The 516853-nt window shown below is 37.3% G+C and overlaps 1 protein-coding gene across 1 annotated transcript; it reads left to right on the top strand.

Moving 5' to 3' along the window:
- Positions 1-39845: 39845 nt before the first annotated feature.
- Positions 39846-282118, top strand: TMTC2 (transmembrane O-mannosyltransferase targeting cadherins 2). The gene is made up of 12 exons (XM_048301536.1): positions 39846-39984; positions 147555-148125; positions 183713-184541; positions 198804-198918; positions 208359-208444; positions 209294-209478; positions 211104-211182; positions 223858-223979; positions 237607-237688; positions 251365-251479; positions 258408-258471; positions 279215-282118. The coding sequence occupies exons 1-12, from the start codon at positions 39902-39904 to the stop codon at positions 279392-279394; spliced, it is 2511 nt and encodes an 836-aa protein (XP_048157493.1). The 5' UTR covers positions 39846-39901; the 3' UTR covers positions 279395-282118.
- Positions 282119-516853: the final 234735 nt, after the last annotated feature.

Raw genomic sequence — 516853 nt, 5'->3', positions numbered from 1 at the left:
CAGTTATTTATAATTTATTTATAAAATTTATAATTTATTGATGTTCTAAGGTACTTTCTACTACTAAGCCATCTACCAGATAAAGTATTTTCATTTTTAGAAAGTCTACAAAATACTCAACTGAACCTCTGTTCTTCACTGAAGGATCACACAGTGCAAATGAGTTTGGGTGTTTTTTTTCACGGTGCAATGCTGCTTGCAAACCAGGATGCTAAGAAATACTGTACTTATAGTTGTTATGTTACCTATTGATAATGCTACATGTACAAGGAAAGATGTTTGAGAATGCACTACATGAAATGACATTAGGAAAAAGAATTACTTAATTTTAATATCAGCTTCAATTAGAAACAGATTTACACGATTAAGGAGAAAGTCTGGAAGACAATATTTCGACCTGCTGAGTGGTAAATTAAAATCAGCACAATGTAAACATCACCAGGAAATAGCTCATCATATTCAAAACTAGTAACTTTTTATAATAACACTATTGCATATCCACACTTGAATTTTTGTGCCAGCTATTCCCATAGTGCAGCAGCTGCACATCCAGATGAGACATGCCCTAGGATTTGTGTTGGGTAGGAGTAAGGAGTAGATGTGGGCCATCCCTATGAAGTCACTGCTGCTGGTTTCCTCCCTGAGCCTCTCTGAGCCTGCATTGCTGCAAGAGGCTGAGCAAGAAGGGGCTCGTGGTGGTGACAAAGGTCATCAGCCAGCCAGAGGGGGTTCAGAGATTACATGAATCATGACATGTATTTACACCCAGGAACTGGGTGCGCTGACAGTTCAGCATACCCAGCACCTGCTGGTTTTGCAAAATGGATGACTCTTGCACAGCAGACCTTACGTAAACTACTGTGTGCTGTTAAATTGTTGGCTCTCCTTCCATATTGACTGGCTTTAGAGACTAAAGGTTGAATTAAACAAATGTTTTATTCCACTGTGGCTTACACCACTATGATATCTTTACTTCCAGATGTCCGTGTTTTCTAAAGCTTCCTATTTGCCATTAATCTTTCTCTTACAGGCTTTCCAGAAGAGAAGGTTTGAGTCAATCTGAAATGTGGACATAATAGGATAACTGAAGCCATTTGACGGTTCATACCATGTAGTTTTAGCAAAGAATCTGTATTTTGTATGTAGCAACACTTAAGGACCAGGAATAGATATAATATTCCACTCAAGCCTACCTACCTTATCTGTACAGAGGCTGAGATGGACTGTTTTCATGCTGATTGAGAAGTCTGAATGTGATGATTATTCTGATTAAGATTTAGGAATATGACAGATGAAAATTTTAATGGCTTTTTTCAGCACATTGGCAAGAGCTCTCATCCCAGAAGAGAAATGCTTCAGATCCAATTAAAGATTAGTGCTTAATAAAGAATTCTCTTTCCAAAGGAACTGGATAGACTATTGAATTTGCTGACTGCAGAATCACATAGTGGACCACAATAACACACAGCAGTTTGGTTTAAAAATCAAACAAAACAATCACAGGAAGATTGCTTTTCATTTCATGGACATGCATTTGCAGTAAAACTTGAAATCTCTCATGGAAGCCTTTTGGTGCATCACAGACTATATTTTATTCTACACTGTCAAGTGATAAAAATGGTTTCACTATTCTGCAATCCTGTGCCTTCTGTAATCAGTTTTATAACTTTGTTCATTTCAGTTTCCATGAATCCTGAATTTGTGAGTTCTCTCACTTCTGTGTCAGGAAGGACTGCCAGCTGAGTGAGTGACGTGTAATTACCAACTCACTTCACGTTAGTGATTGAACTGCTAAAAGTCAACAGACAAATTAGAGCTTCTTTCAAAGTGCAGGGTGATCTACATGTAAAGAATTCTATACAGGGAGGAACCTGAGACTCAGGAACAGAAAAATTTGGAAGTAGTAAGTTGGAGGAAAATAAATATCAAAATTATTTATGCTCTTACGTGCAAACAGTGCAGAGGAACAAAGTGACCAGAAGGTAAGAAAGTGTATTGAAGCTGTTCTGCTGTTCAGGACAGGTAGTTGTAGATAATTCATCAGCAAATGAGATGTTCCGATATGTGCATGCACACTCAAGTTTGGTAATATTATCTAGCTAAATTATATTATCTATTATTATTTTAAGAGGTTTAGCTGTGACAGGATGCCCAGAAAGATAGTGTTATCAGGTCACAGATGGTTGTTTTCTTACTCTTTATTAGTGTTCATCACTGAGCACACCTCACACCCTGAAGTGTGATACCACGCTTCCTAGCTATTGTTAACTAATTGGTTTAGATTAGATTTCTACCTTGAGGAACTTTCCATTTAGGTAAGTTCTTAATTGAATGAAAATGCCATTAAAACCTGTGGGACTAAGCACAAAAGGGTAGGCATTAATTTAAAATGGTCGTTTATATTCACTATTTTGAGTTAATTTAAAAAGAACAAGCGCACGGAGTGGGAATCTGAAATAACAGACTTCACGTAGTTGCAAGTGATTGTTAAAGGATAGGTGGTTGGGTAAATCAGTGTGACTTTCTCATGTGATAAACCATGTCACCTCATCTAATTTAAGTAGGATAACTGGAATAAAGAAATGCTATGGAGTAGGGGAATTTTAACTCAGAAGACCCATTTTTTATGTACTGACAAGCCCAGATGCAGTCTACTTTTGTTTTGTTTAAGAAGGTAGGCCGTGAAATGGTTTCACAAATTAAACTTAATTTTTGTTTTCTGGCAAGGTAGAAAGGTTTAGCTGTGGGTGAGAAACTCTCTGCTTCCATTTCTGCTCCTGCAGAGTCATATGATAGACATTAGATTATTTTTAAAGCCAGACTTTGGAGTGTGAAATCATCTCTGGAGAAGATCACAAGGGAAACTTTCTCTTTTTGTATAAATGTACATATCCCAAGCAAAGGAGTGTAAATGTCTTGCTAACATTCTACCACTGGTATACAGATGTTACATATCATGTTTATGTTCATGAATATTCATTGCCTAAACAGTAGCAGGCATGAGAAGGTCGGAATGGGAAGCTTAATAGGAACAGCCTTTCTTTTTCTTTTTTTTTTTTTTTTAAGTGATTTCATTTTAAAAGTGACTTAAAATTTTCTTTAATAAAAATCTTTGGTTACTATGAACACCTGTATTATGGGGTATTTTAATATTGGATATTACTGGGATTTTTTCCTGATCTAAGGGCAGACTATTAATCTAAAGTAACTGCAGTATCTTAGAGCAGTGTTTTTGCACTAACTTCTACAATGTTTCATGGAAAGCCCTGAAGGACTTTGACTCATATTCTGAAAGGGAGAGGCAATAACAATCTGTCTTGGTTTAAGACAATTTAAAGAGGTGGACATTTTAAAATGAGTTACCTCCCCTTAGTTCCAGCCAATCCCCTTCTGCCAATAAGGAACAAATACCAGTAGATATAAGTGGAAAAAAAACCCCAGTTTAATAACAATCGAAACTACAGCAGGTAAAAAATGACAGTAAATAATCTCTAGAAACAAAATTGCTAAATCTCAGGAACTCCCCAAGCAGAGAGAGACACCCACATGGTTGGGGTGCTGCCCCTTTCAAGATGGTGGGTTCCGCTGCCGAGGGCATGCAGGGAGTCAAAGGGAAAATGGCGTCTGACCCTACCCACAGAGTGGCGGCCCTCACAGACGGCTGCATGGCTTCAAAGACAAAGGGATAATAGCGCCCAGGATGGCGGCCTTTGCAGGCAATGTACCTTCTTTCCCCTGTACCTCTCACGATGTTGCATGCCCTGTGTGTGCCTAGAAAAGTGTGATGCAAAAACATCCCTTTTTTCACTAAAGCCTCGTTACAGGTTCTTCAAAGGAAATGTTCCTTATCTCTTCCGTGCTGTGATCATTTTCTTTTTTAAGAAAGCAAAACCAAACCCAAACAAGTTTATGGATACACAAGGATACTCTGGGTGCAGTACACACCTTGAAACTTTCTATGCGCTCAGCCCCGGGTGTCTCATTTGTGCCACAGCAGTTTGAGCAGGCAATGCTTAGCACACACAGGGCCAGGACTCCTGGGCCAGCCTTTATCATGGGCTGTGGTGCTGCATGGAATCACCTCTGGGATGCAGTTTTGCCCCAGGTACATTTACTAGCTCTTTAGAGCTGTTGCATATTTGAAATCTCCTTTGGCATCCTACAATAATCTTTGGGTGCCCTTGGTGTAATTTTTGAGGATTATTTTATATTGGACGAAGCAGGGTGGAGTTAAAGCACAGATGAAGGACTAACCTGCAATTAAGTTGTGGAATCATTCATGCACCTTAATCTCTTAACTATGCTGGAGTTTCAGGATTTAGAAACAAACTTGGTTTTTCCCACTTCTTTCCCTGGCTCCCTTGGTTTTTGTTTTTATCACTTAAAAAGGGAATAGGAACAAGTAGAAGAATAAAGCTGGAAAATGGGAATGTAAAGGCAACATCAATTCTTTAAAATATTTTGACCTGAACAGAATTTTATTAAATTTCTTTTATTCCTGGAACTCTACCAACACCAAATGACATTGTTCAGGCCTTGCATGACATAAAATGTGCCTGGAAGAGATGCAACATGTCAGAAGATGTTTTTAATCTTGAATCTACCAAAGGGTCCTAGACAAATATCACAGTCCCAGCTACTGAATCACACTCAGCAATGGGTGCTGCCACACCTTCTGGGAAAGGATATAAATAACCTTACTGACTGGACAAGGAAAAGGAAAGGTAGCCTGGAAAAGTCTTTTGTTCCAGAAAGAGAGTGAAATGGTAGCACTGTTTATATTGACTAAGGTACACCCATCTTTTAAATTATCTGTCATTTCAGATTTTAAAAGGAGTCTGAAAGTTGCAACAAAACATATGCGAGTGCAAGTCATGGATCTTGTATTAGTCCTTGGAGTCATAATTTTGTACTGATAGAGTTTTCTTTCTGCGATGATATTGTGAAGTGAGAGTGAGGGTTGTATGGAGAATCTATGGATTGCTGATAAGCTGGTGATAGAATTTTGCACAGAGTAAATACTTTCTAGCATGCTTCTATACCTTATTGCATGCTAAATCTTGGAATTTATAATTTAGAAGGCAATAATGAGGGTTTTTTTCACAAAAAGAAATTACAGAGAGCATGTTTTAATCAATATGCACAATTTTCATCTGAGTAAACAACAGATGTGGCCAAACACCTGGAGTTACACTGGACAGCATTTCAGCTGAAATGTTCCAACACTATTATAAATCTGTGAAAGAGGCACACCCTCTTTGATATACACTGTTTTTTCTAGACCCAAGTGGTTTATTTTGCAGCTGGTTATCTGAAACTTTCCCAGAGTAGTCCCAGCTAACACTGCAGAAAAAGTACTCTATGTTTTCTCCATGAAATACTTATATTTGTTGCAGTGCTGCTCTTTGTTAAACCTTCTATGACTATAGCAGTGCACAGGAAGCAGAGGTCACCACACATCAAGCTCCACCTGTCTCCAAACTTCAGCTGGGAAGTAGACTGGGCACCAATTCACATAACATTGGCTCGAATTGATCTGAAACTCTGAAAGAGTTGTAGTCAGGAAATGGCCACATATGGTGGGAGGAACATTGTAAATGCTGCAGCATTAATTGACTTCTGGGAAAAGAATACAAACATTAAAGTGTTTGTAATTAATAACCATTTCAATATCCTTGCCATGAATTGGAAACCTTTTTGCAAACTGTCCTGCTTAACTAATCATTGTATACTAGTCCCTGTAATTTGTCCAGTGCCTCTGAGAGTAATTGCAAAATGTCTGATCCGTGCCCTTTAAAACACATCAATAATAAAGTGAAATCCAAATGTGTTCATTTTAGCTCTGAAGTAAAGCTCAAGCTCCATGCTGAGCACAATTACAAATAATGTATGAACTACCATGATGCTAACTACAGATGTCCAGCTGGTGAAAAAGAGGGTAAACTATGTTTGCTAGCACATATGCTCATAAATTTTAAAACATATGACTTCTCTTACTGTATTTTGCCTTCCTAATAATGCACAACTTCTTGCTGATACCACAATGTACTCAGCTGCATTTGGGTATTTTCATGGATAGGCTGTAGAAGGAATGTTCACAGACTAAGGACAACAATATCCATAGGACTTTAATATACCTACAAATTATATGTCAAACTCATTTTGTTTGAAAGGGGGAACTTGATAATTCAAATGCAATAGCCATGAAAATGTTGCTAACACAAAGTTGCCTAAGTGTTAAGTTTTCAGAAAATACTGAAATGAAGGATTTTGTATGTAGGCTCTTTTAATTCTTTTATTGAAGAGGCTTCTCCATTTGTTTTTATACAAGCACGAAATGAAAGAAGAGTTTTAAACCAAAGTCAAGGTGTTGCTTCATCCCATAAAGATGACAAAATTGCAATTACAGCTGAAATTCTGTCCATAGGTTATATTGTGTTCTGAGACTGGTGCAGAAGTACAGCAATCAGGCTGCAGAAGAGGGTGAGACCAAGCATGTGTCAGTGAGGAGACTTGAGGGAGCAGTTGCAGAGACATAGATTAAATTTGGGGTGTGAAGTCACAGCTAATTTATGAAAGTTATTTTTAAAATTGCTTGTGTGTGAAGTGTTTTATCAAAGACAGTGGCTGTTTCATATCTATTTTGTGGCTGAGAACAGAAGGGTGCAAAACCTAATGACTGGTAACAGTTTTGTTCCACCCTCTCTGAACTCCTGTTTTCAGTGGCTTTTTCTTTGGCCATTTCAGTAACCCCAGGTTGCACATCACTGAAACATCCCTTTAAATGAAGGTAAAGCTGGATCAGCACAAAGTCTGTTAACCATCAGTTTAGACTTGTAGAAAGTAGCTGGCGGTATGTCTTCTAAAATAAGAAGGGGAACACATGTGTGTCTGTTTTTCCACTGAAATACCCTGACTGGATACCTACTGTATGCACATGGCATCTCCACACAGAGGTTTTCTTCTTTAAGCAGTAGGTAGTACTACATGCTCATTTGCTGACAGGATGGACAGGAGGAAACGTAATTCCTGGATGGGATTAAAGAAAGACTGGACTGGCTAAAGAAGTGAATGGTATGGGGCTTAGAGAAATGGCAAACATCCATTCTAGCCACAATTGATTTAGGGTCCTGGTATTATTATTATTTCTTCTCTGCCTCTTCGGGGTTTTATTAGGGTCCGGCAGAGCCAGAGGAAATCCCATACAGCGCAGGTACAATACAGCAACATTGCCTATAAGCCAGAAGGCTTGCCTGAGGCCAAAGCAAGCAGGAATAGACATAGTCATCTGCTTAAGAATTTGAAAAAATTAATAGTTCAGTGCCTCTTTTGACTAAAGAAAACTGGGGCTCTCCAGTGAAAGAGCCTGCATCTCTCTCCAAAGAAGTCCTCACCAAGTTGCCTTCTTCTAAAACTCTCTTTTGAGGATTGTAGCACTGAAGGGGATGATGTGGTCCAGCTATTGTAAACAGTAATTCAAAAACATAATGATAATGAATCTAGTAGGAAAAATGCAGTAGAATGCCACAGAAATTAAATTATTTAATACAATAAAATTAGTATTGTAAAATATTATAGAACTCATTTCTAAAAATATCTAAAATCAATCTTAATAACTCAATGGAGAAATATGTTCATTCTGCTAAAAGTGTATACTAGGTCTACACTGACTGTAGCAAGATTTCTCTATAAAGAGAGAAAAAGATTAATTCCCATTTTAAATCATCTTTCATCCTTATGACAGTTCTTGTAACTGCTTAAAATTTCCTGTAGTCTCACCCTTTCTCCCCAAACTAGATAATGTTAATGTATTCTGCATTCATTTACTATACATTCCCTCTGGTCCATATATACATCATAATATTTGCAGGCAGAATGTTCTATTTAACTAGAAATCTAAAGTTTCACAGTTTGCCAAGAAAACTAAAGGGGTTTCAGTAGTGGAGATTAAAAAGAAGAAAAAATTCCAGCACTGTAAATTGTAAAACTTTACACCTTATAGCTGCCAGCTGTAATCCACAAGGAGACAGTGTTCTTAAGCTCCCAGGAACATAGACTGGGCTATTTTTTAGCAAATACTTTCGTTGTTCCTTCAGAAAGGGAAGGGAAGATAGAAGTCCTAAACCCCAGAAGAACCTTACATATAGAGTACATAGCATTCATGAGGAGTTATTTTGTCCTTGAGTGTGGAAGGATTGTGATTTGATAAGATCCATTAAGATTACACTTTGCTTGTTATTACAGTTGAAATATAACAGCTGAAATGTTACACAGGCTAAGTCACACTAAGCCTGAGAGGATTTTCACAATGTAACATTTACGTAAGATAAGGACATGGTGGTTTCTAGTTCTTTTTAACTGAAATACCTTCATCTTACTATTATCACATTATTTCTATCTTAAACCAGCTTTTACTGTAAGATTAAGTATATTTGTTTTAAATCCATAACAAGGCTTATTTTAATAACCCATTTTCTTAATAACTTTAATAAATTAACATCAGACAAAATCCACAATGCAGTTAAGATTCCTGAAGTTACAGCTAACTTGCAGAAGTAAAGCAATGCATTCAGTACTGAGTGGTGCTGGGCACCACATTGCTGTGCTGAGACTTTCAAAAAGGAAAACTACATCTTCTTCTGAGTAAATGAGGCCCAGTAGTTGCCCAGCTCTTTTTTCCTCTAACAAAAGAAGGAGCAATGGAAAACTATTTTGGACAGGTCCAGGAAAACCTGAATTTAAGAAGTGTGGCAAGGCAAGGGAAAGAAGGGAAAGACACAAGGCAACTCTACATATCTGTTTATCGTGTTTTTTCTGCCTGTGTCTTTGTGGTGAGAGAGAGAAAAAGGGAAGAAAGAGGCAGAAGAAATACCAAAGAATATATACCTTGTGTTATGGAAGAACTCCATGAAGTCCTTAGCCTTAGTCTGCTTTAATTCAGATTCACATAGGTAAGTTTAGTGGTAGTCAAGTCTTTGAGTGGAATTAGAAGAGATACTTCCTTAAACCATGCTTAAAAGATTAGCGTGTCTTCCTCCATCATTTTCAGTGCAGCCGTCACTTTATGACTTTTCTTCCAGTTAGAAAAGGGAGGCATGATTCATCTGGAAATCTACTCCTACTCTGTGGTTCTTTCAGTGTGAAGTAAGCCACAGGAAAATGGAAGCAGTAAACACGAGAGAAAATGGTGTCTTATGCTTGTGTTAAGCTACAGTTACTTGGTTTGACCCAGGGATAAGCACATGAAATCTAAGATCCAAATGAAACTTGTCTATATAATTCTGAAGTTTTCTTTTTGGTCCTGAAATCCTATGAATCTAAGTCCCTTCATGGCACTTTGGAGACAGGTCATTAAAAAGAAAAACCCTCTTCACTGGGCATGGAAGCAGCCTTTTCCCTCTTAGCAGTCCATATGGTGTGGCTATAAAAAAGGTGACTCCACCACCAGGAGGCCTGGCTGTCCAAAGAGCCAGCATATAGTAAAAAACGTTTTCCTTGTAGACAGTGAATGAACCTGCTAGAAATGTTCTAATGCCGGAATACAATTCTTCCCAGAAGTCAGATTTTTACACATACTTCCCATCAGTATCACTCTAAGAGAAGGCACACTGCATTTAGTGTGAGCCCTAAAAAGCATGAACCAAAGTATAATTTGACTGCCATGTCAAAACCAGCTACTCAGTGACGAATTATCTCCTGGCAATAGTAAAAAGAAATGTAAGAGAGACCCAGATTTCAAAAGACTTCAGGATAGTTATGCTTTTCACATTTTAATCTTCTCTGACACAACAGAGCCACCTTGCCTGCCATCACATTTCATCATTGAGTTTCTATGTCAGGAAAACTGCATACAGAAGAGCTCTTATCCTCTAGCTGAAATCATGGATAAAGGGGCTTAAGTTGGAATCTCTTAGACTATAAGTATTTTTCTGCTTAAATATTGAGAAAAACTCCAGAGAATGCATCACTTTGAAATAATTTGATAAGGAGCTATAGATGTTTTGTAGAAAGCATTTTTAACATTTTCAACAAATTTCCGAGGGTTTTGGAAAATACACTTTTTCTTAAAGTTTGCCAGGCCTACTAGTTCAGCAAAAGCTGTTGAACGTATAAGCTTTAATAAGTGACCACTTCTACTCAGCTCAGTAAAAAAAAAATTCAGTATTTCTCCATTTATCTTTTCTCTGTCAAATACAAAATCCTATCCAAGTTAAAAAGGTGAATTTATTTATAATTATTATTATTATTACTCTTGCTTGTTGTGGCTATTATTTACACTGGCTACATAGAGAACTTTTACACTATTGAGATGTATAGTGTGCAAAACTTATGTCATTTGAAATACCTGCAGTACTTTGAGTGATGAAGAGCTAGAACAGGTGTCAAGGAAAAGAGACTGATACACTCTGCTTTATTCAGTCGATACAACTTAAGGGATAATTTGCTCATGTAACAGGTTTTGTATATTTTTCAAATACAGCCTTATTCAAAATATTTTCAATTTGTCAGTAACTATACCTCTGTCTCCTTTGTTTGATCCCCACAAATTGATCCATATAGCTGCATTTCAGAAGTGACCCTGTTAATAATTTTTCATCTTTTCATAGAAAGATGTAAAAATTGCTATGTATACATTCCGAAGAAGTTCAGAGTGACATGCCAAAAAGACAGGTGACTGGAAAGAATAGCTTCACAGCTGGCCCACTTTTATTAGCATTTCCAGTATGTATCTCTTATTTTATTCAAGTGGAGCATGTTGTCATGCTAATTTCTTTTAATTTTTATTGCTGATGTTGTTTAATTTTCACTGTTAATGTTTCTTCAATAGGTTTTTAGTGGTCGTGCATTTTCTCTTTTTCTACAACTTGTGTCAGTCACCAGATAAACTTGCAGGTTATCACAATATCCTGAACATGAAAACAGTGCATTAATTTTTTCCAGTGCTGCAAACTTGGCATGGGTAGTTTAAGAGAGTATATCTTTGAAAAAAATTGTTCTTTGACTTCTTTTCCTGTTCTCAACCCCATAGTGATCTGTCAGCTTTATAACCATATTGCACACGGATGCCTCTCCCTCCTTTGTGTTTCATCATGTATCATTTCCAAATGCTCTGGAAGCACTCACTGAAGCTGTACAATATCCCTTTTTTGAAGATTTCTTGCATGCAGGTCCTAAAGATGCATGTATATTGTATGGATGCTTGAGTGCTTTATCACGTCTCCCTCTCTTTTTCCTCTTTCAGTTCACCTGTGGCCCAAGCTATCTTATTCAACACATTTTTGTTGGGGCTCATTACACTGACATTTGTATTTTTATGGAAGTTTTCCTTTGATGTTGACTGTGAGATCAGTAGATTTCCTAATGAAATGTACATCAAAGAGTTTGTTCACTCTTTCATGGATGTTCTTTGGAGAGAAATGAGGGAGAGACATCTTGAAAATTAAATTTAAATTACTCCTGAAAATGCATAAGCTTCAAACTGCTCATCTCAGTAAAATTTCTAGCCAATGGAAAAGGCCAGCTGGAAGAGAGAGCCAGGATCAGCCCATGTGAGTGGGAAGATGGAAGGGGTTAGTCAGGCCCTTCCACAGCCAAGAGCTTTAAGAGATTTTTGCACCCACTGTCATCACTCTTCCTTCTCCTCACTCCCTCCAGCTATCCTTGAGTTTTTTTTCCTTCTTTTCAACCACTGCCACTTTTTTTTCTGGAGCAGCAGAAGCCAGCAAGCCTTAGCCATATTTGCCCCTTCTCGTCATGCTCACTCTGCCTTGGCCCATCACCTCCATGGAGCACTGACCCCTTCACAGCCCACCTGTGCTCCTGGCTGCCTTTCTTTGGTCTCCCCTTCCTCCCATACTATTTGCCCTGCACTGCATTTTCACCCAGCATCTTATTCTCATTGACACAAACTCTTCTTTACATTTCCTCTGGCAAAATAAAGAATTCACTGTGCGAATAAAAATTATATCTGAATGCATGTCCATGAGAGACAGTGAGAGGATAAAAAAAGGAAAGAACAAGGAAAGCTACTACAAGGCCTGATAAAAACAAAGGTACCCACTAAATCCTTTTCTGACTTCACTAAGCTAGTGTGCAAGAAGACAGGAGACATGGAAATAATTCAAACTGGGAAACAATAGAAGAAAAACCTTAATACAAGAGGAAAAATTCAGCATTTCATTGTCACAGACTGGTTTATAATACTACATGGAGGACTGAATCAGGAATATATGTTGAAGGAACATAAATTTAAAGGAATATTATTAAGGGCCTACAAATATGGGAAAAGGGAACATGATAAGATCATTATTCACCTAGAAGTATAATGTCTTTAATATTTTGCTATTAGACTCTGACCTAATATGTAACATATTACAGAAAAAATTATTCGTCGTATAATAATTCTAGATAAGGAGATTCAGTAGCATCTTTTTGCAGGGATGTAAATATTATAGCTGAAATATAACTTTAAAAGGAAAGTGGAGAAATGTGCAGATGATTTCAATCCACTGTTTTTACTTTATAGATAATTGTATTGATTACTCAATTGCAAGTGACATGCCTGATTGGTTTTTTATGTTAAATCCTAAGTGCTTCATAAACCTTGGGAGTGAATCATGGTAATGACACACTGCCAAAATCATAGACTGGGAGACTTGCTAAAAACTTGTAAAAGTTGCTTTTTTGAGTATCTGCGTTGTGTATTAAAAAACAGTTGTATCACACCTTGCAGCAAATAACTTCAGTGAGGAACTAGAAATACCTTTATTTTTACATGTGGAAATTATAGCTCTTCCATTTTAAATTTGCTTAAATTAAAGTGGGCAGCTCACAGTATTGTTCCATATAACAAGCTGGACAGTCTGGCTGTTTGTGGAGAATATCTGTAACAGAGGGATCCAAATCTTATGCCATGTTGATAATTGTGTTCTGTTTCATTTGCAGAAAGTTGCCCTAGTAGTGGTAACTACTCATTTTGGTTATTATGCAGGTGCTCCAGTATGTACAGCTCTTTTGGATCATATCTGAGTGGTTGGCACTTAATCAGTCTCCTGACTTCCCTATGGACCTGGAGAGCCATCAGGAGACAGAGCTGTTGCTGAGGAAGGGGACCAAGCTGACAGAGGCCGAGCTATGGTTTTGAAACAAAGAGGTTTTGTTGCTTCAGGGTACTGACATATGATAAAAGCACTATTTCTAGTGACAGTAGCATCAAAATAAAGAAAGAAATAGTGTATAATGGAAACCTCAGGTCATATGCTCATCTATCCTAACATCTGTAAAGGAATAACCTTCTGTGAAATGCAGGTGGTCCACAAAGAGATGTATATAAAATGCCTAAATCAAAATACAAGCTTCAGATAATGGTTGAAATAGGTCCCCAGAGGATCCCCCTTCCTCGAACCAACTCTGTACATGACAGACTGTAAAAGGGAGGAAAGAAACACAGATAATTTTACGATATTAGCTGTGAGAGCTGAGCGTGGCCAGTGGATGAGAGTGGTCAGATCTACTATTGTTTTAGGAGAATCCAACACTAAACAGTGCAAACAATGGCACAGATGAATCTTATAAAACACATTTAACTAGTAAAGGTCTTGACACAAAGGTGAAGTAATTCCAGCTGTCCTGCTGGACCACATAAAAGTGATATATGATATCTAACTAAGATATTCATACCAGGTGCAAGTGACAGATGCAACCAGCATGATGGCAGATCAAGAGTTCTTGTAAATCTCATCAGGAGAGGCCATTTATTAAGGGCTTCAGCATCCCCAGCTGTTTCACATCAGCAGACCTGCTGAATTTCTCTGTTAACAGACCTTACAAAGTTTCTGTGATTATCCTAGTCCTTATTCTAAATTTTTGTTTGTGGCTGATGAGCTACAGGAAAGATAGTTGAAAAGTTCCTTGACACACAGACCTTATTTCCACCCCCATTTTTGTTTCTATCTGTCTGTATTCAGACATTTCCTGAGGCAAGCCTTTTCCAGCTGAGGAGCAGAACACAGCACAGATACTTTGAACAACAGCAGGAAAGTATTTGTGGAACTGCTTTTCATGTCACTTTTCACATGCCACAGTGATCCTGGAGAGCAAGAAGCTGAACTTAGATAAATTGCATGAGTTGTCCCCTTCTGAACATGTGGAGAGTAGACTGAGGCATTAATTCACATCTTTCCCAGTGAAGTTATAGTACAGTGTGTGAAAGCCATTAGTTGCCCTGTGTGACTCTGCAGTCACTTTCTCATAGTCCCTGGAGAATGGGTTCCCTCTGAACTGGGCCTGACCTAGATATCCACTCCAGTGTCACTGCAGACATCTTAAGACACTACAAATTAATGATAATCCTAGCCAAATTTAGTAAAGCAACTGAGCTAGTATAAATTGCACAGCTGGACTGAAAAATTAGTTTCTCAAATGATATTCATGTTATTGTTATAACCATTATCTGATTATTACAGATGACACTATTTATATATAATGAAACAAATGTGCTTTTTCTCAGTGTTCAAGCTTGTTCTGTGTTTTCAGTTATGGGAGTAACCACGAATTGACAAGGGCTGACCTGGGGGCAACACAGGCTGGGGGATGAACAGATGGAGAGCAGCCTTGCCCAGAAGGGCTTGGGGGTGCTGATGGATGAGAGGCTGGACATGACCCAGCCATGTGCACTCACAGCCTAGAAACCAAACATATCCTAGGCTGCATCCAAAGCAGCGTGGGCAGCAGGGGAGGGAGGGGATTCTGCCCCTCTGCTCTGCTCTGGTGAGACCCCACCTGCAGTGCTGCATCCAGCTCTGGGGCACCCAGCACAGGAAGGACATCGACCTGGTGGAGTGCATCCAGAGGAGGCCACCGAGATGATTAGAGGGATGGAGCACCTCTCCTATGAGGAATTGTCTCCTCTGAGACAACAGGGATTGTTCAGGCAGGAGAAGAGAAAGATTTGGGGTGACCTAATTGCAGCCTCCCAGTACCTGAAGGGAGTCTTCAGGAAATATGGAGAGAGAGTTTTTACATGAGCATGTAGTGACAGGACAAGGGGGGATGGCTTCAAACTGAAAGAGAGTAGGTTTAGATTAGATGTTAGGAAGAAATGCTTGACTGTGAGGGTGGTGAACCACTGGAACAGCTTGCCCCATCCCTGGAAATGTTCAAAGCCATGTGGCATGGGGCCCATGGTTGGAACAAGACGATCCTTAAGATCACTTCCAACACAAGCCATTCTATGATTCTGTGATTCTATGACCCTACTCTGGACAGTGCAGACTGTCTGACATGAGTGGCACAACTTGATACTGCAGTGACTCCGGCACGCCATGTCTGGATTATGTACCAGCTGCAGTACCAGCCACGGCTGGATTATGCCAGCCACAGACCACAAGATTTCCCTAGGCACAGGCCTGACATAGTAACTCTATAGGACTACAGTAAACAATTTTAAGGGTCCAGTGAAAACAGCATGGCAAAGAATCAGGAAATGGGGCTTTGGAGGCAGCAGGGATAGACCCATTGGGCCCACTGAAAATCAGTTCTTTAGCTACACTGAAGTAGCTCTACTGACTGCTGAAAAATAAAGGTTAGAAAACTAGGTTGCATCTCTAAGGAATACAAATTAGTATTCTTATTTATTTGGAGTTTTTGAAGAAGAGTAAAAGTGAGCATGTTGTTTTATATACATAAAGCTGTACCATGAAGAAATAATAAAGAAAACCAACTGAGGTGCAAAACTGGTCCATTACCTAATGTTATTGTAACCTCCTCTGAGACTGGTGGTTCCTGACTAAGGATTTGTTTATAAGCTGGTGATGCTTCACTCTCAATGCTACTTCATGAGCTATTTAAATTAAAGTTAGCTTGCCTATCTCAACATTATATTGCAGTCTCATAAATTATGCCCGTGTAGAAGTATACACCCCAGATCTCCAACATTCAGGTCAGTTATAGTTTGTCAAGAAACTATTAGAAGAGAACTCACACTGAAAGAGCTGTCTTAAAAATTTCTTCTTTACTTTTTGGGTTTTTTTGCACAAAGGGCAGTCTTGTATTTTCAGTCTGCATAGCCTCAGGCAATTCACACAGTATAGAATAATACTATTCTACTGAGAAATGAATTACAGTGAGAGGTATTGGAGAGCTCTGTAACCTCAGAGAGCATCAGAAAATTAGTGTTTCACAGAAGTGTTGCAAAACTCCCCTTTAGTCAGGTATTACAAAGTCACAGTTATACCTCTGTGAGGAAATCTACCTATTACTCACTGAATACCTATCCAGGTTATTCAGGAAGAACACAGGCCCAGAATCATATCTACTGAAACCTTGAGAATGGATTTAAGCACATCAAGATCCATTACCTGCATGTTTTCTAGCCATATTAGTAGCTGTAGTCCTGCTTCTGCTCCAGCTTAAAGTCTCCTTGCTCTTGGGGGACTTTGCTCTCCTTCCTTTTTCAGTGACTTGAGCATCTTTAGCTGGGGTGAAGGAGAGGGCAGGTGTCCCACTGCACTGCTGTTAAGCACTGGTTTTGTGCATCTACTGACTTTGCCCATTAGGAACAGGATCATCAGGAAACCGACTGTGTGCTGAAAGCCTAACAGGAATTTGTAGACCTGTTAAGGAAACTACCCAGTCTGAGCATTCACGAGACTCTCTGGCAGTCTGGGACTGAAGCCCCTTCAAAGCTCCAGTGAGCCCACGGGTGCCCCTCTTGGCTCCCTGCACACCCCACTCACACAGTCAGACCAGGTTTCCTGACTGGTTTAACCCCAGGTTTTCCATAGCAAAGTCTGAGATGTCTCATTCCACAAAGCCATTTATTCACAGTGCAGTAACACAGAAACAGCCCGAGCTGGTGCCTCCGAGGAGAGACCCCCAACAAAGGAACCCTGGGCTTTTACACCCTCACAGTCTACCCAGGCTCAACTCTCACTTTTCCTCCTGAGGCCTCCCTTCTTGCTGTGTCTCCCAGTCTCCACCCACCTGGCTGGCACCACCTACTTTGTGCCATTTGTCAACCAAAGGGTTGGCACTTCATGGCCTCTTGTCTCGGGATCCCACCCAGAGCTTAACCTGCATCTCAGTCTGCAGTTTGCTAATAGAGGCTACCTGCACCAAATGTATTCCTCAACAGACCATGCCTTCAGGCTGACAACTAAGGTACTGCCATCAAAATTGGCTCAAAATCAGCTTGGGCAAAAAATCATTAAGTGACCATCTGTGATTGCTGCAGACCCTGTGCAACTTAGTGGGGAGCTTTTTAGCCAGTTTCATTCTAGGAAGGTAGATAACTTTGTATAGCTCTCTTCTAGATGGCTTGCAGCATTTTGCAGTTTCTGTACCAGGCCAGTATGCCTTAGCCTTGATAGATCTCTCTCTGATGCTTTTTTATTTCTTATAACTAATCTCTAGGGTACACCATAAATTTGTAGATGATTATCCTATCTCTTTTTCATTTGACTTCTCTTCCTTGCTCCCAGTTCCCAAAGCCCCATGATTAGTATTTTGAATGTATTCCTTTATGCACCTTAGTTTGCATGTTACTGGCTTTAGCCTGCCTTTCCTACTTTCAGCCTTCTGAAGTCACACCGATGACAACCAATTCATTATGTAATGAAATATAATAAATGAATAACATTCTTATTTAATTGACAACTGTTTTTGGTTGGCATCATATAAAGACTTCATCTGGCAATAAAATATTTCTGGTTAATTTATTGTCCCTGCCCTGATCCCCACCATCAACTTTACAGGGATTTTTACTATGGGCAAGTGTACAAACTGAGGTGTCTCGCAGTGAAGAGGCCTTATTCTAATTTTTGCTCAGTCACATACTCTCCTCCCCTCTTCTCTGTGGGCACTTGAGGTGGATTCATATTCTGAGCAATCATTTTTAAGTGTTGGATAAGAAATATCTGCCTAGTAATCACTTGCAGATGAACCTGATTATCATCTATCATCACCTACAGCCATTGCCTCTGTCAGGACTGCTAGATTCATTCCCTTTCCCAGCTCTCTGAGAATGCCACTAGAAGAACCAGTGACACTCTTCTCTCAACAGTCAGATTTGTCAGTATAGGAATACTTGGTAAAGTTTTTGTTTTATTGTAATTTTTTTAAAGTATATTTTTAGAACTATCTCTGATGAAATCACCATAGGGCTCTTTGTCTCCAAAGCTCAAGTTTGTCTCTCACTGTCCATGCTAGTACCCAGTCAGAGTGGCTGTAGTGGCAAAGCAGCAGGGATGTGTTGAGACAGCAGCTCACAAACTTTTGGTCTATAATGCAACCCTTAGCAGTCCTGTGCTCTGTCCTCAGCTCTAACACTACTTGGACCTCCAGGTGCCCATCCTCAAGCCCCAGAACAGACACTCATACCTGTCTGCCTGCCTAGTTCCTTCACTTATCCTAACTTATCCTAACTGGCATCTTCTGTGTCTTTCAGTGCACAGGAAGCTATCTCTTGTGGGAGAATGGTGCACAGACTCTAGCACCTCCTGTGAGAAGCTTGCAGCCCAGCTGAGGACAAAGTCCTGACAAGGGGCTGTCTAAAACAGACATGGAGAGCCCTTATTGAATGTACAAATACCCTGAAGTGCCAGTTCACATTGTTGCTCCATGCCAGAGACAGGAGGATTCTTTTTCTCCACCCTCCATTACAGGGCCCAAGAGCCAAATACACTCATTGAACAGACTGTCTCTTGCTCTCCAGATGTTCGCCCACTCCTGGGCAGTGACATAGGAAAATGTTTCATGTAGCAGGAAGTTTAGCGGTTCCTGCACATTCCTGAAAGCTTTTAATGAGGCTGAGGCTCATTAAAACACACCCAACCCTCACACCATGAGAGCTAAAGTAAGGGCATAAAATGCTAGATTAGTGTTACCGCGAGTGAGAGGGTACACCAAGCCTGGCCTGGAAAACCAGGAAAATAATTCTGGCACTACAACATTGAAGAAGTCTTCTGAAGCCCCACTCGGCTGCACAATCTGAAGAGAGAGCAGTATGATGGAGGCCATAAGTAGGCAGTAATATGTCAATGAGATAGCCTGGCTCTCTGTCTCCTTCTTACGTACAAAGCCTGATATTTCTTCTTTCTCCCCCTTCCATCAAACCGCCGCCACCACCTTCAGCAGATGACCACTAAAGTCTGCAAATCATTCGCTGTGATGTGAGTCCATGTCCCTTCTTAGCTGAACTGATCACTCTCCTTTTATTGTCTAGTCAACATGTGCAGAAATCAGCATGGAAATCAAAGGGTTCTTTCAGATGCTGCTTCCTGGATGAATGTGTTCAGAATAGGCATATCAGTTCACAGATCTTGTCCAGAGGATGGATTTCAAGGGAAGTGAATAAGCAGCCTAATTCTATATTGACTAGGAGGTTCAAAGAGTCTACAAATATAGACTTGTGTTATTTATAATCTACTCCACATGGGATTCCCTCTTAGGCCTGCCCTGGACCTATCTCCATGACTCAGACAGAGGACCATGAATACAGAAAATACTGGGTTCTGCAACAAGGGAGAAATCTGAGAACTTTCACAGTGGCATGTGGTCTCTCTTTGTGATGAAAGTGCCAGGTTGGTGAACTGTACATTTCACGGAGAATGATCAGGTGCTCCTGGCACAAGAGGCTAATGATCAACTAAAATTGAAAATATTTGCACTTTAAAACCACATTTTCCTGTCCTTCCTACAGTGCCTGCAATACCTCCTCCGTGTGCTGATGGAGTGCACCTCAGCTGTCTGCTTCCTAGTCCCACCATCCTGCACCTACAGGAGCAGCCAAACATTGCACATTGCTGCAAGCCTGTGCAAACCGGGGGTGGGCACACCATACTGATGGGGTGTGAAAGCATCCATTGCCTGAAAATCTCAAGCTGAAGTCCTAGATTTTGAAGGTTAAATTTTAGAGGGTGTACATCCTTATTCCTAAATATTTTTTCCTGCCCTGGAGGACACAGTGGATGAAAGCCATTTACTAAGTCTTGTTTTCTTTCCAAACAAATCCTAGAGCTTTAAGCACACTTTTTATTTGTCATCTTACTTTAAAGAGTAAGATGGAAGGGGCTGTCTTTATGTTCCCTGTATATCTTTCAGCATTTTGCCTAACCCAAGCAGGAACGGCAGTATTTATATCCTCTATATTTCACAGAGTACTCACTCTGTGACTAGAGGGTCTATGTATTATTGTTATTTTTGGTTCAGCTTTCAGGGCTGGCATATTGCAAACAGCTTCCTTTTTTTTTTTTTTTTTTTTGAAGGGAACAGTAAAAAACTTTGCCTTTGACAATGCCTGTGTCTCTCAACTCAGTGTACTTTAGGAAAGCCATCTCCTCTGGAATTCACACTATATCATTTTCCATCACAAGACAATTTAAAATAAGATATTCCCAGTCCTGCCAGCTTTCTCTAAACAAAGCCTGTGAGTTGAGAATGAGCTCAGTATATGCATGATGTGTACTGGCATAGACACGCCAATGGGAGGGGAGCCGTTAGGGTAGTTTGGGACATCCTAGGAGATTCTGGGGAGAACTGTGGACCTCTCACTGGTCTTCCTTCAGAGACCTTCATTTTCATTCATTTCAATAATGCACTTTCACCATCAGACCATCAGCCTTCACAGACCCCAAATAAAACACTGAAACAGAACGCCTGGGCAGCAGGGTTTCCTATTTCTGCAGCTGCCCCAGAGAAATGGGATGAGGAGGCAAAAGCACAGATTTATTCGCCATGAGGTGGTGTTTTGAGATGCATCTGCCTCTGGAATAGCCAACACAGGTCCTCTAGCAAAGGTACTGTAGGGGTTCTGATGCAGGAGAGCTACCTTTTTTTTAATACCCAAAGCTGGCCCCAAACCTGATAAGGAGAAATGTGGTATTCTTATATCTTTAGCATGGCTAAAATCTCTATTTATTGTTGATATGAGTCAGTTAATGTGACTAAAACGTACATCAGAATACACACCTTGGAAAAAATGACTAATCAGATGCTTTTAAAAAGTGCCTAAATGAATAACAGAGTAACATGAAATTTTTATTTGGAAGTGTCCATATAATATAATGCCATTTAAATATCACCAGTGGTTTGAATCTTGTACAGTGTTTCAGAAGCATTCACATGCCTAATTCCCTTTAACATCAGAGACTATAAGGCATACAAATATCTTTGCAATAATTTTTAAAGGTCTCAAATGCATATTAGCACTGAAAACAGAACTTTGGTTTGTGGTTTTGTTGTTGTGAACTTTAATTTACAGGCTGTCTGTCTTTACCGAAAGTTTGTCCACTGATTGTTGGCTTTTTTTTTAATGTTCAAGCACTTTGAATAGTTTTGTTTGTCCTCAGTGTAACTAATCTCACAGATGGATGATTAGGCTTGCAGAATTTGTTTACATTTATAAATATTTTCTCTCATGGCTGAAACATTTTTGAGGGGAGAAGTTTCTGCTGAAACACTCCCTTTCTTTATAGAAAATGTACTTGTGTTTTGTTTGAAGGAGGCCACGTGCCCTGGCTAGGCTGGCATGAACTGGTGTATGGCTGCACACACAGTACACTATGTACTTTTTTTGGTAATTTTCTTCATCTCTCCCAGTCTCTGCTTCTTTTATTCCCACAAACTGTAATAAACTGAAAGAGAAATCCTGTGAAGGCTGGAACTTTCAAACCAAAAATGCAGTGCTTGAAATGAAATAGTATGATGTCATCCATCCCTAATTTTTAGTGCCTTTTCTATGCCCAATAGACAGCTTTACTTCTATAAAATTTGAGTCCTTGTCAGCCTTGAAAATACTACTTATTGACTTTGTCACTTGTATTTACTTTAAGCTATTGCCTCTTGTATATGTCCATACACAATAAGTTTCCAAACAAAATATTAAGTATTTTTTATGTTGATCCAGATCGAATTACAAAGTCAAACTATTCTCTAATTGTGCACAAGTGAAGGAAAAGTTTTTCAATGTACTGTGGTACAGTTTTGCACTCCTATACATCTGACATTAGAATAATGTGCACTGGGCTTTATTCAACAGAGATAAGGGCTTTTGTGTCTGTTGATCCTGGACATTTCCAGAGCCCCCCAGGATCTCTAGTCAAAAAGCCTATTTTTGATTCCAATGCGAGAAAAGTGCTTCCTTCTATGTCAGCAGACTGCCAAATTATGCATCCCATGCTGGCTTTTCCTGACTGGCACTGCAATAATAGCTATAGTAAAGATTTTAGTCTTTACCTCTAAAGCCAGTTTGGCATGAAAGATTGATAAGCTGATGACTCAAAACCAAATGTAGTATTTCATAAGAGAACATAAGAGGCAGAAAGAGCTGATGATTGTTTTCCCCTTTTGCACAGTAAATGAACTAACTAGCCAAATCCATTGTTAGGTATCTGTTAAAGGGCTTTTGTTTTGCCATAAATAGCCCCTGCAAGTTTTGAAAATGAAATCAGCCATCACAAGCAGGCTTTTGAACATGCCACCAGGGCTGAATGCAGTCAGCATGCTCAAGAAATCATTTGTCATGATTCAATCAATGGGCCAGGGCAAAAATCTAAAGAAAGGCTGAAGTAGAATAAACCAGCATCAGGTTCCATGCATAGTCACTTCAGAAAATGATACTTATAGTAGACATACTTATAGTACCCTCCATATTAAAGAAAAAAAATACTGAAATGGGAAGAATACTATATTTATCAAAATAAGCTGATAATAATACCATAGCTGCAGCCAGAGATGTAGGCAGCAACAGGAAATTGCTGGACTGCTTCTGTTGATACCTTCCAGTACTGTGGATCCGAAGCTGGAATAGATCCCTCATTCACTGAAGTACTTAAGCATGTGTTTCATTCCCAGTGACTTCAAAGAGACTTAATCTTGTCCTTAAAGTAAGCATCTGCTTAAATATTTAAACTGAATGAGGACCTACCTTGATCCTATTTTTATTGGAAACATCCACTGACTTCTGTAACTGCAGAATTAGACTCCTAAATAGGACTTGCAGAACCGTGGATCTGGGCTTATTTTGGTCTAAGCATGTGTCCTGAGTAGAGAATGTACTGTCCATCAGGACTATTTATTTATCCAGACTTGGGATAGCTAACTGATCTCTTCTCTGTAGAAATCATTGACAGGACCCAAGGGAATGGTCTGAAGTTGTGTCGGGGGGCTTTAGGCTAGATATTAGAAAAAGGTTCTTCACTTCTTGGTCACTGGAGCAGACTCCCCAGGGAAGTGGTCAAAGGACCAAGCCTGACAGAGTTCAAGAACTTAGGCACATGGTGTGACTTTTAGGGATGTCCTATGCAGGGCCGGGATTGGACTCGATGATGCTTGTGGGTGTCTTACAACACAGCTTATTCTGTGAGTATCTTTACTAGAAATCTCAGGTGATTAGAATGGTAGAGCCTGACTCAGCAAAAGTGCTGAGCATGACTGCATAAGGTGGATAATAAGATGAAACTGGTTGGTTTTGGTCTAACAATGCTCTGAATAAATACCATAGTTCCCACTTACTCCCAGTCCATTTTCCTGGAGGCCAGATACTCCTATAAGGACACAATTAGGTGGAACAAGGTCATAAGGCTCATGGGGTTGCAGAGCAAAAGGGGCTCTGGTGTTTTGCAAAGATTCAGACCAGAGGCCCTGCTGCAGGGGCGAGCAAGGTGGAGGCAGTGGTGAAAGTGTCACGCACAGCACACAAGGTTTGACGGGTCTTTATGTAGCCCCATTAAAGTCAATGAGAACGAAACACACACTTTGCTCTGCAGAGATGGGATTACTCATGCGCCTAAAATTAAACATGTGGTTAAGTGCTCTGCTGAATCAGGGCCAGAGAGATGGAAAATGAGCACTGCCAGTACTGATTCTCCCCTATCCTCTTTTCCACACAGCTGCCTCTTGACGCCTGCTGACTCTTTCGTAAATATGGACTGTAGCTATAGTACCATATTAATTGCGAAACGAAACTGGGCCATATCCAAAGTCCTGGCCTCACTGAGGCCTTACTTAGACAAAACTTCCATTAACACCAAGTTAAGATTTGACTCCATGATCATAAAAATGGGATTCTGTAGCATAAGAATGGAGTTGTTCCTAATAGAGTGGATGGAGATAAGGTTTCATATGACAAAACCAAGTTGGTGGGAAAGTACAACTAACAGGTAAGTCCAGAGGAAAGGTAAATTTTCTATTGGGAAATATACATCAGAGAGCTTCTTCTGCACTTTTCTTTTGTGTGCGCTTAATCAGTTAACTTGTCAAATATTTTAGCATAAATAACTCTTACAGTACCTGAGAAAATTACATCTGCTTTTGCACAGCAGATTTATTACTAACACATTTGCTGATTTAACAGGTCTGTTAATAATTATTAATTTGATCTAACATACAAAAGGTTTGTGGTCACGTCAAATTGTTTCTTTAGTTTTAAAACTAAAAATACAAGCAGGAGTGTGGAATCTCTGTTTGAATCAGGGAAAATATCATATGTGTGTGTTTGACATAAGTGACTATTCATTTGACAAGTGTCTGGAATTTATGTTACATAAATTTGGTAAGTCACCATATTCGTACATTTCTTCATCACTTTCAGAAGACATCCCAAGAGTTACATTCAACCTTCTTTTAGAATCGGCTATGCTTCCTCTATCCATGTAAGCATCCCATGAGAAAACAATTGAGATAAAGCATATTATACAAGAATATAAGTGATACTACAGATATTATAGTTTAATAAACTGTGTTTTATTTTTGTATAAATTCTAAAGCTATGGATTTTCTGATAAACATTGATGATAAGGCTTTGATGTGCATTTTATTATCTTTGGAAATGTGGGCGTTTCTTATTGAAATAAGCACTGAAAAGTAGACAAGATGTAGAATTTTAGAAAATGTTATCTTCCCCTATCACAGTGAAACAAAGTTTAAAAGATTTTAAAACTGCTTACAATGTGGTTTGTTCTGTTAAATTAAATCAATATCAGAGTTAAGACCCAGGAATTCCAAGAATTTTTGCACAGGTCATTTAACTTATCTGTTTCTCCACTTGTCATTGTGTCATCAGTGTATTTCTGATAACTGCCTTTGAACAAACAAAGTAAAATAGAACTAGAATTATAAAAAGCTTGATGATATTAGATAAAATCTGGTAACGAAGAACAAATTATGATGTCTAAATTTAATATATAGTAGACACTACATAATAATTAATAATAACCAATAATAATAATGCAATGCACAACAAACCTTGAAACACCTGGTGTCTTTCATTACTGCCAGGAGATCTGGGTGTACAAGAGAAGATACTCCAGCTACTTGCTTTTTAATGGAAAAAGTGTGTTGCCAGGCTGGACACTTATCCGTGAAGCTTTGTTAGATAGAGACTAACCCCAGGAAATGCAGAACTGGGCTCATACTTCTGCCATGCTCCAGAGGACCATAAAGCCTCTACAACCATACTTCAATATTTAACTCCTTCTTTCTTGGTTCTTGCCTTGACAATCATCATGGAAAACACAATCCAAAGCAGTTGGTCTGGGTTGCTTTTTGTCAATCCTCACATATTAAATGCATAGATGTTAGGTGTGTGGTGTTTTAGGTGTAGGGGGTATGTGCAAATATCATACAAATCAGAAAATAATTAATGTCCCTTCCCAAAATGAAAAGAACTCAGCCTTCACAATGTCCATATCTCGCAAGGGCCACTTTCCTTTAGTCATTGTGCCATACTTACACCTACTCAGTTGAAATCTGAAGATGGAGAGAAGCAGATCCATGTTAAAGTTCTTGCCCATGACAGACAGCTGAAGAACAGAGTGGCTAAAACTCAAAATGGGTACTGTGTGTCAGACTTCCCTGTTGAACAGTAGACCTGGGAGCTTGTGTTTGCTTTTTTTGGCTGTGAAAAAATCACCTTAAGCTGAACTCAGGTAAAATGCATTTTAAAAAATATACTTTTTTCCCACCATCATTACTGTTTATAAGGGAATGAAGAATGTTTAGGGAATGCAATCCAGCAAAGATGGCAGAGGCTTTTTTGTGGCTGTGGCTAGATTAATATTAGAGTGGCTACAACTCTTACATGACCAGCTTACTTTGAGAGATAGTGATATTTGGAGGAATAAGCTAAAAGGCCTGTAAGGAGATAAAAGAGAACAGCGCTCCACTGTGGTGAGCAGCAACGGATGCCCAGGCATATCCCTGGGAAAGTACTAACCTGTGACAATTTACTCCTGGCAGTGGGGTATGCAATTTTTCTCTGCCTTCATCACCATCCTCTTCTTCCCCACTTCCCCTAAGCATTTTACAGTGTAATGATCTGATCAGTTCTTGCAGTCCTATAAAAGGACATCCCAAACTGGGTAGGATAGGGCCAGTGTGCAGTGGGAAGTGTGGTGTCATAGTATAGAAAATATATGTATTTTCATATATAAATACATATTTTTATTATTTTTTCATGTATTTTTAATATGTGTATTTTTGGTGACATTCTGAGCGTCACAGAAAAATCTACTGTACAGGGCCCAGGATTAAGAAGCCAGCATGATTTACCCACCCCACAAGTAAAGGCTAGAAGCTGGAATACCTCTGTCCATCAGTTTTTAGAATAGTTTCAAGAAGATAAAGAGCCTCTGTATAATGTAGCTGAAGAAGCCATTTAGCCTTCAAGGCAGACAGGACATGTCAATTAAAAATGACCTAGTTTCACTGGACTGGTGGAGAATATGGGTATTCTCTGAACTATGCTGGAAAGCAACCACAAGTCAGATGTCTCTGTTTGGGAAAACTACCCATGAGCACTGGGATTAATTTTGGCCTGACAAATGAAATTTTGTCAACTTGGAGAGCTAGCTCACAGAGACAGTCTGGGCTGTGCCTGTGGTACCCTCAGCCTACCAAGCAGCAGGTGCTGAGCTGAGGGGTCACAAAGCTAGATTCAAGTAATAGAATTAAAGAGTTTTGTGGCTGGTCATTTCATCCTCCTGATAGAGGGAGAGCAATACAAGAGCAGGAAGTATGAGGTAAGAACTACAAACAAAGCCTGGAGGGATGATTTGTTATGGTTTAGGATCATATGAGAAGTCTTTAAAGAGCATCAACAATATCTGGGTGTGGTAAAAGTGTGTCCTAGCAAAAGGTCTTAAAGCAGGCAACAAAACAATAGCAGGAGTTCATGTGGTCTAGACCAATGGCCAAATACAGGAAACCACAAAGTGTGCTTGCTGGCAGAGGAAGATGTGCCTGAGAACAGAAAATCGCTGTGATGGCCAAGCAGTATCCAGGAGGGACCCAGACACTTCCTCACAGAGCACCAGGAATTATGTGGGCGACCCTGGCTCCGTGTTCTCAAGGATGGATCAGGACAGATGCCAGCAGTGAAAGTGGCATCCCTGGGGGAGTGTATATAAGGGGGGAAAAGCAGAGCAGCAGGAGGGAAAGTTGAAGCTAGACAGAAATACCCATTCCACAGTTACCCATCACAGAAAGTGGTCTGTAAGATCAATTGGGGTCTGAAAGCAGTTTGTCCTGCAAATGACCTTATGAAGCAGAGCAGCTGGCTAAGAGCTCTCTGTCAGTTAAGGAAAACAGAAGTCTTTGGGATTATGTCAGAAAGTGATTGGTGTCTGTAGATGCTCACCCCTGGATCACCATCACCCAATGATGAAGAAGAAAATCTAAGGGTCACACTGGCTGTGAGCCACAGTGGTGCAGCTGCACGAGACTGCAGGTGCTCCTGATGACCTAGTGCCTGGGGAAAGAGTAACACTTACTGAGGTGTCAACGGGACTGAACAGAAAGAATCACTAGGTGGACTAGCACAAGATAAACTTGCAGCACATAAGAGTGTCACATGCTTTTTTTGGTAAAAATTAACATACTGCAAAACAGAGTAAAACACTAAACATGTAACCTTGATTTACGAGACTCGGGTAACCCTGCTGTTCTCAGTACACGCAGTTAACCTAATGGTATAACTTCTAGCTGACTTCTCTGATAGGGCTGAGTGGCTGGTAAACTACATTGTGGGATCTGCCAGAACATCCCTACAGAAAAGCATTGCCTTTTTTGATTGCTACTAGCAACTTAGTGCTGTCTGAAGCCATGCACAGCAGAAACATTTGGTATTTTGCCAAAGCAAAAAGTAACGGGTGTTATACCCAAACTGCTTGGAAGGATTCAACTCTCTTTGTGTTTCACGCATACCTCTACAATGTACCCAGAGCACCATGGAGGCGAAGCAAAATCTGTATGTGAGTCAGAGAGGAGACTGACACCGAAAAGTGATGGAAGTTGGCTGGATTTGCCTGAAAAAACACGGTGGAAGCAGGGACTAGTATTCAGTCCTTTGCCACTCAGCAGTGATAAGGAAGGAATGACCACCAAGGGGCAGCATTTTCTTAATTGTTTTGCCATGTTTTTCCTAAGATCTGCCCTACTATCCCTATGACACCATTCGGATATCTGAAACAAACAAACAAATAAATAAATAAAGCAGTGGTTGTGAAAATGGCCTTGAGAGCCTGTAGATGCCAGTCAACAGGAGAGTGCCCAGCACTGGTCTCTTTTTAGAGGTACAGAGTAGAGAGGTCACAGAATATGGAGATTTGTAAAATGCCCTGACTTACACCGAAGGTACCATTGATCGATATTTTACACTTTAATGTCATTCAGTGCAAAAGTGTGATTAATGGAACAATTAAATTCCCTTGCTTCCAGCAGAGACCTGAACCTTAATTTTGTTGGTTTTTGTTCAGTACCATAATGTTTAGCTAGTTTAAAGGTGTTCTTTAATTTAATTTTAAGCTCATGTCCAAATTTTACAGAGGTACAGTGAAAAATTATGTCACATTGTCAGCAAAAACAATTAGATTATGATCCTTTAATCACTCATATTGAGCATGAAGTCCCTGATTCAGCAATGCATTTAACTGTGCTTTGAATTTTAATTATGTGTGACAATCATTGTTATTCAGAAAAGTGTTTAGGCGTATGCTTATATGTTTTGCTGAACTGAAGCTTGAGAGCAATAAGAAGGCATCTGGCACTTACCTAAGAGCAATTGAGGGTGACTCATAGTAGTGAAACTGAAGCTGGGCCACAGAGAGTTATTACATAGAGCAGTCTTCTGACCCTGTACTATAATAATCAAGAAAGAAAAAGATCTGCTTATCCCAGTCTTCAGATTCCTTAAGTGTCTTTTTTGCTGGTTGAAACAGCATTATTTTACCAGGGTCCTTTCATTTCTTGTCAGTCAAGGATGATGAATATGGGAATGTTTGTTTTTTTCACTGCACTTTCCACTGGACAGATAATTCCCAGCACACAGTGGTGGCTGTTGAACAAACTCCTGCTGTAAAACCAGTTGAAAGGCTCCCATTGATTCTGAGGAAAGCTGCTTCAGGCCCTGGGTGAGTCACTGCACGGGCAGCCCTTGTCTCAGCACTTCTTGTGCTGTCTCTGTAATATGGCAGCAGATCAAGGTCTCCCAGCCAGTGACTAACAAATACTTAGAATTGGAGAATCACTTCCCGATTCTAAAGTCTTCTGACAGCAGGCTGCTGCCTCTTTCTAGCTGTTTCTTTCTTTTTAGATGTCTCAGTCATCAGTGTGAGCTACCCTAGGATGGCAGACTGTCTCTAACAGCACCTGGCAAGGCTCTGGGGTAGATTCTGCTCTGGCCAGCACTATACTTGGATGCAAGGCACCACTGCTCCACTTGCCTCAGCCATGATACTAAGGGAAGAATTTAACCCCCTGTCAACTCAGAGTAATAAATGAGAGAACTCCCCAACTGATTATCAGCTCTTTTACCTGCAATGTCCAGGACCATTTAAATCTTACTATGACTGATTAAAAAACATAATGGAAAATTGATTTTTTTCCTGCATTATAGGGGAAAAATCAATGCAGATTAAGAACAAGAGAAACAGTGAAAGGGAAGAAATACAACTGCGGATTCCACTGGACTCAAACCCAAAACCAAGAGTATATATTCTAAACTACAGGAACACAGGCTTTCTAAAGCCTCCTAAGTCTCTGCACTGCTAAAATAATCTCAAACAAACTTGAAAGCAGATTGAGAATGGATGGGGTGTCTCTAAGTGAAAAGAGACAGTTATCCTCTGCACCTGCTAACAAACACAGTTCCTTTTTTTGTTATGAAATGTCTCTAACTTAAAATACTGCCTGAAAGTAAACTCCTTCATCAATTCATGATGAATTCTTCAAAGCCATTTTGGAAGACACTCTAAACCATTGACTTTATTGTAGCTTTATTTAGGATTTGAGGAGAGAGAATACTGCAATCAGAAAGGAAGAAAGACAGACAGAGGAAATTATTACCTTTCAATCCCTGTGATTTAGAAAGAATAACATGCTTCTTTCTTGATCTGTTATATTATATACTTACAGAGTAAAATTTGACAATGTGGCATTGAACTGCAACTGCCTGCTGAAGTGATATCATCCTCTACTGTATACCAGGAACTTCTGGACCTGGGACTTCTGTGCCCTTTCTAGAATGCCATCCTCCCACTGCTTTTGGTTTAATCACTCCCCTCTGCACTTTCCAGCAGAAGTGATTAATGCAAAGGGTGGGCAGCCATGCCCTCCCTGCTGTGTAGTCACTTCTCTTCATTTAGAATAAAGGTCAATTTTGACAGCAATACTATTTTTTTTTAAATTATTGTTTTTCTAAGTTCCTCAAACTCTTTCAACAAACGAAAGTTTCCTCCTTTCTGAAGTTGTGCAGCCACACATATTTATTCCTCATGTAAAGGATAAAAAGGTTGTTGCTGCAGTGCAGTGCACTGGGCATTTAAGACCTGCTAAAAGTACAGCACCAAGTAGGTGCTTTTTCTAGTGGTGATGAGTACATATCTGTCTGAGGATGTAGAGCTGAGCTTGCTGTTCGGTTTTGGAGGCCTTCCCAAACACTTCACCATTTCACTTGATAAGCAAAGCAGGCTGGGGAAAATTCTAGACATTAATTGTGGCAAAGATTGTCTTGTCTCCATTTTGACAACGGGATTAAGAAAACATGATTTCTAATGGCTACACTGAGAATTAGGGATGTTTGACATCTGTTTCTGTAATTCTGAGCTCCCTAAATGCTCTAAAAAGCATTCAAAGGCACCAGATTCTGTGATAGGAACACCAGAAGAAACACCTCGAGGAATATAACTGGGAAACTGGCACAGTATATAATGGGTACTGGCCTCCAGAACTGCCTGCAGCAGGACCCTGAGCTCAGCATCGCAGGAAGACCATTCCAACCCTGTTCTCCCTTTTTTTCCATCACATCCTCTGCTATGTGTTTTTGCTCTGCTGAGTGTTTTTGTCTATCCACTGCCAAACTTTAAACATCAGAAAACTTATAAACTCAAACTAAACCATTTGGCTTTAAAAGCTGCAATAAAAGTGAACATTGGAGAATATGAATCAGATAAATGTGTCCCTGTGACAAGAGCTTGTTTTTTCTGCTGGAAAATAATTTGTTATTCCCTATGTTTTGCCACTGAAGGTTTGCTTTTAGAAAGCACATTATAGAGACTATCAGAAATTTTCTCTGAAGCTGAGTTCAAACATGCGCAAAAATTAGACATTTCTCTTTTTTGGTGTGTGTATAAATAATATTACAGCACTCTCCTCATAGAGTGTATGGCAAAGATGGAGGTACAGATAGCCCAAGTAAGACGGGCAGCCAGCTTTGGTGTCTTTGTACCAAAGCAATGACAATGTAAGTGAGCTAAGGATTTGCTCCTTGTTCTCAAAATCGGCTCATGGCTCAGTTCCTTCTTGCTGGTAAAGCTCTTGGGTTGCCAGCAGCACTTTTGGAGTCTTGTTTGGTAGCCCTTTTGCCCGGCTGGTGTGGCTTGGCAGCCCTGGGGCAATGCTTATCTGGCAGTATTCATGACTAACTTTTGTCAGGATCCTTTCAAAGTTGAATTCTTATTGAAGAAGGGTTGGAATTGCAAATAAAGAACCTTTTTTCTTATCTGATTTCAGCCATGGCCAGGCGAAAACAGTACTTGGTGGGTTGTTTGTGGGTTATTTGTACACACAGAGGATTGTGTCACAGGAACCTTTCAGCCAACTACCATCTGCTGCTGCTAATGGAAACTGTCTAAACCGGCCCAAATTAGGCAAGTCTCTGAGATCGAACCATATGAAGAATGAAGAATTTGCAGCCAGTTAAATTTTCAAAATGGCATTCTAAAATGTGTGGGTTTCTTCCAAGTCCTTTGCTAAAATATGCTGCAATGTACAACAGTGTAGTGCTGAGGGTAAGTCCAGGGAAAGAGGGGTAACTCTGAGGTAATGGACAAGGCAGTTTCCTTAAAACCGTTGGAATATGCCTGGTGATTTGGAGGGGTCTATACATTGTTGGCGCTGGGAATAGGCTGGAGAGCCAGGAATCACCCGTGACTACGTATTTTGGTGATGGGCTTTAATAACACAAGACGACTGAGCAGACCCACCTTGCATGTGCATGTGATTAATAGCTGTGGTGAAGGGTTAGTGAGTAACAGCCTGATGCCAAATGGATATCAATGGGATCAAACCATGCATTTGGCAGATATAGGAAGGAGCATTCATTGTTGTACACAGAATAAAGGAGAGCGCAGCAGCAACTCCCTGAACCCCCGGTAGAGCTCTGGCAAATGAACAAGAATCTGGCTGTAACCCTGTGCAATAAGGACCACGCATGTACACATGTGCACGCAATTACTTGGCATGAATGTAACAAGAGAAAATTGAATATAAAATATTGCAGAAAGCCAATAATTCTGGTTTATATCTTTCTTTGTCCTTGATGCATAAGAGAACCTGGCTATTTTAAAATCTGGGTTCTATTTACATAGCCAAATTTAATGATCTTTCTTGTGCAAAATATGGTAGGAAGGAATTTAAAATGTCAACATTCTCTAGACCTGTTTATCTCTTTTCATGCCTCGATCTGTATTAAGGAATAGACACTAGATGACTGAAATTGTGACAGTTCTGCTGAAGATATGACAAGTTATACCAGCTGCCAACATGATCCAAAATCTCTGACAACATACCTGCCCTACAAAATAAGGATTTAATCACATGGCAGCCAGCATATGGGAAAATCCTTTTGTTGATTGTGCAGGTTGCATCTTTTACTCATTAGCAGATTCAGGAAACGAAATGAAGGCCTTAACACAAGAAGTCAGTATTTTCCATGAGATGTATTTAATAGGACATTGTTGTTTTCCAAAAATTCCTAATGGAAGTAGAAAGGAATAACATTCTTTTACCAACTTTATCTAAAAGTTATGACAAAAACAATCTCATGATGCTAAATTTTCCTCAAGGTCACTAGAGATTGAGCAAAGTCCAAGTTTGCTATTACCAGTGCGGAAAGACCTTGGTATAAATGGGCCAGTTTGGTGATGGTAAATTCTATGGGAGCTAGAGCTAGGTATATTTTCCAAGCTGTACTTTCCCAAGCAAACAAAGTAAGCAAACATTACTAGAATTAAAAAGTAAGAAAAGATGAAATAAATTAGAAAGCTGTACTTTGCAAAACACAGGGAATTCTCTCCTCTCTGCCAATGTACATGGGAGGGAAAAGTGCTGGAATAGAGTCTCCAAGGAATTTTATTTTTGGTGTGCACACTGGAGATTATAACCTTCCCTTCATTGCATCCTATGGCACACATCACTGTAACTGGAATCCAGCATGTATATGTAACAGCCAGTAGCCAAGCAATCGACTCACTGTTCACAGAAAGTATACAATTCTGTATCTATCTGTTCGTGTGACACAGCAGGGGAGAAATCTGGGTCACCTGGATTTCCTGAGTCACTGCAGTCACTTAAAAGCTGTGAATGCTCCACTGAACTGATTAAACTTCTGATACAAATCATGTGTACAAAACCCCCTCACACATTTTCATATTTTGCATTTTACCATATTTGAAAATAAAAGAAGGAATTGCCTTACCTCTAAATCAACATAGCAATGTCCTTAAACCACAAAAAATGCAGTAATGTATTTACTCCATTAAAAATTAAATGTAATGTGTCTTTATTGCTAGCATGTGTTAATTATATTTTGAGGCATGGAGACAGAGGCCATCTGAATTTTTCTTTCAGAATTTTATGTATACAGAGAAGATGTTTCTCAAACTGAGTAAGCAGATGAGAAGAAACATTAATTCCTGCTAATTTAGTTGCTGTTTCTGCTATATTGTTCATTAAGAACCTAAAACTCCTTGAATTATCCTCTCTGGGCTTGTCTATATTGCAGTAAAAAAAGTCATTTAGTTCCAATATTATTATGAAAAATCAAACTGACTCTGTTTAGAGAGGTTCAAAGGTTTACTCCCTATAACAACTTTCCCTAGTTAATTTAACTTTTGAAAATTGTGCTTCTGCTGGTGTTAGATATGTTTTGGTAATGTTGACATATTCCCTCTAAAATAAGAGTAATCGTGGTTTTCCTGGCTTTACTTCAGGCTTGTACAGCAGGAAGCCAGGATTGTACTGAAGTAAAGAAGTAAATTAGGTTATTCCATAGAAAATCTGCAGGGATTGAGGTGGAAATTACACTTGCATCTTTGGCTGCTTTTGCTCTGCTGTGGGATGAAGATCTGATCTTGCTGTCACAGAGATGTATAATTTTTTGTCCAATTTTCACAGCCAATGTCCCAGATTGTGCATTTGGAAGACAAATGAAGCAGATGTAGACAGATCTAGAGTAAAAACTGTCTTTCAACATCTGCATCACAGGGGAAGTGTCAATACCCTGAAAAGTAGAGGACTTATGGACAACGATTCGCTTCTTTCTATGGGAAGGAAGATGACAAGGAACAGATTTTCAGCTGCTGATGAAAACTTTTCCATCTATTGGGCAATACAGCTGCCAAAAAATTATGAGAGGCAGGATATGATATACAACTCATAGTCCCTATCCTCCACCTGCACAAAATCCAGGCTGTGCAGCACAGACCTCTTGGTTATGTTGCAGGCATCCATCTGTCAAGCAGGACTTTTTACAGAATTAGTGTCCTAGGCCAAATTAATCCCTGAGATAATTCCATTGTGTTTTGTCTAAGGAAATATCAATTACTGTGAACGGAAGGATGATCTCATGATGAAAGCAAATGAATGACTTGGAATCATGGCCAGGACCTCAGATAGATTCCTCTTCTGCTGTAAAATTCTCATATGATTTGGATAAACTGAAACAAATGCCAGTTGCCTTGATTTCCACCTATATAGAATTAGGTTAATTCTAATTTACTTCCAGAGCCATCTTTTAAGAATCTGTATTTCTTTGAGCTGTTTTGATAAAAAGAACTACAAAAAAGTCCAACCTAACAAAACCAAACCAAAAAAACTCCAAAAACCAAAAACCCCAAACTGGTATATTGCTATTTTTATAAAGCATGAAAAAAACAGTAAGAGGCTCATGTTCTGGCAGATGACAAATAGACATATCTGCATTTAGTAAGTTTACACTGTCAACTTACTCTGAACAAGAAGGATTAAAAACTCTTTTTGATCTCTCTTTGAGCTATCTCAAAGGACATGGGAGATAAATATGCAGAGCAGATTAGGATTAGTCTAGAATGGAGTAATATTAAGAAAATAATCCTTGAAAATTCAGAAGAGACAAAAAATTACCTTTTCCTCTGTCACTGAGATATGCTCACCTATGAGTCATACAAATGCTCCTGCATGTTTTGTGCATAGAGGAAAGTTCCCTTTAACTATCTTTTTTTCTCTGTAGAGAGAGTCTGCATAATTAGATTAGGTCAAGTTAAAAATGCACCGGTTTTCTCTCTCCCTCTCTCTTCCCCTCTCTCTCTCCAGCTCTGCAGCAATACTCTAGCTCCACTGACTGATCTAAAGTAGGAACTGGTGCCTCCCAGAAATGTACATCCTTAGGAAATGTGTTCAGTTAAAATGTCTTCCAAGTACTGATGGAAGTCCTGAGTGTGCTTGGTTTTCCTGCATCTGTTTATTTTTTATTGTCGTATTTCACATAGATTTTCATTAAATTTTACAGTTTTGGAGTTGCAATTTATTTTTACTTTGGCTGTCATTGCTGATATTATTATCATAACACTAGCAAAGGAAAAAAACAAGCAATTGCCTAGAGAAAGCAGAAATACTGGTGTCTTTGAGGATTAACATGATCTTGTTAGCATGAAAGGAAAACAACAGCTTGGACGCTAGCCCACAGAATCCAACAGCTTTACCTCTATGGATCAGTGAGTAATTGTGAAAGCAGCACTTGGCTAAAGCATTCTCTTCTACTCTACTTTCTCCACTTTTGATCAAGTAAAATGACTTTTTCCTTCCTTAGATAACACCAGTTTATTCTTAACAGCATGGGTGTTTCAAAATGCACCAAAGTTTACATTTCTGAGGTTTGTTAAACTACATCTTTGGGTGTCATTTGGATTGTTCAAAATTAGGCACAGTACGTTATGACATTTCTTTGATGGTATCTGAGCAAAAGAACTGGCAAAAAAATTAAAAATCCCACTTAATTATTCCTATAGTAACATTTAATATCCAGTTACCTCATTCTAATCAAAAAACCTAGCAGCTTTCAAGGGGTTAGCCTTTCTCTTCTCAGATGCTTTAAGGAAGTTGGCACAAATATTTTTTACAGGCTGCAGCAAATGAACCCAGTGTATAGAAATTGAAGTGTCTAATCTAATCTGTTGAGGGATCTGTACCACATGCATTACCCTGACATTTAAGGTCTCATAGTCAGTGACCGCTTAACCAAATCTGTCACTGTGACAGACATGTATTTCTACATGCTGTGCCACAACTTAATCTTTCAGGCACTGTTTAGGTGAAATATCTTGTAGCACAGTGACTCAGACTCCATAATGTCTTTAATGAAGAAATTTTCCAGCTGGTATTAAAACAGATCATTTTGATTGTCATATTTGCAATAAAGCAAAACAAAGTGAATTTGTCTACTGAGCTCTACACTGTAGATCAGCTGTTGGACTATGTAACTCTAGTTATCTTTACAATTACTGTTATTATTATGTGTTACTACAACACTACACCGCTTCCCTTTTCCTCAGTACCACAGCCTTTCTGGAGGTAAAGACTGTTTTTGAAATGTCTGCTTAGTGACAGATCTGAACTTCTAAATTACCTCTTCTGACACCTTCTGCTTCCTGTACATCACACTGTGAATCTGCTATGAGTCAGAATGTTGTCTGATATCTCTCAATGATATAGTAAAATATAATGCTGTTCGTAACTACATGCATTTAATACTTTTAACTAACTGAGGAACAGAAGGAATTCTTTTATCATGATTTGATTTCTACCCTCTTGTTTTCTTTTGTGGTGTTGTTTGTTTAATGGGGTCAATAATTTTTATGTTCAAGTTGCCTCCAGGTTTTTGCACCGGCTCTTTCTGTCTGCTGCCCCCAGCGTGGCCTGGCTTGTGGAGTCCCAGAGCTGACAGGTGGGGTGGTGCATGCACATATTGCCATCTATATCTTTCTACAGAGCGGGTTATCTCCACTGGAGACAGCTCTTGCCACTGGGAGGAAATTTGTCCTTTGTTTATACAGAGAAATGTCTCTGAGAGATCAGACTTTGTGGATTCTCATAGTGTAGCTAAATCTACTTGGACAAGCTGGTGGAGCCCTAATGCGACTTCCTGTCACCCTGGAGCACTTGGGATGTCCTGGGGAACAGGCACTCTCTACACAGTCTGCACACTTCATCCCACCCTTTCTTGACATTTGCTTTTATTAGACAGTGCCTGGCTTTGTTAAGCTTTTTTTCCTGGAGGATCAATTTTGTTTCTAAAGCTTTTCTGCCAGACCTCATCTACCCCAGTCAGTAGTCCGACCCCTTTGAAGAAAAAAATACATATGCTTTTGATGGATACCAAGAGGCTTCTGCCACTATGACTCAGCAGCAATTATACTGCTTTTTATGCAGAGTTTATTAGGATGTTCCAAAGAAGGAGCTGTACAAGCCTAGTGCGTAAATTCAGCAATTCCACTGCAGCAAGAAGGACTAAGTCGTGATGACTGGGATCTTGGCAGTAGGTGCAGAAGCATATTGAAAATTGGTATTTGAAAGGAAGGATCACAGGTCTTCTGACAAAGAGTACCAGCTCTTTAAATTCTAGGTTACTATGTTCAGTGCTTCAGGCTGAAAAGTTTAATGCCAGATCAATGTGATCTGCTAATGGGTTCAATAAGGCCCCTCAAAGCTTTAATATTCTGAAAAAAAATGTACCCTCCCCCAATGTCTGCAATTACTGCCACTGATGGTGATAACACACTCCCTGAATCTAAGTAGAAGCAGCTGAGATGTTTGTGACACTTGGGGCAGACTTCCCAGGAGCACTTTAAGCATTGCATGAATAGAGGTCTTAATGCACTTCATATATTTTGAGGTTGCAAAGAACAGCATTAAATAATCACATAGGGGAGAAAGAAAACTTGTTAAAAGCTCCCCAATTTATTAGACACAGCTTGATGAACAGACTCCCATTCTTCTGGGACAGCATGATGTGCCACTTGATGGAAATCATGAGGAAATAGTTACATAAAAGGGCTGGCTGGCGGTGAAAGGAGGGGAACGTTTTAAAAACTCTCTATAAAAAAGAAATAATCAGCCTGATGTACCCAAATTCTTTCCGTAACTTCATGCCTCTATATCCCATGAATTCTGGAAGATGGTTTCAGTACCTTATTCTCCACAGGTGGCTTTCCTTTCCAGTCTATTTATCTGTCCCACTCAAAGTGTGCATCTCTGGCTATACCCATCCCTCCTCTCATGGGCAGCAGTTGCGGGACTGTACTGCGGGAGCACCAGCTTGCAGCACTCTTTGCCTTGGGGTGTCTTTGTTTCCGACCCCCTCTGCCAAATTTCAGTGATTTTGCTTAACTGTAAGCTTAGCTAGGAGCTCCCCATGGATGTTCACATGATAGAGAAATAACAGGCTGTGGGCAAGTGTGGAGCCCCCTGCTCTGGCATTCCATCCCCAATGGTATGGCCCCTCTCTTTCCTACTAATTTGACCTATTCTGCTGAGTAAAAAAGAAGAAACGGGGGGGGAAAGGGAAACAGAAAAACAAGGAAAATAACGATGGGAAAAGGAAGAAGAGAAAAGGGGAACAGAGAAAAAGGGAAAAGAAAGAAACTAAGAGAAAAGAAAAATGTCAAGAAAGAAATAGCATCTGAAAAGAGCGAAAAACGACAGAAAGAAGACAGAAAGAAGACAGAAAGAAGACAGAAAGAAAGAAGTCGAAGAGAAAACAGAAAGGAGAAGGAAAACGGGGAAAGCAGGAAAGGGGAAGGAAAAGAAGCCCTGATTGTGCCCAGCTGGCAGCGGGACGCGGCCCAGCCCGAGCCGCCGGCGCCGGAGCGGGCGCGGGCGCGGGGCCGGCTCAGCAGCCGGGGCGCGGGGCGGGGCGCGGGGCGGGCGCGGAGGGGCGGTGCGGGGCGGGCCCGCACGCAGGCGCGGTGGGAGCCCGGGGCGCCCCACGCGGGCGCTCCCAGAGCCTCGGCGGCGGCGCCCGGCTCGGCAGCGAGGGGGGCGCGGGCCGGGAGCGGAGCTGCGGCAGCGCCGGGGCGTCGCGGGAGGAAGGCGGGAGCCAGAGCCGCGCCCCGCTCCGGTCTGCTGAGTCCCCCTCCGCTGAGCCCCACTCCGCTGAGCCCAGCTGCGCTCTCGCCGCCGACCGCCCCGCTGCCATGGGGTAGGGGCGGCGGAGCGGGGGGACGCCGTCAGGCTGTGGCCGCTGGCAGAGAGCGGAGCGGCGCCCCGCGGTGCCGGGCGGCGCGAGGGGCAGGCGCGGCGGGGCTGGGGCGGGAGGCCGGGCAGGGCAGGGGGCTGCCCCGGTGCGAGAGCGGCGGCGGCGGCAGGCGGAGAGATGATCGCGGAGTTGTTGAGCAGCGCCCTAGGGCTCGCTCTGTACCTTAACACCCTGAACGCCGACTTCTGCTACGATGACAGGTAGGGCGGGGAGCGGCGGGGCTGGGTGGGCGGGCGGGGGCTGCTCACCTGTTGGGAGCGGAGCTGAGCTTCGGCCGCCCCCCTCGTGGTGCCCGGGGCGGCGCCGGAGGGTCCCGGTGGCTCCTGGGCTCCGGGTGGCCGCGGCGGCACCCTCCGCTCCCGGGGCTTTGACAGCTCGGACTCGGTCCGCTCTAGCCCCGCGCAGCGAGAGGGGACCCGCCGTTCTAAATTGGCATGTTCTGGGTTATCCCTTATGCGCGGTGTCAGCGGGGCGCCGGCCGCCTCCCGTCCCGAGCCCCCGCGGGAAGTTGCTGTCCGCTGCCGGGCTGCGCTGGGCGGCCGCGGGGAGCGGAGCCCCGCCGGCGGGGAGCGACGCTGGGCTGGCTTGGGCTGCCCACCTGCTCCTCTCCTGGCTGTACCTGCCCGCCGGAGCTGCGAAAAGGCGCTGTTCTTAGTCAGGGGAAATTCCGATTTGTGCCTTTTCCGGTGACTTAATCTGATCGCATTTAAAACAGATGCATAATTATAATGTATTATTAGGGAGAACAGCACGCCTGGCTAAACTTATTAACCATCCTGGGGTGATTCATGCTCCATTGGAATTAAACCATCCAAAAAGTGAGCCGGGATTGACTTTGACAGCGTTTCATCAGCCTCTCTCCTCTGTGGCCAGAGCCCGTCTGGCCCGGGGACGGGCGTGCGGGGGGCTCCGGCGGGCCCGGCCCCGACCCGTCCCGGCAGCGTGGCTGGAATCCTGCGGGAGCCGGCAGCTGGCCACGCGTGCGGGGGTGCCTGTGTGGGAGCGAGGGAGGGACGGAGGAATGCCCCTGGCCGGGTGTGTGAGCGGAGGATCTTACGGCGCGGCTCAGGTTCACGGTGCCGGCGAACTCTCTGAGCAGCTGTCAGGCAGGGTTGGTGCCTTGGAGCCTTTGGTGTGACAGGAGGAACGCGAGGAAGCACGGTGAGGCGGGATGAGGGATGTGCCTGATCAGGAAGATGTTTGCTGGATGAGTTGAACTTCCCTGCACGCTGATGGGATGCGAAAGGGTCAAATGTGTCTTTGATTGGGCATTTGCCTTGGGAAATAACCTGCCTGTCCTGGAGTAATTAGTTACTAAACTTGGAATTTTCCTCCCTTAAGCGGTATTACAGTGCACCTGCCGTGTTTAAGATCTGTCACGGCTTCCAGAATACTCCCCCCTGTTTTCAAGGCTTGCTACTATTAAACCTATTATACTGGAGGCAAATGCCAAGTGTTAGTCCTGGTTTAGGTCTCCGGCTGGGAACAGAGTTGGCTACATAATGTGGCAATTCAGGCTTCAACCCTCCAGGTCATTTACATGTACTTGAAGCCTTGTGAGCAATTAAATGGTTTTAGGTTTCTGTGAGTCTTCCAATTTTCTACAGTGATTTTTCTTAAACCTGTTTCAAAGTTTTGAAGCTTCGTTCGTAAACAATAAAGGAGAAAAGTCTGCTGTTGCCCTGAAATGTGAGGTCTGAGTTGGATCAACAGGAAGTAGTGAATATTTTGATACAGTGATGCTATTATAAACCTGCTTATTATAGTTAAGAACTGCAGGAGCTGTGGAATATTTACATAACACTACATAGCATATGTTGCAATGTTTGGGCAAAACTGGGTTGTTTAAGCACAAACTTAAAAGGCTGTCCTGCAGGCCAGTTCAAATGGGCTAGGCATAGAAAGCAGTATGAAGTACTTTCTGGTGCTGTTGATGTCGAGGTCAAGGTTACTCTTGGTCTTGCCTGAGTGTGCTTTAATGCGGTTAGAAAAAAGTGGTATTTGAGTGTCATCTCTGAAAGTGTGGAAAAGATAATCACACACTGATTTTGCCAGTACTAATCCCAGGCTGTTTAAAAGGTGTTCTAAAAGATGGCTTTGTTCATGTGTTTACCTCCTAACTAAATAAAGTACTTCTCATCATTGTAGCTAAGATTTAGGCATTGACTAGAGTGCTCTAAAAAAGCCACTTAATGGCATTTGTGTATGTGGGGGTCATCTAATTAGGGTGTTTTTCAATTGCAGCACTGGAAGGGACAAGGCAGAAAGGGCTGTTTAATGCTAGTAATTGTTGAACTAGAAAGGGTTATCTATTCAGAGAGGCAGGCTCTCAGACCCAAAGTATTCTTTTAACTGTAATCACAGAATCTTGCTGCCCCACAGGGGTCGGCTTAAAATGTAACAGTAGAAAAGGAGGTCGATGCTGGAGCTGCAGGACACAGCCCTCCATGTGGAAGATGGATCATACTACTAACTTTAACTGAACTAAGACTGTGCATTTAAGCTGGGAACCAGCAATGTCTTGTTTTAGGAGGGCAGCATATTGCCATGGCTTTTTTTCTGCTTCCTTTGCCATTATATTGAAATTACATCACTCTTCTCTTTTTAATATAGTGATCAAACTTACTACATAAAGCGTGTCTGTAATTGCTATCTGTATTTTTTTATGTAGGTTGGGCAAGATTAAGTGGCATCATAAAACTTCTTATAGCAAAATCAATTTTCCAGTGGTAAAACTTAATATTTTAGCAGCAGCACAGCACCAAACTCAAGACTGTATGGACAGTGATATAATAGACCTGCTTGTAGTCTGGGTTTTGACTCTGTATCAAAAGATTCAATATTTTGTGTCCCACCCTTTACCCACTTAAACAGTCATGAAACAGCATGAATTTTAAGCCTGAGGAAGTTGAGTGAGCAAGTGTACATGTTCTTACTTTACATCATTAGTCTGCCTAACTTGTTTCTTTCAGGCTAAGCAGATATGTTGCACATAATCAATGCAATCCTGATATTTTTGAGCAGTTGACTTCTTCATTATTTTGAATGAAAGTATCAGGTGTCAGTTTCTAGTCAGTTTCTAGTCAGTTTCTAAAGACAAGAGCCAGTGTTGTTGGAGTTTTTTCTGGTTGTTTTTTTTTTGTTCTGTAGATGTAGACCTAGAAAACACAAGCTTTTGCCACCCTGGTCCCTGCCACAGTAATTCTTACAGACAGCTGTGATATTTCCTAGTTAACGTGTGTAGATTATTACTGAGAGTTTCACCTCCCCGGCTCAAAATCTCTTTGTTCAGCTAGGAGCAAATAGATGTATTTTTTCCCCTCTTTTTACTTATTCATTTGAAGCTGAATGTGGCATGCAGTAACCCAAAACAAGAGATGAATGAGGAAAGAAGGGGGAAAATATTTAATGCCACAGTAGATCACATTTCTTGTTAATAAAGGTTTATTTATTGCTAAGCAAAATCGTCTTGAAACTGGTAACAGGGTAGAGAGAAATGCAATTTCCATTCCTGTAGATGTGTTAAAGATCTTGCTTGTTGCACTGTGTTAAATCCAGTTTCTTGCCAGATTAAGGGCGGCTAATCTTTGCACACACAGTTTGTATTTCATGCTAGTATCTACCAGTATTTCAGGAGGGAAACCCATTGCTGCAATTAGGCTTACACATGACTATTTTTGTCTTGCCATTTAAGCCCCACCAGCCCACCTGGCAATTTGACCTGCAGGTGCCTTACACTGAAGCTGTCGTCCTTCATGTGGCCTGTGCTGACTAAGACAGGTCACTGTCAGTTTATAGCTGGGCTGGGGAAGATTTAGTGCTCTGAGTATCTGAGGTCATGCATTTTTACAGTGAACATGGCAAAAACAACTCATCTGTTGTGCTGGTCCTTTCTTCTAAGTCTCAGAAGAAAGGCATATTTTAGGGAGAGTATGGTAGGAAGCTTTAACCTTGAGTGATGTATTGTCTCAGTGACACATTGACAAAATCGGTATTCTGGAAAATGTGTACAGATTTGTCTGTGTGGGGCTCTTCCATGAAATTTGGTAGCACAGGCTAACTTTCTCTAGCTTGCACTGCATTTTATTTAGCAAGCCTGAATGGGACAGCCTTGCTGATGGTAGAAAATATCCATCAGCCCTGTTTCGAAGCCGCTGGGCAATATTCCAGGCTGCGTTGAAGAAATCCTGTTAAATGTTTTCACCCTGTAGTGTCAGACTTGCATCATTTAAAAACAGGCCGAGCCCATACACATTTGACAGTACCTCTGTTGGGTTTTCCACATGGGATTTAATCTAGCAAGTGACCCAAATACGTGCACTAGAAGAACAAGTGTAAGTACACTGGGGAAAATTACTTGCCATCTGTCTCCTTGATGTGTGTGTATATTTGATTATTAATTTACATCTATGATTTTTATGGCCCCTTTTTGTCGTCTTCTCAAATTTTCAGCTCCAAGTGCACCTCTCCAGTAGCTTTTAGTATCTCCAGTTTACAGGTAGCTGCAATCTCCTGAATTCTAGGAGTGAGTTTGGTGATGGGGAGACAGGGACTTGCGTGCTTTCTCTGTAGTGCTTTCCCTTTGTCCCCTCTGTTCCATCTTCTGCATGCTAATTTCAAAGCACCATAAAGATAATTTGTATATGAAACATATTTCATATACAGATATATAAAGGAGCTTTAACATTTTCATAAAGGAATAAAGGCAACTTGGAGAAGATGCCTGAGTAACTTAGCCTGTGTAATAAAGGTTTATAGTTGAGTTTGTGTTGTATCTGAGTATTAACCGAGTGAACCAGTACCCGATTATCTAATAGGATGAACCCGGCACAATAATATTCTATTAGTACCAGTTCTTTTTTAAATGCTGAACATAACCTAAATATGTATTTGACTTTTCATTTAAAAATGGTTTCTACATAAAAAATTATGTTGAATGAAACACCTTGATCAACATGTGAAATCTTAGTTTCATCAAAATATAGGTGGGCGGTTTGTTTGGGTTTTTTTTTACATTTGAGATGCTGTAGTATAGAAATTTTAGAAAGCAAGAAAGAAATTATGTCCCCACAGGCTTTATTTTAAGTTTCTTGTTGCATATGTAGCACTAGCATAAAGCATGTCATTTCTGGTAGCTGGTTCAGAGAATAAATTCATCCCTGTTAGCAGACGGAGAATCTCCCTGAGTCACTGATGGGATGTGCCTCATCTGCAGGAAGTTCTTCCAGCACACAATGGAGTTACAAATTCAAATGATTGACTTTCTCCAACATCTCCCATATGTATTCCAGCTGCACTTTTGAATCCTTGAAGTTTGCCAGAGTGAAAGTCGCTGAAAAGGCTCAGAAGTATCTCATCTCAATTTGTTAACCATCTGATAGCTGCAAGAGTGATGAATTAGAGTTCCTTTGCTTCCCTCGTCTGGAAGTTTGCCCTTCCCTTGTTGTTTGCTGCTAGTTTTTTTTTTTTTAATTCTTTTTTTCTGTGAAGTTGACTGAATCAGACTTTGCTGTTTGTTTATGGAGTTTCTTTCTTTAGCTGAAATATTTGATGCTGAAACTGATGCAAGACTGCTGGCAACCCGTGGTGAGAGTTGCTCCAAATACACAGTTGGAGAAACAGACTAAATCTGAAGGTGGAGATGCTTAGTGTTATTGTTACTTATGTAAAGGTGAATCTGTTCTTTGGGCCAGTGTTTTATGTTAGATTTTTAAAAAAAATTATTTCTAAATATTTTATAGGCTTTATTCAGATTTTGGGTTAACTGTTTTTTTGTAAAAGAAACCTTTTTAAACTGTCCATTTCCTTCTCTGTTCTTTTAGCTAATTTTTGTCTGAAATGGTTGTTTAAAAGGTGGAAGCATTTTATCTGGAGACCTGAACCTTAAGCTGAAAGTTTTAAAATAAATTTTGGAATTTCTCTTGATTGTGAAAGCCTATTGTTTCTCTTTGGGCTTGACAGCCTTTGACTCCCTCCACTTTTCCACTTGGGGCGACTGATCATATAAACTCTCCTTATTTTCCTTTAGAGTGGGAGATTGTTCTGTGGGCAGGTTATTTAAGTCAGGATGGCAGTAGGATTTCATTTCACATCCACTAGATCAGGTTCTTATCCTGTCTCAGGATAGTCATCCAGACTTAAAATGTGTCATTTTTTGTGTGGGCAGTCCCTCCCTAGTAAGAGGGTGTAAATTTTGCAATTTCTTTCCCAGTTTTACCCTCTGCAGAGCTCCATACTAAACCATTTTTCCCCAAAGGCTAGCCTGTTGGTGAATGAAACTCAAAGAGTCAGAGGAAAGTGGTTTTTGGAATGACATCCTAAATATTACTTAACATGTCAACTCTACTGCTCAGTTTGTTACTTCAGGACAGTTGAAATATTTTGTGGACCTGTGAATGGCTTATGACAGATCTCCAAAGGCAGCAACATGCACTTGGCTCTGTCTTCAGAGGATGCTTCAGGCTAGCACAGGGTTGCTGCTGTTTGTGTATGACAGCTGATTGTGAAACAAAGAAACAAGCTGGGTCACTGTGGCAGCAGCCAAGGATCAAGTAATCTGTCAATCTCTGTTTTACTTCAAGGAAAAAGAAAATTGGTAAATCCAACTGTTTGAAACTGATAAAATTTTGTGGCCCAGCCTCTGTAACTGGGGAAGGTTCATCAATGACGCTTCACTGACCATTCCTGGCCTCATTAAGCTTCGAGAGGGAGAAAAAGTAAAAGTGACTTCCTTGAATACTAATCCTTGTGTTCCCTAGGACACTTTGAATTACTCTGTTAGCCTTCATTGTCCTAGTGGCTTCATGAGAAAATTTTTCAAGAATAGTGGCAGGTTTCAGTTGGAGATAAATAATACTTGTTTACTGTCTTCAAGTCCCTTGTTTCCTTTACCTCTTCATCTTTTTAATTGCTTTTTGTTTTATTGGAAATATTGTGCTTTCAGCATAAGATATTTTGTCTTATATGTCTTGATTATTTTGATTTTTTTTTTTGTCCAGTGGTTTATTTAAGTGACCCATATTAATGCTTCAAAAACTAAGAATCACTGTAATCTGTAAAACACTGTGGGTGTATATACTATCATTATATGCAATAGGAGAATTCTATTGTATACTAAATTTGAGACTATGCCTTTTTTATCATCTTTCTTCCAGCAGAGAGCTGGACAGGCTTGCTATTAGTCTGCCACAAAGGCTCCTTAATGTATTCATGGGGGTCACTGTTGACTGCCTCAGATCATTTCCTTCTCTCCAGGATTTAAGCACATTGGCCTCAGCAGCGTTCCCAGTCCCAGCTGGCCCAGGAAGCCAGAGACTGACAGATAACACGGATTTTCTAGATGATGGTACAAACCATTGTTTCTAGATGACTGGACTGGTCCGTGGAATCCCCTATTACTCACCAACTTGTCAGTAGACCCAGAAAGCCCTGCCCTGACCTCTGACCTGGGCTTCAAGGGAGGACAGGTTTTTCTGAATTTAGCATCCTGTGTCCAGGATGGGTGTTTCTGAACTTAGTGTTACTCTAGGCTATTTTGCTAATGAGAGGCTTGTATGATTTTTAGCTCCTACATGTTTTAGTCAGCTAGTCCAATTCACATTCAGGGGAACAACGCAGTAATTGGTAGCAGAACTCCTGCTGTAAAGTCTCTGCCAGTGCCTGGATGCTATTTTCATGCAGCTTGGTAATTTGCGTACTTAAATCCTAAAAAAGGACTTGAACTCTTGAAGCAGGGTTGCTATTCAGTGACCAGAATTGTAATGGAAACATACCTGCTCAACAGCAGCCTGAGCCCTTCTGCGGTCTCTGTCCAGTCTTCTCACCTCTGTGGCTTTTTACATGCAGCAGTTAATAATTGATGCTGGGCCCAGGAACCAGACTCTAGTGTGCCACTTGCCCATCATTGCTGTAGAAGACCTACACCCAGTGCTTAGGTGGCAAACCAGTCTCTGAACACTCTCAAATACCTAACTAAAAGATACACCACAAATGTTTATCTGCAGCCTCAACTTAGAGACAGCATTTCATTTCAACAGTGTTTCCAATTGCTTGGCTACCTTCTCTAAGTGTTACTTGAGTTAACTGCTTGTCTAAGATTCTTCTCTCCCACTGATAAAAGGGAACGTAGCTCAAAGTTGGATGGCTCTGTGAATCAGGTACTTTTATTTAGGAGGTGGTGCCTGGCTAAGTGCATGGGCTTCCAATGTCATGATGCATCAGGAGTGCCTTTGCAGTATCCAGCCTCCAATTTCTCTGTAGGAATATTTCTCAGTTGATGCTTTTAAAAATAGTTTTTATGTTTTCTCAGCAACTATTGAAGCTGATAATGGTTATTTACTTTGTTATTAAAAAATCCACCATGGAGTTCCAGTATAATGAATAAAGCACTAAGAGATATTCTTCTACTGAAAATAGTCTCCTGAAGCTTATGTTTGGAGCAGTTTTAAGGTGACATAATTACTTAGTGGGGGGAGGAGGAAAAACCCCGGAGTCACTGGATGTTGTCCATTACAAAGATCTTTAAGAATTAAGGAAAATTAAAACCTGTCTGTATGTAGGGGTCAGCCAAGCCCTTTATTGTGGAATATCATGGTTAAAACCAAGCCCTGAAATCCAGCGAACCAGCGTGAAACTGCTTTTGTCAGAATGCCCCTTGATATGTCTTCATCAAGATTCCAACAGGAGATTTAAGACTTCAGGAGGATGCCAGCTTGTGTATAGAAAAGGTTGGTGTGCTGAAGTTGCCTCTACAAGGTAGGCAGAGGAGGTTTGTTCCATTGTCATTTAAATTGTAAATATTCAGTGTGTGGCTGGTGTTGGAACCATGTGTGTTGCAGTAATTCCTGAGCCTGCATTTTTGCCCAGGGTGTTTCCCAGAGGTGTTTTGTGGCATGCTCAGAGTTAAACCTTCTGTAAGTGATGCTGTGAGTTGTCAAATTGAAGTTCTTTACTACATTAATGCCTATAAACGTGACAGGCTTTTAGTAGACACTTTGCATTGAAACATGCAATTCATTGGATTATAAAGTAATAACCAATGTCTTGGAGGCAAATTGGGGAGAACTGGAATTCTTAATCCAGGATAACTTGATTTTTCTTTTTTCACAAATGTCTGATTTGTTTCAGGTCTCTCACATGAAATCATGAAGTGGGAATTAATTTCAAAAGTTTGCCACTTCTGTGACTTTAACTTTGGTTTCTCCAAGTCTTTTGTGTGTGTGTACAGTTTGATATTGTTTTCAGAGTGTGTTTTCAGTGGTGGACCTTTTAAAAGATGTGGGAGGATCTTGCTGCCCAGTGTGCAAAGCAGCACATTAAATAATACACTTAAAAATCTTCCTTTTGAAGCACACAATGCCTGTGCCTTTATAGGCTGTTTAGTAGTTTCTCCTCTGCAGACTGATCTTGTTGTTACTTTTGGTCTTTATGTGATATTGTAGCACTTTGGAAACACTGGAATGTTCTTAGTTTCATTTTATAGCCTGTCAACTTTCCTGGGTCAGAATCAGTTATGTTTGGCTGGCTCTTTTGTTTGAGGGGACTTGTACTGGACTGCATTGAGAAGAGGATTAGGTCCAGTTGGAAATTCAGATGAGATGCCTGCAGTCACTTCCTGGCCATTAGAGTAACTTTCCTAAGTTTCCTATTTCCAAAAAAATTGTGGATTTCTCTTACTGAAGTGGAAGGAACCCATGCTGTGTTGTAGCTGTTGTTCTGTAGGTTATGAACTTTCTGCTATATACTCTTCTTTTCATGCTTCATATGCTTTTTAAAAATACATTTTTTTCTTTTAAAATAAAAATATATTTGAAGGAACACTGTGCCTTGTTTTATCCTCTCATTTCCAACAGTTATGTGAAGGTGCTGTCATGTCTTCTCTTGCATTTGATACTGTATTTATTTGATATTACTACTTAGAGTGGCAACAGTGTTGATTGTTTTAATATAAGATAAAACAAGAAGATGACTAAATTAGACTCACATTTGAGGCAGGATCTTAACAAGCCTTATTTTGTGTGTTGCACATCAGCACTCTAGATGCCACTAAAATGGGAAGAATATTTATGTCCTGGATTAAGCCTCTCTGTATTGGCCCATCTGACCTTGTTGGTGCCAGAATTTAGTTGGTGAACCATCTTGGGCACCTCTCTGAAAGGATTCCTGAAGCTTGGTTTGGAAGTTTGACTTGTGAGTCTCTAGCACAGTTGCTCCCGTTCTGCCATCCTTTCTTTGGCTTTCCAGGCCTCCTTCCAGCACCCATGCCGAAAAGAAACACTGTACAGTTCCTGGGAAGATAATTCTAGGTATGGTATGCATCTATCTATGTATTTCGTTACTGCAAAATCTTGAATTATAGCAAGAATTTCCTTGTAATAAATTCCATGAATTTTCAGTATATGTGTTTCATTTTCTTAAAACAAACAGTTTCAGTTGCACTTGAAGAAACTTTTAAAGGTTGTTTTGTTTGTGGGGGTTGTTTTCTTTTTTTTGAGAAAGGAAAGAGGGTTGCTCTGGGAAAATTAGCATTTTTTGCAGAAGAAAAGTTTCCTTTTCTGACTAATTATTTGTAATTAAACTTCTGCTCTCTTACATTTTTATAATTAAAGGAGAAGAAAACTTAGGCTTTTTAAATCACTTTGATCTGAATTAAGGTTCCAGTGCCAAAAATATAATTTAAATGCTGCATGGTTGTATAAATAAAGCCTGCTGAAAGAAAAAGTTCTAAGAGAATAATGAAAAAGTTGAACCAATTAAAATGGCATTTTTGTGTCTAGCAGCTCTTATTTTGTAGCACAAACAGTTCTTTATAGCTTCTTTGTAACACCAGTGTACTTGAATAAATTTTCTATTTTTGTGAAAAGATGTAGTTATATGTTCTATTCAATTTCACAGTACATTGTTCATCTCTTGCATGTACATCACTTGGCTTGTTAAAAATGTTAGTATTTCTCTTTAATACACATTGTGCTTCTGGAGAGTTTGCAAAATGCACTTTTATCCAGAAGACGAAAGACTTAAGGATGGGGAAAGGCCACAAAGAAAATGGTTCCTCACATTGTTGCACTCATGGTAAAAAAGCCAAGCCCAAGCTGGATCACCTGGAGTTCTGTCTGTGCTGCTGTTTGCTGCCAGGCACATTCCTGCTCTGCCTGACTGTTGAAAGCAGCTCCTGCTATGGAGATGGTTGTGGTGATGTGGCTTATGGATAATGGCTGGCAGGTGAAGCCTGAGATGGGTGCCTGCTCCACCTGAATGAGCCTGGGGCTCTGTGTCAGGATGGGCCCTGAGTGATGGTGCAAGTCACTACATCTCTTACTGCTTTGCTTCTTCCCTCCTTGTTCTTGCTCAGTATGTGATGGCAAACTTGGGGCAGCTGAAGCCGCATCTTTGGTAGGTCTGTTGTGCTGGATGGTTCCGTGTGGCTCAAGCCTTCATAAGGGTGCCTGGCTATTCTGAAATGATGACTGGGGCTTAAAGAAAGGAACTTGTTTTGTGTACTTTCCCCCAGAACTGTGAGCTGTCTAGATGCTGCTTAGGCAGGGGAGTTTTCATTTCTCTGGAGTGTGTTTTGCTGTAGCAGTGTACTTGCTTTAATTAAAAGGCTGGAGAAGCTGTGGAGAGTCTCCTTCTCTGGAGGTAATCAAAACCCACCTGGACACAATCCTGTGCAACCTCCTCCAGGTGAACCTGCTTTATTTAGATGGAGTGGGGTGGGTCTTGCACTAAATATCCTCCAGAGGTCCCTCTCAAAAGTAGTAATTATATGAATGTTTAAATTACTTTTAGATTTTATAAATCTGTTTTGTTTAATGTTGAATGAGTAGATTTGTATGTGTTCCAAGTAGAACCTGGCTTACCCTGATGGAGTTGAGTAACTGGAGTTTCATGCCTGACTGATACAGGTTAAAAGCAAAAGGAAGGATTGAATGTCCGGTGACCAAGGAAGTTAGTTGGTCCTCTGGAATTTAGAGCATGCTTCTAGCATGTGACAAAAGAAAATAGGATATTAATGAAAAAGGTGATGTTTATATGTTAACAAAACTGATCTACTAAAGTACTACAGTAAACCTGTGAGAATTTTCAGGAAACTTTTCTCCTCTAGGGGACAGTCAGCTCTTTCTTCCACTTTTTTCCTAAATGTTCCGTTTTCAATCAATATGAACAATCCTGTCCAAGAACAATTAAAGGCCACCTCATTTAGGGGCTGTGCAAGTGTGTGGTGAGGAAAGGATCCCACAAAGAAGAAAGGCGTTAAGGAATACTGGCTTTCACCAATTTGTGTGCCACATACCTAGTCTGCTAGCTTGCAATACTAATAATTATTACCATTTGGTATTTTACTCTTGAAAAATGATGAAAATACTGACTGATATAGGAATACCTGTAGCGTTTTGTCCATATATCACTAAGATAAGTGTTAACCCTCTTGTAATTCTGAGCTGTTGACTTGATGTGCATGGAAATAAACTAGCTTTTCAGGAAAAAAGGTTTGCTGCTCTTTGCAGCTCTAGATCTTGGGGCTGCTTGATGATAGTCTTGGAGAAGAAGGCTTCTCTAAGCAGTCAGTTTGGGTAGTACAGATGTACAGGTACCATGGTGATGAGTATCATACATGTCTTGAAAGGCTCTGATGCAGTAGCTTGGCACAAAGTACCACCCTGTTAGGCACAGTTTCTAGGAACACATGCTGGGTGTGATATTTCAATCTACCAATTTGGCTCTGTGCTTGGTTTGTTCTGAACACCTTGCAGACTGAAATTTGTACATTTTGTTGAGGTTCTCTGTGTTGTAGCTTATTGTAGGCAGGAAGTTTCAGTTTGTGTTCGCACTATGCTCGCTAATTGTAAATGATGTGAAAGAGCACAGGAGTTTATTTTATAGCAAGAAGATTTAAAACTCAGTTTCTTCCTACTGAATCCTAATGTTAGGGTACTGTTTTCTTAAGTAAAATGACTCTAAAGCATAAAAATAAAGAACTAAGACACAGGTAAATTTAAGTATGGGAAACATTACAGGATTCCAGAATAAAGAGTTATTTTATTACTACCTGTCCCTCAGTCTTTCTGTAAATATTTAAGGAATAATATAAGTGATGTGGGTGAGAATTTTCAGTAATGAGTGTGGTTGAAATAATTTATCATTTTTTTTCCTGCTTGTCTTGTGTAATTGAAAAAATTCTGCTCCAAAATACAAATTGCACTGGATCTTAGTGTGGGCAAGGATATAAGGACATCTGGTCTTTGTGTAGCATGGTGGGAGTGATGGCTGAAGGTTTTTGCTTGAATAAGGGCACTGAGAGCACTTTATTTTGCATACTTCTTTCAAGATAAGAAATCATGGGGAAACATCTGTGTGTAGAGTACGGAAATGTATGATGTTGTACTTTATATGCTGCTGTATGCTGTATTAGTGGAGAGTATTTGTTTTCCATCCTCATTTTTCTTGGATTGGAATCCTATATAGAAGTGCATGAGGTAGTAGAGAATGGTCTTGTTAAGGAATAGCAGATACCGTGATAATTCTAAGCATGAATCTGAAACTGTACCAGTTAGTCCTTTGCCAAGAGTAAGTGAGCACACTTGCAGAGTAAGTGCTCAAGGAAGACTTGCTTGTTATGCTGTATTATGTGTTGTAAAATGCAAAAGAACCCTTTTCGTAACAGGATGGTTGCATTTAATATGCATACTTAATTGCACATATAACTATATATATAGCTATATATATACACACACAAAATAAAAGACACAGTTTTTCATCCCATTTATACTGGCATGCTATCTTATGTCTGTACCAGCAGTACAGGTCATGGATAAAGTGAAGGGCTGGACCCTGCAATCGGTGACTCTTCCAACAGAGTGATTAAATTATTATCCAATTATGCCCTTGGGAGTTTCTGAGCTTATAAATATAGTAAGCAGTATGGTAATCAGAAAAAGCAAAATGTTTTTTTTGTGTTTAGTGAGTTCTTATTTCTTTAGTCATTGTTCTGAATTTCATCAGGAACTGCTAAATTCTTACTTTCTGCAGCAAAGGATCTCTTCTGACTTTGCAGTATTTGGGTTTCCTTTTTTTCTGCTGAAGGTTAGAAGTCAGCTGTTTGGGTCATCTTACTATCCATGTGTTAAAATAAAACTAAATGAGGAAGCAAATGCAGAGATTATATTTCAGGTGTTGCTTCAGGAACTGACTAAACCTTGATTTAATTGAATTCAATTTAGATTGGTTGAATATTGCTGCTGTTCTAATTAAAGGAAGAGAACTGCAGCTTACTAATCTGTTTTTCTTGTACCTGCCTAAAATTTATTCTTTTTTGAAGTACAAATGAACAAGTGAATTCTTCAGCTGAGCAAAGTCAGTGTTTGTGCCTAGACAATTATGCATTAACTATTTCTTGCTTACTGGCATGGAAAAAATGAGCAGATTGGACAGGATGGATATCCTGCTTAGTAATATTCAAAAAGAAGGATAAATATAACCTAATAATCTGCTTTAGTGATGATCTGTTTATTTTGTCCTAACTTAGTTAAAATCAAAAGAAAGGCAAATAATTTTGTAGGTTGGATGTGCTAGTAAGAGATAAAATGGCTGCGGATGCTTTGGCTTTGCAGTTGGGACTTCAGTTTTACAAACACTTGGACATGTGTTCAGCTTTTCAGATGTAAATAGTCCCATTAGATGAAATCTGGGTCTAAATGGAATCGATGGTAAAACCTATGGCAATTTAAATAAGGCTAGAATTTCATGAATGAGTTCAGTGAGACTAGCTGTATACATAAAGCCTAACACATGGCTGAGTGTTTGCAGGATAGAGGGCCTGCAAGGATAAGAGGCTAAGACCCTTGTGACACAGTTCGAAGTCTGACCTGTCTTGCTGCTGAATGATGAAGAGACACAGTGAGGAAGTAGGTGACCAGTTTGTGCATAAACAAATGCAGTATATAAAACATCATAAATAACTACAATTCATAAAATGCTTGGTTGGTCCTAAATAATGAAGCAATGAAAGTGTTTATGGGATGTCCTTGTAATATATTTTTATTTTATATTTTTGGCATAAATACATGAAAGTATCATTATCATGTTTCATTATTCAGAAGAACTTAATAGCAGGACACTTTCTTTTGGAAGAGGGGAGGTAAAATAGAAATTACAGGGCAGCCTCTCCCCCCTCCAACTTGTCCTTTCAGTTGTAGGAGTCATGCAACATTCGATAATTGTGTCAACTCTTTTAATTATCATGTATATTAACTACTTAATTTTACATCACACTTGGTAAAGAAACGCTGTGGGTATTACCATAATTGTGATGGTTCTCACCATCTGAGGCTTCCCCTCCAGATGTTTCACCAGTTTGCAAATTTGATTTGGAGCTGCATGTGCAGCAAAACAACTGTTATATACACTAACAGATCTGTCTCTCTTTGTGCAGAGCATCTTTGCAGAGCCTAGTTTCACGTTTCTTGGTGAGAAATATTATTGAATGACTGCCCTCTTAGAATCCTGTGAGATTTAGATAAGTGCAGTTTTCCGGGTTTTTGAGGGAGTCCTAATTTACATTTCATAACACACACAAAGCAATTAGCATGAAGTCTTAAGGCAGCTTGACAGTCCTTTGTGCCTATGGAAACAGTTACAAAGTAGTGCATGTGCAGATAATGTTATCAGGTGCCCTTTGTGCGTGCTCACTTGTTTTACCTGGGGCATACTAAAAAGCTGCAGTCTAATTCTCATTTAAACTCAACCTGCTCTATTGTATGATGAACTTGCATAAAGAGAGAAATGTTGAGGTCTTACGAAAATAATAGGTACTGTTCATTGTTCTGAGTGACCTCATTTTGTCACACTAAGGCTGTTTTTTCTCTGTGTGCATGGCTTTAAATGCCAGGTGATGGGAGGAACATGACCTCCTAGGTGAGGTGAGATTCAGGCTGCAAAGCTTCTTTCTGTCTTTGCTCTCTCTCTCTCCTCATAGGTGGGTGTAGAACCTTGTCTCTTCTCCAAGTTGGAGACTAATAGTGCCTGTGTGTTTGGAAAATGGAGAAGAAGATCCCAGCTGCATTGTCCTGCTGATTGTGCAATCCAGTCCAGCTGTTGCTGGGGGATAGAGAGGGGAGACTTGGTGTAGTGGGCAAGAAGGCAAAGAAGTAAAGCAGCAAGACGGTAGAAGGTTTGACACTGGTACCAAGCTCTTTGGCTGTTGTGCGCAGATGACTGGGGTAAATACTTCTGTACTTCTTACTCAGTCTTTGTTGATTTTTTTTTTTTTTAAGGTTTAAGGCATTTTTGTTTCAGTCTGATAAGATACTGATGCAATTTCGTTCAATTCAGTTGCTTTATCCAGCTGTGTAGGGAGCAATGCCTTAGGGTGCTTTCATGAACTCTTGAGAAGAGATTTTCTGCCCTGAGGAGTTTTGGACTGAAAGGTAGGAGAAGAGCAGCACATGGAAAAGAGGCAGTGTATGCATAGTGGTCCTGTGTCTTAGAGTGGTGTTTGCAGGTACAAGAGCCATCTAAACATTATGGTGTCAAATAGGGGAGGTCTGAAGAAAGGAAAAGGCAAAGCAGAAGACATAGGAGAAGGGTGAAGTGAGATATAGACCTTGTTGGCACTTAAGTGAGTGAGATGCAAAAGATCCAAACCCAGTACACAAGCTGAAAGAAAAATCTCTCAGAGTATGAATGCTGCTGCTGCCTTTGCTGAGAGACATTGTCCCTGGGCTTTGGCAATCTCAGCTGTTTCTGTTGTAGCAAGCCAGGCTGGCTCAAACTGCTTAAGCCTGTTTGCTTGATGGGAACAAACCTAAGATCGATTACACCATCAGCATGGTCATCAGGTCTGAAGGGATGAGTGTTACTAGAGTAAATGAGGGTAAGCAATCAGTGCAGATAATCTGGTTGGAGGGTACCAGGGAAGCCTGTCCAGAGAGGTCTCTGGGGATTTCACTCCTGCCTTTCATGGGTTTTCAGCTTGCTCTTCTAACCTGTTCTCTCTGTCTCCCTGGGTGGTTTTTCTCCTCTCATGTTTCCTATAATGGAAAGCTGTTAAGTCATATACAGAAAACAGATGCTGGAACCAAAGGAGGAGAAATGAGCAATGACTTACTTAATAGATTTAGTCCCATTCAAGAAGAAAGACACAATATGGCCTAAAAAAGAGAGAAATTGTTTGGAAAAGGAAAATGGATAAAACAGTGTGACTGAAAACAGAGACTTAGGTGATGCTGTGCAAAAACTAGATGGCTGCAGAAGCTACAGTTTTGTGATTGCCTTGTTTGGCTGTTCCTCACACTAATTCCTAGTTTGGGACAGACGGTGATGATGCGGAGCGCTGCTGCTTTAAACTGGCCCTTGCCAAGGCTGCTGTGTGGCTAATGAAGCACGGGGCTTTAACCTCGTCTTGGCAATAGCGGTTTGGATGGAAGTACAAGCTGAACTATCATCAGAGACAAGGCTATTTTTAGGGCTATGTGTATGAAGAAATAGTTGATATAAAGTTACAGAAACTCTTGAAAACTGGCCCTGTGCCTTGTGCTTTGAATATTTTATACTAAAGAAGTTTTCAAATCCTTCTCAACATGAGAACTGACTGTGAGTGTCAATCATAGCACTGCATGTGGTAGTTGTTTATTACCCCACTTTTAGATTAAATGTTACAAATTAAACAAGTATTCTTTTCCATGTTTGCTTAGATTATTGTTATAGAAGACACACATATTTAATTCCAGGTAGATAGGCTTTTCTCTTTCTTTCTGGACTTACTCTTCTTTCCTACCATGTCTTAGCTTCAAGGACAAAGGAAAACTTAATTTTTACATTAAAGAAGAAATTATTTGTAAAGACACATTATACTCCCAGGCTTCCAAGACTTGTGGTCTGAAACTGGAAATGTAGCCACAACTAATGTATTCAGAGACCAGCTCAGTGTGGCGTTTTACTGAAATGTTTGGTGAATGCTCTCAAAAGCAATGAGTGAAGCTTTAAAAGTTTTCTTGTAGTTTCCTATATACTGCCTGACTTTTAATGCTGGCATAATCTAGGTAAAAATGCATTATATAATTAGACCTATCAATTTACCATGAAAAACAGAACAGCGATAGTGTTCCCCATCCTCATTAGCTTGTTCATGTATCTCCCTCTCTCATCCTAAACCAGGAAGAAAACACTGAGATTTTCACATTGTTGCCATTTTGTTTTTTTTAATATACCATTTTCTTAGGTAAGGGGAATGCTTTAGAAGTGCTAGTGGTTATGGCCTGTGTTCATCTTTAGCTGATACAGCATTTCTTATAATGCATCTGTATTCTGTGGGATTGGCTTGGTACCTAGTGGCAGAACTGGTCTGTGTGTGGTGTGGGAGCAGCGTGCTCGCACAGGCGAGCCAGTAGCAACTGCAGAGAAAGTCTTCTTGCACCCTGGAAGTGCTGCTTCCACCCAAGCTGTTGGTCAAGGTAATGCTATGAAAACAATTAAAGTGCTAGGTAGATAATGGCAAAATTCAGAAGGCAATAATAAGACCTATTATATGTAAAAGTAAAAAAAAAAAAAAAAAATTATAGCGAGCATTCAGGAATGCTAGTACTTTGCGTAATGATTTTATCACGTGATTTGGTTAACTATCTTAAGTTTGTGTGGCAATAATATTCTATTTTCAAGGTGATTAAGTTGGAGTTTTGAAGACTCTTTAAATATGAGGAACAACTGCAATCTCTGTCCGACCTAAGAAAGGACTAAAAGCAGGAAATCGTCCAGGGTGACATATGGGCAGTGCATACTCTTGATTTCCTCTGAGATCTAAATATACTCAGAGTCTGAGCTGAAACAGCATCGTTTGTGTGCTTCAGTGTTAATCTGAGTTATATGCTAGAGTTATACCTCTGTCTTCAGGGCAGATGTAGCCAGAAAACTGAGATGGAGACCAGGACCAGACTTAGTCAATAAATGGCTTATCTGCAATATGAGTGGTTCAGAAGAATAAACTATGTAATTTCCAATTTATTATCACAACATGAGTTCTGAAGCAGTCTGATCCTTCTAGAGTTGCGTCCTTGCTATTTGAGAGACTATAGAAATAGAAGCTGTTCTAGCCCTAAAAAGGTTGTTGTTCAGACCCCTACTCTGGAACAAAAGCCCCCACCCAAAACCAACATACTTCCTATCTACCCCTGCCCATTTTTTATTTTACTTAGTAGGATTGCTTTTATAAACCTAAACATTGGTATGGCTGTCTTATTTTTTTAACAACATAAAAATCTCAGAGATTTTGCTCATGTTTTATTTCTGATTACTTCATGCTGTGGTTATTGATGAGATAATAAAAATCTGTATCTGGAGCATTGTTGTGGGGGAAGCAATTTGTGTGCTATGTTTCTCATCAACCATAATTAAAGCATTGACTATTACAATCAAAATTAATTGTGTTTAATAGAGGATTGCTGTACCTTTTTTTCTTTTTGGTTATGTATCCAAATCATACACTCGTAACTTCCCTTTCATGTTTCAGAAAGCTTTTGGAAAAGTCTGTTGTCCTCTTTCAGTGTAACTATCTCTAGGAGAGAAGGGATTCAGTATTTCCTGAAGGTAGTTATATTTCTTAAATCATTGAATCAAAATGCAATGGTTAATGTTAATAAATATTTACTTTGGTTTTAAGCTTGGAATCATCAGCAGTGCCACAAGCTAATCTGTGAATTTGCCTGAGGTGGTGATGTGAGCCTTCAGAGTGTTATATTTGAAGTTGCACTCATCCGTTGATTAACTGAATAAAATTTGCATCTTTAACAAAGACCAGCGTATAGCTTTGTCTAGGTAAATAATTCTATGCATATTTTTCAGTAGTGTTTTACAAATTTTTTTCCCTTTTAATTGTTTTAACATGACTTTCTTCTGTGTGTTGGGTTTGTTTATTTTTTCTCTTTTTTTTAATCTTTAGGGAAGCTCATTTTCAATATCAAGCAAAACCCAAATCCTATCAGAAAAAAAACGTTGGGAATAAAAGCAATTTCATATCATCATAGACCATGAACTGTGAAAGTGATACAAGCTCAACTAATCTTCTCACAAGTCAATATTAAATTTGTTCTGTCTCCTGGTTTTTGTGATGTTGTGTTTGTTTCTTTTTAAATTGTTATTTTTTTATTGTTGTCATTTGCTTTGTCTATGTTCACTTATTCTTTTCTACCTCACTCTTACACTTCCCGTGGGCCAAGGATAAACCTGCTTGGAGGTTGTACATGTCTTGTCTTGCAGGAAAAAAGCATCTTCAGTGATGGGTTGAATTCTTTAAATGTCATTACTCTCTTCTCTAAACCTGATATTTTTGTTGATTCTTATAATTCATGTAACCTGCTGCCTCTCACTTTTGTAAGTATTTGGTCAGGATGAGTGTCAGTGTTGATGTTGGTGAATACAGGTAATGGTGTCTCTTCTATATTACATGAAGTCCTTGAACACTATGAGATCATAAAATAGAAAAATGATAGGAAACCACTGTGCTTATGTAAAATGTGTTCTACTCATCAATTTTGCTCATGAGCTGCAGTACATACTCTGGGACACCTTTGCCAGCAGAGCAGATAGGTGAGAGTCTTCTCCTTGTCAAGGGTCAGGGCCCCCTTTAGATATGGAGCATCGGGAGTCTGGAGGATGTGCTGGTTTCCAAGAGTGTTTGCTGCAGAACTGGTGTGTCAGCCTCACTTAAAGCCTTTGGCTTTTCCTCCCCTGCCTGCTTTGCTCGGATAATCCTGCAGCAGCTGTCGGAGTTTCCCTTTGATTCCTCTGGCTTCAGCAAAGCTGCAGGGACACTAGAAACCTAGCCCTGACCCCTGCTGAGCTGGTGGAGATAAGAGCAACATCATCCTTATTGAACCTGTGTACCATTGCCCTATTTCAGCTCGGAGAATGGTCAAAATAAAATCCCTGATTTGATTTCCAAGGATGAGTGACCGGCAGTCCTCCCCCCATCACTGGTCCCCCAGTGATGCCAGCTGCATGTGCCCTGTCCCCAGTGCCCCTGTGGGTAGGGTGTGGAGTAGTCATGTGGTGTCAGCAGTTCCCTGTGATTGAATCCCTGCTTGTGACATCTAGAGGGAAAAAGTGGGTGTTTGTAGATCAGGTTATACTCAATTTTGATTGAGACCTGCCTGCTGTCTGTTGTTGTGATCCAGTGCAAAAAGTGTTGTCAGTGCATGTCAGGATGGGGGGAGGAGCTGCTTGCTAGGCAGCAAGAGATCAAAAACACAGAGCTGCCAAGTTGGTCCTGTTGTATTTGGTATTTGTGAGGCTCAGTGGAACCACACATCCCTTATTTTAGATGATGTCCCACTGTCCCTGAAAAAATGTCTCTTAAAAGTTTTCCTCTTATGTTGCAGTGGGGATACTGCAACACGCATATATCAAACCAGGAGTCCCGTGGAAAGGAAATATATATGGACAGACAGATTCTTGATAGCTGTTTCAGAGAGATGTTTATTTCTCCAGCCGCATGGCCGGAGCTCTGCCGAGGAACTGTTCCAGTCACGGGACCAAGGGTCCTTCTGCCCGCGCAGGGAACACAAACCAACCAATGGGAACGAGGCTGAGCAGGGACAGGGAAGCCCCGTGTCTGTGCCCTCAGGGCCCCTCTCCCAGGGCTACACGGCAGGGGAGGGACCCCAACACCTCACCCGTTTTATTTTAATAAAAGGAGAATGAAAACAACTGGATAAACATAACAAGAACAGTTTCAAGACAAAACAAGCCACCCTCCTGAGTCTTTAAATGTCCAAACAGATTCTGTGGAACATCTTAGGGCTGACAGAAGGGAGACAGAACTCTGAGCATGCTTTGTGGGGAAACTGAGGCAGGAGAGGGTTTAACTTCTTCCCTCCCCCTTTTCATCCCCCACTCGGCATTGGAAAGGGATTTTTGGGGACACAATTGGCAAAAGCATGGTTTTGTGAGGGAAACCATGGGTGAAAAAACGGATTGGGAATACACTGGGGGTAATAGGACATAGGGTAAAAGGGAAAGGTGGGATTAGGAAAGGGAGACTGTAGGGGGGACTTACAATGGAGATACTGTCTAACATGACTACGATTTTTTGCATATATACTGCCTTTTACAGGAACACCATCAGGCCCAGTGACCTGCGATGCTTGTAACCCTTTTCTCCCTAGTACAATATTAAATTCCACCACCTCTCCATCTCCCAAGCTTGGGATCCATTTTTCAGGGTTATTCTTTTTAATAGCAGTTCTATGCACGAATATGTCTTGCTGGTTGTCACACACCTTGTTATAAAACCATAATTTTGCTTAACATTATACCATTTTACTATCCCTAAGGTCTTAGTTACTATGATCTTTTCGTTTTTCCGAGTGGCTGCTGTTTTCTGTCTCGCTGCGTCTTTGCTCTCTCTTTCGGTCGCTCCCGTGTTGGAATTGTCGGGGCTGCTGGTGCCTGCGCGCTCTTCCCGGGGTCGCGTTCGGGGCTGCGCGGGCCGGGCCGGGCCACGCCGCTCAGTTCTCCGTGCGTCGCCTCCTCTGGTCACAGCTTCGCTGCCGCTGCCGGGCGCTGCACCCACATCTCGGCCGGGCCCCCGAGCGATGACCCCCCCGCGCCCTGCTCCAGCGCGCGTCTCGGCTGGGCGCGGCTCCGTTCCATCGCCACCGCCGCCAGCCGCTGCCCACACGCTGCCCCTCTCGGTCGCGCGTTCCCGGGGCTCGCTCCACCACGCGCTGCACAGGACCGGACGGGCACTGCCGGGTCCCGCCGCGCCTCGCTCCGCCACCGACACTGCGGCTCGCGTGGCTCCGCCCGCGCGCGGGAACTGCCTCGCTGCTGCTCGCAGGGCGCTCGGTGCACGTGGCCTGGGCCGCACGGTCCCTGCGCCAGGCTTCCCTTCGCCAGGACACAGCTGACATTGCTCAACAGTCTCGGTAACTAAATAATATTCACGAAAATATTCTTCCATCGGCATATATTTTGACTCCAGTATTAACTGTGTCCAAACGGTTTTCCAAAAGCCCTTGGTAAGAATTAAATCCCAAGAAACATAGAAAAAGTTCTTAAACAACCATGCCAGGAAGTGTTTCAGTTCTTTTTGAGCTTGAATCAAGCTAAAATTTACAAATCGTTGTTCAAGAATCATTTTAAGTTTAAGATAAATGTCCATATGCGGCTCTGAGAGCCAAGAGTCTTCCCACGGTTCCTCCATAGTTTAGATATGGAATAGCAAAGCAAAACCAAGAAGAGGAATCCAAAGTTTCCAGGGTTTACTCACACAAATCAGTCGCTTAGGGATCGGGGATCGTTCTGCTCTCAATTCTCCACCATTTGTTGCAGTGGGGATCCTGCAACACGCATATATCAAACCAGGAGTCCCGTGGAAAGGAAATATATATGGACAGACAGATTCTTGCTAGATGTTTCAGAGAGATGTTTATTTCTCCAGCCGCATGGCCGGAGCTCTGCCCAGGAACTGTTCCAGTCACGGGACCAAGGGTCCTTCTGCCCGCGCAGGGAACACAAACCAACCAATGGGAACGAGGCTGAGCAGGGGCAGGGAAGCCCCGTGTCTGTGCCCTCAGGGCCCCTCTCCCAGGGCTCCATGGCAGGGGAGGGACCCCAACACTCTTACTATTTATAATGCATGCTTCAGCATGCATTTGTGAACTAACTGTACTCAGGAAGGGTGCTCTGCCGTTGATTCCGTTCTTTTCCTGCAAAGCATCCCCACTGTTTTGGAAATGGCTTAATATATAATCTGCAGTGTGAGGAGGCTGGCAGTGAGAAGGGTAGGTGATTAAATAATTCCGTAAATACTGATAGACAGTTTGAACATATACGGCTCAGATTAACTGCCTCCACTTTATGGACATCATTATCTGTTAAAATAATTTGTTTTCCTATAGGTAAAAATTTAATCTTCTAATTTTAAATTAATCTGGGTTTAATTTGTATTAGTGCAATCTACTTTCTCTTTCTGTTTTGACGTAATGTTCTACTCAGCTAGGCAGATCCAATAGTTTTAGCATTGGAACCTGGTACATGAGACCTTTTAAAGTATGTAGGAATTGCAGATTGCCTTTTCTACAGCTTCCACGTCACTTTGTTTAATAGTAACATTTTCAATGTCTAGAAATGTACAGGGGTGATACAAAGATTATGCCTTATTATTTCAACCTACAAACACTCTTCTTTAAGGAACTGGACTTCGCAATAACCCTCGTACCCTCAGCCCCTCTACACAGTATTAATCCCAGCATAACTGCTGAAGGGTACATGTACAAGATTGAAATGTATTTCTGCAAAGACTTGCAATGTCATGAGATTAAACATGTGTTTTCCTCCCTTTTGTTGTTATCAAAATGTCTAGATTGTGGCTTTGTTACTAGGTGGCCAGTGTAAGCTTGGCTTTGACCCTTCTGTGAGGTATCAGAAACTCCTGTCTGAAGATGTTTTCAGCTCCGAAGTCACCTAGTCTTGAAGCATTTCTCTTTGTCCTGCTGCTGGCAGTACTGATCTGACAAGCTGCAGGTAAAAGCAGCAGCCCGAGGTCCCCACTCACAGTGTGTCTGGGGACCTCAGGGGCCACGCATGCTTCTGGCTGCCTGAGAGCTAAAACCCAGGCAGGAACATGAGAACCTGCTTACGGGTGCCTGAGCTGCTGGTGCATCCGGGTAGAATTAGTACCTAAGTGCTTTTTGCACAAGGTATTATGAATACCATCCTATCACCATTTCAGAACCCAGAGTGAAACAGAGCCCTTTGTGATTGTTTGTTCCTTTGTGTGCTTCATGGCTTCCTAATTAAAAAAAACACCTAATGTGTCTGTTCAGTTCATTCTTTCAAAGCAAGAAATATGCATTTATGTATTGGAAAGGGGAGTCTGTCTTTTATCGCTTTCTTTTTTAATCTGAAAAAGGTGGTAGGAAAGAAAGAAATACAAAATCAGTGTTTGAATTAATTTTCTCCTGATTTTGAAAAGGGCTTTTCTCACATACTGATTGTAGTTTGTGCTTTGAAAATAGTTGTTATGTGTGTAGCTCCTAGTGTGCCACACAGTCACTCTGTGAATGCTGGATGGGGACTGAAGTCAACTTGGCCTTTAGCCATTCTTTGCTGAGCTAGTCAAGCTTTACTCAGCTGTCCAGTGGATCTCTCCAGGTCTTGCAGGTTTACAGACTCTTACCCAGGGCAATTGTCAGGAGTTCCAGTTTGTGGCATTCTTGCCACCAGAACAATTGCCCAAATATTTAAACTTCTAAACTGTTTGAGGAGATAATGTACAATGGGGAAAAAGGTATTTTTAGCCTCTGTAAAATGCAGTTTCTCAGCAGCTTTACTTTCTCTTTCCCATCTGATATTCCACAGATTTTGGTGTTTTGTTTTGTTTGGCTTTGGTCTGTGTTTGTGTTTTGGTGTTTTGTTTTTGTTTTTGTTTTTTTTTTTTTTTTTTGTTCTGATGTGGGTCATTGAGTTTGTCTAGGTTTTTCAGTTGTGTTGCATTTCTACCTTCCTCAGATTTTTCTTCTTTACTGTGGAAAAACTAGCTGTTAATTCCCTGGTTTTTTATGACAGTTTTGAAAATGACCCTGTAACAAATGACACAAAAGTGCTTTTGGTGAGGCAGCTTTACCTGAGTCTTTGTGTTGATGTAGCTGGGCACTGCTAGCTGTAATGCAGGCAGACCTACTGGCAGGTGCTTTAAGGTCCATCTGTATTTTTTTTCCTCTTTTCCAGGTATTTCCTGGTTTTGATATTTACTCAGATAGGGTTTTTCTTTGTAGTGGTTTTAATTTTGGATTGCTGAGCAGTATTACTGATAGTGCTAAGACTGATGAGATCTGCTTAGTTATTGCAGTACGTTTGTTAATAGATGATGATATATTTGCAAGATCAGCCTTTTGCAGAACACCTCTGTTTATTAATTTGTTTGTTTTACCTATCAAGACAACAGGCTAAGCACACTGTCAGCTTTGAACCAGCACCAGTCCAGTGCACAGATGGAGAGCACCTATTTTGTGGCTGTGCTTCAGAGTGGGAGTTTCCCCAGCACAGATCTATGTAAGCAGAAGTCATGGATGCATTTGCTTAGTTCGTGCTTTTCACTGAATTCTGCTTCTGTTTAAGGACTTTCTCTCTAACTCTGTGATGTTGCTTTCCTGAACAGGTACATAGAAGAACCAGGAGGTGAACTACTATTTTCAGAGTAATGTACTTTTAATCAAGTGGTGGTGTAAGCTCTTAAATTGTGTATGACCTGTTTGGCCTTACAAATCCCTTCTAGAAGAGATAGTCAGCAGATGTATTGTAACTAGAGTCTATTGGAAAAGGTTACAGTCTGGAGAGGAATGTGCACACTGTAGTTTAAATCTCTTTCCATTAAAAGTTTCCTTTGTTGCCAAGGAAATAAAGCAATGACCATGTTATGGGTCTGACAGTTTTGCTAATGTTTCATATTTTCAGAACAAGGCTGTTCAATTGTTGAGGATGATGTAAAATTCAAGGACTCTTACTAATGTTTCTGATGGGACTAAAATATATTTTTACACTTCCTCCCTCCCTAAAAAAATCCCCAAACCTCTTTTCTCAAGGTGACAGAGGAATGGACTCCCTATTTAATGAATTTTGGTAATTATAGCAAGTAATTAGGCACTCTCTGTCCCACTGGTGGTCTAAAAAGCTCCACAGGCGTTCTAAGCCAGGCTCCCTTTACCGAGGATTAAGTGTGTTGGAGTTCTCCCTGCTGCATTTCCTGCTGCTGTTTTTTACTACTCCTTGGTGTTGTAGGTCATTGTTGGGAGGAGGAGCTGTTACCCACGTCCCATTCATAACTGCCTTGTTCCTACTTTATCTCTTCGTAGTGAGAAGTGTTATTTTCATCCCTTGCTTTTTTCCTTTGGTACATGTACTTAGGAAATAAGATACAGAAACTGTGGTTGCTCTCTGTTGCAGTTACCTGTGTGTGTTTAAGGGCATTGCACTTAAGAGTTTTACTATATGCACTGGGTATCTGTGCTCATGATAAAGTGATGTTAAGTCAGGTACTGGTCACTTTTCCTTCCTCTTTGAATTCAGAACATCAGTGAAAGACTCAGGAGTGACCAATCTGCAGTGAGACCATGATGCTGCATCCTCACCCTCTTCCTCTAGCTGTTTCCGAGAGAGAGACAGGAAGCCATGTCCTTCCTTACTTTTGATGTTGGCAAACGTGGTGATGCCTTTTTTATTGAATAAAGAGGAAACATAACTGGAGGCAGTTTGAATTCTACTTTTTCCTGCTATGCATGTTCTTGGTGCACGTTTGGGTAGGTGGGGCACAGTGGTATCTGATACTGATAGCTCTTGCTGTGTAACCCATTGCTGATTTAAAAACTTGGGTCTGATGTTATACTAGCTGTATGAGCGAGATTTATTTTGCCTAACTTCATCTTCTTAAAATATTTCGGTCTAGTTGAAAGTTGTCATGGGGATAAGAATATTGCTCAGAGGGAACAAAGATGTGCAGTTCATGTGGGCTCAATGACTTTCATTACCAGAGAGACTTCTCCCCTTCTCTGTGTCCATTCATAATGGTTTAGTATTTCAAGTCAAGTGTCTTAAAATATTTACTCCTCTTACATGCATGATAAGATTGTCTCTTTTAACTTTATTAATAACCTTTAGAAATAATCATCTTGGTTGATAAGGAGTGGATACCAGTTTCTTGCTTTAGATGACAAAGATATTGAAGATGACCAAATAGTGTGGCTAAAATGTGCAGAATATATCATGTTAACCTTTGTTTTAAAAATCTTCCTTTGCCTGTAATACTACATGAGAAAACTATCATATAAAAAGATGATAAGGTAGAGAGACTACCATTGTTGTTGATCTACTGTGCACATGAATACTAGTCTTTTTTAAGCAGGATTACTAGAAAAATACCATTACAAAATCAGTGGCATCAACTTTTATCCTTCTTCCCTTCCCCTGTTCTTCATGTTTGGAAAAAAAAAAACCAACCAAGAAAATACCCTGGTGCTATTATATCTGAGCTAAAGTTTTAGCTGCTGTAAGTTAATACATAGATAGTAAACAGAATTAGACTGACAGCAAAAAAAAGATGTTCCTTATTTCAGCTTTCAGATGCAGGAAGAAGGCAGACTGATTTCTAAAAACAGCTACAGTTACGACAAAGGAAAGAAATCAAAATATTCTGTAGAAAGAAGGAGAGTTCATGGAGTTGTCTTTCCCTAGGCATGCAGGAAGACAGAGACATGATGCAAGTGAAGTGGTTAAATTAGGTTGTGGCATGAGCTTTAGTGGGGATTGCTAGGAAATAATTTGAACAGTGGAGGAGAGCTTCCTTCCTTAATTGTTTCCACCTGGTAGCAGGCTATTGTGCGACCAGGGACCTCTCTGCCCCTTGGAGCAGCACTCTGAACGAGAAATATACAGCGCTCTGCGATTAAGTAGTGTTCGGATAATAGCTAATTCTGCTTGGCTTCATTTTACAAAGCTGTTTGAAAATGTGATGGAACAGCATTCTCCTTTAGGAATACATGCTTTCCCACTGTGGTCTGACTTGGGAGACGGTTTTTCTTTTTTTTTGTGTTGCTGCTTCTGCTACTGCAAGAACCATGGTATGTTTTCAAAGTTCAGTATAAAAATATGAAGTGTTGCATTTCCTGTTAAAGCACTGTAACTTCTTAATTTTGGAAAAATGCACACAGAAGTTGTTTAGGAATGCACTGCCTTGCTAGGAGACAAATGAAGTAGAGAGTCCTTTATTGTGCTCTAGATTTAGCTACTAGGAAAGAGAAAAAGCCTTGCCTAACACTAAAAACAAAGTGAAAGGAGGAGGCATGCATGTGAAGTGATACCACCACCTGATCTTGAGAAAAATCATGACTTCTAATGCAAGCCCTCACTCTTTGGAAATTAACTTCTCACATCTAATGCAGCTCAGAAATTCAGTCCAGTTTTAGTAGCTGAAGGCTAGAATGTGAAAGCCCCTCCTTCTGTAATCTATGCCTCTTTAAAAGTGTCCTTGATTTCTGCCTTCAAAGTCTGGAGGACGTAGAAGTAAAATGGGATAAGCTTTCATCAGGAATCAACTGAAATGTAGTTTTTCAAGGTAAGTGTATAGGATTACTGCAGGCTGCCTGTGTACACCTGTTGTAGTTTCAGTCTCATTTAATTTCTCTCAAATGATGGTCCTGTGTCCTAATTATTAGTTTGCTGTGTTTGTTGATGGACATGGGAATCAAAAATTCAAAATGAAATCACAGTGATTAAAAGCTGACCAGCAATGAGACTTAGGACTCTCTGGGTACATTAGTAAGTGCATTCCCATTGGTTGCTGACAGCCCATTGCTGGTGTTGCACGGGTGGCTTTGTCAGTGATGGAACACACGCATTCCTCACGCGTCTGGCATCCCTGACATGGAGCAGGAGGCAGGCAAATGCCTACCGACTGCTGGGGAAGCTTCATCTGCCAGGGCTACCCTGGATTTCAGGAGCTGCTTGGTACTAGCTGTGGAATATTAAGCAGGGTTGAATCTGCCTCAGTATGTTGGAATGAGATTGCGTATTTCATTAAAGCCTAATTTGTTTTTCATGGGGAAATACCAGAGGCTTCAGCAATTATCATACTTTTAAGATTGGAAGAAAGATGCTTGGATGAAATTTAGCAAACAAGGCTGTCAGTGCTCATTTAGTAGCTCCTTTGTGAATCGTTTTGAACCGAATTTGCATGATTGTAGCAGACCCAGAAAACCTTTTGCTGCAATTATTCAGTGATACCACTATATAATCAGCTGGAGGTAATAGGTATGCTTCTTACAAAGCTTTTTTTCACCATTTCTGGCCTTTCAGTCCCTTTCTCAGCCTCCTTGGGGGCATTCTGAGACAACCTGGCACTGACCCAGAGAAGATAGATACATGAAGGATAGTGGGTTGGATGGAGGAGGGATGTTGGCCTTTTGACAGAAGGATATGATTCTGTTTTTTCAGATTTGACCCTGCATTTCTAGAAATCTGCAAGGTTTAAGGACAAAAATCTTGTGAGTTGCTCAAATCCCTCATACTGGAGCCTGGATTGAAAGTGCTTCATACATCTAGGGTTAATAATCTAATCTAGGAATTGAATTGAGCCCGTGTAACTTGCATGCTAAATTTTGAAATGCTTGCCAGGTGAAAAAAAAGGGGGGTCGGGGGGGGAAATTGGAGAGTAAGTAGTGCCAAGTAAGCTCTAAAGTTGTCTTGCTTTGCTCTTTATTTCAAGTAGTGGAATAGGGACTTGAGTCTTGAGTTATAATGAAAAAGGAATTCGTGCCTCTCAGTATTGTTGTGAAAGTTAAGTATTTGTAAATGACAGAATACAAGACTGACAGGAAAAAAATACATTAAATCTGAAATAGCAGCACAGATATTTTTGGTGGTGATGGGGTAGGGTGGAAAGTGTATTGAAGCTCTGTGGGACAATGTAATTTTTGTTCCCAGCCTATGGAAGTGGTTAGCAGCTGCTTATTGCCCTTAACAGTTTGTTCTTAATTGACAAGGTTCCCATCTTGAGAGTTTTCAGTTGTATGCTTATATCTCCTCAGTCTTGATATTCTCTAAACAGTTTAAGAAGCCTGGCATATCTCTTCCACCACGGGTGGCAGAAATCAGATTGCATCAGAACAAGCGGACATTGTGAAGTGAGTTGTTAGGAAGTCTCTTTGCCTGAGATACAGCTGTTTCTTGAGCATATGCTATCACAACAGCTCCGAGTCTCAGTAATGCTGCATGGGAAAGAAAGAATTATCATTGAATTCCTATTCAAAGAGGAATAAAATCCAAGTGAACACCCATGTTCAGAGGAGATGAAATACAGCGTGGCTTGTGCTTACTGCCTTTTGAGTGAGCTTGGTTTTTATTTATTCCTCAGCATAGATAGATGACCTAAGGAAAAAACCAATTAAAAATGCACAGACCATTTTCAAGGATGATATTACTGAACTGGCTAGTCTGTTCTGTGCAGATGCAGTTCCAGTATGCTGTTGCACATGTTTGTGCATATAGAAAATTGACTTCTGAAGTTCAACACCATTCTTAGTTGACAGTTGCTTTTGTAATTGCTTGGTGTGATACTTGGTATCAAAGCTGGGAGTAGCTTTGTCAGTGTGCTTGCAGTGTTAACTAACACACTCCTAGTGGCATTTTTTTTAACAACTCAGGGATAATTTAATAATTTTTAAAGATATCATCATAAGATGTGTTGGCTAAGCTAAAAGAAAAAGGAAACATAAATGCTTTGAATACATACATCTGAGCACTATCTAAACCGTCTCATTTTAAATGGTGATAACACTTTACCTGCAGTGTATTGGTTTCCTGAATTTCAATAACCTTTGGTGTGATCCCTCCATGAGCAACTGAATCCTGCTGGCAGCACAGGGATCTTCTCAAGTGCATTGCCATGCTGTGTGCATGCATTTCTGCATTGTGAAACTGTTGCCTCCAGTAATGTTTTTAAAACCATGCTTCCATGTCTAATATTCTTGGTTAGTAATTTAACCAATCTCCTCTATAAATGTGATCTTTTTGTTTCCACTTCACTGCTGTGCAATTGCATGGCCTACATAATTTTATGGTTAACGGACAATCTCTCTTCAAAGGATTTGGGAATCCTTCTACCAGTTAGATAACATCTATTTTGCCATTGTGCTTATATAATTGTGTATGATAATGTAAAACTGAGACTCCTAAAGCAATTTGATTATTCGTTCAGATAAGAAGTCTTACCATAAGTCATTGTTAACAGTGAAATGGAAACAGAGTGGTTTTCATGGCTTAGGTGAATATGCAATCGCTCCCGCGTTCTGAGTGTGCTATGAAATGGTTCCATATAAGAGAATTCTTACAGGATACCATATGGCCCTATGTTCTTTGTTCTTTTTTTATGGAAACAGTTTATTGTAAGGATGGTGGCCTTGTATCTCTTCCTGGGCAGAAGCATCATTCTCTCCTGCAGAGCAAAGGTAGAATGAAGGAATGGGTTTTGTGGTGGGGCTTCTGCTTTTTCTCAGTGGGAAGACAGGGTGAGGATATGCAGTGCAGAAGAAATGGAGATGGGCAAAGTCCTTTAAGTGCTTGTGTTCTGTAGTGAAGGAAGCATATAGCATGAAGCGCGCACTTGAACTTAATGGTGCTCATGTTGCTGTAGAGTAAGACAAAAAATGACCTTTTTGATGTAAGCATCTTTCTCTTGAACCTTTAAGTTTCACAGTTGGTGGGAAGGGAAGGAAGCTGCATGTGGCTGCTTCATTATGTAGGAGAGAATGTAATTATGACTTGTATTCTTGATTTATTGTTAAGCACTGATAGTGAGTGACAGCATGAAGAATGCTCTTAGAAATATAGTCTGTCTCAAACTTCACGGCTGGGGTTCAGCTTTCTTTAGCATCTGTGTTACGTGTGTTGGGTGGATGCCCAGGTTGTCAGAAATGTTGGTGACTCTGCTCTCTGCATCTTCATCAGAGCATCAGGAATCTGAACAAGGGATTAGGAGGCCAGCCTGGCTTTTTGGCTTCTACTTCTGCCTTGCCTTTGCTTTTTTTTTTTCTCTGACTGAAGGCATCCTTAATTACAGCTGCACTCTATGCTGTCTGCTGTCAGAAGTGTTCTTGGCTAGCAGGGAAGATATCAGCCCAATTTGTACTTGCTGCCTCCTGGAGGTGAGGTGGGACAGAAGAGAATCGATTAAGAGATGAAAAAGCACATTTTAAAATAAATGGAATAGATAAGACTCCCAAAAGGATGGAATTGTTTGCAGGACATGATGAAGGTTTTGACATGTGCATAATTACATTAACGTTTGTAATCAAATGCATTTCTTGCCTCACAGTGAGAGAGGCTAATTTTAAATATTCTATGAAAGTTTGTTTAGTATTTGGTAGTGAAAGAATTTTTTTAGAGCGTGTAATTGAGTTGGATTAATGGATAAACAAGTTAAAAGTGATTTCCATCTGTGTTTCTTGTTCCACATAAATCCCCAATTTTCTATGTTCTCTTGAGTCCTCTTAGCACTTTAGCAGTAAAACCTTTATTTTACCTGACATTAGAACCAATTTTTCAGAGAAAGCAGTTTCTACTATTAAAGTGTCATTCCTTTGTCAGTAAGGATATTGCTTAATTGAAAATTCTGGCTGTAAATACTAATTCATGCTTCCAGGTGACCTCCAGGTATGCTTCTAATCTTCTTGTCAGTATAGAAGAGTGCTTGAGGACCAAAGACAAAGGGAACATTTTCAGAGGGACTGTGTTCCCGGCTTAGTTACCTGAAGATAATTTCTTCTATATCACTTAGGACTTGGTGTCCTTGATACATGATAGTAGCATTTTCTTCCAATTTTGTTTTGTTTTGCAAGATTGTTAAATGATACATTCATGATTTGTGAAATGTTAGGCATATATCTGTTGCATATTGTTTTTATAGACTTTCGTTATTTTGACAGTATTGTCACCACCAGTAATGGAAGATTGATTTGAAATTATATCTGTACAATGCCAGTGTGTAATGCGTCCAATTTGCTCATGAACTAATCCATTTGTGTTATGAACTCAGGGAAAATACAACCTTTTCCAAAAGAAGGCCTGATATCCTAGAATGTTAATTACCTTTAAAATAGCTTACAGAGCTGTATGAACTCAATAATTATGAGATTTATTTAGAAACAAATGTGTTAACCTCCTTGATACAGGAAGCCTTGCATAGTTCTTGAGCAGAGGTTTATATCACACTTCTTCATCAAGCTAGGCTTCCATGGATTGTTTTGAGCTGCAAGCACAAGAATTCAGCTTTGAAAATGGATGGTTTCACATTTGCTTCAAAGGTAACTTGTAAACGAAGTGGTAAGTTTTAGTTAAGGAAGGTACATAAAAGATTTATGTGCTTAATTGTGAAATTGCTGAACTCTGATGTTTGAGGATAAGTCCTTGCAGCATTTTGCTTTGATAGTCAAGCCAAATCCTTGCCAGTATATCACATTGCCATTGTTCAGTGTGGAAGGATTGGAAAGTGCCTCGCTAGGAATTACTTGGTATGGTGTACTGTCTCAGTCCTCTGCTGGAAATTATGCTTACTAAGTACAATAATGTTCTTGGTGAGGAGAAATAACATGCTATCAGGAAATAGCTAAAGAAAACTGTATAGCATACCATATACTAATTGTAGGGGGAGGCAAATTCTTGGCAAGAAATTTAGGAATGTTTCCTTTTAAGACTGTAAACGTCCAAATATTTATTTTTCTTTTCTTCCAAGAAGTAAAAGAAACCTTGGCTGTTCAAGAATTGTGAAGTGTTTTGTCCCATTTTGTAAAGTAATGGTGTTGCTGTTGATTCTCAACTGGTGACTATAAGATCTCACCTCTCACGGATATATGGTACTTAAGATACCGTGTACTCTACATGTTAGTCATAGTTAGAAGTTCCTATCAAGGAAGCCAGCAAATGAGGAGATAAGGCTGTACTTAAAATGTACAAAAACGATTGTAGACTCATTTATCTGACTGCTCTGGTACACACTGCATTAAAGTACATAATGAATAACTACATCATGGTTCATGTAGGGTTTAACATTCCTAGGTTAGGCTTTTATCAAAGGCATTAAAAGAATGAATAGCTATCCTATGTATAAATGATATGGATAAGCAGAATGTAAAGCAGAGGTGAAGTATGCTGCACTCCTTGGCGGCGAATCTGCAAAGGATTACAGCATACTTTCCCTGGATGGTTACAACTACCCCTTCAGTTTGCATAGGTCCCATCATGAATCTTCAAGCTTCAAATCATATTTGTTTATTTATAACATTTTATTTTTTGTCTGAATTTGAAGTTATTATATGAGAATAATGTGAAGTTTTCTCTGTTAATGATGAGTGCATACAAGTAGTTAGGAAGAGTGTAGTACAGTGCTGTGTCTTTTGTTTTCTCTTCTTTCCTGCTCTCCCTCCCTTTTAAAAAGTTTTTTTGCCTTCTGATTTTGTATTGTGTAAGAAAGGATCTTACCAACTTGTTTGGTGTATGCTTGGAACAAAGGTCACTTCTCTGGTAGAGTTTGGGAACCAAACAAAGCACATTCAGTGTTGATGGATGGTTAACTGGTTTTCCACGACACACTGAGAACAGTGGAGAGAAATAGCTATGTATTAGTCACGTATTTTCATCTCCGTTGCTTCACACTAGGGAGATATGATCTTTAGTTTTGACTGGTGACCTTTCACCTGCGCATTGTGTTTTGGTCATCAAGTTTAATGCAGATGTAGATCATGGTCTTGATTTCTGTGTTACTGTACTACTGTTCTAAACCACTCCTTAAATCTCTTGAAAGAATGAAGTCGCTGCAAGAAGAGAGCGTGCTGTTTGTTAATGGTATTCCTTACCATTGCTAGATGGCCTCTACCACTATGTATGAGTGCAAAAATGTAGCTTGGATTTGTCTGCAGAGTCTGCAAGAGAATCTGCTCATAGGCTCTGAGAAGCAGGTATCTTCCACTGCCTGTTGCAATGAATGTGTCTTTAGGAGAGGCACCCAAAACTCAGGCTGCTTGGAAAGGGACTGGGCTGTTTGGGTCTGGGGTTTTCTTCACTTGGAATTTACTTAGTTTCTTTTTCCCTCTGACTGGTGTGAAATAGTCCAAACTAGGATTATCTCTGAAGCAGGCTGTGAAGTCATTCTGTTTTCCCAGACTTTAGGAAGAGAAGGTTATGTTGACTTTACTCTCCTTAAACACTGTTCTCATCCATAGTCAGTGTATTCTCTGGGTTTTTGGCAAGGAGTGCACCTTATGGAAGAGAATTTATTTAGCTGGTAACCTTTTTCATGAAACCCTGAGCCTCTGGCTGTGTATAAATAGATATCCCTGTACTCTATGCTACCTGGAGCAATGTCTGAAAATTACTAGGGGGGATTTTCTTTTTTTCTACTTGCTGAATGTGGTTTTGATGACAATAGAAAGAGAATTACGTTGGAGCAAAAAGAATGTAGACTTTTAAACTTTCAAATGATATTAAAAATTAATCAAGAGGAGTGGTATTCTTACTGTGTTCTCCTTCTGTCTCAGATTTTAAGATCTAAGCATTAGAGGCTGTGGGCTGTGTAAAGACACAACTGTTTCCTTTTGTACTATCATTTTATTCTATTTCAGTTAAACAAACAAAATGAGAACTGATCAAGTCTCTAATACTCCCCCTGAATTATTGCAAACTTAGTTAAGAGATGTCTCTGACTGCGCTGATATTTTGATAATATGGAGGTGCTTACAATCTGATTAACACATGCTGCATTTTTCTTCTCTCCTGCTGGGAATAAAAGTCTGTGGCTAATAAAATGTTTCCTAACCTTGAATGGGAGGGTATAGTATTTTCTTTCTTGATAAACATATAACTATGAGTGCTGATATTTGCTGATTTTGAGAGGTACAGTAAACAATACAACTTATGAGAAAATATGCATAGTAAATTTTCCTCATCTCCTCTCTTTTTTTCATGAGAATGTCTTACTCCATGAAGGAGTAAGTTAAAAAAAGTAGCTATGTATGTAGCTACCATGTAGCTAATAAAATGAAATTCTTGTTCTGCTTTAAAGAGCCTTCCATTCAAAATCTATACCTAAAACATTGAATTAAAAATAGGATAATTGTAATTGTTTTTAGTGTATACAACATCTGGGAATTCTACTTTGCATCTTCTTAACACAGTAAATAAAAAAGAGGAGGAACTAGGACATGTCTGGCTTTAAAAGTTAAAAATGTATCTAAAAATTTATGAAGACTTTATCTTTTCCCCACTTTATGGTTTCCCAAATACTTTTTAATTCAGTGGTTCTTCCAGTTTTTTTGTGCTGTTTGGAGTTAAAGTGATTTCCTTTGGAGCTTGCAATGACGCATTGTAAGGGTCTGCCTACAACTAAGTTGAATTAGGAAGTGTTGAGAGTCAGGAGAAATGCCCAGCTGAAAGCATTTGCGTTAGTAGATTTTTAGCGTTTCATAACAATCAAACAGGAAAAAAAAAGTCATGACGTGTTCTTCCCTCCTGGTTATGCAGCTCAGATTCCTTAGCAGCAAAGGTTATCCTAGTGTAGCCAAGGTCTGCTCCTAAAGCAGCAGCTTTCTCAGCTGCAGGTGGTAACAGATGGAGATGGATGGATGGAGATGCAGGTGCAACTCAAGCTGGGGAGATATTTGCCAGTCACTCTGTTACCTCCCCCTCACTGGTATCCACCTCTTTGAAGTGCTGGCTCCAGATTGTGTCAGGAGTCCCATTTGGCTTCCTTTCAAATCTGATCAAATAAAGATGAGAGAGAAGTTTACATCTTTGCTATACTAGACATTCTCTTGTGGGTATTTGTTTTTAGTGGCTGGCACACCGTATTTGTCAGGAAACTGTCTTTAAAATGGTATTTGCACTCAGCTCCTGACGTCTTTAGTACAGTATAACCTAAGACTTCTCAAGTAGCCCTCAAACTTCTTCAGGGAAGGTGGGAGCATCTTCCATATATTGAGATTCAGGAAGTCCTTCTCAGCCCTAAAAAAGGAATTAGTGTCATAGTCACTATTTAAAACCAACAATAGCTATAAACCAAATAATAGCTAGCACAGTCCTAGAAGTGGGAGGTTGGTAATCACTGAAAGGTGAGTCTGAAACGTCAGTCTGGTTTTGTTCTGATGTGTAGGAGATGGCCGCTTGTGGTGATGTTGACTTTCTGTGGGTTAAGGAAGGCAGGATGAGAGGAAGAGCTCTAGAAGAGGAGCCCTTTGTTCCCAGAGTCTTCTGGCGTTTGAGGTTGTGGAGAGCACATCTACACCGGAGATGATAGCTGAGCAGGAACTGTGACGTTTTTGTTGCTATATTGTTTTTATAGTTGGAGGAGGAAGAGAGGAGGGATGCTTGTAAAAGGTGCTTTCCTCCTAGGGAGTATGTTTTTCCTCTTTGAACCTGTGACTACAGCAGGAAGGAAATAGAGGCCGTAGACCTTGCAGGAGACACATTTGTCTAGTAGAAAGTTGCTAATATGCAACTGTCAGCTGGGCAATCTCCTAAAATGCTGTGCTTCCACCCTGATTGCTCCTTGTTCCCAGTGGTCAGTGGTTGGGCTGTCAGCTTCTGTTTATAAGTCATGGTAACTAGCTTGGTTCCTTCTTCTGAGGTCAGTGCAAGATGCAGACATGGCTACAGCAGTGTCCTGTGGTATTTATTTGAACAGTTGAGTTTTTGACAAGGGAGGGCAACATTTATCAAGAAGTTCAGAAGGATTTTGCGAAATGTCATCTGCAGCCTGTGCCTGGAAGGTGGAGGGAGGGATTATAGGATTTGCTATGGGTGATGTTAACCTGCACACCTGCCTGGCTTTTCTATGGTGAGGATCAAAGGCTATTTCTGGATACATTTTGGTGGCTTTGAAGTGGTGGCCTTGCTTGAATCAGTAAGCATTGCTGATGTAAAGGTTATAAAGTTCAATCAGGTGACACAAGACTACGTAAATGAAATACACATTTTTTTCTACAATCACATTGTGCCTGGTCCACTGGTGCTCTACTCATCTAGAAGCCTTTGGTAGTGGCCTGGCAGCCTATTCAGACAAGAAAAACAAACCTTTCTCTGCTGTTTTGTGATCTGACACAGTTCACTATTTTCAGCTTGCTATTATCATAACAAAAAAAAAAAAGTTAATTCATGTACTTAATGATGTGTCTTTGAAAACGAATTTTTAATCACTGTTCAGTCATCATTTATGGCTCTGAACTTCTAATGTGGTGTTTATTAGAAAATATTTTAATAGTCTTCCAATTTTTCAAAACAGACATGTTTGGTTTTTCCTTTCTGAAGGCAGATTTTAGCAGATCAGTGGTTTTTGGAAATCATCCCCCTGATTTCGTGACTGAAATTACTTCATGTCTGCCTATCACCTTTCTGCTGTGTGTGAAATCAGTGGCGTTGGGATGGAAGTCACTCTCTGTAAATGTACTGTTTCTTGTAAAGTCCTCTGAAGTGATAAAGTGGTCTAAAACATTTTGTTGAGAAGAGGATTGTTTTCCTCATAAATACAGGAAGTAGAAGCAGCATGCTTTTTTCTTTTCAGTGTTCATAGAACAGTATCAAAGAATTTGATGTGTGCTTAAAAAGCAAACATGCAGAAGAACCAAAAATATGAAACAAGGCTTTGATTTCCCGCCCCCCCCCCCCCCCCCCCCCCGGATTCTAATACTAACAGGCAGGAATAGGGCTCTGAGCATTATCTTGTAGGGATTTACACCTGATAGGAAACCGGAGTGCGTTTTTAAGGACAGAATTATTTTGTTGTCTTTGGAATAGTTACTAAGCTGGGTAACAGCATGGCTGTTCACAGGGAATTCCTCCAGGCTTTAGGCAAAGGAGTGTGAAGGATTTGAGAATAACTGGCCCTGGGAGACACCAGAGAAAGCTGGAGCCTTTCAGATAGGCTTCAGCATCCCCAGACATCTGATCCACTGTGAAATTGAGCAAAAATAATGGTACTTTGTAACTCAGGTAACAAGAATTTAGGATCCAGTGTTGCTGCTTATTTCTTTCCCGAAGTGGTCTGTTGACATTTATGTTGTTTCTTTTGTGTGCAGATGTGACTCTCTGGGTCTGTGGGGAGGGCTGGCAGTGAGATATGTATGTGTGCTTTTTATTGTGTCTTTGGCTCTGACACCTTTGAACTTTTTAAGTGGAAATTTTTACTGTGAAAGATGTATTCAGTTTCAGAAATCTAGCTATGTGATTGCATTAGCCTTATTAATGTTTGTGCAGTTGTAATGTACTGTGATTTTAATAATGGGATATGTAGCTCTGGGCTGAAGATTTTAGTCCTGCAGTACTACTTGGAAATAAAACTGCCTAAAATGCTTAGTGAGCATATAAATAATTTTGCTAAGCATCAGGCTGGAGTCAAGATTGCCATCCTGTAAGTGAGCATCCTACTTCTCCCAGTCTGGCCTTCCAGTTGTCTTCCTGCCCTTTTTCTCTCTCCTCTGACTGCATGTTTAGTATGTTTTGGCAATAGTTCCAAAAGGAGTCTGTCCTCTGCTGACCCCTGGGAAGCCTTCGAAGCTGGAAGTTACAGCATTTTTGCTGAAAGGTAAGAGATCATATTTTGAAATTAAAAAAAAAAAAAAAAAAAAAAAAAAAGGGAGGGGGCTGGGTTTGAGTCCAAGTCTGGCTGGGATCTGGGAAGGGAGTGCTGGCAGTTGTGCAGTGTCCTTCCTGATGTTTCTCAGCCTCTTCATGGTAGGCAGCCACTGGAAGGGTGCTGGCTCTCTGAAGGGGTTACTTCTTGCAAGAGCCAAGGGAGTGAGACACAGTATTTTATTTATCCCCCAATTTACATATATTAAAAGTGTGGTGGAGGAATAGAGTTTATACTGACCTAGGGGAAATAATCTATTGTTCATTTTCAATATGGCTCTCCCATTGAAGTTGATGTAGGATAGGGCCTCTGTCCCCATCCTTATAGCAGACTTGAGCTCCATTGAAGTCCCTTACACAGAATGAGAACATGAATGATCTCAGGTAAATATTTTGTAATAAAATTACTGTCAAAGACCTTTTATTGAGAAAGCATTCTTCTCTGTTTAGGGGTGTGCATGAGGTGATTCCACTACCACCCTGTATTTCATGTAATCTTGTGTGTTTGCATGTGTGGGCTCTCCTGTTTGTTCCGTGCCAGTTCTCAATAAATGACATCTCATTGATTTATGTGTGTGCGGAATCCTGTGCAGGTAACAAAATAGTTCCAGTAGGCATGACACTTAAAATACATTCTTTCAGACAAGTGACACTTGTATGAGAATAATATTAATAATTGAAGTCTTTCTTGAAACACTGATTTGAATTTGGTTTGAACCCACACTCAATTTAGACTACTATGCTGAGAAACTATGTTTAGTTGTATGACTTTGAGCTAGCAGCTATACACACTCTACAAAAATAACTATGCTATTATTTCCTTAAAAGTAAGCCAAAAATCTCCTACTAACCTACATAGAGAGTAAGAGGCAGATGCTTCTGTAACAGTGTAAGTCAAGTAAAGCAGAGTGTAAGGCTGGTTATGCTTACACCATGTTGTCAGTTCAGAGCCACATGAAAATGTGTGTTGGAGTGGCCACAAATTTGTATTTTTGAGATGGAAAAGGTCACATTTCTGCTTTGTGTGTGTAGGGATGCTGAATACATTTAAACAATGGGTTGCTAGTTAGCTGGTAATAGAGGGTTTGATTGTGACCTTGAACTCTATTGCTGTAAATTAAGTTTGTTTTGAGGTGTGGCAGGGTTGAATTAGCACTTGTGTTAGTGAGGGAAACTTCTGGCTCAGCATTTGCTTTTTAATGCCAAAATATAGCCCAGAGGGGGAAAAGCTTTTGTTCTCTAAATCCCCAGATGCTATTTTCTGGAAGTAGGTAATATACAGATGCAAGAAAGTTGTTCTTGGAGTATCTGCTGCAAAAGGTTGTATGTCAAAAAAATATTATGGATACCTAGTGTAAAAAAAAAGAGGAGACAAGTATGCTGTTGCCTGCATGATCTGCTAGAAAATATTAAACTGAAGCACAGTCAAAGCCCAAAAGGACTTCGAGTAAAATGATAATAAAAGTATATTTTCACATCAATTCACAATGTAAGGCATGCAGGAATGTTAGGACACCCTGTGATCTGAATTATACTAGATACTTCTATCTTTCACTCAATTATCCCTTTTGTAAAAGTGTTAAATTACTGGACAAAAATACAATCTAGAGTACTTCGCTATTTTTTCAGTTTTTGTTTTTAATCAAGACCTGCAGCCTGTACATCTGTGGCTCCTAGAAAGCTGAAGACAAATATATTTGCTTCCTCGCCTAATGCATAATTTCTGCAGTTGTGGTCATTCCCACTCACTTCTCTTTTCATCTTTCTTTGTATAGTGTGAAAAAGAGGTGAGTTGGTTTCTTGGACATTTTTCTGTTAAAATCTGTAGTCTCTGGGTTTTGGATGAGTCCTGCATCCCCACTAAAGGACAGTGGTGTTTGGGGGAAGTGTCTTAAAAGAGCTTGAAGCGAGTCTAGGAGGTGGGTTTTGGTTATAAGGACTCTTTCTGCCATTCTCTTGTCTAGAGGAAGGTAAAATTCTGGAGGGAAAAGGACCATCTTGTACTATCGGAAAAGTTGAAAACCCAAATTCTTTCCTCCACTTCTCTTGAAGTGCTCCTCAGTGTTTACTTCATCAGCTTTCTGAGGGGAGAGGGAGCAGGGGAGTCAGACTACCTTATGAGTACAGCAACATTCTGTTTAGTTGACATTTGAGTTGCAGTGTCTATAGCACAAGTAATTAAATGACTATAATAATTGAAGCCAAACAATGCAATTAGAAGGCAAGATTTCATAATTTGACTCTCTACAGGAGAATTAGTACGTCAGATAACAAACCAATCACACACAAGCATCAGATTATTAAAAAGCCTGATGATATTTGCAGTTTGTTTATGGCCAAAACATAAATCCATAAAATCTGGTTTCCATAGAAAAGTGTCAGACTGTCAAAGCAACACTTCTGTGTAATGTGTGTAGTGTTGTTGCTTCTGCACCTTTTGATATTATTTTCATTTCAATCCCTTTCTAGATTTCTGTGATGATGCACAATGCAATAATCCTATTGAATTCTGAGAAGGAAAAATGTAGTATTTTATTCACTTTCTACTTTTTTTTTCTTTTGTTCATGTACAGCCGTATAGTGGGAAGTTTAGTGACCAGTGTCAGTGCTGCTCTGAGGGCTGCTTCCAGGTGGTCTCCAAAGAGTCACATACGTGATATCCCGCCTGGGCCCCAGTCAGCTTTTGCTGCTGGAGGCAGAGCGGTGACTGTGTGCCTGGGGGCATCCACTCCTGCTCTGGACACTCTGGTTGCACTCTATGAAGCTTCAGGATGTGCCCTGGCTGTGTCAGGGCATGTGGGTGTGGCTGGTCCAGAGAGCTCTGGTCAGTATCTCCACTAGGGTGATTCCTGGGAACAAGAGGAGACTTTGGAGATCTGGGAAAGTGGATGAGTGTCGAACTACACCAGTTATTGGAGCAAATCAAAGACTGGTGTTATCAGTTGAACTGTTTTCTACCTCATTTTCATGGTTTTCTTTTTGGACTGTTTTTTAAGATCTGTATGCCTTTCTTTAGAAAATAAAGGGAATCTCTTAGTTACGAGATTCAATGTAAGTGGGCACTGCAGCACCCTCACTGCACTGAGGGGTTTTTTTGCTTGATTTTGAGTAAACTACATTTCTCTGGTTGCTGACTAGCCTTCACTTTTAATTGTACAGGAATAAGGGCACATCAAAAACTAGAAAACTAAAAAAAAAACCTAGAAAAGGGAAAACAAAAGAACTACTGTTGAAGACATGATATGTATGAAGGAGTGAGCTTCCTATACTGTTTTACTATTTAATAAAATATGTAAAGGTTTTTATTACAATATCTGTTTTTAGTTCCTGACAACACAGGTTGTCAAAGATGCTCAGCTGATACTGCCTCTCATCTCTATTCTGAGACAAGTCTATTAAAATCACTTACAATATTAGGCGAGAACCAGAGTATCTGTTTTAGTAGAGCTTTCAGCCAGAAGCAGCCTCAGAGCAGAATCAGTGCTTGATACTTCATGTTTCATGAAAAAAATGTTGAATGAGAGAATACAGATCTTTCAAAATGTGGAAATAGCATTTATGACTGTCGTGTAATCCAGCGTCTTATCCTCCCAAATGTCCAAAATAATTTACGTCTAAGGGATACAAATACTGTATCTTTGTACAGTGAACAGTACCAAAAAATGGCTAGGAACATTTGTTGTCCTTTTTGTCTGATTTACTGAATAAATTTTGCTGCGGCACAACACTTCGGTATTTCAAAGATAATATTCTAAGCACTATGAGCAAAATCTGACTTCTCATATGAGTAACCATGTTTGTTGTGATGTGCTGAGATTTCAGAAAATCACTGATGCAGCACACAGTCTCTATCAAATCCCAGGTTAGTCCACTGGTACATACTCATGTGATTTCCAGATAAGTAAACAGACTGCTTTATTATCTTGCCAGATACTCATTTTCTGTAAAGCTGGCAGAAATACTGACACTTGCTAAAAAGCATCTTTAATGCATTTTTTCAGTTCTCCTTTTTATCTTACTTTTCTCCTGGGCCAATACTCTAAATGATGATTTTAGATCCTCATTGATGGTGATAAATTCATAATTTTCATACTGAATCCCATCATCCTGAGCTCAACCATTTGCAAAACACTGCTCTGCAACACCTAAGTGCTGTTCTTGTGATCTCATGCAATACTATACTGTTTCACTTAATTTCATCAAGATTGATTTTTGAGTAAGCAGATGGCTTAGTCTTCTCCAGGAGTCTATAAGGAAATGCCTTGCCAGAAATACTTTGTGTTTCATGACATTTAAGTTTGCTGTGATTTATGGGTTTATAAGGGTGTATTCAGCTTTTTTTGTGCTGTTCATCAGTAGGGTTTCATTGCTGATCCTCAGACTCATAAATGGAGACCACAGTTGTGTTGCCAAATGCCTTTCAGAGCAAAGCCTGTTTGGCCGACAGGACGCTGGTTCCCTGCGTGCCGTTGCTTAGGCTGCTCAGGCAGTCTCTTCAGAAGCTTAATCCTCTGTCTCTTCTGAGGATCTGGATGTATCTAGTGCAACTAATATGAACTGAAGAAAAACAGCACAAAAAAGACAACATTTTCTTTTTTTTTTTCCCCCACACAATGGATTAATCTAAATAGAATGATTCTAAAATGCTATTTTAATTGCCCTAATAATTATTTTTTCAAAAAATCAGGAAATATTAAGTTTAAAGAGTATTTCATTCTTTTTGACCTCTAACTATCATGACATATTGGATAGTGATTAAGTATATAATTATTTAGTATGAAAATAAACATATTTATTACTTAATTTTTGTTCTTTTTCCAATGTATATGTTCAGTATTAATTTTTCTTTTGTTATAAAACAGTGAATGACATTTTGAATTGCATTTTTTTCCCTAGGGTTTTGGTGTTTTTTTTTTTTTTTTTTTTTAATTAGCTTTTATCAGGCTACTTTCTGTTAAATATTGTTGCAGTATCTTGGATATTACTGTATTGTGTTCTTGAGACAGTTAAAGTCAACCAGATAGTGTTCCATTTTAGGAGTACAGCCAGAAGGTAAAGGGAAGCAGTGGCTCCCCTCTAGCCAGTGCCTGGGAGCTTGCATCTGGGGAATTGTGTCCAGTGTGGGGATTCCCAGTGCAAGGGAAGATTATGAAGAAGAGTGAGTCCAGCAGAGGAATGTTGAGGTGGTTTGGGGGTAAAGGTGTAAGTGCAGGGGGAAAGGTGAGGAAATTGGATTGGCTGAAGTTGAAGATGAAAGGACTAAGGGGGATCTGACTGCTGACTTCAGCTCTCTATAGAAGGGCATTTAGAAGAGATAGATCTTCTTGGGCACGTTTACTGGAAATAGCAGACAACAGTCACATGTTGTTGCAGGAAAATTCTGATTAGGTCAAAGGAAAAAAACATCCATGGTGTATGGAGCTAAGCAGTAGAAAAGATTTCTCAGGTTTCTGTGCTCTTAGAGCCCTTAAGCATCCTAGACTGATCAAGGTAACGGAGCAAACTGATCTTTCTTCTTAATTAGCCGTGTCTGGTGCAAGGGCTTGGACAAGATGGCCTCCAAAAGTCTCTCCCAACCCAGAGTATGTGCTGATTCATTGAGTATCCCTATGAATGATGGATTAATTTTTTTAAAGTTCTTGTTGCCTTACATACACTGATTAAATAAGAGAAATTATGACAGCCTTCTCTCTAATGTCTACTTACCAAGGGAGGTATTTGTAGTTAAGGGACTAGACCTAATTAATTTTGCTTACCATTGTCCCTCCAGATTTGTTTGTGAAACTAAGAGAGATCCCACTTCAGTTTTACTGATGGACTGGAAAATAAGCTCTCCTGTTTTTGCAACTCCTCAGGGGTCCATCAGTTTTGAATAAATTGGTAACTGAATCGAGCTATTGGCATGAACCAAGATAAAAAGAAAAAATACAGAGCCTTGCTGTATGCATAAAACATGCTACAGTGGTCAAAGCTGGTTTCTATCTTTAAGGAACTACATGTGCTTAGACAGATAAATGTATTGTGTGGGGTTTTTTTATTAAAAGCTCACTAAAAAGTTTTCACTCTTGTATTGTCATGCAGTCATTATTCTTTTTGAGCATGTTGGTACATTTTTGCATGCATTAAAATTCACCTGTCTTGGTCACCTCTCTTTGCCAAGGAGAGCAGGTGCATTATGTATGTGGAATAGAAGTGTAAAGAATGTGTGCATGAAAAGGACCTTTTAGGGGGAAAGGAGATTAAAAAGACAGGAATTTTGTTTTGAAAATTTCTAGCAGATAGTACAGTGTAGCCTGTAAACTTGGGCTGTTTGACTGGATTTTATTGTTACATTTTCCCTCTATGTAGCTCCTTGCTTTTGAATTGAATATTTGCTGAGATGGAGGGAAAGTTTTAAATTGGTGCCATGAGCAAAGTTGCCTCAGCAAAGTTTTGCCTCAGCAGCACAGTAATTTTGTTTTTTGGTTGACTGTGAACTAAATGTAGGGAAAGAAACTGGGAAATGTCATTGAACAGCACTGTTCATCAGTACATCCCCTTCAAAAAACTGAAAGGGCTGATCATCAGCTCAAATTACCTGTCTGTGATTGTGATTGTTTTCATGTGTCCCAGATCTTAATCTTTTCCAAGCAACTCCCTGGCAGGGCTATAGAATGTTAAGGACTTTCTTGAGTGTGTGTGGAGTGGAGCAAGGGATAGGATTGGAGGAAAAAAAAATGCTCATTAATTATTTTAGTATCTTCTCCATTCCCCATTTTTTTTCTATTTTGTCTCTTAACTGGCAATCCTTTTGGTCTCCCTGACTGACCTAAACCAGAGGTTATGTTCTTTCATTTCCATCTTCCACATTCTTCCTACTTCTCCAGCACCTGAATCACTGTCTTTCTTTGACTATACATGTAGCTCAAACTATACACTATGGCTCAAACATCCTTTCCCCATTAGCATGCAGTTTTTGTGGGTGGTGAAATTAGGAGGCATGTGCAGTGGAGAAATAGCTCCTTAGAAATGAGTATTCATTGGTTTCTGTTCCTTCTTTTCTCAGTTTGCACCATGTGTGTTTCAGGGACAGTCTGGGGTGTGGAGGTGCTGGTGAAAACAGCACTGATCCCTGTGCTCATGGACTATGAGATCTCTTTAAAAGCACTGGTGTGTACCTAGAAATGTAATAATGATAGAATCACTGCTTTCTATCTTAAGATGGATTGAGAACACTGGGAAATAGCATAAAACTTCATCTCATTTTTTTATAGACAGGTTATTGCCATATATACACTCTTCATATACCCTGCTTGATTCAGAGGGAAAAAAACGCAAACAAAAATCCCAGCGAAACAAAACCTCAAGGAAACAAACAAAGCAATCCCACCAAAACCTCTAGAAACTGCAGACAAAAAGTTTGACACAAAACTTCTGCATGGTGATGTCGTGAGTGTCCTGAGGGTTCACAGTCTGGTGAGAAGAGTGTATAGCAAGAAGGGTTTGGCTGTATATTGAGGTGTGGTCAAACGCCTGCCAGCCATGCGTGTATATTGCGCACTGTTTCTGTAGTGGGTTTTGCTCTCTGGTCATGTTCAATGGCTCTTTCAATGCTCTTGGTTGTAAATGCTCTTTACTATCAAAAGGTAATGCTTAACTGTGGAGGAAATATGTAAAGGAGAAAACAGACCAGTGGGCTCACCCAGCACTGCTTTAGCAAAATGATACACAGTGTTCTTTTGTCTCAGACAAACTATCCTTTCTGTTTCCTCTTAATATAATTAGGAATGGAGTTCTGGTTTTTTTTATCTGCTTTTGAAATATATTCATGGTTGTTTTTTTTTTTTTTTGTGCAGAAAACAAACTGCATTTCCAGGCACAGATCAGACCACAAACTTAGAAACAATGCAATTAGGTTATAAAGCATATAACTGATGTAATGTGTTAGTAATAGTATTTTTCTATTAGATAGCTTCACAGCAAAATGGGAATGATCACAACCACAATTACATATTTCAGATGCTCCAATTTATGTCTTTTACAAGTGAAATCAAGCAGATGCTATCCTGTAGGAAGAAAGGCATTACACTGGAAGAAGGTGTGTGTTATTGGCCTTTGCAGGTATCTCTAGGTTATGAATAATGTTAGATTAATTGATCTTCCTCCTGGCTTTAGGGGTCAGCAGTGGTGGCAGGCACAGCTTTGGTGCTGTGAGATTTCTCTGGCTCTACTGTCAGCTCTTCCCGCAGTGGTGAGGGGGGTGGGGATGATGCTGTAGCTGAAGGTCAACTGAGAAAGATGCAATCTGCTGGAAATGTTAGCTTATTTGAAAAGCATTTTTATCCCATAATGACTAAAATGATGGCACCAGATGCAGAGTAGTGGTTTTGAGATGATTTGTATTGATCATCTTTGCTGGTGTCCCATTTTACTACCTAATAAGTAATGCTGAGCTTTTTTGTCCTAAGCTGATGATAAGACACAAGGATTGTCAATACCTTTCATTATCATTATTTTGAATTTGCATAGTCATAATTACCCTCTTCTTTATGGCTGTTTGCTGTATGTACAAGGGGAGAGGAAATAAAAAAAAGTGTATTTTTCATTGTGGTGTTTAAGTCTGGACAATAGGATGGATGCAGTAACATATAATCATTAGGAAGGGCTATAGATAGCAGTCTTAGAAATGCAGAATATTTTTCCTTTGTTTTAACATGTGACCTTTTCATCTCTTTGATCCCTTAAGCTGTGTACTGCATAACCTTGGATTAGTAGAAACAAGAAATGCTGTGCATCATCTAATGACATATTTCTTCTGGCTACATCAAAGAAGGTTAGATAAGATCTGTTGTAGGAAATCCACGTAGTCCACAGGAGTGAAGGTTTGTAGCCAAGGACATGTGACTTCCTTTTGCAAAGAAGGATAAAACTGAAACAGTCTGCCATGCTGGTTTATCTTATAATGCTTAGGGAAGCCTTAAACATACCTGAAATAATGTAAGTTGTTTAAGAGCAGATCTCATGTGGTCTCCTTTCCTACATGTTGACACTGGAAATACTAGTAAGAAGTTGAGTGTTGATATGATTTGTACCCAATTCTAGATGATTGAGAAGCTGCTTTTAATTCACTTTTGGTAGTGTGGTGTTCAAAGTTCTTCTTGGGTGAAGGTGGTGAGCAGTATTTTTTTCATCTGATACTGAAATAGTAGTAATATTACTTTTCGATGTGCGTTGCTATTGTGTAGCCCTGAAGGCAAATAGGTTTCATTGTATCTTGTAATAGGAATGGATGGCAAATCTGGCTTCACTCCAGTACCATCTGTAAAATGGGAGAAATGTTTTTATGGTTTGGAGATGGTGCAAAACTGAGAAAATAAGGTCAAAGATGACAGCAGTTTTTAACCATACATAGTGCTCCTCTCCTCATCTTGAATTAAGTTGATAGTAGCTTCTATCAAGGAGAAAAATAACCAGCATGAGAAGGAATATTTAAATAAAATTACTTCTCTCTTGAAAGTTTAAAAACAATGCTGTAGTCTTGCAGAACAGAAATATGTAGGTATTGTGCAGAAACATTTGGGATGCAATGAGTTATTTAAAATGCTATGTACAGGGGGAGACAAGCTAGTCTCATTTTATGTAGAAATTCCAAGGTGCTTGTAGTTGGTTGGAGTTACTGTATGTAGATAAAGCAAAAGCAGGAGCTGGCTTTGATGCCACGCTGCATCTTCTGTCCTCTATTTGCAGCTTTTCCCTCCTACTCCTGGCACGGGGAGAAGTGACACCTGCATTGAGTGAATATTGCAAGAATTGGTGCAGTGTGCTGAAGTGCCCTGCAGTGAAATGCTTCTCCTTTGGCAGTTTGCATCAGTCACACGATGGCCAATATTATTGACTGCAACAAATCTATAGTGATCTTCATGTTTAATTGATGGCTTTTAAGAAATCTGTGTAAAAGCATGTCTAGACCATGTTGTGAGTGATAGTCACAGAGAAGCTCAGTTGCCTCATTCACAAGGTGGGCTCGATGAAGTACAGAGGAAATACCAATGTAATAAAATACTTATTATTGGCCAACAGAATTAAGGATTTGTGAGTATTTCCCATTATTATAACTGAAAGTAACAGATATTTTCTTTCTCATGTAAGAGAATGTGTAGTGAGTAGCAATGAGATGATGTTATGAATGTTAAACTTCCTGTGCATGAAGTTATTTGACGGCTGATCTGGCCTGAATCAGTGTTTTCCTTTAATCTCAGCCAAAGGAATTCTGCTCCCCTCTGCCTACCTCCCATTACTAAGTGTCTTATCAGAGATCAGTCTTTGCACCTATTAGGAAGAAAAAAATCAGTGTGAGAAGGAAGTTAGTTTCCTATAACTGGACCCTTAGACTAGGAAGAGACCAGAATAGCTTTTATATGAGAGAAGTATCCTTCAGGATGTAGAGGAGGGGAAGAAATGACACAGAAAAATTCAATCAAGCCTAGAATTTTTGTAACGAATTTTTTCAGGGGTAATGTAGACAGGATAACAGTTCAGGAATTCAGTTTTAAAGTGTTTTTGCAAAACTTCTCGTGGGAGAAGTGAGGACGGACTGCTATTTTTGCTCTGGCATTTTAGCAAGTACAAATCTTTAGCTTTGGCATTTCTTACCTTGAAAATCTATTCTTAGTTTAAACTTAAATAGCAGAACTCACATACATTTGCTGAAGTATTGGCTGTATCTGACATTGAATAAAAGCACCTACAGTAACAATGGATTTTAAATAAATAAAACATTTAGGATTTTTTTTACTTGGCATCAGAACTTCAGTTACCTCAGAGCAATACCTTTTCATCACTATTCATTGTGGATGAAAGTGTGTCCGATTCATTGCTGAAGTGGAAGCTCTCAGTAGCCAAACTGCAATCCAGATATCTGGGGTGTGAGATCAGAATTTTTAATGAAGTTTTTTGTTTGCTTCAAGCAACTGAATTGTAAAGATGTGATAATTGTTTAAAATTTGGCCTTTCGTAGAACTAATGTCAAACCATGTTATGAAGTTCCTTTAGAGTCCAGTGTACGCTATTTAGTAAGTTGAGGGAGAAGCTAATCACATTGGTTGTAAATATAAATGGTGTTCTTGATTTCCAAGCTTGATTACTGGGAAGAACACATGAAAATACAGTTAAGGCTGTCTACATTTAAAGTGAATTTCCACTGATACTAACTGAAATGGTGCAAATGGTTGCAGTGGTTGCAAGTCACTGCTAGTTGTTTAGAGCTAGTTCTTCATCTCTTTTGGCTGGTCAAGGAACCTACAGCTGCTCAATGTATCTCACTTTAATATTTCAGTTTAGTACAGAATGGAATGAAAAATATTTCATTAAAATGCATATAGCAAGAAAGGAATTCAAGACAGCTGATAGTAATTGATATCTGAAAAGGTTTCTGTAAACAGAAAAGAAAAAGCACAGACTTAAAAATGGGTTGCTTGGGTGCTTATGAGATCACTTAGACAAGTTTTGTCTAATGTAATGAAAAATGTCTTTGGTGCCTTCTAGTTCATCAAGTTTGTACCTCTGCAACATTTCACATGGTACAACCAGAACAAAACTTCTGCTATGTAGTCATTTTACAGAAGAAAAAAAAAAAAAAATTAGAGTGAATAAGCTTCTTAGTGTACTTCCTGTTTTCAGTCTATTCTTCAGTTCATTCTCTAGTACTGAAAGCCTTTCCTCTCTCAAATGAGCATGGAATCACAATTTGATCATATCCTTTTCAAGCTTCTACTGTTTAAACAGATGGGGAAAAAAAAGAAACAGCAAATACAGCTCTTTGCAGCAGATGACTCCAGCCGTTATGTTTAGACAAAGTTTAGCTGCTGGAGAGCTTTTCTGTTCCTTGGTGATTCACTGTAGAACAACTGCCTGAAGCAGTCATGGTGCTTGCTGGGTTTCATTTATGGGACTTACTGGTTTTAAGTTTCTTTTCTGTGTACCCTTGTAACCCTGACATGGATTCTGTGACTGCAGGGACCATAAAAAATCGGTATTGTCCTGCTAATCAGGAGGGTATGGAGATGTTTGGTGTGGTTGAGACTGAATCAATTAAGCAGTTTTAGAGAGTGGTCAGGGTATTTCAGGTTGCAAATATCTACCCTCGTAAAACTGAAGAAGTGAGATGTAGGCTGTAGATATTTGTAGTACTCTGAGATTATATTTAAGTATGTGGTTACTGCAATGCTAGGCAGAAATTCCTGGTTACCTTCATGTGTGATGTTTTATCTTATGAGAGCTGACCCTTCACTGATCTTTGGCTGGTGTGGTTGATGTTTGTCATTGTGGACAATGACTGCTCAGGGCTAGTTCAGGAGCTTTGCTTTAAAGTGTGGTGTAGGAGTTTTTGCCTTTGGGACTGTGGCCCTCTGGAAGGTAGCCCTTAGAGGATGACAGGATAAAGCTCGGGGGACATGATACATTGCTCTTAAACATGATACCATTGTCAGGGTACAGAAATGTTCTTCAGTGACTGAGTTGAAAACAAACATAGGAAACATTTCATGCTCCTAACAAACTGCATCTTAGTAAAACTTGTACTTCTCTGTAATTTACTCCATTTGGGAGATTTGCAGAGTGATAACAAATACAATCAAAAGACCGTTGTGAGCCATAGTGGTGGAATAGGTTGTTAACTCTTGCTGTGCAGTTTGCTGACAGAGCTGGGTAAGATGCCATTCAAATGTTACACGTAATTTTCAATATCAGCAGCATTAGTGAAGGCTTTTTGAGCAATTTGCTGTTCTAAGCAGCCTAGCACATCATTTATATCTCAGTCTTTGGACACCAGGAGGAGAGGAAGACTATAATGAAAATAGTGTGGGGTTTCTGAGTAGCACTCTAAAAAATGAAGCTCTAAAATAACTTCTCATTTAAAATTCTTAATTAAGAAAATGTGCTTAAATTCATCCTGTTATTAAATTTTTTTCTCCCATGGCAATAAGTAAATGCTGCTGTCAGATTTTCTTTTCGCTGTGTACCTTGGTTAGATGGATCAACATGCGTCTCCTGGCTACAGCAACTTCCGAGTGCTTAAGTTATGAATTTTACTTTTTTTGGTTGACAGTGACTTTTGTCCCACAGCTGGTTTATGCCATGAGGCTCTAATATGGCATGAAAACACTCTGATTCAATACAAACTGGACAACGAGTTCTCCAAAAAATGAAGAAGCAGAGCTGAGTGAAGCCTGCAGTCCAGAGCCAGCTGAGTCTTAAAAGCTGAGCTGTTCACTTAGCAGTTCAACTGAAATGACCTCCACAATTTGTGGCTGGGTTTTTTTGCTGGAAAAGTTGGGCTAGAATCATGTCTACTATGAAAGTGTGTGGTACATGGCTGGTCTAGAGGGATTCATCTGCTTTGCGTGCCAGTATGAAACCACAACCCATATGCTGTTAGCTATTGAGTACATCCCTTATGGGTTTTAGGAGTTGGGAAGCAACCATTAGCCTCAAAAAAAATGAGACTGAGGTGGGGAAAATATCTCTGTGGTGGTCTGTTTCATCAGGGGGTTTTGTTTAGTAAGCATATATACCATGTTAAATAAGGATGTGGAGAAGTACGTACCTATAAATCTCGGTGGCACTCTGCCAATCTGACTTGGAGAAGAGTTTTGTCATGACTCAGCTGTGGAGATTTGATAAGATACTAAGTGCTTGAGCAGGGAACATCAGTTTAATGTAAGTAGAAACATTAAAGCATCCTCTCTATAGTTGTGATAGATTGGTCATGCTTTGGAAGAAGGTGAAATCTCCCCCCTCCTCATTAATCTAAATTAATTAATCATCCTGGCTTGTTAATAAGGGAAATAGTAAAACACTGAGTGTTGTCACCTTTCTTTAATGTCTTGGGTAGAAATTCTGGTTTGCCCGTCATATTGCAGTGCATACCTGAAAATCCTCCTCTGTTCCCATTACTAAACCCAGTAATAGGTTCAAGACAGATGAGCTGAACTTTTTTTCCCTGTACAACTTAGGAGAGACATAAAGGACTCTGTATAGAAGAGATACTTTTTAGAGGAAATGCTCTGAATTTCTCCTAGTGTGTTCCTGGTGATCAGTGGAGTAGCTGTGTGGAAGAAGTAAAAATAAATGCAACTTTACCCATTTAAATATTTTTGAATGTGATCTCTAGCTCATAGGTGTGGTAAGGTCTGGATATACAATATGGTTCTGCTCTTAAATTGGTACAAATTTCTTTATTATGTTAATTTACTTCTCTACATGATACATGCTCCATTGTGCACAAGAATCTGAAAAAAGGTGCTTGGATAAGTGACAGAGTATCTACATATTTTGAGATTAAAAAAAAAAAAGGAATTTACAGACAGAATTGTACCTCGAGGTCAGCTGTCAGACAAAGAAAATGGTAAAATTGAAGCATTGATGGGTGACAAGAGAAGTGAAAAGTTTGTCTTCATAACACCAGGTTATTGTCTGCCTTATAGTAGATGAAGTTGCAATTCCTGAATTATACGAGTGTTGCACCTTACTGTTCCTGGCCCAGACTTTTCCTGGCATATTATAATCTTGCAGATCTCAGCATGGACAGAAGGAAGAGTGATTAGAGGCCTTTTTTTGTTGTTGTTTAACATTAGAATGGGGAGGCTTACTGGCATACATAATTTGATAAAATGAAATGGACAAAACCAGTTGAAATAGTTAGAATTCTTGTAGACCATTAGGCTTTTCCTGTTACTGTATAAACCAAGAATATTTACCTTATTTTTTTTCTTTTATCAAATGCTCACAGCATACACTACTAGTTATCCAGATCCAAGACTTTGTGCTTGTGTGTGAATATGTATTCTTGCTTTCTGACTTCCAACTTCTGTATAAAATGTAATGCTGTTGTGATTATCAGGCTGTGTCAGTGTGGTCAAGGTCTTGTTACATCAAGATTTGTAAATGACTCTGAGTAGAATGGCTGCAGAAAGCAAATATTAGAGGTATTTAATGCTGCTATGTGATATTTGAAGCAAGCTAATGCTACTGGTTCATGGTATTCTGTAGATGAGCAGTAAAATAAGCATTTGACCAAAATCTGACAATGGAAAGCAGCAGCCTGTGTGAATGCCAGGCAGTACTACTCCCTTGGGCTAGAGGTTTTAAAAACAAACTAACATGTGAAAATAATTCTTAAAAGGAGAAGGAAAGGTTGAGAGAGTAACTTAAAGTTCATTAAAACAGTACAATACTTGGACTTCTCAAATTACATGTAATGGATGCTAAAATCATGGCTTAATTTTAAAATTTCAAGAACCGAAAGCACACGTGAGGATATTGTAGCTAGTATGTGTAACCAGGTGCCAATAGCTGTGGTCTCACAAGTACTAAATTTGTAGCTGTTCTGGAAGCAGTCACTGTTTTTGAATTTGATTTCTAGAATTTGACAAGGAATGAATGCAGTTTGTCACTAATCAGCTGCATTTGTTGGTAAAATATCATTTGCTATTTAGTTAGGTAAGCAATGTTTTATTTAGACATTTTCCAGTTAAAACCTCTTGTAGTTTATAATAGGATAAGTACACAAAGCATCACTCTGTCAAAGCAACAAGGCTGTCATTGCTACCCTGACAATCAGTTCCTGTTTTACGGATGCTGTCCTCTATTTGACTTGTTCTCTTAGTTTAAGATTTTTTTTAAATGCAGGCACAGACACAGAATTTGGCTAGTACATGCTTTGTTTTCTGAAATTTGGGAATATACCCTTTTTTATGTATCTCAGAATGCTAAAGGATATTTTTATATGGCCCCAGAGGGGACACACAGTATTTAAAAGGATTGCCATTCTCATTCCCATGAAATGACAGTTTTGTTTTCAGTAAGGTGATTGGTGATTTGGTTACAATATCGAGGTAATTTACTAACTGAATAACTAACTTATTTAGTAAAAAACACACAAGAATTGCTTCCTAGTTCAGTTGCTTTTCATTTTTATATACTCAAGTAAGCAGATTAATAGCTAATCTCAGTTTAAAAAATGAAATGCCTGATCTCTGGTTTATAGAGGTCACAGAATTTGTTTAATCATCTTCTAAAATGTTGGTAATGATGATACGCCTCCTGATGGACTGAAGACTGCTTTTCTTCCAGATGGAGGTAGTAGGCTTAGCTGTGACTTCTTAAAACAAGTTCCTGCAGTGATATAGGTGCACTATTTTTGGTTTTTTAATGCAAAAAATAGAAGCAAGTAATTGATTATTACAGTATTTAATGCTTTAAAAGTCTCTGGTTTGCTATCGTGCAATATATTCTAACATGTACAAGTAAGCAGATGTCTGAGCTTGCTACAGTTCCTCTCCATTTTGAATGATTTGCGCAAACATCTTTGCTAAGTAATTACTTGAAAAATCTGTGTGTACTAATTCTTCCTGAAAATATTGAATTGAATATTGGATTGTTTCACTTTGACACAAGAGTTGAATTAAATGTGTTGAGCTTTTTTGAGCATAAGCAAGTTTCCTTTGTCTACAACATCTTGCTAACAGTTTGTATGATTTGATGTAGCTTTTGGAGACTGCAAGAGCATGTGCCTGTAGGGTTTCAAATGAAATGAGTTTTTTACAGGTGTTGTCTTCCTAATGCCAAGAGTCGACAGATTAAACTGTTCCTTATTGTTTTAAAGAAAGATCTTCAAGCATGCTTGTAACCCCCTACAAAACCCCTCTCCCTTGATATTAGCCATATCTGAGAATGAAAGCAAAATATGTCAAGTCAAAACTATGAAAATATGATCTTCTATATATATTTCAAAATGTATTTAAACTTGAAAGTTGATGTTGAATGTACAAGTCTTGTTCCCATCAGCTTTGTACATTAAATCATGTAGCAGCTTTAGCTTTATATTTAGGATGTGGAAAAAATAGTTCTGTCAAAACAATATGAACATTTATTATGCAAATATCCAAGAAGCGTATTCTGAACTTTTGAGCCTTAAACTTGTCAGCTTCTGGTGTGCATTGTGTAAACAGGCTCTCAATAGGATGGTAGGATCCTGGAGTAAGAGGCTAGGAAATAATTCATTCTTCCCACAGACACCACTGAAGCAGGCTTTTTCAGAGGTCTTACGTGTGTGGTTCAAGTAGTCTTTCCAAACCTTAAAAGCTTTTATGCTCTTTTCCCTCCTCCCCTCCAGCTGTGTGTGTGTAGATTAGGGCAGAATCATTAAAATGCATGTACACATGCATTGGGTGCAGATACATTCACTGTCCCCACAAGTGCTTTTGTGAAAGACTGTTGACAATTAAAACCTATGTTGTATTTGGATTAATCTTAATTTTATTGCTATGTCCAGATATACATACCTGCCTTATCTCCTCAATTATTAATGCTAAATGTATGTATTTCAAAAGGAGACTTAAGTTGTCTAGTTTCCAATTCCTGGGGGTTATTTCAATACTCTTAATTTGGCAAATGAGGAAAGCAGCATTATTTAATACAGCTCACCCACATTAATGAAGTTGGCAACTAAAGAATTTACATGTTATGATGATGTGCTTGTGTACAGTAGGTTTTAAAAGAATATAAAATGAATTGTAATGGAAAAAAGGTATGATGGGAACAGATAGTATATGTAGTGAGTGTGCAGTCTGTTAAGATTGCGGAAGGTTTGCCCTCTGAGAATGATACAGTTTCTTCAAATATTTTAACTTTTCTGTTTTGTGACTCAGAGAAAACAATTCTCATTTCTTTGCTGTTTGTTGTTCTGAAATACTAATCAGTATTGTTTTATACTTTATTACAACAGAAAGTCTCATGTAAGTCCAAGAAACAGGTTAAATACCTATTCACTTAATGAGTAAGATGAAATATCTGATAAAATGGATTAAACTTTGAACTCGCTTCAGGGAAAACAATCTTGCTGGTTCAGAGATGATGTTAAAGTATTGTAAACTGTTGGAGCAAGTGAATTCCAGGCAAAGACTGCATCAGCAGAGGTAGCTTATTCCAGGTTTAAGCTTGTTGTAGTAATGACCTGGAATGCTTCTCAACTGCTATTCATTATAAATGTGAACAATTATGTTGTTATAATAGGATGCAATGAAGAGCAGTATCATATTGTTTGGGAGGATTTCATCAGAGCTTGGGTTCAAGTCCCAAAGATTTAAGTCTTCATCATGTGCACTTTGCAGAGAGGGGTGGGTGCTGAACCTCTTTGTGAGAGGTGGGTGTTCTTCAGGCCAGGTTGAGCCTTGTTGCCTGTAAGACTTTCATATACTCATGTTGTTACCTCCTCATGGCTTAAGCTTGGGTAAAGCAGAGAGAGAGAGAGAGTCAGTGTCTTGTCAGTATTTCTAGGCTGAGAGGTATCCTTTTTTCTTTGTTTTGTTAATTAAAAAAATGGAAAACAAAAAGAAAGGTGCCATTGGGAATTGTGACCTGGACATATTCACCAGGTTACTTCACTGATCTGTAAATTCCTTGAATCAACCTCGTTAAAGATCACAATGTTAAAAGAAATGTCAGGACTTGAAAATGAGATAAGGGTTAGAGTTATGGCAATGATTTTGATAGTAGAGGAAATTGAAATTTTGAAGGCTCATGTTGACAATGTAAAATTCCCTACAAGTTGTCACAGCCTCTCTCATTTAGAGAAATAAATCCAATTTATGCTGATATTTAAATTTCAAAGCATATTGCATGTTACAGTGATGTCTTTTGATACAGAGTATCTGAAACTTTGAATGCAAGTGACACTCCTTGCTGTTACTAAATTAATAAGAAAGAATCAACATGAAAGTAATTAGCATCTTCATGTCCTCAGTCTAAATTCAGAGGAACTGGCTTACAGAAACAATATGAATCAAAACTTCTTCCTGTGTGCTGAAGAGCTGCAAATCAAAAGACGTAATGCTGAACATACTTTTATAGAGGTTTTTTTCCCTTTTGAGGATCATGTAATGAAATATAAGCAGCTGCAAATACATTAATGACTTTAGTGAAATAGAATAAAATTTTTACTTGCCTACTTGCAAAAAAGGGGAAAAAAATCCTTCCCGCCTCCCCCCGCAAAAAGAAAAAAAACCTGAACAGACCCAAACCTCATTATACCTTACCTTACCTTCATGCAATCTGTTTTTCATGGTATTTTGGAAATTCTGGATATGATCTGTAATCTGGCCATGCAAACATTTCTCATCTTACAGCTTTGTTATTGGCCTAGTCTACCTGCATGCATAAGAAACTTGCCAATTAATTTTTCTTCTTAGGGTTGCAGTCTGTCTTTCAGACTTCCTTGTGATCACATTCACCTAGTCTGACTTGAATTTAGGAGACAAAGAATTGGAACTATTTACTTCCTCCCTAGAGACCTCTCATACAGTGAGGTTGATTTTGCTTAATCAAAATCAGGCCTCACAAATTTAAGGAAGTGCTGTGATTTCAAAACTGGATTCTATGTTGTCCAGAAGAAAAACATGAATGAAAACCTGGACTCTGTTCAGTCTGTCTCTGGGCCATAATATGCAAAATACAAGTTCAAGGAAAGGGGGGCGGGGTGTGAGCAGCCACAAGATCAAATTTGTTAAATAAGTTAATTAAGTTCTGTTTATGGATGTTCTTTGGTAAACTGCTTTACACTTTAACAAAGGAATGTGTTGAGAAAGCTATACCAACCACAAGAAAATCAGTTGTCATTTAAAGAAGCTGAGGGGAGGATTTCCTTGCAGGTAAGGTGGAGGTAGAGCAGAGTCCCGTTGTCTCTCTGAGGAAAATCCCTCACCATTCAATGAGTTCTTCATCACAACTCTTAGTCGTGGAACTCTGGAAAAAATGAATTGTGTATCTTCTCCTATTAAGTGGCTGAGTGGAACTAATAAAGTATTTGTTCTGTGGAAAGGAAAGACATCACTGAACTTCTGGAAATACCTCCTGCAGTAAGAGGATCTGTGGTCCCAGGCAGTAATCTTGTCAGATTGGTGTGAATGTATAATCATGCATAATGAAGCAAGACAATTTAGGGCTGAGATAGACAGAATAGCTTAGTAGTTGCTTTCTGTAGCTATCAATATATAATTTGTTTTGTTATTATATACAAAATACTTCAAACATAGAAAGGAATTTTACAGTATCATGTTAACTGATGAGTTAATAAAATTCCCCACTAAAAGTGTAGCTGTAGCTTAACTTGAGTTCTAGGGAGCAGTGAAATGTTTAAACTTCTCAAACCATGTAAAATGGTATTTCCAATAAAATATGCAAAAATCCTCTTTTTTCATTTTGAAGTGGGTTTGCTGGTTTTTTCCCCCACTTATGATGAATCTGCTGTGAATATTTATTGTATGAACATCTATAGAAACACATAGTGAATACCTTGTTCCTTTTAGCTGTAGATGAACTGTTTAATATTTAAGAAATTATTGGAGGGGCTTTAATGTGTTGCAAGACATGTTTGCAGTGTGTTGTGCTGTGAAGTCTTGCATGAGAGGATTGTGTGCATGTGCCAGCAGCAGAGCTGTCTGATTTACTAGGGGTACTTGAAGAGTAAGGATAATTCATAATAAAAAATAGAAAGCATCCAAGGTAATGTTATACATCATGATCATCCATGTCCCACATTTCTTGCATTATTGATATACTTTTTCTGTACCTTCTCTTTCCAAAATAGCAGATAACCTTGACGTCCAACGGAGTGCCAGTGGCTTAACATTTGTTGTCCGGGTGATTCGTACTGGTGGGTCTGTTAGGCTGCTGGCTTTTGCAGAAATGTTTGGTGGTTTTGTGCAGTGAAAGGTGTTGTTTTATAGTCTGAGCAGTGGGCAACAGATTTGCTTCCACTTTAATCAGAGCCCGATTCCAACCAATTACCCCAGAGAATGAATCCTGGCACCTTGTGTCAGTGCTGTTACTGTGATAGACATCAAGAACAGATCCAGGCAGCTCTGCAGCCTCAAAGTTAATATTGTTGCTTTCTTGTTCCGCACTGCTGTTGCTGTAGACACGTTGTTCCTTGTGCTTCCTGAAGGGAAGAAAGGTGAGAACTAGCTACTTACTTAAAATTAGAGGAAACATTTTCAAGAAAAGCACTCAAAATGTAATTCACCTCCAGCTTGTTTGTCTCTCATAAATTTGAGTGCTCTTCATTGACTGAATGTTGTGTGCTATTTTTCCTGTGTAGACCTCTAGGGAAAATTTAGGTTAACTAAGAGAAAAATGTTAACACAAATTAAATACTTTTTTTACTTTCCTTGGTTGACACGCTGTCCTATCTGCCAATTGCACAGGGGTATTGAGTGTTTCCAGAGTCTAATTGTTATTTCTTGTAGCATAGGAGTGCTTCTCAAGCTGTTCTCAAGAGCTGAGCCTGTGTGTTTTCTCCAGAGTAGCTTATACAGTGATGACTTTAACTTTTAATCAACTGATAGCTTGTTGTTCCTCTTTCTTCCAGCTCTGGCACTTCAGCACTTGCAATTTTGACAAGTGTTTTGGCTGGACTTCATGTGCGCATTAGTTCTGTGCGGCCAATGTCTCTTAGCTGTGTTAAGTTACCTACAATATCGCTAGCTTTCACAGTATCATTGGACATATTCCTTGCTGTCTTTTGCCTGCTTGCTTACTCTCCTTAGCTCAGGTGATGTACAGTGTAATAATTTGCCTGGAAAGTATGAATCCAAACTCCAAAGTTTATCAAGAAATCCATATTCTAGGAATAAAGCAGCTGTACTCTTACTATGTGTCTGCCCTGTGATGTACTCCTGAAGACATTTATCATTCTGTTTTAATAGTTACTACATTGTAGTTGCTCGGTGATGTCACGAGCAACTAATGTTCTAATCTTTTTTCCATCAGAAAAGGCATTTTTGGGAATGTGAGCTAAGGATATGTGATGCTAACATGCTACAAAACTTTGTTGGGACTATTTTAATGTTGGAATGCTTACTGCTTTTTCTACTTCATTGGATCCAGAGAAATAATGGTTCTAAGCAAAAAAAGCAGCATATAGCTATATAATGCACTGCCATTGGTATTGTGTGCCTCTTGCTTATGAGAACAAGGAGGAGAATAATGTTTGCTCAAGTTCACTGAAGCTGTGCTTTCATGTAGAGAAGGAAAAGCTGGAAATGACCAGTTCTGTCTCTGCACCAAGACAGAGTTTGAGTAAAATAGGAGGGTGTTCCTCCTGGAACTACCTACGTAACGGAACTTCAAGTAATGGTTGTGCAAGTGAGCCTCCTAAGAGAGGCTGGAAAGAGCTTGTCAGGTATAGGAGAAGAGCCTATCAGAATGTCCCTGCAGTCTTCAGTATTTCAGTTCTGGATCCCTATTTCCAGTTTTGAGGCATGGATCTCCCAGAAAGCTGAAGAACTCTATTCTCTTTGTAATATACTCACTAAAATGTCCACTGCTAGTGTCAGCATGTCCCACTGATCTGCTGTTGCAATAGCCAGCACCAACCCTATCCTACTTGTTTGAGGAAACATTGGAGTTTGAGCATGGATGAATTGTCATTCACAGTGTCTTTTACTTTTGGAAGCTGTTCTTAACCCAGGCCAGAGCAGATGGCGTTAGGATAACAACCTTGAAGATTCATGATGGTGAAGAAGGACGTCATTGTTTCTGTTTATTTTGTCAAACTGACATACCTGGGGAGACACAAGAAGTGGAGCAGGAAGGAAGTGAAATCTTTTATCTGGTCATGAGGATGATGAGCAACAGTCTCCCTGTTATACCTTGGCACCTGAGATTTAAAGTAAAATTCTTGTATTTTTGATGATTCCTCCTCAGAATGAAACAAAATTTCTTGTTTTCTAGAGTCTCAACAAGAGTTTTACCTTATGTATTTATTTTCTCTTTCAACCCAACTGATGTTGTTGAGCAACTGAAGCGCTTAAAGACAGTGCTTATGTTGGTACTGTTCAGTAGCTTAAAGTAGAAAGCCCTATGGGGTCAGGAATGAAAAGGAAGGGAGTAATGTATATTACCCCCAGCTTTCAGTGAAAAAGGTGAGATGCAGAATTTTCTGTGGAACACCAATCTCTTATTGGGGAATAAATATGAAATTTTGACATGTGATGGAGTGCCTGCTTGTTCCCCTAATGATTCTCTGAGAAACAATTTTTTAATATCCATAATCATATGTGACTCTGAGACTGGATTCTAATATTGTCTCTGAAGTACAGGGGCTTTATTATTATTGTTTTATATTAATGGCTTGCATTGTCTTTGAAATGTAAATTTTTTTTTTTTTTTTTACTTTTGATTATGTGTGGTTTACATTCTTGTAGGTTTACCAGCTAGAGCTGTTTGTGTGGTTTTAAAAGTGTGAGAAAGGGGAATTCCTTTCTGCTCTCTCCATTTTGACTTCTCTCTGGTTCCTGGAGTGGCGCAGAGGAGAAATATTCTTGTTATTATAGTTTTTAACATTGAACAGCTGCTTTTTAAATTATTATTATTTATTTATTCTTACATGTGCATTCTGGCATGACGCAGGAGTGAGATAGAGTTCATGGGATTCATCCTCTTCCCTCTGGGGACATTTGTCTGCATCAGAGAAATATCACACATTGTGACAGCATTGGCAACCTGTCTTCCGCAGAGGCTCAGCACTGGAACGGATGGGTAGTTGTAGATAGGGAGGGAGCCACGTTGGCAAAGCTTTATTATGCTTGCACAGCACCTGCCTTTACTGGGTCTTGGTCTGTCCCAGGCCCTTAGTCACAACATTAGTACAGGAACCAAATTAACACTCTGCTTCACATGAGGGAGGAAAGAATTGAGCCATTTTTGCTTGATGCTGCAAAACTCCACTAGTGGATTCTGGAGTTAAATCTGTAAGCAGCCCAACATGCAGTTTGAGTGCCCTAATGAAGACACTGTAAGGAGACCTTAAAAAGCACAGTCCAACAAATATTCTCATTAAGTTTCTGAATGGCATCTATTTCCCCCTTACCTTAGCAAGCAAGCATGCTAATAAAATGGTGTTGTAGAGGACAGTGTAGATACTTATTACAGTATGTGCCTTCTTCTCTGAAAGACAGAATACCCTTGCAGTCATTTGAATTGTATTTTGCAAGCAGAGCTATGTTTCAGAAGAACTTACACTGACAGTCAGCAAACTGGCAGGTGAGGGGTGAAGAAGTGCTGCAATCAGTATTCTGGTATTCAGCTTGCTTGTACAAAGCAGGCTTCTATCCAGATTCATGAAGTCTTTTGGAAGAAAGTCTCAAAGTTGTGGAAGGTTTTTTTATGTAATTGCAAAATACTAAGCCTGTTTTTCCTTTTTAGAGAATCTTGCTAAAGGCTGTCTTCACTCTGGTTTGCAGCTTCATTCAATCCCATTCTGTTTTTTCTCTTTTAAAGGTTTGGTTTCTCTGCAATATAACTTTCAGCATCTGTAAGAACTCTCTATGGATTGCTGAACAATAGGGGGGGAGCAAAACCATTGCCAGCTCCATATGAACTGAAGCTTACACTCTAAAATGTTCTGGGCCTTAATGCATCCATCTAATGTCAAGGTCCTGATTGATTGGTACTGGGAATAGCATCAAATTCCAGCTGGTTGTGATGTGCCAGGTCATGATTAAACTGTCTCATTTGGAAAAGGGGAAGGAAAAGGAGATGAATAAACCCATATTCCTCAATTCCTTAAGTCAGGATTCCTGTAGCTCTACAGGTGTGGAATAATTTTGGCCACTTACTCCTTAGTACCTTAGAGCTTTTCTATACTGAAGTCAGTGAGGAATGGCCTTAAGGGATCAAGTTGTTGTTAGAGAAGTTGGGGTATGGTTCTACCTGTGATTTTTGTGTATGAAACCCAAAGCATTCAAGTCTGGCTTAACAAAATTGTGAATTCTTGTCCAAGCTATGCTTTTGCCAGCTGTGGAATAATATTGCAAATAAGTTTTTATAGGTAACTTAAAAAGCAGAAAGATTACGTTTTGTTTTGTGTGATTAGATGAGGAATCCTTTGGTTAAGGGCCTGTCCTAAATGAATCCCTCTCAAATAAATGAATTACATTAAGGTCTTGACCATGTTATCTCAAAAGTTTTTCTTCAGTAAATTCTTTTTAAGAAAAAGAATACTGAATTTTGGGGTTATTAGATGTGTTAAGTGCAGGTCCTGTGTAATAAAACTTCAGATCAGCATAAAATAATGCATTTGTTTTAATTGCTCCAAAAGCATAAAACTAAAACATATGGAGCTGCAGGTCAGAATGTGAAGGTACTGTAATGTTTTTTAAAGGAAGTGTGTTGTAAGTGACTGAATTCACCAACAAAATTAGAACAAATTTTGTTTCCAAATTACACTTAACTGTAAAAATGGTCACTTCTTGTGTCAAGTAGTAGAAAATAGGAAAAGCAATTATAAAGAAAATGAAGAAGAATTTGTTTTCATTTTTATTGATGGGCTTATTTCACAGAATCACAGAATAGATAGGGTTGGAAGGAACCACTGGAGATCATCTAGTCTAACCCCCCTGCCAAGGCAGGGGTCACCTAGAGCAGGTTAAACAGAAACTCATCCAGGTGGGTTGATTTGTCTCCAAAGAGGGAGACTCCAAAACCTGGGCAGTCTGTTCAGTGTTCTGCCACCCTCGGTGTAAAGAAGATCTTCCTCAGGTTGAGGTGGCATTTCCTGTGTTTTAGTTTACGGCCACTGCTCCTCATGCTGTTGCTTCACACCACTGAAACGAGTCTGGCACCACCCTCTTGGCAGTACCCTTTGATATATTTAAATACATTGATGAGATCCCTTCTCAGTCTTCTCCAGACTAAACAGGCCCAGCTCCCTCAGTCTCTCCTCATAGGAGAGATGCTCCAGACCCCTCATCTTTTTTTTGGCCTCTGCTGGACCCTTTCTAGCAGCTCCTTTAACTGTGGAGACCAGAGTTGGCAGTATTCCAGATTAGGCCCGAGCAGAGGGGGGAGATCACCTCCCTTGACCTGCTGGCCACACTCTTCTGATGCACCCCAGGGGACCACTGGGCTTCCTGGTCACAAGGGCACTGCGGGTGCATGGTCACCAGGACTCCCAGGTCCTTTCTTACAGAGCTGTTCTCTAGTAGGTCAGCCCCCAACCCCTGAGTCCTTCAGTTTAAAGCCCCTCTTGCCACCCTGGCCAGCTGGCTGCCAAAGAGTCTCTTGCCCTTTTTGGGCAGGTGGATCCCATCCGTCCTTACCAGGCTACAATCATTAAAGTACAATTTCTGAAGTTAATTTTAAAATCCATGGTCCTCCTTTTCAGTCATAACCCAAACTGGTATTTTGAAAGGTGCTGATGAATTGCTTAAACCAGAGTGGTTATTCTGCTGTTACAACATTTGTTCTTCAATTTCTTTGATTGAAATATTTAACACAACTTGCTACTTGCTTATCTTGGATAATGCTATAGTTAATTGCCACCTCCATTCTCTGTCTTTTCTCCCACCTTAACTTTGCTTAACTCATTGGTTTAAAGATTCATGAAAATAAGTCTCCTGAAGCTTCAAAATAATTAGTCTTTTCACTTTAATGATAGACCTTGAAAAGGGAAGTTAGATGGGCTTTCCCTGAAGTTTAAATTCTCTTCCATTCTTTAAAGCAGCATAGTACAATACTGCGCATAAGCAAGGAGAAAAAAAAAAAAAATTGCCCCATTATGTTCAAAACAGCTCCTTAAAGGAAAACTATTAAAAACAAATTGTATTTAAAAAAACAACTGTTTTTCAAGACAAAAATGTACTCCAAAATTGGAACTGTCTGTGACCTTTTTTTTTTCCTTAATTCCTATCTGTGACTGAAGTGAGAACTGAATGCATGTTTAACACATTATACCTATGGCATGTGTAGGCATATATAGTACTATGAGCATAAGTTGGGTTTTTTCTCCCTCCTTGGAAGAAAATTTCCTGCAAGTCAGGCACCGTGATAGTTATCACTCCTAAGACATAGCATGAGGCATTTCTTAAATTCTCAACTTGAAACAATAGGAATATAGATCTGCATTTAAATGTTACAATTTCTAGAGCATTCACTGTAATTAAAATAAGTAATATAGAAAACATGCCAGTTAACAAACAGTTAATATACAGGTGTTATTTTTGAAGTGGCCGATGGCATTATTCTGTTTAGGAAGGTTATTCTTTTCTAATTAATCTATCTGTAAACAACACTCAAATGTGAAAGCACTGATTTTTTTTTTTTTTTTTAACATGCTGAACTGCTTTTCCTGACCTATATTATTCTGGAACATCTGTTGCCCTAAATTTTTAGGTTTTGAAGTAGTCTAAGGCCTATAGTATTTAGTCAGGTTGTGTATTGGCTTTCCCTGAATTTCTTCTTCGATGTTCATTTTATTCGAATGATGACTTCAGATTTGACTCCTAAAAACAAACCTTTCTTTCATCTTCCCAAGGCTTAATTTCCCACCTCCCTTCATGAATTCAGAGTTTTAGAATTATCTTAGTGTTTTTGTCTTAGTAATGTTTAGTGTATTCCTCTTGGTCATTGAGCTCTGGCTCTGTTCATGTGTATCCTTCTACTGTCTTTGGAGTGGTGACCACCTGTTTATTCTTACTCTCATATTTTTAGTGGTCTCCTCATTTAGTCACTTAATTATTTTGGAAAATATACTGAGTGATAATTCCTGAAGCGTCCCAAAATGTGGAAGTATTTTTAAAAACACATTCTTTTATTTCATTTTAACCTAAAATGTTTTCCCATTTGTTTATAAGTACATGGCTTACAGGATTAGCAATGCAGTGTATACCTCCTTAAATAAAATAATTACATGATGTCTTACTATTTATTCATCCCATTTCACCAAAGTTCCTTAACTAATTAGGAGAAGATTGGAGTCCCGGGAAGTGCTTTGTTGGTTTCTTTTGGTTTGTTTTTTTTTTGACCCCCTCCAGGTAACACGTGGATGGTAATTTTTATTCTACATTTTATAATAATCACTACAAAACACCAAATACAACAGGACTCATAGTATCTTTGGTATGTAATTTCATTTCCCATTCAGGTTTTTTTTGATGCCCTGCATTCCTCTCCCCTTCATTGGTCTGGCTCTCCCCTTGCTCTTCTAATGCCTTAGCTCCGTTCTCCTCCCATGTGTAAACCTGGTTTTTGCCCTCCACATCTCTCCATCATACACTCATTTCCCATTGCCATTTCCTGCCTTTGCTATGCATTATATTGAGGTTTGGCCCTTTGGGCTTAGACAAGTTTGACTTGATGCCAGGGAAGCAATGAGAAGTGATGGTCTTGCTGGCTGATGACAGCTTGTTCCTGAGCAAAGCAGCTGCAGGTAAATTTAGTCCTCTGATGAGAGCAACACTTTCCTGCTTCCCTCCCCCCCCTTTTTTTTTTTTTAATATTTTTCCACAGGGAATTTTTGAAAAAGGACAAGCAATTCATCAAAGTTTAAGGAAAATGTGAAGTTTATTAAATGTCCTAATTGTAACAGTTTAGCAAAAGCGTACAGTGTTGTGTTTACCTCAATCTTACATGAAATTTGGAAAAGAAAAGGAAATCTACCAGCAACAGAGCTTCAATATATATGTTAGCATCTAAGCTAGGATTCTGGACTAGCCAGCAGAGAAAATAGACAGACAATCTGGGCATGACTCGTTTAAAGCAGGTGTCGAAAATGGTCAGATGTCTACCTTTGAGAAACAAGCACTCACCTAAAGTTTGGAGTGTGTTATCTCACAGGAGAATCTCTTCAGGGATGAGGAGCATTTACTTGGGAGCAACAATCAGTAGTAATTTTGCTTTTGAGAAACAAACCTTCTGAACTTAAATTACTATCTTTTTGAAAAATTTTTTTTTATTAAAGCCTCAGTCCTTGTAAGTAAATAAAACAGTGGTTGAATAGGTACAATTGATTCCTTACAGAAGTGTTTCTGTGTATTCTCTATCCTCCGTATAATGGGAAGTGTGAAATTTTTTGAGGGAATATTTGTACTTTCTTAATGCTCAGCTAATTGGGCCCTTATATATAATAGAAACATTTTGGGCTGGAAGTGGTGTGGATTTGGCCTCTGCTTATTTGTTTTTTTTTTCAGGAAATTGTAACTGCAAATTAGTGACTGTGTAACAGTAACAACAGAGCCATTTAATGTTATTTTCCCCTTTAGGAAGGGGAAGGCAGTTGAGAGGGAGGAGGAGGGTTTAGAGATTTTAGCATAGCTTATTGTCTACACAGTCGAGAAGCTTTGCTGCCCTGTAGCTTTTGTATTGTCCCGTAGAGTTTTGGTGGCTTGACCTGCTCTTCAGTCTGTTGACCCTTGTCTTTCTGCTCAAGCTTGTGCCTGTCTGATGCTAATTAGAGAGCTGTTTTCAGCTGTGTTCTCCTGAAAGCAGAATGTTGTCTAAAGACCACATTGGTGGTCCCAAACAGAGTGATGCAACACATTTTCCCAGTTGCCCTGACTGCCTGCACTGTGAGCAGTTACCATGCGAGGTGCATTATGTAGTTATTAAGCAATGAGGTTAAGGTATCAAGTGCTCAAACACTGTAGCATTGGCCTGCTCTCTGACTAGCTAGGTAACTCATTCAGAAAGGAGCATGCTGGTGTCCTGCCTGTCTGTGCTGACATTCTGGTTTAATTTTATTAAATGTAGCTGTTGATTCAAAACACGGAGAGTGCTATATAAAAGACTATTATGTGGGAAATTCAAATAGTGCAAGACTTTTTGTGTGCTGGGCTGCCTTTGTATTTCTTCTAAAAGTAGCACAGAACTAATAGGCATTGGGTGTCAGGGTTTCACAAAATAATGTGAATATTTTGCAGCAGCTGCCTAAATAGAACCAAAACCAATGTATAAATTACCCTCAAATGACCTGTTTCTGTTCTTTCTTTGTTGTGCAGGACTTTGTTAAAACTATGAATTTTGCCTATAGAATTTTTGGTTTTTGAATAATTAGTGTAACATTGTTATATTGCACCAATCTACTAGAATATCCTGTAATTATATTGTAAAATACTTTGATAGAAAACAGAGTTGCCTAAATCCATCTCAGTAAGGTTAGTATCAGCTTCACAGGTAGGTCCTTGGATAGCTAGGATGGCTTAGAAATAATATGAACTAAAACTTCTGCTTATAATTTTCTGTCGTTTTCTTTGTATCACGATTACATAATTTGAGAAAGGTTGATGATGGTGGTGTTCAGAAGCTGCAGATGCTTTTGATTATTTTTTTCCCTTTTTTGTTTAGAGTAGTAAGTGTTAGGAATGATGAGATAAGTTTGCTTGTGAGTCCATTATAAATTGAGGACCATTTTTAAAATCCAAGCTATTTTGAGTTAACAAAGGCACAAAAACTAATTTCTGTTAGATTTCTTTTTGTATTTATCAAATGAATAATAATAAATCCGTACTCAAAAACAGCTGAAACAGTTTTATATGCATATTTGCAGGTGTATAAAGTTTGTCTAGTCAAGGAAATAGTCTGTAAAACTTCAAAAATGTGACAAGTTTTAATTCCAGCAATTTTGTTAGTGAGACCTAAGTGCTCTATTGAGTGAAATTTGTGAGCAAAAAGGACTGTGCACAGTCACTTTTTAATTGGGAGCTGTGGGCCTTATTATTTGGAAGTGATTAGACAGTGCTAAAAGACTCAGCTAAGATGGAAAACTTACTTTCTGCTGACTATTTTTAAAAATTGCAAATACAAACATACAATGCAGTACACTAAGGGTGATTGTTATTCATAGAATCATAGAATATCCTGAATTGGAAGAGACCCACAAGGATCATTGCAGTCAAACCTCTGGCCCTGCAGGAAAATCCCGGGAATCAGACTGTGTTCCAAACAGCATTGTCCAGATGCTTGAACTCTTGTCAGACTGGGTGCTGTGACCACTTCCCTGGGGAGCCCCTTCCAGTACATGACCACGTTCTAGTTGAAAAACCTTTTCCTAATATCTAGCCTAAGTATCTCCTGACACAACTTCAGGCCATTCCCTCAGGTCCTGTCACTGGTCACCAGTGAGAAGAGATCAGTGCCTGCCCCTGTGCTTCCCCTTGTGAGGAAGCTATAGACCATGATGAGGTCTCCCCTCAGCTTCCTCTTCTTCAGGCTGAACAGCCCAGGTGACCTCAGCCACTCCTCATACGGCTTCCTCTCCAGACCCATCCCCATCTTGATAGCCCTTCTCTGGATGCTCTCGAATACCTTTATACCCTTTTTTTGTTGTGGCACCCAAAACTGCCCCCAGCACTTGAGGTGATGCTGCCCCAGTGCAGAGCAGAGCGGGACAATCCCCTCCCTTGCCCGGCTGGCTATGTTGTGCCTGATGCACCCAGGACAGGGTTGGCCCTCCTGGCTGCCAGGGCACCACTGGCTCATGTTCAACTTGCCATCGACCAGGTCCCCCAGGTCCCTTTCCATGGCACTGCTTTCAGCGTCTCATTTCCCAGTCTGTCCGTACATCCAGGGTTGCCCCATCCCAGGTGCAGAATCTGGCACTTCCCCTTGTTCAACTTCGTATGGTTGGTGATTGCCCAGACCTCTAATTTGTCAAGGTCTTTCTTCAGGGCCTCCCTGCCTTTGTGGGACTAAACAGCTCTTCCCAATTTAGTTAGTGTCTTCTGCAAACCTAGTATTCCTTCCAGTCCTGTGTCCAAGTCATTTATGAAAATGTTGAAGAGCACAGGGCCAAGGATGGAGTCCTGTGGAGCCCCACTGGTGACAGGTTACCAGTCTGATGTCACCCCATTCACTATAACTCTCTGTGCCTGACCTGTTATCCAGTTGTTCATGCATCACATGATGTGTTTATCCAGCTGTGGGCTGGGCACTTTGTCCAGAAGTGAGAGATGGAATCGAAAGCTTTACTGAAATCCAAAAAGATTACATCAGCTGGCTTTCCTTGATCAACTGGATGGGTCACCTTGTCATACGAGGAAATAATTTTGACAAGAAGGACTTTGCCCTCATGAAGCCATGCTGGCTGTGACACATGACTGTGTAGTCCTTCAGATGTTTGTCAGTACCTTCCAGGATAATCTTCTCCATAATTTTACCTGAACTGTTACGCTGTTTTACGTGTGAACAGAGCTATTGTGTTAAATGTTTGTTGGTATGCTTGAATATTTCGAGAAGTGCCATAATGAGTGGATTGCGTTGAGTCATCTTGGTTGGTCATCAGACTGAAAAATTACCCATAGAAGAAAAATTACAGGAGTAAAAGCTTTTTAGCGCATGTATCTGTGGTTTGTAATGTAGGAACGTGGATTTCATGTGTGCATGCATTTTATTTCCAGTGTCTTTGCTGTGAGTGATTACTGCTGAGATTTCTGTGATCCTATCACAGCCCCAAATTGCTCTTAAACAGGAAACCTTGTCCAGTCATTTTTAAAAAAGAGTGCTTTGGCTGATGTATTTGGCATGCACCTTGTCTGTGACTATAGTTATAAGATACCTTATTATTAAGTGAACAAGAGGAAGACCTGTAATATAGAAAAATGTCATGACACATAAGATCTCTTCAGGTGTTTTTAATCACAGCACTGCTTTTCTCTTACTAAAGCAGCATCAAGGTTTTCACCCCTTCATCACTCTCTGGTTTACAGATACCTTCCTGAATGTTACTTTACTTCCAAACAAGTTCGTTTTTACTTTATTAAAGAAAAAGGCAGTTAGAGTCTTCTCTGCTTAGAATCTGTGACTCTTTGAACTATTACCTGAACATTTTGTTAAAACATAAAATACCTCTTAATGTTGATTTCAAAACTGATATGCTGATGCCATTTGATGTAAGGGGTACCTTAAAAGTTTGTTTAAAACTTTGTGATCTTATGTGAGAAATGTACTGGAATATTTTTCCTCTAAAAGTGAGTAAAGTTATATAAAAACAAGTGTGAAAACACCTGATTTTATAATATATAAATATTAAAATTAGACTATATAAATATAAATATATAAATATAAAATTAGACTGCCTAGGGGTTTAAAAAAATCCTAGAACTTAAGTGTCGATACCCTTTGTAATTCTATTTTATTTTGCTATAACTATGGATGGTGCTCTCTCTGCTGCTACTCTTACCAGACTGCTGGAGTCAATATCCTTCAAGAGTTAATTCCACATACCTCACTCTCTTGCTTCTACAGAGAAATCTGTTCTTTTTAATGTTCGTCTAAATTAGAGAGCTCTCTTCTCCGACTAGTTTTGTTTAAGAGCATTGTTTTGTTATTTGTGTTGCATCCTGAATGTTTTATTTATTTATGTATTTCTCCGGTGGAGTGGGGTTAGAAAAGGTCATTAAATAATTGGGCATTTTCTATCCCCTTTTTCTCACAGTAAATCAGGTCTTAATGCTCAATTACTCTGCAGCTATTCAGACTATTGCAGGGCAGGTATAAGTCACTGTGCTCTAATTTGGCAGTGTTTTAGACTTTCTGTTGGCTCTTCTACCAACACTTCTGCTATTGGTAAAAGTGACTATACGATGCAAGGCAAAGAAGAGTCAAATTTGAGGTGTAACAGAACCTTTTCTTTCATACCAAATTTCTAAATCTGAATGTTTTGCTGAACTGCTGGTGCCTTCAAGTTGTCATTTACGATTCCTTTTGTATGACTATGTTTAAAATTATTAATAAGCTTTTTAAGTTAAGGAGAGTAAGTTCTGTGATGCTAATTATCAGCAGCATTTGACTTTTATAGCACTTAAAACCCAGAAAGGATGTTGTATGAAACAGTTTATTGTTTTTTAATGCTAGCTCGTACAAATTTTAACCTCCAAGTTGTCATTTCTTTAGTAATTTTCCCAGTGTTCTTCAATCATAAGCTTTTTTTCTCGCTAATAGGAATGTATGAATGGTCATTCTAGATCAAATTGCTTATCCATCTTACTATTTTGTTCACAGGAGTGAACAGCAAGTGAGTAAAGGTGTGAATGAGAGCAGAGGAAAACACAGTGAGACTTTCTTGAAACCTTAATACCAAGAATCTGCATTTTGGATCTGCACTGAATACCTGTATTATTAGTGTGTGTTAGAATAAAGCAAAAACCTCACTTTGTATTTCACTTCCTACATACCACCAGATGTTTACATATAGCTGTTCCGTGACTTTTTTGTGGTATTTTTTTCCAATTTGAAAGTTCTCAGTCTGTTGAGCTGCTCCTTATATGAAATAAGTTTATCTTTTTTCTCTCTGTATGATTTCTAGTTTCCTTTTTAAGAAGAGAAAAACAAAGAGAGCATGGGCTCTCTAAATAAATAAATAATTGGGGGCGTGCACAAGTATATAGCATGAGATTTTATTTTTTTAAAAATATCTTTATATTCCACTTGAAATTCGTAATAAATCAGCATTAAAACACAAGCTTATGAATATTTAATAACTTCTGAGGGTTTTTTTTTTTTTTTTTTCCTTTTTTTTTTTTTTTCTTTTTTATGGGCAATAGCTAGGTCCAAGTTCATTACTTTCTAAATAGGTACACTCAGGATATGTTCTGCTTGAATAAATGTACATCTATAGAATATGTTAGGGTTTACTAATTAAATAATTTTCATGTAATGAATTGCCTGCAAAATATTTTGAGGGCTTTCTCAGAGTTGGCAATAATTCGTACTATTGGATTTAACCCAGCAAACTTTGTTATTTTCACTGTTACTTCTCTTGTTACTTGCTCCTACACCTGTTTTTCAATAGTTTAATAAAATGAGAACAGCAGAGGTGCTTTTTTGGATCTTTCTAAAGACATTCCAATGGGTGTTAAAAATATATTTTGAGCCTGTCATGAGGTTTATGCCTTTGTTCTAGCTGTCTTGTTTTAAATGTAGCATTTTCTTTTAATTATATCCTTACATGGCAGCATTGAATCTCCTGAGCTTTTTATCAAAACCAGTGTGCGGTTCTGGAGATTCACTGACTTTTTGGAAGAAAACACCGAAGTTGAATTCATTAGGATGAAAGCAAACCTTTTGTTTACTTATTAGTATTATAATACATGCATTTTTCTATTTTAATCTTCTATTGTATTTAGCTTTGTTTGAAAGTATTAGAAGATCTGGTTCTTCTTTCATTGAATTCTTGTATCAGAATTTTGATCAACATAAATGGTCACTATCACTTTATGCAAATTAAAATAAGATTGACTATCTTACTTTCACTAGCCGTGGTAGTGAACAGATTTTTGAGAGATAAACTGTAAACCTAGAAGTGTATATGCAGTTTGTCTTTCATGAAGGTACACAGGCTTTATTTAAATATGCAGGAAGATTTACCTCCAGCTTAGTTTTGCTAGGCTGCTTGGGAACTTCGCACAGTGCTGTTTCATCTTGACTAACCTAAATAATTTCCTGCCATCAGCATTTTTTCCATCTCCTCTAGGTCATTAATAAGTACATGGAACAGTGTAAGTACAGCTCCCCAGGGCACACCGCTGTTAACTTCTTTCTGTGCTTGGAGTCTGCCGTTTATTAATACTGCTTTGCTTCCTACCTGTTGGCTGGCTTTCAGGCTGTGACAGGACTTTACTACTCACTCTGCGGTTACCAGGGCTGTGTTTTGTTTTGTTTGTTTTTTAAACCGCCTCTGATGTAGGACATGTAACCTACATTCAGGGCTGCTTCCTTGCCCACTGTTTTCTTAAATCTCCTAAAGAATTCTGGCTGCAGAGGGAGGCAATATTTCATTTGTAAGGGCTGTACTTCTTTTCATCCCTGTAATGCTCATCAAAATGCTTTATATCTCCATGTAGAATCAATCTCATGGTCCTCAACATCCAGATATTTTTCACTTTTAAGTATGCTACAGCTTACCCTTCAATAAAAGAGGGTTTTAGCAGAAAACCATAATTTGGGTTGATGGTGTGTGGTAATGAAGGATGCAGCTAGATATTTTCCAGTGAAATTGTAGCACTGGTGTGCTCTTGTTCTGATGCCCACTAGCAAAGAAAGTGAAATCATATCTACATAGGTTTAGGGTTTTTTTTCAGTTACTTCTTTTTGTAAAGCATATACATTTTGTTACTGAAAATTGCGCCCTGAAAGTAATTTACAGGATTTTAAACTTTCTGAATAAAGAAGCCCCTTTCTTCCTATACACCATAATTAATTTAGCATATTATAAACTCTAAAATAGTATATTTTATTATTTTGGTGTTATTACAGTGTTTCTTTCATGTAGTATTTCTCTTCTGTGGTATCATCCATTTGGCTTTGAATTTATTTTCTCAGTTTTTCACTCCTTTCAACAGTTAACATAGTTGCTGTTTTTTATTTTGAGCTCATTGCCCCATTTCACACTTCCTCCTGATTCTCTCAAATGTGAGAGCTAAGTAAGCTGTTTGCTTGTTTTAGCTGAGTTGCAATTTTTAGGAAGAAAAACTTTTCTGTTTAGCAGCAAGCATAGATGTAGTAAGTTTTATGGCTGGTGTGTAGGAAAGCAAAGCTGGGTTTATTTTACCTTTGTCTAAAACATTTTGGGGCATTTCCACTGTCAGTGGAAATTGAAAACCATCATTATTCTGTCTTCAGTCTGTTCTAATGTAATGTAAACTTCCACATTGGTGGGACCATGAACAAGAGCTTTGCTATCAAAGGATTTGTATGCATGCATAGACTAAATGTTGCCATATGCAAACCCCTTACTGGTTTAATATTTAGAAATTTTGATTGTTTTGGGGTAGACCATTGGTATTTTAAAGCATGATGCATGTGTTGCATACTTGAATTTCTCATCTTATGTTATTTAGATTATTGTAGTGGGTTGAACTTTTCTAATTAGGAAAAAAGGTCATGTGGATGAATGGAGGATGGATCTGTAACAAGATCATGTGCTGGTGTACTTGGGTGTATCCTTGTGTTTCGTTATTTAAATGCATTGTGGCACTAATTACATGTGTATGTATGGGGATACAAGTGTGTGGATCACTTAAAGCTTGGGGTTTTTTCTTACAGAAGTACTTTAAAAGCAGAAGAATAATGATTTTGTACTAAATATTATGATGGATTCCTCCCTGAAGAGTATGGGGAAAAATAGCTTTGGGGGTGGTGGTGGTGGGGTTAGTTCTATTTATAACCTGGTAGTAAATTTCAGTGTTGGAAGGCTGCTGGGAAGCTGGAGACCTTGTCCTTTGGCTTCATTTGCTTCATTCTTTGTAGAGTCTGTTCCTTTGGGAAATACTTAGCTAATACCATTTATTTAGAGTGTTTGAGGTAACAAAGTAATTCATAGCAGATTGTGTTGATTAATAATGAGTGCTGCTGCTTTTTGTCTTGATATGCTATTTGCAGTGAGATAGTCAGAGATACATAGCTGTTCTTCTACACAAGAATTAATGCCTTAAATGTCTTAAAGCTTGAAGTTGTTCCTTGTCACCCTCCCTTGCCTCCTCCCAGCTGAGTTACGACATTCCAGCTGAAAACACCCAACCTTGTTCTCAATAACTGTGAGGGAAATAGAGAGGTCTGTTGTCACTTGTACTTGCTCTGGAGTTGTGAGGGGTTACAGTTAAGAACAGACTTTGTTGTCTAGCATCTGATGTGACCACACCCAAGAGAAAGACCTTGTACTGAAGAGATTAATTCAAATCGACAAAGAGATTAGTGCAAACCCAAGTCCTTACTATTTTTCCTGGAATGCTGCTCTTCTGCACTCAGAGGTGACAGACGGACATCTTTGTCCTGTGAGTGCAGTCAAGAAGGGGGCTTGCCTCAGGGGCTCGCTGATGCTTAAGGGGTGGTTGTTCAGGTAGGTGCATGTGCATGGAAGATGCAGATGTTAAGTGTTGATGCTTTCAAATGCTCCTTCAGAAGACCCAAGAGGTAAAGCTAGAGAAGGGTTGTGTAAATTGTTTCTTCTGCATTGTGGTGGGAGCTTAGCAGCAGGTTTGGGAAACCCTGGCGGCATGCAGATGCTGAGTATGAGAATGCTGTCTGGGCTACCAGGTCATTCTGGACAGGCACATCCTCACTGCTTAACATGTGGAAGTGATTTTAATTCTTGTTTTTCATTCAGCACAACTACAAACAAATGAATTTCTCTCACCTTCTTCCTTTATTTAAGACTTAATTCGTGGTTCCTGTTTTTTTTCCTCCCTCACCTTTTATAGTTTGGTGCTAGCAGGGAAAGTGGCCGTGCAGGTCTTTATGATTGTCTGGACAGTCCTTGTCGAAGGAAGATAATTGGGTATATGTGGCTCCAAGCAGGTGCTGACATATCTTGAACTGGAGAGGTGTGTGCTGGGGGGTGGCACAGCACTTCTTTCATTTGTTCGGCTGTTAAAAGCTTCCAGGATGGACATGCTTTCTGTATAGTCCTTGTCTCCTGTTGTTCACTGGCTGTTGCTGTAAAATTTGCTTTGTACTTTTGTTTCTGCTGGAAGTTCTCAATAGGATATGCTCATTCACACCTAAATCATCCTGTCTTTTTGGCCAAAAAGTAATTCTGTATTCTCATAATAATAAAAAAAAAGGCAGCATAATAGTCATCTGGGTCATTTGTTAGAGGATGACATCTTAGAGGTCAGGGTAGGCAAAGAGCTGGCTGCTATATTGATTTGGAATGCCACAGAGTATTTCTTGAAGGCTGGAAGTCATTACTTTTACAGACCTGTTATGTCTTATGTGCTCAGCATAAGCTTACTCTTTTGGCCCTTGCTGCATGATCTCCTGCTGTGGTCCAAATGTTTCAGACACTGGATGCGCAGCCTTGCTTCCACCTCATATCAAACACAGCTGATTCACAGATCTGTGACCTTTCACTGATCTATTGGTGTATTGTCCAGAAATGTGGGAGGGACAGAGGGGTTCTGTTACTCTTTGGAAAATGTGTTAAAAGAAACAGACTTTCAGTATGAGCTTCATAAAGTAGGCATTCCCTTTCAAAGGGTCTAATTTGCCTTTGGCAGAACAGCCTCACAATTCTGCATGGGTTGTGTTGTGAACCCATGCATAAGTGTGTGTTTGTTGTGTGAATAGATGCCTTTTTCCCTGGATGCAGCTTCCATGGAATGATGTGTTAGACTTTTACATGAGACTTCTAAGAAGTGTGGACATCTGCTTTTGTATAAAATCACTTGAGTAAAAGTCCTTTTCAGCTAACCGAGGAAGGAATTGAACAGACATGTCTTTGCTGCTTATTCAGAAGGTACTGAGCTGCCACTTCTTCCACAGTCTGAATAGAGAAGTAGGGAATAAACTTCAGCAAAAGTTTAAGAAAACAAAGCAGGAATTTTCAGAAGTGTAACAGGCATAATTCAAGCTAATTATTTAAAAAATTTATGAGAAATTAAGGGTGCTAGTACTGATAGTTTCTGCTTACAAATGTAGATTGTTAAATTATGCTGTTATCTGCATGCACTCTGTATTGCTTTCTGTACTTCTAACTTTCTTAACTGGATAGCCTTTGCCTTCCTCCTCCTGCTTTTTCCATACAGTCTTTGAATATCATGAAAAATGCACGCATCTTGTTTTCGTGCTTGAAAAGATTTTCATTTGCCATCTCACTTGGGGGGCCATAAAAATGCTGGTTTGGTAATTGCAGACTTCAAGTTATTTCTAGTATGTGGTGAAACATGAGCATTTCAGATAATTGTCTATGGAAAGGGACAAGCAAGATTTGTTTTTCTAAAAATAAAAGTCATGTTTTGGTATTATGAGTACTGTGCAATCCAATATTTACAAATAAAGTATATATGTGTAAATAAAGAATTCTGTACATACAGGGCAGACACTGGGTATATATGCTCAGTAGCAACCACTTCCAAACTTCTATCGAGTGTACCAGATTTTAAAGAAATTCATGGCGAACCTACTGAATGATATTTTGTTATTGTATTGGTCATATTCATAGGCACAGAGCAGCAAATCCTGCACTCTATATGGTATTCTTAAAGCCTATAAATTACTTTATGTGCTACAAGGACAGAAGAAGTCTTTGAAGGGAGAATCTGGCATGAAATGTGATTGTTTGCAAAGCCAACTGATTCATTGCTGGACTTCCATTTTTCATATTGCTAGGCTATTCAGAAAAATCCAGATCTTTCTGAAGCTAATTCATTGTCAAAATCCCATTTTCATCAGTGAAGCAAGATCCAGATATGGACTTCCATGTAATCTTAATAACTCTTTTTTTACATGTCTTTTCAATTTGTCTGCCCTGAAACGTTGTTGAATGGAAATACTAGCATTTAATATTTTTCTTCCAGGACTATTCTCTTTGCTTACATAATGATTTTATTCCTCTCTCTCCACAACAGAATAAAGAAAATTCCCAAATGGAATCCTCTACAGGGATGAGTGCCTTCAGTGCAGAGCTTGAGTGGAGGCCCAGACACTGAGCTGTTATTTTTCTTTTCAACAGGAGAAAAACGTGTAATGTCTTAGCAGTATTGCTCATACTCTTGCCATTATTCATGTAATCCCTCTGCATTTCATCAAACTAATGTCTTCCAATGAAAATACGTGAGGGAAAAAGGAAGGGCTATTTGTAATTATTTCCATTTGTTAAGCAAGTTAGTGCTTGTTCTGTCTTCACTTCTTGCATTTGAAATGGAATTCTCCTTTCTACATCATCATAGCATTTGAGCTCCTCACAGTCTTTGTAGTACTCATTATTGCAGCACAGTAAATATTTTTTTAAAGTGTTTTTCTACAGAGAAGTAATTATGGGTCAAGAAGTTTTTTGAAGTTACATCTTAGAGAATTTCTCTGTGTATTTCAATGATTTTAATGGGCATTAAAATTCTGGTAATCTGAGTAGTGTTCCCGCCAAGCCTGGAGCTGTATTGCCTTTGCTTGATGTGAGCATGGCAAATAGTAATGATGGGTGCCCGGCCTCTAAGCAGTGTTTCCTTATATCGCAGAGGTAATGTCTTCGACAAAGCCAGCTATGAAAGCTCCTGCCACTTGAGAGGTTTCTGTTGCTCTCTGGGACATGGAGACATAATTTCCTCCTCTTCAGATGGTTCAGTGTGACCTGAAACTGCAGCAATCAGCTGGTGTCAAGGGACAGCCGTATTACACATCTCCCTAACAAAATGTACCGCACATATCATTTAAGCAGTGAACCGGCAACAAATTAAATAGTTTTACTGTTTGTGACAGAACCTTAATTAATAAAATCTGATACCAAGTGGGCAGTTCTGCCCCTAGGCACATCATTGTGATTAGATATTTTAAAGAATCGTGATAATTTTTTTCATGTGTTGTTATTGTAATTATTATATTCTTGGTCTTGGGTTTTCATTCTTGCATTCAAGAATCCTGAAGATCTGAAAACTTAGAGAAAGGAAGGATTGCTGTACTGTTGTGTGATAAAGTGTTGCTTACATCGTTCTTTCCGTTTGTAACTCATAGGGGTTTTATTTATCTCCTCTGGTTACTTGCTGCTTTATTCCATGCCTGTTGTTGGTATTTTTACAAGGAAACTGAGTGAAGTAAAAATTGACTGAGGATAGATAAACTGCTTCAATAAAGGAGTCTGAAGATTTTTTGACTTGTCTCTTTGGGGCAGGTCTTGCAAAAAGCCTGGGGCAAGGGCACTAAACCATTGCTACTAGAAGGATAGTAGCATTACTCAATCAACTTTAATTAAAATAAAATACTTGCATGAAAAGGCAAGGTCTCCTTGGAGATTTTAAAATACTTTTTTTTTTTTTAAAAACAATAATTGTAAAGTGGATTTATTTTTAGCTTAATAACAGAAAAACTTTATCACAGAACAACTAGCTTTTGGGGTTCTAATATATTCAGTTTTTCAAGTATTTTATTTTCTTGTGGAATGACAGTGGAAAGTAGTGTAATGTAGTGTTGGGGGGAGTATTCTAGCTATAGTGTTCTAGGAGTGGTCTAATTGCCATTAAACTGTGATAATCACTCTTTATTCTCAAATTGCTTAAATTAGCTATCTGTCTTTTTCTAAAGGGAAATCTTACTCTGAAATGAAATGGACTATATTCAGTGTTGATATTTGCCAGTTTTGGCCCTCTGTCTTTGCTATAGTTAATAGTGTTCTTTCCGACAGACGATGATTTGTACGTAAATGTGAGAAGACCCTGGAGATTTGGAGGTGCCAATAAAATGGATCCTACAGATGTGGTGGACAGATTTAGGCTGTAGAAATCAGGTGCATAAATAGCATTTCTGTTGGGAACAGGTAGTGTTGTGCATGGCTTGTCTGAGTGGTGATGGCAGGACCCAGCATGTGTTCAGGTGTCTTTTCAGGTATGGGCCCGCAAACCAACATCTGACTGACTGCTGTTGCCTTCTATGAATATAAAACTCACTGGTGGTTAAAGTTGCTACTAAAGTCTTAAGAACAGAAATGATGTTCTGAAATGAAGCCTTTCAAGTCAATGAAGACGCTTTCAATGTTAGTGTTGAAGCCAAGCATCTGGAACTGGAGATTTAAGTGAAATGTGAATGCCAGGAACCCTTTTCTTGTTCATTTTGCATCAAGCTTTGACACTGCTGTAGTAGTACCAGCCATTTGAACTCTGAAATGTATCAACTTCTGCAGAATATAGAAGGTCCTATTTTTGTTATCTGGAAGTGGTAGCAAAGAGAATTGAGCTGATTTCCTACTGATTTTGTGTGTGCATATTCAAAGTATGTTATTTTTATTTCTGATGTTGATTTGAATATGTGAACTGTTTAGTGTAGCTTCAGATCATCTTGTTAAATGAAGCTCCTTATTACACAGCTGTGAGAAGTTTAAATTTAGGTATGTTTCTGCACAGACTTCCAGTACATTTACTGATCTCCCTGCTGGAGGCATGATGGAAAAGAGCAGTAATACCTCTATATACCCACACAGAACAATTGAAATATTTTCAGTCCTTTCTGGTTTCACAAGTATTAATAGAAATCTTCTGTTTGTTGTTCCAGCCGCAGGTGCTCGCCTCGAGTCCTGTGTGCAGTTTTGTGCACCACAACATAAGGATATAAAGTTACTAGAGAGCGTCCAAAGGCGGGTCACAGGAATCCTGGCCTGGAGGGAAAGTTGCATGAGTAGCAGCTGAGGTCGCTTGGTTTATTCAGCCTGGAGAAGAGGAGACTGAGGGGGAGACCTCAGTGTGGTCTACAGATTCCTCATGAGGGGCAGCACAGGGGCCGACACTGATCTCTTCTCTGTGGTGACTAGTAACAGGAGCCGAGGGAATGACATGAAGCTGTGTCAAGGGAGCTTTAGTTTGGTTGTTGGGAAAAGTTTCTTTCCCCAGTGGTTTGGTCAAGAACCGAAAGGCACTCTCCATGGGGGTGGTCACAGCACCAAGCCTGATAGACTTCAAGAAACATTTGGACAATGCTCTCAGGAATGTGGTGTAATTTTTGGGGGTTGTGTTGTGCAGGGCCAGGAGTTGGACTCAGTGATCCTTGTGAGTCTCTTCCAACTCAGAATATTCTATGATTCAAAGTAGTTACATTTATATATCTATCATTATGTAAGTTCACCTGGTTTTAGTAGCCCATGTAAATTTTAAGTGAGTTGCCAGTTATGGTTAAACTATGACGATGGGAGACTATTTAATATTGGCATTGAGTAAATTATCTTGTTAGAGGGTTAAAAATTTTATTTGTAAATAAGGCATAATGGAGTGTTTAACCTCTCTGTTGGGAAGCATAGCCAGGTGGAGTATGACTGACAAGAAGATGGGACATGGTGTATAAAAATGTTTGTCCTTTCATCCAGACCCATTTCTTCTGTCAAAAAATTGGCAGTGCTGTCCAAAAGTGATGTTTTTCTCCACTTTCTGTACTGTTTACTGCAAGGTTGATAAATATTCTTCTTTATTTGATTCCTTGAATAGATAAAATATTTCTCATGTTGGTAATGGTTATGTAGGTTGTAGATAGCAGTTAGATGCTGTAGCATGTGTATTTATTTAAGCTGGCCTTTCACGCTTTAAAACCCAGGAATTTTTCCAGCACAGGTGAAAACCAATCAGCATCATATTGTTGTCAGAAACTGGTGGTGGGGAGGAAGGAGAAGATACCAGGGATCTGTTATGGGAACTTCTTTTTCTACTGCAATGAATTTTTCAGGTAACGAAGATGCTAGCTTCTTTTTGTTACTCAGCTAGTAGATGTTGACCTCTACAACATTCAAAGTTCACAGTAGTTAAAGCAATCTCATTGTCCTCTATGACTTTTTGGGTCACAGCAGCCAAAAAGGCACTCACTCCTTGCCCTTTCATTTGGGAACTGTGATTTCATGGGGGCTTCCTGTTTCTGTGAGGTGACTGCTCTGAGTTGACTTCATTTAGAATTGATTATAGAAACAAGTTGAGGCTGTCCATGCTTTTAGTGTTCTTTTCAGTGCCTATTAAATGTTTGTCAGGCTTTTTATAGACAGTCTGTGAACTTCAAAAATATAAAATGTTTACATTCAGTATGATGAATGAGGATTTAACCAAACTACTCTTATTGACTGCATGCACTTAGTATTTATGTAGTATTTTACACTTTTGAAGTGCTGTACTAACATTAATTTTCAAAACACCCCTGTACTGTAGGTGAGAAACTTTGTGTCTAAATACCCATCAGCAGTACTGAAAATGTCCCCACAAGGCTATAAAAATGACTGAACAAAGATGTTATAAATTAAAAACCTGTTTAATTTAGTTTGACATAATTTGCTAACCCTAACTTTTGTTCATGAAGAACAGTAGATGGCTGTGCTTGCCCTTAGGACTCTTGGCTCTCCTGGGCAGAATGGGACAGTAGCATGCAAGAAACAATTCCACGTTTCTTTGCTTTCTCCCCCCTAAATTATGCTGACTGGTTTCTGCCTAAATATATTTAATGTGTTTGTGGTGCCTAGAGAGGGACATTGTAAGGTGTGAAGTTTATATGTGCATTAAAAAACCATAAAACAACAATGTGCTTGATGATAAATCTGTTGATGTAATTGGGGAAAAATAGAGGGTGTGTATTCGCAACAGCTCACTGTCAGATGTAAAAGTTTTCTGACCTGCTTTTAGGAGCAAGATTTTAGAACTTGCTATGAAGAAGTTCTTAGCCAGACTATTAAGAAGTGGCATAATCCAAAAAGGCAGATTGTTTGAAATTTTGATCACTTGCTTAATAGAGTGTTTAAGTTCCTAAGACTGAATGCTACATTTTAAATTAACACTTGGTCAGAGAGTGAAGAACCCCTAGCATTTAGTCCAGCTATCAGCAAGGAAAAAAGTAATTATTGTAAATTGATTAATTTCTATATTATTGTGCCATTTAAAAGTAAGTGATTTGAAAAAAAAAGTCCCAAACATTTATTGGATGGAATTGTTGTTTCTGACAAGGATCATCATATATTTGGACAATTTAATGGCTTTGTATTGAAATTTCATTTCTTCAGCATGGGGAAAATAATTGTATTATATATTGTGTGACAGTTTTTTTCCCCCAGTGTGGTTTAGTAATCCTACATTCTTAAATGGAAATGAGAGAAGACAAAAAAAAAAAAAACCCAAAAAACCAAAAAACCCAGAAAAGCTGGAGGAGAGGGAAATGTCTTCTAATCTGATGTAGAACTGAAGAAATGTTAAAAGGTTTGACCAGAGCAGAATAAGTCTGAAGTCTTATGGCAGAAAAATATTTGAGACTCAGAATCTGTAGTTCTTGAAATTGCAGTGTGTAAAGCCAGTTTGCCATTATAGTATTGAATGTTTGTGTGTGTGGAAGTATACTTACAAGAAGAAAATCTACTGAATGTTAGATTCCTGCTGCTGTTGTAATTTTCTTCCTCTAGATTGTCTTTGTTTGGCTAGATGAGTCTTAAAAAAGGAAAATTAGCCAATAATGCATCAGTCATGTAGAAATAATTCTCTACAGGAATATTTGTCTTGGAATGCCTGAGTTTTTATTTATACTAACCACTTTACCCCAGGAGTGAAAGAGCTTCCAGATACCTAATAGTTTGGACTTGTCTCCTGAACACTGTTTTCTAGTGGCTGTTATGTTATTGTACCTCTTCCTGGAGGTCATGGAATTACAGAATCCTTTAGGTTGAAAAAGATCTCTAAGATCACAGAGTCCAAGACCACCACTAAATCATATCCGTAAGTGCCACATCTACATGGAAATTGGATCTAGGAAATTGGTGAATATTTTAGTTGTTTGGATTAATAAAGAAATAATCCTCAGCAAGTTATTTTTCTGTAAAACAAGATCTGATTTACTCTTAAGAAAGAAGTTGGCAGCTTAGACAGTGTTAATGGCAAAACAAGGAGATGTGAGTTTGCATCATAATATCCCCTTGGCAGTAAATTTCGAAGTTCAAAAGATGAGTTCTGTCATCTGACCATAACCACGCTTCCAAAAGGGCTAAGTGGCTGCTTAAAAATAAACCACATCATTTTACTGGGGTGTTGAAAAGTGGTGTTCTCTGTCTTTATGATTCCACCTATTATGTCAGTTTTACTACTACTGGCCTTGCAGAACAGGTACAGGCGTGGGAGGCTGAGCTGGTTCATACATCACCTAGAGAACTGCTAATGAAGTTTCAGCTGCCAAATTCTGCCTGCAAATTAGAAGCATAGAACAGTTTCACCTTGTTTACGTGGCTATTTAATATTCTGCTTTGCCTTTTAATTTCTAATGAATCTGCTTGCTGCTCCAAAGTCTTTCTCTTGTTTTTATGTTCAATTCAAACTGATTGTCCTTGTACATTAATTTTCAGTGTTACTGTTTTGGGCACAGTAGCTGTACTCCTATGCATGTCTTGTTGTGGTCTGTAATCTTTAACACTGCATTACATAAATGTCACTGCAGTTGTAATTAGTCCACCAAAGTTTTAGTCCTAAATCAATGGCCGTATAAGCTTCAAAGGGGAGCAGTTTGCAGAACCCTGGTTGATTTTGTAGAGGCAACAGTTGGAGATAGGTGACTTCTTTTTGTGAGCACATTTGATCTGGATTAGAAGGCTTTAAACCTAGAACCAGTCAGTCATTTTCACGGTTGCTTTTCTGAGAGGAAGTGCTCTTTTATTTCTGGTTAAATGACACAGCATTAAAGAGTTGTGACAGATGAGGGAAACATCTATGTCCAATTATTAATTCCTCTGTTTCATGAATGGGAGCTATGATTGCAGCCATAAGCATGGATTAGAACTTCCATTTTGTAGCAGAAAACATGCCATGCCTGAAGACTTGAAAAAGGGACATAAAGGGAGGTGTCATCGATGAGTAGCTTTGTTTGTAGAACTTGGATTGCTCAAGGCAGTCATTCATTTTTTGCCTAATTTCTGTCCCTACTGTTCTCCAGTATGGGAAAACCTAAAGAATGGCTAGAAGAGAGCAAGGTAGGTTAGACTGCTTTTAACACTGGCATTCTAGGACTGGAATCCAGTGACTTCAAGGGAGAAATAGGAGCAGACAGAAACTGGCTTCCCTGAATTCTAGTTCTAGCTAAGAGCCTTGCAGTTGCTTCCCATATTGTCTTTCCTTCTCTCAAATTAATAAGGAATTTGATGAAGAGAGTGGATGAAGTTTGAGTTGTCATTTCTGTGGTCAGGGATGGTATTTCACTGCTCAAGAAAGGGGGTGGAACGAAACAGTGGCTGGATTTTGCCCTGCTCCAGCATGATGGGAACATTCAAGACTCATTGCATGTGTGCTGTTTGGTAAAAATAAGATGCTCCATTGGAAAGACTGTAGCAGAAATCTCCCACTTTCCCTCCCTTGCCTCAACTAATAAAATGAGAACAAAAGTGGTGCTTGGTAGCTCTCAGTTCAGAAGAGCTAAAAGCACTTGGGCTTAGGAAATCAGTTGCAAAGCAATAAGGATTTCACTTTTGTATGAGGAGCTTCTTAATTAATCATAATAAACTCTACGATATGAAGCTTTGCACCCTCTTCCTCACTGTAAATCCATACCTGTAAAAAAGGTTCAAGTGTTATTACTGGTAAGTGCATTGTTCTGAGTTGTTGCAGCTTTTCTACTGGAATATTTCTGGCTATATTCAGAGAATAGTTATTCACTTAAGAAAGGTGGTTTTTTTTCCATTAATGCTAAGTAGACAAGACACTGAAATGGCCATGAAATATGTACCAAAAAAACCTTTTACAATATTATATTTAGAGAGAGATCTTTGTGTATTTGTGAGAGTTTCAGAAGTGATGGGAAGATATGCCTATATTTGAATACTTTATTTATTTGAATTATTTTCTTTTTCCTATAAAATCTCTCTCCTAAAGCCAAAGAGTAATCTCTGTATATCAACACCAGAGATGAAATTGCTTTGTCTTCTTTCCGGACACAGATATCTGGGGGTATGTATTTAGACCTGATCTGAATGGCAGAGATGAAAAGGGCTCTGCACTTACAAGTTCATTTGTATAGGAGTTTTTGCATCACAACAATTAAGTTTTATTTCCCACAATTGAAAAAAACCTCCAACAAACCATGCTTATAATTTTCTAGTAACAAAATGCCCAGAAACCTAGAACTAAAAAGCCTAACTATAATTAATTGAAAAGCTTTTCTGTAAAAGCTAGTGGCAGTGATTTGCATAAATTCTTATTAAGGTGAATAATATATTTTCTTCAAGATCCATTAAACAAGCTTTAATCAGTTGAACCTGAAAAACATCACCATGAAACTTCAGTTTAAAAGTAATTACACAGCATCTATTTACATTCTGAAAAAATTACAAAAACATATCTAAGAGACATCAGTGTCCTTCAGAGGGTAAGAAGCCGTGTAATAAATATGGAGAGGAAGGGTGGATTGTTGTTCCTGGCTTTAAATTAATTCCACAAAGGCAAAAGATGCCTGGTGGGAAGGAAGCCCAGTGGGGTGTCATATCAGAGTGAGGTATCTGCTAACTAGTTTTTGTGCTATTTTGATGGAGAGAACATAATAAACTGCAAGTATGCTGCAAGAATCAGTACTTACCACCTCTACCTTATGTGGTGAATACCCTACTGCAGGTTTGGCTTTTTTTTTCTTCCTTTTTGAACACTTAAGCTGAGCTGGCCATTAAAACATTTACTTACATATACAACCTAGACATTTGTGTATATTTCTGTCCTGTTTTAGTTTTCAGGATTAATTCAGATGCAGTCTTTCAGATCACAGATGCTAACTGGTTAGAGGCGTTGTCTTTAGCCTGTGCTTAATTAACAACTTTCCTTTCTGAGTTAATCCATTTGAAGTTAAGAGCTCTGTGGAATTCAGTTTGGAGCAACCATTATCTTTTTTTAGCAATCTTTTGGATACTCGGAAAGGTGGAGTTTGAGGAACTCAGAATGTGTGCTGTTCTTGGCAATACTTTCCTCTCTTTATTTAAGGCCATAAAGAAAAGAGCACTTAAAAAATATGTTGTTCTAATAATAATAATAATAATAATAATAATAATTCAATTTTATTAGCAGGTGTTTATTATTACTGAAAGGTGCACTGAATCCCTTCCTTAGCATTTAGTAAGAAGTCATACAAAAGCCAAATTGAAAACTTTAGATGCTAGCATTGAACTCTCTAAAACAGCAGTTCCTCAATTGCAGTGTATGTATATATACGCTTGTATAATTTATTGCACACTGTTCAAAGTGGTAATTGATCTGGCTGGAACTGGTACTGCTGGAATTGGTACCTGCCAAGTTTTATTATAGTACCTGTTCAAAGATAAAAACCATCACAGTTTTGTCCTATTCTAGTACATTTTGCTTGCTGCTTTCTTTTGTTTGATGACTTTTCTTTACAGTCTGAAATATAGACATGGGCCATGTATTTTAGAATGGATGAGAATGGCTGCTATTAGGAAGTTCTAAAAACTTCATTCTCATTATTTGGGTCAATTTGACACTTGTCTTTGAGAAATACCTTTTATGGTAGATAGCAGTATCACCAGCAAGAAAATAGAACAGTAAGTTTAACTTTTGTTGTGTGTGAGGTCAACAGTTAGACACATCTTTCTTGCTGCTCATCATTTCACATAGCTTTTTTTCCTTGTGAATTTCTCTTATTTGAGAGACCTCAGCTGTAAAGGTTGAAATGGGATATTCTGATGTTTTCTTGTACTGTGAAAACTCCCTTAATTAAAAAATACCAAGAAGTTTGAAGCTTCTGAATGAAAATGTAATTCATTATTACTTTTGGGGTTCTGTAGCCCAGAATGAGAAAATGATTGCATGTTTCTTTAGTAGCATCGTGCCCTTAAGGCTACTGTTATTTTTGAATGTTCAAATATTAATTTGTTTTTGATTTCCCCACATCATTGTGATGTTCCTGATAATATGAGTTAGCTGTTGCAGCTTCTTTTTGTGACCCTGGAGAAGAAAAGGAAAAAAGTTTTATTTATTAAAAAACCCCAAAACCCAAACAGCCAAAAAACAAACCCAAAAGACCCAAAAAGCCCAGTATGGTGGCCTGAATTACTTTCTTTGTTTTGTGATAATTATCACCATTATTTCTTGTTTTATTATACTGGACAGTTTGTATATTTCTTTTGGCTGTGTAAGGGCATTTAGGTTCTTTATTCTACTGTTGTAATTAAACCAGACCCAAAATGTTGCCTGACTCAACTGTAGAGGAATATACACATTAAAATATCTCCAGATAAACACACTGTTGTGATGTTTTTCCCTGTTGCTTCAATTTTTGGTGTTTCTACATCATGTTTAAAGAGCTAGTGTCCCAAGGATAACTGGTGTATGCTAAGATTCAGTTGAACAGTTCCTTTAAATATTATGGGAGGTCTATAAGTGATGGGTGGCCCAAAACCCAAAGTCACCACTCTATTCAAATAAACACACAAAGAAAGTATGTGCAAGACCTCTAACTCTTACAGGAGCTTGGCTGTGTGCCATGCTTTTGACTTAATGGAATGAGTGATTTCAGGGTTGCCTGGGGCCATAACCACAAATAAGCATGTGTATCACTGAGGTCATTGAAACCAATTTTATTATTTTCATACTTACTAGAAATAAGTCACCTGGCTTGATTTATACATAAAATTGCAGAATATCAGCCTACAGAAGGGCTGTTTAATTAGAAACGTTCACCTTGTTGGCCTGTAATATAAAATCAACAACCACTTGTGTCTCTAGAAATACCGTTTTATCTTTCTTAGAAGTTGATGTTAAGCATTTGCTGTAAGGTTGGGATTTTAGTTGAATGTCTTCATTGAAATAAGTGAAATAAGCCTTATATTCAGCACTGCTGCAGTTCCCAGTTAGACTGCTGCAGGGGTGGGACTTCATCTCCCAGAGAGTTTGAAAACTTTTGGGTTTCCTGTGGACTCTCAGTGCCTCTGTTCCACCACAATTTCTACATGCTTTTGTCCTAAAAGCCTTGGATGGAGAAGGAACTTTAGGGGGCAATGAAGTTGATTTGAATGAGGTGTTTATGGCTGATTATGTGCATCATCCAGGTGATTTTTCGAAAAATAGTTGGATAGCAATATCTTACTGTCCCACTATTTTTTCAGATTTCTTTAAAAGAACATGGCAGCCTACACTGAAATCTTCAGTGTTGCTGCCACTCTGTCTTTCTGGATGGAACATATGGGTTGCAGAGCTGTAATTATTTATTGTCTATGTCGTAATTAATTTCTCAGTGTCTTTCTGTGTACCACAGCATGTGAGGAACCTGGGAAATTTATGATGCATACACAGCACTGTATTATTCCAAACAACTGATTTCCTGTGGTAAGAAATAAATCTTGAATTCTTGATTATTTTGCAGCAAGATCAATGTAGAGCCCCAGAAAGAGAAGCAAGTCTGGTATCTCAGAAATTACTTATTCCTTTTGCTATTCTAGTTTGATTTTATTATGCCGAAATAAATACATCCTGGTGTTTTATATGGCCAGCAAACTATAATTTTCTTCATTAAACTTTCAGTGGCTTACAGTGCCGGGGAGACAGTAAATAGGGCCCCTGAACTCTGAAGAGGTAACCTTCTCCTAGCTTTGTAGGCAATATGAATTTGTTTAGTTTATGTAAAGATTCAAATGGACTGTTGCTCTTTGGATAAAAAAAGGCATCACATTGCTCTTTCTTAAATGATACATAAAACCTGTGTTTTATATATTATCATGTATCTTATCGTACATCATCATATATCATATCATATGTCTTCATGCCCTAGCAGAAAAGAATCTCAGTTCAAGCTGAGCCATGTGAAATTGAAGCTACTTCTCTGCAAGGTGAAATTCCGTATTGCTCATCTTTTCACTTATGGATAGAAGATACTTGAAGAGAATACGTTTGCCTTGTGAACAAATGCAGCAACACAGTACCCACTTTTTTTTTTTTTTTTTTTTTTTTTCCTTTTTGAAGTCTGTAAGTGCCAGCTGACCTCTCCAAGGCAGCCAGTTCTCTGATTCATTTGGGTCAGCTTCATTGCACTGAGTTGCATGTTTTTCTCTTAATCTACCAGTGTTTTTTTCCCCATATTTGAAGTTTCTTCTTATTGTGATCTCAAGCAGTCCTTCTTTGGCAAGAGGAGAAAATGTATTGCTGTTCTTTAGCAGTGCTGGAATTTTAAAAGCTAACGTACAATTTCTGTTGTGATAAAATGCTACATGAATTCTGCTCTCATAGACCATTTCTTTTTGATGAAGACTACCGAAAGAAGCAAACCTACTTACTGTTTTAAAGCTTTCATAAACCTTTGTGTGTGATCAGCTTTCCTCTATGGGTCTCTCTAGGCAGAACTTACAGCTGTTGTTGTCTAAAGGCCAGTGTTATGAAATACCATAACCTTTTGTGGCACTTGGGTTTCTCATCTGCCAGGAAAAATTGCAGTTCTCTGTTGTGCTGCTTTCAAGGGTGGTTGTACTTTAATGCTACAGTAGGGAAGTTAAGCCTAGCAGTTAAATATTGGTTTGATCTTCCAGATCTTCAGACCTTCATTTATAGAAGGATACTACTTTGGAAAGTTGAAGCTACTTGAGAGAAAAAAACCCCAAAAGCACAGAAATCACTAGTGGAGAAGAGTGCAAGCACTTGTCTAGCATAGAGCTGGAGAGACTTGAAAATCTGGCATGTTTCAGTTCAAAGTTCCCTGCTTTTGTAGTTCAGCTTGACTTAGCTCTAGTTTTATTGTCAAGAAAGGTTGATCAGTTATGTGATTCAGGTAATAGCTTCAGTTTACCTGAATTGCTGTCTGAGATCCTTTTTGCTAAGTGCCTGCCTCCTGATAGCTGTTCTAAAACACAGAATGGAATGGGGTTTTGCTGTTTTGTTTTTATGTTTAGAATTCTAAAAAGTGTACTGAAAGGCTCTAAAAGCTTAGGCCAATTGCAGTTGATTGTAAAACCTACTGGTTTCAGTGACATAAAGTGCAGGTTATTCCAATACCAATGTGAATTAAAGCTACTGTAGCAGAAATCAGGTTTTGATCCTGTGTGTTCTGATAACATAATTCAACTAATTTGTGATTTCCTGCCTTTTTACCTGTATCTTTGACTGCATCCAGTAAAATCCTCCAGAGTATACTTGATACAAACTTGCATATAATGGTAACTGTAAAGCACATTTTTATTCCAAAATAACTGTGATTAGTCATCTTGATGTCACCCCCAAACTGTTTCCCGCTAACTGGGTGCTCTAACCAAGCAATTAAGAGAAAATAAAATTTATTTTAAACACTGCTATGGTTTCAATTTCTAGTGTTTCACAGTTGCTATGGCATGCCACAAAATTTGGTTTACTCTTTTGAATCCCTGCATCTCTATAAACTATTGAGGCACAAAGGTGAAACAAAGCAGTAAAAGTAATTTCAGCCTTTTTCAGTAGGATTCACGCTTTCCGAACGAGTGGGTGCCATCTGCTCTGTTGAAGTACATTTTTGAAGGGCATCCCACAGTGCCCTCTGTGAAGATGTTGAAGAGTAGAAAAAGCATAGTTCATTCATAGAATCATAGAATCATTGAGGTTGAAAAAGATCTCCAAGATCATCACGTCCAACCTTTGATGAAATACCACCATACCCACTAAACCTTACCACAGAGTGCCACATCTACTTATTTTTTTAATACTTCCAAGGATGGTGACTTCACCACTTTCCTGGGGAGCCTGTTTCAGGACTATGCTGAACAGTCTCTCTATTCACTAGAAGTCGTTACACATCTTTGCATGAACAAATATTGCCTTTAATTATCTGGTTGTTTTACTTTTTGGGAGAATTTAGTTTTCGTAAAAATTGGTTTTGACATAAGTCTGTAGCAAGTTCCATGTTTTCCCTGCTAAAAATATAAAATTATAAAAATGCTTACAGGAATTTGTCTGACGTGTCTATGGCAAAGACTGAAGATAAAGTCTTACTCCATCACAAATGCTTTCTAGTCAGATTTTAGGACCTCTATATATTATGTAGGAATTTTGATTAATAGGCATCTGAGAAGGAACAGTGCTGCACTATCTTTTAATTTGGAATTGTCTGAGAAGGCACTTAAAATATTTTGGTTGATTCACTGGTGAGTAAACTTTCATCACAGAGAAATGTAAGCCTCAACTGTATGTTAACATTTCTTGCTGCTTTTTTCATCAAATTAAGCTTACTTTGCTTTTTCTGTTTCCTCAAGACTATTTTCTATACTGAAATGACTTTGTAGCTGATGCAGAATAAATTTTTGTAATCCTCAGGGAGGATTCCCTTGCCCTCATTATTATTTAATATCTGCCTTTAAGCGGGACTATGACTACAATCACCATTGACTGCATATCAGGCAAGTTGGTAAATCAGACTAGGAAGATAGTAGTGACTTGAAGGTCAAGTAGTATCTGTTTGGTTTCTTAGACCAGACTGATTTCAGGAAAGAAAAATTTTAAGCAGAAGTTGCTGTCTAAAAATGATACCTTTTGTAGTGTGTTAATGTACTTGTGGGCAATCTTTCATGTACATAATTCGGCAACTTGTGAGGGCAGGTATGTTAAAAAAGGACAATACTGCAAGAAAAAATATGCAAGAGTTCTAGTTTCTTGCCATACAAAGTAGTCTTTTAAAGCCTCAGCATCAACATTTGTAAGATACCAAAACAGGCTTTGTTGAAATGGAAAATGCTTATTCTGTACAGTATTATTAAAAAAAACCCAAACAACCCAACCCACAAATCTGCTAACATGATATCCTTTGGGTAGGAAAAGTGATACAGGGTGTACAATTGATGTGTGTCAGAACATCAGTTTTATGCATTTGTGTATCTCATAGTGGGGCTGGAGGGAGGGAAGAGGAGATTTCTTGGAGACAGGAGAATTTTGGGTGAGCACATGTCTGATAGTTTGTAGTGTGGCACAGTCTGTACTTCCAAATCCGTGGATAATGAAAGCCAGGGTGGGTCTGACTGTTCTCTGAATCACTTGATTCTTACAGTGAATAACATGAACATGACAAGTAAGTGATAGCTGTTTTTTCTGTGATTGGGTATTTTTCCCCTCTATGCCAATATGGATATTTCTTCAGCATGAGTTCTAAAGACAGTGTGAAGGTTAAATTGACCTCTGTGGATATGCATGCACAAAATTATTTTCACTGATTAGATTTCAAATAATACTTTTCAGTTAAATCAGTAAAACTAAGTTTAGACCAGCCCTTGTTAATGAAGGGTTGTTTTGCTGCTAAAATAAAAGACTTGAAGAAAGAAGCTTATGCACTAAAACCCTGTTGCATTTCTTTATCCTTCGTCCCCTCCAAAAAATAAAAAAGGGCAGTATTTGAATGTGATGTTGTGGTTCAGTGGTTTTTCCTCTAGTCATTATTTCTATATTGGTATGTGTACGTGTCCCTGGTTATTCTCTTCAGTGTTTCTGTAAAAATCAAAATCAGAGTGTTACCTAAAAATTCTTCCAGGCTTTAAATTTAGAGTGCACAAGAGTCATGGGCTTAGGCATAATTCTGTACAATCTCCTCAAACTTTCTGAAAATGCACTATCAAAAAAAAATGTGGGAAAAAAACCCCTAATTTTTCCAAAAACTAAATTGCTGAAATTTTTTTCCTCCATAGTCTGTCAAATACTGAAAAAAACCAGAGAAGTGAATAGTCTGATGTATGACTGATAAACTGATGTATGACTGATAAACTCTGTTGTGTGTTGCTACAGTATGTGTGCCTCTATTTTCAGATAATGGCTTAAAATGTGTGTGTTGGAAAGGCTTGGTGTATATTCAGAAGGAGACCTGTCAAAAAAGGTAATTTATTTTCCATAGTATTAATTTAGGTAAGAAAACAAACTTTTCTGCTCTGATCACTATATTCTCAAGCCTTTAAATATCTGTCCTTGTACTGTTATGAGTTGCTGTACAATGAAGTGGCAAAAATTATTTATGTTTAATTTTTTCAGCGGGAAGTGGGGAAGAGGAATAATTGTAGGGACTCTGGTGGGTTCGGTCGGGAGATCTCTATAAGCAGATCTTGGGACATGAGGTTTATTGCAAAGGGCGTGGGTATAGGGGCACTGCTCAGAGCTGCCAGACTCAGCTCGGAGCAGGCCCAAGAGAGCAAGAGAGTAAGCAGGTAAGAGAAAGAGAGAGCGAGAGCAAAGAGAGTGAAGAAGAAGTGATGAGAATAGAATGGAATGGAATAGAATGGACTGGTGAAGTCCTGGTTACAATACAATAAATCATCTTCTGTACTGAATAGTCTAATTGTCACTAACCAATCTAATACAAGATACAAATCCTATAGCATTTACATACAGCCTATAAGAGTTCTTATATTATCATAGAGTGTTACATCTTAACTTCTAAAAACTACTCTTTGGACCCCTTCTGCTGAGCTAGTAGGGTCTGCTCTGACCCTTGGACCTGCTTGCAAGCAGAGGGTATTGTTCAATCAAGAGGGGATTACCTTCAGTCGGCCATACCATTGTTTTCCAGTTGTTCAGTAACTAAGACTTGGTATTTCAAAAGTGGCCTTCATTTCGATGTTGCCTGTAGTTTTCATATTCCCAAAATCTTTTGTCAGGCAATCATATTTATAAGGCTTTCCTGTTTCATCTTCCCCAACATCTCCCCCTTTCCGATGGACAATTAAGATATTAGACATAGTCCTACTCGTTATTTTTTGCACACACTGAAGTATACAAGGTACTGCTACTAAAACTATAATTATTATTACTAGAATAATCAAGCCTGTTTTACAGAGTTCCCTTAGCCAGGGTGCAAAGCTCCAACCATCAAACAAACTGTCTAGCCAAGACGGGTCATCTGTTGTAATTTGGTTAGCTAGGTCCCTTAGGTTTTGTAATTGTTTGTGAATGGAAACAGAATGATCGGATAAGTTCATACAGCATAATCCTTCAAAATCTTCACAGCCATGCCCATGTGCTAATAAAAGATAATCAATGTAAGTTTGGTGTCTATGGCTGGGAGTTGGAGAAATGTGATGATTATCATATGGCCAATATTTATCAAAAGTAACATTACCAAAACCTTCTGGAAAAGGCATTCCAACTAAACAGGTTGAAAAAGGTTTGTCAGGGCTTGTGTCAGATAGACAGATGGTATCGGAGCCTGCAGATTTGGCTAAAGCAACCCAAACATTTGTCTTTGGTTGATTTACAGGTAAAGCTTCACTACAAAAACAAAAACAAAAGGTTAAAAGCAACATGCATCTACACAAATAATGCTAAAACTCCATTCTTTTCTTGAGCTGTTTCTGGCAGACAATCTTCTCTCAGTGGTTCTGCCTAGTTCACATTTCAGTGCTGGCTTCTCGGCTTCCACTTGCAGGGTCACTGGCTGGTGTGGAGGCGTCGGCAGGCTTTGATGTGTGGTACAGCTTCACGTTCTTTGCTGGAATCCACTTGGTTCCTTCACCTGTGGAGAGACATGCAAATCCCTTTCCCCACATTATAAGATCATATGGTCTTTCTATTTTTCCTGATTCTAGATTCTTAATTAAAACTAGGGGGTGCTCCTTCAGTTTTGCTTTTTTGTTGTTTAAGAAATGTCTGAAAATGAGGGGGTCAGGCTCTTCTGCAGAGCTGTTCAAGAAATTATAAACATACAAGGCTTTATTCAACCTTCTTTGAGGTGTAGCCTGGGCTTTTCCCCCTTTCTGTTGATTTAAAATGCGTTTTAAAGTTTGATGTGTTCCTTTTAGGGTACTTTTTAGCAGTTGCTTAAGATACGGTGAGCAAATGCCACTGTATCTTACAGCACTTTTTAGTTCTTTAATTTCGAGAGTGGGGATGGGAGCCCACGTTTTAGGACTGTCAGGCTGTTGGCTAGCTATCACAGGCTTAGTTAATAGACTAAGACTTTCATCTTTATAGATTTGGGGTCTTATTTCATGGCAATCTGTTAATTGAGAATAATCTGAGCACTTTGGAGGATTTTTTGATTCAGAAGGTAGCGCTGACAAACTCTTAGAACTCGTTTTCTCTTTCTGGGTCGCAAGATCCCCGTCGCTCGCTGGCGGGACTCTGGGGCTCATTGCAAACAAATCTGGCTGCTTTTCAGAGTTTACTTGTGTTAGATTTAAAGCATCAGCTCCGGCAGAGGGGCTCTCCGTCTCCCCTGCCACTGGAGCTGCATCGTTGCCCTCCGTTCCCCCCCTGCTCGCGGCTTCTGAGGCGAGGCTGCGCTGCGCAGAGGGATACGGCTGGGCGGCGGAGGGATACGGCTGTACGGTGTCGGGGGACCCCGGCGGGGGCGGCTGCGGCGCGGGGGTGGGACCCGGCGGGGGTGATGATGACATGGCAGAGCTCGGGAGTGGCACGGCAGAGCTCGGGAGTGGCGCAGCCGATCTCGGTGGCAGCGGGCGAGGAGGCGGCGGGGCTGCGGGGGACTGGCTCAGTGACTCCGGCACGGCCGATTGAGGCGGCGGCGGGCGAGGGGGCGGGGCGGAGCTGCGCGGCGGTGGGGGGGGCACGGTGAATAGTTCCATTAACGCTGCACAAGCCGGGATGAGTTCTGCGGTACTCTTGTCCCACCGTGATATGGCATTAAATAATTTGATTCCCACTGAGTCCCAAAAGTCTCTGGTGTAGACTGCTGAACGGTCAGCATTTGGGAAATTAATCAGAGTCCATTCTAAGAGGTTTTTTAGCTCCTGTTTAGGTAATTGTCTTGAACCAGAGCTTATAAGTAAATGCTTAAGTTGCTTATAGAGATCTCTGTCATGGGCAGAGTGGGTTTGTCCCATTTTTAGACCAGTATGATACTCACTTAGATGATGTCGCAGGAGCAGCGTCCTTAGTCAAAGGTACGTCGTGGGGGGCTGGCAGGCACTCCACTCAGCAGTCAGGACGCAGCTTTTGGGTCCTTTCCCAGAGCTCCGGTTTTAGGCGTCGCGTGGCAATGGCTTTCCGTGCTCAGGACCTCATGGGTGGGTCCGCACTGAGCTCCAGCGCGGGTGGTGCTGAGCACTACTCGCCTGTGCTCGGGGCGCGCGGCAGGGTCCCTCCGCAGAGCTCCGGTCGGCACTGCTTAGCAGCGTGTCTGTGCTCGAGGGGTGATACGGCAGACCTCCTCAAAGAGCTCCAGGGGGCCGCTGCACAGCAGTGGCCGCCTGTGCTCGAGGACTGCCAGGCAATTCCCTCCAAGAGCTCCAGGTAATCCCCGTGCTCGAAGGCTGCCTCAGCAGAATTATAGAGCTCCAGCTTTTACGATGCGCAGCAACGGTATGCCGTGCTCACGACAAGTTCTAGGTGGCTATAACTGGTCTTTTAGTTACCGTCCATGGAGAAGTCTCCCACAGATGGAGAAAGCTGAACCGGGCGTTCAATCACGTTGTGCGCCAGACTGCAGGTGCTGGGTGTGGGTTCTGCAATCACGATGGGCGCCAGACTGGAGGGAGCTCAGTGGGTTCGGTCGGGACGGATGGAGACGAGATCTCTATAGTCTGATCTTGGGACATGAGGTTTATTGCAAAGGGCGTGGGTATAGGGGCACTGCTCAGAGCTGCCAGACTCAGCTCGGAGCAGGCCCAAGAGAGCAAGAGAGTAAGCAGGTAAGAGAAAGAGAGAGCGAGAGCAAAGAGAGTGAAGAAGAAGTGATGAGAATAGAATGGAATGGAATAGAATGGACTGGTGAAGTCCTGGTTACAATACAATAAATCATCTTCTGTACTGAATAGTCTAATTGTCACTAACCAATCTAATACAAGATACAAATCCTATAGCATTTACATACAGCCTATAAGAGTTCTTATATTATCATAGAGTGTTACATCTTAACTTCTAAAAACTACTCTTTGGACCCCTTCTGCTGAGCTAGTAGGGTCTGCTCTGACCCTTGGACCTGTTTGCAAGCAGAGGGTATTGTTCAATCAAGAGGGGATTACCTTCAGTCGGCCATACCATTGTTTTCCAGTTGTTCAGTAACTAAGACTTGGTATTTCAAAAGTGGCTTTCATTTCGATGTTGCCTGTAGTTTTCATATTCCCAAAATCTTTTGTCAGGCAATCATATTTATAAGGCTTTCCTGTTTCATCTTCCCCAGCAAATAATGTAGTGCCATGTTCGCTGCAGAACAGTAAATCTAATGAGGCCTGCTGGGCCCACTTTTATAATCTAAAATAGATTTGAAAAGGGCAGCAGAGGTTCTAACTATGAATTCTAACTATGCTTCAGAAGCTGGTATTACATACATATATGAAATAAACAAATTGTGAGTTATTGCCAGGCAGTTGTTTGGCACGGAAGAATGTTTTAAAGAACAACTTCAACTGTGTGTTTGAAAGAATATTTACCAGGTAAAAGCAAACTATCTTGAAGTTTCAGAATAACAGAATTAGAAGATGCAATTTTGTGTTGTATGGTGTAGTGGGGAGTGAAGCTAATTTATAAACTAGCTGTGAGAATAACAGAAAGCATTTCCGATTTAGGAATGAAAGTATCTTTTCAGAGACCTATGGTATGTGCCATGATGAAGAAACTCAGGAAGCAGAGACAAAGATAGGAGCTGTTCTTCTCCTTGCATTTTTATCAGCTGCTTCTTAAGAGGACACTGATGGCATCCCATTGTTCAGCACATGAAAATATTAATTACTTCTTTCATTTCCCTCCAGTGTTTTTTTTTTTTAATCTGTGAGTGAATAATCAAATAATACTATGCCAGGCAGTTGGAATTAATTAGGGTTTCAAATTTCACATAGTCCATCTTTTAGTGTTTGTTATGTCAGGCTAAATCTTAAACTGAGGGGAGTGAGGTGCATTTAGGGTTACTGTTAAGGCCATATTCTTTCCCCATCTGAGGACATAACTAGAAATGGAAAGGCTTATACAATGGAGAAAGAGTTCAAAACCTTTATAGTTAGCTTTTGAAATATTTATGTTCTGGATGGAAAAAAATGTTTAAGGCCATCTTGACCTTCTTGTAACAAAAATGTTTTGAATGTTTGTTAGTTACTTAAAGTTTTCAAAAGTCTCTTAGTCAATAAGAAAATCAATAGATGTAGCATACTTCCGTGTAGTTAAAGCAATTCCTAGTAACATTCAGTGTTATATGTAAGCATTGCCACCACTTCCTTCTTTTGACTAACATCCTGCATCTTTAGTTGCACAATTACGAAGTCCAGAAGCATGCAGCTGATGGGCTGCTGGATCATAGCCAGTTGCTGGCAGACAAAGTCAAACCACAGCTGATAAAGTCGTTGATGGAAATAAACAAGGAACAGGTTATTGCTTATTTTAAAAGATCAATTTCTTTAAAAGACATTGTGCAGTATAGAAAAATCTTAGAAACTTTGCGTCTTTATACTGTGGTATAAGACCATAACCTTTCTCTGTGATTTTACTGTTTTGTTTTCTTCAGTATTTTTGTTTCATTGTCTTTATTTTTGGCAGTGGTTGCAATCATCTAAGGGTATAGTTACAGTTGTCTCATCCATCTTTCCTCTCTGTTTCATCTAATTCAGGAAAGGCTCGTCCAAGAAAGTTTTACGAGTAAAACACTGTTTACAGACCTGTTACTTGTAGCTCCTGTTTGTTCTGGTACTAAACTGAAGTTGGCTATAGAAATGCTGTCATAGTCCAAAATACAGAATTAATATTATCATTTGTTAACATACTTTCCAGAGGTCCTGTACTAACTCTGTATAGAGTTAATAGCTTTCACTAGTAATTCCGTAAGATAGGAAAATTATATTAAAACTGTGTGTTGTCTTCAGTGTTTGAGTTCTGAGTTCAGATATTTCTGTACAGCTAGAAAAGGACCATATTAGTGGCAGAAATTAACTAGATACAAAATTCTAGTAAGCTGATTTCCCTTTCGTGATGTTATGTTTTCCATTAATTAGTTTAAAATATGACTTGAACCTAGGTGTTTCCATCAGTCTGTTTGGTATGTATAAACCCATTCTCAGAGCCAGCTAGCAATTCAGGATCCTATATGTCACTGAGCTAGTTGTTGCCAAGTATTTCCTTTCTGAAAACAGCTGTAGTATTAGATTTTCCTTAGGGATTCACCTAAGAACTAATTTTCTTAAGAGAAACCAAAAGCTTCAACTTGAAACTCAGAGGATGCACAGATTCTGGTCTCCTGCAGGTGTCCCTACTTGATATACAATATGTTTGTGTTTGGGCTTTTTTTTTTTGGGGTGGTGTTTTGCGGGGGGAGGGGGTGGTGTTTTTTTGTTGTTTGTGGTGGTTTTTCGTTGTTTTTTTGTTTGTTTTTTTTTTTTTTTTGTGAAGAGGCATGGTTAAAACTTTACTACCTGCTGGGTTTGGAGGTGAATTCCACTTTCACAACTGTTGAGAAAGAGGAACTTTAATACACAGGATATCAGACATAATTGTCACCAGAATTCTACCAGAATGGTAAATAGTTCCCTTGAGTCATTAGACATTTAGATGAATGTGTTTTCATGTACTTATGCTTATTACTTTAAGACATCTCTGCATACGAAATAGTATTTTCTGACTTCTACTTTATCCTGTCAATACAGACAATGTATATGTGTGTGTATATATATATATATATTGTAGTCTGCAGGCAAATACAAGAACTTTCTAAGGTATGACAGCTCTATTTCCCTGCTTTCTGACCACCACCTGCCTAACAGATAGCCTGTAAGTAGTTTGGAGGATTTACTTAGCTGCTGTTACGTTGTGGGGATGTGAAGCTGTTTGTACTCAAAAAAGTAGGCTCTTGGCTGTGTTTTCAGTCTTGTTGTCTCTATAAGTAACATAAGTCTTGAAAGCATCCTTAGGGTGTCTCATTAAGATCCACTGTAAAAATACTCTAGGGTGTTTTCCCATTGCTGTTCAAGAAAAAAGCACCAAATTAATACTGTTTAAAAATGACTTTGAGGAAAAACAACAATGAACCTCCATACTCAACCTTGCCAGTCCATCACTGACTATCTATTTTATGTGAGAGATGTCTGGTCAATGGCTTCCTGCATGCACAGTTGGGAATTCTCCTTTTCCTCTAAAATATGTTGTCTACTTCAAATGCTGATGTTAATTTTCAGCATATGGGGACCATTAGCAATACTGAACCTGGATATAAGGCTTAACTCGTTAAATCACTTTAGAATGTCGCATCTGTTTTTTTACCCTAGTATTAACACCTGGATCAGTTTAGCACCACCACAGAAGTTTAGGACATATGTAGCTGTTAATTTTGAAAACATCTGGAAATTTTTTTGTGTGTGTATGCATGTATATGTGCATGTGTGAATGGCTGGATCTCTGGCATTTTTAAATTTGATGTATAAAAGCTTGGTGAGTCATGCTCAAGGTGTATACTGACCTGTGGCAAATAAGTGATTTATGGTAGGAGGCAGAAGCATTGTTTCAAGTGGATTAGAAATGATGATTTTGCCTTTACAATTTTTTTTGTCTTTCTTCAGCTTTCCATTTCTGAAGGACTGATAGCTGAATCTAATTACTTTCCTTCCCCCCACCCCCCAGCATGTCCATTTGTTGTATACTGAATAAGATATCCCATTCTCCTGGGATGTGTGAAATAGGCATTGCAAATTGGAGAAAGCAAGGTCCCTGCCTGAGTGTGCAACCCTATTCAGAGGCTGCTTGGAAGTAAAATGCCAATTGTGTTGGAATTTTGAGAAATGACTTTCTCAGGAGACCTGCTGCCTTTTAGTGAGAGCAGAGTTTGAAGCTCTGGTGAAGAATGATGAGTGCAGTTGGAAAGCTCCTCTTATGCCCATTAGCAAAATTGGACTAATTTGCAGGACATAACCTCAAGGTAAACTGTGAGTGAAGCAGGAGGCAAGGCTAATAAGGCATTTTGTCATTTCCTTTATCCTAGAGTCTTTTCCAGAGCCAACAATTAATATTATTTTCTACCTGTGGAGGGTGAGGGTAGCTGCTAGCACAGGAGGCTTTGCTGGAGACAAGCTGGCACTGCTACCAGGCTGTGAGGAGGTGTTGCTTTCAGAATTGCTGCTGGAACTAGAGACTAAGCAGGGTTAACAGCTTGGTGATTTAGTAACTAGAGAAAAAACAGAGCCTTGCCACAGCCAGGAGCCAGGGCAGCCCAAGCTCTGGGCGTTGAGCACTTCCCTCGGGACAAGGACAGGCTGGGATATGGGTGCAGCTCAGCAAGACCCTTGTCAGAGTAGGGCCTGGGGAGCTGAACAATGACCCTCCCAAGGTGTCCCTGGGGCAGGGGCTGATGGCCTTGGGAGACTCACATGGGGTGCTGGGCCCTGGGCAGCCTCCAGGGAGCTTTGGAGCTGGCATGAGGTCCTGGGACTGTGGGCAGGTTGTGGGAACCTCCGGAGGAGGGTCAGGCTATCAAGGCTCATTAATGCCCTAACATGAGCAATTTAGTGCTATTTATTTTTATTATTTTATTTTATTAGATATGGAGCTTGTATTTCTTACCTCTTCATAGAGATAAACATTTCTCTTCATGTTTTCCTTGCCAGTGCTGTTGGACAGCCAGGTGAGGGATGGAGGTGGGCACAGCTTGGCCAGTTGTGCATGGGCTGGACTCAGCCCACAGACTATTTCTGTCTGACCCCAGTCCTCAGGTTACTGAGACATTGTTCACTTTTATTCAGACCAAAATGACACGGAGTTGCCTGGCTGAGGTATCTCAGGTGCTCGTATTCCTGCATCCTCCTGCACAGTCAAGTCTAATGATGTCCAAGTATATTTTTTCTTACATTTATAATGTAAGAGTAGTTGAACTTAATCAAACTGTGTGAGACTTGCTTCTTTGCTATAGGACCTCTAGCTTTGCTCTTGTATTAGACTTTGTTATAATCTCAAAGCATTAGCTAGACTTTTTTTTCTTATAAACATTTAATAAAAATAATCATATGGAAAGAAATTTTAACTTTATTTAAAATTTTGATTTATGGAAAATACAGCATTTGACCTGACTAAACACTGAGTAAGCTGGAACTGTCAGCTTCTGTATTCTTCATGCTGATGGGCAGGTAGTAGAATTCGTTGCATTTACATGCACAAGAAATTAGGAGTATTTTGTAACAGCCTGCTGACATCTGTACCCAAATACAGTTTGATCAATACTGTACCTTCAGGGCTTCCTTTTGTTTTTTTGTTGTGTGTGTGGGTTTTTTTGTTGTCTGTTTCTTTGTTTTAATTTTTAATATGGGCAGGTCTAAACAGAAAAGGATCAAGGAGGCATAAAATTTGTTGCTAAAGCTGTGAATAAGATTTGACTGAATTAATGCCTTTGGATTGTACACTAGGTTTCTTTATGATACAAACAATTTACTTTTGGTGGGGAAGAGTTCAATATGAATATCTGCTGCATGAAAACTATCAGCTTAGAGGGCAAAAAAATACTAAAAGCTGGGAACAATTTGTGAACTGTCTGGGCTATTTGTAGCAGAATGCTCTGTCTCGGGGGAGGGTGGTTGTGCGGCAATGTTGTTGCCACTTACTTTCTTATTATTTCCCCAAGAAAAAACACTTTTGCAGTTCAAGGTTTCAACTCTGAATCCTGACATCTGATAGCCATTCTTAGCCTTTGGGAGCCTGTAGTCTAATATATTATGTTTTTCTCAGAGAAAGGACTCTTTCTTGCCTGACACCTGCTTTATTTTTGCCAAATTCCTAAGTTTCTGATAGTGGTTCTGAGAGTTATGCTACAAAAGGAAATCTCAAACAGAGGAATTAGGTTTCAAGAAAGGACTGCATGGAAGGACAAGATAAATAATGTGAAAACAAAGATCTTGTTTTCCTCCAGTGTTCTTTTGCGACTTGCCTAAAATGAGAAAAATGTGTGTGGGGTTGGGAAAACAAATACTGGCAACCTGATCCACTGCATAAGCAGAAGTCAAAATGAAAATTTTCAAATATTCTAAAAAGCATCATCAGATCTTTAAAGGATTTAAGGTGCCCTCTCTATAACCTCTGTGTGCTCACAGACAAAAGGACATGCTGAGAGGAAGCATGTCTGAAAGCATTACAGCAGGATGCTCTGGACAATGGAAATGCTGAACTGTGTGGAATTTGGAGTATTTGCATGGAGATTCTGTGGTGCGGTATATCAGTTTTGAGCATTTTTCTTTGTAGAACAAGACAACATTCCTGAAACTAATACCAAAAAAAAGAAAAAAAAAAAAGCAATTTGCATACAGGTTCTAGGGAAATGGAGAATGTGAGGGGAGTCTTGGAGTATGAATTAGTCATGCATTTTAAATGTGGGCTTGAGTTTCACACCTTTTTTTCCCCTTCCTCATCTGAATTGAAAAATTGTTAATTATAGGAGGATGTTTATTGGTAAGGCAGATAGAGGTTTTGAATAGAGAATGAGATATAAATCATCTCTCTTGTTTAGTATTTTGAGTAGAAGAGTCTTTAGCTGGCTGGATTCTTAATTACCCTAATAAAATAAATGCTAAATGAGTTAAGATCAGTAATAACAACAATGCATCTTTAAATAATTGCTTAAATACAAGTAACTAATTAAATTCTAGTCATCTTTTTGCACTAAGCAGGTCTCACACCTTCTCCCACTGCATAAATTTTAAATGCAAATCTTTGGATTTGTACAAACACTACAAGAGCCAGATTTTTACAGTAACAAATTAGACTTAGAGACTGCTAATGGCTGGCATGAGCCCTTGCCAGGGTGGTTGAAAGCATAAAATGCTGAAAGCTGCAGCATTTTTTTTTTTCTAATCAAGCTGATAGACTTGAATTCATAAGCTAATACAATATGGTTTTTTCCCTCAACTGGAAATACAAGGAATTTAAAGAGAAAGTGTATTTTCGTCTGTAAAATAATCTGTTGTCTGTCTTCAGCAAGGTGTTAGCAGAAAATGTGGTCAGTCTAAATATGTAGAAGACAATTGTGAGAATGCTCTGTCCAGAAGCAGAAAATTGCACACTCCTACCTACTTCTGTATTTACTGTTTATCCATGTTAGCAAAATCCATTCCAACATCTGAATTAAAATTTCAGTATAAAAGGCCAGTTGGGGTTTTAGTTCTGAGTTACTGGAGGATCCATTGTTTCAACAGTAATGTTTGCAAGATTTTCATATTTCTATTACATTTTAATTATAACTCATCAAATCTTAACTGATTACTCCTGGGTTAGACTCAGAAGAATGTCACTGAAGGGTGTTTTAATTTAACAGAAACAGCATAACGTCTGTTTCTAATGTTTTAAAAGCCAATTTATATGGAAATTTTGCTCTAGAAGGAAGTCAATAGATATGTAGTTTTTTAACACCTCCTGTTAAAATTCAAAACTTGAATAGAAGCAGCACCAAAGCAATGCCATTTTTTCTTGTAGCAGTGTGATTGCATTTTCACAGCCTTTCATTTGTAGCCATTTTCTTCTGTTAAAATGAAGTTTTTGTTTGTCTTTTGTAGTCGAGCTATCAAGACAAACCAGGACCTTTTGCCTGAGACACCGTGGATCCATATCTTCTACAATGACTTTTGGGGGACTCTGCTTACTCACAGTGGGAGCCACAAGTCCTACAGACCTCTCTGCACACTTTCCTTCCGCATTAACCATGCTCTTGGGGGAATGGACCCATGGGGCTACCACCTTGTCAACGTCCTCTTACATGCTGCAGTCACAGGCCTTTTCACAAACTTCTCCAGGATTCTGTTTGGCGATGGGTACTGGACCTTGATAGCGGGCCTGCTGTTTGCATCTCATCCCGTCCACACGGAAGCTGTAGCGGGGATCGTAGGGAGGGCAGATATTGGAGCCTGCCTCTTCTTTCTGCTTTCCCTCATGTGTTACGTGAAGCACTGCTCTACCAGAGGTTCCTCATCAAGTACTTGGGGCTGGATCTTGGGAGCAGGGCTGTGTGCAGGATGCAGCATGCTGTGGAAGGAGCAAGGAGTGACTGTTCTGGCCATTTCAGCCGTGTACGATATCTTTGTATTTCATCGACTGAAAATGCATCAGCTCATTTCTGCTTTATACAAGGTGAGTCTTCTTTGCTGTAAGCTATTTGTGAGGCACCATTCACTGTTAAACAGGTGCTAAATGAGTTTTTGAGTACACAATAATTCTTAGTAGTTTAGCCAACTCCCAGAAATAAGCACAGATGTTTAATGCTTAAAAGAACACTTCAAGAGCTTTAGTGTGGTCTTTTTACATTTTGTTTAAGCAGTGTACTATTAATGCTATTACTTGATGTTGGGGGTGGGTTTTTTCAATTACTTCCCTTACTTCTAGCATCTCCCTCATTCTGTTTACCACCAAGCACTGGATATCTGACTGCCTTTTGCAAAGAATTCATTCATGCTCTTATCCTCTTGTATCTTGCAAACTCAGCTTAGTTTGGTCAGGCATGCAAGTGTGGCAGCTGATATCATCAGCTTTGCTCCCTGAGGCAAAGATAAACCTCTTATTGTTCTAGTTTAACGGAGATGCATAGGACTTGGGTGCATGCCTTGGGCATGTATTTTTTTCTTCTCTTAGTAGGAGCTATGACTTGAATGTATTATTGCCTTAATAAAATAAGTATTTCCTATTTTTAACTTCTTCCCCAAGAACAAACAAGTAAAATAAGCAAACAAATGAGCGCACCAAATCCCCTAGCTTCCCACTCACAAAACTGTGTGTATTTTAGTGGTACTCAGAAACCACAGTCAGAATCAAGAATCCTTTACAGCAGTTGGTGTACAAATGAGTAAGCTGAGTATATGTAATTTTCTTTTCAGTGAAATGGCTATCTTTCAGAAGAATACTGTCTTAACAAAAGGACAGTGTTTTCACATTTTTCAGTGAGACGTAGATTGCAAAAATGTATTTTGTTTCATTGCTTTTCTTATTTATCTCTAACATCTTGATGTGAAAATTCTGATTTCTCTTCCAAATGGATTGAAAAGAAATTGTAGTTTTTTGATAAAGCTGTGATGATTTCTGTTTGTACAGACTATAAAGCTGTAATATAAAAGGAGTAAAGTGGAGTAAATATAAAGTGGAGTAAAAAAGAAACAAAACACCAGTCACTGGTAGTTTCCTCTTAAACTGCTCTGAGGTGTTGACTTAGTTATTATGCTCTTTTCTGACAAAATGGAAAAGGAAAGAATAATTTCATATATATATACACACATACTCGGGTTTTTTTACTCATGTATAATGGAGTATGTAAGACCTCTGAATGTCAATAGCCATATACTGTATGGTACATTGTGCACCTAATGCGGAGCAGAAACAAACAGTAAACAGATTAAGTCGTTCTTTTGGTTTTTTTTTCCTTTAAAGTACATCTGTAACAGCAGGCTTTATACTGAAAGGTACAAAAATGAGATTTTTTCAAGTGCTTTGAGAAGTTTAGTTAATAACTCAAATGTTAGCCTATCCTATGGAATTAAACAGTAGTAAAAACATTCATATGACAGAAAATTCTGAACATCCAGAAAGTTTTTATTATTCAACACTCATTGCTTAAACCCAAAATCTTTGCAGATGTTTCTGATGGACTTTTATTTGGGAAAAGTTCTCACCTTTTTCCTTCTTTTCCATGCCAGGCCCAGAGTAAAATTGGTCCAGAAGAGACCTAAGTGACACAGGTGAAATCCAAGCTTCCACATCCCAACTTTTTGAACACGAGATTTCTCTTCCTAGGTGTGGAGCTCAAAATTTGGATGCCTAGCTTGTGAGGTCTTTTTGCACGCAGCATCAGAGTTGTCTTGGACAGAAAGCCAGTGTCTTCGAAATTTATTTTTTCATCTGTAATGATAGAAGATTCTGTGTTTTGTCGATTGCAGACCTTTGTGGAGATTTGATTTTTGCTGGAGACAGTTTTACGGGGAGAGTCTACATTGAATGAAAACATGAATATTTTGATTAATTGGGCAGAAATGCATTTTTTTATTCACTAAATTACTGGGCTGCATGTTTCTTGCACATATGTTCAGGCTGAGTGCTGCTGGCAATTAGAAAGAATTGTGTCCATGTACCTGTTCTGGAATTTGTTCTTTGTGTTTTCCTAGTGTAATATTGGGAGAGGGCAACTTCAGGAGACAGGGGAAAGAAAGCACATCAAGAAAGTTGAGCAAAAAGTTATGGTCTTTTGTAGTGCGTTGGAGGGCAAAAGTGTAGAATGGAGCCAAAGAAGAAAGGAAAACAATTTAAAAGTTGGTTAGCTCAAGTCTGTACTATCTAAGTAAGTAGTAACTGAATGCATTGTAATGGTACAATAGAAAGGTGCTACTCCTTTAAACCCTTTAGGTTCTACCTAACCTTTAGCTCAGCCCTGTCCAGCTGAGCTGATATAGCTGTTTCCTAGGCTGTGCTGCAAACTGAAGTGAGAGGAAATGCAGGTAAAAACATAACCTTTAAACACCATACCCCTCACCCCAAATATCCCAGATACATCTTTTAGGAATTATTTTAAATCTGAATCGGTTCAGTTATATTCAGTCCTTGTGATTGCACTACAAATAGCCATACCGACAAACAGTGAGAAGAAAGGTGAAGTGTGGGCACAGAAACAAGGAATGGATAGAGATGGATTTGGGGGAGTGGCTGGTTAAGGACCTGGCCTGGTATGCTGCCAGACTATGGCTTTCAACTTCTATGACATTTTTCAGAATATACCACTGGGGAAACTGAGACATGATTATTTATGTTTCAAGAATAGTAAAACTACTGATTATCTTCAGGTTGGTCAGTAAAGTATGAGCTGGCACAAACGACTAATGCTCCAGCTGATGGGCGGATATGGTACTGAGGGGCACAAGCCTATTTTTTTCCATTGTGTTCTTATCTTTGGGCCAAGTATCCAGTGATATAAATGATGGCTACTATACAAGACCAGTTATCATGTGCATCCTGATTTGTCATATTGAGCACATGAAAACATCCCAGGGCAATTCGAGTAGACTGGCTGGACTTCTAAACAAGGTAGTTGCAAAACTGGACCACCAGCAGAGCAGATGAATGCTACCCCTTATTTAGAAGCTATTCTTGAGACATCTTAAAAATTTATATTGTAGCCACTTACTAAACTACCCAGCTCTTTTCTGTCATCTGTGTATTGGTTATTCAGTAGAACTTGGCTGCTGATTTTTTTTCTTTTGCCAAGTCTTGTATTCCCGTCTGCCTGTGATGCTCTCACTCTGGCTGGAAAAGTTGTCGTCTGGTCTGCATTTCATTTGGTTAGCTCTGTTTTATTCTGAGTGGCTGACAAGAATGTATTCACTGTCTTTAAATTAGAAGACTTTGATGGAATTATATTTATTGCAGTCATAAATGAGTTGCCTGAAATGAGAGTAATTCAAAAAGTGGTGTTCTACTGGGGCAAAGCATTCCTTATGGAAGTAAGTTACACTTCTGTTTTATTTTTCAGCATTCTAGACCTTGAGTCATTTCCAGTGCAAGTTGCATAGCAGGTATGCAGATTGAGTTGTCAGGTGTGATAGGGATCAGATGATTGTACCTGTCAGCAGCTGCACTTGTGCAAGTTAAACCACCAGAGGTATAGGACTGGGAGGGGGGAACTTGATTACAGGAGAGAGCTGTAATCAAGTTTGTTATTGTAGAAAATATGCAAATACAGAGGCTTAATTGTTTTGTACTTGCAATATTCAACTTGAGTGCAGAAGCATTAATCATCAGTCTTCTGTCAATTAATAGTGCAAAGCTAATACAGACCCTACTGTGCTGCTCTTTTTTCATCTTGTGAGTTTTTTAGGTTTTCTTTTGTTTGCTTGGTTGTTTTGGTGTTTTGTTGTTTTTTTTTTTTAAAGTGTGAATGTATCTGAATAACATTAGCAGTTAAAAAGATGGGGCAAATGCATTTAAATCTCATTTTTAATATAATGGTAATGATAAAGTATTGCTCTGTGTCTTATGTATACAAACTGCCTTACAGAAATAACTAAACCAGATGTATGTTCTGCTAATGTTGCACTGCTACAATAGAGTAACATTTTACCAGATCAACATATTGTTAGTACAGGGGGGTTGTTATGCTAAATTAAGGAAATGTATCTTTTCCTATCACTTATTTGATTAACATCTCCCTCTGGGAAGTCTGTCTCACATGTGGAATTAGTTGTTGGTGTCTATAGCTTAACATGAACCATGAACTGGATTGCAGGATGCATTATCTAGCCTCCTGTGCTATTATCACAGTATTCGTTTTGTAAAAGGCAATTTTATTGGAGGCCTATATTTTATTTAAGGTAATGATGAAAACCTGGGGCATCCATGGATGACATGGTCAACCACCAAACCAAGTTTTATAAACTCTACTTTCTTTTATGGTCTTGGAACAGTCTTAGTTGTTGGTGATATGCTGCTGGTATTAGATAAAGCTGCTGATTTTTGAGAATACTCTAAACTTCAAGTAGGCCACTTTCTGCTTTCTTTAGTCTTTGAAGTTGCTACTTTTAGAACTATTGTGCTTTGAAAAGCAATGTCAAAATAAAATGCTGCTCTTGATTTAAATTCACAGTTTTATCCTTCTCTTCTGAGTAACTTGAAAGCCTTAGTAATGTAGTAGTCAGTGTTGCTTATTGTTCGTCTCTTCTCCGTTTGCAAGTTATGCTGTTTTGCAGTGGTGTTCCATCATTATTTAAAATCTAACTCAACGGTTTATTTTCTGCTCATTTCCCACCATCTAAGCAATTTTATTATGCTGAACTTACCCAGAGGTCTTGATATTTTGGCACAACTGATCAGAAACCTGTTATTTTGTAAGTTATTTCCCTTTTGGATGGGCATGGTCTGGTCTTGTCTCCATGTCTTTGAAGTATAGCATTTACAGTGTTTAGACTGTTAGGGCAGCAGCTACTCCCTTGCAGGACAGACTTCATCCTTGGAGTCAGATATTTAGTAAATATGCTTTTCATAGAGACTGCTTTTATTCCAGTTAAAAATAATAAATAACTTACAGCTTCAAAACATGACTTGACCTCTCATGGGTTCATTTTGTCTAACAAGAGCCACATATTCAAGTGCACTGAGCTGTTAAATATTGCATTTGTGGACTGGGTAACCTTTAGCATTTCAAGAACTATGGAAGAGATTGGGGGCTCCAGTGCCAGCTGGGGCCCCATTTATCCCTAGCATCTCTGATTCTGGAGTAGTCAGCTGGGGGTTAATTTTCCTGTCAGCTTTAAGGCTGTACAAAATGCTGAAAACGGTGAGACGAATGTGCCTGCACATACATTGCTCATATTTGCAGATGAGCCAGCCTGATGCTTTTCTCTTCACTCTGCTGGATGGCAACAGCATGAGGCCTGTGTGGTCTTGGCCATCGCTCCCCCTCCCCCCAGCAGATATTTCCTAGACAAAAGAAGCTTTTTCCAATTTACTTCTCCCTTGACAATTTCAAGTAGCTAATACTGCTGTTTCCTGTAGTTCCCGTAGCTCCTTGCTGCTTTTCTGTTTGATCCTGAAATAAGAAAAGCAAGATTGGCCTCCGCTATCTTCTCAGAGATATTAATCTCCTGCAGGTCCCTGTGATGTCGGTGGAGCAGTACTGAATTGGACATCAATATGTATAAATAGCTGTTGTTTCCTGAAAATATTTTCATGGGGTGATTTAAACCACTGGCACAGATCACATATGACAGAAATACAGCATCCTAAGGCAAATTTATCAATGTTGTATTTTTTTTTAAAATGAGGAATCATAACCTGTCTTGCTGAAGTCACTGACACTGACATAATATAGATTATATTTTAATTTTATATCTGTAATGTCTTTATTAGAATTGCCACTAAAATCCCCATTACTTTTATCTATTGACTTGAAGTCTACAGTAATATTTAGGACCCTATATTTGAGAATGTCTCTGTAGAAGGATGAAAAAGGCAAAGTCTTCTTCTGTAAATGAGTAAGTAAATAAAAAAAAGAGAGAAGGCTTTTCATATTTACAGGAATTATGGAGAACCTTCAATCTAACAGAGAGGTTAGTTTGCCAGAGAAGGGTTGTTACTGTCTTCGGTCTTGCATAAGATTTATACTGCATGGTAGCATACACAGTATACTGTGTTGTTCCATTCTTCCCTGTTGTGGTTTAACCTCATCTGGTACCTCAGCCCCGCACAGCCACTTGCTCACTCCCTCCCAGTGGGATGGGGAAGGGGAAAACTCAGACACTGAGGTAAAGGTAGTTTGATAGGTAAAGCAAAAGCTGTGTATGCAAACGAAGCAAAGAATTCATTCACTGGCTCCCATGGGCAGGCAGGTGTTCAGCCACATCCAGGAGAGCAGGGCTCTATCATGCACTGCAGTTACTTGAGAAGACAAACACCATCACTCTGGATATCTGCCCATCTGCTTCTTCCCTCAGCTTTATATGCTGAGCATGAGGCCATATGTCTGAAATATCCCTATGGTCAGCTGTCCTGGCTGTGTCCCCTCCCAGCTCTTTGTGCAGCCCCAGCCCCCTTGCTGGTGGGGCAGTGTGAGGGGCAGAAAAGGCCATGACTCTGTGTGAGCACTGCTCAGTGATAGCTAAAACATCCCTGGGACATCAACAGTTTCCAGCACAAATCCAAAACTCAGCCCCATTCTAACTACTATGAAGAAAATTAACTCTATCCTAGACAAAACCAGCACATTGTCCCTGGCTTAAAAAGGATATCTTTAAGGGGCACAAAGTAAGAAAGTTCTAAAAGGCTTTGCATAGTTTTTGCTAGAACTTATTTTTCATTCTGAGGAACATGCCAATTACTGACATCAAGAACAGCATGACTTTTTCACTGTGGTTTTTAATTACAGGGTATTGGGGGCCTTGCTACTTTCCACTCTACAAAACCTTTGCAAATAATATCAATCAGAAAATGTTAGTCTCCTAATTTTTAATGTTTTTAAAATATTTAAGGAATCAATTGAAAGCACCAAGCTTATCGTAGTGACTAGCAACTGTTCAGAGTATTAGGCATATTTACAGATGTAGGTTTTTTTTCATCGTAGTGATTAGTTAGCTTCCTAATTAAAGGGATTCTGTAAAACTGTTTTTCCAGAAGCTGACCATTTTCCTGTTTAAAATATAAGTATTAAAGAACAGTTAAATTTCATGGTTTTTGGTAGGGTTAGTCAATGTTTAATACTTAAATGTATTTTATGCTGAGATAAGGGGACTTGGGTACCTGCAAACTCTGCAGGATAAGAAATATATGCAGCTTTGGCCAATCTTCAGTTTTCCGTTTCTCCACTAGCTAGAAAGCCATGTTCCTTTCCCCTCTGGCTCTGCTTCTCCCATGGGTGGGTACTGGCCACAAAATGGGAAAAACAGTGCTAAAGCTCAGTGGTATATTAATGAGTTAAACGTTTCCTGGTGTAATTCCTTTTGTGCAGATTTGCCTCGGAAATTATGCCTATCTGCCTAAACCTGGTTTAGTGCCATGGCTAAAATGCATGCATTCATGGTTTTACTCATCAAGTATGGATTGTGTTTGTTAAATGCCACACAGAAAGTTTATACCTGTGCCTCTGTGTTCAATCATAAGTACTTTACATTAGCCTCCTAATGTCATGTTTAGACACCTAAATGTCCTGGTTTGATGAAGTGCTGAATGCTTGTAGCTCCTGGTGAGCTTTACCTAATGAACCCATTGTACTTGGTCAATCACAGCTAAATAGCAAGCTAAACCTCTTGCTCCCAGAAGTCAGGGCATACCATAATAGTGTCAGAAGAGGGAAAACCTGGAAGTATGTCCTCAGTCAGAATCAAATAGATTAGGGAGCAGGTGCAGCTTCTGGATGCTCCGAGTTCTGGCTCCCAGCAGTTTGTTACAGCACCTTTGGGAAAGATAAGGCTACCGAGTGTGAAGGTCAGGCTCCTGATCTTTTGAGCATCTTAACTGTGGTCATCTAAGCTTCAGCACTGTAGTCCTCCGACAGCATTGCCTGAGTCTAGTTGATAGAGCTGCATTCTCAGTTGTGTTCCTAGAGTCCTACCTAACAGAGAGCAGTTCCTGGTACATGAGCATGAGCTCTGATTCCAGACCTGGGAGAACTTGTTTTGAAGGAGTGGAAACATACACAAACCGTGAGCCACAAGGGAGACTTTTTTTTTTATATTTGGTTTAATTTTGAATTTTCTGGCTTATGCTCAGTTTTATTTAAATCGTAATGATTTAATGATTACGTACACAATTTTCCTAAGTGAGTGGTTCTAAACATTAACCTATGTAGACAGTTACAATATTAAAAAGGGGGTAAGTACAAGTGTATGAGATTTACAGTGGAAACAGCAGCCAGTTTGATAGAAGACAGCAAACACTTCTGGCATATTTACTGTAGGAATTGAACAATATTTTGTACCTATTGCATGTATTTCTTTTTCCAGCTGCAATATAGATTAGGTATGGGGAGGGAAGGAACCCATGCTTACAATTTTGTAGCTGTCTTTATGGGTCAGTTATTACGAGGTGAATTTCTAGCCTCACTAACCTTGAATGTCACTTAGAAAAGAAAAGAATCTCTTGATGCTGTGGATGGTCCTCACTGGGAGAAAAAGAAAAGAAAATATGTTTTATTCCAGAGTTTCTAGGAAACTAATTGAAAATGTGCATGCAGAAATTATGTTAAAATTATCCAGAAGCTTTTGGGGGAAGGGAGAGTGAATTTTTGTACTTGGCTTTTAAATGCCAGGTAGAACATATGTACTTTTTTATGATCAGAATGGTAAGACTTACATACACAGATTGTTTTTAAGGCTGTAGATTTGATTAGGTTGTGCAAAAGTCAGAGCTTCTGTGACATTTAATCACCAAAATCTTGTTTTTCTCCTTGACAATAAAATATGGAAATAAATTCCCATAGCAACAAAGTCTTAAAGTGAGTGTAGGGACATATTGAGTTAATAAAGGCAATGAGGGAGCAAGGGAAAAGAGAGGGTAGAATAGTATTGAGTCTCCTTAATTTCTTCCTCTCCCAGAAAACAGGACTGTGGGGGTTATGGATAAATTTTTTGCATGTTTTAGTCTGCATGTTTTAAAAGTATCCTGGGCAGCTTGTACAGCTGTAGAGTACAATGAAGGTTGCATCAACAGCCGTGTTCATTTAGTAGGGATTGTGAGATTATGGTTTATTCTTAAAATATGTGTTTATTATATTTCTATCTCTATACTTGGAAACTTTTCTCCTTAAAGCATTATTAGAAGTAGCAAAACATCACCACAAAATAGCTCTCACAAGTTTTAAAACAGAAGAAATGCCAATTTCTTTAACTTTAACTCTTGCTTCTTTGGACCGCTTCATGTATAGCGTTCTTGGCTGTTTGTAGTTTGAAATCTGTGGAAAGTCAATATTAGCAATCTCGTAGAGTGATTTTTCTTTGTTTGTTTGTTTAAACAATTACATTTTTTGGGGGAAAAAGCACAATTAAGATATGTTTATATTTTAATTATTGTTTTGATAGCTGTGTGTTGATATATTTTGAAGATGTGGTTTCTAAATACATCTTTGATAGATTTAAAAACAGTGCTTTTTTAAATTTTTGGACTAGAAAATTGTTTGCACTCTGACATGAGCACTATATCTACGGTACTATATTAACTCTGGATCCTGTCAAATAACCATTTCTGCCTTGGCACTGCCCTGCTCATGGTATGGCGTGTTGTCAGCAATCTGTGATTGCACAGTGGCGAAAAAGGTCGATGTGTCCTGGTGCTCTCAGGTTGGTCTCCAAGGCTCTGAAATACCCAGATGGTGCCTCTGTGCTCTGCTAATCACCCCAGGCATCATCAGGTGAAATACTGAAGATACAGGTGTCAGTGTAGCTTCTTCACCATTATCTGCCTTACTCATGTTTGTGGCTGCAAATCTACATCCGGTAAGGAGGGGATATGTCTGTGTAACAGCTACATGGCATAGATATCTCCTTCAGTTATAGCCTGGTTTTCTACTGGAAATGAATTCAGTCTGAGACCTAAACCTTACTCTGAAACAGCAGAGATTTATTAGTAGGTTTATTAATGAAGACAGTGCTCTTTGACTTAGTCCGTATTGCTCGGTGTTTTTAGATTCAGGTATATACCAATCCTAATTAAAATGTTTGGTTTTCTCCCTGTGATATTTAGAATGAAAGAATTTCATTGCCTGCTTAAGTCCAACTCTTTGGACTATCTGCTGAAATTATAAGGAAAAAAGGGAGAAATTAGTAAAGGTGGAAAAAAAAAGGCATTGATTTGAAAGTCAAGCATATGAAAATTTGGGAACCTATACAGGTCAAATATCTCTATTAATCAGCAGAATTGTTCTTATCAGCCAGATGATGTAGCTCCTTTCCTCTGTTCTTATTGTATGCAGTGTTTGTACTTTTTCTTGTAAGTTTTGGCAAAGTAATGAGAAGTGAAATTTTATAAAATCTTACTTGATATGTGACCTTCCATTCCAGGGCACTGGTGGTTAGCAACCAATGTACTGCCTCAGTGGGGTAATAAATTCATGTTTTAATACAGTTATTTGTTTTGCTTGTAGTGTAGCAGACAGCTTCAAACCCTCAGGGGGAGCTTATAAGTCCGTCTGTCAGATGCTCTGCTTTGCTATTTTATCCTCTGGGCATGGTTACAGTATTTTGATTAAATATTATATTACTGTGATACACAAATAATTTAAAATGCTAATATTTTTTATAAAAAAAGGTATTTAAAAGAACCCCAAATGTACTTGTCTGAAAATGCAGGCTTAACCTTTTCGTGAGTCCCAAAGCTGTGCTGCTTCACATCAACAGACTACTTCTAAGCCTGTCAACATGAAGAGGTGCAGCAAAATGGCTCCAAAATTTTCTAACTACTAGAAGTCTTTTTTAAGGAAGCTAAATTTTCTGTGCATTAAAGGAAATAAGTAATTTTTTGCCCATTTTTTCCCCCATTGATACTGTCAGTAGCTCTGGAAATTTAAGTTTATCATGTTTCCTATATATAGTTTTTTTGGTAAGGTGATATATTCCATCATTAGCTGTCTGATACAGCCAATTGTGAATTGCAGAAATACAAACTCCTCTTGAAAGCCTACTTAGGTGTAAGTGCCCTGACAGCGGGGGGGCCACCTGTGTCCTGGGGGGCATCAGGCACAGCATTGCCAGCCAGGCAAGGGAGGGGATTGTCCCGCTCTGCTCTGCACTGGGACAGCCTCACCTTGGGTGCTGGGGGCAGGTTTGGGTCCCACAATGTAAGAAAGATCTTAAACTGTTAGAGAGAGCATCCAAAGGATGGCAACAAAGATGATGAAGAGCCTTGGATGAAGCTGTATGAGGAGTGGCTGAGGTCACTTGGTCTGTTCAGCCTGGAGGAGACTGAGGGGACACCTCACTGCAGTCCAGAACTTCCTCATGAGGGGAAAAGGAGGGGCAGGCACTGATCTCTTCTGTGTTGCCCAGTGACAGGACCTGAGGGAATGGCCTGAAGTTGTGTTGTGGAGATTTATGTTGGGTATTGGGAAAATGTTCTTCACCCAGAGGGTGGTTGGGCACTGGAACAGGCTCCCCCGGGAAGTGGTCATAGCACTAAGCCTGACAGAGTTCAAGAAGCATTTGGACAATAGGCATATGGTGTGACTCTTGAGGATGATTCTGTGCAGGGCTAAGAGGTGATCTTGATGCTTGTGAGTCCCTTCCAACCCAGTACATTCTGTGGTTCTGTATATTGTTCTTTTACTAGAACACAGGATCTGAAAAGGGTGCTTTTTGGGGGGGGTTTGACATACTACATTCAACCCCTGTGCCTCTTGGCACCTTGCACATCTGCTGCAATTTTTATGCTGCCAAATGTTTCTTTAATAGGTGCACTGTAGTGCTCAAATACACATTTGGAACTGGAAGGGGGGACCTAATTTTAATGATGTGCAATTTCAAAGTGGCTTTAAGAAATCAGAGTGATTTGCTTCTGAGAAATTGTAATCTAAAACTAATGATCACAGATGTTCACTCAGGTATAAGAAATAATTACCATACCTAAAGTCAGGATACAGCTTTGCCCTTCCTATCTTCCACTTAATGTTTCAAAGTATTGCTAAGTTATGCTATTAGCTGTTACTTCAGAAGACCGCCCTTGGGATTGCATTAAAGAGGGTTTTATATGCAACCATTTAGGAGCTACTACCAAAAGTTGATCAGAAATATGGATATGAGAATTTGTTTGAAGAAAGTGCTAGTTAATGCAGGGGATTTGTTTGAAAAAAGGACAATTGTGTAAAGAAATTTTGGGTGGTGGTGTTGCAAAATACAAACCAGATGTTAGAAGAGGAATAATTTGAAGTTGCCAATTATGAAAGTATGTCCTGCCATATCTTCCTAAAAATAAGGATCAGTGAATTCAACCTGAATGTCTGTTTGCTGTCGTAGGAGAGAAACTGTCATTGAAATAGATTCTGTGTGCTGTGTCATTCTGCAATAATGCAAGAATGAAGTTATTTCTTGGTATATAACATTTTAATATTTTAAAGCCAAAACTTGTTTCCAGAATTTTCTCCACATGAGATAATTATGGGTAAAAAAAAATTAGAAACCAGACAAAAGCAGCATAAAATTGTGGGCTAGATGGTTTTATGGTCAGAAAAAAAAATATGCAAGTTTAGTGTGATGATGACAGAGTTGGCTGTTAATTTATAAATAATTAAATAATATAAATATAATGCTTGAAAGGAGTTTTTTTTCATGTTCTCTGTCAAGGAATGAACCTTTTTTACCAGGCTGTGGGAATTTTCCTTCAAGTTAAGAGGGAAGTCTTTTATATAGTGTGAACAAAGCCAGATTGGAAAGGCTTTGTTATCGGGAGGAAAAAAAATAGATAAATTGTGGAAGTGGAATGTGTTCCTAATTCACAGTCTGATATCTTAAGATTTTGTCTTTACCTTCATGCTTTGTCAGAAGAAACATGTCCTATAAAAATGTAAATATTAAGGAAAGAGAGGTGAAAATACAAGTTAGCTGTAGAAGCTTATTGGCAAGACATGTCAGTCAGGACTGTGCCATAAACATACAACAGATCAGGCCAAGACATGAACTAGACTTTTATTTAATTAGTTTCTGCAAAATAGCCCTTTGCTTTAGAAGAACAATGTAATACAGACCAAACCTAAACATAATTAATTTATACGTGCCAAGACTGTAAATTTGCCGTAGAAGGCTTTCTTTCAGGAAAGACAAAACCCAGTTGCTCTCATGTTAGCTCTGTATTGTCCCATGGACCCATTTCTTTATTCTTGTTTTAGTGTGGTCAATGATAACCTAAAGGCAAAATGTTTAAAGTCTTATCTAAAGATATAATCTTTAAAATCCCAGCAAGGAAATGAAGTAGGAAAAAATTGCTGAACCTGAAAGACCTGGTAATTGCCCACATCTCTCTATCAACTGTGTGAAAAGTTACTTTGTCAGTGAGATTGAATGGTGTGTATGTTGCTCTCTAGGTCTAGCAGAGTTTCTTACTAGAAAGAAGGATTTAAAAATGTGTATTTGACCAATCTTACTTTATACTGTCAACTGTTATTTAGGGAAATGTTAACAACTGATTAGAATGCCTAGACAAATGAGTGACAGCAGATTTTTTTGAGTTCGTGGGATAAACTGAAGAGCTTACAGCATATTTTAATGTTTTATTGTGTATCTCTGGGTATTACTAACCTCTTAGAAAGTTATGCTGTCATGTCTCTCTCCTGTCAAGTAAATCATAAAAATATGTGTGGAGCACCAGGAGGTCCTCCAGCCATCAATCCTAAAAGGGAAAATACCGTCCCTCAAAATCAGTGAATGTTATGATACATTTTTACAGAAAGCTGAAGTCCCCTGCCTTCTGTTTTATGAACTACGTTTAGTTTGATACCACTTAAAACTAAACTTGCCAGTCTGAAGGTAGCATCATTAATGAAAGTTGATCAGTCACTATATTTATAATGCAGTCTTCAGACCCCAGGGTGCTTCTCAGTTAGTAAGCAAGAGTAAAGCTTGTTGAGATCTGCATCACTGAGGTAGCTTAAGAAAAACTCAGTGGGAAAAAATAAGCTGACAGTTCTAGTACCTAATCCTAAGTGCACACGACTGCTGGTAGCACATTTCAGGCATGAACCAGAAAAGTACCATCCTGGCAGCTCAGCACTGTAAGGAGTACCAGGATGTCTGTCACAATCACTGGGGGCTCCAGAAGTCAAGGGAATGGACTGGTTCAGCAGTGTAATTCCTTGTGTGGAGGGGGCAAGGGACAACACATTTTGGAACTTGCTTCTAAGAACCAAAGACCTAATGCCAAATACTGGAAGCAGATAATTTGTTATGAATCAGAGAAATAGAAATATATTAAACCCCATGTCTGGCAAATACAGGTGATTAGTGTAACTGTGTTTTCTTCTGAGTGTCTTCCTTTTCTAATTCTTCCAAGTTCTATTTTGTACTCTAGAAGGAATTTAATGTCAAAACTCTTCCTGATAAAACTTGGCATTTTTAGGCATCTCAGTGTTAACATTTCCCTACCTATTCAACAAAATAACATTTTTATTACTTTCCTTCCAGTGTCCTCTTAAAGTGGCCTCGACAAACAGATGTTAGTTCTAAACCTCTAGAATTTATAGCCTAGCTATAAATGATGTTTAGGTCAAAATTTAGTACAGAGCATAAAGTGACCGGTATTCCTGAACTATAGATAAAACTTGCTAATTTTCTATCTCACAGAAGATCTTTAGCAAGTTAGCAATCTCTGGATGGTGTTGTCTCAGAAACTAGTTTTAGTATAAGCTTACTCTAAAAGACACAGATGGCATTAATATGCTTGGAATTTCTGTCCACCTTTCTACTTATTTACTTTAGTATCCATCAGTCAAGGAGAATCCAATTTGACGGAGGAGCAATGTTCTCAAAGGTGAAGAAGCATTTAAAAGCTTTGTTAAAATTGTAATAGAGAAGAGACAAGTTTCCCTGCTTAAAAATGTTACCAAGATGATAATTAGCAATTGTTTTTCCCCTCTTTTGTCCTTTCTTTGGAATGTTTAAGACAGAATATTCTCTGTGGTTACTTGATCAAAGTTCTCAATTCCTTACAGATTTTCTAAAGCTACTTCAGAGCTTTCACAGAAAGAAAATTTGTTTCTTTTTGCTTTAAAAATAAAACAATTGGCTGTAGTTGGAGGAAATGTTTCTTGAAAACGGTTAATGACAGTTTTTTAAATGCTTTAATATTTTAAAAAATATAGATTTCATTTTGCTTTGTTTTCTTAATAGTTATAGATGCTTTTGTCAATTCTAGAAAATGTGACGAGGAAAGGGCAAAATAATGTGACTACTATCCTTGCAGCTGGTTATCAAAGAAATTTACCCAAAAAAGGAATGCTTATCGTAACGGGCAGTGCTTCAAACTGTAGATTTTCCCCTGAGGAATCTGACAATATTTGCGTTCTCCCCTCTCTGCTTTAGTATCTCTGTTAAAATACTTTCCATGTGCTGTGTTTACCAACATGTATTAAACTGCTGTGGCAAGGTGAGAAGGATTTTTAAGAATGTCAGGTTCTGTCAGCTTCTACCATTGACCCATTATTACCCTAGACAACTCCATTATTCTGTCTAGATTCTTTTTCTGTGGATTAGGAATAATAGTAGTAGACTGTTTCCATGATTTCTACAAGTAGTTATCTTCTAAAAAGCTCAATTTCTATAGGCTGGTTTGCTATAAGTTTATTGATACATTTTTGGAAGTAGTGCAGTTAAACAGCTCACGAGAATTCAGGGTGAGAAATAGAAAGGAATGGGATTGTCTGTAAATGGCATTGGTGGTGTAAATTCCTCTTCCTTGAAGGATGTACTCTATTTGGTTTCAGGTTTCAAGTATGAATGGAGTCCTTTTATAAAGTTTGTAAGAGACCAGCAATTTTAGAAGACATCTCTTCTGTCTGTGAGATTCCTTTACTGAGAAGATTTCCAAACAGGACTTAGAAAAAAAATATATGGAATATTTGGTCTTAAAATTTTGAAGATTAATTTGTGTGAAGAAAAGGCCTGGTGTTAGAAGAATTTCAGAAGATGATAGTTTTATCTAGTGGTAAAATTTTCAAATTTGAATTTTACACTCTAAATTTAACTCCATTATAAGAGTTGTTTAGTAACTTTTCTCATCTACCTCTCTTTCAGACTGCATTAAGCCTTCATTCCTTCAAGTGGTAGATCTTCCCCTTCTTTTATGTAGGTTAATTTTATCAGACTCCAATCAGTTTTGTCAAATTGTATAATTTACAATAATCATGGAGAAAGCAGTTTAAAGACTGGAAATACCTTAGTCTTTAGAGAAATGTGATTTGCATATATATCTCATAGTTTTTGGAGGAAATACCTGTGCTGTTCAGTGGTAAGTTTCTACATTCATGCTTTATCTGCTGCACTGGCCACCATAGCGTTATGAAAACCTATTCTATCTCCATACTTCTGTCAACAGGTCTTGCAGTTACTCCTCAACAGTTCACTCTTTGCTGCAGCTAAGTTAGTTTGGCACAACAGAGGTTTTCTCTTAAAGAGGTGGTTGTTTCCCACCTGTACAGGCTTCCTTGCTGGTCTGCAAGTCTGGGGCCTCATGAGGGCCATGTTTGCCTACTATGCCAGATGTGCAATCCATTAGGAACTTTCACTGCAACACTTCACACATACTTAACAAAAGATTTCTGTAAAATAGCATGACTGTTGGCCACCTGGGACAAGGCAAAAATCCAAGGAGGTGCCCAAAGCAAAAGGTCAGATTCCACAAATTTGCCCAGTGCCTCCCCTGCTGCTTCCCTCCTCCTGCTCTCTGTATGAGTGCTGCTCCTGATAAAGTACCACCCAGCATTTCCCAGCAGGCTCATGAATCCTGAAAACCTATCAGGATACGACTGACAACTTGATGGAAGTGCCTCAGCTCAGCCATGATGGCCAAACCAGGCAGAATTCCCATTAGACATATTTATCTAGGAATTAATACAATTACTTTAATCCTCTGGACAAGTTGTCTAATCTCATAGGTCAACAGAGAAGAAGGTTCTTTGAGAATGTCGGTTTTGGCAATGGAGTTAACACATACTGATGGTTTTCAATCATTGTGGACAAATGGTGTGGGGTCAGATGATCACTTTCTAAATAATTTCTGAAATTTGTTAGTCTTCAGGTTTTCACACAAGGCTGTGTTTAACGTGTACAAAGTGCTTGTTATATGATGTAGAAAAAAACGTCTACCACTGCTTTAAGTTACTCATGAAAGTATTTCCTTGATAGTAGGGTCTTATGATAAATTTTTGGAAGACAGCAACATTTTGTACAAGCTCTTTTTAGTTGCCCAGTAGCTGTACAAAGTAGGATCCAAGATGGAAACTTTTCACTTCAGATAACATAAAGACGATTAGCCAACCAAAAATATCTCGAAGCAGCTTCCTTCATTGTTCATTTGTTTATCCACCCCAAAAGCTAAGCTTGGATTTCTCAAAGTTGTTTTAACCCGCTTTAGACTCTGCTGGAAACTTTCAGGTTTATCGCTAAGCAGTTAATGTTAATGAAACAATGAAGGTTGTTAATTCACAGAAGGAGATCAGTTTGTGTAAGCTGATGGTTGTTACCAGTTGGAAACTGTCATGGTCAGCTAAAGAACAGTTGTTTTATTCAGCCAAATAAAGTTACAATTGCAGTGTTAAAAACACCAAACCCACCAAAAAACCCCAAATCAAGGAAACAAATTGTAGTCTCCTTAGGTGTTGTGGAGCTTGTCTGTATGCCTAGCAGAATGGGAGAGCTCTTAAGTAGTTATTCTAGCAGCTCAACCAGCCAAGTCCCTACCAATTCATTGTATGTGTGCTCTCTCTGCCTTCAGTATCTGAAATTGTTCTTCAGTCTAAAATAGTACAGTCTATCAAAAATGTCACTGTGCCAAACACCTCATCTTTAGTCCACTTACCAGCTCCTTGTTTTTTCAGGGAGAATTGTTTCATTGTTACACAGATGCCCTTCAAAGCACCTTCTGCCTTGTCATGCTTTCTGCTGCCGCGTCCTGCTCTTCCCTTACTCCTTACCAATCTGCAGACACAAGAGCTGTCCCAGCTGGGTGCAAAAGAGGGAGTTTCAGTTGGGACAGCTGGTGGGAAGGATGAGGAGAGAAGAGGGGTGTGTATTGCACTGAGAATCAAGGTGGGCAGGGGAGGAAGAGCTGGGGCTGACATGTGAGGGTGGGGGGAAAAGAGCAATTTGCTGGAGCAATCTTTTAGATGCTGCTTTTGCTCAACTGGAGGAAACACAACGGGTCTCAGGAGCAAATTCCTGTACTTTGCCTTAATCCCATTCACATTTTGTTCAGTGACATTTCTTATTTTTCAGGATATCCTTCCTGAAAAATTTTGCAGTGCTCTTTGAGAAACCTGTTAAACTACTGGTAAAAAGTTTTGCTAGGTATGTGAAGGGAAATTAATTAAAATACTACCAAAAAAAAGAACATAGGATTAAGTCTTACTTTATTGAAGAATTGTCTAGTAATTACATTTGATCTTGGTACAATGATCCCCAACCTTGTACTTGGTGCTTTTGCAACTTGCAACTTCTTGGTGGGTTTTTTTGTTAGTTTGTTTTTCACTTCACTAACAGAATTTGGAACTGCTGCTGTTTTTTTTTTCCTGAGCATATTCATTTTGCATCCTTTCACAGTCTGAAATCCAAAATGCAGTTACTGTGCAGAGGAAACCAAGCATATTTTGGTTATAGATTTTATTCTTTTCTGAGGTTTTCAGTGGCATAATTTACCAGATATATCCTGGCTAGTCTGGTAGTTCTAAAGAGGTTTGGAAGGTACACTTTTAAGGCAGAAGGATTTAAAACTGGGCCATTATGATTTAATTATGATTTTTAGAGGATATAAAATCACATTGCTGAGTCAAAGGAAACTCCCATCTGTTTTGGGATGGAGGGAGATTTGTCAGCCTATCAGATTATTTTAATCTGAAGAATTTTGATTAAAATTTGGAAACAGCTTGCACAGTGTTACATGGTCACAGTGACATGTTCAGGACTGCAAATGTCTTTTCTTGTATGGAAACGTATACTGTGGCAGAGGCAAAATGAACTTTCAGAGGATTTAAAGCATACCACTCTTCAAAATACATTCTTCACTTACTTTTACAAATTTCTTTTCTGTAGAAATCAATACTCTTTGCATTTTCTAAAACAAGTGGAAATGGGCTTCCTTTATTGCACTTTCTTTTTTTTTTCCTTTGTCTCAACTCTTCCATTAATGTCTGGCACAAAATAGTTGAACAGAGGGGTTGCATAATGACACCTAATATGTTTATACTTGAAAGAGCAGTATTTAAAGTACTCAGTCATGTGGATCCATCCAGATCAGGAACTCAGTCATAGCGTAAAGGGTTTTAGGGGTTACATTTTTAACATTCCTCACATAAATGCATCAAAGCTCAAGTATTTCAAGAACAACCCAAATTCTTTATGCTTCAACACACTGATGGATCTGAAGACAAACCAATATGCCACTTCTCCATTTTTTTTCTTTTTTTTATTGAAGAAGGAATATTTGCAGGAAAACAAAGATCCTTGTGCAGTGATGCAAGTTAACTTGAGCATTAGCTAGATGGCACTGAAACATGCTTGTGATGAGGTGTCAGAGTGACTTCTCTGGAGCACAGTCTTTGTTAAATGAAATTGCAATAAAAAAGTGTCTCTTAGCTGCTTCTTTTCCTTTTCTAACCATACTTACATATCCATAAGTCTTCATCTGAACGTATCTTTCTTTAAAGCATGCTCTCAATTTCACAAGCCTTTTTCTATTCACTATGTATGTTGTCACAGAAAGACAATGTGGCATAAACAATGCTGAAATTTTTGCAAGCTATATTATGTTTTTTGATTTTTATTTCTTTTCAAAATTTGGAAGTCCATATTTTAACATACAAAAGAAAACCTTTTCTTTCCCACTGGTTTGTAAAATAACCTTTTCCAGGCTGTAGCTATAGGAGGACAGCATGCTTAGCATTAATAACATTTTAAAGTATAAATTCTTCATGGATTGCAGTTGTGGGATGAAAGAAAATTTACCTTCTAAGAAGTTAGCAAGTGTTCTAGCAATAGGGCATCATCAGAAAAGGTTAGATATTTCCCTGCTTTGAGTCCAGTACTGTCTGGCTTTGTAAATAATTAGGAAATGTTCAAAAGACAGGTAGATTAGCCTAAAATACAGCTTTCAGGTAGCTTCAGGGTAAATGTGAACAAATTAGGGCATACAAAAAACAAAGTTCAAGCGCCTTCTACTCATCTGTGTTCCTTTCCAGAAAAGAACTTTATTCCTGCATAATCCTTAGACATCCTGCAGTATTCTGTACTCATCCACAGTAACTTAAAGAATCTTAATGCACATTTCTACTGTCTCACCACCTTCTCCCTCATGAAGCTGCAACTGTTGTCACTCTTGTGTTTTTAGAACTAATCCACTGATACGCTGAATCACTGATATGCTGAACAAACAGGCATTTGATGAAAGATTTTTCTGGTTACTTTTTGGTTTTTTTTGGTGAAGTTGGATTCTTAAATAGTCAAAATTGTATCAAGTTCCTATCCTTTAAGAAGCTCATTAAAAAGCAATAATTGAAGCTGATGGGGAAGTCAGGTCATGAACAAGCGTACTCAACATCCTACACGCTGATGTTGCAGTCCTGGGCTGGGGGAAACCCTTCCAGGACTGTATCCTATCTTAGATCCCAGGCAAAGACAGTCCAGCTTTCTGGGCATGCTTTTTAATCTCTACTCTCTGTGGTGCTAAAATTCCTCCTACGTTGGTTTTGCTTGTGACCGTGTAGAAATGGAAGGTTTTTGCTGTTAGTTTCAAAATGCTTTATGTTGGTTGATCTTTTCCATTTGAAAAATCAAATCTCTTGTAAAGACAAGTTGGCCTTTTATTCAATGAGGTTTTTTTCTGTCAGAGTCAGTGACATTTTTAGAACAAAGGGGAACCTTCATGTAGAAATAATAGTTTATTGACAGCAGTAAAGAAAGCACCTCTTTGCATCTTGAGGAAGAAGGCACATCATGCAGTTCCAAATGGTGTGTCAGTTTTCTCAGCATTTTCTACTTTAGATCTTAGGCCAGTAATGCCATGTCAGAGCTCTGAGAAATGTCCTGTCTGGATATTTTCATTAAAGAGAATGCACCAAGAATCTTTAAAACTTTTTTAGGTTTTTTTGGAATACAAATAGTAAAATAAAGGGGGATCTCATGAAAGAGATTTGCAGATTTGCTGGGGGGTGTATATTCAAATAATTGTGTTTGAAAGCATGTTTCATCCTTGTCTACTATCATCCTTGCAAGGGTAAAGCCTCTTATTTTTCTCATGTTGGATCTTTGTGGTCTCCTGTAGGCCTCTAGAAAAGTCTTCAGTTGTCTCTGAGATGTAGTTCCCTCCTTTTCTCAAGCCGCCTATTTCCAGCCTCGTGGCTCATTGCTTCCCACAGCTTTCCCTGTTGACCCCTGCACTGCAGCAGCATTTCCTAGTTTGTTGCTCTCTGAGAGCGAGCTCCCTCCTCCTTCCCAACATCCAGCTGAACCAGTGCAAAATTGCCTGGTAAGACAAGCAGCCAGCCCAGTGCTCTTTTGACAAGCCACAGCCCTTTAACAAAACATCCACGTACGGTAGAGCAGCGAATTATACACTTGTAACATCTGTCCCAGTGAGAATCTCAGCTTTCACGGGAAAAACCCCAAACCAGACCAGTATATGTAGTCATCATGGTTTTGGCCAGTGTTTAAGAATGTAAACCTCTTTAATCTGGGATTTCAGAAAGCAAATAACAAAAATTAAAATGAAGTGGGTTTTCTAGCCTTCCAGTTATTTCTGTGATAAGATTCAAAGGCTGACTGTGGGTTTGACAGAAGTGAGGTCAGCCCCAGCTGTTAATGCTCTGGTCCAAGGGAGGCCTGTTGCAGGCAGTAGGAGGTGTTCTTCATAATTTAACTTTTGGATTAAACTCCTCTTTGTTTATACTTGCAGTATGTGGAAAGTATGTAAACCTTGGCCAAGATACAAAGGAGGAGGTAGGGACGCAGTTGATTCTATACTGTTGCATTACCCAAGTCCAAAAGTTGTGTCTTAAGGTCCTGTTCATCTGTTGCCTGCAGCTGAACTGGGTCCCTGCATACCATCCTTAGCTTCTTTTAGGCATGCACTAACTGGTTTATGTGCAGAGTGTTTGTAAAGCCTGTCCAACCATGAATCTTTACTTCTGTGTTGTCAGGATGTTTTATCCCCCTTGTGCTCTAGCGTAACAGGGCTGCAGTATGCACATTCAGCTCTGAGTGATGAGAATGTGCTCAGATAGGTACTTAAATACTTATTCAGTGAGATGGCATAGCTCAGGTCTCCTCCAAAACAAAGGACTCAAATCATGTGTACTCATGGCAGTCTTTGGAAGAGAACGTCTGTATAGTCTGGAGTCTTATCACAGATAATGAGTAGGGACTGAAATGTGGGTATTCTGGTTTTCTCCTTAGAAAGGAGTGTTTTCCATGATTCTGGAAAGTTACTGAGCAAAAGGAAGGAAAATATATTGTCTTCTAAAAAAGAAGTCCAACTGCCTAATTATTCTGTTTGTGAAATTAAGACAAGTATGGTTTCTAAGAAACTTGGAGACTAGCCTTGACAAAGTGATGGTTTCTGTGGAGCCTCTGCTTTAAGGCATTTCACTTTCAAACATTTGAGATGTTGATGCTTTTAAATTGGTAGGTGATTAAAAATGGATTTTTGTCATCATGATGTTTTTATCATTTTCATAGTTTTCATAATTGTAGTATTAAAAACATTAATCTCAGAAGTCACCGCAGACAACCCTACAATACTGAGAGAGTTTGTTTCAAAGAACTACAAATACTGCTACAGGGTAGTCTTTACAGTTTAGTTTCTATTTAGATATGTGAATTGTGGAAGATGTAGTTTTTAATAAGTGGAAGAACTTCAGTGTCCTTTCATAGAGTCTCTTGAAAAATTTAGCAGCTGTCATTTCTGTCCCTGAATGTATTTTGGTTAATGATTTTTATGTACTTGTGCAGATAAGAAGGAATTTTAAGGAAAATTGTAGGTACAGAATTTAAAATCTTAGTCTTTTCTGTCAAATTTTTCACCACTAAAATGAATATTGCTAGCCAGGTAAATCCATAATGTGTGGTTATTCCTAGTCTTTGAAGGTTATTCTCATTTTTTTCTCTAAGCAATGTAAAGAAATCTATTTTGTTCATTGATTAGCAAAGTTGAGAAGTACATGAATGATTAACAATTTCTGAGGTTTTTGGTGCTCTGAGCAACCTGATCTAGCTGAAGATGCCCCTGCTCATTGCAGGGGTGTTGAATTAGATTGCCTTTAAAAGTTCCTTCCAATCCAAACTATTCTGTGACTGAATATTTATATGGGCTTCCTAGGATGCAGTGTTCAATCATGGCAGATTTTACAACACACTGTGTGTAAAATGGTGGACAGCACCACTTTGAAAAACACCGTTGCATTTCTGGGTAATATTTGGCAGAAACAAACAGAGAAAGGAGCTAGGGGCAGAGAAAGATGAAAATAAAATTGTTGAAAGCTGCTATTTAGGCTGGATAAATATGCAACGGAAGCATGTTGGATGACAATTTGCAGATCACACAGTAAAAGAGTCCACTGCTGTCTGTGGTGCTTAATTATTTGTGTAATTGATACTTATGTAGGGCTAGAACCTTCTTAAACTCCATAGAAAGCAAAAGTGCAAATTCCTACTACTGTTAGAAATATGGTGTCTGAATTTAGAGGGTGTATGGAAAGATTAGAGCAAAAGAAGACAGAAGGTGGTTAAGCCATCTGGTTAATATCATTCAGCGTATCTGTGTCAAGAGCTGGTGACAGAAGCATCATCTTGATCTGTTATCAGCTGCATTTTGTCATGGTACTTACAGCAAAACTTTGAAGAATCTTAACTTTTTGGAGTGGTTTGAGGGTAACTACTGTCTATGAGGTATAGATGAAGGTTTCATAGGAAGACTTAGGGTGCTTTTGACAGAAGAATGATGAGCTGATGAAGGATCTGTAGGCTGGGCAGATGGTTTGAAGCGCAGACAAACACTAGCAATGAAGTTCATCCTATCATCATCCTATCATCATGAAGGTGAAGATGTGCATTCTTCCAAGGGACAAGGAAATACGTCACACGGCTTTCTGAAAGATTCAGAAATTTGGGCCTTTACTATCATGACATCTAGGTAACCTGTGTAGTGACCCTGAAAACATGCTCCTGGTGTAGAATGAGTATTTTTAAGACTGTCAGGTGGGAGGGAATTTTGTGGCCATGTAATGCTTCTTTGTGCATGATAACTCAAGGACTTCTCGTTTTAATGTCGTGTATATCTTCTGTTTAGTGGAGCTTGTTTATTTTTCAAGACTTAGGAAAATGAAATGTTACTTCTTGAGGTATAATGGTTATAACTGTTCTCAGATAAGTATTTCTATTACAAGTCTCAGTTTGCTGTGTTTTTTTTACCATGCATGGCAAGATTGCAGCTGCCCTAGTGATATTCTTGGAAGTCACATTTTGATAGGCATGTTTGGTAGCAGTCATGGCTTAACAAAGTTAACCCCTTTCTTCAGCTTTCCACTTCCATACACTGTTCCCTCCACTGTGCTGACACAAGATCACTCTGCACAAAGAACTGCTCACTCTGGAAACAATGGGAAAAAATAAACACAAAAGTTCCCAAAGCATCATTACTGTTTAAATTCTCCTATTGTCAAGAAGCCACAGTCTAAATTTACTGGTTAGAAAATAAATGCAACCTGAATCAGTTATGCCTACATTTTGATTTTAGAAATTCTGGTATACTGTGCTCCACTGTCTTCCTTTCTCGCTGGCATCCTTCCTTAGCAAACTCAATAACTTAATCTGAAAGTCAAGGTGGATAATTTTCTAGCATGCAAAGCCCCTGTGTCCCCATCACATGCGTGAAGATTATGGCATATGGTTTACTGAAAAAGTATTTATTTTTAAATGATTATTGGCAGCTGGATGTGGCTTTGATCTGGAGGTGGATTAAGGGGAGGGTTCAGGTTTGTGTGTAAGTGAATTTGAGTCATCAGCACCCGTAGTGCTCCCCTGCGGGGGAGAGTGCTGTAAGGAGTGGGTAACTGCAGGTAACTCAGGCCTCTCCTGGGCTTGCTGAGGAATGGTACCTCTCTGCTCTTTTATTGTGTCTTTGCCAAACACTGTCTTGCTTCAGGGCACATTTTTTTCTTGTTTGCACTGTGGAGTGCCTGACCTTAGGCAACCTAGTTTAGTTCATTAAACTTCCCTAACTTTTTTTGTACTGAATTGTGTCTATCTGCTAATCTCTACAAATCCACGTTTTACATTTGAAAGAACTTACTAAAAAAATGAGCCAAAAACTCAAGATAGGAACAACTTCGAGGATTTTTCTTTTGGTGGTTTTACTGTAGCAGAAATGTTCAGTGATGTGGGTGTCTGCATAATGTAACACATCCTATTCCAAATCTCGACTTTTCTGAATTCTTGAAGAAACCCACACTCATTAAATAGCTTTCTGTTATGATAACTTGCAGAGAGAACTGCTGTACTTCAGCCTCCCTGCTGAGTGACTTCTCATTATAAATCATCTCTTTGTGGCTCAAATATGCTGTGCTTCCAAACTCCACTCATTAGTGAGACTGGAATGAATTTAGTAATAGCTGGCTGTTTGCACCAGAGCTGTGCTAAGGAAAGATTGTTGCATTTATGTTCTTGATGCCTAAAACACATTTGCCATGCATTGGACCTGGACAAACCAGGAATTACCAAGGCTAGCTCTGTGTGTTTGTGTGTGTAAATGTGCATGAATACATGCAGGCAATGTGATGTCTATTTGCACTTCTTCTTTTTCTTGTTATTTTTCCATTTTGTCTATAAAAAATGAGAAATTTATTTAAAACAAAAGCTTTGATAATGGTACTGAATGTATTTAAGACAAAATAAATTTCTTCCTTTCTTCTAAAAGAGCATGTAATTTTTCATTTCCTTCAGAGAAACTGGGTTGTTTTACAGGTAGACTAATTTGACCACAGATCATTGCCTCACAGGAAATATGAAAGATCTTTTTTTGGGCCAAACAAGATAACTGTGCAGGCTTTCAATAAGTTTAATGTAATTGGTTAAGGGGTTTCAGCGCACCTCTTACAGTACCAGTAACTGACCTCTTTTAAGTACTTCACCCCCTAATAGTTGAGAAGTATCTTGGTATTGGTTCACGGGACATTGCTACTAACTGCCTCATTTCTTCACATTAGCTTAATGGAGAGTAATGACATTTCATGTCATGAAATAAGTTTCGTTATCCATATTCTGCTTCACTGTTTTTAATCTCTCTTTATTTGAATTATTAAGGATTTGGTTTTGCAATATGGAGGTCAGTAATTGCTTTACCTTGAACTCTACCTCTGATTCAGACTCTAGTAATGCAGTTTGTATTTTTAAAAAGCTATGCTTAAATATCCTTTTAAATACACCTTAGAAGGATCCCTAGAATAAGGGGAGAAAAAAATTAGCACCAATGTTTTTTATATTGTTTTCTTCATATTTCATGTATAAGGAAACAAAGTAGAGGACATCCCATTCAAGGTATTCTGTTATTTTTATCAAACATACTTTGGAGGAAATTTTCTGTTGAAGTGTTTACAGTTTTAATTATTGGCTAAATATGCTTATATTTGTGCATTTTTACTCCTGTGGTATCTTTGCAACACTCTTCACTATCATTGAGCAGGAATTACTTATGTAGTTAGCTGGGACTGTTTGCTGCAAAAAGTTTAATTTGCTTTCTCTATTCATTTTCTAATAGGTATTCATTCCAATTTCTGTTTAGTGTATTCCATAGGGAATGAATACGAAAAGCTTCCCCAGTAATTAACACAGAAAAACACCAAGCGCTCTTTTCTTTAATTAATCTTTGACCATAACCAATTCTATTAAAAAGCTAGCAATCTAATGAAAAAGAGGAATAAATGAAGTTGTTACTAAAACGGTAGTTTTCCCAGTCTTGCTTCTCAAGATTACAGTACTTGCTGGTAAGGCCTTAAAAAGGTTGTTAATTTAATTTCTTTTATGAGGTGGTGTTTGTTTGCTTGTTTGTGGTGGGTTTTTTTTGGTTGCTGGGTTTTTTTTTTTGTTTGTTTGGTTTTGTTTTTGTTCAGTGTATTATTCTTCAAACTTTCAAGCACATATATCCAGAATTTTATTGCTAGTGCTTCATAGCTACTTGGTTGGCTACATGGGAGGCACGACTAGGTTAGGTGAGAAAGGAGGCATGTAGATGTGCGTCAGACTGCTTGTTTTGACTAGGAGTTTGAGTGGAGTTCCTGTCAGTACACCTGGGAACAAAGCTTTTCATCAGTGGTGGGTGAACTACTATTTGTCAGCATTCTTTGTGAATTACCTTTCATCTTCTGTTGGTGGGAGTTGAATCTTGAAGGTGTGTAGTTCTTGCTTTTAAGTCACTTTTGTTAAGGCTTTCTGAGACTGTTAGTCGTTGCTGTGTTGCCTTTAGCTTCTCCAGTTCTTTGTGCTTCCCATTTTTTGAACTGTGATCCTAGTGGATCATAAAAAAAGGAGTAATTAAACAGAGATTTCATCCAGACTGCAGGAGATGTCCTTCAGGCTGCTATTTATAATAAGCACTGCATCTGAAATAAATGCCCAGTAAGTGGCTGATAACTGTGAAATTTATTCCTGCTCCTAAAGGGTACTGACTTCAAACATAATACTTATCTACTTGGGAGTGTCTTTTGGTGATCCTACTGTGCCTTCTCATAAATAAATATATTTTGTGGGTGTAGAAGGAAGGTGAGTTTTTTTAAAAATAATGTTGTATTTAAAACATAGCCTGTATTAAGTTTGTCACACAGATAGGTTTTGAGTCACTTAATAATTTTTTCCTTATCTTGCTAAACTGCTAGATCTGAAAATAAAATAACTGCACAAAAATCAGGTTTAAATGTTTTTTTAAAGGAAATAAGTGTCTACTTGTATGATCTTAAATGAATTTTCCTTGATGGTATAAAATGCCTTCTGAGTTGATAAGCAGGTTCTGTGTTTTGCATGGACTTCCAATGCTATTTGTGTTTCTCTTTGAAATGTTTTAGGGTTTTAAGCTTTACTAGAAAAATTGCAATTAAACGTTCAAGACTGTAATGTATTTTCTTTGTTATGAGTATAGTTTTAAGACTGCTTTGCTGTTTGTTCTCTTGATGTATTTTAAAAGTACAATTAAAACAAATTAAACACCTTGATTTTTTTCAGTAGGCAGAGAAAAACAAAATTACCTGCACATAAGATGCTGCTTGTTATCCATGATCCACTCTAGAATCCTGTTATCCACTGTAGCAAATAACTGCTGTAGCTTGATGGGCTTCCTACTGATAGACTTCTGTTACACCTAGAGAGGTTGTTCTGTCAGACCTAGAGCCAAATTGCTATTTATCCCATGTGCAGAAATTGGTTATTGATGACTTTCTTCTACTGGGTTGGTAAAGTTGCTTAGTCATTGCCAGAGGCTTAATCTGGGATTTAATGACATTTTTGCTCATAAAATCCGTTGGTCAGTATGTGTCTATTTACATTTTAACAGTGTGTGTTTTTCTCCCACTGCATATTAAACCAGCCCATAGGCTTTAATTTTCCTTTATTGCCCTTTTATTAGTGTAGGGAACATAGAATGTGCCATTACAGTTTTTGGTGGTAGGTAGGATTGCAGTCTGTGCTGCCATTTTGTACTTTGTTTCTTTTTTTCTTAAGCATGGCTGTACATTGTATAGAAGAGGAGAAGAAACTTTGTGAAGAAAAAGCAGCATATCTATCCATTCAAACAAGCAGGGCTTTAGTAAATTGCATTGTCGGGTCAGATTTACTTAATGTGATGTAGGAGATATAAATGTTATCATGAGCCTTAGCTGTAGAAACTCATTTTCATGTGTTTGTTACTCAAGAGGATGGGCCAGCTATACAGCAGTTGCAGCCTTTGCATTCCCAGTGAGACTGGGGCAAGGCTTCCTTTGTCGTTGGGGCTCTGCAGGCCTACTGATCAATTTGCTCAGGTGTAGTGCTGAACTGTGCTGCCCATCTCAGCTGTGCCACTCCTCTATGAGACTGTCCTGCTCCCTTATAGTCCATGTCGCAGTGGCAGAAGCAAACTGGTTCCATTTTACACAGCCAGAATCTTCCTCTGGTTCCCTTTGAATTAAACAAATTACTCTGTTGCGTTGCTCTATCCAGTTCCATCTTTTATTTCTGAAAGATCTGTGTTGGAACCAGACCTTTTAGGATTTATTAGTATTGAGGAGAGTGGAAGGATTGCTTCACATATCTTGGAGGGTGTGCTTTAATTTGTAGTCTCAATAAGTGTTTACCTTTCTAGCAGTGGGTCAAAAGAGTTGCTTGTGATACGTGATAATCCCTCATGCTTCTCTGAAGATGGGCCAACCACGTGTTCCACTTCTTGTACTTGTGTAGCTTTAAGCAATCAGTGTTGTCCCTGCCTTTCATACAGGTATAATTTTCTGAACATTTCTCTGTTATTTCAAAATCATTTTGAATTCCAGTTCTGCCTCACAACATACTTGCATGATCAGTGAGCTCTCAGTGTTTTGTCTAGCGTGGAAAGTGCAGCACCCTTCCTTCACTGCAAAAGCTCTGGTTAAGACAATATTTGTTAAATGAAATGCAGGTAGTGACGACCACCTCTCTTACTGGGCAGTGGTAACAGTAGTACTGGACAGCATCCCAGAGCAGTCTGGCAGTCCAGAAATGTCTTTTGGTCCCAATGGGTTTCTAATCTCCTGTGTAAAGTTCTTTCTGCTGCAGATAGATGAACTCTGGATAGATATCCATAGCATCACCATTATCACACAGCTTTTAGCTGTGTGGACTTCGAGAAAGCCTTGCCTTGCACTGATCATGCAAACAGATTTATCAAGCTACTGTATTCTCATACTGAAATCAGCCAGATAGACACTTTCTAACACATTCCTGAGTATTGCAAAGCAGGCACTGTTTATTGCAGCGCTGAGCAGTTTGAGGATCCTTTCACTGATTGAGTGCCCCAAGTGTTGGGTAAACAGAATTCTTATCATACACACTGATTACATATTCATTAACTATCCCCACTTACTTGATATATATGTATTGCTTTATTTTACATAGTCACAGCCCTTATCAGAAGTCCTTTTATGGTTCTTTGGGGTCTTCCTTGGTGGTCTTCAGTGTCCAGTGTCCTTTTCAGGTGGCTGTTTTTCTACCCCCACTTTTGAGTAAGTGTGGTATCATTGTTTTACATAACTTTTGCTTTGTCAGCCTTACAGAGCTGAGTTGACATCCTGCTTGTGTTTTTCTTGACTTCTGTTTGCCCAATTTATATCTTTTGTCTACTTCTCCAAGGCTGTGTTGTTCTGTTCTCCTGTCCTTATCAAGTCCTTCTGCTCTTATACTATCTCCAGTCATTCACACAGTTTCTGATCTTAATGCAGTCTGTCTTTTCCTCTGTAGTCCTTATAACTGTTTTTCAGTGGAGAGGTTAGAGTCTTTGTGGTTTTGGATTTTTTTTGTTTTGGTAATTAAAGATTCATATCAAAGAATGAAGAATTTTAGAGTAAGACTTTGGCATTTTTAAATGCCAGTATTTATAACTCAAATGAATGTAAGGCAAGTCATAGCGATAAGGACTGTTTAGCTTGTGCTACAGCCTAATTACAATAAAAGTATGTGCAGATAATCTTCAACTGTTTTGTGAATGCAATCGCTTCCTTGTTGGAGAAGAGTTGTGTGGGGTCATAACACTAGAAGTAAATGTCATTAAATATGCACAGTTGGTCCCAATATTGGACAAGCTGTAGCCAGAGTTCCAACTCTGAGTAAAAACAGACCTTCAGGCCAGTTGTTGCATCACCAGTGAAAATGAACATTTAGTGGGTCATGTGAGCAGGAACAAACTGGGCAGGTGATCAAGCAGCGTTAAAGGCCACTTACATCTCAGTACTGTGACCCAGCAGGGGTTGTAGTAAATAGCTTCATTCCTGGTGGGGATATGTTTTGAATTCTAGTTTGGCTCCAGCTTGCCTGAGCTATTATCCAGGAACCTCTATCTAATGTGGGAAGAAGATACTGTCAGTCTAGTGATCTGGCAGCATTTTACTACTTTTGGAAGTCCCAGTTTTGAAGCCAACATATTTTTAAGGGCTCTAATTTGGAAAAGAAACTCCTGTGAGTAATGCCTGATGACACATCTTCTTTCATCTCTGCATTTCCTGGGTTCTAAAAATAACATTTTGTGTGTGATGATTTTGATATTGACTGTCTTGATCATGTGCCATATTTAACGGTGCTTTGTGAAATGGACAAGGTGACGTTAAAAGAACAGTGTCTTTCGAAAATGCTTTGGATACCACTTAGGTGATGACTGAGCTTTGGCAGTGGCTGCCCAATTAAGAAATCTGCTTAACTGCCTTATTTAAGGGTAATATAATGAAGTGAGGGATTAGGATTTAATGCAAGATAAATGTTCAGAGTGGGTGGGTCATGCAGATGGATTTTGATAGGGCGATGAAAAAGGTTTCCATAGTCACAGACACTAAAATTGCAGTGGTGGTACTTGGCTGTTAGCAGGCAGTAGAGATGTTAAATCTCATCTCAATCAGTACTCATTTTTTTCCTCAGATGGAAATGACTACTTACGAAAGGTTGGAGGATTTATGGGGGTGTCAAAACATATGGCAGATGGGATGGATTTGGATTTATGAGTATAGTAATCCAAATCCTTTCTGCCAGGCATTACAGAGGATCTCTTCTGCTGCTGGACTGCACTGAATGTACACAATCAGATCAGAGGAGCATAGGTTGTCAGGAGGCTCAGAGAAGAGTTACTAGTGAAAGTGCTTGTCTGAGCAGAGTACATTTTAAAAGCACTTCCTTTGCAGGCAGACGTCTACTGGGGAACTGGCTATATTATTTAATTTTAATAAATTGCTGGAATGATTTTCTTCCAAAGCCTGAAAGAAAGCAAAGCCAAAATGTGTGCTAAACCTTTCTCATTATCTGTGACTATATTAGCACAGAGGGATAAAAGCTATGCAAAAGTCGTGAATGTTGAGACAGGAAAAAAAGGGAATGACTTTGTCTTTCCCTTCTAGGCCAATGCTATCTGTGAGATTTGAAAATTGAAAATTAAAAAAACAAGAAAGGAAAAAGGCATCCTACTTTAAATTATTGTATCAGACGTTTAAATGTTAGGGACGGATTTTCTTGGCTCTAGCCTGAGCCTCCGCTGAAATCTGAAAATTCACAATGGCATGTCAGTGTTACACAGGTTATTGCTAACTGTAGTTAACATGTAGTTAATTTTAAAAAGTTGTAAAGCTACTGGCTATTGAAAAGATCCATGTCAGAAATCTGGGGAAGAATGCAAACCATTTGTGTCTGAGGCAGCAACAGGAAATTTGCGCTTCACTCCTGTGGTCAGTTAACTGAGTTTAAGAATCTACCAGAGCTCTGTCTGCAGTTGACTAGTGCCTTAGAGCATGATATATTGATACGCTGGGGTGGTAAACCTACTCAGATATCTCTGAGCTCCATGAGTGAATGCTTACATATTTCATTTGAAAGTTCTGTAAAATGCTTAAAAAATAGTAAAAAAAGTTTTGTTACAGCATGAAACACAAAACTGTATGTGGATAATCTGTGTTCTTTTTAGAACCAACCAGTGTGAGGATCCAGATATTACAGACCTTAAGTGTAAAGCTTAAAAGAGAGGCTGCTCATAGTTACTCGAGCAGTGAAGATTGATTAACTCTGAGCTACATATTGTTAACATTTCTGGGGGGAGGAGCAAGAGGCAAACTTCTAATTGTTAGTAGTTGTTTAACATATGAGGAAGATCTGAAAATTTTTAGATGGTTTCACTGTTACCCATGAGGAGTAGCATATCCGCTCTTGCATGGTTTTGTCAGAGAACTTTGTAATGTGAGCTCTCTTGGCATTTAATTGAAAAGTGTGGTAGTTAGGACTTCAGAAAAGTGAGATTTTCTTTCAGTTGTTATGTAAATATTAACAAAACAACAAAGCAGTCTAATCAGTCCATGAAAGCTCACTTTTCATCAATCAAGTTTCACTTCCTTAGTATTTGGGATATCTTAATCTTTCAAGTGGTGTATAGCCTTCCAGAAAAGACTATTTGTAAGTCAAACAAACAAAAAAGACCATCTTTCATTTCCCAGCTTCTTTCTGTCTAAGCAGCCTCCTCATAAGAGATTCATAAGAAGGATGTATAAAAGAGCACCTAGTCACATTTAACATTTGAGGGTTGTTTATACGTGTGTTTGAAGGAATGAGTTTAAAAATAATTGAGTCAGAAGGGTGGGCAGAAGAAATTTCATGTCGAAAAATATGACAAGAATTAAAGGATAGTTGAACCAGGGACATGAGGTTTTACTATGAGGGCATACATGCAAATCCATGAAATCTGAATAATCTTTTTATTCCAAATATAAACTTAGTTGGGAGTTTCAGTGATAACCAGTTTACACAGTTTTATAACATTAAAAGCATTTAAATAGTTTTGGCAGGCATGGATGAAACCATATGTGAAGTGAGTTGTGAAGTATTATCCAGCTTACAAATAAAAGTAAGTTGTTCTAATAGGCTTTCCAGGGAATGTAGTTAGCATGAAGTGTAGATGAGGCTTTTGATTTATATGTTACCAAAAAACTGTGGAATATTCAAGATCTAAAAAAGCTAGTAAATCAAACTGGTGTTAATATGGCAAATTAAATCTGGACCCAGGCTTTACTTTATGTATAAAAAGTGCCAGTGTTTTTTAGATGTTTGTGATCCAAGTGCATAAATGTTCTCTTTATAAATTTGTTTGTTCCCTACTAATGCCTCCATTAAATTCCATATTGTATCAAAACTGAATGAATGAATCTAACTGACGTTTAGTATTTTAAACTTCACAAGGAGGAACTCTATAGAAATGTGAAAAGGAATAAATCTCTTCATGCTAAATTATAAGATAAACTATAAATTATCATTACTAGACTGTCTTCTTAGTAGAACATCAGTAAACTGGTGGTAGAAAACTATTAATAATTGACCTAAAATGGTCAACACTATCATCTGTAATTCATGATATCAAGGGTTGATCCTGCCCAAAGAGGAGAAAAATGAGCTGTTTTGTAGAAATAAGATAAAACATTCTACTGTGAGGTTCTGCTTCTGAATAACTAAGTAAACATTGAATAATCATCCAGGAATGTGTAGTGTGAGATGGAAAAAACATACCTAATAAAATGAAAAATGATTTACAATTCTTTCTAATAATGAGGAAAAGGTTATTAAAGCACTTATACTGTATCTGGAACTATTTGGCAAATAGGTATTTTTTTTCCTTACAAAAGGCATCTGAGAAATTGAAATATAAAAATGCATGTATTTTAGCTTCTTCATAGAGAAAGAGTAATGTAAACCAGCTTTCATTTAGGGTGCCCATGTAATTGAGAGAAGAACTTACCCAAGAAGCAGCTCCTGCTGGAAAATGTTCAGTTATTCCATAAATAAGTGGAGATTCTTCAAGTTGCTAGCATGATGATATTGGTAGGTGGAGTCAGCTGCCTGCTTCATATAATGTTATGTAGATGCATATGAAAATGTGAAAGGTTTTGGAGCGCTTATTATGGTGTGCTTGAAGCAAACTCCCCAATGTATTGTTTGGCTCCGAGATCACAGAATCACTGATTGTTAGGGTTGGAAGGGACATCTGGAGATCATCCAGTTCAAATCCCCCTGCCAAGGCAGGGTCACCTAGAGCAGGTTGTACAGCAACAAATTCTGGTGGGTTGTGAATGTCTCCAGAGAACGAGAATCCACAATGTCCCTGGGCAGCCTGTTCCAGTGCTCTGCCACTCGCCATGTAAAGAAGCCCTTCCTCATATTGAGGTGAAACTTTTTGTGTTTTATGCAAAATGAAGTGAGACTTCCAATAGTAGGTAGCCTCTGAAGGCTCCAAGTGATCACTATAGTTAATAGGTAGGAGCTAGGAGACCTAAGTATGGAATCTGTGTCTGTTTTCCTCTCTTGCTTTCTTGGAAGTTTTAATCAGTTCTCTGGTGAAATGCCTCAGGAGAGACTTTGATTAAGGAATATGGAGCTTTAAATCCAGCTAAGGCAGACTGGTGTTTTGGTCACAGCCAGAAACAGTGAAAGGATTTGGGCGGTTATGTAGGAACTAATGTAAGATTCCATAAATTCCTCTAAAATAAGAGTTTCCAAAGCATTATGCAAACTAAATCTTAAGTGAGGACTGACAGCCCTAAAATGTCTGAAGGATTGACTCTGATACATTCTTGATACAGCTTAAATGAAAGAGCCAGTTCCTTTAGTCTGTAGTCAACCATGTACCCCAATGTGGCGTGATCCAAATGTCAGGGACCAAGATCTACTGTGTTTGTTTCCATTACTGAAAAAAGTTCTATCAGATATTTTCTTCGTTCTTTTTTGTGTATAATTTACACAGCTAAATACATAGTGTTGATTCAATGCTTTTTTTTTCTTTTCAGAGAAAGAATTTGACCCTGTTCTTCAGCATTGGTTTATTGAGCTCCTGGGGAACTGCACTGCTGGGTGTTCGCCTATACTGGATGGGCAACAAGCCCCCAAGTTTTTCTAATTCTGACAATCCAGCAGCTGACTCAGACAGTTTTCTCACACGTACCCTGACCTTCTTTTACTTGCCAACCAAGAACCTCTGGCTGTTGCTGTGCCCAGATACCCTCAGCTTTGACTGGTCTATGGATGCTGTGCCTCTTCTAAAAGCAGTCAGTGACTGGAGGAATCTACACACTGTGGCCTTCTATGCAGGACTCCTCCTCCTTGCCTACTTCAGCTTGAAGGGCTCCAGCAATGAGAGAGAATGCAATGGGAAAACTGTAATGAATGGCAAGCAAAATGCTAATGGGCATAGCTGCCACCCAGAGATGGAGTACAAGACACTGGAGGTGAAGTCAAGCTTTGCATCAAAAGAAGAGAATGGCCTAAAAAAGCATGAAATTCAGAAACTGCAGCTTCCTTCAACTGAGAACATTGTCATTCTGTCTCTCTCTTTGTTAATAGTGCCCTTCGTTCCTGCCACAAACCTATTTTTCTATGTTGGCTTTGTAATAGCAGAGCGTGTGCTGTATGTTCCTAGTATGGGCTTCTGCCTGCTGGTTACAGTAGGTGTCAGGGCCCTTTATGTCAAAGCCCAAAAGCGCTTTCTAAAGAACTTGGTTTTTTGTTCCACTGCTGCATTAATTATTTTCTATGGACTCAAGACTGTTGTCAGGAATGGGGACTGGCAGAATGAGGAGATGCTGTACAGGTCAGGGATAAAAGTAAACCCTGCTAAAGGTAATTTTTGCTCTTTATCATGACTGCTTTACTTATACAGTCTGCCTTTGAATTGTCTGATTTTATCAGCTACGTCTAAAGAGGATACTTTAAGAAATGTCATCTCAGGTTGCAGTGGTATGTGCATTAGTAAAAATTGGGGAGAAGCAGGAATATGTTTTGATTAGGTGTTACAGGTTTGGCATTAACACAGAGAAAAGGAGAGCCTAAGGTAAGGGCATACTTTCTTTTTCAGTCGTATTAGTTCTGTATTTTGAAATTAAAGATGTATTATTAATATTATAGAGCATGCCCTGGTGTTTTTCCATTTGGAATCTGGTATCTAGCATGCTAATGAAGATTTTTCGTATGTTTACCAAATGTTCTGTTTTCTATGACTAGAAAATATGGGAAATAGTAAAGGACATCATCAGGGAGGTGCTGTTCCTTTATTTCATCTGATGCAAATAACGTCAATACTATGTAATAAAAAATGAGGAAATGAGGTCATATAATTCAGCCTAGGAAATTACTGTAGTTCCCCCTGCATATGAGTACTGTAAAGAGTTATTGTCAAATACTTACGCCTTCCTGTTCATGTGTAAATATCAGCTATTTGTAACGTTACCCAGCCACGTCTCAAAGGTTATATCTATGCTGTAATGAGATGTGACCACAGCTAGTGTAAACACATCCACACAGGCAGTAGACCTGCTAATTCAGGTATCAGTAACAATGTTTATCTGTGGCTCTGTGGTTTCACGCATACATGGCAGATCCAGCTGGGATCCTGAACTCCATGTTGCCTGGCTGTACTGCTCTTGGCACACATGCAAGTTTATATGAGAATGGTCAAAATATCACCTGTGAGTGAGTCAATGTAGACATTGACTAAGCCTTCCTTATTCACAGTTCATCAGAAGTGAGAAGGGATCAGTTGATTGCTTTGCCTGTGAAAGAAAAATTTGACAGCACTTGAATACTCAAGGTTTTTCAGTCCTCTGCAGAGAAACCCATTATATGATTCAAAGTCATCTGCTGATAGAGATGTGCTTTTTGGTTAGACAGTTATATCATGCCATAATCTAAAAGCTTGTTAGTAAGAGGCAGATGCAGGTGGTTACTGTGAACTGATAGGGAGTGAAAAAGTAGATTTGGCAGACAAAATACCTTGCAAAGCAGCATTTTAGTGGTCAGTCTGATTTTGTAACTCTTCTTCGTATGCTTTCTCATCCTAGGAAAATTATTAAGCTTGTTGCTGCAGTAAGTGACTTTTGTTAATTGTGAGCAAGCACGTACCATGTTTTACTTTTTTTTTTCAAAACTAGCACAGGAGAGCAAGAAATGTAGTAACTGAACAGCGAGCCAGCACACCAGAGTGATTATATGAAGCTCTGAGACTTACAAATTTAGTGACAATATAAAACTTGTACTAAAACACTGTAATTCCTTGAAAAGAAAAGTGTGTATGCATTCGATTAGTTAATACATGTTCTATTTTTGTCCTTGGTGGAGATCCCCAGACATTACTTGTCTGCTTGCAATGAGCCAAATTTTGTGATCAAAAAAAACTATACTACTTTTTGCCCAATAGTAGGATAGGCTGCAGCATTGTCTGGAAATTAGACTACTGGGTATTACACTCCCAGGAGACAAGATGAGCTGTTTTCATCATACACATCTCAGTATGCACAGACTCGTGTGTATATGATTGTCTGGTTTCTTGCTGTATAAGCTGACATTAAGTGTCTTGTGAGATGTGTAAAAGCAAAGACAGTATGTCAATGCGATGATACAGACATGACTGAGCTGACTTTAAATCTCCTTAAAATATCCTGTTAAACTTCTGCTGAATATTTGCTAGCGCACACACATTGTAACAAGGCTGGGTACAGGAAACCCCTAGCTAATGCGACCTGTCACCCAACTCTATTCATTATTGTGAATATTTCTAAGATTATTCCTGGCTTTGACTATGGTAATTTTATTTTCTATTTCTCATACAATCAGGCAAGCCTGACTGGACTAGACTGGCTGCCAATCCTGCTAAGGCATTAGGAGATCAACAATTCAAACTACTCTTCAGTAATTAAATGAGGTTGACGTAGGAAAAACAATTTATTTTTGTTTGCCTCTTTTTTTTTTAGTTTCATGAATGGTGGTGATAAATAGGCTATTCAGGAGTGAGACAATGGGCTGCTCAGTCAATCGGTAGAGTGGAGAAGTGTTTTCCTTATTTTTAGGCTACTCAGAAGAGGCTGTCACTCCTCATTTCTCTGCTTTCCTCAACTCACAGCAAGTTTCTCCTCAATAGTATTTTCTTACTTCTGAAAATTCTGGAGTAGCAGGATCATTTTCCCTGATAGTTCTGCTTTTTCTCTTAGCTCCTGCAAAGAGCTTCCTCTGAACAAGAGCTGCTTCTGTACTAATCTAAAAAGCAGTGAGGTATCCCTTGAAAAACTCTCAGTGTGAGAACCGATCAAGAAATAGAAATCTCTGAAGACCAGCTTTGCTAAAGCAAAAAGATGAGTGTTTTGTTCCAGGTCCATCTGTATTCTGGACTAGCAGGATGAAAGGCGCTGATGGCTGAATGCTGTGCAGCATTGAGCTGATGTGCTGTACTCATAAGGGTGTTAGCGAGGCAAGCTTTTAACATGGGTACATTTGAGTACTAATGTGGCTGAACTGCTTTGGAAATGGAGTTGTCTCACATGGTGATGGTTTATAATCAAGTCCTCTGTGTTGTAATATGTGTAAGATTATAATCTCATCTGCTGCTGTGTGACTTCCAGGCAAACATATTCAGCAGCTTCTCCATCTTCAATCCTCAGTGAAGAAATAGGTGATAATCACCTCACCAGTACTTTCTTCTGGTCCCTTCAGGGGCACCTTGCAGGCAGTGCAGACAGAGTAATGTTCTGCCTCAGGTGAGAAAGCCTCTACCCCTGCAGGCAGCCACAGCCTTTCTGCAATTTATATTTCTCCAGGCTGTTTTTGTCAATCACTGACAATGTGGAAAAAATACTCAAAAGCATGGTGCATGGGTTATCTCTTAAAAACCCACCAAAATGCATCGTGGGAGAGTCAAGTGAGAAGAGAGTGGTGAAGCTGCCTCCAAACTACCGTGTGCGTGCTGGATTTCCTGGCTGCCTCACTGTGTGGCAGGCAGCTGCCATCCCTTGGGTGAGGGAGTCCTTGTGAGGACTTGGGATGCCTTAGCTGCATCTTTACCGGTCTTGTTCTGCTGTTTGGGTGATGACTAGTATTTCAAATAACTTTGAAGTGATCCAAGCAATACCTTGTTACAGTTTGTCAGCACCTGAGGGAGAAATACGCAAGACTGACTAATTCAGTTTATGAATTCTGAAGTGGGCGTATGCATATTTTGACCGCAGGGAGGGAAAGACACAAGTGTTTCTCTGTTCTGCCTTCAACTTAATGAGCAGTCCTACTGATAAAAAAACCATACTCATTATCTGAACATTTTCGTATAGCGAAGGAAGCCTCCCAAAATGTAAAAACAAACAAAAAAGTTAAAAGTGGGTGGTAGCTGTCATGTCTTTTTCAGTTAGACTAAGGGTCATTCTGTGGTGATGATTACCTTATGTTTAATATAAAATTGTAATGACACACAAAATAATTGTGCTTATTATGCCTCATTAACTCTAGTTTTCCCTGTAGTACCAAAAATAAGCTTCAAAAAGTGTATTCTTTTTCCTCTGGGCCATTTCATACTTTGCAATCCACATCTGAACATCAAAGATCATTATGATATATTTGCTGTACCTGGTACAGACATTGACTAAAGAAGTAGCAAATAGAGAGGCTTAAACTGCTAGACTGCCACAGAAGTATTAGTTGCTTGGTCATATGTACTGATGAAATTTTAGTCTCCTGGTGCCATGACATTTGTAAGCAAGCTTTGAGGATCCTTCCAGGAAATAGTTGACCTGCTACACAAAGTGGGTGCTTAACCAAAAATTCAACTAACAGTTCAGTGAGGAAAACCAGTTACTATTATTTGGACTAAGCTAGGTAGAAAAACCGTATTTCCCTCAAACAAAAAAAAATGCAATAAAACATCATTTTCCATTATTTTTTTTTTTGTATCACTACTGATGACTGGAGACCAAAGGAGATTAAGTATTTTAAGGTTCAGCATTCCTCAAATATGCTTATTATTAAGAGCTTACATTATGCTGACAAGATCTCCTCTAATACCTTTAGAACTTTGAATAGCTATTGCTCTGAAACACGGCTTGTTGTTCACTACACATTTTTCTTACCTCCTAAATAGAGCAGTGTGTGTCCTAGTAAGTACCACCTTGTGTGTTTTAAAATAGTTTGAGCATTTGGGATTTCATTTAAGTATTTTTTTGTGTATATTCAGGTTTTTTTATACGTAGCTTGTCAGTAGAACTCCAACTCATCTTTGGCCCAACAGCCCAAAATACTACTCTGCACAGTAGTTATTTCTTTTTCCTTTGGTTCATTTAATTTCAATAATAATAAAATGGTAACAGTGTGATTAATATAACACTGCACTGAATAGAAAATGTGGGTTTGGGGAAAAAAAAGGTTTAAGAGAGAAAGTGATTTCAGTGCACAGATTGCCATATAAAACATCGGATTTTAAACATATAAAACCCACTAATAAGTGCACTTAAAAGTTTTGCATATTATCACTGTTAAGAAATGAGTGATATGAGTGGTATGAGCATACCATCTGGAGGTAGGTATTCATGAGTTAATTTTGCTAATGAACTCTTCTTTAGTCTTTGAACAAACCACTTTAATCTCAATTTTTCCCTCTGGAATGGAACTCATACTACCTACTATCATAAGATATTACTGATTTTTTTTTTATTTTGATGATTCATGGTTGTTTTAAAACCTCTCTGTATTTATGGCAGTATAATATCCCTCCTAAGCCAGTTGATAAATACATATCAGAATATATAGTCATTATGGTGATTCTTGGCATTCTTTTTAGTTAATGTTTTTAGAAATTGTCAGAGAAACATAATAACAAGTCATTATCAGTTTTTCTCAATACCTTTGCCAGAACTTTCTGGTACTTAGTCTTTTTTGATTAAATGTTGCATGGATATTTTCCTTGACTTCTGTAATTTTCAGCTTTTTCTAAGAAGAAATTACTTTAAGGTGTATCTTCTGTCAATGGTGTAAAATGTTTCCAACCACCAGTAAGAACCTTTGTAACAGCTACTGTATGGCAGATGCAATGATCTTTTTTAGGAAAAGAAATTGTAGGTTGGAATTACACTTAAAAGGATAATTTATAATATATAATTTTATATGGCTATATAAGTCTGTTATATATGAGTTATGCAGGATATACCATGATAGATTTGGTGTCTCTGTTCATAACAAAAATGCGAGAATTTGAAGGATAAATGTTCTACAGGATTCTTCAAAGTTCTTAAAATAAGTTGGAAATACTTTTTGTATCTGCCACTGTTAACAGCTTGTCCTGTTTTAGGAATACTGCTCCCCAAATTACTGTCCCCATCCAGACTCTCCCAAATGCTCTCTCCCCTGACTGGAGTGAGAGAGATCTTTCCTTACTCCTGCCCCTGGTAAGTGATGGGAGATGGTATCAAATAACTTTAGGGTCTGGCCATGCCTGGTGGGGTAGCTGGGACTACAGGCACCACCTTGCCAGGCTACTGTAAAAAAATTAACTCTGTCCTGGCTGGAACAAGGACATAGCTCAAATGAACCACATAGAATTGCTTGAAAGTTAAATAAAAAGCCTACTCCCTGAAAACAGTGTGGGGCTCTCTAAATGCATGGTAATGCTGGTCTGGATGATTAAACAGTGTAGAAGAAATGGTCATTAGTAAGTTTTTTGGGAAACAGTCATAGTTATTTAAAGCATTTGAACATGCCACAGGCAGCCCAGCCTCAGCAAAACAGTCTGGTTATGCCAAATATGTTGGAGAGCTGAAGGAAAGTGGTTTACAGTTTGGTTCAAACTCTGAATTTGTTCTGCAGTGACAGTGTTCTCTCTCAGTTCTTTAGTAGTGCTGTAATTTCCTCTGAAACCCAAGTCAGTGTGGGATGTGCTTCTTCAGCAGGATATGAGAAAGCCTGATATTCTTCCTTTATATATGTATATATGTGTAGAGGTCTGGAAAGAAGGATTATTTTTTTTTTTCCTCTTGGGAGTGTAGTACAACAGCAACTCTAATCTGTGACTCTTAAGTTGCAGGGGGATAGGAAGAAGAACTATCATTAGCTAATAGTTAGGCTTTTTTAAAGAAACAAATATAAGACATTGAGACATGGATCCATCAGACTGTTCCTTCTTCTCCTGCCTTCCCTGAGGTGCTCTGCAAAATCATTCAACAAGCTCATCTGGGCTAAAAACTACAGTGTAGAAAAAAAAACCAAACAAGCATCCCTGGTCAAGGAGGAATCAGCTTTGGCAAGATGAATTTTTGTAGCATATCAAGCAAAATGGCATAAATTTCTTTTTTTTTTTTTCCAGAAAATTATATATTTTATTTTCCAGTTTGATTAAAAGACAAAACTTTGGTCCATATTTGAGTGTTCTGTGGAATTAGCCTGAGGTTTTTTTTTCAGAGGGAGTTACTTTTAATTAGAGGAAGATGAGATTATCTGAGTTGGTTCTCAAGCCAGGCATGTTTGTCTAAGTGCATTAGATAGTCATCCAATTGTTTCATTATTTTGCCTTTTTTTCAAAATATGATGACTTGGAAAAAATTCTCTTTATGTAAAATTTTTGCCTTGAATTACATGTCTTCATTTTCCTATCTGTAATGGATTTTGTGTTGGTACATATTCAGGTCCCCTTACATAAATGTGGTAGAGAAACTAACCTTTAATGTGGGCAGGGCAGTAATCTGCATCTATGCATTTTTATGCCGCTTGTGTTAGGGTAAAATCCCAATGTATATAGATAAACACAAGTATTCTAAACTTTCGAGTACCCCTCCTTTGTAACAGGGGGTTTTATTACTTAAACCTGAACTGTCGTCATTGCCAATCTTCATGCATCCAAAAAGTAAATGGTAGCTGATGCAATTACAGTATGCACAAGAGGCTTGCACATAGTTTTGTTTTAAATTGCTGAAAAGATCACGAAATAGAATGACTGAATTCTCAATGCCGTTTCTTTCTCTTTCCTTGAATGCTCTAGCACACTGAACTTTTCTTTGAGGTCTTAAAATACAGAAGGTATTTTGAATATGGACTATTAAAGATGCTAGTTAATAGTTGTAGTGTCTTTAATTAGTTTCACTACTGGTAAATGAAGGAGGTAATTTTATGACCTACCTTCCTTCCTGCCACCTATATTTCCATACCAATGTGGATATGTATTGGCTGGCAAAGCTTCACAGGCTCTTGTCTTGCTTTTCTAAATGATTTAAAGCAAAACAAACAAAACCAGACAACTTGAAGTGTTTTGAAAAGCCTGCTACCTGGGTATGAACTAATTTGCCTTTTCCAAGTCTGACATATGTTGTTTGAGCACATCTGAAGATTCTCTTGGTTTGACAAACCCAAATGCTGATTTTCTTCTCCCTGTGGCTCCTCTGGGATGTTTCCAGGACACTGTTCTCACTGTTCCCCTTTTCTGGGAAGAAGCCAACAATAATCCGTCTACTCTTAGCTTTGAGGACCAGAGCTGACATTTCAGTGCACCCTGCCATTGCTGGAGGAGGCTGGCTTGCAGTTCATCACTTGGGACCTAAGTGATAATTTTGAACGTAGCATAGATAATTTTTTAGAAGCCTGCTGTTAAGAAGGTTACATAATTTGACAAATTTAGTACATGGTCACCACCTTGCCTGAGTCAGTATGAGGCTCTGAAGATCTGTGTTCATCCTGAGACGACAGGGGTGCTCAGAAATGTCCTCTTGTTCCACTTGCATTTTTCTGCTCCTTTGTCCTCATTTCGTTTTCTTGCATTGTTTATATCCATTGCCTCTACAAAGTACAGTTCCTCATATCATGAGAGTTTCAGATCAGCACTGTTCACAGCTCTGTTCCTGACCATTGTGAAGTTTCATGGAATGGGAACTTCGTGGCAGTAATGTCTTACTGTGTTCACACACTTGCGACACATAGCTAACAAAGCTCTGCAAAGGTGTGATTGGGCTCTGCTGTGAACAGAACAGTGAGTAGATTAGATGTTAGAGGTACTTTGGTCATCCTTTTCTCTTTTTTTTTTTCCTAACTTGGTTGTCTGATCGATACCATACTCTTCACAAAAATCATTTTAGCATGAGGGAGGGTATGGCAGAATTTAATTGGCTGTGGAGGGTAGGTAATGGTGAAGCCGAAGAACACTACCAGCTGCTCAGTCTCATCTCTCATGTTCACTGAGCTGCCAAGGTCACTCTGCTATCCTTTGAGGAGGACACAAAGGATTTTGTAACACAGGGGATGAAGGGGCTGTATCAGCAGTAGAACATGCATTCGCACCCCTTTGCATCAGGGTTGCAGAACTGAGAAGCAAAACCGAAGCACTGCCTGCCAAAAGTGAATTGGTTAGTACCCATGCTGACATGTTGTTGGATAGCTTTCAAAGCACTGCATAGTTTTCAATTCTGTTTTTCTTTCACCTGCTGTCATTACAAAAGCTCTGCAATTGATCAACAAATGAACTGTTGAAAAAATGATATAAATAACAACCTTAATAAAAGAAGAATATGTAAAAGAGGTGATAGATCTCTAACACAGTCTGTCTCAACGTTACCACATACCCACTGATATTTAAAAAAAATCGATGTTCAAGGTAGATTAAATTAATAAATTATGATTATGTAGAAACCATTTATCCCTTTAGGAAACAAGAAATAGGGCAGTTCTGTGGTTGAGTTAGCAAAAGGAGGTAGCTTGATCAAAATGTTCTATTAACAAGTGAAGTTTCTAGAGGAAAATTATTGCAAATTATATGCATGAATTTATTACATATTTTGAAAAAAATCGTTATTTCTTTGAAATAACACGAAAAATATAAATACCTTATACAAACCATAGTACAGAAATTATGCAAAACCTGTCCCACTTTGAAAGCAGCAATTTAGTTGAATTTTTCCATTCTCAAACCATTCAACAAACATGATCTAGTTAATCTTCTGAATGTCTTTGTGAGTGGCTCTGTATTGTAGAAAAACTGTTTTAGCTGTTGAACTCTATTCATTATGTTTTTATGAATGTGCAACTGAGCTTTCAGAGTTTTTCTTGGGGAAGCCTGTCATTCCTCTGTTTGTGAAACTGTTTCACCCTTGAAGAAAAAGGTGATTGTCTGATGAAATGTGAATGCTAAAGACTGGAACACCACTCTGCTTTATCAAGTAGGAAAGGAAAAGCCATAAGCTGCTGCTGAATCTAACCTTTTGACCAAAAGGGAAAGGTGGTGTTCTTTATAGCTATGGTTATGACCTTTCGAATGTGAATTTTATAACTGGTGCTGTGCTAGTATTTCTTCACAGTTTACCAAACAAAGGTGGTGTGGAATAATTGGATATTGGAAACTCTGCTGCAAGTATCAGCCTTTTTTTTTTTTTCTCTCCACTAGGATCAACTTTCCATTTAATACCATTTCCATTGGTATTAATGTTTCAGTTTGCCTCATGATAGATCATGTTCAGAAGTCCTCAAAAGAGTCAGGGGAATGACAAACTTTACAGCTATTTTTTTTCATAATTTTTTTTAACCAAACAAATGCTTTGTCTGCTTCCAGACGTGTTAAGAAGGTTGACCCTTTAACAGAAGTTAAGAATATAGATAAAATATGAAAATCTTAGTCAAGTATCAATGTTCCCATGATGTTTAGACTGTGAATAACATAGTTTAAATGGCCCTCATTTTGAGAGGATACTAATTATGTGGGGAAATGTTCCTTACATTTCTCTTCTGTATTGCAAGAACACTTCCTCTTCCTCCTTTACTTCATTCCTCCAGAGGTTATAAAATATTCATTATCTGTTAGTACCTGCCTGCATTGTTAGAGTAGTCCCTGTGCAAACCCATAGCAAGATAGAATCCTTGGCAGAAAAAACTTGAAATCAATAGATGAGTAGTAAGTGTTCAAGAATACAAAGGCATCAGGAGGCAAAGCCTCCTGAATAACAGACCAGCAGCAGAACAGCAAACAGAATATACCTCTTTTAATTTGCAGTTTAGCACCTGTAATTTCAGCAGGAGACAGCTGAGTCTGGTGACAGGAATGTATCTGTTATAAAGGTATGAACATAATCCTGTTTTTTTTTTTTAATGAAGCCACATTCTACATTGTGATGTATGCTGAGGCATCCTTTGCTATCACCATTGTTTCGCAAAGTTCTCTAATCTTTGAATAGTTTGTAACTTTAGCAGTGGTCCAGTGCCCTTTGTAGGACAATATGTGGCTTTCAGCTGTTAGTGTGGAGATTCAGATAGGTGGTAAAATGAAAAATTTGCTTCATAAAATGTATTCCCTGTAGGTGCTAAGAATGAACAGAAAAAACATAGTCAAAGTTCCATGAATATTGAATATTCTGTTTGCTCCCCTTTACCACAGAGCTGAGAGATTCACAATGCATTACTCCACTTGTGTCTGCCTAGATCACGGTGATCTTGCCACGGGTGAGGTGGAAAGGTGAATGCTTGTAATTCTTGACTTTCAGATTGATAACTGTAAAGCATTCACTTATAGTGCAAAATAAAAAAGTGTTAAGAACAGAAGGTAAAAAGAAAAAGAAAAAAAAAAAGCAGCTTAAACTGGAAACCTGTATTGTCATGCTCAAGGAATGAGCATTAAGTGCATGTAAAAGTTAGTAGCAAAAGAGAAGAGGTTATTTCATTTTAGGGCTGGTTTCATTTTATGCTCCAAACTTTTAGAAGTTAATTTAGCGTTTGCCAAACCTTTTAACACACATGGTGTGGTCAAGGTCAAAAACATCTTCTCTGTGCTCTTTTAGTCACTTTATGAGAATCATCACCTAGAAAATAGTAAAACCTCCTAGTTTTCCATAGTTACTTTATTTCCATTGCACTGGTAAAAACGCAAGTAACTAATTTCTTGAAAGAAAAAAAGCCCAAACCCTGAAAAGCATACTCTGATGTAATTACTGGCAAACATCACAGGATTTAGAAGTGGCAAGTGAAATTTCCTCCTAGTAATGTTTTAAATTTTGTCATATTATTCTAAACTATTTCGCTCTGATATTCTTACTCAACAAGTTTGTAATAAAAGAAGACAAAACTTTGCATCAACTGTAATGCAGATTTCAAATATTGATGCTGTGACCAACAGGAGATTATTAGTGAATTGATGTGCATATCTTACTTTTAATTGAATTGTAAGCCTTGGGAGGGAGGATAAGCAAATAGAAAATCCTTTTGGACAGCATTGGAAACAGAAAAAAGTTCTTAAGAAAAGTAGGATTAGAATTCTGACCCCTCATTTATCATCCAAATAAATGATTTACCAAAGCAATGGGTAGGAATTTCAAACTGTTTTGAGAAAGATGTTTCTTTGTACCCTTACAGAATCTCTCAGGCCCACATGCTTTAGTCATCTTTGAGTCTTGAAATCTAATGTCTGCAAAATAAACAGGTGAACAGTAAAAAAAAGAGGACCGTTTTTCCTGGACGAGCATTGCTTCATCCTTAAACACTATTGAAGAAAAAAATAGATGTTCTAATTGTCATGCATTTGCTTCTTTTCCATAGACAAGTCAGATGAAATGCAGAAGGATTTTAAAGAGAGGGAATGCAAACTGGAACTGCTGTTTCTAATTTCATAAGCTAAAAAATAATAAATAATACACAAATATCTGGAAAGCTCCATAGAGATTTTCTTGGCTTCATGTGCATTTTTCTGTAAATTAAAGGTTTTAGTTTAGAACTGCTGACAAGTTGATTGCAAATTACTTGGCTGTTCCCTAAATACTTCAGTCTTTGTTCAAGTAGTTTGTTTTACTCAAATAATAATCTACTTCACACTCCTTAATGCATTCATCGATTTGTGGATTAATTTATGCAAGTCTGATAGGATAAGGTGAGAATAGTATTACCAAACTTCAGTGATTTGTTCATGTGAATATCGTGTATCAATTTTTTTTAAGTTCTGTGTTTTGTGTCATTAGTTTTCATAACATACTAGGAAAGGCAGCATTTTCTTTTTCTTTGCTATGTTATTTTTAAATGTTTGCCAGGATTGATATTAAAAACCTGACACAGATTATTTTGCAAAATGTAAATTAAAGTATGGCCTTAAAAATTGTTAGCTCAGATAAATATTAGAGCCTATGGCATGAAATGAAATGTAGAGGAGAAACTATTACATTGAACAGGGTTAACAGTGTCTTTCCAGTCTAACAGATGAAAAGATGAACTGAATCATCCTTTTATGCATCCTTTCATTAATTGAGCTTCAGAATGGTTGGGAATAAATAACTATGTGTCAGGAAATTGTTACCAGTAGTTCAAACAGTCGTTTGATGTAATGCTCTGTTACGGGAGATTAGAGTGAAAACAAAAGTCCCTACAGATTATACAGAACATACAGTTATGGGAAACTGGATGTTCGTTTATTGCAGAAGCAAGATCAGATTGTGTTTTCACATTAATTTAAAAAATCATATATAAGTCTGTTTTTTTCTTACAAGGGTTAATGCCTACAGACTGGCTAGTCATCTTCATTGGTACTTCTAAAGTGTTTTCTGTGTGTAAAAAGGGAAGAGTAGCAGTAATGGGAAAATTCTGCACCTATGCTAGCCGAGTATAAAAGTTGAGTGAATCTGAGAATAGTTTTAGCAGCTGTATTTCAAAGTGATGGAACATTTTATGACTTTGTTGATTTATTGATAACTAATATATGAATTATTTCTCATTAAATAGTAGGCTAAAATCAATTGACTCACAGAAGTGATAGTTTCCTTTCCTGTGGAAATATTACATATACTTTCTTTGGTGTACAGAAAACGATGTGCTCAGTTGAATGACATGATTTTTATGAATTCTAAAGGGATTTGATACTTTTTTCCCAGCAATGACTAGTTCATTCTGCTCAGAGGAAATTCTGTATTTGCTGCTGTTTCCATTCCTGTGCTAGGATGATTCTGCAACAAGCCACAGCAGCTTGAAAGCTATGCATTTTCTGTGGAAAAAAATGCCTATCTCAATTATCAGCCTCTTTAGCAGTGTTATATTAAAACTACCTTGAAATTTTGCATTAGTCAGAACTGATGCAAATTTTTGTAAAAAAAAATGGTCTCGACTGAAGTATCAGAGTTACTTGCTACTTGAGCTAATGTTTGTGGTTAGTGCATCTGGAGGGAAGAATATTCTGACATACATTGTGTGTGTGGTGGAAAGGACATGCATCATCTTTCCATTGGTTTTTTCATTTAAAAAAAAGTGTGAAAGTAGAACTTTTTTATGAAACAACTTTGCATTTATAAGCATAATGTGGGGTTTTTTTTCATGTTCACACACACTGTAATGATAATTCCAGTTAAATTACCTTCCTAAGTTCTGAGTAGCATAGGTTGTGTTTTCAATATAATGTTAGTTACAATTCCTTTTTTAAGTAGTTTTTGTGCTGCTCAACAAAACACCAAAGGGAGCACATGTGGACCTTTAAATATTTTTTTACCTAAAGTCCTTTATAGATAGGCTATAAAAGCATATTGTGTAACACAAGTTGTATGGAATGGGACCTCATGTTTTTCTAGTAGAAAAAAAAAAGCATTTTAGTGATCTGTGCAGTATGTTTATGTCCATATGGCATATTTTTAATCCTAGTTACTTACCTAACTGCTCTTTCAATTCCTGTGTCATATGTCAAATTTTAATACTTCAGTGAGGACTACATCTACTCTGGAAAAATTTCTTGCTGTTTAGAGTCAAGAGGCTCAAAAAAAGCCTTAAAACTAGGAAGTTGCCTCAGTTCCACATTTCACTCAGGAGATACTTATTTATAGGTGGTATGAAATAAAATGGTCCTTTCCCTTTGCTTAGTAATTTCTAGAGACATATTTTTGTAAAAAATTTCCTTTTCCCACCCGAAAGCTATAAGCATGCAGAACGCATGTAAATCACCTCTGTGAAATATGAGTCTCACAGTAAGATGCAGAGAACTAGAGGACTGGGGGGGGGAAAATAACCAACCTCCTCTCCTGTTAAATAAAAATAGTTTCTTTGTGGGGTTTGTCTCCCTGAGAAACTTCCTGATACTTGGATACTCTGTCATGTGTAATTGGATTGTAGCTCTTTCTGAATACTGTTTTCTCCTCTCGACAGCATGGGGTAACCTTGGAAATGTTCTCAAGAGCCAGAGCAAGATTTCTGAAGCTGAAAGCGCCTATAGAAATGCCTTGTACTACCGCAGCAACATGGCTGATATGCTTTATAATTTGTAAGTATGTGTGGCTTTCCTGGGGTTGAATTGTCCTTGAAACCTGTTGTGAATGGAGCTATTGATTTACTTGCTGGAAATGGAGACAATGTTATTTGTTGCTTTGTAATAGTCATTTCATTAATTGTGCTCCTTAAGCTATGGGGTGGACAGGATTTTTTTCTTGGTCAACATTATCGTATATTAATGTAATGGGTATGGAGAAGGTAAACTTACAAATCTGTGTGCTTTAAAAGGAGAAAAAAAACCCCCACACTAAACAAAGTACCAATAGATGAGTTGTCAGCTGCAGGCCTCCATCTGTTTGTGATTCAATTAAATTGTGAGGTGTTATTTAGACTTCTTTTTTAAGTCTATATAACACTTGGTGGGCAGAGTGGTGTAAGCGCTTCCAAGCATAGACCAGTACCCTTCTGTTAGCTGCAGAGGTCTGAAATGTTAAAACAGCAAATTACTTTTCTCCTGTGACTGACTTCAGAGCAGCATAGGTTAAATAAAGTTTAATTACTTGAACCCTGTTGTCAGTGTGTAAAAGGATAAATAACATCAGCATCAAGATAATTATTCAGCAGGAAAAAAGATATCCCAACTCATTAATGTACCAAATCATGAACAGGAAGCGAACATCGTGCCAAGCTTTGCACTGAGGTGGGATGGTGCTGCGTGTCCCAGCAGGGAGGGGACTGATTCCCTGGCTGTCCCAGCTGGGTGTCACGCCTGTGCCCTGCTCAGCACTGCTTGTCCTGCTGGCCCTTGCCCTTCCTCCCCCTCCTGCCATGACCCAGCCAGCACAAGCCATCGGAGTGGGGCTCTGCTGCAAGACAGGCTGGTCACCTCCACCATGTATGCTCTTGTTTTGTGATGTGTGTGGAGGACAGAATCCAGGTGACTGCTGTTCCATAGGGAGCCATTTGAGAATAATGTCTGATGTGCAGCAGAAAAGTGTGACTGTTACATAAAGTGTGCAAAACCTGCATTCAAATAATAAGCCTCTTCAAATCAATCAATCAAAAAGTCCAGTTTAAAATGGCTGCATATAATATGTGAAAATGAAGTTTACCATAACACTAACTTTTTACTAATTTTTTCCTTGTTTAACAAGGAATGAGTTGTCCATTTCATTAACTTGCCTTTCAGTTAAGCACAATGAAACTCAAAATAATTTTGTTATAGAATTTCTGCTCCAAAATGAAATTCGTATTTCAAAATATGTGTATTTTTAAAAATCATTTAGTTACATAAATGTATGTATGCACATAATTTCCTTCTCTGTTAGGTAGTGAGGAGCATGAAAAACATATTTTTAAGAGGAAATTTCTGCTCACATTTAAAAAATAACTTCTTAACCCAGCAGAAGATTGTAGCAAATAAAGTGACAAGATTGATACATGTATATTTCCCATATGCTATTCGTTTTGAAGGTGAAAATTGTAACTATTAAGTTTTTTGTATGCCTTAGGGTACTTTTGTCTCTTGCTGTGTCGTAGAGGGAAGCTGAGTTAATAGCAGGGTAAGAAGAGGAAAGGGGGTTGGACAATAAAGACAGGGACATAAAAGAAATCAGCTTTCAGTCTTTTCACTGTTCTCAGAACAAGCTACTAGTCTTCCAGTTTTCCATTGATACACAAAATATATGTCTGTAAACCTTCATCTTTGTTGAACAGAAAATTTTTTGAAATTCTACTTAATTTGTGTGGAAGGATTTTAACTAAAAGGATGGTTGGTGTATATTGAGCTTAAGAAATAAAGTTTAATTCTTAGCCTTTCTACTGCTATATTGAATACCATAGAATAGTATGTTTATTTTTAAAACAAGCTTTACAAAACCTTTAGTTATTCAACAGTAGTTGAATAGCTAGTTGAAAGAAAAATCCTGCATCACTTTTTTCTTTTTGTAGACTTTCTTAGTGTCAGATACTTCAATATCCAGCATGAAAAATAGGTGGTAAATGGAGTGTCCTTTGATACTGCACAGATGAATCAATTCTTTTAAGCACAAGTCCTCGAGAGCTCCTTTGCAAGTTAAGCCCATCCTTGGCATGTAGGTCTATGGGAGCCTTTTACAAAAATCCTCTGATGGAAAAATGTGTCTTATATGTCAGTTTTGCTGTTTCTAGTTTTGAGTATGTGCCTTTGAAACTAAAACAGTCACTCAATAGAACTCCTGGAAAAAAAGTATCTTTACAGTTATTTAGAAGCACTGTATGTGTTTCACATGTTCGCTATTGCTTCTAAGCACCTATGCCTCAGTATTTGATGCAAATTAATTGGCATGTGCAGCTCAGTGTTCACTCATAGCAATAACAAATCCAAGTGCTCTCTGATTAAGAACAAGTTATTAAGGTTTAACTTCACGATTTTAATGGATAACAATCAAAGAGAGAACCTACATAAACAGAAGCATCTGTTTTCTTTCCTTCTTTTCCAATAATTTGAAATGTTGGCTTAGAAGTTGACTACTAATACCTTAAAATCTAAAGAATTTAACAGACTAGACGAATAGTTGAGTTCAGTGCTATGATTTTGTTTTCTGGCTTATACCTTATGGCTCTGAGTTACAGCTGTTTTTGCCATTTAGAAGAACTTAAAATGCATTAATACATAACTATATAATCTTCATTTGAAGGTTTGCCTGATTATGAGCATGTTATATTTGTATTCTCAAAGCTCTGTTCTCAGTAAGCTCTGCTGATTTCAACTAGATTTCATAGGGTAGTAAATCACCATAAAATGACCTGTCTTTCTATGCTTTTTTTTTAACTGAGAAAACTGTCTATTTTAATACTGGGAAGTACCAAGGACAGAGCTGTAGAGAAATGATAATTTATTCTTTCAAGCAAGGCAACGTTCAGTAGATTAAAACAAAACTATTTTACTTTGTTTTGGCTTTTCAATCATTGTTACCTTACAACTGTTACTTAAAGCTTGTGGGTTTTTTGTATTGTTTCAAATTGCTTATAATTCGTGTCTAAAGTAAAATCGTTTAACAGTTAAAAGACAGTTTTGCATATATTATTTCACTTGTATTTAGGCCTGGCTATGCTTAGAATATTCTTTTGTCATCCATATTAGAAACCTATGTTACCTTGAGTTTCTCATTGGATTAATAAGGATGTTCTCAATCTCACAAAGATATTGAATATTCCTTTAAAATTATACTAATTGCTTGAAATGTTGTAATTTTGGAGTATACAATGCCCTATAAGGATTAATTTCTAGCAACTGGCCATCCCCTTGCTTCTCTCCTGAGCTATCTCATTTTGCCTTTAGTGATACAGGACTGCGCGTACAAGTTCGTTATTCATATAATTTAATTTCTTTGAATAAGGTTGGATTATGAATTTCCATAAACTTACGTTGGAAAACTTAGGGCATTTTATCAATAAGTGTGGATTTTTTTTAGGTTTCTGTTAGAAATTTCAGCCACTATTGAAGACTTTACCTAACCTAGGGAGTCTAGGATTGCAGTGTTTTACAAGCAAAGTTCTACTCTGCATCCTTGGGTAAAAATCAGTGTGAGCAAAATTCTTCCTTGTCTATTGTTGTCAGCCTTTAGACATTGGAAAATATGTTCCCTGCCTTTTAAGGGTGCTGGCATAGAAGTCTCCTTATCAGAGACAAAGAACTCTAAAAGCAGTCTGACCTACAAACCTGTGTTGAACTGTGGTTGAACCTTCCCCAAAGTTCCTGCAGCAACCACCTAGTAGGAAACAGCTCAAGGTTATGGTTCCTCTTCCTTGATAGCCCAGAAGTTTTTATCATTCAGGATGTTGAGTTTAAAAGCAAAGAGGATGTGTCATCTGGTGTCTCAGTACTTGATCATTGTTTTTCTCAGCTATGAATGTGAACTTGTTGCAAACTTGTTTGGAATTACTCTCTGCTTGGCCAGCTAGTTCTTCCTCTGTCAAAGACAGCAGCTAAAATTTGTGTCTTGCTATAACCAAAGCTGTCCTGATAAAATCTTGCTGTGTAGTCAGACTGGCTCTTGAGGTAGCACCCAAAGGTCACTTGGGTGACTGGTGGTTTCCTGCGGTGCAAACTCTGCTCTGGGACACTTTGTAGGGCCTATATGAAGTACAGATTTCAAAGTCATATTGAGAGATGAAAGGCATTCAGTGACCTAGCTATTCAATTAAATGCCTCAATATTTGGAATTGTGGTCATAGTCCTTACATAAACTTTCACCATTTTATAAAATGAGGAAAATAATAGTTTGAGTCTGCCATTCAGTTTCAAAAGAGACCCCATTCAGTTTCAAAAGAGACCCCTCTTGTAGGAAGCTCTGTCCAGCTCTCTATCTGTGTTGACTACTGGGGCACATGTGAGGGAAGAGGCACCTGGTTTGAGGACTGCAGATATAGCACAGCACTGCCCATTGTCCAGAGGAATGAGAAAGACAGGAGCAGTGCTATTCCTCATCCTCACAGCAGCCCTCCCTCTGTCAAGGAAGTAGGAGTTGTGATAGTTGATGTGGTCCTGAAAGGGTAGTATTCCCAATCAAACTACACCAGTAACAGAAAAAAAAAAAAAGAGGCTATATTTGCTGACCAATTTGCTTGCATTTCGGAAGCTCTTCCCTAGATTTGAGAGAACATAACAAGAGTTTTACTGCGCTGTCTGAAAGACTAGAGGTTGTGTTGGGGTTGATTGTTTAGTTTTGTTTTTTGGGGTTTTTTTTATTACTGGGGCAATAGATTACCTAGTGAGTTCTGCAAAGAGAATGGTTATTCTCTGTATGTTTGGGTTCTTATTGATTAAAAAAGTAAGATTTATGGTAGCATCCATACGTAACTTTCTACCCACTAGTTTTGCAAATGACAGTGAAAGAGTTGCCTTAGGCAAAGCACATTCTCTCTTGCTGTGTGACTGGAGACACATCTCTGTGGGGAATAAAAGAGGATTTTCTTCCATTTCTTTCTTTGTTTACCAGTGCAGCATTTAGGTAAATAGAGTCCTTTGTAGATAATTCCCCCCTGAAATCAATGGGATGAATGTAGCTTGAGGCACAGAAGAATTGCAGTCATGGCAAAATAATAGCTAACAGGCCCTGTATTAGTTGTTATAAACCAGTAAACGAAATTGATTAAACTATTTCAATATTGTACCTTTGGATACATGTTATAAATATCTCACCAACATACATGTTTACTTTGACAGTTGTATTTCCTGTGTATTGTACTTGGTCATTTTATGCTAGCTTTAGTCACTGAGCAGTTTGCTTTGTAAGTAGACCAGCTGGCTTTAATAGGACTACCGACAGGAAGAAATTAATATGAAACTTGAGAAAGACCATAGACCATCTACTGCTTGTTTGTGTTCTGTGACTGCCTTCTGGTCCCTGAAAACATTTTTGTGCCATGAGTATTTCGTGACTTTCGGTCAAAACCAAAGCAGAGGAGGAAGACAGGAAGATTTTTCATTCTTGGTCAATCAATGTTGGGGTCTCCTCCCCCTGCCATGTAGCCCTGGGAGAGGGGCCCTGAGGGGAGGCACAGGGTTTCCCTGCCCCTGGTCAGCCTCATTCCCCACTGGTTGGTTTGTGCTTCTCTGCGTGGGCTCGGAGTCCAGACTGTGAGGGTTCCTCGGGAGAGCCCCGGCCATGCCTCTGGAGAAATAAACATCTACCAAGAATCTGTACATATATATTTCCTTTCCACGGGACTCCTAGTTTGATATATGCGTGTTACAGTAATCCCCGCTGTAGCAAATCAAAATAGGTAAAAGTTGGCAGCTTAAAGAATTCAGGAAGGTTGCAAACAACTCATTTGGGGGAAGTGTGTTCCTGCATGAGTTCAATGAGCAATTCTATCTACAGAAGTGATGTGCATCATTTCCAGATAGGCAGAATTTGCTTATCTTTTTAAAATTTTTTTTATTTTTCTTCCTCTTAAAAAAACCCTAGGATTCTGAGCTACTTCCTAAGTCACTAGGAGAAGTCTGCTACTCCTGCAAGCAGTCAGCACATATCCTTCGTTTTGGAAATCATTAATACTCCATGTAAAAGTAGCTCCATATAGAAGTAATGCAGGCAAAAAAAAATCCTGTTGTAAGGTTCCAGAATCTTGCTACTTATGACAGTTAGAACTTGTCTCCTAATTAATCCTAAATTAATTCATGGACAGTTTATAACTGTCTACTATGTGTCCAATGTTGTAAGTAGCTTTCTCTTTTTCAAATACTTTTATCCTCATGTATTTCAGAGAATGAAAGAATGTGTAATGTTTGAAGGGACCACAGTGGGTCATCTGGCCCAACCTCCCTGCTCAAGCAGGATCATCTCAGAGCACACGGCACAGGACTGTGTCCAGACGGTTCTTGAATACCTCCAGTGAGGGAGACTCCACAACTTCTCGGGGCAATCTGTTCCAGTGTGTGGTCACCCACACAGTGAAGAACTTCCTCATATTCTTTTATTCTTTCACATTACTCATCTTATTAAACTTTAGAAGCCACATTTTTTCAGTTATGTCAGTAAACTGTCTTTGCACAGAAGTTGCATGTTGCATTTAACATTTTCATTTGTCTGCCTTACAACTGGGAAGGCAAGCTGGAGAGAATAAAAAGTATTGGAAGTATCAACTTGAAGCAACTGTTCCTGTGTTTTGGTTTTTTGTGGGGGCATTTTGGGGTTAGGCTTTTTTATTTAGTTATTTTGGCATTTTTAATAACTGTAGAAAGTTTGTTTAAAAGTTGCAGAAGACCTTAAGGTCTTCATCCAAGTTGATCACTTGAACTTACTCTTTTGTATCAAGCATCCTTACTTCAAGGATGTGCTTTCCTTTGTTTATCCTTGAGTAAGGAAAAAGGAAGGCTTTATATCTTTGTAACCACAAAAGTTAGGTACATACTCAGCATGTGTCAGTGGCTCTGCTTCACCTCTGGCTTATGTCCAATGCTTCTCACTGTATTGATGCTTTTGTGGTCTTTCTCTCTGATCCTTCTTCCCTTTGCCAAAAATCTCCAAAGAGCAGTTATCATTTTGCAGTGTAAGCAAAGAAGTGAAAGGCATGTCAAGAGCAGATCTGCTCCTGGCCATAGTAGAAACTTCCTTATACAACCAAGTGCCCTGGCCACTGGGAGGAGTGAGACACTGGAATCTGCAGTGCCTGCAAGGTGTGAACTGCAGTTGGTGGATGTTCTTTCACTGAATCTAGAAAAATCAGTTTTTTCCTGACTTTATTTAATCTGAAACTAGAACTGGAGACTCATAAATCTAGTAATTTTTGTACTGCCAGAAGCTACAGTGAAAACTAGTGATCAATCAGGACCAATTTCACAAGGAGAAGAAGCAATTTCATGCCTTAGTAAGATTATATCCTTCTTCTCCTGTTTCTTCTACCAAACCTCAAAACAAATACAAATAAAACACTGGTGAAATTCAGCGCTCAGTTCTTCATCTGAGCTGCTTGGGTTATATATGTGGGAAAAAAAGAGAGAGAGAGACACACACACTGACAGACTGACAGTTAACAGAACAGCTTTTGAAAGAAAAAAGTCTTTTGAAAGAGAAGTAAAAAAAAAATGCACCTCTAAGTATCAAGTAATTAATCAAAAGAGTCAGTATTAGAGCATGTAGTGAATGCAGAAGATTAATTTGTAATAATTGCAAATAAAAGTTCTTTTAATCACAAAACCACAAATGTACACTTACGAGAGTAATTTGTATTGCTGAAGTTGACCAATTACTGTATTACTTCTCTCAATATGTTGCGTTACTTATTCCAGAACTAAAATAAGAATGGAATTTCTTAGATAAATTGTTTCAAGATTGTGTGTGAGAATGATTTTACTTCTTAAAAAAATTAAGAAGCAGCTTAACTGTCAGACCATGCACATTATTTTTTTCTGTTGATTCTCCCGCTATCAATAGCAAACAGGATCAAATTACCATAAGTAACCTTCCTTGAAGTAAGGACAGTGTATAAAAAATATTGGAGTAATCAAAATTCAGCTTCTCAATAATTTAGAAGACGTTATTTCTATCCTGATGATCATACCTCTTGCCATTTGCACGGTACTTGACAATAGTTACAAACCTTGGTGCCATGGCAAAAAGTATCCTGAACGTATTCCCTCATTGATCACTTTACTGCAAGTACCTACTAAATGTAAGTTCTGTTAATATTAAAAGTGATTTACTGTCTAATCTGAAGTTAATTGAGAGACAGTTTCAAAGTGAGGTCATGTGATGCTGATAGGATAGTATAGAAGAAAAAGAGGATGTATTCCTCAATTCTGTTAAATCCTAACCCAGTGACAAGAAGCAAACAACATAGATGGTGTCTACTTCTTTAGCTAACTGCCCTTCTCTTGTCATCCCTTGAACTTTACTGGTTTAATTCAAAAAGTTTTCCTGAGATGTTGGAGGGAAATCAAATCTTCTCTGATTTGAGACTGGAGATGGAAGAAGTCCAAGCTCTTTGCAGTTTGAAAAGCTATCAGCAGATAAAGCACAGAGGAAGAAAAGAAAATTGCTGTAGGTTAGGAAAACTACAAATAAATAGGATACCACTTCCACCTAAGAGGAAAAGCTGTGTTTTCCTGGCTATTTTGAGTTATATGACAAGGGACGTTTACCCTGGGTACTGAGGTCTGAGTCTCCACTCTGAAATGACTGGTTTTTAAGGATTTTTAAATCATTTTGGTTTTAATATATTTGTATATGCTTTTTTTCAGTCTTCTAAAACTTCAGAAACTGCAATGCTTTGGGCCTTCATTTAAGCATCAATGTACATTCATGTCAGTGATGTTCAGACCACTTTTCAGAAATTTGTGGGTGGCTGGTGTAAATCATAATTCACAATGATGTTTGTCTAAAAAGCTAAATTAAAGCCCATATAGTATGAAGCTGGAAATATTCAGTATAAGTTTTAATACCTCTTCTTCAGTTAGTAAATTTGCTCAGAGCATAAAGAATACAGGAAAAACGAGAACTGTTACAGATGCTTAGCTGTACAGTGAATAATCTAGTGAAATTGCTCAACAAGGGGAGTCCTTAACACGTGAAGGGCTGGGTGCTTAACTTTATCATGCATTTGAAAAAGACCTGCTTATTTCAGGTCAAGAAAAGATGCTAATCATTAATGACTTACAAATACCTCCATCATACTCTATCCACTTTAAAAAGTCTCACAGGCTAACATTTTCTCAACTGAGTAAATTAATTTCCTGGTTTCCAAAAAAGCCCAAACTATTCTGTTTAACATCTGCTTTGTTAAAGCCATATGGATGCACCTGATGTCTATGAATTTGTCTTTAAACACGAAATAATTTTCACACTGAACTGTTAGTAAGTGCTTATATCTCTGAAATACCAGTCAGCATATTTTTCTTTGTTACCCAAGTTTTGTTTTCAATATTTATTTTCAAGTTACTCTTTGTAGTAATCTCACACCTTACTCTCTTTTCTTTTTCCTTTTTTTTTTTTTCCCCTTATGCAGAGGATTACTACTTCAGGAAAACAGCAGGTTTTCAGAGGCATTGCATTACTATAAACTTGCAATTGGTAGCAGACCCACACTAGCTTGTAAGTATTTTAACTATACAAGCTTGTATAATATGGACTATAGTTTTCATAGAAAATTTTCCTACTCTTTAATAACACTTTCTTTTCTTTCAGAAGCTTTTAAGTCAGAAAGCAAAAGGTGAAATTGTGCCCTTGGAAGCAAGTGTTTATTAGTAAACAACTACATTTACTGTGGTACAAGTAAGAAGCAGATAACGAATCAATACTCAGCAGCACTACAAGAACTTAAAATGCTTCTGATCTGAGGTGTTGAGCCGCAGATAATACTGCCCAAATTTTCAGGCTCCTGTTTTCTGTTTCTTACAGCTAAACCCTGATATTTATTGTATGTGTGAGTGAATAATACAAATATTTTTTAAATTCTTTCGTTTTTTCTTTCTTGCCTGGGGAAAATGGAGAATAATCATTGGGATGTTGCCAGTAATAGATTCCAAAATCAAGTGGTGCTTTTTAAGATTGCTGAGACTTTTGTACCTTCAATATTAAATCTTCTCTATATGTTTATATTTTATGTATATGTATATTTTTTGTAACACTTCAAACAGTGGTGCTATATGCTTTATACAGCCCCAAAGGGAGGAATGAAATGGAAACACCCTGCCTAACCAGTGATTCCTTCTCTCCTTACTCAGTCTTTGTACCACTTTCTTCTTTCCTTGACTCTGAACTTCTACCTTTTACATGTTCACATATGTTACATGTTCACACTCACACCAGTGAGTGATCTATGTTATTCAAAAACCAAATTAGATAACCATGGGATCTCCATCAGGTACTACTTAGAATTAAAACAGTAGATAGAGCGTGAGAGAACTCCATTAAAAGATAACATTTTTTCCCTCTTCACAGCTGCCTATTTAAATACTGGTATCATTCTGATGAATCAGGGGAAGACAGAGGAAGCCAGGAGGACTTTTGTGAAGTGTTCAGAGATCCCTGATGAAAATCTGAAAGATCCTCATGCTCATAAAAGCTCTGTTACCAGCTGTCTTTATAACTTAGGAAAACTTTTTCATGAACAAGGACACTATGAGGTAAGACTCCAGATTTGTATATAATGTATTTATAAAACCTTCATATACAAATAATAGCTATTGCTTCCACCCAGACTTTCAAAATACATCACAGGCATAAACTGGTTGAATTTCACCAGATCAGGATTAGCATTCTGTACAGAGAATATTTGTTCTCTACAGCCACTGGTGTAATGATATTAATTAGCGGTGTGATGTTCTCATGTCAAAGTCAACATTAGCAGTGGTCACATCTGATATGTGTTAGTTCATTGGTTTTGGCTTTGTACCCGTAGCTGGTATGCAAAGATAAAACCTGATTAAAGGCCAGTCAACCTAAAGTGTAGTGGCTTTATAATTCAAAACAGAGTAAGTCCATCTTTAGTTGGAAATGTGCCATTACGCTTGCATTTAAGTCTCCAAAAATAAGACCCAGTTGAAATAATTTAAAACTTCGGTGATTGAAAACATCCCACTGTGTGTTATTTTCAGATAACTTGAACTAAGTGCTAAAGTGGGTTAGATATTTTTAATGTAACAATATACTGCACCCCAGCCATCCCATCTCATTTACATGTGCAACTGTGACTGTTGTGATTCCTCTTCATTTTCCCTGATGAGCTTAACTGAAACTGGACATTCACTTGAGGTTTGACCTTTAGCAGTATTTGGAAGAAATTCGTTCTCTCTTTGCATTGTCAGGCATACTTCAGAACGGGAGTTGTGAGTGGCTTTGATCCGTAGAAGTGTTCTTGACCGTGACAGTTATGTCAGCTGTTTAAGATCAGGCATGTGCAAGCTGGGCAGATTCCCTGTCATCTGTCTGCTGCATCCAGTTCTGTCACATGGAGTTACTAATTGGTTAAAACATGGACAGCTAATTCATATGTACAGAGAAGAGAAGAGCAGCATTTTGTCTGCACAGCTGATAGAGTGTAGAGTTGGAGTTCAATGCCTGTCAGATACAAGTGCTTTTAAGAATATAAAATTTCAGATTTCTTCCTGGTGGTCATTGCAGCCTTCATAAACTGTGACTTTGATGCAGAGCTAACAGACTGACCTGTAAGCATCCAAAGTGGTGAATGAATAAATGTGTGATCAGGTAATTTAAGGCACAGCATATTTGCAAAGGGATTCGAGTTTTGGCATTCTTGACTTTATAGTGCATCTCATTCTTTCTGTGGAGCAGACTTCAGTTGTGAGGATTATGCTTTGTTATTATTTGGCAGTGAACAATGATTTCTTTATTTTTAGGTCGCTTAGTGTAGTTAATAATCAGAAAGTGCTTTGTCTGCAGTTCAATAATACTCCATTTTCTTTGACAGCCTATAGAATTTTATTTTTATAAACTCATCGGTCATTAAGAGGTATAAAAAAATGTTCTTGTTACTTTTGCCTGGAAAAGAAGTTGCAGTATTGGAACTAACTTGATCTCTTGTCTGTAAGCCTCACTGAATTTGTTAAAATCCAGGTTAAAAAAAACTTTTTAAAAGGAGAAACTTTGTACTTTCTGTGGCATTTTTGATGCTGATACGTTTTCTTTATCCCTGCACCTTTCATTTGGGGAAGGAAGATAGTTGGTTTTACTTTACATCTGAAAGGATGCTTTTAAGTCTATGTTTTCCCACCTGTGTGTCTCTTTTCAGGAGGCCCTTACAGTGTACAAAGAAGCAATACAGAAAATGCCAAGGCAGTTTGCGCCACAGAGCTTATATAACATGATGGGTAAGTGCATTGTTAGTGCTTCAGAATGATATTTGAGGAGAGAGGGTGAAACAAAAGACCTTATCCAGGCAACTGGTGCTCAAATTAATGAGCTAATAAAACCCAAAAATAATTACCTTCAGTAGATAAAAGCCAAGCTAGGTTCAGAGCTTAAATACCAGCAACTGCAATGCTGGATAAGGCACAATAAATGATGAGACTATTAGATAGTGGATATCTTTAAGAGTGTCAATGCAGCAGTTTTACATTTAGAATGCATGGATTAGTGTTTTTCTTTGTCTCCAGAATCTCTCATCCACTACTGTGGAGGTCCCATGTGCCCACGTGTGTGTGGGTGTTAGATGTTGAATTGCCTTGTAAACCAACAAGGTATCCAAACAGACCCACAGAGATAGCTGTACTTTTTTATTTTAGGATGTGCCAAAAAACTTATTTCCAGCTGATATTCTTTAGTTTAGACATCTGCAATGAGAGAATGCTTCTTATTCTTCTCCCAGGACCAGCTATCTCTCCTTCAAAATTTTAAGAGTCCCTTGAGTGCTGCAAAAAAAAAAAAAAAAAATCAATTTATCTGTGAGGTGTTTTTTTGTTTAACTTCATTTCCTTATATTCTTCATTGCATTTTTATAAAGGATACATTAAACAGATAAAAGAAAGAAGATAATATGAGGTATTACTTATAGTACTCAGCTCCAAAAACAAGAGGGCTGGTTCTTATTGTTTTAGAGATGCTTGTAAGTGGAATTCTCTCTCAAAGCACATGTGTTTCTGCTATGCAACCTCAGTGTTTGGCCCACTACTCTCCTGTTTGGGATAGAAAAGGATGTAAGAACCTTTACTTTAAAGTAGTTCAAAGTGGAGCAATTAAAATATATATGTGGAAACAATTAGGATCAACAGGAAGCATGTGGGGTTTTGTGTGGTTCCCCCCTGCCAATGCCAAGCATACAAGGGAATATTTTGGTTGATACCAATTGGTTTGACACAGTTATTGACTACTTACTCAGGAAAGGCATCTTTTATTAGCACCTTACAAGTACTAGGGCGCAGGAAAAAGTAAAATTATAGTTGTAACTAATGCTATATGTTTGAAAAATGTAAATGTAAATGCTAAATTAAATACTTCTCTTGCCACAGTGACAGAGTATCTAATGTCAGTCTAAACATTTTCTTAGCAGTTCATGCAGTTCAATGGAGAGTTACTTCTCCCTGGATGCTAAGCTTTACCAGATTGATGCAAACGGCTAAAATCCGTAAATTGCACTAATTGATTATTACATACACTTTTGTTCATTGTCAGTCTTAGTGAAATTATTGTTTTATCAGTTTTATTTATCAACATTTGCTGATCAATTTGGTTATGGTATCAACAGTCACCACTGTGTGAATTAAACCTCTGCTTACTATGGGTGTCCTGTAGTGACTGCTGAAATACTACAGTGCTCCAGCAAATCCTCTGAAGTTCGACTGCCCTCTTTAGTGTAGATACATTTTTCATAATTCTTTTCCTCAGAATACAAAATTGGGAAACATAAACCAGTGCTGTTTCTAGCATGTAATGCTTGTTCCATTGCAAAGCAGGCTTGTGCTACCCTTTTTCTTTTCCAATGAATAGATGCTTCCTCTACAACCACTATGACCTATAAGTTTCTTCAGATTTTTAATTATTTTTGGTTGCTTTTTTAGGTTTGGGAGGCCTTTCTCAATTTCCTTTGTAAGCACAGTCTGTCATGTCCAAGTTCTCTCTGTTCCTGGGGTTTGCATTTTTTTAACTCACAAAAGCACAAAGCCTAGCTCAGTCCTTTGCCCAGGGTTGCCTCCTGCTATACTTCCTTCCTTCACTCCATAGTCTGGACTCTGGTTTCTGCTTCCTTTAAGCTGCTGCCAGCACTTCATGGCTGTCCTGGTGGCAAAACAAGTTATGGTCAACTGAGTGTACCTTAGCTCCTTGTGGAGCTCTGAGAATTTCAGCTTACCGTTACCATAGCATATATTTGTATTTTGGTTGCTGTTGTGATGGCAGCTTTTGCAGGGAAGACAGAACTTGATTCATACTGATTGCTGAAGTGTTGCTTGTAGGTTATGCTGTGAAGGCAAACCAAGAGGCCACGTAAAGTTGGGTAGTGACTTGAATAGAATACAGTGCAGCTATATTAACAGGACTCAGACTGATTTGTTCAAAGCTGTTCTGGATTTGTCTACATAAGCCTACGTGACTGCATTTAGTCTCTCCTACCTGAGATGGCAAGACAGAGCTAGGTAGCTATGCTTCTTTATAGTGTGGAAAGAAAACCATACCTCTGGGGAGTAATGAAGCCCATCTGATGTAGACATCTATTTAAGATTATACACATAATCCCTGCAAGCATACTTCTTCTCTAAAAGGAGCTGAGATGACTAACTTAGACTTAGTAGCTCAACTTGGGTGAGATAAATCCTAAATGCCTATTCAGTCATCTCTTTGCTTTGTGTGTGACAGGAGAACAAGGCAACTGCATCCATTATCAGGAGTGCATCCACTTTGCATCCCATACTGTGTCACTGAGTATCAGAAGGCCGACTGGAGTGTTTATTTCTGTTTTGATGTTCAAGACAGAATTATAAACACGTTCACTAAAACACTTTCTTTGATAAACAGCATTGCATAAACTTGTCTGCCTACTTCTTGCCTTTAAAAGGGAGACTAGAGGAACTGAAATAGGCCAGTCCTGTCTCGTGTGCTTGCAACTGCATAAACCGGAACTGAGATGTGCCCGCTTGTTGTAAGCTCATTGCTGGGGAGGAAGGGGGAGAAACTGGGGAGTGCTCCCCATCTGCTTGGGAAGTAGCAGAAGGCAGTAGTCTTCCCCATCTCTTACATGTGGAAATAGTCTTCACAGCTTATTGTGAAATCCAAGAGTAGTCACAGTTTGACGATTATCTGCTGTGGTTGTTATTTGTGATGAATGTATTCCCAGTCTCTGGCAATCTCTTTGCTTGGTTGAGTGGTGCACATATTGCCACATATTGGCATGTGATATAAGGAAATAGTGCTTCCTCTAATTTTTAATAATTACTCATTCATGTAATTGAAGATATTTTGGAAGGTTTTTTTTCTCCTGTATGATATACATGACCTACTTGAAAGAGAATAAACAGGAGATGAACTGTTTAAACTGAATCAGGTTTGAACTCCAGCACTCTGAGTGCAGTAGCATTAACACTCCAGCAGTGCTAAGCCTTTGCACTACCTGCTTTCCCTGTTTGTGTTACATTTCTTTTCCTGTGCTTGCTTCTATTGGCCTTTTGCTCTGACAGGCCCAGTGACTCATTCCTCTGGTGTGTCAGTCTGCCTGACACTCTCATCCTTTAAAACACTCTGTAACTTGCCTCTTAATGGGTAAAAGAATGGCTCAAGAAGCAGGCATCCATTTGACTTTGCATTTTTTTCATGGTACAAAAGACAGGGCTGTAATACCGGCATCAGATGTTCTAAGTTTGTGCATATGAAAAAGTTGCAGGGAAGATTTTGGTCTCCTGTTGCTGTGATTTATTTTGCCAGGTGTGCAACAACTCAGCTAAGGAAACCATATGTTTCTCTGGCTTTGTACCAAGAAATAAAACCTTTTCATTTTTTTTTCCTTAGGAGAACCCAAAACAGCTAAAAATTAAAACTCTAAAACTAGAATCAAAATAATTATTTAACGAGCTGTATAAGGTTGGCTTGGTATTTATTTTCTGTATACCATATTGCTTTGATGTAAATTAAAAAGTACATGGTAAGGTTACACAGATTAATTTGCTTGGCATGGCAACATGCACTACAAAGGCCAGAGTCCAGCTCAGCTGTATTAAATAGGTAATACGTTTTGTTTAAAGTTTCAATTAAAGCCTGAGGTCAAAAGATAAAATGGTCTCTATGGGATCTTGAACACTTTAATGCCAATATTAGGATTGCTTAAGGATCAGCCTCTGCTCTAGATGTCTTTTTGCGTTCCTTGAAATCTGATATTGTACAGTTGATTGTATTACATTGCTTTTAAAACCACACTAGCCCACCTGCTACAGTAATTCATACTCCTGACAGTTAAGTGGTGTGAAGTGGACCATGGAGGCTTTATTTTAATACCAAACAGTAACAAGAAAGATGTTGGGGTGGCATTGTTCAGGTTTAGATACTGTCATAAAGACAAATGTCTTGATTGCACTTCATCTGCCCTTGCTAACTAACATCTGAATGTCTATTTTCAAATGTGCTTCAGGCGAAGCCTTACAAACATTTTTAATGAGAAATGCAAGTCACAAAAAAGCTAACGTTGCAGGAGTGAATACAGTTCATGATGCACAAATAAAGTTTAAATTTCTCCTTGTGAATCTGCTGGATTGCACAGGGACAGAAAACAAATCATATGCAAGTATACAGACCAGAAAAGGAGAGCCAGATTTTACATCTGGTGCAGAGGTTTGTATCATAAGTACAAAGGCTTAGCATGCAGAGAGACTTTCTGTGTTGATGATTATAACATAACTATCACTTTACTTGATTATGCTTTTGGGTGGATGTGGCTGTTTCTACAAACCTGTTAATATTGTTAAGGCTCCTATCCCATTTACCCCTTGCTCCCATTAGATGCTTTCTTACTGAATTAATTTGAAATATTGTTTAGAACTCCAGGAAACCCTTTGGTATAGTTTTACTGTGCATGCTTAGCAACACTTAATTTATAAGATCCAAAGATGATTAAGCTGTGAAATATGTACCCCACATCATAACTTAGGCAGAGTATGGTACCTGCACTTATCTAAGCTTTAGTCATCAGTGTGCTTCCTATGCATCTCATGAAGTTTTGCTGGTAATTTCTTACTAAGTGTACATTGCAAGTCTTTTTTTTTCTTTTAAAACTAGCTTGAATGGAAAAAGGGTATTTTTTTTTCTTTCATATGTACATTTTATTACATATTCCACGGAAATAAGAATGGAGTCCTCTCCAATGGTGATGGGAATAAAATGCTGGGCTTCCTTTGCTCCCCCTTCCCACCCTCATCCTGATACTTTAACCCTTCCACTCTGAGACTTTGCAGACTGTGGTAGTTTATATCTGGTGTCCAAAGCTAAGTAGCTAAGTGCTTCATCCAGCTGGCAGCCAGTTCCTGGTGATGTTCTGCAGGGCTCAGTATTAGGGCCAATCCAGTTTAATATCTTTACAGATGATCTGGATGAGGGGACTGAGTGCACCCTCAGTAAGTTCACAGATGACACTAATTTGGGTTGGGAGTGTTTATCTGCTGGAGAGCAGTAAGGCTCTGCAGAGGGACCTGGACAGGCTGGATTGATGATGGGTCAAGGCCAATTGTATGAGGTTCATTGCTGGGTCGTGCACTTGGGTCACAACAACTACAGGCGGGGAGGAAGAGTGTCTGGAAAGCAGCCCAGAGAAAAAGGACCTGGGGGTGTTGGTCGCCAACAGCTGAACATGAGCCAGTGTGTGTCCAGGCATACTGGCTTGTATCAGAAATAGTGTGGCCATCAGGACCAGGGAAGTTATTGTCTCTCTGTTCTCTGCACTGATGAGGTCACACCTCAAGTTCTGTGTCCAGTTCTGGGCCCTTCACTACAAGGAAGACACTGAGGTGCTGGAGCATGTCCAGAGAAGGGCAGTGGAGCTGATGAAGGGCCTGGAGCACAAGTCCTACAAGGGGCAGCTGAAGGAGCTGGGCATATTTAGCCTGGGGTTGAGTCAGGAGAGACCTTATCACTCTGTTCAATTATCTGAAAGTAGGTTGTAGCCAGGTGGGGGTTGGTCTCTTCTGCCAGGCAACCAGCAATACGAAAAGAGGAGAAAGCCTCAAGCTGTGCCAGGGGAGGCTGGACATCAGGAAGAATTTTCAACCTGAAAAGGTTGTCAAGAATTGAAATGGGCTACTGAGGGGAGTGGTGGAGTCACCATCCTTGGAAGTGTTCAAGAAGTGCCTGGATGTGACACTTGATGCTCTGATCTAGCTGACATGATGTTCAGTCAAAGGTTGGACTTAGATGATCTGTGCTGTCTTCTCAACCTAAATGATTCTGTGATTCTAAGTATGAATCTTCAATCTGATTGCAGTGTCTCCTGTTTTTTCACTTTTCTTTGAGGGATTCAAGCTGGGTATGAAGGTTACAGCAGTGGATTGCTGGAGATGGTAATTGATTCAGTGTTTGAGACCATGTTTGGGGTTTTTTTCCCCCAGGTTCCCAGATTTTCTTACTTTTGTCTCTTTGATCTGTATTTTAATGTGAAATGCTTGAGTTTTGTTAGTTAATAGTCTGAAAAAGCTGGTTCTAAATATGAAATGCATTTTTATTTTAAACATGCAGGGTTTTATATGGAAATAAGTATAATCAGAACATTTGCAGACCAAAAATTTGGTCCAATACTGAAGTTGGACTACAGGGATCCCAGTTAGGTATGGTTCTAATGGAAAGTGCTTCTCTTAATAGTGTTTTAAAGAAACCTATACTGTCATGAAAATGAAATTACCTATCTTGTGTGGGCTCAATCAATGCCTCTATTTTTGTCAGTATACTTCTTTTACTGGAAGCCTTTGTACAGCAGGAAGCAGCTCTGCAATATCCATGCTGTTCCATGCTGCAACTGATGTTATTTTGCCCTTCCTTTATATCTGTTTTCTACTTTAGGTGTTTCCTTCAAAAGTAGCTTAGTGGTCTAATTAAATCAGATAATACCAGCTTTGGCTAATTGAGGCCTATAAGAATTTGCTCGGCCAAAGTAAATGTGGATTGACTCCTATCTATCAAAAACCCTGATAAAATACAATATGTTCCTTGAAATCTTCAAGGAGCTTAGTCTGTAAAAGGAAAAATATCTACGCAGAACGTACTTGGTCTGTGCAGAACTTGATGCTCATTATGTTCACATGCTTCAGCTGTTTCGGGGAAGATGTGCATGCACTGCATATTTATAACCAAAACTGTTAATCTGTTGCAGTATGTCTTAGACATCAGTATAGTATAACATCAAACTGTGCTTCCAGATTTATTATGTTATTTTATGCACTGGTACCGAAGGGAAAAAAGAGGGAAGTCGTATATCTGGAGAGGTCCATTTATGGTAAGGCACATCTGCAGTCCTGATTTGCACAAGAAAGCTGCATGGTTGCATTGTCAAAGACACAAACTCCTTGTGGTATTGTGTCACACAGGGATGCAAAGCTCTCCATCATTTTCTAAGGCATCTTGTTTTTACTCCCGATTCAAAGAAATGATGAAAAAATTAAATTTAAATCCTGATGGAGTGTATATATTAAAGATTTTTCTTTTCAAAGGGCATCTCCATCTTCCTTTGTGTTTTGACATCTGGTGTCTTGTCCATGTCAAATTTTATATTTTCTATATTACAATTTTACCACCCAGAGATTTGAGGGGCAGATAATTAACAAATACAAGGATGATGCAAGGCAGATTTACCTTACATTGTCCCCTTTATGGAGATAATTTTTCAGTTGTCTTTTCAGCAATATCTTTGGGGGCCCTAAAAGGAGGATCACTGGAGGGACATAGCTTCTTAATCTGAAAGTATGGGTACCTTCACCTGTGGAGATACAGTGCTTTTACATCCATAGTTCTATTGTACTTTCTGATCAGAAAGTCTGGCATGCTCCCTACCAGGATATCGCCTTTGCTTGGTATGACTACATGCATCTGAAACAGAACAAACATGAAATCAACGTGAGAGGTTAGTCTAGAACCATGTAACATATATTCATGTAAATGCTATCTAGTTTGGCTTTTTAACAATGTGTGGTATGTATTGGAAAGTCTTGTGTCCTTTTTTAAAATTTATTTTTCTTACAAACACATTCCACTTAATTATCAAGTAATTATCAAGTAAAATATTAACCTTTAGGGGAAATGGCTGCTAGCAAGCTAATCTTTTATTAGAATTGTTATTTAATATAAATATTTAATATTTATTGTGATTGTTATTGGGTTTTAATTATTGTTAATTATATGTTAATTATTGTTAATGCTATGTTAATCAAATATTTCATTATAATTAATATCCTGGCATGATTTTAGTGGGGAGGTTTTGGCTAGTTTATTATTTTTGTGGGGTTTTGTTAAATTTTGTTTATTTTGAAGAATTATTTTTAAATTCCAGGGAGTCTGAGGAAATATGGGAAAACACTGTTGGTGAACGGTTTTTCAAGTAGTCTATCTCTGTGGCAAATAAAGTCCACTTGAGTACAGGAATTTTAATTATGGTGGGGTAAATCTACCTGAAAGGTATCCTGTTTCTCATTTCTTTGAAGGTATTAATAGAAATGTTAATGAACTTCGTAGGCACTTCTTTAAATGGTTGCATATCAGTGTTTTTCTTGCACTACATTAGTAAATGAGAATTACAGTTTAATAATATATGCTCTTTCTAGTAGAATAAGCCAAGAAATAGGTTCATAAAACTCAGACGATATTAACTGAACTAACCCCTGTAAAACTGGAAACAGTTTTGAATTACTGATTTTTCCCATTTTACTCCAGTTGTCTATTGAATTTATTACCACCACTCATTGTGCAGGCAGTGCTGCACGTCTGTGTGTTGATACAGATTAGGGACTGGAAAAAACTGCCCATTTATGTCTTAATGTTTTCACTGCCATGAATTTCTTTCCCTGTCATTGTTACCTTGGTTGAGCTTTACAGATCTGACAAGTTTTATTAATAAAGTGTCCATGTGTGATCTTTCAGATTTTTAGCATGAGAGCTGAAAGATTTTGCAAAACAAGTAATTGTTAAAGTAATAAAGAAATCTGCTTACATGTTGGTTTGCATATTTTCTGCCAATGGACACTCCTGTTATCTTTCTAATGACTAAATCATTTGTGTTGCAAGTTTATATGAATGCATGATTGTAAATGACAAATATTATTTTTCTTATTTTTATCTCAGACACACAAATGCATCCTGCATTACAGAAATCAATCCATACATGTTTTCTCTGACATTTTGTTGGAAAATCATCTCGAGCTGGCATAGCTATTATTAAATTGGATCAGTCTAATGCATAAATTCACTTGATTGAATTAATGGTTCAGTTACCAATTGCTTGATTTTATTCTGGTTTTTGAGTATGGCAGTGATAGGAGCTGTTGTCAATTTTCAACCTTTTCTTTTTCTCATTTAGAAGATGGAATTAATAACAGACCCCCTAACAGTGCTTCCTTCTGTAGTAATCTATGTTCTAATTACTCAAAATATAGGAATTCTTGATACAGGTTCCTCAGAAAAAAAATGTTCATTTATAGAGAATTACCTGCAAAGAGTCACAGAATCACAGAATCTGCTGAGTTGGAAGGCACCCACAAGGATCAAGTCCAACTCCTGGCTCTGCACGGCACTATCCCCAAAAGTCACACCATGTGCCTGAGAGTATTGTCCAAACTCTTCTTGAACTCTGTCAGGCTGGTGCTGTGACCACTTCCCTGGGGAGCCTGTTCAGTGCCCAACCACTCTCTGGGGGAAGAGCATTTTCCCCATATCCAACCTAAACCTCCCCTGATACAACTTCAGGCCATTCCCTCAGGTCCTGTCACTGAGCAATGAAGGCAAGACATCAGTGCCTGCCCGTCCTTTTCCCCTGACAATGAAGTTCTGGACTGCAGTGAGGTGTCCCCTCAGTCTCCTCCAGGCTGAACAGACCAAGTGACCTCAGCTGCTCCTCATATGGCTTCCCCTCAAGGCCTTCCACCATCCTCATTGTCCTGCTTTAGGCACTCTCTAATAATTTAACATCTTTCTTTGTTGTGGTGACCAAAAGTTCACACAATATTCAAGGTGAGGCCGCCCCAGTGCAGAGCAGAGCAGGACAGTCCCCTCCCTTGCCCGGCTGGCGATGCTGTGCCTGATGCCCCCCAGGACAGGATTGGCCCTCCTGGCTGCCAGGGCACTGCTGATTCATGTTCAACTTGCCATCGACCAGGACCCTTTACCAGGCACTGCTTTCCAGCCTCTCATTCCCCGGTCTGTCTGTACATCCAGGGTTGCCCCAGCCCAGGTGCAGAATCCGGCACTTTGCCTTGTTGAACTTCATATGGTTGGTGATTGCCCATCTCTCGAATTTGTTGAGGTCTCTCTGAAGGGCCTTTCTCCTTCAGGGAAGTCAATAGCTCCTCCCAGTTTTCATCTGTGAACTTCTGAAAGTTTCTTTCTTTACAGTTTGATATTTAGATTCACATATTGTAGCTTCGTTTCTAGGTGCCCCACTCAGAAATATCCTCAAAGTTTTAGGTGTTTAGTTTGTGAAGTAGTTGAGCTCTTAAAACCAGTTAAAAATTGAATTTGCAAGTACTCCAAAGTTTTTAATCTCTTCTTATATCAGAATACATAATGAAAAATAGATGAGAACCTTGGATCTATTTGAAATTTGGCAGTGCATTCAGCCTTTACTACCCGCAGATAATAGCTCCATCTCTTATGGCTGCTTACATTACTTCTTAAAGCTTCTTGTTGTTAATTGCTTGAAACTTTGCCAAGCTGTAACAGGTTGGGGTGGAATTTTTCACTTGAAGACAAGAGAAGGATAATATGGATCCCTCATTTCCTGTACACTAATGAAGCAGGAGCCTGTGGGAAAAATAGTATGCAATCAAATAATTAAACATTCTGCCATAAAGCATGCAGCAAGGGGGAGGAGTTGAGGGGAGCATATAGCTTGACTTCTGGCTTCTTCCATCCTTTCAACATTTCATGAGTGCTTTGTGCAGATAAGGTGTAATGTTATGTCACTGATTTGTGAGTGCTGACATAGTGAAAAAATCGCATGCAGTGTTGTGGTTACTGAATTTCATGTTCATGCTCTTTTGGGGTTTCTTACCTGTTTGGATTTGGTTTTTAATTTAGCCTAGGCTTTTTTGAGGGAACTGTTCTTTTAGTTTGGGCTTAAACAGTAGCAGTTACTTGAGTGCTTCAATGTATGTAATTGGATATCCAAGATCAGTGCATGAGTACAGAATGCTATGTAGATCTTTGATTTAAAACAAATAGACTGTTTTCCAAACAGGGGTGCAAGCCTCTAAGTACAGCAGACCTGTTTGGAAAAAAGTCTGTTGATAACAATCGTGTTGGCTTCCCTTAGCCTTGACTCAGCATGACTTCTGACTCCACGTCATGCTCATTTTATCTGTGGGCTGAAGTTTGGTCATTTTGCATGCACCATACCCTAACGCCCAAAAATCAAAACTTATGTGCCATATTTTGCCTGGAATCCTTCTCCTCTGGTGACAAAGACAGAAAAAGAAAAATCTGACCTGGCCTTGTCCAATTTTCTTTCATAAAGAAAATCTTCCTTAGCCTCTGTAAATATTCAAGATAAAGAGATAAAGTAGCTCCCATGGTATGAGTTCCTTATTTTTCCTCTTTTAGAAACTTTCTCTTCAGGTTTTAGGGGTGTGGTAGTTGGCTTCAATCTTGAATAAAGAACTTTGGTCCCTCTGTGTCCCTGATGCCTTCACAGTTATTAATTTCCATGTAATGCAGAACTGGAGGCTGTGACTCACCTGGAGACAGCTTTAGCTGATCTTTACTTGGGTCAGCTGTAGTCTCTTGATCCTCCAGTAGTAGCATTTGATAAACTGTGACTTAATAATTTTTGGAAGATACTTAGTCATTTATTAGAAACGGATCAGCTGCAGCGATGATGAAATCTTGAATCTTCAATAGGAATTTTCAGACCATCATTGACTTAGGCGAGGGCACGTTTATATCCAGAGCCCTTGTGAAAGAGCTGTGTAAGTGCAGAGTATTCATCTGAAAGCTGTTATTCTTCAACATTACATACTTGTTTCATATTGTTTGTTTCCAACCTTTGAGAAATGTGTTTGCTTCTTGAAGAAAGAGACTCTTGCTGTGTATGCTAAACTCTTTCTCAGAAACTTCATGACAACAATTATCTGTATAACACTAATATATAATATACATAAAAACATAATATAGCAGGCTTTCTGACATCCCGTTCATCATCTATTGTTCTTCAACACTGCCTGCCTTAGCCTCTCATAATAAAGTATTTCACTTTGAAAAATGTCCAGTTTTGGTCATTTTGTACGTGACTTCTTAAGACTAGCAATTTTAAAATAATGGATGCTATGTTATAATTTGAACAAATTGTGGCAGATGACCTAATATAACTACATTCAGAGATTAGTTTTTTTATTGTCTTGTCCCTCCCTCTAATATACTTTCAGGACTTTTTTCTTAAACTTCCCTAATTTTTAGAACAAAATTTAGGTTCTTGAGTTATTACTATTAAATGCAAAATTTCCATGTTCTTGCTGCTATTCCATGCTTTGCAATGTAGAGTAATGGAAAAGAAGTAGCTTTTCTAAAGTAGGTGAGGTAAAATTTCTGTTACTTGGAGACTTTTGACTAAAACCTAGCAACTGGAGCTCTCTCTGGCAATTCTGTTCCAAAGATAGTTTTCATCTCAACTACGCTATTTCAGCCCTAATAAGGCCTTAACTTAATCTCCTCACTCAGATGTCTCCAAGAATTTTTTGTGTGCGTATGATTGCAAGTGTTCAAATAACTTCACCTATTTCAAGATCTGTGCACATTTAAAACATAGAAAATGATGAGATAATAAATTATGAAAGCCTTGAGGAATTTTGGGCATTCTCACTAGCGTTTGTTTGACCCTGCAGGAGAAGCCTATATGAGAATGAGCCGGCTGCCTGAAGCAGAGCACTGGTATGTGGAGTCACTGCGATCCAAGAGCGACCACATCCCAGCCCATCTCACCTACGGAAAACTGCTGGCTCTGACGGTGAGTTTATCAGCACCTCCTGGGAAGTGGTCCCAGGCCCTTTGAGTAGGTTAGGTAAATGGATGGGAAGGCTTTGGCCTGAAAATTGCTTACTGCCTTATTTGTCACATTATTTCAGTCATTCAGTTTAATTAAGGACTTTGACAGCATTGGGGTTTCTTTTTGTGAGACATTGCATCTATTCTTGAAGTAGTGCCAACTCTGTGCTGGAAGAAAACAGTTATAATGGTACATGAACTTTGTAATGCACAGTAAGGAGTTCTCTGGTTAATAAAGCCTTTATTATAAGTACTTTGGATGACAAGTAATGGAATTAATTCAGTAAGATATTCAGTGTTTGACTCAGGGCTGTTGAAGCAGCCTATGGCTGGGTGTCACCTGTACTTTGTGAAAAAAATCTCATGCATTAAATTTGCACTTCTTTAGGAGTATCTCTTTAAGCATGTGAAAGGAACTACTCAATTACTAAGAGCTAGTTCTAAAAAATCAGAAGAGTTGGGCTTCTTTATTTCTGTAAAATTTACTTAACTTTTGACTGTAGATGTGCTTGCAGCTCCAGCTAAACTAGCCTCATGATAGTTTTAGTAAAGTGCCAGTCCCTCCTTGATTTTAACACATTTTGAAGATGAAAATGGATTTATATTTTATTAAAATAATTCTGTTTTAAAACAGCCTTTCATTTGTTTTCTGTTTCTCGTTCACATTTTTCTGACTAATATCCTCTTTCATTTTCATCCATTCTACATTTGCTTTCATTGTTCGTTGTAGTGGGTTCATAACTGCTTTCTGTGCTCTACTGATATGCCTCTGTATGGCTCTTCAGTCCTTATGCCTCAGTCTAAATATTCCTCAACTTAAAGTTCTTCAGCTTTTTACCTAGTGATAAGCTTTTTCTATGGCCTTGATTTTGCTGTCCAGTCTTCAAGCAAAAAATGTCTTTTTACACAGGGGAGATATCCAGTGGAAAACAACAGCTCATAATAAATTTCAGATCTATTATTGCTAAAAGTATCTGAATTTGGAAAAGGGGAAGGAATTACAACAAAAGTTTTCTGTGTGAGTAACAGGTGACAACATAGTTTGAAATACTTAAAAATTGGTGAGTGTTACTGTGTAATGTTAAATGCAACGTTTGATTAAAAGCTACCTGGAAGGGAAGGCTTTAGCTTGTGATGGAAGTCAGGATGGTAGTGTTATATCCCCACTGCCTGTCAGTTCCACATCCTGGAAAGGCTTTTTTTTTTTGAACAGTTTCCAGTTACTGTTAAAATTGCTAGGATATTGGCAAATATATGCGCCTACTGGTTACCTTCTTCTGGAATAGAACTGCAAGTAGGTTGTACAGGAGAATTTCCTTATTTGCCTTGCTTTTCTAGCAGATATCTTTATATCTTGCACCTAAGAATAATAGGAGCAAGTCAGTGTTACTGGTTTCTTCTTAGCAGATCTTTGACACAAAAGTGCTAATTTATTGGAATTGCTGTGGAAAGTGTTGTGGTTTAGGAATGGTGTTTCCCAATTTAGTGTTCCCACTGTAACACTCCAAACCACATGCTGCTCTCTCACTACTCCCTCTCCCTCCTGCTGCAGCAGGCTGGAGAGAATTGGGGGCACAAAAGGTAAAGATCATGGGCTGAAATAAGAACAATTACCTGCAAACAGTAATAAAATAAGAAAACAAATAGTAAGAGCAACAATATTAATAATGAAGTGTACGAGAGTGACGAACAGTTCACATGGGAATGCTCACAACACAGAAACCCCCAGCAATACCTGACTGTACCACCACGCTCCACAAGTGACCCCCCTTCCCCCTTTCCTGGATGGGGAGGTGGTATGGAATAACCTCTGGGTCCTGGCCATGCCCCCTTTTGGCCACTGCAGAAGTTAACCCTGTCCAGAGCCAGGACAGGAAGTAAAGAGTTTTCTTAATAAAATCCAAAATTTTTTTTTTTTTTTAATTTATTTTTTTATTATGCACACACCCCCCCTACCCCAGTACTCCTCTGTACTCTTCTGGTTAATTTTTTCAACTGCTGAGTGTGTGACATATGAGGTCTGCTAGGGGAAGTCTTACAGTGGTTCTGAGAAACAAGGTCTCACAGTTTTCTTCAAAACAGCAAAATCCCCAAGTCCCAGAAGTGTACAACATTGTGAGCCACTAATTTTTTTTTTTTTTTAATTTTTCCCTTCATTATGAAAGGGCAGGTATAGCGTTAAACTTTAGTGTTACTATCCCAACTTTTAGAAGGAAGCAATGAAAAATGTTCATGAGCCCTTATGGTAGAATTGAACTGTTTACTTTTCTCTGGGGATATAAATGGAAGATATGTGTGGGGTGGATTCCACCTTGAGCATCTGAGCTGTGTTTGTGGAAGAATGTGTCTCATGCAAGAAGAGCTGTATACAGCTTTGAACACTGAATACTGCACTGTGATAGGCAATAAATCCTTATTTCCTTTCTCAACACACACTTACGTTCCTATACTTGGTCTGTGCCATAATTGTAGTCTATTCTCATCACATTTGTTTTTTATTATCTCTTGACGCTTTTCTCTTTATTACTGTTGCTTCTCAAATTCATGGCAATATGTGCAGATAGGGTTGATGTCCGTTATACTGACAGCAGTATAAGCTGAAAGGATGGTGCTGATGTCCTGTTGACTTGTAGGATTTCATAAACATACAGCAAGAACGTTATGATGACAAAGTATTTAGAGATGGCACAATATTTTTCTGATGGTTACTCCATTAATGAAAAATAAAGTTCCTTTATCTTTGATCTATTGAAAATTGGCATTTATTCCAATTAGTTCTTTGAGCTGCAGGTCTGAAAAAATATTCAACAGGAAAATGGATGAAGAGATTTGGCAGTAAAATACGGGGGTTTTGTCTCCATGTTGGTCACTTAATCTGTTTTGCAGGCTACTGTCTGCTCAGTGATTCACAAAATTAATTTTGTCTAGTTTCTGGCATACTGAACTGTCCTGGTATTAGTTCCTGTCACAAAGATATGATTGCTGTAACTGACATGCTTCCTGGAAGTCTTCATAAACTTCCTTGGGATTTGAATTAGAGGTGCTCCCTTTGGCTTAGTTACTTCAGCCCAATTCCAACTTGAGTTACCACTGTGATTTATTATTCTGTTACACTTTGCTACCTGGGTTAATGATAATTTTCTCACAACCTGTAAATTTAGGAGAGAGAAAAGCCTACTTCAGTTAGTTTTTGGATGTTAGAGAAGAGGTGTGTTAGAAGGCTTCTTTACCCTTTTCTGTTGGAACCAAACCTTTGAACTTTTTACAAACCTGTTTCTGATTATAGATACGGGGACAAAACTGTTGATAACACTTCTCTATGTCTCTTTTCTAGGAGAGAAATGTGAGATGGCTGATGAAATGAAGGGTGCTAATATAGATAGGAAATTTTTCTGTCAGTGAAATTGGGGGTGTAAGGGAGGAGAGGAGGTAATTTCCTGACAAGTTCCTAAATTCCAGCCAAAAGCAATTCTAGTATGAAACCCCCTAGCAGTAAAGTTAGACCTGTAAAGTTCACAAATTCAGCTATGTTTTACTTCCTTACTTTAATTCCAATGAAGTGGCTTAATTTTAATCCCAGTTTTTCTGCCTTCTCAAGTCTGTTGCCAGTATTAATGCTTACTGAATGCAGCATCACATAGAATCAGAGAATCATTTATGTTGGAAAAGATACAAGTGATGCCAGATGGACTTGGGCATGCTGCTCTATATGCAGGAAAAACCAGACCAGCTTAAGAGCTCCAGAAGAATAGCTAATGAATTTACAGTCTTGTTACCTAATATTGTAAGTCACAAGAATTTCCTAACTCCTATATTAGTTCATGTTATATGTTTATATCTAAGAATTACAGCTCACTAAGCTACAATTTTCTTGAAAATGTGTTAAGACAGCATAATATAGTGGTTGAAAATCATGATTAGTAGTTCAGTTAGTAGAATAATTGGAAAATAGCCAGTTGTCTGGGGCTTAGGTTTGTGCTTTTTTTATTTTTTTGAAAGGACATGTAGCTGTTTAGAACTGTAGTGCTTTAGCATTATGTGCTTTTCATACCTTTAACTTGTTAAGCTGCTTAAATTACTTGAGGAATTTATTTGTCAATGTGACATGTTAGTTGACACAGCCAATCTTCTGGTAGCTTCATACTGCAGCATATGAGCCTCATCCTTGCTTACCTAATTTATTTCTATATCACAAAGAAAAGCATAATTTTTTAAAAGGCTTTAAAATTGCAAGGCTCCCAGCTTTAGGATAAAAATGAGTCTGTCAAAAATGATAGTGCCAGGTGATGCCTTGAGCATGTACTCTAATTCATTTTCCATTATATGAGCAGACCTTCTAGAAGAGAAGGCATTGGCTGTCATGCTAAAAAAATAATTTACAAGTAAGGCTTTTAATTTTTTTTTCCTCCTCTCACTTTAGTAGTCCTAAAGAGAAGACTAAGAAACCCTCCTTCCTGATGGCTGGTCTCTCTGCCATCACTCAGTGGTTGGTTCTTACAGTAGCATGCTAGTCTGAGAAGCTTTATTTCAATTATCAATAAATGTTTTGAAGTTTTGTTTTATCTGTTTTGAGTGAACTTGAGCCCATAAGCCACCCTGCATAGTTTGCAGTAGTGGCTGTAATTGCTAATGTACTTAGGGACAGCCTCATATTGTAACATTTAGTGTGTTGCATCTGGGAATTACAGGCTTTGCTATATTTCTCTGGAAAAAATTGCACAGTGTTTTCTTGCATTTTACATGGCACCATGCAGTGCTGTTAATCTCCTATTTTTTACTGGCTTGGAAAATCACCCAAAGTGCTGTAAGAAAAATTTACTTTGCCTTGTAAAATTTCTGTGCTGGAGCTCCAAACTCTTAAATTCAGCAATAATCATCCCAAAAGATTCCCTATTATATAAAGTATTTTATTTTAGAATGTTGTCTTCAAAAGGGGACTGGGAAAAAGCAGTCATAGACATGATAGAAACAGGCAGTGTTTTGGATTAATGTAAAGTTACAGGATTGTGACATTCAAGTATCAATATTGAAGTTTAATACTTTCCTTAAGTTTTGAAATAATTGCTCCTCAGTGAGTGACCATATTTTTGCCTGCAGTTGTTTGTTGCTTATGTTTCTGACAAACAGAGGGCCAGAGAGGTATCCTGCCATTTTTGGTTAGTTCTGAAATTACTCATAGTGCTGCTATCAAATACCCTACTATATTCAGTAACTGGTGTAGTCCTTGACTGTCATCTCAAAATAAATAGAAATAAATGACAACATAGAAATAGATGGAAGATCGGAAGAACAGAAGAGAATGGGACAGCAGGGGAAGAGGAGAATGGTGTACAATGAATAGACTAACTCAATATTTACTATTTCTGTAATTACTTGCTGCTGGTGTTTCAGCACAGAAAGGAAATTTGCATTTCTGTTGGAAAAATCTGTCATATTGTCATCTTTCATGTCACTGGTTGATTGCTACTTTTTTCTTCTGTCTCTCTAGATTTACACAAATTGGAAGGAAGCAGGAATGAGGGAGAACAGTCATGATGTCAAAAGAATCGTGATTATGTTTAAGACACAGCAATTGAAATTCTCTATGTTAAATCTAGGCATGATTTTCTAGAGCAGTTTCTTCTTTTACTAATACACTCCTTTAAAGCAAACAAAAATATTTTTAGTTATACTTAGGGGAATGATAAATGCCTACACATAGAGGAATCTTTAATTAGTGAAAAGGCATTTTCTGAACAGGTCAATTTAATTAGATCAGCAAAGCTGTTAGGTACTTTGTTTTGGGAAACTATATCCTTTGGCTGTTAGTACTGCTTCTAGGAAGATTTCTTTTTTTTTTTAATGAAAATAGTATATTTCAGTTAAAGTCACATCATGACAATATAAAAATGACATTGAATCCATGAGAATGCCCTGAGAAATCAAGTTAAGCCAAGCAATAGCCACTGCTGCTTTTCTGTCTTGTATTCAGTTTGTCTTTGGAGCCTGGTGCAGACACTATGAGCTTTCTTGCCACTTGAAATATCTTGAGGGTTAAAACTGATCCAAGCATAAAGTTTGTATTTAGTTCTGAGTTTGCAAAATGTGAGTTGTTTCCATTTTTGTTTCCAGCTTACAAGCAATTCACTTGTAGGGGTTGGAAGGACGGGGTTTCCCTCTTCAATGTGGAAAATCAGGTTTATTGACTTCAGAAGTGTGAGCCCTATTTTTTTAAGGTGTGGTTACCTCGTGTATCTGCAGCTTTAGCACCTCCAATCTGAATGACAGGATTTCCGAACTACAGAAATTTCAATAGCTGACATCTATTGAGCTTGTATTTCTTCAGAGGCTGGCTGTGTGCCAGAAGTATTGCATCCATAGATATACTTTCAGTCCCCTTAGGACATGTGCTTGGCTGCATGCCAGTTGTAATAGAATTAATTGTAAAACAGAGTTTTTTCATTTAAATATGACAAATCTGTCTAGTTCATAAATGACTCTGGAACAGGTATTTAGGCACATAACCCCTCACTAACCTCCTTTAGGGATCTCATCTTCGGTATTGTGTTTCTAACTTCCTGTAGACAGGAAAGGGGGAGCCCTAAACTTCTCACTTTACTCAACATAAATTTAAAGCTTGTTATAGAGAACATCACTGACACAGGATGAATTGCTTTCATGAAAGAATCACAGACTGCTTTGGGTTTGGAAGTGACCTTAAAGATCATCTAGTTCTAAGCCACCAAAAGAGACATCTTTTTTGTTTTATTACATGGCTGAATATAGCTGCCATAATTACTCTATGTGTAGTAATTTTGTCAGTAATTGTGGAAAAATAGGCCAAATTTAGCTTAGAAGAAATTCATAGGATTCAGTGAAAACAGCATGTGAAAATACTGAATTTATATTCTACTGACTGACAAGTGAAATATGAGTAGATACTAATACACTTCTGTATCAGAAAATATAAAATGCGGTTTAAGACTGAACAGAAAAGAAAGGGACTTACCTGGAAATTTACTTCACATTTCACTGCATACTTTTGATACAAAATGGTCAAAGCTTAATGACCAAAGTGAACATTTCAATAGGGATCTAGACAGTAAATAAATCACAAGGTATAGAATGTAATCTGTTCTTTAAAAGTTTACTTAAGACTTAACATAATATTTCTTGGTTCCAACAGTGACGTAATGAGGTAAATTCCTTCTAGACTTTAAGTTACCCCAAAAGAAAGACTAAAAAATAGATACCTCATAAAAAAAACCCCACCAAACAAAAAACCCCCATCACAATAGAAAAACCAAAAAAAAAACCTCCAAGAGGAAAAAAACCCTATGCCTAAATTTTTTTTCTATATTGTTTTGAATGCTTCAGTAGAACAAGAATGGTTTTGGTGATAGGAGACACATAAACCAAGAAAATGGATGTCAAGTAGCTTTAACATATTATTGATTAATTTGATATATAATACTTGAAGACAATACCATGTTAATAGTCTTTCAATCATGTCCCAAGCCAGTAAAGTTGTGAGCTGTGCTTTAAATTTCCAAGTCTGTGTGCCAGTTTATATGCAGTGGTGTCACATTCAAAAATGCTTAATCTCCAGTAGATTCCCACCAAAGTCAACGGACACTGCTCCAGTCTCAGCTCTGTGGTTATCATGCCTGTAATTATCACTGTAGATGTAGACTCAAGAACACAGTTTATGTTACTGCTCTCCCAATTAACCTTGGCTCATAGTAGAATCACATTTCAGTAGAATCTCAGTGAAGCTAGTAGATGGATAGATGGATTTTTACTCAACAAAAATCTTCATGTGTTTGAAGGAGGACTAATGTGATACATTAAGATGGAAGTTAATCACTTAAGATGCAAATAGAGGATTAAACTAAAACAAGAGCTTGTGTTTTATTGCTTCTAACAAGGCTTTTTTTCAAAAAGCAACTGGGTTATGTACTGGGTTATGCAAGTAGTATGCAATGTACTGGACTGTGCATGTGAGGACCCTGGTCCAGTGAAGTGACTGGGAAGGAGAATGTCAGTCATGACCTCAGTGACAAAGTTATGTGGATGTGTCGCACTGGACAATAATGAGAAAGTTGCCTCACATTTATTATGAAGTAAAGTTTAGTATATGGTGAATTATTGCAAATTGGTAGATAAAGATTTGTAGTGTAATTTCCTCCAGAGTAATCCAGTTCATGCTTCCATTTGCTGAGATGGCTTCTCTGCCATGTTCGGTTGTTTTTATTTTATTTTAATAAAGATGAGATGAGACGGCAGGATTTATCTCCTTAAGCACAGGAAGCATAGAAACTGAGATAAATTTCAGGCCTTTGATGTTAATAATCCAAGTCCTGTATATTTCATTTGGGCTAGCATTTCACATACAAATTATGGTACAAGATAATTCTATTGTGATTCATAGTGAAGAGGGAAGAGTGGTAGAAATAACAGCAAAATGAAGGAAAAAGAAGACTCCCTTTAGCTAGTAAGTACTAGATATTAAAGTTGGTTTTGAACTACTAATATTTATCGCAGGGGTGGGGAGCTTGCCCGTGTCAATGACATCATTGTAAGATACAACTCTATAGTTCCTGTTTCCTTAGTCCAGCTAAGTAAAAGCTTGTGAAGAATTTATTACTCATTTACTCAGTATCACACCATTTAAGTTGTGTTTGGCCTCACAACTTTTGTAAGGGAAAAGGAACTGGTTGTGAAACAGATATGCAGGTCTGTAATAACTTGAAGAAACATGGAAACTGAACATGAAGCACAGCTTCAGTTCAAACATTTTTACTATCAATGAATAGTCTGTGACTTTAAAATATTCTAGAGAGGAAGAAGAAAACATGTAACATAATGCTTGTTTTTCTATATTCAGTGTGCACATTTTAATCAAACTTCCATTAATAAATCTTTTCATAATTCAATTTGTTTTATTAAAAATGTGAATGTTTGCCAAAAAAAAAATAACAGATGTGGAGAGTGACAGTCAACTGCATTTGTGGCATAAATTAAGTTCTTTATGCAATCACATTATTACCAGTTAAAGTTGGTAAAACTGTATTGAAGAATGAAGTCTGTGTCCTACTGGTGAAACCCTCATAAGTTTTGAAGAATGATGAATATTTATGTCATATAAAGTGGCTTCAAATTGCAGAGACCACCTAATTTGTTGAACCACCTTACTGGTTGCCACTGTGTCATCATAGTTTCCACAGGAGGGTTATTCAGAGCTGCTCAGCTGTATTAGTCTTTTCCAGTTTTACTACCATTGCAGGGTCCCTGGGCTTCCAGCAGCCTGAAGTACAACAGCTGCCTCAACATGAATTTGGCACAGTTTACCAGAAAAGCGAGGAAAAAAAATAGGGGTGGATATCGAAATGCTGGTTTTGTCCTCAGCTTTTTAATATTTTAAGGATAAATACAGTCTCCTGCTAATGTATCAACTGCCCTTAGCTGGCTCTCTTTCGTTTGTTCTGGTGATCATAACAGTCATTTGTAGGAAAGCCCAAGAAGCTGTATGTCTGACCGTATTATCAAGCACAGATACATTGTTCCGGTCTCTAGGGAAGAAGCAACCAACAAAACAAAAAACCTCTTGCAGTCAACTGCAAAGAACAGGTCTTAAAAATCAAGCTCCTGAAATAATATTTAAACAACTGTTTGTCTTCCAAAACTGCAAGCACACAGCCATTCTGATTTGAAGTCTGCATGATTTGTGGTGAGTGAGGTATTTCTGAAAGCCAGGACAACTTGTGTGTTAGGATATAAGAGCCCTGTGTTACTTACCTGCACTTTTTAAACTTTTTTTTCCCCTTTTAAATTCGTTGGTTTTGCTGGAAGATCGTAATGAGGAGCAATTCATCTTTATTTGGGCATCAGACAGGGGAGAGAAGGATTGATGTTTTCTTTATTAGTGGAAAACTCCAGAAAGTTTGTCCTCATTATATTCTTTAGGTCCTGATCCAGTAAGGCAAATATCACCCAGACTTCCAGATCAATTATTGAAGTGTCTTCATCATGTTCTTTTCCTCAGCAAGGAGATTGACATTGATTGTTTTGTGATTCTGTCTCATTAGTCTCTGCACTGAGAAGCCATAAATATGCCAGTGTGTCTGTGCAGAGGATCTCCATTAGGGCTTGGGCTGAGACCACCCACTCATTTGTCCTGAGCAGACCGGTAGCTGTCATATAGCACCTTTTCATTAGCTACTGACCTGGACTGAATGTAAACTGGTGACCAACAGGGGAAAGGTATTTTGTATCCCATTATTAATCCTCAGAGCTGTCAAGTATTTTCATTAAAATTTGTCAATAACTTCTTTATCCTTCAAGTAAGTCTGCTATCATGCAGTTGTAAACTTAGAGTTTTTTGCTTTGTAAAAGTGCCAGAGCATGTCGTTGTGCATATATGACTGCAAACCCTGCTGCTAGAAATTGGGAGGTTTCCAGTGGCTCTCAATGCCTGCATTTCTATGGGTCAATACACATAACAGTGAGCATGCACACCAAATGCCTTCCTGCCCCAAATCAGTGTTTTTCAGCTGTTTAAACAATTATTTGGATTTTCTTTAAAAGTTGTAATTTTATTCCCATACACCATCATTATTTAACACAGAACGTACAGTGGGAAAGGGACAATGACAAGATTACTGTCAAGTTAACTACACAGCATGTGCATTTTGTTGGGTAGTTAAGGTGTATATTGGATAGTTGAAAAAACAGTTGATAAATACTAAGTTTTAATTGTGAAATAGTCTGATTCTGTCAAGTGGTAGGATTTTACATAATCTGACACAAAAAATAACGTGTATTAAATCTGTGCTGAGATATTGACATTTTAGCAGTAGACTGCATTAAAGAGGACGTTTTAGCTGGTGTGATGCAAGGTTCCTCACAATGCCAGTCTGCAAGGAAACACTTTTATTCTTTGTTTTTTAATAATTTTTGACAAACATGGATAAATGAAAATGATGGGCAACATGAGCAAATAGAGCTTTGTTAATAATTTTTGATCAGATAACTTTATGTCTTGGTTGATATAATTAAAGATTTTTCTCCCCTTTTTCTGTGAAATGACCACTTGAGCCTGTAAATAGCACTGTTCCTTTGATGTTATTTATGCTGGCACCTGTCATCACTGTGTATTGTAGGTCTCCTGACTAGCCTGAACTTGAGTGCACTATGCCATTTGGAAAGTGCCAAAAAGAGTAGAGCAGTCATATATTTTTGGTGATTCCAGTAAATAAAAATTAATCATGTTTGACAAATGTCTGTGGCCTTATAGTTCTGTAGGTAGAAGCTACAATTTTGTGACTGTATGCAATGAGCTGTCCTTTTATGTTCTAGAAACAGACACAGAGTGCAAGCTAAAACTAATTATGTTAGTCTGTTAAAAAAGGCAATTACGCAAAATCTGTATATGTTCATTCTGCCAGTATTAATGGTACATATGCTTAGTGCCTCTCATTTTGAAGAGATACTGAATATAGATAAGCCACTGTAACTTTTGCCAGACCAAAATTGCCAGCCTTGGACTTAAATGTGCAAAACTGAGTGTTTGATTATCACCTTCCCCTGCCAATTGTTTTAATTTATGATGATTTTCTTCATCACTTTTTGTTCTTAACTATAGTTATATGCTATTAAAAAAAAAATTGTGTTTAATATATATATATGTGTGTGTGTGTGTTTTTACTGCACTAGTAGAAGAGGAAAAATCGGTCTGGGCTATGTGTTATATGGTTATTTGTTTGGGGCTTTTTGTTTGTGGGTTTGTTGTTTTGTTGTTTGGGTTTTTTTATAAAGCAGGGATGAGCCACTGCAGTATAAGGTAGTGTACTCTATCATGTAGTTGCACCATTGGGTTGAGGGGAACCTTGTGCCATGTGGATTTGACTTTAAGGAATATGGGTTTACCAAAGGAAGCTTACTAAATAATAAGGCTAAATTCTTACCTGCAATGAACATTCATTTTGTGAAACTGGAATATTGTAAATGTTAAGCCTGCTTGTATCTCTGCCAGGATGATCTCTTGAAATATGGCCTCTGTATTGGTTTTGGTGGAACCTGGTCTTCATATAGTTCTTGGTGTGCTGCACAACTTCCTTCACTCTATTTTATTGTCTCTAAGACCCCTGAGGGAAATACTGAGAATCTAAAGCAGCTGTAATCATGAACAGACCTCGTTGTTATTCCAATGTTAACTTGTGGGATAGTGCAGGATGTCTGCCATTTCTGTTTCCAGACCACAAAACTTGAGAAAGCCTATGTGGCTGTATCTGTGAAATAACACTCAAGGCAACTTGAGAGGTGCAGACCACAATGCCTTTCTTCCACAGGGGTTAAGCTTTACTGTTCTTTATCCTGCAGGCTGCCTATTTTATAGCACAAACCACAGCAGCTAATTCATGGGGTAGGGATAAACAAGTCGCAGGTGTCTTACTGAATATGCGATGTTGATTTGTGTTTGAGTGTCAGACAAGGCTGATCCAATATCACAGTTTTCTTAAGAATAATCACCACTAATGGATCTGCTCTGGCACTTCTAGACCATAATGCAACTATAGTGGTTGGTGATTCCAGTGATAAGGAAATTTCTGTCTTAGAAAATGTCTATTCTTTTTACCATAATTTCTGTTATGCTTTGGTTTTGTTGGTTTTGGGTGTTTTTGTCCCATGACCATTTTGTCATTCCATTGACCATTGTCTTTAAAAATTTCCATTTCTATTACAGTTGTTTTATGGTTGTCAGAATTGATTTCTGATAAAATCTTACTTCTCACATTAAAATCAGAAATACATATTTTTTTTTACTTTCCACATTAAACCCTAAAATATTTTGTATTTATGTACTTTCATTTGTGGTAACTTTACCTTTGCCTGTGTATATAGTGTTATTTAGGATACGAGGAAAAGAAACGGATCTGCATGAGGGGAAGTTCAGAATGGATATTAGGAAAAGGTTTTTCACTGTGGAGGTGACTGGTCACTGGACCACACTCTGCAGGGAAATGGTTACAGTACCCAGCCTATCAGAGCTCAAGAAGTATCTGGGAAACGCTTAGTCACATGGTTTTAGGTAGTCCTGTGAGGAGCAGGGAGTGTGGGAGTGAATGATCTTTATGGGTCCCTTCCAACATGAGAACTTCTAGGATTCTGTGATTTCATAAAACCACAGCATGCTTTAGTTTCCCCATCCCCCCCACCCACTTTTTTTTTAAGAGCATCACTAAAGCTCTGTCCTAGTTTCCTTTCTGATTTTAGCTTGGGTAAGTGTAATGCTTGTCCAGAAGAGTAGCATGGAGCTAATGTTCACCCAAAAGCCCTGTATAATACTTTTTGCAATGTTTCTACCCCTTCCTTACTTCTTGGATATTGATGATGTTGGATACATTTCTTCCTCAGTCTGGAGATCTGCTCCATAAAGTAGCTGACCACAAAACTTACTATAGCACTTAAACATTCGTATTTATTTAGGTTAAAGTCTAGTGATAATAGTAGTTGTTTTTCTCCAGTGCCTGGAATTTGGAGATTTTAGCTATACATGATTGCTCCAGGGTGACACACTGTTAAAATAATTTCCCCCCTTTTTTTTTTAGGGACGCAAGAGTGAGGCAGAGAAGTACTTCATGAAGGCTATTCAGCTGGATCCTACCAAAGGAAACTGCTACATGCATTATGGTACGTTTCAGATAGATAGGATTTCCACACATATTCCAGGTTTGCTGTTAATCTCTCCAAGTGATTAAAGGTTTGAAAAGTTCTACTGGCAAAATATCTTCTTTAAAAGGAAAGAAACTAATCTACCATATATTACTTCATTTCAATTTTTCAATCATTTTAGAGGGAGAAGGATTTCATATTTTGCATAGCTTTCCTCCTATGAGAGGAATTTCAGTATTGCTGTCTCTCTGGGAAAGAACAAAGGTGACTATTGCCGTATGTCAAAGTTTCATGGCCTGGAATATTAATGTTAACAGTTTTGGCCTGACTTCACTGATTGCTGGTGGGTGGGCAACCAGAAGTTTCACTTTAGTGTGCGTGGGTTCTATATACTGAAGTGTCTTACAGGCCTTACATCTTCCTCCTTCCCAGCACCTTCTTGGCTTGAAACAGCTAAGTATTACAAAAGGTTTTGACAAGTTGGCTGTATCTTTCCTTCTAAGCCATGTACGTGCATAAAGCACACAGTTAATTTGAAGGTATCTTTGTAACTTTGGATTGTTTTTGCTAGATGTGCAAAAAATATTTCCAGATGTGTTTAATCTCAAGGAACCAAAATGATTTATCTTTATGGACTAATTCTTACTGTAATTTAAAGCTGATAATGGACAAATCTTAAAATACAAGCTGTGTTGTGCCAGTTGGAACATATAGAAAGTAATAAGTTTAATCTTAGTTTAGGAAGAAGATAGAGAACCACAAACCACAATATATATATCTTTGGGTATTATTTTAATTTTCTCCTCTGATTCTAACTGATAAAATAAATAAAAATGAGTAGGCAAAAGGGAAAATTAATCTCACATAATAACAATGGTTTTACTCTGTGATATCTTTGTCTGAATTTCTCACATGTTGTATTTCTGTTTGGTCATATGGAGTATGAAATTCTGTATGTTAGATTCCCAGAATCAATCTTTGGACTTAGAACATGTCACTGCATTTAAATTAATGTAGCCCAGTGTTGCATTATTTTACATTATGAAACATTGCAGTTCATGGCCTTGTCTTCTAGTTATGCCTGTACAGGTAAAGATGATAGGGATATTTGTGCATATAAGCCCCATTATTTCAATTGGATGTAAGTATTGTGTATATCTCAAGACAGTGAGGAAAAGTTAGAGCTGATTGTTTCTTGAAATCCTACTCAAGCCCCTTTCAGCCTTTGCTATTAAAAAATCTGTCCTTAGTTATTTGGAAATCTTTGCATATAGATTCAATGGTTGGTCTCGACAGTCCATCTCAGCAAATGATGTTAATATAGTGTATTTTATTACAGGTCTAGAATTGTCTTCTTTTTCTCTCATTATTCATCAGCTTGCTTGTCCTTTCCTGCAATATCCCCTCTGTCTCATTTTCAAGTACCCTATAAACAAAATGCATGGTTAGTCAAATCATCATTCATGTCTGATATATTGACTTCTTCATTACCAGATTACAATATTAAAGTGGTGTGTTATTTCCTCATTAAGGTTTTCCTTAAAAACATTGGTGAACTTTTCCTTTTTTGTGTCCCAGGTTCAAAAAGTGGTTTCTGTCATTGTGCAGAGGTCATAATTGCAACATAAGTGAGGTTCTACTCAGCAGGTTAGGAGTGAAGGGCAAAATTTAGTCAGTGTTTGGAATAACAGCATAGAAAGAAGGGATACTGAAGGGCAATAGACACAAGAAGGTTCTCTTTAACAGTCACTCGGTCTCTTTCTTGGAGCATTATACCCAGAGAGCTCTTCTGAATGTATGTGAAACCTTTTATTTGTTTAACTCTGATCATCTCACCGATTCAGTGATGTTATTCTATGTTTATATCAAAGTAGCTATGAGAAAGATATGGTCTACTTCTGCTTGGCTCTTGTGTCTGTGTAGTACAGCTGATCTCAAATCCTTCTTGCTTTGGGCACAGGACTTTATAAAATTTGAAATAAATTACCCTTGCTTTTTCTTTATTTCTCTTTTTCCTTTATTTTCTTCCTATCTTTATTTCTCTTCTCCTTTCCACCTATTTCTTGAATTAATGAGGACTGTGTACTGTGTGTTACCAGGGGCATTACAAATAATCCATTGGAATCTCTAGTGAACACTTTAAGCTTTGCCTCTCCATCTCATTAATTTGTTCCAGCACCTTGTCACAGGTACATTCTACATCCTATATGCCAAGAGTTTAATTATAGGGAACTACATCCGTATTTTTCATGTAAATCTTAGAGATTACTTTTTTTCTCAGCATGAAGATGTTGGAAGAGAGAATAAAGTAGTTGGCATCAGTCCTAAAAAAAATACCTCACAAAACAGCCAAATGAAAAGAGTGGTCAGTTGGGACATGACAGGGTGTTGATGGAGTAGCAGGAATAAATGGACTGAAGATTTTCTTCCAAGTGCACATGGATTGCATACACTTAAAATTTTGTTTCCAGGTTGTGCAGATGTTCTTTTTGACTTCTAACCTTCTGGACTTTTTTTGAAGCTATGAGAAAAAATGTCAATATACTGTATCTTTTAAGAGGCTTGTGTTTGTATTATAATGTGCTTTAATTCAAGCCATAAGCCAAAGATGTTTTTAGGTATAACTTAGTGCAGGAGGCAGCTTATTTAATCACATGAAAATTTGGAGGAAGGGGAACAGTTTCACAGTTGCTCCTTGAAAAGTACCACCACAACATGTTTCTCTGCTCAAGCTGGCATTATAATTAGTTTTCTATAGGTACTTGGCTGCCTTTGGATTTAAGGGGATTTAAGTTTGAAGCAGTGTTTCCCAGACTCATTATGCCTGAAGATGTCTGAAGGGAGAAATAGTGGAAAAGCTGAAGAGATACAAATCCCTGTAGACTGCTGACATGATGCCACTTCATTGGACATAAGGGGAAGTGGCTTTTACTCTAGTGACCAAAGAGGATGGCAGTTCCCTCTCAGAGGGAAATTCAGGCAGCTGCTCACCTGACCATGTTTCTTTTGCCCTTCTTTCCTTTCTACCTCTCACATGCCAGTTTTCTGAACATCTGAACTTGGTGCAAAACCATTGTCTTACAAATACATGAGTGTTGATGAGTGATCTGGTGCAAACTGCTCAAGTATACAGTACACTACCAAAAACACCTCACAGATGAAAGAAAATTCTGGTGAATCAGGAAGAAGAGAAAGCAAGAGAGGAAAGAGGGCAGAAGCACCTTTTTTTTTTTTTTTGCACTATATATATGTTTTTGAACTAAAACACTGGAGGAAATTATTTTGGATACTGAGTTTGAATGCTTCTGCAAAGTTTGATGCTTTTAACTGGATATTTTTAATACACATTTTTTAAAGACTGCCTAAAATGAACACTTTTGACTAAAAGAGGTCAAACTTAACATTTATTTATTTTTGAATTTCCATTTTGTTTCTCTGGGAAAGTTTTCTTCAAACTGACTTTCCCACTACTCAATATATCTACTCAAGATATTGGCAGTCAATGCGTCCCACTCTACTTAGATCATTTAACTCAAGTAGGCCATTTTGAATCCTGCAAGATCTTGGTAATGTCTGTCATCAACAGATTGATGACATAATTACATAATTGAAGTGGTCTCCGTTGACCATTGATTCTTTCTGAGCTGCTTGCCTCAATGAAATGAATGGGATGAATCTAAGTGTCAGTCTTAGAAACCACAAAGAGGTATCTATGAACTAAACAAGTTAAAAGGAACTGTCTTCTAAATATTTTAAGAATGTAGTGACATCTAAAGAGTCAGTACATCAAATTTGTTACCAAACGTGCCCAACATAGGAACATTCAGTCAGGTCAGACAAGTGCCCTTATGGCTCAGGAACTATGTAGGTTTGGATATAGTATTGACCATTCACAAAAGATGTAAAGCTCTCTATTTCTGTCTGCACTGAGCCTGTCTCAGGAGAAGTTGAAGAAAGATTATGAATAAAATTTGTCAGTGCACAGAGATGAGGTGAATTTCAAACAGTGGCATACTCGTGTACTCATCTTTTTGGGAAAAAAAAATTATTCTGTAAGTAGCATGCAGTGTAATTGAGGAGTTAGAAACTGTTGAAAGCTTTCTGTACTAGCTTTCCTTAAAAAAAACCCCACCATAAATCTATAGTGATATTTGTTGTGTAAAGATTTTACCTCCAGAAATGTCTTATTTTATTTATAATCTGCTGTTTAAAAAAAAAAAAAAAAAAAAATAAAAACCAACCAAGCAAACAGCAACAACAAAAAAAACCCCAACACAACAAAAACTGTAAAAACCACACACAAAAAAACCCAAACAAACCTCCAAAAAACCACTAAAGCAGACTTCATTTTACTTGTTTGCTAAAAATAGGTTTTGCCACTATGCCTCTTAAAGTGCATGCAGTGGCCTCTCTCCAACATGATGAAAATGGAGTGGGGAATAAAAGAGAGGGGAAAAAGGAGTGAGGTTTCCAGTGTAGAGGTCCCTTCTCCCTTATATTTGTAATGGCTTAATTGGAATATAAAAGTCTAGAATACAACAGGATGTTCAAATTAACTCTGTTTTATTAATAGATGTTGAGACCTCCTTTTAAAATAGTTTCCTTTGAATAATGTATGTTTTCTAATAACTCTAAATTGTTTAAAGATTCCTTTTTCATTATAAAAATGGATTATTCTCATTATATTAATTATGCATTCACTTAATTTGGCAGTTCACATTGATCATCTGCCTTTTTAAGTGCATTCCCAGTTAGAGATGTAAAACAAAAAGAAACCTTCAGATTACATAAAACTGAAATGTATTAGCTATATCTTCATTGAACAAAGAACAGATTAACATGTTCCCAAACATACTTTTGTTTTTACATTGTCTTTCACTTTTGAATTTGTGGTAATTTAGGAGTTATTTTTACAGATTTTCTTACATTATCTGTTTCTTTTTAAGCAAATTTAATTTCTTTACTGCTGTTTTTATTGTTTTTCAATTTCATCCTAGTCTATCTAATCACTGTTTCTGCAAATGGCTCTTAGCCCTTTTCGATGCCTAAATTTTTACCTAAGTTTATGAGCACTTTTTTTGTGTCTTACTTCCAAAGATGACTCATATGTCACAGCCTGAAAATGGGTTGGAATTGCTACGGTTTAAGGATCAAAGTATATTTCATTGAAATATGATAGCAGTGAATTTTCTAGCACCATTTTTTTTGGTCTTCAAGTCTTAGGCTTACATGTGTTAGTGAGTGTGAGAATTTTTATCTATTTACAGGTGTGAATTCATTTTTTTCTTAGATGTTTCTGCTTAGACTGAGGTTCAGTATGGTGAAGTGCCACATCCTGAACTTCAGTCACAACAACCTCATGAAATGCTACAGGCTGGGGGCAGAGTGGCTGGAAAGCTGCGCAGAGGAAAAGCACCTGGGGGTGCTGGTTGTCAGCAGCTGAACATGAGCCAGCGTGTGCCCGGGTGACCAAGAAGGCCAGTGGCATCCTGGCCTGTATCAGCAATAGTGTGGCCAGCAGGACCAGGGCAGTGACTTTCCCCCTATGCTGGGCACTGGTGAAGCTGCACCTCAAATCCTGTGTCTGGTTCTGGGCCCTTCACTACAAGAAAGATGCTGAGGTGCTGGAGAATGCCCAGAGAAAGGCAGTGGAGCTGGGGAAGGGTCTGGAACACAAGTCCTACGAGGAGTGGCTGAGGGAGCTGGGGTTGTTCAGCCTGGAGAAAAGGAGGTTTGGGAGAGACCTCTCTCCAACTACCTGAAAAGAGGCTGTAGCCAGCTGGGGGTCAGCCTCTTCTCCCAGGCAACCAGCGACAGGACAAAAGGAAGTGGCCTCAAGCTGAGCCTGGGAGGTTCAGGTTGGACATCAGGAAGAATTTCCTCACTGAAAGGGGTGGTTAAGCATTGGAACAGGCTGCTCAGAGAGGCTGTGGAGTCACCATCCCTGGAGATGTTCAAGAACAGAGTAATCATGGCACTCAGTACTATGGTTTAATGAGTATGGTGGTGGTCAGTCAAAGATTGGACTTAATGATCATGAAGGTCTTTTCCAATCTAAATTATTCTGTGTGCTATATTTATAATACTTTCATGTAGTCTCATTGTTCTCAGTGCTAGAGCTTTGTGGTTTTTCTCTTCATTGACTGAAGAACAGCCTAGGAAAGATGTATTTTTTTCCCCACATATTTAAGGAAAAGCTCCTATGAAGAAAACAGTGCACTAATGAAAAACAGAGTATCGATGTTGTATTTATAAGAGAAACATCAACCATGACCTGCTCATGAAATCTTATTAATTTCTGTAGCAGAGTTTTATGTTGATGGTAGAAAAGTCACCCTAGTTCATAGGTAGGTCAGTGTTCACTTTTGTCAATGAAATGAATAAAACTTCACAAGCCATAATTCCAGTGAATGAATTATCCCATTTCTGGCTGATAGGCTAGCTAAATGCAGTATATACCAAATGATAAATAAAAGTGCATGGATCTGCTACATTGGGAAGCCCAGATACTCCATGGTGATTTTGCATTGAGAAATTAAATCCCTTGATGAGGTGAGGTCAAAGTGAACCAGATATAGTATGTCCATCACTAAGTCCAGTATGTACTCATGAACCTTTCTGCCAATGAAACAAGTTTATGATACTCAAATAATACATGTTCACAGAACATATGTGCTCTTTGAAGAAAGGTTCTCTCTGTCTTGAACATACAGTGCCATTAAATCAGGGTCCTGACTTTGGTCTATGGCTTATACCTGCTCCTACAATATCAATGAACATAATTCCAAGAAGCCAGGATTTCTAGACTTGAAACAGGAAGATGTAACTGCCTTGCAGAAAGACTTCATTAAGCTTCTGACCTTTCTGCTCCCCAAACTCTCTCTAATAACTTTAAGAAAATCTTCAGCTACTACTAACCAACAGTATATCTTACTTCCAAACATGAAGACAAAAATTGTACCAGATGCTGAGCTATTCAGAACAATCTACCAATTTTAAGTCCTTTTTGTGACTCTCTAGGTTACTTTTATCACACAACATTAAAAGAAGATTATTACAGACCACTATAATAACTATTTTTTCCAAACTCCCTTTAGAACCAATCACTAAAGTGGAATGCAGTGGAGTATTTCCAAACAAGCTAGGTCACTGACCTGAAATGCTGTGGAGTTTCCATGCTTCTGGCTCTTCCCTTGGGTTTAGCCTTAAATCTAATCATTCTGACATCTCAAATACGTAGTGGACCCTGCTTCCTCAGCACAATATACTGGACTGCTCAAGAGATGTGATATACATATTGCTGATCAGAGACAGGGTTAGAAATGTGCCTTTGTGCTTCTTCCATATTGTCAAAATGTAGTGTTTCTAGGGACTGAAAAATGTACATGAACAATGCTGGAGGCTTTGTGGCACGAACAATGCTGGAGGCTTCTTTGCTAATGGTCATATGTTTTGACCTATGAGTACTATCTCATGAGGATTTTTGTAGAGATAGCATGAAGCTGCTACAAAAGTGCAACTGGATAGTTCTTTTTCATCCAAATTTCACGTTTCCAAACCTTATACATCACCAGGTGTCTGGGAGATGATATAGAGTCCAGAATCTTCCTCAATATTTGTAAATCATGAGGTCCTCTGTAGTATATATTTTCATCATTAATCTTTTGGTTTGGTGAGAGCTTTCAGTGATCCAGATGTAGTCACAAGTTTAGTCATCAAGTCCCAAAGGTTTGCTAGTTAATTTTTTCTCTCTTATCTGTGATCATGCTCTGGATGACATCCAGTGGTATATTTAGCACAACTGCAACAGGTAAGTGTTTCAGACAAAGAAAAAAGCTAATAAAAAAAAAGTCTTTTTCAAGCCAGCCCATATATTGACCATTCAGCACCCACTGGCTTACTTAGTATTTCTGTGTATGTCATTTGCATGGAATAATTGCCTTTGTTTCTCCTATCAAATCCTCCACATTCAGCAAAAAATTGGCTACACAGGCCTGGAAAAGCAGGATATTTAAGCAAACATTCCCTTGCTCTGGGAACTGCTCCTTCACAGCCAGGGAATCTGTTTTGAAACTCCTAAAGGAAACAGTTACATTAGGTCATGTCTGTTGACTTTGCATCTTGCAACATTGATTCATCACCTGAAATACTTTGGAAATCAACTTGCAGACAAGGTCTCTCCTCATTTCTTCCACCGAATGCAGTTTAAATTTTCCATTTAGCAATCTCTGGTTGCATCAGTTCTTGAGCTCTGCATTGCCACAGCAGAGCTGAAGGTGATAGTAACTTCAGTGATGGCTCTGCTCATGCCACTGACAATGTAATTTTGCTCTCAAGACATCATCTGCATCAAAGACAAGATACAATGCATTGAGTCAGCCAGAATCTGCTCCCTCTTCTGATTTCTGTTGAAGCTTGAAATGCTTTGAAAGCACCAGCATGTATTCAGCTTCAAATCCTCAATGTTGAATGAGCTGAAAGAACTTCTAGTGAAGTTTATTACAAACAGACTTTACAGTTGAGTCTTGATAGAGCCACTTTTGGTGTTGTGGAAGTAAAAAACTCTTTTGAAGAAGATAAGAAGCAGAAGACTTGGTGAGAAATGTATATTAAACGAATCAAATTCCTGCTAGGATGGCACTGGAAGTTTTTTTCATTATTATTCAGAAGGTAGTTTACTCAGTTTTGCTTGGATTTCTAAAGATATCACCATACAAGTCTGTCATTGCAACCTGAGTAAATGCAGAACCAGCAGTATTCTGAGAACATTTAAGATGGTTCTTTTCAAAAGCAACACCAGCAAGATGAGCTATTTCAGAAATCTACTCTGTTCTGGGACAAAGTACCTTTGTATGGTTGCCAGTGAGTAAAAGAGGGAACATTTCAACTGAAAGATTGGTGCAAATTGCACTTTTATCTAGTAAATTAAGCAAATTGCAGTTTTATCTAGTAAAATAAAAGCTCACAGTGCCTGCAAGGAATAGTTAAGCCCATTCTAGAGGAACACACTAATGCCTTTGTGCTCTGAACATAAAAGATTTTTACACACAGACATATCCCAACCAATTAATACCTTTCTTGTTACAAGAAAGCAGCAGAACTACCAGTTCAGATGTATAGCTTTTAAATTGCTGGTGGTGCATGTCTTAACAAATGCTTTGCAAATGTTCATGATCATTTTAGAGAGACAATTATACAGGATAGAGGGCTGTATGCTTTCATTTCTGTGGATAAATATTTTTTTTAAATTGAAAAAAGATTAAAATAAACTGTTCTTTTCAATTGCTAGGAACTGGAATTTTTTTGTTATTGCTTAAATTACATACATGCTTATATCTTATTTTTCAGTAGATTGCATATATTGCCCCAAAACTTTTTGGTCGAATATAGACTCAGAACCACTGTTGATGGTTTGATATGAAAATAAGTTTGAACAAGGCTGCAGGTACAGAATTCAGCAGCTTTAATTCTATTTATGATTCTTAGATCGTTTAGGGAAAAGTGGCTAAGAAGATTGTGAAGTATTGAATCAGTTTTCTGCTATCAAAAGCCTTTAAAAACTCTTTACTACACATTTACACTCACCCCTGTGCTGTCTATCAAGAAAGCTGGAAAATTATATTAAAAAAAGTACATTCCAGGCAAAGAACAGTATTTTTGAAAGTCACATCTGAACCTGGACTATGGATTTCCCACTTCCAGTTCAGAAGAAGAGTAATGAAAAATATGCTTTCCTTTAGGTAGGAAAATGTGGAATTTGGAGCTTCAGGAAGGCTGCTTTCTCAAAAGCTATTGTGATTCCAAAAAACAGTCAGGCTACCATAATTTATATTGTTGGCAAGAGTTGGAATCGTGACACCTGCAATAAGTAAGCTCTCTGTGATGTTGGGCAGTATCTCATAAATCATGAGGTTTGCCAGCTGCTTGTCAGAGAAGAAAATCCTACATATAAATTTAGACCCACACAAGTGGTTCCTGGATCCAGGGGCTTGTGGATCATACCTTCTGATCCACCTTCAACACCTTGCCAATATTACACCCTGCTTGTGCTCTTCTCTTGGGAAAACCTCTTTATGGCTTTGACAGGAAAGGTTCAGAAGTCTGTTTTTTAATGAAGAAAGTGCAGCAGTAAACTGCTAATCTAGTTCATTCTTGTATGAATTTGGTATATCAGATTAAAAGGAATGGCAGCTAATGTTTTTCAAAATGGTATTTTTCTACTTAGGTGCTTTAAATTAAATAGAGATGTGTGAATAAAACTAGTCTGCCTTTCAGGAGAACTTGGCAAATCAATTTTCAACTGAAAGTTTCCACCTTGTACTGGGTCTGGCTGGGATAGTGTTAACTTTATAGCAGCCTGGATGATGCCTTGTTTTGAGTTTGTGACTAAACCAGCCTTGATAACACAGCAATGTTTTGGCTGTTGCTGAATAGTGTTTGAGCAGTGTCAAGGCTTTGTCTTTTTGAGAGGGGACACAGCTTGGACAGCTGACCTGAGCTGGCCAAAGGGATAGATATAACAGTCCATATAACATCATGTTCAGCAATAAAATCTGGGGTAGAGAAAGACGAAGGTTTTTGGCTTCTGAGGTGGCTCTTTGTTTGGAGACTGGCTGGGCATCCGTCTACCTGTGAGAAGTGATGAGAAATTTCCTTCACTTTGCTGTTTGCTCTTTTAGTGGGGGGAGGGGGGGGGGGGGGGGAGGGCTTCTTCCCCATATTAAACTGTCTTTATCTTGATGCAGAGATTTTCTTGGTTTTGCTCTTCTGTTTTCTCCCCTCACCCTCTGTGAGTGCTTGGATACTGGCACATGACTTGGATACCCACCACACACCTGTACACTCCGATATTGACTTTTTCACTAGATTGAGAAAGTTGCAGTGAATTTTATTTGTAGCCCAAGCAATTAAGGAAATCTTTGATCAGCAGCCCTCCTCTGGATGCTCTCTAATAGCTTTATAAATTTCTTATGTTGTGGTGCCCAGAACTGCACACAATAGTCAAGGCAAGACCAAACCACTGCAGAGTGGGAAAATCACCTCCCTCAACTGGCTCTCAGTGCCAGGGCAGTGCTGGCTCATGTTCAACTTGCCATCTACCAGGACCCCCAGGTCCCTTTCCATGGTGCTGTTTACCAGCATCTCATTCCCCAGTCTCTCCATACATCCAGGCTTGCCCCATCGCAGGTGCATAATCCAGCACTTGCCCTCAGGGGAGTCCACAACTTCTCCCAGTTTAGTATCACTGCAAACTTACTTAGTATGCCTTTAAGTCCTGCATCCAAGTCATTTATGAAGAGAACTGGCCCTGAAATGGAGCTCTATAAGGGCTGTATAGAGGTATATAGAGGATAATACAGTTGGTTTCATATATATATCATCTGCTACTTACCCACTCAGCATGAGTTATTGCGACTGTTAATACCACCTCCAGTAGGGGAGAGACTTGTGTATGGTAATGCACAGTCCTAGAATTTGCTTTTCTGAAGAACTGAAACTTTTACTTATATGTTCCTTCTTCCCCCTGGCTGAATGTATTAATAGCACATCTACTTACTAGTGTTTCACTCTGCTAATCCAGGACTTTCATTAGCAAAAGTACCTTAATGTTAACAATTTATGGCTGGTTTGTTTTAACATGAACCTAAAGATTAGGGATACTGTTTCGCTTCATTCATTGGAAGAGAATTGGAATACTAGTTGGTCAAGCTTATTTCAAAGATTGGTCTTTAAAGAAAATAGGAATTCAGCCCAAATCAACAGATATGAACTATTTTATTTGGATTTCCTTGGAGAATTTTCAGATTCAAATCTGAGTTTGTCCTGCTGCATATAAGGCATACCCTGATATTGTATCCAAAAGAAAAAAAAAGAGATTTAAAAAAAAAAATAAAGGTAAACTTTTAGGTTTTGTCAGATTTTTTTCCCTTTAGAAGAAACTTCCATTAAGAGACTTGCATTAACAGTTCAACCACTGATTTATAATTCTGAAGACAAATTAATTTCTTGTGGTCCAAACTGTTCTCAAACCATATTCTCTTCCTATGTTTTTTCTCTCTTTTTATTTATTTCTTTACTTATTTTCCTGTGTGGGAAGGTTTTTTTTATAAATCATCTGCTTCTGGGTGCAATAAGCACAAAGCATTGTACTGCGTCAAAGTGCGGCTCATATTAGAGTGTGGATGTAACTGAAGCAAGCAAACCTTATGCTGTGAATGCAGGAAGGCACCAGAATGTTTTTACAAGTTTTGCAGATCTCAATAATTAAGATATTGGAGACTGAGTAAATAATCTGCCAACTCTCCCAAGCCGAAATGTATCTACAGAGAAAACAAAAAGCTAAGAAAGCTGCCTTTCATCACTTTTTGTATTGAAATTATTCCTTCTGCAAATGTCTTTGTTGTACCAAAGCATCACTGGGTTCACAATGCTTGTACAGACCTTACTAGCTCTCGTTAAGGGGATTTTTTGCATAAGCACATAGCAAGTATGTGAGCAATGGGAATGCATGAGGAAAGGAGGAAAGAAAAAAGAGAAAATCCCTCACCATGAGAGGAAGTCATTTGCTCATGGTATATTGTTCCTCATGAGGCTTGTGGTTAGGGGCGGCATGACGGAGTTTTGGTTCAGAGATCCTATTTTGCAAGGTAAGATAAAAAGGGAGGGATGGGATTCTGGAATGTATAATCACTATGCTTTAGGATAGCTTTTCCAAATGTAAAGTTATGTAGGCAAAGAGACTATGATGTAGTTCATAAAAGATGAATTCCTTTAAAAAGTCGTTGCAAAAAATGACACATTTTACAAATTAGGTGTGAAAAGCATTGAAAGAAGCAAAAATAAGCTTGTTTGAGTATCTTCCAAATTCTTTTTTTCACCTTCTTCAAAGGAAAACTCATTTTGATGGAGTTGTACTGTATGTTACATCTTTTGTTTTGGAACTACTGTACTTCAGTTAAAGCTTGGTTAATGCTAAATTATTGATTGTTTTCAGTTTATATTTGGTTTAATGATTATTATAATTTCATTTGTGAAAACTGAGTCACTTGATTTTAGCCATCTTATATTTTTGTTTAACGTGAGAGGTAAGTATCATATAGGAAACTTGTAAAAAGCTACCTGTTGTGATTCTTTTAGTGTTACTGAAATACATGATAAAATACCAGCCCACTAATGTATACATATATGTATAATGGTTTTAAAGCAAATACAGCTTAGAATTCTGAGGCTGAAAAAATATGTTATCATGTATGTATACAAAAACTTAGCATTTAATATTATTTTGGGATACACTTTTAAAACGGGAATGTGTTTAATTTGTAGATACTATTTTATTTCAATTTGTTTTGAGGAGGTAAATATCATTGTATAGGCAGAAAGGCAAATTCTCAAATGGCAGGCTTCTTGGGGTTTGGGAGTATTGTTTCTTGATGGCTGAGTTTTTCTCATTTTTCTGAAATATATTCCACAAATATTGTTATTACTTGTCATATTTATTGCAGTTTTTCTGCATTGACTATGTTTTAAAGATATTGAAATACAGAGCAGATCAACAAATAGCTAAACATTGAACCTGAGATGTTGGTTTGTTGCTTTTTTTTTTTTTTTTTGGTAATTCCTTTTCCTGACTACACTGTCCGAAATACATTGCATCAGTATTTTCTGTGGGCTCATGTTCATGCACTCTGTTGCAGGTCAGTTCCTCCTAGAAGAATCCCGCCTGATAGAAGCAGCTGAAATGGCAAAGAAAGCAGCTGAACTTGATAATACGGAATTCGATGTTGTTTTCAATGCAGCCCATATGCTCAGGTTAGTGCTTTTACATATGCCTCACTTGGTTTTCCTCTTTTTTTGGAGGAAAAAAGTCTTTATAGCCTTTGCTTATGCAGGATTCTTTTTAAAGCCCAGCACCTCTTTTGAATAATTCAATATTATTGCTAATAAGATACAAAGAAGTGGAATGAAATTGCTGCAGCATTTAGCACTTTGCATTTCTTAAATTCTATTTATTATATCATAATTTCCTACCTTCAAAACTTCTATTGTTCACAAGCAGGTAATTATTTTGCTTGCACATGAGAACAAGTCTTTCTTTTGGGAAGAACCTTCTGCAGGATTTCCTTTCACCTGATTTTTAAAATTTTAGTGTGCATAGCAACTGAAAAGAGGAGACCATATTTCTCATCTGGATGTAAATATAGAATATTGAAGATTTCTGGTAGTATCAGTAGGGAACACTATGATAATTAGAAATCTAAATATTCCCGGGCTGATAATGACTTTGAGACTCATAGGACCAATTAGTGATATTCTCAGAATCTGTGATCTAAAATGTAGTCTTACATTTAATTCTTTCTATCTGAATACAATAAAACTTTCAACTTCCATTTTAGCTTTTAAAGCTGTCAGACCTGGTTATTCAGTAACATTAAGCTTCTGTCTGTGAGTTTAGCATTATCATTAAACTCACATTACTGTAATAGGTATCCTCCATGCTTATTTCTAGGATAACTATCTAATCATTGTCTATTGTCTGCTTAACAGCTCTAAGGATACTTGATTTCATTTAGATGGTATCTAAGAATAGAAAAGGCATGAAAAAGGAAATAAAAAAAATAAACTTCATTAGCACAAAACAGTTCTTGAGATAATTTCTCTGATGAAGATATCTTACTAGGCTGCTTTATACTTCTAGCATATTAAATAAGAAATGAAAGAAAAAGAAAATAGTATAAAAGAGAAGGTAGAATGAGCTTCAGGCAAGTGACCTGTGTTTCAGAATTATCGTTTCTGTGCCATGATTTTGAAATAAGCCCCAAAACACCTTTTTAAAAATAACGGTTACTGATTGTAGATTAGAAAGGAAACCAAGACAAATGGCTCGTTGGTAAGCAATAGTTCAACTTGACAGAGGCATATAGGCTATTTTAAAGATCCTTCCCTTCCTCATGATTATTTTGTGAATGATATCTCTCAAGATAGAATTCAGTAATTTGAAACATTTAGATTAATGTTACAAATTCACAGACAAGCATAGCAAGTTAGGCATGACAGCTGAATTTAGAAAGGTACAGAGGGGTCAGATTCCTGATTTTAGTGAATGTGTTGTAGAAGGTAGTTTAGTGGTAGGATTGTGTGTATTTTAAAATGTGGTGGTGTAGATCAACAGTATTTTGAAAATAGGTTTAATAAATCTCCTGCTTTCTCTGTGAGCACTGAGTGTAGCGTTCTAGGTCTTTGAGGCACATGTATTTACATCTGGATATGAGTATTTTTTCACTTTTAAAGTAACAGCTATGCTGCTGTGCTCTACATCAGCCTTGGTTACCCTACTTGATCTGGTTGGGAGTGTACTGTTTTTGGGAGGCTTTGACAAGCAATGAGCTCAGTGATTCTAAGCTGCATTCTCGATTTCTACTGTAAGTGAAAAGCCAAAACCTTCAAAAACAAAGAAAATGCACCAAACTGAAACACTTAAAAAAAAAAAATAGGGGCCTGCTTTAGTTTAGCTAGAATCCCTTGTGCTCTTTTGGGATACCCAGTTGATCTAATTTTTTTACCTAATACTTGTCTCTCTTTGTGGAAGATCATAATGTCTTCCTAATATTTTCTGAGGGTCTAAAATGATCTGAAGGATTTAGCAAGAGTCAGGGTGGCAAAGCTGAATTCAGTGCTGACAAGTATTTGCTTAAAACCCCATGTGTTAGCATCTGAATGATTTTTGCTAAAAGGTTATGATTTTGTTGTCTGTCCTTGTTCATTTCTTTACTTAGCAATTGATTCAAATATATTGCTTCCATAATACTTGTTGGACAAGGGCAATGCATATTCATTCATTGTAACAGAGCAGCTACAAATCCAGCATGAGTCTGGCTCTTCAGAAGCAGATGATTTTTAGGATCTTTAGAACAATGGAGAGCTGAGGCGATTCCAAGAGGAAAACAGTTACCAAGACACAAAGGAGGATGGAAAGAAGGGAGTACTCCAACTGGCACAGAGTGACACAGCTAGAAACTGAATGCTAAAGGCAGTCATAAATGAAAGGCTGACATAGTTTCAAGTAGGTGACCAACTGCTCTTTAGGTACCCTAGAGAGCTGTAAAAACTGACTGGTAAGTGAGAAAGAATTTTGAATGAACTGCACAGCTGTGAGATAGAAAATGCATTATAGAAGTTCACAGAGCATGAAAATGAAATTGCTCTTGTGAGGGACACAGGATACATTTTAAAGATGTGTTGTGGAATAAGAGACAGAAATTGATATTAATGTGGATGATGCAAGATTTCCAAAATGGCTGCAAGATAATAACAGCAGCTTAGATTTTTGTATAGATTCTGATGTTTTCTTTTTCAGACTAAGTATTTTACGCAGTGATGTGTTTTTGAATTAGGAAAAATTCATCTTTCTCTCCTCTCTTACTACTGTTTCCACCATTAGCCTAAGGAGTGTCACAAGACTCAGAAATATGAAGACATTTCTTGGTTTACAGCTGTTTTGGATAGAAAATAAACACACCATTCTCTTGAAATGCAATTTATTTTTCTAGCCTAGTGCTAAAATATTTCCTTTTTTTTTAATCCCCTTACTTGCTGAGAAAAAAATTAAAATGCAACCTAAATAAAAATTAACAACTTCTGAAAATTTTGAACTGGAGTGCTGCAAGTTAATTTTCTTTTCCTTAAACTTGAAACAGAATTGTCAACTGGGTCCAAATGCAGTAGCTGTATTTGTAGATAGCCTGTTCTCAGTTTGGCAGTCACAAGAACTTCTGCTCCTCCATTCAGATATTCCCACATTGCTTATTTCCTCTCTCTGACTGAATCTGAAGTCAAAAAATTAATGACTTAGTTCTGTTTGCATTACTGAGAGACCTCCCCTTTCCTAATTAAATTACAGTTATTAATTTTTTTTCCTAAATGACTTCTGTAGCATCCTGTTAGTGCAATGCAAGATGATTCAAGTCATCTGTAAGAGGGGTGGGACGTGGGATGAATGCAATTAATTTATTTGCACCAGTCTGGTAACTTTTAACTTGCATAGTACTTGCCTGTAAAATTCATTTTCTCAACAAATTTGTTTTCCAGACAGCTTTCTTCAAGGGTCATGCAGCTGTTTGGGTGGTTCTTAAAATGGTATCTGGTCATGTGTTTTACGTTTGTAGTATTTGCAGTGCTCTTGCTTATAGGAGTTTGAAGTCTCTCAGCAAAGCAGTGACGCGTGTGTGCAATGTGGCACAGTGGCTGTAGTGACTGAACCATGTGTTAACAAGGGCTAAGGTTCACTTTGCCCTTGTAGACCAGGTGAGCTGCCATGAGCAAGGTTTCCCGTGGGCTAGGGAATGATTATTTTTAGAATGAGGGATGGCACTGTGGTGGCATCGCCATAATAATTTGAAACAGGAAAAGAACTTCACCTTGTCTCCACATGAAAATAAATTTGGGAAAAAGATTTATTTGCTTGAAAGCACATTTTGTAGGAATAATTAATTTTTCCTTGCTTTTGTAAGAGGGTTGTTCTGGGAAAATCTCATATGACATGAAATTACAGCATATTTATTGGCTGTTTGAAAACGGAAGTCTAAATTAGAGCAGTACTACATGACATGGTCTTCATTTTTCAGTGATTTTCTGTAAGAGTATTTTGGCTTTCCAGAATACACTGACCAAACATGGAGTGTAATTGCTGATACAGTATCATAGGCACCACTTAACCCTGTGTTATTGTCTGAACAGATTATATTCATTCTTTAATTATTATCTATGTGCTTAAATATATATGTATGTATGGCAAAGCATATAGTCTATATAATTTTTTAAAACAGAAAAATGTAGATGAAGGGTTCATTGCAACAGAGCAGCTAATTATAAAACCTGATTATAATTCTGTTGTTACACAAAAAGGTCCATTAATAATGCCAAGTATCAACATTCAGCATTTTAACACAGGAATCACTGAAGAAAACTTTTTTGTAGGTGTGCTGACATCCATGATTTTACTGTAAAAATCAACAGTCTGAAGCCTTGTACCAAGCAGCAGGCAGATGCTGCTTTCCCACTCACATGTATCTAAACCAGTCAGCATTGGTGATGTTTTTCTCTTAAAACAGTATTTTTTCCAGTAGCAATGTAAAAATTCAAAATGAATGTAAACTGATTATAGCTGGGTGTCAGGAGAATCTAAGAGTGATGTGTTGTCAAGCACATTTATTAGGTGTCACAGTCAGCTGGAACTAAATATGGGGAATTGGTTGGTCTGGAAGCTCAGGTTAAGAGATATGAGAGAATAAAAAGTGGAAACATTTTTTCCCTTAAAATGAGATTGGGTGCTAGTTTTTAGTGGGGAAAATCAGATGGGTTTTCAAGGTCAGTCCTCACGAAAAGATTTAGGATAGAGGTTAAAATATAGCTCATAACTATGAAAAAGACTCTCTTCTGAACCTCTCTTTGCTCCCTTTCCTTCCTCTCTGTTTTATTATCAACATTTTTTCTAATATTTTACTCTAATGTGATTTATGTTACTTTTAATAGTGTCATTCCATTATTTGACGTTGATCCAGAGCTCTTTACTGCTCAGTGGCATAGGGTTACTGCAATTTCCTACCTCTGTGCCTTTAATTTTTCTCAAGGGAAAGCTGTTTCAGGGCTTAACATAATTAATTTCTAGCTTAGATTTGCAGTGAAAATGGGAACCAGAATTCTGCAGCATCTTAACTAAAGGAACTGTTGGTGAATGCCTCAAAAATTGAAGTGGCATTTTCCTGATCAGGTTACTGTGTTGTGCATTCATTTCTATAAACTGTTTTTAATGGAGAACTATATATTCAAACTGATTTCAACTTAGCAATAAATGATCCATGTTTCAAGATGTACACGTGGCAGGAAAGAGATCCATGTATTTCCACTGGCCTAAAAGGAAGACAGGATTTTAATGTGTTCCACACTCACATGCCAGCAACTCTTCTTGGAGGTGAAGTGTACCATTTGTATTTGCCTCCTGGGTGAGGCACCTTGTTTATTGTATGCTATTTCACCACTTTCAGAAGTGAGTTGTGTCCTGACAGTTTTGTGCAAACAGGAAAAAAAAACCAACTCTGTAACATGTTTCATTTTATAGTACCTTGCTGTAAATACTGAAATTCCTAAGTATGAGATTACTTTTTTTTGCAATCATTTCAAGTGCTGCTGATGCCCAGCAGGAGTGATTCAGAAGCAGGTTGAATGAATATTTTTAGACATTCAATCATTTCTAACCACTGCAACCACTGAGTCAATGATACATGTGCAAAGTAATTTAAAACAGTTAACAGGTATAAACCAGGTTCTATTTAGCAAATTGTTAGTCATGAAGTGGTTTCAGCTTGCACAGGAATTATGTGAGAAACTTCAAAGGGATTATCTTTTCTCCCTTTCTCCCCCCAAGACCAATAGCTGTCAAAATGTGGTGATTGGGATTAATTGCCTATCGTGTATTATGTGGCTAATGTTTAAAATCTGGGTGGATAGAAACAAAATTAGAACACAATTTGATAACAGAGCATGTAAAGGCTCATGTAATGAACAAGGTAAAATCTCCAGATACAAGGGCTCAGTTGATTGATACTTTTTGAACTAGTAACTGTTCACAAAAGCAGAAAAAAAAGGAAAAAAGAAATCAAACAGCCAACCCTACACAGTCTTATCCTTGTTTTCTAATGTTTCCATTTTGTGTCACAGGAATGCATCTGTAATCACATAACAAACACAAATATGCTGAAGATCTCTTGTCCTAACTGTCCTATGAAAGGATTTAACTCTTCATAGGAAAATAGCAAATAACTTTAGCAGAAGATAGGTAGCCCAGCTGAGAGTCCTACTTGGCTATTCTTACAGATTTACCACCTTTCTCTTGACATGTATGTGATCAACTGATATTCACTGGACCAGTAGCCAAAATGAACAGTTAGGGGAAATTAAGAAGGTGGACACAAAAGGAGAAGAGAGGAATTTGAGAGAAGAGATAAAAAGGGCCTGTTGAGACAAAAACATGTTTTGATTTCTTTGGCAACATACTGTATTTTTGTTTGAAGACATTAAACTAGAAACTCAGGAGAAGAAATAAAAACTCAACTACTAGGACCATGTAGATGCTGACAATAGTAGTAAGGAGAAGAAAAAGTGTTAAGATGATGTTGCTTCAGGTACCCAGAAACTCATCTTACTCTCTTGGGATATGAGATCTACATTTAAATCCCTTCTCAGAATGATGTGAGTGAATGTTGAAATCAGAACTCCTTTCTGAATGAATTCCCTCAATCACAGAAACCTAGTTTTCAGAAATCTTTATGTTCCCTACTTTTTTTCCTTTTTTTTTTTTACTGGAATTATAGTGGTTTTAGGAAGGCACAGAGTGAGAAACTACATTATTGTATTGTACATATTGTACAGTTTCAGAATTTAAAGTATGTCTGATTACAAAAAATGAGCCATGTTTTCTTCTGTGTTCAGCCTTCGGTGTTTCTTTCCATTATGTACTAATATCATTTCAGAACTAAAAAGAAAATGGAGTTGTATTAATGGACATTCTGAACTATAAGAAAACTTCTAGGTTTACATATTTTGTGCATTTGTTAGGGTAATATCTTTAAACAGCAGGGAGTAGTTGCAGTGTTTAGTTTTTAGCTATGCTTCTGTAGGTATGGTTTCATTTTAACCTGAGGAAAATGAGGTGTAACCGTGTTGTTCTTTTCCATCCTGATAGACAAGCCAGTCTTAATGAAGAGGCTGAGAAGTATTATAAAATGGCAGCAGGATTAAGACCTAATGTAAGTACCTTCTTAATGATATCTGTTACTTAAGTTGATGAACGTGCTACGTACTGAACCCTTTGTGTCTTGCTGGAGCATTTGATCTCTCAGCCTGTGTTATATATGTTCTTTTAATGGTTAATTATTGGGTAGTCAGATGAAGCTGTTCGTTTGTCAAACCAACCACTGCACTTTCAAATTGCCTCAGTGAAGTGATCTAGCCATAAGTCTTACTTTGGTAACATACTTGGAAAAGACTTCTAGATTTAGATTTATTTATCTATGTTTAAATGTGTTAAGTTTGGAAAGCTTTTCCAATTCCATCTCTTTTCACTAGTAAAAGAGAATGAAAGGCTATCCTGTGAGCTATTGTTAAAGGCATTTTTAATAATACATTTATGCATTTTCATCTGTCATGAACTTCTGGCAGACGTTGTTCAGCAAACTTAAAGATACTTATCTCTGATGTAGTTGTATATTGGCAAAGAAATACTTACTCATTGAGCAGATATATGTAGGAGTAAGTGACAGATGCTTTTTAAAAAGGGAAGCTTATGTTCAGTTTTCATTGCATCAGGAATTAAAGAAATAAAATATTTTTTACTTCCCATTTTTTCCTTAATATTATATTTCTTTTCAATTACTGTCACATTTTGGGGGAAAATCATGAATATAAATGGGGCAGAATTTATTTTAAATACATAACATTTTGTCTATGCAATAAATCAAATCTAGGAAAATTTCTGTCACAGAATTCTGTAGTGCCAAATTTGAGGATACAAGTCAGCAAATGCCGTAAACAAAAAGGAAAAATCCAAATTAAAAAAAAAAAAGGCTTAAAAGAGTTTTCAGAGCTAAGAATCAAAAGCAGCACCAGCTAAGACTCAAAACAAGCTAACAAAATATAATCAAAAAAAACCATAATGACGTATTCATATGAAATTACAGACTTTCACACTGTCTCTTAAAAACTCTCAAAAAACTACTTATTTCATTGCTTCATAGTTTGTGAAATAACAATAAAGACTTTGTGATTCACAATGCTTTTAGATGCAAGACTTTTTTGCCTCATTTTTTTTTCTGAGAGGATGCCTTAATGTTGAAAGGATTCTCTCAGCTGTCTGCAAATTGGTACAATTCTTCTTTTCTGTGGTTCATTGTATGCTCAAAATGCTTCTCAGAAACTCAGAAATAAGTTTATTGTGTATAACCCTATAAAAATATCGTTATATGTGTGAGATTTCTCAGAGAGCTTTGGAGTGACTGACAGCAAGCTCATAGCAATGGATAATTCTCATTATTGATGACAAGCTTTACATATTATGACCAAAGTATCCTTTTTGAAGGATAAGATTATCAAAATAACTTGTTGTAGAAATTTTCTTCTAACTTTGATTTTTGTAAGTAAAAATCCAATAGGTACTGGTGTTCAGCTTTCTTCAAAAGATAATTTCACTTTTATATTCAAGATGATAGTTTAATTTTGTAGCTCAGCATGGTGTGCCTATGGTTTTTAAGACTATTTTATTAGTTAAGAGTGGGAAACTTCTATCCATTTTCACAGCCATTATCAACTGTCTGATGACTTTATAGGGGTATTTCTCGAAAACGTAAACAAAACCAGAAGTAGTCAAACATATCTTTCTTATTGTTATTAACTCTCAAATTTACCGTAATAGTTTCAGATTGGGAGGAAAAGAACTCACTTGAGGGTGGCTTACTTGGTAGTAAGCAGTTTAATGCATGCATGGTAAGACAGAAGCTCCCAATCTTTCCAAAGGAGCATGGAATGCGAATTAGTGAAGAACTGTGTACTTCATGGCTCCATCTGTACCAATAAATTAAATGTGCCCAGAACTATTCTCTAGTGCTGACTGAACCAGCTGCTTAGAGTGTGTCCAGGTATTGTCCTAGAGACTGCAGTGATCCAGTCCAGAGTTGTGTAGGAACCATCCTCACAGCCTGAAAATGCCCACAGTTGATGTTGTTGTTTTGTATATGCCCTATGTATCCTCTCATTGTCTTACGAGTATGAAGGATCAGCAAAATTATGTGAGTCTAACTGATATCCTTAGGCAGAATAAGTGCTTGAAGGATTTTTGTTTTGTTTTTTGTATCCATCTTTAATGGTCTAGAAACATTTCTTGACAGAAAATTCAAAATACTAGATGTATTCATGTGATGTAATATACAGATTCCTACCATTCCATGTATGTATACACATATCTATATGTATATTTGCGTGCACCTGTTTAGCTGCTAAGAGGTCTGTCCCCAGATTGCCTCTCAGTGAGAATACTGTGACAGCATTGAAGTCTCATTCTGTGCAGTGGATCAGCCTTGTTACTAGCATAATTGGGTGCTGAAAGTTTCTGTTTAACAAGAATCTTCCTTCTTCTGGTGCTTTAAACAGTACTGTTCGACATGAGTGAATTAGGGAGCAGCATCCCAAGTAAACTGGCTCTCTGCTTTTTTTCAGTATGCCTTTTTACCTTTGGTTCCCCAGTCACTTGGCCAGATCCCAAGTTGAAGATCCATTTCATTGTTATCAAGTTCCTTCTTTCACTGTTCCAAGACAATTAAATTATCAGTTATTCTTTAGAATTAGACCAATGCCTAGCTCCTGAAAGATTTTCAGCTAGCACAGCCTGAAACAAAACTCGGATTTCCACTCTCTTGCATCCATGTCTTTACTGATATAACATATTGTATATCTCTAATATTGCTACTATAAGATACAGTCCTTAAGAGCAATAAGATATTTTAGTAATACTGTAAACTCAATCTTTTACTGATTGTTAGTGAATTTTTTATGCTCATTTAGCTATCATGACACAGTTTTGTTCTCAGCATTCTCTGTTTTCCTTTTGCATCCCTTTCTTTGGTTTCTCAACCATTCCTGTTGCTTTTGTATTGAAGCAGTACTGTATGCACAGTTCCTCATCTGCTGCCTAATGTATAAGCCCTTTGGATCCAGAAACTGCTCTGCTGAGCTTTTCTACATCCATGTCCAGTTTAAATGGCCATCTGAGTTACTACTTTCAGAGATACTTAATTGGCTATTTTAGTGCTTTTTCCAGACAGCAGTCTCCACTCTTGCATTTGTCTCCTAGACAAGCCCTTTTATTTCAGTGTCTCAGAATGGGAGAACAAGAGAGAGCAACCAATACGCCTGCATGTCTGAGTCACATTCTCATTCAACTAATCCATTTTTACAAAGGTTGTGACTAAGACAGCTAAAAACATTGCCAGAAACACAGTACTTGGTTACAGAAAATGTAACTTCTCTGAAACTTGCAGCCTATTGTTTTTAAGAAAGCAAACATTAAAAGATTTTATTTTTGCAATATTGGGGGTGATTCATTCATCACTGAACTAATTCTGAGAGGTCTGAGAATACAATTTACTTTTTTGTGACAAGCCTTATTACAATGAATAAAGTATTTCCAAGAAAACTATACTCAGTAAAGGAACGACTGAATCCAGCAAAGGTGCGTTAAAATGTATATCCACATCTGGAATGCCATCTTTGCTTTTGGATACACATTCTGTCTGCAGATGGTAAAAGAATTAAGAAACTTTGGTACAATAGCTGCACCAGCTGAAAAGGAGCTTGGGTGCAAATTAAAAACAACTCTGGCTGTATTATTGTTGGAGATACAGACCTAGGTGTTCTCTTAATAATGTTGACAATTGGCCTTATTTGCAGTAGGTTGGTTTTATCCTCCATGAAAGTAATTTCCAGACAAATTTCAGAATAGCAGTATTTTCTGTAGAACATACTGCTGCTTTTAAGATGGGAACAATTTGTCTTTACTGAAGAAGCAAGCATTCTCAAGGTTATGTCTATTTTAGGTTTCGGAGAGTCAACTTCCCCTGGACAGCCAAGGGGTAGAGAGGAATCCAGGAAGCAGTTCAGAAAACAAGCCTACTTTTATTTGCAATTAATTATTTCTTACAGGACTGTCTTTTCTTCCTTCAACTCTTTAGGTAACTTACAGAGATTAGCCTCCCTAGCCCCTTCATCTTTATGAATGCTTTGCAGAAAATACGTTACTGCATTGTGTGTTGTACCATGATCAAATCAAAACAAAATCATTGTAGAGCCTTCTCAGTGAGAAACACATATGTGTTTGCTTTAGCAATGTTGGCTTGAGTGTACATTAATCACATTAGTCTAATTTTAACAAATTCAGTTGCATGAAGAAATGAAATGTAAGTTTCATTTATACAGTAATTATTCTGAGTGTGAGTATTGCTGAAGAAAAGCTGTATTCAGAGATGATTTCTGGGTGCCCTACATATTGTAATCCTCACAAACCAGGAAATTGTTTTAACAAATCGTTAGGCACTCTAAAATGTGAGCTTTAGGCTTGCTTTGTTGTGGAAAAATCAGTCATCCGGGAACTCTCTTTAAATTGTCATTCTTTACAAGAATGTGAGATACCGACTTAAGCTTCGGCCTTTGTTCAGCTTTTAAGATATCATTTGTGAAATAGAGCTGCGTTTCTAATTTTTTAAGTTTGAGCCTGAAGCAGCCAGTCTTTAAAAAGCCGCTCTAGAACCCCCACATATGGCCAATGGCTTTTGAGAAGAAAGGGCACTTTGAAGTGTGACCTCAAGAGTATTAAATGAAAGCGAGCTCACCAGAGCCTTAAGACTTTGAGCCACCACCTTGAGCTGATTGGCTTAGGAGCATTCCTCAAGGAGGTGCCGTGACCTGCAAGTCACTACCATCCCAACCACATATTAGTGCTGCTTGCAATCTGGAGCTCATGACAGCTTTAAGCCCCATGTCATCAGCACATTGTCAGATACAGCTGTTTCCACTCTACCACTTCAAAAGGGCTTGATTAAATGTCTTACTGTAACAACATACATAAAGACACACACACAGAGTGAGGGGGAAAGGAGAAATGTACCTATAAGCAAAATAAATACAATTTCCACTAGATGGTTTAATCATGATGTGGGGGACTAAACCATTTTTTGAATTGAAGGGCTTATGTAATCAGTTAACACAATATCATATTAAAAAGCAGTTTCTACAAGTGCTTCTTTTATTTTTTTTTTCCCAATTCTGGAGTGCAGATTTCATGCCAAGGGCTCCAGGCTTGCAATAAGCTCTACCTCAGGCTGTCTAACTGGTGAAAGAAGAATGCTGGTGATTTCTACATAATTGACTGTAATTTCATAGGCACCTTAGAGATAACAGGCTTTCACTGCCTTCTTAGGGAAAGTGTTCATAATGCATGGGGTTTATTCATGGCAGGACTTCTAAAAAGAAATACTTCCAATAGTACATACATCTTCAAAAAAATGAATGTAACATTTTTGTCTTGAAACATCTGTAATCAAGATTTATTATATATTTTTTCCTTCAATGTTTCTGTGTCAAATTTTCCTATTTGGTTTTCTCATGAAAATTCAGTAATTGCCTCTTGTAGCTTTACCAGGTTTGGAGTTAATTGTGAGGAAAAAAAACTTTAATGCATTTTGCCAGCTTTGTTAAGGACATGTCCTTTTACTGCCAGGGAGAATTTCTGTACTTCTGCTATGTTAAATCTGCTGCTGATGGGAGTAATGAATGGGTTAACAGCAATTCTTGCATTGTCTGCAGCTGATCCCCAGCTGACCAAAGAACTGGCTACCTTGGATCCAATGTCATTGTCACCCTGCTCCAGAGATATAGCAGATTCCTCACCAGTAGTGTATCTGTTGCTCCTGCAGCTCTTTTGAGCAGGTCTACCTAGTGCCTGTTACCCAAGTGCAATTGAAGTGCCTTGCCATCCATACTCCTGATTTCTGGAGCATAGTACAGATAAAGCTGACATTATTTCCTTAGAGAAACAGTATATATATTGTTTTAACACTATGTATTATTGCCAGTAAAGCATCACAATTTCCAGCTGCAAATCCTTGTTTTAAAGTGTTGTTTTGCCTGTTTACTTCTTTATTCAAAATAATGAACACATGGTAGTATTTTATCTTTATCTACTGGTGCTGTGGCATGACCACAAAGCTGTATTTTTAAGTAGTTAGCATCCAGCAGATTGATCTGTTCAGTTGTTTGCCTATACTGAAAGTTGAAAAGTGGGCCTTGTGGAACAGAAGGAGCTTCTGTTGACTGCCCGTGTGCTCTCCGAGACGCTCCCAGCTTCTTCTGCCCTGTGTCAGGGCTGCACATCTTCCTACTACTAGCACCAGCTGCTGCTAAGCCTTGCATTGGTTAAGGCTTCCTCAGTGTGTGCCAAACTTTTTTGCCTCAATAAGATGAATAGCTGTGGATTCCTTCCAGCCCAGCAATGCTCTTGGCCTCCTGAAAATGCCTCCTTTCTTTGCTTCTGTTGAAGGTGTGAGGAAAAAGAAAACTTCCCAGGATCCAGTTCTTCCTCTCTTCCTGCTGAAGACTGAACCAATCGTTATAGGGAATGCAGGACTTTTAGGGACTAAAACAAGTACTGTGGCATCCTAATAAAAAGAATAGGCATGACTGATGCGAACTATATTTCCAGATGACATGTTTTTGATAGTTTGACTTCAGAGAGATACAGGGGTGGGATGCTTAGGCATGGATCAGCTCCACTGGGAGAGGACATAGTGGAACACCCTTATCGAAAAGAGGGCATCACTCTCTGATCTTAAAAGGTTAAGAGAGCCCTTTCTTGGTTACTGTAAATTGGTTAGATTGTCCCTGTTGAAACACAAAAAAATGACTCTGAGATTTGATATCAGAATAGCTGTGACATTTTTCAGTCTGCATAGCGCAAGGGTGACCTAGCCTAAAGGTTGTGCAGAATGGAAAAATTCAAGAAAATTAATATTAAATGAAGGCAAGCTTCCTTTCATTTTAGGTAGAGAGACTTCTACCATCAGTGTTTGCACAGAAATAGCAATACTTCCCCATGTAAGGAGTTATCCATGCACAAAGTCTCTCTGCTCCTCCTGAGCTTTTTAAAATATAATTAGTCCCTAACTCAATTTTCTTTTGTTGTTGTTTTGCTTCACCCCTTTCAGGTCCTTCTTGTCTGAAGCTTAGTCCAAGGCAGATCTATTATTTACATCCCACTATTTGGGGAAAACAGCATTTATTCTTTTGAACAAAACAATTTCTTTCTATATTTGCAATTATATTTGTTCACGGCCCTTTGAAATATTTTTAAGACACATTTGGGGTTTTTTTGGTGCACAATTGTCAGCTTCAAGACAGGCTTCTGTACAGGCTGTTGCTCTGAATCCTAAAGTATTCCTACTTCAGCAGATATTGGTGTCTCCCACCTTAAAAAAAATACAGCAGAAAAACCAAAAAACCTCATTTTCATCCCTGTGATCTCCATCAGGGGCCAAAGAAAGAATACAGGCTATTGGAATGGGGATATTTACCTGTAATATTGAAGTACAATATCAGGATGAGTTATATAATTTGAAAACCGATTTACTCAGCTGTGGAAAACACTAAATTTCCTTTGGGAAATACATGAAAATATTTATTGCCTTACTCCAGAAAATCCTACATGTGTTTTCTCCTGCATTGTAGCAGCTCTGTAAAAGCAAGCATCTAATGTGCTTTTGGGCAATTATGGAATACTTAAATCTAGTTCTCAATATTGTGATCCATCTTTGTATAAGATGCGGAGGAGCAAGCTGGAAATCATGTCATTACAGTTCTCATCTTTAACTTCATGAGAGATAGGTTATGGGGAGTTGATTTGTACTCTCCTGATTACACAAGCAGTTAAACATGCAAATTTCTGGGATCAATTGGCTTGCTCAGTGTAATTTGTGAGCTTTGAAATTGAATTAAAATGCCTTTAAGTTGCTGTTTATTTCCCATCTAGAATAATTTGTTGTACATTGATATTCTAATCAATACGGAACTATTTTGTCTGTGCAAGTTCTAAATGACTGAAATGAAAATACATTTGAAATTCTTCTGCTTATACAGATACTGCATTGCAGTAGCACCATTGACTTGTTTAGAGTTGCTTCTGTTTCTCCTGCATATGAGAGATAAATTGGACTCTGTAGATTCTGATTTCAAGTGAAATTATGCAAGCATCTTATGAGCTCTCCTTAGCTTATAGTTTTCCAAGCAGTACACTGCATAAAAACACTTGGTAAAAGTAAGCCAGAAACTCATTGTCATGGTAATTCAGAGTGTTTTTCATTTCGTTTTTAGCTATGAAAATGTTTACAAATTTCCCATAAATATTAGTCCTTCTACAGCTAATTATTGACATAATGGTTTTTCCAAGCCATTCATGAACAGTGAAATGTATAGACATGCTTTTACTTAAGGGGAAAACAAATGGTGGAAATAGGCACCTATAGACTAACTCCTCTTTTCTAATTTATTTAACCCTTAGAACTTCATTAAATAATCAATTACTCTTACCAAGAGCTGCTGAAACAGTAATTTTGTGCTAAACGTGTAATTTGGGAGAAAGAAACTCTCTGATAATTCATGCTATTCACTTAGCACATAGGTCATACCAGGTTTTCAGTATGTCTGATGGCAATCCCTTGTGCTGCTTGGAGATGCTAATAAAGTCTTTTCTTGACAAAAGAAACAAAAGTACCCCAGGGTATTTTGGTTTATGCACCCATTTTCCATTGTTGGCTCTGTTGCCCACAGGGTCCAAATGTTATGTGACTAAATCTCTAAAAAGAAGAAGACAATGTTTTCACAAAAATCATACATATTATTATTGGTTTAGTATGTTTCTCAAGAAGTTAATCAGGGAAGCATTAATTTATAGATTCTGTTTTCTCTCCAGCCACCTACCCTTGTTCTTCCAATACCATTGGTTGATGTAATTCTCCATGGAAAGCTCATAAGTTCTCCAAAGTGAAGGCATTCTCATAGCAAATAATACTTGAGCTATTTAATTGTCAAGATCTTGATACAGAAATTTTGTAGGACTGCATCTCAGTTAACTTGAATGAAATCTCACTTTTTTATATATATATTTTTTCATTATGTGAATCTGAAGTCTTTATCTCATGTATAGATATGTTCAGTCCAGCATCAAAATTGCTTGAGGAAAAAAAAGCTGTGAAGTCAGCTGGGCCTGTCTCTTGGAGTGCAGATTTGTTTAATCTAGCGTTTTAGTGTTTTTCATCCACATCTTAGTAGACAGAGATTTTTTTTTTCCTGTGCTTACTCTTCAAGAATGAAAAAAAACCTGCAAAATGATTGTGTTTGTACTCAACTGTGATGTTCATTTATTGAATAATTCAAAAAGGTTTTTGGAACTAATTAATAAGAAACTGAATAGTCTAGATTTGTACTACTGAATTAAATAAAATGAATCATTATGCTTTGAGATGATGAGAGGTAGTAGTTTGTAAAGATGCAGTCTCTCTGCTGATATTGTGGAATCAAAGATGACGCATCATGGATAGATTTATGCACTAGATTGTGATTTACAGTAAGTCTGATTGTAATATGGCAGGGATACTGTGCTGCCTGCATCACTTCCTGGAGAGAGCAAGATTGCCTTTGCCTGGTAAATGTAGCCCTTGGTGTCAATCAGAAATAAAGTGCCATGAAATAGAGAACTCACACCAGTAGATTAGCATTTCGAAGATTAAACCATCTGTTTGAACTCAATTAAAAAAGAATCCAGCAAGATTATTCCTAATAGAGTGTTCTAGTGCTGATTCTAGAAACAATACAATGCATTTATCGTACAATTAGAACTCATAAGAAAGTGGGTTTAATGCCCATTAAATAAACCCAGCAACTGTACATTCTCATTAGGATGTTTTGCAATAAATAGCTTCCTAATTTTCTTGCTGATCTGTAGTTCTGATGTATTTCTCATTCTAGGGATGATTTTTAGTTGTGTATTGACATATCCTATTAGATTTTTTTTTGCTGCAACTGGTGTTCTCCCCTACCCTCCCACACCTTTGGGTTTAATGTAATTTTGTGTATAGAGGAGAAATGCCCTGTAGTGAGGCTGGCTTTGGTGTGAGATCTGCCTGAGAAGAACTGTACGTTTGCAGACTGCTAGGAAGGGAATGGGTGGCAGGTGTCTGTATGAAGTAATTTGCTTGAAATTTATTTTTAAGAGTAACTTCAGTATGAGTTTGAATGTGTTTGTGCCTCGTAAAGTTAGTCTAGAGATCAGATGCCTGCAAATAAGAGATGCAGTGGGGGGGGGATGGATGGCTGCTTGTTTCCCCCAAAGAACAGTCCCTTTTTGAGACTGTCTGAACCCCACTGTTTATTGGTTGTGATTGATGCTTCATTTTGCATTCACATAATTCTGTTTACCACGGTTAGTTTTACTGGAGAGCAAATGTGCATTCCAGTGTACCTACCCTATTGAAATGTAATGCGTACAATGAACAGCTTTATTACTAAGATGAGGGAGTTTTACTAATTCTTCAGGTGTTCCAGTAGGGATTGTCTTCCTTAACAATAAATAACTTTAATCTGACATTAGGGTTTGTAACAGTGCCAGTTGCCTCAACATCTGGTTGCCTCAAGCTCATTGCAAACAATTACAGCATGAAAGAAAGTATAAACTTTTTGCAATAAAACAGCAACAGTAAATAAAATCCACAATAAAACCTCTAGATTGAATTCCTTAGGAAGATTTGCTGTATGTCTCTTAGATTCTGTGAGGGTGAAAGATTAATATCTTTATGGTGGAGTTACTTGGTGGAGTTTTATTGCAACGCAGTAGTTCTACTTCATTTTTTCACTCTGACTGCATTTGAATACGTAAAATTATCAGACATATTTTCTGTAATTTTTGAAAGATCAATACATGATCCTTTATTAATTCTTTTTGGAAAATTCTGTTCAGGTAGCTGCATTGATAAGAGTTTTTTGCTGATTAGTTCGCAAGTTTAATGTTTTACCCATAATAGAGGAAGAAAATTCTCTCTGAACAGAGATCATGGAAATTGCACAGGAAGCAAACTTCTTGGTTTGGGTGGAAAAATGGTCTTGAACAGAGAGTTCACTGGTAGAACTCAAAGTTAAGTTTCTGTGGGATCCTGTGATGTTCATATAGAATGAGTAATATGTGTAGTGAAAATTGAGGCAAAATAACCTGAGCCATCAACTACAGAATTACACAGCAGTTCTACTGGCTCTGGATTATACTTTGCTCCAGCCATAGAGGGCTTTTTCTGATCCAGTTTGGAGCAAGCATCTGTTTTCACTGAATAATTTCTAACACTGAAGTCCAGAGGCAGGAACTGAACTTTGATTTCTTGGTGCTAGTCCTAAAAATATTAATTGTCCTCTTGTGCCTTCAGAAATAATTAATTAAACTCTTTTAAAAAAGGAAAATATTATTCAAATTGTTGCTTCATGTGTCCATTTCTTAAAACCTTATTTGACAAATACAGAAAACTTGTTTGATAAACAGCATTTGTCAGCATATGCTGCATCAAGTGCAGTCTTTCAGAGTAGAATGTGTAGATCTACCACTGAACATATCTTGCTATTATTGATATTAATTACTGTAAACACATGTCACTGTTCAGGTGTGGTAAATAAGGCTACCCTAGCTGCAAGTAATTTCATTTTTTCAGAACTCACAACCTTGTAAAAGCCTAGTGAGCAATTAGTGCCCAGTCATCTTACTATTAGCGATCAAAGGACTAAAACTGCAGCCCTGAAATCTTTAAGCTATAAGAATAAAAATGAAATCCATGCACTTACTGTGGAAGTTAATAATTTTAATATGTACTGTGCATTTAATTGCTAAATACGGTATAGGGAACACCTGCAAGTTACTGGCTGCCAAAAAGTAAGGCATGATTTTTTATGAATTACACAGAAGACTGTAATTCAGCATTTTGCAAAGGACCTCTAGTATTTGCCTCTCTTCTCAGCTGCCCTTATAATTCTGTGGGTAAAATTCAAATTCAAGACAAGTGTGGGCATAACATTATTGCATTAGGTAAGAAGCATGGTGGTGATAGGAGCCAGATGAAAAGGACAAAAGGGAAGAAAAAAAGATTGACGTGCAAATACTATAGGGCTTCCATGTTGGAATTTGAGAAAAGAAAATATTTATGAGCAAGACTTCTTCAAGTGTTTTCAGTTGTACCTACTCTGTAATAAAATTGTAGTTCTTTAATTAATATGTCATCTCAAGTTTTTTTAATTTATTTACAAAGTTATGTAGTTATTTTTTATTTTCAAAATTGCCTTGATAACATTTCCATGCGCTACTGTTACGTTTTCAACCAATCTGAAAATACCTTCAGATACTATTCATAAACCATGTTAATATGGAAATTGTATCACTTCATGTGATAGACATCCATTGTCCTTCCCTGCCAGGGAGATTACTATTAATAGAGGAATAATGATTGGTTCTGTTGTCTAGGGAAAGTTAGCCAACAGAAAGCATTTCAATGGAGGAGTGGGATAATGGCTGAAATTCAACCCAAAACAACATGTGATGCCTCAAAATCTTCTAGGTTTTTCTTTTTGTAATGCTCTAAGAGCACACTTTGTCTGTGGGCTGTCTTAGTAATAACTGTGCATGATGGAAGCCTTAAAAAATTAACAAAATTATCATTCTTTGTGCTCAGAGCAAGTGTGTCAAGTTGTGTAATGGTTTACACAATGTGCCTGAAAGCAATGCCTTGTAACTACAAATACCTGAATAGTTTGGGAAAACATACAGTCATACCAATATTAATCTAGTTCTCAAGCATTTAATTCGGCTGACTACTGTTGTGAGACAAAGGTGCAAAGGCTTGTTGGAAATTTAATGTTTGACTGAACATTTGAGTTGAAATACTGGAAATCTCATGATATTGAGATTCCCCTAACTAGAACATAGTGAAATTTTCAAGACTAGAAATCAACACTACTTCTTTCTGAAACTGCAGTTGTTTTCTGTTCTACTCAAAAATAGAAACTCTAATGCAATATGCCTGTTACCAGCATCTTGGAAGAGCTATACAACCTTCTCTGTGTACTGATGTATTTGATAAGTATCTGGGCAAAAATAAGTGGATGATGCATTCATTCTCAGCAGATACTTTTATTTTCTAATGACATTTTATTTATTTGAGAAAAATGAACATGTTTTAATGGTAGTATTGTGAGTATAATTGTGATTAAAAACTCCGATGATCTGTACATTAGTTTTCTCTGAAGATTAGCCAGTTTTGATTGTGTTAATGTGGACAGCTATTCTAATCAGCCCTGCATGTGAGCTTCTGGGTGAAGTAGTTCGGGGTTTTTTTAACATTTTACACTTCTTTTAAGTTAAAAGTGTGCTTTATCTTTAGGCAGCAACACGAAGCCATTTGCTTTTCTGATTTCCAAGGTTTAGAAAGAAAATGCATGCAAAAATACATTTACTCACATTTATTTTCATTTTAATAAATTTACTTTGTCTTAATAGGACAAAATTCTGTTACTGAAAAATTTTGAGCAATTTTTATTTGTCATTATCATAGTACAGATGACATTTCTGTTCACCAAGTTTCTCATTTGCTTGAAACTTAGTTAGTATGCAGCATATTTGTGTTGGATAAGGTAAATAAGTTCTTAAATGTTTTATAACATAATCATAGCTATATATTAAAATCATCACATTGCAGACATTAGAGCACAGTTGGATTTCTATAAACAAAAATTAAATAATTTGATGTTTTTTTTGTTTTAAATGGAATCCTAAAGTGTGAGGAAAAATGAATAAGATTATCCTATTCTATACTGATGACAACATTTGAGCTGGGAAGCAAAGAAGCTTAATTAGAAACACTTTGAGGTCTGGAAAGTGTTGCTTTTTTTTTTTTAATACAACCATAATATGAAATGCTCATAACGTATGTTCCTCTTTAGCTTTTATTATGGTAATACAAGTATGTTATCTAAAAATGTCCATCACAGTTTCCATATAAACTGAGTGATTACTGGGAGACTTTTCAACCATAAACCAAAGCAATTGTTGCATGACCATTTGGAAAAAATGTCTAGATACACAGAAATTATGAGTACATTAAGTACATATGAGAAATTAGGTACATTTTTGTAGGATGTTTTCAGCTGTTGTTATCATCCTCTCTGTTGTTATCAGCCTTCAACATGCTTTTGTTAACTCGCTGATACATAAACTGGCATACCCTGAACTTGCATAAAGGCCAGTGGTAGATAGTTTTCCAGCATCAAGATGTAACTTATATCCATATATGCTTGTTTAGTTTTGGATAATTATGTTTATAGTATGCTGAGCAGTCTCTGAGGGTTGAGATGAACAAGATGTTAAGGAAAAAGTCCCCACTGGCTGGAGAACATTGGTAGTAAAATGTCCCCTATTGATGTGATAATTTGAGAAACAAAGTAGACTGCTTGCTGCTTCCTTCCTATGCTAAGTCTAGAACTTTTCCCTGAGTCACAGCTGTGGGTGTCCTTAATGGTGCTGATGTCTCAATCTACAAGCAAACTGAATAATTTCATGGTATACTTGTGGATGAAGACTCCCACATCTGTCATCCATAAATAGGAAAAAAATGGTGAGAAACCCTTCCTTCTGGCTTTAAATGCACATATCATGTAGTTTGCAGTTTGAGATGGGAGAGTCTCCAGTGTTTCAAAATACACAAGGTTAGATGCTTACAATTTTATCCTCCTTCCACCAGGCAGGTTAAAGTGGCACCTGCTTTAGGTGTCTAGATGAGAGTATTAAAATATAAAAGAATAAAGAAAATTTTAAAAGGTACGCATAAACTAACGTTTTTGTAGTATCATCAGGTGTTAAGGTGGATAGGTATTAATTCATTCTGTTCTTCTGCTTTACTAGCTTGCTATATTATCCTAACCTGAGACTATATATAAATAGTATTCAACAGAAACTATTTTATTCCTATTTACTTTTTAAAATCTTTTTATTTTTTCATTCATTTATTTATTTATTATTTCTTTGGAGGCCCGGTTTTTTTGCAGGATGTTCACCTTCCCTGGAAGTCAATAATTTGTTAGTTTGGTGAACAGTAAATGAGGTCTCTTCCTGTTTAATGACATATTAGTAAATAATAGGTAAGGTTATTCTCTATTCGGTGTTAACAACATAGTACTCTTAAAGATGATGACTGAATCCAAGGATCCACTCCCCTCTACAGCCTTGGCTTATTGTTATTTAGCTTTATAAAGCTATTTATGTTAGTCATTCTTAAGGTAATTAGAGAGGGACACAGGTTCCCTTTGCAGCAGAGATGTTTAGGTCCTTTTCTGACTAATACAACAGTGGAAACTGTGCTCTGTGTTCAAATTAGTACTGGCAGGGCAGATGTTTTCCTGTCCATTTCCCCTCTTAACTGTTTAAACTGAAAACTGTTTTTGACACAAAAGCATACTTACTAAAATTGTTCGTAAGCAGATTTGCAATTTAAGTGATGTACTTAGCTACTTAGCTATTGTAGAGGAACAGTTGCAGAGCATTTTTCCATTTCAAGAGCTTGCAAAGATGCTGATTTTTTTGTTTATTTTTTTCCAGCAGAACTGAATGTTTTGCTGTCTGGGATGATGACACAGGAAATCCCTTTCAACTTTGAATTTTAGCTTTTTTATTCTGTCTGATCTATAGTACTTTGACATACATCCTGTCATCTTGATCCAGAATGTTTTTTGCACCAAATTATCAGTACCTAGACAACTGATTTTTGTTGTCTTAGCCAGCTTACTGGAGATCAGTGTCTTAGTTGTGGTTCATGTGCTGTTTGGGACAAAATACCAGACACAGCATATGCAAACTGCAGTTCTTTAGAAGCCTTATAGTGTAGAGAACCAGGCAGAAACATGAGTCTCTCTCCATAACTGCCACTTGGTTTATCTGGGAACACCAGATCACTCCTATAGAAAGGTCTGCTTCCATGTGCCACTGATGAATTTACAGTGTTGTCAATGTATTACATTGGAGAGTAAGATCCAGTTGGCAGCAATCATCTTGCTGCATGTCCCTCCCCTGCTTCTCCTTCTACCTGCTCTGCCCACACCATGCCTTAAAGTAGCATGTTTCCACCTTGAGTAACTCCAAGGTCGTGGTTTTTCTCCAAAGTTGTGGTATCTGTCAAAAGCAAGTGCCACACCTGAAATGATTCTGTTGTCTACAGTTATTTTTAGTGATAAAAAAAAAGAGCTATAGACATTTTGATTGTTTTGGAAAATACTGTGCTGTAGCAATAATATCTGTAATAACAGTTCAAGAGAAAATTCTTGCAATCACTGTAGGAGGATAAAAAAGGGCATGACAGCATATTACCCAGTGGCCACTGATCAGATGCAGCAGTCCCCTGTGCTTTTCTCTCATGCCTAGTGTGCCATTCTGCAACTAATACGCTGTTTGACTACTCAGTCAATGTACCACCTAAGTGTCTTTGGTTATCAAAGAGAAGTATCTGAATTCTTCACCCCTTTTGAACTAGAAGTACTGGCATGAAATATTCATTTGTGATTGATATTTTGTGTCCTTCTGGAAGTATGGACTTAATTCAAAAGGAACCCGTGAAAGAATAAGTGTCCTTAATTGGACTTTATTAAAACAATACACAGCCTCTGTGTTTCTGGTAGGTTGGCCATGCTTATAACAGTATTCATTCTACAGTCCTGCGGTTGTTTTGAAACATCTACAATATCACACACAGCAGTAATTCCTTAAGAGCAAGATGGATTTTGGCAACATCTTTTCAGTGTCTTTTTAAAATGGGTAATTGAGAAGTATCTTGCACTTGTGATTCTACTGGAGTAAAAATTTCCTTACAAGTTCCCCAGCATCAACAAAATGCACTGTCATCTCAGAATCTACTGCTCTGACCTCTGTGGTGTTGAGCAGAGAAGGTCATCTGTAAGCAGAGCTTTGAGGAAAACAATTTCAGATTTCCTTGCTTGTGTTTGGACTGTTGTTTGTTCATACTTGTCTGCCATGGTATATTTGTGCCTAGGCTAAGTGTTTTTGTATTTGTTTGTCTCTCCATAACTTCTGAGGCCATGCAGGAGTAAAATTGTCTTATGTTTGGGGCTGTACTTCTGCTATGGCACTTTCTCTGTGTGGAGCCAGAGATGACAAACAAGGAAGCAGTTCATCGTCCATGTCATTAAGATTGATTATGTTTATGGGTCCAATACTGCATGTGGTTACATTAGTGTAATCCTGAAATACTACTCAGAATGATTTTGAATTATTTGAAGATTCTATAGTTCTCTAATTTTAGAGAGAACTGTATGATAATATTTTTGCATGGCCCAGTGCTCTCCTTTTTTTGGTACTCTAGGGAAAATTTGGAAAAACTGTCATCAATGTAAACCAAAAACACCTCAGGCAACTAAATGCTTGCCTTGTGTTATTTCATTATTCATTAACTACTCTGTTATTCTTCTCCCCTCCTCCCCATGAGCACCTTCCCCCACCACCCCCAAAAAACCACTAAGGAAACAAGCACACCACGATAAAATGCTAATAAAGGGAGTAATTCCAAATAGACCATAAAAGACAGCATTTATAACCTCAATAGAAGTGCCAGTCAGCTATTTTTGATGTAAAGCATCTGTCTCCAGAAGGAAATGAAGGCAGGCCTGTTTCTCCTTTCAAGTCTCTGAAGTAGTAGGTGGTGTCATTTGTTATACAGTGCTACAAGTCCCATGTTATTGTAGTGGTAGCTGCTGACTGCCTTTGTTAACGTACTGAAAAGTTTTATCAGCTGTCTTTAATAAAAGACAACCAATGAAGAAAAACTATAGCAAATGTCTCTTGCTCTCTTATCCTCTGACCATCCTTTATTGGTGTCAGAGAGCAATGGCACCGATGTAGAATCTTGTGGACACACAAAATTCTTGTGACTGTTACAATAAACCATACCTATTGGGGTGACGGATACCCTAGAAAGTTAGGGAGCAGTCTTTCCAAAATCCTGTGCACTTCTTTATTTAAAATGTAAAGGAGTTGGAATGAACTTTCAGTACTACCTGAAATGATTTATCAGTTCACATTTTCCATGGATACATTTGTGTAGAGCATTAATAGAATTTGTTAGGCCTCCAGGAAATCAGGAATGATGTGTAGAAGTTGGAAAATTTCAGTTAAAAAGCATGCAATTTGTTCTTTTTATTTGTTTTTGTTGCTTGCTCTTGTGAAGTGATATATCAAATTGAAGACATGATGGTAGAAGAATTTCTTAGCTAGGCATATAGTCTTACATATATGAAGTTCTTGATTAGTCCCATACATGCACCATATTTTCAGGAAGGCATGGAGGAAATGGAGAGGAATTCTGGAAGCCATATGATACAACTGAGTTATTTCCTGCACAGTAGGTTTTGTGAATGCTGTAGAATTAGCTTGGAGCACATTTAAACATGTGTCTTATTTATATGAGTTTTTCCAGGTTTAAGATTTTTTTAGTCCTTATCCATTGTAAACTTTGTCTTTGTGCAAACATGTGCACATAGTTATAATTCAAGTGAGAAGACAGCTGTGTGTCAATGACTTGAAGAAAGCTCTTTCATTCATGAACTCTCATTAAACAAAGAAATAGCATGAGTAGAGGAAATGGACATTCCTACTCATGATTTGAGAAAATTCTATCAAACAATCTGAAGTCTAAAAATAAATTAGATATGGGGATATTTAGACAGTCATCCATATACATGGGAGCTGATTTCCAAGCATTCTTCATTTTAATAGCATCAATTAGCACCCAGAACATCTGTAAGTAAGGAGTATATTATTTCATTATAAAATAGCATGCAAGACTGGCACTTCAAAGGTGGAGCTATGAAAATATGGCTACCAATATGATTTACCTGTAGCATAGATTACATTTTAGGGGCCTAATTTCCCTTCTTTTGGAGAGTATTTAACTGATAAAACTATATAAAACCCAGCTGGGGTTTTTTGTTTGTTTGATTCTCAGTAGAATGAAGTAACTGACTTACAGAAGGTGGAAAAAATCTGTCAGGGTAAAGCAAGAAAAAAATAAAACTAAAAATTACATCTTCAGATTGCCCTGCATTAGCGTTGTGATGTTTACAATAAGGAGAGCTGAACTAATTTTGTTTTGCTTAATTTTGAAACTCTGGAAACCGTTTGCTCTGAAAATTTGATGCATTGCAGTTTTTTATGAGTTTTTGTGATGCATATATTCGTAGGTTAAAAGAAGCAAGAAGAAAGTTGAAAAAGCATGAAATATTTGTAAGATATAAAACATTAGAATTATCTGAACAACATTTTCACCACAAAATTTAGGTGTTGGACGTAGGAATTATGGCAATTTTGTTGAAGCTTGATTAAAAAGGGTAAGAATAATGAGTTTAACTTTGTAGTGGAGAGGTTTGGAACAAAGGTAAGTCTTCCTCATCATAATGATTTCCTCTTGCCACAACAGTCTGGGAGACCAACTGTAGAGCATATTTTATTGCCTTCTACCTCACATATTTTCATAGAATCATTGAATGGTTTGGGTTGGAAGGAACCTTGAAGATCATCCAATCCCAACCTTCCTGCCATGAGCAGGGACACCTAGACCAGATTGCTCAGAGCCCCCTTCAACCTGGACTTGAACACTTCCAAGGATGGGATATCCACAGCTTCACTGGCAACCTGTTCCAGTGTCTAACCATTTTCCTGAAGTTATTGTCACTAAAGGGCTTCTAAAGCGTACCAGCACCCTGTCACAGTACTCTGAAGCTGATATGCCATGTGGCTTCACATTTTGAATATGGTGTTTTGAGCAGAACACTGATGAGTGGTGACTTGAAACATTTATCCTCTGAGGCAAAACTATTTGATGTCAAAAGTGAATTTTCCTGAAGCTCATTGAAACTTCGACTGACCTGAGGGGGAGAACCATAGTGAACTTTGTGTGGTATATTTTTTCCCCTTTTTCTTTAAAATGCAAGGTACTAGTTTGATAAATGCCTTTACTGTGCTCTCACTAGGATGTGAATACCTTTGGTACTTGCCAAAAGGTAGGTTAGACTGTTCTCTTCATCTTCATAAATGTGCTTTTCTGCACATTTGTTAGCTCCAGTGACCAGGCATGTTATTATCATGAAGAACCTATTATTTCATAATGGAATAACCTAGAGATAAAAAAAATAAAAACAAGCTAAGCATTTTGTCTTAGCTAAACACAAAAAAATTGTTAGTAACATAAGCCTTTAAATTGATTTGTTATGAAATTTTAACATCTTTGTTATTAAATAGCATGTGTTTCCACCATAATTAATTTTATTCAATCATTCATTAAGAAATAATTGCCACAGCCTGAATCTATATGGATATCCTAGAACCCCTGAACATTCTTATATTCTGAGAAAAAATTATATTTTTTACCAGTCACAATTAAAGAGAAGAAAGGGATAAGTTCCAATGTGTTAACTATTCCCAGTGATTATAAACTCTTTATTGGCAATGAGTTTGATTAAAATTAAATTCCTGTTGCTAATTCACTCTTGGATTACTTTAATTTTCTCTTGGAACCTGTGTTATGCCAACATTACCACATTTAAAGCTTACTGAGTTCTGTGTTTTCTCATTAAAGAGAGAAGTCATATGTCTGTAGACACAAGAACTTGACCTGTTTAAAGCACAAAGTACACAGCAGCTGTTCAGAAACTTTTTCTTGTTATCTGTATTTGCTTAAATTACTAAATTGCTTCCATGAAAAGTCAGCAAACATAAGGGAATAACTTAGGTGGAAGAAGATTGTCTGAAAAGAAAAATTGAAAATATTTGTAATATTCCTCCTTACTTTTATTTTTTTTTATTTGTACCAGTATCCTGCTGCCCTAATGAATCTGGGAGCCATTCTCCATCTGAATGGTAAACTGAAAGAGGCTGAAGAAAACTACCTCCTTGCTCTTCAACTTAAACCTGATGATGTCATCACCCAGTCCAATCTTCGCAAATTGTGGAATATCATGGAGAAACAAGGTTTGAAAACATCCAAAACATGATGATGAAAACTCTGAACTTCTTTTCCTTAAAGTGATTAAACCCACAAACTAGAACTTCCACACAGTTGTCAGGTCAGAGAACTTGTTGGACTTGACTGCAAGGATCAGAGGTCCTAACTGCTGCTAGGAGAAGCTGTTCTGCTAGATAAATAGAAAAAGGGAGACTTTGAGGTATTCATGAAGAACTTGTTACGCAACAAAAATATTTGGAACAGTGGCACATGAGAGAAGTTGTTTTGGTGTATTTGATAAATAATTACAAATCCCATATTGCTTACTTTTGGGTGGGTACTTGAAATGTATACTGTCACAGAAATACAAAGGGAAAATTGCACAGTATATACTAAGCCATATGGGAGTTAAAATGGTAATAGTAGGTTAAAGTATTTTGCTGATACTGTAACTCATTAAAATGTGTACTAAATCCAATGTGTTTGCAGTTTGTCTTAATGCTGCTGTATCTCACTCTTGAACCACTTGCTAATCAATTTCACAGCTTATATGGCCAATCTTTTTTCAAACCTGTCACATGATTAGATGACAGCATTCAAAATTGTTTACTGAGAATATGCCTGTTACTTCAGCTTGTTAACTTACAGTGCAGTTTTCTTGAGATGTACAGTCAAATTTCTGTGAGGTAGACAGAATGACCAAGGAACTGTCTGTATTCTACATCAGAAGTAGTATGTAGCCTGGTAAAAAAAAGACCAGAGGTGTGATTTAGTAATACAAGCAAGAGTGATGTTTGCCCAGATACTAAATCAGTGTGATCAGACTGTCATCTTAGAAAAAAATAATTGGTATTATAAAATAACGTGTTTGACTCTCTTTACTTTGCTGTCAGATAAGTCTAACTTTAAATTGGACTCTGCATATGATATTTTTGCAACAACTAATTAAAATGAGATTTGAAGATATTAGTGCTTGGATATGCTAAAATGAGACTTCATGAGCAACTCAGAGAAAAGGGAATGTTATACATTGATGAGGCTAGCAAATAACTGAAGGGACTCGATTCAATCATGCTTAAAATAGTGTAGATTAAGAGGAATCCATAATGGTGGTTGCCAGTTACTTTTCACATTGTTGGTGTTTTAAACAAATCTATTCAGATTCTAACCAAATGTTAGCATTATGTTTGTATTCTGACACATGCTAGCCGCAGAGCTGTCAAATATCTAAATACGCCTTTGGTGAGGTTCAATTTATTTCTGTTTCAGAATGATTTAGCCTCATTACTGTTTTGGTCTTCAGATTTTAAATGTAAAAATAATTTATTTTGAATTGAAGTGTATGAAGCTTTAGTAATTTTTTTTCCAGGACATTTGTTAACTGCTTTCTTTCTTTGGAATAAGTAATATTGCTTGTAAGACAATTTGCTATTTCGTTTAATGGCCCTTTGGTATCTGCTTCAGTATTCCTTTCATAATGATAGATAAAATGTTAAAGTGGTAGAGCACCTTGAACTGAAGCTTCTTCAGGATCTTCTCTTAAAAACTCTTTATTACTGAGAAAGGGTTTGGGGTTTTTAGTTTATGTATTCCTTTTTAACTGTTGAGCACCATTCCAACAAAAATGTAGAGAAGAACACTTTGCTGTATTTATTTATTTATTACTTGACTGCAGCAATGTTACCTGCCATCAACACAACAGTCTCTAAGGGTTGCTAATTCTTATTTGGTTTTACTTGCATTTGTTTTGTGGTTGGTGTACGTACCGAATGGGAAAGAGAACACTTGAGTTATACTCTACCTTCTTGGTCATTCTCCCCTTACACTTGGATTTTACATCTGTATTGAAATAGATTGGGGAATAGCTGTTTCAAAGTCAGTATAGTAGAAAAACTGTAGTAATGTGTGTTTTCTTTTCTTTCCTCTTGCTCACTAAAATACCGTAAGTTGCTAAGTTTACAACTGGCCCACCAGAAGGGCCAGAGGGGCAAGATTGTCTGGTTTTGTGGAGTGTGTCAAGTCTTTCTCAAATAATGTTCTTGCTGGAAAAGCAAAATTGAAGGATCAAAAGTTGAATTTCTACTTTATCGTTGAAAGCAATGTTAGAATACAATGGTAGCTTGAACTTATTCTCCTGCTTTACTGACTTTCTGGGAAAAGATATAGAAATAGATAGTAACTGTAACTGAGCTTGGTATAGAATTGTGGTATCCTGCAGCTTTATTTGCTCAACAGCCATCAAACTTCGATGGCTTCTTGGTCTTAACCATTCACCAGTTTATTTGTCTCCTTCAACTTGTACTTATTCTTGTTTGGTAATTTTTATTCATTGCACAAAAGGGGGAAGAGGGGAGCACTCCTGTGATACGGTGTCATGCTTGCATTGATTACTGGTTTTGTTTATTTCTTAAAAAAAAAAAAAACAACGAAAGAAAAAGAAAAAAGGACTACCATAAATTTACCAAGAATGTCCCTGAATACATTTTTTTAATATAGGTCTGAGCTTGATAACTTTCTTCTTTTGGGATAAATTTAAAACATGTTTAAAATATGTCTCTCTGCTCAGGGATTTATGGTGGATTACTGCAGACAGTGCTAAAAACAAATAAAAGAGCACAAGACAAGTTTACTAAATTAAAATTTTATTTTTTGAAAAACTGTTATTTGTATAAATTATCAGATTTGTAGGCTTTCCTTTTTGTAGAAATAATTGTTTATGTGCCAGATAAAAGAATTTCAATTTTGTTTTCAATAATAAAGCATTGATAACTAATTCACTGTGTATTCCTTTGTATTACTGTAACAACACTTGGGTTTTTTTAATTGTTCTAATGTAATGAGTATTCTTCATTATTTTTTGCATTGGAGAAATGTATAGCGTAAGTAAAACACAACCTGTCACATTTGGCTTTTTTCTATACCCTATTGCAGTTAGACTTCAGTGGATATTTTCAAAAAGGTTCCCTGCAAGCCTTTTTTAATATTTATACTCACAAAATCAGGCCAAAGGGATGATAATGATCGTATTTGATTATTGTATCTAAACTTTATAGGAATAAAAGCTGATGAATATATTTATAAAATACTTTCATATTTACGTACAAACACGGTGTCAGTAAAAATGTTGCTAAAATGTAATTGGGTGCAAAAGCTGGAGAGCAGATTTTGCTTACATACAAAGTCTTTTTCATGTATGAGGTCACCTTTTCCTCGTGCTGCTGTGTCATGTGATGAGTTTCAAATCTTCTGGCTTCCTGCACAGAGATATTATGAAACGACATGGTTCTTTGGCCTTTTGGCTTCCTCTTAATCTTCTATGGACAGAGCATTCTTAGCTCAGTGCTGTATTAATATTCTTATACCTTCCTAGTTCTGTTCATTCAGGTCCCATGCATTGATAGGTTTGCTCTACAGTTGAAAAACATGCATGGGCATGAGCAGAGCTGTAGAGAGGCTTTGGGTCACTGAATTGCAAATTCACCTGTCATGCCTTATTTTTATTGAAGGTCACGCCTCACCTTCAGACATTCCTTGCCTGAGTAGGTGTTGATAAATGGCAGATGATGAATGCAGAGTATGCAAAGAGTCATCTGAACTGTGTCACTCGTTTCTTGTGGAAATAGATTCTAAGCATGGGCTTGAGCTCCTGCTCTGGCACCTTAGCTCTGAAGCCTTTTTTGTAGATCCTGTTCTGTCTGCCTTATGCTATGTTTCCAATGTTTCTGCCTTCCAAGAATCAGGCAGCAGATTCTTGCTACATCTCCATTTCTGATGGAGGCACATGACAGCTCTCTGGTGATTTTTTTTAGTCCTGCTTTCACAGACCCATCTGAACTTGCTCTTGGTAGCTGGTATGGATGGCTGTATCACTTCTGGGATTTCAACTAGTAGAAAGGTAAGGCACTAAATTATTCTGTGTAAGTATACCAGCTCATTTGGATCTGGCTTGGGCCTCTGTTGTAGGCATTCCCATAGCTTTGCCTGACAGAGGTGGCTGCAGGTAGCATGGGAGAGACACTGCTTCCAGTTCACATCTGATAACAGTCACCAGCAGCTGAGTTAGGAGCAGATGTTATATAAGCTCCCTTAGTTAGACTGACCCTGCAATTTGAAAAGTCCCTGCCTTGTTTCACACAGATACTGACATTTAATCTGCCTGAGATTCAGTAGTGTGACATTGGAAGAGTGTGGTTAGTGGAATAGACTACGTCTGATGTTGTGAGGGGATAGTATGAGGGAGGTTGGGAGCAGAGGCAGACATTTTGGGGGACATTAATAAACCTTTAGAGGGACAGACTTTATTCCAAGAACAAAGAAGAAGCCCTGAGATCAAGTTATTCTAGGATAAACTATGGAAAAGCATATGCATGAGTAAATTTAAAAAAAAAAAAGCCACAAAAAAAACCCCCAAAGCTATACAGTCTTGTAAAAGTTGTGAGTTCTTCTGTTATAATAATAAATCAAAACCAAACATTGCCAACAGGAAAAGCTGGCCTTGGAATATAGTATTTTAAAGTTCAGGACATAAAAATATATTCCCCATTGTGCAGGTTTTGGCTGGGATAGAGTTAATTTTCTTCACAGTAGTTAGAATGGTGCTGTGTTTCAGATTTGAGCTAGAAACAGTGTTGATGTCCCAGGGATGTTTTAGCTATCACTGAGCAGTGCTCACACAGAGTCAGGGCTTTTTCTGCCTCTCACACTGCCCCACCAGCGAAGGGGCTGGGGCTGCACAAGGAGCTGGGAGGGGACACAGCCAGGACAGCTGACCATAGGGATATTTCAGACATATGGCCTCATGCTCAGTGATAAAACTGGGGTGGAGTTTGGCAGGGGGCAGCTGTTGCTTGGGAACCATCTGGGCGTTGGTTGGTTGGTGGTGAGCAATTGTTTTTCACTTGTTTCATCTGTGTTTCTTGGGCTTTTTCTCACGTTTTTGTAATTTTCCATTATTATTATTACTATTTTCTTTAATGTATTAAATTTATTTAAATTTCAATTATTCAATTTTTCCTAAATCAACCTATGATTTTTCATACTTTTACCTTTCCAATTCTGTCCTCCATCCCGCCGCAAAAGTGAGTGAGCAGCTCTGAGGTGCTTAGTAGCCGGCAGGGGTTAAACCATGACACCCACGAGAGACTGAATGCGTGACTCAAGTTATGCCACTTGATTGGAAGGCCTTTAAAGTTGCAAGTCAATGTTTCTCCCTTGTCTTAAAGATAAATTCTTGATCTTATTTACCCTGTTGTTGTGCGCTGGCTCTTTAGTGGTACCACAGTTCTAGAGCTGGACAGCTTTAAAGGTTACATATAAGGAAGCATTTCAGAAGGGCAGAAACATCACCTTCCAGTGTACCTTGTAGAATGGTTTAAGATGAAATAGATTGAATCATTCTCTCTTGCTGTACACTCAAATTATTTTGAATAGAGTTTCAGTAACAAAGTGTAATTTTACTTACTAAAATTATTGCGCTTACAAATATTTGTGTGTAAAGCTGGAGATTAAATTGTTGTTTCTATCAGTTTGTGTGCATTTAAGCGCAGATTTATGTTTTAAAAAAATTTGAGATTTCCTTTTGAAGAAATGGGTGTGGAAGCCATGTTGTGAGAACAGCTGTGGGTTTTTTTTCATTTGCTAGAACTGTGTGTGAGCCTGTCTTTCCTTGTATCACTGGTCCATTAGCTGATGACATTCTATTTCTACATGGGTATTTTTGGTTTTTCTCTCTTGCAGAATTTCAGTAGTTTAAGTTACAAGTTCTGTTTAGAGCTAAGGAGAAATGGAGCTTTGATGGCTAAACTTGAGCTTAGTTTTGATTTCCAGAATTATTTAACCCAGGTGAACAGATTTTTCAACTCAATAATGCAGTGGTTTGTTGCTACAAGTAATCCTGGAAAGCAGAGATAATTTGAGAGTCTTTGTTGATTCTTCTCTAGGTTTTTTTTTTTCCTCCTGCCAGCAAAGCATTTTGTATCCTTTTCTGGAGAAATATTTTATTTTGTCTCTAATTTTCTTGAAAACAGATGTTTCTGCAGGCCCAGTATTTTCCTTTATTACAATGAGAAATTAGTTTTCCATACAATTGATTTCTTTATTATTTTGTCATGATTGTTGCAACCACAACCATAAGTATCTCTACAGTACATGAGTGTGGTTTATACCCAATGTGCAAAGCAAATCATTGCCAAGGTGACTCATTTCTGCACACTCACAGTTTCTGGAATACAGCATTGCTTTTCCTGTCATGACAGAGAATGTTTTTATATAACAACATGATGATGTAAGATGGTAGAATAGGATATTTTTTTTTTCAACTACCATCATTTCATAGCCTTTTTTGTCCTTCTTGTTAGTGAAAGAAAGACTTTAACAACTGGTTTTTTTAAAAAACAAACATACTATTAATAGCAATAGAGTTCTATGAATGGCACTTTGCCTTAAAATTCATGGATAAAGCATAGTGGCTCTGTCTGATGCACGCACCTGGGCCCAGGTAACTCCAAGTGAAGATAAGGAAACATATCTCTCCTTGAAGAGACACAAAATTATGAAGTGGGATCTTCACTCTACAATTATGCCAGTGTAGTGGTTTGGTCCAAAATACTCATTACTATTTACCTTCTGTGAGATAAGAACTAGGAGAAAAGCAAAACAGGCACCAAACTTGAAAGAATATAAAGAAGTTTATTAACAGGCTTAAAAGAGGGAAAAAGAAAAAATAAAATCATACCACACCTTCAGAACTCTTCTCCTCCCCTCACCTTTCTCCCTTCTCCCACTGACAATGTAAAAAGACAACCCTTGAGATGTTCAGTCTGTTTACTACTTCCATAATAACCTTGTTCAGTCCATTTAGGAAGAGGAGTCTCTCTTGCGCATGCTATGAACACATTATCACAACAAGACAGCCACCCGGGTTGGTTCTCTGCTCGCATGTGAGTCCCTTCCCACGACTTGCAGCTTTTCCCACAACTGCTTTTGAGGGTCCAATCTTGAGTTACTGGGGTACAATTTTAAGGTTGAGCCGTTCAGAAACAAAAGTTCTCTTCACCCATCTCTGGGAGCATTTCAACTCTAAGAACAGAGGCCCTTCTCCTTCCCTGGGAGCAAAGGGTCCTCCTCATCTTCATCTCTAGGACTATCTCTGGGAGCATCTCTAGGAACTGAGGTCTTCTTTCCATTTGGAGCAAAAGTCCTCATCGCCTCCATCTCTCCCTGTCCAAACTTCTCATGAAATTACAGCTGCGTCAGCATCTGCCTATCTCAGCGCAGGTGCTTTTGCTTACGAGTTGAACACTCCACCCCCCATATCTTCATGAAATTACAACGGGATACTCTGATATATCATAGCTTCACAACAGATTTTCAGCTTTAAGCATCTCCTCTTTCTCCTCCCTCATGTTTTCAGCTCTTCACAGCAATAAAAAGTATTAATCTCACCTCGGCCTTGCAGCTGGAATTTTGCTTATCGCTGTCGGTCACATGATCTTTGCCGGACAGCAGGGCAGCTTCAGCTGAATCTTGGCCGCACTGGAGAGGGGGAGCCGGGCTGCTCCGGCTGCCCACAGCAGGACTGTGGGGGGGTTCTGCGGGTGGAACAGGGCCCATCGGCTCCAGGATGGCCCTGGCCCAGCCCAGCCTGGCCCAAGCAGGGCCTGGGCTGGGCCCGCTGGGCCCCCGCACGGGGCCCGCAGCCACCTGTCCCAGTGCCGGAAACGAGAGAGAGCTCTGCCGGGGTTTGTCTATTCTTAAGTGTGGATCACAGAGGCGGTCACAATTTTAAGTGGCTCAGAGAATTGTCCATATTCAAACTGGCCAGCTGATAGGTTCTGTCAGGTCACAGAGGAAGCTGTAAGCACCCCTTTGCAGAACATCACTTCCGGGACTATGCTTTGCTAACCCATGACAGCCAGCTACAGCTTGTCAGGACATTTACCATAATTTTGCTAATCCTGAAATCAGGTGAGCCCATCTGAGTCTCAAGACTAAGTCTGTTTCTGAAAGGAACACATGAACTAAATGATGGTCATCCCTGGATCACCTAGAATATAATACACTAAGTCTCAAAAATGTCTACTGGCAGGAATTACATCAGAATTTTTTCTTTTTTCTACATCTTTTGAACAGCCTTCTGGCATACAAAGCAGGAAGATAACCTTCTAATGGGTGTTTGGGTTCTCTGATGGCCTTGGCTGATAGCTTTTTCCATGTTTGTGAAGAGCTGATCTTTCATATGCAGGGTGTATGCTTGGAAAAATTACACAGGGACTGCAAAAGCATTGTTTCTACTGAAAATACCTTTAGAAAGCTGGCAAGTGTTCGTTGACCATGGGGAGAGACTGAGCTGGGAGAAGCAGGCTGGACCTTGATAGTTCCCCAATGAATGGCCATTGAGGCAGGAGAGGGAAGCTGGAAATCATGCATGGATTTCATTCACCTTATTAAAAAGTACAATATGAAAAAGACCACCTATACTGATTATGTGAAAATTTTTTCTTTGTATGGGTGGAATCCCAGTGACCTCATTAGGCCTAAGGGACACAAAATACAAAATTATGGTAATACTGGAACAAAGCATCCTGAAAGCCTTTATAATCAAAGTGTACAAATTTAAAAGGATTCTTTTTTTAAAAATCGACTATTATTACCTTGCAAAGCTATGCAGTAGATCAGACACCACACTGAACCAACTGTCCACATTTGCTAGAGGGTTCAAAAACATATTTTCTGTTGGTTTGGGTTTTTTTCTACCTTCAGAATTATAAAGTAGCCATAACAATTCACTAACATCTAAAGGAAAAGCACAGAGGAAATCTCCATTTTAGTCCAAGCCCTAAGGGCAAAACCAAATATGTCTTTCTAAAAGCAACTCTATGAAGATTGGTGTGAGAGCAGAAGCCATTTTAATTGAAGTTCTGATGAGAAATTCTCTAACGAGCAAAACTGTCATGATGGAGACGTGTAATACTAAAACTGAATTAAATAGAAACTTAGAAAGGAAGGCATTCAGTGGCAAAACAAGGGGAAAAGCAGCCTTTTAATAAAGTATACAGGGTTTTTTCTTTTCTTTCTTTTTCTTTCAGCGTGATTCCTGGGGACAACTCTTACTACTTCAGGGAGGAAAAAAGGCAGACAAGCAATGTGGGAAGATGCACTTGCAGCTGATGGCTTTGACGATTTTTATTTCTTACTGTAAAAATACCAACTGATATTTGGGCTCCTAGAAATTTGGGTTGAATGGGACTACATGAATACATTTTTCGGCAAATCCCAAATTGTCATGCTTACCTTGACTGTTCCCTGCTTAGAATCTCAGGAGGTGGCAAGACAAAGAGATCATCTCTCAAACTTCCCTAACCTTAGTCTTCCCATAACCCCATTCCTACTGTTGGCTCTTGTCCCTACTTGCCCTGCTGTATTCATTGCAGACAGTACTGTCTTGAGGGCAGTGATTTGTTCCTTCCAGTTGGCTGTAAAGTGCTCTAATGGGACTGTATAAATAAAAGTAATTAGTTTTTCTGCTTCATTCAAGGGACTTTAAGTAAGAATGACAGGGTACACAGATCTAACTTTCATATAAATTACTCCATTGCAGTTAATAGTTTAATATTAGGTTAATAGTTATTAGGTTAATAGTTTTTTAATATGCACCTCTGGTTTTGCCTCTTAAATGACAAGAAAAGACAGTAATACCTAAAACATAAAATTACCTCAAACATTTCAGATCAGAAGGACTCAGAAAGCTGTAGAAATGATAGATTAACTTCTGAATAAGCAGCATCACTTGGTGTTGGATTTCTACTTTTAATTCAACATTGGGAATGATATAACCATACTCTCTACCTCGTAAGAGGAATTGTACAGCTTCCAACCATCTGTTAAATTAAACATTGATGATTACCATGGACATGTGGAGCAGACCAGGTGCAAGGGGGATGATAGCTCTGTGCATATACCTAAGCCCTTGGAGCCTACTTGATTCAGAAGGTTGGATACCCAAATAGAAGAACTGAAGGGTGGTTTTTTTAGTGTAGTGTCACTCACTGCAAAGTTCAATGGCAACGATTTGCTCCTATCCTTCTATAATAGATACAGTATATCCTGTGTCTGAAATACTGAAATGCTGGGAAAGGTCCAGGTAGTTATATCTTTTAAATAAATGCTTTAATATGTTGGCACTTTTCTGGCAGTAATTTCCCCTGCCAGACATTTCTGTCTTGGTGGTACTTTGAAAACTGGGAGAGGGCAATAAATCTCTTGAAGAGAGAAGTTTTGATTACTAACAAAATCCTAAGAGAACAAGACATAGCAGTATATGTGACAAACCTGGAAAATGTAAATAAACATACTATTTCAAACAGGAAACTTATCAAGGGTCCTTCTGCTTGAGGGCCTGCTCCCAAATAACATAAATTGTCACTGTACAGTTTCTGCTGCTTTTCAGACAACGTGCTGCTGTTTTTCACTTACTTGGCTTGTAAGGAAAATATTCTGTCCCAGTTGAAGATGATAATGGTTTTGTCACTGACTTAAGTGGCTAAAATTTCACTGTAGAAAACTGTTTGCGATAAGGACTTACTAACATTTATATGCTGCTTCTGCTGATTGTTTTTCTGATCTCCTAGCACAGTAAAAAGTACACATACTTTGTTCAGAAACATAGACATGGATGAGTCTTTACACAAGAAACCACTCAGGTACGCTGTTTTTCTGCTAGAGCTTGCTACCTTGCTCAGGCAATGTGAAGCTGTGTTATTTAAGAGCATCAAGACAGAAGCTGCTTTAAAGCATCAGTGCTGGAGCAGAGAAAGGCTGGATACAATCACTGAGTTGTTGTTTTACTGTGCAAGGTCACATTACAAAATTATAACAAGGATGCTTTGCAAAAGTAATTTTTTTCTTGTATGTTTGGGAAAATACAATTTATTGAAAGATACATTCCCTCCAAATGCTGGGAGAGCTTCTGTTGTTAAGGCAACTGGAGTAATCAACTAATTTATGTTTCAGTTTGTCAAGTGCACATTGGTAATTATTTCAGTGCTGTACTGAATTAATGGTAAAGCCTGATAAGAAGATGATCTGTCATTGCTGTGTATAACCCCTTCTCCCCTCATTCTGCAAAAACCATTATTATTTAGTTGCTTTCAGTATGACTTCTCTTATGATGGACTTCAAATGCACTTCACAGTTCACTGAGCAATGTTTGAAAATTGATTAAAAACTGTAATTATTGTACCAGGAACATAATCATGATTGATAGGATGAACCCAAGTAATCAAGGGGAAGAGGAGAATTCTCAGACTGAAACTTACTTCTGCACTAGCAAAATGTAATTGAAACAAAAAGCTGTTATTTTCTGAAAGTTAGATGAGTTCTTTTACTTTTTAACACACAAAAAGAGAGAAATCACAAATACAACCAGCACCCATAATAAATCCCAAGCCTCTTTAAATTATGTGGGTTTCTGTAACCTCAACTTAGTGTAAAAAAGATCAGGTTTTAGTTGGTGTCAGCCAAAGAATCTAGTTCTAAATATTCTCTCTCATGAGGATGAGGGTAAAATGTATCATTAATCCCTGTTACACATTTCTTTTGTAAAGTCCAGTTATAATAATTCTTTTATGTTAATAATTAGTTTTCTTTTATCACAGACCTGATGAACAACTTTTTCCTCTGAAATGCTAATGCTTTTATGTCTTTCATATTGTTAACTTTTAATGAAAAATGTGTACCTCGCTTTATTTATCAAAGAATATCCAAAAATAACTTCAGTAATGGATGTCTTTTTTCTGTCGTAATTTCATTTTTTTTTCAGTGATTGGGTTCTCATGTTTAGTTCAGCTCTACCTTCAGTGTCACAGCTGTGACTTACTGCATGCTCACTTGATTTTTCTAAAAGCATCATCTCCCTCCCTGAATTTTCTAATAGCCTCACATCCCACCTCTTGAATAAGTTCAGGTTTGTTTGCTTTCTGCCACAGTGCTGGTCATTCAGCTGGCAGATTCCAGTTTTACAGGGTAAAGCAAAACAATTTTTCAGCTCAAGTGAAAGAATCAGCTGAAGAATTACTGAAGCAGTAAACTTGCCTTTTGAAAATTCATGAATTCATAAAAATGCAATATTTTAATCTTACCTAATCACCACTTTTAATATTGATTATGCTGTGATGAACTCTACCTTTTCAAAGAACCGTTGGAAGGGTTAATTGTTGTTTTGCATGTAGATTACCTCTCAGCTTCTCAGAGGCTTGCTCAGCTTCACCCTGACTCTCACTGTGCTGCTGCTTTTCCTCCCTTCAGTGCAGGTCTGTGCAATGGCAGGAGTGGGCTTTTGGGGAGCTTAGAGCATCAGGGCTTAACGTTCTTGTGGAAGTATAGATTAAACATACATACCTGAAATGTGAAAGCTTCCCACTCCAAATCTCAAACCCATTAGTGATGACAGCACTTTTGATTATAAACTTTCTTGTTGGATTTAGAAAGGGTATTTTGGTGCTTGAAGCTTGTAGAAGGTCTCATCATTCAGGACCACCTTACAGAGAAATCAATGACTGTATTTATTTTTTTGTTAAGCTTTTCCTTTAAAAAAAGTACCAAACAAACACAAAACCAACAAACCCACACAAAACTTGCAGTTAATTGCAGGGTCCAAGTTTGCCTTTAAACTGTTGTGGCTTTTACAGGATGTTTTCCAGCTGGGGTTCAGTCACTATCCACAGTCACTGCAAGCATGGGCTAATTAAATTTAATTAAGCAACAATGCAAGAAGCTTAATTTAAGGCTAGTCACCTCACATTTGATGTGTCTAAACATTTTTTTTCATGGATGTTTACTGTTTGTCAGCTGACCTACGGTAACTTGTGTATTATCCATGCTGAAAGCAAAAATCTACTTTTTGCTGAAGTACAAGTTAACATGAGTGGAAGTGATGCAGCTGCATCCTAGGCTGTCCTAGAATTATATTTGAGAGTGTTAACAAAGCAAATTGACAAGTTCATTTTGTTGAAGCTGCTTCTATAGTTGTACCAGTTGATGTCTTTCACGCCTACAGCACATGAATGAGGACAATTATTCCATCTGAGAAGCCAGAATGATTGGATCTATTGACAGGCCTTTCCTTAATGTAATTGATCACAGTACTCACTCCAGAATAGGTGACCTCTAATCCTTTAAAAACCATAATGCTTAGGAGGAAAGAAATAAAAGTATTTTCTGCATAAAGAATAGGACTACAAAAACCAAACTGTAATATGATCACCCCCATTTTAGGTGAACTTAATGAAATCCATTGAGATCAAGTAGGACAAGCAGTAGCCTGGCTGGGAAAGCCACAAGCATAGCAGAACACTGACTGAAATACACAGATCACTTGAAACTGGTCAAAGAAAAGCTAGTGGGTCCTAATGCAATCCATCATTAGTAGGAGGAATAGGATACATCAAGGACAGAGAATGCCACATGAGAATGTATTACAAAAACACAACAAAAATGACCTTTATATGGTATCTGTTTTTCAGTCCAGTGCTGTAATAAGGATTAGACGTGTAAGCTTTTTGAAAGCTATCACACGATGAATTAATCCCACACTCGTTGCATTCTATAGCAATGCCCACACATTACACTTTTGTATCTAGAAAAATCATAGGGTCCACTACAGGCTAAGGCACAGAATTGAACCCAAAGACTCCAGGCTTTTCTTATTATTTGTCATGTCACTTATTCCTCTTAGCAGGTAATAATTATGAAGAGCAGTAATTAATTTTTTGTTACTGCAAGCTTAAAAAGGAAAGCATGCTAAAGAATGAGTATTATTAAATAAGACATAGATTTATTTCCAAGTAAGCCCTTAAAAAAAACCCCATACAAAGTTAACAGCACCTTTTATTCACTGCAGATTATTACTGTCCCTGCCTGGCTCTGTGGGGCATACACGTGCACCCACAGATGCACAGGTGGGTTCAGTAATATTAAGCCGATGGCAAGGAGTTGAGAAGGGTCCTTGCTTAGAGTTCCAGAGAAAGCAGTTTATTGCTACAGCTCGTGAAGGGTTCTAGAGGCAAATGACCCCAAACACATGGCAGCTCAAGCTTAAGTACAGGGGTGTGGCTAACACCAGGAGCCAGCTGGGGTAGCAGAGCTGGGGTACATTTCCATAACCAAACAAGGCATCCTGGAAGAGGCTCCTTTCCCTCACCATAGCCGGTAAGTCTTTGGCACCAGAGACTTTCTTACCAAGAGCCCTCTCTGTCAATCGGCCACCACAGCAGATGAATCAGTGATAACAACCACATGCCAAACTATTTGAATAGCTACCAGCTCTGTGTTTGATTCTGTACTTGCTAATCCTTGCTTCATAATGCCTGCAAAGAGATGAAAAAGGAAATTACTAGTTTCAATTACCTTTATACAGTGGGTTAGAGACACTAATATCACTAGTCACTGCATCTTGCAGCACTCTTAGGTTTCAAAAGAGGATTTCTGATTTTCTTACGTTTGGACTCAAGATAGTTCTGACTGAAGCTGGCCATTCAAAGAGCTGGAGTGCTCACTAATTATCTTTGGTACTAGCTAAATGCATTCTGGAGCTGGAGGTTTACAACAAAGGCGAGTCTGACAAAATTAACCTTGAGGGAAGGTGCTTGTTTCATGGTGACAGCAAGTCTGATTTCACCCACAGATCTACTCCTCTTGTGCGATTCAAGGGTACCTGATTTCACACAACTACATGTAAATTAGAAGAGTAATATTTGATTTAATTATATTTTAAACTTTTTTGTGCTTTGGACTTTCCAAATAATTCAGTATAAGAGTAATTTATGAATATTAATTCTGAACTGAGAATGTATTTTTTCATACGTGGTTGTAGCTCAGTGATAACTCTAGCACTGATGTTTAACAGACTCACTTCTGTCTCCAGTTTGGACAACACGTAGCAGTTAATTTTCAATATCAATGAAGCACTGCTATCCCCATAACAAAGTGTGCAACATCTCAGTGTTTTTGAATATGGATAGGACTTGCTTTCAAAAGAGTTAAATATTCTATGTTTTTCCTAATTCCAGTTGTCCAATACTGTGTAATTGGGTTTTGGCACATATGAGATACTGATGCTTTATTTTTTAATGTTTAATTTAGCCTTTAACATTACTGAGAAATTTTGTTATGCTTTCTGTTTAGTGTATTTTTAAACTGTTCTTGCTCACTTGATAGATTTTTTTTCCAAGTGCTCTTGACTTTGACAGAATTATTCAGTTGGTTGAGAGGCAATCCATTTCTAAGATGTTATGTTTTGAAAATGTTCTCAATGTAAAATTGCTCAATGAATATGTTTCTTTAAGAAGTTTATGTTCTATTACTTTAAAAATACCGAGATTATTGATCATTATGCTGTTCCATTTCATTGTAGTTAATTGATTTCAAACATTTAAGAAAATTATTTACTTGTACTGCTACTTCAGAAGCCTCTAACAGAAGAGTCTAAACCATTGACAGAAGAGATTTTATTCTTCTTTGTGATTATTCTGTCTTTGAGCTTCTGCATTTAAAAGTTTGATGACATCTTTCATTGTTGCTGCCTTGTTTTTAAAGTGATGAAGGAATTGCATTTCCCCAGAACAAGTGAACTTACCTAAACAAAGACTATCAAATGCTGACAGGAGTATAAAGCAAGGGAAAGAGAGAGGAGGGAAAAATACCTGATGCACAAGAAAGAAACCAGAAAAACCCTCCACAAATTGAAGGAAACAAAATGTTTTACCCAAAGTCAGGTAGAAGAACACCTTTCTCAACTGGCATGTTCATAAAGCCATTTAGCTTTCTTGTCTCATCAGTAGTTTTGCATAAGCAAACAGGTTTACCTATTGAAGTGGCTGCTTCCTTGCATACTCTTGGATCATGTACTACTGTGATCAGTATGATGAAGACTAGGTTTCTAAACAGAAACGGTGGTTAAGGAAGACCAGCATCAAGTAGATGACTTTGGAAAGAATTGGCTGGAAATACAAGAATATGGACAAAGTTTGACTTCTCTTTCAGTGAGATAAGGCTTACATGATGTTTGTCTATCCCACTGTTACCAGCTTGTGATCTTTCTTGGCCAAATTCCACCAAGAGTGACATACATGTAGTTGTACTGTTAGTAGCTGGAAAATAGGCAGCTGGATATGGGAAAAAAGTTTCTGTTATTGTGCTTTCCCCTATCCTCCCCCTCCTTCAGTCCTTTTGGGAGAGAAATGTTAAAAGCAAATCCACATTGGAGGGTGAGAACCTCAGTGTTGGAAAACAAGAGGTTGCATCTTTTTGGACATTAGGGGATCTGTCCTTTAGGCACAACCCAAAGGAAGCCAGGCCTCATTAGTTCTGCACTTCATAGGCCTGTTTTTCTAATGTACAGAGGTTCAGTTGTGCTAGCAGGTTTTTTTTTTTTCTGAAACTTGAAATCTGGATGCATAGTTTTGGGGTATATACCATAAGATATTTTGGACCTGTTTTCCAGCAGTGAAGGAAAATTTCACTTATTTTAATTGTTGTGTATTTGATGTTTTTAAAACTTCCATTCCTTGTATGATAAGCTGAGCAATACCGGCAGTCTGCTCATGCACTTTGTGTTCTATAGATTTCAATGTCACATTAGGAGCTTTGAAATAAGGAAAGATTTAAAACACCACTCACTATTTTATTAATACTGGTGTATTCCTTAATACCTTTTCCTGAGGCTATCAGAATATTTTAATGTCCCATCACTCCTGCAACATACAGAAGGGTCATAAAGTGATAGTTTTCCCATGGCAGAAATGCCTTTGAAGCAAAACAAAGCAATATTTAACACTTCAGAGCAACTGAAGCTCAAAGGCGTTTGCAGGAGTCAATGAGAAACAGTACTAAACTCAATTGCATCTGCCAGAGGAATGTAGGCCAGCAAGATGCAATTATGTGTCTAGAAATTTTGAAAGATAATGAGGTTAGCTCCTTTCTTGTACCAAAGATCCACAAAGTTTTTAGAAACCACAGCTGAGAAGACACTCTGTCTTAATTCTTCGTGGAAAGAGAGAATCCCTCTGAAGTTTACTGCTTTACAGTGTTATATTCAAGGTTCTGTGCAGTAGTTGCTTGCTCAGTTACCCACTTCCTGCTGCAATATGGGATTCCTGGAGATCAAGGGAGGTCATGAGATCAGTGTAAAATACTACAACAAAAACCTTCCAATAAACGAAAACATATTTTGAAACTGACATCAAGGAACAAACCATCAAAAGCAGTGAACTAGAAACTGGCCACCCAGAAATAGAGTATCTTGATGTTGTATCTTTCATCTAAATGTATCCAAAATTATTTAGAATCATAACAAATGGGGATATCCTTATTTTATGCGGCTGCTTGGGAGGTGCAAAATTATAGACTCGATGGGAGCATGGACCATTGGAATTTAATATTATGTTTATTACATACAGTTTTAAGCATTGCCAATTCTACTGTGTTATCTGTGCCTTTTTTTTTTTTTTAATTGCTTTGTTTACAATAGTATCTGAATATGTTCTGGAAGTTCATAAAGTGACCTGAAAAACTGACCTGTAGCTCATTTTTATTTTCTTCCCAGGGGACAAGACAATGTATGTGAATGACTTAAATTTATAATTAGAATCTGCTTTGTAGTTATTGTTCTAATAGTGTTTTTTTTTAATGTCATTGATGTAGATGTCCTACTTTGAGCTTATGCTGGACATATTTGGCCAAAAAGATGTGAAATAGCATCTTAGAGTGGAAGCCAGTGAGGGCTTTGGACCTTAGCTCATATGGAAATCTATAAAAGAATTCCAGACCAGGCTGTGTAAAAATGTTCTCTAATGGTTGGGCAAGATTTATCCTTGCTTTGAAGTCTCTGTTGTGCCAGACAAGAAAACTGTATACCATAATTTTTGTCAAGGGGTGTATGTAAACATTTTACATGCTAGATATAGAAATCTGAAAACTTATGAATATTGGCTAATCTGACCTGAAACTTGACTCTTTCTGCTGAAGAAAGCCAAGGATAACTCTTTTCTAATTTTTTTTCTATGGTTCTTAGATGAAGAGGCATGTCTAGCATTAGTAAACCTTTCTGTGAGGGATGGTGATTCCACAACAGGACGAAGGAGTGTTTTGTTTCTGTTCAGACATGGTGTGATAGCAGCATGTGGTGATGAGTCTTCTTGATAAAATAAAGATAATTGAATTTTTCCGCAATTTGGGAACTGGGAAAAATGCACTGCTTTTATTAGGAAGCATGTCTCATCCTGGGGCTGATTTATGACACACTCAGTTCTGACTACTGCTTCCAGATCAAACCTGAGCTGTGATGGTCTGTCCATGCAGTGAGTTAAAAAGCATCGTTAATTCCATTTGTAGGTGAAATTCAGTAAGATGGCACATTCTTTCGTAAAGCTAATATTGAGCCTATATCAGTCACTGGTAGTTTCTTTCTTGTGTGTGCTATGTAATCAAATGAGCATTCAGCTTATGGTCTGATTACTTAGCAGAGTCTTTTCCACAAGAAAAGAGATGGCAGCCCTGCTGACCACCAGCACTTAGCTTTTGGGGCCTTAGGAGAGCATACATAAATACTTTTAATGGCTTTAGTGTGTTTTCTTTGCGGAGCATCAAAACCAGCCTAAGCAGGATGAGCCAGAGAAAGCAGCCAAGGCTTTGTCTGCACAGACGGGTGCAGACAGTCACGCGTTTGATCTGCTTGCACACTGAGCTGTCTGAATGGAAGCCAGCTCTGGCCTGGAAACCATAAAGACATGTTAATGCATTGCCATGCTGGAGCTCATAAGCCTTACCAGTGCTAGGGCTACTTTTGTTTCAATAACCTCTCTATAACTGTTTTTTTAATGAAGTTGCTCCCATGGTTTGTTCCAACTACTATATAAAATACTCTATTTTAACAGGACCGCAAATCACATTTGCAAAGAAGGCATGAAATGTTTTAAATGCTGCTGGACCTGCAAACTGATCAGTAGTTACTATTTGAAAATTTTCATTTGTTTCTAACTCTACTTGTGAAAAAACCCATAAAATTTATCAGACCCAGGTCTGATAGGAGCGTACAAAAGTGAGATAAACCTAGCAACCGTGACAGTTGTTCTAGTAAACAGCTAGTGATCATAGATAGTTTTCTGTTTGAAGTATCTGGGGCATTGTAGCATTGTATGACATTGCTTCTGCCTCTAATTTTGTGCTCTGGATTAATAGCAGGCATAACTTGGAGCAGCCACCCGTTGTCCAAAAATTCTGTACACTGCCACAGTGATTCTGATTCCTCAGTGTGCCCATGCATCAAAAGTAGGGATGGCAGAGAAGGAAGACATTGAGCATAGACTCTTGAGGTTTCTTTATAAGGAGGCAATGTTAAGTTAAAAAAAAAAATCACATAAAAAGGCAGAGAGGTTGACAGAGTGAGTGTGATAAAAAACAGCAAGGAAAAAAGATGTGAACTAAAAGAATAAAATGATATTGTCATAATACCCACAGGCTTCCCTTCTGGAAAGGACAGGGAATAATTGTCAGACGCTAAACTCAGTGTGCTGCAAATTCAGTCTCAAACTATCATTAATAATCTTGAGAAATGAGTCTGGAGGATAGAACTGAAACTGGCGGTATTTCAGAAGCAGAGTCGGCGTCAGCTGTCATCCCATTGAGAGACATACCCTGTTAGGGCCTGTTAATGTTGCACTCCTGTCAGAGTGACATATAACATTACAAGTTAAACAAGTGGCAGACAAGACAGTGTGGAGGCAAATTGTTCAGCAGATGGCACAGACTACTTTACTTACCATCTGAAGTCAGAAAATAGCGCAAGTGCCATTTTTTGCATTCACTCTTTCATTCTTTTAAGATTCTTTTCAAATGGTAGTCTGGGTACTGCTCAGCAACTTCCTTTGTTGTGGCTGTTGAGACAAGAGGAACTTCACAGTATGATTATAATATGAGATATGTCAAGTAGAGCACTAATGATGTGCATATACACGTACGTACACTTTGAGCTGAAATTGCAGTAGAGTTTCTGAGCCTCACTGAGTGAATGCTTTGAGTGTATTACATCTCCAGATATCTGCTTTGAGTTGTGAACCTCCTGTGGCTTATTGTATTTCCTTTTTTTTCAAAGCCTCACAATTTGTAGGCACACTAGACTTGCACTCTCCTCCCATGTTCTTAATCCTTGAAGGAGAAACATTTTCTTTGGGAGTAGGAAAAATAACAGTTAAGCAGCACAATAACTCATTTCTCTCTTTGAGTTCAATTTCCATCCTTTTGGAGTAAATTATAGTGTTCTCATTGGCTTTGGTAGTATTGGACTGTGCTCTTACAAACCAATCAACTGGCCTCTTAGGAAAAAAGGGAGTCATCATCATCAGTTTGGGACAATCTGAACTGAGAAACAACTTCAGTCTAAACAGGTCTTCATATTGACTACCTTCTAGATACTCCTGGTTCAGTTTCCTGATTAGTTTGGCTTTCTTCCTCTAGCCCAAGGAAGGGGCAGCGAAAGACGGGATATTACAATGCAAAGGGGCAGAGGGGGAAATGCCGTCACTTGTTACATAACAAGGGTAGTACCTTTGTTGCTCTTCATACGCACACAAGATACAACCTCTTCTCTCAGGAGTTTGCAGACTAATTAGAAGAGACAGAAGTGTTCACGTGCCTCTTCATCATTCAGAAGAAATCCCAGTCTGTTGTTTGAGAAGACTTTGAAAGGAACAGTGGAACCAGTAGGAAATTCTACTCCTGTAAAGTAGGAGAAACAGGAAAACCTCACTTTCACAGGTAGAGTTGATTTTTTTTTTACTTATATACATACCAAAATCCCTATTAAACAAACATGGCCAGTGTTTGCAGTTCTGTAATAAGCCTCAGTTAAGTGTTTCCTTGAAAGGAGTGTGTAATTCTGACTTTTAAATTTAAACTTTATATACTTGACCACCAAAAAAAAAAAAAAAAATTCTTTCCACACATAAAAATGTAACTGTTGAGAGATAAGCATAATGTCTTCTCTTCTTTTATGTCCAAGATACAGGAGTTCCCTTTTCCTGGAATTGCTTATGATTTAGCTTGTATTTTTAGCTTACTACCAGCAGTGTCTCTTGAAAAAAAAAAAAAAAAAAAGAAGAGAAACCATTGAGAATTGCTACTTGAATTTACTGTAATTTTTACAATTTTGCCTATGGATTTGGCAGATGGATTCTCTCGGACAGTCTGATCTGCTGCATACTCCAACTGGGAGGTTCAGGTGTAAGTTTGTGCTTGTTACCTAAAATATGTACTTAGTTTGTTTATAAACTCTGAGACTATTTTCTTATCATCAGCAGGCACTTTATGAAGTCAAAAATTTCTCATCCTTTTGATATTTTACTGTGCTTATATGAGTGTGTGTATGTGTGTGAGAAGAGGATACACTTGTGAAAATCCTTTTATGGTAGAAATGGGCTTGGGTTTAGAAACACCTTTCAAAAATTTTTTTCTTCAAACTTAGGAACCTTCTTCAGTGTCATTTGTGGCTCGTAAAGCATAGGTGTGAAATAATGCTTTTAATGTTTTCAGGAATGTGGTAAGTATACCATTAAAATCATGGGTTGATTTTCAGTGGTGACATAACACTCCTACTGCAGAAAAATCTACAACACTGTCGTGTGTTTCAGTTATTTTCAGCAGTCCACAGACTCTTCAGGTATTTCATGTGCAGAAATTCGATATGAAACATGATACTTCTCCATTTTATTCCCTGGTCATAATCATCAGAAATGTACCTGAATGCTGGCTTATTTAACAGATTTTTACTGGGTCACATATTGCTCTCATCTTAACAAATTATTTAATAAAGACATTTATGTTAAAGTCATGGAATCCCTTAAAGATGAGAGCTTTCAAGGTGTAAGTATTATAAATTTTTTATCAATGTGAACAAAATTTCCATTTCCTTCTACCAGCAAGAAAATTAATGCACCATTTTGACAAGTCTGTTTTAATGAAATTTTGTAATACAAATGCTTTCCACCTATGACTGCTGATAGACCAGTAATTTCTATCTATCCTCTTTACTAGTCTTGACCTTGGTTTGTTATAACTCAATACATTCCTGCTCATTATGAAATTTTATTTGTCCCTGCAACATATCTGTTAATAATCAACTGCTGTTTCAGTGTTAATATGTTTCTGGATAACATGAAATGAAAAGAAAGACAAATGGCAGTTGTAATTATTTTATAGCTTACAGGAAACAGCCTGAAATTGTTATAGCTATTTTTACATGGGAAAATTTTGGAGAACGATATTCACAGAGGGTGATATAAAACTCCCTACACTCTTGCTACAATTTAATTGGGAAAGATAGACCTGACGTAGCTCTTCTAAAGGGCCCTCCACCTTTTTGAATTGAATATACAGGGAGAGATTAGCCTTGTTAGAATAATGTTGGCCCTTATGAACAACTCTCATAGAGATTAATGGGGATGAAAGAGAAACAAAGCACTAATACATGTGTAAGCCTCTTCAGAAAAGATTTTAAATAAATCCTATGTTCTAAATTATTACAAAACCTTTACATCCAGTAAGGCAAATTCAATGGCAGACTTTCAGTTTCCCAAAATGAGGTAATACAGAATGTAAAAGGGATGATATTGATCTCCTGGGATTTTAAGTCATTCTGTGTGGTTTTCCATTAATTAAGTAGGTCAATTAAAATAATCATGTGAAGTAAAATTTCACTTCAGCTCCAATTTCCTTAACATGTTCTATCCTTTCCAAAGTCTACCACTACTTTTCGACTGATTGACAGTAGCTATTCAGATATTATGATGCTGAATACAGAGACTAACGAGCCTGTATAGCAGACCTTTGAAATGGAGAGATCAAAATATGACTGTTCTCAGGAACCGACCAAAGAGTTTAACACAAGAAAAGCCCCGCGTGGCTAGTGTGGAGCTACTGCTTGTGTGAAAACCCTTGATGAATGACAGAAACAGCTTGAAAAGGTGCCCAATCCGTTGGAAATATGATAATACACACATAAATAAAACTAAATTCAAATGCTCAGACAGATGATGATGAAGGCAAATAATGTTAATACCTGCTTTCAGAAAACAGATCAAGGAAAGCAATCAAAAGGAAAGATTAATTGTTTTATCCCCAGATTATCTGGAATCAGTTGTTGAAAGAATCACAAAGGGTGTTTCAAAACTCTGATTTAATTAAGAGATAATCCAGAATTATCACATTTAATTATTTTGTAAAGGTCATTATGGCTTCTGGTTTTTTTCAGAAATTTAAACACAGTGAAGTGGTCTGTTAGAATAGAAGAGAAAGAACATACTACTTCAGTAACAACACTGAGAAATGAATACTGATGTATGTGAGCAGCTGATGCTCTTCATTAGAGCATTTACAAAGGAAGTTGGCACATTCTTGAAGAGACAAAAGTACAAGAAATTAAACTGAATGATTCTGGATTATTTTATGTAATCCAGTGTTTAAGAATGGTCATTATTGCAGAATCAGTCTGATCTTCAATAATCTCTAGACTAGGTAATTAGTCATTTTATCTCGCATGTGTGATTAATGGCTACTTTTATGCAGGGCTCATTTTCAATACTACTTCTTTGCCTTCTCCCCCTCTTCTTTGGCAGTTAATTTAAAGATCTTGAAATAAAGTAGCCAGAGTATCTTGTAAACCAATTATGATGAGATTTCTGCTTTTATTTTTCTACACAAGTGTTGGCTTTCAACATCTTTTAGAAAGTCCCAATGCAGTTTTAATGTTTATTTGCCTGTGCTTTTCTTTATGTCTCTCAATACCAGAACATATTTTTCTACTGAATATTAGAAGGCAATATTAATTATCCAAAAGCAAGGAGAAGAGATTTAGCTGGTAAAAGCAGGCTCCACTGACTTCAATAGAGCTGTGATAATTTATAAGACGATCATGCAGTAAATAGCCTATAAAAACTAAATTAAATGTACTGTTAATTGCACATGGCATTTCATTTATAACACCGATTGGTCTAGGCATTTCTTTACATGATATCATTACTATCTGGCAAAATATCTGAAATCTGCTGTTAGAAATTTGGCTTCAAGTTAACCATAGCCAGTGGATGTCTAAATAGAGTAAATGGTAGCAGCAAATCTGTTACTTCGTTACCTAATCTGTCTTAAATATAAAAGATTTGTTGAATTATTTTTATTTTAATGCTAGATAATAATGAAGTACAATTTATGAAAATTGCTTTTAAATTTCCCCTTGATTTAAATTTGGTTGAATGAACTTCACCTTGAGGAACCCATTCATAATTGGAAGCCTGATTCCTCAGAAAGCCAAGGTCAGTAATAAATATAAACAGCAATTGTTTTCAGTCTAGTTTGCTGAAGTAGTACTGTGACATATTCTGATTATTTGCATAGTTTGTTATTTTAACTGGATGACAATTTTGATTTTTCATCAGAATTGTAACCTTAAATAGACACATAAAATTGGGACAGAAACATTTAGCTTTCTAAAAGCAGGCATCTGGTACTAGGATCTAAAATACAGTCATGGGAAGAAAATTGCTATTTGCAAAGCAAGAAACAACAGCCAGATTGTTTCTTGTTCGCTTACTGTGCACAGTGTGTGTTGGCACCACAACGCAGTAGCTCAGAAATTTCAAACTGTCAGGAAAAACAAACCATGCCCCACAGACAGAATAGAAGGTTGAAGAAAAGGCACAAAAAGGAACCCAGGAATTCATCTCCATTTATCAACAGAGTGCTGTATTTGACAACATTGTGGTGGAATCTACTTCTCATTCATGAGTCATGCATTCCCAGTTACTCCTTTTTAGGCTGCTCTTCTCTCTTCCATCAACTTACACTACTAAGCTTGATTTAATGGGCAGTGAAACAAAACAGGAGGCACATCATTCACATTGATACTTCTTAATTGCATTCTAGTCTGTTTGTTTTAAAGATTCTCTTTCATATTAGGAACTGAGAAGATATTCTAATTATTGAACAATCCAGAATTGTTTCTTATTTGCATATCTTTTCTGCATATTATAGAACAGTTTAGTTTTACAGAATTTTGGTTTTGCACGAATGAGTTACCATTTCTTCATTAGATTACTTTTTTCTTTTTATTAAATTTCCAGTAAAATTAATTAATATTATCCTGAATATTACCAGTTTGGAGGTCTGAATCATGTAATGCAGTAACTGACATGTTTGTACCTCAGTATTATTTGATCACATTATAAAGCCAGGACAATTTTTCACTGATGTGGCTTTTTCCTTGTGAATTTTTTGCTCTGGACAAACTTGCCTTTTTTTTTTTTTCTTCTTTGCTCTTTATATCTATGTATGATTTTGCGTATTTGCAGCTATGCATAGGTCTAGCACAGGCCAAACAAACTGTCTAGAAGGAAAAGAGGACTGATCAATGCAATAGAGTCAAGTTCTTCAACATGTCATCCAAAGCACTCACCATGTCCACTGAAAGGCTGCCACAGACTGAATTTCGGTCTTGGGCCCTTTCTTTCAAGGAACTGGGTGGTCCTCCTGCTTTTTGGGTAAAAGAAGATGAGAACACAGTGCTGGTGCCAAGCCCTTAAAACTGATTCCTTTCCTGGAAGACAGCTATGTGAGCAGCGGCAGTACTGGACACTGCTCAACTACAGGCTCGTAAGATGGAGCATGTATTGCATCTGTAGGAGCAAGTCCAGAGGAGGGCCATGAAGATGGCCAGAGGGCCGAAGCACCTCTGCTTTGAAGACAGACTGAGAACTGTGGTTGTTCAGTCTGGAGAAGGGAAGGCTCTGGGGACACTTAAATCAGCTTCCTGTATCTAAAGGGGGCCTACAAGGGAGCTGGAGAGGGACTATTTACAAGAGCATGTAGAGACAGAACAAAGAGGAATGGCTTTAAACTGAAAGAGAGTAGGTTTAGATTAGATATTAGGAAGAAATTCATTACTGTGAGGGTGGTGAGGCACTGAAAAAGGTTGCCTACAGAAGCTCTGGATGCCTCATCCCTGAATGTGTTTAAGGCCAGGTTGGATGGGGCTTTGAGCAATCTGGTCTAGTGGAAGGTGTCCCTGCCTATGACAAGCGAGTGGAACGAGAGGATCTTTAATGTCCCTTCAAACCCAAGAAATTCTATGATTGTGTGATTCTATGAACATCAGATCCAAAATGAAGTTGCCGAAGAAGATTTGTTTTGGATGGTTTGTTTTTGGGTTGTTTTTTTTTTTCCTTTTTGAGCAGGAGCCTGGACCCTCACATAAATTTCTTCTGTTTTTTTCTTCATGGTAATTTGAATGTTTTAAGTCAGCAGCATGGATGATAGATAGTAACTTTTCCTGTTGTTTATCCAAGACATACAGCTCATCAACAGCTCTAATCCTTTTTTTTTGCCCAGTGGGTCTTCCTCAACACAGCCAGCACAGGTTGTTGTAACATCCAGGCTGCCCTTCTGCACCTCTGCAGTGGTGCCAGCAGTTAGCCACCATGCTCATCGCAACAGGGAATTGATCCTTAGAGATTCAGAGGGCTTAAAGTTCAGGTGAGGATGGATATCATCATCTTCTACCACTGCTGAGAATTATCCCTAAAACTTATTTAAGGACAAGTACAAATTTCTTTCAAAAGAGTGCTGTAGGCCCAGGCTGGTGTAATGTTTTCTGGAGAAGTACAGACAGAGGTTTTAAATAAGTAAACAACAGAAACACGTATATAGGTTGAAAATTTAAACAACAGTGATTGGATTTTTGCTTACTTAACCATTTCTTTGGTCTGCTCTTCTGGCCAGGCACCACAATCCCATGAATAATTAGTAAATCTGTGTCATATATGCAGTTTCTGCATACAACCTATTTTGTAAGTATAACCAACTCCATATGAAGCCACTGGCTGTTGACTGCAAAATCTGAGGGAAAAAACAGAGAAAAGCAAATATTACCATATAATTTAAATTTTTAGCCCAGCTTATTCTTGTAAATGTTGTATTTTCCATCCACCCTATGATCCCTTAGCACTTAATTAATTTTTTTTCCCCCATGGGATGAAATCAATTTTTTTCCCCATCACCTCCAGCTATCTCCTTTTTTATTTTTTTCTCTCCCCCCAAGACAACCACCTACTTAAACACTTGTTTCTTTAATTTATTTATTTATTTACTTCAGAGGAAATAAATATTGAGAGTTACTATGTACACAGGAACCCCATCTAGATCCCTATATCCCTGACTTGAAAATTATTGGAATTTGTGAGTGTTATGGGTGTATTGTCTTATAATCATCTCTAGATAATAATATATGGCTACTGCAGAGAGCAGGATGCCGGCCTAGATGGGACTTAACCTGGTACTCCCTGCCTTCCTTCCTGCCTGCCTTCCTTCCTGCCTGCCTTCCTGCCTTCCTTCCATACACAGTTTTGGAACACAGAAAACCTGAACAAAATTTCACCATAAATTAGTTTAAAAAACAAAGTTTCCCCTTAATAACTCCTGAATATCGATATGTTTTTGAGAATTTAAAGTTTGGAATGATGAAAACAGCCCATCAAAGAAAATATAACTCTATAAATTCCCACATTCAGAAGGCCACTCTGACTGGAGCATAGAATTTCAGATGTCTTACACATTTTGCAGTTCAGAGTAATGAGATTAAATGAGAAATAACTTTAGAGTAAGAGAGGTTTCATGGTTGGTTTTTTTTTATGTAACAGTTTATCCTTTCCTCTTTTATTGCTGAAATATATCTGAATTTCCTCCTGTTGTTCATTGTCATCTCTCTGCAGGACTGTGATGAAAGCCACAACAGTTTCCCTCCTGTTTTCCCCATGAACTAGATAAACAATTTACATAGAAAATATAATGGTTTTTCTTCAGTATGTGATTCCAGTGTACAGCTTTTTAATGTGTAGCAAACAATACTGCATGGATGGTGTCCATCCTGCTCTCTTCCCACCCCATATAACTATATGGTTATAATTTTTTTCCTTTAAGTTGTTTCTTCGTATATCTCACAATAATTTTTAATTTTATAGCATAACTACCAAGTACTTAAAAAATATGCAACTGTCTGTCATAAATTCAACTGAACCACAAGTGAATAAAAGCACAGGTAAGAGTCAAATGTATTTTTAGTATTGTACTCTGATTTCTTAGATAATGAATGTGCATTTTAATGGACTTAAAATAAGTGAAACAGCTAATCTAATTATTGAATGAGACAACCCTTTGCAGAGAATCTTTGGCCTAAAACTTTAAAATAATTAAATTAAATCACATTAAATTCAATTCTACTGGGTGCCTAATATAATTATTGTTCACATTTAGGAATTAATACACTTTGTATCGGGTGTTGGTAAAGACTCTCTCTCTGTATATATAGGTATAAACTTGTTGTTTCAGCTCTGCTTTCACCAGAAATTTTACCTATTACTGATTACTGAATGTTGAAAATGGCACTGTCAGATTGGATGACTGAGGTGTTCACAGTATGGAGGTACACAGAACTGGAGTTACAGCTTCTGAAGGGATGTTCCCTTAACATATAATCATTCCATGAACAAGCATTTTAAGGAGCAAAGCCAGTTGAGATTAATCCCAAATGGACCTTTATACTTAGTTCCACATCTGTAACTCAAATGCGGGCCAAAAAAAGCGTTGCATAAGTTCAGTTATTGTTTGAGGTGTACAATGTGGTGAAACAACTCAGACAATTAGGAAGTATTCATTCTTGCAGTATAAAAGGAGGGTCAATTGCCTCCCTGTGCTTGATAGAAGGCTGTGAGGAATGAGAGGTTCTAGCTGGGAATAAGGCATTTTAAAGCTGCTGTGGTGTCAATTGCTAAAGTGAGTGTGAGCCGGTGTGTTGCTCTGTGATTATGGTTTTGCCTCCACAACCTAATTGTAAAGTCAAATGTCAGCATTTGTATGTGTAACTGAGCATGGAAAATGTGTAAATTTAATTGGTACTTACAATGATCGCAGGTGCAGGATTGTGCCCATGAAACTAGAGTTCTTAAAAAAACACCTAGTTCAGCAAAAAATAGCTTACATGAAGTGAAATAAAATAAAAACCTCCTAGCCCATCTCAGAGGTTATCACAGAAGACACTTCAGGGTTCCCAGGAGATGGTTTAGTGGAATAATGCTAGACTGTCAATGTCAGGTCCAACACAGAACAGTGGAAGATGGGCTAAGTTTAAGGAAATTTTAAAGCTACAGCCTTGTCACATTTGGGATGTGTTTCTTTCAACAGGAAAAAGAAATAGCCACATGTTTTCTTTCAAATAGCTGGACTCTTTTCATATCAAAAGCTGTCTTGAATAATACTTTTTGACAATAAAATCCAACAGCTATTGTATTTACCCATATGCAGGTACTCTGCTAGATTTGTGATGGACTAAGTAGATAGCAGTCAAAGGAAAAAACCTTGAGAATTTATTCTTAATCTGATGAACAATATTCATAAAAAACAAGGAAAAAACCTGAAAAAAATCATAAAGAACTATGCTTCATTTTGTCAGTGTACAAATTGTTTTGGTGTTTGCTTCAGAGTCAATTGCTGCTTCAAAATCGTATGTCAAGAGTAGATGACCCTATATTCGTTTAAAAACTAATAGCGAAAAGGAAAAGCAAGCAAACTTTCAGACCCAAATGAGTTGCTTCTCGGGTGAAATAAAGAATCTTGCTAAATCCAGACCAATATGTTGCTTGTTTGCATCCCTGAGGCTTCCCCACTGGGCAGATGTTCTCAGACTGGGGCTGGTACCAGTGTAGGGTTCTAACCCGAAAAGTGACCACTGGTCCCACAGTACAGCTTGAGACAGCTCCTAGGACTGAGGAACAGGTGGATGTTGAATGATGTTACCTTTCTGAGAAAAACTGGGCAGGAATCTTTGAGCAGCTGCTTTCTCTCAAAAAATTGATAAGTTGTCAAAATTAATATTTTTACTGGATTTGTATGTTTGAAGAAAAAAAGAAAATCTGTCTGTAGTTTCTTTTCAAGGAAAATTCCTGAAAAGCCCAGTGGTTAGGCAGGATGTGGGAGACCTAGATTAAAATCTTCCTTTAGTCTTATTCTTTGCAGTCCAAAGAAGATTTAATTATTTATGGAAAGTGGGACAGTTCAACAAATTAATTTGGATGACTGAATTAAGACCAATCGCCAGAGCCTGGATTTCATACAAGGCAGTCTGCTATTTACAGGTGGGGAAAAATAGGGATTTAGTGCAGATCAGGAATTTCTGAATCTTTCCTTGGTCTTATAAGAAGCAAATCCGATTCTGGTTTTTATCTGTCCAAAGTCCAGGTCTAAGTGGAAGTCTGCTGGACGAAACTTCTAAATCGGAGCTTTCAGTGTATTACTAGAATGAAACATTTTAAAAGTGTCCAAAAAACTGGTTATAGTAGGGCAGAAAGGAGAACATTTTCAGGAAAGAGAGAATCATTAGTAGTTTATTTCAAAATTGCTTTGCTTCACAAGTCACAAAACTTTGTGGATGACAAAGAATTAAATATACTTTAGTAAGTTTTCAGCTGTGCAAGGTACATCTATTAGTGCAGCCAGATTGTACTTCTTTTTTTTTTTCCAGTACTTTTGTAACTTACTTCAGCTTAAATCAATACTTCTCTGGGAAAAGAAATTATCTATTTCTACTATTAAAAGTTTATTTGAGCAGAGTGGAAAACAATATTTGTTTATACTTTGAATGCCCATGTGGGGATTCTAAAGATATAATTTATATATTGCATTAATTATAATTTCATCTACCTGAAGAAATACTAAGCGGGGGTGGTAGTGGTGGTGAAAAGAGAGAGGCAGGGAGATGGAAGGAGAGAGGAAAAATAAGAGCTTAGTGTCTTGAAATATGTGGAAAGATACTAAAAAGCACATGAAAAATATCAGCAATCACCACAATTTCAGGTTGGTCTCAGAAGACATAAAAATACAAGAAGGAGAGAAGCTAAGTGACCCAGGAATATCATTAGAGATTTGGAAAACTTTGGATACAGCAGCTGCTGCTATGTAAGTCCTGTAAGTAAGACCTTCTTTTACAGCCCTAGGGTTGTAGTGGTGAAGTTTACAATAATAATAATAGGAAAATAATTTTTGGTTTGTTTTTGTAAGAAATAACTTGCAAAATAAGAATTAAATGAGAATTAAATGTATGTAGAAACGGTGGCACTATGAATCCTGTTAGGCAAGCCTAAGGAGACCAGGAGCAGTCAAAACAACCCACGTGTGCATATTACAGTCCAGGAGAAGCAAAGGAAATATATTCTTCCATGCCACTGAGCTGACAGTGGACATGTTCAGCTGCACACTGATCATCTTTCCTGGCTGATCTTACAAGCTTGCCACAAAAATGCTGGGTAAATAACTGCAACTTTAGATTTTCGCTCATCATAGAAAGCAGGCAGGCGTTTGATTGGAATTCTTCAGTCAGTTTTCTCTGCTGTGATAAATGTGCTATGAGTAGAGTCAAAGCACTGAAACACAGCATTGTTTGTCAGAATTTACCAGTTGAGGAGAAAATTTTGATTCAATGGAAAGCAACCTAGCATGAAACAACCTGTGTAGGCAACACAGCCATAAACCGTACTGCTTTGACTTGGTAGTCTTGGCCAAGGGGAAAATTTGAGACACTTTGAGGCTTTGTCTTTACTTATATAGGCTCTTTTTACACTGGGCCTACAAAGTACACTGTGTGTTGATAATTTCTTATTGGCTGGTTATTTTATCACCTTGCATTGTCCTGATGAATGCTGTTCAGAACCCCAATTTCTTTAATTTGTATTAGATGCCCTGCTGTATTTGTATTGCAAGAACTAGTGTTAACATAACCAACATTATGACACCAGAAGAGACATCAGTACTCTTCAATTTCATTTAATGTAAGGCTTCTACATCAGATCACATCGCATCCATATACTTTTAACTTATTCACAGTAATTGTATTGCTTCTATCATGCAAACCAGAAACTATTATTCCGTGCAAACTCTTGAAAAAACATGGAGACCAATATACTCTGGTCACTCATACCTTGTCTCCCTCTGTTTTTCTGTTAACATTTTTCTTGCCCCTTAACTGAATTGAACTAATATGCTCTAGATAATAATTTATCAATTTTAGTTGCAGGGAGGAGATGTTAATTCTGTTCACATTCAGAGTCCACATTACAGAAAGAGTCCGAGTGATCAAAACTTATATGTGTGTTTGTGTGCCAAAAAAAGTATTTGAAGCTTGATAGTAAGTGTGAATATTTCTATAAAATCTCATGAGAAGTCAAATTCTGCTACATGTTCATCAGTTATTTCCTATGGTTTTGAAATGAAACCAAGTGCAGGAGGTGCACTATATGCTCATCTGCACAAAGATCTAAATTTCTGTCAATCAAAGCAATGATGTGATAAACAACTAGTGTCAGTTTGGTCTACCAAACCTGACAATTAGAAAGTTCTTACATCAGCATCCAGATTTTTATTTTTACTCATGTGAAATGTAGCAGATTATATTGGTCTGCCACAATTTGTCATATAGAAACTGCTTTCTCTAAGTGCCTTTAGATGTTAAAGGCACTTTAACACTTTTTTGAAGGTAAGCAATAAGAGGAGCTTTAGGGCTTTTTTCTCATCAGGAAGGAAAATTGTACTGAAGACATCGGCATCTAAGCACTCTTCCTATCAATAAAATGGGGAATTTTTGTGCTATTTAATGTTGGTGGTAAGACAAAGAAGTCATTCTCCACAGGCTTTTTGGAAGAGTAAAAGCCTGCTATAGGTTTCTCTGTTACTCAAAGTAGTGGGACTATTACCTTCTATTTACCATATAGGGATCTCAGTTTACTCTCTTTGGTATATGATATGTGCTTCAAGTGAGATAAGTTTATTTTGGAGAACAGACAAGTGAAGGAAATTCCTTTGTGAGCAAATCCAAGACCACTGAGAAACTAGTCTGCAGTTCCAGTGAAGTACTCTGCTTTTCAGTTCTTATATCAGTTATCAGAATTTCACTGTTGTGGCCCTTGTACAGAGTAAAAGATAATGTTCATTCTTTAGCAGTCCTTTGCTTCTGTTTCCATGCTGACTGTAGGTACTGGGTTACTGAGCCTTGTGCTGGAGATTTATTTTGTGTTGCTAAACATTGCAAAGGAGATTGATGGGGGCACATCTAAAATTCCTTAAGTATTCCACAGGAAAAATCCCCACAAATATCCACAATGATTTTAAATCTCAATTTTTTTTTTTTAAGTCTGTTTCTATGTTTTGAGATTAATAAATATGGATTCACAAAAAAGATAGATGCATGCAACATATTCAGCTCCAAGCAATGTATTACCTATTTCCCCAAAATAGCACCCACAGGAAGGATAAAAGCTGAATATTTGCTCTTTATTTAATTTCTAACAATTTAAGTTAGGCAGCTTCCAAACAGTGTTTAGTGTATTGCTAAAGAGATAGTAACTCTGTAGAACTATGCAGTTGGTGCAGAGCACGGAGATGCAAGTGATTTGGTGCTGATGCTGCTGTTTACCAAAAGAAGACTGCAGTTCCCTGAATTATACTAACTGCAACTAAAATAGTTAAGAACTTTGATGCATTAAAGACCAGTTTTACAAGTGGTTAAATGTTAAATAATGACTGGTTAATATATATTTTATTCTCTATATTAGTCATAACTTTTTTGTTGTTGTCTCTTTTTCTGAAATGCAAAAAATGGACTCTGTAACAGCCTATGCTTTGATGTCTTTTTGTGCTGGTTTTGGCTGGAGTAATCTGCTTCCCAGTAGTTAGAATGGTGCTGTGTTTTGGGTTTGTGCTGGAAACAGTGTTGATGTCCCAGGGATGTTTTAGCTATCACTGACCAGTGCTCACACAGAGTCAGGGCCTTTTCTGCCCCTCACACTGCCCCACCAGCAAGGGAGTCCTGAATTCCTGGAGATGGCTGAACAGCTACCTGCCCATGGGAAGTTGTAAGTGAATTCCTTGCTTACCTTTGCTTGCACACACAGCTTTTGCTTTATCTATTAGATTGTCTTTACCTCAACCCATGTGTTTTCTCTCCCTCGCCCTTCTGATTGTCTCCCCCATCCCACCGGGGTGGACTGGGAGTGAATGGCTGTGTGGGGCTGAGTTGCTGCCTCTGGATAAACTATGACATGTTCATTATGAAATCCTCATTTTGGATCTTCTTCTTATGCATTTTTTTGCCTTGTCCACTATCTTCTCTTCCTTATTCTACTCATGTCCCCATGGAAATAAATTTTGGAAGCAGCATCTACAGTAACAGGATCCTACTTTTATTTATCTCTCCTCCAGTCACTTTTACAGTTTGTAGACTCCTTCACCTAAGAATTTGGCTTTTTTTTTTGAGGGGTTTAGAGACGGTGAAAGACCTACTGTATAAGTTTTTTTAGAGTTAATATTTCATCTGTTTTCATTACTTTAAGTAATCAAAAAAGAAGTATCAACTCATATTCTTAAAATATGCTAAAACATCTGCCAAGTGAAAATGATATATTTTTTTGCAGTTTCTTTTATTTATCTTTTCCTATTAACAGGCAGTAAAACTGACAGACTGAATTTTAGCTGCAAAGCAATAAATGTATATGAATATAGATCCAATTTTCCAAGAATTTAGTACTCATGAATGACTGCTTGCAGTTGTCTTTAATATGACAGCACAGAAATCTTTATTCTGTTTACCCTACATATCTCATCATGGAAATAAAAAGAAAAATGAGACAAGAAAAAAAGTAGAAATAAGAAGAATATAGCTTTGGAGTAACTATGGAATTCCCATTATTGGGGTAAATATCAGCCTTATTTATTTTGACTTGAAAGAGTAGTAGTTTTAAATGTAGCTAAAACCACGGATTAGTAACGAAGACAGTTAAAAAGACATGTAGTGTAGGCTCTAGACAAGCATAAAGAGACAGCCAGTGCAAATGGATATAACAGAAGATGTTTTTTTAAAACAGTGGCATTTACTGTTTTGGTTTGGGATTTTTCTCAGCAGAGGGATCTTTTCCATCATTCTATCTTCTCTTTAGCTGGTTTTGAGACAGAAGGATTTAAAAGAGTATAAAAATATTGTAAAGCTGTAAAAGGAAGAAATACATTTGGGATAGAGGGAAGCTGCACACATTATTAGCTTTCAGATGCAAGAGCCAGTGTGGTCAAGGAATGTTTACCATTCTATAAAAGATGATGACTTCCACCAGTGTCAACAGTCTATACCCACTCTACCATTAAGAAGAGCTGCTCCTTGTAAGGTTTCTCTGGAATGTCACATATAAGGGACACTTCTATTTTTGATGACTTAATTTGCCAGCTGGAAAATAATTTTAATAGTTTCTAGGGTCCAAAAAATATTTCCCTGATCAGGGACAGTGGAATTTGTATAATAAGTAGCACAACAACTTGGATAGAGACGGTATCCAAACCTATGAAACTGCTCAAAGTGGTAAAGATTATGTCTTCCCATGTAATATGTTGTTCTGTTCTGCTACAGCTATCCATATTTTCCATAGACCATTGTGGAGAAGCTATTTTTTAACTGAGTGCTTCGTCACTAGCTAGTGTTCATGATTCCTCAAGTCAGTGTCAGTGGTGCCACCCATCTCACAGTGCCAAGTGTCAAACATATATAAAGATGCAAATTATTTGTGTTTTCTGAATCAAAAAAATCAGATTCTTTAGGGGAAAAGCAAAGCAAAACAAAACCACAAACCCAAACAATTTTTAGGTGAATTTTAAGTGGCCAGAACTATTGTCTTTTTTTCAAAAAAGAAAGCAATCAGGGCCACGATTTTTGTGATTTTTCACAAATTTTGATCCTTGCTAAGTTGTCTTCAGAAGTATTCAGGAGTAAGATTTTCAAGGGCTTCTTATTTACAGAATTGCATAATCATCTGTGGGTCTTATCAATGAAGATGTCTCTTCTAAAAGTTGCTATAAAATGTTAAGATTCCGAGTAAAATCTGTGTCTACTGAGGATATAAAATATTTCTACATTTCATTCTTGATGCTAAATGCAAGTATATGAAGACACTTGGATTTCCTGTGAGAAATAGAATGAATTAGATCCAAGAAAAGTCTTTCTCAGCACTCTCATATGTCTGAATGACAAAAACATTTCTTCCAGAGTCTTAAAAGGGAGCAGTTTTCAAGTGGAAGTAATATTGCATAAAGCTGGAATTTTTCTATTTTTTTGGTCCATACAGGCCATGTTCAGTATAGGTAGGACCAATATTCAGAAGAAAAATCTTTTCCAAAGAAAATCATCTGGGTATGGAAAGGGTTGGTATTGAAAGGATGTCTTGGTGGGACGTTATGAGTTTTCCTAACTGGCATTAAAACCCCACAAACAAACCAGAATGGATGAGATGATGAGCAATGCAGCTGATCGAGCCTCTTCTGCTGAATTTGGCTGAAAATTACCCGGCATTTTTCACCTGAGGATAAAAAGCTGAGTAGAGAGTTTGTTTTTAGAACTCTTGCTTTGAATGGAACTAATCTTAAAAACACCCCCAAAACTATTTTGCATAACAAAAGAAAGAGGCTGAGACTTTCATTGGCATCTGCAATTTTCAGGATTACTTAGCATTTTTCAAATGATGCAGAACTTTGAACTTCCAGATGTGTGTAGTTTATTTTCATTGCACCTCTAGTATCCAATGGCTTTGCTGTGGGGTTGTTTTTTTCATGTCATGGCTTTCCTTACTTCATCAGATGCATGTGAGTGTGCACAATCTGCAGTGCCTGTGAGCAGGCAGGAATAACCTCTCGAGGGGAAGTGAACTCTTGTAAATTGCCGTGACCTGTCTGCTCAAAGGAGTGGATTTGGCAGAGAGCGGAGGGATGTTTTGAAGTACGCATGCAAAATGGTTCAGTATAACTGCACAGGCACTTCAAAAGTGCTCTTTAAAAAAGGCTGCTGTTTTATTCGTTTATGAGAAAAGTGAACATTTATAACTGAAGGTTTAAGGCGGAGTTGGTTTTCTACTTCTTGTAATTACCATTTGAATACAGAAGTGCTATTAGTTTCTCCGAGCTGTGCCATGTAAGCGCAGGCTGTGGTCTGACAAATATAGCCTCTTAATGGTTTGATATTGAAATCAGGGGATTTAGTCTCTGAAATTAGCAATTTATATTCCGTGTGGTTGCTAAAGTAGTTGCTGCATTTAAATTATTTATGCAAAGAGTTCTGTTCTTGTCTTTATTACAAATCACACTGACTGCATGCTCTGCAAGGGTGGACTTTTCCCTCTGAAATTCTGCGCTGTTTCAGGAGTGTATTGTCACTGGCTGCGTACTGTGACGAAGACGAATTGAGATCACACAGCACTGCGCCTTTCGCTGACTCTGGAAGCAGAATCAGCTTTGTGTGGAGATAGGAGAATCTACTGGCAGCAAGGAATTCCCCTTCAGTCATTAGTACTTCTTGTAGACCATAGAACAAAATCCTTCAGGGAATGAAACCAAGTTCAGAGCGTGATGTGTGCCTGTCAATGCAAACCTGCTTTTAAGAGGAAGAGAAGAGGAATCCTTGTAGTTTCCCATGAAAAAAAGAAGAAAACAACAACACTGGCACTATTTAAGAACAAATTGAATAGAATTAATGCTGGTGGAAGTAAGCAAATAACAAGCAGACTCTCCATTTTCCAGAATGGTTACTGGGTTTGGAATGTTAAATTCTTCAAGAAGAGAAAATTCACTGCCTTCCGTAGATCAGTCATTCCAGCAGTCTCATACATATCCACTTACAATTCTGTTTATTTCAAAAAGCCTTAAATGAAATTCTTCCTTGTTAAATGACACCAACTATATATAAATAAGAATTTCTCCCACAAGAATACATCTTCTTTATATATTTTTTCACACCCTGTGTGCTAGGCTCTTCAGTTGGCAATGATTTGCATTTTTTTTAGCTTAATGTTTTTTTAGATCTAATCTAAGCATAATATTGACATGCATGATTGGTCTGATTTTTCATGCATGATTTGACATAAAATTAGCTTTTATACCTCACTAATTTGAAATTAGCCCTTAAATTTGCATAGGTTGATGGCTGGCTGTCACCTCTTTTGTCCTGTCTCTGTGAAAATGTTTTCTGCCTCTTTACTTAGAAAAATGTACCATCTTCTTTAAAAAATTACATAAGTTCTTTCTTTCTTTCTCTGAGACCTATTCTAGGATACAAGCATCATAAGAATAAGACTAAGAATAAGAATAAATTTTTCTGGCCAAGCTTATGTTGTTAAATCTCTGCTCTAGTCTCCTTCTCTCCAGCTGTGTCCCGCTCCAAAGAGCATGTCAGCCCTGGGTGAGCACAACTGAATGTCTGCTCAGCTGTAACTGCTCCCTGTTTGGTACCTGATGCTCTGCTACTGTTGCTGATAGTACAGATCTAGTTACATTGCTAAATTTACCGGAGTCATGGGAATCTCTTCCCTCAATGATTTTTTTCCCTTCCATTTCATTTCCCTTATCTAATAAAAGTGTAATCTATCTGACTAGAATATCAAGATGTAATAGTCTTTGCTGGTGAGACATTACTAGCAGCCTCTGGACGAAAAAAAAAAAGGGTCTGGGAGAAGAATTCTGGCGCTTAGCAGTAAGTGTGATCAGTGAGGCTACAAAAATCTAACGACTGATAAAAGGGGACTTCTGCTACCCACTTGTAGCACATACAAAGGTATAGTGCTTGTGAAAACTATTTCTTGACACTTTAAGTGGTTGCTTCTTAAAATGCATGATTGCAGAGAATAACACCAGAGGCTATCCTTGCTTAGTCTGAAGTAATTCACCAGAAAGCTCATTCAAATCACAGCTGTAGCTAAACGCCATAATAAAGTTCAACACATCTAAAGGACAGCAAGTGACACAAGCAGAAAGCATGCTATAAAAGGAGATTTCAGTTAAAAGAGGGGTTTAATAAAAAACAAAGCCCATTTGTATAAGTAAATCAAATAAAGTCTTCAGAAGTTTGAGAAAATTTTGTAGAAGAAAATAACAACTGTTTATGGAAACAAATAACTATTGTATTACTGGATGTAAGCCACTTACTGCTGGCCCTTTGGTATAGAGGATTTGCCAGAGCAGAAAGGAAAGGAGTCCAAAATTTTCTGAGCTCTTGAGTCAGGAGAATGTCCCAGAGGGACTGTTCTGGCTGGTGCAAGAAAGAATAGATCAAATTAGATGCAACTTAAAGGAAAAACATGATCTTGAAATAGACAAGAGGCAAGAAAAAATTTTGGTTTTTTGCTTTGTTTTTTTTGTCTTCTTTTTGCCAGAATTCTGGAAAGCTGGCCAAGAAAAATTGAAGTGTTGCCAAGAAGTGAAAGAGCCAAAGAGGAAGCTAAAGTTTAGGCAGATCTCTTGTGACACTTTTATATTCTCGGCCTTAGGGGAAAGCCTGGCTGGTGGAAGCCAAAAGGAGAGCTGTCATGGATTTCCTGAGAGCAAGGCTTGCCTACCTTGTCCAGCTCTAAGCAAGTTTTATAAATATGCATGCCAAACTGTGTCCTTGGGCACAGGGACAAAACCTACTCTTAACATGACTTGAATTCATGTCTTTAGAGTGGAAAGGTTAGACCACTAATAGCTGGTGTCAAAGAGTACCTTCAACCCTTCAGTTGCCAAAGGAAACAAGAGATAATTATATAATCAGGAACTCTATTCACATTTTAAGTAATATTTACTATTTGTGTAATAATACAATTTCAAGACAAGAACGAGCATCACTTCCATCTTCTCTGTGGAATGAACTGCAAAGAATTCCTTCTCAAGTATGTGCAAGCATCTTGCAGTTTGTACAGATAGGGAAGTTACTCTTTGTTCGTGCTGCTGCTCCACAATTTATGGATATACTGCATTATACTTTCACATCCATTTTCTTTTCAGAAAAGAGAAATAAGCCTTAATGAGGCTTCTTTTCTCACGGCCATATTTTTGACTCCTTATTCACTCATCAAATTCCATAATGATATGAGCAATCACAATAAACACAAAAGAATTTATTATGCAAATTGAGTTTCTTATTCACTGCTTTAAAGAATTTAAGGTTTAGCAGCTGGAGTTCTGCATGGTGCCAATCAAACTGCTGGAGCATCCACTACAAGGGAGTTGTTGATCTTGCTCAAGTACACTGAATAATTGTCAGAATAATTGAAGAAAGAGGACACACAGGGCTACATTTAATGGTACCTAAAAGCAGAAGAATAATTTTAATGCCAGTGGGGTTTAAGAAACTTGTGATAATTTACTGAATTTGATTAAGGATTTGTTCACTTATGAGAAGAAAATGGATATTAAATTGTCAATCCTAGTGAGAAATTATTATGTAATAATGTTTTATTCTAATAATATTATTTGTTTAAAGTAAATAGTTTATTCTAAAATTCATTGACTTAAGTTAAACTCTAATATGTAAGTGTGGGTTTTTTTATTTAAATACTGCTGCAGCCTTCTATGTGAAAAGTATTAGCAAAATGGTTTTTAATAATTTATGAATACCCAGTGTATGTCAATAGGTTATCCAAAAGGAGACATGAAGTATTGTTTCAAGGGAACAAGCACATGTGAGAAGTTATTCAAACCCTGCAATGTGATTATAACATCATTTCTTTTTCAAGCGATAAGAATATGTAACTGCATATGCTAGCAGGCATTATTGGTTTGTTGTCTCAGAAATGTATATGTCTGGGATTGCCTATCCAGATCAGAATCTTTATGCTTTGTCAAATTTTCTTCTTAAAAGAAACAACTATTTAAGATAGAAAACCCTTTTTAGTTATGAATCACCAATAAATAAATGTGGTAGGATTTATTTTGAGTTAGCCATATGAAAATTTTCTACAGATAGCAAACATTTTCATTTTAATCACGAGATTGTGTTACTTGTTTCAATACCTGTGGTAGGTTATAAAGTATAAGGGAGAGAAGTGGATTAGTTAATGCTAAGTGTGTGTATGCAAGAGTGTCTGGTGGTCTTAATTCAAGTCATGTCAATAACTTTATTTTTCCTTGATATTTTTCTTCAAATTTGTTGTCTGTACAAAGGTGATACTACTTTGTGCATAGTATAGGAGATGTGAAGCTTCATTAGCACTTGATAACACAAGAAATTAGTTATTCCTGAGTAATTTCACATGATAATCCATTTGAAAAGTTAATTATGTTGAAAAGGAATTGCATTTCAAAGTGTAATAACTATTGTATTTAGAAAATATTCTTCCTTAATACAATTGCTTTTTTAGCTGGGCTGACATGGTCATTCATTAAGGTTATTCTAAGTGTGGAAAATCAAATTCAGGAGATTACAGTAACATGTGTGTAACAGTTCTTGTGTGCTCAAAATACCACATATGAACTAATTTATGAATACCCAACTGATGCTTACAGGATCTTCTGAAAGTGTCTACATGTGTATTGTTTTATGTAGTGGTGTTCTGTTGAAGCAAGACATGTATTTGGCAGGTATTATTATTCAATTTTTAAGAAAGAGGCTTTATGGCAACTTTAAAAGAAATTTTGTCATATTAATGAATATTCCTGTGACATTATCTTTGCCATTTAAAATTCTCTAGTAGCATTATGATGTGGAAAAATCACTTCTTGTCAATTCTGTGGCGATAAACTTGAGGAAAATGCAAATGTTGCCAGCTGTTATACTACAATGAAGTCAATGACATTATAAGGGTTTATTTGCATCACAATTCTGATAGAACTTAAAAAAACCAAAGCTCTTTCCAAAGAGGCTGTTGAAATACCTGTTAATCCAAGGTGTTACCACCTTGGCACATGTATTGACATGCATAGGCCTGCATGAAGAGGTTGCGTAATCCCGGGCCAATAACACATCGCAGAAAACTATTTATCAAATCAATGGGAGCTTAGTTTGTAGATGAATAAAAATATTTTCAATAACATCTACTTTCCATTTAAAAATAAGTCTGACCCAATGATATTGAGTAGCAAATCACCACATGAGCAACATATCTGGACCCTTCAACAGACTTTTTTTTTCTGGATTTCTATTGTTGCTGCAAGACAACAAAGACTTAAAAGGTCCTGAGTGGGGTGTGGGGGGCTTCTCCATGTGGAAGTTATTGCGGAATTGTCTGGCGTGGATTTAAAGCACAATGGCTATTCTTTAGAAGTTATTCATAAAGACTTGAAATTAAAACTTTTGTCCAGTTAATCTTACTGAGATGTGTATGAAAATGGGTTTTTAATCCATAATAATTGTATGCAGGAACCTGAGGGAGAAGTGTTAGGTGAAAGACCAACAATCTTCTGATAGTGGTGGCTTTCCTGCAAGGCAATCACGACCAGTTCGACTCCTGAATTCCCTATATCTCCTCGCTGGCACAAAACATTGTTCCACACAGTTCCACAGAAAATACCTATCCAGTGCTACTTGGCAGACAGGGAGAAATCGATCTAGAAATGGTCCAGGTACCTTCTGGCTTTGAGGCAGTGCTCTGTGCCATGCACCTGGGATTGCAGTCCCTGGGCTGGGCTGCTGGAACACATGGCTGGAGTGGTCTGTGTCAGACTTCCAGTCCCATGGTGAGGTCTCCTGCCATGGCAATTAAAGAATGTATGGAAAAATGGTGGGTACTTATGTTTTTCCCTGAGGCAAACAGCTGGAAAATGTTCTTGGATCTTGTAAATGTTCAGGGCTATTTGAGTCGATATTATTTTGGGTGTGAAATCTCTCAGGTTTTGAGAACACCTACCAGCTTCCCTCTGTTCTAGCACATGAGACAGTCTACCCTGAGTCAGAGCTCTCCATGGTCACAGGTCACAGGTAGGAAGGCTGCAGGTGCCTGTGTTGGATTGCATGCTGAGTGTGCCTGGCATATCCAGGAGCACAGCTTCTCATGGTTGGCAGTGCCCTGGCCTCTCTCCCTGCTGGAGTCCACAGGTTGTGTGCAAGTAATTGGCGAGAGAAAAAGCTGCCCAGTTGGTGAGCGGTGGGGAGTATAGCAGACAACCTGAGATGGAGACCAAATTAAAAGGTGAGACACAAAGGGAATGACTTCTCACAGCTGCTATTGCCTGGAGCCTGTTTCTTATGTTACTGAAAGAGAAGGGAAACCCAGAAAAGGAAAACCCCTACATCTTGAGCATATACACCTTGCACCCTAGTATGCAATTTCTTCCTTAGAGACTAAGCAAACAGAATAGGACCATGGGTCTGGAGGTTTTTTGGGGATTTTTTCCCCCTGAGGCATGTTCCTTACGGTCCCTTCCCTTTCATAGGGTCCTACCCTATAGGATTTTTATATCTGGATTTTTTAATTTCTTGGAAGAAATAAGGTTGGCAAAGTTAATCCTAAGTGAATGGCTGGGTGAGAATAGGGATTTAGTGAACAGTTACCTCTCTAAGGATGGTTCAGGAGGCTTTAGAAGATTTTGAACCGGTTGGGAGATTCAGTGGGTCACAGATGAGTTTGCATTTACAGCAGCTATAAGTAAGGGATTCAGTGGTGTGATAGACAAAATTTGAAGGAAACAGGTAAGAAATAACATCTGGCTTCTTGAGCACATTTTTGAAGCAGAAGGCTCAAGATAGCACTTATTTTTAGATGACTTAATTAAGAAACTTCAAGAAGAAATGGGAAAGGAGACAAGGATTATTTGGTGAACTTCTTATAGAGAAAATTGGGATGTTGTGACAACAAGGTGAGGCATTTTCAACTCAGAAATTAGTGGTAGGGTGGGTGTTTGGAGGGATGAGGCTGTGATGATCTTTGCTAAGGCAGCAATCCAGTGTTGTAGTGCTTTGAAGATATGGTAATGTCAGAGGAGATTTTCTAAAGTCATTCCAAACCACTCAGTGGGTAAGGAGTCATCCACAGGGAGAAAAGAGACAGGGCCTTGGATCATTTATGATAATTGGGAGGGGGCTCATAGGAAAAGGATTTGGTACAGAAGATAAAGGATAATCCCCATGTTTTTACAGTAGCTTGTCTCAAAGACTGTCCAGTACTCTCGCCTTCCCTACTAGTCTTCTCTTTAGACTACTGCTAGAAAGAGTTAGCAAGAAGATCGAAACCTGGAATTAAATTTTAAGTTTAGGGAGATAGAGAAAGTTCAGGTTTAAGAACTCTTGCAGGAGGGTTCTGGGATTTGAAGGTCTTCTGGTTTATCCTTCCCTGACCAGGAATCCATACAGCATTTAGTTTGTGTAGACAGAAACTTTGGGACTGTTTGCCCTTTCACATTCCTCTTTCTGCTTTCTGAAACAAAACATCCTCACACTGTTCTGCAGAAAACTTTTTCCCCTTGAAGACTGTAATTTATAGCTTAAAAAGTAATCAGATGAAATACAAACTAAACACCCTTTAACATCCGTCTGTTTCTCTAGGTCAATATTTAAACAAGAAACCTTGAAATTTCACAGTTCTACTTTGACCTGTAATTTGTATGCCTTAGGCTGCATGTCTCTTGGACTTTGAGAGCTCAGAATTTAGACTGGACACACTGGACCTCCTGCTGCTGAATCTGTGCACTGAAGTGCTGCCTCAGAGGAATTTACTGCATTTGCGGCTGCTGGTTTGATATTAGGTATTCAACAATTCAGTGAGTGAGCTGTGCTGTAAATGTGTTCAGCATCCTTTGTTTTATGCTTTAAAGGAATGAGATGAGCAAGAGGATAGTGTGCAGCCCTTGCTTCTAATATTTTTATTGGAATCTACCTTAACATTTTAAATCCCAACACATAAACCACAGAAGAGATTCTCCTTCCCCACAACCACCCACTTACCTCCCCTACTAAAATATTAGAAGGGCAGAATCTCAGATGCCCTGAATGTGAAGTTGCACAAATTGAGCAATTGCTTGATAGCAGCATCAGTGTTTGTACTTGCAAAAACACATAATGAAAGTTAACTTGCAAGCTTATCTTTTACCCCAGGCACTTTGATAGTCATTGGTGTTGTGCAAAAGCACTTTTAAAAAGGCAGTTATTGTTTTAGTGAAATGTTTGGACAATAAGCTTCCAGAAACGGAAGCGTAGGATGCACTTTGTTTATACAGAAACCTGATTAGTATTCTTTACACACCACCTATCCACTGGATCTTGTTGCAGAGCTGTTGACAGGATGTGTTCCTGTGATCAGGCAAGTCTAAAGTGACTTTTTTTCCTTTGAAAGGTATAAGTTGTTTTGGAAACTATTCTGCTTTGAATTATGGGAATCAACAGTAGATGAAAAAGGTAGTTTATTGCTTAAGGAAGTAACAGGATAGTGTTCCTACTCAGAATTGAGGCCTGTATATCAGATATTTTTATTTTATGTGGACTTGTAAAATGTTTTTTCCCCCCTTTAAATATGAGTGTTAGGACATAAACCATAAATTATCCTTCAACAAAAGGCTTCTATTATCTGTAGGCATATAAAAAAAAGGGCATTTCAGAATCTACTCTCTGAGCATCAGTTGTACAAAATACACCTGGATAAAATAGGATATTTTCAGATTCTAAAACAAGCAATGGTGGCATTTTAATAGATGATATTCTTCCCTGTTTTTCAATATTAATTAAATTAATGTTCCTGCATAATTGTCCATGATATTGGAGTTGAATTTTTTCACGGAAGAGTGTAATCAAGATATTAATTGCTTGTCATTAAAAATAGTCTCTTGATGACATTTTCAAGAGGAAGAGGGATAACTCCATTGTTCTATCTAAATTCCAGCTCACTAATTACACTATGCTTATCTAAATTACACCAGCTGTAGATTCGCATGAATGTGTAGCTTGGCTGTTAGTGACTGATGTGTTCCATCTTCCATATTTTCAGATCTTGCCAAATTCATGTCTAAATGCTGAAGTATGTTTTTGGGCCCAGTCCACCTCATTCTGTTGTTCAGGAAATGGCACCCGGCTTCACCCCTGTGAGAGCATTTCTACAGTTAACAAGAGAGTGAATAAGATAAGAGTTACTCCTGTGCTGCACAAATTAAATCCAAGAAGTCATGCAAGGTAATGTGCAACAGCAAAAGAAAAGAAAAGAAAACTCCCTCTCAACCTAGAAAATTAGTCTAAGGAAAAATGTTGACAACCAGTTCTGAAAACTGTAAAATATAAAGGTTAGTAAGTAAAAGTATACCTGTAAACTTAATTCCTTCCTTAAGCGACTGCTTTTAGTTCTTTTATACATTTGGTGTGAAGAGTGAGAAGTAAAGCATCAAAAGTCAGGAAGGTAAGAAGGTTTCCATCAAGTTTAAGGCTTTTGGATACTGGGGAAGGTTGCTTGCATTTTCCAGTGCTCAGAAATGCACACACGCCAATAGAAGTGGTGCACATTTTCTCATCACATGACCTGTTTTCATCCAAGTGGTCACTTCTTTCTAGCTAGGTGTGTTGGACAAGATTTTCTAGTAATTTCCTTTTTTTTATTTGTAGGTTGAGACCCTTAACTGTCACATCCTTAATTTTTAAAGGAAATTTTTCCTACTTCAATATGCAATTTTAATATTACTTTAATGTAACCATTAATATTACATATCTATAATTGTAGTAAAAAAATACCCCAACAATTTTCCAAGGTAAGTAAAAAAGTGACCATGCTGACTAAAACTATTATATCAGCAGGAGAGAAATATTAGATGGATGGATACAGTGACCTTGATATCCCCCTCTGTAACTCTGTTGCATAATGAGGAACTTTGAACAGATAGCCTATACTAGCTGGACTGCCTCTATGTAATTGTCTCCAAAAATAATAGCAAAATGGTTTAAAGCTACTGCCAGGACATCTTTGCAAAAATATTCAGGATATTCAGCACAGACCCTTCCACATTTCTCTGTGGATCCTAGAGAAAATACCGAAGTAAAACTGCAGAAGCTTCAAATTCGAAGTATCACCCAGGAGAAATATCTAGCTCTGTGCACATTTGAAAAAAAAAATCCCATTTTCTCCTGTTTATTCTCAGTGCATGAAGGTGATTTTCCAAAAACTGAGCATAAACCAAAACCAAGAATTATACTGGTATTGAGAAAATGTGAATAGACTCTCTTAACTCCCTAAAGATCTCTAGAACATTTTTAGGCCCTAAATACTTATAAGCAGAAATGAGGCTGCAGTGGCTCCCAGAGATTTTTTTCTGTAACAATTAATTAAAAAAGAAAAAAAAATCTTTATTTCCTGGAAAACACGTCCTTGTTTTTACTAAGCATAAAATTAACATTACGCGGTCATCAGGATAAAAATGAAAATAGAACAGGTGTAACACCCTGCAATATAATTTTTTTCAACCAGTGAAATAACTTGGTTTTTAAAGAAAAATCTACTGTGTTGTTGCCAAATAGTTTCATCAGTTTTTGTGTTCTGTTGAACCAAATCTTGTATTAACTTTGGGTGCCTTTTTCAAATCACTAAGCGTGCCAAACAATTTATGAAAACCCATACACGCACACACGTACGTGCACTGTCAACACTGTAATTGCCTAAGTCAAATTCAATTTCATTGAATTATTTTAGCACCTGCCTATCAACTGTTTCCTTGTGAAAGCCCTGACATTTCCTCTGTTCCATGAGGAAAAAACAAAGCTATAAAGCAGCTTCATTCCATGCATCTCACTGCCTTATTTTTTGTGAAGCTCTGGCAAACAAAAGAAATTCCACTTCAAGTTTTCTAACATTCCTTCAGAGTCATATCCAAAACAAAAGCCCTTTTATGAGTGATGATGTTGCAAAAATATTAGTAAGAGATTTGTACTTGTCTAAAAGAAAAAAATTTCTCCCAGCCTGAGAGATTCCAACATCCATGTTTTTGCCCTTCTCTGAATCTTCACATACATTAATACTTCAAAATCTTATCAGAATTTTAAGTGATTTGATTACCCTATCTCTTTTTCAGAAGCTTGATGTTTTTAAGCAACTAAAACTGAAACTTGGGGTCAGTGTCTTCTGGGCTTTTTGACCAAAAAAGTGGAAGGCCTGAATAAACAAATTGAAAAAAGGACCAAAAAAATCACAGGATAAGGCCATTTTCACAGCAGTTCAGTCTTCTGCTGCTTCTGGACTGCAAATTAATTTATTTCTTATAACTGGTGAGCTACTGTTTGACAATAGTTCCTCCCTAGATCATTGGTTTAACACAGGGGACGAAATTAAAGTTTGTATAAATAATAATCGTCTCTGGCCCCTTGATCCAGTGCTGGCCCATGAAGTTGGTCAAAACACTTATAAATTCTGGTTCCTACCTTCCCAAAGTCCATTTTGTCCAGGTAGTAAGTTACAGTACTTGGAAATGACACAGTTTTACTCTACTGGATTCCAAGCAGAAACAACTATGTTGCAAATTGCTTGCTTTTTAATGATTTATTCTTTTAAATTTTTATATGTATTATGTGGTCTGTATTTAAGAAAAACATGCCATTAGTTTGCAATGGGGAAAGAAACATAAAAGGAAATAAGGACTTAACATTAGGATCTGGACAGTGATAAATGGGCTGTTTGTTACCTGATCCCACATGAAGGAAAAATTTGAACTCATTTGGTTAAAGACATGTCTGTATAGACATGATTACCACTTCTGGCAGAGTTTTTAAATCTCTGTTTTCTTAGCTAAAACATCAGTAGATCAGGTTCTAAGACTTTTGTCCTAATGAACCAAAACTGAAAAACAACCCAGGGCTTCCTGTTAAATCTAAGTAATGAAATTCGCATTTCATCTATATTTCCATTTCAGTGAAACAACCTACTGTTTCTATAGAATTGTTCCTTTTCATAAACAATCACACCTACTTAGCTTTTTCTTCATGAACTTAGCACTGCCAAACCCACACCTCTATGTTTGGTAGTCTGCAGCAGAGACATATTTTAAAGGCAGGGACATACAGCTAAATGGAACTGAATTAGAGCTACTGAACAAGTGGAAGGTCTTCCTGACCACTGCCACGCTTTTAGCACACTCCTCATCACTGAGCTAATGCATTTTATCTCCCAGCCAGGGCAGGTCAGCTGTGTCAGCTCAGCTGTTAGTGTGCAAATTGTTGATCAGGGTAAGACGATGACATTTAGTCATGAGTCCAGAAACTTAATATGAAAATCTGAAAGAAAAACTGCTTTTACAAGAAGGAAACAAACACAGACTAATAACTTAAAAATCTTAAATCCAAACCAGATTTTCCTGACGTAAAGGTTGGTGAATGTCAGAGTGACAACCAGATACGTGCGGGCTTTTTTGTATGCTGTACCCCATCCACATTTACACCTTCTTTTTTAAATCTAAGTGGAGAAGGGAAGGAATGTGTACTTTTCAGCAGTACTGCTTATTTTATGTCTACCTTCCACAAGTAGCCGTATTTACTAAATAGTTTGAGAATAATAATAACCTTTGCCACAATATTTGAAGTTTTGTTGTGAAGATTGAGTTCTAGAAAATGAAACTTAGCAGTAAAACCACTTTCTGATATCTCCTCTGAGTCTGAACTTGTTATTCAGCAGGTTTATTTTTCTGCCAGTGATTTAAAGCCAGGTGCTACAGCATATTAGAATATAGACCTTTTGATGGAATAAATGCAAATCAAACATGAAAGCGTAGCTGGCGCCTCTGAGTATAAAACATTATATTGCTGTTAAACTGGCTATAGATACTAGAACAAAACATGTGTGACAGTGAAAAAGGTCCTTAGGCAATGGAGATGGCATCATGTCAAAGGGAGAATAAAACCATCCTTCTGTTCCACATGGTTATTGATCACTGAGGGAAATTTTCTGTAAATAAAATGCATTGACTTTGTCAGCCTCTCCTGCCCTATCTTTTCCAAGCAGGCCACTGACATCTTTCAAAAGCATGTGGTTTGTCACTTGAAAACTATGTAAGGCTTCAAAGGAAAAGTCTTGGGAAGCAGTATTAGAAAACACCTGAACTGCCACTCCCACCACCCCCCCCCCCCGAAGTGTCCATTTTCAAGAGCAGTAAGATATATACTGCATAGCTTTTCAATTAAGTTTTGATGATTGAGCTGTTTTGTTACATTTTTAATTTAGATAAGATTATGTGTGGGGTACCTTTGAACAAAGACGTAACTTTTGACTTTAAATCTGGCTTAATGGTATGAGTTCGCTGTCTCAAGAAGGTAGTGATTATCTTATTGCCTACTTGGTGCCTTGCTATAAAATACCACTCTTTTAAAAACCCATTTAATTATCATTTTATTATATTTCTTGTTTTTGTAGGGTGTTAGAGTCAGGACTAGTCATTAATATGTATCCAGTTTGCACGTGAATATGGTGCACGAAGAGTGAATTAATATATATTAAGAGAGGGAATAGCTAGAGAAGGAGAAAGGCAGGGAGGGGGGTGGGTGAGGCTGAGTGAGACAGAGACAGAAATCACTTTCAGAGACCAGAACCAGCAGGGTTCCTGGTCCACAGAACTTACGGGGACCAGGGATGGGCCTTCTCTCCTGAAATGTATAAAATAGAAGGAAACAAAGTCGCTGGAAGGCAAATTCAATCCCCTAAACTGAGGATGTGGCTTTAAGATGTTTATTTTAAAATGTTCAAATTTTAACAGGCCTGTGAAAGTCACACGGATTTAAACTGTGTTTCATCATCAGACATACCACTGAAATTTTTGTGGTCAATTAACAGGTGATATTACCAGAGGGGAAGTTTTAGAGGTACTTTTTTTACCCTAAGCAAAACAGAAATGTTGACATAAGGTATCTTTTATATTCTTTTTTACCAGATAATTTAAAAAAATGTTGTTGGTATATATTATTAAAAAATAATTCAAAGTATATTCACATTTTATTTTCTTTAAACAAATAAAAATTATAAAATAATTCTAAAGATTAATGATGAAGTGGAAATTAAAGGCTATTTCCTAGTTTTAATGTATTTACATTTACTGAAAAAAATTTCAATTTCCTATAGCTCACTAGCTACTGTTTCATCCATACTTTTCAAACTATAAACTAATCTATTTTCCACATCGTTCATGAACACCATTGTAAAAAACCTTTTGGGTTAAATTAATCATTAAGGAAAGAAGGAAGTTTAAATAAGCTGTTAAATAACAGTTGCCAAATATATTTTCAACAATTTAAATTATTAGCCATTTGGTCATATTCACAGATTCATGGTCAACAATAATGTTATGAGTTCTCTAATGAGATTACAGCTACTGTGGACCTCATCAAATCATATAATTACCATTCCAGGATTGAGGGTCTTCAAAATCCATTTGTTACAAACGTTGTGATGTCATAAGCATACTTATTTGGTTTTATTGTATTTATGCTAGGTTGTGTACAAGGGTGTAACGGATATTTATTGTCTTTGAAGAGTGTGATTAGAGGGGCAGTATGTGAAAACCAGATGCATTTCTCTGTTTGTGCTAAAACTAGAAGCAGATTGAATTCACTAAATTTCAGTAGATGACATATAAATCAGAATTTTCTGACAAAACAATATAGGGTGAGTCTTCTAATAGCAATGACTTTATGGTCTCAATGAGTCATAAAACTCCCTCTGCAAAAGTGTGGTATTAATTAGACACCCAGAAATAATTCATTTTTGTATTGTCAGAAGGCTGCAAACAGGGCAAAAGGCAAAGTCAGGTCCAATGTCACCTAACAGCATAATACATTAGCAAGAATGAAAAAAATAAATCTCCAGTGTATACTAAGTTACAAGCAGTATGCACCTCTATATGCTGACGTTTTTACTGATGAAAGATCAGAGAAACAACTAGAAAGTTATTATGTTTTTAGTGCTTGAATTCCCCTAAGATATCTAGCATTACAGAGCAAGGTTTGAACAAGGATGCCACCTGATCACACGAAATAGCTCATCTTCTCTGAATGAAAATGTATACTGAAGGTGTAGTCAGGGAATGTACTGTACCATCAGGGAAAGCCTCCCCAGAAAATTTTGGCAAACAATTTGGTTTTAATTTATTATGAACAATCAGAGCTCACTGGCTCTTTGAATTTCTTAGTCTTAACTATGCTGAAATGATCTGTTGCATGCAGAGGATTACTGGAACACAAATAATTTGGAGAGTTGCCTCAGAATTGTTTGGCAACTTTCTTTTTGGTCTTCAGATGTGCTGTTTTATTTTCATTTTAAGTTTTTTGTTCTCCAACTTAGCCACTTTCTTAAAAAAGGAGAGTCTATGTGTGCCTAATGCCGGTTGAATTATTTAAGCAAGCAAGTCTGAGCCCAGACATGAAAACTTAGGGAAAGAAATTGATAGTCCCCAACAGAAAATAGGAATTATAGCTGTTTTCTTTTCTATGACACACTTTCTCTTAGGTCCCAGTTTGGCAGAATATTGGGACCTAATTGAAGGCATTATTTCAATGAAAAAACAGTTCTAGTTTACTTCAGTGGGACTACTTCTGTACTAAGGAATCACATGGGTTTAAATATCTTACTGGATCAGCCTTTTAGGTTTTGGAATTTTCACTGGCTGGATGTGGACTTGCTATTGGGTCATTGTTTTTACTACCATGGCAATAAAATTTGAAACCTCTCTGAATAGACTGAGATGGGGAGTTCCAGACTAAAAATGGAAATGTGTGAGATTCAGTTATTGTTCATGTATTTTCCTCGCACTCAAAGCTTAAATCTAACAAGTAGTTATGCAGGCATTTTCCCTAGGCACACTTTTAACAGTGTATAGGAATTTGTATGGATGGTCCCAAGTCATCATGATTTTAGTGATGACTTAGTTCTATAAACTAAGAATGAACACGTTCTACTGAAAGAAAAAAGCATCTGGAAACTCTGGACTCATTTTGGTGATGTGGAATACTTTGCATAGGGTAGTAACTTTCTTAGCACAGATTCACATTAGGCACTCCTTCCAATGGCAGTGGGTGCTGGATTTCCTTTGTCTCTCTGTTATGGCTCAGACATAAACCAAAGCTACATATGAGCACACTATTGATCAGCCGAGTGTTTGTTGCTAGCTGTGCACGTACTCCAGCTTGAACTATAATGTGCTGGCTGAAACCTCTTTCCCTGAGCCAGTCGTGTTCAGCTGAGGCAGAGTAAATCTCAAAGCTGTAATAACATAATCATATGCAAGAGCCCTTTAAAATAGAAATTTGGTACTCTTCTTGAAGAAGTTTTTGGGTTTTGTAGTTCAAGAAGGAAGGACAGCAGTTCCTTGTTTTTTATCAGAGTGTAATAGATTGGGTCGGGCAGAAAACATCTGCTTATCTGAAAAGCATCTTTTCAATGGTCTCTTTTGGCGAGATGTTTTAATGGCAGGGTATCCTTTTGGTTTTCAGTTGTCTCATTCAAAGAAGCAGCCCTGCATGTCAAAGTTCCTTAATGTAGCTGGTATTAAAAGACATTATATGCTGGCTGTGCTTTGAGCAGAGTGGTTGGACAGAACAATCTCCAGAGGTGCCTTCCAACCTTAAGAGTTCTCTGAATCTGTGAGTCAAAACTTAAATTTCAGTCACCTTGAAGGTGGGGCTATCAGTCATGTTCAGGCATTGATTTCTTTATTACAAAAGACTGAAGGCTGCCCTTGCTGTATGATGAGGACTTACAGGACTGTTGTGCACTGTGTATTTCTCTTATTGGTGTTTAGTGCAGTGTGAGTTCACTGATGCACAGCCAGGAAGACACTCACCATCCAACTCTGCCAGTAGCAAAACACAGCCATATGCTAACAATCTCAGCATACAGGCAACAGACAGCAGTCACAAATAGTAACTGAATAATACATAATCCATCACTTCCAGGCTAAAGAACCAGATTTAATAGCGTAGTTGGATTTTATAAGCACTTGAAATAGCACTTGGTTAGTAAAACCCAGTAAAACAGAGCTTTCACAGTAATACAATATATATGTATATATTACACAGCTAATCATGTCTGAATTTGTTTTGAACAATCAGTTAGTATTTACTGATTGTAGTGTCCAATAGCTGTCTGGTTAAATTCATAACTGGAAAACTTAATTTGAGCTGTCATTTTAAGTTTCTCATTCAAAGTGCCTCTCACTCAACAGCCTAGCAAAACCAAAAAAAAAGAAATAAAAAGTCCAATATATACAAGAGGTATATTGTAAAAATATCAAAGTTGCTGAAACATATATATTGAATGAGATTGTTTGGTTTCATTCTAGTGATTATTCTCAGTGAAAAAAGCACATAATATTTCTTGCCATTTAAGCAGGAGCCACAATTAAGAGCCTGACAGTTCATTGAATTTGTTTCTGTATCTATGGAAAAGAGAGAAATGGCACTGCAGAGAAAGACTGGGTAATGTACTCAAAACATCAGGAGTACAGTATCCCTTCCTACCAGTTTACTTTGCCAAAAACTTTATGATATTTGAATAGTGTACAGTGTGGGGAGGGAAAGGAGACATAAAATTTCCACATAAAGCTTTCTCTAATGGGCTGTCAGTGACATGAAACTCAAATGTACGTGTGTGCAATTGTTGCAAGAGTACAGAGAGTGTTGTCTTGCAGTACTTGCAGCTTTGTTTTCAGTTTCCAGTGGGAAAAATTACTAGTTAGTTATTGCTAGTAAAACTGGTTTGCTGTGTGATGTCTGAAATCAGGATCCTTCTGAATCCTGTGCAAAGTGAGGAGCAGAAGGCTCCTGCAGTCTCCTGAATGAAATTGAATCCTTCACATCATTTAGGTGGTGAACACAGGTTATAATATAGCCCAATTGCCTTAAGTGGCTAACATTAATAATGTTTGGCTTTGTTATGGACATAGAATCCAAAAATTTAATGAAGTACTTAAAATATGGCAGGTCTGGACTCTAATTTAGGTTGTACTTTTGGCTGCAAGGTAAATGTAGCAGTTTAGATACCATTCAGGAATGTTTCAGTTGCAGAAAGTTTGGTGAGCTGAGACAGAAATGATCTTGACTGGCTATTTATCTTGGTTCTTTCACAGAGTATGATGTTTCCAGTATATAAATATCTTTTCACTGTGAGACTACTGCTCAATTATTAGAGCTGTAGTGGAGGGAAACAGTCACTTTGTGAATGAAAAGAAACACACAGCCAGACTGCCCAAATACATGTCCAAATGTATACCCAGTCATCCAAATACTGAGCTTCTATATACTTATGTATATATAGCAAATGTGTTTTATGTCATGTTGTATTGAATCCAATTGTTCCATTAAAAACTTTGAACATAATATACTTGTTAAAATAAGCTCTTTTCAATGTTTTAGTGCATCATTTTAAATGGAATAGCCAATAGAATTTTCTCATTGCAAGGGACATGATTAATGCCCTGCAAGATTAGAAGAACCTGCCTGGTGAGCTGACTTTCTGTTTGATTTTTTACATCTCTCTCCAGGAGCCTTTTACGAGTTCAATTAAACATCTTTGCTTTCAATGTGAAATACATTTTCTTATACATTAATGCTCCATCTGGAAGCCCTGTGTTTCTGGAAGAACTGGTTTTGGACATTCAAATATTCAAGAAGAAATAAGATGTCAGACAACCTATGAAGTTAAACTGTATTTTGAAAACAAAATTAAGTTCCATAATCAGATTTGTCACTACAATGCACCTCCATCTGAATTAGCATTGCTCCAGAGGTCTATTCTGCACAACAAACTGTAGCAGTTTGTATGTTCATCAGACATTGAGTGGCATAAATCCTTTTTCAAGTATTTCAAATCTTTTCTTTATAGTAAGATGTTCTAACATGTCATGTGTGAAGATAAGGTAAGGCCAAAAACCCACTTCAGTGCTTAACAACAGCCTTAGGTAGAGCAATCCAGGATATGCTGTGATGGCTGCCTGTTCCTAAAAGCACCTGTAATAAGATGCTGAGTCCTATCTGTGGGCTTATCTGCTAGTATATATATATATGAGATATATACTGAAGAATTCAGACCACAGGACATTCCTTTTAGGCTTACAGTTGACACCACTAAAACCTTGATATGTAGGAGAAACGCTGCAATTTCTTATTTAAAAGGCTATCTATATCTATCCTTAAGTGGCTAATAAAGCAGTGTGAAACTTGTCTCCCACTTGTTCTTTCAGAGAAACTATGCATTTTTGTTGTCAAAACAAGATGTTCCTGGCCATTTCTCTGCTCTAGACTGGAAGTTAATTCTCCTGGAGCTATTGCTAACCAAATAAGTATAAAAAATACTATAGCTATGAGATGTAATGGATGACTGACTGCCAGTCTTAATACTCTGTTACTAAATGAAGTATGTAATTTATATTGTATTCTACTTTTTGCAGAAATTGCACTCAGGTAGTTCTCAAAAGATGTTTCCCCATCAAGAAATAATTTTCTGAATATTAATAATGTAAAAAACCCTGCAGAACACTAGACAAGTTATATGGAAGGTTTAATAACCACTTTAAACTATAATCTTTAGTTAATTGTTGTAAGTATAGGCCTACTAATCAAGACGCAAAAATGTGCATAGCTGCTAGCAAAGCCACTGTAAGAATATTAACTTGATGTTTGCACAATTTGAAATGAAATTTGAGTTGATTCTGTGAAAGGTGGAGATAATCACAGACAAATAATTTAAATGTCCCTATTTGAAATATGATTTTAAAGTCAATATCTACTTTCATGACCTCAGAGCAATGAGGAAAGGAAATGTAGGGAAAATGTAAGATGTTTTATTTAGTAGATACTCCACCTGCCATGCATCCTTTTGTGGCTGTCAGTGTGGGTGAGTTGTTGGCCTAGGACTGCATAGTTCTACCAAGGATGGTTGAGTTCTTCTCAGGAGTTGGACTTTGATGATTCTTACGGGTCCCTTCCATCTCAGGATATTCTATGATTCCGTGATTCTATTATTTATTGTAAGGCTTTTATTAAGTGGATCTTATAATGTATCTATAATTGATTCATCCTTGACTGCATTTGTTTTCTTAGAGGAGGCTTTTGAATGTCAGCAACATTTGCCTGAAATCTGGAACGCTTGGTTTTCAGACAGCCAGGGAAAGTGAGTGGCAGAAGCCGTCTCTGTGGACAGGTCTTAAAAGCACCATATTCTTCTAGGAGTTAAAGAAAGTTTTCCAGAGGAAAACCAAGATTCTTGTAATGTGGAAATATCATCTTCTTTCTCTATTCTTCTTGTAATATGTTACTGTATTTTTACATTTCCTTAAAATGTTCCAGAATTCTAGGGATGAGGTAGACCAAAAGTTCTTCCCATTCTTTACCAGCACCCACGCATGTTTGAACTACATTTCAGTTTAAGTTTGAAGGGAAAGTATTGAAGGATATAAGAATGAGATCTTTTGAGAAACTGTATAGAAGTCTCTATTTTGGAACTACATCATATCCAAAACCCTAGAAAAAAAATGCTTTCAAAATTAGTAATTGAAGATACTGAAAGCTGAAGATGAATTGTATTATGAAGAGGAGATGGCTTCACATTTATTGCTGTACGGCATACTAAGAAATGCCTCATAGAAGCTCCTAGTACTCTATTTATAGAGCTTATATACACGTATTTTCAGAGTTGTTCCTGTATCTCTCTACCTTTTGGGGCAGGCATATATTTTGACATTTTTTATTTGTCTGAGATAAGATTTAAGATTTACAGTCTGGACAGGACTCTGAACCATCCTTGTTTTAATTCTAAAGAAGAGTAGGACTAAAAACTCTTAACTAATACCATCACAGTTACAGAAAAAGGTGATGTAGTAATAGATCTGCTCTGAACATAAGTGTTCCCAGAGTGAGCTACTTTGCTACTTTGATCACTGATTCTCTTTAGGCAGGAGCCTGCATTTGATTATAGTAACTGATACATTGATTGTGGCATCATTCGCTGGTGTAACTGAGCTAGGAATAAAAAGTCCTCTGAATTTTAAAAGTTACCATTTAGACATTATTGTAGCATAAAAATAGTGATGTATTTGAAGCAAGTAACTATTCTTGTTCATTTTAAGATCTCTTTTTGACTAAAAACAAGATTAAGAAAATCTTGAAATAGCCCAAACCAGTTTTGTAAGAGAATATTTACCTGATATACATACCAAGACTATACTAATATGAATTGTTAACAACTCAAATTTTGCGCCATTAAAACATATAAAGAAAAAACCCCAAACATTTGTATATAAATACAACACACTTTTTATATGAATAACTCAAAAGTATAGTTTGAGTGATTTAATAAATGAGATTATTTTATCACTTTCCCAAAAAATGAGCATATAAAGCAATCATTTGCTATTTATAAGCAATGCATTATTGAATACAATGGCATCTTAAACTTTAAGAAGTGCTTTTTTTAAACATTGAGAAGTGCTAAATAATTCGGCCAGGCAGTTGTATTTTGTCATTAGGGAATTAGATGACATAAAAATCCTTACTGGATTAAGATGACTCTGTCCGTAGGGTCACTATATTTTGATGTTAATTTCATTTCTATGGTAGATCAGGCCTTGAAATTACATAATTCCAGATTTCAGAATGACTACTGCTGTGTGACAATTCACCCAATTCCTTCATTCTTACATGAAAATGAGCTTTAAATAAGCCCAAAATTACAATTTTTATATAATTGACATAATCTCAATAAAGAGTTCAAGAAAAGGGACCAGATTTAGACACAAACCAAAAGATACTAATTGTCCTTTATTAATCAAGAAATAAGTACTTCTAACTTGAAAATACTGATGTCCCTGCTTTTTTTAATACAATGATAGCACATATGGGATTTTGAAAAATTATTTTCTTAAAGATAAGCAAAATTGTCAATTAAGGGATATTTAAACAATTTCTGGCATCTAATTTTAATTGTTTAATACAGACTTATTTTTAGTCTAAAGAAATCCTCAGTCATCTTGGTAGACCAAGCGATTTGTAAGAAATACAAATGATGTACATTATTCAGCAAAACAGGTTTAATGTGTTGAACTTTCGCAGGCCACAAGCATATGGAGTTTAGTATAGAGCTGAGTTTGTGGCATATTTGCTACTATCATGAATGAATTGTAGTCAGCTCATAAATGATCTGCAATAGTTCTTTTCGTTCTCCATTATCTTTCAGTGCTCCTGATACCACTTCCAATGATAAGCTTCAACAAGCTCCTCATTAGATCTCTTTATAAAATGTGATAATTTTCTTCTAGAATTTCACCTTGAAAGAGCCTTTTAGCTTGATTCAGGAAAGTGTTTCTTCAGCTGCCTAAGAGAAAATAGTTGCACTGGCTGTTCTCTTTCTTCACCTGAACACTTTAGATGTTAATGTTTTGGTTTTTTTTTTTGTTTATAACCATTTGGAACAATTACGAGTCTATCCCAAAGTTAAACAATTTGATGGTATTTATATCAGATATTCTTCATAAATCATTATGTGCCTAAGATAAGCACATTAACAAAAATAAAGGTATTTTAGAGTACTCAGACTGATACATTTATCGAAATTATGTCAGACCATGCTGTTTAATTTAAATTATGCATAGGTTTTTCTCTCCACTGTTCAGCTCCCTGTAGTTTATCAGATTTTTTTTTTCCAGCTCATTTTCTACTGTCCATCTTTAACATAATCCTTTCATTTTCAGCTGTGCTATTTAACAGCATGTTAATAACATGCTTACATATGCTAACATATTTAACAGCATGTTAATAGTATTTTTATGTCAGAAAATACACAATTGACTTAATACATAATTGACTTAATGCACAAATAAATAATAATAAATACATAAATAATAAATACATAAATAATACATAAATAATAAATACTTAATACATAATTGACTTAATGCACATACACATATTTCCTTAAAATTAAATAATTTTTTCTCTTGTTGTTAGTTATATTATCCCAAACAGTTTTTGAGGATATTGATTTTTACGCCAGCATTCTCTCAGAAGTTAGCTGATTTTAGTATTTGAACACTATTTATTTTTCTCTTGTAAAAAATACCTAATTACCACTTTTCCAAGAAAATAAGACTTTTAAAATTATTCTTGAAAATGCCACGTAATTATTACCTTATATTTCTCTAACCAAGAATATACTACAGAGGATTTTGATGTGCCTGTTTCATCACCATATTTATCACAATAACTTGAGTATTAGAACAATAAAATAATAACACTTTTGATACTCCTTTGAAGTTTCAAATTGTTAGTGCTGTAGAAACAATGCTGTGAGCTGATGCCAACATATGTTTTCTGGAAACATTTATAGTAATAATACAGCTTCAGCAGAGATGGTAATGATATAAGCAGGGCAAAGGAAATACCAGAAATGCAGCAGATGCAATTGATTATTTGCCTTGGAGAATATCCCAATTATATATTTTAGGTCCTGTCAATGTAAATCAAAAGGAGGTGATATTGTCAGTAAGATGTATCACTGTCAAAATAATATGCAGTGACAGCAGTCTCCCCATGCTGATGGAACAGATCATGATTTTTGAAATGAAGAAAACATCCGTAGCACAGCCGAGGTATTATAAACCAGAGGAAAATAATCTGATTTAAACATCTGAATCATTGTGAGCTGTGATCAAATTTATGCTGAAAGTTCATATGACTGATAGGGCCATATCAACTTTATTTGAAGCTGATAGGGCTGCTTTACGTTGAGCTGACTAGTGTGTTTGAACTTGATCTATGTTTTATTCCTGCCCTAAATGTTTGCAGCTTTCATTATTTCTCAGGCTTGTAAATCTGGAAGCTGAGCATGGTTTTTGAGGAATGAATAGCCAGCAAAGGCAAGCATACAAGTCTTGATTTAGAAGACAGTTCTCAAAGTTCCTGTGATGGTTAAGTATGGCATAGGCCTGAAGAAAAGCTTTTCTTGTATTGTATTAATTCAGATCTGCAAAGAGTTATTTTACCAATTTTGGAATGAATATTTTAAGCACGCAAGTAAAATATTACTTGCTTTAAAAAGCTTTCTCACTCTTCATTAGGAATAAATGTTAATATTGTATTCTAAAGAATTCTGTGCTAAGAACTGGAGCTAAGTTTGCCTTTTGTAATATGGAAATTCTCACAGTGGCTCCTGAAATTCCCTTAAGAATAGAATTAGCCTTACAAGTTTGTATAAAGATAAGAGTAACAGAAAATTGTTAAGCTATTCTATAACTAAAACATATTAATGTTTTGTATTTTGTATCATCATTTATTGGAAATTACATATTATATGGACATCTATATCAAAAGATATTTTCTTTGAATAAACAGCAAAAATAAAAATTGTAATCTGTCTAATAATGCTGACATATAATGTGCTGGAAAATAGATTTTTTTTTTAACTTAATTAGTTAAAAATAGATCATTAGATAATGAAAAGTCTGGGTTCCAATTTATTACTTTTATTTTTTTTTGTTAACAAACTGTGTCTTACAAGCAGTAGCAAGGGACAGACCACATTCTGACACTGCGTAGTTAAATGGAAGCTTTTCTGCTTGTTACCTAACTGAAAACTTGGAGATCAGTGAGGAAATCCACTTGTGGCCAGATATCAGTAGAGATGGATGTGCAATTTTCTTTGCCACCTGGTGAAAGACATCACAGCTTCCTAGGTTTCAAGTGGGCTATGCAGTTTTGAGTAGCTGACATGACACTAATGTATGGATCAGTAATCAACAGACAGTTTTTATAACTCATCTACAGTGATTGAGTGACTTTCCTTCAGGTAATCTCAGTGCTTTCAAAAGACTGTGCTGGATGGATTGTAAAAACACCCAGAAAATGCCACTTTTAAAAGTTGTTGAGGGAATGTGCACTTTCTGATTCAGAAGGAAATCTTTCATGGAAAAAGAGGCAAAAACATGTGTTAGGTTGTGGGTAGCTTTCCCATCTGAGTTTGCATATTTTGTGAATTTGGCCAAATTCTGATGTCAGTTATGCCACAATAATCTCCTGTCTATCAAGCATTTTTACACACCCTGCCACTTCATTTCATTTCACCTTAACAGAGTCTAGAATACTTGCAGCACTTATTGCATCATACACTAAACTTTGATTTATACAGATTTTTCAGGATTTCATCTCTTCTTTTCCCCTAAAATTGCTTATACCGTGTGCAGAGTGCTGAAGGAGTATCCCCATTAAAAAAAATAACCTTGATTTTATTATTGAATCATGAGATTGAGCTCCAAAGATTTACAAGCCTCTCAGCTAACTCATGACCAAATGATCCTTCATACCTTTATTTTATTCCCCCTGCACACCTTGGAATGCAATTGCCAGGTATATTCTCATAATGGAATAATTCATCAGGTTTCACAGTGAAGTCATAAGAGCAGGTGTCAATTTACAAGGAGTCTCTTCAGGTTCCTTCAGCATTTCCAAAATAACCAAATGCAGCAATTTCATACTGTGTAATGAATTCAGCACAGTGGTGCTTTTTCGTATCAGTGCTAGATGTGGCCCCAGTTAGGTAGCAAGCAGAATTCCCTCTGATACTGCATGTTTTTCATTAAAGGACAGCTGACACATATTAATTTCTTGCTTAACTGTGACACTGACCACAAAAGGCTGCAGCAATCAATTTATCCATTCTGCTGAACTCAGATAATAAGATACTCAGGTCGTCCTGCTGCTGCCAGTCATTTCTGTATGGTAACTTTCTGGACACATTGCTCTCTCCACAAAGATGTCTTTGTTGCTCAAGTTTTAAGATTTAAATCTAATTTTTTTATGAATTCCCCAAAATTCCAGGTCATGAAAGCAGTGTTTTACAATAAAGGACTTTTTATTTCATATGGATCAGGCTATTAGCCTTTAGTGATAACAAAACTCAAACCAAAAGTAGTCATGCTCTTCCTAAATATTAGAACTATGCTTTTTTTTCAAGGGTAGAAACTCTCATAGTTATCACTGACTTACCATGGACTCATTTTTTTCTACTCTATCATTGTTAAACCCAATCATGCTACCTTAAGATATATCTAATTTTATGATATACAGTAGATTAGTGTTTTAGGTGTAAAATCCGTCTATTGTTCTCCAACATCTTCCAAGGAAACCAGAGGATATGAATGGGGTTTCCTTTTGATGATGTCACACTGGAAGATGTGTTCCAGGTGTGCACTGTTTCAGAAGCTAATTTTCTTCAGTTATAGGACCAGCCTCAATCCCACAAAGTAAAATCCCTGAATATTTACAAACCTTATTATTGAATATTCAATATACAGGTCCCTTCTTAGAGAGCTGTTTCTTTTTAATTTTCTTGTGATATAATTTCCTGATCCTTCAGGGGATGATAGGATCGATGGACAGATGGAACTCTGCTTTTAAAAGTAAAATCTCTGTTCGAGTCTTGAAGAAAAAGATTCACTAGTCCTACACTATTATCTCTTAATAATTAACATAAGTTTGGGAACCAATACTCCTATCGAATCAATGGGAATTCATTTTCCTTACACAAGAAAAAAATTTGCCTTTTTTTCCATCTCTAAATTGGGGATCATCTTTTTCTGTCTCATAAATATCATAATCTGGGAATTAATCACAAGATTTTAATGTGTCTTCGTATAGACTTGGTAAAGTCTCTGTTTTTTGAAGTATCTGGCGCTGCAGCTTATTAATTCCATTTGAATTCATAACATTCAAAGACAGCTGTGAGCCTTTGGGACAGTTTTTGATCCTGGAATCACTCTTTAGTGATTCAATTTCTTTGCAGAAGTTATGGCCAGCCTGCTCCCAGAGTTGGTGGGATATACATCACTTCTCCATGACATTGAGCAACAAGGTGTGAGCTGGTATCATGTGCAGTGATGCTGTATTGGATGTTTGTACAAGTCGACTTGAGGGATGTGTGTTGATGCAGCAGCGAAATATTGCCTACTGAAAAACTTAAGTATCCTTGTCTTTCTTAAAAGCAAAGATCTTTGATAAGAGATAAGATTAAAATATATTAATTTAATAGCTCTTATGTTATTACTGTTTGCAAATAAGGACATATAATTGCACAAGATGTATTTCAGATTCTTATACATAATTGATCTAACTACATGGACATCTTTTTGAATTATGATATGAAATTAAAACTATGTGTAATCCTACTAATATATCAGAATTACAGCATAAAAAAAAAGTACGTTCATCAGATAAGAAAACCATCCATGTAAGCTGGCAAAAATGGCTTCATTATGAATCATGATGAATCATATAATTAATTATGAAGAGTATACAATACTACTTGTAATAATTCATTATGAATAGTACTGGAACTATTTTTCGTTATTTAAACAATGTGCAGAAAAAGAACTGTATATTGCATTTGAATCTTGATAAACTGAAAAATCTGGAAGAGAAGTTAAAAACCTGTACATGTCTATGTAGATCAATGAATGCATCAAGGTCTGCATAATATCTGCTGGTGGTAACACCTCCCTCTTTTTGGCTCTGTGTTTTCCAATGTGTCATATGTCCAAATCAAGGATGAATTTTATCATCTGTCTTACAGTAAATTTTATTATTTTCTTCTTAGAAGCCAAACAAAATTTTATGGCAAAGGTATTTAACATAGATTTTTAAATACCTTCATAAGAATGTTCTTTGAAGACCTTTTAAAATTGGTAGCGTATTTCTTCCTTATATTACAAATAAAACATTCTTTGCTAACTTAAGTTTAAATTATACAAATGACAAAAGATTACAGACATGAAAGAAATACCCAAATGCTATAAGATTATTTAAACTGCAAAAATGAATATAAAAGAGTTATTATTGTTATTAAATTTTCCTAAATATTGGTAAAAGCATGAAGTAAATTCTCAGTGTTGAGAGACAAAAATTACCATGGTTTCTTGAATTACTATGGTACCATCATCTATCCGCCCAAATACTTCTAAAAGATTCAAGACTGACAGAAACTAAGTGTCTTCTATACACAAAGCAAAGTGCTGCTAATGTGTCCCACATGGAAAACATTTAATCTTTTTCTGACATGAAAAGATCACGTACAGGATTTTGAAAGATTGCTATTTACTTTAGTTCTCCTTCATGAGAGTTCTTTGAGCAGTTGGAGTTGCAAGACATGCTGTACACCAGGCTACTGAAAACCAATTCAGAGAACAGTGTTCGAGTTGGATATTCCAAGAAAAGCAATACATACTCACAGATTCTTGCTCCTGTGAATTTGTTCTCATTCAAATGCTAGACCTAGTAGAGCTGAAGGTTTATTGTGTTATCAGTTTTCCAAGACAAGCAAATTATGATGTTTTTCAACAGTTGAACCTACCAGCTTCAAATTATACAATGAAGACTCATTCCATAAAAAATATATGAGCTGCTGGCTCTGATAAGACTCAACAAATAATAGCTCTGCAAGGCTGAACTCTTTAAATTATAAGTGCTTCTGGAAAGGATAATTCCTGGCATCTTGTGAGTCACTAAGAGGATTCAAGATCCATATAAGAGCCTTGTGAAGGAAATTAAAATATTTTATTAAGTGCTGAAATTTTGAATTGCATATTGTGAGGAACTATCTTTTGCTGGAAAGTTAAAGAGCAGTTTGGTAATCTCTCAGAACAAATCGTCACTCATATCATCACTGTTTATAATGTTTGTAAGAGACCTGGGTTAAGAATTTCTGGTCCACTATTAAAGGGCCAAGGAAAAGCTTTGTTGTAAAACATTGTAAGCAGAGATCTAAATCTATGGCATCATGAAATGCAACTTTGAGTGCCTTAAAACATTCAGTTGTGTTATTTATTTTTTCATCTTTTCATAGTCGTTAACAGAAGTAATGACATCAGAGTTAGGCATGTCCTGGAATGTATGGCAGAATGAGAAACTCATGTCTTCTACATGGCTGCTAACTGCTGGAAATGCCTTATGTCTCTGCCATTACTGTTTCATGTCCAAGTTAATAAGGGACCATAAGTTAATATGAAATTGGGTTTCCTACTCTTAACTTGTGAAGATATAGAACTGCAATTACCAGAAATTTTGAGAAAATCCAAGGAAGTATGATAATAGCTATGAACTGCAGGCAGCTAAAGGAAGTGCTGAAGTTTGTTACAGTTCTGATGCCTATTCTGAAGGTCTGGTAGGATTTACCATTCACCAAGAAGAAAAAAATTAATTGAATAATGATTGATAGGAAAAGCATTCCAGTCTTGGGAAGAAACAAAGCAGACAAGCTGACTATACTACACATTCATGAGTACTGTCTGATGTAAAAGAATAAGGAATCTATTTGTCAAGAGAAATACAAGAGGAAAATGTGAGATCTGTGGGACTGCATTTAAGAATTTCTTAAGAATAAGTTTTACTGATTTGATGAAGCTTTATCTTACATTTTTGACTAAGGGAGAGTTTATAATATGAAAAATAAAATAAGCTGTTAGTCATTCCTATGTTCTTTTCCAGGCATTATTTTAGAACAAATTCTTGGAGAAATTGTGAGTAGCTGCATGATTGCTTGGAAAAGTAAAAGTTAGAATAGGTAAGGATTGGATTTGATTTCTGAAGTGTTGCCTGTAACATGTAAAGGTAAATACATTATGGACATGCTATCTGCAATAGAAGTATTTATGAAACAGACTAAATAAGAAGGGAGTTCCATAAAATGTGTGGATTTACCCTTGGCTTATATTTTATTACACTCCTTATGGGAATGTGAATGGAATTCCAGATGCACCTTTATTCCATTTCTTTAATACAACTGCTACTTGAATTTCTCATCCTTATAATCAGAAAGCATGTACCTATAGAAAATAACAGCAGCAAAATAGGTTATTCAATTTACTTGTTCACTGATGCATTCTAGCTGAGTTGCTCTAGAACCAAATTGCTGCCTGCTGTTTTGTATTTTGTGTAAAGCTTATAGAAAGCTTTTAAGTGAGTTGTTCAAAACTTTCTTTTCTTAGATCTGATTCTGAGTTTCCTTTTACTTTGCCCTACTTCAACTAGTCATAAAGAAATTTCTTATTCTATTTGTCTGCTAAGGTTGAATTTCTGAAGAAAATAGAGAGTGTGATCTAGTATTTTACAGCTTTTTAGTTCAGGATAAGCGGAAAGAAAAAAAAAGAATAAAACTCAGCATCAGGATCATAAGAGACTGGGACTGATATAGTGTCATTGCAATGAACATTCAACTATCAAGCTGTTTTCTTAGACCATGAAGCCTAGGCAAAACTACAATTCAGTGCATTCCCAGGAGTCCTATCACCAGATACCAGAGAAGAGACCAGTACCTTGTTCTCCACTTCCCCTCCTTGGGAAGCTGGAGAGAGCCATGAGGTCATCCCTCCTGTTCTCCAAACCTGACAAGCCCAAAATTCCCAGCTCCTCCTCACAGGACATTCATTTCAGTCCTTTCATCAGCTGCTCTTCATGCCTTTTTCTGGATTCGGTGAAGGACCTTCACATCCTCAAGCTGTGGGTCCCAGAACTGCACACAGTGCTCAAGGAGAGACTGCACCATCATTAAGTACAGAAGGATAACCACCTCTTTTGTCCAGCTGGTCATGCCATATTCCATGCACTGCAGGATATAATTTGATGCCTGGACTGCCAGGGCTCACTGCTGAATATCTCCAAGAATTAAATTAGTATTTTCTTCATCCTCTGAACATTGTAACAAGCTTCCTCAGCTTTAAGACGTCATGGAGATAATAACTTTAAAGATACTTTTTCTGAAAGTGTTTAATAACCAGGACATTTTTGACAAATGACAGAAAAAAAAAAGGAGTAAGATTAATATAATAAATGTATGAATATTTTCATAATTGGAAAATTATGAATAAATGACATGATTTTGATGCCAAAATCGGTCAGATAAAAACTTTTTAACATAGTTTTGAGTATTAGAAAGCAGGCATTCTTTTTTTGCAGCACACTGGGCACTCAAAGGATCTTTCCTCTAATCAAGTGCCCTGAGTGTCGGGTAAACAGAGTTTTTATCATACACACCGATTACATATTCATTAGCTCTCCCTGCTCACTTATGTGTATGGATTACTTTATTTTACCTAATCACACCCCTTATCAGAAGTCCTTATTTGGTCTTTTGGGGTCTTCTTCAGTAGTCTTCAATATCTGGTGTCCCAGTATTTCAGGTGGCTGTTCCTTCACCCCTACTTTTGAGTCACCTCAACATCATTGTTTTGCATGACTCCTGCTTTGTCTGCCATATCTAAGTCCACAAAGTTGAGATGGCATCCTGCTTGCATTTTGCATTACTTTTGTTTTGTCAGCCTTACCTACATCTTCAAGGCTATATTCGTTTCGTTTATTTGGTAAGAGTGAAGTGTTCTGTTCTACTGTCCTTATCAGTTTTATAACTAATCTTATTTTAAAGTTGTATGATGTGACAGAAATCTCAAATACTAGGTTTCAGTCTCCTAAGGAAAGCTTGGTGTTAGGAATTGAAACCAAAACCATTTGTAGTTCTCAACTAAAGTAGGCATTTAGAATATCTTAAATAAGAATAATTTATAATATTACTGTTAGTTTTTACTTCCTGAAGTGCAATCTTTATGAATAACTGGTAATTAAAATCTCATAAAGCTTCAGGCTGTAATTCAGTCTGAAACATTAGCTGAAACAGTTCTGAGTCATTATCAGCCTGATTGAAGATAAACATAACCACCTCTTTTTTTTTTTTTTTTTTTTTTTTTTTTTTTTTTTTTTTTTAAATAATGCTTGTGGCTAGGCTAAGGTGAAGAAAGAAAAAGATGCAGCTGGAGTAGGACTGGAAGGTAAAAGAAAATGTGGGATTCAGGGAAACTTTGTTTTGAGAAGTTCTAAACTAAGGGAGGATAGAGGTCCTTGTGTAAGGCTCGGGCTTTATTTAAGGCTAGAGTTAGGTTGAGGGAAAAAGAAAGGCCAGAACTGTGGATGGAGTGGGGCTGCAAAGGCTCTGTCAAAGGAAAGAAAGGATGGGGAGAATTTTGCTGTCAGCAAAAGGCTGTGAGGCCTTTCATAAGGCTTGTTCTCAAATAATGTTTTCAATTATATTCATAATTTCTTATACATATCCTATAATTTCCATCTAAGGAAGAATCATTTAAATTGTCCTGCAAATGCCTGAAGTTACTGCAGCTTCAATTAGGTCAGTGACTAACATTCAAATGAAAATATGCCAGTCTTTCTTTTCAAAAATTAACAGAGGCACATCCTAATTTCCCATGTTTCAAAAAAAGGTCCAAAACATAATTCTTTACCTAATATGGGTTTTTCATGCAAGTTTGTACTGTTTCCTGGAAGGTTATATGTCTTTTAGTGAAGTAAAAGTCCCATGACTTGCTTACTTGGTAAGGAGTTCTGAAGAGCCAGGTGGAGTACACCAGACTTATAGTCAAACTTTCATTAGCTGTTTTTGTACTATTGTATCATCTCAATAATGTTAGCTTGAAACAGTTAATGAAAATAAATGCTAATAAATGCTAGTTTTGTAAACTAAATGCAGATATTGTAATGTTATCTGAATAAAGGCTAAGCAAATTGCACAAAGATATGACAGGGATCAGAGGCACAATGAAAACCAGGAGATTACTATGGGATATTTAGGTGACAGGTTGAAGGCAGAGAAAATAATGACTCAAGCAAGACTTGGGTGGAACAACTTTTTGAAATTAGAAGGAAATAGAATTCTGTGGCCACGTATAAGCAGCTGCTGGTTGTTAATAGCTGTTTCTGTCTGAGTCTGTGGCTTCATCATCATAATATGTTCTATACACTTACTAAATACTATTTTTGACTATCGTGTGTGTGAGCTCAGCCTCTCTGGTAACTGGTCCTGGGGACAAGGAAAAGCAAGAGCTTCACATCCACAGGGCTGGGACAGAAGAAATCCTACAGGTTCTGTAGTCAACCAAATTTAGTTGCCTTAGGTAAGTTAAATTATATGGTGTTCTTCATATACTATGTTGTAAGTAAATAACACAGCATGCTCATTCTTTTTTCAGTGTTGATCATCATTTATGTGATGCTGCAAATTTTCATCTTAGTATTTTCACTTCAGTCTCTGAACTACAGGGAAAAAGCACTGAAGGTATGCATATTCATTTTCATGATACTTCTCAGGTTAATTCTAGCATGTGTGTGGCAAATATTTCACTCTCTTGTGTTTTGATTTGTCTCTTAAAGGATGTGCCATTCAGGGATATTCCGTGCCTTATGGTGACAATATGCATATCTCGCTTAAAGCAGATATTGGAGTATGACAGACTTGAGACAGAAACAGCTTGTGACTCAGTTTCTGCTCTAGAAGATTACTGCTAAATAAATGTTGAGACTAAAAAAATAAAAATAAAATCCCAGACAGGAGTTAGTTTATATTTTAATGAAATTTGATATTGCTGCTTTCTTAACTATTATTATGTAAAAGAAACAATAATTAGGGTAGGAGTCTTTGCAGTTATATTTCTAAAACTAAGAAAAATATACAAAATAAATGAGGTTAATTTTATATTTTCTGAATTCTCTCTTTCATTATAATTCCTGACTTCTTCACCTACCCCCAGATGGAATTCCATACGTATCTATATAGGAGCACTGGGACTGTAGAACAGTGTAAATCAATGGCTGATATTTGTGAGAGTCATCTGGAATTAGTTACACAGACCTCTCTCCTTTCATAACTCTGATACACAGCTATTTGTATAAACCCTCTCTTAAAAGTAATTTCTGTGCAGAAGTAGGGGCTATATTTTCAGATGAAGGAGTTTTGAATGAGTGCACTGAGCATTGGCCTCAAAATCCAGAATTTCATGTCCAGTGTCTTTGCTCGCTTGAATCTGGACATGCCTTGGCCATTTCATCCAGGCAAATTTGATATTGTCTGGTGAAGTATGTAAACATCTTGCCAGCTGTTTTTCATTTGTTTCTTTGCCTTAATTATCCCTCATTAGAATAACATGGTCATCATTTGGCAGGATTTCTTAACATCTCCTTTTTGCAGATGAGTATTTATATTAAGCCATCTTTCCCTCCCTCCTGCTTTATTTCTTTCTCATCCATTGCAGAATTTAATGCCATTAAGTCAAAGCACTACAACTATCCAGACTATATCTCTGCAAAGACATGGTAAGATGTTAGGAATTAATCCCAAGTATATCACAAACCTATATGAGAGCATAGGCATCTGTCATCTTGACTTTGTGTGCATAAGTCTCTTGAATTCCATGAAACCAAGCTTATTTATACCTGCTGCAGATTTGCCTTAAATAGTCAAGATGTAATCAAGTTTATTCTTATGGATATTAATTGCTAACTGTGTTAGTTTCTTTCTTTGAGTTTTCCTAAACGTAATGCAAGTAAGAATTACAGTTTGATGACATAAAAAAGCAAGTTCAAAGTTCCTGGCCACAGACTTTTTCCAGTAGATGAATTAGCCTAGATCTGCACCAAAGCAGTCTGTCAGCATCCTTGCTGTGCTCTGTCAATACTCTGTGCTCATTGGAAGGATGCTTGCCAAAGTAGTCAAATATTGATCAGGAACATGTTAAATAGAAAGAAAGAAAAAATTGGAACTCACTTTGTGGCACTGTATTTATGTATTTATATGTACATGTTTTTCCATATTTTAATATATATCCCATTTCAAATTAAATCTGACAACAGAATCTTATCAAGAATCTTCAAAGTCTAAAATCAGGCTCAGAATAAGTGAGTCTTCTAAGAAGTGTCACTACATGAACAAGTTAGTTAGACTGGTAATATATAATAGGTGTCTACTTTAATATTGATATCATAGAATCATAGAACTTTTGGTTTGAAATACCCTCTAGGATCATCCAGTCTGACCATTAATCTAACACTGCCAGGTCCACCACTAAACCATGTCCCCAAGTGCCACATCTATACATTTTTTTGAGTACTTTCAGGGATGGTGATTCTACCACATCCCTGGACAGTCAGTTCCCATGCTCAGACAATCATTTTGATTAAGAATTTTTCCTTAATATCCAATATAAACTTCCCATGGAACAATTGGAGGCTGTTTCCTCTTATTCTATCTCTTGTTACCTGGGAGAAGAGGCTTCCCCTCACCTTGCTACAACCTTCTTTCTTATCACAGAGTGATAAGGTCTCCCTTTAACTTCTTTTCTCCAGGCTAAACACCCCCAGATCCCTCAGCTGCTCCTCATCAGACTTGTGCTCCAGAGCCTTCACCAGCTCCGTTGGCCTTCTCTGGAAGGAACCTCACTGTCTTTCTTGAAGTGAGAGGTCCAAAACTGAACACAGGACTCAAGGTGGAGCCTCACCAGGGCCAAGTAAAGCGGGCCAATCACGTCCTTAGTACTGGACACTGTAGTGTCCTAGACACTATTTTTGATGTCACCCAGGAGGCTGTTGGCCCTCTTGGCCACCTGGGCACACTGTTGGCACACCCAGGTCCTTTTGCCCAGTGCAGCTTTCTAGCCCCTCTTCCCCAGTACTGTAGTGCTGCATTGGGGTCATTGTGATCCAGTTGTAGGACCTGAGACTTAAGTGTAGCTGCAGCCTCTTCCCAAATTCTTCCCAAGAAAGACTTCCAGAGAAGTTCTTCCTCATCAGAGTATCTACTCTATGCAGTAACATGTATGTTTTCATAACTGAATTTTCTCTGATCTATGCAAATACTTCTGGGCTGGATCACTGGCTCTGAAAGAAGTCTCTATTATCTGCTACCTATTATATATGTGTTATAGTGACATTACACTTTATACCAGACTCTGGTATAAATCTATACTAATTTTCTGTTTCATCTCACTTTCCCTGGACCTATAAGTTAAAACCAGCTAATAACTTTCTTTTTAATGAGAGTTTAGTGGCAAGAAAGAGCTGTTTTACAACTGGATTTAGTGTTGTCATGGTTACACAGTTGGCAGATGTTATCTTTTTAAATTTTTTTAGGGTTTTTTTCTCTAATAAATTATAAAAATTAAAAATCATTAATTTAAATGATTTGTTAAACAGAGTTTAGGGAAAAAAGAGAAAACTTTTTCAAATCCTAAATATCACTTGAAGCTTGTTTTGCATCTTCTGTAACTGCCATTTAATATTATGTGTAATTAGGGTACCATTCAGTAAAATCACATTATTTAAATTGATTTTCTTCAGTGCTGAAAGATTTTATTCTCACAGTGGGCTGAAGGACTTAGGGAACACTTGGCAGCAACTGCTCCTAGTGGAACTTGCAGGATGAATGTAGTGAATGCAGATGTCACGTACTCTTCGAGGGGTAACATTAAAATCACATTTGCTTTCCAGGGCATCTTAATCTTGTAGAAGCAAGGCAGTTGCTATAAACTGATGTAAGAAATATTCACAGGGGAGGCATTTCTGGAAGAACAACTACACAAGCTTAAACTAGTAGTTTTTACAAATGTAAAACTGAAATTGAATAATGATCATGTTACCAGCCTTCTAACTTATTACATTGCTCAGAGAAAACACTGATTATATCTTTATGTCTTATTTATTTGTTTTCTGAGCTGCACAGTTATGCACTCCATTGAACGTAATTGCAAGCCTTCTTTTAAGAGCGAAGAACCTGCGATGATATCCAGCCATATCAAGTTCAACAAGGGCAAGTGTTGGATTCTTCACCTGGGATGGGGTAACTCTGGATGTATGGAAAGATCTGGGAATGAGATGCTGGAAAGCAGAACTGCAGAAAGGGCCTTGGGGGATCCTGGTCAATGGTGAGGTGAACATGAGCCAGCAGTGCCCTGGCAGCCAGGAGGGCCAACCGTGTCCTGGGGCGCATCAGGCACAGCATCGCCAGCTGGGCAAGGGAGGGGATTGTCCTGCTCTGCTCTGCACTGGGGCGGCCTCACCTCAAGTTCTGGGGGCAGTTTTGGGAGCCAAAATATAAAACAGACATTAAGCTCTTAGAGGGCATCCAAAGGAGTGCCATGAAGGTGGTGAAGGCTTTGAGGGGAAGCCACGTGAGGAGGAGATGAGGTCACTTGGGCTATTCAGCCTGGAGGAGAGGAGACTGAAGGGAGACCTCACTGCAGTTTTGACTTGGTCTTGAGGGAAGAGGAGGCACTGATCTCTTCTCTGTAGTGCCCAGTGACAGGACCTGAGGGAATGGCCTGAAGTTGTGTCAGGGGAGGTTTAGGTTGGATATCAGGAAATGGTTTTTCACCCAGAGGGTGGTTGGGCACTGGAACAGGCTCTCCAGGGAAGTGGTCACAGCACCAGCCTGACAGAGTTCAAGAAGCACTTGGCAATGCTCTCTGGCACATGGTGTGACTTTTGAGGATTGTGCTGTGCAGGGCCAGGAGTTGGACTCGATGATCCTTGAGGGTCCCTTCCAACTCAGCACATTCTGTGACTCTGTGTGAGTGTGCCATAAAACTTGAATGAATCAGTGATTCTTATGAATCCTGACTTCTTGGTTCAGATGACTTTGATGATTGCCAAGTATTCTTGCTATTACCCAGGAAAAAAGCATGATATTACAAATTCAGCTACCATTAACCTCTACTGTTATGGCTGAGATACATACTTCAAGTGAAAAAAATGGAAGACAGCTTTTTTGTTCTTTCTGAAGTCTTCATGATAATTGTGAATGGGTTTCCAAGCTGAGGGTATAGTTCTGCTTTCTTCTTGCTGATATTGTTTTTATTTTCAGATCTTTTAATCTGGGGAGTTGAGATTTGATGCAAAGTGAGGAATCTCCATTAATTTGGACTACATATCTTTGCAAAATAGTGCAGGACCAGACTGACATGGCCAGAGTTAAAAAATGTCTCCATATAATGTTCTAATGTGAATCATTTAGACTCTTAAAGATCAGATCTAGTTATTCGTACCCTTCAGGCTTTTTCACAAGCAAGCATTATCTCCTACTAACTGTTTGTAGAAAAGGCACAGTCTTAATCATAGTCTACATGTGTAAACATATTTGGTTGGGTGAGAGTGCTGATCTAATTTTTTAGGGAGAAGCCACAATTCATTCCTATGATAAAGTAGCATGCACTGCCTTAGCATGTTATGACAAGGGTGGTGAAAGCCCTGTTAACTTCCTTTAAAAACCCACGCTTAGTTATCACCATAATTATAATATTGGATTTCTTATTGAGTTTTAACAGAAGACATACTTCTGAGAGCTCCCACAGCTAAATTGTATGTGCTCCCAACCTTTCCTTGTATGTAACCATGAAAATTTATGTATATTTTTGGAATCATTTGTTGCTCTTTCCTGTCTATTTCTACTCAGAAACTTTGGAAATTTTTGACCTCAGAATCTGTGGCATAATTGTAAAAAGAATTGTCCAAATCCCTCATCTAACAAGGGAAGAAGTTCTAAAGAGAAAGAAAACATACTTGAATTATAAGAAAAATAAATTCACAATCAATGTTTTTGCCACATTTACTTACAAAATTCCTTAAAGGTTCATTGCCATGGTACAATACAGGAAAAATATCCCATGGAGATAAGTGAATGCCTTGACATGAGCCTTTTGTATTGTAACTAGAATATTTTTATTGTTAAATAATTAAAAATGTATATAATCTATTTTTAATGGACACATCAACCTTTTGTATGTGTATGTATTTATCAATCAAGGCCAAATGCTTGGAAAATTAGACACATGCATACATTTTGCAGATATTTATGTTAGTTGTAAGTCAAGACTGAAATAACTTCTCCTCCTTCAATTGTCATGTGGTGTGTTTAGAATGTAAATTAAAACCAGCCAATTGTGTCTTTCCCTTAAGTTCACCCGAAGGTTAGAAATGAAACTGTCTCTAAACAGACATGGAGTATGGCTATTAAACCAGATGGCTCTGTTAGCGACCATGGAAAAAATCTATTACTGGCAAGACATTAATGTGCACACATTTGCAGTGCCTCAACAAAATTTTTCATTCTATTATTCCAGAGCTGATCTTTTCTGAATTAAATTTTACATGTATTTTTAGTTGGAAAATCATAAAGGATTGCCTGCATTTATTTGGAGACAGGAACCTTGCTTTATTCCTAGTTTTGTCCAGAAAGCAAACTGCACCCTGGGCAGCATCAAAAGATGAGTGACTAGCAGGTCAAGCGAGATGATTCCTCCCCTCTACTCTGGTCTCATGAGATCTCACCTGGAGTGCTGTGTCCAGGTTGGGCATCCCACCAAAAGAAAGACATGCTCCTGTTGGAAAGAGTGCAGAAGAGAGCTGCTAAATTGATTACAGAGCTGGAACACCTCTCCTATGAAGACAGGCTGAGAATTGATGCTCAGTCTGGGGAAGAGGAGGCTCTGAGAAGACCTTAGTGCACCTTCCAGTACCTAAAGGAGGCCTAACAGAGACCTGGAGAGGGACTTGTTGCAAAGGCATGTAGTGACAGGACAAGGAGGAATGGACTTAAGTTGAAGGATGGTAGGTTTAGATTAGATATTAGTAAGAAATTCTTTATTGTGAGGGTAGTGAGGCACTGATACAGGCTGACCAGAGAGGCTGTGGACTACCCATCCTGGGATATGTTCAAGACCAGGCTGGATGGGGCTCTAAGCAACTAGGTCTAGTGGAAGGTTTCCTGCCAGGAACAGGGGATTGGAGCTGGATCATAAGATGATCATAAGATCCTTTCCAACCCCAACCATTCTATAATTCTATGAATCTATGAACATCCAGATGCTCTCTCCATGTACCTGAAGGAAGAAAACCACTCTGATTCCATTAGGTTTGCCTGGTGGAAAGCTTGGTCTGCAACCTCCAACAGCAGAGGACTGATACTCTTCCATGCTTGTCCCTGATATTGCAGTTGTGACTGTGTCCAGGACTGCCTCAGCTTTTGCCTCTTAGACTCAAGCAAATACTGGTCCCTTCTTGGCTGTTGGTTAGTGCTCAGATCAACAGGGGTTTGAAATGGCAAAGACCAATATTGGTCTTGACACAACAGAGGAAGGAGTCACAGGGAGAGCCTTGTATTACCTCAACTGTTCTATGGGAAAGTGGAAAGAGTGAAAATCTAAAAAATACCAATCTCTTTCCAGTACTTGTCCTGCTATTCTAAGGGTTTCTTTATTCTGTTCTGTTAACTTAATTTTTCTTTGCAAGTTTACATCTCAAGTGTGTAGAGACTTATGTACCCATAGTTTCTATGTATGGTCAGTCTGTGCACACAGGATATATACATATACGTATACATATACATATACATATACATATACATATACATGCAATTATATAGATCATTTGCTGTATCCAATGTCTTAAATTTGCAAATGCTTTTAATAATTTAATTACAATTTTTATTTAAAATCCTTTAAAAAATATACATAGATGATGGATCAACACTAAAAAACCTGAAATTTAACTATATGTGACTAAAGTATCATCTAGCAGTTTCAGAGAAATGACGTCAAAAACTTGCTACTAAAGCAAATAATACATCATTTCAGATATCTGTTTGACCAGAGAACTAAGCCTAGATTATCAGGTTGTTTAAGTATCTATTTCTTACTTATGAGAATATGAGATCTATGCAGATTTCCTAAAATAGAGACCGAGATAAATGCTCTAAACTATATGCACAAATGTCAGAGAAAGTGCAAGTTAATGGCAGCATTAAAACTGGGTTAGAAATGTTAATTACCTCACTATAACACAGTTTCAAGTTCAAAATAGTGCTATTCTGGAAATCTCCATGGAAGTTTTTACTTAAGTCATCAGATGTAGCAAAAAAAATTTTCTGCATTATTTTCTCCTTTTTCTTTCCATCCTCCTTCACACATGCAAGGTCTAAGCATCCTGCATCTCCTACTGCATTTGTCTGAACTTCTTACCCAACCAGAGAGAAAGGCTAGAGAAAGCTCTCTGTAAGTACCATAGACCTATAAAGATAGGTAAAAGGAAAGGATAGGGACTCTTTAATGTTACATTTTAAGGTTATCGTATCTCCATTAACAATTTATCTTGCAAAATTCAAAGAAAAAACTAAGTATCTCACAACTTATCTTGAGATGCCACAACATGTAAATTTTCTGGTTTCTGGCCAGCAAGTAAGGGTTGAACAAATAAATTTCTTACCCTCCAGTCAGGTCCACAAGAATAAACTCCTGCACTTACGCTTTAACACTGGTGGGACATTGTATGGGCAAAATTTGTTTCATGACCACTGCCATGTAATCCATATTTAAGTCTTTATTTATGAATATTTTTTTCCTACTTGGTAAGTGAGCATATTCTAGACAGTGCAATGAGTTTATAGTTCTTAAAGGTCCGTCCTTCACCTTAAGATGATAGGAACACAAATGCAACTGAATTTAAAACATAGAATTGTCCTTATTCTTTCTCAAAATCACTGCTTAATTTGAAATTCCATTTGGAACAATTTTTTTTTCTATGGGACATGCTATGTGGTTCTAAAATGCTGAGGAAAAATTGCTTCTCTTCTAATTTCAGTACAGGCCTCGCCATCCTCAGAAAAGTTATTAGTGACTATTTTTGCATCAAAACTACTGCATAAAAAGCTTAGAATGTGCAGTGGTTGGTGAAAACATGTATCATATTTTAAAACTCATCTGTAAAATATTCATCTAAATAAAGTATTTTCTCAAATCCCAGAGCATTTTAAAAAATTCTATTTTCCCAATTTATGAAAAAAAAAAGATCTTGTATCATCCAAAAATGCTGTTTAGTATTTACCTGACAAAACTGAGACTCAAAATAGGAGGAAAGAACAGCTGCTGGCCGGAAATGTTAGCTGACCTGATCTTATAAATCACAAAATAAATAAAATATGTACTTTAATGTTCTTGAAGAATTCAGCCATCATCATAAAAAAATTGTATAAATTTTGAACTTTGGAGTCTTTATTGGTCCTGCATTAAAAAAGAAAATTGAGCAAACTTGTCTCCAGAGTTAAGAGAGCTCCCTATTAGCAGATGTTTTTTCTTCTTAAATTAAATGCTTTCAGCTTTATTGCTTTTGATCACTGCCACTGAGGGCTGTTACACAGGGGACAGAGGTTGCAAATATAAGGCAAGTCCCGGGGTATCAAATTCTGCTTTCTCTCCCTCTGCTCTTTTGAGGGTTTACCATTTAGAAATATGAGATATTCATAAGCAACTCTAGCAACCCAAGTTATGGACAGTTCCTTTTCTCACTAAAAAATTCCTCTCAAGAATACATACGAAATTCATTAACTAAAAAAACCCTGTTCATTTCATTTAGTTTGAAACTTCGGAGAGGTTCCTATGTAAGGAATTTGGTCCATCTTTATTATCAATGGTAAGTGCAATGTTCTTCCAGAAGGCAATTGTTAGCTCCAAATTAAAGTGGATTTTGAAGAAACTTTTATTAAAGTAGACTCTAATGGAAAGTTTCTAGTATTTTCATCCTAAGAAATTCCATTTTACTGGTTTTCTTATCTGTGTTGGTTATCCTTCTTATATCCAAATTCAATCATATTAAACCTGACATATTTCTTCAATTTTGGCCTGGGTATAACAGTGTGATTAGGTCTGTAACATCCACAGCAAGAAAGTATGACCATAATGTTCTTCAGGGCGCTGCTGCATCAGTCCTACTGCGGATAATGATCCATTCAATATATGATGCCGGTGTACTGAGAGTGATGAAATTCCATTAACCAATATGTGTGGAGTGGGGAGGGCTGTGTTCTTCTACATCTGGTGCATATTACATTAGATACTCTGTGTTTGGGGAATTTTATCTGAGCCAGGTTTAAGAATGGGTCAATGTACTGTTAACATATACATCTCTCTGACATTTAAACAGTTCCATAATCTTTTAGGGAATTTTTCCTTGATCTTTTTAATCTTTTTTTTTTTCTTATTTCCCTATCTGAGATTGTTTCATCCATGTGATTAGATGACATTTGTTATCAAATGCAGGTGATGCATGAGCTGAGGAGAGATACAAGTCAGGCACTACATAGGGCAGACATGGTTTTATAAGGTAAAAAAAAATTATTCCCCAATAGTGGCGCAACAGAATCAGTTTTGCAATTACTGCAATCACAGATAACTTTAATGAGCTCAGATCATCTTAAGAAGTTGAAAGACATCCTAAACTAAAGAGATTATGTTTTGCGGGATTTCAGAGAATTTTTATGGTCTTAGTTTGTGTCCTTGATGAGGGAATAAGTCAAATCAGTGATGGCTGGGGAGAGCAGCAAAAGACACAACATTTTTACACTCACTTAGCCCACAAAGATGCAAAGGGAGGAAAGTTACTCCAAACCTAGAATGGTATCACAGAAATTAAAAGGAAAAATTTGAGGCTGCCAAAGTGGGAAAGGGGAGGACTTCCTTCTGGTTTGTGGGAACACTGGACTGGAGAGGGTTCTCAGCACAGCCCCAACCAATAACTCTATTGGGCAATCCCATTCGCACGTTTTACAAGCTCTGCCTTTAGACTACTGAGCTTTGCTGCACCTAGCCTTCTCCTAGTGGAAAACTTTTCCATGTATCTGAAGTGATCCTATACTCTTAAGACAGAATAAAGCCATGGTACCCCTTTCCAGTCTGTTTCCAGCTCCTAAGATAGATGTAAAGATCACAAGGCACAATCTGCTTCCTGGTTATGAGAGGCTGAGCTTATTTAAAAGAGTAATGGGCAAGAAAGTGAAATATTTGAGTATATTCTTGACACAAGAATTGCTTACATCTTGTAACTGAAATATGAATGTTAGATATGTATGGTCAATTTAGGAAATCAATCCACTCTAGCTGATTAGGACAGCCTCTCTGTGCAGATGACAAAGCCCAATACTAATACACTAAGAAAAAGAAAGCAATCCAGCTTTATTGTTTTAATTTAATTTTTTTTTAAAATTACATTATAATTCTGTAAATAAAAATTCTTGCCTCCTTTCCTCTCAGTAAATGAAAACAAAACTGCACATTACAAAATAAAAGACCTAGGGATTAAATGGAAACTGAGGTAACTGTTTAAGAAAAAGTTTACAGTTCATCAAATATTAGAGCCTCTTAACGTATCTTAGCAAAAGATTCCCAATTATTTCTGAAAAGTGAGTGCTAGATAGTGTTAAAGAGCATCCTGCAATAGAGCTTCATTTCTAAAATGAGCGTTCTCTTTTCTGTGTTAGAATAGAAAAGAATCACTTGTGCAAAATAAAAATGAATACAGTTATTAAAAAAAGTTTATATATTCTTCACTTCATGAGAAAGGAGGACCAAACATACAGCTTCATAAATACGAATAATTTTAGTACATTAATTTTTACATAAGTAATTGTAGTTGTTTGAAAAATAGAGTACACTATTGAAGAAAATGGTTGTAACAGGGTTGAAATAGTGATAATTTCACAACATAGTGCCTGTTAAGAACAAGCTATTTCAATACTCTGTTGCAAACTCCTGTGTTAAGAAGACTGTGTGAATTGGAACAAGTAGGTTGCCAGGACAACCACAAAGCCATGGCTGAAATGCAAAGAGTAAATTTATTTCATTACCTGGCTACCTGGAGGATCCTAAAGCAAAACCCAGGCAGAGATACAGGAACAGCAGGCACTATTAGGCTTAGTTGATCCTAGCCCATGGAAGGCCTCTTTTTCCCACCAATTTATCAAAAGACTCGTGCATGCATAGTTTACCAATATGCTGTGTGCTTTTTATGATCTCTGAGCTTTTGATCTCTCTCTCTCCCAGCAGGAGGCTCAAGCATGTCTGTGAGAGTGTGTTATCTCTGCACAGGGATTCTACTTCTCAAGACTGGCAGAGGATAAAACAGGAGTAGGTGTAATAAATGGAGTTTTCCCACCCTGGTATTTCCAGCTACAAGGTCATTTAATCAAAACCACTCCCTCTTTGCCAAATCTTCTGCTTTGAACCTTTTCCTCTAATTAATAATGTTTTTTACCAGCCTAACTTCTATCATAGTGAACAAGCTGTGATCATAATCTGAAAGGGGATTCTGATGTCTAAACTGATTGCAAAAGAATCACACAGATACAAATTCTGAAAGTTATATGGATGTTGTTTGCATCCCACAAAGTGTAAAATAGAAATACTAAAAAATTATATATTTTTTAAGATTCAGTCAAAAAAGTCAGATTTATGAATGATAAGTTAATTGTAAAGTATGCCCCTTGCTAAACTCAGAGGACAGCAGAGATGTCTCTAAAAGGAAAATAAATAATTAAAACTTGGATTCAGATTCACTTAAGTTCTTCACAGAGGAACTTCTTTATCCCAGTGGACACAGCAACACAAGGGAATGTTCACTAAAGATGATAGTTCATTTAATTTACTAGGACTTTCTAGTGTCCAGTTTACAAATTTTGTTAAATAAATTCTCTTCATAAATATTACCATACCATGACAAATTATTTCATGGTGGTCTTTTCCAATCAGAGGAAGTCTGGCCTTGACTTCCAACATGTACACAGGTGGGTGAAGGGATGACATGATGCACTCATCCAAGATTTTATTTTTCATCTCTTCTTCTGTATTTAGTGCTTATATTTGGGTTTCTGAACTAGAGCTAATAATACCATTTTCTCTTTCCATGTCAGCATGGGTATTTTTCAGTTCTGAATGTTTAAAATGGTGGCAGGTGGCTAAACTATAGGTTTGAGTACCTAAATATTAATCCCTTCCGTGATTTTTTTCTCTCTCTTTCCTCTCTTAACAACAAAAATCACATTTAAAGTGGTTCTAATTTGAAAATATAAATCACTAGGTATAAGAGTGAAAAAAAGAAACCAACAGAAAACTCCCAAACTCCAGACTGTGTTTTCTTCTCCCCAGTCATTCTCTGGAGATTTTCAGTACTCTATTTCATATTATCATGTCATGTCTTTATGCAACACTCACCAAATACTTACTTACTTAGTTATACATAGCACAGCTTAGTTACAGATGAAATTGCTTCCAGTACAGTTCCTATCATATGGAACAGTCTATCTGTGCTTATGTTCTTTAATTTTTTTAGCTCATCTGTCTCTTAGAAAGAATAAAGTCCATTTGACGATGCTGTTTAATATCTCTCTTCCTCAATTCCTGTATTATTTATTATTCAGATCTGTTACTGTATTATTTAACAGTATGAAGTGTCTTTAAATACAACTTTTCTGAAAGGTGCACTACCAAATTTCTATTGTTAATGCCTCCTACTTTTATTAACAATAGCTCTGAATGACAATTTTCTATATTAAAATATTGAAATCATTAAAGCCACTTCATTTAATCTATGAAAATATTTTGCTTAATGCTTTCCAGTTCCTCATAAATTTTCTGTGTCAATGACTTGAGGTCAAGGAAAATACAAATCTTTCCTCACTCACAGGATATCTCTTCCTGATTCCATGCTGCCAGTGAAATTTGCTCTTGGTCTCTCATTTTTTAGTAGATACTACAATGTTTGTCTTTGAATGATTTTTTTATCTCTTTTTCTTTCTTATTATTTTCTTCTTTTTTTTTTTTTTTTGGTTTGGTTGTTTTTTTTTTGCTTTGGTTTTGGTTTTTTTGTTTTGTTGTGTTTTTTTTTTTTTTTTTGCTTACTGAACAGCTGGTTTTTTCTATAAACATTTCTGTTTATATTTCCACTTATATTAAAAAGTAGTTTGGGCAGTAAGTATATAATATATGACAGAAAAATGGGCCATATTAGAAAGAATAATAATGAAATATTTGTATTATTGGGTACCAAAAGACCTGAGTTCTGAACAACAGAGGTTAAAAACCAGTTTAATTTAAAAAAGGCAATATATCCCAGCAGATCTAAGCAGTTGAGTAATAAATATGAAAGCACAATAAGCAAACACAGAAAGCCTCATACACAGAACAGTCTGCTAGTCACCAAGAGGTACAACAGTGAGAACACTTCTTCACATTTGGACTGGAAAGTTTCCATAAAGAACATTATTCTTGCACCTCTGAAGACATCGTTTCAGCTCTATGGCTTCAGTTGGACTTGCTCTTGTGGGTCTTAGAATAGACCAAAGGAAATCACACATGAAATTTTAAGTTACAACAATATTTGAAACTTCCTTTAAGGCCTGAACCTTATTTTTTCCTGTGATGGTGTTTTGTGAGTGATCCCTGTCCTTATCTCAACTAATGAACCTTTTGTTGTATTTTCTCTTCCCTGTCTGCTTGTGGAGGGAAGTGATAGAGTGGCTCTGGTGGGTGCCTGGCATTTATCCAGGGTCAACCCACTACAAGTGGCTATTAAAATAGTTTAGTAGATAAACCACTAGTTCAGGAAGCCTCTAAAGTATGAGTGAAAACTGGGAAGGTGTCCTGAAAAAATACGTAAAGAGTACAATTGTTATCTATACATCTTGATCTAAATGTCTTCCCACAGATCCTTTAATGTTACTCCAAAAGGACAGACATGGAACTATATGGACTGTGGTCTCATCCAGTACACTTTTGCTTCAACAGTGTAATATTTCCGTACCTTATCCTTCCCTAATTGTTTCTGTAATTTAGAAATAATCAAACTTTTATCTTTTTCATTAGGATGGCTGGTTTGTAATATTCTTGAATCTCTACCTGGTGTGCTTGATAATTAGATCCTGAATGAATTCATCAGTAGGTTATTAAATCAAGCTGCTTGAAATTTATGTGCTCTTTTCCTCTGCCTGCACTTCTCCATCTACAATTTCCACGCCTAGCTACACTGTATTTTAGCTCAAACAAAAAACCTGGGAAGAGTATTATGCTCTACCCAGCCTTGTGTGTAGTCTGTTGGTTTAGATAATTTCTTCAAAGACTGATGCAATAGGTTAAAAAACTAAAAAACCACAAAAAATCTCATGAAGAATGTCAATAGACATTTAGGATGCCAAGAACTTCTGAAACAAAAAAGTATGGCTTCCAAAATGTCAAGTTTTCCATGGTATTATTAATCTGTTTTAAGTGATGAGAAGGAAGTGAGCTTCTATGATGAATTTTATGGGGTAAGTGTGGTAGAGATGCAGTTTCATGGTCTTCTCTGGCACGTAACATATTATACAGAGCAGGATATAGATAAATTGTGAGTCATTACAACCTGAGGCAGTATAAATAGAAAAGCTGTGCTTTCAATGGAATAACTTTTCAAAAGGTGTATGAAGGAAAGACAGGAGGATTGTATTTGAGCAAAACAAAGATATCTTTAAGTATAATTGCATCTTAAAGTGAACTTTGGTGATTACAAGGGCGTAATAGATTTTTTTCCTTGGGTATAAAAAATTCGGTAATGTAAGAAAGCCTGCCTTCTGATGCCGGTAACTTGGAATGTTTTGGCCTATAAAAAAGTTATTCTGAAGGGAGGTGTTGTCATATTGCTAGTATGTGGTACTAAGAAGTAAAGTCTTCAGTGAGGTAGCACCCCCAGAGGAAGGAATAAGCCCTGGGGGGACAACTCATAACGTCATGACCTATTTTCACAGACATCAGCATGTATTTGAATAAATGATTTTCTACTCGGTACTGTGCATCTTTTTTAGAGATATGCAAAATACATCAATGGATTTAATATCTTAAAGGCACTTAGATTCAAGAACACCTAATTGTTGAATTTCCAACAGATCTGGTTATTAAACAGATACAGAGTTGCTCTGCTCTGTCAAGGCAGAAGGGGGTTGATAAACCCAGCCACAAAATTTCAGTTTCTTAAATATGTTTAATTTTCAAAATTTAAATTCCATGGTATTGTGAAATGTCTCTCTAAACTTTTGTTGTTAAATTAATCGTAAAACATTTTATGTTTGCTTAAGTTTGCTATCCACAGCTTGTTCACTTGGTCTGTGGCACCCTAGAAGTGAGCATGACACTTTTTGGATGTGTTTTCTGGCACAATGCTAAAGGTTGTCTCTGCTTGGACCTCACCTTTGAACACTATGAACAGTTCTGTGTAGGGTATTTGTAGACCCAAAGGTATCATTTTGACCTCTTTACAGGCAAGCAAAGATAAGCGAGTTTTTTGCTGGAAATCAGTCTGAAAAGTATTAGTAGAACCAAGGATTTAACTGGTGAATATTTCCTGGGTGTTAACCTGTATCACGTTGACATTTTTAAATATGAAACAAGTGTGATGACATATCAAAACCATTTCACATCAGCTGCTGAAATCTTTGAGTCAGCTGTATATATTTTAAAGCAGAAAATGACAGAGAACTTTATTAAAATTTAGATGGATGTGATAGATAAGGATTGTTTGGCCCTTTCATTATGTTCCTCAAAGTTCTCTTTGAAGAAACTGTTTCCTTCCTATCTGCCAGACATACCTCGTGCACTGAAAATAAGTATGACAAGTGAGAACCTTCTTGCAGTTCTCCCATAAGTCTTGGAGACTGTATCCTGAAGTTTATTGTAGTTCTTTCTTTTAACTCTCAAAGGTTGATATAGCAGTCCTAAACATGTTAGACAGAACTACTGTGGCTACCATTTAATGTTTTCCATTTCTTCTGCATCACCTCAGAGTTACCTGAGTCTTCTGCCATCTCAAGTCATAAAATACAGCTTTCTCTTCTTTTATGCATGGATCACAAATGTGACCTAGAAAAACAGATATAATACCTGTTAAAATTTTTCTGTCTTTTACCCAAGGGTCCATTACACCCTTAAGTAACCTGGCAATGGCATATTTGGATCACTGATCTACCATTTTTCCGTGTTGAAGAAAGCTTATCTATTTTCTATTCATTCATATATTTGTAAGTTATATAGTTGATTAGTTGAATGTTTCTAAGTCTCCCAGTTAATTCTTGTAAAACAACTCCTCTATTAGCATGATGAATGAAATTTTGCACAATTTTTCTTCATGTAGTTGAATCATTTGCTTGTCAGCTGTCATATGCAGGTGGCATGTGCAGGGAAACATCTTTCTTATCATGACAAGTTAGGTGGCCTGTGCAATGCCAGACGTGTAAAACAGATAATACGCTTCCAGGTTAGTGATGATTCAGTATGGAAATGCTGGCTTGCTGTAAATATTTATTAATAACACAAGTAAATGTTTTTAAAATATCCTAATTATTAGATTTTAAAAAGTGGTTGTACATTAAAATCACTCTTTTTTCAAATCTTTAAAAGGAAAATAGAATTTTCTAAGTGTCTTGCAGGTCAAATGTGCTGTACAATTTTAGTAGGAGCAGGAATTAATTGAATTGAGTCTGAGTTCACTAATGAAAGATTATGAACTTTGTTATTTCTAAGTGCAACCACATGTTTGAAATGGGTGCTTGGAGTGTTATAAACATGAAGATACCCTTTAGTTTTTCAATATCTCAAATGTAAAAACATCTATAAACATTATTTGAAAGGGCATTTGAAAATTTCTGGTGCCAGAGCAAGGATACAACAGTAACTATTCTCATTTTGAAAAAAACCCTCTGATTTAAAAATCTTTGCCTTTCCTGTTCATGGGGAAAATATCAGTGGCATAGACAAATACATCAGGATTTTTTCATCTCATGTTCATTTTTGTGATGTACATACCCACCACTCCCACCACTGTTAAAGGTGGCTCATATGCATGAAAATTAGGTAGACTTGAAGAGAGTACAATGCAAATATCTGAAAGAAAATATTTTCAAATTTTGGACTGATCCTCAAAGTGACTTGACAGTCTATGAAATTAATAACACAGATATTACTATTAAAGTAGGCCCAGAACTATACTGGCTTTTCATTTTTCTGGACTTCCTGCTTATGGAATTAAAAGGATGGCCAGCAGAAAAGTTCTGTCTGAGTGCAGTAAATGCCTGTGTAAAAAAAGATACAAAATTAATTATTTAAACTTCCATTTTAATATCCACACTTAAAAAAAATCAAAAGTATTTCAATATGTAGTTGGGCACTGATGTTACCTTCACAGAAATATTAAAATGATTTGTAAAGGAGGCCTTCTGAATCCTAGTGAACATAAGGCAAAGCACTGGGAAAATGTGAGAAAATGCTACTGAATCTCATGCTGCCAGTAAAAAGTTTTCTTTAAAATATAATTTTGTTATGAACATTCTACTATGTTTCCACAGTACTGAATATCCTATTTAACTTGATTCACATCTGGTTGCAAGAATACACAGTTACTTTCTGACAAAAATTGATTAAGACTTGTTCTAACCACTCATCCAAGAGGAACAGGCCTAAAATAAGGCTAAGCGTACATGGATACCTGCATTCTCACTTGAATTCTCTGAAATCCCTTAATTTGACTTTCATCCATGTGCAAAAATTGAAATCCATAGCTGAAAATCTGTAACAAGTAGCTATGACCCTGGTCAAGAGCCAAGGTGCTGCCTTTTCATACCATGTGCATGTGAAAGTTGGTGTTGGAATCCAAACTTTTGGACAAAACTACATGTTCTCTCAACTCTTTTTTTTTTTCACCACCTTTGTAGAGCATCCAAGGAAAAGGCTGCATAATGCAGAGTGCAGTCACTCAGCCTTTAGGCTGAGGAAGGTTTCTGGTATTGTGCTGCTCAGACCACAGTTTCCTACCTGCCACTATCCCCTCCCTTCTGTTGGTATAAGAAGTATTTATAAAGACACAAAACTGAACAGATTTGGGGAAATAATCTGAATTCAAACATGATGAGCAAAAAATAATAGTTTAAAAAGCATTCAGAAAAGATGCTTGCACTAGTACATGGAGGGCAGGATTGAGCATTATATGGCCATTTTGTCTTAATGCTGATTTATGCCAATTTAAAGAGATGGGAAAGCCATATTTTAGATGTAGTTTCATCAAATAGTAGGAAAAAACAAAAGTGCCATTCAGCCAGGTATTCATTTCCTGTTTCATAGATGAGACAACACTCTTGACTCAAGACCATTATGCATAATGACAAGGTCAAAATTTAGTGTAAGTACCACAAACCCACATGCCTGTGAACAGGCCTAACATAAGAAAAGAAAGAGGGCCACAAACCCCGACACATTACTTTTAGCCCTAATTGATTGAAGCTGTAGCTCTGCATCATGAAGAAGCACAAATGAGCTGATGAACTATGGCAAGGATAATGACCCCTTATAGTGAATCTGCTGCCCAGAGAGACAATGGGTGAAGCAGTCAAAGCCTTTGGGCTCAAAAAAGGAAATATTTGTAAAAAATATTAAAGATTTCTTCAGATCAGACTTTTCAGTTTCAAGCAAAGACTTGATCTAAAATAGTACTTACTATTCATCTACTTTGGCAGCTATATATTTCTGTGAGTAGGAGTTCTAATCCCAAGCTCCAGTGCCTTTAGACTTTCTCCTCAGGTACTGCATTGCCTTTTTCTTATTTACTGATAAATACAAATATCAGAAACAATAGCTCTGTTGTCACATGAAAATAGGAATGACAGACCTTTTGAAATAGATTGGGTCAGGATCTCTGTGGCAGGTACACTGTGCTAATCTTTTTGTTCTCTGGCCAACCTTCTAGCTGGATCTGTAGCTATCTTAATGAATCTGAAAGAAGGTGCATATGGACTTTGCTTGTCTAAGGAAAGCAGCTGTAATGTCACCAATATTTCCAAAAGCGATACTTATGGGTCACTTCACTGAAGACCAATTATAACATTTAAGATGCCCCTAGCAGCACTTCACAGCTGTGCTATTATCAAAGCTGTAGGGCTTGAATTAAGTTGTCATCACTGCTGCTTCTTCTGAGAGCTGGCTTGGCCAAGTACAGCATCCATGCTGTTATACCCTCGGGAATATTTTACCACAGCCTAATGAAACACATCATTGCTCTAAGAATATATAATCTTTCTGGGTTGGAAGCTTGGTACAGAAGAGCCTGGCCACATTATTACCAACATATGTATGTCAGTGTAACAGTTTATTTGGATCCACCTTGAAAACATTATGCTGCATAAGAAAGTGTACAGATGCTGGGAAAACAGTAGTGCTGGCTTTACCTGGACATATTTGGTGCATCATATATTTTTGTATGACTTTAACAGCTTCATTCTGTTCCTTGGACCCTGCTCTCTTTTTTGAGAGCTTAATCCAAAGCCCACTGAAGCCTCTAGAAATAGGTGCCATTAATCAAAAGCATATTGTGGATCATATCCTTACTTGAAATTTGTGCAAGATTCAGGATTTTACTCATATGAAACACATAGTTGATTAGCATGCTTTTGTGTCTTACTTTTCATATAAGTGGCACAGCAGTAAGTAAAGCAAAGTGCAGTAAAAAGTCTACTGCATTTCAGTTTTCAGATGTTCATGATGCTGTGGGTAAACATCACCCAGATAAATGACTGCTAAATTCTTCCTTTGCAGCTCAAAAAAATTATGTCACTGGCAGAAGATAACAGCAGTTGTCAGTTATTTTTCTTGATTAATTTTGATAGCATGTGTTACACTGTACTCTTTATCTATTACTTACATTCCATATATAGTCTAACTCATATTTAACTATACAGCTACAACTCACGACACGTTTATATAAATAAGAAAGTATGAAAATGTAAAAAAACTATAAGTAAAAAACCTGGAATCAGCACATGAAGGCTGCACAAGTTATCTCTGAAACATAAGAGTATAATATGTTGTAATAAAATACTTTTTCCACAAAAAAAGCAAATAATAATAAGCAAAACAATCTCTGTTGCTTGCAAGAAAAGAAAAGAAAAAAGAAAAAAAAAAGAGATAAAAAAATTACATATTATTCTACTCCCTTTAATCTCAAAATAAGTCTCCTGGAGGTTCACAGAGGAGAAAAATGCTTCATAGGAGCAGACTGAGTAAATTGGCAGAACTTTGAAACATCATAAGGCATATCTTCGTGAATGAATGAGAAACTTCCTGTTGAACTGTATGACATATGGACAGTATAGTTGCCTTCTGGATAGTCCAAGAGGCAAATTTCAAGTATGCCATATGGGCTTTACTTCTTAGAAGTTCTTGATAGAGAAGGATGAAATACTTATAGTTCTCCTGCAAAAATTACATGCTCAGGCCAACTTCTTACCATACTTTCTTATTTGTTTCAGAAACAACAAAAACTTTGGAAGAAAATTTCAAAATAATTAATACTATTTTTTTTAATATGTCTTCAATTTAAAGTAACCTTATACTTTATATTTACATCAGCTTTGTATCTTAAAAAAGCAGTTGCTTTTTCAGGCTCATGCTTTCCCACTTGTTCTTCAATGAGAATGAGATACCAGTTATGGTTACAGATGTAAGCATCTGCAGGAGATCTATAATCAGTAAAAACTCAGTTGAAACTTAGGTTTTAGGAGTGTGGACAAGTATGTGCTCCATTTTGCTTCTTTCAGATATAAGGGGGAAGTGATTTGAAAGAAGTGTGATTGTTCTCTGTTTATCCATTTCCATATATAAATGAAATCCAAAGCCTGAAAATATGAAATAAGGAAAAACAAATACATGGGTCCTCAGAAACCTTTTATTGTTATTAGGAAAGGTGGTCTAGGCACTTGTTTATAATCAAACTTCAGATGTGGACTGTGAGTGGCAGTACAGGCCATTGTTAACTTTCTTGACATTTGAAAGGTACAGCATTTGGTCTGTCCTCCTCTTTCCCTCCTTTCTAAATTAACATGCTCTCATAAATTCCTCTAAGACTGAAACATAATCCAAACATGGCTTCAGAACACCTCTCTTTTTACGTAGAAATCAAGTACTCAAGATGATGGAATTTTTCCATTTTCTTGAAAGAAAGTGAAACATTTTATGAAAGAATAGTTCAACCATGACAAGGCTTAATAAACTTAACAAAATTTTAATCACCTGTTGTTTCACTTGCTTCCATTCAATAAATATTGAGACCTGTCGAATGTCTAACAGCTTCAGAGCTTGGCTGGTATGAGATATCTTCTGTCATGTTTGAAAACAAGGCTTTCTAATTCTTTCTTCTTTTATTAACCAGTTGACTTAAAGTATGGATAAAACATGGTTTCTTTCTGTAACCCTTTACTAGTTTGCAATATTATTCATGCTTTTTACAGGAAAGGTGGTAGGAAAACTTGTAAGGTAAGTAGCTGGGAAGTGTTCATTGTATTGCAATTTTTTTTGTTTATTTTTTTACTACAAATAACAAGATAGAGATAATTTACTTGTTTGAAAGGGAAAGTGTGTAGGAGGGATAATTCCCACACAGTCCCTTGCTTTTGCATTTTAAAATTTTAATATTACTGTAACAAATTAAGCTGAGTATATTGATATGTAAAAAAAAAAAAAAAAAAATGTTCTCCAGAGTTTCAGGTTTGTTTCATGCATATATTTCCTGGAGGCTTTTCTTGATCTCAGAGGGCTTTAGTGAATCAGAATGAATACAACAGGATCAAAGAAGGAATGTGTTTAATGAACTGCATCACAAAAAGCAAAACAGAAGATAAAATGCTATAATGTAATGTCCACAAAACCACTGGCATAAAATTAATGATAGAGATTACCCCTACAGGATATTTTATTGGAACATTTCCCACATTAATTGAAGAAATATTTGTGGAGCTAGTTATGGATCTCTGTTAATCTGGAGAGAAACCCCAAACATAAAGCAATTGGAGGCATGTTAAAGTAGAGGTGGTATCTCTTGTATCCTACAAATTTAATTTTGTGAATACAGCTGAGTGTTTTGCATGATTATGTACTATATGCTTAATAAATGCAGTGCTATGGAGGTGTGCCTGCATCACAGGTGGGCCCATATCTGTAGCAATGCATGAGTTTCTCCAGAACATCTTCAGGAATAACATAGTTCCTCAACTGTAATTTGAGATTGCACAATCCTCTGTGCTGAGAGAGACTTCAGAGTTACAGATTTCCAAATTCATATGCTAGGATGTTCATAGCTTGTGAACTTGAATGATGTTATTTTTGTTAGGTATGTAGAGATGTGGTTGGAATATTTTGCTCTTCCTTTCACAGAATTCCAGAAAACCTGAAGTTGGAAAGGAACTCTGGATGTAATCCGGTCCAAACTCTTGCTTAACCAGTCACCTAGAGCCTATTGCCAAGGACCATGGCCAGACAGATTTTGAATATCTCCAACCAGGGAGACTGCACAGCTGCTGTGGGAAACCCATGCCAGTGCTCAGTAAAAGAAGAGCTTCCTGATGTTTTGTGTTGCACCCACTGTCTCTGGTCCTGTCACTGAGCACCACAGAAAACAGCCTGGCCCTGTGTTCTTTACATCCTCCTTCAAGATAATTGTTCACATTAAAGAGATTCCCCACTAAGTCTTCTCTTGTCCACAGTCTGAACAGTCCCAGCTCTCTCAGCCTTTCCTTGTAAGACAGATGCTCCTGCCCCTTAATCATCTCTGGGCCCCTTTGTTTGGCTCCCTTCAATGCCTGTCTTGCACTGAGAAATGCAGAGCTGGACACAGTATACTCCAGGTGCAGTCTCACCAGTGCTGAGTAGAAGGGAAAGATATCCTCCCATGACCTACTGGTAACACTCCTAGTGCAGCTGAGGACAGCACTAGCTGTCTTTGCCACAAGAACACATTCCTGACTCCTGCTCAACTTGGGAGCCACCACAACCCTCAGTCTTTTTAGGCAAACCTGATTTCCAGCTGGGTGGCACCCGGCATATATTTGTGCATGGGGTTGTTCCTCCCCAGGTGCAGGACTTTGCAGTTCCTCTTATTGAACTTCACGAGGTTCCTCTCAGCCCATTTCTCCAGCCTGTGGAGGAGATCTCTCTGGATGCAGCACAACTCTCTGGTGTATCAGTCATTTCTTCCAGTTTTCTGTTATCAGCAAACTTTTTGAGGGTACACGCTCTCCCATTATCCAGATCGATAGCAATATTATGCAGGATTGGACCCAGTATTGACTCTTTAAGAACAAGTTCCTAGAAGAGAGAAGAGAGAATGGAGGGCTATGAGTAAAACAATATCAGTTGCTCAAGCAAGACAGCTAAGCAGAGGTGAACACAGTAAACTTAGTCACCTAGGCTCAATAGTTGGGATCTCAAGCCGGATATACAATAGCATCTTCAAAGGGCCTGTGTCTCTTGTGAGTCATATGTCACATAAACTAGTCCCATGTAATTATTCTAGGGTAAAAAATGGCCTGAATTTTCTATTGTTTAGGCATATGAAACACTGTCTGTGTGTCTACGAAGCTGTAATTGTTCTGAGCTTCCTGGAAAATGTGAATCTTCTCCACCATACAGACTGGACTATATGCACACCTCATAAAAATAAACATATAATATGTCATCTTCTATTGTTTTTCTTCTATGAAACTGTTTTCTAGGTAAGTCACATAGGAGCTTTCTCTCTGAATGAAATGTTTATGTTATTATCAGAAGATATAAAATCTCTACAATTTCTCAGAATTACTGTGTGTCAAATATTCTACCTTCAAGGTATATTTTCACTTTTCCAATATTGTGCTATGATACAAAATTTATACATTAATTCCAACATTATTTAATTTGTAGTTTCCCATCTGTTTTCCATCTTATGTATGCCCATTACGTTATTTGAATTTCTCCAGCAATTTTGTACTGACAATTTTGCTGACTAATAAATATGTTAATTTGCCATGAGTTATCATGCTCTTCCTATTATAGATAGCACATTGCATGATGTTATTAAAATCTTCACATGTATAGCTCTTCACTGATGTTCGCTACAAGTTAGGCTTAAAATTTTAATGTGCTGCCACCCTAGGCTTAAAATTTTTAAATTACCTTACTGATTGTATTGAAGGCTGAATTTATAGCAATTCATTTCAATTTAGAAAATTGCTGAGTCAAAAAAATGAAAACAATCATGCATAAAAGAGGAAATATACCATCATAATTCAAGTTGCTATTCTTCAACTATGCACCTTAAGTTTCTTTATGTGATTGTGATTTCTCAGCTGTTACTTTGTACTTCTCTTGTGTTTGCATGAATATTGTAGTGGAGAGACAGTATCAAGAATGTTAAATGAAGAAAATCAGTAATGCCAAAAATGACCATCAATTTATAATTAGCAAATTAGAGCTCTGCACGTAGTGTAAGTGACAGAGGGAAGCAGGCAGTGCTGCAATGTACACACCAAGGTTATGCTCTGACAAGTGGCACCAGCCAGGACTCCCATCAATCAGGTATTCTCAGGAGAAGATGCAAAACTAAATTCATTTTGTGTAGTGATTACTATTCACTAGCCAGCAGAATAGAATTGTGTCATTTGTTTTCAGACATCAACTCACCTGATCTTTGAACCTAAAACTGCTGTTGTTAATAACATTTGCTATTGTACTCTGCTAATGCCCAATTGTAGCAGATCCGTTTGAAGTAAAGGCTCTGTAAATACTCTGCTGGAAGCAACCTTTGCCCAAAATACTCTGCAGCCTAATTTGAAATTAATTCAATCAGATAATATGATAAATGAGATCAGAAGAGATATCTTCAATATTACTGTTAAGTAACACATTATTCAAAGCAGTTGAAAGGTAAAACAGAAGTCACTTTAATCTATAAAATTGTTGTGAATAATAGTTATTGAAAGAAAATGTGCAATGGGGTCAGAAAAGCTATGCAAGTCAAACTCATAATAAACTGAAAAAAAAGCTTTTGATTGGAAACTTTCAGTGAGCTTGGGAAGTTGCAGAAATCACCATAAGCTTAATGTAAATGTTTTTAAGATGCGAAAAAATATGTCTTTATAATGAACCCATGACTGATTTGGTACCTCTATGGACATTGCTTCTCTGGAGAGCATTTCATTCAGTCTTTGCTTTCACACTTCTTCCTGAAATGGTTCTACGCAGCCCTTTAAATTGTCTTGAAATCTGAGGAGTTGTAGATCAACATTTGAATCTGTGTAAGAGTTGCAATGCTCCGACACTCTGGGAATTTTTGAAGTTAAGTAGTAAGTTTTTCATGTCTACCTTTTTTTTTTTTTTTGGTTGGTTGGGGCGTTTGTTTGTTTTGGTTTTTTGTTTTTTTTTTGGGGGGTGGGGTTGGTGGTTTTTTTTCTGCCAAAGACACTTAGATACCTCAAGTTTGGTTTTTGACACCAGATGTGAGGTAAAAACATAACTTGAATATCTATGTATGCATGCATATAAAACTGTGTGTTTATATATATATATGAAGAATAATAGCAGTTTTAAAGACATTTTTATAGATCCTGCATTTCCTGTTAACATGAAATGAAAGAGCAAGATAGAATTTCTTCTTGCAGATTTCTCCAAACTATTTTTTCTTCCTGCTCTCTGTCTTTAAATTTTCTGTGAAATTTAGTTCAAATTAGAGCATCTCCATTCTCCTTAGGCTAATTGTCTTCCTAGCTCTTCAGTAAATAAAATATTAGGAGTGGATAGCAGCTGGGAGAGTGGTTAGGAGTTGTCTTAATCACCAGACAAAAATCCATCTCTTCCAGCTTTGATGCCTGTGGGTAACAGGGAGCTATTTTATTTACATTAAATTTGCATGACTTCCTACTGCCTTTTGCAAGCCCTTTCTTCTTGCAGCCTTTGCTTCTGCTTTCCTCCCAAATTTCATGTAGGTTACCAAGATAGAACCATAAGATTTTGACTGTATCAATTGTATTCTTGTTACTTATGAGTAAAGCCATATCTGGATAGTGCAGAGAAACTTAAAGTATCAGAATATTATTAATGACAGAGAAAAGATTTTTTGTAAGCTAAGTTAATGGCAAAACGAAAACTAACAGCTTAGTTGAAGAAAATGAGTGAATTTTCCTAAGGAAAGATCTGAGACCTTTTTCCTTCATCTCCACAGTCTTTCCTTCTCACTGCTTGTAGAAAGGCTGAGGGACGGTACAGAGAACACTGTTCAAACTGGTAGTACACACAGGAAGCAATAGAATTACTAATAACCCATTATTTTACCACGAGTTGAAAAAATCAGTCTGGTATTTGGTGCAATAATTCATTTTACAAACACTGAGACAGACAGACACAGAGAGGTAAACCACTCCAAAGTCAGAGCTTGGCAGGGCATAATGACACAGGAATTGGCACTCTGAGTATTTGGTTTGGCTAAGTCCTGCATCCATAGATGAAAGGGGAGGGATTTCTGCTCTAATCCCACCTCAGGATGTCTTACATGCTATTGTTTCTTTCAAGACTCACATGTACTAGAGACATGCTCATTGTAAGTTTTCAAGTACCCTGTTGGTAAATGACCTTTGCAGTATGGCTAAAACCCACTTTTCTGATGCCTATTTCCTAAACTAAATTGTTTTGTTCTGCACAGCCTATTGTTTCCTTCTTTTCATTTATCTTCAAACCAAATAATAATGCACTTAGAAGAGTGGTATTTTTGAACTGAAAAACAATTAACCTCATATGGGCTTTAGTGCTTACAGGATAGCAGACATCCTGCTGTATGTCTACAGATGTCTCTCATTTGGATTCACACACAGCACGCTGGATTTGGACATCCTGCACCCTATGTTACTGGCTCAGTAAAATTAAAAGGTCTGTCTTTTGTGCTGGCACTGGTTACAGCTGTTATGATGGTCAGTGATTAATGGATTAATAAGAAAAGATGGTCAGTAATTAACGGATTAATGAGAAAAGAGCAGAATAACTATACATTAAAAAAGAAAACCTGCATGGTCAAAGTTGATAGCTAGATTGTCCTGGACTCCCTCTTCAGGGCACAAGAAGGGGCTTAGACATCTTCTTGCATAGGTGATGTGATCTGTACACACAGCCACAGTGAATTCAGGAGGATTGCTCAGAATTAATGCTACTCCTATATAAAACAAACACTGTGAAGATGTTAAAAAGCTATCACTACCTCACTACCATGCAGGAAAAGACTGTACAATGCATCTCTTCAGAGGGTGGCAAACCTGCCATTCTGATTTACATTTCTGCCCTTTTCTGATTCTTGCTGTAGTGTAGTCCGCTCCTCATTACACAGCACAAGCCAAGGATAGAAGTGACAACCGTGAACATTGGCAGGCCTCAGAGAGGGGGAGTGAAGCGTGAAAGACAATCAAAATAACTCTTGCATTTAGAGTGGAACAATTTTTATATGGCACTGAGGGAAAATTCTGTAACTGGAGACTGAAATTAGGCACAGATTCAGTATCTGTTTGTACGTTTGTTTTAAATCAGCAAAAACAGTAAACCAGCCGTTTTTCTAAGAAAAAAACATTTAATTTAATTTCTTTTTACATTAAAATATTTAATTTTTGAGGCATAGAAGCATTTCTGAAGCATTCAAAGATTGAGATACTTAGTATTTTAATTTTGATTAAACACTTACATATTTCAGATACATATGTGTAAGTTAGAAAATAAGAAGACAAGATGTCTAAACATCCCTGAAATAATCCAAAGATGCCCTAAAATTTCCAGTGGGTTTTTTTGCATTTGTTTGATCAACACCTTGAAAATGTCCATTTCAGTCTTCCTCCCATCTTCCCCCTTTCTGCAAATTTCCTGGTTTTGGTAAAAAACCCAAACAGTCCATTTTCACTAGTATTAGCTTTGGTGAATTGATAACAGGACTGAAATATCATCAACATTAGAAAGAACGAGATTAGTCTATTAATATTGTAAAATCTATTTCATCATCAAACTGCCAAACAATTCATTTTTATAGAACAATATTCAGGGCAGAAGTTAATCTTCACCCTCTTTGAGTCAAGTACAGTGGAAATTTATTACTGCCTGGTCCATCTAAACCGACCACCTAAAGACATCAGTCTCTAGTTCACAGCAAGGGCAGCAACAGGATGTTCCTCAGCAGTCCTGTGCTGACATCTGACTCGGCTTCTCCTTCATGCTGATTTCTTCCTAAGCCTGTCAGAATTTTATTTTTTGCAGTTGTGCAAATGCAGCTGCTTTTTCAAAAGGTCATAGCAAATAATATCTGCTTACTGGTGTTACCAACCATTTAGGAGTATGCAATTAGTTATAATTCACATCAAAACCAAAATAAGCTCAGCTGTTTCCAGTACAAGATAAACTAACTGCTCCATGTGTTCAAGAGTCGTAGACATTCACAAAAATCATATCATACGTATTTTAAATTTGTCAAAGTTACACCATGATAGGTAATTTTTTTAAAATGGAAGAAATAGTCCTCTAATAGATGCCTCTTTTGAAAAATACTCTACACAGCAAAATATGTCTTGGAACAATTCCCTAGAGAAATATTTGTGTTTACCTGAGAGCCCAGTGAAACCTCAATAATTGCAGAATGTGATTCCCCACCTCCATTTTGTTGTAGATCTTCTTCCCAGTGACAGACTGTTGCTTGCCGTGATCCAAATGAAAAGTCTACTGGATGGTTCCACAAAGATCACAAAATTCCAAAATCTACCATCCTGTTAGAGGTTTGGGAGAGGTTTTTATTCCCATTTTCCACAGCCCCAGCTTGCTACTGGTCAAATATACGCCCTTCAGATACATCCATCTATCAGAAAAATCTCTTTTAAATTTTTAGACCAGACACTAAAATGATACTCCCTACCTCTACCCGCCATATCAATATTAAGGCAAAACAGCACTTAAGGCTTGTCAGGTCCTACCTTCAAGCATCTGTTATTAAGCTGGGAACAAACAGGCCTATTTTCTATTCACCTAGCAATTCAGCCAGCATTCAGGGTTCATACTATTAGATCAATTGCCTGCAGCTTGTCACCTGCTCAGAGTTTAAATGAGCACAGCTGTCTGTCTCAAAAGGATCTTGAGGAAATTTTGCTTGCCTCTTTTTCTGATAAGCCACTATTCTTCTTCCATTTTTTTCTCATGGCGGAGCACTTGACTGATGCATTTTCTCCTATCTTTTCTCCGGCCTTGGCAGTCTTTCTAGAAACATGTAGGTCAGAACACTGGGGAACAAGAATTCAATATTTATTCAGCTATCAGGTTCCTACTTGCCCTTCCTATCATGTTTTTTCATACAGTGCAGCTTATGCACGGAGACAAAATATTATATAGGGGATAAATTGAGGCATGTACATAGCACCCTGCATAAGATAATGCTGTGTCTTCTACTCAACATATCATCTTCATTTTGTCCCTGTGCACATTCCCAACACAGGCCCCCCACAAAACAAAGCCTTCTCAGTTAGGTTCAGCAAGACCTCTGTAAAACTGTATCAGCCTTCTCTTGAACTTTGAAGGTTGTTCTGGTGTTATTAAAAGGGGAATTTGAAAAAAGCTGTGAGCTTTTATCGAAATATTTGCCAAATTATGCCTTATTTCAGTTCTTTGAAAAACCCTTTGCTTATCCACAGACTCCTACTCCTGGATATTTCTCAGCTTTTTTTGGTGTGTTTTATTGTAAAATTAATGGTAACATTTTTTTGCAAAATACATATTAATGCTGATTATTGAACTTACTATCAAAAGACAAGTATTTCTTTTATTTTTTAAAAACTTATTTTCATTTTTTATTTCTATACAATATTCTACCCTATACAATTATTTCCTTTTTATTCCTTTCAGTATTCTCATATTCCAAATGGGTTATAGTATAATAGCTTTTTCCATATTCCTCCTTGCAAAATGAAATATATTAAATTATTTCCACTTTAAGTTAAATCACAGCTCAGCAGATTTTCAATCTCCTGGTTTTTAGTTTTTGCTGTCATTTGTTGATTGATAAAGAGCATGTCTCAGTTTATGTGATGTCTTCAATTCGCATCCTTTGAGTCAGACCAAGACATAAGTGGAAGTGCTCCAGTTAATATCAATATACTCTCCTTATGAGGTAGATGCAAACACAAAGACATCTTTGAGGACAGAAGTAAGAAAACCCTTGAGACATTTGTCTCTTTTTGAGCATCTAATACAAAAAATACATGTAGCGGATGTAAAGGCCTTCAGAGTTCTGATCCAAGCGCTGATATGTTGAGCTCTTTCATATGTTCAGGCTCTTAGCTGAACTAACTGCAGCTTAGTCTAGAGGTGAATAGAAATTGCCCTTCTGTACAGCTCTCGAGCCTTTGGCTAAAATGGCACCTTTATTTTTACTTTTCCAATAATTCTTTTTTCATTTTGTTGTACATAACTCTGTCCAATACTACATGGAAGATGTAATGCCCTCCAATCTTATGTAATGATGGTGTTTTTCCTCAAAAGTAAATTGATTTCCATCTTTGCAAAATTGACTCATTTTAAAGTGTCTCAGTTCCAAAGGGAACATGATTGTGCATTGTGAAACAAGTCCTTTTGGGTTTTTTGCTCTTACTGGTACTGTTTTATTTCTTTCTTTGCACTCAGTGGACTAATGGAACTCACCTGTATTGTATTTTGTTCCAAAATCTTGTTTTCATTTGATAAAACTGGGTTTCTAGCATTTCCCTTTGTAACACCTACCTTAAAAACACCAACTACTTTGAAGAAATTATATTTTCTCAGAATCTGCAACAATCCAAACCAGTATTCTTGATAAGTGTGAACAACCTTCATGGGAATTACTAAGCTTATAATTGTTTATAATTATTAATTATAATGTTTGCTGTAAGAACAAGCATCTAAGTATGCTTACTTCCTGATGTTTTTTGTGTAACAAGTCTATGATATAATATGGTTTTGTGACTACAAAAATATATAACTTGGTGGAGGCCATACTCTTATTGCTGCAATGTATTTTATTAGAAAAAATGTATTAGAGGAACTAGTTTTTAGTCATTGCTAGTCTTTAACTAGATTAAAAAAACTGTACAATATTTTGATGGTATCACTAATATTAAAAAAAGGCATTGACACTGACACTTCCCACGTGTGTTTGACTTCTTCCTACTGCAGTCTATGGAATTTCTGAAGGTAGTGTAACAGCAGAATAACTCATAGTCAAGTTTGCACCTTGATTCATTTTTTATTTAAAGCAAAGAACCTAACACTACAAAAATCTGTCTAAGGGAAAGAAAGAGATTTGATAATTTCTTTCCTTATACCATGGTGTTCATAGGGTATTTGCTTGCACTGTAGTTTCCTTTTACATTGTCAAAGATTAAATGATATTTAAATGTGCATCAGACCCAGAGATCCTGATTCAATTTCAGACATAAACCTACATTTCATGGTATCTTTTTCTTTCTTAGAATAAAAGTAACATCACACCAAGATATCTTTGCTTGTGGGAGACTTGGAATCTCTGTCTCACAAAGGATATGGGAATGCTGACTACATCATGGTTTTTCTTTGTCAAATGATAAAAATGCTGATGTTGGCATCACTCCTTCTGGGATCTTTGCAGGTTTGATTCTTGTAATTTTCGAGTGGATATGCTGGAAAAGACCCTGCCTGTATCCATATTCCCAGCCAGGCAAAAGGAATGCACTTTTCCTTAGAGGACTAACTCAGGTATTTTGAACAAATTTGAAGTGTAGATTTTGCCTACATTATGTAAAGTCCGAATTCAATGCAACTTTCATTGATGTTAGTCATCCCTTCAACTGAAGTCCTCTTAGATGTTGTGGTTTTTGCAATGGCTGTGTTTTTATGTAAAGAATACCATGAATCCTACAATTTCTTTCAGTAAGGTGTCTACATGTAAATAGAACATTTTAAAGAAAAGTAAACTGTAGATTTATGGTGCTTATTATCTGGGAAACTTCTCTGTTTTTTACACTTTATTGGTATTGTTGATATGAAAGAAAATAGTTTTTAATTTTTGCATATTTAAAAAAACAAACACAGGCCATAAGTGTGGTTATTATAATTTCTGTTAAAAATTTCTTTCTTTTTCATGTTTTTATCTTCAAGGCTACAAAATGTAATCATAACAAGTTTCTGGCACAATTTCATCTTTGTCACAATTTCATCAAAAGCATATTTTCATACAAACAGCAGATTCCTGGGATACACTTTCATTTTGGTGTTTCTAGCTAAGCAGACTTTTTTTTTTGTGGTTGGATGCAGCTTTCCAAAGTAAAGAAATCATAAAAATGGTAACTAGTACCTTGAGTTTCCTTTTTTTGAATTCTGTCAATTGTTAAGTCCATGTCTCAGATGGAAAGACAGACAGACTCAGGGGTTTGCATTTTTTTCATAACTGAAAAGAAATACTCTGTCTTGCTTTAAATTGTGGGGACGTGAAGGTCTACAAAGATTCATAACATGTCAATATCTCTTTCACGCACCTACTATAAGCTTTTAGTTCTGTTACTGTTTCCTAATCTACCCAAGTTAAAACCAATTTTATACCTTTTGCTTTGGTTTATATCAGGGACACACTGGGTCATTTCTACTTAAAAAGATAGGAGTTCTTTGGTAAATGCTCTAAGCTCAGAGCCAGTGATTTTCAATCTCCTCTATTCATAGGACACAAAATCCAAAACTCTCCCTTCCTGAACTTGAATTCTCATCATGTTTTGGAAATGTGTCTCCTCTTTGCTGAAATATCACTTGACACAGAAGTGAATCTGTAGGTGAAAAATAAAATCATATTAACAAACAGAGAAACCTTATACAACTGCCTGAACAAAGGAAGGAGTGTGATGAGGAGAAGGATGTTTAGAAATATATCTGTACAAACATCATGACCAAATGTCATGGAAAGGCTGAGGACGTTATCTACCTAGATGTCAGTAAACTGTTTGACACCATCTCCCACAGCATTCTCCTGGAGGAACTGGACGTTTATGGTATGGATGGATATACTCTTCACCAGATAAAAACTGGCTGGATGGCAGGGCGCAGAGAGTGCTAGTGAACAGAACTGCATCCCCTTGGTGTCCAGTCACTAGTGGTGCTCCCCAAGGCTCAGTTTTGGGGCTGTACTATTTAACATCTTTACCAATGCTTTGGATGCAGGGATTGAGGGCATCCTCAGCAAGTTCACAAATGACACCAAGTGGGGTTGCTGGAGGGTGGGAAGGCTTTGCAGAGGGATCTGGACAGGCTGGATCAATGGGCCAAGGCCAAACTGTAGGAAGTTCAACAAGGCCAAGTGTTGGTTCCTGCACTTGAGTCAGAAGAGCACCAGGCAGTGGAACATGAGCCAGCGTGTGCCCAGGTGGTCAAGAAGGCCAATGGCATCCTGGCCTGTATCAGGAATAGTGAGGCCAGCAGGACTAAGGTAGGGATTGTCCGCTTGTACTCGACACAGGTAAGGCCACACCTCAAGTGCTGTGTCCAGTTTTGGACCCCTCATTTCAGAACAGATGTTGAGGTACTGGAGCATGTCCAGAGAAGGGCAACAGAGCTAGTGAAGGGTCTGGAGCACAAATCCTATGAGTATCGAGCTGAAGGAGCTGGAGTTATTAATCTGGAGAAAAGGAGGCTCAGAGGCCACCTTATCACTCTTTAAAAAGATGTGAAAGGAGATTATCACCAGGTGGGAACCTGTCTCTTCTGCCATGTCTCACGTGAAAGGATGAGACGAGATGGAGTTGGATGAGCCAGGGCATGTTCAGATTAGATATTAGAAAAATATTTTTCACTAAAAGAGTGGTTAGGTGTAGCAATGGGAAACAAAGCCAACAGACCCCCTTGTATGTCCAAAGACGATTGGTTCATTGTCAGAAATCATCCCATTTTTATACCCTTCATTTCCACCAGGCACAACCGAAACCAAGCCGAAGCCTGACAGACCTCAACAGCAGAAGGGCGCCCATTGGCTGGCTCCGCTGCGGTGCTGCTGTCCGCGCGTCCTATCACCCAATCAGCTTCCCGCTCATACCATGTCCACGTGTCCCTCCAGCCAATCACAGTCTCACTTCCAGCTGTCACTGGAGCGACTCTCTCCTCTCTCCCAACCGCCTCCCACCCCTCCCTCAGCCATCTCCCACCCGTCCCACCCGCAGCTGGGCCTTTCCCACAGGGTTTCTGGTGAGCATAAAATGTAACCAACCATTTTAACAAAGATAACCCCATGTCCTACAGTTAGGCACTGGAATAAGCTGCCCAGAGAGGTGGTAGAGTCACCATCTCTGGAAGTGTTCAAGAGGCCTCTGGATGTGGCACTTGGGTATATGGTTTAAGAGTGATTTTGGTGGTTCTAGGTTGAAATTGGAATATATTGGTGATCTTTTCCAGCTTGATGATTCTGTGATTTTGTTAAACCTGCAGAGATCGTTCAGAGAAAAAAAAAAGGCAGAAGTTGTTTTACAAGCAGTCTGGTAACCTGCTTGACAGATTATCTACTTTTATATGAGTAAAAAGTAAACTGGATGTGAAATGTAAAGACAGGACTTTGGAAACACAGTTCATGTCTTTAAATAATGGTGCAGTGAACTGCCAGATTGCTCGGGACTGGCTCAAGTACAATCCTCAATTTTGAATATATTAAGTAATCAGTCACAAGGACCTGTGTGACTAATATTTTCTCCTATAAAATTTAGGAACACAAACCTGACTTGTAATGAAATGTGATGAAGTGGGACTTTCTTGGAACTTCATTTTGCCCCTGGATAGATCAGCAGTAGACAGGAAATTAGATGTTTCTGATTAAAGGGAAAATCAATTTGATGACCATAACCACAAAAATCCCTGTCATATCTATTCTGTGCATATTAAAGGAACTTTGGACAAAAAAAAAAAGGTATTTGCTAATTAGTTTTCTAAATATTAACTTGCAGAACAGAGATAGAGGAAACAATGACTAGAAAAGACCAGACCAAATGATTACCAAAAGTATCTTGGGGCCTTTGTCCATGACTATGACAGATTTCCTCAGATTGCTGTTAAACCTAACAGACTATTTTTCTTTGTTTGAATAAATTACCTCTTGAGCCGGCAAGTGTGTTTCTAATAAGGTCCTTAAATTTAGTTTCTGCTAGATATGCAAATATACTCATACTTTCAAAAGAGCTGAAACTTATGTCTCAACATGGTGATTCTGACCTTCGATTTGTTAGCAATATTAAAAGTACATTATTAATTAAACTTTTTGATTTTGAAACTCAGTAATCTAATGGGTATCTAAGCTACTAATTCTTGCCTTTCAAAAGCAGGCTTTGTTTCTACTTCTGGAAACTGAGTTTGTTTCCAGGCAAGGACACCTTTTTCTAATACTTGAAAGACAAAATAAGCTGTACTGAAGTTTTAGGGAAGAGCTTTCATAAGGAAGGAAGGGAAATAGGCTGGAAAAATTAGGTCATGGTAGTAGTGGGAGCTTCTGGTATGTTGTAGTTACCAGAAGGGTTGTTGCACTTCAACTCACCTAAGTTCAGATGAATAGTACTTATAGTGTTTTAGGATTCCAAAAGTAAAAGTAATATAGAATTACTTTTCATTCACTTCAATCTTCAGAAAAATAAAGACCAGAGTAAATATCAGATAAGAATCTTCCCTCTCCCCAATTCCTCTTTTATTTGAATAAATGTTAGTTTAATGAATTTATTTTGATCATTACTCACTTCTACGTAAAGATACTCTTTCCAGCAGTTTTCAGTAGGTGTCCTGTCTGACATTTCTGTATAGTGTCTCCCAGGAATAATAAAATCTCTTCCATGCCTGTAGGCTCCATTATCTACCTTACTTTTCCCCTCACTTAGAATAACCACCTTGAGTGACTCATGAGGGCTTAATAACACTGAAAGTTAAGAGAGCCTGTATTAAAATGTGGTGACCCTCAACTTCTCTGCTTGGCCAAATGACAGGAATAATAGTCAGTTACATGGAAAGAATTATTACTGATTTTCATCTCCTGCTTGCTCAGATTTGATTTCAGAAAGGCTGAAAAATTAGGGCCAAATCCAAACCTTGGCTCATATCCTCTCCTGACATGATGCTTCGCTTGAGGATAAAGAGTAGTCCTATTCAAATCAGAGCCAAATTCAGCTGGACATTACAGCAAATCCTGAGCAGATTCCTAGGTCACTGGTAGGGAAAGACACCTGACTGCTGGAGGACTGTAGCAGAGCATGTTCTGGGTGCCCACACACCCACTGGCCAGGAGGCAAATATCGCACTGACGTGGTAGCTGCCTCCAGCAGACAGCAGCAGTGAGAGATAGCCACAGCTTACTGATGTGCAGTGCGTTGGCATGGATGCACCTTATTGGTAACCGCTAACACAGATCCCTGCATCCCCAAGTTTGGGAATGTATTTATGCCAGATTTCCTTGAAATAGGGGTGAGAATCAATTTCCTGTCTCCTTAACATGTCTCGTGCATCAGAGAGAACAGAAGTGTCAGATGGTGTCCTGGTTTTGGCTGGGATAAAGTTCATTTTCTTCCTAGTACCCAATACCTTTCTTCCTACTTCCTTGTACCTGGTACAGTGCTGTGTTTTGAAATTAGTTGAGAATAATGCTGATAACTCAGTGATGCTTTGGCCATTGCTAAGTAGTGCTTTACTCTAAGTCAAGGACTTTTCAGTTTCTCATGTTTTGCTAGTGAGCAGGTGCACAAGAAGCTGCGAGGGAGCATAGCCAGGACAGCTGCCCTCAACTGAACAAAGGGATATTCCAGACCAAAAATCACCATGCTTTGTATATAAATTGAGAAAGCTGTTTGGTGCTGCTTGGGACTGGCTGAGACCGTGGGTGGTGAGCAGTTGTATTGTGCATCACCTCTCTCTCTCTCCTCCCCCCCCAGTTATTAAAATATTTTGGAGTTTTTAATTATTAAACTCATCTTACTACAAATGTTGCTTGGTTGTCAGCTGGGGTTAAACAACAACAGTTGGATGCAGATACAGTGAAGTTATCGCTGCCAACAGATTAATAATTCCCCTGATAGCATTTAAAAAATGCAATCCAATATGCATATATTGTATTGCTTTTAATTTGTAATTAAAACAATGTCATTTTGATTGCCACTTTTCTCTGAGATAAACATTTTATTCCAATTCATTGCAGGTTTACACTGTGGAGACTCCTTAAATGAGAAGCATTTGCTTTGTTTTTGGTGAAAATTAACTGCATTCTAAAATACCTTGATATTGTGGAAGTTAGGTTTCTAAGACCAGAAAAGAAGAGTGTATGCAAAGGAGATTTTTCTCAGGCAGATCATTAGTACAGAGTTGTTCTGCAAGATACAATATATGGTATAACCAGTCTCCAGAGCTTTACCTTATTTAAATTGGTCACCTACTAAAGGGCCTGGGCTGGATTTGTGGAGCATATTAGGTGAATAACACAGTATTGCTTTATGGCAAATGCATTTTTTAGCTGCTATAGGGTATATTACATATATTTCTTTGGTGCTGACTTATGGGCTTGACAACACACATCAGGCTGTTTAAATCATTAGAGTGTTATTTTTCTTCCCCAGAGGAATCATAATGGGAAGCCCTGCTAACCTGTCAGCTCTACTTTGCCCTCCTTTCCCCCTTTGTTGTATGAAACCTTAAATATGTAGGTGGGATTCCTGGAGTTTGGCTGGTTTCAGAGCAGCCTGGGGACTGATTTGGTTGAGCTGCCCAAAGCCCATAAATTCTGGACAATTGGATGGAAACAGGAGACTGAGTTCAAGGGTAGAAAGCTGGGTGAAATACTCAGATGATTTGCGTATCTAAGGCTTTCAGGTGGAATGTTTTCCCCCTCAGTCATAAAAAGTAAGGGGAGGTGTGATGTCTCAATCTTACATCTGTTAAAAAAAGGGAGAAAAGGGTAACTCCAGTTTGGGAGGAGAATTTAGACTGAATTGTGTATTGTTGCAGTGGAGGCTGAGTTATGGGATCCTGCCAGGGGAGGGGGAAATTTTTTACATTACCATAATGCTATTCATAACTGTAAGGATAAGCCTTATCCTTATGTTAAGACTGGGAAGGCTGAAGAAAACTGTGGAGAGTATTGATGTCAGAAGGCAATGAGATAAAAAAGGAAAATCCAGAATCACATAAAATGAAGTAAGATTCAGGGCTTTTCTGGAAAACAGAAATACCACAAACATACACATTCAGAAGTATTGGAGCAAGAAACCCTTGAGACTATAAACATGTTTCAAAATCTGCCAACCTATTACTTGTACTATAAAAACAGCATAAAAATACTGGATATTGCTGTTTATATAAATTATGAATTTGAGTCTGTTGTCAAATTTTATCTGAGGAGATGACACTGGACACTTTTATTTTATCTGCATTTTCAGTCTATTATTCATGTTAAAACATAAAACAACTTCAATCAAAGGGTCAAGAGATGAACAAGGTACAGAAAAGAAAACTGTTCTCCAGTGACATCTCTTTAATCTCATTCACTACAGACTATTTTTCATTTTGTCTGGAATAGGTTAAAATAGAAAAAAACTCTAAACCCTTTAAAATTATTTTTTTTAAGTTTATCTTGTTCCTCAGGGTTTAAATTAGAGAGTTATGATTTTTTTCTTGCCATCATTAAAACAAATAATATGGAAATGGATATTTTCTGCTTGTTTCTTTGATTTTCCTTTAGGCTACTGAGAACAGTATTCTAAATGCTTTCTAAATTGCTTTTCCTTTTTGTGCTTTCTTTTTACTTTTTCCCTTGCTTTTTTTATGTGTGCTGCACTGTAACTTTTGCTAAATATTACTAGATTCCAAGGGATTCCTGAGAGACAGAATTAAATGTAATTTTTTTCCCAAGTTCTTCTAAGGAGGAGCAAAATAATAAAATTCAGTGACTCCAGATGTCTGTCATTTTTCAGAGGTAAGAAATCCTCATTTCCTCATGCAACAGACTTGGACTACCATTCTGCAAAGGGCAACGTCCTGTTCGGAGAGACTTTCTTCTTTTGTTTGAAAGGCCTGATTTGACTGGTGAATGAAACTGTGAACTGCATTTTTTGTCTAGGCTTACACATCTGATGGGTACCTCAGTCATCTTTAAATGCTGAAGATAAAACGGATGTTGAACTTCTCTCAACACTGTGAGAAGTGTCAATTTTGAGTTTCACAAACACCATTCATAATTTTAAGTTTCTGAAGAGTCATGAAATTTTGTGACTTTGTGTGGATGATTTTAAAGTACATTATCAAGTACATTATTAAATGAATTTAAAATGAGCATAGATCTCAGGGAAAGTTAAATCAACTGTTTTGCAATGCTACTTGAGGACTTTAAATGCAATCCTGATTTCAAATGAGCTAAATAGATGTTTTCAAAATTCCCTGTCTTTCTTGAGCATGGAAGCCTTTAAAATATTTAGTAAGCAATGCAATTTTCAAACCCCTTGAAATTAGCACAAGAATGGATGTTAAAGACTATTTCATTGCGTATTTTTTTTTATTTAATCAATAATATATACACAACTGAAATTACTCGTCCCATGGTTTCCCACAGTTTTTGTGTTCAGACGCTGATTCTTATTGTCTACTTTCATACATGCAAATGCATACTCAAACAGGTGAAATCTGACAAAATGGGTTTAAATTAAATCACTCTCTTACATATTTATTTCTATCAATATTAAAGCTAAATATTTTCATGTTCTGAAACATAGAATTTCTCATTTATTACCTAGCATGTTTGTGCATATTTCTGCAATTCTGGGAACCAGCCAGAATTTGAAATATACTGTACATTTTTCTGCCGAATTTTGCTGACTCTGGAACTTTGTATGAACTTGGGATAAAAATTCATATTTAGGGATTTAATCAAGCTAGGCCCTACGTTGCAGCTTTTTGATAAATACTTCATAGTTATTAGTTATTCTGCTGTAGAGTAAGAAAAATTACTTCTTAAAAGTACGATGCAAACAGATTACTACTTTAGTCTCTGTGACAATATATGCTGGTCAGTATATAGTACTGCAGTATCACAAAAGTTTCCAGGGTGTTTTACTTAGCTTTTGCTGTCAAAGGTGTTCATTGAAATCAATGCTTCCAGATCCGTTTGTATAGGCAGGTAAATTGTGCTAATTAATGACACTTTTTTTGTAGTGATTTTTTTATAACTACATAGATGGAGAGTCTCAGTAATGAAAGAAGTGAGAAATGCATGAGAAAACAAAGAAAGTCATGTTTGCCATCATCACAGACCTTGAAGGATGATCTTTGTGGGGTTCCCACAAGTCACCAAGTGTGATCCCCTTCTAAGGGCTTGGCTGCTGATGCTCAAGACCAGGTTTGCTCTCATGTAACTTTGGATCTGACCACAAGAAAACCTCAGAGGTAGTGAAAAGAAGTGAGGGCAGAAGGATGATTTACATTCTTGATTCTTGCCTGAGCTACATTGCAGTTCTGCCTGTGCCGGTGTCTGTGCCTTTAATCTCTCTGGTCTGACACAACTATCCTTCCAGGACCGACTCCCTGACTTCACCTGGGACCTCCATCATTGCTTTGGACCTATCTGTCTGTCTAGGCTGTGGCCAGCTCGGGTCATCATCACCAGATCTACTCTGCCCTCTTCATCTTAAAAGCTACCAGGTCTTCCTATAGAAATTTTATAATTATTAGAGAAATTTTATAATTATTATGCATTCTGAGGGTGTGTCAGGACTCTGGTTTGGATCTGGATTTATGTGAATATGGTAGTACACAGAAGATATTAGAGAGTTTTAGAATAAGGTAATGAAACTGGCCCTTGGTCTTCTTCAGGTTATTATACCCAAACCAGAGTCCATATTGCCTACATTCTCCACTGATTCCTTACATTAAATTTTGACATCCTAGGTTTCTCAGAGGTGAGATACTTTAAATACTATTCTTGATAATACAGTAAGAACATCTTCTGTCCGTCTGCAATGGCTACAGCCTGGTACCTCCAAAAGCTTTCCTAGGAGGGCCTCACACACAATTGCCATGTAAAATTGAGGCAGGTTGACTTAATTATCCACCAATTTGTTGCATGTAAATTGCAAAGTTAAGACAAGCCCTAGCCCTGAGGCCTTGTATAACCCTTACAGAGCCTGTGGCCTGTTCTCAGCAATGACAATAATGTATTTACTGGGTTACAGGACTGTATAGCCTAAAATCTAAGCAAAAAAATTGCATTAAAATCCAAGTATCTAAGGATGTATCTACAGGGAAAACTCTTTTATTCAGGTTTACTCATGTCATGCTTTGCTTCTCAAGAGGAAATGTGCTGTTAATACTAGAGAGATAGATAATTTCTTTCTGACCACTTAGATTCTTCTGGAAGGTTGTGGAGATTCAGGCTATGTGCTACCCATCTGTGCAAGGTTGAGGGAAGACGGACAAATGATTTATGTACTGGTTTTTCAGATCAGCTGATTCCTCTGTCAGCCAGCATGAATGATGATGACTGTCTCCATGAGAAGGTAGGACTCTAGTGCCTGAGAAGGAGCCATGGCAAAGGCAGTTTTTTCTTCCATTTTCTTCAGAGGAGCAGACAGTGATAGGATGTGATAAAAGTTTATGCTATATGAAAGGCAGAAAAGAAAGCCTTTTGCTTATCCACTTCTGACTGTCATTCTTGTATTCTTCTTAGTTTCCCTTTTCAGAGCACAACTGGCTTGGGCTAGAAAGGAGGAGAAAAGGATAGAAAACCACTTCAGGAGGAATCCTTGCAAGATGGTCCTTTTCACTATTACACTTACTTTCTGTGAAATACCACTTGATTTTGTTTTGAAAAATGAATGTTAAAGGCCAGAAGCTCAATTCATAAATCTCATAAACATTTCAGCAAATGCATCCAAGTTGGCAATACTGGAATATTTCTGAGACATTCTATAAGTCAAAAGACAAAAAAAAAAGTAAACTACCAACAAAACCTCCCAGTGGTCTGATATTTTTACTGTCTACACTTGCCAATAACCTCTGTCTTTTCTCCTGTTTCATTTCAATCCAAACTCACAAGAAAACAAGCTGTGGTCATTGCTTGGATGATGGGGCTGTGGAGATAGGAATATTCCTAAAATTCACAGTCTATCAGTGGGCAGTTCTGAAGCTGTTACTGTATCATTATTCCCCATATGTTGATATGTCTGGAATTTGGACCATTAATCATTGGAATTGCTGATAACATTTCACCTTTAAACTATTCTCACATGTATGCCTTTTGCAATGAAACAACCCTTTGAATTAGCTTCTTGAACTGTACTGCCACCTTTCCAGAGTAAGCAGTCAATTTTTCTAGCAATTTTACCCTCAAGGTCATAAAACCAGAGGAGAAGAGGTGCCGTCGTTTCAGCTAACACATAATAATACACAACTGCAAAAACTTAGTTTCCTTTCTGACTATGCCAGTGTTGATCAGTTGTGGTGGAATAACCCTTTGTGGCACCAGAATCCTCATAAATGGTAATCAGATGTTTAAAGAGACTGAGTGAAAAAGTATATCTTGGAAGAGGGAAGAATGGAGAAAGTGAAGAAGTCTAGCAGCTGTGATTAAAGTAAAATCTTGACTTCTTGCAGGTAAGATATGTACAGCATTCAGATTTTCAAGCCTGTCTGGCAGAATTGATGGTGGAACTGTCGCGGGAGCCGCAGAATGGTGAGGTGCTACATGAAAATCCTGGCATCAGCGGGAAAAACTTCATGCTCTTACTGTTTAAGGAATCTCACAGATGAAAGCTAAGAGTAAATTAAGCTCAAGATGTGAAAACCTAATTCATGATGTTTCCATGTGAAGCAGTGATTTTTTCTTTAAAAGCCATGTTGAATGTGGTACAGTTATTCAGTTTTGCAGATGATTGTTTTAGTAGAGCTAATGTGCAAGAGAGGGGATGGGAATGATCTTGTTAGCCAAAGAAGATCAGTCAGGGGTGTCAGGAATATATAAACTAAAGCAGAATGAAAGAAGAACAAGGAAGAGTAAAGAAGGGAGAGAAATTAATAAGAAATTATATTTCTATTTTTACTGGTTGCTGTTTTGTATCCTTCCTTTGTTAACTTTTTAAAATTTTCTTAGGTCTTTTCTCTCTGTTTCTGTGGCTTTGCATTTTTCATTATATGCTCATAGAATGGATGTTGGATAGAATAACTGAAGCAAAGTAAGTGAAAACCAAATGTCACTTCTCCTGGAACTATTAAAGACTTCCTTTAGATTCCAAGTTAATTCCTCATTTTGTTCACTAAATCTGGACAGAAGAGAAATAATCTTGAGGCAAATGAGACACTTCAACAAGCAAATATATAAGAACCATTGAAAATTCCAAAATATACATTGCTTAGTTTTCAGTGAATAGTGCTGAACCAAAGCTCTTCAAATTAATATCCTTCATAGCAAACAAAGTAGAATCCGAGTTTAGTGACATCTGAAAAATTGCCCACCACTCTGTCCCATCAGAAATAGTTTCTGGAGATACCAAGCTGGGAAACATAGAGAGAAGTAGAAGGAATGATTACACCAAAACATTTCCCCACTGCATGCTATCTCTTTCTTCTTTTTTCCCTTCTCTCCTTCATTCATTTCTTCTCAGTGAAACAGCTGTTGATGTTACCCATATCAGATCAGAAAAAACTAAAACTGTGTTCTTTATTTAAATCATAGTTCTAGTTTGTAGTAAAATTTCAGCTGTTAGATGTTTGAACCCTGAGATCTGAGAATTTCAGACTTTCAGTGATGAAAGGAAGCCTTGGGAAAGGCTTCAGGTCAAATACGATGTGCTTCTGAGGATCACTGTCAGCACTGAAAGGCTGAAATTCTCAGAACTCAGGGTTCCAACAGTTAGGTTTTCAGACAAAGAGACATTAAAACATTTGGTCTTTTCCTGATTTGAGACAAATTTGGAGGAACATCCAAATTTGAATGTCCTCTGATAGAAGGCAGATTACAGCCATCCTCCCCCACCACGTTCAGAAAAAAAAATTTTTCCTCAGAGGAAAGTGAAAGGGAAAAAAACTATTTATTTAACAAACACACAGGAAAAGAATAACAATGCTAAATAATAAAACTTCTCACTGTGGAGCGAAACCTGGAAAGATTTTAGAGTCCTTTCTGTGGTCTCTGTCTCCCTCTCCTCCTTGGAGCTGGAGTTCGGCGTGGGCGCCCCCACCCTCCTGGCCGGTGCAAGGTCTCCCGGTGTGTTCTCGTATTGTCGAACAGTCCAGAAGAGAAGAAGAAACCGAAGTCCCAGGAAAACAAAGGAGTTTAACTCTCCATCTCTCTCTTCCGAGAAAAGGAGCCAAGAGCTGGGAAAAGCAGGAAGGTGCTTGCCTCCACTCTTGCTGCTGCAGAAGCATGCAGAGAAGATAGAGTGACCTTGGAGCACAAACTGCTTTGAAAAGTTCATCTGGCTTTTTTTTTTCTTTCTCTTGCACCCGGTTTTAAAGACACAGAAAAGCACAGGACTCATGTCTGAGCATAGAGCAGCGATAGGGGATACACATCATAAAGTCACCCCAAGACAGATCTCTTTGCAATTAGATGCAAAGTCTTCCTGTGGAAGTTTATGATTTCTAAAAGTGCTTAGACCTAAAACACACTGGGTCAAATTCAATATGTATTAGATTTAATACACGTGAAGCCTGGCATCCCAAAACCAAGCAGAGGAGAATATATTCAGGTCTGTCATGTGCTGAAACCTCCGTTACCAGGGTTAAAGATTTCAACTGCTAAACCGAAAATGATCATCCATCTCGAAAACTCCCATGGTGATCTGGGTATGAGGGGATTTATTGCTGTTGCAAGGGGCCTTTCCAAATCCATTCCTCTAAAAAAAACAATCCCCCTCCACTCTCCATCTTCAGAACAATTTTTTGTATTTATTTAGGGTTAGGGTTAGGATTTGGGTAAGGTTAGTATTAGGGTTAGTTTAGGGTTAGGGTTTGGATTAGGGTACAGACGGATTAGAATTAGGATTAGGATTATGGTTAGGGTTAGGTTAGGGTTAGGGTTAGGATTAGGATTAGTGTAAGGGTTAGGATTTCAGGTAGTTTTGTGGTTGGGTTTGGGTAAGGGTTAGAGTACAGGGTTAGGGTACAGGATTAGGGGTAGTGTTTTTTAGGGTTAGGGTTAGTATTTTTGGGTTTGGGTAAGTGTTATGGTTAGTTTTATCACACAGTTTAGGGATTAGTTTTAGGTTTAGGTTTTGTGTTTTTGTTAGGTTTAAGTTTATGTTAGGGTTTTAGGGATCGGGTTAGGGTTATGGTTAGTGTGTTAGGGTTAGGGTTAATGTTAGCGTTAGTGTTAGGTCTAGGGTTTATGTTAATATTAGAGTAGAGAAGGTGTAGCATTAGGGTTAGTTTTAGAATTAGGTTGAGGGTTCTGGTTAGGGTTAAGTTCGTCTTAGGGTTAGGTTTAGATTAGGCTTCTTCGGCTTAGGGTTAGGTTACATGGTTCGTGTACATGGGCATGATTTTTTAGGGTTAAGGTTAGGGTTAGGGTTACGGTTTGGATTACGTTTAGGGTTAGGTTTAGAGTTAGTGGTTAGGTTTAGTGTTCGGATTTGGTTTGGTGTTTGGATTAGACTTAGGTTTCAGATTTGGGTTAGTGTTAGGCTAGAGAAGGGTGAATTGCATCGTTCTGATCACCCTGTTTTATACACGTATTTCAAACTACATAACTTTAAGAATAACATCTGAGTATTCCAAAAAGTGGTATGCAAAATGTACAAGAATATGTAAAGATAGTGTACTTGTCATGAGATTTTGCTGAAATACTTTACCTGAAAATTGCTTAGTAGCAGACGTACTATTCATTTTTCTTTGGCCATAAGGGAAGGTACTGGTTATGCTTGTGGTTTTGCTTTGTGGTGTGTGCTAGGAAATCCATGATTTCAATCTGCCAGTTGCATAGGGATGTGGAATGTTTTAAGTAAGACAAATAAAATGAAACTATTTCATTCCATTCTGTATACCACTTTAAAGAACGGTAGCTTCAAATAATGGGTTCATAAAAAACATTGGTCCTCTCTCATGCGGTTCAAACATATCATTACTATGGAGTTATAAATCTGCAGACAGTAGAGGTTCCCTTTATGAAACAGTCTTTCAGCTGAAATGGTTATGAACAGATCAATACCCTTATTATGAATAATCTCTTTTAGATCAAATGTGTCTTAGCAGTTTCGACAGAAATGGAGCCAAGTGGTGCTTTATAGATTTGAACAATCTTGTAGCTGGTTCAATGAGGTGAGGTCTGAATTGACCTGTTGAGTAGTGAGAGGAATAAGAGAAAGAAATAACTAAAAAAGGAATGGAATAGTGTAGGTTGGACTTTTAGCTGATTTCTGTATTGGATGTATTTCTAATATAAAAACATATGGTGGTAGCTTTTCTTATAAAAAAGGTACAATGAAGTTACAATAAACTCCTTTTCATCCATTATTGTGCAAAAACTACTCTGTACTAGTGGTTAGATTTGTTCCATCTTTGACCTTTGAAATGCATGTTGCTTCCCAAATGTCTTAAAGATGACTGAAGAAATTGAGTTCAGTTTCTGAAAAAGATAGGAATTCTGTGCCTCATCTGGCACAGCGTTGAATGCCTGCATCCCTCACTGAAGTCAGAAGGAACCAAAGATGCAAATATTTTATGGCAATAATGACTTATGCACCATTGTCAGAGAGATGCTTGAATGTAGAGAGCTTGAATGTTCTACTATTATTATTTCAAGTTTCTTTGTTTAGTAGGAGCCGCTGTCTTAACTGAGGTCCTCTCCATCGCCACACTGTGTGGAGTGGGTATTAACTACTCAAGACAGGAATTCAAAAGAGCAAGATATTCAATGAAGGAAATGAACTAGATAGAACAAGATACAAGGAGAAGAAGCATGCAACTTAGGTGTTTTGGCAAAGATGAGAGAGAGAAACAGTATCTAAAAACCCCACATCATAATAGTCAATAAAATAGATCCCTTGTTTTGCCTGTTCTGGTTTGAAACCATGTTTTCCCCTATCTGCTGCTTTTTCTACCGCCTTCATTGATAAATCACTGGTTTCACATATTTTTGTGAAAGTCTCTTGACTTTTTCTATTGGCACTTTTTTTAGAGCTGCACAAGTAATTAAACAGTGTTTGGAGGAAAAGGAGTGAATCTATACCTCAGAGCTTTAAACACAGGATGTTGGAATCTGAGACTCAAATCCTTCTTGCAATAATCCTGAAATTATTTCTGCAGGTTGGGACAGTTGTAGTAAAGAAATCCACCTGAAAACAATGTCCTGGGGTGACTGTATGATACTGTATTCCCTATCATCTGCTCTACGCGCAGACATGAATCCTGTGCCTTTCTGCACCTTTAAGGGAGAGGCAAGGAGAGGTGATGGAATTCCTTTGGCGCTGTATTCAAAACACAGATAAGCTCGCTGGCTTCTCCTGCCCGGCTGGTCTGTTTCTGCCGCAGGGTAGAGAGTTACATTCCTTTTGCTTTTTAGATAGTTTCTTGTTCATTAGCTAAAGTACGGAGCCCTGGGTTCTTCTCTTCTTGAACTGTTCAGAACACCAGAACATCAGAACTTCACTGAGAGGCCTTTCCACTGAGGCCCGGAGGGGCCCACGCTGAACCCCAGCTCCAGAGAGGAGAAAGCCATACCCACAAAGGACTCTGAAGTCTACCCAGGTTCTCTCCACAGTGAGAGGTTTTATTATTTAGCATTATTCTTTTTTTTTCCCATGCCTGCATGCACTTTACTTGTTAAACAAATAGGTTTTTTTCACTTTCCTCCAAGGAAAATTCTTTCCAAACCTGGTAGGGGAGGGATGGCTGTAACCTGCCTTCTATCAGAGGATGTTCATTTCAGACGTTCCTCTGAATTTGTCTCAAATCAGGACAAACTGCCAACAATATGAGCTGAAGAAGATGTGCATTTAGGTATTGTTGGGGTTCCTCCCCCCTGCCATGTGGTCCTGGGAGAGGGGCCCTGGGCGGGAGGCATGGGATCTCCCTAGCCCCTGGTCAACCTCATTCCCCATTGGTTGTTTTGTGTTCCCCTGCGTGGGCAAGGACCCTCGGGTCCCATGACTGCCACACTTCCTCAGCAGATCCTCAGCCATGCGGCTGGAAAAATAAACATCTCTGAAAATATCTACCAAAAATCGGTCCATATACATTTCTTTTCCACGGGCCTCCTTGTCTGATACATCGTGTTGCAGTATCCCCACTGTAACAAATGGTGCATAATGCAAGCAGAGCGATCCCCAATCCCTAAGGACAGCAACTGATTTGTGAGTAAACTCTGGATTTCTCTCCTTGTTTTCATTTTGCTGTTCCATCTCTAAACTATGGAGGAACCGTGGAAAGACTCTCGACTCTCCAAGCCGCATATGGACATTTATCTTAAACTTGAAAAGATTCTTGAACAACGATTTGTAAATTTTAGCTTAATTCAAGCTCAAAAGGAACTGAAACATTTCCTTTCATGGTTGTTTTTTTTCTACGTTTCTTGGGATTTGATTCTTACCAAAGACTTTTGGAAGACCATTTGGACACAGTTAATTTCTGAGTCAAAATATATGCCGATGGAAGAATATTTTCGTGAATATTATTTAATTACCGAGACTGTTGAACAGTATCAGCTGTGTCCTGGCGAAGGGAAGCCTGCCTCAGGGACCGTGCAACCACAGCCACATGGACCAAGAGCTCTGCGAGCAGCAGCGAGGGAGTTCCTGCATGCGGGCGGAGCAACGTGAGCTGCAGTGTCAGCAGTGGAGCGAGGCGCGGCGGGAGCGGCGTGACCCGGTGGTGCCCACCCGGCCCCGCGCAGCGCATGGTGCAGCGAGCCCTGTGAGAGGAGCAGCGTGTGGGCGGCGATGGCAGTGGAGCGGAGCCACGCCCAGCCGAAACACGCACTGGAGCAGGGCATGGGGAGGTCGTCGCTCAGAGGCCCGGCCGAGACATGGGAGTGGCACCAGGCAGCGGCAGCAAAGCTGCGACCAGAGGAGGCGACGCGCGGGGAGCTGAGCGGTGCGGCCCGGCCCAGCCCGTGTGGCCCCGAATGCAACCCCGGGAAGAGCACGCAGGCACGAGCAGCCCCGACAGCCCCAGCAGCCCTGGCAGTTCCAACACGGGAGTGAGTGAAAGCAAAAGAGAAAACAAAAACGCAGCGAGACAGAAAACAGCAGCAACTCAGAAAAAGGAAAAAATCACCATAGCCAAGGTTTTAGGAATAGTAAAATGGTATAATGTTAAACAAAATTATGGATTTATAACAAGGTGTGACAACCAGGAAGACATATTCGTTCATAAAACTGCTATTAAAAAGAATAACCCCAAAAAATACATCCCAAGATTAGGAAATGGAGAAATAGTAGAGTTTAAAATAATCCAAGGAAGGAAAGGTTTACAGGCAGCAGAGGTCACTGGGCCTGATGGTGTTTCTGTAAAAGGCAGTATATATGCTAAAAATTGTAGTCATGTTAGAGAATATCTCCATTATAAGCCCCCCCTACAGTCTCCCTTTCCTAATCCTACCTTTCCCTTTTATCCTATATCCTATTACCCCAGTGTATTCCCAATCCATTTTTTCACCCATGGTTTCCCTCACAAAACCATGCCTTTGCCAATTGTTTACCCAAAAATCCCTTTCCAATGTCGAGTGGGGGATGAAGAGGGGGAGGGAAGAAATTAACTATTGTTGTTTAGCGTTCCAACAGGTAACAAATAGAAGAAACCCTCTCTGGCCTCAGTTTCCCCACAAAGCATGTCCAGAGAGTCCTGTCTCCCTCCTGTCAGCCTTAAGATGTTCCAGAGAATCTGTTTGGACATTTAAAGACTCAGGAGAGTGGCTTGTTTTGTTTTGAAATGGTCCTTGTTATCTCATGCTTATCCAGTTGTTTCAATGTTAAGTTTTAAATCTCTTTTTGTTAAAAATAAATGGGTGAAATGTTGGGGTCCCTTCCCCCTGTCATGTAGCCCTGGGAGAGGGGCCCTGAGGGGGAGACATGGGGTTTCCCTGCCCCTGGTCAGCCTCGTTCCCCATTGGTTGTTTTGTGTTCCACTGCACGAGCAAGGACCCTCGGGTCCCGAGACTGGGGCAGTTCCTCGGCAGATCCCAGACATGCGGCTGAAGAAATAAACATCTCTGAAACATCTATCAGTAATCGGTCCTTATATTTCTTTTCCACGAGCCTCATTGATGGATACGCGTGTTGCAGTATCCCCAGTGTAGCAAGGTATCACCTCCATGTCAGGGATATTTGCAGCCATCAGTCTGCAGTCAGCAGCCAGCAGTCAGCAGATATTTCCATATAAATATCTTGCATTTCACTTGGATGGATTAACTAGAGTATCTTGAAGGTATATACCCATCTCTGCTGATTTGGAAAAGGATTCACCATTTCTTTCAATAGTTGCTGCCTGTATCATTTGGGTGTGCTTTTTCCAAAAATCTGTCCCATTGATGACTTGAATCTCCATATTAACAGACACTGTGCATGCCAGGAATGATCCTATGTCACATCCTTGGTGAGTGAAACATCCTATAAGCTCTTGGATCTGCTGTTATTAGCAGATATCTTTTGTGGTTCTGGCAGCATACCTACAGGAGCAAACCTGGTCATATAAGCAGTGGGAATTACTGCACCTGACCCTTCTGTTTCACAGAATTGAGGCTGGAATGAAGCTGCAGGTGAATTATGGACCTTCGTAGTTTCCAACATAAATGATGGGAAAAATGCGTCTGAAAATGTGATGGGTCTCATACTAAATGTGTAACATTTTTGAGGAAGTACTTTATTTAATATGGAAAATCTGAACAAAAAAGGTAGGACTGTGGAAAGGTGATTGGGAGTAAGATTAGAAAACTTGGAAGTTACATTCACATTCCAATAGAGGTTATAAAAGCCTGGAAATTATAGGGTTAAATGCAATTGCTACTTCCAGGTTGGAATGCAATTGACATGCAGGAAATGTATTCCATGATAATTTACTATACACAGAGCCTGCAACCTTAAGCACATGGAGGTGGAGCAAAGTGGAGACACCTTGGCCAGCCTCTGTTGAAAATCCTTGCAGGGATGGGAACCCAATGGTGCCAGGCAGCCAATAAACTGCACAGTAGCTGTCACCCAAGGGAGAGAGGAGAAGACGTCTTGCTGCTGAACCAGCATCTGGGGTGAAATCACTCTCCTTGGATGAACTTGGTGTATTATAATCTAATTGTAATACTAACACACACCTCCATGCCAAAATTACCCACCTCCGAGGTATGACTTCTCACTGGGCATGCACCCCATATTTATTGACTATAACTTTCAGAGCAAAGCGAGAGGATTTTATACCAATCAGTAATAAATGTATGTGTGACCAGAGTCACTCAAGCTCCTCCTAAATGTAAGGACATAGTATAAAAATGAGGTAGGGAAGACACCCTTGTGACTTCGAGTTGATTGGTTGAAATTGTCTTCTTCCCTGTAGGGACACCTATTAGGTAAGAACCATATTCTGTGAGTGCTAAATGATTATCTTGAACTAGATTTCATTAATGATTTGAGTTTGTATGTTGCTTTAAATTTGTCTTTGCAGTCTGTCACTATTACTGTTGATCTTCAAAACTTAACCTGTCACAATTTTCAGTATTTATTAATAAAGTATGTAATTTTGTGAAGTGTTTAGTGTGAGTCCTTCAAGGGCACCAGCTGTTGCTGGCAGCGGAGAACATCCCTGACTGAGACTGGGGAGATGCAGGAGGGGGTCTCTCTTTCTAAATGGCAATAAAGGTTTCACTCTGATGCACTGTTTGTTTGTGTCCTTGAACAAGTCAGTCAAACTGCTCTCGGGTACAGCGGGCTGCTCACTGGGGTCCCTACAAGGGGGCACTGACAGACAGGTTGGGTGCAAGGTTTTCAGCCTTCCTGGGGCATTGACAAACCAACCAAAACCAAAGTGTTTGAGGAAACCTTCCTTTCATGTGAACAGGACACATAATCTTGCAAATCCTACCCTTGCAAGTCCTACCAACCATCCTCCAATGTGACAAAGGATTTGGAGTCATGTGAAGCAATGGGAGTCTTACTGTCCTGCAGACACCAGAGGCTAAACCAAACACTGAGCTGTAGGTAATGATTCATTTCTAAATTCCTGTCTTCAAAAGAGCTCTGCCTAGATGAAGGCTCAGTGAAAACTGAGGAAGAAGCTCAGAGCTTGGCTTGTGGTGATGTTTATTCATAATTTATTCCAGTATTCTTTATGCTCTTATTTCCAGTGGTTGATGACTGTTTGTAGATAATTGTGTATCAAAAGTGTCCTTCTAAGCTGAAGGCTTTATTGCCAAGCCTTGAAGCTATGTAAAGACATAGAAGCAATTTATTTATATAAAACCAAAGTAAAAGTCAGTGGTTCACTGTGTTTATAATGAGTTATCAATATAGCTTGTGTTCTGCTGTGCTGTGAGAAAAAATTGAATTCTGACCAAATGTTATATAATAAAGAAAGGTATGCTTATTTAGTCTTGAATTCTATTGATTTTGGGTGCGTGTTTTGTGATACAAATTTCCTTTAGGCTGTACTAACAAAGGCTACTAATGAAGGGATATGATCCCTTATGATCCACATGGAACAGAATGTTCTCTGATTTCTTACCATGAATACAGAGTTTCACTTGAATTTTTTTGTTTTGGAATTGGTAAAAAATATTTTCCATGAAAATTTTGTAAATGACATCCTTCAGTTAAATAGGTTTAAAGATCTGTGCTATGGCATTTACTGAACGTTGTGAATGATGTGAATATGATACTGCTATAGAAACAAAAAATCCTCTTGCCAAAACTGCTAAGCACCTAAAATTTCAGTGTAAAAAAATTATTTCTCTTCCTTTCTGCACAGTAATAATGTCTTTGTCATTGATCATTATTTGATTGGCAATGTAATACAAGTGTTGTTTGCTACATAACAGAAAAAACTTTTGTCAGAAAATCAGCCCTAATGCTGCAAGATGATTTACAAAGGCATGAACTTAAAGATAGACCTTTAAATGTCTCTGGCTCCCCTACCAGAGTCAGAGAAAAGGAAAAATTATGCAAGGACAAAACTAATGGAGTTATTTTGTTATTTTGGACTTAAATTTGTACTTAAATTTCCATGGTGGCTTTTATTACATGAACAGATAAATACACATGCCAAAAACTCTAAAGTATCTGTTCATTTTCTTCTCAGGAGTTTCAGTTCAGGTGGTTTTTTAGTTTTTATTTTATGGACAGATCCAGATGGAATTTTGCTGGAATAATTCTTCAACATTCCCATTGCAGACATACCATTTCAGTTTTCTATGGTATCTTTCAGAAGAAAAATAGGAGGAAATGGTAGTTGTAATAAAAATTACCAACTTTATAATAAAATCTTGAAATACAGGAAAATACTGCATTTTGCTACACAGTTTATGTATGTATACAAGCATACTTATTATTAAAAAAATTAATTTTGCTCTTTAAATGAGTCAGAGGAACATCATGGTTTTTTAGGTCAAATATTGTATTTGCTGTCTAACTGCTTAAAATTTCCATTAAAGGGTCAAGAAGACTTACAAAATTCAAGATGAGGGAGTCTAAGCATTTTCCTATACCTATTTAAATATACAGATAGCTTTAAAATAAATAATTAAATTTTAACTGCTAGAAATATACTTGCTGTTATGTATACTGTTTAAATGAGTAAAGAAAAGAATAATATTTTCTTGTTTATGAGTATGCATATAGTACTTTATAGCCATGAATAAGGACTGAATTTTGAATTGTTCCACATACGACATGAAAGCAAAAGAAAAGGGAAAGTGGAAGAAAAATCCTTGCTCTTTCTGAACAAACATTGCCCTGATATGTGATCCAGCCATATGGAATAAGGAACATTTTTTATCTTCTTCTTCCTTTCAGAACAGATGTTAGGGACTGTGCTAACTGTTTCTGTACAGCTGATCCAGTGTCCCAATGAACTGAGGTAGCACATTAGAAAAGTAATTCACCCATGGTGTTGCAACGGAGTTTCATATACTTTAGTAGAAATTAGCTCATATAAAAAGAGACTACCTTTCTTTCAATGAAAGTCCTTGGTTCTTTCTTATGACTTCTTATGTCCTTCTGAGGAAAAGAACTGTGTGCATTAATGACCACTTATTTTCTGAGGCTGTTTTATAAGGTTGTCAGCCTAAGGTAGGAAACTGTGAATTATCATTATCAAAGGGAACTCAGAAAGAAAATAACATGTTTAAAAACAACTAACACAATTACAAAGCAGCACAGAAAATCTGTTAGTTTTAAGATTCATAGGGCAGGAGACCTCTTCTAACACAAAAGTTGTTGGCATCAAATGTTAATGTTGTTGCCTTCATAATGCATATCACCTATAGTGTAAAATTTTTCTCACATCATTGCTGTGCATCCAGCAATACACAAAGATTGTATATTGTGTCCCATAAAATACTGACTCATGTTTAATCCCTTTCTTTCAATGCAGTTTTCTCTTTCCTAACCCAAAAAGTAGAGTCTTTAAAAGATAGCCTTCTCAATCTGGAGAAACAAAATAAACACCACTTGGCCCCTTCCCTATGGCCCTTGATGAACCAAAAGTAGGAAACCTATGTGATATATGTGACTCAGAAACTTTGAACAGGCTGAAATTCTACCTGCTCCAAGGAAAAGAAATTTATCTCTTGAAATGTGTCAGTGCAACATCAAGTGACTGGAGCAAATATGATTGTCTCTTATAAACTAGTGACTGCCTTATTAACTCTGGGTTTAAAAGTGCACATGCACAGGGAAACTCATTACTACCAAGAGATGTATGGAGCAAGCAAAGGAAGCATTATTATCCCAGGGGTCACTGAGAATAGCAGCAAATCAGATTATTGCTCAGAGCAGAGTGAACAGGAGGCTAGATAAATGTAATTTCAATGAGAATTGATTTGTGTAGAATTGATTTAATGACATTTAAAAGGGCATCCTCTGTGTTAGTCACTGTGGCTATCCTGTGTTCTTACTATGATATCAGTCTTTTGTTTCCTTCCCTGAGTACAATGAGTTAAGGCATCCAGGGATATTGGGACCCTGAGAGAACCATAGCCAAGTCCTCCCTCTCTGGGTACTTCAGAGACTGCTGTGATTGCTCTCAAACTGTTTCTCTGCATCCCTGCACCCCTATTGTCAGGGACAGAAGGTGTATCCTTGCTTGGAAGCTGGCAACCCATGACCCTGGTACTGACACTTTTGACTCTAAATACCCCCTGAAGTCTATGAACTCCTTGATTCTAAATTTTAGATTGTAGGGGTTAACTTCTCAGAAGGAAATATTAAACACAAAGCATATGCTGATGATTCCAGTTATTATTTATTAGTATAATACATAGCAAAACACATCCAGATACTATCTGGCAAAATAGGCAAAATACTTATTTTTCTCACTACAATGCAGTTCAGTTAGTGGCCTTTGAATTCAGAGAGTCTTTCAGTTCATGTCTTGCTCCTGCATGCTGCGGAGTCCTGTTTCCGTGTTTGCCCTAAGTGTTCACCCTTAACGGGGTGGCTAATTCTCTTGGCTGACCCCGTTCCCTTGGGGAGCAAGCTGTTTGTGGTCTGCCTCTATGGCTCTAGGATTAATTTATTCATCAAAGATAGAAATACTATGTTCTGTATCTACAGTTATGTGTTTTCCACTGCATATTCCTTATTCTTTAAAGGAATCATGGTCCAAGGTGTTTTTGTCAAATAAGTTGCTATTGATATACCTTTTTGCTGGCATGGAAAGAGCGTGATGTTTTATTTCAGCATATGCTGTAAATGGAACCTCCCTCTTGGCTAAAATCTGACTTGTACTGTGTGTTTGACCAAGAAAGGATGATTGGAAGCCTGGGAAATGTAACAGTGCTCTGCAGGTAAGTAACATAATTTTCTTAAAGATAATTTTTAACAAGATTGCTAGTAGACTTTGTTATATATGCTACTGAAATGTCTGATTTCCTTCAGAATGTGGGCATGGTCTGCATGAAAGAAGAGATATTCCATCTTATTTCCTTCTCTGGACTGGGCCCATAGAATGAGCAATCTTGGAAGTGCTCCATGATTAACTAGGCTATGTACTGAAGTTAATGGATTTTATGATCATGAAAATTTCATATTTATTTGAGTACATTCAATGAACAAGTTAATTCTTAACTCATTTGTCTGCTATCTAATTTCTGGCAGTCTCTTGGGCAAGATACTTTAGTGGATTTAATACATTTGTAGAATGGATCAATCATAGATGGGGCATAGAAATTTGAATGCATTTGTAATGACATGGTCATTAAAGATGGTCTGTGACAAATTCTGTGGTACTGCCTGCTAAATCGATAGAGCTTGCTAATTTTTGACATGTTACTTTATGTTCTGACGGGTTTGTGTGTGATGATGATTAATCCCATAGCAAAAGAATAGTCTCAGCTTTTGACAGTTACTGAAGAACATATGGAAAATAAAATGTGTTAATTAAGTAAAATGCTCACATCCTTAAACATACTCTATTTCACCCATAAGAAAAGGTATTAAAATTATACTATAGCCAGAGGAAGAGGATTTGCAGCACCTTTACTTTTATTTTGGACTAGTATTAGTTGTCCCAGTTTTGTCTGGGACCAATGTGCATTTTGTTTCTAGTAGGTGGTACAGTGTTTTGCTGTCTGGATTTAGTGTGAGAGTAATGTTGATAACACACTGCCCTAGTTGTGGCTAAGCAGTGCTTACTCCAAGTCAAGGACTTTTCAGTGTCTCATGCACTGCATAAAAGGCTCTCCCGGAGCATGGCCAAGACAGCTGACCCAAGTTGCCCAAAGGAGTATTCCATAGCATAGAGTGTCATGCCCAGTATATAAACTGGGAAAGTTACACGTCAGGGGAGCTGATTGTGGGATGGTCTGGATCTCTGTTAGCAGGTGGTGAGCAATTCTATTGTGCATCCCTTGTGTTCTGTTACTCTCTCCCTCTCCTTATCATTACTATTATTATTACTATTATTATATTTTGTTTCGATTATTAAAGTGTTCTTATGTCAGCTCATGAGGTTTACCTTTCCCTTCCTATACTCTTCCCTGCTGTGGGGGCAGGAGGCAAAGGAAGTGAGCAAGCAGCTGCATGGTATTTAGTTGCTGTCTGGGGTTAAACCATAATAGTCTACAGCAATTTGAAATATCCTAAAAATTAAAAGCCAATTCCTTTAAGAAGATGATTTTCATGATAGCTTATAGAGTGTTTGCTTTGGGCAGTAACATTAGATAAGGCAAAGCAGTTTATATTTTCTTAGATTAGGCTCAGATCAGCCTGAGGGACCACCCCTGAGTAATGTTACAGACAGGGGACACCTGAGCCTGGGAAAGTTCGCTTAGGAACAGGCATGAACTAGAATTTAGAAAGTTAGGATGGGAGTTGGTATTACAGGGTATCATATTCTACATATTGATCTAACATCGCTCTGCAGACTTTGTGACACTAAGTCAGAAATAAAAATTAAAGGTTCAGATCTTTTTCTTTATGCGTGTGGCAAAACCCCCTTCTCTATGCTTTGATAAAGACAGTAGAACTCCCCTCTGTGTAAATAGAACTCTCAGCTAAAGTAGACTGTGATTATTTGTTTATGTCTGAGATTTGATTGCAACTGTGGATCCTGAAAATAGACAGAAACAAGTGATGTGAACAAATGCAGTCTGGAGGATCATCTAATCAAGGAACAATCAGTCACTGACTACAGGGTATTTCTTTGTGATTCTAACCATTGAAGCTTGTTGTAAATGCTACCTCTGTTCAGTAAAAAAATAAAAATGAAGATAAAAATAAAGAATTCTAAATTGAAAACTGGAGTACCTCTGGGTAGACAATGTGGCCTGGATTCTGCATTTTTTTTTTGCCAGTTTAAATGAAATATGATTTACATCTGTAAAAACAGAAGAGGAATCAAACATTTCCAGTGTGCATTTTGAAGCATCCCCTTTAGCCATAGTTTATTTTTGAAGATTTGAAGAAATTTTCTGACTCAAACATTTGTCCTTAATAGGAGTTTCTCACAGGGTGAGCTAAAATGCTCTATTTATTTTAACGAGTCTTTTCCCATAATTGAATGAATCCTTCACAATATGGAAGTTTTTAACTGTTCAATATGGTAAGTATTAAAGACACATTGTCATTTTCCATTGTTTTATTTTTATGCAAGAAAAATGACCCAGTACATGGATGGATCTGTTAATCACTTACCTCCTTGGGTGCTAACTGAATGCCCTGTTGTAATGATACTGTAGCTCTTTCGTAATTTAATTAAGTTTATCTGAGTTGATTTTATTTTAGGGTTTTTTTCACTTTTGGTTGTACATCACCTTACAACCAAGGACCAGATTCTAACCTTGCTCATTGCCCTTTTTCACTGCAATAGTTGTGTGAAGAGGCTGCAAAGAAACAACTAAAAAGCAAGTGGTGATTCTTTTGTCACAAGGAAATATTGTGTTGCTCTGAGACCATGTGGATGAATCAGCGTTAGCTTGTTCAGTTGACTTCAGTCTGTGTGGGTTAGAAATGGAGGCCCTGTGAATGGAACATGGAACATTAGATGCTGGCTTTCCCTCATACCATTTATTAATGGTAACATCTTTTCTCCATTTGGATATATTCAGAATGAAATTTACAACCAGAAAAGGAAATGACACAATATTATTAAAAAATTGTTTCCTGTATTTCTCAGTTTAGAAATGTAAAATGACTTGTAATTTGCAAAGAAGTCAGTCCTCCTGAGATGAAAAACTGGTAGGGATCTACCAATCAAGGTTTTGAGTCAGTCGTTGCCTACATTGATTAACCCATTGTAATGGTAAATGTTCTGACATTTGTAATTGCTGAAATAGCACATAGGTCATTCTGACATCAGTGTTAATGATAAGTTAGCAAAACATTGTCATCTATCATCTTCATGCCATGGGATGGCCTGACTTCATATATTATCAGCTGGAGCAATGACTGAATATAAGAAGTCAGGTAAAGCAGTCCCTGGCTTTAAGCATGTGCACCATACTCTAAAACAAATAGCAGGTGTTTCACTGAGATTATAGGGAAGAGAAATCTTTGTGTGCCTTATGGCTGATATCTTCATTTCTGCTCCCAGAGGATGTATAAGTACAGCATCTTATCTGACATAAATTCAATTATGGGTAGGTCTGCCACAGAAGAATAACTCCTGAGTGTATACTAATTGACTGAATAGGAACCAGAGCATATAATGGGGCTTTTCAACTGCCAAATGTGGCACACACTAAGGGAATGCCACATAGGAGAAAGGGAACTTTTACAATTACAGAGCTCAAATACCTACAGATATGTAATAAAATATTAGACGGCTTTAGGATTTTTTTTGTTGTGGAATAACTATAAGGATTATATACATGCAAGGAGAAAGTGATATTGACAGGACTATTAGAAATAGGCATGTTCTTATGTGGCTTGCAGATATTTTCCATCAACATGATCAATTCAGTGAAGGAGATTGAATTCCTTGGCTTCTGGACTTTGCAAAATTCTAGATCTGCTGTATAAATAACATGTCTGTTCTCATTAGTCTGATGCTGCTTCCAGATAAGTACTTTGTGTCTTGTCAAAGACAAGAGACTGTCTATAAATTATTAGAGTTAGGAAACAATGTAGACTTTTAATAAAGAACAACAACCCGAAGTAATTGCAAAATCCCTTTTTTCCTCTTGAAAACAATAAAAATTACTTCCATATTTCTATATCTATATATTTTCTATAATGCAGACAAAACTGGAGCTTCACTAAAATTGTTTTTAATTTTGATGCTTGCATTGAAATTGAGCAAGATGCAAGTGTTCATCCTTTTAATATTTGATTCAAGTTTCAAATATTAAAATTGTCATGTTTTCTAGCAGTGAAACTGTATGTTAAATTAATGTATTAATACTTCTCCAGAAATATTTCCAAGTTAGGCAAAGCCTAAAGCATGCTTGTTCAAGGCAATTATTGCAGGAGATCTCTGTTATCAGGGAGTGAAAATTGACTAGCACAGAAGATGGAGATTAATTTAGACACAAAGAAATTTTTGCATTCAAGTATTTTTATGTTCAACAGAAATGAAAAGGCATGACTTATTAATTTCTATGGCTATATATACTTGATAAAAAGTTCTCAGATATAGAGAATTTGCATGGATCTAGAGTGCCATTTCTTTCTTTGTTATCCATTATTTAATTATATAGTCATATTGGCAACACTGAAATTTTTGTTGCTGAAAATTCCACAACAGGGTTAGAATTTATCAAGACATGTTGCAAACTTCTTGTGACAAAGAGGATTGAGCACAAAGATTTTATTGCAAACACATCCACTTTCTGGAAAAATGAATATGGAAAGCCTATTAATGTATACTTCAGTTCCCATAAGCTACTCTGCTCTATAATGTGAGTTGTCAGAATAAAGCATCATGAGAGGCAATGAATACCTGGGGGAAATATTCAGACAGGATTGAGGCACTAGTCTAGTGGGAGCTTGCAGAAACTTACCCTTGCAGACCTGTTTTTCTTTTTAAAAATTAGATTCCTTTTTCCTGCCACTCCCTCCAGTAACTTTTGAAGTAAGAGTACCTAACTGCTTTCTCTGAGCTTGAACTTTTTTCTCAGCACTAGAAATACCAATATATTTCAGAGGAACTATCTACTTCATTTTTCTTCGTCAACCTTCATGCTCACAGTCTGTTTCTACTACTACTCCCAAATATATTTACTTTTATTTCTTTCTATATTTTATCCAGAGCTTCTGGACACCCTGATTCACATTTTGTTCTCTCTGTCACCAGCCACTATATGCTACAATGTCTTCTGTGTCCTAAGAATTTGGACTGGTTCACTTAGACCACCGCAGAAAATAAATCTCTTTCTCTCTTTCAGGAAAAAAAAACCCAAAACCAAAAAAACAACAAACAAACAAAAAAAACAAACCCAAAAAACCTCAAAACAATGAAATAAACAAACTATAACTTTTTTTTAAAATACAAAATTGGCTTTAAAAAGAGGATGTTTTATTTTTCCTAATAAGGTAAGACTGCCATCAAAACACTTATGTTTCTCCAAACATATGTATGTAGTTCGATTGAAGGGTAGCTGGAATTCAGAAGTGATGCACCAGGTCAAAGTGAGGAGTAATGCAGACAGAGTGTCTCATAGTCAACCCCATTTTATTTACTCAGACGATGAGAAAGAAAAAATAATGGAAAAATTCCAGAGAGCTCTGTAGGTTTTGATATACTCTTCCTTCTTTGCGTCAGCATGAGTGTCTCATTTGTATTTCCCACAAAAAATGTTTTTTTGGATGGCTTGATTCTGCTGATTTGGGAGTATAATGTCTTCATAAATGCATGGATCCAGGCAGACCTGCAATTAACACAGTTAAATTGTCTTTGAGCTGAACTAGCCCACACAGAGCCTATACTTTTACGTGGTTTATCTATGAACTTGCCAGCGCAACCACAACTAACAGAATTACCTCAGATCTGTGTCTACCACCTTACTCTCTCCCTCAGACCTCCTGTACTTAAATCAGAGTTAGCTCACATAATAAACAGCTAGGAGAAAGCATAATTCATTGAAAGAGATGCTTTAGCTTACCCAAGTCCTTTCAGCTACTTTGTATGAGAGTTATACTGGGTTACATTGCCTTTCACATTATGAAGAGCAGAGTATGAAACACTGAGGGAATTCAAGTGAATATTATGTGATCTATCTTACAGCACCTTACATATCACTTCTGAATCTGGCTCACAGGTCCACTGCCTGAGAAAAAACAAGACATCCACAGCAGCCAGCAAGTGAAACAATAGCTTAACATCAGGGAAAAGTATTATGGCAGACAGTGTTGTAACGTGAATAATTATAGAACAGTAACTTGATAGGGAACAGAAAAAACAGCTTCAGACTTAAGTGAGATAGCAGATATGTAAGTATGACATACAGTTAAGGTTGGTCTTTAATCCCTAACTTTAAGGTAAGGGCACATTAAATTATCACTGCTAGGAATGACTTATTTGGAGAAAGTTTATTTACAGCTCTCAGTTCTCTTTCTCCAAAAGCAGAGCACATGGAAGTGAACCTCCCTCAAAGCCTGAAAGCTGAAGCTCTGAGGTTTTGCACTAGGCCAGCTTGGAGAGCCACAGGCATGATACTCACCGATGGGTGCCAGGACTAGCTTTAGAGGGTGCACACCCTTCAGATGACTGTCAGCCTCTTTGGTTTGAATGATTATTTTAATACTCAAAAACCAACCTGACATGAAGGTCTAGAATCACTTCCATTCTTCATTGCAGCATATAGAAGTGTGTATGAACAAAAATATGTATACTGGAAAAATACACCATATCACTTAATAACATTCAGTGATCTTCAGAGAGTCATGTGAATACAAAGAAATAGACATCCCCCTAAATAATTCAGCTATGTACATCAGTAAACAGAAATGTAGTTTATAATGGTAAAATGTTTAATTAATATAATATTTTTTAAACAAAAGTAATTTTATTCTATGGAAATCTCATACAAATTTCTGCCTAAAGGTTTTTTTTTTAATTACAATACCTTAAAAAATAATTTATCAGTTGATGTGATTGAAAAAGTAATTTTCTGAAAATCTAATTCACCATTCAACTCAACATTTTTATATAAACAGTGACAAAATAGAGTTGGAAAACATGCATCCTACATAATAATTTATGTCAGGGTTTCCATACTTACCTGGAGTGTTCAAATCTAAAGTTTAAGGAAAAATGTTAATTACCAGGAAGTTTAATAAGTGTACTACAAATATTCATTCTTGGTTAATGGTACTAGGCTTGACTTTTAGCAAAGCCAAAGAAATAAACTCTCAGGAAACATGTTACTTGACATTTCTGGCTAAATTTATCAAACTAATGAATGCAGGTTTCTAAGAAATATATACCAGAGTAATAAAATAAAGCAACTCGTTGCCAAAAGTTTCTTTAAAGTTACTGCTGGAATCCATAACTGTAAGAACTGTGGGAACTCTTATCTACTAAAGCTTTCAAAAATCTGACAGTTACACTGCAAATACTTGCCAGCTCAAATTGTCATTGTAAACTAGAGATGGAATCCAAGTAGCAGCTGGACAGCAGTTGACTAAGAGGGTTCACACCTACTGAATTTGCATTATTTTATTGTTGGGGTTTGTTTCATATAATCAGTCAATCAGATTGTGTTGCCTTGATTTACCTATAAATGTAAGCAATGTGGGGTTTTTTGTATTTTTCCTTTTGTACTTCTGCTTTTAATACTCTTTATTGTTTCTGGTTGCGTTTTTTTCTCCTGCTCATACTTGCCAGAATTATTTGCTACATTTTCCCGTAATCCCTGAAGTTTGGAAGTAAAATGTCTATAAAAGAAGCTTCACAAGTACTTCTAACAACTCAATAATGTAGAGAGTTATAAATGTTATTTAACTCTTGATGAAAGCATTGTGTATGTCAGTTCAGGATTAATGAGGGAGATTATATTTAGATTGATTTTATTATTGTGTCTCTTTCTTTTCAAATATTTTAATTTTTTCCCAATTATTTCTACTCCAACTTTTTTGTTCTTTACTGGTTTGATTCTTTGATATCTATTCACAATCCCAACACTCATCCTCAAAACCCATAATATGCATGGAAATTACTAAAACTGAGAGGATGAATTTTAAAGAAAAGAATATATCTCTACCAAAATTTAAGGTAGAGAAATTTGAATGAGTAATCAAACAAACTAAGATATATATTTTGACATTCTAAGTACTTTATTCCACCTGGAGGCAAGTTATAATTTAGATGAGCTAGAAAACTCATGAGAGGAAGAGATAAAGGAGACACAGATGCCAGAAGTTTAGAGAACTTAGTTCTCTAGGATGTTTTATGGTCATATCTTTGTACAGATATATCATTAAGAACTAATTTGTTCATAATCACCTCATACAAGCAGTCTGTATTGGGTCTGCTTGTGTCACCTGACACAAGCTCTCTAAGCTCAGACCTTAAACTAAGGTAACCAGCGTAGGCAGAGATAAGGTTTAACATCAAACGGAGTATCTCCACCCACTGATTATCTCTTCATGGGCTGTTTTGAAGCTGTTCAATGGATCAGTTTTTGGCTGGAATGCTTGTGTACCCGTCAGAGGTTTGAGCACAATTGGTGTGTATCTGTGTGGGAGTTTCTGATTTATTTTTCCCAGGTAGGAATCTAGCTTGTGTAACAAAAGTACTCTGTAACCTGGAGCAACCTGTAGTAATAGTGAATGATTTGCCTCAAAACCCCATTACTGCACCTAGTCAAAATGCTGAAGTATATGCAGTTGGTGTGGAATATGTGACAACTACAGATTGTCAGAGGATTGTACTTTGCCCAGGCTGTAGTGGAAGGATTATCATGACAATGGCAGAAGAATATCCCTCAGCTTGTTTTAATACACTTGCTAAAATTTGAATCCATACTCTTGATCTGCAGCATGGGTTTGTAAAACTTTTTAAGACATATTGCACAACAGAAAGCAGGTCAGCCTGAACGATTAATACCTGAAATAGTTTAAAGTCGGCTAGATATTAACATTAGCATCAACTCTACATAGAGAGTGATAGCAATCTGATTAGAGTTTCCAAAAACTAAAAGACAGGGAAACTGGACTAGCTTTAGGTGTCATTTATTCAGTTTTTAGGCAATCTAAGAATTGTTCCCAGCCTGCATGGTGCTTATTCTGAGCCAAATACCTTTTGCCTATTCATGTACCTGGGTTGTCACTATACAGTAGGACTTGTCCCTTTGAAGATAGGGTGTGAAAGAAATAAAAAAACCTTCTGAGTATTGTTTTGGTGCACAGCAGCAGGTGAGCTGGGAGATAAAATATAACTACTGTGCTCTTGAGCAGTTATAATAAAAAGACTGTGTTATGTGAGTGTGCTGATCTGAGCACATCAATTTCTCTTGCAAATGCATCATAAGTGAAAGGTCAGGACATGCATTTTGAAATGTGTTAGAATATCATTAAAAATGCAAAAATTTCTTCGTAATGGGGAAGATGTAATAATAATAAAACAATAATAAAATAAAAACTATAATAATAATAAAAATATTATTTATAAATTGACCCTTAAATGAAATGCTTTTATTTATTTTAGACATCCCATGGTAGAGAACCTGATGTTCGTGTTGATCTGTGACTTGCAGTGTCTTTGTAGCTGAGCAATGCTCCCAAGAGATCAGTGGTGAAACCTTCATTGGTTTCAAAGAAGAAGATCAAGACTGACTAAACACTTTTTAGTATTCACTCAGACTTTCTTTGAAATGAGTTCTCAGATTCAAAATTGTAGGTGTATTGCTTTAATATTTAGTATATAAATCACTTTGGGATGTTATACATAGTAATGAAAAATAACAGAAAAGTCAATCACTTGCACGCATTTACTTCCATCCACAGTAAAAACATAGGAAGGTTTTCAACGTTAAAGGAGTTAATTTTAAAATGTAGAGGAAAGCAAAGTTTTATGTGGGGATTTACTATGTGGAGCTCATTAACACAAGATAGGCATACAGCCTAGTAATTTAAAAAGCATATTTCAACATCACAAAAATGAGAAGAACATTCTCCTAGTAGTTCTAGTATAAAACTTTAAGGGCTAACAATCAAGTTTCAGAACACAACTTATTCAATAATTAGGGTCAGGAGGAAATGTTTCCTTTACTTTCCTCTGGAAGTGTAACATTTCTGATGAGGACCATACTGAATGATTCAAAGGCAATTTTAAAACTTTACAGTCAGGCCACTTTTTGCAACATCTAGGAAAAGATAAGTTGAAAAACTTAAAATAGTAGTTTGCAATAGTTCCTGGTAGTTTGTTTTCTTTTGTTAAAAGCATGATAGACAGATGCTAGAATATTCTATGAACTGATAAAACAACAGTAATCAGAAAACTAATCTGGACCAGGCAAGTGTAGACTTTCATTCTTTTGTTTAACAGCTTGGAGAAACTTAGTTTTCTCTATTTGTCACTGGCTATTTATTCACTGTGTATCATGTCCAAACATGTGAGAGAAAGCTTAAGTATTGATCTTGCTTGAATTTGAAATACATGGTTGTGATATATGAGTGTGAATTTGCATTTGAACACGTCTTTGCAGCTGTAGAGGCATCCTACTGACTGAACTACATTTGGTAGCTTTCCAGAAATCAATGAATAAAATTTCAAGACTCAGTCTCATTTTTCCTCTTGGGTCAGGATGGGTTGCCATATTTCATTTGTTTTCATTTTTCATTTGTTGTTGTGTATGGGACTTCTACAGCCATTTTCAATTCCTATTTTTTCGTCTAAAAATCTCTATCAGAGTTTTTCTTTCTCTGATGCACTTATTTTCCTTCACAACTTGCTGGTGCTGCCTTATTTGTATAATGTTGAGAATCACTGATTTATTCTGGGTTTCAAGTACAGCAGCAAGGTAATTGAGTTTTATTTCCTTCTCAGAAGCTGCAGATGGTTTTGTGAATTATTTTTTTCAAGCCATATAACATTTTAGCACCTTGCAATACTTAGGGGCAGAAGAGAGGAAGAAAGAGGAAGACAATTAATTTCTTCATGTATCTTCAAATACAATTTTTGGGGGTTTTTTGTGATGACTGATTGTATTTTGGGACACTTTATTTTAATGCAGTTTAGGTAAAATCTTCTAATCACGAGTTAAGAACTAGGTCCCCTATTACTTTTCTCAGATCAGCTTTGTTCCTGTCCATGGTGAAGAGGGAGAGGGAGCTAGATGAACTTTAAGGTCCTTTTCAAACCAAACCATTCTGATTGTAAGTGTAGATATAATAGTTTTATACAGTAAGGCAACATATATAAAAGTTCAACCCTTGGCAAATGTCTTATTAAAATAAATTTCACCCAGAATTTATATTTTCAATATTTGTGTAGAATAGATTATTTGAAAGGGAAATATTGATCGGATGCTCAGATCAGAGGCAGTTCCAATACTACTGAGGTTGTTTGTATGCAATAATTCATCCATTAAAGGTGTAAAATACTTTATGTTAATATCATCCCGATTTATATTTGTTTTGTTTGTGTAAAACCAAGTTTGATAAAATGGTTTTCTAAATAAAGTTTCTTCATTCTGGTTTGACTGAATTGCATTTATAGCTGCTCTTAGATAGACTTCAGGCTTCATTTTATGAGATATCTATGATTTTATGGCATGAGGCAAAACAAATTCAAGGATAGAAAATTAGGCTTTCAGAGAGTTTTAGAGCTTATAGGGTATTTAAAGTGATGAGTTCAAGACCTACCAAAGCAGAAACATAGCAGTTTTGTTGGAGTAGCTGTCAAATGGAATGACACATGATGATAATGGAAGCATCTAAAAGAAATCTGAACAATAGATTAGATTGTTTGAGACTGTAAACTCCAACTTAATATTATAGGTATTATTATTGAAGGTTTCTGGCAAACCCCAAAACAGTGTTTTGAAATTTATTTTCCACATGCTTTATACTTTCACTTATCTGTGATTTTGTGATCTTTGATTTATCTATATGAAACCATTTAGACTCCAATTTAAAGCTGATTAGCCTTTAATTAATGCATAAATATACACGTTTGTTATAAAACCCTGTATTTGCACTAGATGTTTCCTTCTACAAATGTGGTTTTCTGGTTTTAACTTTCCTTAGCCTTTCAGGACAGCTATAAGGATTTTTTAATTGATTCAATCCTCCTTCTGAGGAACAGCAGAAGTCAGATTGTCTTACCATTGGAGAAAAATTTTATATCTATATTATGAGTAAATTTAGTTTATATTATTCTGGTTCCACACATTCACAAGTGCTGGAACAGATGCCATCACAAATAGTCCATATATAAATAAAAATCCCTTGTCTGTTGAAATCAAGAATTACTCCAATTCTATTGTCAAAAAAAAAGTATTATCTTTAAAAAGCCAACCCCAAATGTCTTTCCTCTGTTTTCTCAAAAGAGAAAAAGTTTATAATAAGATTTGATGAGAAACAGTAAAAAAATACATGCTATCTGAAACAATATTTTTGAAAATAAATGTTTGTCCTCAACATTTATTCATTTTATATGGTGATTCTTTTTAAAGAGCTGCTATATTTATTCCTCATTTCATTCATGCTGGTAGGACTATATAATGAAGTTTTAGGTTACTGATCTGAAAGAAACAGAGACTTCCTCTGTATGAAAGCATTCAAGTAGGATTATAGATGTTATTGCCTAGAAAATTAAATCTATGTCCTTTTACAGTCTATTCATTATTTTGTTACTTTTAGAGTACTCCAAATCCCATTAAAATGCAGCTGTTATGAATTAATTTATAGATTTTGCATTTATATTTTGGATTTAAAAGAAACATAAAAGCACAAGCAGATGTATATGAACAAAACAATATATGAGGATACTGATGCACTAATCTAGCTAAATGAATTAATCCAATTTCATCCAATAAATGAAATGTTGCTGTTACGTTGAACGGTTCATGGGCAAAACTATGTCCCTTAGGGCAGCTCTCTAGCACTGTTCTGGGAAAGGTGTTTTCATTGCTGTGGCACTTAAATGTTCTGATTATGGACTCCAAAGATGTCTCCTCTTCCAAAGGGCTTTAATACAAAACTTCCCTCAGGCATGCATGACTTTTCCGTAGATTATTTTATTAAAATTAGATTATTGAGCAAAATATCACTTAAAAAGGAATGAAGTGAATAAACTGAAGATTAGAAGTGATCAAACTGAAATTTAAAGCTATTGCCTTCTAGAAGGCATTTAAGAACTTAATGACTTATTCCAACCGTAATTTGGAACTGAAACTCTAAAAAACCCTACTTAGTAGACCCCTGTCTTTATGTACCAAAATGTTCTTTAAAATCCATCACTTAGCTGCATCCATCACATGGCTTTCTAATAGCTTCTTCTCTAGAAAAGAAATAGCACTGAAAAATAAAAACTAAAGCACGGCCACAGGATAAAAACCATTGTTGAAGGACATTTTACTATCTTAGACTTCACACTGTAACTCTGTATTTACAGTGTATGGACAGCTCAAGTCTTTTCTTGTCCATGAAGCTGCTCCTCCTTCTTGTGAGTGTACAATACTCCGTGAATTCAATTTTGAAGATCTGCAGTAGGATTTTTTCAGCAATGCAGATATATCTGATGACTGTCAGGGTATACTGAAATTAAGTATAAGATTTCTATTATTCTTCTGAACAAACAGCTTCTTAAGAGGGTATTCTCTACTAAGAATTGTATTGTGATTTAACCCCAGCCAGCAACTCAGCCCTACACAGTTGTTTGCTCCCTCACCCTGGTGGGATGGGGGAGAGAATCAGAAGTGTGAAGCACAAAACCCATGAGTTGAGATAAAGCAACAGCTGTGTACGCTATCAGAGCAAAGCAATGAATTAATTCACCTCTTCCCATGGGCAGGCAGGTGTTCAGCCACCTCCAGAAACAGGGGTGCATTATGCATTATGGTGACTTGGGAAGACAAATGCTATCCCTCAGAGTGTCTCCTTCTTCCTTTTTCCACCAGCTTTATGTGCTGAGCATGAAGCCATATGGTCTGGACCATTGGTCAGTTGGGGTGAGTTGTCCTGGCCGTGTCACCTCCCAGCTCCCTGTGTATCTCTCTTGTGGGGTGGGGTGAGGGGCAGAAAAGACCTTGACTCTGAGTGACCATTGGTCAGTAATTAGTCAATAATGAAAACATCTCAGAATTATCAACACTGTTTCCATCACAAATCCCAAAGATAGCCCCATATATAAACTACTGCATAAAAAATTTAGTCTACTGCCAAAACCAGCATAATAATCACAAAAAAAGGTAGGAGTTCTAAAATTATTTTTCTCTATGTTAATTTTTGTGAAATATTAAAAAAGAGGAGCATGATGCAATCTCTTTTAGAGCACTAGCTAGGACAAGGTTGAGCAGATTCCTGTTAGTTACCTAAAATTATACATGCATAAAATCATTGATGGTAATAGAGTGCCACAGGTGTCATTGAAAATATAATCAGAAGACAATGAAGCTACACATTTGTAATTGAGGTGTAATTTGATGTGCAAAGTCTTTATTAGTCTATTAAAGGAAGGAAACAGGTTGACTTTGAGTTTGTGTGGCTGGCAGAGGGGTTTTTATAATTTTCACTGCTAGCAGTTTTAATACTGGAATCATTGGATCATAATGAACAGAGAATTAAATAATCACTTTCAAGGTAGGACTGAATTTAAAAAAATCCTATTCTATTGCTGAGGGAAATCACAGTAAATTTTGTCCTACAAAACCACAGTTTGAATAAGGCAGTTGTGTGTTTCAAAGAGGAAGGGAAATCTTGTGTGTTATAAGAAAAACTGTTTTCTTAGAAATCAGTCATACGTGGAGGAAATGCTATCAGTGCCTCAGCTTTGAATTCACCTTATTGATGTCTCTGCCTCTTTGTGCTCCTTTCATTGTACTACTAAGCATTTTCCCCAGTCCTTCATGTCTCCTGCTGCAAGAGAGTTTTCAAATGTCTGGTGTGGGATAAGGGAAAATAGTTGGCTTTCTTACAGATACTTTGCTTACACCTTTTAAAGGAAACACATCTGTGAATTAAATATTTATGAAGTGTTATTCTGAATTAGATCCTGGGCTCTTCTAAACCTGTATCTGTTTTCTGACTGTGTAGAGTACTGGAGACAGTGACTAAATATCTGAAAGGGAAGGATGGTACAATCTGGTTTGTGAAAGATTCAGAATGAATTCCAATGCTTAGAGTTTAATGTTAGTGGATGAAACTTGATCTTTTTTTAGTCTCATTTTTCATAACTGTGACTGTTGTGTCCTTTCTGGCTAACAGAAAATTTAATTAAGTGACTAGAATATGAACATGAACAGAAATATTTGTTTCGAAAATGCTTCTATTAATCCAGAAGAATGAAAGCCTCAGTCTAATCATTTTTTTTTCCTGGTGCAAATTGAAATTTCAGTGACAATTTTCTGAGGGTTATATTTATTAAATAATGGATTACGACTACTGATAAAATTGTACTTACAATTCTTGTACTAATAACTTTTTTCTCTGTGTGTTACTTTATGTAATGACTGTTTTTTATTCTTGCATGTATCATAAAGGCCTCAACTTACAAATGCTGAATGCCAGGTTGGTATTTAATAAAATAGATTTAATTCTCTGCTATACTGTGTACAGCTGCTACTGAAATGGAGATTCATCTTTTGTTGGTAGGGTAAAGAAAGCTGTTATAAAGACAGAGAAAATTGCAGAAGATGTTTGCTTTTGTGTTGCATTTGAACATTTTTCCTTTAAGGAGAAGTACATTGATTGATTTAGAAGTTATCAGTTAATATAAAATACGCCCTTTTTTCTTTTTTTTCTCTTTTTTCCTTTTTCTCTTCCTCTTCCTCTCCCCTTTCCGTTTCATTTTCCTTTTTTCAACTTTATTTTCTATTTTCTATTTTCTATTTTCTATTTTCTATTCTCTATTCTCTATTTTCTAATTTATTTCCCCTTTTGGTTCTCACTTTTTGCTTTAGATTTTTCTCCCCCAGAATAAGACTATCACCTTATGTTGTAGAATTCTAGTTGATGACTGGAAAGTTCCTAGGTATTACCATATTAAAAATAAGAACATCAATATTCATGGCATCAGGTGCAGATTATTTCTGATTAATGCTGTCATGAATGAGTGTTTCAAGGTCTCTTAAAGAATCCCCATCAAAGGTATTGGCAAAAGAAATTGGGAAAAGCTTGTTTAATATACAAGCAAAAGCATGACAAAGTTCACTATCAAGGTTCACTCTACTGCTTACTAAATGGTTAAAGCGCACAGAGAAAAAAACCCCTAAAATCTAAAATCAATCAGTCTAAATCCAAAATCAATTCAAGAATTATCTATGTGGAAGCTGGAGGTGCAGGGAGGAGAAAAGGGCAAGGGTAGAAAAGGATAAGGATAAAAAGGAACAAGGAAGACCCTCCCATTTAATCAAGAGATTTAGACTAGACCTCTTTAGGGTAGACCTCGTTGTTAAACTGAGCCTCAAACTTTACAAACAGATAAGGTTTAAAGGTTTAACAGCACTTAATTGATAGCTTAAGTTAAGAAGTTATAGCTCAACATTAACTCACTGTAAGGCCTAACTTACAAATCTAAAATGCTGAAGAACCTAGCAGAGCAACATTCATAGTACATTTGCTATAGCATAGTCACACTCACACACACACAGATTTAAATGAGCATGCTCAGATCCAAACAGGATGTGTAGCAGAGTGCATGCACTTTAGCAGGTTTAAAAGGTGGGGAAAATACTAAACCTGTGAAGGGTTGTTGCAGCTTTGGGAGTTTCATCTGACTCATCAGGACAACAAATTGTACCCAATGCAAACTGCAATGTAAATACTAAAAAATCACTGAAGAGAAAGCAGTGGATATTGTTTACTGTGACTGCAGTAATGCCTTTGACGCTGTTTTCCACAAACGCCTCAGAGAGAAGCTGTTGATGTATGGGCCAGATGTACAGACTAGCTGGACTGAAAACTGGCCAAATGGCTGGGCCCAGAGGGTGGTGATCAGTGGCACAAGGTCTAACTGGAGGCTAATAATGTCATGTAACTAAGGGGGCAATACTGGGTCCAGTCCTGTTCAGTATCTTTAATGATCTGGATGAGTGGACACAGTGTACACCTCAGCAGGTTTGCTGATGGCACAAAACTGGCGGGAGTGGTTGATACACCAGAGGGTCACGCTACCATCCAGAGGGACCTCAAGAGAATGGACAGATGTGCTGGCAGGAACTTCATGGAAATTCAAAAAGTGTGGCGTGTTAGTTACTATTGAGGCGGACAAAGAATGCCACAACAGCGAGTTTTCGTCATCTTCTTCTGGCTTTATTATAACATCAGCTACATTTATACTGGTTCAGTATATATAGTGTCCTAAAAATAGCATAGCATTATTTCCAAAAATGGCATAGCAATAACTCATTAATTAGTTTCAGCATCTTGCACTGCTGTTGGTTCTAACATCCTATCTTATCATTCGCATCCTGTCCACAGCAATAATGCAACAGTCGACCTCCCTGCTTCTCTTGGCTTGCTTCTGCTTCCTAGTTCCTCCTCTCGTCTCAGAGGTATACGATGATTGGTTCACGGTCAGAGGACAATTCTGCGAGGTAATCATTGGGCCAGCCGACAGCTTTCACAGGTAAGTCCAGCTCTGGGGGAGGAACAACCCCATGCACCAACATGTTCTGGGAGCAGATTTTCTGGAAAACACCTTGATGTATAGGACCTGGAGGTTGTGGTGGACACCAGGCTGAACATGAGTCAACACTGTGCCCTTGTGTCAAAGGTGGCTAATGGCATCCTGGCTTGCATTAGGCAAAATATTGCCAGTAGGTGCCAACCTACTGTTGAGGCTGTACCAGGAGTACTCTGTCCAGCTTTGGGCTTCTTTGTTCCAGAGACCCTGGCATACTGGAGAGAGACCAATGAAGGGGCACAAAGATGAATAAGGGACTGGAGCATCTCTTCTATGAGAAAAGGCTGAGACAGCTGGGATTCTTTAGCCCAGTTCAGGGGAAATTTTCTCAGAGTAGACCTCGTATAAATACCTGAAGGAAGGGTGCAAAGAAGATCGAGCCAGACTATTTACAGCAGTGCCCAGCAACAGGACCAAGAGGCATTCGAACTTACAACAAACTCAGTGTCTAATAATGATGTAACTCAGCAAGGGATGGTTTTCTCAGGTTCATTGTGCTTGCCATTGTACACCTTAGCAGTATCTCTTCCTAGAATTATGCGTGTGCCTTCTTCGGATATGTGGCTTATTTATGTTTTACCCTTCCTATGCATTTCTCCCTTATAGCTTACGAAGGCCAGAGTGTATGAGAACCTCTCTCAAAATCTGTTGTCTGTACTTACGTCTGTAGGAATTGGGGGAAAAATTTCCCTCCAGTTCAATCAATCAAACTTGCTTTTAAGAGTAAATGGCTAAATAAGAACAGTAATAATAGAAAGATGGAAAAATTCTTGGAAGGATCACTGCAAGGTCACCTCAACCTCTTTTGATACAACACAGGATTCTTTATGTTTATATGATTTTGAGTGCATATTTACCTAATTCCTTTTTAAAACCCTCAGTGATATATACTTTAGAGACATTCAGCCAACTATTCTCATACTTTACTTTTCTTACTTTTAGGTTTTTAGAAAACCTTTTTTGAAGTTCAATCTCCCTTTTTTTTTTTTAATTTTGCAGTTAAACCTATTTTTTTTTTGGTACACAATAAACACAGAAAACACTCTTTCAAGACATTTTCTAACTGTAAATGTCTGGGTTTTAGGATAAATATTTCTTTTTATTTATTTCATTGGACAACATTTGATCTTTTTTATTGTGGCTGTTGTTTTGTTGGTTGTTTTTTTCCCTCTGGACTGCATTTCAGCATACAACATCTTAAAGTTCACTGTACAAAAATGGATGAAATACTCTAGTTGAGGACCTACACAGGGGAATGGGGCAAAACTTCATGACTTTTCCAGGGAAAGTTCCTTTTTCTGTCAATGAGAAGGCATAGTGGCATTGAAGTCATTAACATTATTTTGATTTACCTCACTTAAGGTCTGGTAATTAATCAATACAAATGATTTAAAACATCTCCTAAGATAGCTTAACGATTTAGCCACAAGTTTTGACCACGTGTTTTTTTTAGTTGAGTCATTTATGAATCTGAATTTGCACACTAACATGTTGAAATGTAATGACAGGACAATTTCCCAATTGCCATTGCATGCAACAAGCAGAAACATTATTTATGAACAACCTGTAATCTCTAAGCAATATACTGACAATTTAAATCATTAACTAAAAGTAGATTGGAAACCTTTAGAACTGTTCTGAAGTATGATGGTCTTTAATTGGGTAGGGGGAAAAGAAAGGGGGAAATCCTGTATGTATGTTTAATTTGTGTAAATAATTCATTAAAATACTTTATTCACAGGTAAGGTTAACATTCAAATGGAATTACTGTCCATTTTTTGCTGCCATATTAAACTGAAAAGAAAAAAACTCATGCACCTATTAACTTCTTTAAAGAAAATTTGACCAAATATCATAAAGAGCTACCTGTGTTTGGCTGGACTATGGGACATCTTGTCTAATCTGTTTCTTCCATGTCTGGTTTTTGATAAAACTATTCTCACATTCAATCTTTCCACTTACTCTCAATATTCCTAATCACCAAATAGACCCATACACACTTCAAGCCAATTATCCAATAGCTAGTGATAGAAGGGTATAACTGTGCTCTCCCAAGAGTTTGAATAACATCATTAATTACACAGATAGTTTTTTGGTGCTTTTTAACTTTTAGAAATTTAAACATGGATTTTCTGAGAAAAACATGCAGATTTCTATTGGCTAATCTGGTGAAATGAAGTTAAGAAAAAGCTAGCATGGCAGCCAGCTGGATGAATTTATAACACAAGGATAGGTGTCTCTTACATATAATTCCTTTTGTCTTCTATAGAAGATGACATATTCAAATTGAATTTGAATTGAATTTGAAGTAAGATTTAACTCTTTTACATAGATGGGATAAAAGGTTTCCTTTTTGTTTTTCAAATCTCTTCTTTCACTTAACATCTATTTCTATGTGTAGATATCCAGCATTCTGAGTTAGGAATGCATGGCAAAAGCATGTAAGACATAGAAAAGGACTAAATGCTTCATAAAGTAATTTGGAAATCTCGGTTCCAACTTTCTCATGGTGTACAACTTGCCAGACTGCTGCAGATCAGAAATAGCTTGTGCTTCTAAAATCAATATTGCATTGGGTAAAATACATGCTGAAGCATGATTGTGAATTGATTTGCTGGATATTTTTGTCTTTCCTTACCAGGACAGCAGACCCTACTTATTATATTAGCTAGGTGAATGAAGTAATATGCAAGCTTGTGACAGGATTTCAGATAATCAGAGACTAATTGGAAGTAAAAAGATAATTCTGGTCACAGCATTGAGTGTATTAAAGCATTCTGGAAAACATGGTTGCTGTTTTTGTAACATTCATTACTATTTTTGCCATCACTTTTGTGGAGACTCTGTTAAATTAGTTTTCAAATGAGTTTCGGACTGTACTTGCACTGAGTCTAAAACCCAGGCCTCAGTAAGTGGCTTTTATATTGCAAGGCTTTAACCTCAGTGCTAACCCCATAGCATGTGTTATGTTGCAGCCAAGCTAATACACCCAACAGGGCCTTTGTTGGGCTGATTCTAACGGCAACAGAGGAAAAGAAGAGAGCCTGGGAGCTGGCTGGAATTCTCTCCTTTCTACTTCTCCTGATAACATCACTTTTTGCATGACTGCTGTCACTTCAGTATCTCATAAGCCTAAAGAGTTATCATCTTCCATTCCAAGAAAAGGAATAATTAATTATGTGATTATTTACTGCCAAAAATTCATTCTTGTGAATGCTCTTTATTTGTATAATTTTTATTCCCTATTTCCAGCTGTGATCTTTTGGTCATCTTCTGGCTCACTGATTTTGGAATTAGCTTTTTTTTTTTTCAGTCTTCATTACCATTTTCTTAATCTTAAGCAGCTCATGTCTGTAACACTAATACTTAATCTCTTAAAAAATCTACAATATCATTTTTTTAACAGTCACATTATTTTCCTGAGGACCTTAACCTGCATAAAATCTTGTGCAGTGGAAACATCTGGTATCAAATCAAAGCATTCTTACTGTTTTTGAAGGAATGACACTAAATTTATTTATCTTGTTTCCTCCATAATTTATCTATTTCTTGTTTCTTGTGTGTTGGAAGATCTTATGTAGGATACATACTTCTGCATATAGAAATCCCTTTTTTTTGGATGAAGGTTTCAAGCAGTGAACCCACTCTGTAAGTATTGTCATAGGTTAGCAAGCATAGTCCCGGAAGGGACGTCCTTGCTAAGGGGTGCTTACAGTTTCCTCTGGGAACTGATAGAACCTATCAGCTGGCCTGTTTGAATATGGACAATTCCCTAAGCCACTTAAAGTTGTGATCACCTCTGTTATCCACATTTAAGCATAGGCAAACTCCCCCTCCAAGCTCTCTCTCGTTTCCGGCGCTGGCACAGGTGGCTGCAGGGCCCGAGCAGGGTCCAGTGGGCCTGGCCAGGCCCTGCTTGGGCCAGGCCGGGCCGGGCCACGGCCATCCTGAAGCCATGGACCTGTTCCAGCCGTGGAACCCCCCCCACTGCCTTGCCGTGGGCAGCCGGAGCGGCTCGGCTCTCCCCCCTCTCCACTGCGATAAGAAACATTCAACATTCCAGCTGCAAAGCTGCAAGGCCGAGGTGAGATTAATCCTTTTTATTGCTGTGAAGAGCTGAAAACCTGAGGGAAGAGAGAGAGGAGATGCTTAAAGCTGAAATTCTGTTGTGAAGCTATGATATATCAGAGTATTCTGTTGTAATTCCATGAAGATATGGGGGGTGGAGTGTTCAACTCGTGAGCAAAAGCACCTGCGCTGAGATAGGCAGATGCTGACGCAGCTGTAATTTCATGAGACGTTTGGACAGGGAGAGATGAACCAGATGAGGACTTTTGCTCCAAATGGGAAAGGAGAAAACCTCAGTCCTTAGAGATGAACCAGATGAGGACTTTTTGCTCCAAACGGGAAAGGAGAAAACCTCAGTTCCTAGAGATGCTCCCAGAGATAGTCCTAAAGATGAAGATGAGGAAGACCCTTTGCTCCCAGGGAAGGAGAAGGGCCTCTGTTTTTGTTTCTGAACGGCTCAACCTTAAAACTGTACCCCAAAAAACTTCAAGAGTGGACCCTCGAAAGCAGTTGCGGGAAAAGCTGCAAGTCTGGGGAAAGGACTCACACGCAGGCAGAGAGACTCCTCTTCCTAAATGGACTGAACAATATTTGGAAGTGGGCGGCTGTCTCGTTGTGATAATGTTTTCATAGCATGAGCAAGAAGAGACTTCTCTTTCTAAATGGACTGAACAAGGTTATTATGGAAGTGGTGAACAGACTGAACATCTCAAGGGTTGTCTTTTTACATTGTCAGTGGGAGAAGGGAGGAAGGTGGGGGGAGGAGGAGAGTTCTGAAGGTGGTATAATTTTTTTTTCCCTCTTTTAGGTCTGTTAATAAACTTCTTTATATTCTTTCAAGTTTGGTGCCTGCTTTGCATTTCTCCTAATTCTTATCTCACAGCAGATAAACAGTAATGAGTATTTTGGACCAAACCACTACAGTATTTTTGATGCAAAGTGAAGTGCAAAGCCTTCAGTTGGAAGAATAATGTGAAAATTTTCACACAGCGTTCTTTGTCTTTTGGTCCTTTAGTGTGCACTAAATGATTTGCAAACATTGTGTCTTGCAATGGCAAACATATACATTCAAAAAAGGTGCAAAATAATAATCTTTAGACCTATATCTTTCCTTAAATAAAAAATAAAAGGTACAGTAAATGGAAAGTTGCTATTTCAAACAATGAAGGTCACATAGGTATTTTTTTCAGGACACAGCTGGACTGATACACAGAAGGCTGCTTTAATTATAAAGAAGCAGACTCTTCCCATTAAATGGTGTATGACCAAACAAGCTGCCTTCTTTTGACTTTCCAGACAGCTGGAGTTGAATTCAGAGACAGCTAATTGCCATGGGGACCTTTCTTTGGCAAGTAGCCCATTGGTACTCTTGAGAGGTGGAGAGGCTTCACTCAGAAAGCTTAAAAGCATCTGGGCTGCTGTTGTGCAGAATGCAACTGCTGACAGATTTACCATCTGTCTTTGAGAAAGACAACAGCTTGGGAAGCCCAGATACCACTATTCTTCAGTAGAAAGCCCTTTGTCAATCAAATCCTCCTCATTAGAGCAGAGTGAAGTTGAATTACAGCTAAGTGAAAAAGAAATATCAAGATATTAGTTTACTTTTATTTGTGTATGGACAGGTGAAAAATCCTGGAACATTAGGAAACAGCAAAATGTAAACACATTTGTATTATCCATCACATAAAATTTCTTCATGAGAATATTTTTTCAGACGTACCAACAGTAACCATGTTCATATCCCCACAAAAGAGTCATGTTGTAATAGCACAGAATAATGAATTGATGATATATACTATGCTATAATAAATACTTCAGATTTTTTTTTTTTGTAAGTTGTCATTGGCTGTAAAAGGTAATTACTTTCATTCCTATATTTGTAGGCAATAGAACGGATTGTATCTATCTTATAAAGGAACTTCAAAGCTCTAACCATTGGTATAAGAAAAAGATGTGCAGTCATCCCTGAATATTGTGTATTTGCTTATACACAAAATTATGTCTATGGCCTAGTGTAATTTGTAAAGAATCAGTCAAAATTAGGAACCAAACACAGATGTTTTCTAAAAAGCTGCAGTATGAATATTTCCAGCACACAAATGCACGTATATAAACATGTATCAATGCATAATGCCTGCAGGTCTGAAAGACCTTCATTCAACCCAACAGTTCATAAAACTGCTAGGAATTATGAAAAATAGAATTATGGATTCTATAAATAGTAATCTTTCTTAAGCCTTCAAGTGAGTATATACATTTCCATAGGACTTAAGTGCCTTCCTGAAAGATGTAAAAAATTTGCCCAGTTGCTCTCCCTGTACTTTTGTGGTTGACCAGTGTGTACTGCATGTTTAAAAAGAGCAAATACTTTATGGCTCATGTTCTTAAAAACCAAGCTTCTGTTTAATGTGAACATAGAAGAATGCTGCGCATGTCATATAGTTGTAATGTAAAAGTTGAAAACACATGTATTTACATAGATGTATATATATATATATTGTTTATCACAAATGTATAGATAGATGGGTACAGGTAGCTGCTATAAAACAATTTTTTCGCATGTGAGCAATTTTCATGGTTCTTTTTACTCCAAGTACTTTACCACAAATCTAGAGGGTGAGAGAAGGAATGTATTCTAGGATTTTCCTTCAAGATCCATGACTGCAAAATTCTAAAATCCAACTTCTCCCTCTATGCAGAAACAGTACAGAAAAATGCATTGCCAGATGTAGGAAAGGATGCAGTTTAGTAATGAAGCCTGAACGCTCTAGCCAGCATATTGATATGGTGCCTCCATGAAACAAGAATTACACATTATTACACTAGTGACTACAGCTCTCCAGTGAAAATCTGACTCCTGGTTTCCAATCGCCTTTCTTAGGGTCCTAATGCAGAATGTATTTTAATGAAGAATGCTTGCCCTCTAAGCTTAGGGTTAGGGCACTCCTCTATAATATTAGAAAATTCAGATTCAATGTTCCACTGCTGAACGAAGGCCCCTGGGTTCAAACACTCTAATGAAATACAGCTTTACCACTGGCCATGTTTTATAAGAAAAGGGAAGTTGGCTACTCTTCTCCCAGGAAAACAGCTAAGTTTTTTACTTAAAGGAAAAAGTTCAGGACTTCAGACTACAACCTAAAGTATATACTCTAATGTAAAGTTAATAAAAACCTAAATTATTCAGATTAAGCAGTATATCATCATCAAATGGAGCAAAATGTTGGCTTATTTTTCATGCTGAGATACTCTCAGTACAGAGTTAGATTACGTACTTCTATACTCTGTTGGAGTATACAGAGCTGATATATCAATGTCAAAAAGAGGTGTGGGAGTCAAATGATGTTCTCTCTTCACCATTTCCTGTTCTCCAGTTTAAGCATATCCCTGGTTCATCATGCTGACTGCTATGAATCTTCTTCTTGAAGGGATAATTTCCTCCAGGCATGGCATAGAAAGTTTAGTTGGAGCTTTGACTTCCACTTTGGTGGCAGTATTCCAAAATCCCTTTAAGGAACTAGCTCTAAATGTATCTTTCCATTTCTGAAATGGCCATCACAGTATTTCCCCACTTCAGATGGCGTAAATGCGTTTCCACAGTTGTGGAGATCAAATAAGTTGATTGATAAAAGTTCTCTTTCATAACACATGAAAATGGGAGTGTATTACTATTGTGGAAGAGATCTTAGCCACAGTATTTCAGTCACGTAGGGACTAGTTGTTCCATTTCAATCAAGTGTGTTGGTCTAGTTAAACCACCGTAAGTCTCTGTGACTATATGGAAATTAGTTGCCTGCTGATGTATGACAAGTGTGTTCATGAAAATGCTTTATTTAGCTTTCCTTTTTTGGTTAAGTAGCACAGAGCAATTGAATCACTACCATGTCTGTGCACAGGTGAGGTATAACTTGGGAGTATGCAGGCAGGACTTCTTGTAAACTGGAAATGCTGACATTTATACCAGGGATACAGGACTCCAATTCTGACCTTTACCTATGTAAACCTGACGGCATAAAGTGAAGAAGAGAAGACTGAACAGGTAAAACTGAAAGCATCATTTAGCTTCCAGATGGTAAGAAGGATATTTCCAGGTATTCACAGGCTAGTGATTAGGACTGGCAATCAGAAAAAATGTCTCTTGTAAACTAAGCTCATTAAAAGACTCAATCAGTGTAAACTAATAAAAGTAGAACTCCTCAGTTTGCCATTTTGGAATGTAAAGTAGAATCACATTTAAAGTATTCTAGCAACTCATTGTGATACGATCTTTCGATAAACCACAGCTGTTAAATATTTCCTCTGGGAACATCTTACAGAAAACCGTGTGAATCAGAGCAACATCATGTTTTCTGCATATTTTACAGACTGTAAGAATTCTATGCAGATTTTGTATGAAGGTTGTTAATATATAATAGAAAAGAGTCTTTCTACATATCACTAACATCCTTAATAGAGATCTCTGATTCAGTGCACATCTGGCGTTCCTTTTGCAAACCTTAAGAAATGTATTATTTTTTTCACTATTTTTATATATAATACAGGTGTGGGTTTTTTTGTTTTTCCCTGAAGATAATAACCCAGATCCTGAAGGTGCCTGGTACAAACAAAGTATATTTCAGGGAATGGAAGAGACATGGGGATTTGCAAAGATCCATTTTTATCCTTTGATGTGCTGTTAATGCTATTGCCAATGGCACAAAGGCATGATTCCAGAATTCAAACATCGTGGAACATAACCAGGCCATAAATCTCATTGTCCAGGTACAGCTTTATGATTAGATTCAAGAAGAGACAGTAAAACAGCTATTAAATTATCCATCATCTAAAGTTTCCTCAAGGTAGGCAAAATAATCTCTGTTGCTTCTTTGTGATTCTGTTGGTTTGTTTACAGTAATGAGGCTGAGTGATGTAAATGCACTTAATTTCCGTTAGCACTAATAAGAAATCAGTGAGCACATCAAGAAGGGAATACATGTATTTGTAAAGAAGTAATAACAATGTCTCTATTTTAAGCAACACATTAAATCAATGGCCTTATGTGAAGCCTTAATGTTAACAGTCAGGGTTTGAAATCCTGCTCTTCTACATATTTTGTAAAAATTTTAGTCTACTTCTAAGGCCTGTGATTTGATGCTTCATGTAGCATGAGACATAACCTCTTACTCTGAAATAAGGTTATTTGGGACATGGTAGGTGTTGAACCACAGAAGGATTTCTACTGAAGGTTGTCATCTGCAGTCATAGGCTCAGGAAGTGAATAATTGTGACATGGATAATGCAGACATCTTCAGTAATGGTGTAAAGGAGAATCCAAGGAAATGCAGGCCAGACAATCTCACCCTAGATGTGAGTCTCTATCATGGAGAACTCCTCAATGTATCACTCAAAGAGTCACCAAGGTAATCAGGCAGATGGAGGTACGTGCAGGGAGACAGGGCAGAAAAATCTTTCTCTGTGAAGGAAGTAAAGCACTGCAACATATTGGAAGAGAGGTTGTGGAGACATCCAAAGCTTTCTTGGACGTGGCCCTGAGTAACTGGCTATTACTGACCTGTTTTAAGCATATTGCACTAGTTGCCCATGGGAGTCAGTTCCAACCAACACGATTCTATGATTCAAAGTCCAGCTCACAGTGGATGTGGACCAATGGGAAAAATGTGATGAAATTTCTGAACCCAGTATCTTCAATATGCTGCTTATCCTCCTATACTCTTCCATGTTCTTATTATGGTTTGCAAACAGCCAAGATTTACTCCTGAAAGCTCTAATACTGCAAAGATTGAAAAAGGCCGGCCCAATTTCAGATGCAGACCATAAAAAAAAAAAGTTTCATATGTAGACAATAAATAAAACAATAGTACATTCATAGCAGCAACAGCTCCTCAGGAAGGTAAAACTGTTACAATAATTTCCTTAGATTATTAAGAGGGAACATAACTTCAGAGGAAGAAAAACAAGACTATTAAAAAAAAAAAAGAAGAAAAGAAACAACATGTAGATCCTGCCTTTTCTAGACTATGAAAAGATTTTCATGAGTTATTTCATGTCTTTTTGAAAGACCATGACATAGCGCCACGGTCAATCTTTTTAATTTTTCACCATTTTTATGTACAGGAAAACAAATTTACTGTAGAGGCTTTTACTATCAGAAGAAAATGCTGGAAGCTGCAGGTTCTGCTTACTTGAATTACTTTTATCAATACATTATGGGAAATTGAAGCAGAACAAGCATGCATAACTTGTTAGTTGCAAGTACTTCTGTTTTGGAGAAACCATGTGAAATGGTGCAGCAGCTGTGTTATTGCCACCTAAATTCAGAAGAAGTTCAGAATTGCAGAACATAATTTGAAACCACCACATGTGAACACACTTGCTGCAACCTTCCTTAAAAACATACCTGAAATCTCTGATACAGATGTGACTTACATTTGAAAGAGACTCCATTTGTAATACAGCAGATTTGTGAGTGATCTCTATATAATGTATATAAACCCAGGAAATTATTTTTTAGGTTTTTATGTCAAATACTTCCTAATGTGAAGTCATGCTTTTAGCGGTTTATATAAATAATGCTGTGTGATGAGTTATTGGCTGTATCTTTCACACATTCTTTGCAAAATCTGCTTGGATGCAGGCCAGCTGTTGGTAATTGGATCTTGCATGTTATTATACTTGCATCTTTGGTATCACTCAGCCTTTTTGCATTCCATTGCTGAATTTCCTTCCTTTGTGCTGTGGCTTTTTCACTGCATGTCATTTGTGTTTTTAAAATGAACCATGCAAAGAAATATTTCCATAACCATGGTGACACTGTAACACACTTACAGAGTACAAAGATACTAAGGTAAATCTACCAGACTGGTATTTTCTGTGACCAACTGTTGGAAAGGTAGTACATCTTTTTTTGTTTTTTTTTTTCTTTATGATAGAGAGAATGGAATATCCTGAGTATTTCCAGATCTGCTTACACTAGAGTAACTACTATAAATTAATACAATACTTTTTCAACAGAAGTGATGAGCTGTGTGTTGCTGTGACTGTTTTACCTACTAGTTTTTCATGAATCCTGGCATATGATGGAGGTTTTGCTTTTTGTTGCTTTTTGTGGGTTTTTGTTTTGTTTTTGTGTGGGGTTGTTTTTGTTTTGTTTTGTTTTGTGTTTTTTTGTTTTGTTTTGTTTTGGTTTTTTATATATCCATGCTTCTGGACCCATGTGAATACATAAATTTTTCAGTGATTAATTTTTATCATCCATAGTTCTGTTATCTTAGGTATCTATATAGCTTTTTTTCCTGGTAGTATATGAAGGCTTAATATATTTATTTTTATTTCTTACAATACTGGAAAATCTGCACTTTCAGCAGGGAAGTCAGGGTACATAGAAAGGGGGCCCAAATACAAAAAGGCATTTATATACCTTATGCCCACTGTCATTGATAGCTCTTAATTGTTTGCATTTCTGATCAAATTGAGTCTATAAGACCTAAGGTTTAAAAAGAAGCCTTCCATATGGAAAGAAACCCTTTAGTTTTATCTTCAAGATCCTACACTACCGTCCCCAGTAAAAAGAAAATAAAATGTTCCTAGAGACTGACAGAATGGAAACCAAAAGAAATACAAAATGTACATGTTATCTGAAAAAAAATTCAAGTCAGTCTTGTTGTTCTGAGAGTCTGACTGATTTCAGATTATGAAAAGGACAGTAGCTGTGGGCAAGGATTTGAGCATTGGCTTCTTCTGCTAATTGTAGGTCCAGATGCATAAAGGCAGAAAGTTACAGACTGTAAGCCTACAGCAGTTCACAGTTGCATGTTTGCTAAGAAGCCTTGTCTGTTCTCCCTAACCTTTTATTCTCTGCATGGCTCCAGAGAAATCTGAAAACTGTTAAAAGGTTGTCTTAATAAGCAGAATTCTTACCTGCAATAGGTGAAGCATATTAGTTACCACAATAAAACAGATGTGATAAAAAATTCATTCAAATGTTCTGTTAAAACCTCTTTAAAACGCCTCCTGCTATGTCATTGCCAAAAATTTACTGCTAAGGTACTACACTAGATAATTATTTCAAGCCTTTTAGGTTTCTTTCTTCTCTATCTTGACTAAACAGAACTTAGAATTAAACCCCTGGAGCACAGGGTTCCTATTCTATCTCTGAAGTTCACCAGAAACTCTCTAAATAGCCAACATTTTAGTGTTTCAGTATGGACCATATTGTCATTAAATCTCAATAATTTCCTGGTGTCTTGTTGTTACACAAACTATTTTACAGTACTCATGTTCTATCCATAGCTTCAAGGAACACAACATACATGTAATTTTTAAAGATCCTTGAAGAATTTTTGGTATGCCATTTTACAGCTGATTTGTGTACAGATTTGTGCAACAGAAGAATTGTGGAACAGAACGATCTCTGCAACAGAACAGCTGATACATAATTTTGATAATATTAACACAGCTTTATCAGGTCATGCCACTCTGCTGGAGTGAAAACCATAGCACTAGTTCTAGCTAATTGTGAATGCAGTCATTTTCAGAGCAGAAAAAATATTATGTGTTTTGAAAAGGGTGATGATGATTGTCTGACTACCCTCACTCCCATGCCTATCTGAAAAAGAAAGTTTAACAACTCCACATCTCTGGGAAAGGATTTATGAATCTGAATAAATTGCTAGCCAGTAAACCCACTCTATAATCAAGAGAACAATACTGTTTTAAGGAAATGGGTAATAATAAGAGAAGTTAGCAGCTGGGCTTATGTTTCATCCAAATCAAAGTGGACAATCATTGATTAAATATCACATAAAGATACATGCATTCTGTCTTTCAGAGCACTTGACTATTTCCTCAATTGGAAGGTTATTATGCAAATTAAATGCAAACAGAAAGGAAGCGTATCTGAAATCAGCTTTACTAATATCTTGCATTCTGTAATTGATTTGATCAACATCAGACTTCTTGTAAAATGAAACCAGAGGCAATTTTACTAAGAGAAGTGTTGCGCTCTGACTGATACAGAAAATATTCAGTGACCTCCTCATAAAAAAATATAGTTTTGAAAGGTTTTGATTTACTATTTTCTTAAAAATTTCTTATTACTTTACCTAAAACTTTCTTATCACATGGTAATATTGATGAGAACTGCATACTGAAGTAAGGAGGACCTCCAGTCAAAATTGTCCTTGCTTGAACACTTGTTTTCTTACTAGAAATATTTATTAATCTCTTTACACAAATATTTTCCATAAGGTAGGTTTTGAAAACTAGACGTTTTGCTGCTTTCAGATTAATTCATCTCTCCACACTCTCTTAAAATAAATTATTTCCTTTTCTCTTAGCAACAATATACATAACCTTATTTTGTTCTGGTGCTTATTGAGTCAAATTTACACAAGCATAAGCGAGGCTTGGAATGCACTAACTTTTCTATGTTCAAATAAGGTGTGTTCAGACTTACAGTTCAAGTAGCTCTTTAACTGATGCACTTCCTAGTAACTGAAATCTCATTCATAAAAAGTTCAGTGTTTATCTCTGTTAATAATTTTCCAAGATATCTGAATTAGATCACTAGTATTATCCCTATTTTATATCAGGGAAAATTGTGGTAAATATTATGGACTGATCATGACGTGTACATCTAGATTTCAAGAGCAGAATATCTTTGACCCCTGACTATCAGAGGTGTTATTCAGAGTTGAAGTAGAACATAGCCAAAAGGATCCCTGTTCATGGATGTAACAGTTTTTTGCCTGCCTCTTAAACAGACTGACTGACACAGTCATGCACTGAACTACAGTTCTATTTTTCTCCATCTTGCATTTCTGTCTTTGAGGTGCCATGCTCCATATCCCTTGTCATAATCCTCAGCACACTGAAAATCATACTGAATTAAGGATGGTTTGAAAGCTACTTTTTTGCTTTTTTGACCCAGACACGTACTGCCCATGAGTGTAATGAACACATAGATGTCTCAGATCTCCTGTTACTCCAACTCACATGTACCTATTAATTCATCTCCATTTCACAGGTTTTAAGATATTGCTACCACCTTGTCAGTATCTTTAAAACTCCCACTTCAAAATTTAAAATGTTAGCAGATGCTCAAAGGAAGTGTATGAAGTCTATGTAAAGGATACAGAATGGCTTTCATACCCACTAGAATCACATGTCCTGCTCATGTGGTGAACATATGTAGTTTGTTGCCTCTGGATTTAAACTTAGGCTTGCCTTGTTTTTTTCTTCTCAGGAACATTCTGAGTTTGCCCTTCATTTTCACACCACAGATTTCTTTCCATGCTGATTTGGTACATAGTACTTTGAAAAGAAAAGACCAAAACCCCATTATTAGCCACTTCTTAACTGTGGTAAATATATTGAAAAATGTAGCAGTGGAAAGTCTCCGTCTGTTTAACCCTCAATATGCTCACAGATTGGGTAGCTGAAAAATCTCTGACATTATTTACTAAGTAAGTAGTTCATAGTTTGATACAGTTTCTTTAAGGAATTAATGTCTCACCCTGGAAAAAAAATATGGTAACAACAAACAACTAAATAAAAAATTAACTTCACAAAAAAGAAGCATATTCAAAAGCTGAATTTCTGCACCCTGAATGCTTTTTTGGTTTTATGGCTTCAGTAGCTCCCCTGGCTCTAAGCTTAACAATGCCATTTAATCAAAATAGATAGCTTTAGATGTATATTTAAAGGAGAGTGTTCTGCAGCAAAATGGTGAGCAGGTTCAGCTGATTAGGCCTCACATTTAACACCCCATGGAGATGAATGGAATCATTCCACAATAATCTTCAAGCTAGTGTTTGTCTATACTTGTCATCAATGTGCATCATTCTGCATTTTCAGGGTTATCTAACTACACAGAAAAACTGTTTCAGGAGAAAGACTTTATGGTGGGGTTCTCTTCAGAGACACACGCAGGAAGAAACTAATTCCTTGGAATTAATGAATTTTTCACACTAACAAATTTCTTGTGGTTTTGCACATGGGTATTTCATTTTTTACCTGTGTCTAATTAACAGATGTTGTGAGTTCCTTTCTTTCTGTTTTCCTATTATAGGAAAGTGATTATTTCAACTTTCTTTCCTTTCATATTAATAGTTGTCAGTGTCTTGACAGGCTCCATAGAATTTACACAAGGGTTAGCAATCTGATGTTCTTACTGCATTTGATGGTTCATTAATATGTGAATATTTGTGAATGATAAACAATTTTAAATGTTATTACTGTTTATAGGACAAGTAAAAAAGGAAATACTTCAGTGAGAGAGACAGCTAAACAACTGATCATAAAATCATTAAATTACACATTATAATAATGAATTCTTATGCAGATATAGAAAATGGCCTGATTCTTTCAAGATAGCAGAGTTCTTGCATGTAGTTAACTCTTTCCTAGTTTTAGATTTAAGCCAAATATAGAGGGTTGAATACATGACTGAGCATCATGGGAAAATTATATCTTGCTTAACTGAACTTTCTAAAGCCTAAGTAGCTACTTTTAAGATAGTGAGGTTTGTGCTTTTAGGGGCTGATTAATCTCATCCATCTGCCCTAAAATAGATCATATGCATCAAACTATACAGAAATTGCTTCTGTTTATTTACTAAATTACTAGGTCAGATTCAGACTACTGGGTGAGAATGCACTATCACTAATGTAAATGAGAATGTCCAAGTTAGTTTTGAAATAAAACACCTGTACTTAATGAATGATAAACTGGGATAAATGACATGGCACATACGATATGCCATGCCATGAGACTGCAAAAGGATCTGAAGAACAGGATCCTTGAAAAAAATTGTTTTTCTGAAATGAGTGCATTTTGTAACAAACATGCACATACTTGCTATACTTGATCAAAAAGGCAAACTGGAACTCCATGTAAAAAGGGAAATCTTTTTCAGTGGGCTGTATCAAGAGATCAAATCAGATTCTTTTCTAGAAAAACAAAATTAAATGAGGCTCCTATTGCATGCATCTCAGAGACACAAGGCAAATAAACACTTTTCTTAACTGAAACATCCAAGTCTAAAATTTCACAAGATTAAAATTTCTTCAATTCCATTCAATTTTTATTTCAAAGCATAAATGGGAATTATGTGAAGTCATTGTCTCTAATGAGCATGGTATATCAGCAGTTGATTCTGCTTTCATTAGTGAGAACAGACAGTACTGCATTTTCCAAAGGTCTAAGGAAAAATCAAGCTTTTATTATGTGCAAGATCAATACAGTTGCTTTTCTTTTTCTAGGCAGACTGTATTATTTGGCTAATCTCTGGCATATGTTTCTACTCATTCGTCTTCTGGACACTGAACCTGTAAAGCCATATGCAATGCTCTACTTGATATATTGAACACTTTCCAGTGCCTTTTTTTTTTCTTTTTCTTTCCCTTTTGTTTTTGGTAAGTTCTTGAATTCTCTTCTTACTGTGCAGACAGTCTCTAGGTCTGTTTTCAAAAAAATATTGTTCTCACCTGTCCTTAAAATTTCAGAACATTCTTCAGGGGGTTTACAATATCCTTATTTACCATTGGCTCTCAATCCCAATGGATAACGAGTCTGGTAAGACCAAAGTGATGTTAATCAATCTGTTCCTAGAAAACAGTTACATAGGTGTGCCAATGAGACAAATAGTCAGGTGGCCAAGAGAAGAATGTTGAAGTTAGTGCACTTTTCTAAGAAAATGTCTTTCCTCGAGATATATGCCTTAACAGTGAAAGTCAGCAAGCTCCATTTGTAACCTATTAAGTTAATACACAGGAAAACATTAAACCATAAATAAGTTACTGACAAAAATCCCCTTTGATTATATCGATTACAATTAATTTGGCAGAAACTGGGTAATAATTATGATTGTCTGGGTTCAATCTCCTGTTACACTTGTGCCAATCCATGGGAGTCCTTTTTAATAAATACAATAATCCATGGAAAAAATTCTGTCAATTGTTCTTTCTGATGTCATTTCCTAAAAGGCATAATTGTTCAGATTTTAATACAGCATTACCATGTCACAGATCATTGATCACAGAGATTTGCCTGAAATAACAATGAACCAAAGGTACCTGAAAACACTGAATCATGGTGCAAAGATTATTGTCATTAACTCTTGTATCTGTAGCTAGTAAGACTAGGTAGAAGTTCAGTTTTTTGGTTCTCATTAAATGGTATGCTCAGTTTGCTGTAAAATTCTTCTTTCTCCTAGAAAGCAGGGAAAGAGGAATGATGACTGTTTTATGAACTTACATGTGGTTGTACCTAATCATACTTAGCATATGTGCCTCTTCAGTTAGTCAGCATGGTAAAAGAAGATGAATTTTGATCCGTTCATGAGTTAAAAATAAAACACAATTAAATGGGTGCATAAGCCAAACTCTTTTGTGAATGTAAAACTTTTATTAAGTTGAATTTGGTTAGAAAGGTACTCTTAATGTCTTAGGTAATTATATTTCAATACTTCATATGTATATGTAGACGTAATAAAGAGGCATGTTGGGACTGGAATACAGGGTCCATAATTTGAGCAGCAGAACTGTCCTGGGACTGTCCTGCTAACTTCAGTGGAATTTCACAGAGAAGAAAACACCCTTATGTTTGTGAACTGATGTCTTAGATTTCCCCTTAAAGGCAACATGTGGTGAGTATCAAAACACCATTTCCTCCTAATTTTCAGCTTGAACACGGGAGATGTTAAATGATATAATACAGAAATGTGCAATACAAATGTATTGGCTTGCATTGCTGTGCAGATATCAGGTCAATGAATGTTGAAGCACATCTCCAGAGAATAAGTTATTTTCTCCCAAAAAAATTTTTTTGAGGCAAGAAATAGTAAATAATATCTGTAACTTTCTAAGAAACTAAAAATTATTGTTAAAAAATGGTACATGAATATACAGTAGATCTGAAATTTGCTGGAATTGCAGATGATTTTTGTTTGATTTTCTCTGTGATCTCGCTAGATCACATTTCAAAAAGAAATTTTATTTTCAGTCCTAGAGTACAATGATAATTTTATTGACATTAATGACACTGTTATCCTAGACAAAAAATTATTCAGGTGATATACTGCTAGACCACACTCTTTGCAGTGGCTACAGATAACAGCTAAACTGTGACTTTGTAGGAATACTTTGCCAATGGCAGATAGAAAGAGCAAAGAGAGAATGATTTTTTTGGAGTGCCCCAGACACAGATTGTAACTTGGCCACAATCTACCTTCTGCCATCACCTCTGGGTAGAATAGAGGAATACAACAGCTCTATACTTCATGCAATTATATGGCCAGGTGCCACTGTGTTAGTGCAGTTACATTATTGGGGAAAGAAATAATATCAAGGCTCAGCCTACTCTCTTCACACCCTTATGGAAGGGGGAAGTAATGGCTCTGCAGAGGTTGCTTTCCCACCTCATAAATGAGGATGGTTTCCCACTGGTAATGTAGACAAACTTGTCTAACAGGCAAAAAGGAAGGTTACTGAGGTAATGTTAAGTAGAGCTGAGCAAAAATTAAAATTACTGTTCCTTGGGGAAATTCAGCTATTTCAACACTTGGTTTTTGTACCTAATTGAGTTGAAAAATTGGACCTTGTCAAAGACCAGTACACTGTAAAAGCTGCTTTGGTTGTGAGGTGGTGACATTTCATTTTGAGTTCACACAACATTAAAATGCAGTTTTCTATTGCTCTATACTTCTGTATACATCTTACAATATATCTGAAGGTATATGTTAATTTTAGTGCACCGTATGCTTCCATCCAGTATATGCTTCCACTGGATTATAAATTTCGGAGGGCACTTGACCATTATACAAACAGTCAAATTTTGATGATAATAGTTGTATGACAGTATCAGTAACAGGCAGTCTATTAAGGAATAAACATAATTCATACAAACTGTTTACAAAAAGTTATTATTAGTGTGCATTTGAACACAACATTATTAAAACTGTAAGGTAGAAGACCTTCATATAAGAACTCTAAGAAGACTCAATAAGTGATCCAATGAAAATCCTTAACTACTGCCAATTCCTTCCTCTACTCAGACTTAATAATTGCTATTAAATATATTAATATAAATATCTGGATTGTGCTTGAAGGCCTTGTTTCTTTGCAAGGAGGTGGAAAGAAACTACAACCTCATCCTAACACATAGCGGTAAAATGAGTAATAGTACCATTAAAATCCATCACCATGCTTACAATAACTGTAACTGTACTGTAAAGAACTCCAAAGTGCTGTGCAGTAATAGCATATCTTGGCTATCTGTGAATAAGATATCCAGTCAATTTTTTAGCCTTCTAAAAATATTCCTAGAAAAAAACCCCATCTGGTTCAGCAAAACCACAAGGGAAATAATACTTTTTTTATAAGTTATTCCTGCTAGAAAAATAGCAAGGCCTTCTGTTTATCATTATACTTATGAGGTAACTGCAATGAAATAATAAAAGAATTATCTTATGAACTGAAGAAGCTTTCATTTATATTTTCAAATCACTAAATGGCCCACTCTTTCAGGTGTATTGCAAAAATGGAGTTGATTTCCTTCAATGAAATTGGGTTAAAAGGAATGAGATGTTTAGGTGACACACGGGAAAAAAAAAAGATTTTTGTATTGATTACTGCCAGCAGTTTCTCTGAAACTTTTATGAGGGACATGTTATTCATTTAATGAGCTCAAATCAAATTTCCCTTGTTATATGGTACATAATGATGAAGTATATGCACAAATTTTAGATTTATTTTAATGTCCCTATATATATGAAAACATACATAGGGACATTGCAGATGACATAATCCATACAAATATCAGTAGCAATTTTACTGCCTTTCTTCTCTCTCTCTGTCTCCTGCCAAAAAAAGCACCTAATTTCAGAATGCCTTCCTGGGAACTATTTCTTTATTAAAAGTGAATGAAAAAAAAAAAAAAGGTGACAACTAAAAAGCAGTATGCCCTCTTGGAAAGTTAAATGAAAACATTAGGGTACCAATTTAAAATCATCTGAATAATTTAAGAATGAAAAACACCCTCACACACTTAGCTTTTATATTTGTGACTCAATTTTATTTAAAATAGTAGATGAGTTACTGGAATTAAGTGGCTGTGTTTTTCAGATGAGAGGGTTCTGCTCTGAAGATTGTCAGTGAGGATTCCAGATTAATTAACTATCTTCTGGTAAAATTTCCTACTCAGAATTACTTTCCAACAGAAATAGTCAGTCTTCTAAGTACGTTCACTAAATAGAGCTAAAGACTGGTTATAATATCTTACCTGACAGCTGACAAAGGAAGGTGACTTATTTACTTTCAAGACAAATGAATTTTCCCTAAAATGGTTTTGCAAAATGTTTTCTGCACTTAGAACTGAACACAGTTATGAAAAACATGGGTTTTGTGAGATAGTTTTGTGCTATTATGTCACTTTGCAGTGACATGCTGTAAATTACAAAATATAAAATTCCTAAAGAAGAGAAGAGATTTGGAAAAGCAAAATTCTAAATGTTTAAAGCAGACCTCACCAGATTATTCACCTCTAAAATGCCTACTGCCTCTCATGAAAGGCTGTCCATTCAATACACAGAGTGAGGTACTCAGCTTCAGTTCATTACATTTATGCTTCTGGGGAAACGTGCATGATGAACCGCACATTAATGACTGAATGAATCTAAAGAAAAATGGAATCTTAGGATAGAACTCATCCTTTCATACTCTTCACTTTCTTCTATAGCCCTTGGAAACTTTATGTATATACTAAGATAAAAACAATTAATAAGTTTAATTTTCCTTCAAGTTTTGCATGGACAGCAGGGGTTGTCCAGAATGACTGCACCTCTAAACCCTTCTGAGGGTGTCTGCCCAGAAAGAGTTTGAGAATTCAAATGTTACTGCACATTTACAAGTATTTTCTGGTAAAACTTAAAATCAGATAAAAGTATATCTTTATATTTCTTCATTGTGCCTTTGGTTAAAAAGAATGTAGTACAGATTTTAGTGAAGTATTTTATTAATTAATCAAAATTTTATTAGAAATATCAAAAAGAGATTTGCCACTGTATTTCTCTATTATTTCTTTGGAAGTCTGAATGAGTAACTATGTGGCAAACTTTTTGATGACTAAGCTTAGGCTAGAAAAATCTGAAACTGAATTGATTTGATGCATATTTGAAATAATTATTTATCTATCTATCTATCTATCTATCCAATCTATATCTTTAGCAGCAACATTCAAAAAGCCCTCAGAACTAGGTGCACTTATTAAGAGGCTACAAAGACATAAATGGACAGCATGCAAACAAATCCTGAGAAAGGGTTTCCGTTAATTATTGCCTTGTGTCTATAATAACATTGCTTCTTGTTTAATTGCTGCTTCATTGATATTTCTCTTGGTTTTTCCATGTAGAAAGAATTGACAGAATTTATTTGTTAGACCATATCTGGAATGGTTAAGTCATCTCCTAAGATAAAATCCTTGGTAATATTTCTCATTATAGAAACTTTAAAGTGATCTCTGTCCATATCCAAATCCAGAGTAAATTATACAGTATTTTCTTTAAGACTTAAGGATCTTAAGACTTTTCATTTGCCTTCTGAGAATCAGAAAAATTCTGACTGCAAATGTATATAATGTTCCATGGTTATGCAGGCAATAATAGCAAAATCATTTTGAAAATTATAGCAGCAGTAATCCTTTAGTATTTTCTTGCAGTCAGAATCAAATTTCAAAGTAGTGGATATTTTTCCCATCATCAAGATGGAAAATAAAATATCTATTCAGTGCCCCAAAATGTATTATAAATAAATATCAAATTAGACGAATAATTAACAATGAAAAAATAAAACAGCTTTCTGTTCCCCCCCATATTGCGAGACTAAAATAGCTTTGTGAGACAGGTTTCAGGATTAAGTGTCAAATGAATGGAGCCAGATGTAACAAACAGAGGAGCTGTTTTATAGTTACTCCTGCATTTTGTAATGCAAACATGGAAATAATCCCCACAGCTATTGAATTCTGGATGAAAGTCAAGAATATTAAAGTGATTTGAAAAGAGAAAATAAAAGTTACAGTCAGACAGAGTATATTTAGAAGTTTTGCTGCAAAAGAGAACTGCCAAAGAACATCTCATCTGTCTTGTGATGCAACATGTAACAATGAGCAATATTTGTGAGGTAAATTGCTTTGTTACAAGAAGGAAATACTGGTATCTCTCTGCTAAGTCTGTCTGTAAGGCTAGGTTAGTGTGTGAGTAAAAATGACTTACAGATGATGGTACAGAAAGCCTTGAGTAGCAGTTTAGCTGCCATCCAAAGGCATAATAGTATTTGAAGTACTTCGGGTTCACATATGCTATACACTCTCCTTTTAACTCGCCCATCTGTTGCCTCCAAATAGGTAGTCATTTATTGCTTTATTATACAATGAATAAATGAGCATCACTCCATCTCCTTCCTATTGGCTCTGCAACTGTAAGCTGAGTCCAAGATTCATATTATCCATTCTTTTATGCCCAGTTGATTTTGAGGTAAGTGAATGGGTTATTTCTTTCATTCCAATGTGTGTGGACTCAAAGTCTGCTTAGAAGAAACGTAAGAAGAATATTTTTGTCTGGTATACTACTATGGGAAAGAAGCCCTTATTTGTAGTTAGGCAGGTTCCTTTAAAACACCAGTTTTACTGTACTGATATTGCTCAGACATTGTGCAGCAATGGATTTTGGGGTGGCACAGATTCTGCAGAAGCAAAACAAGCTTACAGAAACTCTTTCCACATGTAATACAGTGCACGTCTTTGCTCCTTATAAATGATAAGAAACAGATGGTGTTTCATGTTTTTAATTAATAATTCTGAAGTTCTGGGTTCCACCTTTAATTTTTACACAGACAAACCCCAAGTATCTCAGTTTTGTCCTATTTTATTAAATACATAATGCGGTCATATATTTGTGTTTTGTGTGGGGTTTGGGGTTTTTTTTTGGTGTGTTTTGGGTTTTTTAAACTTAATGAAAACATAGAGGTGGTTTTCCTTATTTTGTACTTCTGTAGCAAACTCAGTGGGTCCTGTAGGAATACTATCACTTAATTATGGCTAATTATATAATGGCTGATAATGTGTAAGTTGTGCAACTTTGTATTCCATTGTAATTCACATCTGTTTATCAAACACTTCAGCAAGGGTCTGTAAATAGATTTGAATAAATTTCCAGTGGAAACTGCTATCAGTTGATATTAGTGATGCGTAGTAGATCACTAATAAAAATGGATTTTATTAGTGATAAAGCTTTTAAAATATGAAAAAACCACACCCTATTTTTAAATTATAAATAGTTTCAATTATTCTTGGCAGCAAGTGTTCAGTGTTTAAGGGGAATTGCTATGGAATAATTTGTACTGAGAATTTTAAAAGGATAGTAATCATGAAAAAAGTCAAGTTCGCTGAGCAGCTGAAGTATCCAAATTATTTTTAAACACCATTAAATATAAAAGTCAGTTTTGTGTTGCATCTAATGCTTCTCTGCAATGAAAGAAAGAGATGAATTCTTTTGTGTATACACCACTACTGAAAATACAGGGTTACTAAGCTGAAATGATAGAAGTCTAAAAGAGTCCAGCATATCTACTTCTCTGTCTTTGGTACCCACTAAATTTATATACTGTGTTGATAACAATGTATGCACACAAACCTTCATTTTCCCTTAAGTGTAGTCATGCTATCTGTAATAAAGAAAAATGAGGGAAATATACCATATATAGACAAAAATGAAGCCTCCATTTAAAGATTAGAAGAAAAAGCTGATTCCAATGGGCCTTAAAACAGAATTGCTTTCAAAGCCACAAAATAACATTAAATGAGGAAATAAAATAGCTTTTTTTTTGCAAAGAAAGATATTTTCTAATACAAGGAGAGAGCTCATTTGAAGACATAAAGAGTCTTTATGCACTCTTTGGTCTTGAGGAATTTACTACAGATTTTTCTCTCTTCTTCTTTATGCCTTTTCTGTTGTAAATAGATGTAACATTTTTGTTTACGCAAGAATCTGTTTTCAAATTTGTGTATTTTTTTCCCTCCCACCTCTTCTTTAGATATTTCTGCTTTTGCTTTCTGAAGAGTCTGATGTTTCTGCTTTCCTTGCATGCTCTGTTTCAAAACAGAAACATCCACTCCATCACTTTTATTACAGCTCACATATTTATTTTTCCTTTTTTTTTTTTTTGGTATTCTTTTCCTCATCTTTGTTTTGGGGCTGTGTTTTGGGTTTTGTTTTGTTTAGGTTCAGATGGATGACGTATTGTACTAGCCATTATTCCAGATCCCTTTACCAGCATATCCATAACACTGTCTGTCCAAAGATGAGTATCAAATAAGTTTAAAACCTCAGCTCCTCCACACAGCATTTTACTACTATTTCCCTCATTTTTTACATGTCTCTCAGCCATTGTCCTTGGAGGAATCTTGATGTATAGACCCTTGCCTTGCCTTGCCTTGCTTTTCCTGCTGTTTTCTTTCTCTGAAGAAAAGCAGTATTCTGGACAATCCCAATGTATGTGGAAATTACTATGGAATTACGTTATTTCACATTCCCACTAAAACCAGAGGAGTTCATCATGATTCCTGTAAGTATACTGCTTTAATAGTTTATAAACTTTTGTATCTACTGGCAATACTTTTTAAAGTAGTAAACAGTTGTTACTTCCTTTATTATTCACTGAGAAGGATCATGTTGAATGGAAGTTATAAGGGACACAGGTAGAAAGTAATTCCATGTTAATGTATTTGTAAAGTGGTTAGAATATGTTACTGTTCATGCCAACTTCCTTTTCCTTTCTCTTGATTAAAATAAATTTAGCTGATGGTAAGTCTGGAGAAACCAGACTGTGTGGTGCTATGTGTGGGTGTGAGAATATGAAAAAATTTGAAAAATAAATGGGTTCAGGATGGAGTTTGCTTGTGCTTGTCTATGCCTGTATGTGTGGTCTGGAGAAAGTGGGGATGTGTGAGGATGTGAATAAAGGAAGAGAATATAAGTAAAGTATAGACGTGTGCAGGAGGTAAAAAAGGATGGAATATAGGGTTAAAAATAAGGGATTACAGAATCAAGTATGAAGAAGACACATCATTACCTGATGTATTCTTCTTAAATGTCAATAGCATGATGATCAGAAAGCAATAATGCATGTTAGTTTTGATTTATGTCTTTGGTATTACTTTTATGAAATGGGTATTTGCTTTAATAAACCTACAAGGAAGCAATAGAGGCAAACTTTGGTCTTAAATTTTGGAAGATATTATTTTTTTAACCTCAGAAATATATACCTTGCTTGAAAAATTAAAATATTCTTTTAGTAGAAAATATATTCTAAAAATAGAGATGTTCCGAAAAATGTAATTTATTTTTCACCAGAGTAATGATAAACATAAAAAGGATAACGACTTTGAGGTTATAGCCACTCTTTTAAAAGTTGCATAGATCATTGCTTTTTATTTCACCTACATGTTAAAAGGTTTTTTGTTTTTTTTCTGAAAAAGTTTATATACCCAGTCACTGGTTTCTTTGAAGGACAGGTGAATTTAAACTCAAATAGAATAACAGGATCAAAATGCAAGAGAGGAAAAGTCTTCAGTTAGTTTTAGAATGTAAAGCAACCCTGTGTAAAGTTCCAAAAATTTATTTATTTTTACCATTTGACTTATTTATGGGTGTCTCTACAAAGATTATTAAAATAGTATGAGTAGAATATAGTATGCCCAAAGCACATAATTATACTTTCAGACATTCCTGTTGGAGAAAATATGAGGATTAATTAGGCAGCTCTTGTGACTCCATGACATATACTTTTTGAAAACTGGAAACAGGTTCATAAATATTAGAGAGGAAAGGAAGTATTGATGTCTGAAGTCTTGATTGATGCACATGGAGAGGCCATTGCAGAGAATCCTGGACTACTGCTGTCTTTGTACAGCACTGGATTCTGTATTTACTGAAAAAGGTCTCTTAAGAAAAAACATCCAAAATAAAATGAGAAAAGGGTTGCTACTTAACATTTCAGTTGTTTTCTTATAAATTTCTCTCTCTTTTCTTCCCTTTGTTGTTACTAACAGGCTTTGAGTTACCAATATGTTATCTATTTATCAGTTGCACTGGCACCTAGTTTGCTGAATAGAATACTGAAAAGCATTTCTAGTGCCTATTTGACATTTTCTGTGTGAAACAAACATTGTGCTAAAGGCTGTTTTAAAATCACTTCACCTTCAGAAACCATTGAGTTTTGAAAGACTCTCAGTCAAAAGGAAAAATTTGTTATCCTGGCAAATTTTGAAGATTTTTGGTGCATAACAAATGTATTATTCTATTTTCCTTGCAACTGTGCAGCATCAATATTATCCTGCCAAAAGTTCATGCACCTGTGAAATCACTGAAACGAGGTACATCACAGAATCTCAGAACAGCAGTGGGTGGAAGGAATAACTGGAGATTATTTAGTCCACTGCACTGCACAGAACAGGTGCACCGAGAGCCAGTTGCTCAGGGCTGTGTCTAACATGTTTTTAAATATGTTTAAGTATGGAGACTCCATAATTTCTCTGGTCAATATACTGGAATTGCTGTTGGCATTCAGATTAGAGGATAGTTTTTACCATGTGGCAATAGCTCTTAGAACTGGTGAATCTGCAAGTGTCAGTTTGCTCTTCCATGTTTGTGCTTCCATGTAAAGGAACTGTGACTTGGTAAAGATTAAAGTTAAGTAGAAGTGGTTTTAAAGTTTTTTGACAGGGAGATTTGCCTTGACTTCACACTGGCAGAATAAGCTCTGCCTCCACCTAGAGCTTACTGTCCACTGAGTTTGCACTGTCAAGAGAAAAAGAGTTCTTCAGTAGAACAAGAAGAAGAAACTTTTGATCTGTTCATCCCGCAGCCTGAACTGATACTGGGAGTTGTCCCAACCCAGATGCAGCACCTTGCACTTGGCCTTGTTAAACCTCATGAGATTCTCATAGGCTCACTTCTTGGCTTGTCTGGGTCCCTCTGGATGGCATTCTAAACTTCAGGCATGTCAATCACACCACTCAGCTTGGTATCATCTCCAAATTTGCTACGAGTGCACTCAGTCCCTCTATGTCGTTAATTAAAATATTAAATAAAACTCGTTCCAGTATGGACCCCTGAGTGACACCACTTGTCACTGGTGTCCATTTGGACTCTGAGTGATTGACCATTACCCTCTGTATGTGACCAGAGGGTCACATGCACTGAACAGTTCACCTGCTGAATCCATCTCTCTCCAACTAAGAGAGAAGAATATTGTAGGGGACCATGTTAAAGGCCTGTAACGTCCCCTAATAGCACTCCAGTCCCAGAACTCTTCCATCAGGCCTCACTTATGCCAATGATGCCATAGCCAAAGCTTTTACTTCCTCTTATTTTTTCCTCATATTGTGTGAACTATTGTCCAAATAGGTCTAATGCGCTCCAGTGTACTCAGCATACTGTGGGACACAGTGAAAAACCTCAGTAGAACATTGTCCCTCAAACGCTGTCATACTGTCTCAAAAGTTATCACTAGTATGCCTAATTTTATCCCTTTCTTCCTTTTTTAGCCCTTTAACTCTGTACTTTTACATTACTTCTCCAGTTGTTTGTTGATGGGGACAAAATGCAAAGTATTAGTCACTGTTATTTTGATTTTTTTTTCTGGCCTCTGAGGTCTTGAAAGGATTCAGCAGAATTGTTCCCTTTTAACAGCATGTATTAAAAACATTTAATACCATATTGACAAATATCATGTCTAAATATAAGCCATTAAAAATTATAGACTTTTCTAAGCAAAGAAAGAAACTTACTAAAAGCTAAAAATGAAGATAATTACTTTGTTTACAATCTGAAAGTTGAAATTCTCCTTTTTCTACCATCAAAAATCTAACTTCATTGATATTGACAGGGTTTTACACAAATTGCAAATTTCTCTTTTACCTTCATATGTTAAAATGAAGTCAAGAAACTAATTTGCTTTTGTTGGAAAAGAGCCAGTTAGAGTGTTTACAAGGCTAGAAGGCGAAGGGTCTCTGTGTAAAAGGAAGGGATGACATTTCTGTCTCATGGATACAATGATTTAATTCTTTGACCTGCTGTTGGCAAGAGCTGGTGTATGGTGAACGCTTTCAGGTCTGACACATTCATTAAAACAAAACAACCTCCAGACCCTTCTCTTGGCAAAAGACAAAGTTGAATGTTTAACTTGCGTGAGAATCCCCTCCCCTCAGACAATCTATAATGTGACTTTGAAGGCTGGCTTAACAAAAAAAAGGTAAGAAAAGGAGAATTTCTTTGCTTACCTTCTGTCTCACAGAGGCCATGCAAAAAAAAAAAAGGAAAATGTTTTGAAAGGCTTATAATGTAAACACAAGCAGCTGGTTTAGACAATGCCACATGTGCACAAAGACACATCAGAAAATCCATGCTGAAATTCATTTCTGTGGCCTGGTAAGAAAGGTCAGTAGGTTTAGATGTTAAAAGTAAGTTTAACATCTAAACTTACTTTTCTTATTTGACCATTAAACTGTCAGCATGAAACTATGTTTTAAACTTATGATGGTCTGAAATCTTAGTGGTAAATGAAGTCTGAAGGCCTATTAACCTGCCCAAGAAGTGAACCAGAGGCTGGTTCAGCTTCACTGCTAACTGCACTAGGGCAGAGGAATGGATGGTAAGAGGTGGAAAAAACATCTGACTCTTATCTTTGCTTGGCAAAGTTAAACTGCATAAATAATTGTCCGTGCCAAACTTGGATTAATAATATATCTTTATGTATCTTTGCATTACTGTGAGACTAAGTTGATTTCACACATTCACCTATAAAATGCTTGCAATTTTCTTTCTATGCATTCATATTTAATGTATGTTATGAAAGGGCATTTGAGTAGCTAACTCAGTTCAACCTATTTGCTTTTGAAAATTGTTTAGAATTTTCACTGTCAGTTCATATCATGATAAATTTAATTGCATCTATTAATTGATAAAATTAGAAGTCTGTTAATTAAAAACACTGCTGAAGTCTTCGGGTTTGTTTTTGTTCCCCCAAGTTCTCATGTAGCACTGAACCATATTGTTTAGGTAAAATGAAGGCCACAAAGAAGCAAAGAAAATGGCTGTCTTACATAGTGTTGTATATGACTTTCTCTGTGGTACATCTTAAGTTCCAGAATGTAATTTGTTCGGTTTGCTACTTAAAAAATTATATAAACCATAGCTATTAAAAATGATGCACAAGTGCATGTATTTTCTTGCAATTACTTAGGTTATTAATCAGAAAGCCTAAGCAAAATATAAACACCAAAATACAATAAACATCAAACCACAGTCAAATAAAAGGCAAGCACAATGATCTAGAATCATTCTCTGTGTGTAAAAGTGATGGAAACAGATTATTTATGGTTTTAATGCATAAGATACAATTATAATAAATAAACCAAACTCATAATAAGAAAATCTGCAACACCTTTTTTGTGTACTGAAGCTTCTAAAATACCCTTTAAGAAACACAATTGCTATATATAGTTCCTTTTGTCATTTTCTTAAGTGCCTTTGGTCAAGCTGTCATCTAGCCCTGAGGGATAGCCTTTACTGTGTGTGAAATCTTTACTCTCACTGGCAGGACAAAGACTCAAATGCCCCAACTTGGGTCTTGTACGGTGACATTTGCACAGCATTGGACTGCCAGCCGATTGAACTCCTGGTTTGAACTGCATCATTTCAAATGGCTTCATTGTCTTCAGGAAGTCAGTGTGGATGTGTATCAGGGTGACAGGGAAAGGAATTTTATTCTTCATAGTTATCCTAATCCTACTTTAATATATCACTGTCTAATAATTTCTGTGTTTGGGTTATTTCTTCGTATTCTTTCCTAAATGCTCTAAAGGACTCTAAACTGATTTAAACTGTCAGAATTCACTAATTGCCATGAAGACAAACAAATTGTTTTCTTTAGGAAACACAAGGAACGAAAGGAATGAGAGGCTTTATAAACAGTGTAGCTTATTTTTTAGTTAACTATTCATTCTCCTGGCTTGACAAAACCTGAGGGGCTTATGGGGTTTGTGGGATGTGTATGAAAAAATACCATTCATTGCAGTCATGGTGATCTAGGATATTTTCATTTGACATACACCACTTCCCAATACTGAATGTAATTAAACCTGGATTGAAGAAGCACAAAAACTTTCATCTGTCTCAAAATACCTTTTTTTTTTTGTTTTTTTAATACTGCTGATTTCCTGTTAAAAGGTTCTGTCTTTCAAACTCACAAGTAAAACTGTGCTATAAAGCAATTATACAAATTTCACCACCCTCAGAAAATTCCTACCTAGAGGGACAAGTTTGCTCAATCAGCAAATTACATGTGTCAGAGACTGTAAATTGGCACTGAAGTCAGTCATAGACAGGCAAACCTCCATGCCATCATGAAGCTTCTTGCTGGGAATAGTTAGTCCATGACCCATACTAACCCTTGAGCTGTGCCTGAGAACTGTTTATGTCAAAACCTGGTACGGGCTAAAACTGTTTTAGGAGCTGTTTTAGCAATTTAATAGTGAAGACAATCAAGTTTCAGAGGTTGGAACATTTTCTGACACTGCTTAAATGATTAATTATGGCATTATCTTCAGGAGTGATGTCTATAGAACTTTGTTTTGCTGTAGACACTGGCTATATGCATGCAAATTAAAATGATGATGATGATGATGATGATAATACTATTTTGGGCTGTTGGACTTCCCTCTGTGAGAAGTTAAGTACAAATAAAACCTCTGACTTCCTAAGCCTGTGTGACTGTAACCAAGATGCTCTTTGAGGTTCACCACTCGCACATACTATCCTCCCAAATGTGGACAGACACAATATAATAAAAGTAAACTCTTTTTCTCATATGAAGAAAGATTTTCTTCTTTTCAAGATAGGCATTTTTGGTTTTCAGATCCCAGAGTGTTCAGAATTTCTTGAAATTTGTTGCCTCATTCAGGTCAAAATCTTTAGAAAACTTTAAAACTTAGATCCTCTAAGATCCCAGTTCAGAGGAAGCCAAAACTGGTGCCACTTATGAAAGGAAGATATCTTGATGCCAAAAATGTACTGATAATTTAATCCATCCTTCCTCATCAGTAAAATCAAGAAAATGAATTAATTTTGCTTTGGAGTAGTAATCATTATGCCGTACAATGTATTTTCACTCTGGTTCACTCTCTGTTAGCTTCCACTCTGGAAACTCAGGTAGGTAAAAAGTAAACTATTTTCCATATTGAAACTAGGCCTATTGAGAGTACTTCTGCTGTCTGCATGGACATACCTAATACAGTCAGGAACTTCTGTAGATGTATTAGCCTTTGTGGTTTTGGTGATGACACTAATAACACATCCTCTTCAAAATCTAAAAATGTGGCTTTCACTGATTTTTTTTAACCACCTGCATCAATGTAACATTAATTGAATAACAAATGATCCATGTCTTTATTTCTCTGCTGACAGTTTTTCCCCCTCTTTGCCCAGAGTGCTTTCTCACATGAAAAAACATACACCACAAACATCTTTTTTCTGGATAGTGTTTGACAGTAAGTGCAAACACAGCAGTGGAATGCCAGTGAGCCCTTTCTAAGTATTGGAAATGCAGCCTTACTTCTTCAGGTGACAGTAAGTAGATACAGAAAAGCTGTGAAATAAATACCTTAAACAACCTAAATCTGTGCAAATGTTCTTCAGCTTTCAACAGTGTTTATCTTGCTTTACACTACTAGAATATCCAATAAATAAATACAAATTGCCATCACTAAAAAGCATATAATTTTAGAATATGACATAAATAAATATATAAATACCTACCATCTGAATTTTCTACTCTGAATATAGAATTTGGCAATTTTTATTCAGAATATTTCAGTATTGTTCATTATTGCTGTTATGGATTAATGTTGTTACTGTATTAAAACAACTTAAACTGTCACCAGATATTCTCTATTGACCTCTACTTTACTTGAACCTAAAATTCAGTGATTTGATTTGAGTTTCTTTGGATATTTGACTATGCTAAAGTAAATTAAACATTTGATTTGAAAAATAAACTCTTTTGAAACTTTTTATATCTTTAAATAAACACATAAAATGCATTAAAAGCTTTTAGAACATTCAGTCTTTCTGAAAATGTGACCCCAAAACTAACATAATAGTTCTTTAGAAGACTGTTCTGCTTTCTGTACTGTTGATACAATACCTCAAGGTCCTGTTTGCACACTATTCTGTATTTTCACTTAATCCAGACCTGTTTTACTTCAGAGTGCAATCCTACAAAAAGGTAGCTCATAGCAGCAAGGCTGTCACTGAGTCCTAAATTAACTGCCACACAGCAAAAGGGGTGTTTACACACTACACAGGGAGATTTTTTACAGGAAAGAGATAAAGATGAAACCTATTTACAAAAGAGATAGAAAACATTCTTTTTTTGGTGACCAGTTCAGAAAATGAGTGAAGTTTATAGTCAGGACAAAAATATGTTCATACTAGAACTTATGATTTATCATAAAGCAGGAAATACATGTGAGTAACATTAGCATGAAATTATTTACTTACATTTCCTCATATTATCTTTTTCAGGAATACATCTTTCCTTAGTATAAGAACTTGGTAAAGGTCATAGAAATAGTGACTTTTCTCATCCTTTAGGGGTGAAACAGAGAGTTTTGTGCGATGGCAAAGTCTTTACTTCCTACCCTATGTATAGCACACTATTTTTTCTTATTATCGTTCTTCTTTAAATACTTAAATTTTTTGGTGTTTAGATGGAAGAAACATCCATAACTTAATTTTTTCTTTCTTGTTTCCTATTATGTACAAATACAGCTGACATCTGGACATAAACAAATTTTCTCAATGTAATTTAGCAGAGTTCCTGGAAAATGTTTAAATAATGGAAATAACCTTCAGTTATATGGAAAACATTGAAATATCCTTCAGTTCTGAAGAAAGGGAATTGTTTAATGGACATGTATTGACTTCATATTTGTACTCTGTGAAGCTGCAAGTTTTTCTTCCTGTCTTTTACTTTTAAATGAGTCATGTTGTGGTAGATTGTGCAATAGAAGCATAGAAGTCGTAAAATTTGATTCACAAGTTTTCTTTTAACTGAAAGACTTTTAACCTACCATGTGTGGTATTGGGAAAAACATTTGCAACAAAAAAAGCTATTCTATGAATATTCTGGGTTTGGTTATATGCTTGAATACTAGCAAGTTATGAAAAGTTGAATTTGTAAGCAATTAATTTACTGCTTACTAAACTGAATATTTTCATAAGGGTGTTCACATTCTGTCTCTTATACCTCTCTCTTCATATGCTTTTTGATTCCACTTTGAAAAACATTTAAATTAATGTGGCAGTATTGTTAATATAGTTGGGAAATGTAATGAGATTAAATAAATAAAAAAGTGGAAAAAAAGAGATTTATTTTAGGCATAGATATTCATACTTAGACTGATAGAAGATGCTGAAAATGTTGCAAAAGAACTCTTTGTAATCTGCTACCTATCAGTATAAGAATTGTAAAAAAAATACATAAATATCTTAGAAAAATTTTAGGTGAAATAAAATCTTATCCAAGGTGTGCAGAAACATTCAAAACAGGTTGAAATTATCAGAATTACTGGATTAGTGGAATTTAGGAGCCTAATGCCTATTTTCTTTCCGTCAGTTTAAATACTTTGAAAATACTAGCGATAAACACCATTGCATCCTTTATAACTGCACTATGTATTTCTGTTTTTCCTAGCAGGATTTTGATAGACTTAGAGGTTTGGGTTTACAAAGCCTGGCTTTTGTATTTATTTTAATCAACTTTTTGTTCTATGCATTTTGCAAATTAAATGTCTAGGGTTTGGGTTTTATTCCCCCTAAAAGTAAGAATACCCTATCTTTTGGTTTTGTTCTATACTTCATAATACTCATATTCACCTCAGTTAAGCTATTTTTTAATTCTTCCTTTCAAGAAAATTCTTACCTTTACAGACAAAATTCTAATCTTTAGCATTATTTTCCTTTACTATGCCTTTCTTTGTCATAACATATACTCTGACTGTTTTATCATTCTTCAGTGATTTTTACTTCTGGCACTGCAGCAAGAGAAGGAGGTTAGTCCGTGAATCCATCAGCTAGGCAGAACTACCAGTCCGGATTCCCATGTAGACCCTGAATGGTCATTCATGCTATTGTAGCTTCTACAAAAAAACTCTGTAGGACAAAATTCTCTTATCTGATGATTGCATATGTGTTCCGCTGACTTTTATGGGAGGTTTGAGAAAAATGAGAGAGTGAATTTGGCTCATTCAACACAATATTTAGAACACTTCTGATGAAAATTAGCTGCTGAATATGCAGCAAACTTCGCAAAGTTTAATATCTCATCCATATTGTGTATTGCTTTACTGCCAAATCTTGTACTTTAACTAGAATGAAGCTATCAAAGAACCATCTGTAGATCTAAATATTTGGATACCTCTCAAACACATTCTGGATTCAGTGTTGCCAATGCCAGTGATCGTTTTCACAAAGCTGGCACTTAACTAATAAGTGTAGTGGAACTGGAGCACAATTCCACAGACATAAAACAATACAATTACAGTCAATTTTCATAAATTTTCTGAAACGGCATTCCACTACAGGTGACAAAATGTTAAACATTTTCTCTTAAGGAGAGTATATTATAAAATAATCTCAGCAAATAGAAGTGACAAATGCTGCAAGTTCAAGCTTTGGGTCAATAAATAGACTCTTTCTTATCATCTACATCTCCACTATGTGTAACCTGCTTTACAGACTTTTCTGGATGAACTAATTTCATAAGACATGTATATCACACTTACATCTTCTACCTATTGTAGACAATATAATTTTTTCCACTGGATTTCCATTAGACAAGTAGTCTATACAGTAAAGGATTTTTTCTGGCCAGTTATATCTCAATGTTTTGCTAATTAGTCTTAAGAGAAAAAAATATTTTTGTACTAGCTGATATTAACAGTGCATAATATCCTTCATTATGTAACATTAAATATCAAAAGGCATGAGCCAAGGAAATAATTTTGAAATACCTGAGAGACAAGAAGATGATTGCAAGCCCTCAGCACGGATTATGAAGGGGAGATCAACCAATCTCATTGCCTTTTCTGAAGATATGAGTGGCTTGGCAGATGAAGGAAGAGCAGTGGATGTGACAGATGAAGGAAGAGCGGTGGATGCTGTTTACCTTTAGTTAGGTTTGTAACCTGGCTCCCATAACTTCCTCCTCATTTCAAATTGATACTGGGCAATAAATGCTGTGTCTAGTAAAAATTTTACTGGACTCTGAGGCACCATAGACCATGAGGTGGATTGAAAGCCAGCTGAATTGAATATAAAAAAATCGTTTTATTGTGAGGTTGATCAAACCCTGGAACAGGTTGCCCAGAGAGGTCATGAAGTCTCCATTTTGGAGATATCTAAACCTGACTGGATGCAGCTCTGAGTAGCCTGTTCTACTTGCTCCTGCTTTCACAGCAGAATTGGAATAGATCATCTCCAGGTGTCCCTTCCAACCTCAGCTATCCTGTGATTCTGGGACTGTGTGAAGGACTTTTTTATCCATTGGCTGCTTACCTAATCTTGAATATAGATATTGACATAGTCATTTTTATTTACTTAGTTTTGCTGAACCTGCTGTTTTCTTGTCAGTAGGAATACTTAAAGCATAAGTATTTGCTCTACTGGCTGATTGAAGTGCTTCCAAAGGCTGTGCACAAGCTGGTCAGGAGAGACTGGTGGAGACTTTCATCAGAACATCATTACAGTGCAAAGACACAGCAAAGTAGATGCAACAGTGTTTTCCACATTTGTCTAGGATTAGAAGGAAATCCCTGTTTCTGTGATTTTATACCATTGTCAGGTAAGATATATAATGTGATACTGCTTGTTTCCTCATTGTTTGAGTACAAAAATGATTCTGGCATGAATATTTTACACTTTTCAAATTGCTTTCCCAAACATCCAGTGCTCTGGATATTGCTTTCCTACAATTGTTAAGCTGGTAAATTTGATTACAAGGCTCCTCAAGAAAAGTAAATGCAGAAGTTTGTAAGTATACCTGAAATGTATTAACTTTGTGTGAATTTTGGCACCTAGTAAAGTAATCTGTACTGTCAAAACCTAAACTTCTTGATACAGAGTATTTTGAGTAAAACCATCATTGTCCTAGAATTTGGGTAGATAGCTGATGATTTTGGAATGTCTACCCCAATGAAAATCAGCCTTTTCATTTTTAAGTATACCAAAGCTAGGCAACTTGTCATTATGTCCTCAAATTAGTGTTAGTGCACAAAACCTATGCAGTTTTGAGAAGAGAAATACAAAATGGGTTGTCCTTCTCTTAATTTTTGTTATGAAAGGTGAAATGACGCTATATTTTACAGGTTTTTTAAATTATATGTTTTTTGCCAAGTGCATAACAATTATCACCTCAGTGTGTAGTCGGCTCTGTAAAGCAGATTCTCCTAGGATAATAATAAGGATTATAATGAGGACTCCAAAGAGGATAAACTTCTAAAGCTGGGAGCCTGCACATTGTTTAGACTTCTAGAGTCGTATTTACCAGACCTCTCATTTACTTCTGAACATGAACTACAATTTCCAGGCAGTTTGCCTGCTGAAGGAAGCCCAGTTGGCCCCCTTCTATGCAAACTCTTTGTTTTCAGACAGAGAAACAATTTAATTTCAAAGTGAATTTTCATATATGCTATATGATCCTCCTGATCATTATGAAGAGGAAAAGAAACAGCTAAATTTATTGTATGAAAGCCTACAAAAATACAGTATGTAAAGAATGGGTTCAGTTAATATATTTTTTTTCAAATTAATTCAGTGAAGGAATAATAAATATTAATTTTATCCTTTCCCACTGGAACCAAAATGTAAACGAGCTAGTTATGGCCTTCTAAATGCAATTATTAATCAGTTTTGTTGCCACATGTTATTGATACCCATGTTTATGCAAATGTTCAGGTTTGTTTCCCAGATGGTTTTCATCAAGTCACAGCAGTCATACAAGTTGGACAGAGTACTGATCTGTGCTATCTTATGCTGATAAAAATACACAAACATCCCAACAGAAAAAAAAAAAAAAGCAAACAAGCAAAGTCAACAAGTCAACACACAGATGCATGCATATGAGTGTGTAGACACATACCATATATATGAAATACCCAGACAACTTGTACTAAGGTAATATCCAAGAGCTGGTATAGACCAGACAGACCAGTAATGCTCTAGGACATTTTGGTATGCTATTTGTTCCTTTTCTTTTGTTTTGTTCCTTTAAGGGAAAGTTGGGGTTTTTCAGTAAATTTCATTTTTGTGGAGGAGGTAGTGTCTTTAGACACCATCAAAATTGTTTCTCCTTATTCTTCACAGACTACTTAGATGAGAATCCATGTTCTCATAAAATATTTTTAAACATTTTTCTATCTTAAAATAATGCACTTCCACCATACAATCAAGGAGATGCTCTGTGCAAGTCACATGAATTATGGTGTACTCAACATACTACTTCTCCAAATGCACCTCGCACGATTTATATCCATGAAATTAAAGCATCTTAAACTTTGAAACTTCAAAAGTTTTCCTTCAGCTGTATTCAAGCAAGCCTGTGGACTGTGGTACTATAACATAAGGTTAAGGGTAAAACTTGGTCTGACATTTTTATCATTTGTTCTATTTTGAAAAGGTAAATGTGAATGCACTTCTATTATATATTTCACAGCTTCCTTGACTCCAACCAGTGAAAAGCTACCTACTGGAATTTGGCTCATGACACTCCAAAATTACTTAAAAAATTCAGCCGCTGTGGTAGGTGAGAGACAGTTACTACCTCCTCTGGTAAGCTTCAGTAACAAGCTTTCAATTTATTACCTCCTATAGGCTCCTAATTTCTACAGAATTGTAGAACCAGCTGTCCACAGTATTAAGCTGTAGCTTAGTTAACACTGTTTTGAAACTCTCTGCATAAAGATGGCAATCTCAAAAGCTTTGCATTTTTGTGATGATTGAAATCTCACTTAGTATGAAATACTGTAAAGTTATCCAGTGACTGCAGTCTTAAAGATGTTGTGTTACAGAACTATTTTAGGTGTTCCGCTCTTGTGCTTGACATAGCTGAGACTATTTGTAAAAAGAAAAAATAAAAGGAAAAAAGAGTTAATAATTAGCTTAAGGTTAAAAAAATATGGATTCATTGTTGGAAAATAATAACCACAGTATACTTAATCTCTTCTGCAAGCAAGAGACTTTCTGACACAGTAATTCTATCAGTAACTACAAAAGAATTGATGAATATTTTGGCAAACAGTTCTTTAAATTTGCTTAGCCTCAAGGAATTATTTTTGTATTTAAAGTTTGTAGGAAATTGGGTCTCTAACCATGTACTCCAAGTGCTAAAAAAAGCATTTAAAATCCAATTGCCGACAAGGGATGACTAAGAACTTATTGCCAGCTTTTAACACACAAAATGTTTTTGCACAAGAGAAGAAGTAAGTCAAAGGTTAGAAAAACTTATTACCCTTCATAGAAACCCAACAGGTTTTTTACAACTTTTAATCAAAACCAAAATAATGGACCAGATACGAGTACAATAGAGCTGGTATGACTGTACAAAGAACTGTTGGGTCATCTCCACGGAGACTTCATTCCTTAGGATGAATCTCAGCTACACTGGAATTCATAGTTCAGTACCAAAATTTATAATAGACCTTTTTTTTTAATTTTAACTTATAAAAAAGAAAATAAAAGAAAAAAACCTCTGCCTGAAAGATTTGGAAGCTGGTACTGAGCTATGTAGTGAAGGATGAAATGAGTAGAGGTTCGAATTTTATCCAAGGCAAACCTTGCAGTAGTTGACTACCTCAGACAGAATTTCAGACTTAACTCACAGTGTCACCTCTGGAACTGTCTCTGGCTTCTTAGTGTGTCCTAGCAGCCCGCTGACCTGTGCACCAACTGGACACTTCTCAGTGCACTCGTTCTTATTTCCCAAGAGATAACCCACACATTTCTTGTATGCTTCGGTTGTACCATGGAAGGACCTACCACTCACTACGTGACCATGTGTGCCAGTCCCTGTTCATTAGGGACAACCCATGGAGAAGGCATGGCTCTGCACTTTAGGTGAAAGATGTGCTTGCTCATAAGCACCTGGCTCCCTGGGCCTGGATGCAGGGCTCACTCTCCTTGTTGTTCTTTATCACAGGCATTTCTTGTTATTTATCTCATGTAATGAGAAAAATGAAAGTGGCAAGGCCTATGGTTGAACACATGTTGCCTTTGGCTGTTGGAGTCAATGCAAGTATTAAGAGTTATGAAATCGTTAAGAGACAGCCTCAAGAGACAGTAAGTTTTATCCTCTTTTCTAATTTTTTTCTTATGGTAATAACTAAGCAGGGCTAGAACTGTAGAAGTCACAAAAAAGATGAAATATACTGATTTATACTTCCTTTGGCCTGCTCCATCTCTCAGGGAACTCATTGGGAACTTCAATATTTTAGAGCTGTAAGAAAACACCACTTCCTAAGAATGACCAGCCTGCTGAGGTTTGCTTTGGGATATTTGTGCCTGGATAGAATGGCTATATTAAATTCTATTTTGTTAAGCTCCCACTTTCTGGGAAAATATGAGTATTAGCTAATCAGCTTCCGGTTTTGAACTTAGAAAAGAGTTTGGGAGCTTGAGGTGCAACTCCTGCTTTTAATTTCTTAACCTTAAATTTCAAGTATCTTCAGTTTTAATGCAATCTTTTTTTACTCACATGCCATTTTTTATTATTGCAACAGAGCTGTTTTGAAACTCTTCATTCATCATCATCTGTAATATTAGTTCCATTTCCTAAGAAATTGTTGACATCTGTTTAAACACTGATACTTTTCCATTTACATGGATATTTAACTTAAGCTTGTTTTTGTGTCAAATATGTTAAGTCTTGAAAGGATATCAATTTTTAAGGCTTAATTATAACTTTTTAAGCACTGATGTGTTAGCATGAGATTGAAGCATCTGTTGCCATATCATTTCCACACAGGAAGTAGGGCTGAAGTTCACTGAAACTGCCATAAAACCAGATGAGACTAGCTAAAGTTCACAAAGTGTCTGCCACCTCAAAGAAGGAATACATGGACTGAGTAGACTGAAAACTTTATTTTATTTGTAAATCAGTTCAGTTTTGTGGGGACATTGCTGGGGACCTGGTTCAGCACTCGTCATGGTTAATATTAATTAATATTAATTAATATTTTTATTTTAATGGATTTTTGATTGTTAGGATGGCTGAAATTTTAAAAATCCCAAAGGCAGCCTTTGACAAAGGAAAATGTCATTTACCCCTCATGTTTTAGGTATCTCCTTCAGGCAGTAAGAAATGCCTGGAGCTGTTTAAAAGTTATGAAGATAATGTACTTAAATGTGTCACTTTTTCTTAACTTCTCATGCTGTATTCTTCAAAAGACAGAATAAAGATAATAACTGTTGTCAAACAAGGCATGTGTTGGAAAACTTTATAGTGAAAACATGGGAGCTTTGTATGTTTAATTTATTTTTTCTGACCAGAACTATTTCAGTGCTGATATTTGCAGTTTCTGTCTTATGTTAGCTTGACAATATTGTATTTCTAAGTTAAAAAAAGAAAACAATATACCGTTATTCATTGTTTCTGTGAGGTACTTCTCATTAGCATTTCATATAGTACAGATGTGTTTGTTTGTGATCTGACAAAATAGAAAAGATCACGACAAAGTTTTACACATGTGCCGAGTGAAAAATACACTAGTTTTAGGTTTCCTAACTAACCATAAACTGAAGTTGTTGCCTTACAAGTTAGACATTGTAATTAATTGTGTAAGCACTACTTTGTGTTAATACAGAATGACTTCAGGTTAAGTCAGTACTATAGGTAATCAGACTTAATGTGTCACTTAGCAGTGGCAGATGGGTAGGAATGTGCAAAAGATCATTTGAAGCATTTGCACTGTGAGGTCTCTATCCAGCTGTTACCAGATGTTATCTACACCTGGTGAGCAAACTCAATGTTTGTTTTACCAAGACCACTGGCCTATGGAACTCCACAATGCCCACTGTGCAAGGAGAGCTGGAAGTTCACCAGCCCCAGTGGCCTGCCAACTCAACTGTCAGCTGTAACATTGGGGTCTATGACCCCTAGGGACCACTAGAGAGGCCCCCAGGACAGAAGAACACATGCGTAAAGGGGAGGGGAAATATGTGAATGATTTTGGGGAAATGATTATTGCATCAATGTCTGGTCAGGGCCAATCAATGAATATGTATGTAGAATAGAGTATATAAGCAGAAACTTTCTTTTCCTGAGGATGCACGGATTTGGGAGGAACTATTTCCCTGCGCATCCAGCCGAATAAAGAATGCCTGCTTCTTAATGCTACATTGGTGTTAAGGAGTTTTTGTAATTTTACAGATTTTTTGTTAATTCAACAGCTGGAAGGAAGTAAGGAACAGGGTCATCACTTACTGAACAATTTTCGGTTTGATTCACAGAGCATGTCAGTAGAGGACATTTTTTAGTTTAAGTAACCATCTGTCTGCATGACAGAAACAACTCCCCATTAAAATATGTCCAAAAGAAGACTGACAAATCCTTTTAGAAATTGTTGATACAATACTTTTAGAAACTGTTGATACATTACAGAGTGCTCATGGGTTTGCAGTCATAAAATGTGAGCTCTTATGACTAGTATGGTTAGATTAAAATCCATTTTAACTGATCCTCTTTTATAGGTTGTCACCCAGTAACCAACCTCCTGTGGTCCTCACATCTCCCATTTTGTGCTCCTCATCCATCTCCTAATTTCTTCCTCTGTTGGATTTCATCACACCTTGCTCAGAGATTTTTGACAATGTAGATTCTTTGCAAAGAAACTGAGACTGAAAATATATGCAAGCAATTTAACTTGGAGAATGAGGCTGAATAGAAATGAAGTAAAAATCATGATATACTTGCAATATTTTATCAAAACTAGATCAATTTCTTTTGCTCATATTCAAACAGTACTTCTGAATCACTATCTTTCAACTCCAGAGTCCTTTTTCAGTGCCTCCTTTTTAAACCGACAACTTAGTTTTGTACTTGACAACAGCTCTTAATCAAGAAGGCAATTAGAGTTTTACTCTGCAGACTGTATTTTTTAGTCAGAATTGAAACTCATTTGATGGATCTCTTCACCCTGATAATCACCCAATCTTCAGTTTTCAGCTTCTTTACTTTCAGTGCTTTCAGTTTAAAGCTGTTCTCCCTTGTCCTGATACTACATAGTCTTGTAAATAGCCTCAGCACAGTTTCCTCTTTTTCCAGGTTGAATAAACCAAATTCTCTCAGCCTTTCCTTGTAGGAGAGCTGCTCCATCCCTCTCATCATCTTGGTGTCCACCTCTGGACTTTCTCCAACAGGTCCATGTCCTTCCTGTGCTGGGTGCCCCAGAGCTGGATGCAGCACTGCAGGTGGGGTCTCACCAGAGCAGAGCAGAGGGGCAGAATCCCCTCCCTTCCCAGCTGGCCACGCTGCTTTGGATGCAGCCCAGGACATGTTTGGTTTCTGGGCTGTGAGTGCACATGGCTGGGTCATGTCCAGCCTCTCATCCATCAGCACCCCCAAGCCCTTCTGGGCAGGGCTGCTCTCCATCTGTTCATCTCCCAGTTTGGATTTATACTGGAGGTTGCCCTGACCCGGGTGCAGCACCTTAAACTTGGTCTTGTTAAATTGCATGAGATTCCCATGGGCTGACTTCTCAAGCTTCTCCAGGTCACTCTGGATGGCATTCCAAACCTCAGGCATGTCAACTGCACCAGTCAGCTTGGTGTCATTTGCAAATTGCCTGAGGATGCACTCAATTCCTTTGCCTATGTCATTAATGAAGATATTAAATAACATTGGTCCTATCTCAGTGATCTCTTAATTCTTGCTTTCTGGCCTCAGAGTTATTTTTCCAGCTAGAATAATTTCAAATAAGTAAATTAGAAGCAGAATCTAAAACAATTGTCTAAACATCCAGACCTGAAAGCCAAAAGATTTTATTTTAGATCTTTCCATATGATTCTCAGCTGCCCTGTTGTAAAAGGCACCACTTCAGTTGCTGCAACCACTATTATTCCATTGCTGATCCTGAAGGATCTGCTTGGTCAGATAAAATTATTATCTCCATACCTAAGTAAGACCTGATTGAATCTTGAAAACACCCTTACCATGGTTTCAGTTTCTCTGTGTGAAATTACCTGTTATGTCAGCCAGAGGTCAGAGAACTTTTGTCCAAGCTTCTTTTTCATTATTGTTCTGTCCAAAACTGTTGTGTTTTCATACCTCTTAGCGGCCTGAAATTACTACTACTATGTTTATTTTAGTCTCAACATTGTTTCTAAGTTTATTTTTCCTAACCAGAAAAGTGGAGCTACAGTGGTAGCAGCATTCTACGTAATAAGCTAGCTGGTGTTTGGGACCCTCCTTAGCACTTATGATGTTTGAAAACTCCACTTAGTTTTCAAACATCATAACGTATCTCTCTCTGTAAAGCTAAATCTTGTCTGTCTTTTTCTGATATATCCAGAAACATCTTCTACTGTTTTGATACCTTAGGGAAGTCTGGTCTTATTTTGCTAGGCAAAAGGCTGAATATGTCTAAAGGATATATCAATAAAGAAGAGAAATTTGACCAGTGCAGCCTTACTAAATGTTATTACTATGACAATTTAATTTTTAGAACTGTGTGAATGGGTTTTTTTAATTAAAAGTAATTTTTGAAAAGAAGAAATAAGAGAAAGCTTTTCCTTCTGTTGTTGCTTTCTTGGAAACCACACATTCCTTCTAGGCTTTGTTTTGTTAATGTTTCTTTTTTATTAACTACCACCTGTTCCTAAAATTCCTGTTGTTTTAGACTACTTGATGATTTTGTCACCCTAGATCTTACTCTTCTTGTAATGCTGAAATGAAAATGTCTAAAAACAGATTTCCCTCAATCCTTCTGGAATTTTCTATTACAGAAGAAAGAAATAGCATCAAACAAATTTCTTTTAAAATTTTCAATATTTTTTAACATTTTGATTAGAACATTGCTAGGAATACTATTACTTTCCCACGCATAAGACAAAAGGGAAGAAATCTTACTTTAAAAAAAAAGTTTTGAAGACCTTTATACGTCAAATTTTGTGATTTAATATTTCAAGGAAATTGCATTTCATTTCATAAATTATAAAATTACTTCTAATATAGATCTATACCTGCAAAAGCAGGTTTTTGCCTGTGCAGTGTTGCACCACAGTAGATGCATTATTGGTATCTGGTCTGTAATTTTGCTTTTTTCCCCACAGCTTTCCTAAATTTCTGCATATAAACCTAGCAATATAAATAACAAAATTTAAAGTAACCAATATAATTTGGTGTATCTCTGTATGAGACCTCTAACTCCCTAAGCTGTCTGGATATAAACCAGGCTTGGATAAAAACTTTATAGCTCTGTTATCACAAAACCTAGAGTTAATCAAAATCCCTACTACTGATCCCTGAAATAAGAGATGAAGTACATAAAGTATAGCACTATGTTAATGCAGCTGTCTGGGAAGAGATTAGTTTTATCTGTACATGTATGCACTCAGTCAGATGCTCAGTACTGTTAAAGGATACAAGTTTACAACATTAATCTTTGGATTCTCAGCTAATATACAGTCTTCACCTACAGGTGGGTTTATGTTGCGCACCCAGTTGCTGAGCAGCGTTAGATTTTGGTTCCAGGATTTAGAAATTGACCCTAGAAACTATATTACACAGTTTATTTTATGCAAAATGATGGAAGCATTTCTTTGCAGAATTAAAACAGCTCTTAGTTTTGCAAACTGGATGTATTTCTACTCTTGCAGTATCTCAATTATAATAGCATTGCTTTAAAAGTTTTTTTTCTTTGATTATCTACATAATACAATTAATGCACCGATAAAAAGCATTGTGTATTTTCATATTTTAGAGACAGAATTTTCTCATGGTAAAATTTAATTTAAAATCTTGCTATTTTCCTGGTTGCATTCTGCTTTAAATCACAAAAAAATTACCCATATTATTTGAAAGCCCAGGTGGATGGGGAACAATCAGTCTCTGGGCATAATAACAAACTATGAAGGAAAAATCTATTTTCCTTTGATTAGTTTAATTCAAATGGTTTTACTATGTGGGCAAGAACTGTGAATTCATACCGAACAGATAGTTTACTTAGCAGCAATCATCCTTTCTAGCAAATTTCCTTCAAGTAAATGCTTTAAGTCTGATACGGTGCAATAGAAGAAGACACCAGGTGCAAAGACTTTCTGCAATTAGACCACGATATCTTTGGATCAGTCTCTAATTGAGTTTCTTGGAAAAGCAAAATGTCTTCCAAGTAACTGTAAGTTTCAACTTGTGAGACACCAAGAAACACAACCCTGCAAAAATAACCCAGAATCATGAAACCAATCTTAGAATTTGCAGTTTCTACCAAGGATTCCCAGTGTCTTGTGGGATGTCATTTCTGACGGCAGAAGGATTTCTGTTATAAAGTCATCTTCACATGATAAAATTTTAATAGCTGCAAGGTTATAAAATGGCTATTTTATTCTTTTCTAGGAATCCCTGAACTACATAATGTCTCAAACAACATTGTTTTCCAAACCTTTTGCTTGTAGTTTCAGGTAATCTTTCATCATTTTCTACAGTTTAAAATTTAAGTAAATATATTTTTCTTTACTCTTTTTTTTTTTTTTCTTAAAGGCAAACAGCCTTTATTTTTGTTTAATGCATTTAGAGAAGATAAGACACAACTCCCCTGTTCATACACATGGAAAGAAAAGACAGAAAAGCATTCAAATGGAACTGCTTACTTCCTCATGAGCCATACATTAAAAGCACCTACATCTTCCAAGAACTGTCTTGGCTCAACTCTGTTCCGTTTATGAAATTTGAGAGAGCACAGCAGGTGTTAATTGCAGGCCATTCTGGGATGTTTACTTTGCATGACTATATGGAGTAAATGGAAGAAACATAACCATGCTAGAAATTTCCAGTCCAGCAAGCCAGAATTTCAGACCATATACCTGAAGTTTTGTGACTTTACAGCATATTGCAAGTCCTCTCTGAGGTTAAATTTACATGTAAAATTCTCATCTTTTATACAGCCATCACAGCTAATTAAGAAAATTTAATGCTGTGAGGTCTTTGAAGCAATATCTTTTATATTCCCAAAATGATAAACTATGACATTTTTGGGGTTTTTTTGTCCTGTGATTGTAATATTTTCAAGACAAGTTAAATGTGTTACATGCTAAGTCATTTGTTATTGGTTTCATGTCCCACCACAGGAAAAATAAACAGAAATTTTGGTTTCATAGAAGATTTATAATCTACTTCTATTAACTAGAAGCTCTTTGTTTTCATTGTAATTTAATTTATGATTTCCTACATTTTAGCAAAGTTTTATATTGTCCTTTCCTTAGAAGTAATAAAGCAGATCTTAGATGTTCTCACATGTGCTTAATAGTACTCAAGGTTTTACTGTCTGCCTAGAAAACTTAAGTTTAGCATGGAAATAAGAAAGGACATAGCAATTTGAGCTTTGTGCCTTTTAAGAGAGAATATACAGACCCTAAATAATTTCAGAAGTATTTGAATATTTCCACAGTCCCTCTTCTTCTCCTGGGAACATGTGCTGCAAAGACTTTCCCTTAAGGAATTTCTTACAGACCAGCTCTGTTAAACACGCTCCAGAGGAGACACTGAAAGACAGGATGACTGTTTTCTATATTCTTGAATAAGGTTTGTCATTTAATTACAAAGCAATTCCTCTTTCCTTGCAGTACTTTTATTCATGTCTTTAGTGCCCTAGAAAAACAGAAGATATGAGTTCTGAAGTGATGCAGCTTTGCCCCGTGGCCTTTCCAGTGTACCAGACCACTATTACTGATAAAGAGCTCCTCGATACAGATTTACAAACTGTTTGCCTTAAAATCATCTCTTTCTTCTGCTGTCAGTGAACTTAAGGACTCAGTTCCTGAAAGATGTTCAATAAATGCAGCTCCTGTGAAGTGAGCACTCTAAATTTTACAGGAATAAGAGGTACCAGAGGACAGAGGCTTCTTTTTCCTGAACCTAATCTTGGTAACCAGAAAAAGCCTCACACATTATGCTTAAATGCAAGATGGGTTATATTCTTGCTGTTTTCTTTTGAGGTTTCTGTGTCATGTTTTCCATTTTGCCATGTACCACTAGAGTCATTTAACCTGGAAGCTCAGAAGAGAAAGAATAAACATATTTCTGAACAAAATCTTATTATGGTAACCTTCTGTTATCTCCGTAATTTTTGTATGAAATGTGAGCCTTCAAATTGCCAGTTCCTTATTCAGGGCTTCAAAAGTGGAGAAGAACCTCCTGGACACACAGAAAAACTGAGAAACAATTTCAAGAAGACTAGAGCTGTGGTTTTCTGTATATTGGTGATATCTATCCTAGATGCCTGAGTTAGCCCTTTGAAAATTTCCTCTGTCTGGAGTAAGGAAAACTTCTAAAACTTTGAGTCGAACCTGACAGGAAGTCTGGATTTCCTGTATTTCTTAACATATAGCAGTTATTCTTAGGACACCTACTTGATGAAATCTGTTCCTAAAAAAGATAAAGGCATAAATGTCTTGATTTGATCCTGGAGCCAGCAAGCTGTATCAGGCAAGATAGAACAGCAGGGAGCTTTTCTCCCCAATGCTGAAAGCAAATGGATTTGGTTGCTTAATGGATCATCTGGGGTCCATTTGGAATGCCCTTGGAATGTGGCTCTTTTCCCTCATCAAGGAGACTGATGTTGCTGCTGAAAAAGCTGTGTTGGTCCAATGAAAAACGTCTAACACTGACAAAATTTTACATGTTTCATTTTGTTTTTTTGAGTACCTAGAATTTCATCTGTATTTCACATAACCAGGAATTATGTTGTACTTCAGTCCCAACAGCATTTTAGAGTTTCAGTGATCTCTTTCCAGGCAGAAATTTAAAAGAATAATATTTAAAGGCAAAGGTAACTTTAACCTGTCTGAAAAGCACTGCATTTCACAGCTTCTCAAATGAAGGCTTTTCTTAAGCAATATACATGTTTGAAAGTATATTTACAAAACACAAGGAACTAATTTACTCTTTAAATATCTAGAAAGGTTACATAAAGAGAAAAAAGGAGATTTTTAAGTTATCCTTATAAAGAGGTTTAATGAGTTTAATGAAATCATAACTCTTTCCCACTACCACGAATTGTCCAAAAACTTTGTAGAGATACTATCCTTACCCTAATTTCACTTGTTCTATCTTTGAAGGGATAGCAAAATAACTAAAGACTCAGAAATAAATGAATTTTTTAACATTATATTAGTTTCTAATATGCAAGATCTGAAGACATTACAATTAGTTTGTTGGGAAGGTCTAGAAAGATTTCAACCATCCTTCCTGAACTAAATTTTGACCCTCATTCATCTCTTTCTGATGCAAATACATCAAGTGCAGGCTGTTCAAAGAACATAAGATTCATAAGGCTTCTAGAAAAAGACAGCTAAAGTAATAAAGTATCTTTAAACAAACAAATATGTTGGATAGATACTGGTAAGTGTTTTATGTGGAGGTAGAAATGCCGTAGCAACCATATTGTTTGCTCTTGTGCAGAGACACTGAATGAAGATGCCACTACTGGGAGAGACTTTTATACAGATTTCTCAGATGACACTCATAGCTTTTTTTCTGGAGATCAGGAAGCAACTGTAGACAGAGTCTACTAGTTCTTGCTCCTATCAGTTCACTAGGTTTTGCATGGCACCGCTTTGATTTGTGAAATGTAAACTGGCAACACAAGCTATAAAAAAAAATCTCAATAAATTGTAGAAATTAAAACAGGGAAAAATGCAGGATGCTGCATGGGAGAGCATTTGTGTGGGTCCAATTAACATTCCTGAACATAAAAACAAAGTTAAAACATTAGGCAACATCAATACCTCCAATACTTCTTCCATATGCTGTTAGAGCTTCTAAATATTGGATGTGACAATCTGTTCAGACACAGCATACGGTTCAGTGTAAACACAGCACTTAAAGCTTTAAACTCAAGATTTCTCTTTGAAGTGAACAATGTGTTCATAAGTGAATCAGATACTTACGTATTCTGTGTGAGTTTCTGAGCAACCCTCCATGTTTAGATCCAAAGACAACATTCTCACAGGGCTCTCCATGAGAGCACTCCACCACAGAGGGAAACCATGTGCAATTCAGCCACGTTGTGGAATCAAAGCTCTGAAAGAGCCCAGCTGGAGGACACTTCAGAAGCATCTTGGTCTTGCTAAAGATAATGTGAAACTCTGAATGATGTCAATGTAGAAGGGGGTTAACTGTCAATTTTGTAAAGGCTTATTTGCTGAATTTTATATTCTAAAATTATAGAGCTCTATTCATTCCTCCCTGAAGACATACCCCTCCCTGAGGGTGCACAGTAGACAAACAAACAAATAGTTTGCTCCATGAACAATATAGTATAATCATGCTTAAAAAGAAATAAACCAAAAAAAGACAAACCAGAAAAAGCAGAAAAATGTGCCTTTGTATTCTTGCCATCCTCCTACTCTTTTCTTTGTTTTAATTTTAAGGAAGGAGGCCTTTGGGAAAGAGTTTTTTGGTCACTTTCTGTAACACATCTAATATTATATTGCCCAGGTATGTCACCCATCAGGTATTCTTGAAATGAAACTAATAATTTGCTAAAAATTTCTGGATATTAAAAAAAATAGAAGTAATGCATAATAAAGCAAAGGCAGCCTTTTTTTCTTAGTGCACAGATAAAACTGTGAATTGTTAAGGATTCTATATTTTGCTTTAGTTTTTCCACCATAGTAAGATAAAGTGTCTGGGGATACAGATTAGTACGCATGTGGAAGCACTGAAATATAATTTATTTTTAAAGCAACTACCTTAGTTTTTGTAATTCACTTAGGAATCTGTGGAAAGATTTTGCATGCATTAAATTATTTTTTCACATTTCATTCAACCCACAGTGGGACAATCAGCTTCAGGTTTCAGCAATGATTCAGTCTTGATCACAGCACATTATTATACCCACACAACCGTCATTTGCTTTTCTTTCTCCATCTATAGATGATTGGGTTGCTTGCAGCTTTCTTAATTAAAAATCTGCTTATTTTTACTAGACTTAGGTTAAGAAGATTAAAGGATATGAGGAATATACAATTTATGACTGAAATGGAAGCTTATCTAGGAAGTAAAATAGAAGTGAAATATAAGAATACACTCTGCAAATGTAGCCTGATACAGAACAGGTCACATTTTCAATGGAAACTTTATTGCTAACTACAGACATCTACCTTTGTATTTGCACAACATGTTGACCAATTTAAGGTATTATATGTGCATATAGACAGCCTGGAAAATAGCATGGATACTGTGAGACCGATTGTACACTTCAGCAGCAGATTTTGAAAAGCAGAGCCTGTATTCAACTTAAGATACAGAGCCAGCCCAACTTGATTTTACCAGCAACTGGCATTTTATGATTTCATCCTCCTGCTTTTATGAGAAGTTAGTCCAGATAATAATGGATTAAAACGCAAATATCTGTTCCATTATGCCAATTGAACATGGTCCAGACAGCATGCCTAATACATAAAGAGGGAATACACTGTTTGTAATTCCCTTCAAAAAAAAAGCAAAGTAATGTATGGATAAGTATTTTATTTGGCATTCCTTTTGTATCCATAAGAACAGAGGAAAAACCATAGCAAATCACTAATAAGACTGAGCACACAAGCCATGTGGAAAGACTGAATGAAGACGAGATTAAGTCACACTTCCACTTTTTAAGTACTTGTGCTTCATGTGTGGGACATGTGAATTCATACCTCTCTTCTGCTAGAAAATACTGAATCTGGTGAGAGCACTCAACAGAACTTATCAATGTCCTGGAGTAACTCAGGGATGGATTGCCTTCATCTGTTCTCCGCCCTTCCTGCTGGCAGTGCTGTAGATTATGTGAACTCTTAAATATTTCCTACAGAGACAAACAGTTTTGCATGTTGGTCAGTTTATTGTTTTCAACTCTATTCTCCAGTAAAGCTAGGAAAATCACTTGGATTTAGGACAAAAAATTACTAAATAGTCAAGATAGTAAACACATCTGAAAGGAAAAATGCCTCTACTTTATATGGGAGGTTGCTTGTTGATTTCATTTTTTTTCTAGGAATAAAAGCTAGGATAAGATATAAATATGTCACTAGACTTTTTTCATGCAGATATAACATTATTAAAGGTAAAGGTTTGTATAATTTTATGTCAAGAACAGATACCACTTGATTAAATTGGGAAGACAGATTGAATAATGAGATAGGCATTTCAAATTTTGCCCTATTTACATAAAATAAATGATGACTTAAACAAAAAGAGTGAATGGATATTTTAAAAAGTTACTCTGTTGGATCAGAGAGTTTGGACAAGCGACAGATGTGAATAAGTTGTTTATTTAAACCATTGGTAAAAAAAGCTTCTGATCAGCAGGAAGAGGATGATCTTTTCAGCAGCAGGTGCTACTTCTTAGAATTCCATCACTGACTGCTGTTATGGAAACAGCTGCTAAAGTATGAGAACTAGGGACAACTGGGGACAACTGGGTTTTGGCTTGTGAAAAAAACCCACTTCATATCTGAATTTTATATGCCCTCTTCTTTTCCTATCTCCCCTTGAATTTGAATGATGAGCCAGATGGTATTGTGTCATGAATCACTGGTGGGATTGCATTGACCTACATCTACAGCATTAAACAGAAACTGCTAGAAATGTTTGAAGATTCAAGCACATTTGATGTGCTATAAAGCTGGTGACATTATTAAAGAAAGAAAAATTCAAGGAACTAAGAGGAAAAATGTGTATATTTAACAGAAATAAATACATAAAAATGTAATGCTGAAACCTCTAAGCTAAATCTACAGAGTAATCAGAAATATTGTAGAAAGAGTTCATTTGGAGAAAATAGGTCACTGAAGATGGTTTCTTTTTCTTTCAAATTATTCATAGCACGATTTTGTATTTATTTTTATTTTTTATTTTGTTCTCTGTGTACAGCAAATATTCATTATGCTGTGAAGACCCAGAGTATTCTCCCTTTGAGAATTTTACTGACAACAACAGAAACATGCTGCAAGGCAGTTTAGATTTATACAATTTATACTTTTAAACTTTCAGCTTCAGTCCCATTCTTCACACACACAGAGCAGCTTATGCCTGCTTCTTCACAGCTCCATTGCTTATTCTGGAAAATCTTTCACCACCTATGGAAGGTGAATTAGTTCAGCACTCTGCCCTGTGCTTAGAAGGCCTTATAATGCCAGCAGGTCTTAGGAGCAGCACTGCAGCTTTGGTTGTTAAACTGCTGTAACAAGACTGATGAGCCAACATCAGAACCCATATGCGATACAACACACGCCAGCATTTTAGGAGTGTTTCTAAAAGACAAAAGAATGTTCGTGGACACCTGTGGGCTTCAACTCTCCTTAATCTTGAGTTGCAAGAAAAGAAAGTTAGAGACAGATATAGCTGATGTTCAGTTGTTTATTGTTGGGAGATTATTTTCACCTTTGGGATTACGTAGATGCTAAGTGCTCCAGATCATTCCATCAGTCAGAAACACTCTTCTCATCATATTGGTGTTTTACTTAATTAAGAATCTCCCACATGAGGAAATATAATATTATCCATGGAAAATGAAACTGCAATACAAATTAAGCAAAAGGACCTCTAGGACAATGAATTTGCAAGTATATTCTGATTATTGTGGATTTTAGCCAGTAAACGGATTGTGCTAGGTTGTACTCTGAAATAAATATGTTACGAATATGATGAATTTAGATGTACTTCAGCATCATGCTTAATTTTTTAAAAAATGCCAATATGAAGACTTACAAGTTTGCTACTCTCAGGCTGGTGATAAATGAACCTGTGTAACACTGCTGAATGCGGTTCATCTCAGCCGTGAATGTAGGTATATAATGACATCTGGGTAACCCATTACTATGTTACATGCCGAATATTAATCAAGATGGAAGTTGCTGCTGAAAATTTTAAAAGCAAATGAACTGATTTATTCACTTTATGAAGGACTGAACAAGTGAATCCTAATTTTTTATAAATGCTTTAATTAATCTTGAATTCCTGTTGGGGAAAAATCTGCATTCTAACTTTTTTCGCAGAATCACAGAATGGATAAGGCTGGAAGGGTCCACAGAAGGTCATCTGGTTCAACCTCCCCACTTAAGCAGGGTCTTAGATATCTGTCTTCCCAAAACTTAGTAAGGGAAGACAGTTTTTTTCATCAAAATTTCAGCCTCCGTATTAAAACTTAAAATACACAGGAGTTTCTCTAAAAAAACCCTCAAAGCAACACTGATAGGACAGGACCTCTATATTCAGTTATAGAAAATCTGTCATGGATCATAACTCTAAAGATTATGGTACTCTAAAAACTATTTAAAACTGAAAGCAATTTATTTTAAATTATTTACATCTAGCTGTCCCAATGAAACCGTGTTACGAAGTGAAGACTAATGTTGCAATTTTCACAATTATTAAGGAACCTACAAATGCGGTTCCCACAATTTTAAATTTTTTTTCCTGTGGATTTCACAAAATTGTAGTAAAGAGAATAGCAAATACATGGAGATTGCAAAGTGAGCACACTTTGTGAGATTTTTTTAAAAAGTACCTGGACTACTGAGACATGTTTTATTCAACTTTGGCTACCTAAGGGCCTCTCCATATCCCTTCAGCAGCTTTTAACATTTAATTCTCCACTTTCCATTTCACATTACAATTCAATCTTTTAAGAAATAAAAAAAATGTAAAGCACTACTAACCCTTACAAAAAAAATAAACAAAATTATTCTCCTAAAAGCCTTCAGAAAACTCTCTCCCCCTACTTCAGAGCAAACACAGCAATTTATATAATTTCTCTACTCACAACGTTGTATATCCATTTAAGCAAAGTTGTACCACAGATTCAACTTTTATTTTGAAAATTTTTGTAATATCCTTAGATCCCATTCAAATTAATAAAATTGGAATAAAGCCAGTGTTCTCAATGTAATAGTTGAAATAATTTCTTTATGAATTTATAGGCATATCTCCAAACAATATTCCTGGTTAATGTCGAATATATTTTTTAGGAATTCTTGTGTTGGACCACAAAAAAAAATTGAAAACATACCAGAAGTTAAATTACAGGTTATATATCGAAAATACATGGACAAATATGTTTTTGAAAGGGCTGCCTTACATATTTAAGAAACAGTGTGTTATGTTTACTAGAAGCATATGTTTCTGTTTTCTTCCAGTGCTTTAAGAAAAGGCTGGGAAATTTAAATAACAACTCTTTTTTCTCTTCTAATGTATGGTTGAATAATTATTTGATGTTCTGTTTCTTCTATGCCTGCTCACTCAGAAAATTTTGCTGCTTGAAACAACATATGAGTAAGAGATGTTTTGTGGCTGACTGCCACAAATTCTTTTACTTTATCATAATATTAGCATGGGCAAAATTAATGGTCCTTTATTTCATGCTCCAAGACAAACAGCCTTGCAATGACAAGCATTTAAATAAAAAAAATGATAGATTATACTTATGTTGTAATTTTTTGAAGAGTATTAAAACTTTTTGGCAACTGCCTCTAACCAGTTATTCCTACAGTATCACAAACTTCAATTTCATGGAAAAGTGGTCTGCAAAGGATGCTTGTTTCACTGATCAGTTTTTAACTTCTCTGGAAGTTTTAATGTGCTTAATAGAACTTTGATTGCATTGTAAAATGTAAGATATTCTGTATCTATTGATAACAAAATAGCTATTAATCATAGTGAAATATTCAGCCAACTTTTCATCTTTACTTGGTTACTTTGTGTTTTATTCAGAGATTTTCTACTTATAACAGGCATAACAGAAGAATCTGTGTGACTGTCTTCACTTCTTATTGCTTACTGCCTGGAGGATTATTTAAAGCAGTTTGTTTTAGTATGCTATGTGTTATGCCAGCCAGGAACCTGCTGAATACTAGATTTATGCACTTGTTTTATGGGCATTACTTCTGGTATCTGGATGGAAGTGAGCTGATGGAAGTAACACCTTAAACCACTGCAATTAACACAAAGTCAATTGATAAGATGATTATAAGAAACACAAAGCTCATCAGGCTTAAAAGATATAATGCTGGTTATTCTTTTTCTCGTGGTGTATCAGCCATACTGATGACACACTGATTTTTTTTTTCAGAATCTCTGATACTTTTGATATGTGTGGAACTTGGTTGCTCCTTTTTCCCCGAACTAAACTTTACAATACTTTTTTTTTAAATCAATCTCTTGTATTTATTATTCCTGAGATTTATTTTGTGTAATTTTAAATGTCTCAAAGATGTAATCAAGAGTGTTGAGCTACTTTCTAGGTTGTTTTAGACCGGGGGGAGAAAATAGGCCTTTGAAAGTGCTGTATCTGAGACATAGAAAACTATCTAGATATGACTTGCACATATAGGTGACAAATGCGTTTGTGGGAGGCACTTGGAAACTGTCAGATATACAGGGTTATCTCAAATATCATTAATCAAATATCTGAGTCAAAATATTTGAGCCCAGACTCCCTAGCTTAATGGTTATGGAATATCAAGAAAATTCTGCAGTTTTTGCACACATCTGTCTTGCTGTTTTACACTAAATATTGTTAAAAGAACCACACAAACCCAAACAAACAGAAAGAAAGCAAAACCAGATTAAACTAAATTTGCATAATGATGTTCAAGGAGAGTGAAAAATTAGGTCTGAATTCTCTCAAAGAGGGGAGAAAACAGGAATTGTCATTTTTTGAAAAAGTGCTGTAAACCATAGGAAAGGGTGACCATGAAGTGAAAAGAGAGAACACACCCTTGTGCAATTATTTTTTTACACCTTGCAGAGACCCAGGTGTCAAAGATATTCTTCAGAACTGCTGGATCCAACAGCAGCTTGTTAACAGAACATAACATTTTTTCAGAGAAAACCTCAGGTATAATTTCTGTGTGCTTTTAGGGAGGTAGGTAGATATAGTCAGACAGATATACATATGATGCCTGCTTGTGTATCTAGGTGCATTTTTGCAAGGAAACACCACTTACCTTGCCTGTCTCTGAGTACAATAGCTACTGGCCAGCTCTGAAATTATTATATTGAGGAGAACTCTGAGCCTTTATGAGAAATTCTTCCTCTACTTTTTAAAAGATACATATTTTCCAGTTCCTTTTATAATATGTTTTGCCTAGTTATTGTAAGAAGAAAAGAATGAGCTAAAGCTCAAATTAACAGAAAGAACAAGTTCTGCCTTGGCCTCATACAGTCACTATAACCCCATAGCAAATGAGTCATTATTCTTAGAAATTTATGTATTCAAATATTACTTCAGGATAGTTTAGTGTATTATGCTATTATGAATATATATTGGAATCTAACTGGATAGGAAATAGAAAATGACTGTATTTCCAAACTATATTAGCAACACTGTGTCTTGATATTCTTGGACAAATATTTTTTACTGCTCAGACACATTGTCTGACATCTCTTGTTTTCTTTCCCCACCAGGAATTCAGACATTTGGTTGGGTTTTTAGAATGCCAGGGCATAGCAGCAGAAGCAGAAGCAGCAGCTTTGATTATACCTTCTGACCTGCTGCCATTTCATGATCCCAGATCATCTGCACAGTATCTGCCACATCAGAAATAATTCATATGCTGAAGAGTAAATAAAAATAGACAAGAAGCCTGTCAGTAAAACACAAACCCTTCTGAATCGACTATAATGAGTCAGCATTCATTTTGAAGTGCTCTGGATATGTTGGATCATCACAAATGTACTGTGAGCTTATATTCCTTTTCAAAGAAACAAATAGTGTTACCTTAAAAATATTGACTTCTGTAGTGGGTTAACCCTGCCTGGATGCCAGACACCCACCAAAGGCACTCTAACACTCCCCTTCTCAGCTGGGAGAGAAAATATAGAAAAAGGTCTATGAGTTCAGAGCAGGAAGAGATCAAATACCATCATGGGCAAACCAGACTTGACTTGGGGATATTAACTGAATTTAACAACAACAAAATGAGAGATGGATAATGAGATATAAAATAAATCTTAAAACCATCTTCCCCCTACCTCATTCTTTTGCTTTACCTCCTAGTCCAGCAGGACAGGGAGACAGGGAAGGGGGTTTTTGGTCAGTTCATCACAGATTGTTTCTCCCACTGCTCAGGAAGAGGAATCCTTCCCCTGTTCCAATGTGGGGTCCTTCCAAAGGGAGACAGTTGTCCATTAACTTCTCCAAAGTGGGTCATTCTTCCACAGGGTGTGTCCTTCAGGCACAACCTGCTCCAGTCTGGGTCCCCCAGTCACAAGTCCTACTAGGAAACATGCTCCAGCATGGACTCTCTGTCCATAGGTCCACAGGTTCCTACCAGGAGCCTGTTCCAGCACAGATTTCTCATGGATTCACAGCCCTCTCTCCAGCATCCACCTGTTCTGGTGTGGATCTCCTCCACGGGCTGTAGGTGGATCTCTACATGCCTGTTGGTCTCCATGGACTGCAGGGGAATCTGCTTTGGTGCCTGAAGAACTTCCTCCTGCTCCTCATTCGCTGACCTTGGTGTCTGCATAATTGTTCCTCTCACACATTCTCACTCTCCTCTTCTCCGTCCACAATTACATCTGCACAGGAACTTATTTTCGCTTCTTATACATGTTATCACAGAGGCATTACTGTCATTCCTGATTGGCTTGGCCTTGGCCAGAGGTGGGTCCATCTCAGAGCTCTCTGGCATTGGCTCTGCTGGACATGGAGGAAGTTTCTGGCAGCTTCTCATGGAAGTTGCCCCTGCAGCCCCGCCACTACCAAAACCTGGCCACACAAACCCAACACAACTGCTCAGGTTAAATTAATATTATGTTCGTGTGCAGACATGTATGTGGATGAATGTGGACCACATGTAAAGTGTATGACCTGTGTTGTCCCTTAGTTCCATGGAGCTTTATTCCAGGTTGTTCCATGGGATCTCTGATTCACTGAAATTTAAGTTACTGGTGATCCATGTATACAAAGGGTTTCTTTAATTGCTATTGTTTGCTACCATGAATTTTTTCTCCTTTTAAAACTTCTGCTTAAAGAACCCGACACCAAAAGAATGCCGCTTGTGTGCCTCTCCTGAAAAATTGTAGATCAGTCCTTCAACACCTCTTACTGATGCCTGAATTTCTCAGTATCAGTGGAACAAATAAAGTCTTACACATACTTGTCCGTGCATCTTGGTGTTCATCAACTGGTAGCGTGTGATATCCTAGTTTATGTTCATATTGCATGAGAATTTTCAGATGGTTTCCAAAGCTGCTTATCTTCTAAGATCAGGCAAGAACAGATGCATCATGATTGTTTGAATTGAACAGATGAAAAGATATAGTGAACTTCTTGGCAAAGCCAGTTTTTTTTTCTGTTAGTTGTTCTAACTTCTCATAGGTAAGATTTGTACAGCTTGAGGTTTCAGTGCAAACTTTTTCCAGAGCACCATTAAAACTAGCTCAGTAAGAATCAGAAAAGGGTCCGTCATTTGGTTACAGAAGAAAAGGAGTTGCTTCAGAACAAGAATATTTCTTTTTTCCTCTTTGTTTTTTTTTTTTAACATTTAATAGATTATTAATTTATTCCGAAATTCAAGTCCTCCCTGTATTTTTCTTTTTTCATATGCCTGTGCATATAATTCTGTGCAAGCAAGACATATGCATTCCAAATAGTGAATGGGAAATCAAGAGATGGACTGCATGGTGAGTCTGCATTAATTACCCAATGTGTGGGCAGACAAGGAGACGACAGCAGGTTAGAGCCAACAATTTTAAAAGTACCTTATGGACTTAATTACCAAAGTTCAAAAAGTCTTCAAAAGCCAATTAGAACAGTTATTTGTAATAGCTAAAGCAATTAATATGGAAATATAGCAAGAATGAGCCCTTCATTTTGAGAACCCTGAGGAATACTTTGTTACAGGTCTTTCAAATCACTTTCAGAAATTTGGACAGAAAATTGAATAGGGATTTCCTGCTGTTGTGTAAGATAAACAGAACATTTTTCTGCATGAGTAACACACTGTAGTCACAACACTCTGTAGTGAAATCTCATATCTGAGTGAAACAAAAAGTTACAGAAAAGGTATAACTGAAGACCACTAACATTAGTCATGAGCTAATGGCACATTTGAGAATCATTTACACAGGGAGATTATTATTGTCTTTTAATAACCTTATTAAGGCTCTATCAGACAGAGAAGGGCTCTGAAAGTGGGAAGAATAGAACATTTAGTTCCATCTATTAGATTTAGTAGAGGTAATGATGGAAGGATATGTTTTTTGCTGTACCTAAGCAGTAATGCAAAACATTTATTACTTTGTCTACAGCAGGATCATTTAAAAAAAAAAAGGTCTGAAAAAGAATCTCATTACTCTCTTTGTAGCCTTGAATGTGTTCCAGATGATGTCTGTTACACTGTTGGGTACAGTGGCAGCAGAAATACAATGTTTACAGAAATGCATAAAAGTTAATTTCAGAAAGTGGCAGAGGTCTCTCCATACCTATTTCCATCTGGGTGTTTTTCAGATTAAAGTTATATAAATTCTTTAAAGAACTCTGTGAAAGACCTTCCAGCATTCTAATGCAAAATGAAGGCATGGAACAGTATGCATTTTTTCATGGATCTCTCTCAGTCAATCCATTGGATGCTTTGTCTCAATAAAGTACAGCAGATTCCCTCTTATCTATGAATTGAAAGGCCAATTTTAACTGTTACTGTAGTCAGCTAGTATTTTCCAGTATGATCCATAGGTTTTATAATTTGCTGTCTCTACATGAGACAGTGGCAATACATATATCTGAAGGAACACTTAGAAGAAAACATGGAAACAGGATTAAAGTCCATGCTTCCTGACAAAATTCAAGATAAACTCCGCAATTAATTGGATTCAGTGCATACCCTGGATTTCTGTTAATAGGAGTGTGTTTGGGCAAATGTCTTTGGTTTATCTAACTTAGCAAATTACCCTAGGATATAAATGGTCCACATCATAGTAATATTTTTCTGTACTTATTGCACCTTAGAAAATTCCATCTTTAAAGTTTTCAATATATTGCTGGTCTTGAAGACATACTTTTTACTTTAGACATTTGTTCTGTATTAAAAGTTTTCTGTCTTTGAATGATCTTCAGAGTTAGTCAGTGACTAGCACCAAAACAGGGAAGATTGCCACTTTACATCACTGAAAAACATGTACAAAACATGCTTTGTAAAATAAATACTAAATGATTTTCCATCACTATGAACATATACATGTTTTCATGGTGTCAGGTCATGTTTGAGAACTCAAAAATAAAATTTGGATCTTAAAATTATTTTCCCTGGAAACTCTGTGTTTTTCAAATGCAGACAAACCTTATACTTAATCTTTCCCTCATTTTTTTGGCATATAGCCTAATGTTATGTTTACCTTTTTTTGTAAATAGACCAAGAAAATATTACGGAAATATATCTTGAGGCAGATCCTGAGCTGGCCAATACAGCTACTCTACCAGGGTTTATAGCAGCTGAATATTTGGCCCATTTTTCTGTGTTCTGCTGTGTTTCATTGATTGCTTTAGCAATGTTTCCTTCTATTCCAGTGACCACCTTTGTCTACCCATCACCATTCAAAACATACAGATGGTAATATAGAACTCCTTAAATAATAATAATAATAATAATAAACTACAACAATAATAACAATAACAACCTGAAAATTTGTTGTTTCATCTGCACACCTGGGATGAGAGCTCTCATTACAGTGCTCTATTTTTTCAATCTGTGTTAAATACAGGGATTGAAAGTTCCAATGTAAGTCACATTCTGCGGGGAATGCTGTTTTCATGGGAGATGTGCGTTTGAATGGCTCAATCCTGAGGAAGTAAACCCACTGCAAGAAAAAATACCTAAACACCAAATTATGATATAAAGACAAAGAACATATTTCATTTAGAAATTTCCTGTGAAGAGAAAGAAATGACCCCCTGTTCAGATCTTAAAATAATGAGTTTAGGAACTTAAGGAACTTTTTATGCTATATGAAGAGAAGCTTTAAATGAGGTACTGAGATCTTTCATGTCCCTCTCTCAGCATTTTTTATTGGTTTCCTTGAGAGGTTTACCCAGTATACTGGCACTCATATATTCCATTAATTTGGAATTAACTCTCTCCATTTACTACATGGTTAGCTAAGTTGTCTTCCTAAAGGTTATGAATTCTTCCAACTGTTCATGTTAAATTGTCAGTCTGTTTTCAATATGGATTCCATGTTTACTTTTCTAATATTGATGGGAGCAGGAACAAAATCCCAATATGTGTAAAGGTATGGTGATTTCCGACAGTGAAAAATGTTCATTCCTCAGTCTTTCTATGCTATCTCTGTATTACATTCAACGGTCCTACACATCTGTTGTAAATATAAACCAGAAGCTGAACTGATTCAGGTTAAAAACAAATCTCAGAAAAGGATTATTTTTTTTAGTAGAATTTTTCCATTTGCACTAAAACTCCATGAAATGCTATACTGGTGTGTAAGTGATGGCAAAATATAGTCCAGAATAAGAACGAAAAGCCAAGGGGAAGGAAAGAGGAGGAAACATTTCACCTGGAATCGCAGCCAAAGTAAATTATTTGACAGAAATTTGGCACTATTTTCTTTTTTCTTTTTTTTTCTGCAATGGGTGGGTGTTAAAGAAAAATGTCCATCTAAAAGAAATTCGATCTCTGATCCTTGTCCTTCACTAATGATGATTTAGTACACATCTGCAGAAGATTTCGATGTAGTTAAACCTCCTAATTGTCCTGTGGTGCACCAAGTCCAATTCCTATTTGGATGAATTGGCACTTTTATAAACATTTCAGATGTATAGTGAAGACCTTTTTGTCATCTCTGAGGGTTTACATGATTCAGCTGGTAGCATATGGAAATAAAAGACTGAGCAGTTGCGGACCTTTTGAATTAGTCTGACTTTTATAAACATGAAATCTTCTAATTCTGGCTAAATTCCACGAGATACTCAGGCAGTTTGCAAATCTTAAACATAATTTTTTTTTTTCCAAAATTACATAACTCAGAAAAATCTCATTTTATTGCTCTAAACCGGTGCAGCAAATAATTTTCCAAACCATTGCACATACATAATTAAACATGAAAAAAAAGCAAACAAGGTTTTTGAAGTTCTGTATGTTCTGAAACTGTTATGTCTAAAGGAGCATCAATAAAAATCCATGAAATCCAAACAGAATGCATATCCTCTTATAGATCTCAAATGGGCATTTGAGAGGGAACAGTCTATCTGCAGTTAAAGGGAAAGACTGCACTGAAGTCCTGTATTGTACTGTTCTCAGTATAAGAACATCTGGATCATCCCACCTTGTATCCTGTCATTATAGAGTTTATTTGTCCTATATTTGACCCAACATTGATTCCTGGCACTTCTGTTTTTGATTAGGCTATACAGTTTGCTGTCATAATATGGTAAGACCTTACAAGAAAAATTGCACTTGGAGTTTGAAGAAAGCTCAGTAGTGGGTATCGTAACATAATTTTATGTTTGTAAGCTGTAACTCAATCTAATGTTTATAGATGAGAGAAGATAGAATATGACTGACAAATTTTATTGAAGGAATTGAAACAGTTTAGGCTGATTACTTTCCAGACCAATGTCACATTACAAATTTTCCCACCATATTTGTTTATCTTCATTGCCAAGTTAACCTTGCCTCCTTTGAACCACCTCTAATACTCTGTCTGAAGGCTGTATCCTTCACTGATGAGATGATGGACCAGTTTAGTCACAATGTCTCTGTGGAAGAATACAGCAAAATAGTAATTTTTGGAAGCATACAAACATTTTCAGATTTTGAAGCCAATGTGAAAAATCTGTTTCTGGTATACCTCACAGTAAATGACATTCTGAAGAAAAAGTTTCCACCTGTATTTACTGCAAAAAGTGAAAAATGAAAGTGTACCCAAGTTGCCAAAATCTATATCTAGTAGAGGGATAAGCCAATTTTTTGAAAATTCATTGCACTTATTTTACAGGGATTTTGTACTGTAATATTAAAACTAAAATTCTGTATTTCATGAATAGTCTTAGATCGATGAATAAGACTGGGTTCCTCAAAGCTCCCTACAGTCTAGCCTTCAACTTTTGCAGGGATGGGCATTCTTCTCTGGACAACTTGTTCCAGTAGCTCACTACCTTCACAGTTATACAGTCTTCCACATATCTAATCTAAATGTCTGGTCTTTCAGTTTAAAAGAATTCTCCCTTGCTCTATCATCATCCACCTTTGTAAAAAGTCACAGTCTTTTTTTTTGTAATTTGCAATTTATACACTATCCATATTTTCTATAAAATAATTTCCTTTATAATAAATGAGTTCATATTATCTCATTTTTTTTTAATTTTGCAAATTTAATTATGTATAATTTTAATAGATCATATCTTGATCATAGCTTTATAAGGAACATGGAAATACTTGACCCAACTGTTTTTTTCAACAGTGTTGTGAACATTTACAAATGCTTTTAAAGTTCTGGTAACTGTATCTTCCCTATTTTAAAATATTCCCTATTTTGCTATTTGTCTTCTGGAATAGAAGATAACAGTGACTGTGGATATAAAAAATTGTCAGACAAGAAGATAAGCTCTAATAAGGAATTACTCAGTCTCCATGACACAAAATAGATCTGTATGTAATTCAATAAAGTTGCTCATAGATGCAATAAGCTGCCAACCTGCAATTTTTAAATAAGGATATGTGTAATTGAAAACCAAAACAAAGCATGAGGACTACTGGGCTTGCTTTCTTTTATATTGTTTCTGTGACTTAATGACCACTACACTGTATTTTGAAATAAATGAATTGTTCTCTTTCAGAGAGCACTTAAATAAATTTGGAGTGCTATGAAATGAGAAGATGGATTAGTCTCTTACCTTCATGAACAATCAGCTTAAGCTCTAAACCCTGAAATGTGATTACTCAAATCATTGTCTAAGCTTGCATAGCAACAAATTTTAATAATGGTTGTAAAACTATCCATTCATTTGTTAAATCTGGCCATGTAGATGACCTTCCGTGGTAAGTTTTCTCCACATGTTGATTATACTCTGGGTTAGGAAAAATCTCCTTTTTTATCATATTGAATTTGCAGTTTAATTTTATCACGTCTCCTTCTTTCATATGATGCACTCAAATTTTCTCTCATTAAACTTACTGGAACCTTTGCCTTCGAGAGTACCTGTTGTAAGTATTATGCATTTATTTCCATCTGCTTCTGAAATCACATACAAACCTGTCTAGTACAAAGAAAACTCATTTCTCTGAGTTTGAGTCACAGGCTATTGAAATGATTCATTTCAGTGGGGTTTGAATTATATCTTTTTTCAGGGAATAGTCCACAAAGCTTCACATAAACATACTTAGCTATCCTTTTTCTATCTCAGCTAAAAAGACATTATGTAGAGTTACAAATTTAAAACTGATTGACAAAGAGCAGTTTCAAAATTCAGATACTCAGATACAGCAAAAATATGGCTTTCTTTGTTCTGAAAACAGACCAAAATAAAGAAAATGTGGAAAAGTTATTGAATTAGTACATGGATGTGAAGGAGATAAAAAAAGTCAAAGATGGTTGTAAGGTCTTTTGATGTCTCAGTTCTTTGTTTCACAGAAAAAAATTGTAGTATTTTATCCTTCTTAGTATGCTCAGTAACTTCAACCATGTGAACTCTATTTCTGTCTTTACTTGAAGGAAATAGCCAGATCCTGTTAGTCACCCAGCTAACACCAAGCTAAGTATGACTGTGTCTCCACAGTGCACCAGAGAGCAATGTGACCCGAGTTAAATCATTGATATACTCAGTATTTCTATTGTAACAAATAACATTTAGTTAAGTGACATGGGGAATAAAATCAGCTTTCTGGTTAAAAAGCTAGTAGAGTCAAAATCTAGAAGGACCACAGGATAGAGACCAAAGCCATGAACAAGAATTTCCATCAAATTTCGTAGGGTCCTGCCCGTGTAAAGGAAGTATATTTTACAGAATAAGCCTTCTGTGTTGGTCATTGGTTGATTCTTCATGGACACTTGCAGAAATTTTGTTGATGTGAGAGCTTTATTCCTACCAGTTCAATCACTGTCTAAAAGTGACTGTGCCAATGCATACTCTTAGTCTGTGGCAACTGAATTACTTTTAACTCTCTTTCAGCAAAGAAAACTTATTGTTACTATCTTGAAACTGCTGACGGCCAGGCTGTAAAGTCCTAACAGTGTCTTTACATCTTTGAGACAAAATTTTTAAAAATTACCTAAATAATAGGAAAGGTACAGAACCAAAATAAGTAACTGTGTTCTCTTTTTCTTCCTGCCTCTTGTTTATTCTTTTTCCTTTGTATCAACGTATTTATTTATCTAGCTTATTTAAATATAGGTACACCTGGACTGTGCAGTGGGTTATTGATGCAGTTGATGACAATCTCTTGGGCTTTTGGTTGAGAGATTAGGTCTGTATGAAGCTTTCTCTGTGGTAGTTCAATGGACTGCAAGACAATCATCTCCTGGTGGACACATCTGAGATACATGCCTCGTTTAAGGAACTTGAAATTAAGAAGCCTATTTAATATATCACCTTTCTTAAGAAGACTTCAACTGTGTAGATATAAAGTAATGATAATGATAACATCATGAGTTAGTATTACCTACACAGGTTTGAAATGCTTAATATCATATTAAAATGACAACATTTTATTATTTAAAATACCATCATTGGCTTTAAGGCTAATGTTACTTTAGAAGTAAAACTTTGATAATTTAAAGACACTATTTCTTAGTACAGGATTCAGATTGTGGAGGCGCAGAGTATCTGTTGTTTGTTTATATAAAGAGCTGGCCCACTGTGGGGTGCAAAAAATGTGCAACTCATGTCCTAAATGATTTTGAAAATGAAACTATTACCCGTGAAACAGTTTGTGAAGTTGATTTTTACCTTCCACAAAAAAAATTATTGCTATAGGTTACTGCACCAATAAATATTCCTGAATTTGTTTATAGCCAGGCTTGGGAGACTGGGGAATCCTTTTAGATGTGTAGTAGTGAAATCTAGTTGTTTCCACCCAAAGCTCCAACACTCTGAGGATTTAATCCATGTCCTCTCTAGCCACTGGGAATTGACATTAGTTGAGTGTGACCCTTGAGATGATCAAAGGTTCAATACATTTCTTTTCTATGTGATTAAAAGTATCTATATATTATATATAATTGTATTATTTGGTCTTTAAGTTACAAATAATAACTTTCAAGAACAACTTAATATATTTTCTGTATTTTAAGTTGTTCATCTATTTCTATTGAAAATTATAACACTAGTGTTATATAATATGGAATGATTAAGTATAAAATCAGAAGAAAAACCAGAAGATTGGGAAAATGCAGTTAAGTAGTTCCAAAAAATATCATCCATATTCTCACTTTCCATAATCTGATAATTTTTCTTTCATATTACTGGCAACCTGTCATAATGTGAGGCAATAGAGGCAGTGAGCAGTTGAGAAAATTACTGTTGAAAAAATTGCTGTTGAAAATTAATCACTTCTGGGAAGCCATGAGTGCTCAAAGACCATAGCATTAGTTTTAGCCAGCCCAAATTCCAAAATGAGCACCCATGTGTTTTCCAGTACATTTGACTGAACCCTTTATATTTTGATGTACTATCTTTTAAACGAAGGTCTTCATTTTTTTGTTTCCTATTCCAAAGGCTTAAAGCCCCAAGGGACTGCTTGAAAAAATAGTCACTAGTATTCTACTGATTTCTGACTAAATAGATAAAGCTGAGTTTACCACCCTCCTGAGTTTGGAAGCACACTTTATACTTTCATAACCTCATGAGTCCACAGCTCAATAAAACCTGGATATATGATATTGTGGCACACACATTAGTCAGGGTAGCCTTAGCAGTGCAGAAATTGAGAAGGGTAAAGAAGTACATTCATAAGCGGGCAGTATACAAGGGCAGAGCACATTCACAGACAACAGCTAGTACATTCATAAACACTGAAGTGCTATATGACCCCTAAGAGTCCCTGTAAGCAGCTTCATGGGATTCCATACTTACTACCTCTGAATGATTTCCAGATTTTTATGAATATGGTGTAGATGGTACATAAAGTTAAGTCCTGCTACATTCAGTTTTGTTTTACCTTGGATACTTCTAGAATGCTGCATAACAATAAGATACACTCTTAAATTCTAGGTGGTAGATTGACAATATATAAGAATTTGCATTTACAAGCAGGAGATAGATGGATGATAGGAATAATGGTCACAAATTTAGTAAGTAATGTTAGAAAAAATGGAAAATCACTGCTTCTTGCCTTGAAATGTTGCCTTCAGAAAAAAGAAAATCTGCAAAGAGAACAGCCAGTGTTGAAATTTTAATAGAATGAATCTTTGCAATATTTCACAGAAAACACCAACCACATTGAAAAATCAATTTTACTGTGTTTTGTTAAGTTACATATAGTGTTAGGAAGATTATAAATCTATTGTTAACCATCTTGTGAACATACTCTATGATTTTCAGGGGAACGCCCCCACTCCCACACCATCTTGAATGAATAAAGGCGTTCAACTATAACCTAGACTGCAAACTGATTTATTAATCAAATTTTGATAATTTGATAAATTCCACCTTTTTTAATTATTCATACTGGACTGATATAAGCTCTTCTCACTTTATTTCATATCAGGAAAAGGAGTTTTGTTTTCCAGAACAAGAGGTTTCAAATGCAGGGTCAGAATGAGACAGGTCAGAGCACAGTAATTACAGGATTCAGTCTACTCAGAGATCACAAGAATATCCAAATGCTTTAATAATTTGATCCTGTTGAAATCCATGAAAGATCAGATCTTAGTAATATCTATAGATTTGAAGCAAGGAAAACTACAGGCAATCTCTAGACAGCAAACTTTGGCCCAAAAAAAAAATGACCCTTACAAAGATGACATTCCCAACAGACTTGAAATCCATTCCTACAAGCAGGCTGGCAAGTGATGGATTGTTATTTGTGAAAAGGAAAGTGCAAAGTCCTACACCTAGGGAACAAAACCACCAGATACTAGTACATCTGAAAAACAAATTGACAGAAAAGGACCTGAGGCTCCTGGTAAACACTAAGTTGAACATGAGCCAGAAATGTGCCCTTTTGGAAAAAAAAGGCTAACAGGTCCCAAACTTCGTAAGACAAAGCATGGCCAGCAGATCAAGAGTAGATGCTTCTCCTCTACTGAGCCCTGATGGGGCCACAACTGAAGCACTGTGTCCAGTTCTGGGCTCCCCTGTAAAAGAGAGATGCAGACATACTGGATGGGGTCCAGTGAAGGGTCACAAACATGGAGCATCTCTCCTGCAAAGAAAGGCTGACAGATAGGATTTTTTTTCATCTAGAGAGGGCTCAGAATGGATCTTATCAATGTGTAAAAATACCTGTTGGAGGGCTCAAAGAGGATGGAGTCAGGCTTTTTTCAGTGGTGTCCTGTAAAAGGACAAGAGGCCATGGGCACAAGCTGAAACACAGGAGGTTCCCTCTGAGCATCAGGAAATACTTTTTACTGTGAGGGTGACTGAGAGCTGCCTAGAAAGGTTGTGGAGTCTCCATCCTTAGAGATGTTCAAAAGCCATCTGGAGATGGTCCTGGGCAATTGGTCCTAGATGTTTGTCCTTGAGCACAAGGGTTGGACAAGATGACCTCTAGACATCCCTTCCGATCTCAACTATTTTGTGATTAAGGTCATACTCTTACTTTAGCTCTTCATGGTAACTTCCTAAAGGGCTTATCTAATGTTTCTAATATCTAATCAGGTACAAACTGAGATATTCTCTTAGTTCATGTTTATGTAGTTCACATAATGTGCTTTCCATTCGTACGACTCATCATTTATAGGTAAATAGTGGAAGTCACAAAGATTTACCAGGAGCAGTACTCGTACTCATGCAAATTGTCCTCATGGAAAATAAAAAATTACACGAGTGTTTAGCCCTTAAGGAACCATTCAAAAGTAGTTGTCTTCCATTAAGTTTTTGAGAGTCATAGATAAAAGCTTGATATACAGTATCTATCTGTGTACTTTCCATCAATTACAGCAGCTTCTGTATCATTTTCTTGCATTTTAGTTTGCTATACTAAGTTTCCCAGATATCTCCCAGCCTAGTGCAAGGACCTTCCCTGGACCTGGCTATAATTACTGCCAGTTTGGAAAAAAAAAAGATAATACTTTTTTTTAAAAACCTAGCTGCAACAAAGAAAAAAAAAATCTGCTTAAGGGAGATGTGAAAATAATGGCTTAATTATTTCCAGATTTTCACATTTGGAAAACATAAAGATAAAAACTCATTCTGTTTTAAATATATAAATCCTAAATATTAAGCAGCAGAATAAATTCTTACAACAACCAAACTTATGTTTGTTCTGACTTTTCCAAAATCCCAGATATAATGTATACTTATTTTCTCATATTATTGGTCAAATGGATTTGAAGTTGCTTTTTATTCCCCCTCTCTCTCTATGTTTTCCACTTTCAGTCTGTGAAATATTTGTATATTGTTGACAATGCAACAACAACTCTTAGCTTTAAGCCAGGATTTTTGATAGCCAGGAAGAAAAGGGTAGTTGACAAAGAATTGCTCTTAAGACTAAATTGTTTGAGACTGTGCTGTTCAAATCCTTTCTGTGTATGATGGAAATCTGTCTTTTTAATTACACCTGTTTACTTTCAGGATAGTTTTGCATGGTTTCTTATCATTAAATCCCTCTGATTTCACATTTTGTTTTATTAACAAACAAAGGGAGCTGGAATAACAATAAACCATACAATTCTAGGAATGATAGCATCCCTATCTTTTTGTCTTGGTTTTATTTTTCTGCTTCCCTCATCATTAATTTATTTAATACATCCTTTAGTTGAATCCACTGACTGCCACCAGCCCATTAATTTAACTGTTTAATGAGTATATTTTATTATTCTATATATAAAAATATACATTATATACTTTGCAAAGATTACAGCCACACCCCCCTCATTTGATTGAAAAAAATCTGCATCCTATAAATGGACTGGACAATGTCTTTATTTCCATTAATACGATGTTTTGATGCTGTCAAAATAATAAAGTGTTAATGTTAATGCCAAATTTCTTTTTATGATGTTCCCTATCTTTCCATTTCAGAAGACCCATGAATCACTCATATTTATCCACAATAGGAAAGCCTCCTTTAAAACCAAGAGGGAGAGTAACTCTATTTTTACTTTAAGGAGAATTGTAGACTCTGGTGAGCATAAAGCAATTTCCTGAAAGATTCCACAGTTACTGAATGTGAAGTAACCTTGTACTGGCTTTTGAGGTAACGTTTGGAGGATTTGTCCACCAATTAAATATGCTGATGCATGTGTGTTTGTCTTATCATGCAATAAAGTTATTATCATACCAGTTTTTACATTTAGCTAATTGAATAAGGTTCTGGGAGACTGAAGTGTTTATACTGCATTGTTTATACAAAATGTGTTGCTGCCCTATTCTCTGATTCATAGAGCAGTTTTGCACATCTTAGAAATTTTTGTGTATCTGACCAATGACAGACCAGTGTTAGGCTAGAGGAAGATGGCATGCTGACATATTGATCTGAATGAGCAGATATTTTATTGTATAAGAAGTGGAAATTTTCTTATAAGCCTGTGCCAAGTGACTTAGAAAACAAAACTTGGACTTAGAATTTACTAGATTATTTAAATATATTCCATTTTCAAGTGGTAAGTATGTAGATGGTCTTTGCCAAGTGCAGTAGCAAAGGGGAAGAGTCAAGGTTTCATGGGAATCTACTGGGACTCCTGAAAAGATACTTTACTGAAATCAAAGGCGCAAGTATTACACCCAGTAACAACGCAGGTTAATTGAATAAGCACAGTGACTCATATCATTAAAGGACATGACCTGTGCAATGAAATGTTTGCATTTGGATTAAGACATTTATTGAATTATGCAATGACCACAGACCTGAAAAAAACCATGAAGATTGACACATATATTGGAGAAAAACGGAAATATTATACTTGCACATGGAATTCATCTTGAATATTCAGTGTTCTTACAAGTGAAACCTTTGTACCAGAAATCTGCCGTGTAAGACCCAAAGATGAACAGATTTGCAATCACATTTGGAATAATATAAATCACATTGTATTCTCATATTCGTGCTTGAGGCATGAAGCACATCCCATTTTAGAAATTGAACTTCCTTCTTCTTTCATCAGGTTTTTTGTTTATTTTGTCTTCCTGAGTATTGCATACCAGGTTTTTGGTTTTTTTTTATTTTTAAATAAATTATTTTAAATAATTTATTTTAAAAATAAATTATTTTATTAATATTTTAAAGTTTAAACCATTCATAGCTCTTTCATTCTAGAATTTTATTAAGACATTGTATTTGTCATTCTTGACTTCACACCAGAATGTGTCTAAAGTTTTTGTAGAATATCTCTGTTCTTATAAATTCAGTTCCTCAATGGTACTGACAGGTTAAAATTAGTAGTGGCATATTTCCTTTTTTTATAGAAAGGCAATGCAATGCACAGAGACATATTTCTTGTTTTCTTAATTTTGTCCTGCATTTACTTAACTGGAGAATGAAATGATCTGGTTTTCACTTTAAGCCATTCTATTTTATAATTGGAATGAGAAGTCTCTATTAACGACATTCTTTTCCCATCTAGATATACACTAGGATTATATTTCCTCTTACTGTTAGGATAAACAAATTTACCTCCTTAAGTCTTTCAAAATAATGAACATTTTCTAGTCTTTTAATCAATCTCATGTTTCGCTTTGAACTCTCTCCAGCTGATCAGCATCTTTCTAGACCTCTAAAAAGGGGATAAAACTCTACAATTGCAGTTGCATGATTGCCAGATTCAAAGGTAATGTATCCTTCCTAATTGATAGTCCTCTGTTTAAACATCCAAAGTTTACCTTAGACCTTTCAGCTATATATCTGTAGTGAGAGCTCATGTTTGGCTTATTATCTACCATGACCTTTCTAATCCCTGACAGAACCCTTGCCCCCCTGGATAGATTTCTTGCTTTACGACTCATCATATTAAGACAGAATTTGTATATTTATGTCTACCTTATCAAGCTGTCTGGATTAGTCTGGTTTGTGGGGATTTTCTCCCTCCTCTTTACTCGCTTCTTTTTTCATCCATTTTTCTTTAACTTTAGCAGCAATAATATATCAGATTTTCCTGATATAATTTAAAAGAATTAATCAAAAGAGTATATAAATGGATCCACAGGAAGTGCACCTGTTTCAGGGTGATTCCTTATTAACAATTAATTTTTGAAACATATCAGCCAGTTTTATAATACTTTTAATATACACCATATTGGTTTTGTATCAAATGACATAGTTATGGGAAAGCACAGGACATGAGTGTTACAGGAAGGAGAATGTGATTTTTTTTTTCCATACATAGAGTATTTGTTTCTCTTTTTCAATTAGTCAAAGAAGCACCTGGGAAAAATTACCAAAAGTCACACCATGTGTGGCAGACAGATTTCTGCTTCTAGTTCATTTGTGGCTTAAAGATTTGTGATAGCAGTTTTACATGACCCAGGGTGAACCTCCATTAACTGATTTCCTGGAGGAATAATTAAAAGGAAATGATTTGCTTTTCTGGTCTCTGCTTGGAGTTTACCTTAAGTCTCAAAGGTGAAATGAATAAAAGTGGAGGAAAAATACACAAAGCTAAAAATAACACAGAATCACACATTTTCTTTAGTATTTGGTGCGTATGTAATTTTATGGGATGGAATTAGGCAGTACTATAATTAAACTCATTCAAACCCCATTGGAATATTTGGCAAAGAGAACAAAACAGTTTCTAAGCCTAGTATTTTTTTTTCAAATCTTGACCTTCCAACTTAACAAGAAGAGTATCTTTGTTTCAAAGTAAAATACTATTTGACTTTAAAGATTGCCTCTTTTTATAGCCCCTTCACTCAAACAGAACTTACTCTAGTTTCCAGAAACAGTGCAACTACATTTGTGCCCGGCAGACTTTTTACTAGATCCTGGAAAATTATCTTTATTTGTTTTCGTTTGACCAGTGCACCTCACTCGCTCCATCTGCACCTATGTGAGGAGAACTGTACTCTGTTTGAGTATATGTGGTGCATGGATGTATGTGTTTCCCCCTTCTCCCATGTTCTGAGCTCTGACTGTGCTCTATTAGCTGGAGGGAAACTTTAGAAGCTGTATCATAGTTCAGGAAGCAGGAACTGGCTTTTGATAAAAGGCTTCCTTTTTCCCCTCCACAATACATCTGGGGCCTTTCACAGTTGATTTCTGGAATATCAGCTTAATACAGCATTGACATACAACTGAAAACTTTAACATTTTAACAGTGGAAAGAAAAATTTGGTAACAGCAGGGATATTTATTAGAAAAAGGTGGCCTGATTTGGTTAATCGCTGGTCCAAAAGTTCCCTAAGCTTGTCACCGTCTTTCAACTTTTCTTGAGAGGTTTGTTTAGAAAAGGGTTTAAAAGTCAAAGAAGCAGCTTGCCAGAAGGACATGCTGCTGCTGCTGCAGACCGGTTTTTGCCTGAAACTCCAGATGGATTGTATGGGTGCAAATTCCACCGGACTGAAGAGTTCTTTCATACTTATTTTTTCACTCAAACATGAATATATTTAAAAGTGAAGGTTTAAACTTCTGGTTTTAATCACTTGATTTCAACAAGAAAAAGTTTTTTTCACATAGATATAGTCTCTTAATGTAAATTAAGGGAAAACATGACGTCTAAAAACGAGAGAAATAAAAAAGAAAATACAACTTTTGCCTTAAGTTCTCACAGTATTTTTGCACTTTCACTTTTTGCTGTAGAGCTAGAAGTATGTTAGGAGTATAATATGCTAGAAGCTTTTATTTAATATGTATACTCATATTTTTTGAAAAATCAAAGAAAGTGTTCCTCTTACTATTGAAAAAAAGTTTCTACTAAAAATACTATAAAATGAAGATAATAGGGAATTCCTACAAACAATTTGGGATCATGTTATCAGCCTTCCTGTTGCTGTTTGAGTTCTTTCTAAAACATGTGCAAATATGTGGAGATTTCTGTGTATCACCCTCAATCAGGATAAAAAATTATATTCTGAATCATACAATTCAGTTACAAGTCCCTATGATTAGGAACTAATGTGTTTGATTTTTCCCTTAATTGGATATAGTAAATATGTTTTAGAAGCTGGGAAAAAGAAAAAAAATAGCCTGAATTAATCACCAAATAAATATGTCTAGGTAAGTTTTACTACACAATAAATAAAGGGTTAGTTGATGTTAGAACTAATTTGAAGTATATAAAAGCAAGGATTAGAAAAAGAATAAAGGTTTAGCTGCAGGATGCAGTAAACTCAGGCATAGTATCAGAAGTATTACTTAATATGTAGAAATGGGCTGGAGAATCAGACAAAGAAAATGGATGGAAATTTTTTGTTAGAAAATAACACATTGTAGAATACTGAATTGGCTGCAGATTGGAGAATTAGGTGTATCAAATTCAACTCCATGCCTACTTCAAATATTAAGCATGTTACATTAAGTGTGTATTCAAGTGCTTTGTTGAATCAGGTCAGAGTGTTCAGTCCATGCAGGCTTATGTCGTGCCTCATTAAAAAGGACAGGATTCGTTAATTTGTAAAGGGCTGCTGGATGTCGACAGAGGTAATATTGTTCTGCCACGGTTATACCTCTAGTATGAACAGGGAATAGAGAAAGAGCTTTCTAATTCCCTAGAATAGCTAGAGTGATCAATTAATAATGATGTTTAGGCAGTGTTTCTGAACTGGTGGACTTTGTTGGAAAATCAGGTTTTCTGTTATTAGAAAAAAAAATATGCTTCAAAATTTTACTTTATATAGAATATAAAATATATTGAAACTCCTTGTAAACTAGAATTTCTGTCTTAAAAACTGCAATTACTTAATTCCAGCTGGAATCATACATTCATGTTGATTTTACATTCTTCTCTGTTTGCAGAGGTGTATCTGACAAGCGTCTGCATTGAGTTGCTTCTGGAGTTCATAGTGGATGGATCAAGGAAGAGCTTTAACGCAGTGTGCTGTTTTCAGCTGGGGTAAGAGTTAATTTTTTTATCAGTGGCTGGTATGGGGCTGTGTTTTGGATTTGTGCTGAACACCATGTTAATAATATAGAGGTGTTTTTGGTTTTACTGAGCAGGACTTGCACTGAGCCAAGGCCGCTTCTGCTTTTCATACTGCCACATTGGTGAGAAAGTTGGGGGCGCCTGGGATGTTGGAGACGCAAGTGGTCCCAATTGACCAAAGGGATATTCCATACCATATGACATCATGCTCAGTATATAAAGCTGGGGGGAAGGAGGAAGAAGAGGGGACATTTGGAGTGATGGCTTTTGTCTTCCCAAGTCACTGCTACACATGATGGGACCCTGTTCTCCTGGAGATGGCTGAACATCTGTCTGCTCATGGGAAGTAGTGACTGAATTCCTTGTTTTGCTTTGCTTGTGTGTGTGGCTTTTGCTTTCCCCATTAAACTGTCTTTATCTCAAGCCTTGAATTTTCCAGCTTTTACCCTTCCAATGCTCTCCCCGATCTCTCTGGTGGGAGAATGAGTGAGCAGCTGTGTGAGGCTTGGCTGCTGGCAGGCTTAAACCACAACACACAAATTTTCTCCATTTTTCTGAACCAGCTCTTTGTCTCGTTGCACTCACAAACACATCAGAAAAGAGAAAATGTCACTATAAACTTCAAAGTCTTGTGTGTTGCCATGTAGTGCCAAGGGCAAGAATTTTGCATGACTGTACAGAAAATTGTTAGTAACTTTAAAATGAACTGAGATTCTCTGCATACTGTCAATTCATCTTTCAAAATTTTTATCTTGGATAACTAAACTGAAAAATTCATGTCACATCTTTACAAACACCTGCATTTTATAATGTGTTTAACAATGAAAAACATAATCTCTATTAATATCAGGACGAAATATTAAAACATCAGTCAGACTTGGAAGCTGTAAATCACACATTTACTCTGCACTATATTTTTCGTCATTGCAGGATTACTAGTGGCTGACAAAGCATATGAAAGTAGATTAGTTTTCCTTCTGATTACAGATTACATGTCAGGTCTTACTGGATGCAGCATTCCTATTTCCTTAAGGTCTTTCTCCTAGTCTCTTATAACCAGTTTGTGCAGCCATATGAAGATGTGAATATTGGGTTTTCAGATATTTTGGAACATATGCAATAACATGCTTCATGTACTTCAGCTTCTGTTTCTCCTTTTGTAAAAATCAATAGAGAGTTATACCTGCTACAGAATGGAAAGGCTGGATGTGTTAAGGAAAGGGACAGTTAAGATGTTTGTTGGAATTTTCTTTGTCTGTCTAAGCAAAACAAGTGTGTAACACACTAGGAGGATCTTTCCTACCATCAGGTTTTTAAACTCTGAATCCTGTTTCCTGGCTTCTTTTACAGTACAATCTTCAAGGGAATAGTTTCTTTCGATTGTCATTGTTGTGTCTTATGCCAAGAAACTAATCACTCAAAGAGTAAGACCCACTAAACATGAAAAGAAATTTCACAAACTTACATGAATTTTGAAAATGTAAGAATTATATTTCTTCCTCCAAGTTTTGGTGCCTAAGTATATAAAAATTAAAGTTTTTCTTATCTCAGACTTTGGTTCATATCTCTGAGGCATAATTTGTGGTTTACACTCAGTCTCTAAAGGATTTTATTTCACATCTGCGGTTGAGAAAAAACAGAATTTAGCTGAGATAGAGAAAGTGATCACTGTATATTAGGTCAAGATTATCAGAGGGGTATTCATTAAAGTCCCAGATGAGCAAAAATTTAAGCATATACATACGTGCATCACTTTTCTGCAAAGCACTCATTGTGGCATTTAGACATATGTCTAAAATTAAAAAGCTTAAGCACTTTGTTGAATATGTGGTGCCTACTAAATTGATGGCTCTGTTGTCTGAAATGGTTTTCACCTCAAACATTTCTGAAAGGTAATGCCAGCCATTCTAGTTTGTTATCCAACAATTTTGTGGGCTGCAAAATTACTAATGCAGTTATCATTTATTCTCAAAAAGGCTCTTTCTTCCTTCATGAACTGCAAAATAAAAATACAGCCACACTTTAGGACCTCTGACTTATTCTTCCTTTTCTCCAGAATGGAATTCCTATTTTATTTCTATTTGTCTCTCAGAGTTACTGAACTCATATGATACTGAAATGGAAGGAGATGATTAAATCCCTTCAGAATACAGGCTGCTTCTCCAATACATAAATAAATAAATATAGCACAGCTCTGCAATGGTATATTTCTCATCTTTCTGACAAAAAAATAAAGCTATTACTTAAAATGGACTGAATTCAAGAACATTTGTGATAACTTTTCCCCACAATTTTTAAAATTATACTCAAAAAAGCCACCAAATTATTGTAAATTATTATAATTCATGAAAGTATCTTCATCAGGCCCCTTATATTGTTAAGGAATACATTAGCAAAGACAACAGAATGTGAAACTCTTGAAATTTGAGGTCCATGATTTGTAAGGATTAATTTGAGAAAAAATTTTCTTCAAGCTTTATATAATTTTCTTGAAGTAGCAGTCATAGACTTCTGTCTTTAACCTTTATGTCCTTTAATGAATTGTTTGTGGTCATATTTTAAGGATATTGGTCCATAAAAAATTGTTATATCATGGTCTCTGATTTATCTGTGAAATTCTTACGTAGAAGTCAAAGAACATAGGAAGCTTAATAACCTATTTAAGACTAAAGTACATCTGGTAGAGGGTTATATATGATCTATGTGTTTGCATATGAGATATATAAATGGATCAGGTGAACAGAATTTCAGTGTTAATGCAGGCTTTGTACATGATGGGAAAAAGTCAATGCAGTAGCACCTTTAAGCAGTCTTAACTCGGCACAAGAAAATTACTTTCAAAAAGTCATATCTGAATAAAAGCCTTAGAGGAGAAGAATATCCCAAATCTGCTCTATATCTTCCTTTACACCATATCCTCCTTTTCCCAACATGGCTTAATGACTGTAACAACCACGTCCAGGTTGTTCTTCTTCATACTTACCAGTGGAAAGACTTATGTTTGGCATCAGGTTAAACATGAGGGAGTTTCTCAGATCAAGGTGGTTACAGTATTTGTAGAACTGTAAAACACTGTACATGCCTAATATCTGCACCATCTGAAATTTTGTGAACTTATGCTAAATTCATGAAACTGGATGAGTTTTACTTAAAAGAAATTTTTTTGGTGATATTTTCTAAATTTCATATCTATATCTTTAATTGCTTTGGAGATGTGCACTTCTGTTTTCACCTGTCAGCACAATAATTTATTCTGAATTTCAGAAACATTTCATTAGACCTGAAAAGTACATTGGGAAAGGAACATGTTTTTTCCTCTACTGGAAAGAAATAATCCCTCATTCTAAACATAAGGGCATAACAAAGCCTTACACAGTATATTCTGAAACATAGTTACTGTCTTGATCTTTCTTCTATCGTTAATTTATTATTAACCATTGCATTTCATGCTCTGATTACTCAGATAAAACAGAATTAATATTAAATTCAGGGGAATATATTTATCCTTGCAATGGCTGTGTCTTGTTATCAGAGGGACAAAAATCTGTAAAAGAAACCTACTCTATCTGAGGTAAAGTTTAATAAGATGCAATCATTCTTTAATTCAACCATCATAACCAATTAAGTTTGTATTGAATCACACAATTAGCAATAAACCACTAAGTTTTAAAGCAAAGTATTTAAAATTGATGACAACTGTAATTGCTTAATAACTGCAAAGACCTAATTATTCTGACAAAACAATTACAATCAGGTACCAATCCTAATATTTGTACTGGATGCTCTTAAGTCTTGATTTTCCTTTGGGAATGAAGTTGAACTAGATGAACACTTGAAAACAAAGGACCAATCTCATCTGATGATAGAGCATCCTAGACACAATATTTCTTTTAGAGAACATCATTGCTCAAAGTATAATAGATATGAAAATTAATCATGAAAAAGTCATGACAAAGCATAACCATGACAGATTAAAGTAAGTAGACAAGCTGTAACACCAAGTTAAAACCAGATGTGATAGGTGGCATCTTTTTGGATGGTATAATTTTCTTATTTTTTCCCTAATTACGTCCTTAAACTATGGGTTTTTTTCTGTTAGAAGTCTGGGGGTAGTAGATAGAAATGTGTTGCACAGAGCCAACCTGCATTTTTTGGGAAGAGACTGCACTTTCCCAGGTGGGATAAGTACTTGGTTTTTACCTGCAAAGACATTCAATAGACTGTGAATTCTACAGAAATTCTTAATGTATGACATTTTGGGTGTATTTGCAATAAAGACTTTCTGAAATTGATCAGACACCTTCAAATAGGATAAAAACTCTGAAACTTTAGAGTTAGATCTGACTTTCTGTTCCTTCACATTGTATCAAGTAAATAACCTCAAATAATCAACCTTATGCAGAAGACTAGATAATGATATTGCTTGTATTTTATGGAAGATGTTCCAATTATTTTTTAATCACTGAGAAGGAAATAATATAATTCATGCACTTGCTGGCTGATATTTTGTGAGTTTTTGGCTGAAAGCAAATAATAAAAGCAGTTTTACTGACAGAAGGCATTACTTAGTTTTATTTGTAAATCTACCTATCTGCTTGACACTCATTGTGACTTCTTTTCTGACCTTTTTATTTGTCTTTGTTCTCTTCACAGAAAAAAAAAAAACGACCTAAAATATGCTGTGAAGTAATTTCCCAACACATCTCAATGTTATTTAGCCATTAAACCACCTTCTTTTTCTATATATACTTCTGTTCACCTCCTCACTGATAGTCAAAGGCATTTGCAAACCTGTGTGAATTCCTGGAAAGAATCCAAGTAATTTCTTATTCAGGCTGCTGGTCAACATTCTCCTTGAGTTCAGCAAATGAAAACAAAAAAGTGAAAATTTTCTTCCATCAAATTTTCTTTTCTTAGATCACATGTATACTCCTTAAAAAGAAAGAATGATTTTGGGCTAAAGAAATTGAGGGGCCAGATTTTTTTCTTGGCTCTGCTAGTAACTTACGGCACCGGGTAAGTTACTTAATGTGAGATTCAAGAAAACATTTAACTCATAAAACAAAATGCTAGTGTATTTTCTAAGCAGAGAAACCCAGAAATTGTCTCTAGCCCTCTTAGACACTTTAAGTATGGTAAGCATGTAGATTTAACTTAAGTGTCAGAAGTTGTTCAATGAATGAATGAGCATTCCAGAAGCATTCCTGGTTTTTGTTTGTTTGTTTGTTTGTTTGTTTTTTGAGTTGAGTATACTGGTAAGTAATTTTCTTCCTGAGGCTTTCTTGAATTCAAAGACTCCTCATTGTTATATATTAAAATACTTCTCTGAGCCTCTTGTAAAACTCACGCTCACTGTTCACATAAATTTCAACTGAAAACAATCAGCTCATGCCACTTAATTTCCTAATGAATCACAGGTGAGAAGTCGCTCTCCTTCAGGAAGGAATAAACCTGGATCTTGGGTTTTTGAAGCTTCCAGGAACTGCAATCACACTTGCCACTTCACAGAGTACCTAGATACTATACAGAAATTTTTAAAATGGAGAATGTCATTGAGGGTTTCAGGTAGATTTGGGCTTTCTGTTTGGCTTTTTTTGTTTAAGTTTTTTTTTTTTTTTTCTGTTTTGTTAGATCCTTGAAATGAAAACAACTTTGACATCTGGAGATTTTTATCATAGGAAAAACCAGCCAGTTTTAAATGTATATTGTTTCCTCTAGCATCAGTCATTTTTCATTCTGACCTTCCTGATCATATCCCATGGTGATAGTTTTTCTTAATCTCTTCTCTGATATTTCTTCTGTTTTAGATACAGTAACCTGTTATTAAAAAGTACTTTAATCACAGGTTTATGTATATATGCTTATCTCTACACCTTTGATTTATTGTCATGCCTTTTTATATTTCTGAGTAGTATATTGTAGGGTATGCCCAGCCACTGCCCTGGAAGGACATTTGCTGAGAAAGGAGATTGAGCAATCTCCCAGCAGGACCCCCCTGGAAAGGGAGCCACTCTTCAGTTACAGCGAGAAGAAGACAAACCCACACTCCTCTGGGAGACCCTATGCAGATCCTTTGTAACCCATTGGCCTTTACCCTCTGACACCCACCCCCTGAATCCCTATAAAGCGAGCCCCCTGCCCCTGCGAGGGCAGAGAGATGTTTGTCCCTGGCTCCCCTTCGCCGGAGTACGGACCAATAAAGCTGCCTCGTGTGGAACAGCTACACGGGCCTCTCGTCTCTCCCTGGTCTGGCCTGGAGGCTGCCCTGCAGAGCTGAGCTGGAATCATGAGCTGACAATCACTAAAGAGCTGCAGCTTCTGCAAGGGCTCTCCTAGCCAGCAGCTGAGGGAAGACACCGGGCCTCGGGAAAGTGATTCCTTTTGGGACCATCTCTCCGGACCGGTCACAGCTTCCTCGGTCAGAGCTACTGACCCCTCACCAGCTGTAATAGTATATCACTGATATTGAAAACTAGATATAAATTTTGCTCTCTGGGATTTAAAACAGTATAGCAGTTATTTCTGCAGGCTGTCTTGAATGTAGGAAAAAAGTATAGCATGGTTATAACTCTCAGAACATGTTTAACTTGATGGCTCATGGACAGCACAGGTTTGTGAGTGAAGTCTTAATATATTGAGAAAGGGTGATGCAAGCAGAAGGAATATCATTACAGCTATCTTTTCTGAAAGAGGCACATTAGTCTTTATGTTGCCAGTTAGTTTATGTACTGAATAATTATATGTAATATATAAGAGTGAATCACACTTCAGTGAATGAGGCACCCTGAAGCCAGAGGATTTAAAGTAAAAGGTTATCAGGGTTATCAGTTGTTGTACCAATAAGGAGGCGAGTAAGTGATGACACACTTATCAGTTCATTGCTAATAATGAGAAAATTGGAATGTTACACGGAAGGATTATGTGATCAAGATATTGCTTTGCATTACTCATGTAATGCCATTTTTTTAGATGAGCACCACCTTTATTCCAATCACCTTTAGGAAGGATATTGTAAGTTTCTAATAAAAAATAAAAAGACAGATCTATTAAGCTAGGAAAATATCTTTGATGTACAGATGCCTATTTACTTTAGGATAACATAACACAGTTGTACATATTGTCCCTTCCACTGAATGGGGATTGGTGAAATTTTAGATTAAAAATGAGATAATCTGGAGGCTAATTACTCCCCAGTAGACTTTCTTTTTCTCTTCTGCATGGACTCTGCCATGTTGCCACCAGTCTTGTACCAGCTGGCTGTGTAATGAGATAATACAGAGTTAATCTGGAATAAAAGCATTCACTTTTCCATTTTCTGCAAGATTAGATGATGGTTGGTGTCGCTCTATGGCTGGTATCACTGAAGAGAGAAAAAGATACAGAAAAGCCAGGTGAAATGACTGGTCAAATGCAGAACCCCACATTACATAGCTAGATACCTATCACAGGGAATATGAAACTTCTTTCTGCTTATACTGTAGTGATTCTGAAATTATTTGTTCTTGGTTTGGTAACCCAATAAAACACTATATTTTACTTTATCAAGTACTCTGTTATTTGTTGAGAGCTTTTACAAGTGAGTGAAAGGCTCATGAATCAGTTTTATACAGCAAATCTCTCTGTAGGGCTCTCTGCACTAGATGAAAACCATTACAGGCAGAAGGCACAAAATAATGTTCCAGTATAAACTCCTTTGTTCAAGTCAGTTCAAATAATTTTGTCACTTAACTTTATATAAGAAAGCTTTACTCTGGGTCAAATACTACTTGACCAGGCCACTCTACACAAGCTTATTTGTTGTCTGTTCTCCCACAGCCAGCAAAAAAAAACCAGTGTAAGATCTCTAATGTGTACTCTGGCTAACAGCAGACTTGCCATATTGTGCTTTACTCACTCCTTATCAGGTTGTGTGTAAGTCATTCCTATTATATTCAGTGGTGTAATGTGGACTCATAAAATCTTCCAGTCTAGTTTAATCCAAAAAGAACACAGTCTCTACACTCCCAGGATTCTTTACAACATGAACCCAGAATTCATGCACCTGAAGAGCTAAGAAAACCATCAGTTATCAGGATACTTCAGATGAACAAGGCTGACTTTTGTTGTGCCAAACTGTTACTCAATATGAGGACTGTTATTTTTCACTACAACAAACTTACATGTACACATGCTTTTATATACCCTTCAAAGGCACAAGAACATATTTAAACCAGTTACACTTGTGAGCACCTGGAGAATTTCCAGATTCTCAAAATTTTTTTCAGACTTACATTGGCTTATTTAAGAAAATATTTTTGCCTGTTATTCCTTGCCTGAGGGAGCCTATAATCAAATTCACACAAATACAGTTGACAAGGCAAAGAAAGAAAGACAGAAGAAACTTTCTCTAGCTGATCTTCATAAAAGTTCTATGTGTTATGTTTGGATTTAAAAAGTGGATTTTATCAGAAAAAGAAGTTAAAAATTGTTCCAAAAATATGTAGATATGCTCATGCATTCAATATCATATAATTATTTTGAATATATTGGACTAACACTTTGGTTTCTGATTTTTTTGTCATTGCTTTTGATGACAAGACAAAATGTAGGAGAAGTAAAGTTTGAAGAAAGAAGTTTCTCTTGCTGATATTGCATGACAAAATAGTAGTTCATTGTATATCAAAGGTAATGTTTAAATTACAATACCTATTTGGCTACTAGCTTTGAATATGATCCCAAATATTAGTATTTAGTCTTAAGTAATGAAAGAATTGCCTATCTTCCTTGCCAGATAAGTTGACTCTAACTCAAATCTCAAATACAACTAAAAGGAAAAATGCATGTGACCAGGAGGACAATATTCCCAGAGGTCTGTCATTTAGAAAACAAATAAAAATGGATGTATATAAATGAAGAAGTTACAGTTGCCTAAAAATTTCCCTTAAGTGTCAGTACCTTTACTATACAACTGCCACTAGGAACAGAAGAACCTTCTTTCTCAAATATCTTGTTAATCTGAGTATCTTTTAGCTCAGTAGGGCAATGGAATCCCAGAATGAGATTTTATAATCAAAATAGACAGTGTTTCAGATTTGTCCATATAAAAAGGATGCACTCCTGAATTACTGTTCTTGATATCACTAATATACAACAGTGGAAAGAGGCACCTGTATTGTGTAATTTTTCCTACTGAAAATAGCTGAAATTGGTGAATTGTGTTGTGCCCTGAAGTGTACATATCTCTTTGATGAGGAAGAGGCTTGGAGATTTAGATAAAAATTCAGGTATCCGCAATATACACGGGCATCTAAAACAAGATTTAATAACCTCCCTTTAATAATTTTTCAGATCAAGTTTTCACCATTTCATGTGGGGCAAGAGTTTGGCTCTTCTAGCCAAAGTTGCATAAAGCATTCAGACAGGACAAAAAATGCATATGCAAACTTATTTTCTGACATTGCATGCTATAAAGAGCCCTCAATCAGCGGCCCTGTAACAAGGCTGTATATTCAAGATAAACACCTCAGCATCTGCTGTAGTTTCAGGTGCAGATCATCTAAATCATTCTTCTACTCTGGCAGTCACTGCAACTGGATAAACTCTTAAACTTTTCTTGTACATATCAGACAACTAGAAGAGGCAAAAAGAAATTAAATTACCCCAGAGCTGAAAGAAGCTCTGTCAGAGCCACTGAAGTTTGCCATCGATGATGACACAGTAAAATTAGAGGGATGAGTTTTCCATAATTATTAGGTAGCAAGAACATTGTGACATGTCTGTCAGTAGGCAAAAAGCAGCTTTTTGTTATATACATTGATCATGAGCACAAGAAGTTGAACTCTTTTCAAAACATGGAGGAAATGTTGTCTTTTTTCCCTTTTATTAATGATTAGGAGATAGAAAATGTTTGATGGCCTTCTGATACCTCCCAACCCACCTAGAGACATAGGCAGAACAAAGCAATATATCCCTGTTAGTCTGGACAGTGACTTGGAGTACCTTGGTCCATAAAAATCCTTTTATTTACATAAACTCCTTCCCATGTCTGTGTTGGCTGAGCTATGCTAATGTTCCATATCCTGGCATCCCAAATCTCTTCCAATAGTTCAACAATTTTCCTTTGCATTCTGGACAGAAAGGAGCTTCTGCAAGCCTCTTTATTCTTTTGGATGCTCGCTCAGTCCATGTTGTATGTGAGCTCAGGACACAGATGAACCATTTCTTCTGGCATGCAGAGCAAGCTTAACTACGTTCTGCAACTCCCAACTTCTGCAAATAGCAAGCATGGAGTTGTCTTTGTGGGCAAGCAGACAGGATTCCTCTCTTATTCTAGGTAATTTTAAAAATGGATAAAAGATAAAACTGTAATAAAAAGGCAGGAAAAAAGGCAAAGGAGACAAATTATAATAACGTAGAGCCTAAATTAACTATAAAAATTTTACAAGAGCAGTATTTGCCCCTCGCCCCTTTAAGAATGGAAAGCGTAGTGTTTCAGCATGAAACTTCTCACACTAAAGTTTAAGATTACAGTATAAACCAGCCTCACATAAAATATATGTTTAGATCTATGCTGGAATACATCTGGTTAATAGGTTATAGGGGAGAGATTGTACAAGTGCTAAAACAGGGAAGACAGAGCTTACTCTGGGACTTTCCAGAAATAAATAATCACAATTATATATTTATATACACATACACTAAATCTTAATTCTGAAACTAAATTGATGGAGCACAAACATCTTTTATATTGAAATTTTAATATGGAATAGGAAGAAAGAGATAGTTTCACATGCAATTTATATCAAAGATTATGTTATGCAAGCTCATTATACTGGAATGTGATTTTATTATATTGTCTGATAAAATTAATACATAATAATCTGCTCTTGATAAACCAGTAGCACTTTATTTTTACCAACATCATCAATGTAAATATCATAATGTTACAAAGATTACATGTTTATGCATGAATTTGATATGTCACAGACAGATTTGACACCAGAATAATAATCTGTTCACTTTAAATTTCTGAGAACCATACTCAAAGTTAGGTCAGGGAAAACCTTCCTATGTATGTAGGGCATTTTCTTGTGGTCTGAGTCCCATGACAATTGCTGTTTACAGTTGTTTCAGCTGTCCTTGCATGAAAATATTATTTAGAAAAAAACAATTTTTCACCTTCTTAATGACTTCTGTTACAGCCTGATAAAATTATTTACCTAGTTTCAACATGACCTTGGCACATACTTTTATAAAAGTCAGATACAGAGTGCCTAACATTAGCATTGTTGTAGCAGGTGTACACTAGAAACTACTTTTGAGCTCTATTTTTGTTCTATCACTGAATTTTTGAATGAAGTTGAGCAAGGTCTACATTCTCTGCTTGAGTAAGTAGGATGTAATATACTCACTCCCCTTTTTCTTTTAATTCCCATCTGTATCCCATTTTTAACTGATATCTACTGCATATGAATAGAAAACTGTTGTGTTGTGGTTTGGTTTATGTTTTGCTCATTTTATTTTATTTTTTTTCTGTGGTTTTGTTTGTTCCGCTTCTTTCTTCTTTGTATTATACTGATCATTTCTGGATAGAGTTAATTCTCTTCAAAATACCTTATGTACTGTTATGTTTCTTATTTGTGCTGAAAAGCTTTGATAGCACACTGATGTTTAATTCCTGCTGAAGAGTGCTGACACAGTAACATGTCCTTGTCTGCTCCTCATGCTCACTGCCAGTGGGGAGGCGGGGGGTCTACGAAAAACTGGAAGGGGACACAGTCAGGAGAACTGACCCCAAGTAACCAAAGGGATTTCCCATACTATATGATGATGTGCTCAGCAATAAAAGCTGGGGTAAAAAGAAGGGAAGGGGAATGTTCAAAGTGATGGCGTTTGTCTTCCCAAGTCATCATTATGTGTGATGGAGTCCTGCATTCCTGGAAATGGCCGAACACCTGCCCATGGGAAGTGGTGAGTGAATTCCTTTTCTCGCTCTCATGGCTTTTGCTTTACCTATTAAACCGGCTTTGGGAGCTTTCTCAATTTTGATTCTTCACCTGATTCTTTTCTTCTCACACTGTGGGAAGGGGGGATGAGTGTGTATGTGGTTGTGTGGGGTTCAGCTGCTGTCTGGGATTAAACCACAACATCTAGGCACAAATTCAGGTGTTATTTATCTACTTCTATATCAAAATTGTAAAAAAATTAATAAGTAGGTATCTTCCAGTACTGTGTGAACAGAGCAAAAAGATCAGGAAATATGATAAATTCACAGTAATTCTACCTTTATAGTAAAGAATATTCAATTATTGTGATATCAGTATCATCAGACCTGTGAAACTACATAAATTTTTCTTTATATTATAAATTAATCAAAATTATCATCTTTTCTGAAATCCATACTAATTTTACAATATCACTGAATGTAATGCAAAATTATCAGATATGTTATTAAAATTTCTTCTGTTCTGTGACTCTGTGCTAGGAGTTTTGTCTTTACTATTGTAGCAGTGCCAAACATTTTCACCAAAGTTTTGCTCGACACCAGATTGGCAGACAACAAAATCTCTTTTTCTGATTTTCAACTGATCTCTCTTATCTACTAATGTCCTTAAAATTCTATTTAACGGTTTATTTTGGATTTTCATAGGACGATGTCTGGATGGTTTCACTAATTTTTTTCTCTTGGGAGGGAGAGAGATTGTCACTGAAGTTTCAGCTTCAGATTTTGCATGCCAATTTCACTTTTAAAATGTGCATGAATTCTTTGTTTTTAAATATCCCTATAGTTTAACAGGGATTCATGCTGCTCCACATGGCTATAGTCAGTTATGAATTGTTGAAGAAACTTGAGAGCTTAATCTACCTGCCCATTTGTTCTTGATTCTTTGCAGAACTGCTGTAAATTCATGCACTAAAAACCTTAGAGCACTCTGTATTCAGTACCTCAGCAGCTTCTCAGCTCCTTGAATCTAAAAGCCAAGCAAGACAATTGGTGTCCCAAATGAGCAAAAGAACTGCTTCTGTCTAGTTTGTAACCGAGCACTTAACCTAAGGCTGAATGTTCAGGCTGAATTTCCGATCGGACCACAAGGGATGTGATGAGAAGGTGGCTGCAATGGAGAATGCGGTTTTTCGTTTTACAAGGAGTCCATTAAGTGACTGAATCAGATAACACGGTTCCAACAGACAGTGTTGCCTGAAACAGGAGGGAAGTTGCAGTAGTGTTCCTCAGTCTGCCCTTAAGAGCGGTGCTGTGGCATATTGCAAGAGCACGCCCTCATCACATGAACATTTCTAAGCAACCTGTGCTGTGCCATGACATAATACCTGAAAGCCTTCAGTATAAAATCACAGGATGTTCCACTTTAACCTATTAATTACTTAGTATCTCCTTCTTTTACTCTCATGACTCTGGGTTTTGTTTAATTATGGAACTTCAAGCAGAGCTTTCCCAAAACTCTAATTTGATTCCCCAATCCATTTAAAAGTCTATTAAAATATATGTTCTGAAGTTCAGAGATTAGGTGTTGTTCCTGCAAGGTGGTGAAAATTGTGTCTCTGGTTCACCAAAACACCTAAGCTTGTACATAACTTTAACAATGAATAATATCTTTGAAGATCTAGATAAATTAAATATGTACTTAGGTGGTTTATTGGGTCATATAATAATACTCAGATCTTGTAGAATGAAGGTCCATACTATATATAAATATATATATATACACACACACACATGAGAACATACACTGTGCATTTAAAAAGCCAGTACTGCAATTTGATTTCAATTTACTGGTAAGACATTCTTGGTATAATTGTACTGAGTGCAAAAATTACTGCTCTGCATGCACTAGTGTAGGTGTATTTATAACAAAGTCCAGAAATGGTTGAAGGAGTCTGCCAGCAGTCATTCACTTTTCATGCAATAACTCCAGCTAAATCTAAACAAAATGAATACTATACTTGAAAGCCTGAATTCAATAAGTTTTCCATTTCTGGGTATAGGAAATGAAGTGAAATGATGTTTCTATCAAATCAAGACAATGTGTTGTATAAAGCCACCCTGAGAAACAAGTCAAACCAACTAGAGGAGGATGTACATTATGCTGGCGTCATACCAGGCTGCAGTTTACATTTGGAAATGACACACTGATGTTTTGCAAGTATATCAAACGATACATTGCAATATTTTTCTAAATCATTTTAGCTATGTATGTTTTCTGCCTCCTGCAATCCCAGCTTCACAGCCCACATGTAATATTATTCAGTTTTTATAATGTCCCTTATGCCCTTCATCATTGTCTTTTAGTTACACGCTTTACTTGGCAAATGTGATTTATTTAAAAAAAACCAAGTGAAAGACATTTTCACATTCCAAGGAGTTTGCTATCTAATTTTATTCAACTAGTTTTCTGTTTCCAACAGTCTTTAGCTTACAAAATCTTTCTGTTGATGATTTGTCATAATGAATTAATTATCCATATTGAATTATATTTTTTAGAAATCTACACATTCTTTTCAAAAAAATATGAACCCATCTAACATTTGACAGTGATTTGAGCTTTCTCACTGGGATATTCATATATTAAATATTTCCAGAGACAGCAGATGGGGATTTTATGTGAGATTTATATGATTTTCAGTTAACTGAATTATTTGTTGTCAAATTATCCAACAAATTAAATCTGCTGTCTACTTCTGAATTATTCATGACCCAGTCATAATTTCCGTAAACACTACATAATTTTAATCAAATAATTTGTTCAAATAAATATTAGCTTTGTTATTTTTGAACTGATTTTTCAAACCTACTTTCATCTTAGTCAAATGTCTGTCTCTGGAAAACAGGGACAGAGTTAGTCCCTGAGAATCTAGACCTGCTGATGGCACAGTGTCACTTGTTGGAGGTTCTTCTGGTCCTGGGGCATGGTACAGGAAGCTCAGGTAGCCTCAGAGCATAGGATGAACTGTCAGGGGTTTTAGACAGAAAAACAGGCACCCCAGCATGAATCCATTTGGACACAGCAAAGCTCACTGCTCATGTACACTGCTCTCTTGTAGAAATGCCTTGATTTTCCACAGAGTGTTAACAGGGGAAGAATTAGGCTTACATACAGATCAGGAAGCATGAACATGTCATCTCATTCCCCACAAAAAGAAAGCTGAGAAGGGTGAATTTTTGCACTCCAAAAATGAGGTGACTATCTATCCAGATTCTATGTCTAAAGTTATTGTTCTAGTGTTCCATTTTTAGACAGCATTGAAAGAAAAGATTATTTTAATTTTTTTAATACTTAAAATGCAGTTAGAAACCAAATTGAATATTTGTTAAGAAAAAGAATTTAGAGAGGCAGAATATTGAAATAAAATTATGCCAGGAAACTTCCTAAGACGACACCATTCTTCTACATGAGGTAACCCCTTAGGACTTAGTTAACAATCTGGAGAAATTACTAAGGTCGTAGATGTTTCAGTGTATCTAAAAATGGAATTGAACTTTTGTTTAAGTACAAGGACTTCAATATTGCTTCATGTCTTCAGAAGAAGCAGTAAATAAATGCTTTTAAAAATTACTTCTATTTTTATTTACTTTTAAGAGCCCTTTAAGAAGATGTTGTTTGATTACTTTTGTTTGTTCATTTGTTGGTGGAGTGAGGCTTTGAAGTGCCACTTTAGAGAGATTTCCACTATAAAAACTTCACTGATGGCAGATAAAAAAGCTGATAACCTAGTTTAATGCATGGTACTGCTTCTATTTATCTGAGTGGAAGTTTTTCACTAGCCTTAAAGTCCACAGTAACAGAACCTCAAATATTAGAAAGACTTTAGATTTAGGCTGATTTCTGTGCTGTGATAAGATGCATCGATATTGATCTTATCTCAGAGGCTATGAAAGTCTTTAATTTGATGCCTTACCATTGTACATCAGACTCATTTAATAGGAGAGTATCTGAAATCCATGAAATGATCTGACCTAATTTTTGAAAATCTTGTTAATCAGAGTTAAAAGCAACTGCTCATCACAGGGTCTCTTTTCTTTGCTATCCCTAAGGAAGAACTTTCTGAAAATACATGTCAGAATTTAGAATTCCTGTAACTGTATACATAACTTTTGTGAGTATGACTGTGAATGAAACTAATCCTTGTACTTCTAAGGAACTGTTCTTTGCAAATAGTGTTTTCATTCTGAAATATGACAAGAAAGAGAGAGTTATTTTACAGCTTTTCAAAGACCAAAAAAGGTGGGAGAAGTTTTCAGGGAAAGTTCCATTTTTTTTTTTAAACTTATAACAACAAAGCATAAGAACAGATTTGGTTCCGATTCTTTCTTTTTCTTTTTTTTTTTTTTTCCACCCAAATATATAACAAGAAAAAATATCATCTGAGACTGTTGCCTCAGAATGGAAAATCATCTGGAGAAAGTTCTTTCATTTCTTTCCAGTGGTGATATATTAGAGCACAATCATCCTATAAAAGAAGTGTGCTGCTATGTGCCAATGAGATTAGCTAATTTTGAGCTCAGTCACCTATGATTTTGAAAAATTTCCGGAGGTGAAGACTTATAAACACTTTGCAAGCAAACAGGGAAGAACAAATATTTTGTTGTTTGAGGTAAAGTGAAGGAGGTCATGGTACAGATGCACTGGGTGTAGAGCAGCAAGGAGAGTACTGGACTGCTTCTTTTTTGACCCCACTCTTTTATGCAGTGTAACACTGAAATTCTCTTCTATGGACCTGTTTTCTTTGAAGCCCTTTGCCTGCCTAGAATAGCAAGAATGAGAAAAACCTAATTTAAAAATACAACTTATATTTTACATCATCTCCATCAGAAAAATAGGTAACTTGACCTCTCTACCCATAGATTAAAAGGGGAACCAAATTTATCTGCATGTACTACATGCTTAGTTTATGACCTCTTAGTGCAGTGAATCCTTCCCTAAATGGGTATTTTACTGAGGTCACAGCTTACACTCTGAAGACAGAATTTCCAAGTGAACAGGGGTGGATTTAGTTCCCAGAAAAACAAGGTTTTCTGCTAAAGTTATAAACTAGATACACCTGGGTAATTTCTCCATGATTCAGCTTAGGGGCAGCCAAGATATACAGGCTCTGCAATGAACATTCATATACATTTCTGATATGTGGGCCTCTGATCCTAGCTGGTCTTTGGGATGCTACTGTACCTATTAAACTAATTGTTGTTTTTTTTCTTCCTCATAAGAGTGAAGACAATATTTGTATGGACCAAAAGACATTGGAAGACATAACACAATTAAAAAGTAGAGGTCAGAAATGGTGAAAGTGAAATAGGGATCAAACCTGGAAGGGAGAAAAAGAAAGTAAGAGAAAGCTGATTGCTCTGAAAAATCTGCTGAATAAATAAAAATGGTAGTACAGAATACATGACTAACCTACAGAGTTAAGACTAAACTATTTACACAAATTAAAGTTCAGTATGATGCAGATATTCATGTTCTCCAGTGGAGTTCTCAACACTCCTATCTAAGCCTGGAAAAAGAAATTCAGCTGAAATAATAATTACAAAACAGGTTTTGGAATAAATATATCAGATCATATTGAATGACCTCTCTTTCCCTGAGAAGGATCCCTTTGGGTAAGAATATAGTACTATAACCTTGAAAATGCTTACTTCATCTTTTTATGGTTTCACTGACTGTCCAAAAGATATTGTGCAGTCCACTTGTACCCGCCAGCACAATCCTGGGTGTGGCAAAGTTGACTGTCAGATGCCCTGTTCTGCACAGCTTCATGAAGTAACAAATAAAGGTTTAACTTCCTCAAAATATTGTGGTGATCTTTTCCTTATTGACTGACCTTTGTGTCTTTTGCCTTGTTGTTTCTAAATATCCTGTATCCCTGAGGGAGTGGTGATGCAGAGAAGGCTCTTGTTAACTCACTTCCCTGTCTCAAAATTTTCAAAGTTTTACCCCGGAACAGTTTCACAAGCTGAGTTTATTGCACATACAAAGAATGACATATATTGGAAAAGAGTTTTAATTAAAATCTAGTTTAATGTTTCCATTTAATTTAAGCAGCAGCTGGCATTATTTTTTATGTTGACAGTGTGAGAGAAAGATGTCAGAAAAAGAAAAATGGTTGCTATTCCTTTTTCTTCATTTGCCAATTGGACTATTGACAGTATTAACATTTTAAATCTCTTTCTCCATCTTTTAAGAAAAAGGTCAACAAGAAGTAAGCTGTGAATAGGATTGGTTTCC

Source organism: Corvus hawaiiensis, chromosome 4 (assembly GCF_020740725.1).
Source record: "Corvus hawaiiensis isolate bCorHaw1 chromosome 4, bCorHaw1.pri.cur, whole genome shotgun sequence".
Lineage (NCBI taxonomy): Eukaryota > Metazoa > Chordata > Aves > Passeriformes > Corvidae > Corvus > Corvus hawaiiensis.
The sequence above is the reverse complement of the archived record's forward strand: the minus strand, read 5'-3'. Positions and strand labels throughout refer to the sequence as shown.

Coding starts and splice junctions, on each gene's coding strand:
- TMTC2 (XM_048301536.1), top strand. CDS start 39,902: ATGATCGCGGAGTTGTTGAGCAGCGCCCTAGGGCTCGCTCTGTACCTT. Junction 198,919..208,358: donor GCTGATATGCTTTATAATTT/GTAAGTATGTGT, acceptor CCCCTTATGCAG/AGGATTACTACTTCAGGAAA. Junction 237,689..251,364: donor AAACTGCTACATGCATTATG/GTACGTTTCAGA, acceptor ACTCTGTTGCAG/GTCAGTTCCTCCTAGAAGAA.